Source organism: Elephas maximus, chromosome 26, assembly GCF_024166365.1.
Source record: "Elephas maximus indicus isolate mEleMax1 chromosome 26, mEleMax1 primary haplotype, whole genome shotgun sequence".
Lineage (NCBI taxonomy): Eukaryota > Metazoa > Chordata > Mammalia > Proboscidea > Elephantidae > Elephas > Elephas maximus.
This window is the reverse complement of record NC_064844.1, coordinates 42,529,062-43,105,777: the sequence shown is the minus strand read 5'-3', so window position 1 is coordinate 43,105,777 and position 576,716 is coordinate 42,529,062. Positions and strand designations below refer to the sequence as shown.

Sequence of the window (576,716 nt, the reverse complement as noted above, 5' to 3'; positions counted from 1 at the left end):
TTTAGAACCTATTATACTACCACAGTAGTCAAAACAGCTTGGTACTGGTACAACAGATACATAGTCCAATGGAAGAGAATTGAGAATCCAGGCATAAATCCATCCACATATTCACAGCTGATATTTGACAAAGGCCCCAAATAAGTTAAATGGGGAAAAGACATTCTTTTTAACAAATAGTGCTGGCATAACTGGATATCCATCTGCAAAAAAATGAAACAAGACCCATACCTCACATCATGCTCAAAAACGAGCTCAAAATGGATCAAAGAACTAAATATAAAATCTAAAACGACAAAGATCATGGAAGAAAAAATAGGGACAACGTTAGGAGCCCTAATACATGGCATAAACAGTATACAAAACATTACTAACAATGCAGAAACTAGATAACTGGGAGCTCCTAAAAATCAAACACCTATGTTCATCCAAAGACTTCACCAAAAGGGTCAAAAGATTACCTATAGACTGGGAAACAGTTTTTAGCTATGACATTTCCGATCAGTGCCTTATCTCTAAAATCTACATGATGCAAAAAATCAACTACAAAAAGACAAACAACCCAGTTAAAAAATAGGCAAAGGATATGAACAGACACTTCACTAAAGAAGACATTCAGGTAGCTAATAGATATGTGAGGAAATGCTCACTATCATTAGCCATTAGAGAAATGCAAATCAAAACTACAATGAGATTTCATCTCACTCCAATGAGGCTGACATTAATCCAAAAAACACAAAATAATAAATGTTGGAGAGGTTGTGGAGAGACTGGAACACTTATACACTGCTGGTGGGAATGTTAAATTATACAACCACTATGGAAATCGATCTGGCGCTTCCTTAAAAAGCTAAAAATAACACTACCATACTATGATCCAGCAATCCCACTCCTTGGAATACATCCTAGAGAAGTAAGAGCCGTCACACGAACAGATATATGCACATCCATGTTCATTGCAGCACTGTTTACAATAGCAAAAAATGGAAGCAACCAAAGTGCCCACCAACAGATGAATGGATAAATAAATTATGGTATATTCACACAATAGAATACTATGCATCGATAAAGAACAGTGATGAATCTGTGAAACATTTCATAACATGGAGGAATCTGGAAGGCATTATGGTGAGTGAAATTAGTCAGTTACAAAAGGACAAATATTGTATAAGACTACTATTATAAGATCTTGAGAAATAGTTTAAACAGAGAAGAGAATATTCTTTGATGGTTTCCAGAGGGGGGAGGGAAGGAGGAAGAGGGGGCTCCACTAATCAGACAGTAGATAAGGACTATTTTACATGAATGGAAAGATAACACACAGTACAGGAGAGGTCAGCATAACTGGACTAAACCAAAAGCAAAGAAGTTTCCTGAATAAACTGAATGCTTCAAAGGCCAGCATAGCAGGGGCAGGGGTTTGGGGACCATGTTTCAGGGGACATCTAAGTCAGTTGGCATAATAAAATCTATTAAGAAAACATTCTGCATCCCACTTTGGAGAGTGGACTCTGGGGTCTTAAACCCTAGCAAGTGGCCATCTACGATGGATCAATTGGTCTGAACCTACCTGGACCAAAGAAAAATGAAGAATACCAAGGACACAATGTAATTATGAGCCCAAGAGACAGAAAGGGCCACATAAACCAGAGACTACATCAGCCTGAGACCAGAAGAACTAGACTGTGCCAGGCTACAACTGATGACTGCGCTGATAGGGAACACAACAAAGAACCCCCGAGGGAGCAGGACGGAAGTGGGATACAGACCCCAAATTCTCATATAAAAACCAGAATTAATGGTCTGAGTGAGAATAGAAGGACCCCGGTGGTCACGGACCCCAGACCTTCTGTTAGCCCAAGACAGGAACCATTCCCAAAGCCAACTCTTCAGACAGGGATTGGACTGGACAATAGGATAGAAGAAGATGCTGGTGATGAATGAGCTTCTTGGATCAAGTAGACACTCAAGACTATGTTGGCATCCCCTATCTGGAGGGGAGATGCAAGGGCAGAGGGGTTCAGAAGCTGGCAGAATGGACACGAAAAGAGGGAGTGGAGGGAAGAAGCAGGCTGTCTCATTAGGGCGAGAGCAATTAGGAGTATATAGCAGGTGTATATAAATTTTTGTACGAGAGATTGAGTTGATTTGTAAACTTTCTCTCAAAGCACAATAAAAAAATTTTTTTTAATGATCAAAGACCTAAATATAAAATCCAAAACAATAAAGATCATGGAAGAAAAAATAGAGATAATGCTAGGGGCCCTAGTACATGGCATAAATAGTATACATACCATAACTAATAACGCACAAATACCAGAAGGGAAACTAAATAACCAGGAGCTCCTAAAAATTAAACACTTATGCTCATTAAAAGACTTCACCAAAAGAGTAAAAGACAACCTACAGACTAGAAAAAAAAATTGGCTACAACATGCCTGATAAGGATCTAATCTCTAAAATCTACAAGATACTACAACACCTCAACAACAAAAAGAGAAATAATCCAATTAAAAATTGGGCAAAGGATAGGAACAGACACACACCAAAGAAGACATTCAGGTGGCTAACACACACATGAGGAAATGCTCGAGATCACTAGCCATTAAAAAAAAAAAAAAAAAGCCATTAGAGGAATGCAAATCAAAACTACAATGAGATATCATCTCATCCAACAAGGCTGGCACTAATCCAAAAAACACAAAATAACAAATGTTGGAGAGGTTGTGGAGAGACTGGAGCTCTTATGCACTGATGGTAGAAATGTAAAATGGTACAACCACTTTGGAAAACTATGTGGTGCTTCCATAAAAAGCTAGAAATAGAAATACCATATGATCCAGCAATCCCACTCCTACGAATATACCTAAGAGAAATAAGAGCTGTCACACGAATAGGCATATGCATACCCATGTTCATTGCAGCACTGTTCACAAAAGCATAAAGATAGAAACAACCTAAATGCCCATCAATAGATGAATGGAGAAACAAATTATGGTACATACATATAATGGAGTACTGCACAACAATAAAGAACAATGATGAATCCATGAAATAACTCACAGCACAGATGAATCTGGAGGGCATTATGCTGAGTGAAATTAGTCAGTCACAAAAGGATAAATATTTTATGAGACCACTATTATAAAAATTCAAGAAAAGGTTTAAACACAGAAAAAAGGACTGTTTGATGGTTGCCAGGGTGGGGAAGGAGGAGGAGGGGAAATCACTAACTAGATAGTAGACAAAGGTCAACTTTGGTAAAGGGAGGGACAACACACAATACAGGGAAGTCAGCTCAACTGGACCAAAGCAAAAGCTGTTTCCTAGACACACTCACACACTTTGAGGGGCAAAGCAGCTGGGGCCTGGGGGCCATAGCTTCAGGGGGCATCTAGGTCAATTGGCACAACATAGTTTATAAAGAAAATGTTCTACATTCCACTTTGGGCAGTAGTGTCTGTGGTCTTAAAAGCTTGCGAGCGGCCATCTAAGATACATCTATTGGTCCCATTCCATCTGAAGCAAAGGAGAATGAAGAAAACCAAAGACACAAGGAAAACACTAGTCCAAAGGACTAAAGGACCAAATGAACCAGAGGCTCCACCAGCCTGAGACCAGAAAAACTAGATGATGCCCAGCTACCACCAATGACTGCCCCAAAAGGGAGTCCCTCAGCAGATAGTCCCAGACAGAGCAGGAGAAAAATGTAGAACAGAATTCCAATTCACGTAAAATGACAAGACTTAATAATCTGACAGAGACTGGAGTAACCCCTGAAACTATGGCCCCCAGTTGCTCTGTTAACCCAGAACTGAAAGCAGTCCTGAAGCTCACTTTTCAGACAAAGATTAGCTGTTAAACACTGTACCACCAGGGTTTTCAGACAAAGATTAGACGGTTCATAGAACAAAAATAATACATGTGAGGAACATGCTTCATAGTTCATTCAGATATACGAGACCAAACGGGCAGCTCAAAACAGTACCTGTATAAATTTTTGAATGAGAAATTAACTTGAGCTGTAAATTTTTACCTAAAGCACAATAACAAAAAAAAATAAACAGAAAGAAAGAAGTCACAGACAATATATAAATGAATAACATGGCTACGTTCCAATAAAACTTTATTTACAAAAACAGGCAGCAGGCCAGATTTGGCCCTTGGGCTGTAGTTTGTTGACTCTTGGTCTAAATAAATAGAGGTTTAAATATATTATGCAGAGTTTTAGAAAAAACTAGTCATTAAAAAATACATAAACTTTCTAATCTATCAAAAGAAATATACACGAAAGCAACAAAATAAGATTCTATATCAAAATATATTTTTAAGGCAGTAAAAACAAAAGTATAAAAATGTAATAAGAAAAACTAACACTGATATTACCTATAACCCATTGCTATAGATTTGATTCTGACTTATAATGACCCTGTAGGACAGAGTAGAACTACTCAGCAGAGTTTCCAAGGCTGTAAATCTTTACAGAAGCAGGCTGCCACATCTTTCTCCCACGGAGCAGCTGGGGGGTTTGAACCACTGACCTTTCCATTAACAGCTGAATGCTTAATCACTGTACCACCACAGACCAAATTCATCTCTTAAAGGAAAAACACCCTCAGCTTGTGGAAAAGATAAATATGAGAACTAGAAAAGAGAAGTGACCTGCATGGGATGTTGACTGTGTCTAGTTTACTGAGGCCCTAGGTGGTGGTTGTAGGTGGTAGAAAGAGGAGTGCTAATATATATATGCATGCTAATATATAACAGGAGACCCACAAACATAAATTTACACTAAGGAAAAAAAAGGCATCAATTTGGAAAAGCTCAATAAACTCTCCATAAGTGAGGCTCCACTAATTCCAAACTGGAGATATCTGACCAAGACTGGGTTGAAATTTCCTCATGTGCCATCTACAAAGAAAGGGTTTCTCAGAAATTTAATCATGTTGTTTACATGATTAAATGTGGGGTCAGGGAGAAGTTGTCTGTAACCTACTTAGGAAAAACTGTTCTTAAGAACTTTAGTACTTTAATCACTTTAATTGTTTGCATGCCAATTAATTGGCACTGCTAATTATAAATGAGTTATCTCTTCATTAAAGTAGGCTTAGATGAATGTCACCTTAAAAGCACTTAGCTGTTAGTGTGGATTGCTGTTATCTGAAAGTAAACCTGCATTACTGAAAAATATCTACATTGTAAACAAAAAAAAAGTCTATAAAATTAATTTTCACTAATTCTGATTCATTTCATTAGGCTGATATAAGATTTTAGTAAGTAAAATTTGAACTACAAGTGATGAGAAAGTCAAATCGAATATAATAGTTAATTTTCTAACAGCCTTGAATAAAGGGTCAAAGTCTCTCAACGCTCATGAGAATGACTTCCAGCCTGAAATAGTTTTCTTTCCCAGATGCAGGATCAATGGGAAACCACAGAGAAATGCCTCCTTGTGGTCCAGGACCAAATGCCCTAGAAGGAACAGGGCTCACAGAAACGGGATTTCTTGAGACCAGTTTGCAACCACAGCTGCCATTATGAAAGGCTACACATCAAACCTCATTGGTGTCTAAACTTGAATCTCTCAACACTAACTAATTCATGTTTGTCATTGGAATCCAGCTTATTCTTTCCAACTGAGGGAGAAAAACCTAATTGCATATCTTTTTGTCTCTCAGAAATGAGGCTTGGGAGTTAAGCTTCCCTCATAGCACAGTAGTGGGCAGGCTCAGGTAAACCCACCTTAATTCTGACATGTGGTTGCACCTCAATAAATGTATGCCAAATGAATGAATAAATGGCTAACTTCTTTGAAAGGAAATTTCTAATACTGGAGAAAAAGTAACAGGAGTATAGAATATTTTATAGTAAGGCATATTAAAGAGCTCCTGCAGACTGAGGGTATGTGTCAGATTACTCCTACACAAAGGCTCTGAAGCAGAAGCATGTTCAAAGAATAGCAAGGAGGTCAATGGGGCTGGACTGGAGTGAAAAGTGGGAGAGTAGCAGGAGATGAGGTTAAAGAGATAACAGACAGCCAGATCACAGAAAGACTTCTAGGTCAGCAAAAGGACTTTGGATTTCACCCCAAGTCAGAGAGAGGGCAGTTGGAGCAACGGAGGGATGTCTAGGAAGAATAAGAGAGACCAGGAAGGAGGTTATTGCAACAATTCAGGTGAGAGATGGTGGCTTAGACTAGTGGTAGCAGTGGAAGTAGTGAGAAGTGGTCATATTCTGAACATATTTTTTTCAGGTAAGCCATAGGGTTTGCAAATGAATGCGATATGACAGAAAAGGAGAATTCAAGAATGACTCTCAAAATTTCACCTGAGAAACTGGAAGGATGGAAGTGCCATACTTCTCCAAATGAGATGGGGAAGACTGCAGGTGGAACTAGTTTGGGAAGTTTGAAAATATCAAAAGCTCAGACTTTGATCTGTTAACTATGGGATGCATATAAGACACTTCAGTGTAAATGTTGAATAGCCAATTGGATTGAGGAGTTAGGGGAGAGTCAGGGCTAGAGCTTATGCAGTGGCCCAAGAAGTCTTATAAGGTAGTCTTCATCAAGTTCTTATGGTATTATGAGGAGTGAGCTGCAGAAATGATATTGCACAAAAATTTACTCAATAGGGCTATGTGAATTAAAATTCATTTTTCATTCCTTTGTTTCTCTGACATGAATGAAATTGTGACTTGGTGTGATGGAAATATCGGAAGCTGGGAGATGACTTAAAAAGTATTGCACGGTCCAAGGGACAGATGGTAAGGGACCAAATAAATGAAGCGAGAATAGAAAGAATTGGAAAGACCTTTCTGAGGTAGGAAAGGCAAGACCTAATGGCCAATTTACTGTGAGGGATTAAGAAAGGGAGGAATTAAGACTGACTCCAGTTTCTATGTAGATGGTGGCACCAGAAACATAGATCAAGGTACAAAGGAAGGAAGAATTCTATGAAAATGACAGCCTTAGCAGCTCTAAGATCCTTACCAACCTCACATGAACAACAAGAAAAGCAACTAAAATCTACTCAGCCCTGTGAGAACTCTGAAATCATGTGCAAAAGACCACAGCAAGGAGCCTCAAGCTGAATCAAGACAAGGACAAAACTCATGTGGTAGAAAAAGCTCTTCTTTCACTGACTCAGCCCCTCCTGCTCCTGGCACAGTAGATGGATGGCTGCAGTGGAGCCACAGCATATCCCCAGCTAATGCACAGCTCTCTAGTGCACTAGGTCCCAATCACTGGCTCCAAAATAAAAGGAAAGATCTTGCTAGAGGACTGTTCCTGCTGTATATTCTGATCAGTGTGGAGACAGCCTGAAAAGCTGAAACCTCAGTCTGGCTAGAATGAGAGCCCTCACAGAGCAGGGAGAGAGGAGTGAAAAAGGGCTGACAAGTATACTCACCTGAGAGCAGATTAATCAGCATGTGCTTTCTGATTAGGTTGGGAGCTTCTAAAGGACTGAAACCTTGGTCTGGCCAGAAATGGAACACTCATACAGTTGGGGAGGGAGCGATAACCAAAGTCTGAAGCCCCCCACCACCACAGCATAGATTGACTAGTATGCGCTTTCTGATCTGTCTGGGAACCCTGAAGGACCAAAACCTTGGTCTGGCCTCAACCATATCGGAGGGAGAGAGAGGGAAGAGTAAGCAAATTCTAAAGGCTATGCCCTTCTAAAAGTTTCTTGAATAAATTAACACTCAAAAGCACCATATATTTGGGGGATTGAGAGAGCTAACACTGTGTAAAATTCTAATGTCTTGGCTAAACAAAAAATCACAAGGTGTACAAAGAAACAGAAATGATGGCCTATTCAAGTGACCAAAGCAAAGAGAGAAAAATAGTATTTATGAAAGCCCAAATAATGAACAGATTGAAAGAATAGAGTACAAAAATATTAAACAACCTCAAAGAACTAAAGGAAACCACAGACCAAGAACTACAGGGTCAGGAAAATGACACACGAACAAAACAAGAATACAGAGGCAGACACTAGAAAAAGAAACCTAACAGAAATGTTGAAACTAAAAGACACAATAACTGAAGTTTAAAAACTTCACTGGAAGGATTTAACAACAGATTTGAGCTGTCAGAAGAACAGATCAGTGATCTAGAAGATAAAGTAATCAAAATTATGAAGTCAGAGGAGAAATAAGAGAGGCTCAAGGCTCCTGAGTATAACCTAATGAAATGTGGGACACCATCAAACTAACATAAACATCATAGAAGAAAGGAAGGGACAGAAAGAATATTTGAAAAAATAATGGCAGAAAACCTTCCGAATCTGAAGGAGGACATGAATTTACAAACCCAAGAAACTCAATGAACTCCAAGTATATAAACCCAAAGAGATGCATATCACAACACATATAATCTAGGTCTCAAAACTAGAGATAAAAACAGAACCCTGAAAGCAGCAAGAGGGAAGCAAAGAGTCACATACAAAAAAAATCCTCAATAAGAATCCCATCAGGAGGTAGGGCCAAGACGGTGGAACAATAAGACACTTCCTGTGATCCCTCTTAAACAAAGACAAAAAAAAAAAAAAGTGAATTGATTATATATGACAATCTAGGAGCCCTGAACATCAAAGACAAAGCTGAGGTGGTGAACTGAGTGGCAGGTGAAGGTGGAGACAGTTCAGAAGCAGCAAAGAAGTGCCAGACCTGATGTGGCCACCACCGGCAAGCTGGTTTGGCTGGTGCACATTGGCTGAGGCAAGGAGTAGCATGCAGGACACATTTTTCACATTGGGAGAAACAAAGGTGGGGAGAGTCTGCACAAGCCTCTGTAGACAGCGGGAAGCAACGCTGGATCTGCAAAAGTTAAGTGCAAGCATCTAACCTACTGCATGAGATCAAAATAATCCTTCCTCCTCTAGGAAGTCCTCTTCCCCCCTCATTCGCCCCCTCCCCATTCTGCTCCGTTCAGCAACTGCCACACCCCCTAGGTCAGAAGTGTGACACTTCATGCCCGAGCCAGTCTCCTGGCTTTGGAGAGGGAGTAAATAAACAAATGAACAAACAGGAAAAAGAAGCTGTCAGCACCCCTAACCCAGGACCTCAGGGCAGGTACAACCCCTTTGCCTAGGCACAGGTATAAGGGGACCACAGACTTTGAATGCCTTTTACCCCTGCCTAGACTTGTGTGAGCCCATTTCAATAGCATAGGCCCTCACTGGCATAGTGCAACAGGGTATATACCTGAAGCCTATTTTCAACTGCAACAGCTAAGGGAGAGTGGCAGATTTGTGACATATGACACCATCCTGCCCATTAAACAGGATCCTCACCTACCCACATCAGGGGCCTGAGGACTAGTGGTTCTACCCACTCCACCAAGACACCCATGAAGGAAGAGCCTGAAAATAAGTGGTGCCTCCCAGTCCTTACAGCCAGCAGCACTGGGTGCCCAAATTCTGTCTGCAAAACGCACCCATCTAAAAACTCTAGGGAACAGGGACATGTCTTCCAATCAGGCACTAAGGGGTAGCCGTCAGCTTCTACCTTGATCAGCACATAACCCCCTACTGTAACCAGATACCTCTGCCTGCTCCAATCACCCTACAGTCCATCTAGGACCATAGGTGAAAGCCTGCACCACACACTCAGTGACCAAAAACCTGAAGACCTGAGCTGAATCCACACAAGAAAAGTAAATGGACTCCTAGTCTCTCATACCTAGTAGCAGCTCTAACACCCGGTAACACGACGTGAGAGCTTCAAAGACACTAATAATCAAAGTAGCTCACAAGACCAGCCTATTTGGGCATATCATAACAAAACAAAACAAGAAGCTAGGACAAAGTAAACAAACATAAAATAAATAAATATAATAACTTATTGATGGCTCCAGCAAGCAACAAAAACAAAGAACCAAGAAACCTCCTGGAGGAAGATAAATTCTTGGAATTACTGGAGGTAGAATTCAAAAGATTAATATACTGAGCTCTTTAAGAGATCAGGAAGGAGATCAAGCAAAACACAGATCAAGCTAAGGAACAAACAGCAAAGCAACAGAGGAGTTAGGCAGGCTATACAAGAGCAAAATGACAAGCTTAACAGACTGCTAAAATCCATAGAGAGACAGCAAATAGAAATCCAAAAGATTAACAATAAAATTTCAGAATTAGACAACCAATAGAAAGTCATAGGAGCAGAACTGAGGAGATGGAAGTCAGAAATAGTGAGACTGAAGATAAAGCACTAATTTATCTGAGGAAAAATCAGATAAAAGAATGTTAAAAAATGAAGAAATCCTAAAAAATTACGTGGTATTCTATCAAGAGGAATAACCTATGAGTGAATGGAGTACTAGAACAGGGGAGATAGCAGAAAATACAGAAAGAATTGTTGAAAATTTGTTGGCAGAAAACTTCCCTAATATTCTGAAATACTAGAAGATATCTATCTAAGAAGCTCATCAAACCCCACACAGGGTGAATTCCAAAAGAAAGTCACAAAGATGTACTATAATCAAACTTGCCAAAACCAAAGGTAAAGAGAATTTTAAGAGCAGTTAGGAATAAACAAAAAGTCACCTAAAAAAGAGAGTCAATACAGCTAAGCTCTGACTACTCAGGGGAAACCACGCAGGCAAGAAGGCATTGGGAGACTTACATAAAACCTAGAAGGAAAAAATTTACCAGGCAAGACTTAAATATCCAGCAAAACTGTCTCTCAAATATGAAGGTAAAATTAGGCCATTTCCAGATAAACAGAAGTTAAGGGAATTTGTAGAAATGAAACCAAAATTACAAGAAATACTAAAGGGAGTCCTCTGGTTAGAGAATCAATATTATCAGATAACAACCCAAGATTAGAACACAGGACAGAACAACCAGGTATCAACCCAGATAGGGAAGTCAAAAAAATAAGTCAGGAGAAAGCAGGACCAATATGGCAGAGAAGTCAGACGTTTCCAGTGATCCCTCTTACAACAAAGACCCAGAAAAACAAGTGAAACAATTATATATATGACAAGCTAGGAGCTCTGAAATTCAAAGGCAAAGTTAGGAAACCAGACTGAGCGGCAAAGAGAAAGGAGAGACAGTTCAGAACAAGTGAGGAGTTGCCAGACCTGAATCAGTGGCAATCGGTGCCCCTCAGGCATGGTCCCCTCGAGCAACCATGGTGGGGCTTGCAGTAGAGTTTGGGATGCAGTCTCCTCAGTGAGAGGCAGTGAGTGGCACACTCCACACACACCTCTGGAACCAGAGAAGAATGGCACTCTTGGCAAAACCTAAGTACTTCCGTTTATTTTACCGGACCCCCAGACCCAAAGGCAGCTTCAGTGGCTGTTGACTTCCCTGGGCCTGGCATAGGTCGTGCTGCACAGCCTGAGCCATTCTCCCAGCCTTGGAGAAGGAATAAATTAACAATTGGGGGAAAAGATAATCTGCCAGCTCCACTAAGCTGAGGAACTCAGAAAAGAAACAGCTCCTGTCCAGGCACAAACTGTACACGGACTCTGAACACCTTTCACCCCTGCATGGACCTGTGTGGGCCCATTTCAGGAGATTAGGCCCTTGTTGGCAGACTGCAATAGTGTTTGTGCTTGAGACCTGACTTTAACTGTCTCAGCTGTGCAGTGGAGAGTTGGGTTTTTAATGCTTGACACCACTTTGCCTATTAAACAGGGTCCCCATCTACTCACATCAAGGGCCTGAGGAATGGTGGCTCCACCCACATCACCTAGCCAACTGCAACATGGGTCCAAGGATAAACGGTGCTTGCCAGTCCCTACAACCAAAAGAATTGGGTGCCCACAGTCCAGCTGCAGAACCCACCCACCTGTGCACTCCAGAGAACAGGGACACACTTTCCTCACAGACACTCAGGGGATAGTTGTCAACTCCCAGTCTTGTTCAGAGAGTGACCCCTGCTGCAACCAGATACCTGTGCCTACACCAATCACCTCTGCCCCTCTTAAGACTGTAGGACAGAGCCTGAACCACACACTTGATGACCAATTACCTGGATACATAAGCCGAATCCATACAAGAAAAGTGAATGGACTCCTAGATTCATATACCTGGTAACAGCTCTAGACATCTGGTAACAGGACGTTAGAGTTTCAAACGTGCAAATAATCAAGCTAGCCCACTCAAGCAGCCTATCTGGGCATATCAAAACAAAACAAGCAAGAAGCTAGGATAAAGTAAGCAAACATACAATAAATTAATACAATAACTTATAGATGGCTTGCAGACAAAACTTAATATTAAATCACATAAAGAAGAAGGCCATGATCACTTCAACAAGCTCTCAAAACAATGAATCAAGGGATCTCCCAGGTGAAGATGTCTTCCTAGAATTACCAGATGTGGAATACAAAAGATTAATATACAGAACTCTTCAAGGGGTCAAGAAGATCAGGCAAAACACAGAACAAGACAAGACGCACACAGATGAAGCAGCTGAAGAAATTAAATAGGTTAATCAAGAACATAAACATTTAATAGGCTGTAAGAATCCATAGAGAGACAGCAATCAGAAATTCAGAAGATTAACAATAAAATTTCAGAATTAGACAACTCAATAGAAAGTCAGAGGAGCAGAATTGAGAAAATGGAATGCAGAAGAAGTGAGACTTTAGATAAAACACTTGACCCCAATATAAAAAATATATATATATATAGTCGAAGGAAAATAAGGCAAGAATTTTAAAAATGAAGATACACTAAGAATCATGTGGGACTTTATAAGCAAAATAACTTAAGAGTGATTGGATTACCAAAACAAGGAGCGAAAACAGAAAATATGAAGAGAATTGTTGAAGATTTGTTGGTAGAAAACTTCCCTGATATCGTGAAAGATGAGAATCTATCTATCCAAGGTGCTCATCAAACTGTACATAAGGTAGATCTCAAAAGAGAGTAACCAAGACATATTATAATCAAACTTGCCAAAACCAAAGGTAAGAGAGAATTTTAAGAGCAGCTAGGGATAAACAAAAAGGCATCTACAAAGCAGAGTCAATAAGAATAAGCTCGGACTACTCAGCAGAAACCATGCAGCTAAGAAGGCAATAATAGGATGACTTATATACAGCATTGAAGGAAAAAAATTGCCAGCCAAGAATTATATATCCAGCAAAATAGTCTCTCAAATATGCAGGCAAAATTAGGACATTTCCAGATAAACAGAAGTTTAGGAAATTCATAAACCAAACCAAAGCTTCTAGAAATACTAAAGGGAGTTCTCTGATTAGGAAATCAATAATATCAGATATCAACCCAAGACTAGAACACAGGACAGAGCAACCAGATATCAACTCAGATACAGAAATCACAAAATAAATCAAGATAAAAAATGCTCAAAACAGGGAAACGGCCATGTCATTACGTAAAAGATGACAACGTTAAAGAGTAAAGAGAGACTAAAAAATGTAGTCATAGATATTTCATATAAACAGGGAGTAAAGGCGATATAAAGAAATAAAAGTTTCGTTTAAACTTAGAAAAATACGAGTAAATATTAAGGTAATCACAAAGGAGACTAACAATCCTACACATCAAAATAAAATACAAAAAAAAATACTTAGCAAAAAAAAAAATTAACAACAAATATGAGGAAAAGACATTATATCAAGCAAACAACAATCAAAAAAGAGCAGAAGTGGCAATATTAATCTCTGACAAAATAGACTCTAAAGTTAAATCTGCCACAGAGGCTAAGGAAGTACATTATATAATGATTAAAGGGACAAAATACCAGGAGGATATAACCATATTAAATATTTACGCACCCAATGGCAGGGCTTCAAGATACATAAAAAAAAAAAAAAACTCTAACAGCATTGAAAAGTCAGATAGGCAGCTCCACAATAATAGGAGACTTCAACACACCACTATCGGTGAAGAACAGAACATCCAGAAAGAAGCTCAATAAAGACACGGAAGTTCTAAATGCCACAATCAACCTGCTTGACCTCACAGACATATACAGAACACTCTACCCAACAGCAGCCAAAGATACTTTCTTTTCCAAAGAACATGGAACATTCTCTAAAATAGACCACATATTAGGTCATAAAGCAAGCCTTAACAGAATCCAAAACACCAAAATATTACAAAGCATCTTCTCTGACCATAAGCCCATAAAGTAGAAGTCAAAAAACAGAAAAAGCAGGGAAAGAAATCAAACACATGGAAACCAAAAAACCCCTTGGACAGAAATGACTCAGTTATACAAGATATTAAGAACAGAATAAAGAAACTCATAGAATCTAATGAGAATGAAAACACTTCCTATCAGAACCTTTGGGGCACAGAGAAAGCAGTGCTCAGAAGTCAATTTATACCAATAAATGCACACATACAAAAAGAAGAAAGGGCCAAAATCAAAGAATTATCCCTACAACTTGAACAAATAAAAAGAGGGCAACAACAAAAAAAAAACGCTCAGGTGCCAGAAGAAAGCAAATAATAAAAATTAGAGCAGAAATAAATGAATAGAAAACAGAAAAAAAAAATAGAAAGAGTTAACAAGGCCAAAAGCTGGTTCTTTGAGAACATTAACAAAATTGATAAAGCACTGGCCAAACTGACAAAAGAAAAGCAGGAAAGGAAGCAAATAACCCAAATAAGAAATGAGATGGGTGATATCACAACAGACCCAAATGAAATAAAAAGAACCATATCAGATTACTATGAAAAATTGTACTCTAACAAATTTGAAAACCTAGAAGAAATGGATGAATGTCTAGAAGCACCTAAACTAACACAAACAAAGGTAAAACAACTAAATAAACCCATAACAAAAGAAGAGATTGAAAAGGTAATTTTAAAGCTCCCAACAAAAAAAAAAGCCCTGGCCCTGACAGCTTCACTGGAGAGTTCTACCAAAGTTTCAGAGAAGAGTTAACACCACTACTACTAAAGGTATTTCAGAGCATAGAAAAGAATCGAATACACCCAAACTCATTCTAGGAAGCCTGCATATCCCTGATACCAAAACGAGGCAAAGACACCACAAAAAAAGAAATTTACAGGCCAATATCCCTCATGACGAAACCGTGGTGGTGTAGTGGCTAAATGCTAAGGCTGCTAGCCAAAGGGTAGGCAGTTCGAATCCACCAGGTGCTCCTTAGAAACCCTATGGGGCAGTTCTGCTCTGTACTATAGGGTTGCTATGAGTCAGAATTGACTCGGCAGCAATGGGTTTGGTTTTTTTAACCCTCATGAACTTGGATGTAAAAATCCTCAACAAAATTCTAGCCAATAGAATTCCACAGCATATCAAAAAAATAATTCACCGTAACAAAGTGGGATTCATTTCAGGTATGCAGGGATGGCTCAACATTAGAAAAACAATTAACATTATCCATCATATAAATAAAACAAAAGACAAGAATCGCATGATTTTATCAACTGATGCAGAAAAGGCATTTGACAAAGTTCAACATCCATTCATGATCAAAACTCTCAGCAAAATAGGAATAGAAGGGAAATTCCTCAACTTAATAAAGGGCATTTATACAAAGTCAATGGTCAACATCACCCTAAATGAAGAGAGTCTGAAAGCAATTCCCTTCAGAGCAGGAAACAGAGAAGAATACCCTTTATCACCACTCTTATTCAACATTCTGCTGGAGGTCCTAGCCAAAGCAATCAGGCTAGATAAGATACTTTACAGATGACATGATCTTATACACAGAAAACCCTAAAGAATCCATGAGAAAACTACTGAAACTAACAGAAGAGTAAAGAAGAGTATCATGATACAAGATAAACATAGAAAAACCAGTTGGATTCCTCTACACCAACAAAGAGAACATCAAAGAGAAAATTACCAAATCAATACCATTTACAGTAGCCCCCAAGAAGATAAAATACTTAGGAATAAATCTAACGAGAAATGTAAAAGAGCGATACAAAGAAAACTACAAGACACTACCGCAAGAAACCAAAAGAGACCTACATAAGTGGAAAAACATACCTTGCTCATGGATAGGAAGATTCAATATTGTAAAAATATCTATTCTACCCGAAGTTATATATAGACACAACGCAATTCCAACTCAAATTTCAATGACATTTTTTAATGAGATGGAGAAACACTCACCAACTTCATATGGAAAGGAAAGAAGCCCTGGATAAGAAAAACATTAGTGAAAAAGAATAACAAAGTGGGAGGCCTCACATTACCTTGTTTTAGAACATATGATATCACCACAGTAGTCAAAACAGCCTGGTACTGGTACGACAACAGATAAATAGACCAACAGAACAGAATTGAGAATCAGTCATAAATCTACCCACATATGAGCAGCTGATATTTGACAAAGGCCCAAAATCTGTTAAATGGGGAAAAGGCAGTCTCTTTAACAAATGGTACTGACATAACTGGATAGCCATTTCCAAAAAAATGAAACAAGACGCATACCTCACACCAGGCACAAAAATGAACTCAAAATGGATCAAAGACCTAAACATAAAATTAAAACAATAAAGATCATGGAAGAAAAAATAGAGACAACGCTGGGATCCCTAATACATGGCATGAATGGTATAAAAAACATTACTAACAATGCACAAAAACCAGAAAAGAAACTAGATAACAGGGAGCTCCTAAATGTCAAACACCTATACCAATCCAAAGACCTCCCCAAAAGAGTAAAAAGATTACCTATAGATTGGAAAAAGGTTTTTAGCTACGACATTTCTCATCAGTGCCTGATCTCTAAAATCTACATGACACTGCAAAAACTCAACTACAAAAAGACAAATAACCCAATTAAAAAATAGGCAAAGGATATGAACAGGTACTTCACTAAAGAAGACATTCAGGCAGTTAGCAGATACATGAGGACATGCTCAAGATCATTAGCCATTAAAGAAATGCAAATCAAAACTACAATGAGATACCATCCCACTCCAACTGAGTTGGCCTTAATCCAAAAAACAAAAAATAATAAACTTTGGAGAGGTTGTGGAGAGACTGGAACACTCATACACTGCTGGTGGGAATGTAAAATGGTATAACCACTTTGGAAATCAATTTGGCGCTACCTTAAAAAGCTAGAAATAGAACTACCATATGATCCAGCAATCCCAGTCCTTCAAATATATCCTAGAGAAATAAGAGCCTTTACACAAACAGATATATGCACACCCATGTTCATTGCAGCACTGTTTACAATAGCAAAAAGATAGAAGCAACCAAGGTGCCCATCAACAGATGAATAGATAAATAAATTATGGTATGATAAATAAATACACATTGATAAAGAACAATGATGAATCCATGAAACATTTCATAACACGGAGGAATCTGGAAGCCATCATGCTGAGTAAAATTAGTCAGGTGCAAAAGGGCAAATATTGTATAAGACCACTGTTATAAAAACTCAAGAAATAGCTTAAACAGAGAAGAAAATGTTCTTTGATGGTTACGAGGGTGGGGAGGGAGGGATGGGGTATTCACTAATTAGATAGTAGACAAGAACTGTTTTAGGTGAAGGGAAAGAGAACACACAATACAGGACAGGTCAGCACAACCAGACTAAACCAAAAGCAAAGAAGTTTCCTGAATAAACTGAATGCTTCGAAGGCTAGAGTAGCAGGGCTGGGGGTCTTGGGACCATGATTTCAGGGGATAACTAGGTCAACTGGCATATTAAGAAAACATTCTGCATCCCACTTTGGTGAGTGGTGTCTGGGGTCTTAAATGCTAGCAAGCGGCCATCTAAGATGCATGAATTGGTCTCAACCCACCTGGAGCAAAGGAGAATGAAGAACACCAAAGACACAAGGTAACTATGAGGCCAAAAGCCAGAAAGGGCCACATAAACCAGAGACTACATCAGCCTGAGTCCAGAAGAACTAGATGGTGCCCGGCAACAACTGATGACTGCCCTCACAGGGAACAAAACAGAGAACCCCTGAGGGAGCAGGAGAGCAGTGGGATGCAGATCCCAAATTCTTGTAAAAAGACCAGACTTAATGGTCTGACTAAGACTAGAAGGATCCCAGAGGTCATGGTCCCCAAACCTTCTGTTAGGCCAAGACAGGAACCATTTCCAAAGTCAACTCTTCAGACACAGATTGGACTGGACTATAAGATAGAAAATGATAATGGTGAGGAGTGAGCTTCTTGGCTCAAGCAGACATGAGACTATGTGGACAGCTCCTGTCTGGAGGGGAGATGAGAAGGCAGAGGAGGACAGAAGCTGGCTGAATGGACACAGGGAATACAAGGTGGAGAGGAGTGGGCGGTCCCATTAGGGGGAGAGCAACTAGGAGTACATACCAAGGTGTATATAAATTTTTGTATGAGAGATTGGCTTGATTTGTAAACGTTCACTTAAAGCATGATAAAAATTTTTAAAAAGTCAAAGCTAAAACACCGAAAATAGAGAAACAGAGACAGCAATAAGTAAAAGATGACAACATTAAAACAAAAAAGAGGGACTAAATAGTGTAGTCATAGAACTTTCATATGGAGAGGAAGTTAAGGCGGTATCAAGAAATAAAAGATTGGTTTAAACTTAGAAAATAGAGGTCAATTTTAAGGTAACCACCAAGGAAAATAACAAACCTACACATCAAAATAAAAAAGAAGAAAAACATAAAGACTCAGCAAATACAAAATCGACAACAATGAAAAAGATGAAAAGAAAAAACATAAAGAAAAATGACTTGGCACAGAAAATTGAGTGGAACAAAAAACTGTCAACAACACGCACACACACAAAATACATCAAAATGACAGCAGTAAACTTATACCTATCAATAACTACACTGAATGTAAATGGACTAAATACACCAATAAAAAGGCAGAAAGTGGCATAGTGGATAAAAAACACGATCGGTCTCTGGGCTGCCTACAAGAGACACACTTTAGACTCAAAAATGCAAACAGACTAAAACTCAAAGGATGGAAAAAAATATATCAAGCAAACAACAATCAAAAAAGAACAGAAGTGGCAATATTACTCTGATAAAATAGACTTTAAAGCAAAATCCTCCACAAAGAATAAGGAAAGACACTACATAATGATTAAAGGGTCAATACATGTAACCACAATAAGTATTTATGCACCCAATGACAGGGCTCCAAAATACATAGAACAAACTCTAACAGCATTGAAAAGAGAAATAGCGCCACAATAATAGTAGGAGACTTCAACACAGATATCCAGAAAGAAGCTCAATAAAGACATGGAAGATCTAAATGCCACAATCAACCTACATGATCTCATAGATATATACAAGATATATACAGAACACCTAAAAGCAGCCACGTATACTTTCAGGAGAAAAGTGTGAGGCAGAACTCTAATTCACGTAAAAAAACCAGACTTAATGGTCTGACTGAGACTGGAGGAACCCCCGAAACCATGGCCCCTGGACGCTCTGTTAACTCATTGCCGAAGCCCACTCTTCAGACAAAGATTAAGCTGGACTATAAAGCCTAAAATAATATTCATGAAGAGTGTGCTTCTTAGTTCAAGCGGATACACGAGACCAAATGGGTGCCTCCTGTCAGAAACAGGTTGAGAAGACAGAAAGGAACACAAGCTGGTTGGTTGGACACAGGAAAACCAGAGGTGGAAAAGTGGAGTGTACTGTCACATTATAGGGTTTGCAACTAGTGTCACATAACACTATGTATATAAATTTTGTATGAGAAATTAACTTCAGCTGTAAACTTTCTCCTAAAGCCAAACACACACACACAAAAAAATCCCTCATAAGATTAAGTGCTGATTTATTCTCAGAAATCTTGGAGGAAATGGAATGACATATTGAAAGTGCCGAAAGAAAAGAACTGTCAACAAGAATACTATACCTGGGGAGGCAGAGCCAAGATGGCGGAATAGACAGATGCTTCCAGCGAGCCCTCTTTACAACAAAGACATGAAAAAACAAGTGAAACAAGTATATTTATGATGAGCTAGGAGCCCTGAGCATCAAAGGCAAGCTTAGAAAATGAACTGAGGGGCAGGGGGAGGAAGACAAGGTTCAGAACCGGAGAGGAGTTACTGGACCTGAATTGCAGGGAGCCTTCAGGCACCGTTCCCAGAGAGGTGGCAGCAGCGGGCTGGTACTAGAATTCGGCCACAGTTTCCTCAGATAGAAGCAGCCAGCCACACAGCCTACTCACACCTTCGGAACCAGAGAGGAACGGCACACTCGGCAAAAGCTAAGTACTTACGTATATTTTAACGCAAACCCCACCCCCAAGCCAGCTTCAGTGGCTGAATTCCCTGGGTGTGAGATAGGCACTATTAAGTGCCTAGAGCCATCCTCCTGGCCTTGGAGAAGGAAAAAAATTTGCATACGGGGGAAAAGAAAATTTGCCAGCTCCACTAACCGGGGGAGCTCAAGTCAGAAGCAGCTCCTGTCCAGCCATAAATGGTCTGTGGGCTTTGAGCAACTTTCCCCTCTGCATGGACCTGTGTGGGTCTATTTCAGGAGAATAGGCCCTTGTTGGCAGACTCCAACCATTTCAGCTGTGGGGTGGAGAGGTGGGTATTTGATGTTTGACATTGCTTTGCCTATTAAACAGGGTCCTCACCTATCCACATCAGGGACCTAAGGACTGATAGCTCCACTCGGGTCACACAGCCACCCATGACTGGGGTCCAAGTATAACTGGTCCCTCCCAGTCCTTACAACCAAAAACTTTGGGTGTCCATGGTCCATCTGCAAAACCCACCCACCTGCATGCTCTAGAGAACAGGATGCACTTTCCTCAGAGACACTTACGGATCGTTTCTCAGCCCCCTGCCCTATTTAGAGTGTGACCCACTGCTACAACCAGATATTGGTATCTACACCAATCACTCCTGCTCTTCTAAGACTGTAGGACAGAGCTAGTACCACACACTTGATGATCAGCTACCTGAACACCGGAGCTGAATTCATACAAGAAAAGTGAATGGACTCCTAGACTGATATACCGGATAACAGCTCTAGCCATCTGGGGACAGGATGTGAGAGCTCCAAAGGTGAAAATAATCAAGCTAGCTCACTCAAGCAACCCATTTGGGCATATTGAAATAAAACAAAGCAAGAAGCTACGACACGATAAGCAAACATAAAATAAAGTAATACAATAACTTATAGATGGCTCGGAGACAACAGTCAATATCAAGTCACATAAAGAAACAGACCATGATTGCCTCAACAAGCTCTCAAAACAAAGAATTGAGGGATCTTCTAGATGAAAGTGCATCCTGGAATTACCCGAAGCAGAATACAAAAGTTTAATATACAGAACCCTTCAAGACATCAGGAAGGAAATGAGGCAATACGCAGAACAAGCCAAGGAACACACAGATAAAGCAGTCGAAGAAATTAGAAAGATTATGCAGGAACATAATGAAAAATTTAATAAGCTGGAAAAATACATAGACAGCTATCAGGAATTCAGAAGATTAACAATAAAATTACAGAATTAGATAACTCAATAGAAAGTCAGAGGAGCAGAATTGAGCAAGTAGAAGCCAGAATTTCTGAACTTGAAGATAAATCACTTGGCACTAATATATTTGAAGAAAAATCAGATAAAAGAATTTAAAAAAATGAAGAAACATTAAGAATCATGTGGGACTCTATCAAGAGAAATTACCTACAAGTGGGTGAACTACCAGAACAGGGAGGGATAACAGAAAATACAAAGAGAATTGTTGATCATCAAAGTAAAATACAAGAAAAAAATAGAGACTTAGCTGAAACAAAATCAACAACAACGAATATGAGGAGAGGACAACATATAAAGATAATCTACTCAACACATAAAATTAAGTGGGAAAAAGAAACTGTTAACAACACACCAAAAAAAGACATCAAAATGATAGCACTAAATTCATACATATCAATAATTACCCTGAATGTAAATGGTCTAAATGCACCAATAAAGAGACAGAGAGTGGCAGAATGGATTAAAAAACATGATCCGCCTATATGCTGCCTATAAGAGACACATCTTAGACCTAGAGACACAAACAAACTAAAACTCAAAGGATGGAAAAAAAATATATCAAGCAAACAACAATCAAAAACCAGCAGGAGTGGCAAAATTAATTTCTGACAAAATAGACTTTAAAGTTAAATCCATCAGAAAGGATAAGGAAGGACACTATATAATGATTAAAGGGACAAAATACAAAGAAGATATATCCATATTAAATATTTATGCACCCAATGACAGGGCTGCAAGATACATAAAACAAACTCTATCAGCACCAAAAAGTGAGATAGAGAGCTCCACAATTTTAGGAGACTTCAACATACCACTTTTGGTGAAGGACAGGACATCCAGAAAGAAGCTCAATAAAGACACAGAAGATCTAAATGCCACAATCAACCAACTCGACCTCATACGAATATACAGACACTCTAACCAACAGCAGCCAAGTATACTTTCTTTTCTACTGCACATGGAACATTCTCTACAATAGACCACATATTAGGTCATAAAGCAAGCCTTAGCAGAATCCAAAACATTGAAATATTACAAAGCATCTTCTCTGACCATAAGGCCAGAAAAGTGGAAATCAACAACAGAAAAATCAGGGAAAAGAAATCAAACACTTGGAGACTGAACAATAACCTGCTCAAAAAAGACTGGGTTATAGAAGACACTAAGGATGGAATAAAGAAATTCATAGAATCCAATGAGAATGAAAACACTTCCTATCAGAACCTTTGGGACACAGAAAAAGTAGTGCTCAGAAAAAAATTTGTATCAATAAATGCACACACCCAAAAAGAAGAAAGGGCCAAAATCAAAGAATTATCCCTATAACTTGAAAAAATAGAAACAAAGCAACAAAAGAAACCCTCAGGCACCCAAAATAATAATAACAAAAATTAGAGTAGAAATAAATGAAATAGAAAACAGAAAAACAAATTGAGAGAATTAACAAGACCAAAAGCTAGTTCTTTGAAAAAATCAACAGAATTGATAAACCATTGGCCAAACTGACAAAAGAAAAACAGGAGAGGAAGCAAATAACACAAATAAGAAATGAAATGGGTGATATTACAACAGACCCAACTGAAATGAAAAGAATCATATCAGACTACTATGAAAAATTGTACTCTAACAAATTTGAAAATCTAGAAGAAATGGATCAATTCCTAGAAACACACTACCTACCTAAGCTTACACAAACAGAGGTAGAACAACTAAATAGACCCATAACAAAAGAAGAGACTGAAAAGGTAATCAAAAAACACCAAACAAAAAAAAAGCCGTGGTCCGGACGGCTTCACTGCAGAGTTCTACCAAAGTTTCAGGGAAGAGTTAACACCACTACTACTAAAGGTATTTCAGAGCATAGAAAAGAACAGAATACTCCCAAACTCATTCTAGGAAGCCACCATATTCCTGATACCAAATCCAGGTAAAGACTCCACAAGAAAAGAAAATTACAGGCATATATCCCTCATGAACTTAGATGCAAAAATCCTCAACAAAATTCTAAACCCACTGCCAATAGAATTCAACAACATAGCAAAAAAAAAATTCACCATGACCAAGTGGGATTCATACCAGGTATGCAGGGATTGTTCCACATTAGAAAAACAATTAAGGTAATCCATCATATAAATAAAACTAAAGACAAGAATCACATGATTTTATCAATTGATGCAGAAAAGGCATTTGACAAAGTTCGATACCCATTCATGATAAAAACGCTCAGAAAAATAGGAATAGAAGGAAAATTCCTCAACATAATGAAGGGCATTTATACAAAGCCAATAGCCAACATCATCCTAAGTGGAGAGAGTCTGAAAGAATTCCCCTTGAGAACAGCAACCAGACAAGGACACCCTTCATCACCGCTCTTATTCAACATTGTCCTGGAAGTCCTAGCCAGAGAAATTAGGCTAGATAAAGGAATAAAGCGTATCCAGATTGGCAAGGAAGAAGTAAAAGTATCTCTATTTGCAGATGACATGATCTTATACACACAAAACTCTAAGGAATCCTCAAGAAAACTACTGAAACTAATAGAAGAGTTCAGCGGAGTATAGGGATACAAGATAAATATACAAAAATCAGTTGGGTTCCTCTATACCAACAAAAAGAACATTGAAGAGGAAATCACCAAATCAATACCATTTACAGTAGCCCCCAAAAAGATAAAATACATAGGAATAAATCTTACCAGAGATGTAAAAGACATACAAAGAAAAGTACAATATGCTTCTGCAAGAAACCAAAAGAGACCTACATAAGTGGAAAAACATACCTTGCTCACGGATAGGAAGACTTAACATTATAAAAATGTCTATTCTACCAAAAGCAATCTATACATTTAATGCAATTCCAATCCAAATTCCAACGACATTCTTTAATGAGATCGAGAAACAAATCACCAACTTCATATGGAAGAGAAAGAGGCCCTGGACAACTAAAGCATTACGGAAAAAGAAGAACAAAGTGGGAGGCCTTATTCTACCTCATTTTAGAACCTATTATACCACCACAGTAGTCAAAACAGCCTGGTACATAGACCAATGCAAGAGAATTGAGAATCCAGACATAAATCCATGCACATATGAGCAGCTGATTTTTGACAAAGTCCCCAAAACATTTAAATGGGGAAAAGACAGTCTTGCTAACAAATGGTGCTGGCGTAACTGGATATCCATCTGTTAAAAAAATGAAACAAGAACCAGACCTCATACCATGCACAAAAACGAGCTCAAAATGGATCAAAGACCTAAATATAAACTCTAAAATGATAAAGATCATGGAAGAAAAAATAGGGACAACGTTAGGAACCCTAATACATGGCATAAACAGTATACAAAACATTATTAAGAATGCAGAAGAAGAACTAGATAACTGGGAGCTCCTAAAAAATCAAACACCTATGCTCATCCAAAGACTTCACCAAAAGAGCCAAAAGATTACCTACAGGCTGGGAAAAAGTTTTTAGCTATGACATTTCTGATCAGTGCCTGATCTCTAAAATCTACAGGATACTGCAAAGACACAACTGCAAAAAGACAAATAACCCAATTAAAAAATGGGCAAAAGATATGAACAGACACTTCACTAAAGAAAACATTCAGGTAGCTAACAGATACACGAGGAAATGTTCATGATCATTAGCCATTACCCAGTGCCGTCAGAGAAATGCAAATCAAAACTACAATGAGATTCCATCTCACTTCAACTAAAAAAAAACTAGGCTGGCATTAATCCAAAAACACAAAACAATAAATGTTGGAGAGGCTGTGGAGAGATTGGAACACTTATACACTGCTGGTGGGAATGTAAAATGGTATAACCACTTTGGAAATCGATTTGCACTTTCTTAAAAAGCTAGACATAGAATTACCATAGGATCCAGCAATCCCACTCCTTGCAATGTATTCTAGAGAAATAAGAGCCTTTACATGAACACATATATGTACACCCATGTTCATTGCAGCACTGTTTACAATAGCAAAAAGATGGACACAACCAAGGTGCCCATCAACAAACAGATGAATGGATAAATAAATTATGGTATATTTGCACAGTGGAATACTACACATCGATAAAGAACAGTGATGAGTCTGTGAAACATTTCATAACATGGAGGAATCTAGAAGGCATTATGCTGAGTGAAATTAGTCAGTTGCAAAAGGACAAATATTGTATAACACCACTATTACAAGAACTCAAAAAATAGTTTAAACACAGAAGAAAATATTCTTCGATGGTTACAAGAGGGGGAAGGAAGGAGGGTGAGAGAGGGGTATTCACTATTTAGAGAGTAGATAAAAACTAGGTGACGAGAAAGGCAACACAGAATGCAGGCGAGGTCAGCACAACTGGACTAAACAAAAACCAAAGAAGTTTCTGAAATAAACTGAATGCTCCGAAGGCCAGCATAGCAGGGGCTGGGGTTTGGGGACCATGGTTTCAGGGGACATCTAAGTCAATTGGCATAATAAAATCTATTAAGAAAACATTCTGCATCCCACCTTGGAGAGGGGCATCTGGGGTCTTAAACGCTAGCAAACAGCCATCTAAGATGCATCAATTGATCTCAACCCACCTGGATCAAAGGAGAATGAAGAACACTAAGGACATAAGGTAATTATGAGCCCAAAAGACAGAAAGGGCCACATAAACCAGAGACTACATCAGCCTGAGACCGGAAGAGCTAGATGGTGCCTGGCTACAACTGATGACAGCCCTGACAGGGAACGCAACAGACAACCCCTGAGGGAGCAGGAGAGCAGTGGGATGCAGACCCCAAATCCTCATAAAAAGAACAGACTTAATGGTCTGACTGAGACTAGAAGGACCCCGGTGGTCATGCTCCCCAGACCTTCTGTTCACCCGGGACAGGAACCATTCCCAAAGCCAACTCTTCAGACAGGGATTGGACTGGACAATGGCTTGGAGAGGGATGCTGGTAAGGAGTGAGTTTCTTGGATCAGGTCGACACTTGAGACTATGTTGGCATCTCCTCCCTGGAGGGGAGATGAGAGGGTAGAGAAGATTAGAAGTTGGCGAAATGGACACGAAAAGAGAAAGTGGAGGGGGGGAGCAGATTGTCTCATTAGGGGGAGAGCAACTGGGAGTATGTAGCAAGGTGTATAGAAGTTTTTGTGTGAGAGACTGACTTGATTTGTAAACTTTCACGTAAAGCACAATAGAACTTTAAAGAAACAAAAAAAGGATATTATATCTGGCAAAATTGTCCTTCAAGAATGAAGGCAAAACTAAGACATTCCCAGACAAAACCAAAGCTGAGAGAGTTTACACCTGCCCTAAAAGAAATGCTAGAGAGTCCTGCAGATGGGAAAGAAAGGGCACTCAGAAGTAATTCAAAGCCGTACATAGAAATAAAGTTCTCCATTAAAGGTAATTGCATGGTCAAGTAAAAGATCAAATTTTAAGGTATTTTTGCTTGATACTTTTAGTTGTTATGTCCTTCATGCTTTAAAATAACAAATACATTTTTAAAAGTGTGAATTTCTGTTACAGGGCACGTGATCTAATAGGGAATAACAACGTAAATGAGAAGGAGGAACAATATAGAAATACAGTTTTTGTACATTACTGAAGTTAAATGAGCACCAATTTCAACCAAATTTGTTATAAATGTAAGATGTTAAATGTAATTATCATAATAACCACAAAGAAAATATATTTAAAAATACACACAAAGGGAAAGAAGGGAATAAAAATAGCTCACTATGAAAAAATCAATAAAACGCAATAGTTGGCATTATTGGAGGAAATGAGGGACAAAGAAGGTACAAGACACACAAATAACAAAATGGCAGAGGTAAGTCATACCTTAATAGTAATTACCGTGAGTGGAAATGGAGTAAATGCTCCAGTTAAAAGGTAGAGAATGAGAGAATGAGTAAAAAAAAAAAAGCATGATCTAACTATGTGCTATCTACAAGAGACACATCTTAGGCTAAAGGACACAAATAGATTCCAAGTAAAAGAAAAAAAAATTTTCATGGAAATAGTAAACGAAAGAGAGTTGGGGTGGTGATTCTAATATCAGATAAGATTTCAAGTATAAATTTCTTATATGCATTTGAAAACTTGACAATAAATAAAGAAGACCAAAGAAGAACTGATGCCTTTGAATTACGGTGTTGGTAAATGTTGAATACGCCACGGACTGCCAGAAGAACAAACAAATCTCTCTTGGAAGAAGTACAGCCAGAATGCTCCTTAGAAGCAAGAATGGCAAAACTTCGTCTCATGTACTTTGGACATGTTATGAGGAGGGACCAGTCGCTGGAGGAGGACATCATGCTTGGTAAAGTAGAGGGTCAGTGAAAGAGAGGAAGAGCCTCAATGGGATGGATTAACACACTGGTTGCAACAATGGGCTCAAACATAACGACAGTTGTGAGAATGGCACAGGACAGGGCAGTGTTTCGTTCCACTGTATGAGTTGTCACTGACTCAATGGCACCTAACATCAACAACAAGTAAAAATCTGTTATGAGACAAAGAATGACATTATTTAATGATAAAAGGGTCAATTCATCAAGAAAGATATAACAATTATAAGCATGTATGCACCTAACTTCATGAACCCCAAAATGTATAATACAAAACACTAACAGAATTGAAGGGATAAATACACAGTTCTACAATAATAGTTGGAGACTTAAGTGCACCACTTTCAATAATGGACAAAACATCTAGAAAGAAGATCAATAAGGAAATAGAGAACTTGAACAATGCTATAAACCAACTAGACCTAACAGGCATATACTGAGCACTCCACCAACAACAGCACAATGCACATTCTTCAGCACACATGGATCATTCTCCAGGATAGAACACGTGGTAGGTCACAAAACAACCTTCAATACTTTTTTCTTTCTTTTTTTTTTTATTGTACTTTAGATGAAGTTTTACAGAACAAACTAGTTTCTCATTAAACAGTTAGTATACATATTGTTTTATGACATTGGTTAATCAATAATTTTAAAACAGTTAAATCATAGAAAGTATCTTCTCTGATCAAGTAGAGTAAAATTAAACATTAATAACAGAAAGAAATCTGGAAAATACACAAATATGTGGAAATCAAATACCAATTCTGACACATAGTAACCCTAAAGGATAGCGTAGAACTGCCCCATTGGGTTTCAAAGGCTGTAATCTTTATGGAAGCAGACTGTCACATCTTTCTTCTGTGGAGCAGCTGGTGGGTTGGAACCATAGGCCTTTGGGTTAGCAGCTGAGCACTTAACCATTGCACACCAGGCCCCCTTGAAATTAAACAACACACTATTAAATAACCAATGGGTCATCTAAGAAAGCAAGAGAAATTAGAAAATACTTAGAGTCATATGAAAATGAACATACCAAAACTTATGGGACACAGTGAAGGCAGCATTCAGAGGAATGTATCACTCAAATCACTACCCCAAATTTCCAACTTGAGGAACTAGAAAAAGAAAAGCAAACCAAGCCCAAAGCTACAAGAAGGAAGGAAATAATAAAGGTCCTAGCAGAAATAAATGAAATAGATAGTAAAAAACAATAGAATCAATGAAACCAGAAGTTGTTTTTTTTTTTTTTTTAAGATCAGTAAAATCAACAATCTTTACGTGGACTGATGGGGCGGGGGGAGAAGATGTAAATATCTAAAATTAGAAATGAAAGTGGGACATTACAACCAACCCTACAGAAATAAAAAGGATTCTAAGGGAATTCTATGAACCATTGTATGTCAACAATTTAGATAATTTAGATGAAATGTACAAATTCCTAGAAACTCATCAACTTCCTACATTTACTCAAGAGGAAATGGAAGATCTCAACAAACCCATAACATGTGAAGAGATTGAATCAATAACCAAAAATACTCCCTACAGCCCAACATATCGTATGAACACAGATGCAAAGCCAGCCAAGTATGCTTATAGTTTGTTTTGGGGGCTTTTTTTTTCCCCCTTTTCTTTCTTTTTTTTTTTTGCCAGTTTAAGTGGATATTTTTCCAGCCACGATTTCATTGAACGCGCAGCCCTTTGAGGACTTTATATGGGGAAGGAGGTCTCAGTTCAAACATCCTGCAGCAGGAATGCCCAAGTCTCAATTTCTTTTCCCTGTGATCTTTAAATCCAAATCACCTGCTTACAAAGACGGGCAATTCCTTCCAGGGCAGCCAAAGTAAGTGCCTGCTTACCCTTCTAGTTTGCAGCTTCCTCTTCATGTGTTGGCCCTTGAGTTTTTACTTTCATAACCTTCTGAAAGTTCTGCTATACATTTAAAAGGTTTTTCATGCTATTTTATTCAGCATCCAGATTTGTTTGTTTGTCTGAAGATGCTTTTCAGGGTAGTTAGTTCACCAACTTGCCATAAATGAAAATACCCCTGACTATTGCCTCTAGCTTCTTAGAAGAACAAATTATAATTTGCACTATGGTTCATATTGTTAGACAAGCAACAATTTTTATTTTATTTTATTGTTGTTGAGAATATACACAGCAGAATATACACCAATTCAACAGTTTCTACTTGTACAATTCAGTGACATTGATTACATTCAAGTTGAGCAACCACTCTCACCCTCCTTTTCAGAGTTATTCCTCCTCCGTTAACATAAACTTACTGCCCCTAAGTTTCCCATCTCATCTTTTGAGTTGCTATTGTCAATTTGATTTCATATAGCAACAATATTTATTAGCTGACATTGGTTAAATAAATAAGGACTTTTTTAATTTACAGAAAAATTCCCTTTACAAAGCACATATCAAAAGAAAAAAAGAAGAAAATATTCAGGCTAGACATCAAAAAAATTTTTTTCAAACTATATCAAATACTGGCATAGCCTTGGTTGAAGGGGAAATTGTGAAATTTCCTCCTGCCCTTTATTCTTTAAAAATAAAATAAAGCACCTATCAGGCCAATGTTGGTGAAGTCACTCTCAGCGTTTAAGGCAGACCGGGTAATGATCTTTGGCACATTCTATTCTAGTATTTAAGCTCATAAGACCAGACAGCGTGTTTTTGTATGTTTTGTTAATAACCTACAATTAATAGCTCTAAGCAAATTTAACTTTGTATTCCTGATTGTGAGTTATCAACCTGGACAGATATAACTGGCCTTCTATTTCATAATTCATTTAGTGAAACATCAGAGGTGTGGATGAAATTTAACAAGGGAAAAGTGAAGATGTGGGCTAAAATGAGGTTTTTATAATAAAAAATTGTAGGTTTCAGTTATTCAAATTATTTCCAGCACAAATCAGCTTGCCTCATTGAAAGAAAATAATTTTTTCCAGTTAGTCAAAGCCTCCTTTGGATTATTGATCTCTCCCACATCCCCTTTCCAGTTTTCTATGCCTCACTGTTGCCATCCCCTCCCTCCCTCCCTCCCTCCCTTCCTCTTTGTAGCACATCCTCAGTTCAAAATTCTATAGAGCTTTTCCCTTTTTTCTTTATGATGTGTCAAAAAAGCTGGTCCTACCACTGAATTAACGGCAAAGATAAATTGTACAGAGGCTGTGGAATTCTTACCCTACAGAACCCACACAAAAGCATGACACAATTAATTACCTATTGCTGTCTGTGCCCTGTCCCTCCAACCTGACCCTCAGCTAAGTTCTCATGCTTCTTTTGCTTCCTGTGGCTTGCCCAGGGCTTGGTGCAGGCTCAAACGTGAGTGAATACTTGATGATAACAGTTGTGCTGGTCATTATCATTATTATCATCAAAACTCTTGCCATCTATTGAGCACATGTTTTTCAGATTCATTTTTGAGTCCTCAGAATAATCCTTGCAATTATTATTGTTATGATTATTATCCTTTTTATATATGAGAAAGCTGAGTTTCAGAAAGAATAAGTAATTTGATCAAGGTCATACAGACCATACATAGTGATCCATATGCCAACTTTGTAAAATATTCTAAGTAGACAAATATTTTTAAAATATCCCTGTAATGTAGACAAATAAGAAAAATTTGCCCCTTCTCCTGCGTGGGTACAGTCCCATGGGCATGTGGCTTAGTCAGGGTACACTGGTGAGATGCCAGCCTCAGTGGGGAGCCTTTGTACAGTGTACAGGTCATATGTTCAAATCCACAATCGTATGTTCAGACTTATGAGTCTGATTCCAAACTTCATGGTCTTTCCAGCTTATATGAGTGTTTTTCCTTCGATAGTTGGGATTTTGCTTGTTTCCTCGAAGTCATCTTCCAGCAATTTGAATTTTTATTTGTGGATAGTCTGATTTGCCTGAGTTTTGGATTATGATGTTTCACTTGACTCATTCATCATTGTCCACTGCTAAAAGGACCAACAATGCTCTCTTTCCTTGATCTCAAAAGCCATTTTGGTGTTCAGCACATGGGCGAGGAGAGTATGGGTGGTGTTACACTAGCCATCACCACCCGAGTTTTTACACCATTATTACAACAAAGCAAACCAAGCCTCCCACCCCTCTGGTACAAATAGTGGCAACATGGTTATAAAATTCTAACCTTGAACAAACAAGCACTTGCTTATCAGGAAACCCTGACAAATCACAAAGCATAAGCATCAAGAGTAGACACCAGGGTAATAATTTATTTTTAATGCCATGCTGTCTTTAACAGTGCAATTTCCTCCAGGGTATTTGCTTGAGATTGCAAGATAATTACATCTCAGAAACCAGGCTAATTACAGTTAACAGCTTGAAAACCAAAGGAACCCTTCCCTCCACTCCCCACCTTTTTTTCCACTAGAATACTACACAAATTCCAGTTAAAACTTGCAGCATCATTTAGGAAACCAATTTGCCTACAGCTTAGAGGCTCATTCTCCCTTTCTTGCAGCACGTGTGTAACTTGCACTGATGTGTATCAGAGGGACCCAAGTAACACAGCCTCAGCTATTAGAATGAATAATGATGCTATAGGAAGAAAACAATGACAGCAATTTTCCAATAGAGAAGAAAGTCTAAATGCGCCTGGTAGAAAACTTGAGTGTAAGCGCAGATTTGTGGAGCAAAGGTGAGATTACCTGTGGCTTCTAAATACACTTTAGATGTCCCTTGGAGTAAATAACCAGTTTGGGTCATTTGTAAAATTAATGAGCTGGGAGGGATGTGAGAAATCATCTAGTCAATTTTCATTATTCTTAAACAACCAAAATGCAAAGGAATGCGTCCTGGTTGTAAAAGTCTCTAAGAACGAAAACCATGACCTGGTCATTCACTCAAAAACAAGAAATCAGTTCCTGTTGAGTCAGACTCATGGTGACTCCGTGTGTGTCAGAGTAGAACTGTGCTCCACAGGACTTTCAGTGGCTGATTTTTCAAAGTAGATCTCCTTCTGGGCCTTTTTTTTCCAAGGCACCTCTGTGAATATTTCAGTTAGCAGCTGAAGGCGTTAACCATTGCGTCACCCAGGGACTCCAGTCATTCACTTAGCAAACATTTTTTATCATTTCCTAGGCACCATGCACTGGGCTACGGGTATGCAGATGGATTACCAGAGGTCTTTTTTTTTTTTTTTTTTAATCACTCTTACATCAGAAGGTTATCCCAGTCCTAAATTTATCTTGATGCAACTCTCAGACCATTTCCCCTGTGTAAACCATCACTGTATTTTAGCTGAGAGAGCTGTCCCACCCTCTTCTTTGGATGGTATAACATCAGCTCCAAGTACTTTCCAACTTTTTAACCACTTGCATATTATTTCCTGATTTGTCTCCAGTTTCTAATAGCTTTTAAAATGTGGAAGCTAAGCATCACAACTAGCTCTGGTTTAATTTGGCATCTCACAGGATTTATGGACTGTATTTTCTTTTGGCCACTTGTGAGAAAGGGAGGACTGGATTTGAGAAGAAAAGAAACCAAAAAAACCAAACCCACTGCCGACGAGTTGATTCCGACTTTTAGCGACCCTACAGGACCTTTTTTTTTTTTTTATAGGACCGAGTAGAACTACCCCATAGAGATTCTAAGGAGCGCCTGGCGGATTCAAACTCCCAGCCTCTTGGTTAGCAGCCGTAGCACTTAACTGCTACACCGCCAGAGAGAAGAAAAGAAGAAATCCAACATTCGGAACTTTCATATGACATTCATTCCTGTTTCTGTAAGTGCCCCCAGAACTTATCTACCTGACATCATAGTCTGAAACTAACATGACTAAAGCCAAACAACTCCTTCAGGTTTCTGCAGAATGCCTAGTGGCTTTCCTCCCCATCCAGCTCTTACTCAGAAAAGCAACATACTGTATTAGCCTTTCCATCAGCCTCCTTGCTAGAGGCTAGAGGCTCTTAGTCGCTAATAATTTAAAATTTGCATGCAAATGGTATCTCTCATAGTAACAACTCCCTAGCAACACTGACTGCTTTCATTCTATTAACAAGCACTTATTGATTGCTCACCATCTTTGTTCCTGTTCAACCAGTTCTGTTATTAGTTCTTCACTTAAAGAAGAGGAATTACTCCTCTCGATTGATCAGGACATACAGTGGGGCCACTTTTACTAATAGGCAGGATTATCTTGCCCTAAAATTCAGCACCCAGGTGCCATGTCCCCCTTACCTTTCTGCATCAGACCCAGGTAGGTCCTGGTACTAGGAGTGTTTCAGCCACCCTCATTAGACTTCCTCTTCTACTCTGAAGCCTGGTTGGGAAATGTTCCCTTTCACCTCTTGGGACAAGCTACCTTTCTCTGCTTCTGTCTCTATCTCTTACAGGTGTGTTTGGCCATAATCATCCCAAGATTCAGGCTGGGGGGCACTTGGGAGGTGAAAGGCCCCACTTCATCCTCAAACCTAAGCCATATCTCCTACCCAGTTCTATCAGAATCCTAAATTGGGAGCTACCGGCTATTTGTGTGAGTAGTACTTATAATTCCTATTTTGTTATTACTCATTATAAACTTAGGTTTCCCAGGAAAGCCTTCGGAGGTAGGGAATATTGACAGACTGTGACTTGGGTATCCAGGCCATGAAATCATCACATTAGCCAAAATCTCACCTCTGATCTTTAAAATTTTCTGTGTACCATACCTGGTGCTAGGCACCAATGAAGCACTCCCCTTCCCTCCCCTCCAGAAGCTTACTACCTACTGGAGCATTTTATCTGCCTTGAAAATGAAGTTCCCTTTGATACTGGCTGAAGGACTTTTTGTGTGTGTGTGTGTGTGCTTTAAGGGAAAGTTTACAAATCAAGTCAGTCTGTCACATAAAAACTTATATACACCTTGCTACATACTCCCAATTACTCTCCCCCTAATGAGACAGCTCGCTCTCTCTCTCTACTCTCTCTTTTCATGTCCATTTCACCAGCTTCTAACCCCCTCTACCCTCTCATCTACCCTCCAGGCAGGAGATGCCAACATAGTCTCGAGTGGCTGAAGGACTTTTATCATTTACATGAGAACATTTCCAATGAAATCTAAGTAAAGTTTAAAAGATATTTCACTACTGAAACTTGGAAATTTGTAACAGTGAGGCCAGAGCAACTGTGTTTTACACTGTTATGATCCTTTTGTTTTTTTGGCTCTGCCTCAGAAACACTTTTAGTGAAAGAGGAGAAGTTAAATGGGAAACTGCCTCAGAAACACTTTTAGTGAAAGAGGAGAAGTTAAATGGGAAACTAAAGGATATAATTCTTCTACAAGCCCAAGAAATGTCCAGGCACAGTGCTGGGGAAGTAGAAACTGCCAGCTGGGGATTGATTGACTTTTGTTTTAATGAGAGAACGAAAGGGAAGCACCCAGAGCCAAGGAGTGTGTAGGTATGAGAGACCCCAGAGCCAGGAGGGTGTTCTGGCCTCACCACACACAGCAGGATTCCCATTCCCAGACATACTTCTGCCTTAAAGTGGGAGATTGAGGCTCATTAGAGTTCATTATGGTCGTAAGGAGAAAAGTTTCTACTTGAAAGGAAACTTTGGGGACAAATGACATGATGGATTTTTAAGGCTGCTTCCTTCAAAGGAGTTTTCATTTCCAGTCCCTCATTTTTTCAAACAACTCGTTAAAATAGGTAAAGGGCAGATGTTGCTGCATAAGAAGGAAACTATTTCTGAACTGTTCTCATAAAATCGGGTCAACAGTCAACCACAGTTAGCCAGTACTTCCATGAGCTGAGAAAAATCTCATTACTGGGGTCTCTGCTTTTTTTTTTTTTTTCTGCTGGTCATATGAAGTGGGAAGACTATAGGGGATGATTCAACTAAGCAGTCCAACTGGAACACTGCAAGATTCGGGATGAGGTAGAAAGAAAGAATCAAACAAAAGTCTGGGGACAGACTGAGTTGGATTAAAATTTGGTTGATAACAATGGTGAGAAAGAAAATGATTTGTATAAAAATTAAAATAGTCTGAAAGTATCATAATAGAAATCTGGGGGTTTATTAATTCTCTGAATGTTTTAGCTATTTTAAACAACAATTTAAAATAGAAAGGTTGTGTTTTAACTATGTCACCTTTAATCCATGAGACTTGGATCATAAAACCCAGTAACAAATCATCCAATAGTAGCTGGTTTAATCGCAGGACAAATATCTGAGAGGGAAGTGCAAAAGGACTATATCCCTAAAGCTGTAAAGGGATGGCAAGCTGTATGGTTGTTAGAAAGGACCCAGTAATATTTTTAGGCAAAGCATAACCTATTCTAATAACTTGTTTTTCCAAAATGTCTTTAATGTTACTCATAAATCTCTAGAGATTTATTCTGTTATAGAACATTCCGTTATAGAACTCGGTCATGTGATAAAGGGTTATATCAGAAAACTGTCTGTACCAGGTTTCTCTTTGATCAGTGTCACTGATGAGTTTCTATTCATTTATTCAAGAAAATTATTTTTCTCTAATTGTACCTCAGGATTATAGATTCATCATAATCCTTGATTTGTCCATGTTACTTTTATTTAGGGTTTTTTTTTTTTTTAATGTATTAAGTATTCACAAATACATCACCCAAAAACACAAAGATAGAACCTTGACAGGGACTGTCTGAGTTAGGGTTCTCTAGAGAAATAAAAACAATAAGATAGATGGACGGATGAATAGACAGATAGATAGATATGCAGATTGATAGGCAGATAGATAGATTTTAAGGAACTGGCTCATGCAGTTGTGGGGGCTGGCAAGTCCAAAATCTGTAGGTCAAGCTACAGACTGAGATTCTTGCAGTCTTGTGTCACAAAATTCACAGGTCAGGCAATGGGAAGACTGCATAGTTCTGGCTACATGTCTCTCTGTATTCTGGAGGTAATATACACTCTAGGGAAAACCCCCTTTTTGCTCTTAAAGCCTTCAGCTGATTGGATGAGGCCCACCCACATTATGGAAGGTAATCTGGTTTACTTAATGCCAACTGATTTAATCATATGCAACTACTTTATATCAGCAATTAGACTAGTGTTTGACCAAACAACTGGGCACCATAGTTTAGCCAAGTTGACACATAAAATTAACCACCACAGGGACCTACATCAAATCGTATGCTCCATGCCCCCCATTCAATCCCTCTGCTTCCTTTCCCCACCTAAGATAAGCATTCTTTTGGATGTCATATTGACAGCTTCATTCCCTTGCTTTCCTTTGTATATAATTTATTGATTATATATCTATATCTAATATATCTACATATCCTCCAGCTATTGATCCCTCCTGTTGATGTATTCAAAGTGAGTAGTACAATGTTCCGTTGTGATCCATAAGTTTTTCATTAGCTTATTTTCAGAAGTAGATTGACAGGCCTTTCTTCTTAGTCTGGGTGAGTCTGGAAGCTCTGTTGAACCGTGTCCACCATGGGTGACTCAGCTGGAATTCGAAATACCAATGGTATACCTTCCAGCATCTCAGCAACACACAAGCCATCACAGTGCAACAAACTGACAGAATGGGTGGTAGAAGTTACTCTTAGATGCATCATATTCTATGATAATTTTATAAATACTGTATTTTCCTTAATTTTGTTTTATAATTTTTACTACTAGTATAAAAAATGCAACTTTTTATACTAATCTTACATCCAGCCACCTTGCAAAACTCTGTTATTTCTAATAATTTGTCTATACATTAATTTGGGTTTTCTATGTAAGCTATCATATAATCTATAATGACTGTTTTATTTTCTCTTTTCCAATCCCTATGCCTCTAATATCCTTTCTTACCTTATTGCACTGTTTAGAACCACCAGTATAGCGTTAAGGAGTGATAATAAAAAAAAAAAAAAACTATAATAGAGGGCATCTTTTCTGATTTCTTCTCATTCTACAAACTCACCCTGGGTAATCGCTTCCTATTTTCATGGTTTCAGTCACCATCTAGATCTCTATCCTGACTCATATATCCACTTTCTTTTGGACATCGTGATCTGAATGTTCCACAGGCACCTCAAGCTCAACATGTCCAAAACTCATCATCTAGTCCCATCTCTCAATTCATGCCTATTCCTCCATTATTTATCCTAAATCTATGAATGGCACCACCATCTATGCGGCCCAAGCCAAAAAATTTGGAGTCATTTTCACTCTCTCTTTCCTACCACATTACTGAGTGGCATGAATGGTTAGGCGCTCAACTATTAACTGAAAGGCTGGCAGTTCAAACCCCACCAGAGGCACTAAGGGAGAAAGACCTGGCAATCTGCTACTGAAAGGTCATAGCCTTGAAAACCCCATGGAGCACAGTTCTGGTGTGCAACACATGGGGGTCACCATGAGTCAGAATTGACTCCACAGCAGCTGGTTTATATTTTTTTCTTTCCTATCACACATCCTCCACCGTCAAGTCCTACTGATTCTAGTTCGTTAATATCTCTTACCCATTCTTTCCATACCCTCTACTACAACTTTAGTTCAGTCCCCATTGTCGCTTACCTATCTTACTGCCACAAGTTCCTAACCTAACACCTGCCTCCAGTCTTGTCTTTTCCCAAACTCTCTTCATGCCACCACCAGAATAGTCTCTCTAAACTTTAAATCTGTTCACACAGTGCCCACATTAAAATCCCTTAGTGGCTCTCTATGATGTATAGAAAAAGTCCAAACAAATGTCTAAAAATGTCTAAAAATTAGGCCCTTTGTAATCTGGCCACCATGACACCTCAGCCTCATCTCCTGTTCTCCTTGCCTTAACACTCTATGCTGTGGCCATCCTGGGCCCTGTACAGTTCCATAAATGCCTAGTACTCTCTCTCTACAAGGTTGTTGTGCATGTTGTTCCCTCTCTCAAGTGTGTTCTTGCCCTTCCCCACTTCCTTCCATCCTTCCCTGGATAACCACCACTCATCCTTTAAGGCTCAGCTTACACATCACTTATTCTAGGAGGCTTTCCCTGTACTGTAGTTGACCTCACCTGTTTTCCCTACTCCTTGAAAGCAAGAAAAGGTCTTATTCATGTTTGTGTCCCCAGAATCCAGTGTAGTGCTTGACATAGGAAAAAGGTCAGTGAATGCTTTGAAAGTGTACAGTGAATCAGTACTGTTCCCTTTACCCTCATCTCTGATCTCCATTTGTTAAGAATCCTGTCTTTCAAAACTCCTTTTAATGCCTCTTAATCTCTCCCCACTATGATATGCCCCTCCGCTTTGTTTACTTCTTTCCTTGGCTCATGTCCCATTGGACTTGGGCTTTTGTCTGTTTCTCTCTTGAAGGCTGGGGTTGTGTCTCATCCGTCTTGGTGCCCCTGCCACATGTAGCCCAGAGCCTAGCTCATAACTGGTGCCAAATATATATCCAAGCTAATAGAACTGGATTCCTTCCAGAGGCACAAGCCAACCAGAGAGTGTGCTTTGGATTCTTCTGTGTGCTACAGTCATGCTCAAAGAAGACAGAGTTCTGCCAGTATCCCCACCTGCGCAGCCTTCCGCCTCCACTTTCCCAAATGCTTCTTTGTTTTTAAAACGGAAGTCTCTGAAACAATGTTATTCATTTTGCATAAACTACTTAACAAGCAATGCCTCTTCATTGTTCTATTTTGTACTGCACGGTGCACCTGCACACTTTTGTTTTGTCTTTGTTTTGGGGATTTTTAAGTAAGAAATCTTGGTATGCCATTCCATCTAGGTTTTCCTTCCTAGAAATATTACCTTCCCTTCCTCACTCTACACACTCATCCTGGGTAATCACTTCCTATTCCTTGGCTTCAGTCACCATCTAGCTCTCTATCCTGACTCATATATCCAACTGACTCTTGGACATCTTAATCTGAATGTTCCACAGACATCTCAAACTCAACATGTCCAGAACTTACCATCTAGTCCCATCTCTCAATTCATGCTTGCTCCTCTTTTATTTATTCTAAATCTCTAAATGTCACCACCATCCACCATCCTCCACAGCTGTTTATGAGAGCCACACTCTGTCATTTAAATATTAATGTTATGGAAACAGAGGAGAAAAAAATCAGTCTCTCATCTGATATGCAATGTTGAGGGAAATTAAGATTAATAAATGGTGACAAGCTCTATAGATGGAATAAAAGTTAAATTGCCTTAGACTATCTTCAGAAGTTGTTCAAGCAATGAGTATTTTATTGAATGCCCCCATAACTATGATCATTCTTAAAGCCTGATTTCTGACAACATATCTCAAATAATAACTCAAACCTCTGCATTCCCCTCACAGCACCTGCATTCTTTAAGTGTGTGTGTAGGGAAACCCTTTATGGAGCAAACCCAAGAAATGTCTAAAAATTAGGCTTTCTCAATCAAACCTCAAGCAGCCACTGTCCTGGGGAAAGGCAAATTTTAGGTCTAAAAAGTTAAATAATACATTTATGTCTAGAAGCTGAAAATATCTAGATAATTAAATGAATTTTTCACTTCTTCAGCCAGATATGTAGCATCAGAGACACACTGGCAACCTGGGGTCACAGCTGGGCATGGCCCAGCTAACTGCAGATTGAGGGGGCCCTCCAGCTCCTGACCTTGGTATTGGCCCCACACCCTCCACTCTATTTAACCTGGTAGGGCTACTGGTGAAAAATATGAGGCAGGGGTCCCCAGAGTGTGCTTTCTGGACCACCAGCACCAGCATCACCTGGGAGCTTGTAAGAAATGCAAATTCCCAGGCCCCCAGCCCAGATCTACTGAATCAGAAATCCTGGGGGTGGGCCTCAGAAATCTGTGTTCAACAAACCCTCCGGGAGATTCTGGTGTGTCTTCAAGTTTGAGAACAACAGATCTAGAACCCTGGCTGCACATTAGTATCACCTGGGGAAACTGTTTTTTTTTTTTTTTTTTTTTTCAAACTGATCCCAGAGTTCCGTCCCCCAGAGATTCGAATTTAACAGGTTTGGGGTAAGGCCAGTGCATTGGCATGCTTTAAAAGCTCCCCAGGTGATTTTAAAGTACAGCCTGATTTCAGGCTCTGATTCTTACTTTGGTAATGGCAACAACCTCAGAAATGGGTTCTTGGCTTTCAGTCTTTTCCTTCCTCGGTCTGTTCTCCAACCACTCCATCTCCCATCCCCCAAGAGATTTATCTCTAACCTAGCAGCTCTCAAACTTTACCATGCATCCAAATCAGAGGGCTTGTTCAAAACAGTTTGCTGAGTCCCAATCCCTGAGTTTCTGCCTCAGTAGGTCTGGGGCAGAACCCAAGAATCTGCCTTTCTAACAAGTTCCCAGGTGATGCTGAAGCTGCTGGTCCAACTTCTAACCCATGTGTTCTCCAATTACTCTGGCTTTAACAGAAGGGGAAGTTATTATAGTACTGAGCTTATCTTGCTGGACCTCCAGCCTCCTGTAGATCGTCCAGCCTGTTTCATGGAGTTCTCAGCTCCAGGCCAGACGGCAGCGCAGTTATCACAGTCAAGAATGCAGCCTCACACAATAGAGGGTCCTGGAAAGAGATGGAGAAAAAGGTACAACAAAATCCTAACTCAAAAAGAAAGACCAAACTTGCTGGCCTGACAGAGACTGGAGAAACCCTGAGAGTATGGTGCCCAGAAACACGTTCAGCTCAGTAATGACATTACTCCTGAGGTTCACTCTTCAGCCAAAGATTGAACAGACCCCATAGATCAAAACAAGCCTAAAAGGCAGCACTAGCCCTGGGGCAGGGACTGGAAGGCAGGAGGGAACAGGAAACCTGGGAACCCAGGGTTGAGAAGGGAGAGTGTTGACATGTCAGGGGTTGCTAACCAGTGTCATAGAACAATGTGTGCACTAACTGTTTGATGAGAAACTAGTTTGTTCTATAAACCTTCACCTAAAGTACAGTAAAATAAAAATGAAGTGAACAATCAAAAAAGAATGCAGCCTCAAAGCCAGGCTGCTGGTGTTTAATCCCATAAGCTCTGTGTGTCTCAGTATCTCAATCATAAAATGGGGGATAATATAGAACATACATGATGGCCTTGTAAAGATTAGATGCATCAATACATTCAACATGTATAAGAAGGGCCTAGCAATACTAAGTGCTCAAACATTTATAATTTATTAAACTTATAAAGTTATAATGAGTTATAATTTACAGCTAGTTATAATTACAGACAAGTTTGCATATAAAACAGATCATTCTAATCATTTCAGAGCCCCTCCCTCCCTAGACTTAGATACTAATGGCAGGGGGTCTAGGCCGACAGATAAATCAAAGGGACATATACTTTGCGATCCTCACAGATAATCATTCTCCCTGCCCCAGAAAACAGAGGGGCTGTTAATGGACAAGGCTGTGAGTCTGATAATGGGTTCTCTGCAGAGAGGCCTGACCCACAAGTCATGCCCAAGCAGAGCTGCATCTCCCCAAGCAAGAGCACAGCCCCACACAAGGTGAAGACCTTCTGCTACATTTCTGAAATCAAATGATCACACCACACCCTGCTTAGAATTATTCATGATTCTCCACTGCCTTAAGAATAAAAACCAAATTGTTAATCCTGACTTGATTGGTCCCTGGCCCCTTTACAGCTTCTTGTGCAATAATGAACCACTTAAACTTCTAAAAAAAACACTCTGACCTTTGAGGTCACAATGCCTTTGCACCTGCTGTTTCCTCTGCCTGGGTGCCTTTTCCTCCTCCTCAAACACTCCGCAAATTTTGATCTATTCTTCAGGACTCACTCAGTCACTTCTGCCTTAAAACCTTCCTGGCCCACTGCCTCACATCCATGCCCCCCAACCCCCCACAAGGAGGAGCTGATCATCACCTTCTCTATGTCACTTCCATGCCCTATGCACAGCAGTACTGTGCTAGTGAGTGCCTGAGCTGAGTGTCTATTCACAGCCTGCCTCCACTGCTAGCCTGGGAGTCAAACCAAAGGAGGGGCTATGTTCTTGTCATCCTTACCCCCACACCAAGCATGACACCTAGCCCACATTACAGACTTCATTGTTGAGTGAACGAATGAATGAAGGATGAAGGGGGCAAGAAATATCCAGTGGATTCTAAGAACACTAAAGTCAATTCCTGGAGGATCAGGGGAATCATGAGAGAAGATATCAGGTGCAGAAAAGAGTGGCTACCCCAGCTGATCCCAAATCCAGCAAATGTACAGGCCCTACAGCCTGTGACTGTTAATCTATACAAAAACTCTAGCTGCCTGTATCAGTTATGACAGTGATTCTCAAACATTTTAGTCTCAGGGTTTCCTTATTCTCTTAAAAATTATTTGAGGTGGAGCCAAGATGGCGGAATAGACAGATGTTTCCCTCGAGCCCTCTTTACGACAAAGACCTGAAAAACGAAGTGAAACAAGTATATTTGTGAAAACCTGGGAGCCCTGAGCATCAAAGGCAAGCTTAGACAATGAACTGAGGGGCAAGGGAAGGAAGAGACTGTTCAGAAGTGGAGAGGAGTTACCTGACCAGAATTGCGGGGAGCCCTCAGGCACCATTCCTGGAGCGGCTGTGGTAGCAGCAGCAGGCTGGTCCTAGCGTTCGGCCGCAGTTTCCTCAGGGAGAAGCAGCCAGCCACACAGCCCACTCACACCTCCAGAACCTGAGCAGAAGGGCGCTATCAGCAAAAGCTAAGTACTTGCATATATTTTACCACACCCCCCTCCAACCCCAACCCAGCTTCAATGGCTGAATCCCTAGGCGTGAGATAGACCCTGGTAAGCACGTGGAGCCATCCTCCCGGCCTTGGGGAAGGAAAAAATTTCCAACTGGGGGAAAAAGATAATTTGCTAGCTCCATTAAATGGGGGAGCTCAGGACAGAAGTGGTTCCTGTCCAGGCATAAACTGTCTGTGGACCTTGAGCACCTTTCCCTTCTGCATGGACCTGTGTGGGTCTATTCTGGGAGAATAGGTCCTTGTTGGCAAACTCCAACCATTTCAGCTGTGCGGTGGAGAGGTGGGTGTTTGATGTTTGACATTGCTTTGCCTATTGAACAAAGTCCTCAACTACCCACAACAGGGACCTAAGGGCTGGTGGCTCCACTTGGGTCACCCAGCCACTTCCGACAGGGGCCCAGGGATAACTGGTACCTCCCAGTCCTTACAACAAAATATTTGGGTGCCCATGGTCCCTCTGCAGAGCCTGAGTAGTGGGTATGGTCCCTCTGCAGAGCACACCCATCAGCACGCTCTAGGGAACAGAGTCGTGTTTTCCTCAGAGACACTTGGAGGTCGGTTCTCAGCCCCCTGCCTTGTTCAGAGCGTGACCCCCTGCTGCAATCAGATACCGGTATATAGGCCAATCACCCCTGCCCCTCTAAGACTGTAGAACAGAGCCTGTACCACACACTTCATATCAGCTACCTGGAAACCTGAGCTGAATTCATACAAGAAAACTGAATGGACTCCTAGACTGATATACCTGTTAACAGCTCTAGCCAGTTGGGGACAGGAAACCAGAGCTCCAAAAGTGAAAATAATCAAGCTAGCTCACTCAAGCAACCCATAGGTGTATACCAAAACAAAACAAAGCAAGCAGCTACGACACAGTAAGCAATCATAAACTTGTACAATAACTTATAGATGGCTCGGAGACAACAGTCAATATCAAGTCACATAAAGAAACAGGCCATGGTCACCTCAACAGGCCCTCAAAACAAAGAATCCAGGGATCTTTTAGATGAAAGTGCATTCCTAAAGTTACCAGATGCAGAATACAAAAGTTTAATATACAGAACCCTTCAAGACATCAGGAAGGAAATGAGGCAATACGCAGAACAAGCCAAGGAAAACACAGATAAAGGAACTGAAGAACTCAGAAAGATTATTCAGGAACATTATAAAAAGTTTAGTAAGCAGGAAAAATCCATGGACAGACAGCAATCAGAAATTCAGGAGATTAACAATAAAATTACAGAATTAGATAACTCAATAAAAAGTCAGAGGAGCAGAATTGAGCAAGTAGTAGCTAGAATTTCTGAACTCCAAGATAAATCACCTGACACTAATATATTTGAAGAAAAATCAGATAAAAGAATTTAAAAAAAATGAAGAAATCTTAAGAATCATATGGGACTATATCAAGAGAAATAACCTATGAGTGACTGGAGTACCAGAACAGGGAGGGATAACAGAAAATACAGAGAAAATTGTTTTGAGGATTTGTTGGCTGAAAACTTCCCTGATATTGTGAAAGATGAGAAGATATCTATCCAAGATGCTCATCGAACTCCACATAAGGTAGATCTTAAAAGAACGTCACCAAAACCCACTGCCGTCGAGTCAATTCTGACTCATAGCAACCCTATAGGACAGAGTAGTCACCAAGACATATTATAATCAAGCTTGCCAAAACCAAAGATAAGGAGACAATTATGAGAGCAGCAAGGGATAAAAGGAAAGTCACCTACAAGGGAGAGCCAATAAGAATAAGCTCGGACTACTCAGCAGAAACCACGCAGGCAAGAAGGCAATGGGATGACATATTTAAAAAATTGCCTGCCAAGAATCATATATCCATCAAAACTGTCTCCTAAATATGAAGGTGAAATTAAGACATTTCCAGATAAACACAAGTTGAGGGAATTCATAAAAACCAAACCAAAACTACAAGAAATACTAAAGGGAGATCTTTGGTTAGGAAATCAATAATATCAGATATCAACCCAAGACTAGAACACTGGGCAGAGCAACCAGAAGTCAACCCAGACAGGGAAATCCAAAAAAAAAAACAAAGCAAGATTAAAAAAAAAAAAAAAGCCCAAACAGGGTAATGGCGATGTTATTATATAAAAGAAGAAAACATTAAAATAATAAAGAGGGATGAAGAAATGTAATCATACACCTTCCACATGGAGAGGAAGATATGATGATACACAGAAATAAAAGTTAGTTATAAATTTAGAAAAATAAGCGTAAATAGGTAACCACAAAGGAGACAAACTATCCTACTCATCAAAATAAAATACAAGGGAAAAATACAGACTCAGCAGAAACAAAATCAACAAAAACGAATATGAGGAAAGGACAATATATAAAGAAAATCTACTCAGCACATAAAATCAAGTGGGAAAAGAAGCTGTCAACACACAAAAAAAGACATCAAAATGATAGCACTAAATTCACACCTGAATGTAAATGGACTAAATGCACCAATAAAGAGACAGAAAGTGGCAGAATGGATTAAAAAACAAGATCCGCCTATACACTGGCTACAAGAGACACGCCTTAGACTTAGAGACACAAACAAACTAAAACTCAAAGGATGGGGAAAAATGTATCAAGCACAACAATAAAAAAAGAGCAGGAGTGGCAATATTAATTTCTGACAAAATAGACTTTAAAGTTAAATCCATCAGAAAGGATAAGGAAGGACACTATATTTTGATTAAAAGGACAATACACCAAGAAGATATAACCATATTAAATATTTATGCACCCAATGACAGGGCTGCAAGATACATAAAACAAACTCTATCAGCATTGAAAAGTGAGATAGACAGCTCCACAATAACAGGAGACTTCAACACACCACTTTCGGTGAAGGACAGATCATCCAGAAAGAAGCTCAATACAGACACGGAAGATTTAAATGCTACAATCAACCAACCTGACCTTGTAGACATATACAGAACACTTCACCCAACAGCAACCAACTATACTTTCTTTTCTAGTGCTCATGGAACATTCTCTACAATAGACCACATATTAGCTCATAAAGCTAATAAGAATCCAAAACATTGAAATATTGCAAAGCATCTTCTCTGACCATAAGGCCATAAAAGTGGAAATCAATAACAGGAAAAGCAGGGAAAAGAAATCAAACACTTGGAAACTGAACAATACTCTGCTCAAAAAAGACTGTATTATAGAAGACATTAAGGATGGAATAAAGAAATTCATAGAATCCAATGAAAATGAAAACACTTCCTATCAGAACCTTTGGGACACAGCAAAAGTGGTGCTCAGAGGCCAATTTATATCAATAAATACACACATCCAAAAAGAAGAAAGGGCAAAAATCAAAGAATTATCCCTACAACTTGAACAAATAGAAAGAGAGCAACAAAAGAAACCCACAGGCACCAGAAGAAAACAAATAATAAAAATTAGAGCTGAACTAAATGAAATAGAAAACAGAAAAACAATTGAAAGAATTAACAAGATCAAAAGCTGATTTTTTGAAAAACTCAACAAAATTGATAAACCATTGGCCAAACTGACAAAAGAAAAACAGGAGAGGAAGCAAATAATCCAAATAAGAAATGAGATGGGCGATATTACAACAGACCCAAATGAAGTGAAAAGAATCATATCAGATTACTATGAAAAACTATACTTAAACAAATTTGAAAACCTAGAAGAAATGAATGAACTCCTAGAAACACACTACCTATCTAAACTAGCACAAACAGTGGTAGAACAACTACATAGACCCATAACAAAAGAAGAGATTGAAAAGGTAATCAAAAAACTCCCAACAAAAAAAAGCCCTGCTCCGGACAGCTTCACTGCAGCTCTACCAAACGTTCAGAGAAGAGTTAACACCACTACTACTAAAGGTATTTCAGAGTATAGAAAAGGATGGAATACTACCAAATTAATTCTATGAAGCCATCATACCCCTGATACCAAAGCCAGGTAAAGACACCACAAGAAAAGAAAATTATAGACCTATATCCCTCATGAATATACATGCAAAAATCCTCAACAAAATTCTAGCCAATAGAATTAACAACATATCAAAAAAATACTTCACCATGACCAAGTGCGATTCATACCAGGTATGCAGCGATGGTTCAACATTAGAAAAACAATTAATGTAATTTTTTTTTACCACATAAATAAAACCAAAGACAAGAATCACATGATTTTGTCAATTGATGCAGAAAAGGCATTTGACAAAATTCAACACAAATTCATGATAAAGACTCTCAGCAAAATAGGAATAGAAGGAAAATTTCTCAACATAATAAAGGGCATTTATACAAAGCCCATAGCCAACATCACCTCAAATGGAGAGAGCCTGAAAACATCACCACTGAGATCGGGAACCAGACAAAGATGCCCTTTATCACCACTCTTATTCAACATTGTGCTGGAAGTCCTAGCCAGAGCAATTAGGCTAGATAAAGATATAAAGCCCATCTGGATTGGCAAGGAAGAAGTCAAAGTATCTCTATTTGCAGAGGACATGATCTTATACACAGAAAACCCTAAGGAATCCTCCAGAAAACTACTGAAACTAATAGAAGAGTTCAGCAGAATATCAGCATACAAGATACACATACAAAAATCAGTTGGATTCCTCTACACCAACAAAAAGAAGATCGAAGAGGAAATCACCAAATCAATGCCATTTACAGTAGCCCCCAAGAAGATAAAATACTTAGGAATAAATCTTACCAGAGATGTAAAAGACCTATACAAAGAAAACTACAGTACACTTCTGCAAGAAACCAAAAGAGACTTACATAAGTGGAAGAACATACCTTGCTCATGGATAGGAAGACTTAACATTATAAAAATGTCTATCCTACCAAAAGCGATCTATACATTTAATGCGATTCCAATCCAAATCCCAATGGCATTCTTTAATGAGATGGAGAAACAAATCACCAATTTCAAATGGAAGGGAAAGAGGCTCCGGATAAATAAGGCATTACTGAAAAAGAAGAACAAAGTGGGAGGCCTTACTTTACCTGATTTTAGAGCCTATTATACCACCACAGTAGTCAAAACAGCCTGGTACTGGTACATCAACAGATACATGGACCAATGGAACAGAATGGAGAATCCAGACAGAAATCCATCTGTACACGAGCAGCTGATACTTGACAAAGGTCCCAAAACAGTGAAATGGGGAAAAAACAGTCTTTTTAACAAATGGTGCTGGCATAACTGGATATCCATCTGCAAAAAAATTAAACAAGACCCATACCTCACTCCATGCACAAAAACTAACTCAAAATGGATCAAAGACCTAAATATAAAATCTAAAACAATAAACATCATGGAACAAAATATAGAGACAACGTTAGGAGCCCTAACACATGGCATAAACAGTGTAAAACCAAAAAACCAAACCCAGTGTTGTTGAGTCAATTCCAACTCATAGCGACCTTATAGGACAGAGTAGAACTGCCTAATAGAGTTTCCAAGGAGCGCCCAGCGGATTCGAACTGCCGACCCTTTGGTTAGCAGCCATACCACTTAACCACTATGCCACCAGGGTTTCCACAAACAGTATAGAAAACATTATAAAGAACATAGAAGAAAAACTAGATAACTGGGAGCTCCTAAAAATCAAACACCAATGCTCATCCAAAGACTTCACCAAAAGAGTAAAAAGACTACCTACAGACTGGGAAAAAGTTTTTAGCTATGACATTTCTGATCAGCACCTGATCTCTAAAATCTACATAATACTGCAAAAACTCCACTGCAAAAAGACAAATAACCCAAATAAAAAATGGGCAAAAGATATGAATAGACACTTCACTAAAGAAGACATTCAGGTAGCTAACAGATACATGAGGAAATGTTCACGATCACTAGCCATTAGAGAAATGCAGATCAAAACTACAATGAGATTTCATCTCACTCCAACAAGGCTGGCATTAATCCAGAAAACACGTAATAACAAACGTTGGAGAGGCTGTGGAGAGATTGGAACACTTCTACACTGCTGGTGGGAATGTAAAATGGTACAACCACTTTGGAAATCAATTTGGCGCTTCCTTAAAAAGCTAGAAATAGAACTACAATACGATCCAGCAATCCCACTCCTTGGAATATATCCTAGAGAAATAAGAGCCTTTACACGAACAGATATATGCACACCCATGTTTATTGCAGCACTGTTTACAATAGCAAAAACATGGAAGCAACCAAGGTGCCCATCAACGGATGAATGGATAAATAAATTATGGTATAGTCACACAATGGAATACTACGCATCGATAAAGAACAGTGAGGAATCTGTGAAACATTTCATAACATGGAGGAACCTGGAAGGCATTATGCTGAGTGAAATTAGTCAGTTGCAAAAGGACAAATATTGTATAAGACCACTATTATAAGAACTTGAGAAATAGTTTAAACTGAGAAGAAAACATTCTTTTGTGGTTATGAGAGAGGGGAGAGGGGTATTCTCTAATTAGATAGTAGATAAGAACTACTTTAGGTGAAGGGAAAGACAACACACAGTACAGGGGAGGTCAGCACAATTGGACTAAACAAAAAGCAAAGAAATTTCCTGAATAAACTAAATGCTTCGAAGGCCATTATAGCAGGGGCAAGGTCTGGGGACCATGGTTTCAGGGGACATCTAAGTCAATTGGCATAATAAAATCTATTAGCAAAACATTCTGCATCCCACTTTGAAGAGTGGCATCTGGGGTCTTAAACGCTAGCAAGCAGCCATCTAAGATGCATCAGTTAGTCTCAACCCACCTGGATCAAAGGAGAATGAAGAACACCAAGGACACAAGGTGATTACGAGCCCAAGAGACAGAAAGGGACACATGAACCAGAGACTACATCATCCTGAGACCAGAAGAACTAGATGGTACCCGGCTACAACCGATGACTGCCCTGACAGGGAACATGACAGAGGACCCCTGAGGGAACAGGAGAGCAGTGGGATGCAGACCCCAAATTCTCATAAGACCAGACTTAATGGTCTGACTGAGACTAGAAGGACCCCAGTGGTCATGGCCCCCAGACCTTCTGTTGCCCCAGGACAGGAAGCATTCCTGAAGCCAACTCTTCAGACATGGATTGGACTGGACAATGGGTTGGAGAGGGATGCTGGTGAGGAGAGAGCTTCTTGGATCAGGTGGACACTTGAGACTATGTTGGCGTCTCCTGCCTGGAGGGGAGATGAGAGGGTGGAGGGGGTTAGAAGCTGGCGAAAAGGACACGAAAAGAGAGAGTGGAGGGAGAAAGCAAACTGTCTCATTAGAGGGAGAGTAATTGGGAGTGTGTCCAAAAGTGTATATGGGTTTTTGGGTAAGAGACTGACTTGATTTGTAAACTTTCACTGAAAGCACAATAAAAATTATTAAAAAAGAAATTATTGACAACCCCAAAGTGCTTTTATGTATTTCTGTGGTATCATATTAGAAATTAAAATTGAAATTTTTAAAAATATTTCTTCATTGATTTGTTTAAAAATAATAGTAATAAACTCACTAAATGTAAACATATTTACCTTTATGAAAAATAACCATTTTCCAAAAAAAATTTATTGAGAAAAGTGGCATTGTTTTGAATTTTTGCAAATCTCTTTAATGTCTGGCTTAGTAGAAGATAGCTGTATTCTTGTATCCACTTCTGCATTCAGTCTGTTGTGATATCATTCATCACACAGCCTCAAGAAAACTCAGCTGTACACTCATGAGAGATTGAGAGTCAATAAAGCAAATAAAGTTTTAATACTGTTATAAAAATAGTTTTGACCTTGTGGACCCCAAGAAGGGGTCTTAGACCCCCAGGGGTCCCTAGATCTCACTGTGAGAACTGCTGAATTAGGGTATGGGCCATCTATGGTCACAGAGACTGAAATCACAGTGACTTGAATATGATAAAAGTATACTTCTCTCTCACCTAACTTTCCAGCTATAAGCTGTCCTCGTCTGTACCACAGTACCACAGTAATGGGAACCCGGACTCTTTCTGGTTACTCTACCATCCCTGCCCAGATGTTACATATATCACTTCCTTTTGCATCCCATTGGCCAGGCATTAGACAAAAGGCTATAGCTAGCTCCAAAGGAGCCTGAAGAATGTCTTTAATTCGGTTGACCATATGTTCTATCATTGTAGAAGAATGTGAGAACAGATAGGGGGACAATTCTGAGGCTCTGCCACACTGCCTTTTCCCCTAGGCACAGGTGCAGGGAGGAACCTGAGCAAGCCAGGGCTCACCTCATCACTGTCCAGAAGTTCAGGGGAGCTGGTCCTGGAAAGAGGTAGGGGCCACATAGCAAGGTGCCTTGGCCTGTACATCTGCCTCACAAAAACAATGCTAACAGAAAGCAAAGAGGTCTCTAAGTAGACAGGCCCTCAGGTAAGAAAGTGGGTGCTCACGTAAAGAGCAGCAGACAGGATCTGGGGCTCAGACACAAAGAAAACACGTTAGTTAACAGGAAAACTGCCAAGTACTAGCTGCAAATAAGGCTCTGAATCATCAACACAACTCACAAGGCCCTGCAAGATCCTGAACTCCACCCTCCTCAGCTTCCAACCCCAGCTACATCATGTGCCAATCTCCCCCTCACTCTTCATATTGCAGTCATGTTCGACTCTTTTCAGATTGAAGAGTATACTTTAGTCTTTCTTGTCCCAGGATCTTTACATGTGATGATCCATCTACACAGTGGTTAAGCACTTCACTGCTAACCAAAATGTCAGCAGTTCAAACCCACCAGTCGCTCCACAGCAGAAAGATGTGGCAGTCTGCTTCTGTAAAGATTTACAGCCTTGGAAACCCTGTGGGGCAGTTCTACTCTATCCTACAGGGTTGCTATATGTCACAATCGACTCAACAGCAACAGGTTTTGGTTTGGTTCCATATGCCTGGAATACTCTTTTCCCTACCACTCTCTGTCTCATACGTACTCATTCTCAGATCTCAGCTTACAGCATGTCCTGGAAGCCTTCTTAGAACCCCAGACCAGGGTAAATGAAACCTGCAATGTGTTCCTGCAGCTCCGTGCACTTCTCCTCCCTAACTCTTAACAAACTTGTAACTACTTGCCAATAGACTCTAAGCTCCACAAAAGTAGGAACTACATATATTTTTCATTATTCATTCCTCTATGCCTAGCACCAGGCAAAGCACTTGGCATGTAGTAGGAGCACAATAAAAATTTACTATATGGGGAGGTGGAGCCAACATGGCATCCAAGACATAAGTACCATATCATCCCTCTGCAGCAAAGAACTGAAAACTAAGCAAAACAGATACAAATGTCAGTCCCACAAACCTGAGCAACAAATGAAGACATAAAGAACTAGATCAAATACCAAATGGAAGAAGAAACTGATGGAAAACGGAGAACAAGGAGAAATACAGAATGGGGCCCCCTGCCAACTAACATGGCACAGCGTCACCATCTTGAAACAGCCGACAGTGATCCCAGACAGGTTGTACTAGAAGGCAACTTTGAAGAAGCTCCCAACAGGAGACAGAGCACCCAGTAACCAGAGAGAGACATGCTTTCCCACCCCTCACCCCTCTGGTAAGTAGAAGCAAGAACCTCCCTATTCCTGCAGCTGCCACCACTGGGGTCCACAATACAAGCCACCCCCCTAGGTCCTCCCCACCCCCTCCCACCATGTGGCTTTTTTAAAATCTTATCTTCTTTCTTTCCTTTCTTCCTCCCACCAAGCCCCATGTACCACCTCCCCCATTTCCCACCAGCTGCCGCCATGCCACCGCAGCTAGGGAGCAGCCTGCACTCAGGACCACTGCCACATCAGGCCCACACTGCCCCTACCTTCCTTCAACTCAACCAGCTGCTGAACAGTTGGAAGCAAGCTCATACAACTAACCATCTATCATGGATTGAACCGTGTCCCCCCAAAATATGTGTATCAGTTTGGCTAGGCCATGATTCCCAGTACTGTATGATTGTCCACCATTTTGTCAGCTGATGTGATTTTCCTATATGTTGTAAATCGTGCCTCTATGATGTTAATGAGGTGGGATAGGCAGCAGTTTTGTTAATGAGACAGGACTCAAGCTACAAGATTGGATTTTGTCTTGAGGCAATCTCTTTTGAGATATAAAAGAGAGAAATGAGCAGAGAAACAGGGGGACTCCAAGAAAGTAGCACAGGAGCACAGTGGGTCCTTGGACCCAGGGTTCCTGCACAGAGAAGCTCCTAGTCCAGGGGAAGATTGATGACAAGGACCTTCCTCCAGAGCCAACAGAGAAAGCCTTCCCCTGGAACTGACGCCCTGAATTTGGACTTCTAGCCCACTAGACTATGAGAGAATGAACTTGTTCTGTTAAAGCCATCCACTTGTGGGATTTCTGTTACAGCAGCAATAGATAACAAAGACACCATCTGACACCCCGGCCATCTGGTGAGGGGCTATGAATGCTCCCACACCATTGGACCAACACCAGGAGGCAGACAACCTGAAAAGTCTGTCATCAGTGGAGAATTCTACCACACATTCAGAGAAGGGCTCACACCAGTACGACTCAAACTATTTCATAACATAGAAAAGGAAGGGATACTCCAGACTTTATTCTAGGAAGCCAGTATAACTCTGATACAAAAGTCAGGCAAAGGCACCACGAAAAAAGAAAATTACAGACCAATATCTCTCATGACTATAGATATAAAAATTCTCAAAATTTTAGCCAACAGAATTCAGAATTGTGTCCAAAAAAATCATACATCATGACCAAGTGGGATTCATACTAGGTATGCAAATGGTTTAACATTAGAAAATCAGTCAACATAATCCACCACATAAATAAAACAAAAGAATCACACGATCATCTCAATTGATGCAGAAAAGGCATTCAATAAAGTCCAACACTCATTCATGATAAAAACTCTCAAAAAGCAGGAATAGAAGGGAAATTTCTCAACATAATAAAGGGCATCTATACGAAACCAACACCTAACATCATTCTCAATGGAGAGAAGCTGAAACCATTCCCCCTAAGAACAAGATAGGGATGCCCTTTATCACCACTCCTATTTAACATTTTGCAAGAAGTCCTAGCTACAGCAATAACGCAAGAGAAAGAAATAAAGGGCACCTACACTGGGAAGGAACAGTAAAACTACCCCTAGTTGCAGATAATATGATATTATACGTAGAGAACCCAAGGACTCCACAAGAAAACTACCGGAACTAATGGAAAGATTCAGCAGAGTAGCAAGATACAGGATAAACATACAACAACCAGTTGGATTCCTATACACCAACAAAAAGAACTTCAAAAAGGATATCAGATAATTAGGATTATCCTAAACAGATAATTAGGATTAAACCTAACCAGGGACATAAAAGACCTATACAAAAAAACTACAAAACACTACTGCAAAAAATAGACTCAACATTGTGAAAATGTCATTTCTACCCAAAACAATCTACAAATATAATGCAATCCCAATCCAAATACCAACAGCACTCTTTAAGAAAATGGAAAAACTAATCACCAACTTTATATGGAAAGGAAAGAGGCCACAGATAAGCAAAGCATTACTGAAGAAAAAGAACAAAGTAAGGGTCCTCACACTACCTGATCGGAGAATCTACTATACAGCCATGGTAGTCAAAACAGCCTAGTACTGGTACAAGACAGACACACGGACCAATGGAACAGAATCACAAACCCAGACATAAATCCATCCACTTATGGTCAGCTGATCTTTGACAAAGGACCAAAATCCATTAAATGGTAAAGACAGTCTTTTTAACAAACGGTACTGGCAAAACTAGATGTCCATCCGTCTTAGGCTAGGTTCTCTAGAGAGGCAAAGCCGGTAATGCATATAAATATATATATATGTTGTTGTTAGGTGCCCTCGAGGTGGTTCCGACTCATAGAGACGCTATGTACAACAGAATGAAACACTGCCTGGTCCTGCGCCATGCCCACAATCGTTCTTATGCTTGAGCCCATTGTTGCAGCCACTGTGCCAATCCATCTCATTGAGGGTCTTCCTTTTTTGTTGTTGTTGACCCTGTACTCTACCAAGCATAATTTCCTTCATATCTTTCTCCAGAGACTGATCCTTCCTGACAACGTCTCCTAAGTATGTAAGATGCACTCTTGCCATCCTTGCTTCTAAGGAGCATTCTGGTTGTACTCTTTCCGAGACAGATTTGTTCATTCTTTTGGCAGTCCATGGTATATTCAATATTCTTCGCCAAAACCACATTTCAAGAGTATCAATTCTTCTTCTCTCTTCCCTATGTATTGTCCAGCTTTCACATGCATATGATGCAATTGAAAATATCATAGCTTGGGTCAGGCGCACCCTAGTCTTCAAGGTGATGTCTTTGCTCTTCAACACTTTAAAGAGGTCTTTTACATCAGGTTTGCCCAATGCCATGGGTCTTTTGATTTCTTGACTGCTGCTTCCATAGGTGTTGATTGTAGATCCAAGTTAAAGGAAATTCTTGACAACTTCAACCTTTTCTCCATTTATCGTGACGTTGCTTATTAGTTCAGTTGTGAGGATTTTTATTTTCCTTATATTGAGGTGCAATCCATACTGAACGCTGTGGTCTTTGATCTTCATCAGTAAGTGCTTCAAGTGCTCTTCACCTTCAGCAAGCAAGGTTGTGTCATCTGCATAACACAGGTTGTTAATGAGTCTTCCTCCAATCCTGATGCCCCATTCTTCTTCACTCAGTCCAGTTTCTTGGATTATCTGCTCAGCATACAGATTAAATAGGTATGGTGAAAGGATACAACCTTGACGCACGCCTTTGCTGACTTTACGCCACGCAGTATCCCCTTGTTCTGTCTGGACAGCTGTGTCTTGATCTATGTACAGGTTCCTCATGAACACAATTAAGTGTTCTGAAATTCCCATTCTTCGTAATGTTAGCCATAATTTGATACAATCCACACAGTCAAATGCCTTTGCATAGTCAATGAAACACACGTAAACATATTTCTGGTATTTTCTGCTTTCAGCCAAGATCCATCTGACATCAGCAATGATACCCCTGGTTCCACATCCGCTTCTGAATCTGGCCTGAATTTCTGGCAGTTCCCTGTCAATATACTGCTGCAGCTGCTTTTGAATGATCTTCAGCAAAATTTGACTTGCATGTGATATTAATGATATTTTTCGATAATTTCCACATTCGATTGGATCACCTTTCTTAGAAATAGGCATAAATATGGATCTCTTCCAGTAGGTTGGTCAGGTAGCTGTTTTCCAAATTTCCTAGCATACATGAGAGAACACTTCTAGCACTGCATCCATTTGCTGAAACATCTCAACTGATATTCTGTCAATCCCTGGAGCCTTCTTTTTCACCAATGCCTTTAGTGCAGCTTGGACTTCTTCCCTCAGTAGCATCGGTTCCTGATCATATGCTACCTCTTGAAAGGACTGAATGTTGACCACTTCTTTTTCGTTCCTGATCATATGCTACCTCTTGAAAGGACTGAATGTTGACCACTTCTTTTTGGTATAGTGACTGTGTATTCCTTCCATCTTCTTCTAATGCTTCCTGCATTGTTTAATATTTTCCCCCACGGAATCCTTCACTATTGCAACTTGAGGCTTGAATTTTTTCTTCAGTTCTTTCAGCTTGAGAAATGCCGAGTATGTTCTTCCCTCTTGGTTTTCTATCTCCAGCTCTTTGCACATGCCATTATAACACTTTGTCTTTTCAAGCCACCCTTTGAAATCTTTTGTTCAGCTCTTTTTACTTCATCATTTCTTCCTTTTGTCTTAGCTACTTGACATTGAAGAGCAAGTTTCAGAGTCTCTTCTGACATCCATTTAGGTCTTTTCTTTCTTTCCTGTCTTTTTAATGACCTCTTGCTTTCTTTATGTATGATGTCCTTCCACAACTTGTCTGGTCTTCTGTCATTAATGTTCAACGTGTCAAATCTATTCTTGACACAGCCTCTAAATTCAGGTAGGATATACTCAAGGTCATCCTTTGGCTCTCATGGACTTATTCTAATTTTCTTCAGTTTCAACTTGAACTTGCATATGAGCAGCTAATGGTCTGTTCCACTGTTGGCCCCTGGCCTTGTTCTGACTGATGATATTAAGCTTTTCCAATGCCTTTTTCCACAGATGTAGTCAAATCGATCCCTGTGTATTCCATCTGGTGAGGTCCATGTGTACAGTCGCTGTTTATGTTGGTATCTGCAATGAAGAAGTTGTCGGTCTTGCAAAATTCCATCATGCAATCTCCAGCATCGTTTCTATCACCAAGGCCATACTTTCCAACTACTGATCCTTCTTCTTTGTTTCCAACTTTCACATTCCCATCACCAGTAATTATCAATGCATCGTGACTGCATGTGCAATCAATTTCAGACTTCAGAAGTTGGTAAAAATCTTCAATTTCTTCACCTTTGACCTTAGTGGTTGGTGTGTAAATTTGAATAACAGTCATATTAACTGGTCTTCCTTGTAGATATACAGATACTATCCTAACACTGACAGGATCTTACTTCAGGATAGATCTTGAAATGTTCTTTTTGACAAGGAATGCAATACCATTCCTCTTCAAGCTGTCATTTCCATCATCGTAGACCATGTGATTGTCCAATTCAAAATGGCCAATACACTATATTTCAGATCATTAATGCCTAGGACATTGATGTTTGTGTGTTCCATTTCATTTTTGATGATTTCCAATTTTCCTAGATTCATACCTCACACATTCCACATTTCAATGATTAATGGATGTTTGCAGCTCTTTCTTTTCATTTTAAGTCCTGCCACATCAGCAAATGAGGGTCCTGAAAGCTTGATTCCATCCACATCATTAAGGTCAACTCGATTTTGCAGAGGTGGCTCTTCCCCAGTCATATTTTGAGTACTTTCCAACCTGGGGAGGGACCATCTTCCAGCACTAAATCAGACAATATTCCACTCTGTTCATGAGGTTTTTGCTGGCTAATTCTTTTCAGAAGTAGACTGCCAGGTCCTTCTTCCTAGTCTGTTTTAGTCTGGAAGCTCAGCTGAAACCTGTCCACCATGGGTGACCCTGCTGTAATGTGAATACTGGTGGCATAACTTCCAGCATCACAGCAACACACAAGTCCCCGCAGTATGACAAACTGACGGACATATGGGAGAAACATAGAGAAATTTATATCAAGGAAACAGCTCATGCAATTGTATAGGCTGGAATGTCCCAAGTCCATGGGTCAGGATAAGACTTTTCCTGATTCATATAGCCACAGGGGCTAGAGAACCCTAGATCAGCAGGTCAGAGAGCAAGGCTCTTGCTTATAGGCTGTGAAGGTCGACAAATCCCAAGATCAATAGGCAAGACCACAAGGCTTCTCCTCATTCATGTAGCTGCAGGGGTTGGTAAACACAAGGTCGGCAGGTAAGCTGCTAGCTCAAGTCCCAAGAACCAGAGGTCAGATGAACAGGAGACAGCTGCAGGAACCAGAACAAGCCAAAAAGCTTGGCAAGGCAAGCAGGAAGTAGGTGGCGAATGGTGAAGAGATGAAGGCTGAGGGGATGGTGAGCCAACAAAGGCCCCGCCCCTACCAGTACCACGCATCAGATTCCATCATGGGTATGGTCACGTATCAAATTTCAACAGGGAAGTGATCACAACATTATACAACTGCTAAAACACTGAGAATCATGGCCCAGCCAAGTTGAGACACAATCTTAACCATCATATCTTCTGTAAAAAAATAAAACAGAACCCACACCTCACACCATACACAAAAACTAACTCAAAATGGATCAAGACCTCAATATAAAATCTAATACAGTAAAGATTATGGAAAAAAAATTGGGACAATGCTAAGGGCCCTAATGATAACATAAATACAATAGGAACCATAACTAACAATGTACAAATACCAGAAGATAAGCTAGATAACTGGGAGTTCCAAAAAATGAAACACTTATGCTCATCAAAAGACTTCGCCAAAAGAATAAAAAGAGAACCTACAGACCTGGAAAAAAGTTTTGGCTACTACATGTCCAACAAGGACTTAATCACTAAAATGTATAAAATACTTCAACACTTCAACAACAAAAAAGATAAATAATCCAGTTTAAAAAAATGGGACTCATGAACTGAATTGTGTCCCCCAAAATTATCTGTCAACCTGGCTAGGTCATGATTCCCAGTATTGTATGATTGTCTAACATTTTGTCACCTGATGTGCTTTCCCTATGTGTTGTAAATCCTATCACTATGATGTAATGAGGTGGATTAGTGAAAGTTATATTGATGAGATCTATAAGATTAGATAGTGTCTTAAGCCAATCTCTTTTGAGATATAAAAGATAGAAGTAAGCAGAGAGACATGGGGACATCACACCACCAAGAAGGCAGTGCTGGGAGCAGAGGTTCCTGTGCTGAGATGCTCCCAGACAAAGGGAAGACTGATGACGAGCACCTTCCTCCAGAGCTCACAGAGAGAGAACGCCTTCCTATATTGGGTTGCATCGTGTCCCCCAAAAATACGTGTCAACTTGGTTAGGCCATGTGTAGTTGTCCTCCATTTTGTGATTTTCCTACCTGTTATAGCTCATAATCTCTGCCTGCGGTTAAAGAGGATTAGAGTGGGATGTAACACCCTTGCTCAGGCCACATCCCTGATCCAACGTAAAGGGAGTTTCTCTGGGGTGTGGCCTGCACCACTTTTTATCTTACAAGAGATAAAAGGAAAGGGAAACAAGCAGAGAGTTGGAGACCTCATACCACCAAGAAAGCAGTGCTGGGAGCAGAGCATATCCTTTGGACCTGGGTTTCCTGTGCAGAGAAGCTCCTAGCACAGGGGAAGACTGACGACAAGGTACTTTCTCCAGAGCCAACAGAGAGAGAAAGTCTTTCCCTGGAGCTGACACCCTGCATTTGGACTTCTAGCCCACTAGACTGTGAGAAAATAAACTTCTCTTTGTTAAAGCCATCCACTTGTGGTATTTCTGTTATAGCAGCACAAGATAACTAAGACACTTCCCCTGGAGCCGGTGCTTGAATTCAGACTTCTAGCCTAGTAGACTGTGAGAGAATAAACTTCTTTTTTTAAAGCTATCCACTTTGTTAAAGCTATTTCTGTTACAGCAGCACTAGATGACTAAGACAGAATTTGGTACTGAGAGTGGGGTGTAACGCAACACATACCCAAAATATGGATTGGTTTTGAAACTGTGAATGAATAGAGGGTTCAAAAGGAAGTGAGAACTGTTAATGCCAAAGATGGCACATATGGTGAGAAGCAGAAGAGGGCCAGCAGTAGCAGAGGACTGGCAGCAGCAAAGGACAGGCAGTAGCAGAGGACCAGCAGCAGCAGAACCAGGAGACCGGTGCCAGACAATACTAAAGCTGACCCACGAAGCAAGAGAGCTGAGTACCTGTGCCAGAAGGCTTCCTGGCAGAGTAGGGTATCTTTGGGCACTTATTGGTAGAGCTGGGCTTGCTAACCCACAGAGCAAGAGAGCTGAGTGCCTTCCAACCAAATTTTAATTGCAGGGTGGGGTACCTCCAGGCAATTATCAGTGGAGTTACAGAGCTTTGGGACACTTGCTCCGGCAGGGCAGATGTAGACATGAGGCCCGAGGAGCTGTGAGGCCAAGAAACCAGGAAGCAAAAGCTGAAGAGACAAAGAACACAGGAAACTGAGCTGCCTCAGTCTCAGAAGGTATGGCCACAACCTCTGGGGTTTCAAAGGATGGAGCCATGGCCTCTGGTGTTCCTAAGGGTGGAGATGCCACTCAGGTGGACTAGGAGAATGGTGCGCCTAAAGCCAAGGGAGCAGAGTTGCCATCCCAGTGGGCCTGGAAGGTGGAGTTGAAGCCCAAGGCCCAGAGGCCTCCACTCAGAATTCAGAGAGTATGCCCAATACCTAGAATCTGGAAGGCAGGACTATTGTGTAAATGGTCTCAGAGAACAGAGGATTCTTTTCAAGCCTGGAGGGCGAATGTAATGTGTTCTGCTGACTTGCTTGGTTCCTGTTATGCCTTCTTTCCCTCAAATTTCTCCCATTTGTAATGGAAATATCTACCTTGTGGCTGTTGCACCACTGTGCTTTGGAAGCAGATAACAAAGGGTGGAATGTCATGGATGGAATTTTGCCTCAAAAAAATATCTATGTCAACTTGGCTATGTCATGATTCCCAGTATTGTATGATTGTCTACCATTTTGTCATCTGATATGACTTCTCTATGTTTTTGTAAATTCTATCACTATGATGTAATGAGATGGATTAGAGGCAATTCTACTGATGAGATCCATAAGATTAGATAGTGTCTTAAGCCAATCTCTTTTGAGATATAAAAGAGGGAAGTAAGCAGAGAGACATGGGGACCTCATACTACCAAAAAAGCAGTACCGTGCAGAGCATGTCCTTTGGACCTGTGGCTCCTGTGCTGAGATGCTCTCAGACAAAGGGAAGACTGATGACAAGGACCTTCCTCTAAAGCTGACAGAGAAAGAAAGCCTTCCCCTGGAGCCAGCACCCTGAATTCAGACTTCTAGCCTACTGGACTATGAGAGAATAAAGTTCTCTTTGTTAAATCCAACCACTTGTGGTATTTCTTTTATAGCAGCACTAGATGACTAAGACAGTGGGCAAAGGATATGAACAGACACTTCACCAAAGAAGATATTCAAGCTGCGAACAGACACATGAGGAAATTTCTCATTAGCCATTAGAGAAATGCAAATCAAAGCTACAACGAGATACCGTCTCACCCCAGCATTACTGGCACTAATATCTAAAAAAAACAGAAAATAACAAATGTTGGAGAGGTTGTGGAGAGCGGGGAACCCTTATGCATTACTGGTGGGAATGAAAAATGATAAAATCACTATGAAAATGATATGATGCCTCCTTAAAAAGCTAGAAATAGAAATACCATACATATGATCTAGCAATCCCATTCCTAGGAATATATCCTAGAGATGTAAGAGCCATCACATGAATAGACAAGTGCACACTCATGTTCACTGCAGCATAATTCACAATAGCAAAAAGATGGAAACAACCTAAGTGCCCATAAACAGATAAATGAATAAACAAACGATGATACACACGATAGAATACTACACAATGATAAAGAACAATGATGAGTCCAGGAAACATCTCACAACATGGATGAATCTGGAGGGCATTATGCTGAGTAAAATAAGTCAATTACTGAAAGACAAATATTGCATGAGACTGGTGGCACAGTGGTAAGAGCTACAGCTGCTAACCAAAAGGACAGCAGTTCGAATCCACCAGCCACTCCTTAGAAACTCTATGCAGGCAGTTCTACTCTGCCCTATAGGGTCGCTCACTATGAGTCAGAATTGACTGAAAAGCAACAGGTTTGGGTTTTTTTTTGTTTGTTTGTTTACTATTGTAAAAACTCATGAAAAGTTTTACACACAGAAGAAAACAATCTTTGATGGTTACAAAGAAGGGGAGGAGTGGGGATGGGAAATCACTAACTAGGTAGTAGACAAGTGGTAACTTTGGTAAAGGGAAAGACAACACACAATATAGACAAATCAACATAATGATCAAGGCAAAGTCATAGAAGTTTCCTAGACACATCCAAACAATTGAGAGACCAAGTTACTGGGACTGAGAGCTCGGGACCATAGTCTTTGAGAACATCTAGGTCAATTGGCATAACATAGTTCGTAAAGAAAATGTTCTATATCCTACTTTGGTGAGTAACGTCTAAGGTCCTGAAAGCTTGCAGCAGCCATCTAAGAAACATCTACTGGTCCCATCCTGTCCAGAGCAAAGGAAAAAAAAAAAAAAAACCAAAGACACAAAGAAAATATTAGTCCAAAGGACTAATGGACCACATGAACCACAGCCTCCACCAGCCAGACCACAGAAGAAGTAGATGGTGCCTGGCTACTATCGCTCTGACAGGGGTCACAATAGAGGGTTCCAGACAGCAGGAGAAAAATATAGAACAACATTCAAGTTTACAAAAATAGACCAGACTTACTGGTCTGACAGAGACTGGAGGAACCCCCAAGACTATCACCCCCAGACACCCTGCTAACTCAGAACTGAAGTCATTCTCAAAGTCCACCTTTCAGCCAAAGATTATAAAACAATGACACATGTGAGAAATGTGTTTCTAGTCAATCAAGTATAAGAGATCAAATCAGCAACACCTGCCCAAGAAAAAAGCAGGGAAGGTAGAAATGGACAAGAAAGTTGGATGAATGGACACGGGGAACCCAGGATAGAAAGGGGGAGAGTGCTGAAACACAAGGGGATTGCAACCAATGTCCCAAAATAATTTGTGTATACATTTTTTAATAAGAAACTAATTCGCACTGTAAACTTTCACCTAAAATACAATTAAATTTTTTTTAAATTTATTACTTGGATAAGTGGATGGATGGATGGATGGATAGGTGAATGGTACGATGGATGTCAGACTCTGGCAGAGGTGAGGGCAGTGTTCTGCTTCTTCTCAACTGATAAATTTCTAGGACCCTCTGCAAAGAGTAGCTTAAGGCATGAGTTCCCTATTGGTTCTGTTCCATAATTGGCATCCCAAAAGAGCCACTCATCTGACCCGATAAGGTCTCTTTCCAGCTTGGGGCAGCAAAGATGTGAGCTCTTTCAAAGATGTGAGTTCCTTCAAAGGTGTGAGTCAATTTTCCACCTGTTGTTGTTAGGTGCCGTCGAGTTGGTTCCGACTCATAGCGACCCTATGTACAACACAATGAAACACTGCCCGGTCCTGAGCCATCCTGAAAATTGTTGTTATGCTTGAGCTCATTGCTGCAGCTACTGTGTCAATCCACCTCGTTGAGAGTCTTCCTCTTTTCTGCTGACCCTGTACTCTGCCAAGCATGACGTCCTTCTCCAGGGACTGATCCCTCCTGACAACACGTCCAAAGTATGTAAGATGCACTCTTGCCATCTTTGCTTCTAAGGAGCATTCCGGTTGTACTTCTTCTAAGATGGATTTGTTGGTTCTTTTGGCAGTCCATGGTGTACTCAATATTCTTCACCAACACCACAATTCAAAGGTGTCATTCTTCTTCAGTCTTCCTTATTCATTGTCCAGCTTTCACATGCATATGATGCGATTGAAAATGCCATGGCTTGGGTCAGGCCCACCTTAGTCTTCAAGGTGACACCTTCACTCTTCAACACTTTAAGAGGTCCTTTGCAGCAGATTTACCCAATGCAGTGGGTCTTTTGATTTCTTGACTGCTGCTTCCATGGCTGTTGATTGTGGATCCAAGTAAAATGAAATCCTTGACAACTTCAATCTTTTCTCCATTTATCATGATGTTGCTCATTGGTCCAGTTGTGAGGATTTTTGTTTTCTTTATGTTGAGGTGTAATCCATACTGAAGGCTGTGGTCTTTGATCTTCATTAGTAAGTGCTTCAAGTCTTCTCTCAGCCAGCAAGGTTGTGTCATCTGCATAATGCAGGTTGTTAATGAGTCTTCCTCCAACCCTGATGCCCCGTTCTTCTTCATATAGTCCAGCTTCTCGTATTATTTGTTCAGTATACAGATTGAATAGGTATGGTGAAAGAATACAACCCTGACACACACCTTTCCTAACTTTAAACCAATCAGTATCCCCTTGTTCTATCCAAACAACTGTCTCTTGATCTATGTAAAGGTTCCGCACGAGCACAATTAAGTGTTCTGGAATTCCCATTCTTCACAGTGTTATCCATAATTTGTTATGATCCACACAGTCGAATGCCTTTTCATAGTCAATAAAACACAGGTAAACATCCTTCCGGTATTCTCTGCTTTCAGCCAAGATCCATCTGACGTCAGCAATGATATCTCTGGTTCTACGTCCTCTTCTGAAACTGGCCTGAATTTTTGGCAGTTCCCTGTCGACATACTGCTGCAGCCATTTTTGAATGATCTTCAGCAAAATTTTGCTTGTGTATGATATTGTTCTATAATTTCCACATTCAGTTGGATCACCTTTCTTGGGAGTGGCATAAATATGGCTCTCTTCCAGTCAGTTGGCCAGGAAGCTGTCTTCCATAGTTCTTGGCATAGACAATTGAGCACCTCCAGCGCTGCATCTGTTTGTTGAAATATCTCAGTTGATATTCCATCAATTCCTGGAACCTTGTTTTTCACCAATGCCTTCAGAGCAGCTTGGACTTCTTGCTTCAGTACCATCAGTTCCTGATCATATGCCACCTCTTGAAATGGTTGGACATCGACTAATTCTTTTTGGTATAATGACTTTGTGTATTCCTTCTATCTTCTTTTGATGCTTCCAAAATGCCTGGGACATGATATCTACCTCAGGGTCTCCATCTTGGACTGTGTTTCCTCCTAAAGCATGGATCACTGACAATATCCTATAAATATTCCGTTGGGTCTTGGTCCTGCACATTTAGAAGAAGATTACTGGTGCTGAAGTTCTATCATAAACCCTGACAGGTGTAACGTATCTTCCTGGTCTGACCCAATGACGGCCCACATTGCTCTGTGTATGGACTGTTTTCTTTTATTTTCCACCCTCTAAAGATTGTCAGAATTCTGCCTGGCTAAGCAATAAATCCATCTTTTCAGGGATCAATTGCAGTGATTGGCTGCAAAGCCTGGAAATCCAATTAACTGCAAAATAAATAAAAAATGAAAAATACACTGAAGCCACGGCATAAATCAGCTAGAAAATGTTCTGCACACTAAAATAAACAAGGAGAAATTTCAATTTCATTTGTCTTTTTCTTTTTTTAAATTCTGTTAGTGATAAATTTAACCTTGCTTCCAATTTTGTCTTAGCCAAGATTTGCTCAAGTATAGGTCTGTTGGAATGGCTAACTCTGTTCTAATTATACCCTGCAGGCAGTCTCCAGAGAGATGCCAACTCGGCTAGTATTACCTTAGTGCCATATGTAAAATTTTAGGCCCTCTCTCCCTTCATCTTTTTATACCACATGTGTTCTTAAAGGGGCATATATCTGCTCTAATATTGTGTGGGAAATATGAGTTATTTTGGCTTCCTGGAGCATTTTGAAAAGGACAGAATTTTCACTAGTTGGCTGAGTGAAAGGCCTGATGCCTCACTGCTGTGGAGGTCTGCGGACATCACACAAGGAGCCTCTGGGCAGCTGGACAACCTTGCTGGTGTGAAGAGCAAGTCCTGTTATCATGACAGTGAACCTCATTCCTGGCTTCATCCCAGATCTCCTGTCAATGCCACATATGTTTTGACCTTCTTGAGCCCTGGGGCTTAACGTAGCAGGCAACCTGAGGAGGCCACCTGGGAAAGAACAGACTAGCAAAGGCACTTAGGGAAATGGCTCCATGAGCTCCCATCAGTAACTGGAACATGTTTGTTTCCTGTAGGTGTCACTGTATAGGACAATCAAGAAGTTAAGATCACTGCTCACAGCCTGGGACCCAGAGGAGCAGTAGTGCAGGGGAAGAACATGTGGCTGGTGTCCAAAGTAGGGGGCTGTGACACTGACTCTCTGTGTAACTATAGACAGCCACAAGCTGTTCTGGATCTCAGTTTCCTTATGTAAAAAATGCGTAGACTGAAATAAAGGCTCCCAAAGCCCTTCCAGATCCAAATGCCTACGATTCCATGCTTGGTGAATAAAAGCACATTTTTTTTATTTAGGAAGATTTGTGGAATGCGTAGTCTTACTTTGATGAAATACAAACTACTCTTCCATCCTTCCTTTTTTTCCTGATGCTCTGCTCATGTCTTTACTGAATTTGCTGCCTCTGGATTATAAGCACTGCACAAACAACAAATGTTGGTCAGTTGATGTCACTGTGGAAAGCAAGAAAATCAAGAATCTACAGTTTCTCCACATTTATTGAAATAAATGGCTAAATGGCACGTTGCTCAAAAAAAAAATCTTGCCTCTACACTCTCCCACTCATTCTACCTCCAAAGACTCCACGAGTAAAAGGCATAGCTCTATCAATAAATGTGAGGAGAAATCTCTTCTGGTCTTCTAAATGTGCCCATGTGGATAGTTTTCTATTCAAGCTACAAATTATCTATTATGCTTAGCTAGCTGTTTATTGATTTCATTTTACCTAAAATATTATGTTGGTCTCTAAACTTATTTTCAAAATTCTGTTTACCTGAAAAAGGAGATCAAAAGAAAACAAATAGGATGAAAGTAAGCTGTAACTGTTGGAGACACAGTACCATTGTTGTTGTCATTAGGTGTCACTGACTCATTGTGACCCTCTGTACACCAGAATGAAATACTGCCCAGTCCTGTACCATCCTCACAATTGTTGTCATGCTTGAGTCCATTGTTGCAGCCACTGTGTCAACCCATCTCACTGATGGTCTTCCTTCTCTGACCTTCTACTTTACCAAGCCTGATATCCTTCTCCAGGGACTGGTCTCTCCTGATAACATGTCCAGAAGGTGGGGTCAAGATGGCGGAGTAGTCAGACACTTCCTGCGGTCCCTCTTACAACAAAGACCCAAAAAATGACAAGCCAGGAGCCCTGAACATCACATGCAAAGTTGAAGAATCAGACTGAGCAGCAGGCGGAGGGAGAAACAGTTCAGAAGCAGCGAGGAGTTGCCAGACCTGACCCAGTGGGAACTGGCACCCACAGGCAACTCCTCCACTGCCATGAGCATGGTGAGGCAAGCAGAGGCATTCAGGACACATTTTCCACATCAGAGGAGGCCAAATGGCAGAGAGACTGCTCAACCCTCCAGAACAAGCGAGAATCGGCCCACAATTGGTAAATGATAAGTATTTGTGTTTAACCTACCACAATCCAAAACTTCCCCTTCAGGAAAAACCTCTCATCCACTTACCTGCTCCCTTCCCACTCTGCACTGGGTCCCAGCCAGCTGTATCCCTGCGCTTGTCCTGAGCCATTCTCCTGGCCTTGGAGAGGAACCAAATTAACAAATGGGAAAAAATAATCTGCCAGCTCCCCTAAGCTGGGAACTCAGGGCAGAAGCAGCTCCTTTGCCTAGGCACAGGCATAAGGGGTCCATGGACTTTGAATGCCTTTCACCCCTGCATAGACTTCTGTGGGACCATTTCAACAGTGTGGGCCCTCATTAGCACAGTACAACACGTATATACCTGAACTCTAACTTCAACCGTTTCAGCTACATGGTGGAGAGGTAAGTTCATGTCATTTGACACCACTCTGCCTATTAAGCAGGGTCCTCACCTACCCTACATCAGAGGCCTGAGGATTGGTGGCTCCATCCATGACACCTACCTGCCCATGACAGAGGTCCAAGAATATGTGGTGCCTCCCAGTCCTTATAGCCAACAGCATTAGGTGCCCATAGTCTGGATGCAAAACCCACCCACCTACACACTCTAGGGAACAGGGACATGCTTTCCTTACAACACCCAGGGGTGGTTGTCAGCCCCCTGCCTTGCTCAGTGGGTGAGCCCCTACTGTACCCAGATACCTGTGCCTATACCAATCACACCTGCTTGTCTAGGACTGAAGGTGTGAGCCTGCACCACACACTTGGTGGCTGACTAGCTGGACATCTGAGCTGAATTCATACAAGAGAAGTGAATGGACTTCTGGGCTCCCATACCCAGTAACAGCTCTAACCACTTGGTGACAGGATGCTAGAGCCTCAAAGGTGCCAATAATCAAACTAGCTCACTCAAGCAGCCTATTTGGGCATATCAGAACAAAACAAAACAAAAAGCTAGGACACAGTAAGCAAACATAAATAAATACGATAACTTATTGATGGCCCAGAGACAACAGTCACTATCAAATCACATAGAGAGGCAGACCATGATGGCTTCAGCATGCTCCCAAAACAAAGAATCAAGAAACCTTTCGGATAAAGATAACTTCCTGGAATTACCACAGGTAGAATACAAAAGATTAATATACATAACTCTTCAAGAGATCAGGAAGGAGCCAGCAAAACACAGAACAAGCCAAGGAATGCACAGACAAAGCATTAGAGAAACTTAAGCAGATCAGACAAGAGCATAATGACAAATTTAATAGACTGCAAGAAGCCACAGAGAGACAGAAAACAGAAATTCAGAGGATAACAATAAAATTTCAGAATTAGACAATTCAAAAGAAAATCATAAGAGCAGAACTGAGGATATGGAAGACAGAATTAGTGAGATTGAAGATAAGGTACTTGGCACCAACATACTTGAGGAAAAATCAGATAAAAGAATTTTAAAAAAGAAGAAGAAACCCTAAGAATTATGTGGGACTGTATCAAGAGGCATAACCTATGAGTGACTGGAGTAACAGAACTGTAAGGGGGAGGGATAACAGAAAATACAGGAGAGAATTGTTGAAGATTTGTTGGTAGAAAACTTCCCTGATATTGTGAAAGATGAGAAGATATCTATCCAAGACGCTCATCAAACCCCATACAAGGTAGATCCCAAAAGAAAGCAACAAGACATACTATAATCAAACTTGCCAAAACCAAAGATAAAGAGAGAATTTTAAGAGCAGCTAGGGATAAATTAAAAATCACCTACAAAGGAGAGTCAATAAGACTAAGCTTGGACTACTCGGCAGAAACCATGCAGACAAGAAGACAATAGGATGACATATATAAAACCTTGAAGGAAAAAAATTGCCAACCAAGAACTATATATCCAGCAAAACTGTCTCTCAAATATGACAGTGAAATTAGGCCATTTCCAGACAAAGAGTTTAGGGAATTTGCAAAAACCAAACAAAAATTACAAGAAATACTAAAGGGAATCCTCTGGTTAGAAAGTCAATAACATCATATAACAACCCAAAACTAGAACACAGGACAGAGCAACCACTTATCAACCCATTTAGGGAAATTACAAAAATAAATCAAAGCTAAAACACTCAAAACAGGTAAACAGAGACATCATTGTGTAAAAGATGACAACATGAAAACAAAAAAGAGGGACTATAAAATGTAGTCATAGATCTTTCATATGGAGAGGAAGTCAAGGCAATATAAAGAAATAAAAGACTGGTTCAAACTTATGAACATAGGCGTAAATTTTTAAGGTAACCATAAAGGAAACTAAAAATCCTACACATCAAAATAAAAAACATGAAGACTCAGTAAATACAAAATCAACAATGAAAAAGAGGAAAAGACAATATATAAAAACGACTCAGCGCAGAAAATTAAGTGGAACAAAGAAACTGTCAACAACACAAAAATAAAAGACATCAAAATGACAGCACTAAACTCATACCTATCAATAATTACATTGAATGTAAATGGACTAAATGCACCAATAAAGAGACAGACAGTGGCTGAATGGATTAAAAAACACAGTCCATCTATATACTGCCTACAAGACACACATCTTAGACTTTAAGACAAACTAAAACTTAAAGGATGGAAAAAATATATCAAGCAAACAACAATCAAAAAAGAGCAGATGTGGCAATATTAATCTCTGATAAAATAGACTTTAAAGTAAAATCCACCACAAAGGATAAGGAAGGACACTATACAATGATTAAAGGGTCAATACACCAGGAGTATATAACCATAGTAAATATTTATACACCCAATGACAGGGCTCCAAAATACATAAAACAAACTCTAACGGCATTGAAAAGAGATAGCTCCACAATAACAGTAGGAGACTTCAACACATCTCTTTTGGTAAAGGACAGAACATCCTGATAACATATCCAAAGTATGTGAGAGAAAGTCTTGCCATCCTTGCTTTTAAGGAGCATTCTGGCTGTACTTCTTCCAAGACAGATTTGTTTGTTCTTCTGGCAGTCCATGGTATACTTAATATTCTTCACCAACACCATACTTCAAAGGCATCAATTCTTCTTCTGTCTTCTTTATTAATTGTCCAGCTTTCACATGCATATAAGGCAATTGAAAACATCATGGTTTGGGTCAGGCGTATGTCCTTGGGTCAGGTGTATTTGGGTCCTAGAGGTATTTCCATGGTCATAAATTAAATGTGCTGCCACAGGGAACACGAAACACATAGGGCTTAGGGTCTCTCCTTAAGCCTAGCTGGAGAGATCAGACTTATGCAAGGAAATTACTGGAGAACAGGACAGATGCACCTTCTTCGTCTCAAGCCTGATAGCTATATCATTTATTCAATCATTTATTCTACAAATGTTTAAAAATCAAACCCACCGCCATCAAGTCAATTTCAACTCACAGCAATACTATAGGACAGAGTAGAATTGCCCCATAGGTTTCCAAGGCTGAAATCTTTATACAAGCAAACTGCCACATCTTTCTCCCATGGAGCAGCTGGTGGGCTCAAACGACCAATATTTTGCTTAGCAGCCAAGCACTTTAACACTGGGATACTAACTTTAGGCCAGGTACTGTCCCTGGCCCTGGGAAAACAACAGTGAACAAGACAGCCTCAGCTTGCCTTCTTGAAGTTTACAGACAGTGTGATGCATACATCCACATGTCATGAGAACAATGGGTTAATTCCATGAGAAACAATCATTTGTTTAGCATAGTGTAGACGTGCATTGTTTTGCTAACCTATGGCTGCATTTTTCTATTTTCATCTAGTGGATGGCCGCAAGAAGGATGAAGGTGCCTGAGGATCTTATCTTTCCAATCCTCCTTTCTTCTCCAAGGCAGATAGTTACAAGTACCAAATAAGTTTCTATTCTCACTGTGGGGGTTTTGGTTTAAAATTGTTTATTGATCAATAAAAAAGTAGAAAATCACTAAGTCATTGCCTGAGGAAACTGTACTAGTAATTTTACAGCAGGCTAGATAGTAAGGAAGGATTACAAATGTTAGTAGGCAGGAGACCCACCTCCTGCAGAAAACAAGTCAATCCTGACAAATCCAACCACCATCGATGACCTTGGAGAGCCTGCACAAGGTCAATGGCAAAGTGAATGTGATCACATTGGTCCTGTTCGGAGTCTGTTTACTATCTCCAGAAGAAAATGGACAGCCATCATATGTACTCCCATATGTTTAAAAGTAATAAACACTGTAAATAACAGACTGGAGTCCTCAAATGAATGCAAACGAGTACATGGGATTTAGAAATAGCATTTCAAAATAGATTTTGAAGTTAATTTTTAAAATAGTACTCTCACTGGGACATGTTGTTGCCACTATAACTATTTATATTAATAACTCTGACTCACCCAACGAGCCTTTGAAAGCTCACATATATGAATTTATCTGGCAGTACTCATTCATTCTTTCAGTCATCCTTCCTTCCATCTGCTCAACAAAGACTGCTGGGAGTATCAGCATCCAGCATAGCACCATTGCCCTTGGTCTTATTTCTAACAATGACTTTAACCTTTGTTCTTTCATTGGAATGTTCATTGCAACCTGTTTCATTCCTCTCCTTCCACCTACTTGTCTTATTTCTCCTTAAACCTTTTTATGTTCATTACCCAGATGTCCCTAAAATAACTGGGTTAAATATTTCCAGTGACCTCTTGGGTCGATTATACCCTCACTTATTTCTCTTTCCTCCATGGCTTCCATAGGTAACCATTTTAACTCTCTTATATCCATGTTCAGCCCCTCTCTTGCCTACTAGATGAAGCCCAAGTTTGATCTCTTCCTTGTCAGGTTTCCTTACTCTAGCAGAGAGACAATGGTATATTATTTTAAATATCATAAGGCAAAAGTACCATTCCAGACAGGGAGCATGTTCTGGGTCTAAGCAGTCATTCAACCATTTGTTTTGATTATAAGGATCCCTGGAGGATGGTAAAGAGATTAGTGAAGGACTGCAAGTGTCCTGACAGGCAGGGCTCCACCCATTCCCAGGTGGGATATCATGTTCATATTCATGGTCTTCAGTACTGAATCCCAAGACATGAGTATCACCTCTTAGCTCTGATCACATTCTGTGAGGGACAGCCAGCTTAAGAAGCGGGACAAAGTCATAATCATTATCCAACATCTCAGCTTAAAGTAGTTCATCATTTTCCAGAAGAGATCAGCTCTTGATGGAATGGCACTCTGGACAGGTAAGCTTTTTTTTTTTTTTTTTTTGATGGGGAAGAAAGAGGAGAGGCTCAGAGTGCAGGACCATGTCTATGGACATTAGTCCAGGTTAGGCAGCACACAGCACATGGAGAGTCCTGGCAAGAAGGTGGAGCTTAAGGATACATGATTTATCTCCAAAAACAGTCATCAAGGGGTTGCAGACAGATAAAAATGAAAGGCTCACAACAAAGACAAGTTCCTCAATTTTCACTTTGATCAAAGGTAGCCTTGGTTGTATTATAGGACAGAAGGGCCACAGAACTAGGAACCTCCTACCCTCCTCCCTCACTGTCTTATAATGAGAGATCTCATACTATGAGAAGCAGTGAGCTTCTGAGGCCCCTCCCTACTGCCTTTGGGTCTCACGAACCCCTAGATCAAGGGATTCTAAGCCAGCTCTGATCTAGTATCCTGAATCCACTGAAGACTCAAACATGAGGGATTATTCACATGGGGAACTAAGGACCTTGTGGATTAAGTCCTATCCTTAGAAAAGAGAGAATGGAGGTGCAGAAGTTTGGTTCAAGAATAATGGGCCATAGTCAGAGGGGACAGACAAATCATCCCCAATTCCAGGCCCAGGGACTTACACTAAGACTTTGCGTGGCAGTGACAAGAGTCAGCATCTCATGAATCTGAGCTGGAGAGCAGAAGATGGTGAAAGTATCAACTGTGCAGATCATACAGGAGATGCCCCCAGGAGCTTCCAGAGCCATTTGGGAGAACTGTGAGGAAGCCTAGAGAGCCCAGTGAGCAAGGATAGAGAGCTGAAGGAGATAATACTTATTTGAGGCTGCTCATTACTGGTAGAGTGAAAAAACATGGGTGATAGCTGCCAGTCAAAAGTACATTATTTTCAGCCAAGTGGATCTCTTCACTGAGATGTTGGAGGCAGGCCTGGCTGGGAATGTGGGGAATGGGAGCCAAGAGATCCTGCTGGGAAAGACACTAGTGATCACATGAGTTCTCCCCACACACGTAGGCTCTCACTTCACACCCTTACCCCACAGATCTAGCAAGCTTGATAAAATAAAACGAAGACATCACTCCCATCCCAGTATCTTTGGCTACAGCTACTATTCATAAACTCTGGTCAAAGAACAAGAAGGTGCAGAAACCTGGTAAAAAAAAAAAAAAGAGAGAGAGAAAACCCATACATTTGAGTTGATTTGATGTAAATTTTAAGGAAAACACCAAACATAAAGTTCCGTCAGATTCTCTTTCACTTTTCATACAATTCTGGCCTGAATGGATTAAGCTCTGGGCTGCTGAAGTCAGGAGTCCAGGTAACTTGGATAGAATTGTGTTCCCCAAAAATATATGTACCAATTTGGCTAGGCCATGATTTCCAGTATTGTGTGATTATCAGTCTTTTGTCATCTGATGTGATTTTCCTATATGTTGTAAATCCTACCTCTATAATGTTAATGAGGTGGGATAGGTGGCAGTGATGTTAATGAGGCAGAACTCAATCTACAAGACTGGATTGTTTCTTGAGCCAATCTCTTTGGAGACATAAAAGAGAGAATTGAGCAGAGAGACATGGGGACCTCATACCACCAATAGAGCAATGCCAGGAGCAGAGCACATCCTTTGGACCCAGAGCTCCTGCATGGAGAAGCCAGTCCAGGGGAAGATTGATAAGAAGGACCTTACTTTGAACCCAACAGAGAGAGAAAGCCTTTTCCTGGAACTGACACCCTGAATTTGGACTTCTAGCCTACTTCACTGTGAAGAAATAAATTTCTCTTTGTTAAAGCTATCCACCTGTGGTATTTCTATCATAGCAGCACTAGATAACTAAGACACCAGGTTTCCATCCTTCTGTGAGCAGTGACAAGTTCACCCTGTGCCTGCCACTTACCTTCCCTAACTTTCCATAACTCCAGCTGCAATAAGAGAAGACTAATACCTTGCAAATTTCGGAGCGGTTTTAAAGATTGAAACCCTTTTCTGAATTACTTAGGCATTAGAGTGGGAAGCATTTTCTCAATCCAAAGTATTACCACAGCAGAAGGGTTGAAGTGTTCCTTTAAAGCTGGAAGTGTTCCTTTTTTTTACAGATCCTAGGAAACTGATGCTTTGAGCAGGAAAATGACTTCACTGAGGTCACACAGCCAGTCAGTCAGTGGCATGAGAAGCAGCTGGATCTCCTGATTCCATGTGCCCTGATACATCTCTTCTAGAATTATGCTGGAATATCCAGCTAGACCTGGTGGATTTTTCTGACCAAGAACACCCATGCAAAGGGCAAACACACTCCATTCATTAATCTCAGGAGGATGCAGCTCTTCGGAAAAAAGCATCTTCTCAAAGCCAGCCCTCTCAGCATTGATTTTCCTACCATTCTTGCTACTTATATTTCTTCAGGCAGACCCACCTCATTTTTTTGGTCTTCTTTCCAAAGGAATAACTGGTTCTTTTTCCTAGTTTCTATTTCAGTGTTGCCTTAGTGGACTTTTTCTTTCCTTCATTAAAGTAGTATGCGTAATAAATGGCATAAATACGATACAAATCATAACTAATGATGCACGTAAGAGAAACTAGATAAGTGGTAGCTCCTAAAAACAAAACACTTATGCTCACCAAAAGAGTAAAAAGAGAACCTACAGACTGGGAAAAAAAAATTGGCTACCACATATCCAACAAGGCTCAAATCTCAAAAATCTACAAAATACGGCAACACCTAAACAAAAGACAATCCAATTAAAAAGTGGGCAAAGGATATGAATAGACACTTCACCAAAGAAGATATTTAGCCAGCTAACAGACACATGAGGAAATCCTCATGATTGTTAGCCACTGGGGGGAAAAAAAAAGCTGCTGTCAAGTCGATTCCAACACATAGCAACTCTATAGGGCAGAGCAGACTGGCCCCATAGGGTTTCCAAGGAGTGGCTGGTAGATTTGAACTGCCAGACTTTTGGTTAGCATCCTGAGCTCTTAACCACTGAGCCACCAAGGGCCCTTCATTAGCCATTAGAGAAACGCAATTCAAGACAACATCGAGATACCACCTCACCCTGACAATACTGGTACTAATGCAAAAAACACAAAACAATGAATGTTGCAGAGGTTGTGGGGAGATTGGAACTCTTATGCACTGCTGGTGAGAATGCAAAATGGTAAAACCACTTTGGAAAACAATACTGCACTTCCTTAAAAAGTAATAAATAGAAATACTATATGATCCAGCAATCCCGCTCCTAGGAATATACCATCACAAGAACAGACATATGCACACTCATGTTTATTGCAGTACTATTCAAAACAGCAAAAAGATGGAAACAACCTAAATGCTCATCAACAGATGAATGGATAAGCAAATTATGGTGCATACACACAATGGGATACTATGCAACAATAAAGAACAAGGATGAATCTGCGAAACATCTTAAACATGGATGACTCTGAAGGCATTATGCTTAGTCAGTCACAAAAGGACAAATATTGTATGAGACCACTATTATAACAGCTCAAGAAAAGGTTTAAACACAGAAGAAAACATTCTTTGATGGTGATGAGGGTGGGGAGGGTGGGATAGGGGTATTCTCTAATTAGATAGTAGACAAGAATTATTTTAGGTGAAGGGAAGGACAATACACAACACGGGGGAAATCAGCAAAACTAGACCAAACCAAAAGCTAAGAGGTTTCCTGAATACAACCAAACACTTCAAGGGACAGAGTAGCAGGGGCGGAGGTCTGAGGACCATGATTTCAGGGAATATCTAGGTCAATTGGCATAACAAGGTATATTAAGAAAACATTCTGCATCCCACTTTGGTGAGTGGCATCTGGGGTCTTAAAAGCTAGCAAGCAGCCATCTAAGATACATCAATTGGTCTCAACCCACCTGGAGCAAAGGAAAATGAAGAACACCAAATACACAAGGAAAATATGATCCCAAGAGACAGAAAGGGCTGCATAAACCAGAGACTCCATCAGCCTGAGACCAGAAGAACTAGATGGTGCCAGGCTACCACCAATGACTGCCCTGACAGGAAACACAGCAGAGAATCCCTGACAGAGCAAGAGAAAAGTAGGATGCAGATTTCAAATTCTAGTAAAAAGACCAGAGTTAATGTTCTGACTGAGACCCCAGAGGTCATGGCCACCGGACACTCTGTTAGCCCAAAAGTAAAACCATTCTCAAAGCCAACAAATCAAAGATTAGACTGGACTATAAGACATAAAATGAAGCTCAAGTCGACTATGTGGACAGGTCCTGTCTGGAGGCAAGATGAGAAGGCAGAGGGGGACAGGAGCTGGCTGAACAGACACAGGATATATAGGGTGGAGAGGAGTGTGCTGTCTTATTGTAGGGAGAGCAACTAAGGTCACATAACAATGTGTGCTTAAGTTTTTTTGTGAGAAACTGACTTGAATTGTAAACTTTCACTTACAGCACAATTAAAAAAAAGGAAAAGAAAGGGTTTCAACACAGAAAAAAAGCATCCTTTGATGGTTATGAGGGTGGGGGTGGGGGATTCACTAGATAGTAGACAAGTGTCAACTTTGATGAAGAGAAAGACAACACACAATATACATGAAGTCAGCACAACTGGACCAAATCTAAAGCATAGAAGTTTTCTAGACATGTCTAAATACTCTGAGGGACTGAGAGGCTGGGGCCTGGGGACCATAGTTACTTTCACCTAAAGCACAATAAAAATGAAAACAAAAAAATTAAGTAGCACTGGGTTGGGTCAGGAGAAAGCTGACTCCAGGTCTCTGTCTTTGTAATTGTGATCTTTAATTGTGATCTTCTGACCATCAAAGGATGCTTTTTTTCTGTATTGGTTGAGTCATGAATTCTGATTTTTTTACCTTAAGTCTTGAGCACTCCCTACAAATAAAATTTTAATATAATCAGTCTCAGCACATCTAGGGGCTTTTTAATTACCCTTCAAAAAGCACTTAGGCAACAGCTTGCTATTAGGTTACACAGTGTCAGCATCTGAACTGTATACACAAACAGGTTTGTTACACTTTGCAAACCAACATTTGTCTTCTATCATTTGTTCTCTAAAGAGCCTTCTTTAGAGGACCATTCCCAATCCAAAGAGCAAAGTGGACATCGTGCCAATAGGAACACTATCTTTTCTTGTCGCTACTCCCCTCAACATTGGATCCTGGATAGTTCAGACACCTTCATAAAACCATTGTGATAATTCAGGAGCCAATTACACAGCTAGCAAATCCATGAGCAGATCCTCCTCTCCTCCTTTGTTCCCTGCCATCTCATGCCAGGCCGTTTCACTGCTCATTAGCCCCTTTTCCAGAGGATGAGCAGGGAAAACAAAAGGAGATGAAATTCAAACCCATTCGTTTGCTCTTTATTAGCTGCTCTAGTTAGCAGCTCAGTGGGTGGGCAGACTGAAATGATTAATTAATATTAAGTTTGAGGACTGTCTCTGGAGCTCATTGTTTAAGCTCTTCCTTCCTCCTGAAATCACCTAGTACAAAATTTACCAGCCTAGAGACCAGACTAAGGTGGTTACAATGATCACGTTTCCAGAGGAAACTGAGTAAAGAAAACTGACATCAGACTTTCTTTCTAAAGAACCCAAAGATTTGTTATCTCATAAACCTTTTAGATTTTTAAAAAATTAAATTATAAAACAGAGCATCCTAGGGCTAGTAAAACACAAAATATCTACTTCTTTCTTGTTTTGCTTATGGGAACCCCACTACAGAGTAAGTTATACTTTGAGAAATAATAAATCTTAATAATAATATCAGGATAGCTGACTTTTTAAAGTATTTTATTGAGTTTCTGAAGAAAGTTTACACAGCAAGTAAGGTTCCCATATGACAATTTCCACACAAATTGTTCAATGACATTAGTTACATTTATCACAATGTGTCGACATTCTCTTTAATTGTGTTCTGTTTGTTCCCTTTCCAATACTCTAGTTCCCCTGTCCCCTTATCTTCTCATCTTTGCTTTTGAGTAATTGTTGACATTTTGGTCTCATACTGATGATTTTTAAGGGCATTGATTTTATGGGTAATACCTTTTACTTTGTATTCCACTCTGCTGTTTCATTAAAAGGTGATCTCAGGGGATAGGCTTGGTTCTAGGTTTAAAGAGTATCTCAGGCCAATAGTCTCAGGGAATCCTCTGTTTTCTACTGCTCCGGTTTGTCTGGATTTTTTTGTTTTGAATAACAATTTGAGGTCTGCTCTGTCTTAGTTATCTAGTGCTGCTATAACCGAAATACACAAAGAGAAGTTTATTTCCTCACAGTAAAATAGGCTCAAAGTCCAAAATCAGGGTGTCAGCTCCAGGAGAAGGCTTTCTCTCTCTGCCAGCCTTCTCATCAATCTTCCCCCAGACTAGGAGCTTCTCTGCATAGGGACCCTGGGTCCAAAGACATGCTCTGCTGCAAGCACTGCTTTTTTGGTGGTATGAGGTCCCCCTGTCTCTCTGCTCGATTCTGTCCTTTATATCTGAAGAGATTGCCTCAAGACACAATTCAATCTTGTAAATCGAGTCCTGCCTCACTAACACAACTGCCACCCAACCTCTCTCATTAACATCATAGAGGCAGGATTTACAACATACAGGAAAATCACAGGATACCGGGAATCATGGCCCAACCAAATGGATACACACATTTTTGGGGGGAGGGTCACAATTCAATCCATGACATGCTCCATATTTTTCTACCATTCTATCAGGAACCAAATATTGTGACTCCAGTCAGAACAGTGAGTGGTGGTAGCCAGGTACCATCTAGTTCTTCTGGTCTCAGGGTAGATGAGGTTATGGCTCATGTAAACTAGTTTCTCTTACTGTTTTGCTCCCGGAAAGTAGAGACCAGTAGTTGTGTCGGGAAATCTGACTCTCAATGATAAAGAATTTACACAAGATACTAAGCAAACATAGTGGCAAGCTAATCCAGGCTGTTAAATAAACAATAGTGATAATGTAAGATAAACCCTGCAGAAAGAAGAAATAAAAGTTTGAGCTTTCCAAAAGTAATATTTACATAGATACAGGAAAATATATATTAAATTTAGAGAAACAGGCTACAGGTTCCTCTGAAGGACCTCTTGTGGAGTAGTGGTTAAAGTACTTGGCAGCTAACCAAAAGGTTGGTGATTCAAACCCACCAACAGCTCCACAGAAGAAAGATGTGGCAGTCTGCTTCCATAAAGATTACAGCCTTGTGGGGAAGTCCGCACAACTTGACCAAGGCAAAGTCATAGAGGCTTCATAGACACATTCAAACTACCTGAGAGACTGAGTTACTGGGCTGAGGGCTGCGGACCATGGTCTTGGAGGACATCTAGCTCAATTAGTATAACACAGTTTATAAAGAAAATGTTCTACATCCTATTTGGTGAGTAGCATCCGGGATCTTAAAGTCTGTGAGCAGCCACCTAAGATACATCTACTGGTCCCAACCCATCCGGAGCAAGTGAGAATGAGGAATACCAAAGACACAAGGGAAAGATTAGTCCAAAGGACTAATGGACCACAACTACCACTGCCTCTACCAGGCTGTCTAGCACAACTAGATGGTGCCCAGCTACCACCACTGACTGCTCTGACAGAGATCATAATAGAGGGTCCCAGACAGAGCTGGAGAAAAATGTAGAACAAAATTCTAACTCACAAGAAATGACCAGACTTACTGGTCTGGCAGAGACTGGAGAAACCCCAAGAGTATGCCTGCCGCTGGACACCCTTTTACCTTAGTACTGAATTCACTCCTGAGGTTTGCCATTCAGCCAAAGATTCAACAGGCTTATAAAACAAACAATAACACATGCAGTTCAACAATGTATGTGAGGCTAAATGGGCATACCGGCCCATGGGCAAGGATGAGAAGGCAGGGGGGGACAGAAAAGCTGGACAAATGGAAATGGGGAACCCAAAGTCAAGAAGGGGAAAGTGTTGACACATCATGGGGTGGGCCCCTCTTACAACAAAGACCTGAAAAACAAGGGAATCAATTATATATGATAATCTAGGAGCCCCGAACATGAAATACAAAGTTAAGGAGTTGGACTGAGTGGCAAGGGGAGGGAGAGAAAGTTCAGAAGCAGCAAGGACTTGCCAGACCTGACCTAGCTGGCACCCTGCAGGCTGGATCGGCTGGCATGCACAGAATGACGCAAGTAGTAGTGCTCAGGACACGTTTTCCACACTGAGAGAAACCGAGCAGCAGAGGGTCTGCACAAGCCTGTGGAACCAGGGGAAAGCAGCACCAGATCTGCGAAAGTTAAGCGCAAGCATCTAACCTACCGTGCAGGATAAAAAAAGCCCTTCCCCTTCTGGGAAGTGCCTCTCTCCCATTCACCTGCCCCCTCCCCACTCTGCTCCAGTCCTGGGCCAGCTTCAGTGATTGCCATGCCCCCTGGGCTGAAAGTGGGACCAGTCATGCACTCCAAACCATTCTCCCAGCTTGAGAAAGGGAACAAATAAACATACAAATAACAAACAGGAAAAAATAATTTGCATAATTAGCATAGTACAGCAGCGTAAAAACCTGAAGCCTATTATCAACTGCAACAGCTAAGGGAGAGTGGCAAATTCGTGACATTCAACACAGCCCTACCCATTAAGCAGGGCCTTCGCCTACCCACATCAGGGGCCTGAAGACTGGTGGCTCCACCCACTCTACCTAGCCACCCAAGACGAGGATCTGAGAATAAGTGGTGCCTCCCAGTCTTTACAGCCAAAAGCATTGGGTACCCAAAGTCTGCCTGCAAAATCCACCCACCTAAAAACTCTAGGGAACAGGGACATGCCTTCCACCCGGGCACTCAGGGGCAGTCATTAGCCCCCAACCTTGCTCAGACCGTAAACCTCTACTGCAGCCAGATACCTGTGCCTGCTCCAATCACCCCTACATAGCCCTGTCCATCTAGGATTGTAGGTGAGAGCCTGTACCACATACTCGGTGACTGATGACCTGGACACCTGAGCTGAATCAACACAAGAAAAGTAAATGGACTTCTGGTCTCACATACCTAGTAGCAGCTCTAACCACCTGGTGACAGGATGTGAGAGCTTCAATGACACCAATAATCAAAATAGCTCACACGACCAGCATATTTGGGCATATCAGAACAAAACAGGAAGCTAGGACACAGTAAGCAGACAAAAAGTAAATAAATATAACAACTTATTCATGGCTCAGAGACAACAGTCAATACTAAATCACATAAAGAGGCAGACAACGATAGCTTCAGTAAGTGACCAAAACAAAGAACCAAGGAACCTCATGTAGGAAGATGTCTTGGAATTACTGGAAATAGAATTCAAAATATTAATATACAGAGTTCAAGAAATCAGGAAGATCAAGCAAAACACAGACAAAGCCAAGGAACACACAAACAAAGCAAAAGAGGAACTTAGGAAGGGTATACAAGAGCACAACAACAAATTTAACAGGCTGCAAGAATTCAGAGAGAAAATAAAAAGAAACCCAAAAGAGTAACAATAAAATTTCAGAATTAGACAACACATCAACCATTGCAGAATTGATGCAATGGAAGTCAGAGTTAGTGAGACTGATGATAAAGCACTTGACACCAATTTATTCGAGGAAATGTCAAATAAAAAGAACTTTTAAAAATGAAGAAACCCTAAAAATTATGTGGGGCTTTATCAAAAGGAATAACCTGTAAGTGATTCGGGTGCTAGAATAGAGGGGAATAACAGAAAACACAGAGAATATTGTTGAAGATTTGAAAACTTCCCCAATTATCACGAAAGACAAGAAGATATCTGTATAAGAAGCTCATCCAACCCCACACAGGATAGATCCCAAAAGAAAGTCACCAAGACATAGTATAATCAAACTAGCCAAAACCAAAGACAAAGAGAGAATTTTAAGAGAAGCTAGTGATAAACAAAAAGTCATCTACAAAGGACAGTCACCAAGTTTGACTACTCAGCAGAAATCATACAAAAAAAAAAGGCAATGGGATGCAATATATAAAGCCTTGAAGTAAAAAAAAAAAAAAAACTGCCAACCAAGAATTATATACTGGCAAAACTGTCTCTTTTTTTTTACGATGGCAAAATTAGGGTATTTCCACATAAAGAGAAGAAAATTTGTAAAAAAAAAAAAAAAAACAAAATTACAAGAAATACTGAAGAGAGTCCTCTGGTTAGAGAATCAATAACATCAAACAACAACACAAGACTAGAACACAGGACAGAACAGCTAGATATTACCAAGTTAGGGAAGTCACAAAAATAAATCAAAGCTAAAACACTGAAAGTAGGGAAACAGAGATGTCAATAGGTAAATTACAACAGCATTAAAACAAAAAAGAGGAACTAAATACTATAGTCATAGAACTTTTATGTGGAGAGGAAGTTAAAGCAATATAAAGAAATAAAAGATTGGTGTAAACTTAGAAAAACAGAGGCAAATTTTAAGGTAACCACAAAGTAAACTAACAATCCTACACATCAAAATAAAAAACAAGAGAAACATAAAGACTTAAAGACTTAGCAGATACAAAATCAACAACAATGAAAAGTGAATACATAAAGAAAAACGACTCAGCACAGAAAATTAAGTGGAACAAAGAAACTGTCAACAACACAAAAAAAGACATCAAAATGACAACACTAAACTCATACCTATCAATAATTATGATGAATTTAAATGGACAAAATACACCAATAAAGAGACAGAGAGTGGCAGAATAGATAAAAAACCTGACCTGTCTATATGCTGCCTACAAGAGACACACCTTAGACTCAAAGACACAAACAAACAAAAACTAAAAGGATGGAAAAAATATATCAAGCAAACAACAATCAAAAAAGAGCAGGAGTAGCAAAATAGACTTTAAAGAAAAATCCACCACAAAGGATTAAGGAAGGACACTGTATAATGATTAAAGGTCAATACACCAGAAGGGCACACCATAATAAATACTCACACACCCAATATAGGGCTCCAAAATACAAACTGTAAGAGCATTGAAAAGAGAAATAGACAGCTCCACAATAATAGTAGGAGACTTCAACACACCACTTTTGGTGAAGGACAGAACATCCAGAAAGAAGCTCAATAAAGACACATAAGATCTAAATGCCACAATCAACCAACTTGATCTCATACTCATATACAGAACTCTCCACCCAACAGCGGCCGAGTATACTTTCTTTTCCAATGCACATGGAACATTCTCCAGAACAGACCACATATTAAGCCACAAAGCAACCCTTAACAGAATCCAAAACATCAAAATATTACAAAGAATCTTTCTGACCATAAAGTCATAAAGTGGAAATCAATAACAAAAGAAAAAATCAATAACCGAAAAAAAAAAAAAATTCAAATGCATGGAAACTGAACAACACCTTGCTCAAAAGCTACTGGGTTACAGAAGAAATCAAGGACAGAATAAAGAAATGCACAGAATCAAATGTGAATGAAAACACTTCCTATCAGAATCTTTGGGTCACAGCTAAAGCAGTGCTCAGAGGTCAATTTACAGCAATAAATGCACACATACAAAAAGAAGACAGGGCCAAAATCAAGGAATTATTCCCTACAACTTGAACAAATAGAGAGAGAGCAAGAAAAGAAGCCCTCAGGCACCAGAAGAAAGCAAATAAAAAATATTAGAGCAGAATTAAATGAAATAGAGAATGGAAAAACAATTGAAAGAGTTAACAAGAACAAAAGCTGGTTCTTGGAAAACATTAACAAAATTGATAAAACATTGCCCAAACTGACAAAAGAAAAACAGGAGAGGAAGCAAATAACCCAAAAAGAAATGAGATGGGTGATATCAAAATGGACCCAACTGAAATTAAAAGAATCATAACAGAATGATATGAAAAATTATACTCCAACAAATTTGAAAACAGAGAGGAAATGGACAAATTTCTAGAAACACACTACCTACCTAAACTAACACAAACCAGGGTGGAAAAACTAAATAAACTTATAACAAAAGAAGAGATTAAAAAGGTAATTTAAAAACTTCCAACAACAACAACAAAAAAAGCCTTAGTCCTGACAGCTTCACTGGGGAATTCTACCAAACGTTCAGAGAAAAGTTAACACCAGTACTACTAAAGGTATTTCAGAACATAGAAAGGAACGGAATGCTTCCAAACTCATTCTATGAAGCCAACATAACCCTGATACCAAAACCAGGTTCAGGCACCACAAAAAGAAAGCTACAGAAAAATATCCCCCATGACCATAGACACGAAAACCCTCAACAAAATTCTAGCCAATAGAATTCAACAACATATCAAAAAAATAATTCACCATGACCAAGTGGGATTCATACCAGGTATGCAGGGATGGTTCAACATTAGAAAAACAAACAATGTAATCCATCAAAAGATAAGAGCCACATGATCTTATCAGTTGATGCAGAAAGGCATTTGACAAAGTCCAACACTCATTGTTGTTAAAAACTCTGAGCAAAACAGGAAGAGAAGTGAAATCCCTCAACATAATATAGGGCATTTATATAAGGCCAACAGCCAACATCATCCTAAATGGAGAGAGTCTGAAAGCAGTCCCCTTGAGAATGGGAACTAGACAAGGATGTCCTTTATCACCACTCTTATTAAACATTGTGCTGGAGGTCCTAGCCAGAGCAATAAAGCAAGAAAAAGAAATAAAGGGCATCCAAACTGGTAAGGAAGAAGTAAAAGAATCCCTATTTGCAGACGATATGGTCTTATACACAGAAAACCTCTAAGAATCCACAAGAAAACCACTGGAACTGATAGAAGAGTTCAGCAGAGTATCAGGAAACAAGATAAACATACAAAAATCAGCTGGATTCCTCTACATCAACAAGGAGAACTTTGGAAAGGAAATCACCAAATCAATACCATTTACAAAAGCCCCCAAGAAGATAAAATACTTAGAAATAAATCTAACCAGAGATGTAAAAGACCTATACAAAGAAAACCACAAGACACTACTGCAAGAAACCAAGAGAGACCTCAATAAGGGAAAAACATATCATGCTCATGGATAGGAAGACACAACATTGTGAAAATGTCAATTCTACCCAAAGCAATCTACCGATACAACGCAATCCCAATCCAAATTGCAGTGGCATTTTTTAATGAGATGGAGAAAAAAAATCACCAACTTCATATGGAAAAGGGAAGAGGCCCTGGATAAGTAAAGCATTACCGAAGAAGAAGAAGAAAGTGGGAGGCCTCGCACTACCTGATTTTAGAACCTATTATATGGCCATAGTAGTTAAAACAGCCTGTTGCTGTTACAACAACAGATACATAGACCAATGCAGCAGAACTGAGAATCCAGACATAAATTCATCCACCTATAAACAGCTGATATTTGACAAAGGCCCAAAGTCAGTTAAATGGGAAAAGGCAGCCTCTTTAACAAATGGTGCTGACATAACTGGATAGCCATCTGCAAAAAAATGAAACAAGACCCACACGTTACATCATGCACAAAAACTAACTCAAAATGGATCAAAGATCTAAATATAAAATCTAAAATGATAAAGATCATGGAAGAAAAAATAGGGACAATGCTAGGAGCCCTAATAAATGGCATAAACAGAATACAAAACATAACTAACAATGCACATACACCAGAAGAGAAACTAGGTAACTGGGAGCTCCTAAAAATCAAACACTTATGCTTATCAAAAAACTTCAAAAGAGTGAAAGGACGACCTACAGACTGGGAAAAACTTTTTGGCTACAACATATATGATCAGGGTCTAATCTCTAAAATCTACAAGACACTGCAAAACCTCAACGACAAAAAGACAAACCACCCAATTAAACAATGGGCAAAAGATATGAACAGACATTTCACCAAAGAAGACATTCAGATGGCTAACAGATAATAAATGTTGGAGAGGTTGTGGAGAGACTGGAACACTTATACACTGCTGGCTGAAATGTAAAATGGTACAACCGCTTTGGAAATCAATTTGGCACATCCTCAAAAAACCTAGAAATAGAAGTGCCATACAATCCAGCAATCCTACTCCTTGGAATCTACCCTAGAGAAATAAGAGCTGTCACACGAATAGATATATGCACACCTATGTTCATTGCAGCAGTGTTTACAATAGCAAAAAGATGGAAACAATCTAACTGCCCATCAACAGACCAATGGATAAATAAATTACGTATATCACACAATGGAATATTAGGCAAGGATAAATAATGATGAATCAGCGAAACATCTCACAACATGGATGAATCTGGAAGGCATTATGCCGAGTGAAATTAGTCGTAAAAGGGAAAATATTGTATGAGATCACTATGATAAGAACTCAAGAAAAGGTTTAAACACAGAAGAAAACATTCTTTGATAGTTACAAGGGTAGGCAGGGAGGGAGGGGAGTATTCACTAACTAGATAGTAGTGATCGAGGAGCTTCTCAGTGCAAGGACCCCCATTCAAAGGATGCACTATTCTCCTGGCTCTTGTTTCTTGGTGGTATAAGGTCCACATTTCTCTCTACTCACTTCTCTCTTTTATATCTTAAAAGAGATTGGCTCAAGACACAATCCAATCTTGTAGATTGAGTCCTGCCTCATTAACATAACTGCCGATAATCCCATCTCTTCAACTTCTCAGAGATAGGATTTACAACACATAGGAAAATCACAACAGATGACAAAATGGTGGACAATCATACAATACTGGGAATCATAGCCTAGCCAAATTGATACAGATATTTTGGGGGCACACAATTCAATCTATGACAAGCACCAAGGTATAAGTATTGTGATCTATATGACAAGAATGAGAAAACTGATGTTTAGAGAGTTTAGGTAACATGCCCAAGGTCATACAGCTGGTAAATGGCGGATATGGTTCAAACACAATACCATCATCACCAGTGCCTTCACCTTACACTTTCATTCTCCCTTCCTGACACTGAAACGTCTTTTGTTTTAATTAAGAAGGGCTTTTGCGTCCATCCTTTGTGGTGTAAATCCACAGGTTTCAAGGCATCTCTTCTGAAACTCCTTTTACCTTCACTGGTGCTTAGGATAAAATGTTATCTTAACAGGGTACCAGTGCTTTAGTTGTTTAGAATGTGTGTTATCCACAAGAGCAGCGACATGACTAGAGGGGATCAGAGAATAACAGAGATTGGCCCTGCAAGAAAGAGTGGAAGGCATCTACAAAAAGAGGCCTCACCAATTTTTCAAGATGGTGAAGTCATCTTGCTGACTTCAGAGCCCCATATGTTTATTAGGTGTACAGGAAAGAGTTCCTGCCTCCGTGGGCTCCTGGCATTTCTGTGACACTTCTCACTGTCTCCTATTCCTCCAGGGAACTTGTTCATAGATTTTGGTTTGGAGGTTGCACAAATGGACTCTTCTTATGACCATGACAGCAGGCAGTCTGAGCTGGCTCGTCCTGGGCATAGGTGGCCTTGGACTGTGAACTTAGATTGGAACAAAAGGCTTCCCGTAAGAGAAAGGGAAGTTTTTCACACCTCTGTGCTTTTACTATAAAAATAGAATACTTTGTTAAGTTGTTGTTGTTGTTAAGTGCCATCGAGTTGGTTCCAACTCATAGTGACCCTATGTGCAACAGAATGAAACACTGCCTGGTCTCATACCATCCTCACAATCATTGGTATGTTTGAGCCCATTGTTGCAGCCACTGTGTCAATCCACCTTGTTGGTCTTCCTCCTTTCTTGATGATCCTCTACTTTACAAAACACGATGCCCTCCAGGGACCAGTTCCTCCTGATAACATGTCCAAAGTACGTGAGACGAAGTCTTGCCACCCTGGCTTCTAAGGAGCATTCTGCCTCTTCTTCTTCCAAGACAGATTTGTTTGTTCTTCTGGCAGTCCATGGTATATTCGATATTCTTCACCAACACCATAATTCAAAGGCATCAGTTCTTCTTGGGTCTTTGTATTCATTGTGCAGCTATCACATACATATGAGGAGACTGAAAATATCATGGCTTGGGTCAGGTGAATCTTAGCCCTCAAAGTGACATCTTTGCTTTTAAACCCTTTACAGAAGTCCTTTTGCAGAAGATTTGCCCAATGTAATATCTCCTTTGATTTCCTGACTCCTGCTTCCATGAGCATTGATTATGGATTCAAGTAAAATGAAATTCTTGACAACTTCAATATTTTCTCTGATTATCATGATGTTCCTTATTGGTCCAGTTCTGAGGATTTTTGTTTTCTTTACGTTGAGTTGTAATCGAAACTGAAGGCTGTAGTCTTTGATCTTCATCAGTAAGTACTTTAAGTCCTCTTCAATTTCAGCAAGCAAGGTTGTGTCATCTGCGTATCACAGGTTGTTAACGAGTCTTCCACCAATCCTGATGCCACATTTTTTTTTTCATATAGTCCAGCATCTCAGATTATTTGTTCAGCATACAGGTTGAATAAGAGTGGTGAAAAGATACAAGCCTGACGCACGCTTTTCCTAATTTTAAATCACACGGTATTCCCTTGTTCTGTTCGAATGACTACCTCTTGGTCTAGGTACAAGTTACACACGAGCATAATTAAGTATTCTGGAATTCCAGTTCTTCACAATGTTATCCATAATTTGTAATGACCCATACAATTAAATGCCTTTGCAATAGTCAATAAACCACTGGTAAACATTTCTGGTATTCTCTGCTTTAAGCCAAGATCCATCTGACACCACCAATGATATCCCTCGTTCTGCATCCTTTTCTGAATCCAGCTTGAATTTCTGGCAGTTCCCTGTGGATGTACTGCTGCAACCACTTTTCAATGATCTTCAGCAAAATTTTACCTTTGTGTGATATTAATGATACTGTTTGATAATTTCTGCATTCTGTTGGATCATCTTTCTTTGGAATTGGCATAAATATGGATCTCTTTCAGCAAGTTGGCCAGGTTGCTGTCATCCAAATTTCTTGGCATAGATGAGTGATCACCTCCATCCCTGCATCCCTTTGTTGAAACATCTCAATTGGTATTTTCTCAATTTCTGGGGCCCTTTTTTTTGCACCAATGCTTTCACTACAGCTTGGACTTCTTCCTTTAATACCATTGGGTCTTGATCATATGCTGCCTCCTGAAATGCTTGAACGTCAACCAATTCCTTTTGGTATAGTGACTCTATGTATTCCTTCCATCTTCTTTTGATGCTTCCTGTGACATTACATATTTTGCGCATAGAATTCTTCAAAATTGCAACTCAAGCTTCAAGTTTTCCTTCAGTTCTTTCAGCTTGACAAATGCTGAGTGTATTCTTCCCTTTTGGTTTGCTAACTCCAGGTCTTTGCACATTTCATTCTAATACTTTACTTTGTCTTCTCGAGTCACCCTTTGAAATCTCCTGTTCAGCTCTTTTATTTCATTTCTTCCATTAGTTTTAGCCACTCTATATTCAAGAGCGAGTTTCAGAGTCTCTTCTGACATCCATTTTGGTCTTTTCTTTCTTTCCTGTCTCTTTAATAACCTTTAGTCATGTATGATATCCTTGATATCATCCCACAACTCCTCTGGTCTTCAGTCATTAGTGTTCAATGAATCAAATCTATTCTTGAGATGGTCTCCAAATTCAGGTGGCTATTGTGGACTTGTTTTAATTTTCTTCAGCTTCAACTTAAACTTGCTTATGAGCAATTGATGGTCTGTTCCACAGTTGGCCCCTGGCATTGTTCTGACTGATGATATTGAGCTTTTCCATCGTCTCTTTCCACAAATGTAGTTGACTTGGTTTCTGTGTTTTCTATCAAGCGAGGTCCACATTTATAGTCACCATTTATGTTCTTGAAAAAAACATATTTGCAATTAAGAAATTGTTGACCCTGCAAATTTCTATCATGTTATCTCCAGCATCCTTTCTATCACCAAGGCCATCTTTTCCAACCACCAATCCTTCTTTGTTTCTCACTTTTGCATTCCAAACACTAGTAATTATCAATGCATCTTGATTGCATGTTTGAGCAATTTCTACTGTAGAAGTTGGTAAAGATCTTCAATTTCCTCGTCTTTGGTATTAGTGGTTGGTGCATAAATTTGAATAATAGTATTAACTGGTCTTCCTTGTAGGCTCATGTATATTATCCTATCACTGGCAGCACTGTACTTAAGAATAGATCTTGAAATGTTCTTTTTGATGATGAATGCTATGCCATTCCTCTTCAATTTGTCATTCCTGTCATAGTAGACCATAAGATTGTCTGATTCAAAATGGCCAATTCCAGTCCATTTCAGCTCACTAATGCCTAGGATATCGATCTTTATGTGTTCCATTTCATTTGCAACAATTTTCCTAGATCCATACTTTGTACGTTCCACATTCTGATTATTAATGGATGTTTGTGGCTTTTTTTCTCATTTTGTGTCATGCCACATCAGCAAATGAAGGTCCCAAAAGCTTCAGAGAATGCTAAATGCTGACCAGCAAGTATTTGGGGGGTGCTGGGTTTGGAAACCCTGGTGGCATAGTGGTTAAGAGTTCAGCTGCTAACTAGAAGTTCAGCAGTTCAGATCTACCAGGCACTCCTATGGGACAGTTCTATTCTGTCCTATAGGGTCACTATGAGTCAGAATCAACTCAACAGCAATGGTTTTTTGGGGGGAAGATGTTGGAAAAAGGTGTCCTGGTAGCAAAGCAGTTAAAGCACTGGGCTGCTAACTGAAAGGTTGACAGTTTGAACCCACCAGTCACTCCACAGGTGAAAGATGTGTCAGTCTGCTTCCATAAAGATTTATGGCCTTGGAAACCCTATGGGGCAGTTCTACTCTGTCCTGTAGGGTCAATATGAGTTGGAATGAAATTGACGGCAGTGGGAGTGGGTACGGGGTTGGAAAATCATTTTGCAACAATCAGGGTAAAAGTTGGTTCAGGCAAGAATCATCAATGGTTGCTAAATCTAGAAGGAAATGTTGATGAGGAGCAGAATATCTGCATGGTTTTAAAGGGTCTCCTTAAAGGTGGATGATCAAAATTAACATCACCAGTGCAGTGCAGATGGACTCTGCATACCTCCAGATGTGGTGCTGTCTGAAGGTTATGTCTGGAGCCCATAACTTGAATCTAACCGTAAGGAAACTTCAGCCAAACCCAAAATGAAGAACATCCTATTAAAAATAAAGGACTGAAATCTTCAAAAATGCCAATGTCTTCAAAAAAAAAAAAGAAATGCTAATAGAAATGTTCCAGGCTAAAGGAGACAAAACAACTGAATGCAATACCTGATCCTAAACTGGATATTGTACTGTATGGGTAAAAAATACTATAAAGGATATTATTGGGTCAACTGATAAAATTGAAATACAGGTAGTAGATTAGATCAAATTATTGTATCAATTTTAAATTTGCTGAAATTGATAACTGTACTGTGGCTATTTAGGAAGATATTCCCATTCTTAGGAAATACACACTGAAGTTGTAAGAGGTAAAGGGCCATGACGTAGGCAACTTTCATTCAATTTGTTCAGAAAAAAATTATGTGTACGTATATGTGTTAGAGAGAGGGGGTGAGACCACACACAAATGATAAAACAAATAGAGCAAAATGTTAACAACAGGTGAATACTGGAAAAGAGTATATGGGTGTTCTGTGTTCTATTCTCATTCTCACAACTTTTCTGTAAGTTTTAAATTATTTCCAAATAAAAAATTAATAACCACCACACAAAACACACTCGGAAGGGAAAGTTCTGCAAGAGAAAAATCAAGGTGAGAAGGGAGGATCAGTGATCTCCACCCTCAACTCTCTCTCAGTGTTTCCCCTTTCTCCATTTATCCCAGCCCCCATCACTCCTCTAAGAGATGACCATCATAACTGCTTCTGGTGACAGTATGTACCTGCTACGTATCTTGGCCTAGGTTTTAATAAGTACCTTTTTCCTTTGGTCCAGCTGAGGCAAGAGTGAAATCTTTTTTTCATTTTTTTCTTGAAAAACTATAAAGAGAAACAAAAAGAATAGGAAACACAAGTATAAACACAGGTGAGTTTGTAGGGAGACTTCTCATCTTTAAATTACCAAATGCTTGGCAAGAATTATTTGGCAGGCACCATTGAATGTGCTCACCTAAATCCACCTAAATTCACTTCATCTCTGATTTACTTGACTTGCCCAAAGTTAATGTATCTTTACCTATTTTTCTCAGCAAATATTGGGCCCAGATTCACTAGTGACCATATGACCTCTATGGCAGGTGCCATCAGCCCAGCATTCTCTCTGCCTCATATAAACAACCTCTCTCACCATTAGAAGTCAGTGTACTGATAAGCGATCAGAAATGAAGTTTAGTTTCCCAGCCTACGCACAAGAGCAAAGTAGGTGTCTTAACGTACATTAATGGAATTTTTTCCCTAACTCATGAATTGTGCAAGAATAAACTATTGTTGAGTTGGATTGATCATAGATTAATTTTGATGAGGTAAATTTGAAGATTACTGAATGCTACTTATAGTGCTTAATAAAAATCTTTATTCTTTTAGTTCAAAAAAATCAAAGAAGGTGGGGCTAACATGCCACTATAGACAGAAGCACCATGCCATCCCTCTGTAGCAAAGACCCAAAAAACTAAGTAAAACAGATATAAACATCAATCCTGGAAACCTACGCATCAAATGAAGGAATAAAGAACTCAATGAAGCACTTAATGGAATAAGACACTGACAAAGAATAAGGAGAGTTACAGAGTGGAGGTCCCCTACCACCTAATGTGGCATGGATTCAGCATCTTGGACTACAATTACCAAGGAATGAAGAATGGGAGTACAGGAAGGCAAGTTCATGGAGCTTCCAACAGGAGACAGGTACCCAGTAACCAGTGATACATGCTTTCCCACCCCCCACCCTTCTTCCCTGTACGTGACCTCTGCCATTTTCCAACGGGCCACAGTTGCTCTGTTGGAGAGACACCAGCCCACTGCAAACCAGATTCACTATCTTGGACCTCAGCCACCAAGGACTGCAGACAGGGAGTACAAGAAGGTGACTTCAAGGAGCTCCTAACAGGAAACAGAGTACCTGCTAACCACAGATACATGCTTTCCCGCCCACCACCCTTCTTCCCTCTACGCAGATTCCGCCATCATCCAATGAGCCACAGTTGTTCATCCAGAGAGACACCAGTTCAGTAGCCTGAGTCACCCTGCCCCCACCAGCTGGCCCCTTCAACACCATTGTTTTGTTGTTGCTTATTTGTTTTGGTTATTGTTTTTTGTTTGGGTTTTTTTTTTTTTTTTTGCTTTTTTCTGTTGCTTCTCTCTTTCTCCCTTCCTTCCTTCCTTCCTTTCCTTTCTCCCACCCAGCTAGCTCCGTGTGCTGTCCCTCCCCTTCCTGACAGGCCTGTGTTTTTTTCATTTTTTTCTGTTTCTTCTGTCTTCTTTCCTTTCTTCTGCCCACCCAGCCCAGTGTACTGCCTCCACCCCTTCTCAAGGGGCCATGTTGAACCACTCAACTGGAGAGTTATTACACATGGCCTTCCTGAGTCTGCAGGTCATCACTGAATGTCTCCCTTAGCACCATTTTTTTTTCCTTCATTTATTTATTTTTTTCCTTTTTGTTGCTGTTACCATTGTTTCTTCTATCTCCCCTTCCCTTCCTTTCCTTTCTCCCACCCGCCCCCCCTTCTTGTCACAGTGTATTGTGCTGCTCGGCTGAAGAGCCTCAGGCTCTCAGGTCTCAGGTCTGCACCACCCCCACCAGCTGGCTTTCCCAGCTCCATATTTTTCCTTCTTCCTTTTCCTTCTCCCTCCCATCTAGGCCCTGCGCTGCCTCTGCCCCTTCCTGATGGGCCATGCAGTGCCACCTGATGAGAGGCATCAGCTCACCACCATCCTAGTTCTGCCCCATCCCCAACAGCCAACACCCCCACCACATTTATTTTGTTGTTGTTTTTATTTCTTCTATTTTTCTCTCTTCTTTTTCCTTTGTCCTGTGCACCTAGCCCCATCCGCTAACCACACCCCTTCTCAACAGGCTAAGCAGCACACAGTCTCACCCTGTCTGTCCCACCCTCACCCACTGAATCCTACCGTGCCAACATTTTATTTACTTTTTATTTCATTTTTTCTTTTTATTGATTTTGTTTTTCTCCCTTCTTTCACTCACCCACTTAGCTCTACACAGCACATCCTCTCCTGTCCCTCTTGCCTGTCTGCACCATGTACCAAATGCTGTTCCCTTGAGTGGCACTAAAGTGGTCCAAAGGCTCCACCCTGCCCTACCCCCAGCTCTGCCTCATTGACACCAGTTCATGCCACAAACTACACACCCCTGTCCCTCCACACCAGATGGAGCAGCTCTGTGCACCACAGCTGAGTGACCAGCCATGCCCACCTGGATAAAGTCGTAAGATGTATCATGCTCACAGGTAAGCCAGCAACAAGACACATCCAGCCCACATGCCAAGACATAACAAAATAAAACAAAGAAGCAGGACAAAACAAACATATCTACAATCATTAAATGAAGAAAATAATTCTTGAATGTTCCAGAGAGCAGACAATATCAAAACATATTTTTAAAAAACAGGAAAGGATGGCTCCAGAAGGTGATGAAAATAAAACTCCAGATGACCTTCAGGAGAAGAAAAGGCACGGGAACTACCTGATAGGGAATTCAAAACTAATATTCAGGGTTCTCCAAGAGATGAAGGAAAATGCTTACAAACATAAGGGAAAAATATACAAAATCATAGAAAACAGAAAAAATCAGGGAAACCCAGACAAAACAATGGAAGAATTCAGGAAAATAATACAGGAACAAAATGTCAACATAAACAACTAGAAATCATACAGAAACAACGATTAGAAATTCAAAAGACAAACAACTAGATTTCAGAAACGGACAATGCAATAGAAGGCTTTAGGAGCAAATTTAAAAAAAAAAAAAAAAAGGAAGACGGGACCACCAAAATTGAAGACAAATCCTTGAATACCACTTTGAGGAAAAATCAGAGAAAATAATGACTAAAAATGAAGAAACCTTGAGAATGATGTGGGATACAATCAAAACAAAAATATGCGTGTGAAGGGAGTTCTAGAACAGGGAGAGAAAATACAAAATACAAGAGGATCACTGAAGATTTGCTGACAAAAAACATTCCAATTTTCATAAAAGATGAAAAGCTGACTGTTATGGATTGAATTGTTATCCCAAAAAAATGTATGTCAACTTGGGTAGGCCATGATTTCCAGTATTGTGTGATTGTCCATTATTTTGTTATTTGTTGTGATTTTCCTATGTGTTGTAAATCCTAGCTCTATGATGTTAATGAGGTGGGATTAACAGCAGTTATGTTAATGAGGCAGGATGAAAACTACAAGATTAAGTTGTGTGTTAAATCAATCTCTTTTGAGATATAAAAGAGAGAAGTAAGCAGAGACACAGGAGGGCCTCAAACCACCAAGAAACAAGAGCCAGGAGAATAGCATGTCCCTTGGATCCAGGGTCCCTGCACTAAGAAGCTCCTCAACCGTGGAAGATTGATAAGAAGACCTTCTCCCAGAACCAACAAAGACACAAAGCCTTCCCCTGGGGCTGGTGCCCTTAATTCAGACTTGTAGCCTACTAGACTTTGAGAAAATAAATTTCTGTTTGTTAAAGCCAGTCACTTATGATATTTCTGTTATAGCAGCACTAGATGACTAAGACAGAACTGGCACCAAAACAGCGGGGTGTTGTTCTGACAGATACCAAAAATGTAGAAGGTGTTTTGAAACTGAAAGGATAGAGGCTGGAAGAGTTTTAAAGTGTTTAACAGTGAAAGCCTAGATTGCCTTGAAGAGACTGTTGGTGGGATTATGAATATAAAAGACAATTCTGGTGAGAACTCAGAAGGAGATGAGGAGAGATGTCATAGTAGAGATGGCACAGACAGTGAGAAGCAGCAGCACAGAAATGGCAGCAGCAGAGAAATGGTAGTAGCAGAACCAGGAGACCAGCATGAGAAAACATTGGAGTCAAGCCACGGAGCAGGTGAGCTGAGTTCTCTTGTGCAAGAGGCTTCCTGGTAGAGTGGGGTGCCTCCAGGCACTTCTTGGTGGAGCTAGGCTTGCCGATCCACGGGGCAAAAGAGCTGAGTACTTCCCAGCCAAAGTTTACTAGTAGAGTGGGGTGCCTCCAGGCACATATCAGTGGCGATAAACAGCTTTGGAATTCTTGTCCCAGAAATGCAGATGCAGGCAGAGAGGCCTGAGGGGCCAAGAAAGCAAGGAACTAAGAAGGAGAAGCTGAAGAGACAAGGAACCCTGGAAGCAGAGCTGCATCAGCCTCAAAGGGTAGAAGCACAACCTCTGGGTTCTCAAAGGGTGGAGTTGCCACTCAGATGGACTAGGAGAATGGGCCACCTAAAGCTGAGGGAGCAGAGTTGCCATTCCAATGAAACTTGAAGGCAAAGCTGAAGCCTAGGGCTGAGGGACCTCCACTCAGAATCCACAGGGTGTGGCCAATACCTAGCGTCTGGGGGGCAGGGCCATTAGGTCTAAATGATCTCAGAGAACAGAGGATTATTTTCAAGCCTGAGGGCTAATGTAATATGTTCCACTGACTTGCTTGGTGCCTGTTATCACTTCTTTTCCTCCAATTTCTCCCGTTTGTAATGGAAATGTCTAGCTTGTGCCTGTCTGTTCCACCATTGTACTTTGAAAGCAGATAACTCGTATTCTAAATTTCACAGATGAAGAGGAATATTTGGACTTTGGACTTGAAGTTAATTAAGACTCGATATCATGGGGTGAATGTGTTTTACATGTGGCAAGGACATGAATTTTGGGGGTCCAAAGGGTGAAATGCTATGGATTGAAATGTGTCCCCCCAAAATGTGTGTCAACTTAGCTAGTCCCTGATTCCCAGTATTGTGTGACTGTCCAAAATTTTGTGATCTGATGTGATTTTTTCATGTGTAGTAAATGCTACCTCTACAATGTTAATGGGGTGGGATTAGCGGCAGTTATGTTAATGAGGCAGGAATCAAGCTACAAGATTAGGTTGTGTCTTAAATCAACCTCCTTTGAAATATAAAAGAGAGAAGTGAGCGGAGGGACAGGAGGACATCATACCACCAAGAAAAAAGAGCCAGGAGAATACTGTGTCCTTTGGACACAGGCTTCCTGTGCTGAGAAGCTCCTTGACTGTGGAAGATTGATGACAAGGACCTTCCCCCGGAGCCCACAGAACTGGCAGCAGCAGAGAAACGGCAGTAGCAGAACCAGGAGACCATCATGCGAAAACGCTGGAGCCAAGCCACAGAGCAAAAGAGCTGAATACCTTTGCACAAAAGGTTTCCTGGTAGAGTGGGGTACCTCCAGGCACTTACTGATAGAGCTAGGCTTGCTGATCCACGGAGCGAAAGAGCTGAGTGCTTCCCAGCTGAACTTTACTGGTGGAGTGGGTTGCCTCCAGGCACATATCAGTGGGAATAAAGAGCTTTAGGACACTTGCCCTAGCAGTACAGATGCAGGCAGAGAGGCCCAAGGAGTCAAGAGACCAAGTCTAGCCTATTAGACTGTGAGAAAATAAATTTCTGTTTTCTAAAGTCATCTAGTTGTAGTATTTCTGTTATAGTAGCACTAGATGACTAAGACAACTACATTACAAGAAGCTCAATGAACCCCATATAGAATAGACTCCAAAAGAAAATAAGAAACACATACCATAATCACATTCACTAAAACCAAAGACGAAGAAAGAATATTGAAAGCAGCTCGAGAAAAACAAAAAGACAAACAAAGGGAAACAATAAGACCAAGATCTGATTCTTGTTGTTGTTGTTGTAGTTGTTTGGTGCCGTCAAGTCGGTAATGACTCATAGCGACCCTGTGCACAACAGAATGAAACACTGTCCAGTCCTGAGCCATCCTTACAATTGTTGTTATGCTTGAGCTCATTGTTGTAGCCACTGTGTCAATCCACCTCGTTGAGGGTCTTCCTCTTTTCCGCTGGCCCTGTACTTTGCCAAGCATGATGTCCTTCCCCAGGGACTGATCCCTCCTGACAACATGTCCAAAGTATGTAAGACGCAGTCTCGTCATCCTTGCCTCCAGGGAGCATTCTGGCCGCACTTCTTCCAAGAGAGATTTGTTCATTTTTTTGGCAGTCCGTGGCATATTCAGTATTCTTCACCAACACCACAATTCGAAGGCGTCAACTCTTCTTTGGTCTTCCTTATTCATTGTCCAGCTTTCACATGCATATGATGTGACTGAAAATACCATGGCTTGGGTCAGGGGCACCTTAGTCTTCAGGGTGACATCTTTGCTCTTCAACACTTTGAAGAGGTCCTTTGCAGCAGATTTGCCCAATGGAATGCGTCTTTTGATTTCTTGATTGCTGCTTCCATGGCTGTTGATTGTGGATCCAAGTAAAATGAAATCCTTGACAACTTCAATCTTTTCTCCCCTTATCATGATGTTGCTCATCGGTGCAGTTGTGAGGATTTTTGTTTTCTTTATGTTGAGGTGTAATCCATAGTGAAGACTGTGGTCTTTAATCTTCATTAGTAAGTGCTTCAAGTCCTCTTCACTTCCAGCAAGCAAGGTTGTGTCATCTGCATAACGCAGGTTGTTAATGAGTCTTCCTCCAATCCTGATGCCCCGTTCTTCTTCATATAGTCCAGCTTCTCGTATTATTTTTTCAGCATACAGATTGAATAGGTATGGTGAAAGAATACAATCCTGACACACACCTTTCCTGACTTTAAACCAATCAATATCCCCTTGTTCTGTCTGAACAACTGCCTCTTGATCTGTGTAAAGGTTCTTCATGAGCACAATTAAGTGTTCTGGAATTCCCATTCTTTGCAATGTTATCCATAATTTGTTATGATCCACACAGTCGAATGCCTTTGCATAGGCAATGAAACACAGGTAAACATCCCTCTGGTGTTCTCTGCTTTCAGCCAGGATCCATCTGACATCAACAATGATATTCCTGGTTCCACATCCTCTTCTGAAACTGGCCTGAATTTCTGGCAGTTTCCTGTCGATATACTGCTGTAGCCATTTTTGAATGGTCTTCAGCAAAATTTTGCTTGCGTGTGATATTAATCATATTGTTCTATAATTTCCACATTTGGTTGGATCACCCTTCTTGGGAGTGGCATAAATATGGCTCTCTTCCAGTCAGTTGGCCAGGAAGCTGTCTTCCATATTTTCTGGCATAGACGAGTGAGCACCTCTAGTGCTGCATCTGTTTGTTGAAATATCTCAATTGATATTCCATCAATTCCTGCAGCCTTGTTTTTCACCAATGCCTTCAGAGCAGCTTGGACTTCTTCCTTCAGTACCATCAGTTCCTGATCATATGCCACCTCTTGAAATGGTTGAATATAGACTAATTCTTTTTGGTATAATGACTGTATATTCCTTCCATCTTCTTTTGATACTTCCTGCATCGTTTAATATTTTCCCCACAGAATCCTTCACTATTGCAACTCGAGGCTTGAATTTTTTCTTCAGTTCTTCCAGCTTGAGAAATGCCGAGCATGTTCCTCCCTTTTGGTTTTCCACCTCCAGCTCTTTGCACATGTCATTAGGATACTTTATCTTCTCGAGATGCCCTTTGAAATCTTCTGCTCAGTTCTTTGACTTCATCAATTCTTCCTTTTGCCTTAGCTGCTCAACGCTCAAAAGCAAGTTTCAGATTCTCCTCTGACGTCCATCTTGGTCTTTTCTTTCTTTCCTCTCTTTTCAGTGACCTCTTGCTTTCTTCATGGATGATGTCCTTTATGTCATTCCACAACTTGTCTGGTCTGTGGTCACTAGCATTCAGTGTGTCAAATCTATTCTTGAGATGGTCTCTAAATTCAGGTGGGATACACTCAAGGTCATATTTTGACTCTCGTGGACTTGCTCTGATTTTTTTCAGTTTCAGCTTGGACTTGCATATGAGCAATTGATGGTCTGCTCCACAGTCAGTCCCTGGCCTTGTTCTGACTGGTGATATTGAGCTTTTCATCATCTCTTTCCACAGATGTAGTCAATTTGATTTCTTTGTGTTCCATCTGCAAGGTCCATGTGTATAGTCGCCGTTTATGTCGGTGAAAGAAGGTATTTGCAATGAAGAAGTCATTGGTCTTGCAAAATTCTATCATTTGATCTCCAGCACTGTTTCATGTGTCTGTCAGTTTGTCGTACTGTGGGGGCTTGTGTTTTGCTGTGATGCTGGTAGCTATGCCACCGGTATTCAGATGCCAGCAGGGCAACCCATGGAGGACAGGTTTCAGCTGAGCTTCCAGACTAAGACAGACTAGGAAGAAGGACCTGGCAGTCTACTTCTGAAAAGCATTAGCCAGTGAAAACCTTATGAAAAGCAGCAGAACATTGTCTGATATAGTGCTGGAAGATGAGCCCCCCAGGTTGGAAGGCACTCAAAAGATAACTGGGGAAGAACTGCCTCCTAAAAGTAGAGTTGACCTTAATGACGTGGGTGAAGTAAAGCTTTTGGGACCTTCATTTGCTGATGTGGCATGACTCAAAATGAGAAGAAACAGCTGCAAACATCCATTAATAATCAGAACCTGGAATGTACGAAGTATGAATTTTGATGATTGGAAATCATCAAAAATGAAATGGAACGCATAAACATCGATCTACCAGGCATTAGTGAGCTGAAATGGACTGGTATTGGCCATTTTGAATTGGACAATCATATAGTCTACTATGCTGGAAGTGACAACTCGAAGAGGAATGGTGTTGCATTCATTGTCAAAAAGAACGTTTCAAGATCTATCCTGAAGTACAGTGTTGTCAGTGATAGGATAATATCCATACGCCTACAAGGAAGACCAGTTAATATGACTATTATTCAAATTTACACACCAACCACTAGGGCCAAAGATGAAGAAATAGAAGATTTTTATCAGCTGCTGCAGTCTGAAATTGATCGAACATGCAATCAAGATGCATTGTTAATTACTGGCGATTGGAATGCGAAAGATGGAAACAAAGAAGAAGATCAGTAGTTGGAAAATATGGCCTTGGTGATAGATACAATGCTGGACAGCGAATGATAGAAGATCTGATTACTTGGCAACAGTCATGCAGGCAAGAAGGCAATGGGTTTACATATATAAGACCCTGAAAGAAAAAAACACTGCTGATAAAAATAATAAAAATAATATATCCTGCAAAACTCTCATTCAAATATGATGGCTAAATTAGGACATTTCAGGATAAACAGAAATTAAGGGAATGTGTAAAAACCAAACCAAATTTACAAGAATTATTAAAAGGAGTCCTTTGGTTATAGAACCAACAACATCTGACAAAACCTGAATCTAGGCCACAGGACAGCATCAGCCAGATACGAATCTAGGTAATGAACTCTCTAGGATGGAACAAAACTAAAATATTTACAACAGGCAGCCAGAGAGGTCAACCTGTAAATGACAAAAGCGTCAGAACAATAAAAGAGGGAATAAACAGTGTAGGTATAGAAAGTTGAAATGGAGAGGAAGTCAAGGTGATAACAAGAAAAAAGAGACTGGTTTAAATTTAGGAAAATAGGTATAAATTTCAACATAACCATAAAGAAAGTTAACAAACCTACTCATCAAAATAAAGAAAAACAAAGTCTCAGTAAACACAAAAACTACAAAAATAAACAAAAAGAAAATCCACAAAAAAAAAAATGAACTCAACAAAGGAGAATAAGAGGAACAAAGAAAATGTCAGCATCACAAAAAAAGCACTACAAAATGACAGCAATAAACTCACACCTATCAATAATCATGCTGAATGTAAATGGCTTAAATGCACTCATAAAGAGACAGGGAAAGAATGGATTAAAAAACAGGACCCATCAATATGCTGTCTATAAGAGACATACCTTAGAAACAAAGACATAAATATATTTAAAATCAAAGGACGGAAAAATATATATCAAGCAAACACCAACCCAAAAAGACCAGAAGGGGCAATACTAATCTCAGATAAAATAGACTTTAAAACAAAATCAACCATAAAAGACAGGGAAGGACATTATATAATGATTAAGGGGACAATCCACCATGAGGATGTAATCTACACATCCAATGACAGGGGTCCGAAATACATAAAACAAACTCTTAACAGCACTGAAAAGAGAAAATGACAGTTCCACAATAATAGTAAGCTACTTCAACATACCACTCTCAGTAAAGGACAGAACATCTAGAAAGAAACTCAACAAAGATAGGAAGACCTAAAGGCCACAATCAACATACTTGACCTCGCAAATATATAGAACACTCAACCAAACAGCAGCAACGTACACATTCTTTTCCAACACAAAGAACATTCTCCAGAACAGACCACATCTTTGACTACAAAGCAACCTTCAAAAATCCAAGTCACTGAGATAATACAAAGTGTCTTCTATGATCATAATGCCTTAAAAGTAGAAACGAATAACAGGAAGAGCAAGAAAAAAATCAAATACGTGGAAACTGAATAACACCTTGCTTAAAAACAACTGAGTAATAGAAGAAATCAAAAATGGAGTTAAAAAAATTCCTAGAATCAAATGAGAATGAAAACACACCATACAAAAACCTTTGGGACACAGCAAAGGCAGTGCTCAGAGGTCAATTTATAGCAATACATGAACACATCAAAAAAAGAAGAGACAAAATCAAACATTAGCTACACATCTCGAACAAACAGAAAGAGAACAGCAAAAGAAGCCCACAACCACCAGAAGAAAGGAAATAATAAAGATCAGAGCAGAAATAATGAAATAGAGAACAGAAAAACAATAGAATTGACAAAACTAAAAGTTGGTTCTTTGAAAAGATTAACAAAATCAACAAACCATTGGTCAAATTGACAAAAGAAAACCAGGAGAGGAAGCAAGTAACCCAAATCAGAATTGAAATAGGGGACATTACAACAGATCCAACTGAAATAAAAAGGATCATAAGAGAGTACTATGAAAACTATACTCCAACAAATTTGAAAACCTACAGAAAATAGATAAATTTCTTGAAACACGCTACCTACTTAAACGAATGCAAACTGAGGTAAAAAAAAAAAATCTCAACACACCCATAACAAGTGAAGAGATTGCAAAGGTAATTTTAAAAAACTCCCAATAAAAAAAAAGCTCTGACCCAGGTGGCTTCACTGGAGAATTCTCGAAACATTCAGAGAAGACTTTGCACCAGCACTACTCAAACCATTTCAAAACACAGAAAAGGAAGGGATACTTCCAAATTCATTCTATGAAGCCAGCATAATCCTGATAACAAAACAGGGAAAGACAACACAAAAAAAGAAAATTACAGATCAACGTCTTTCACAAATATAGATGCAAAAATTCTCAACAAAATTCTAGCCACTATAATTCAGCATCATGTTCCAAAAAAATAATGCACCCAAACAAGTGAGATTCATACCAGGTATGCAAGGATGGTTCAGCATTAAAAAATCAGTCAACATAATCCACCACATAAATAGAACAAAAGAAAAGAATCTCATGATCATCTCAATCAACACAGAAAAGGCATTCAATAAAGTCCAACTATCATTCCTGATAAAACTGTCAATAAAATAGGTGTAGAAGGGAAATTCCTTAACATAATAAAGGGCATGTATACAAAACCAATAGCCAACATCATTCTTAATGAAGACAGGCTGAAAATATTTCCCCTGAAAACAGGAATATGACAAGGGTGTCCTTTACCATCACTCCTATTTAACATTGTGCTGAAAGTCCTAGCTAGACCAATAAGGTAAGAAAAAAAAATAAAGGGCATCCAAACTGGTAAGGAAGAAGTAAAACTATCCTGTCTTAGATATCTATTGCTGCTATAACAGAAATACCACAAATGGATGGCTTTAACAAAGAGAAATTTATTTCTTCACAGTAAAGTAAGCTAAAGTTCAAATTCAGGGTGTAAGCTTCAGGGGAAGGCTTTCTCTCTCTGTCAGCCTTCTCATCAATCTTCCTGCAGACTAGGAGCTTCTCTACACAGGGACCCTGGGTCCAAAGAACTCACCCTCCTCCCGACATTGCTTTGTTGGTGGTATGAGGTCCCCCACTCTGCTCACTTCCCTTTCCTTTTATCTCTTGTAAGACATGGTATGGGCCACACCCCAGGGAAACTCCCTTTACATTGGATGAGGAATGTGACCTGGGTAAGGGTGTTACAACCCACCCTAATCCTCTTCCATACAATACAGTCTTGACTTATTAACCAGAGGCAGAGATTAGGATTTACAACATATAACCCATTGCCGTAGAGTCGATTCCAACTCATATCAACCCTACAGAACAGAGTAGAGCTGTCCCATGGGATTTCCAAGAAGTGCCTGTTGGATTCGACCTGCCGAACTTTTGGTTAACAGTCATAGCTCTTAACCACTACGCCACCAGGATTTTCCTTACAACATATAGGAAAATTATTCAATCACAAAATGGAGGGCAAACACTAAATACTGAGAATCATGGCCTCATCAAGTTGACACATATTTTGGGGGGACACAATTCAATCCATGATGTATCCTTATTCATGGATGATATGAAACTATACATACAGAACCCTAAAGACTCCACCAGAAAACTATTGGAACTAATAGAACGATTCATCAGAGTAACAGGATATAAGATAAATATACAAAAACAGCTGGATTCCTACACACCAATGAAGAGAACTATGAAAGGGAAATCAGGAAAGCAATACCATTTATAATAGCCCCTAAAAAAATTAAATACTTAGAAATAAATCTAATCAGGGATGTAAAAGACCTATACAAAACAAGCTACAAAACACTAATCCAAGAAAACAAAAGAAACCTCCATAAATGGAAAAACACCATGATCACGGATAGGTAGACACAACATTGCGAAAATGTCAATTCTACCCAAAGCAATACAAAATGCAATACAATCCCAATCCAAATACCAATAGCATACTATAATGACATGGAAAACAATCATGGGGGAAGGAAAGAGGCCCCAGGTAAGAAAAGCATTATTGAAGAACAAAGTAGAAGGCCTTGTACTACCTGACCTCAGAATCTATTATACAGCTAGAGAAGTCAAAACAACTTGGTACAGGTACAATGATAGACACATTGACCAATGGAACAGAATAGAGAACCCAGTTGTAAAACCATCCACCTATGGTCACTTGATCTTTGACAAATGCCCAAAGTCCATTAAATGGAGGAAAGACAGTCTTTTTAGAAAATGGTCTCGGCAAAACTGGATGTCCATCTGTATAAAAATGAAACAGGACCCATAACTCACACCATACACAAAAACTACTTCAAAATGGATCAAAGACCTATATATAAAACCAAAAACTATAAACATCATAGAAGAAAAAATAGTGTCAACATTAGGGGCCCTAATTAAAAATAAAAAACCAAACCCGTTGCCATCAAGTCGATTCCAACTCATAGTGACCCTATAATACCAAAACCAAACCAAACCCTATAATATACAGCATAAATAGAACACAAACCATAATTAACAGTACACAAACACCAGGAGATAAGCAAGATAACTGGGAGCTCCTAAAAACCAAACACTCAAGGCTCATCAAAAGACTTCACCAAAACAGTAAAAACACAACCTACAGACTGGGAAAAAATTATTGGCTACAATATATCCAACAAAGTTCTAATCTCTAAAATCTATAGGAAAATCCAACACCTCTACAAGAAAAAGACAAGTAATCCAATTACAAAATGGGTAAAGGATATGAACAGACACTTCACCAAAGAAGACATTCAGGCAGCTAACAGACACATGAGGAAATATTTGAAATCACTAGTCATTAAAGAAATGCAAATCAAAACTACAATGAGATAACATCTCTTCCAGACATTACTGGCACAAATCAAAAAAACACAAAATAACAAACATTGCAGAGGCTGCAGGGAGCTTGGAACTCTTATGCACTGCTGGTGGGAATGTAAAATGGTAAAACCATTATGGAAAATGATATGGTGCTTCCTTAAAAAGCTACAAACTGAAATACCATACAATCTAGCTATCCCACTCCTAGGAATATAGCCTAGAGAAATAAGAGCCGTCACATGAATAGACATATGCACACCCATTTTCGTGGCAGCATTATACAAAATAGCAAAAAGATGGAAATGACATAAGTGCTCCTGGACAGATGAATGAATAAATGAACTATATTACATACACACAATGGAATACTACACGATGATAAAGAACAATGATGGAGGCGGGGCCAAGATGGCTGACTAGGCAGAAGCTACCTCGGATCCCTCTTGCAACAAAGACTCGGAAAAACAAGTGAATCGATCATATATGCGACAATCTACGAACCCCGACCCTCAAAAACACATCTAAAGAGTTGACCTGAGTGACAAGAGACTGAGAACGAACAACCACGGGGAAGCAGCCACTGTTTTCTGAGCCTGGAGCCAGCGTCCCAGTCAGAAAACCATGGCGCCAGGCTTTGGAGTGGACGCAGGGGAGCTGAGCATGGCATCCTGAGACGGCGCAAACATGGGATGCAGCCCTAGCCCCCAGAAGTGACCTCGGGGGAAGCCCAGCCAGCGCAAGCAGGCAGCGCAGCGATGCAGCTGACAAGAGGAGAAGTCACCAGGAGGCAGTGACTGGTTTCGGAGCCTGGAGTGCAGCGTCCTAGCCGGGGAACCATGGCACTGGACCTTGGACTGGAAGCAGAGGAACTGACCAAGGCTTCTGAGACAGTATAAGCACAGGACGCCGGCCTAACCCTCGGGGGCAATCTCGACCCAGCCAAAGCACACAGGATACACACCCCTCAGGAATCTCAGATAAAACAGTCATCTCCAAGCAAGATAAGTATCTTTGTCTATATTCTGGGGTGCTACTCTCGCCTATCTATCTGATCCCTCCCTTCCCTTCCTAGGCGGCTTCATTAACATTGGAATTTCCTGAGCCAGAGGTGAAGTGCTCTGTGGATTTTTTGTTTGTTTTTGTTTTGGTCTTTTCCTAGCCCATTCTCCTGGTCAGAGAGAAGCAGCCACAAAAAACCCAGGGACCAAAAATCCTTCCCTAACTTCCCGAAATTGGACTAAAAATACAGAACCAGCTCCAGCCAAGCATATGAGATCCACAGTCTTGGGCTTTCATCCCTACAAGGAACAAGGTGGCTATTATAATGCAAAAGCAATTCTGATAGGGATCTGACTGTAATTGTTTTAGCAGATTACTGGAAAAACAAGTTTCCCAGGTCTGATATCTCTGCTTATTAAACAGAGCCCTCACTGACCCACAATGGGGAACTGAGGGCTGAGGCTCCCCCCAGATCACCAAGCCTCCTGCCTTAGGGGTCTGAAGATGGTGACACCTATCAATCTGTAGAGGTACTTGCATTGGGTGCCTAAGGTACAGCTGCAGAGCCCACCTACCAAAGTGCTTTAGGAATAGAGACACACCTACCTCACTGGCACTTGGGGGAAGCCTATTAGCATCCTGCCCTCCCTGGAGTGTGACCCCCTGCTGCTACTAGAATCTGGTACACACAACTATCACCACTACTCCTCTAGGTGGATAGGCAACAGTCTGGACCACACACTTGGTGACCCAAAATCAGATTCTACTCAAGAATAGTGAATGGACTCTTAGGCTTATATATCTGGTAACAGCCCTAACCAGCTGGTAATAGGACATAAGTGAGTCAAGGGCTACAACAATCAAGACAGCGCAATCTAGTAGCCCATCTACATATATTGAAAGAAAACAAAACAAGATAAGACTCAGTGAGCAAACATAAAATAAATCACTACAATATCTTATAGATGGCTCGGAGACAGCAGTCAATATCAAACCACATAAAGGAGCAGACCATGATTGCTTCTACAACCCCCCAAACTAAAGAATAAAAATCTTTCCCAAATGAAGATACAATGCTGGAATTGCCAGATGCAGAATAGAAAAAACTAATTTACAGAATGTTTCAAGACATCAGGGATGACCTCAGAAATGAAATAAGGCAATCTACAGAAAAAGCTAAGGAACACACTGATAAAGCAGTTGAAGAAATCAAAAAGATTATTCAAGAACATAGTGGAAAAATTAATACGCTGCAAGAATCCATAGAGAGACAGCTTTCAGAAATCCAAAAATTAACAATAAAATTACAGAATTAGACAATGCAATAGGAAGTCAGAGGAGCAGAATCCAGCAATTGGAATGCAGAGTGGGGGACCTGGAGGATAAGGGAATTGACACCAATATAGCCGGAAAAAAATCAGACAAAAGAATTAAAAAAAAATGAAGAAACCCTAAGAATCATGTGGGACTCTATCAAGAAGAATAACTTGTGCATGATTGGAGTTCCAGAACAGGGAGGCATAACAGAAAATACAGAGAGAATAGTTGAAGATCTGTTGGCAGAAAACTTCCCTGACATCATGAAAGATGAAAGGATATCTATCCAAGATGCTCATCAAACCCTATATAAGACAGATCCAAAAAGAAAATCACCAAGACATACTATCATCAAACTTGCGAAAACCAAAGATAAAGACAAAACTTTAAAAGCAGCCAGGGATAAAAGAAAGGTCTCCTACAAAGGAGAATCAATAAGAATAAGTTCAGACTACTCAGCAGAAACCATGCAGGCAAGAAGGCAATGGGATGACATCTATAGAGCACTGAAGGAGAAAAACTGCCAGCCAAGGATCATATATCCAGCAAAACTCTCTCTCAAATATGAAGGCGAAATTAAAACATTTACAGATAAACGCAAGCTTAGAGAATTTGCAAAAACCAAACTAAAGCTACAAGAAATACTGAAGGAAATTGGTCAGAAAATCAATAATATCAGATACCAGCACAACACAAGGTCACAGAACAGAACATCCTGATATCAACTCAAACAGGGAAATCACAAAAACAAATTAAGATTAATTTTAAAAAGAAAAAAATGCTCAAAACAGGGAATCATTGAAGTCAATATGTAAAAGATCACAATAATCAAAGAGAGGGATGAAATACAGGAGGCATAGAACTGCCATATGGAGAGGGAAACAAGGCGATATAGGACAATACAAGTTAGGTTTTTACTTAGAAAAACAGGGGCAAATATTAAGGTAACCACAAAGAGGTCTAACAACTCCATAACTCAAAATAAAAACCAAGAAAAACATAGTGACTCAGCAAACATAAATTCAACTACTATGAAAATGAGGAACACAAAATTTACAAAGAAAAACAGCACAAAAAAGTAAGTGGAAAAATGAAATTGTCAACCACACACACCAAAAGGCATCAAAATGACAGCACTAAACACATATAAAACTTATCTATAATTACGCTGAATGTAAATGGACTAAATGCACCAATGAAGAGACAGAGAGTCTCAGACTGGATAAAGAAACACCATCCGTCTATATGCTGCCTACAAGAGACACACCTTAGACTTAGAGACACAAACAAACTAAAACTCAAAGGATGGAAAAAATATATCAAGCAAACAACAAGCAAAAAAGAGCAGGAGTAGCAATATTAATTTCTGACAAAATAGACTTTAAAGTTAAATCCACCACAAACGATAAAGAAGGACACTACATAATGATTAAAGGGACAATAGACTAGGAAGGTATAACCATATTAAATATTTATGCACCCAATGACAGGGCTGCAAGATACATAAATCAAATTTTAACAGAACTGAAAAGTGAGATAGACACCTCCACAATTATAGTAGGTGACTTCAACACACCACTTTCAGAGAAGGATAGGACTTCCAGTAAGAAGCTCAATAGAGACACAGAAGACCTAATTGCTACAATCAACCAACATGACCTCATAGACTTATACAGAACACTCCACCCAACAGCTGCAAAGTATACCATTTTTTCTAGTGCACATGGAATATTCTCTAGAATAGACCACATATTAGGTCATAAAACAAACCTTTGCAGAATCCAAAACATCGAAATATTACAAAGCATCTTCTCAGACCACAAGGCCATAAAAGTGGAAATCAATAACAGAAAAATCAGGGAAAAGAAATCAAATACTTGGAAACTGAACAATACCCTGGTCAAAAAAGACTGGGTTATAGAAGACATTAGGAGGGAGTAAAGAAACTCATAGAATGCAACGAGAATGAAAACACTTCCTATCAAAACCTCTGGGACACAGCAAAAGCAGTGCTCAGAGGTCAATTTATATCGATAAATGCACACAAACATAAAGAAGAGCCAAAATCAGAGAACTGTCCCTACAGCTTGAACAAATAGAAAGCAAGCAACAAAAGAATCCACCAGGCACCAGAAGAAAACAAATAATAAAAATTAGAGCTGAACTAAATGAATTAGAGAACAGAAAAACAATTGAAAGAATTAACAAAGCCAAAAGCTGGTTCTTTGAAAAAAATAACAAAATTGATAAGCCATTGGCCAGACTGCCTAAAGAAATACAGGAAAGGAAAGAAATAACCTGAATCAGAAACGAGATGGGCCATATCACAACAGACCCAAATGAAATTAAAAGAATCATATCAGATTATTACAAAAAATTGTACTCTAACGAATTTGCAAACCCAGAAGAAATGGATGAATTCCTAGAAAACCACTACCTACCTAAACTAACACAATCAGAAGTAGAACAACTAAATAGACCCATAACAAAAAAAGAGATTGAAACGGTAATCAAAAAACTCCCAACAAAAAAAAAGCCCTGGCCCGGATGGCTTCACTGCAGAGTTCTACCAAACTTTCAGAGAAGAGTCAAATCCACTACTACTAAAGGTATTTCAAAGCATAGAAAATGATGGAATACTACCTAACTCGTTCTATGAAGCCACCATATCCCTGATACCAAAAACCAGGAAAAGACACCGCAAAAAAAGGAAATTACAGACCTCTATCCCTCATGAACATAGATGCAAAAATCCTCAACAAAATTCTAGCCAATATATTCAACAACATATCAAAAAAATAATCCACCATGACCAAGTGGGATTTATACCAGGTATGCAAGGCTGGTTTAATATTAGAAAAACCATTAATGTAATCCACCATATAAATAAAACAAAAGACAAAAACCACATGATCTTATCAATTGATGCAGAAAATGCATTTGACAAAGTCCAACACCGATTCACGATAAAAACTCTCAGCAATATAGGAATTGAAGGAAAATTCCTCAACATAATAAAGAGCATCTATACAAAGCCAACAGCCAACATGGAGAGAGCCTGGAAGCATTTCCCTTGAGAGCGGGAACCAGACAAGGATGCCCTTTATCACAGCTCTTATTCAACATTGTGCTAGAGGTCCTAGCCAGAGCTATTAGGCTAGACAAGGAATTAAAGGGCATCCGGATTGGCAAGGAGGAAGTAAAATTATCTCTATTTGCAGATAACATGATCTTATACACAGAAAACCCTAAGGAATCCTCCAAAAAACTACTGAAACTAAGGGAAAAGTTTGGCAGAGTCTCAGGTTTTAAGATAAACATACAAAAATCACTTGGATTCCTCTACATCAACAAAAAGAACATCGAAGAGGAAATCACCAAATCAATACCATCCACACTAGCCCCCAAGAAGATAAAATACTTAGGAATAAATCTTACCAAGGATGTAAAACACCTGTACGAAGAAAACTACAAAGTACTAGTGCGAGAAACTAAAAAGGACCTACATAAGTGGAAAAACATACCTTGCTCATGGATAGGAAGACTTAACATAGTAGAAATGTCTATTCTACCAAAAGCCATCTATACATACAATGCACTTCCAATCCAAATTCCAATGACATTTTTTAATGTGATGGAGAAACAAATCACCAACTTCATATGGAAGGGAAAGAAGCCCTGGAGAAGTAAAGCATTACTGAAACAGAAGAAGAAAGTGGGAGACCTCACTCTGATTTCAGAACCTATTATACAGCCACAGTAGTCAAAACAGCCTGGTACTGGTACAACAACAGGCACGTAGACCAATGGAACAGCATTGAGAACCCAGATATAAATCCATCCACATATAAGCAGCTGATATTTGACAAAGGCCCAGTGTCAGTTAATTGGGGAAAAGATAGTCTTTTTAACAAATGGTGCTGGCATAACTGGATATTCATTTGCAGAAAAATGAAACAGGACCCATACCTCACACCATGCATAAAAACTAACTCCAAGTGGATCAAACACCTAAACATAAAGACTAAAACAATAAAGATCATGGAAGAAAAAAATAGGGACAACATTAGGAGCCCTAATACAAGGCATAAACAGAATACAAAACATTACCAAAAATGACAAAGAGAAACCAGATAACTGGGAGCTCCTAAAAATCAAACACCTATGCTCATCTAAAGACTTCCCCAAAAGAGTAAAAAGACCACCTACAGAATGGGAAAATTTTTTCAGCTATGACATCTCCCATCAGCGCCTAATCTCCAAAATCTACATGATTCTGTTAAAACTCAACCACAAAAAGACAAACAACCCAATCAAAAAGTGGGCAAAGGATATGAACACGCACTTCACTAAAGAAGATATTCAGGCAGCTAACAGACACATGAGAAAATGCTCTCGATCATTAGCCATTAGAGAAATGCAAATTAAAACTACGATGAGATTCCATCTCACTCCAACAAGGCTGGCATTAATCCAAAAAACACAAAATAATAAATGTTGGGGAGGCTGCGGAGAGATTGGAACTCTTATACACTGCTGGTGGGAATGTAAAATGGTACAACCACTTTGGAAATCTATCTGGCGTTTTCTTAAAAAGTTAGAAATAGAACTACCATACAACCCAGAAATCCCACTCCTCGGAATATACCCTAGAGAAATAAGAGCCTTCACACGAACAGGTATATGCACACCCATGTTTATTGCAGCTCTGTTTACAATAGCAAAAAGCTGGAAGCAACCAAGGTGTCCATCAACGGATGAATGGTTAAATAAATTGTGGTATATTCACACAATGGAATACTACGCATCGATAAAGAACAGCGACGAATCTGTGAAACATTTCATAACATGGAGGAACCTGAGTGAAATTAATCAGTTGCAAAAGGACAAATATTGTATAAGACCACTATTATAAGATCTTGAGAAATAGTATAAACTGAGAAGAACACATACTTTTGTGGTTACGAGGGGGGAGGGAGGGAGGGTGGGAGAGGATTATTTACTGATTAGTTAGTAGATAAGAACTACTTTAGCTGAAGGGAAGAACGATACTCAATACACGGAAGGTGAGCTCAACTGGACTGGACCAAAAGCAAAGAAGTTTCCGGGATAAGCTGAATGCTTCGAAGGTCAGTTGAGCAAGGGTGGGGTTTGGGGACTATGGCTTAAGGGGACTTCTAAGTCAATTGGCAAAATAATTCTATTATGAAAACATTGTGCATCCCACTTTGAAGTGTGGCGTCTGGGGTCTTAAATGCTAACAAGCGGCCATCTAAGACGCATCAATTGGTATCAACCCACCTGGATCAAAGGAGAATGAAGAACACCAAGGTCACACAACAACTAGGAGCCCAAGAGACAGAAAGGGCCGCATGAACCAGAGACTTACATCATCCTGAGACCAGAAGAACTAGATGGTGCCCAGCCACAAACGATAACTGCCCTGACAGGGAGCACAACAGAGAACCCCTGAGGGAGCAGGAGATCTGTGGGATGCAGACCCCAAATTCTCATAAAAAGACCAGACTTAATGGTCTGACTGAGACTAGAAGAATCCCAGCAGTCATGGTTCCCAAACCTTCTGTTGGCCCAGGACAGGAACCATTCCTGAAGACAACTCATCAGACATGGAAGGGACTGGACAATGGGTTGGAGAGAGATGCTGATGAAGAGTGAGCTACTTGTATCAGGTGGACACTTGAGACTGTGTTGGCATCTCCTGTCTGGGAGATGGGAGGATAGAGAGGGTTAGAAACTGGGAAAACCGTCATGAAAGGAGAGACTGGAAGGAGGGAGAGGGCTGACTCATTAGGGGGTGTGTAAGTGGGAGTATGGAGTAAGGTGTATATAAGCTTATATGTGACAGACTGACTTGATTTGTAAACTTTCACTTAAAGCACAATAAAAATTATTTTAAAAAAAAGAACAATGATAAATTTGCAAAACATCTCACAACATGGATAAATCTGGAGGCCCTTATGCTAAGTGAAATAACTTAATCACAAAAGGACAAATACTGTATGAGGCCACTATTATAAAAACTTGAGAAAAGGTTACACACAGAATAGAGCAATTTTGATGGTTACAAGGAAGGGGAGGGTTTGGGAAGGAAAAACACTAAGACAATAAATAAGTGGTAACTTTGCAGAAGGATAAGACAGTACACAATACTGGGGGAGTCAGCACAACTTGACCAAGGCAAAGTCATAGAAGCATCATAGACACATCCAAACTCCCTGAGTTACTGGGCTGAGGGCTGGGGACCATAGTCTTAGGGGACATCCAGCTCAACTGGTATAATAAAATTTATGAAGAAAATGTTCCACATCCTACTTTGGTGAGTAGTGTCGGGGTCTTAAAAGCTTGTGAGCAGCCATCTAAGATATGTCTACTGGTCCCACCCCCTTTGGAGAAAAGGAGAATGAAGAAAACCAAAGACACAGGGAAGGACTAGTCAAAAGGACTAATGGACCACAACTACCACAGCCTCCACCAGGCTGAGTCCAGCACAACAAAATGTTACTTGGCTACCACTACTGACTGCTCTGACAAAGATCACAACAGAGGGTCCCAGACAGAGCTGGAGATAAATGTAGAGCGAAACACTAACTCACAAAAAAGACCAGACTTACTGGTCTAACACAGACTACAGAAACCCAGAGAGTATGGCCCCTGGGCACCCTTTTAACTCAGTACTGAAGACACTCCTGAGGTTCACCCTTCAGCCAGAGATTAGACAGCCCCATAAAACAAACAATAACACACGTAATTCAGCCATGTATATGAGATTAAATGGGCACACCAACCCAGCTGCAAGGATGATAAGGCAGGAGGGGACAGGAAAGCTGGACAAATAGAAATGGGGAACCTGATGCTGACACATCACGGGGTTGGAAATCAATGTCACAAAACAATACTTGTATTAATTGTTTAATGAGAAACTAGTTGCTCTGTAAACTTCCACTTAAAGCACAATTTAAAAAGAGACAGACATGAGAAAATTTGGGAAGTGTAGTTTTTCCATGGCTCTAGTTCATGACTACCTCTCCAATGTGATTTTCTACCCATCTTCCCCTCATACAGCACACTATAGCCTAACTGCCTTGCTTACTCTTCCTGGAAAAATCCAAGCTCTCTCCTGCCTCAGGACATCTGTATCTGTTCTTTTTGTCTGAAACACTCCTTCTCTAGCTGTCTACTTAATTCAGGTCTCTGAACAAATGTGACTTCTTTAGAGAGGCTTTCCCCACCATCTGATCCAAAAGAAAAAAGTTCCCTCTACCCACCCCCCACACCACTTTCTACTCTCTTACTCTGTTTTACATTTCTTCATAATACTTATCACTACCTCAGTATCATACTGTGTATTTATGCATTTATTTGCTTATGCCATATTCCTCACTGGCATGTAAGCGGACTGTAAGTACAAACTTTGCTTTATTTATTGCTGTATCACCAGCATACTTGACACAAAGTGGATGTTCTATAAGTACTTATTGAATGAATGAACATATTTGATCAGGTATGACCAAAGTTACAGAAATAAATACTGCTCAAGCCACACTAATATGCAAAAGGTGCTCACAAAAAAAGGAGACTCTTTTGTTACCTAAGACTTCCAATTTTTCCATTTTAAAAAATAGTGAGTATATGCTTTAAAATAGTTCATTTTAGGTTATATGAATTTCACCTCAATAAAAAAAAATGGATGACAACTGCATAACCACATGCAAAAGAATGAAGTTGAGCTTCTTCCTTACACTATACACAAAAATTAACTCAAAATTGATCATAGATAAATGTAATAGCTAAAACCATAAAACTCTTAGAAGAGAATACAAGAATAAATCTTCATGACCTTGGGTTAGACAATAGTTTATTAGATATGACATCAAAAGAATAAGTGATAAAAGAAAAAATTAATTGGCCTTGATTAAAACTAAAAACTTTTGTGCTTTTAAGGACACCATCAAGAAACTGAAAAGACAACCCTAGGAGAAAATACCTGCAAATTGTATATCTGATAAGGTGACTTGTATCTAGAATATACAAAGAACTTTTACCATTCAATAATAAAAAAGATATTTCCCCAAAGAAGATATATGAATGGCCAAAAATCACATGAAAAAAAAATGCTCATCATCTTTAGCCATCAAGGAAATGGAAATCAGAACTATATGAGATACCACTTAACACCCACTAGAATGGCTATAACAAAAGACAAGTGTATGAGGATGTGAAGAAATTGGAACACTCACTGTTGATGGGAATGTAAAATGGAGCAGGTCCTTTGGAAAACGGGCTGGCAATTTCTCAAAATGCTAAACAGAGTTATCCTATAACCCAGCAATTCCATTCCTAGGTATATACTTAAGAAAAATGAAAACATACATCCATATAAAAACTTGTACATGAATGTTCATAGCAGAATTATTTATAATAGTCAAAAAGTGGTGTTACAGATTGAATAGTGTCCCCTAAAAAGATACATTAAAGTCCTAATCCCCAGTACCTGTGAGCATGACCTTGTTTGGAAATAGTGTCTTTAAAAATATCAGTTAAGTTGATACAAGGTCATATCAGACAAACTATGTACAAAAACTAACTCAAAATGGATCAAAGACCTAAATATAAAATCTAAAATGATAAAGATCATGGACAAAAAAATAAGGACAATGCTAAAAGCCCTAACACATGGCATAAACAGAATACAAAACATCACTAACAATGCACAAACACCAGAAGAGAAACTAGATAACCAGGAGTTTCTAAAAAGCAAACAGTTATGCTCATGAAAAGACTTCACCAAAAGAGTAAGAAGACAACCTACAGACTGGGAAAAAAATTTGGCTATAACATATCTGACAAGCATTTAATCTCTCAAATCTACAAGCTACTGCAACACCTCAACAACAAAAAGACAAATAACCCAAATAAAAAATGGGCAAAGAATATGAAGCGATGCTTCACCAAAGAAAACATTCAGGCAGCTAACAGCTCCATGAGGAAATGCTCACAATCATTAGCCATTAGAGAAATGCAAATCAAAGCTACAATGAGATACCAACCATCTCATGGTGCCTAGCACTAATCCAAAAGACACAAAATAATAAATGTTGGAGAAGTTGTGGAGAGGCTGGAACACTTATGCACTGCTGGTGGGAATGTAAAATGGTACAACCACTTTGGAAATCAATTTGGCGCTTCCTTAAAAAGCTAGAAATAGAACTACCATACGATCCAGGATTCCCACTCCTTGGAATATATCCCAGAGAAATAAGAGCCATCGCACGAATAGACATATGCACACCCATGTTCACTGCAGCACTGTTCACAATAGCAAAAAGATAGAAACAACCTAGGTGTCCATCAACAGACGCATGGATAAACAAATTATGGTACATACACACAATGGAATACTATGCGACGATAAAGAACAGTGAAGAATCCACAAAACATCTCACAACATGGATGAATCTGGAGGGCCTTATGCTGAGTGAAATTAGTGTCAAAAGGACAAATATTGTATGAGATCATATTACAAGAACTCAATAAAAGGTTTAAACACAGAAGAAAACATTCTTTGATGGTTACGAGGGTGGAGAGGGAGGGAGGGGGGAATCACTAACTAGATAGTAGACAAGAATCATCTTGGGTGAAGGGAAGGACAACAAACAAGGGAAGTCAGCACAACTGGACTAAACCAAAAGCTAAGAAATTTTCTGAACACAGACAAACACTTCGAGAGAGAGTAGCTGGGACTGGGGTCTGGGGACCATGGTTATGGGGGACATCCAGGTCAACTAGCATAATAAAATTTATTAAGAAAATGTTCTGCATCCCACTTTGGTGAGTGGTGTCTGGAATCTTAAAAGCTTGTGAGTGGCCATCTAAGATACATCAATTTGTCCCAACCCACTTGGAGCAAAGGAAAATGAGGAACACCAAAGACACAAGGAAAACATTAGTCCAAGAGATAAAAGAGCCACATAACCAGAGACTCCATCAGCCTGGGACCAGAAGAACTAGATGGTGCCTGGCTACCATCAAGGACCGCCCTGACAGGGAACACAGCTGAGAGTCCCTAACAGAGCAAGAGAAAAGTGTGGAACAAAAAAATTCACATAAAAAGACCAGACTTAAAGGTCTGACTGAGACTGGAGGAAACCCCAAAGCCATGGCCCTGGACACTATGTTAACCTAGAACTAAAATCATTCCCAAAGTCCACTCTTCAGACAACGATTAGACTGGACAATAAAACATAAAATAATACTTGTGAAGAGTGTGATTCTTAGTTCAAGCAGCTGCAGGAGACCGAATGGGCAGCTCCTGTCTGGAGGCAGGATGAGAAGGCAGGAAGGGACAGGAGCTGATTGGATGGACATGGAAAATCCGGGGTGGAAAACGGGAGTGTGCTGTCACATTGTAGGGAATCACAACTGGTGTCATATAACCTTGTGTGCATTAAATTTTGTATGAGAGGTTAACTTGGCCTGTAAACTTTCACCTGAAAAAAAAAAAGGTCATATCAGAGTAGTGTAGGTCCTAATCCAATCTGAATCATGTCCTTATAAAAGAAGAGACACAGAAGGAAATAGCCATGTGAAGATGGAGTTATGCCGCAGCTGCAAACCAAGGGATGCCTAGGGTTACCAGAAGCTTGGATAGACAAGAAAGGATCTTTGCCTTTGGAGAGAACATAGTCCTGCTGACACCTTGAATTCAGGATACTAGCCTCCAGAACTGTGAGATAATAAATTTTTGCTGTTTAAAGCCACCTACTTTGTGGTACTTTCTTACAGTAGCACTAGGAAACTGATATAAGTGGATACAGGCCAAAAGTTCATCAACTGTTCAGTAGATCAACCTATCATGGTATAGCCATACAATGGACTATTATATGGCAATAAAAAGGTATGAATACGTGCTACAACACAGATAAACTTTGAAACATTATGCTAAGTGAAAGAAGCCAGTCACAAAAAAAAACACATATTCCATTTTTATGAAATGTCCACAAAGGCAAATCTGTAGAGACAGAAAGTAGATTTGTGATTGCTAGGGCTAGAGGAGCTGGGGGTAACTGGGAGTTACTGCTAATGGGTGTGGGGTTTATTTTTGGGGTGATGAAAATTGTCTGACAGAGTAGTACAACTCTGTGAACATACTAAAAGCCATTGAACTTTAAATGGGTGAATTGCATGGTATGAATCATATCTCATTTAAAGGGAAAAAAAGGTAATATGCCTTTTGTTAGGTTTTTGTTTCAGAGACAGAACTTAAATCTATGCCACACGTACATTATTCTTACTTTACCTACATAATTATAATATTCTAGAACCGCAGTTCTTCAAGTGTGGTCCCTGGACCAACAGTATGTGCATTGCTTGGAACTTGCTAGAAATGCAAATTCTGAGACTCTACCCCAGACTTGCTGAATCAGAATTTCTGAAGTTGGGCCTAGTAACACTTGTTTCAATAAGCCCTGCAGGTGATTCTGATGCTTGTTAAGGTGTTAGATCAACTGCCCTCCACAAGAGAAATCTAAGATGTCTTTCCCTAGGATAAGTTTGACTACACTAAAGTCCTTCCCCACTCCTGCCCCAGGATAGTCAATGGACCCTCTCTTTTACTAATAAGCAAGGTTACCCTACTCTTTCCTTTCTTCTTTCTCCATACATGCATTTAAGCTATGGCTTGCTCTATATATATGTTGCTACCCTCTGACTTCCTTTCTCTATGTCTTGTTAGGTGCCGTCGAGTCAGTTCTGACTCATAGCGACCCTATATGTACAACAGAGTGAAACACTGCCCAGTCCTGTGGCATCCTCGCAATCGTTGTTATGCTTGAGCCCATTGTTGCAGCCCCTGTATCAATTTATCTTGTTGAGGGTCTTCCTCTCTTTTGCTGACCCTCTACTTTACCAAGCATGATGTACTTCTCAGGGACTGACCCTCCTAAGTGGCAGTAGTATATTCCAATATTTAGGTTCAGAAGGAGCTAGGAAATCCCACTGAAGGTCCTAAGACCTTAACATGTTCCAACTAAATCACTCCAACAGAGCACAACACACTGGCATATTGGGTACTTGATTTCCAATTTTTATTGTTCCTTGGGTAGACAGCTCCGCTGAAACTCTGTGGGAAGAAAAAGGGCATGTCAGGCCAGGGTGGGAGCATTTTGGGTCCCTGGATGAATAACCTCATAAGAGAATCAAAGCTTCACCAGCATGACATTTACCATATCTCCAGGGCTTATACCACATCTACCCTGCTTATAAAACATCCACCCCTCTTACATCAGCCTACTTTATTTACCCATACTTCCATGTCCAGGATGAGCATGGTCAAGGAACAGCCATATGAAATTGTCTTTGTGTGCTCATTGGGGTTTCCTGGGAAGATGGGGGCCCAGGCTGTTGGGTTAGGGGCTCTGAGAGCAAGTGGCAGAACCCTGTGGCCTTAGGCAGCATAACTCAGGCCCACTCTCTAGAAGAAAGCGGCCCCTTGTCTAAGTGCTAAATATAGGTGACCTGCCCTTTTGTGGGTTGTGTGGGAAGGGGGGAACAGATGACCTCTATTAGCCATGCTAAATGTGCACACATATGTGTGTAAACAATATATCCATAGACATGGAAATAAATCTCTCACCAGCTCCCTTCCTGCATCAGAAAACAGAAATACGTAGAGAAAAATTTAACAACTACAAACCCACAGCTAAGTTATCAAAACCAAATTAAAGCTGTCGGATATTTTTTGTTGAAACATCTCTACCTCTGAAATCTAATTTCTTACAACTTTCCATATAGGATCCTGAGCTGTATTATTTATAAGTAAATAATATTCTGCCCTACCTTGACAGCATTTCCTGGCTGCAGGAAGCACTGCAGCTATGAAGTAAAAGAATTATTTTGGTAATGTTTCCATAGCTACCTTGATTTGACACGAGGTTTATTCTGTTTAAAGTGTACTGACCTATTCACATCCTTATTTGTAGTATTTTCAATCTAATCCCTTGTCTGCCTATTCCCATCCAATGTTCTTGTGAATTCTATATTTAAGGAGGCCCTGAACGTATAAATACATGGTAAGCAGGCTTCCCAGTTAGATGTAACAATATGATGATTTTTTTTTTCTTTTTTTCCCGTTTCTCTCCAGCGTGTATTTGTTCTGTTCTGCCCTTCCAACACTGGGAAAACTTCCCAAGGTTCTTGAGGTAAAGGCTGTTCAAGGTATGCTGGTGCCCTCTTGTGGTCATTCTGGCTTTGTGTTTTCTTTCCCAGAAGCCTCCTAGACAACTGACGGTGCAAGAGGCTAACGAGAAATGATACCTCAAAATGTCATTGTTAGTTGTCTTGGGTGTCCTTGTGTCCCTGTCTTTTGTCCTCTGAAGACATGAGGGTCTGTCTAGGAGGACAGGCAGGCTCTCCTGGTGGCAGTGTAGCGCCTCAGGGTTACAGGGCCTCTGCTCTTTCCACCAAGGCAGTGGCTTCATTAATGAGAAACAGTATTCAAAGGTTAGGCCATAGGAAGTGACATGGGACATACCTCAGGTGGATCAAGCAACTCTCAGAAGGGCTCTGTAATGAAGAAAATCCACAGAAAGAGAAGATGGGGTTTCACCTGAACATAGCATAGCTCATCATCAAAAAAGAGCAAGGAACAGGTATGACCACACCTTCTTGAAAGATGAAAGTATAAACTCCCAGTGCTGATTAAGAAATCAGGACAGAACAACCAGTAAAATTCTAATTAATTCAATGTAACTATTTTTTACTGAATAAACATAAGAGAAAGTGAATAATGTATGGTCCCAGCACTGTCCCAACAGAACTTTCTGCGATGAAAATGTTCTGTATCTGTGTTGTCTGATACAGAAACCACAAGCTACATGGACTATTGAGCGCTTGAGATGTGGCCTGTAAAACTGAGGAACCTGAATTTTTGTTAATTAAATTTAAATAGTCACGTGTGGCTACTGGCTACCATACTGCACAGCATAGATCTGGGGGTGAGGGGAACAAATAAAACTAGAACACAGACAACTACAATACAATATCCCACATAATATGTAGTATAAAAACAAAAACCAAGCCCACTGCCATCGAGTCAATTCCGACCCTCATAGGAAAGTACAAATAAAGGTCCGTAGTGGGAAGGTGAAGGATGCTCGAATGTGAATGATGCTCGAATATGAATGATCAGAGAAGGTTCATGAAAGAGGAGGCATTTGAGCTGGGCCTTAAAGAATAGGTTGCTCTTATTAGACAGAGATGATAATGAGAGCATTCCAGGTGGCTGGAATAACATGCATAAAGATATAGAACGGGGAACTATAAGTAAATGCTCAAAGATCCATCTACCCCTTCAAATAAATCATGGGCCTCAGTAATGGCGTACTTCTCAGGTAGAGACATGTCAACATTCACACTTAATTCCCTCTCCTTACAAGACAAGAGTCTTGCCTAGGCCAGTGTTCCACAACTTCTTCCACATCATGGCTCACAAGGAAAATGAGAAAATTTGGAAGCATGCTGGGGTAATCAGAAGGTGATCTTCACCCAAGGAGCCAGGTCGCTCTGGACTATAAGGAGGAAAGTGTGCCTGGGACAAGCAGTGATAAGATTTCCCTGGTTGCCATAAAGGAAGCATCTCTGAGACCATCTCCTAACACCCAAATGTTGGGTGTTATGGATTGAATTATGTCCCTCAAAAATGTGTGTCAACTTGGCTAGGCCATGATTCCCAGTATTGTGTGATTGTCCACCATTTCATCATCTGATACGACTTTCCTGTGTTGTAAACCCTACCTCTGTGATATGTTAACGAGGTGGGATTAGCAGCACTTATGTTAATGAACAGGACTCAATCTACAAGTTTAGGCTCTGTCTTGAAGCAATCTCTTTTGAGATATAAAAGAGAGAAGTGAGCAGAGACACATGGGGACCTCATACTACCAAGAAACAAGACCCAGAAGAACAGTGCATCCGTTGGACCCAGGGTCCCTGTGCTGAGAAGCTCCTCGATCAGGGAAGATTGATGACAAGGACCTTCTCCCAAAGCTGACAGAGAGAGAAAGCCTTCCCCTGGAGCTGGCACCCTGAATTCGGACTTCTAGCCTCCTACACTGTGCAAGAATAAGTTTCTTTGTTAAAGCCATCCACCTCTTGCATTTCTGTTATAGCGGCACTAGATAACTAAGACACTGGGTTATATCTCACCCACACTGTTGCCTGTGAAACATCATAGGTAAGAGGCTAAACTGCTACCACAGTCCTCTTTGTGGTCCATTCTCCCATATTAGAAGCAAAGTAGAGGAATGCATCCTCCCAGTTCATACCCTAAGCTGCCTCTGAGGTAAGAGACAGGAGGTCCTCTGATGTGGATATTATAAGCTGCTTCTTCCCCCCAAACATGAGCTCAGTTGAGGATTTCTCTTAAGTGAAGCCACACCCGCAGCACTTTCTGCTTCCAGAGCCATCCCCAGAATCTCAAGTCTGAACTTGGTTACTTAATCTTGATCCTTGTTAATTGCTAGTCTGGCCTTCCTTTCTCTTAGCAGGAAAACTACAAGGAAGTGGTGAAGTTCAATATTGTTTATAAACCCGGTAACCTTGGTTCTCCTGCCCCTTACCAGACTTGCCTATTGCAGTATTTGTTCCACTAGGATGATAGGGCAACATACACCTTCTGATCACTGATGCATGTTTATAAATCCAGCATCACAGTTGTGATCTACTTTGCCACCCATCCGTTACAGTGCAGCAGGGCAGTCCCATCCAGAAAGTCCACCTTAATGACATTGGGCCTTGAAGATAACATCTCTCTGCCTTCAGTCAGCCCATACTTAAATCATTTCATTTACATTATTATTTAGTTCTAGTATTTTCTATCTTAGGATTTCATCTGCTTTCCATGAGTTACTTAGAAGTGTGTTTTCAAATTCCCAAATGTATAAAAGCTGTCAGTCACATTTTTACAGATTCTTAACTATACTGGAATCATAAATTATAGTCTGTCTGCCAGTAAAGTTTTGGTATTCAAGAGATGTGACCTACTATGAGATCAATTTATGTGTGTACATGTGTGCCTGTGTGTAAATACACATATATGGTGCACAGGGTAAGAGCTACAGCTGCTAACCAAAAGGTTTATAATTTGAAACTACCAGCCACTCCCTGGAAACCCTATGGGAACCCTATAGTGTCACTATGAGTCGGAATCGATTCAATGGCCATGGATTGGCATTGGCGAAAAACAAGGCTCCAGGAATTGATGGAATATCAATTGAGGCGTTTCAACAAATAGATGCAGTGCTGAAAGTACTTACTTGTTTATGCCAAGAAATATGGAAGACAGCTTCCTGGCCAAATGACTAGAAGAGATACATATTTATGCCTATTCCCAAGAAAGGTGATCCAACCAAACATGAAAATTACAGAACAATATCATGAATATCACACATAAGCAAAATTTTGCTGAAAATCATTCAAAAATGGCTGCAGCAGTATATCAACAGGGAACTGCCAGAAATTCAGGCCAGAAGAACTAGATGGTGCCCGGCTACAACCGATGACTGCCCTGACAGGGAACACAACAGAGAACCCCTGAGGGAACAGGAGAGCAGTGGGATGTAGACCCCAAATTCTCATAAGACCAGACTTAATGGTCTGACTGAGACTGGAAGGACCCCGGTGGTCATGGCCCCCAGGCCTTTTGTTGCCCCAGGATGGGAACCATTCCCGAAGGCAACTCTTCAGACATGGGTTAGACTGGACAATGGGTTGGAGAGGGATGCTGGTGAGGAGTGAGCTTCTTGGATCAGGTGGACACTTGAGACTATGTTGGCATCTCCTGCCTGGAGGAGAGATGAGAGGGTGGAGGGGGTTAGAAGCTGGCGAAAAGGACACGAAAAGAGAGAGTGGAGGGAGAGAGTAGACTGTCTCATTAGGGGGAGAGTAATTGGGAGTGTGTAGCAAGATGTATATGGGTTTTTGTGTGAGAGACTGACTTGATTTGTAAACTTTCACTTAAAGCATAATAAAAATTATTTAAAAAATAAAGAAATTCAGGCCAGTTTCAGAAGAGGACGTGTAACCAGGGATATCATTGCTGATGTTAGATGCATCCTGGCTGAAAGCAGAGAATACCAGAAGAATGTTTACCTGTGTTTTATTGACTATGCAAAGGCATTCGACTGTGTGGATCATAACAAACTATGGATAACATTGCGAAGAATGGGAATTCCAGAACACTTAATTGTGCTCATGAGGAACCTTTACATAGATCAAGAGGCAGTTGTTCAGATAGAACAAGGGGATACTGATTGGTTTAAAGTCAGGAAAGGTGTGTATCAGGGTTGTATTCTTTCACCATACCTATTCAATCTGTATGCTGAAAAAATAATACGAGAAGCTGGACTATATGAAGAACAGGGCATCAGGATCGGAGGAAGACTCATTAACAACCTGCATTATACAGATGACACAACCTTGCTTGCTGGAAGTGAAGAGGACTTGAAGCACTTACTAATGAAGATCAAAGACCACAGCCTTCAGTATGGATTACACCTCAACATAAAGAAAACAAAAATCCTCACAACTGGACCAATGAGCAACATCATGATAAATGGAGAAAAGATTGAAGTTGTCAAGGATTTCATTTTACTTGGATCCACAGTCAACACCCATGGAAGCAGCAGTCAAGAAATCAAAAGACACATTGCATTGGGCAAATCTGCTGCAAAGGACCTATTCAAAGCATTGAAGAGCAAAGATGTCACCTTGAAGACTAAGGTGCACCTGACCCAAGCCATGGTATTTTCAATCGCATCACATGCATGTGAAAGCTGCACAATGAATAAGGAAGACCAAAGAATAATAGACGGCTTTGAATTGTGGTGTTGGTGAAGAATATTGAATATACCAAGGGCTGCCAAAAGAACGAACAAATCTGTCTTAGAAGTACAACCAGAATGTTCCTTAGAAGCAAGGATGGCGAAACCGTGTCTTACATACTTTGGACATGTTGTCAGGAGGGATCAGTCCCTGGAGAAGGACATCATGCTTGGCAAAGTACAGGGTCAGCGGAAAAGAGGAAGACCCTCGACAAGGTGGATGGACACAGTGCCTGAAACAAAGAGCTCAAGCATAACAATGATTGTAAGGATGGTGCAGGACCGGGCAGTGTTTCATTCTGCCGTGCATAGGGTTACAATGAGTTGGAACCGACTTGACAGCACCTAACAACAACAACAACGAATATGTGTGTGTATATATATATATATATCCAAAAGGAAACCAAACTCATTGCCATCAGGCAGCCCATACTTAAATCATTTCATTTATATTACTACTCAGTTCTAGTATTTTCTATCTTTCTTAGGATTTCTTCTGCCATCCATGAGTTACTTAGAAGTAACTTAGCTCTTAACCACTGCACTGCCAGGGCTCCATATATAAAAAAGTATATAGAGTTTATTAATTCTGTTGTTCAAATCTTGTATATCCTTTACTAAATCATTATCTATTTGATCTATCAAAAACTAAAAACAAGTTTTGTCAAGTTCATTCTAACTCATGGCAACCTCAGGTGTGTCTAAGTAGAATTGTGATCATTTGGAAGTAGATCACCAAACCTTTCTTCCAAGGTGTCTCTGGGTGGATTCAAGGGACCAACATTTCAGTTGTTAGCCTTGCACTTAACCATTTGTGCCACCTAGGGACTCTTATTTGAGCTATCAAATACTATTAAAATCTTCAATTGTGATTGTAGTTTTGTGATTTTCTTCTCATAATTCTGACAATATGTGATTTTTACAATTTGAGTCCATGTTACTAGGTGCATACAAGTTTAGAATTATAATATCTTCTTAGTGAACTTTTCTTTTATCATTATATAGTGACTCTAATAATATGTTTGTTTTTAATCTATTTTAGTTGTTTGTCTAGCATGTCTTTTTTCATTCCTTTATTTTCAACCTTTTTTCATCTTTATGTTTTAGGTATGTCTCTGACTCGACAGCACTGGGTTTGGTTTTTGTTTTTGTTTTTCTTGTAAACAGATATAACTAAATTTTAGATTTATTTTAACAACTGATAATGTCTTAAACAACAAGTTTGGTCCATTTACATTTATTGTAATTACTGATATAGTTGGATCTATTTTTAGCACCTTATTTTGTACTTTCTACTTATCCTACTTTTTCTATACAAAATTATTTTCTGTTTTGCCTTTTACTGAATTGAGTTTCATTTATTCTCTATTTCCCCCTCTACTATATTATAATTTCTATTTTCATTTTCATTGTTGCTACTTCCCTTACATTTTAACCAGGCATACATAAAGTCTAACATTAATTAGTATCCCAAGCCTCTTTCCGCACTATATAAATAACTTGTTGTTGCTGTTGTTAGGTGCTGTCGAGTCAGTTCCGACTCATAGCAACCCTATGCACAACAGGAGGAAACACTGCCCGGTCCTGAGCCATCCTTATAATCATTGTTATGCTTAGCTCATTGTTGCAGCCACTGTGTCAATCCACCTTGTTGAGGGTCTTCCTCTTTTCCACTGACCCTGTACTCTGCCAAGCATGATGTCCTTCTCCAGAGATTGATCCCTCCTGACAACATGTCCAAAGTATGTAAGACACGGTCTCACCATCCTTGCCTCCAGGGAGCATTCTGGCCGCACTTCTTCCAAGACAGATTTGTTCATTCTTTTGACAGTCCATGGTATATTCAATATTCTTCGCCAACACCACAATTCAAAGGTGTCAACTCTTCTTTAGTCTTCCTTATTCATTGCCCAGCTTTCACATGCATATGATGTGATTGAAAATACCATGGCTTGAGTCAGGCACACCTTAGTCTTCGGGGTGACATCTTTGCTCTTCAATGCTTTGAATAGGTCCTTTGCAGCAGATTTGCCCAATGCAATGTGTCTTTTGATTTCTTGACTGCTGCTTCCATGGGTGTTGACTGTGGATCCAAGTAAAATGAAATCCTTGACAACTTCAATCTTTTCTCCATTTATCATGATGTTGCTCATTGGTCCAGTTGTGAGGATTTTTGTTTTCTTTATGTTGAGGTGTAATCCATACTGAAGGCTGTGGTCTTTGATCTTCATTAGTAAGTGCTTCAAGTCCTCTTCACTTCCAGCAAGCAAGGTTGTGTCATCTGTATAATGCAGGTTGTTAATGAGTCTTCCTCCAATCCTGACTCCCTGTTCTTCATATTCCTAAATAGCTTAGAATTATTTTATTTCGATTGCTTCTATTATCTTACATGTTAAAGTTAGCAGGTATTTTAGATCCCTCTTGGTTTTTACTTTCAAATGTGCCTGTATTATTATTGTTTTACATAGATACTACTAGGAGTTCCTGGTGGTGCAAAAGGTTAAGCACACAACTACTAGTCAAAAGGTTGGTGGTTCAAACTCACCCACAAGCCCCTCAGAAGACAGACCTGGTGATCTGCTTCCAAAAGGTCACAGCCTTGAAAACACTATGGAGCAATTCTACTCTGTACACATGGGGTCACCATGAGTTAGAATCAACTCAAAGGCAGCCAATGACAACAACATATAGCTATTGCTTGTTTATATTTAGTCACAGGTTTACCAATATCTTACCTACCATTTCTTCTTAAATTTTATCCTTCCCTTTTGGGCTCTTTTTCCTTAAATTCTCCTATTTGTTGTTCCTTCATCAAAGATCTATTAGTGGTAATACATTCAACATTTTTTATCTGGAAATGTCTTCATTTTGCCCTCATTCTTGTATTATAATTTATCTGGACAAAGAATTCTAAATCAGCATTTTGTGTTTTCCAGCATTTTCAAGTTATTCTCCCATTGCTTTCTGATTTCCACTGTATTGGTTGAGAAGTCTGCTGTCAATCTAATCATTCCTTTCTAGGTAAAGTCTATTCTCCGTGAGTGCTTTTAAAACATTCTCTTCTCTCTAATATTCTACTTTTTCACTATTATGTGTCTAGATGTGGGTTTTCCTTTTGTTTATCCTACTCAAGACTATGCTGCCTAAATCAGAGGATTCCTGTCTTTCATCAGCACTAGAAAATTCTCTCGTATCTCTTTAATATCTCATTATCTCTTCAGATATTACTTTTCCAAAATTCCTTTTATTTTACCTTTTATAACAGTCTCCCTCAACAAAAAAATTATCATTTCTAGAAAATGTATGTGATTCTGTTTGCTTTTTTAAAATAATGCCTCATACGCTTCTCATATTTTTATTGCTTCTTTTACAGCTTTAATCATAATTATCTGAGAATTCATTCATCAAACACTTATTGAGAGTAGAGTATGTACCAGGTCATTGGAACACTAACAAGATCTCATTTCTGTTGTCAAGGAGGTATAAGTCTAATAAGAGAGAAAAACAGCACATAAATTATGACATAATATGTAAGGACTATGATAGAGATTTGGTTGGGGTATTATGGGGAAACTGAGGGAAGAATCTGACCCAGCCCAAGGGTAATTTGAGAAAGCTTCCAGAGGGATGTGAGGCCTAAACTAATTCTGAAAAGATTAGAAGGGATCTAGGTGATATAAAAAGAAATAGCATGAGAAAAAGCAAGGAGGTGAAAATATGTATGAAGTGTTCCAAGAACTACCCAGCTCATATGACTAGAACTTAAAGTTCTTGGGATAGATGGAGGGAGAGAGGGGAGGGACAGGGACAAGAGATGAAAATGGAGGCATGATCAGGGGTCAAGTCACAGAGGACCTGGCAAGCCCTGATAAGGACTTCAGACAGTCTTAGGTACACAATGGTTACCAAAAGCAATGGAGCTTTTGAAGAACATGTAGCCCACTATAAGTGAAAATTTACCAATGACAAAGAAATTCCAGTGTTAGGTGAAGCTGTTGTTGAGCTGGGTCATCTAGAGTAAGTGTACCTGTCTGCTCTAGCTGGTGACATAAATGTGTCACATGACCAGAGAGTACATACCTTAACTAAAGGTATTCAAATTTTAAAAAATAAATAGAAAGTAAGAGATATCATGCTGGCCAAACAAAATCACATTTGCTCACTCTGGTTTAGACTATTTTTAATAAGTCTAAAAAAATACTGAGACCCAATTGCTGGATTTTTCAGGACTTTCTTTTAGCTTTGAGACTGTCCAGAGTGCTCAACTCCAGCCTTGTGTCTATTGCCACCTTAAAGTGAACATCAATGGCAAGTTGAGGGAAGAGAATACCACAAGACCTCTGAAATCTGGCTGAGGTGGAGGCTGCAGAACCCTAAGAGCCCAGCTGTTGGTTTCTTCTTAAGAGTCCATCCACTCTTCCAGAAGCTCTGGCCAAGAGCAAGGCACGACTAAAGTATGGCCTCGTGGGTGTCCTCCAGGTGTCCAGGAGTTCTCCATGTCTGGATCTCTAAGGAAATCCTAACAAAGACAGCCCACATTTATTGAGTGCTGACAATGGTCAGACTCTGTTCTATATCCTTTACATGTGTTATGCCATCATATCCTCACAACATCACAATGAATTAGCTAATTTTATTCTCAGTTTACACATTAGGAAACTAGATCCAGAGAGATTAAGTAACTTACCCAAGAGCACACAACAAGGAAGTGATTGAGCTTGATTCCAGCCCAGGAAGTCTGGCTCCTATACTTGCACTCTTAACCACTATGCTCTGCTGCCTCCAAGATAGAAAAAAATGCTACCTTAGTCACTGCTACAAAAGGAAAAGTGGTAAAATCTATGACACAGCATTTGTCTGTCTGTCTGTCTGTCTGTCTACAGAAAAGTTCACCTACACTCACAACATTCTGTTGTATGTGGCCAGGAAGATGCAGCTTGATCCTGTACAAGAAGCCTCTGGAGGACTTCACTGTGGGAATCTTTTCTCCCACTGCCGTTTGGTATAATTTCAAAGCTGTGGTGATGTAGTCATTGATTGGCCTGAGAAGGTGAAGAGCTATAATGGGGCAAAGTACTATCAAATTTTTATGTTTAACTGGTTTTAAAAATACATAGGTTCAAAACTTCTGGCCAACATGGTACTATAGACAGAAGCACCTCACCATCCCTCCACAGCAAAGACTCCCCCAAAAAAACATCAAATGAAGAGATAAAGAACTCAACCAAGCACCAAATGGAATAAGAAACTGACAGAGAACGGAGAGCAAGGACAGATACGTGTGGAGGTCCCCTATCAGCTAACACAGCACAGATCCACCATCTTGGACTCCTGTCAGAGATTGGCAGACAGGGAGTATGGGAAAGTAGCTTCACGAAGCTCCCAGCAGGAGATGGAACACCTGGTAACCAGTGGTATATGCTTTCCCACCACCGACCCTTCTCTCCATTACTCGACTTCCCCCGCTTCATAGCTGATTGTGGTAGCTCAGACAGCCAGGAAGAGCAGGGTCCATGCTGCTTGGATTCACCCTGCCCACGCCAGAGATCAGCGGACAGGGAGTATGGAAAAGCAGCTTCAAGGAGGTCCCAGCAGAAGACAGAGCAGCCGGTAACCACCAGTATACTCTTTCCCATTCCCGCATCCTGCTCACCCTCCTCTGCTTCCCACCAGCCACAGTCTCTTGGCTGGGAGACACTGGCTTCAGCCTCTTGCCACTTGGATTCACCCTGCCCATGCTGGCCGGCTCCCAAAGTGCCATTTGTTTGTCGCTGGTACTGCTTGGTTTCTTCCGTGTCTCTCACCACCTCCCCCTCCTTTCACTCAAGCACCTGGCTCTGTGTCCCATCTTTGCTTTCTCTTGAAAGGCTGTGAAGCACCACTTGACTGGGGAACTGCTTTCCCTGCCCATGCCACCACGGTGGTGGGATTCCCAGGGCTTTTGTTGTTATTGTTGTTTTTATTTGTTTTCTTTTTCTTTCAGTGGTTTTGGAACCCCCTTTTAGCCAGGCTGTACTGCAAGGCTTGGGAGACCCTTCCCTGGTCTCCACAGCCATGACAGTTGGCTCACTGGGGGCATTTCATCCTTTTTTTTTTTTCTTTTTTCCTTTTTGTCTTTCTTCATTTCTCAGTTTCTTGTCTCTCTATACTTACCTACTTTTCCTGTCTCTTGAATACCTGGCACTGTGTGACGTCTCTACCCTTTCTAGTAAGGCTGTACTGTCTGGCCTGGGAGCCATTTCTCCAGTCTTCACAGCCACACCAGTGGGATCCCCAGGAGCTTTTCTTTTCTTTTTTTTTCTAATTTTTTTCTTTTTCCCTTTTTCTCCCCCCACATTTTGTTTTTCTCCATTTCTCAGTTTCCCATCTCTCCACTCCAATGGCAAGCTCCCTTAGCACTTTTTTCTGTTTGTTTGTTTTTGGCTCCTGTTTCTCTCTCCTCTTTTCCACACCCATCTTAGCCCCACACATCACAACCTCCCCCCTCTTTCTGGCCTACCTGCATCATGCACTGAACATCACACCCCCAAGCAGCACAGGTGCAGCCTACTTGCCCTGCACTGATTCACAGCCCACTCTGTCAGCCCTGGTATGTGCCACAAACAGCTCATCCCAGCCCCTCCCCTTCAGCTGGACCTGCCCTGCTGCACCATAGCTGAGTGACTGGTCCTGCCCATTAGACAAGAAGGTGAAAAGTATCATGTCCACAGACAAGAAAACAACAAAGAACGTACAGCCCACCTGATCATTATTTTAAAAAAACAGAACAGGATGGTTTTAGTAGGTGTTCAAAATAAAACATCAGATGACATTCCAGTATAAGGAAAGGCACTAGAACTACCTAATAGGGAATTCAAATTTCTAAAATTCAGAGTTATCCTAGAGTTGAAAGAAAAAGTAGACAAAAATGAGGAAACAATACACAAATTCATGGAAAAGGCAGAAAAATTCATGGAAAATACAGACAAAAAATGGAAGAATTCAGGAAAATGATACAGGAACAAAATTCCAGAATAAATTCACAACTAGAAATCACGCAAAAACAGCAACCAGAAATCCAAAAGACAAACAAGACTTCAGAAATGGACAGTGTCATAGAAGGGTTGAGGAGCAGTCTGAAATGATGGAAGACAGGATCAGTGAAGTTGAAGACAAACACTGGGATACAACTCTATTTGAGGAAAAATCAGAAAAAAAGAATGAAGAAAAATGGAAAAACCCTGAGAATTATGTGGGATAAAATCAAAAGCAAAAACTTGCAAGTGATTGGAGTTCCAGAACAGGGGGAGAAAAAGAACAACACAGACAGGATTATTTAACAATTGCTGACATAAAAATTCCCTAAAATCATGAAAGACAAAGAGCTGACCATCCAAGAAGCTCAAAGAGCCCCATACAGGACAGACCCCAAAATAAAATCAGCAACACATATCATAGCCACACTTGCTAAAACTAAAGACAAAAAAGAATCCTTAGAGCAGCTCGAGAAAAACAAAAAGTCACATACAGAGGAGAAACAATAAGACTAAGCTACGATTATTCAGCAGAAACCATCCAGGCAAGAAGGCAATGGAATGGCATAAATAAAATCTTGAAAGAAAAATATTGCCAACCAAGAATAATATATCCCACAAAACTCTCATTCAAATATGATGGTGAAAACAGGACATTTCCAGAAAAACAGAAATTAAGGGAATGCATAAAAACCAAAACAAATCTACAAGAATTATTAAAAGGAGTTTCTTGGTCTAAGAACAAACATGATTAGACCACAGCCTGAATCTAGGATTCAGGATTACACCAGTCAGATACCAACCTAGGAAATGAACTCTCAAGGACTATCCAAAACCAAAACAATTACAACAGATAACCAGAGAGGTTAATCTGTAAATGAAAATAACGTCAGAAAAATAAAAAGGGGAATAAATGGTGTAGGTATAGAACTTTCTAATGGAGAAGAAGGCAAGGCGACACCAAATAATAATTGACTGGTTCAAACCTAGGAAGATAAGGGTAAATTTCAAGGTAAGCACAAACCTACTTACCTAAATAAAGAAGAAAACCATAACATCTCAGTAAAAACAAAATCCACAAAAACAAAAAAACTGAAAAAAAAATCCACAAAAAAAGGAATTCAACACAGGAGAGTAAGAGGAACAAAGAAAATATCACCACCGCACACACAAAAAAAAGGCACTACAAAATGACAGCAATAAACTCACACTTATGAATAATTATGATGAATGTAAATGGCCTAAATGCACCCATAAAAAAGACACAGGTAACAGAATGCATGAAAAAAAAAAAAAAACAGGATCCATCAATATGCTGTCTAAAAGAGACACACCTTAGAAACAAAGAAGTAAATTTATTAAAAATCAAAGGATGGAAAAAAATGTATCAAGCAAACAGCTACCAAAAAAGTCCAGAAGTAGCAATACTAATCTCAGATAAAATAGACTTTAAATCAAAATCCACCATAAAAGACAAAGAAGGGCACTATATAAAGATTAAAGGGATGATCCATTATGAAGACATAACCATAACAAATATCTACGCACCCAATCACAGGGTTCCAAAATACATAAAATAAACTGTAACAGCACTGAAAAGAGAAACTGAAAGTTCCACAATAACAGTATAAGACTTCAACACACCACTCTCAGTAAAGGACAAAACATTTAGAAAGAAACTCAACAAAGATACAGAAGATTTAAAGGCCACAATCAGCCAATTTGACCTTATAGACATATACAGAACACTCTACCCAACAGCTGCAAGGTACACATTCTTTTCCAATGCACATGGAACATTCTCCAGAACAGATCACTTCTTAGGCCACACAGCAGCCCTCAACAAAATCCAAGACACTGAGATAATACAAAGTGTCTTCTCTGACCACGACATCATCAAGGTAGAAATTAACAACAGGAAAAGCAAGAAAAAAATCAATTACATGAAGGCTGAATAACACCCTGCTTAAAACTCACTGGAAAATAGAAAAAAATCAGAGATGGAATCAAAAAATTCTTAGAATCAAATGAGAATGAAAACACATCATACCAAAACCTTTGGGACACAGCAAAAACGTCCTCAGAGGTCAATTTATAGCAATAGATGCACACACCAAAACAGAAGAAAGGGACAAAATCAAAATATTAGCTACAGAACTTGAACAAATAGAAAGAGAACAGTAATAAAAGCCCACAGCCACCAGAAGGAAATAATAAAGATCAGAGCAGAAATAAATGAAATAGAGAATACAAAAACAATAGAAAGAATCAACAAAACCAAAAGTTGGTTCTTTGAAAGGTTCAACAAAAACAACAAAACACTGACCAATCTGACAAAAGAAAAACAGGAGAGGACGCAAATAACCCAGATAAGAAGTGAAATGGAGGACATTACAACAGACCCAACAGAAATAAAACAGATCATAACACATTATTACAAAAAACTAAACACCAACAAATTTGATAACCTAGAGGAAATGGACAAATTTCTAGAAACACACTACCTACCTGAAATAACACAAAATGATGTTGAAAATCTGAGCAGACTCACAAAAAGAGATCGAAAAGGTAATAAAAAAAACTTCCAACAAAAGAAAGCCCTGGCCCAGAAGGCTGCACTGGAGAATTCTACGAAACATCCAGTGAAGAGCTTATACCAGCACTACTCAAAATATTTCAGAACATAGAAAAGGAAGGAATACTTCTGAATTCATTCTATGAAGCCAGCATAACCCTGATAACAAAACCAGGCAAAGACACCAGAAAAAAAGAAAATTACAGACCAGTATATCTCATGACTATTAATGCAAAAATTCTCAACAGAATTCTAGCCAATAGAATTCAGCATCATTTCAAAAAAAAGATACACCACAACCAAGTAGTATTCATAGCAGGTATGCAAGGATGGCTCAACAATAGAAAATCAATCAATGTAATCCACCACATAAATAAAAGGAAAGAAAAGAATCACATGATCCTCGCAATTGATGTAGAAAAGGCATTTGAGAAAGTCCACCCAATCCTGATAAAAAAAACTCTCAATATAATAGGTATAGAAGGGAAATTTTTCATCATTTCTCAACATCATTTTTAATGAAGAAAGGCTGAAAACATTCCCTTTGAGAACAGGAACAAGACAAGGATGCCCTTTATCCCCATTCCTATTTAATATTGTGATTGAAGTCCTAGCTAGAGCAATAAGACAAGAAAAAGAAATAAAGGGCATCCAAATTGGTAATGAAGAAGTAAAACTGTCCCTATTTGTGGATGATATGATACTATACACAGGAAACCCAAAAGACTCCACAAGACAACTACTGGAACTAATAGAAAGATTCAGAAGAGTACCATGATACAAGATAAACATACAAAAATCAATTGGATTCCCATACACCAATAAAGAGAACAATGAAAAGAAAATCACAAAAACAATGCCACTTATAATAATAATAAAAAAAAAAAAGCACTTAGGAATAAATCTAACCGGGGATGTATAAGACCTATAAAAAGAAAATTATAAAACACTACCTCAAGAAACCAAAAGAGATCTACATAACTGGGAAAACATACCATGCTCATGGATAGGTAGACTCAACATTGTGAAAATGACAGTTCTACCCAAAACAATTTACAAATACAATGTAATCCCGATACAAATACCAACAACATTCATTAAAGAGTTGGAAAAACTAACTGACTTTATACAGAAAGAGAAAAAACCCTGGATAAGTAAAGCACTATTGAAGGATAAAGTAGGAGGACTCCTATTACCTGACCTCATAACCTACTATACAGCTACAGTAGTCAAAGCAGCCTAGTACTGGTACAATGACAGAAACATTGATCAATGGAACAGAATTGAGAACCCAGATGTAAAAGCATCCACCTACAGTCACCTGATCTTCGAGATGGCCCAAAGTCCATCGTACGGGGAAAAGACTGTCTTTTTAATAAATGATGCTGGCAAAACTGAATGAACATCTGCAAAAAAATGAAAAAGGACCCATACCTCACACCATATACAAAAACTAATTCAAAACAGATGAAAAACCTAAATATAAAGCCAAAAGCTATTAAGTTCATGGAAGAAAAAATAGGATCAATGCTACAGACCCTAATACATGGCATTAACAGGATATAAACCATAACCAGTGACACACAAACTCCAGAAAATAAGTTAGATAACTGGGATCTTCTAAAAATTAAACACTTATGCTCATCAAAAGACTTCACCAAAAGAGTGAAAAGAAACCTATAGACAAAGGTCTAATCTCCGAAATCTACAAGAAAATCCAACACCTCTGCAACAAAAAGACAAATAATCCAATTAAAAAATGGGCAAAGGAAATGAACAGACACTTCACCGAAGAAGACATCCGAGCAGCCAAAAGACACATGAGGAAATGCTCTCTATCACTATAGAGAAATGCAAATCAAAATCACAATGAGATACCATCTCACCCCAGCATTACTAGCACGAATCAAAAAAATAGGAAATAACAAATGTTGGAATGGCTGGAGGGAGATCAGAACTCTTATGCACTGCTGGTGGGAATGCAAAATGACACAACCATTTTGGAAAACAATATGCCGCTTTTTTTTTTTTTTTTAGAAAGCTAGAGAGAGAAATACCATACGATCCAGCAATCCCACTCCTAGGAATATATCCTAGAGAGGTAAGAGTCATCACATGAAAAGACATATGCACATCCATGTTCACCACAGCATTATTCATGATAGCAAAAAGATAGAAACAACCTAGATGTCCATCAACAGATGAATGGATAAACAAACTGTGGTACATACATACAATGGAGTATTAGGTAATGATAAAGAACAACACTGAATCTGCGAAGCATCTCATAACTGGGTGAATCTGGAGGGCATCATGCTGAGTGAAATAAGTCAATCACAAAAGGACAAATATTGTATGAGACCGCTACTGTAAAAACTCATGAAAAGGTTTACACACAAAAAGAAACAATCTTTGATGGTTACAAGGGAATGGAGGAGATGGGAGGAGATGGAAAAACACTAAATAGAAAATAGATAAGTGGTGACTTTGGTGAAGGGTCAGACAGTACGCAATACTGGGGAAGCCAGCACAACTTGCACAAAGCAAGGTCATGGAAGCTCCATAGACACATCCAAACTCCTTGAGGGACCAAATTGCTGAGCTGAGGGCTGTAGGTACCATGGTCTTGGGAAACATCTAGCTCAATAGGCATAACATAGTTTATAAAGAATATGTCCTACATTCTACTTTGGTGAGTAACGTCTGGGGTCTTAAAAGCCTGCGAGTGCCCACCTAAGATATTCCATATGTCTCACCCCTTCGGGAGCAAGGGAGAATGAGGAAAACTAAAGATACAAGGGAAAGATTAGTCCAAAGGACTAATGGCCTTCTACCATGGCCTCCACCAGACTGAGTTCCATATAACTAGATGGTGCCCAGCTACCACTGACTGCTCTGGCAGGGGTCACAAAAGAGGGTCCCGGACAGAGCTGGAGAAAAATGTAGAACAAAATTCTAACTCACAAAAAAAGATCAGACTTACTGGTCTGACAGAGACTGGAGAAACCCTGAGAGTATGGTCCCTGGACACCCTTTTAGCTCAGTAAAGAACTCACTCCCAAGGTTCAACCTTCATCCAAAGATTAGACAGGCCCATACAACAAAATGAGACTAGAGGGGCACACCAGCCCAGGGGCAAGAACTAGAAGGCAGGAGGGGACAGGAAAGCTTGTAACAGGGAACCCAAGGTCGAGAAGCGAGAGTGTTGACATGTCATGGGATTAACCAATGTCATAAAACAATATGTGCACTAACTGTTTAATGAGAAACCAGTTTGCTCTGTAAACCTTTATCTAAAAAAAAAAGTACAATAAAAATTAAATGAATAAAAATACACAGGTCATGGGTGGATATTTGTCAATCAGTGCTTTCTATTTATCCTCCCCCTTCATCATCAAGGTCTCAATTTCAAGCCACTTCTTTCTGCCTCTTCATCTCTATGACCTCCTCTTCCCTCTCTACTTTCTCCTCTTTCATTTTTCCCATGGGAGAAAAAAAAGTCCACCACATAGCCGACGTCTAGTGGAAATCGCACTGAACTTAGAATCCATCTCCCTAGATTCAACTGTCAGCTCTGTAGGCTTCATTTCCTAAAAGGTGGATATAATAATGCTTTTTCCCAGAATTTATAAATACTTACTGAATATCTACAATGTATTGAGTGCTATGTTAAATATTGGGGATACATCAGTGAACATCAATAATTGTATGCCAACAGTTGTGAGAGGTGCTTTGGAGGATGATACAGAGTGCTATTACAGCCCAGCTTGAGGGTCTCTCCTATCTGGGGGGCTTAGAATTACCACAATAAAATAAAATAGAGTATATGAAGGCACATTGTAAACTACAAAATTATACAGAATTGTAAAGTATAATCATTTCTATTCTGATTTATTTCTCCTTCTCATTCTCTTTTTCTCCATCCCTTTTTCCTTTTTTTTTTTTTTTTTTTTTTTTGGTGCCCCAAGATCAACTCTAGGTTATCAAACAAGGACTAAGAACTACAGGATGCTTATATGATCATAAAAACTTCCACTAAATATTTAAAGAGAATAGGATGGGATATAGAGTATGGAAATATAGATGAAACTTTAAGGGTTTTTTTTTTTTTTTAAAACAGAGTAAACATTTATTCAGCATCTATTGAATATCAATGTCTGCAGGTATAGTGTCAAACACTGAAGATATAGGGAAAAAAGACACATCCTTGTCCTCAGAGAGCTCACATCCAAGGGGAGACAGAAAAGCGGATAGTATAATGTGATAAGTATTATGGCAGGGGAAGGACTGAGTGTTTGGGAGCACAGAGGAGAGGCTCCTAAACCAGCCTGGAGTGTCAGAGGAAGCTTTGCAGATCAGACAAGGCCTGAGCTGGGTCTTGAAGGGCAAGTAGGAGTTACCCAACTGGTCAAGACAGAGGAAAATCCATATGACCTCAAAGCAGCAATATAAAAATAGCCATAGAGCAGAGTAAAAGCCTTTAAAGGAGTATGCTGTTGCTGTTGGGTGCCATCATGTTGATTTCAACTCATAGCGACTCCATGAGATAAGAGTAAAACTGGCCCACAGGATTTTCTTGGCTGTAATCTTTATGGAAGCAGACCACCAGGTCTTTCTCCCATGAAGCCACTGAGTAAGTTCAAACTGCCATTCTTTGGGTTCGCAGCTGAGTGCTTAACTGTTGTGCCACCAAGACCCCTTTTAAAGGGATAGGGAGTGCATTTCAAACAATGCACTGTTCCTTTCTCTCTTAGAAAAGCCATGGAGGGAGAACACAAGATGGCAGTGGTGCAATGAGATTGCATAAAGCAGGGAACCCTTCAAGCATCAGACAGAAACCGCAAATTATGATAAAGGTTGACAAGAAATGGGCACTCACTTGCCAGGCCAGGGGACTGCGAAATGGTGCAATCTTCCTGGAGGACAATGCAGAAATATGTATCAAAAGCCTTAAAAATGTTCATCTTCTCTGGCCTCATAATTCAACCTTTAGAAATTTATGCCAAGTCAAGATTTTCATACAAGGATATTTACAACGGCTTCATTTTAAAAATGGAGAACTGGAAACATGCCAAAGTCCAACACTGAGGCTAAATGAACTGTGGCACAATAAAGTGCCAGACGGCCAATTATAATCATGTTCTTGAGCAACACTGATGATAAGGAAAATGTTCATGATATAATATTAAGTACAAAAAGTACAATATAAAACTGTATATAGAGTAGGATTCATATTTTATTAAGAATTTACCTACATATACACATATATCAACGTCTGTGCGTGTGTGTGTGTATGTGCGCAAAGAAAAAAGACTGAAAGGAAAAACATCAAAATGTTAGCAGTGGTAAAATTACAGGTGATTTTTATTTTATGTTTTAAACTTTTCTCTATATCCTGCATTTTAATCCTACATATGCCCTACTTTTTTTTTATTACTATCAGAGAAAGATAAATATTTTAAAAGAAAACATTTGCAGAGGGTTATCTCTAAGAAATGAAGTTAAAGTTGATTTTTAAAATTGCTTATGCATTCCAAAGTATTTTTCCAAATTTCATACTATGACTAGGTATTGCTTCTTAAAAGAAAGCAATGAAGAGCCTTTTTTTACTAGGAAACCAGAACGCTATTTTAAGGGACTAATGATTAAGTCACCTGCTGGGAACAGGTGTCAGCTTAGCAGAGAATCACATGGTGACTCCCTTCCCTGCCCCCAGGACCAAAGGACCTCCTATTGCTCACCCACCTATTTTGCTCCATGCACCCACCCTTAAGAATGGGAAGTTGGCAGGGCTTTTGACCTTGATATGTGATCTTTCGGTTTAACTCTGTTATGCCCTTTCTCTGTAGCATGGCATTAAAAATACTCACAGACAAAAGAGCAAGCCAGCCCTTTAGGCTTGGCAGATACTCGCTGGAGTGCTGGGAGAGGATTGCCCACTTAAGGGGGATCTTTCTAAAATAAATACACAAGGCCCTTTGTACAAGACTTTATTTCATCTCCTTAATATTCTCCTTTTTTTTTTTTTTTTTTCACCAGATTAATTACCAACAGTTTTTCATCAAGTACATCCCTGGAAGGTAATTATTCGGAGCCTGGATTATTTCCTTCCCCTGTGTATTTGTTGTCGAGGGCAATGGGTTTGGTTTTTTGGTTTATAGACCTTGAGGAGCCCTGGTGGTGCAGTGGTTAAGAGCTATAGCTGCTAACCAAAAGGCTGGCAGTTTGAATCTACCAGCTGCTCCTTGGAAACCCTATGGGGTAGTTCTACTCTGTCCTATAGACTTGACAACAATGGGCTGTTTTCTTTTTTGTTGTTGTTGTTGTTTTTAATAGAGCTTGAAGGAGTCCCTAGGTAGTGCAAACAGTTAAAACGTGCTTGTCTACAAACTGAAAAGTTGTTGGTTCAAGTTCACCCAGAGGTTACTTGTAAAAAAGGCCTGGCGATCTACTTCTGAAAAATCAGCCATGGAAAACCCTACAGAGCACAGTTCTACTCTGATACTCATGAGATTGCCATGAGTCAGAGTCAACTTGATGGCAACTGGTTATAGAGACTAAAAAATGTTCTCCTGCCAGAGGAGACGGAAGCAATACTGGGACAGTATAGTTCTTCCTTTGTCATCCACAAGCACTGCACTAAATTTCCCAAACAGCAGGCCTGCACCTTCCATCCATGTTCTTCTTGTTCCAAATATAGTTTTTAAAAAACCTTTTGCTTGCCTTTGGCTCCCCCACCCCCACCCCACTGCCCAACACACACAAGCTTCGGCTTGTTCTGAGCTTTGGCCTTCCCAACACTCTTCTCAAGAGGTACGAGAGGCCTGGGCCAACCATTGGTTCCCTTCTCACCCATTTCTTTGGGATTATGTTTACCTCACTGTGTAAAAATGTCGAGTACATTTTGTTATTTTCCAAATTCTGTACCTTCCTATAAAGATCTACAAGGCTGTGCACAGTATTTCTGATCCATTGACTAGAGGCTTCCGCCTGAAAACTTCTCTGTTCTCATATTTCTTTTGTGCTACAGCAGTTGCCCTTCTTGATAACTGATTTAACTGTTTCCTTAGACCTTTTTTTTTTAGACCAACTTCCACCCACCCCTTCAAATTTTGGGTGGAATCTCTCAATTAGGTAGGTTTTTCCTGTCAAACAGATCTTCCAAGATTTAGTGCAAAGTGATCTCTGCCAGAAGTGCTGGTATCAAAAGCCACAATCTAGAAAATCAAAGTTAGCTAGTTAACACCATGTGTAGCCAATACTTCAATTTTCCTTTTACGTTATTCTTCACAAGTAGCAATCTTTAAAATGGAGACTGACATGTTTATGGCCTCTGTGCACCCCCACTCTTAGTCTACCTTTGTTTTTTTTTTTTAAAAAGTAAGTACAAATAAAAGGCAGGGTTTTGCTGCCTCCAGTGGTCACTCCTTCATATGTAAATCCATAGGCATGAGTATTGATCAATAGGACTGATATATCCTGGTGGGCACGCAGCCACATCCTGCTTGCCTGAGTGCTCCAGCAAGAACTCATCCGTGTCAGGACATGGGTTTCCTTCAAAGAGAGTTGGTCTCCAACCCGTGTGACTCACTTCTTCCTCACTGGGCACGTACAGTCTTGCTAGCCCCTGTCAGTGTCATGCTCCCTAGATGTTGATGAGCGTGGGGCGCTCTGGGAAGGATATTTTTCCTCCACCAGCCCCTCCACTGGATCACTGTTTTCTTCTCAAGGACTTCTGAAATTTGTTTAAATCCCCCTCCTCTATTTAAGAGTGGCTTTCTTTCTGGCTTCCTACTTGGTTTGTTTCTTCCCCACTGTCTAAGCCCCTTTCTCCTCTGCTGTGATGGGGGTCCTGCTCAAGCCTTTCACCCTGTCCACAAGCAGGGAGAACACATTGTGTTTGCAGCATGTAGTGATCACTTAGAGGGGGAAGCTGAACATGGTAACTCTGCAACAATTCTCTCAGCTTTCAGGCTTCCTGGGACTAAGGTCTTTTGCTGCTCTCCCCGTATAAAAGGCTTGTCCATGACTTGGTTCTCTGGAAAGCTTGTTCAGAGTTCTCCCAAGAAAACAGCTCTTAAATTAGCTTAATCAGCTGCCTTTCACTGTTAATAATAATGAACTAATTCTACCAAGCTCTCATTTTTAAACATTTAAGAAACAATAAACACATAACATACAGGGACACCTTATACACACACTGGTCATGATTGTCCCCTCACCTCTTCACACCCACGCCCATTTGCTTGGTCTCCTGCCACCAGACACTCAAGAGGAGTTTGTCAAATGCTCCACCCTCACCTGACCCATGTCTTACTTTTGTTTTAAGGGTCTCAAGTCTCATCTCTACAACAATGGAATCATCAATATAGAAGGGACATAGAAATAATCTAATCAATCCCATTTTTATCTGACACAGGTGCAGATTTTCAGCCATGGACATACATGTGACTTTATTATACTATAACCAAACTTAATTTAGTTCTTAAATTCTTATTTTTGCTTAATCTTGCCAATGCAAAGTATATCAGTCACTTTTGGTTTTTTCTCTCAGGTCCTTTTGGGTTAATACTCAACCAATTTAGAGTTCTTCCTCTGTTCTCCTCCCCCCACCCACAATCTAAGTCCGGGTGGGGTATATGTGAGGCGCAGCTTATGTATCATCCTGGCATTTGAGGAAATGGAGTATCAGTTGGGCCCACAGCCCTTCTCTCTCCATGCTAGTCTGCCTTGCCTGCTTCTAACTCAGCCCTCATCACCAGACCCTGGTGTCCACTGCTACTCTCAGGAGTCCTTCCAAGGCCTCCAGCCACCCAGTTCAATGCACCACATTCTCCTTGCATAGGGTTGCCAGATTTAACAAATGAAAATATAAGATGCTGTGAAGAATTACTTTACCCAAAGAATTTGGTCTTTGTCCCCAGTTCCTGGAAGGTGACCTCTAAACTCGTGGAATTCCACAGTAATCAGGAATTTGTTATTCATGGTGAGCTACAGACCACACTTGATAGTTTTTGCTAACAAGATGACTCAGGGAAGAGGCTAGCCAGGCCAGAAAGACCCACTACCCACAATATCAGCTCAACCTCCAGGGAGGGGAAGGGGTCTGGCCTTCAATCAATCAAGTTCAATCAATTAATTATACCTTGGAAAAAAAATTTTTTTTTTTTCTATATAACAAAACCCCAATAAAAACTCTGGACACTGAAGCTCAGATGAGCTTCCTGGTTGATGGCAGACATCAATGCACTAGAAAGGTAGTGCATCCTAGAGGACACAGAAGCTTCAAATCTCTCAGTACTTTTCCACAGAAGCAAAAGTCAAGAAATTAAGACATCTAGGCCTCCCCGAAGAAGGCAACTGTTCACACAGCTCACCTTTCCTGCTATGTGAGTAAAAGGAAATGCCAGACAGAAAGCCACTCCTACATGTATGACATTCAAACACACTGTGACCTCCTTCTCTAGAAAGCAAGGACTGAGTCTACACCCTGGAATCCACTAGATTAAAAGTCCCTCTTCATGGAGCAAAGCAAGATAGGGAGAAGACAAATATGGTTCCTTAATATATGGATTAAAAAGTAAGGATGTTGTAAAACTTGCACTTGGTTATATTACATAATTTTTCTCAGTTATATCATATTCTGGTTATACATTCACCTCCTCTGCCCTCCAGTAATGCCCTCTCTGTGCTTTGGCTTCCTCTTTAGGCTGGAGGTAAGATGGTTGCAGCCAGTCTAGCCTCATAGCTGTATGTTAACAGCAGCTATAGAAGGAGAAAACTGGCTGCTACCAGAAGCTCTCCTAGAAACTGAAGAAGTCCTTCCCCAGAAGGCCAGAAAAACAAACCTCACTGGCTCAAAATGGGTCATGTAACCATTAGTTACCCAGTCCTCAACAAAGGAGAAGACAGTCCCATTGGAGCAATCAGGCCCAGCCCTGGAACTCACAGAGGGCCAGCTTCCCTTTGGCCGTAAGCTGTGGGGGAGAGGTAAAGGACAGATGGATGCCTAAATAAAAGTGGGTTCTGTAAGAAGCGGAAATGGAGAAATGGATTGGCTAGATAATCCTAGCATCCAGTTCATGGGAGTTGAAGTGAGCAGAATTGCATTGCTGGAGACTTACTTGAATGTGTCCAAGGCCCGCAGGGGGAGAGAAGAGAAAAGAGGGGATAGAGAGAAGCTGGAAGGCAGAAGCCAAGTACTCCACATTGCGACATCTCATGTGACCACCCTTCCCTCCCACCCAAAAAAAGTCTTAAGTAAATTCTACTCAATCCATTGGTATAAGCTCTTCATGACTGATTGCTCAGATGCTCTAGACCATGTTCATTGTATACCATCCCTACCCCAGCCACCACAAAAGCCTGTTTTTTCAGGGATCCCTGGTGGTCACTAATGACATTCCCTATAGGAGCAATTCCTTCCATGTTTTCAAATAAGAACACTGTTACGTATGTGGCTAGTAAAGTAAAGGAGGTCTTTTAACTCTAATCATGTAAACATACAATTGGATTTAATGGATATTCACTAAATATTTTGAAGAGAAGTATCAGGCAAAATCACATGGGTTTGGGAAAAACTTCAATTGAACATTGGAAACCGAGATGTTATGCCCTTCTTAAAAGCATCAGAGTAAACTAGATAATGAAAATCAAATTTGGTATATAGTGTTCTTTTCGGCTTGGGGGCCCACAAGGAAAGAATTTTTATAAGAAGTTTTGAATAGCCAGAGAAAATTATACAAGTGCATCAAATCCAACAGAGATGCTTTCTAAAATAAGAAGTAAAAAATATGGCTTCCCCAGGGACTTTTCTAATAATTTTTGAGTTTAAGTTCACAGGTGCAGAAATCGAAGAGGATGTGGAAAAGGTAGTTAAAACTACCCTGCTGTGCAACAAACAAAACAGATGTGAGGTTACATTTGTTGGAGGGACACTGTGCCCCAATCTTCCAGCAATATACCACACAGCATTTGAACAGACTTTTTTTTTTTTTTTTTTTTGGTGAAAATATACACAACAACAGATACCTGTTTCAAAAAATCCTAGGTGGGGCCAAGATGGCAGAGTAGTCAGATGCTTCTGGTGGGCCCTCTTACAACAAAGACCTGAAAAAACAAGCGATTCGATTATATGTACAACAAGTTAGGAACCCTGAACATCAAAGGCAAAGTTACGAAATTGGACTGAGTGACAGGGCAAAGGAGAGAAAGGGCAGAAGCAGTGAGGAGTTGCCGGACGACTGTGTGAGAATGCCTCAGCCCCATCCCCCGGCGTAACCACAGTGGGGCTGGTGGTAGTGTTTGGGATGCAGCTGTTTCAGCAAAAGAAGGTAAGTGAAGCAATGCAGCCCCGATCCCCTGGCATGACCGGGGCGGGGCTGGTGATGGCGTTTGGGACATGGCTACTACAGTGAAAGAAGGCAAGCGAGGTGGTATAGCCCCGATCTGCCCGGTGCAACTGCGGCAGGGCCGAGCCAGTGCACAGAATCTACGCATGCCTTCAGAATCTGAGATAAAGCCTCACTCTTGGCACAAAATAAGTGATTTTGTCTAATTTACAGCATGTCTAATTTAAACCTTCTCCTTTTGAAAAAACTGACTCCCATCTATCTAATACCACCTCCCTCTGCCCCAGCCGGCTTCAGTGACAGTTCATTTCCCTGGGCCTGAGATAGGTCCTGCTGCACTCCCTGAGCCATTCTCCTGGCCTTGGAGAAGGAATAAGTTAACAAAGGAGGGAAAAATAATCTGCTAGTTTCCCTAATCTGAAACTTAGAGCAGAAGCGACTCCTGTCCAGGCACAAGCGGTCCACAGACTTTGAATGTCTTTCACCCCTGCATGGACCCAGGTGGCCCTAGTACAGCAGACAGGATCTGGCTGTTATATTGCAAGGGTGAATATCCTCGAGGTCTGACGGTAACTGTTCCAGCTGTGCAGTGGAGGGGAACGTTTTGACATTTAATAATGCTCTGCCTATGAAAAGGGTCCTCGCCTACCCACAGCAGGAGCCTGAGGACTGGTGGCTTCACCCACACCTAGCCACACATGACAGGGGTACAAGGAAACGTGGTGCTGCCCAGTCCTTAGAGTTAAAAGCATTGGGTGCCTACAGTACAGCTGCAGAACCTACCCACCATTAAGCTCTAGAGAACAGAGATAGGCATTTCTTACAGACACTTGGAGTAAGGTTGTCAGCCCCCTGCCTTCTTCAGAGTGTAAGCTCCTGTGGCAACCAGAAACCTGTGCATACACCAGTCACCTCTAAGATCATAGGGGAGAGCCTGCACCATACTAGGTGACCAACTACCTGGACAACTGAGCTGAATCTATACAAGAGTAGTGAATGGATTCCTAGGCTTATATACCTGGTAATAGTTGTAGCCAACTGGTGAAGGACATTAGTGCTTCAAAGGCTCCAATAATCAAGTTAGCTCACTCTAGTAGCCTATTCGGGTATATCAAAACAAAACAAAGGAAGAACCTAGGACACAGTGAGCAAACATAAAATAAATTAGTACAATAACTTCTAGATGGCTCGGAGACAACAGTTGATATCAAATCACATAAAGAAGCAGACCATAATCACTTCAGCAAATTCCCAAAACAAAGAATCCTCCAGATGAAGATGTATTCCTGGAATTACCACATGTAGAATACAAAAGATTAATATACAGAAGTCTTCAAAAGATCAGGAAGGATATCAGGCAAAATGCAGAACAAGCCAAGGAGCACACAGATAAAGCAGTCGAGGATATTAAAGTTATTCAATAATATAATAAAAAAATTAATAAGCTACAAGAATCCATAGAGAGACAGCAATCAGAAATTCAGATTAGCAAAATTTCAGAATTAGACAACTCAGTAGAAAGTTAGAGGAGCAGAATTGAGGAACTGGAAGTCAGAATTGTCAAGACTAAAGATAAAAGACTTGGCAACAATATATTTGAAGAAAAATCAGATAAACGAATTTCAAAAAATGAAGAAACCCTAAGAATCACGTGGATTCTATCAAGAGATATAACCTACGAATGATTCGAGTACCAAAACAAGGAGGGGAAAACAGAAAATACAGAGAGAATTGTTGAACATTTGTTGGCAGAAAACTTCCCTGATATCGTGAAAGATGAGAAGATATCTATCCAAGATGCTCATCGAAAACCACACAAAGTAGACCCCAAAAGAAAGTCACCAAGACTTATTATAAACAAACTTGCCAAAACCAAAGACAAAGAGAAAATTTTAAGAGCAACCAGGGATAAACAAAAAGTCACCTACAAAGTACAGTCAATAAGAATAAGCTCAGACTTTATTCAGCAGAAACCATGCAGCCAAGAGGGCAGTGGGATGACATATATAAAGCATTGAAGGAAAAAGATTGCCAGGCAAGAATCATATACCCAGCAAAACTGTCTCTCAAATATGAAGGCAAAATTAGGACATTTCCATATGAAAGGAAGTTTAGGGAATTTGCAAAACCCAAACCAAAACTACAAGAAATACTAAAGGGAATTCTCTGGTTAAAAAATCAATAATATCATATATTAACCCAACACTAGAACACAGGACACAGCAACCAGATATCAACCCAGACAGGGAAATCACAAAAATAAATCAAGATAAAAAAAACTTCAAAACAGGGAAACAGCAATGTCATTAACTAAAAGACAACATCATTAAATCAATAAAAAAAAAAAATCAATAAAGAGGGACTAAATAAAGTAGTCATAGATCTTTCATGGAGAGGAAATCAAGGCAATGTACAGGGATAAAAGTTATGTTTAAACTTTGAAAAACAGGGGTAAATAATAAGGTAACCACAAAGGAGACTAACAATCTTAGACATCAAAATAAAATACAAGAAAAATATAGAGACTCAGCAAAAAACAAAATCAATAACAATGAAAAAGAGGAACACACAGTTTACAAAGAAAAACTACTCAGCACAAACAATTAAAGGGAAAAAAGAAACTGTCAACAACACTTGAAAAAAAGACCTCAAAATGACAACACTAATCTCGTACGTACCCATAATCACGTTGAATGTAAATGGGCTAAATGTACCAATAAAGAGACAGAGAGTTGCAGAATGGATAAAAAAGCATGATCCATCTATATGCTGCCTACAAGAGGCACACATTAGACTTAAAGACACAAACAAACTAAAACTCAAAGGATGGACAAAAATATATCAAGCAAACAAAAATCAAAAAAGAGCCGGAGTGGCAATACTAATTTCTGACAAAACAGACTTCAAACTTAAATCGACCACAAAGGATAAGGAAAGACACTATATAACGATTAAAGGGACAATATATCAGGAGGCTATCACCATATTAAATATTTATGCACCCAACAACAGGGCTTCAAGATACATAAAACAAACTCTAACAGCATTGAAAAGTGAGATAGACAGCTCCACAATAATGGTAGGAGACTTAACACACCACTTTCAGTGAAGAACAAAACATCCAAAAAGAAGCTCAGTAAAGACACGGAAGACCTAAATGCCACAATCAACCAACTCGATCTTATAAACATATACAGAACATTCCACCCAACAGCAGACAAGTACACTTTCTTTTCCAATGCACATGGAACATTCTCTACAATAGACCACATATTAGGCCATAAAGCAAGCCTTAACAGAATCCAAACATTGAATATTACAAAGCATCCTCTCCAACCACGAAGCCATAAAATAGAAATCAATAACAGAAAAAACAGGGGGAAGAAATCAAACACATGGAAACTGAATAACACTTTGCTCAAAAAAAGACTGGATTATAGAACATTATTAAGGACAGAATAAAGAAATTCATAAAATTGAATGAGAATGAAAACACTTCCCATGAGAACTTTGGGACACAGCTAAAGCATCGCTCAGAGGTCAATTTACAGCAATAAATGCACATATACAAAAAGAAGAAAGGGCCACAATCAAAGAACTATCCCTACAACTTGAACAAATAGAAAGAGAGCAACAGAAGAAACCCACAGGCACCAGAAGAAAACAAATAATAAAAATTAGAGCTGAACTAAATGAAATAGAAAACAGAAAAACAATTGAAAGAATTAACAAGACCAAAAGCTGGTTTTTTGAAAAAATCAACAAAATTGATAAACCATTGGCCAACCTGACAAAAGAAAAACAGGAGAGGAAGCAAATTACCCAAATAAGAAATGAGGTGGGCGATATTACAACAGACCCAACTGAAATTAAAAGAATCATATCAGATTACTGTGAAAAACTACACTCAAACATTTGAAAACCAACAAGAAATGGATGAATTCCTAGAAACACACTACCTACCTAAACTAACAAAAACAGAGGTAGAACAACTAAATAAACCCATAACAAAAGAAGAGATTGACAGGGTAATTTGAAAACTCCCCACGCCCCCCCTCCCAAGAAAGCCCCCGACCTGGTGGCTTCACTGGAGAATTCTACCACACTTTCAGAAAAGAGTTAACACCCCTACTACTAAAGGTATTTCAGAGCATAGAAAAGGATGGAATACTCCCAAACTCATTCTATGAAGCCAGCATAACCCTGATACCCAGACCAGGTAAAAAAAAGACACCACAAAAAGAGAAAATTACAGACCAATATCCCTCATGAACTTAGACACAAAAATCCTCAACAAAATTCTAGCCAATAGAATTCAACAACATATTAAAAAAAATCACCATGACCAAGTGGGAATCATACCAGGTATGTAGGGATAGCTCAACATTAGATAAACAATCAATGTAATCCATCACATAAATAAAACAAACAAAAAAAAACCACATGATCTTATCAATTGATGCAGAAAAGGCATTTGAAAAAGTCCAACACACATTCATGATAAACCTCTCAGCGAAATAGGAATAGAAGAAAAATTCCTCAACATAATAAAGGGCATTTAGACAAAGTCAACAGACAACATCATCCTAAACAGAGAAAGACTGAAAGCATTCCCCTTGAGAACAGGAACCAGACAAGGATGCCCTTTATCACCACTGTTATTCAACATTGTACTGCAGGTTCTAGCCAGAGCAATTAGCCAGAGCAATTAGGCTAGATAAATAAAAGGCATCCAAACTGGCAAAGCAGAAGTATCTCTCTTTGCAGATGACATGATCTTATACACAGAAAACCCTAAACAATCCTCCAGAAAACTACTGAAACTAATAGAAAAGTTTAGCAATCAAGATACAAAATAAACATACATAAATCGGTTGGATTTCTCTACACCAATAAAGAGAATATCAAAAAGGAAATCACCAAGTCAATACCATTTACAATAGCTCCCAGGAAGATAAAATACTTTGGAATAAATCTAACCAGAGATGTAAAAGACCTATACGAAATAAACTATAAGACACAACTGCAAGAAACAAAACATACCTTGCTCCTGGATAAGAAGACTCAACATCATAAAAATATCTATTCTACAAAAAGCATTCTGTAGATACAATGCAATCCCAATCCAAATACCAGTGACATTTTTTAACGAGATGGAGAAACAAATCACCAACTTCATATGGAAGGGAAAGACACCCCAGATAAGTAAAGCATTACTGAAAAAGAAGAACAAAGTGGGAGGCCTCACACTACCTGACTTTAGAACGTATTATACCATCACAGTAGTCAAAACAGCCTGGTACTGGTACAACAGACACATGGACCAATGGAAAAGAATTGAGAATCCAGACATAAATCCATCCACATATGAGCAGCTGATACTTGACAATGGCCCAAAGTCTGTTAAATGGGGAAAAGACAGTTTCTTTAACAAATGGTGCTGGCATAACTGGATATCCATATGCAAAAAAATGAAACAAGACCCATACCATACACCGTGCACAAAAACTAACTCAAAATGGATCAAAGACCTAAATATAAAATCTAAAACAATAAAGATCATGGAAGAAAAAATCGGGACAATGCTTGGAGCCATGATGCATGGCATAAAGAGTATACAAAACATAACTAACAAGGTACAAACACCAGAAAAGAAAGTAGATAACTGGAAGCTCCTAAAAGTCAAACACCTATGCTCATCCAAAGATTTCACCAAAGGAGGGAAAAGATTACCTACAGACTGGGAAAAAGTTTTTAGCTATGACATTTCTGATCAGCATCTGATCTCTAAAATCTACATGACACTGCAAAAACTCAACAACAAAAAGACAAATAACCCAGTTAAAAAATGGGCAAAGGATATGAACAGGCACTTCACCAAAGAAGACATTCAGGCTGCTAACAGATACATGAAGAAATGCTCACGATCACTAGCCATTAGAGAAATGCAAATCAACAAATTATACATGGACAATTCAGCGACACTGATTACGTTCTTCAAGTTGTGTAACCTTTCTTGCTATCCTTTTCCAAATTACCCCACCAACATTAACATAAACTCACTGCCCCCTAAGATTTTCATGTAACTTTTCAAGATGCTGTTGTCAACTTGATCCCACATCTTTGAAAGACCACAGTGCTAAGGCCAAATTGTTGTTTCCTTAGAAGCAGGGTTACAGGGAACCTTTTGGTTTGAGGTTAAAGGTTTAAAGATTATCTCAGTTTTGGGTGTTCATCCAGCCTCAATGGCTCCAGAAAGTCTGGATTCCATTAAAAATGTGGAATTCTGTTCTGTCCCTCTCCCCTTTTGGTCAGGATTCTTCTACAGAATCTTAGATCAAAATGTTCAGTAATAGTGGCTGGGCACCATCCGGTTCTTCTGGTCTCATGGCATAGGAGGCAGATGTTCATGGTGGCAACAACTCCTCCACCAATTCTTGATTCCATTTAAATGTTTAACATTCTGTGATTTTTAGAGTGTGTTTATGACACGGTGATGTACACTTATCTGTGTTTGGCGGAGTATGTTAATCATTTATTCAACCAACATTTCCTAAGCACCTACGGTGTACCAGGAACTGACTTGATATGTTATATCTCATACATGAATATGGTATGATAAAAATCTAAGAACAATCTGAAGCAAGAAAATGTTTTTCCACTCACATATACTCTCTAAATATGTTAATGCCAATAATTGTGGTTAGTTTTACCTGCTTGTTTGTTTACTGAAAAATTGGACATCAAATTGCTTCTAAATAAATTTCAAAGTTTGTTGCAAAATTATAGATTTTACTGACATCAAAGCAGTAGCTGAGTGTGACTGAAAAATAATAAGAAAATAGACTAAACTAGGAAAAGGATACAACCATTTTTGAGTATTCTTGTTCATTATTCAATATGAGAGCGAATAACATAAATTCTTCTATCAGTCATTTTCACTTACAGAAAAACAATGGTTGTGATCATCTTCAGTACTGTTTATTGATCAGTTTGATAAGCTGGTGTTTTATTATCATATTAATTGTACTAAGAATTTCTTTGCAAAGAATGTAAGCCTGCTCCTATGCATTATCTGATCTGTACTTAGAAGTAGAAATTTGCCAAATTTTACTGTGCTTTATAACCTTTCATAACTTGAGTTTTTTATTTTCAAGTTTAATCGACTTGAATTCTTTACAGCTATAATTGTGTTGAGAAAGAAGGTGATTAAAGTTAAAATTTTGAAAAGTTGGCCATAAATTCACCAATGTTAATTTTAAATGGAATTACTGTATTGTGGATTTCGCTGTTCAGTCACATGAATGGTACTGATAGAAATGATCAGTGGCAATCCTTTTTAATTACATTTTACCTTTGTCAATACAGAATGGTCACTCCTGTTTAAATATAATACATCTATAAAAAAAAAATACTAGCCTTTGTATGGCTGTGGGTACAACTGTGCAATCTTTATGCAATGTCAAGCCAGGAAAAATAACATGGAGCATTTAATCCTTGGTCTTTGGGTGGATACTTGAAACCAGAATAAAATTGTGCTTATTGGGTGCTTGCTGGCAACAAACAAGTTTCACTGCATATCTACATATTTAAATGTAGCTCTGGGACTGTGCCATTGGTGTTTGAGAATACAACGTGGCAGGACTCAGAGAACTCTGGATGAAGAGTCCCAACCTCAGTAACGCTGGAGAGAAACTGCAGTTTGATGGAGGCTGTGGTTGGATTACTTAAGGATTCAGTCTTAACCTCATTTTGACATGCAGTTAGTAAGTGATAAAGGGGATCAACAAAAAATCCACTGGAGATAAAAGGTCTGTGTACTTTCCACCACATGCTGCCTTGGCTATGTGTGACCTAAGAATACAACCCAGGCCATAGGCAACACAGATTTGGGATCCACCTTTTCGACTTAACCAATGACCCTAAACCCAATCTGGAATGTGTGTATATAACTACAGTAAAACCTCTGAAAGCTAGAACCTGTATAAGGTGGAAACCTGTCAGAGAAGGAAAACTCAAATATCTTTCACTAAAACAAACAACGGAAAAGTGGTAAGACTGCACCCTGTCAAATGCGGAAAACTTCCGACACTCAGATAACAAGGCAATCCCATCAAGTTCCAGCTCTCACAGGTTTCACTGTATAGATTCCTCTCCTGCCCTCAATGAAAGGAGCTCTGGAGGCACAGTGGTTAAAGCACTCGGCTGCTAACCAAAAGGTTGGGTAGTTCAAACCTACCAGTTGCTCTGCAGGAGAAAGATGTGGTGATCTGTGTCTGTAAAGATTTACAGCCTTGGAAACCCTATGGGGCAGTTCTAGTCTGTCCCATAGTTTCACTATGAGTCAGAATCAACTTGACAGCAGTGGGTTTGGTTTTTGTTTGGTGTATAGTAGAAAGAGTACAAGCTTTGACTCTTTATCATCAGAAACAATTGGATTTGGACTCCAATTCATCCCACTTGATCTTGGGCAAATTACCTAACTTCTCAGTTTCCTCTCTGACAAAAATAGCAATAGTAATATATGGAGATAAAAGTTCTTGTCACATAGCGTTGCCTAGACCTACCACACGACTATCGTTCCCTGCAGAGGAGACTTCCAGCCTCTACAATGGAGGTGAGATAGGGAAAGGGAGATGAGAATGGATGCACAGTAAGCTCACATGCAGGGTCTGCTATAGTCTCCATAGAAGAGGAGTCAGAGTGAGGAGCTTCAGGAGCTGTTTCCAAGAGCAACTTTGAGAGACTGGTCATGAGCAGTGTGACTATGGGACCCAGGCAACACAGTTAACATCTGCTATGAAGCTGACTCTCTGCCCCTCTTTGCTGCAGGTGACCAAGCAGCTTTGACATCTTGAGGACTTGGAGCAATCTCTAGGGAGAATGCCGGTGCCCTGTAGATCAAAAGAGTCTGGAGTAGTCAGTGGTCTTCAGGAGGACACCAGCATGAGGGAGATGTCTCTCTCAAATGTCTGCAGATATTGGATCTTTGGGCAAATGCTATTGGCTGCCTACCCATTAGTAATTTCCCCTTCTTCATAGCTAACAAAACCACATTTTTGTTGTGGCAGCTGTGTTCCCAGTCCCTATGGGTGAATCATGTTTGATCTAAGTCCACCACGGTCATTGCAGTTCTCCTTGGCCAGTGATTGGTCTAGAGGAAGGTAGACCTAGCTTTGGCCAATGATATGTAAGGGGAAGTCTGCTGGGGGAGGTTCCAGGGGAAAAAAAAAATGTCTTTGTGATAAAAAGACAGGGCCGGATAAGAAGAAAGTCCTTTTTCCTTTGCTCCTTCTTCCTGCCTTGAACATGGTTGTGGGACAACATTATTCTTGGAGCTGTGGTTCTTCCAACTTACATCCTCAAGGCAACAAGCCTAAGAGCAAAATTCCAGTTTTCCCAGGTTGACATAATGGAAGCATAGGGGGAGCCTAAGTCCTTGATGATTTTGCGGACTGAGCCAATGCATCACACCTGGAACTGTCTACCTTTGGACTAAGGATGGGAGACAATTAAATGTCTCCGTTATTTAAGTCTCTGATGGTGTGTGTTTTTGTTTTTGTTGTTGTTGTTATTACTTGCAGCTGAAAGCATTTCTAACATTACTGTCTTTAAAAAGGTGATCAGAGGAGACGGAACCAAGATGGCGGAATAGACGCTTCTGTTGAGCCCTCTTTGCAACAAAGCCCCGAGAAAATAAGTGAAACGAGTATATTTGTGACAGGCTGGGAGCCCTGAGCAACAAAGGCAAGCTTAGATAACCAACTGAGTGGCAGGGGAAGGAAGAGACCGTTCAGAAGCGGAGAGGAGTTGCTGGACCCAAATCGTGGGAGCCCTGAGGCACCATTCCTGGAGCAGCAGCGGGCTGGTCCTAGCGTTGGGCCACAGTTTCCTCAGGGAGAAGCAGCCAGTCACACAGCCCACTCACACCTCCGGAACCTGAGGAGAAGGGCGCACTCGGCAAAACTAAGTACTTGCGTATATTTAACTGTGCCCCCACCACCAACCCCAACTGAGCTTCAGCGGCTGAATCCCTAGGACTGAGATGGACCCTGGTGAGCACCTGGAGCCGTCCTCCCGGCCTTGGGGAAGGAAAAACTTTCCAACTGGGGGGAAAAGATAATTTGCTAGCTCCATTAACTGGGGGAGCTCAGAACAGAAGTGGCTCCTGTCCGGGCATAAACCGTCCATGGATCTTGAGCACCTTTCCCTTCTGCATGGACCTGTGTGGGCCTATTTTGGGAGAATAGGCCCTTGTTGGCAAACTCCAACGATTTCAGCTGTGTGGCGGAGAGGTGGGTGTTTGATGTTTGATATTGCTTTGCCTATTCAACAAGGTCCTCGCCTACCTACAACAGGGACCTAAGGACTGGTGGCTCCACGTGGGTCACCGAGCCACCCCCGACAGGGGCCCAGGGATAACTGGTACCTCCCAGTCCTTACAACAAAATCTTTGGGTGCCCATGGTCCCACTGCAGACCTCACCCACGAGCATGCTCTAGGGAACAGAGACACGTTTTCCTCAGAGACACTTGGGGGTCGGTTCTAAGCCCCCTGCCTTGTTCAGAGCGTGACCCACTGCTGCAATCAGATACGGGTATATACGCAAATCACCCCTGCTCCTCTAAGACTGTAGGACAGAGCCTATGCCACACACTTGATATCAGCTACCTGGAAACCTGAGCTGAATTCATACGAGAAAACTAAATGGACTCCTAGACTGATGTACCTGATAACAGCTCTAGCCAGCTGGGGATAGGACACCAGAGCTCCAAAGGTGAAAATAATCAAGCTAGCTCACTCAAGCAACCCATAGGGCTATACCAAAACAAAACAAAGCAAGCAGCTACGACAGAGTAAGCAAGCATACATTAATAAAATAACTTATAGATGGCTCAGAGACAACAGTCAATATCAACTCACATAAAGAAACAGGCCATGGTCACCTCAACAGGCTCTCAAAACAAAGGATCCAGGGATCCTTTCATCTAAAAAGATGAAATATCAAGTCACATAAAGAAACAGGCCATGGTCACCTCAACAGGCTCTCAAAACAAAGGATCCAGGGATCCTTTCATCTAAAAAGATGAAAGAGCATTCCTGGAATTACCAGATGCAGAATACAAAATTTAATATACAGAACCCTTCAAGACATCAGGAAGGAAATGAGGCAATACGTGGAACAAGCCAAGGAACACACAGATAAAGCAACTGAAGAACTCAGATTATTCAGTAACATAATGAAAAGTTTAACAAGCTGGAAAAATCCATAGACAGACAGCAATCAGAAATTCAGAAGATTAACAATAAAATTACAGAATTAGATAACTCAATAGAAAGTCAGAGGAGCAGAATTGAGCAAGTAGAAGCTAGAATTTCTGAACTCAAAGATAAATCACTTGACACTAATATATTTGAAGAAAAATCAGATAAAAGAATTTTAAAAAATGAAGAAACCTTAAGAATCATGTGGGACTCTATCAAGAGAAATAACCTACCAGTGATTGGAGTACCAGAACAGGGAGGGATAACAGAAAATACAGAGGAAATTGTTGAGAATTTGTTGGCAGAAAACTTCCCTGATATTGTGAAAGATGAGAAGATATCTATCCAAGATGCTCATCGAACTCCATATAAGGTAGATCTTAAAAGAAAGTCACAAAGACATAATCAAGCTTGCCAAAATCAAAGATAAGGAGACAATTATAAGAGCAGTGAGGGATAAAAGAAAAGTCACCTACAAGGGAAAGCCAATAAGAATAAGCTTGGACTACTCGTAAAAAAAAAAAAAAAAATTTTTTTTTTTTTTTTTTTTTTTTTTTTACTCGGCAGAAACCATGCAGGCAAGAAGGCAATGGGATAACATATTTAAAAAATTGAAGGAAAAAAATTGCCAAGAATCATATATCCATCAAAACTGTCTCTTAAATATGAAGGTGAAATTAAGACATTTCAAGATAAACACAAGTTGAGGGAATTCATAAAAACCAAACCAAAACTACAAGAAATACTAAAGGGAGATCTCTGGTTAGAAAATCAATAATATCAGGTATCGACCCAAGACCAGAACACTGGGCAGAGCAACCAGAAGTCAATCCAGACAGGGAAATCCAAAAAAAAAAAAAAAAAAGCAAGATTTAAAAAAAAAAAAAAGCCCAAACAGGGTAATGGCGATGTTATTATATAAGACAACATTAAAATAATAAAGAGGGACTAAGAAATGTAATCATATATCTTCCATATGGAGAGGAAGATATGGCGATACAAAGAAATAAAAGTTAGTTATAAATTTAGAAAAATAGGGGTAAATAATAACGTAACCACAAAAGAGACAAACTATCCTACTCATCAAAACAAAATACAAGAGAAAAACACAGACTCAGGAGAACCCAAATCAACAATAACAAATATGAGGAAAGGACAATATATAAAGATAATCTACTCAGCACATAAAATCAAGTGGGAAAAAGAAACTTTCAACACACAAAAAAAGGCATAAAATGATAGCACTAAATTCATACCTATCCATAATTACCCTGAAAGTAAATGGACTAAATGCACCAATAAAGAGACAGAGAGTGGCAGAATGGATTAAAAAACAAGATCCGCCTATATGCTGCCTACAAGAAACACGCCTCTGACTTAGAGACACAAACAAACTAAAACTCAAAGGACTGAAAAAAAATATCAAGCAAACAACAATCAAAAAGAGCTGGAGTGGCAGTATTAATTTCTGACAAAATAGACTTTAAAGCTAAATCCATCAGAAAGGATAAGGAAGGACACTATCTAATGATTAAAGGGACAATACACAAAGAAGATATAACCATATTAAATATTTATGCACTCAATGACAGGGCTGCAAAATACATAAAACAAACTCTATCAGCATTGGAAAGTGAAATAGACAGATCCACAATAATAGTAGGAAACTTCAACACACCACTTTCGGTGAAGGACAGGACATCCAGAATGAAGCTCAATAAAGACACGGAAGATCTAAATGTCACAATCAACCAACTTGACCTCGTAGATATATACAGAACGCTCCACCCAACAGCAACCAACTATACTTTCTTTTCTAGTGCACATGGAACATTCTCTAGAATAGACCACATATTGGGTCATAAAGCAAGCCTTAGCAGAATCCAAAACGTTGAAATATTACAAGGCATCTTCTCTGGCCATAAGGCCATAAAAGTGGAAATCAATAACAGGAAAAGCAGGGGAAAGAAATCAAACACTTGGAAACTGAACAATGCCCAGCTCAAAAAAGACTGGATTGTAGAAGATATTAAGGATGGAATAAAGAAATTCATAGAATCCAATGAGAATGAAAAGACTTCCTAGGAGGAAGTAAAGCTATCACTATTTGCAGATGACATGATCATATACATGGAAAACACTAAGGAATCCTCCAGAAAACTACTGAAACTAATAGAAGAGTTTGGAAGAGTCTCAGGTTATAAAATAAACATACAAAAATCACTTGGATTCCTCTACATCAACAAAAAGAACACCGAAGAGGAAATAACCAAATCAATACCATTCACAGTAGCCCCCAAGAAGATAAAATACTTAGGAATAAATCTTACCAACGATGTAAAAGACCTATACGAAGAAAATTATAAAACTCTGCTACAAGAAATTCAAAAGGACATACTTAAGTGGAAGAACATACCCTGCTCATGGATAGGAAGACATAACATAGTAAAAATGTCTATTCTACCAAAAGCCATCTATACATATAACTCACTTCCAATCCAAATACCAATGTCATATTTTAAGGGGATAGAGAAACAAATCACTAATTTCATATGGAAGGGAAAGAACCCCCGGATAAGCAAAGCATTAATGAAAAAGAAGAAGAAAGTGGGAGACCTCACTGTACCTGATTTCAGAACCTATTATACAGCCACAGTAGTCAAAACAGCCTGGTACTGGTACAACAACAGGCACGTAGACCAATGGAACAGCATTGAGAACCCAGATATAAATCCATCCATGTATGAGCAGCTGATATTTGACAAAGGACCAGTGTCAGTCAATTGGGGAAATGATAGTCTTTTTAACAAATGGTGCTGGCATAACTGGATATCCATTTGCAAAAGAATGAAACAGGACCCATACCTCACACCATGCACAAAAACTAACTCCAAATGGATCAAAGACCTAAACATAAAGACTAAAACGATAAAGATCATGGAAGAAAAAATAGGGACAACCCTAGGAGCCCTAATACAGGGCATAAACAGAATACAAAACATTACCAAAAATGATGAAGAGAAACCCGATAACTGGGAGCTCCTAAAAATCAAACACCTATGCTCATCTAAAGACTTCACCAAAAGAGTAAAAAGACCACCTACAGACTGGGAAAGAATTTTCAGCTATGACATCTCAGACCAGCGCCTGATCTCTAAAATCTACATGATTCTGTCAAAACTCAACCACAAAAAGACAAACAACCTAATCAAGAAGTGGGCAAAGGATATGAACACACATTTCACTAAAGAAGATATTCAGGCAGCCAACAGATACATGAGAATATGCTCCCGATCATTAGCCATTAGAGAAATGCAAATTAAAACTACGATGAGATTCCATCTCACACCAACTAGACTGGCATTAATCCAAAAAACACAAAATAATAAATGTTGGAGAGGCTGTGGAGAGATTGGAACTCTCATACACTGCTGGTGGGATTGTAAAATGGTACAACCACTTTGGAAATCCATCTGCCGTTATCTTAAACAGTTAGAAATAGAACTACCATACAACCCAGAAATCCCACTCCTCGGAATACACCCTAGAGATACAAGAGCCTTCACACAAACAGATATATGCACACCCATGTTTATTGCAGCTCTGTTTACAATAGCAAAAAGCTGGAAGCAACCAAGATGTCCGTCAACGGATGAATGGGTAAATAAATTGTGGTATATTCACACAATGGAATACTACACATCGATAAAGAACAGTGACGAATCTCTGAAACATTTCATAACATGGAGGAATCTGGAAGACATTATGCTGAGTGAAATGAGTCAGAGGCAAAAGGACAAATATTGTATAAGACCACTATTATAAGATCTTGAGAAATAGAAAAAACGGAGAAGAACACATACTTTTGTGGTTACAAAGGGGGGAGGGAGGGAGGGAGGGAGGGAGGGGTTTTTTATTGATCAATCAGTAGATAAGAACTGCTTTGGGTGAAGGGAAAGACAACACACAATACAAGGAAGATCAGCCTAATTGGACTGGACTAAAAGCAAAGAGGTTTCCGGGATAAAATGAAAGTTTCAAAGGTCAGCAGAGCAGGGGCTGGGGTCTGGGGAACATGGTTTGAGGGGACTTCTAAGTCAACGGGCAAAATAATTCTATTATGAAAACATTCTGCATCCCACTTTGAATTGTGGTGCCTGGGGTCCTAAATGCCAACAAGCGGCCATCTAAGATACATCAATTGGTCTCAACCCACCTGGAGCAAAGGCAAAGGAAGAACACCAAGGCCACACGACAACTAAGAACCCAAGAGACAGAAAGGGCCACATGAACCAGAGACCTACATTACCCTGAGACCAGAAGAACTAGTTGGTGCCCGGCCACAATCGATGTCTGCCCTGCTAGGGAGCACAACAGACAACTCCTAAGGCAGCAGGAGGCCAATGGGATACAGACCCCAAATTCTCATAAAAAGACCATACCTAATGATATGAATGCGACTAGAGGAATCCCAGAGACAATGCTCCCCAGAACTTCTGATGGCACAGGACAGGAACCATCCCCGAAGACAACTCATCAGGCATGAAAAGGACTGGTCAGCGGGGGGGAGAGAGATGCTGATGAAGAGTGAGCCAATTAAATTAGGTGGACACTGGAGAGGGTGTTGGCAACACTTGACTGGAGGGGGGATGGGAAGATAGAGAGAGAGGGAAGATGGCAAAATTGGCACGAAACGAGAGACTGAAAGGGCTGACTCAATAGGGGGAGAGCAAGTGGGAGAAGGGAGTAAGATGTATGTAAACCTACATGTGACAGACTGATTGGAATGGTAAATGTTCACTTGAAGCTTAAAAAAATTAATTAAAAAAAAAAGACTTCCTATCAGAACCTTTGGGACATAGCAAAAGTGGTGCTCAGAGGCCAATTTGTATCAAGAAATGTACACATCCAAAAAGAAGAAAGGGCCAAAATCAAAGAACTATCCCTACAACTTGAACAAATCGAGAGCAACAAAAGAAACCCACAGGCACCAGAAGAAAACAAATAATAAAAATTAGAGCTGAACTAAATGAAATAGAAAACAGAAAAACAACTGAAAGAATTAACAAGATTAAAAGCTGGATTTTTAAAAAACTCAACAAAATTGATAAACCATTGGCCAAACTGTCAGAAGAAAAACAGGAGAGGAAGCAAATAACCCGAATAAGAAATGCGATGGGCGATATTACAACAGACCCAATTGAAATGAATAATATCAGATTACTACGAAAAACTATACTCAAACAAATTTGAAAACCTAGAGGAAATGGATGAATTCCTAGAAACACACTACCTACCTAAACTAACACAGAGGTAGAACAACTGAATAGACCCATAACATAAGAAGAGATTGAAAAGGTAATCAAAAAACTCCCAACAAAAAAAAGCCCTGGTCCAGACGGCTTCACTGCAGAGTTCTACCAAACTTTCAGAGAAGAGTTAACACCACTACTACTAAACGCATTTCAGAGCATAGAAAAGGATGGAATACTAGTAAATTCATTCTAAGAAGCCACCATACCCCTGATACCAAAACCAGGTAAAGACACCACAAGAAAAGAAAATTATAGACCTATATCCCTCATGAAGGTAGATGCAAAAATCCTCAACAAAGCTCTAGCCAATAGAATTCAGCAACATATCAAAAAAATTATTCACCATGACCAAGTGGGATTCATATCAGGTATGCAGGGATGGTTCAACATTAGAAAAACAGTTAATGTGATCCACCACATGAAGGAAACAAAAGACAAGAATCACATGATTTTATCAATTGATGCAGAAAAGGCATTTGACAAAGTTCAACACTCATTCATGATAAAAACTCTCAGCAAAATAGGAATAGAAGGAAAATTTCTGAACATAATAAAGGAGATTTATACAAAGACAACAGCCAACATCACCTCAAATGGAGAGAGCCTGAAAACATTCCCACTGAGATCGGGAACAAGACAAGGATGCCCTTTATCAACACTCTTATTCGACATTGTGCTGGAAGTCCTAGCCAGAGCAATTAGGCTAGATAAAGAAATAAAGCGCATCCAGATTGGCAAGGAAGAAGTCTCTATTTGCAGAGGACATGATCTTACACACAGAAAACCCTAAGGAATCATCCAGAAAACTACTGAAACTAATAGAAGAGTTCAGCGGAGTATCGGGATACAAGATAAACACGCAAAAATCAGTTGGATTCCTCTACACCAACAAAAGGAACTTCGAAGAGGAAATCACCAAATCAAAACCATTTACAGTAGCCCCCAAGAAGATAAAATACTTAGGAATAAATCTTACCAGAGATGTAAAAGACTTATACAAAAAAAACTACAGTACACTTCTGCATGAAACCAAAAGAGATTTACATAAGTGGAAGAACATACCTTGCTCATGGACAGGAAGACTCAACATTATAAAAATGTCTATTCTACCAAAAGCGATCTATACATTTAATGCAATTCCGATCCAAATCCCAACAACATTCTTAATGAGATGGAGAAACAAATCACCAATTTCATATGGAAGGGAAAGAGGCCCCGGATAAATGAGGCATTACTGAAAAAGAACAAAGTAGGAGACCTTACTTTACCTGATTTTAGAACCTATTATACCGCCACAGTAGTCAAAACAGCCTGGTACTTGTACAACAACAGATACATGGACCAATGGAACAGAATTGAGAATCCAGACATAAATCCGTCCACATATGAGCAGCTGATATTTGACAAAGGCCCCAAAAACAATGGAGAAAAGACAGTCTTTTTAACAAATGGTGCTGGCATAACTAGATATCCATCTGCAAAAAAATGAAACAAGACCCATGCCTCACTCCATGCACAAAAACTAACTCAAAATGGATCAAAGACCTAACTATAAAGTCTAAAGCGATAAAGGTCATGGAAGAAAAAATAGGGACAACATCAGGAGCCCTAATACATGGCATAAACAGAATAAAACCAAAAAACCAAACCCAGTGCCGTTCAGTCAATTCCGACTCATAGCGACCCTATTGGACAGAGTAGAACTGCCCCATAGAGTTTCCAAGGAGCGCCTGGCAGATTGGAACTGCCGACCCTTTGGTTAGCAGCCATACCACTTAACCACTATGCCACCAGGGTTTCCATAAACAGTATAGAAAACATTATAAAGGACATAGAAGAAAAACTAGGTAACTGGGAGCTCCCAAAAATCAAACACCAATGCTCATCCAAAGACTTCACCAAAAGAGTAAAAAGACTACCTACAGACTGGGAAAAAGTTTTTAGCTATGACATTTCTGATCAGCACCTGATCTCTAAAATCTACGTAGTACTGCAAAAACTCCACTGCAGAAAGACAAATAACCCAAATAAAAAACGGGCAAAAGATATGAATAGACACTTCACTAAAGAAGACATTCAGGTAGCTAACAGATATATGAGGAAATGTTCACGATCATTAGCCATTAGAGAAATGCAGATCAAAACTACAATGAGATTTCATCTCACTCCAACAAGGCTGGCATTAATCCAAAACACACAAAATAATAAATGTTGGAGAGGCTGTGGAGAGATTGGAACACTTCTACACTGCTGATGGGAATGTCAAATGGTACAACCACTTTGGAAATCGATTTGGCACTTCCTTAAAAAGCTAGAAATAGAATTACCATACGGTCCAGCAATTCCAGTCCTTGGAATATATCCTAGAAGAAATAAGAGCCTTTACAGGAAAGGATATATGCACACCCATGTTTATTGCAGCACTGTTTACAATAGCAAAAACATGGAAGCAATCAAGGTACCCATCAACAGATGAATGGAAAAATAAATTATGGTATATTCACACAATGGAATACTATGCATCAATAAAGAACAGTGATGACTCTGTGAAACATTTCATAACATGGAGGAACCTGGAAGGCATTATGCTCAGTGAAATCAGTCAGTTGCAGAAGGACAAGTATTGTATAAGACCACTATTGTAAGAACTTGAGAAATAGTTTTAATGAGAAGAAATCATTCTTTTGTGGTTATGAGAGGGGGGAGGCAGGGAGGGTGGGAGAGAGGTATTCTCTAACTAGATAGTAGATAAGAACTACTTTAGGTGAAGGGAAAGACAGTACACAATACAGGGGAGGTCAGCACAATTGGACTAAACCAAAATCAAAGAAGTTTCCTGAATAAACTGAATGCTTCGAAGGCCAGTGTAGCAGGGGCAGGGGTCTGGGGACCATGGTTTCAGGGGACACCTAAGTCAATTGGCATAACAAAATCTATTAACAAAACATTTTGCATCCCACTTTGAAGAGTGGTGTCTGGGGTCTTAAACCCCAGCAAGCAGCCATCTAAGATGCTTCAATTGGTATCAACCCACCTGGATCAAAGGAGAATGAAGAACACCAAGGACAGAAGGTGATTATGAGCCCAAGAGACAGAAAGGGACACATGAACCACAGACTACATCATCCTGAGACCAGAAGAACTAGATGGTGCCCGGCTACACCCAATCACTGCCCTGACAGGGAACATAACAGAGAACCCCTGTGGGAGCAGGAGAGCAGTGGGATGCAGACCCCAAATTCTCCTAAGACCAGACTTAATGGTCTGAATGAGACTAGAAGGACCCCGGTGGTCATGGCCCGCAGACCTTCCGTTGCCCCAGGACAGGAACCATTCCCGAAGCCAACTTTTCAGACATGGATTGGACTGGACAATGGGTTGGAGAGGGATGCTGGTGAGGAGTGAGCTTCTTGGATCAGGTGGACACTTGAGACTATGTTGGCATCTCCTGCCTAAAGGGGAGATGAGAGGGTGGAGGGGGTTAGAAGGTGGCAAAAAGGACACAAAAAGAGAGAGTGGAGGGAGAGAGCAGGCTGTCTCACTAGGGGGAGAGTCATTGGGAGTGTGTGGCAAGGTGTATATGGGTTTTTGCATGAGAGACTGACTTGATTTGTAAACTTTCACTGAAAGCGCAATAAAAATTATTAAAAAAAAAAAAGGTGATCAGAGCAGAGCAACATGAGTTGGCTTATTACTGTGCAAAGACTCGGAACATAGAAGCTAATGAGCTAGCAAAATCTATGTAGTAAGATAAATATGACCTCTTCCATACCCACAGGCAATGAGGCCAGGAGACAGTCAAGTTCTACCTATCAATTAATTTGAGAAGTAATATATTTGCACAATACAGTCTTCTCTTTTAGGAAGATAGCATACTGCTCCATTATTTAAATCTTTTCTCATCCTAAGTTTTAAATTTTTGTCATATGGGCCCCACCTATTTCTTGTTAGGTTTATCCCTAAGTTTTTTATGTATGAGGCTGCTGTGTCTCTCAAGACATTGGGGTTCCCTAGGGATCTGCCTTCTGCCCTCTTCGTACCCCACATATTCCCCTGAATGATCCCTCTTCCCTACCCCTTCCTCCATCTCCTACTTCAAACTGCTCCTTGTTCTGCATTTTCATCCTGGCAAAATATACTTAACCTTCCAGGTATATAGACTTTTGTCTGGGCTCTTTTCTGGAGGTCTTCCAACCCTGACTGACAGGAAAAGGTAACATTTAGAATCCAGTAAGCCTGAGGTTAAAACATGTCATGTCAGCAATTGCTAAACAACAGCAAATCAGATTAGGTCAAAAATTTGTGAAATGTTTGTGCCAAGTGAAATGTCAAAGCCCAAAGTGTGTGAAAGAAAAAAATCTCGGTGGCAGTCAAAATGTCATTCTGTCTTGCAGCAAGTAATTTATTCCTTTCTGTCTTTAACACTATTCTTGTCTCACATGTATTAATGATGCCTCTAAATAACTGAAATGAATAGTGGTGGTTAAGGGTAAAAACAGAAGAGCTGATTTAGAATCATTCAGTCAATTTGGGCTCATTTTGAAAATGGGAATTGTTAACTCAACCTTAAAAATGGGCCTTACCAGACTCTCCAAAGCATTTACACTACAACCATTATTTGTTCTGTTAATTTTTGTAATGTGTATAAAAAAAGCACAGAAGATAGTAGAGAATAAACAGCAAGAAAACAAAATGTTTGTATCTGAGGAATTTCAAACAAGATAGAAATGCTATAGAGATGATTACTAGATCCAGGTAGCCCTTAACAAATGGAAGGCCAGTAGCTTGTTGAGTTGATTGTGACACAAAACTTCATAATGTTCTACCTCATTTTCTCTTAGATTTTAAATTCTAAATTGGCAGAGATTCAAACAACATGGCTCCTCTCCATGCCATTTCCTTTCTCTAAAAGCAGCTTTATGTTGCACAATCATGGCTGTGCAGTAGGGGAACCGGTCCTGCTCTTGATGCTACAGTTGTCTGGTTAATAAACCAACTTGCTTTTTCTGTAGGCATCAGAGTCAGGAATAAGGTGAGACAAGCAAGGCACCAAGAGCTCAATGTTTAAGGAGGTCTGACCCTGAGGTGCCAACCCTGCATTTGCACAACCCGAAGAGTGAGTGCCTCCTTAAATGTTATGCCCTAAGTGCTTCACTTGGCTTACCTTCATCCTGACCCAGATGCCTTGGCATTTATTCCTAACCTTGGAAATGAAGAAAAGGACTTGAAAGAGGGAAGAATTTTATGAGTCTGAATCTTCTGTCAATGGTAACAGGGCTCCTATTTAATTATATTAATTCCAAATATTAGAAATTCTACAGACTTCTGGCCAACATGGTGCCATAGACAGAAGCACCACACTATCCCTCCACAGCAAAGACCCAAAAAACTAAGTAAAACAGAGACAAACATCATTCCTGGAAACCGAAGTGTCAAATGAAGAGATAACTCAGCCAAATACTGAATGGAATAAGAAACCAAGAGAGGACAGAGAGCAAGGACACGTGCAGAGGTCCCTTATCAGCTAAGGCAGCATGATTCGTCATCTTGGATTTCTGGCAGGGATCGGTAGACAGGGAGCACCGGAAAGCACCTTCATGGGACTCCCAGCAGGAGACAGTACCTGGTAGCCAGCAATGCATGCTTTCCCACCTCCCCCCCACCCTCCGCCCCCCAATCCTCTCCGTGCTGCTCTACCTCTGAGCTTCCTGGCTGGCTGCAGTGGCTCAGCCAGCCGGGAAGTGCAGCATCTGTGCCACTTGGATACACCCCACCCACATCGCGGATCAGCAGACAGGGAGTATGGGAAAGCAGCTTCACAGAGTTCCCAGCAGGAGACAGAGCACTCAGTAATGAACGATATACACTTTCTTACCCCCACCTTTCTTTCCCTTCCCGTTCGGCTTACCGCTCCTTCCCACCAGCTGCAGTCTCTTGTCTGAGAGGCAACTACTTCTGCCACAGGCCTCTTAGATTTGCCCCACCCACGCTGGCCAGGTCCCTGAGCTGCTGTTGCTTCTTTCTGTCTCCTTTGGTTTCTTCCGTGCCTCCCACCACCTCCCCCTCCTTTCTCTCAAACACCTGGCTCTCTGTGCCGTCTTTCTTCTTGAAAGGCTGTGAAGCCCTGCTTGACTGGGAATGCACTCCCTGGTCTGTGACACCACCCTGGTGGGATTCCTGGGGCTTTTTTTTTTTTTTTTTTTGGCTTATTTGTTTTGTTTTGCTTTGTTCTGTTTTGTTTGTCTCTTTTCTTTCTCTTTTTGCACTTGGGAACCCCTTCTAGGCAGGCTGCACTGCATGGTTCAGAAGCCACTCCCCCAATTTGCGCAGCCGCGATCCCTGGGGGCATATTTTTTTCTTTCTTTTCTCTTTTTTCTTCTCTCTTTTTCCCTTTCTGTTTTTCATTTCTCAGTTCTCGTCAGTCTAAACTTACCTTATTTTCCTAAAAAAAAAAAGAATTTTTTTTTTCCTGACTACCTGATGCTGTGTGACATCTATACCCCTCTAGCCAGGCTATACTGCGCAGCCTGGGAGCCACATCCCTGGTCTTGGCAGCTGCACTGATGGGACCCTGGGGGCTTTTCTTTTCCACATTTTTATCTAGTTATTTTTTTCTTTTTTACTTTTTCTTTTTATTCCTTTTTGCTTTTCTCCATTTCTCGGTTTCTCATCTCTCCACTCCAGTGGCCAGCTCCCTTAGCACCCTTCTTTATTCCTTTGTTTTTGGCTCCTCTTTCCCATACCCATATTAACTCCACACATCACAACCTCCCCCCTCTTTCCTGCCCACCTGCACTGTGCACTGAACATCACACCCCCAAGCAGCACAGCCATGGCCTACCAAAACCTGCCTAGAAGATTCCTGGCCTACCCAGTCAGCCCTAGTACATGCCACAAACAGCCCTTCCCAGCTCACCCCCTTCAGCTGTACCTACCCTGCTGTACCACAGCTGAGTGACTGGCCCTGCCCATTGGACAAGGAAGTCAAAAGTATCACAACTACAGATGAGCAAACAACAAAGAATGCACATCCTGCCTGCTCAGACATAACTAAATAACCAAAAAAGGACCAAAAAAAAAAAAAAAAAACAAATTTAAATGAAGAAAATAACTATTAAATGTCCCAAAGAGAGTAGACAATATCAAAACATATTAAAAAAAAAAAGGACAGGATGGTTTCAGAAGGTGTCCAAAATAAAACACCAGGTGATTTTCCAGCAGAAGAAAAGGCACTAGTTGAACTACCTGACAGGGAACTCAAATTTCTAATATTCAGAGCTATACAAGAGTTGAATCAAAAAGCAGACAAAGGTGAGGACAAAATAAACAAATTTATGGAAAAGGCAGACAAATTCATGGAAAATACAGTAAAAAAAAAAATGGAAGAATTCCGGAAAATAATACAGGAACAAAATGCCAAAATAAATTCACAACTGGAAATCATACAGAAACAACAATTAGAAATCCAAAAGATTTCAGAAATGGACAGTATCACACAAGAACTGAGGAGCAGGTTTGAAATGATGAAAGATAGGATCAGCAAAACTGAAGACAAAAACTTGGATACAACTCTGAGGAAAAATCAGAAAAAGAAACAAAGAAAAATGAAGAAACCCTAAGAATTATGTGGGATACAATCAAAAACAAAAAACGTGCAAGTGACAGGAGTTCCAGAACAGGGAAAGAAAACAGAAAACACAGAGAAGATCACTGAAGAATTGCTGACAGAAAACTTCCCTAATGTCATGAATGATGAAAAGCTGACCATCCAAGAAGCTCAGTGAACCCCATATAAAATAGACCCCAAAAGAAAAACACCAAGGCGTATCGTAATCACACTCGCTAAAACTGAACATAAGAAAAAACCCTGAGAGCAGCTAGAGAAAAACAAAAACTCACATACAGAGGAGAAACAATAAGATGAAGCTCTGATTATTTGGCAGAAACCATGCAGGCAAGAAGGCAATGGGATGACATATATAAAACCTTGAAAGAAAAAATTGACAAGTAAGAATAATATATCCTGCAAAACTTTCATTCAAATATGATGGTGAAATTAGGACATTTCCAGATAAACAGAAATTAAGGGAATATGTAAAAACCAAACCAAACCTACAAGAATTATTAAAGGGAGTCCTTTGGTCTGAGACAAAACAACATCAGACCACAGCCTGAATCTAGGATGCAAAATTATACCAGTCAGATACCAGCCTAGGAAATCAACTTTCAAGAATTGCAACAAGGAGCCAGAGAAGTTAATCTGTAAATGACAACAACATCAGAACAATAAAAGAGAAAATAAACGGTGTAGGTATAGAACTTTCTAATGGAGAGGAAGGCAAGGCGATACCAAGTAATAATAATTAAAAAAAAAAGTAATAATAAAAAAATAGATGGGTTCAAATCTAGGAAGGTAAGGGTAAATTTAAATGTAACCACAAAGAAAGTTATAAACCTACTCATCAAAATAAAGAAGAAAAACATAAACTCTCAATAAAAACAAAAATGAAACACACAAACAAAAGGAACTCAGCACAGGACAGTAAGAGGAACAAAGAAAATGTTAACACAACAAAAAAAGCACTACAAAATGACAGCAATAAACTCACACCTATCAATAATTACACGAATGTACATGGCCTAAACACACCCACAAAAAGACAGACAGTGACAGAATGGATTAAAAAACAGGATCCATAAATATGCTGTCTACAAGAGACAACCTTAGAAAAAAAGACATAAATTTATTAAAAATCAAAGGATGGAAAAATATATATCAAGCAAATAACTACCAAAAAACAGCAGAAGTGGCAATATTAATCTCAGATAAAATATTCTTTAAAACAAAATCCACCATAAAAGATAAAGAAGAGCACTATATAATGACTAAAGAGACAATTCATCATGAAGATTTAACCATAATAAATATCTATGCACCGAAGGACAGGGCTCCAAAATACATAAAACAAACTCTAACAGCACTGAAGAGAAACTGACAATTTCACAATAACAGTATGAGACATTACACACCACTCTCGGTAAAGAACAGAACATCTAGAAAGAAACTCAACAAAGATATAGAAAATCTAAAAGCCACAATCAGCCAACTTGACCTCATAGACATATATAGGACACTCCACCAAACAGCTGCAGACTACACATTCTTTTCCGATGCACATGGAACATTCTTCAGAATAGACCACATCTCAGGCCACAGAGCAACCCTCAACAAAGCACTGAGATAATACAAAGTATCTTCTCTGACCACAATGCCATCAAAGTAGAAATTAACAACAGAAAGAGTAAGGAAAAAACATCAGTTACATGGAAACTGCTTAAAAACCACTGGATAATAGAAAAAATCAGAGATAGAATCAAAAAATTCCTAGAATCAAATGAGAATGAAAACACACCATACCAAAACCTTTGGGACACAGCAAAGGCAGTCCTCAGAGGCCAATTTATAGTAATAGATGCACACATCAAAAAAGAAGAAAGGGACAAAATCAAATGTTAGCTACAGAACTTGAACAAAGAGAACAACAATAAAAGCCCACAGCCACCAGAAGAAAGGAAATAATAAAGATCAGAACAAAAATAAATGAAATAGAGAATACAAAAACAGAAAAAATCAACAAAACCAAAAGTTGACTCTATGAAAGGATAAACAAAATCAACAAACCACTTTCCAAACTGATAAAAGAAAAACAGGAGAGGACACAAATAACCCAAATAAGATGTCAAATGGGGGACATTACAACAGACCCAACTGAAATAAAAAGGATCATAACAACAATATTATGAAAAACTACACTCCAACATATTTGAAAACCTAGAGGAAATGGACACATTTCTAGAAACACACTACCTACCCAAAAAAACACAAAATGATGTTGAAAAATCTGAACAGACTCATAACAAGAGAAGAGATTGAAACGGTAATAAAAAAAAAAAAAGACTCCCAAAAACAAAATAAAAAGTCCTGGCCCAGCTGCCTTCACTGGAGAATTCTACCAAACATTCAGAGATGAGTTTACACCAGTACTACTCAATTTCAGAACATAGAAAAGGCACGAATACTTCCAAATTCATTCTATGAAGCCAGCATAACCCTGATAACAAAACTAGGCAAAGACACCAGAAAAAAAAAGAAAATTACAAACCAATATTTCTCATGAATATAGGTGCAAAATTTCTCCGCAAAATTTCTCCACAAAATTCTAGCCAATAGAATTCAACATCATATCAAAAAATAACACACCATGACTAAGTAGGATTCATAGCAAGTATGCAAGGATGGTTCAACATTAGAAAATCAATCAACATAATCTACCACATAAATAAAGGAAAGAAAAGAATCACATGATCATCTCAATCAATGGCAGAAAAGGCATTCGACAAAGTCCAACACCCATTCCTGATAAAAACTCTTAATAAAATAGGTATAGAAGGGAAATTTCTCAACACAATAAAAAGCATCTATGCAAAACCAACATCCAACATCATTCTGAATGGAGAGAGGCTGAAAACATTTTCCTTGAGAACAGGAACAAGACAAGGATGCCCTTTATCACCACTCCTATTTAACATTGTGACTGAAGTCCTAGCTAGAGCAATAAGGCAAGAGAACAGAAATGAATGGCATCCAAATTGGTAATGAAGAAGTTAAACTCTCCCTATGTGTGGATGATATGATACTATACATAGAAGACCCAAAAGACTCCACAAGAAGGCTACTGGAACTAATAGAAAGATTCAGCAGAGTACCAGGCTACAAGATAAACATATAAAAATCAGTTGGATTCTTATACACCAATAAAGACAACGATGAAAAGGAAACGAGGGAAATAATGCCATTTATAAAAATAAAATACTTGGGAATAAATCTAACCAGGTATGTAAAAGACCTATACAGAGAAAACTATAAAACACTACTGCAAGAAACCAAAAATGACCTACATAAAGGGAAAAACATACCATGCTCATGGATAGGTAGGCTCAACATCGTGAAAATGACAATTCTACCCGAGGCTATTTACAAACACAATGCAATACCGATCCAGATGCCAACAACATTCTTTAAAGAGATGGAAAAACTTATTAACTTTATATGGAAAGGGAAGGAGCCCCGGATAAGTAAAGCAGTATTGAAGAAGAAGAATAAAATAGGAGGACTCGCACTACCTGACCTCAGAGCCTACTATACACCTACGGTAGTCAAAACAGCCTGGTACTGGTACAACGACAGATACACTGACCAGTGAAACAGGATCAACAACCCAGATATAAATCCATCTACCTATGGTCACCTGATCTTCCACAAGGACCCATAGTCCATCACATGGGGAAAAGACAGTCTTTTGAACAAATGGTCCTGGCAAAACTGGATGTCTATCTGCAAAAAAATGAAACAGCACCCATAAAAAAAAAAAAAAAAGCCTCACACCATATACAAAAACTAACTCAAAAAGGATCAAAGACCAAATATAAAGCCAAAAACCATGAAGTTCATAGAAGAAAAAATAGGATCAACGCTAGAGGCCCTAATACACAGGATTAACAGGATACGAACCACAACCAACAACACACAAGCTCCAGAGGATAAGCTAGATAACTTGGATCTTCTAAAAATTAAACACTTATGCTAATCAAAAGACTTCACCAAAAGAGTAAAAAGAGAGCCTACAGACCAGGAAAAAGTTTTTGTCTATTACAAATCAGACAAAGGTCTAATCTCCAAAATCTACAAGAAAATTCAACACCTCTACAACAAAAAGACAAATAATCCAATTAAAAAATAGGCAAAGGAAATGAACAGACACTTCGCCAAAGAAGACATATGAGCAGCCAACAGACACATGAGGAAATGCTCATGATCTCTAGCCATCAGAAAATTGCAAATCAAAACCACAATGAGATACCATCTCACCCCGGCATTACTGGCACAAATGAATAAAACAGGAAATAACAAATGTTGGAGAGGCTGGAGGGAAATCAGAACTCTTATGCACTGCTGGTGGGAATGCAAAATGATACAACTATTTTGTAAAACGATATGGCGCTTCCTTAGAAAACTAGAACTAGAAATACCATATGATCCTGCAATCCCACTCCTAGGAATATATCCTAGAGAAATAAGAGTCATCACATGAATAGACATATGCACACCCATGTTCATTGCAGCATTGTTCACAATAGCAAAAAGATAGAAACAACCTAGATGCCCATCAACAGATAAATGGATAAACAAACTGTGGTATATATACACAATGGAGTATTATGCAATGATAAAGAATGATGAATCTGTGAAGCATCTCATAACATGGATGAATCTGGAGGCCATTATGCTGAGTGAAATAAGTCAATCACAAAAGGACAAATATTGTATGAGACCGCTACTATAAAAACACATGAAAAGGTTTACATGCAAAAAGAAAAAATCTTTCATGGTTACAAGGGAGGGAAACGGTGGGGATGGAAAAACACTAAATAGACAATACATAAGTGGAAACTTTGGTGAAGGGTCAGACAGTACACAATACTGGGGAAGTCAGCACACCTGTACAAGGCAAGGTCATGGTAGTTCCATACACACATCCAAACTCCCTGAGGGACCGAATTGCTGGGCTTAGGGCTGTGGGGACCATGTCTTGGGGAACATCTAGCTCAACTGGCATAACATAGTTTATAAAGAATATGTCCTACATTCTACTTTGGTGAGTAGCATCTGGGGTCTTAAAAAGCCTGTGAGTGGCCATCTAGGATATTTCACTGGTCTCATCTCTTCGGGAGCAAGGAAGAATGAAGAAAACTAAAGATACACAGGAAAGATTTGTCCAAGGGTCAAATGGATCACGTCTACTACAGCCTCCACCAGACTGAGTCCAGTAAAACTAGATGACCACTGACTGCTCTGACAGGGATCACGATAGAAGGTCTGGACAGAGCTGGAGAAAACGTGAAAGAAAATTCTAACTCAAACAGAAAGACCAGACTTGCTGACCTGATAGACTGAAGAAACCCTGAGAGTATGGCCCCCATACACCATTTCGGCTCAGTAATAAGGTCACTCCCAAGGTTCACCCTTCAGCCAAAGATTGAACAGGCCCATGAAACAAAACAAGACCAAAGTGGGGCATCAGCCCTGAGGCAGGGACTGGAAGGCAGGAAGGAACAGGAGAGCTAGTAACAGGGAACCCAGGGTTGAGAAGGGAGAATGTTGACATGTTGTGGGGTTATTAAGCAATGTCATAGAACAATGTGTGTACTGTTTGATGAGAAACTAGTTTGTTCTGTAAACCTTCATCTAAAGTTCAATTAAAAAGAAAAAGAAATCCTACAACATGAATTTGAAGAGTAATAAGAAGTATGTATTGGTGAGATGAGAGAAACTTCTCAAAAAGCAGCCCAATTATGGCTCAGAAATGGCCCCAACAGAGTGAAAGGACCATGTGGGGCCACCATGTTCCAGGGCTCAGGCCTCAAATTTTCAGATCTGGAGTTCAATTTTATCAGTACAAAGAAAGATAGGAGGGTTATTACTGTAAATTTATGAATTGGGATTACAGTAATCCAGAATCCCAATTCATTAATTTACAGTAAAAAAATTAATACTTTCGGTGGCAATACCCTAGTGTTCAATCTTCAGGACACTCCACCCCAGAGTCAGAGTCATCAGACGCTTGCAGGAGAACACGGAAAGAGAACAAAGGAGGGTCAATAGCAGGGGTATTTCTTCCAGGCCAGGGAAAAGTCCTGCCTCATCCCAGAATACTGCTCTCTAGGCATCCATTCACTCAACAGATGTAAATTGTATGCCTACCACATGGTCAGCAAATCCTGTTGAGTCTACCTTCTGAATGAATTCTACAACCAGTACTCATGCACTCTCCACAGTAACCATTTAGTTTAAGCCACCATCCTCCCATGCCTGGATTAATGGAATAGCCCCTAAGTGGTCTCCCTATTTCCACTCTTGGCCCCCTATAGTCTATTCTTCACTCAACAGCATGCAGATTCTTTTTAAAGGTAAACCCACTGCCACCAAGTCGATTCCAAACATGGCAACCTTATAGAACAGAGTACAACACCCCATAGGGTTTCCAAGGAGAAGCTGGTAGATTCGAACTGCTGACTTTTTGGTTAGCAGCCAAGCTAACCACTGTACCACCAGGGCCCCCTCAAAAGATAAGTCAGATAATATTGCACCTCTGCTCAAGACCGTCCATAAGCTTCCTATCATATAGAATAAAACCCCAAGTCCCTTTCTTGGGCTGCAAGGCCTACATGATGTCACCGCAGCTATCTCTTTGATCTCATTTCCCACCATTACCCACTTTTATTCACTATACTCTAGCCACAAAGGCTTTAATCCAGCTCCTGGGACACCCCGAGCATGCTTCTACCTCAGGACCTCTGCACATACCCCTTCTGCTTGAATGATTTATTCCAAAATAACTGCATGGCTCCCTCCCTTACCACCTTCAGCTCTATGCTTAAATGTCATCTTATCAAAGAAGCTTGTATGTCCACCCTATCTAAAACTCTACCCTTCCATCACTTTCTATCCCCTTACCCCCTTCTTTAACCATCTGACATATTTTCTGTCCCTCCCCAGTAGAAGGTAACCAATTATATGTTTGTTCACTATCAACTAAAACCTTGCCTAGAACATGGTAGATGTTCCATATACAGCTGTCAAATTAAGGGTGAATACAGCTAGGTCATGTAATAATTCTGATCACTAGTGAGAAATATTCTTTGGTGGCTCAGTACCTTTCCATGGCCTGGGTGAAATAGCCTTTCAAGACTGTTGATCTCCCTTTGTCTTCTGATGTACTAGATGAGGTAGGAGGAAGAAATAGAGGGATCAAGGTAAAACCCAGATGTTTGGTATAAGCAAATTGAATTCTATTAATTGAGACAGGAAAAACTATAAAAGGAGCAACCTTGGGAGCTGAGGGTTGGAAATCAACAGTTGATTTTTGGACATATTAAACTTAAGATGCCTGTTAGATATCTGGAGGCAGTGGTAGTTCAGTGGTAGAATTCTTGCCTTCCACAAAGGAGACCCGGGTTCAATTACCAGTCAATGCACCTCAAGTGCAGCTACCATCCTCCTCTGTCAGTAGAGGCTCATACTATGGTGCTGAACAGGTTTCAGTGGAGCTTCCAGACTAACACAGACTAGGAAGAAAAGCCTGGTGATCTACTTTTGAAAAATCAGCCAATGAAGACCCTATGCCTCGCAGCATAGGGTTGCCATGAGTCGGAGGGGGACTCACTGCCAGCGAACAACAATATTAGATAACCAGATGGAGATGTTGAGGAGGCAGCTGTATATGAGTCCGTAGTTCAAGGGAGAGGTCCAGGCAGGGTATACCATTTGGCAGTGTATAGAAAGTATGAGATCACCTGGGGGTAAGCATAGACAGAGAAGAATGGAGTTCTAAGGACAAAAGCCCTGGGGCACTCAAGCATTTAGAATTCAGGCAGATGAGAAAATACCAGTGGAGCAGAGGAAGGGGGTAGTAGTTGAAGGACAGGGTCTAGGGAGGATTTTTTTAATGAGAAATGTTATAATGTATTTGAGTCAGTGGAAATGATCCAGTGCAGAGGGAAAAAAATAATGATGCAAGAGACAACAATTGTAGGAGTGAGGTTCTTGAGTAGGCAAGAGGGGCTGCAGAGGCGATAAGACTGACCTTAGAGAGAAGCACAACCAGTTTGCCCATTGTAGCAGGAGGAAAGGCAGAATCTATGGCGCAGATGTCAGAAGATGGCCGATGTGGTGTAGGAGCTTGTGGAAGTTCTTTCCTGGTTACTTCTATTTTCTTAGTGAAATAATGGAAATGTCAGTAGGATAGGAGAATCGTTGGGATCAGCTCATCAGATGAATATACTGAGTAGAGATGAGAGGTTTTTTGGGAGGGCAATTATTGAAATGACTGGGTCGAGGTTATGTCCATGGGAGTGGTGACTGAGGTCTTCAGAAAATAAGGCCATGCATGTGACTGGCCAGGGTATTGAACTGATGATCTTTCCTATGTGAGTAACAATAGCTACTGTTCCCTAACTGCCTCCTATGTGCCAGGTAATCTGTGCAATTCTCTCCCTTAATCCTCACAATAATGCTACACCAACTCTTTCCACTGCCATTGAGTCAATTCCAACTCATAGCGACCCTATAGGACAGAGTAGAACTGCCCCATGGAGTTTCCAAGGAGCACCTGGCAGATTTGAGCTGCCGACCTCTTGGTTAGCAGCCGTAGCACTTAACCACTACACCACTAGGGTTTCCAATACCAACTCTTAAGAACTGGAAATTGTTATTCTGATTGTTTCATCTGCGTCACAGATGAAAAAAGTGAGGTTTACAAAAGCTCATGAACTAGCTCGGGATAACACAGGATAACATATGAATACAGGATTCAAATTCAAGTCCTCTGACCTCAAAATTGGGCTCTTTCCCCTGGCCTGCACCATATCTCTCCAGCTATATTACCTGCAAGTTTTAGTCCATGGTCACCAGTTACAAGTGAGTTTGGCCAGGAAAACTGTATCTCAGCTTTGTTTGAACCTGAGGCTGGATGCTTCAGCCTCTTGAGAGAATTAAGCCCTTTTTCTCTCCTTCTTTCATCTTCATGCATTGGAAACCTGGTAAGTAGGCAAGTCTAGCAGCCATAGCCTGTTTGGGTTTGTTTGCTTCAGAGGGGGTGACCTTATTGGCCTGCCCCCACAACTACGTTTATCCAGGGCTTCAAACTGGTTCATTCCAGTTCAAACCCCCGACGAGAATTTACATTTCTACCCCAGATATACTGAATCAGAACCTACATTTTAACAAGATCCCCAGGTGACTCTTATGTATAATAAATTTTGAGAATCACTGCTATACTAGTAGGAGCCCTGGTGGTACTGTGGTTAAACACTGGGCTGCTAACAGAAAAAGTTAGACCAGCTTTCTGTCTGCTCTCTGGGAAAATGGTGCAGCAGTCTGCTTCAGTAAAGATTTACAGCCTTGGAAACCATACAGGGCAGTTCTGTGGTGTCCTATAACGTTGCTATGAATCGACAGCAGCAGGTTTTGGTTTGGTGCTCTACTAGTGGTTCTAAGAATTGGTCCCTAGCATCATTAACTTTACCTGGAAACTTGTTAGAAATGCAAATTCTCAGCATGGGTTCCAACCACAAAGAACTGGTTTGTAGTCCTGCCTTTGCCTTAGGTAGCAAGAAATCAAAAAAAAAAAAAAAACCAGCAAAAAACCTTGCAGTAGAGTTAATTCTGACTCACAGCAACTGTATAGAACAGAGTACAACTGACCCACAGGGTTTCCAAGGAGCAGCTGATGGATTTGAACTGCTGACCTTTTGGTTAGCAGCCAAGCTCTTAACAACTGCACCATCAGGGCTCCGGGTTAACAGGAGAGACTTGGAAAATCCTGTAGGTCAGCCCAAGGGTCTTCTGGGCTATTCACCATGCAGTAACATCTGGAAAAAAAGTGAGGCCTAATAAATAGCCTGCCACTGGAATTCCTACAGTGTTATACTGCAAGACCAGAGCTTTCTGTCCCCAGGAAATAATTTACACATGTAATGAGAGAAAAAAGTAGAAACATGAAAGTTTCCACGAAATTCATGTATGTCTTGTTGAAGCTGGGAAAATTTTGCATGCTTTCTGCTTTGTAATAATTCTACTAGATAGTAGGGAAATTCTACCTCTCATTGTCCCAGATAAGAAAAAGAAAAGTTGCAACCGGATGTCATCACTATTCACCATCTAGACCAGAAATGTCTAATAGAACTTTCTGTAATAAAGGATACGTTCTATATCTGTGCCTTCCGATACAGTAGCCGTTAGCAATGTATGCTTTCAAAATGTAGCTAATACAAAGGACTGCATTTTTTATTTTATTTCAATTAATTTAAATTAATCTACTTAGTTCAAGCAGATACATGAGACTAAATGGGCAGCTCCAGTCCAGAGGCGGGATGAGAAGGCAGAAAATGTTAGGCGCTGGTTGAGTGGACACAGGAAACCCAGGGTGGAAAGAGGGAGTGTGCTGTCACATTATAGGGATTGCGCATAACAATATGTGTATAAATTTTTGTATGAGAAATTAGCTTGAGTTGTACTTTCACCTAAAGTACAATTAAAAAAAAAAAAAGTAATCTATATGTGGCTAGTGGCTACCATATTGTATAACACAGATGTAGATTATAAAACATGAGACCACACAACCTCACTCTTTGTGCTTAGTTTCCTACTGCTTGAACACAGTGACCAACTTTGTCCACGGAACCTTGCCATGAAGGCCCTTGCTTGGTCAGTGCTATGGATTGAATTGTTCCCCCTGCCCCCACAAAAAATAATGTGTTGGAATCTTAACCCCTATACCCATGGATGTAATGTGATGCAATGTAATAACCTTCAATAATGCAATCTAATGTTATGTTAATGAGGCCATACCAGTGTAGAGTGTGTGCTAAAACTAAATCTCTTCTGAGTTATAAACACAGCACGTTAGAGAGACAAGCACAAACAGGGGAAGACAGATGCCATGTGAGAATTGCCAAAGAACCAAGGAAGGCCCAGGGCTACCAACAAGGAAGCAAGTGACATGGCCAAGATCCTAATTTGGACTTTTAGCCTCCAGAATGTGAGAAAATAAATTTCTGCTCTGTTTCAGCAGCAGTAGGAAGCTAAGAGTCAGCTACTCCTAAGAAAGGAAGGTCACCACAGCTCACCCACAATTTTTAAAGACAGAAATCACCCATATTTGTCTTGTATTACTGCTGTGACAAGTTATCACAAACTTAGAAGTTGAAACCAATACAAACTTATCATCTCACAGTTTCTGTAGATCAGAAGTCCAGGTACACAGTAGCTCAACTGGGTTCTCTGCTTAGGGTTTCATAAGGCCCAACTCAGGGTATCATCAGGGATGTGTTCTTCTGGAGGCTTTAGAGAAGAACCCACTTTCAAGCTCATTTTAGCTTTTGGAAAAATTCAGTTCCTTAATGCTGTAGGACTAAGGTCTCAGCAACTTCTCATCGAATCTTTCTCACATTTGAAATCTCTCTGGCTTCCTCTTCAGCCTTCAGCTGGGAGAAAGCTCTGCTTTGAACAGCTCATGTAATTACATTGGACCCACTTGGATAATCTCCCTATTTTAAGGTTAATTGATTAGTAACCTTAATTACATCTATAAAGTCCCATTCGCCTTGTGCCCATAACATAACCACAGGAGTAACACTGCGGGCAAAAGTCATGAGAGCCAAAATTCTGCCTATCATACCCCCAGAGCAGAGGATGGAGAAACCAGTGAGGCAATAGCTGATAATTACTAGTGCTTTCTTGATTAGAAAATAAAAAGGGCCTGATGAAAAAAGTTAATTTAATTTGGAAAATTTATTTTGACTACTTTCTATCTCTTAGAGTCCTGAGTCCTTTGTGTCACTTCACTATTACAAAAAACTGACAAAGTGGCCATCCCTATTTTTGGCAAGAGTCCCCAGACCTTTCAGGTTACACTCCTCTGAGGTTGTTAGTCTTCAGGGTAGCTTCCAGCAGAGGAGAGAGAGCTGCTAGACAACTTTGGAATGCCTTGCCCATCGTGGGTAACCTACCAGCAATTTCGAGCACTCTTTCTCGACTACTAGCTAAAAGGTTGGCAATTTGAACCCATCCAGATGCACCTTGGAGCACAGGCCTGGTGATCTGCTTCCAAAAAGCCACAGCCTTGAAAACCTTTTGAAGCAGTTCTACTCTGCCCACATGGGGTCACCATGATTTGGAATCAACTCAAGGGCAACTAAGGACAACAACAACTTTCTGGTTTAGCCAGTGCTGAGTTAGATATTAAGTCGTGATAAGGACAACCTTGCCTGGAGGCTGTTAATTAATGAACAAGCATTGTATACAAACTAAGCTACTCAGCTCCAGTTAGCAAATTCCAATAAGAAAATGTAGTGATTGGAAAAATACTTCCTTCTAATAGATGAAGGGAGACATTGAGTTTTCAAGTCTGAGACAAAGAGCTGTTTTGTATCTGTACTACTCCTGGAGAGAAGGGAGGAAGAGATCTTTGAGCCAGGAGTTAATAGTGAGAGAGTTAAGCAGAGGGCCAGATTGTTTTCACCTAAAGAGTAAGCTAATGCATTTTCCAAGAGTAAGCACACAAGTGGTCTGAGAGAAGTCAGCTCAGAGGGCCACAATGTGAAAGATTGAGAACAAACAACTATGTTGGAAAAGTCACCATTCTACTCCATGACTGCTCATCCCATCTATTTAATTTCCTCCTCCTCCTCTGTGCATTGCATCAGGAACCACTTAAAATGCACCTGTAGGTTAAGCCCCATCCCAGACTCTGGGATCCTGCTGTCTTTTGACAGGGGCAATAAAAATGTAGACAGGTAAGAAAAATATTTTACCCAGATGGTTCCAGAGTTTCTCTTTGAGAAGGAACTGTCTTATTTAGGAAAATACCTTGGTAAGCTAGGTGGGAGTTGGAGGTGAGCCCTGGGACCAAGCTAGGCAAAGGTTAACAAAGAAGCAGCTAAACTTCTCTGCTTACAAAATGAAAAGGGCCTGGAGTAAAGAAGAGAGGAGAAAAGGAGAGAGAGTTAGGCAACACAGTGGGAGTCTCAAGTATGGGAGTTTGCGGAAAAGGCAAAAGGGATTTTTAAGAACAGGGCTGTCTGATATTAACTTTATATCATCCACTGCCTAGTGCTGGTCTGTAGCTCCCACCAGCAGTAAAAGTTCTACAACATGCTTCTGTCTGCTGTGAGTGGTGCTTTAGGAGGAAACCAAGGAGAAGGACCTGGGTCCGTGATTAGGTTCACATTAATGTGGAGAAGAACTCAGCCAAAGTTGGGAATCAGGGCAGGGGCGACTAGGAAAATTGTCCCACAGGGCTTACGTAAACCTGCAGAGGACACTATACCTTCCCCAGAATAGGGTCTGAGTCAACATTAGCAGATATTAAGGGCAGGGTGACCCAACGTGACATCTGAATTACATAAAGATTAGATTGGCCACTCACTGATTCAGCATTGCATTTACCTTGCTCCTTTTTCTGTCTTGATTTAACATCACAGTTTTCACAAAACCTGAGTTTACATTTTTTCACTCTTGGTTCAAGTTCCCAGCTTCTACCTAAATCCTCTGTGACTGGCCTCTTTCTTAGTATAGGGTTGAGTGAGATGTGGTCACCCCAGTGATAGCAAGCAGGGTCTGGGAAGACCCACTGCCATCATGATGAAGACTCCTGGGAGAAGCTGTATGTTATCGTTACCAGGTCAGGATGATTTGGCCAAAGAGATTAGTTACTGAATTCTCATCTCTTCTGGACCTGATACTCCAGGTACACCAAGGAATGAGGGCATGTCAACAACATGAGACAAAGTTTGGCTTATTTGTCAGGACCCAGCCTAGGCGCACTCCCCAGAAGACCTGGGAGCATGTATGAATCTGTTCCTTTTGATTAAGGCCTAACAAGTCCACACTTGAGGCTGACTCATACTGAAGCACAAAACCTTTGGAGCCCTGGGCAGATGCCTCTAGTTGCTGACAAGACCATAAAGGCTGGGCTGCACATAGCCTTAGACACCACCTGACACTCTATCTGCATGGCCTTAGAAACCCCTTATACCAAAATCCCAGATAGACTGTCAAGACTAGTTAATACTGCTTAATTTACCTGTTCAGACACACAAAAAAACAGTTGCCATGAGTAGACTCCAACTCATAGTGAACTCATGCGTATCAGAGCAGAACTGCACTCCACAGAGTTTTCAATGGCTGACATTTCTAAAGTAGATCGCCACACCTTACTTCCAAGGTACCTCTGAGTGGACTCAAACCTCCAACCTTTTGGTTAGCAGCTAAGTGCAATAACATGTTTTGCCCGCCATCCTAAATACTAGCCTTCTGATGAACTGTCTTTTTCTGTTGTCATCACATCTATACTCCCCCTGGCTCATTCTTCTATCCTCCTTCTATCCAACCCTTTCTGCTAGACCTCTGGAGCCCTCATCTCTTGGTAAACTCCCTTCCCTACATGGTAAGACTTTCCCTGCTGTGCTACTTCCTCTTCCTGTCTTAACTGAAATATAGCCCTCATTGGAGGATACTGCCTTTCCTACAGCCCCAGTGAGAATGAGAATGCTTATTCCAGGGCTTCTAATCAGTTCGTTCAGATTCAAACCTCTGACAAGAATTTGCATTTCTAACAAGTCCCCAGGCGATGCTAATTCTACTGGTTAGGGACCAATTCTGAGAACCACTAGCACAGTAGTGGTTCTAAAAATTCATTATACATAAGAATCATCTGCTAACTGGGAGCTCTTAAAAATCAAACACTATGCTCATCAAAAAACTTCACCAAAAGAGTAAAAAGATAACCTACAGACTGGGAAAAAAATTTTGGCTATGACATATCCGATCGGGGTCTAATTTCTAAAATCTACAAGATACTGCAAAACTTCAAGAAAAAGAACCAATTAAGAATTGGGCAAAAGATCAGAGAAATGCAAATCAAAACTAAAACGAGATTCCATCTCACTCCAGCAACGATGGTATTAATCCAAAAACACAAAATAATGAATGTTGGAGGGGTTGTGGAGAGATTGGAAGGCTTATGCACTGCTGGTGGGAATGTAAAATGGTATATATATAAAAAAAAAAAAACTAGTGCCATCGAACTTTGGAAATCGATTTGGCACTTCCTTCAAAAGCTAGAAATAGAACTACCATACGATCCAGCAATCCCACTCCTTGGAATATATTCTAGAGAAATAAGAGCCTTTACAAGAACAGATATGTGCATACCCATATTCATTGCAGCACTGTTTACAATAGCAAAAAGATGGAAGAAACCAAGGTCACCATCAACAGATGAATGGATAAATAAATTATGTTATATTCACACAGTGGAATACTATGCGTCGATAAAGAACAATGATGAATCCGTGAAAATTTCATAACATGGAAGAATCTGAAAGGCATTATGTTGAGTGAAATTAGTTGCAAAAGGACAAATGTTATATGAGACCACTATTATAAGAATTCAAGAAATATTTTAAACAGAGAAGAAAATATTCTTTGATGGTACGAGAGTGGGGAGGGAGGGAGGTAGAGGGGTATTCACTATTTAGATAGTAGCAAGAACTATTTTAGGTGAAGAGAAAGACAACACACAATACAGGAGAGGTCAGCACAACTGGGCTAAACCAAAAGCAAAGAAGTTTCCTGAATAAACTGAACACTTTGAAGCCCAGAGTAGCAGGGGTGGGGGTTTGCAGACCATGATTTCAGGGGACATCTCAGTCAACTGGCATAATAAAATCTATTAAGAAAACATTCTGTATCCCACTTTGGAGAGTGGCATCTGGGGTCTTAAACGCTAGCAAGCAGCCATGTAAGATACATCAATTGGTCAGCCATGTAAGATACATCAATTGGTCTCAACCTACCTGGAGCAAAGGAGAATGAAGACTACCAAAGACACAAGGTAATTATGATCCCAAGAGACAGAAAGGGCCACATAAATCAGAGACTACATCAGCCTGAGACCAGAAGAACTAGATGTTGCCCGGCTACAACCGATGACTGCCCTGACAGGGAACACTATAGGGAATCCCTGAAGGAGCAAGAAAGCAGTGGGATGCAGACCGCAAATTCTTGTAAAAAGGCCAGACTTAATGATCTGAGACCAGAACGACCCTGGAGGTCATGGTCCCCAGACCTTGTTAGCCCAAGACTGGAACCATCCCCAAAGCCAGCTCTTCAGACAGGCATTAGACTGGAGTATATTTTTATATGATAGAAAATGCTAATGTGAGGAGTGAGCTTCTCGGATCAAGTAGACACATGAGACTATGTGGGCAGCTCCTGTTTGGACGGGAGATGAGAAGGCAGAGGGGGACAGAAGCTGGCTGAATGGACACGGAAATACAGGGTGGAGAGGACTGTGCTGTCTCATTCGGGGGAGAGCAACTACGAGTATATAGCAAGATGTATATAAATGTTTGTATGAGAGACTGACTTGATTTGTAAACTTTCACTTATAGCACAATAAAAATTTTTTTCTTTAAATGGGCAAAGGATATGAACAGGCACATCACCAAAGAAGACATTCAGGAAGCAAACAGATACTTGAGGAAACGCTCGTGATCACTGGTCATCAGAGAAATGCAATTCAAAACTACAATGAGATACCATCTCACCCCAACAAGGACAGCATTAATCCAAAAAACACAAAATAATAAATGTTGGAGAGGTTGTGGAGAGGCTCGAATATTTATAGACTGCTGGTGGGAATGTAAAATGGTACAACCACTTTGGAAATTGATTTGACTCTTCCTTAAAAAGCTAGAAACAGTGATACCATCTGATCCAGCAATCCTACTCCTTGGAATATATTCTAGAGAAGTAAGAGCTGTCACACAAATAGATATATGCACACCCACATTCATTGCAGCACTGTTCACAATAGCAATAAGACAGAAACAACCCAGAGGCTCATCAATGGATGAATGGATAAACAAATCATGGTATATTCACATAATGGAATACCACACAATGATAAAGAACAATGATGAATCTGTAAAACTTAACATGGATGAATCTGGAAGGCATTGTGCTGAGTGAAATTAGACAGATACTATATGAGACCACTATTACAAGAACTCAAGAAAAGGTTTAAACATAAATAAAACATTCTTTGATGGTTACGAGGGTGGAGAGAGAGGGAGAGGGGAATTCACTAACTAGATAGTAGACAAGAATTATCTTAGGTGAAGGCAAGGACAACACACAGTACTAGGGAAGTCAGAACAACTGGACTAAACCAAAAGCTAAGAAGTTTCCTGAACACAACCAAACACTTCGAGGGACAGAGTAGCAGGGGCTGGAGTCTGGGGACCATGGTTTCAGGGGACATCTAGGTCAATTGGCATAACAAAGTTTATTAAGAAAATGTTCTGCATCCCACTTTGGTGAGTGGCATCTGGGGTCTTAAAAGCTAGCAAGCAGCCATCTAAGATGCATCAATTGTTCCCAACCCACTGGAGCAAAGGAGAGAATGAAGAACACCAAAGACCCAAGGAAAATATTAGCCCAAGAGACAAAAGGGGTCACGTAAACCAGAGAATCCATCAGCCTGAGACTGGAAGAATTAGATGGTGCCCAGCTACCACCAATGACTGCCCTGACAGGGAACACAACAGAGAGTCCCTGAAGGAGCAGGAGAAAAGTGGGGTGCAGAACTCAAATTCTTGTAAAAAGACCAGACTTAATGGTCTGACCAAGACTAGAGGAACCCCAGGAGACATGGCCCCTGAACTCTCTGTTGACTTAGAACTAAAACTATTCCCAAAGGCAACTCTTCAGAAAAAGATTAGACTGGCTATAAGACATAAAATGGTACTTGTAAAGAGTATGCTTCTTAGTTCAAATATATACACAAGACTAAACAGGCAGCTCCTGTCGAGAGGCGAGATGAGAAGGCAGAAAGGGATAGGGAGCTGATGCAATGGACATGGGAAATCTGGGGTGGAAAGGGAGGGTGTGCTATCACATTATAGGGATAGCAACCAGGGTCACATAACAATGTGGGTATATTTTTGTATGAAAAACGAACTTCATCTATAAACTTTCACCTAAAGCAAAATAAAAAAAGGATCATCTGAGGATCTTGTTAAAATGTAGATTCCGATTCAGTATATCCGGAGTAGAAATGCAAATTCTCAGCAGGGGTTCTAATGGGAACAAACCAGTTTGAAGCCCTAGTTTATTCTTCCATTTTTCACACACCCAGGGCTACTTAGAAAAGGGACTTATTTATTCTCTGGCTCCATATTACCACTTCACCACATCCAAAATCTTATCATCCTTCCTGTTACAAAAACCCTTTAAAATTTTTATGGCCATTGTCACCTAGCCCTCTCTTGGCCACTCACTCCACATTCACTGCATCTCAGTCTAACTCTCTTCCCCAAGTCCTGCTAAAGATATGGGTGGCCTCCTCCTCCCTACCTCCCCACCTCCCTGGGTACTAGTGTGGCTTCACTCTGGACTCGATCATTACCCAGAACCATTTCAACCCTGCAAACTTAAACTCTAATATCCCACCATAAACCATTACCAGGCTATTCTCCAGTTCTCTCTTTTAAGAAAAACAAACAAAAATAGCTACTGTACGCTTTGACCTCATTGCAAGCACCAGTTCATGGATCACTCTGTTTTTGAGCTATCTATCTCCCATCTGCCTTCACTGTCTCATCTATGTGCTATCCTTTAAAACATTATTTCACCATTATCCTTTACTGATCTACTCAAACATAGAAATACTTGAGAATGGAAGCAGGGCCAAGATGGCAGAATAGCCAGATGCTTCTGGCAATCCCTCTTACAACAAAGACCTGAAAAATTAAGTGAAACGATTATATTTATGACAAGCTTGGAGCCCTGAACATCAAAGGCAAAGTTAGAAAACAGACTGAGCAGCAGGGAGAGGGAGAGTTGCTTCAAAAACGGAGAGGAGTTACCTGACCTGAATAGCTGGGATCTTTCAGGCACCATTCCCAGGAGTGGCTGCAGCGGGCTGGTAGTAGCATTCAGCCGCAGTTTCCTCAGGGAGAAGCAGCCAGCCACACAGTCTACTCACACCTCCAGAACCAGAGAAGAACGGCACTCTCAGCAAAAGCTAAGTACTTCCGTATGTTTTATCGCGCTCCCCACCCCCAAGCTGGCTTCAGTGGCTGTCAATTTCCCTGGGCCTGAGATAGGCCATTTTGAGCACCCTGAGCCATGCTCCCAGACTTGGAGAAGAAATAAATTCACAACAGGGGGAAAAGATAATCTCCCAGCTCTACTAACCTGGGGAGCTGAAGACAGGAGTGGCTGTTGTCCAGGCATAAACAGTCTGTGGACTCTGAATAACTTTCCCCCCTGCATGGACCTCTGTGGGCCTATTTCAGAAGACTAGGCCCTTGCTGGCAGACTGCAACTGTTTAAGCTGTGCAGTGGAGACATGAGTGATACTTCACACCACTTTGCCTATTAAACAGCATCCTCACCTACCCACATCAGGGGCATAAGGAATGGTGGATCCACTCAGGTCTCCCAGCCACCCATGACCGAGGTCCAAGGATAACTGGTACCTCCCAGTCTTTACAACCGAAAACATTGGGTGCCCATGGTCCGTCTGCAGAACCCACCCACCTGTACCCTCTAGGGAACAAGGACACGCTTTCCTCAGAGACACTTGGGGGATGGTTCTCAGCCCCCGCCTTGATCCGAATGTGACCCCCTGATGCAACCAGATACAGGTACATACACCAAATGCCCATGCCCCTCTAAGACCGTAGGACAGAGCTTGTACCACACACTTGAAGACCAACTACCTGGATACCTGAGCTGAATCCACACAAGAAAAGCAAATGGACTCATAAACTCATATACCTGATAACAGGTCTAGCCATCTGATGACAGGAAATCAGAGCTCCAAAGGTGAAAATAATCAAGCTAGCTCACTCAAACAACCCATCTGGGCATATCAAACGAAAACAAAGGAAGAAATTAGGATACAGTAAGCAAACATAAAATAAACTAATACAATAACTTATAGATGGCTCAGAAAACAGTCAATATGAAACCGCATAAAGAAACAGATCATGATGGCTTCACAAAGTTCTCAAAACAAAGAATCAAAAGACCTTCTGGATGAAGGTGCCTTTCTCAAATTACCAGATGCAGAGTTCAAAAAGTTAATATACAGAACTCTTCAAGACATCAGGAAGGAATCCGGCAATATGCAGAACAAGCCAAAGAACACAGATAAAACACGTGAAGGAATTAAAAAGTTATTCGAGAACATAATGAAAAATTTAATAAGCATCAAGAATCCATAGAGAGACAGCAATCAGAAATTCAGAAGATTAACAAAATTACAGAAGTAGACAACTCAATAGAAAGTCAGAGGAGCAGAATAGAGCAAGTGGAAGGCAAAATTGGTGACCTTGAAGATAAAGCACTTGACACCAATATATATGAAAAAAAATCAGATAAAAGAATTAAAAAAAAATAAAAAACCTTAAGAATCACATGGGAATCTATCAGCAGAAATAACCTACGAGTGATTAGAGTACCAGAACAGGGAGGGATAACAGAAAATACAGAGAGAATTGTTGAAGATTTGTTGGAAGAAAACTTCCCTGATATCATGAAGGATGAGAAGATATAAATCCAACATGCTCATCGAACTCCACATAAGGTAGATGTTAAAAGAAAATCACCAAGAGATATTATAATCAAACTTGCCAAAACCAAAGATAAAGAGAGAATTTGAAGAGCCACTAGGGATAAATGAAAAATCACCTACAAAGGACAGTTAATAAAAACAAGCTTGGACTACTCGGCAGAAAGCATGCAGGCAAGAAGGCAATGGGATGACTTATATAAAGCATTGAAGGAAAAAAAAATCACCAGCGAAGAATCATATATCCAGCAAAGCTGTCTGTCACATATGAAGGTGAAATTACGACATTTCCAGATAAACAGAAGTTTAGAGAATTCGTTAAAACCAAACCAAAACTGCAAGAACTATTAAGAGATTTCTCTAGTTAGAAAATCAATAATATCAGGTATCAGCCTAAGGATAGAACACTGGACAGAGCAATCAGATGTTGACCCAGACAGGGAAATCACAAAAATAAATCAAGATAAATAAAAAACACTCAAAACAGGGAAACAGGGATGTCGTTATGTAAAAGAAGACAACATTAAAATACTAAAGAGGGACTGAGAAAGGTAGTCATAGATCTTTTATATGGAGAGGAAGACGAGGCGATATAAAGAAATGAAAGTTAGGTTTAAACTTCGAAAAATAGGGATAAATATTAAGCTGACCATAAAGGAGACTAACTAACCTGCTCATCAAAATAAAATACAAGAAAAAATAGAGTCAGCAGAAACAAAATCAACAACAAAAAGAAGAAGAAAAGGCAATACATAAAGATAAACTACTCAGCACAAAAAATTAAGTGGGAAAAAGAAACTGTGAACAATACACAAAAAGAGACATCCAAATGACAGCACTAAACTCATACTATCCGTAACTACGCTGAAAGTAAATGGAATAAATGCACCAATAAAGAGACAAAGAGTGGAAGAATAGATAAAAAAAGATGATCCATCTATATGCTGCCTACAAGAGACACACCTTAGACTTAGAGACACAAACAAACTAAAATTCAAAGGATGGAAAAAATATATATCAAGCAAACAACAATCAATAAAGAGCAAGAGTGGCAATATTAACTTCTGGCAAAACTCACTTTAAAGTTAAATCCATCACAAAGGATAAGGAAGGACATTACATAATGATTAAAGGGATGATATACCAAAAGGATATAACCATATTAAATATTTATGCACCCAACGACAGGACTGCAAGATACATGAAACAAACTCTAACAGCATTGAAAAATGAGATAGCTCCACAACTGTAGTAGGAGATTTCAACACACCACTGAAGGTGTGAAGGACAGGACATCCAGAAAGAAGCTCAATAAAGACACGGAAGAGTTCAATACCACAATCAACCAAATCGATCTTGTAAACTTATACAGAACACTCCATCCAACAGCAGCCAAGTATACTTTCTTTTCTAGTGCACATGGAACATCCTCTAGAATAGACCACATATTAGGTCATAAAGCAAGCCTTAGCAGAATAAATATTACAAAGCATCTTCTCTGACCATAAGGCCAGAAAAGTGGAAATCAACAACAGAAAAAGCAGGGAAAAGAATTCAAACACTTGGAAACTGAACAATACCCTGCTCAAAAAAGACTGGGTTATAGAAGACATTAAGGATGGAGTAAAGAAATTCATAGAATCCGATGAGAATGAAAACACTTCCTATCAGAACTTTTGGAATACAGCGAAAGCAGTGCTCAGAGGTCAATTTATATCAATATATGCACACATACAAAAAGAAGAAAGGGCCAACATCAAAGAATTATGCCTACAACTTGAGCAAATAGAAAGAGAGCAACAAAAGAAATCTTCGGGCACTAGAAGAAAGGAAATAACAAAAATTAGAGCAAAGCTAAATGAAATAGAAAACAAAAACAATTGAAAGAATTAACAAGACCAAAAGCTGGCTCTTTGAAAAAATCAACAAAATCCATAAACCATTGGCCAAACTGACAAAAGAAAAACAGCAGAGGAAGCAAATAACTCGAATAAGAAATGAAATGGGTGATATTACAGCAGACCCAACTAAAATTAGAAGAATCATATCAGATTACTATGAAATATTGTACTCTAACAAATTAGAAAACCTAGAAGGAATGGATGAATTCCTAGAAACACACTACCTACCTAAACTAACACAAACAGAGGAAAAACAACTACATAGACCCATAACAAAAGAAGAGATTGAAAAGGTAATCAAAAAACTCCCCCCCAAAAAAAGCCATGGCCTGGACGGCTTCACTACCGAATTCTACCAAACTTTCACAGAAGAATTGACACCACCACTACAAAAGGTATTGCAGAACATAGAAAAGGATGGAATACTGCCATACTCATTTTACGTAGCCACCATATCCCTGATAATAAAACCAGGTAAACACATCACACAAAAAAGAAAATTACACGCCTATATCCCTTATGAACTTAGATGCAAAAATCCTCAACAAAATTCTAGCCAATAGAATTCAACAACATATCAAAAAAATAATTCACCATGACAAAGTGGGATTCATACCAGGTATACAGGGATGGTTCAACATTAGAAAAACAATTAATGTAATCCACCACATAAATAAAACAAAAGACAAAACTCACATAATTTTATCAATTGATGCAGAAAAGGCATTTGACAAAGTTCAACACTCATTCATGATAAAAACTCACAGAAAAATAGGAATAGAAAAAAAATTCCTCAACATAATAAAGGGCATTTATACAAAGCCAACAGCCAACATCACCCTAAATGGAGAGAGTCTGAAAGCATTCCCCTTGAGATCAGGAACCAGACAAGGATGCCTTTTATCATCATTCTTATTCAACATTGTGCTGGAGGTCCCAGCAAGAGCAATTAGGCTAGATAAAGAAATAAAGGGCATCCAGATTGGCAAGGAAGAAGTAAAAGTATTTCTATTTGCAGATGACATGATCTTTTACACAGAAAACACTAAACAATCCTCAAGAAAACTACTGAAACTAATAGAAGAGTTTAGCAGAGTATCAAGATACAAGATAAACATACAGAAATCGGTTGGATTCCTATACCAACAAAAAGAACATCGAAGAGGAAACCACCAAATCAACACCATTTACAGTAGCCCCCAAGAAGATAAAATACTCAGGAATAAATCTTACCAGGGATATAAAAGCCCTATACATAGAAAACTACAAGACACTACTGCAAGAAACCAGAAGAGACCTACGTAAGTGGAAAAACATACCTTGCTCATGGATAGAAAGATTTAACATTCTAAAAATGTCTATTCTACCAAAAGCAATCTATAGATACAATGCAATTCTGAATCCAATTTCCAATGACATTTTTTTAATGAGATGGAGAAACAAATCACCAACTTCACATGGAAGGGAAAGAGGCCCCAGATAAGTAAAGCATTACGGAAAAAGAAGAACAAAGTGGGAGGTCTCACTCTACCTGATTTTAGAACCTATTCTACTGCCACAGTAGTCAAAACAGACTGGTACTGGTGATACATAGACCAATGGAACAGAATTGAGAATCCAGACACAAATCCATCCACATATGAGCAACTGATACTTGACAAAGGCCCAAAGTCAGTTAAATGGGGAAAAGACAGTCTCTTTAACAAATGGTGCTGGCATAAATGCATATCCATCTGCAAAAAACAAACAAAAAGACCCATACCTCACACCATGCACAAAAACGAGCTCAAAATGGATCAAAGACCTAAGCATAAAATCTAAAATGATAAAGATCATGGAAGAAAAAATAGGGGCAACGCTGGCATAAACAGTATACAAAACTTTACTAACAATGCAGAACAGAAACCAGATAATTGGGAGCTCCTAAAACTCAAACACCTATGCTCATCCAAAGACTTCACCAAGAGAGTCAGAAGATTACTTACAGGATGGGAAGAAGTTTTTAGCTACGAGATTTCCGATCAGCGTCTGATCTCTAAAATCTACATGATGCTACAAAAACTCAACTACAAAAAGACAAATAACCCAATTAAAAAACGGGCAAAGGATATGTATAGGCACTTCACTGAAGAAGACATTCAGGTAGCTAACAGATACATGAGGAAATGCTCACAATCATTAGCCATTAGAGAAATGGAAATCAAAACTACAATGAGATGCCATCCCACTCCAGCAAGGCTGGCATTAATCCAAAAAACACAAAATAATAAATGTTGGAGAGGTTGTGGAGAGGCTCGAATATTTATAGACTGCTGGTGGGAATGTAAAATGGTACAACCACTTTGGAAATTGATTTGGTGCTTCCTTAAAAAGCTAGAAATAGAACTACCATATGATACAGCAATCCCACTCCTTGGAATATATCCTGGAGAAATAAGAGCCTTTACACGAACAGATATATGCACACCCATGTTCACTGAAGCACTATTTACAACAGCAAAAAGAAGGAAGCAACCAAGGTGCCCATTAACAGATGAATGGATAAATTATGGTATATTCACACAATGGAATATTACACATCAATAAAGGACAATGATGAATCCGTGAAACATTTCATAACATGGAGGAATCTGGAAGGCATTATGTTGAGTGAAATTAGTCAGCAGCAAAAGGATAAATATTGCATAAGAACTCGAGAAATAGTTTAAACAGAGAATATTCTTTGATGGTTACAAGAGGGGGGAAGGAGGGAGAGGGGCAGAGGGGTATTCACTAATTAGATAGTAGATAAGAACCATTTTAGGTGAAGGAAAAGACAACACACAATACAGGCGAGGTCAGCACAACTGGACTAAACAGAAAGCAAAGAAGTTTCCTGAATAAACTGAACGCTTGAAAGTCCAGCATAGCAGGGCCGGGGGTTTGGGGACCATGGTTTCAGGGGACGCATAAGTCAATTGGCATAATAAAATCTATTAAGAAAACATTCCGCATCCCACTTTGGAGAGTGGCATCTGGGGTCTTAAACACTAGCAAGCGTCTATCTAAGATGCATCAATTGGTTTCAACCCACCTGGAGCAAAGGAGAGTGAAGAATGCCAAAGACACAAGGCTATTATGAGCCCAAGAGGCAGGAAGGGCCACATAAAGCGGAGGCTACGTTAGCCTGAGACCAGAAAAACTAGATGGTGCCCAGCTACAACTGATGACTGTCCTGACAGGGAACACAACAGAGAACCCCTGAGGGAGCAGGAGAGTAGTGGGATGCAGACTCCAAATTCTCGTAAAAAGACCAGACTTAATGGTCTAACTGAGTCTAGAAAGACCCCGGAGGTCATCGTCCCCAGACCTTCTGTTAGACCAAGAGAGCAATCTTCCCAAAGCCAACTCTTCAGACAGGGATTGGACTGGACTATGGGATAGACAATGGTACTGGTGAAGAACGAGCTTTTCGGATCAAGTGGACGGATGAGACTATGTTGGCATCTCCTATCTGAAGGGGAGATGAGAGGGTATAGGGAGTCAGAAGCTGGCTGAATGGACACAAAAAAGAGAGAGTAGAGGGAAGAAGCGTGCTGTCTCATTAGGGGGAGAGCAATTAGGAATATATAGTGAGGTGTTTATAAATTTTTGTATGAGAGTCCAACTTGATTTGTAAACTTTCACTTAAAGCACAATAAAAAGTAAAAAAAAAAACCTTGAGAATGGGCAAATTTATATATTAAAAAAAACTAAAAAACAGTAACAGTGCTCTATATAAAAGAAATACTACTAAATAACAGTCCTACTAATATTGGCCTTACCCAGATAATCTTAAAATTTTCCACAGGCTCTGGCTAATGTTTAATGACTCTGTTAATCTTAACAAAAGCACATCAGGTATCTATAGGTAAGCTCTGCTTGAATTAGACAGAATCAAAGATGCTAATATGGCGTCCCAGCAGGATTCTGAGCAGTATTGGAGCAGTGGAACTCAGAGGTACCTTTCTGGGAATAATTTAAAACTTTATTATCCAACAAATGTTTCTCCTCTCAGCACTGTGCTGATGCTTTGTATTTTAAAGAATCATCATGCTATCTTCAGGGAATTATGTCAGTTTCAACTAACTCTCCATCCATTTTATTTCATTTTTCCTCTTTTATCATAATATAGGAATCTATCTTAATATCTAACTACAAAAAGTCACTTATATCCAATTCCTTGCAAAAATGTATTAACACTAACCTTGAAATCAAATCTCTCCAGGAAGCCTCAGCCATGAGAAGCAGGCCTCACCTTACTCTCTGGATGGCAGACACCATGCTCCTTTTCCTCCTCCCATTTGAACCATGGATCTTCTCTAGAGTTGAGGCCCAGAATCTTAGAAGACAAACTGTTAAAATTTGTATCCACCAAAGTGTTAGGAAAATGGTTGTGAGGAGACAGTAGAAAGGTAATAGGAATGTAGTTCAAAAGGCCAGAGGTGGGCCCAGAAGGGGAGCAACAATAAAACACAAAAATCTGAGTCAAGTGCAACAGAATTACTCCAGTTACAGGCCAGGAGCCGCAGGAAGAGCCAATCAGAAAATTGGGGTAAATAGATTGAGGAGACATTGGGAGAAAGAGGTTCATTGAGGCATGCTGTTCACTGAGGCAAAAGGGGCATAGGAGGTTAGACCCAGGCTCATGAAACAGGGCTGGCAGAATCAAAGCACAAAGTAGGTTCCACACACCTGGCTGGCATGCAGGGCAAGGCTTTCCATCCCCACACACTACTTGGGATGCCAGTGACCTGAGCACCCAGACACAAGCAGGCTTGGGAGGCTTACCCTCCTTCTTGATGAAGGATGGCTATAGAGAGCATGGCATCTCCTCCTGAAGGCTTAAAAGCAGCCAAAATTTATCTCCAAATCCTACTCCTCTGTGGAACGAAAACTGTTGATCTGCCAGTGCCTCCTTGAAAGGGGCAGGGTGAAGCGCCAAGTAACTGAGTAACTGAGCAGTCATAAGAACAGCTTCAATGGTAAGGTTGGGGTAAGGACCAATAATACTTTATTCATTCATCAATTATTTATTGAAAACCTAATCTGTGATAAAGCAGAGGTAGGTGCTGAGGAAACAAAGATCAACATGCCAAGGGCAAAAATTTTAACATATAAGCATTCATTCCTACACCTTCCCCTTAAGTCCCCCCTCCCCCACCTTAAAGGAAGTTTCTGTTTGCATACTCCACTTTGGGGGCTTTTCTGTGCTGATCTGGACAATGGGTGGAAAAGAAGCTTGAAAGAAGTCAAGTTAGACTGTATTGACCATACGATAAGAAACTGAGATAGAGGCAGGATGAGGAGCAGAGAGCAGAGATCTGGAGGAGAGAGGAAGGTGAGAGGGAAAGGGACTAGAGAGAACAAGTGAGGAAGGCCTGAGTTTGGGTAGTGAGAAATTGGGAGCAGGTGGGTCAACAAGTGGAGAGACAGATCAGTGACGAAAGCCAGAAAAGAACTGGTTATGTGTGTGTTTCATTGTGTCTCAGGAAAAGACAGCTTTCAGTGCGGTCAGTGAGACAGGGGCATAATGTGCTGACTGTGCTATCTATTTTTAATCTGGATTCTAGATTAACATCTTTTTTTTTTTTTTTCCTTGAGAAAAACATGGTTTCCTTGGTGGTGAAAACCAGGAATGTGAAACCATATGCCTTGAGGGGTCTTAACCAAGTGAGCATCTGCACCCCTCAAAATACACGTACTCAGGAAGAGTGCTGTCTGGGTGCTCTTGCCAACAAGGTATTTTTGCAAGATGTTTTTGTTGTTAGGTGCAGTTGAGTCAGTTCCAACTCATAGAAACCCTATGTACCACAGAACAAAACACTCTCCGGTCCTGCGCCATGCTCACAATCATTGTTATGCTTGAGCCCATTGTTGCAGCCACTGGGTCAATCCATCTCCTTGAGGGTCTTCCTCTTTTCTGCTGGTCCTATATTTTACCAAGCATGATGTCCTTCTCCAGGGACTGATCCCTCCTGACAACATATCCAAAGTATTTAAGATGCATTCTCACCATCCTTGTTTCTAAGGAGCATTCTTGTACTTCTTCCAAGACAGATTTGTTTGTTCTTTTGGCAGTCCATGGTACATTCAATATTCTTTGCCAACACCACAATTCAAAGGCGTCAATTCTACTTCGGCCTTCCTTACTCGTTGTTCAGCTTTCACATGCATATAATGTGATTGAAAATACCACGGCTTGGGTCAGGCTCACCTTAGTCTTCAAGGTGACATCTTTGCTTTTCAACACTTTGAAGAGGTGCTTTGCAGCAGATTTGCTCAATACAACACATCTTTTGATTTCTTGACTGCTGCTTCCATGGCTGTTGATTGTGGACCCAAATAAAATGAAATCCTTGACAACTTCAATCTTTTCTCCATTTATCATGATGTTGCTCATTGGTCCAGTTGTGAGAATTTGTTTCTTTATGCTCAGGTGTAATCCATACTGAAGGCTGTGGTCTTTGATCTTCATCAGTAAGTGCTTCAAGTCCTCTTCACTTTCAGCAAGAGAGGTTGTGTCATCTGCATAATGCAGGTTGTTAATGAATCTTCCTCCAGTCCTGATGCCCTGTTCTTCATGTAGTCTAGCTTCCTGGATTATTTGTTCAGCATACAGACTGAATAGGTATGGTGAAATGATACAACCCTGATACACACCTTTCCTGACTTTAAACCATGTAGTATTCCCTTGTTCTGTCCTAACGACTGCCTCTTGATCTAAGTACAGGTTCCTCATGAGCACAATTAAGTGTTCTGGAATTCCCATTCTTTTCAATGTTATCCATAATTTGTTAAGATAGACAAAGTAAATACATGTAAGCATCTTGTGACCATGATCTAATTGTCCTGTGAAACTATCTGTAGTCACTAACTATACTAATAATAATCTGTAACCAATCAGAGTGTAATTATTACAACATTCATTGATTTTCCTGTAATTTTGCTCCCTATGGTTTGATTCCTCTTTTTACTCCTTAAGAATACTTCTTATATAACAAAATTGCCCTGGGACTACCTGGTTCCATTTTCAATGGGCTACATAGTTCCCCAATTGCAATTGTTTAAACCCTTGATAAACCTATTTTAACTTGAAACAACATTTAAGTTTCTCTCTACAACAATTGCAATTCCTGCACAACTTTAGTGTCTCTTGGAGGCTTTCTGAGTTTCTTTGTGATTGGAATTGTATTTTACTTTTGGATGCCACAAAACTGGCCAAAAAGTGGCCCAACTTTTTGGAGATTACAAAATAAGACATGGTCCTTTCCCTCTAGATGTTCAAATAGGGAAAATAGACATGTAACATAAAACAACACAATAAGACCCTGCAAGTGCAGTGACAGACATCTGTATAGGACATGGGGTTGGCAAATGAGGAACAGGTCACTTAGTTTACCCCTAAGTCTAGGATAACCAAGTGCTCTCTCAGCAGAAAGCTCAATGGAGTCTAGGAGTAGGTTTTTTGTTTTTTTAACTTATCTAGCTACAAAGTAATTATCAAGAGCAAGGAATGCCTCAATCCTGGACACAAAGAAGCAGAAAACCCAAATTCCCTCAACGAACTATCACATCTAAGACTCACCTAAGTCAAGCAGCAGCCCATTTGGGTAACTGAAAATTCCCTTTCCTTTTTAGTCTAAGAGCTCCCTAAGCAGGGCGTGTCTTCTTTTCTACTCTAGTATCACCTAATCAAAAGAAAACGTGTGTAGAATGAGGGCTGGTATTGGCATAAGGGAACTCTGTACCAAAGCACGTAAGTGTGGAAGGGGAAAGGACTGAATGCTAAATGAAGCCTGAAATTGTATTGAAACAAAGTCAGCCCCAGAGCATCTGCAATATTATAGCTGAGGTTGCATTTAGTTTGCTACCCCCAGGCAAAGGGAGGACCTAGAGCTTCCAAGCACAGCTAAAGCAATCACTTTGCTGGTAGGTGCCAGCCAAGTGACTCACTCCCAAACCTGTTTAATATGAAACAGCATTAGCAGACTGGATATAGCCTCAGGGAGGTCAGCTGCTAACCAGTTCAGATTATAGCTGCAATACCTCAAATGAAGCCATTTACAGTGTCTCTGCACATGTTTTCAGTGCCATACAGCACTGTGTCCATGAAAGGGATTATCCTTGAAGTCAAAAGATCAGGGTTCTTGTTCCCATTCTGTAGCACTTGCCTATGTGAGTTAGGTTAGCCTGGTCTGAAAAATGAGGTTGACTTCTTGTTCATACAATGGGGCAATACTCTCCCTGCCTACCCCGCCTTATGGTAGTTTTGAGGATCGAATGAGAAATATTATGAGAATTAAGTGAGATCATGAAAATGGTAGAGAGCTATATACAGTGAAATCTGTGAGAGGACTATCTTGTTTTTCCAGGTCTCCCAAATTTTATACCTTTGACAGGGTGCAGTCTTACCACTTTTCTATTGCTCTCTTTTAGTGGGAAATATTTGAGTTTTCCTTCTCTGACAGGTTTCCAGCTTTCACAGGTTTTATTCTACTAGGTATCATCATCACATAAAGTATCATAAATTTCCTTTACACCTTCATTGGTGCTGGAGGGAATTTCTTTAAATGGCAGGAATGAGAAAACTAATACATGAAGAATATTGCTTCTCATACTTTAATATCAACAGCATGGAAAGCACCATTGTAGCGATTATTGCAGACTTTTGTCATCCCAGGCACTAAACTGGAGTCTTTTCAAGAAGATTAGAGCTCCCCGCTTCAGTGTTATCTGGACTATCAATTAGACCATCTGTGATATTTTCCAGCAAGAACTTTAAAGAGACCTCTGTTGTGGAAATTTATGCAATTCTTTCTCCCATCTGGAATTACACGGGCAAGAAAATAAGCAAAAGGATATATATTTTTTTCCTATTCCCATCTCTATCTCCCAGAGGGGCTACAATAAGCCCAGTGAGGCACTTGTCTCAAGCGCACAATGTAAAGGGGGGCCAAAAAACTCAATAATCAAGATAAATATTTTAAATTTTAAAAACAAAATTAATCAAAACTTTAAATAAAGATAAACAACAGTGTCATTCTGAGATATATTGAAGTCTAAGCAAAAGGGAAATAATAGTAACATTAATTCTGCCTTTATTTAAAATGTTGGTATTTTGTTCATCAGGCATTTTGGCAGCAATTTTGATGTATCATAGGCAGTATTTTTTTTTTTCTTTCTTAGCAGCACCTAAAATTATAGTTTGCCTTATTGTCGATGGCATCTTAGATTTGGGTAAATGCTTTCCATGTGGTATGGTGAACAAGCATGACTCCTTGCAATCAAAACCCAACCTGACTGTGTCTCCCACTGCTCTGTAATGTTCAGTGGAGGTTACCTTCCCTGCTCCTGAATGAAAACTCTGTGAGTCCAATGGCTTTTCTGCTCACTCTTAAATACACTCTAATGGGAAAGTCTCACAATCATTTTAAGTCATAAACACAGCTTTAGTTAGCAAAGAGAATGCATAAACCCCTGTAAAAATCAAAACTCACAACTTCACTTAGTTGTATATCTCCTCTCCACCAGTTCAGGCCTCGAAGCCTGCAGTGGGAAAGGGAGATGGGTCCTTCTGCAATCTGTTCTCCCCAGATATCTTTCACCTTCACTTGATAATTGCTGTTTGTTCTCCCTGAAAATGGTAGGGGCTTGGCAGATGACAGAGGAAGGCAATAAACCAGCCCTTATCTGGCTCTGTGGCTTCACATTCCCTAGGCCAGGAGGATGGTTAAAGGGGACACTTTCTCTTGTGGGCACATTCAGTGGCTTGTCAGAATATCCCTACTGGGTCCCCTCCCCTCATATGCATCTAAAATGTTTGTCCCACGGAGTAGGGGGAACTCAAGGGGGATTCAAGGATGTTCATCATATAATTAACTACTTTTCTGTATGCTTCTGCAGTGCAATGGATCACTTTTATGTCTCCTTTCTCTCCATGGTCTTGTAACTTCCACCCAAGTGATTGGGTGGACTGTGCAAATAAAGTAAATGTGGCTGCCCAAGGCGATTGGTCAGTTTTGCCATCCTGGTAGGCTTAAAAGAGAGCCAATTCCAGAGCAGAGAGAGGATCCCACCATCACCAAGGAAGAATAGCCAGAAGCAGAGAACACATCCATTGGACCTGGGATCCCTGTGCTGAGAAGCTCCTGGAACCTGGAAACAGACAGAGAGCTCTTGAGAAGCAGTGTCAGAGAACTGACAGCAGGAGACAGCTGGCGACGGTGTGGTGGACTTCCCGGCCTGTGGCACGAGAAAGCTGAGTGCCTTTGGGCAAGAGGCTTGCTGGTGGAGTAGGGTGCCTATGGGCACTTATCAGCAGAGTTAACAGAACTTTGTAAAACTCACCTGAACAAGGCAGAGGCTGAGGGCCAGAGAGGCATGCCTGTGAGCAGGACTGAGAAGAGGCTGTTCATAATAAATTCCATAATTGTCAGTATTGTCTGTGAGTTCTGTGTGGCCACTGCAATGAATTATTGAACCCAGCAGAAAAGTAGAGAGTGCTGTGGGAGGGATGGTTGGAGGGTGGAAGCATGTCTGACCTTCTCCTCATAGGAATCAGCCTTGAGATACTGATCTTGATTCTCCTTCACCCTTGTAAAGTTAGAGGAGGTCTGACACCACCTGTGTCATTTTTACAGCTTCATATATTCTAAAATTTCTTAATTAAAAAAAAAAAAAAACACTGAGAAAACAAGGGGATAGAATCCTAGCATGGAAACAACTACCTTTGCTGGGTGTAAACTCCCTGCCTTATCAGTCTCCCTCTCTCGTTTCACTATGTCATTTCTGCTTTTCCTGGGGTTCATTTTTAATACTTTCATTAAAAAAAAAAAAAATTGCGGTAGAGTCAATTCCAACTCATAGAGACCCTACAGGACAGAGTAGAACTGCCCCATAGGATTTCCAAGGAGTGCCTGGTAGATTTGAACTGCCGACCTTTTGGTTAGCAGTCATAGCTCTTAACCACTATGCCACCACCACCTTCATCCAAACCAAAACCAAACCACTGCCATCGAGTCGATCCCGACTCATAGGGACCCTATAGGACAGAGTAGAACTGCCCCAAAGAGTTTTCAAGGAGCACCTGGCAGATTTGAACAGCCAACCTCTTGGTTAACAGCTATAGCACTTAACCACTATGCCACCAGGGTTTCTATCACCTTCACAGACCTATAAAAATATAAGCTTGTCTCAACTGAGATAAACTCTCTTGCCCTGTCACACGATAGTTTATTTCTTACTGAATAAGCAGAGCAATACACATTGGTTTCTAATTTCTTCAAGAATAAATGGCCCTGGCCAGAATCCAGTCCACTCCCAGTCCCCTGGGGCCTCATCGAAAGAACTGGAACATCTCCACCCTCAACTTCTAGGGCAGAAATCAACAAGAATCCCACAGCAAGAAAAGTGCTATGAAAACAATAATGTCATCTAAAGGCAAAAAACACATCTTGTTCTCACCTCTGAGAGTTACACTGCATTGCTTGTCTCCAGGCACTGGAACTGAAGAGACAGGAATGTTGCAGAGGCTAAATAGTTGTTCTCACTTTAAGACTGGCTGCATTGCTCAGCTTCACGGTACCAACAATATATCATTTATATCCTTGAATGCTCCTTTTCCATAGGAAAGCCTTCAATATTCTGCTTTATCAATAGTATCTAAATGTGTAGTTCTACTTTTCCTTCTATAGAGGTTGGATTTAACTGGAAAACAATTTGAATTCTTACACATTTTAAAGTGCCTGCCTGAATGCAGGATGTCTGAATAAAAACACTTTACCAACATGATAAGTTTCAGGATCATAAGAAGAGAGCAACTAGTTGTGGGTTGGTCTTGTAGATAAACCAACAAAGCACAGAGGGACACCAGTGCAGAACTCAAGCCCTTGATGACTGGGGCTGGTTTCCATGGCTAAGGAGTTATTCAAAACTAGAGGCTAGGCCTGGGGAGGTACAGCATTAAGTGTGGGAGAAAGGCGAAGGGCAGAGCTCATTTCAAGCTCATCAATATCCCTCCTCACTCCCCTCAATCTCCTTCTAAAGCCCATCACAGGGGGTATAATAAAATCATCAGAGAATGGTGGTATGAGACAAATAAAAAAAGGAAAATAAGGGTGCAGAATCCCAAAGAACAAACATGGGATTTTATTAAAGAGTTTGTGAATTCAGATGGAGAAACAAACTGCATCTTTATGTTCACTAACCTGTAACTGAAACCTAGCATTTCCTTCAATTATGAATACAGGCAACAAACCAAAGCAATATTTCTAGTGCCTATGACTTTGTCACCACTATAATTCACAGATATTTTCAATTAACTTTAAATTTGTTGCAAATATGTTAAAACATTTTTGCTCATCATTACTTTGAAATTATGCTAATTATATTTATTAGATCTTATTATTAAATCTGTTAATAAAGAAGCATATGTGAGGCAGAGCCAAGCTGGCGGAATAGGCAGACGCCTCTGGCAAGCCCTCTTACAACAAAGACCAGAAAAAACAAGTGAAATGAGTGTATTTGTGACAAACTAGGAGCTCTGAACATCAAAGGCAAGCTTAGAAAATAACCTGAGGGATGGGGAGAAGAAGAGACAGTTCAGAAGTGGAGAGGAGTTACCGGACCTGAATCACCGGGAACCCTCAGGCACCATTCCCAGGAGTAGTGGCGAGGGCCTGGTACTAGCGTTAGGCTGCAGTTTCCTCAGGGAGAAGCAGCCAGCCACACACCTACTCACACCTCCAGAACCAGAGAAGAATGGCACTCTCGGCAAAAGCTAAGCACTTGTACATAATTTACTGTGCCCCCGCCCCCAAGCTGGCTTCAGTGGCTGATTTTTCTGGGCCTGAGGTTGGCCCTGTTGAGCACCTAGAGCCATTCTCCCAGCCTTGGAGAAGGAATAAATTTGCAACTGGGGGAAAAGATAATTTCCCAGCTCTACTAACTGGGGGAGCTCAGGACAGAAGTGGCTCCTGTCCAGGCATAAACAGTCCATGGACTTTGAGTAACTTTCCCCTCTGCATGGACCTGTGTGGGCCTATTTCAGCAAAATAGGCCCTTGTTGGTAGACCCCAACCATTTCACCTGTGCAGCGCAGAGGTGGGTGTTTGATGTTTGAAATTGCTTTGCCTATTAAACAGGGTCCTCACCTACCCACATCAGGGGCCAAGGACTGGTGGCTCCACTCAGCTCACCCAGCCACCCACAACAGGGGTCCAAAGATAACTGGTACCTCCCAGTCCTTACAACCAAAAACATTGGGTGCCCATGGTCCGTCTGCAGAACCCACCCACCTGTATGCTCTAGGGAACAGGGACACGCTTTCCTCAGAGACACATGGGGGATGATTCTCAGCCCCCTGCCTTGTTCAGAGTGTGACGCCCTGCTGCAACCAGATACTGGTACCTACACCAATCACCCCTGCCCCTCTAAGACTGTAGGACAGAGCCTATACCACACAATTGCTGGTCAGCTACCTGGATACCTAACCTGAATTCATACAAGAGAAGTGAATGGACTCCTAGACTGATGTACCTGACAACAGCTCTAGCCATCTGGGGACAGGACGTCGGAGCTCCAAAGGTGAAAATAATCAAGCTAGCTCACTCAAGCAACCCTTTTGGGCATATCAAAACTAAACAAACCAAGAAGCTATGACACAATAAGCAAACATAAAATAAACTAATAAAATAACTTATAGATGGCTCAGAGACAGCAGTCAATATCAAGTCACATAAAGAAACAGACCATGAGCGCCTCAACAAGCTCTCAAAACAAAGAATCAAGGGATCTTATAGATGAAAGTGCTTTCCTGGAATTACCAGAGGCAGAATACAAAAAATTAATATACAGAACCTTTCAGGACATCAGGAAGGAAATGACACAATACGCAAAACAAGTCAAGGAACACACAAATAAAGCAATTGAAGAAATTAAGAAGATTATTCAGGAACATAATGAAAAATTTAATATGCTGGGAAAAATCCATAGACAGACAGCAATCAGAAATTCAGAGAATTAACAATAAAATTACAGAAGTAGACAAATCGATAGAAAGTCAGAGAAGCAGAATAGACCAAGTGGAAGACAGAATTTCTGAACTTGAAGAAAAAGCACTTAGCACTAATATATTTGAAGAAAAATCAGATTAAAAAATTTTTACAAAAGTGAAAAAGCCTTAAGAATCATGTGGAACTCTATCAAGAGAAATAACCTAAAAGTGATTGGAGTACCAGAACCGGGAGGGATAACAGAAAATACAGACAGAATTGTTGAAGATTTCTTGTCAGAAAAACAACAACAAATATGAGGAAAGGACAATACATGAAGATATCTACTCAGCACATAAAACGAAGTGAGAAAAAGAAACTGTCAAAAACACACAAAAAAAGACATCAAAATGATAGCACTAAATTCATACCTATCCATAATTATGCTGAATGTAAATGGGCTAAATGAACCAATAAACAGACAAAGAGTGGCAGAATGGATTAAAAAACACCATCTGTCTACGCTGTCTACAAGAGACACACCTTAGACTTAGAGACAAAGACAAACTAAAACTCAAAGGATGGAAAAAAATACATCAAGCGAGCAACAATCAAAAAAGAGCAAGAGTGGCAATAATAATTTCTGACAAAATAGACTTTAAAGTTAAATCCGTAAGGATAAGGAAGGACACTTTATAATGATTAAAGGAACAAGATACCAAGAAGATATAACCATATTAAATATTTTTGCACCCAATGACAGGGCTGCAAAATACATAAAACAAACTCTATCAGCACTGAAGAGTGAGATAAGCAGCTCCACAATAATAGTAGGAGACTTCAACACATCACTTTTGGTGGAGGACAAGGCATCCAGAAAGAAGCTCAATAAAGACACGGAAGATCTAAATGCCACAATAAACCTACTCGACCTCATAGACATATACAGAACACTCCATCCAACAGCAGCCAAGTATACTTTCTTTTCTAGTGTACATGGAACATTCTCTACAACAGACCACATATGAGGTCATAAAGCAAGCCTCAACAGAATCCAAAACACTGAAATATTACAAAGCATCTTCTCTGACTATAAGGCCATAAAAGTGGAAATCAATAACAGAAAAAGCAGGGAAAAGAATTCAAGCACTTGTAAACTGAACAATACTCTGCTCAGAAAAGACTGGATTAGAGAAGTCATTAAGGATGGAATAAAGAAATTCATAGAATCCGATGAGAATGAAAACACTTCCTATCAGAACTTTTGGAATACAGCAAAAGCAGTGCTCAGAGGTCAATTTATATCAATAAATGTACACATACAAAAAGAAGAAAGGGCAAAAATCAAAGAATTATGCCTACAACTTGAGCAAATAGAAAGAGAGCAACAAAAGAAACCATCAGGCACCAGAAGAAAACAAATAATAAAAATTAGAGCTGAACTAAATGAAATAGAAAACAGAAAAACAACTGAAAGAATTAACAAGACCAAAAGCTGATTCTTTGAAAAACTCAACAAAATTGATAAACCATTGGCCAAACTGACAAGAGAAAAACAGGAGAGGAAACAAACAACCTGAATAAAAAATGAGATGGGTGATATTACAGCAGACCGAACTGAAATTAAAAGAATCATATCAGATTACTACGAAAAATTGTACTCTAACAAATTAGAAAACCTAGAAGAAATGGATGAATTCCTAAAAACACACTACCGACCTAAACTAACACAAACAGAGGTAGAACAACTAAATAGACCCATAACAAAAGAAGAGATTGAAAAGGTAACCAAAAAACTCCCAACAAAAAAAAAAACCCTGGCCTGGACGGCTTCACTGCAGAGTTCTACCAAACTTTCAGAGAAGAGTTAACACCACTACTACTAAAGGTATTTCAGAGCATAGAAAAGGACAGAATACCCCCAAACTCATTCTATGAAGCCAGCATATCCCTGATACCAAAACCAGGTAAAGACACCAAAAGAAAAGAAAATTATAGACCTATATCCCTCATGAAGGTAGTTGTAAAAATCCTCAACAGAATTCAACAACATATCAAAAAAATAATTCACCATGACAAAGTGGGATTCATACCAGGTATGCAGAGATGGTTCAACATTAGAAAAACAATTAATGTAATCCACCACATAAATAAAACAAAAGACAAGAATCATATGATTTTATCAATTGATGCAGAAAAGGCATCTGACAAACTTCAACACCCATGATAAAAACTCACAGAAAATAGGAATAGAAGGAAAATTCCTCAACATAATAAAGGGCATTTATACAAAGCCAATAGTCAACATCATCCTAAATGGAGAGAGTCTGAAAGCATTCCCCTTGAGATCAGGAACCAGACAAGGATGCCCATTATCACCACTCTTATTCAACATTGAGCTGGAGGTCCTAGCCACAGCAATTAGGGTAGATAAAGAAATAAAGGGCATCCGGATTGGCAAGGAAGAAGTAAAAGTATCTCTACTTGCAGAGGACTTGATCTTATACACAGAAAACCCTAAGGAATCCTTAAGAAAACTACTGAAACTAATAGAAGAGTTCAGCAGAGTATCAGGATACAAGATAAACATACAAAAACAGCAGCAAAAAGAACATCGAAGAGGAAACCACCAAATCAATACCATTTACAGTAGCCCCCAAGAAGATAAAATACATAGGAATAAATCCTACCAGAGATGTAAAAGACTTATACAAAGAAAAGTACAAAACACTTCTCCAAGAAACCAAAAGAGACCTACATAAGTGGAAAAACACGCTTTGCTCATGGATAGGAAGACTTAACATTATAAAAATGTCTATGCTACCAAAAGCGATCTATAGATTTAACGCAATTCCGATCCAAATTCCAACGACATTTTTAATGAGATGGAGAAACAAATCACCAAGTTCATATAGAAGGGGAAGAGGCCCCAGACGAGTAAACATCACTGAAAAAGAACAAAATGGGAGCCCTCACTCAACCTGGTTTTAGAACCTATTATACCGCCACAGTAATCAAAATAGCCTGTTACTGGTACAACAACAGATTCACAGACCAATGGGACAGAATTGAGAATCCAGACATAAATCCATCCACATATGAGCAGCTGATATTTGACAAAGGCCCTGAAGCAGTTAAATGGGGAAAAGACAATCTTTTTAACAAATGGTGCTGGCATAACTGGATATCCATTGGCAAATAATTAAACAATACCCATACCTCACACCATGCACAAAAACGAGTTAAAAATGCATCAAAGGCCTAAATATAAAATCTAAAGCAATAAAGGTCATGGAAGTAAAAAATAGGGATATTAGGAGCCCTAATACCGGGCATAAACAGTATACAAAACATTACCAACAATGCAGAAGAAAAACTGCGTAACTGGAAGCTCCTAAAAATCAAACACCTATGCTCATCCAAAGACTTCACCAAAAGAGTAAAAAGATTACCTACAGACTGGGAGAAAGTTTTTAGCTATGACATTTCTGATCAGCGCCTGATCTCTAAAATCTTTTACTTCATCATTTCTTCCATTCGCTTTAGCTACTCTACGTTAAAGAACAAGTTTCAGTCTCTTCTGACATCCATTTTGGTCTTTTCTTTCTTGTCCTTTTAATGACCTTTTACTTTCTTCACGAACGATGCCCTTGATGTCATCTCTCAATTTGTCTGGTCTTCGGTCATTAGTGTTCAATGCATCAGATCTATTCTTGCAATGGTCTCCAAATTCAGGTGGATATGCTCCAAGTCATATTTTAATTCTCGTACACTTGTTCTAATTTTCTTCAGCTGCATCTTAAACTTGCATATGAGCAATTGATGGTCTGTTCCACAGTTGGCCCCTGGCCTTGTTCTGACTAATGATATTGAGTTTTCCGTCTTCTCTTTCCACAGATGTAGGTGTTTTGATTCCTGTGTTTTCCATCCAGTGAGGTGCACTTGTATAGTTGCCGTTTACGTTGTTGAAAAAAGGTATTTGCGATGAGTAAGTCGTTGGTCTTGCAAAATTCTATCATGCGATCTCCAGTGTCGTTCCTATCACCAAGGCCATATTTACTAACCACAGATCCTTCTTTGTTTCCAACTTCTGCATTCCAATCACCAGTAATTATCAGTGCATCTTGACTACATGTTTGATCAATTTCAGACTGCAGAAGTTGGTAAAAATCTTCAATTTTCTCATCTTTGGCATTGGTAGTTGGTGCATAAATTTGAATAATAATCATATTAACTGGTCTTCCTTGTAGGCATATGGATATTTTTCTATCACTGACAGCGTTGTACTTCAGGATAGATCTTGAAATGTTCCTTTTGAAGATGAATGTGATGCCATTCCTTTTCACTTTGTCATTATTGGCATAGTAGACCATATGATAGTCTGATTCAAAATGGCTAATACCAGACCATTTCAGCTCACTAATGCCTAGGATATCTATCTTTATGTGTTCCATTTAACTTTTGACAGCTTCCAGTTTTCCTAGATTCATACTTTGTACATTCCGTGCTCTGATTATTAATGGATGTTTGCAGCTTTTTCTTTTCATTTTGAGGTGTGCCACATCAGCAAATGAAGGTTTCAAAAGCTTTACTCCATCCATGTCATTAAGGTCGGCTCTACTCTGAGGAGGCAGCTCTTTGCCAGTCATATTTTGAGTGCTTTCCAACTTGAAGCGTCCATCTTCTGGCACTCTATCAGACAATGTTCTATTCCTATTCATAAGGTTTTACTGGCCAATTATTTCAGAAATAGACTGCCAGCTCCTTCTTCCTAGTCTGTCTTAGTCTAGTAGCTCCGCTGCAATCCGTCCTTCATAGGTGACCCTGCTGATATTTGAAATACCGGTGGCATAGCTTCCAACATCACAACAACATGCAAGCCACCACAATATGACAAACTGACAGACATGTGGTGGCAGTACCCAAAACCACAGTCTTACCACAAGAAACACATTAGACAAATTCCAATAATGGAATAATGGGTATTCCTACAAAATATCTGACTAGTACTACTAAAAGTTGTCAAGGTCATCAAAAACAAGAAAGGTCTGAGAAACTGCACAGTCAAGGAGCCAAAGGAGACATGACAACTAAAAAGTAAGGAAATACACTATACCAAAAAGAATTGGTAGACATTCAAACATTTCAGGAGATAGTATATGACCAAGAACTGACAGTATTGAGGAAGCAGTCCATGCTGCACTGAAGGCATGCAAAAAACATGGCTCCAGGAATTGAGGGAATACCAATTGAGATGTTTCAACAAACTGATTTAGCATTGGAAGTGCTCACTCATCTATGCTGAGAAATTTGAAAGACAGCTACCTAGCCCAATGACTGGAAGAGACCCATGCTTGTGCGTATTCCAAAGAAAGGTAATCCAACGGAATGCAGAAATTATTGAACAATATCATTAATATCACAGGCAAGACAAATTTTGCTGAAGATAATTGAAAAATAGTTGTAGCAATACATCCACAGGGAACTGCCAGAAACTCAAGCCAAATTCGAAAGAGGACGTGGAATGAGGGCTATCATTGCTGATATTTTGGCTGAAAGCAGAGAGTGCCAGAAAGATATTCACCAGTGTTTTACTGACTATGCAAATGTATTTAACTGTGTGGATCATAACAAATTATGGATAACACTGGGAAGAACAGGAATTCCAGAACACTTAATTTTGCTTATGAGGAACCTGTACATAGACCAAGAGGCAGTCATTCCAAAAGAACAAGAAAATACTTCGTGGTTTAAAATCAGGAAAGGTGTGCATCAGGGTTGTATCCTTTCACCATATTTATTCAAACTGTATGCTGAGCAAATAATCTGAGAACCTGTACTATATGAAGAAGAACATGGCATCAGGATTGCTTGAACACTTGTTAGTAACCTGTGTTATGCAGATGATACAGCCTTGCTTGCTGAAAGTGAGGAGGACTAGAAGTACTTAGTGATGAAAATCAAAGACTACAGCCTTCACTATGGCTTAAACCTCAACATAAAGAAAACACAAATCCTCACAACTGGACCAATAAGAGACTTCATGATAAGTAGAGAAAATATTGAAGTTGTCAAGAATTTCATTTTACTTGGGTCCACAATCACTGTCCATGGAAGCAGCAGTCGAGAAATCAAAGGACGCATTACATTGGGCAAATCTGCTGCAAAAGGCCTCTTTAAAGTGTTGAAAAGCAAAGATGTCACTTTGAGGACTAAACTGTGCCTGACCCAAGCCATGATATTTTCAATTGCCTCATGTGCATGCAAAAGTTGGACAATGAATCAGGAAGGAAGATCAAAGAATTGATGCCTTTGAATTATAATGTTGGCAAAGAATACTGAATATACCATGGACTACCAGAAGAACAAACAAGTCTGTCTTGGAAGAAGTTCAGCCAGAGTGTCCCTTGGAAGCAAGGATGGTAAGACTTGGTCTCTAGTACTTTGGAGATGTTATCAGGAGGGATCAGTCCTGGAGAAGGACATCATACTTTGTAAAGTAGAGGGTCAGTGAAAAAGAGGAAGACCCTCAATGAGATGGATTGACAAAGTGGCTGCAACAATGGGCTCAAGCATAGCAATGATTGTGAAGATGGCACAGAACTGGGCGGTGTTTCATTCTGTTGTACATGGGGTTGCTATGAGTTGGAACCGGCTCAACACCACCTAACAACAATAACACGGGTTATTTAGAGGAAGACCACAGAGGTAAAGTGCCATGTTCATCACATCATTTCAAGGATACTATCAACATAATTGTGACTGTTGATGTTGACGTTGAGCACCTGGCCAAGACAGTGTTTCTGAGGTTTCTGCATTGCAAAGTTACTCTTTTTCCCTATTCCCATATTGTACTCTTTGGAAAGAAGTCACTATACACAGCCCACAGCTAAGGAGCAGGGAGTTATGTTTCCTTTCCTTGAGGGCAGTGTATCTACATAAATTAATTAGAATTTTTCTGCATGAGAGATTTGTCCATTCCCCCTTATTCATTCATTCATACCAATATGGATTCATCAGTATTTATTTTATAGATGGGCTACAATCCAATACTGCTCCATTTTGTCACTCAGATTGTTCCGGGTTTGTCCATTGGGAGCTCTTTCAGCTGGCTTCTGTGCCCTTTTGCCATACCCCCATCAACATGGGTCATTTTTCTCATTGTTGTTGCTGTGTTATTTTGCTGTTGTTTGATCACTCCCTTACTTTATGATGCTACAAGATGATCCAGGATCATCCTGTGTATCTCCTTCCCCTGTACTAATATCAGCCATTTCTCCAAGGAGTCTTGGTTCCTCTTACTGGAGAATAGTATTAGAAATCAAGACCTGTATGCTCGTTGCTGTCAGGGTGCCCAATTGATTTTTGACAAATGTGCAAAAGCTAGTCAGTGGAGGAAGGATAATCTTTTCAACAAATGGTGCTGGAGCAACTGGACATTTATAAGACAAAAAACAAAAACAAAAATGGACCTTGACTTAAAACTCACACCTTATGCAAAAAAAATTAACTCAAAACTGAGTCATAGATATAATCTAAAATGTAAAACTATAAACAGCTCAGGAAAAGAAAAACATTAGAAAAATTTTGGCATCTAGGGCCAGGCAAAGCATTCTTAGACTTAACTCCAAAAGCATAGTCCATAAAAGGGAAAAGTAACAAATTATACCTCATCAAAATATAAAACTTATGCTCTGTGAATAAATCCTGTTAAAAGAACAAAAAGAAAAGTTACAAACCAGGAGAAGATATTTGCAAACCAGATATCTGACAAGGAGTAGTATCTAGAACATATAAAGAACCCTCAAAACTCAACAGTAAAAAAACAAACAATCCAATTAGAAAGTAGGCAAAAGAAATTAACAGAGATTTCAACAAAAAGGATATGTTGTCGTTGTTAGGTGCTGTCGAGTCGCTTCTGGCTCATAGCGACCCTATGTACAACAGAACGAAACACTGACTGGTCCTGTACCATCCTTACAATCGTTGGTATGCTTGAGCCCATTGTTGCAGCCACTGCGTCAATCCACCTTGTTGAGAGTCTTCCTCTTTTCTGCTGACCCTGTGCTTTGCCAAGCATGATGTCCTTCTCCAGGGACTGATCTCTCCTGACAACACGTCCAAAGTATGCAAGACGCAGTCTCGCCATCCTTCCTTCTAAGGATCATTCTGGTTGTACTTCTTCTAAGACAGATTTGTTCTTTCTTTTGGCAGTCCATGGTATATTCAATATTCTTTGCCAACACCACAATTCAAAGGTGTCAATTCTTCTTTGGAACTCCTTATTCATTGTCCAGCTTTCACATGCATATGATGCTATTGAAAATACCGTGGCTTGGGTCAGGTGCACCTTAGTCTTCAAGGTGACATCTTTGCTCTTCAACACATTAAGGAGGTCCTTTGCAGCAGATTTATCCAATGCAATGCGTCTTTTTATTTCTTGACTGCTTTTTGCATGCCTGTTGATTGTGGATCCAAGTAAAATGAAATCCTTGGCACTTCAATCTTTTCTCCATTTATGATGATATGGCTCATTGGTCCAGTTGTGAGGGTTTTTATTCTCTTTATGTTGAGGTATAATCCATACTGAAGGCTGTGGTCTTTGATCTTCATTAGTAAGTGCTTCAAGTCCTTTTCACTTTCAGCAAAAAAAGGTTGTGTCATCTGCATAAAGCAGGTTGTCAATGAGTCTTCCTTCAATCCTGATGTCCTGTTCTTCTTCATACAGTCCAGCTTTTCAGATTATTTGCTCAGCATACAGGTCGAATAGGTATGGTGAAAGAATACAACTCTGACGCACACCTTTCTTGACTTTAAACCAATCAGTATCCCCTTGTTCTGTCCAAACAACTGCCTCTTGGTCTATGTAAAGTTTCCTCATGAGCACGATTAAGTGTTCTGGAATTCCCATTCTTCACAATGTTATCCATAATTTGTTATTATCCACACAGTCGAATGCCTTTGCATAGTCAATAAAATACAGGTAAACATCCTTCTCGTATTCTCTGCTTTCAGCCAGGATCCATCTGACATCAGCAATGATATCCCTGGTTCCATGTCCTCTTCTGAAAAAAAAAGGATATACAGATGGCAAATAAGCACATGAAAAGATGTGCAACATCATTAGCCTTTAGGGAAATTCAAATTTAAACCACAATGACATATCGCTACATAAAGAAATGAAAACTTATGTTCATACAAAAATCTGTACATGGATTTCTGTTCTACTTGCTAGTTCTCTATATGGTGCATGGGATGTTAAAAATCAGATAGTTTTTATACCACTATGGAATGTTTTAGATCAAAGATTCTATAGCAGGACCATGATTCAAAGGAGGGAAATGAGGGAAGAGTTGTAATTCTCCTGAATCCAAATTTCTGACTTTAATGGTGGTTAGGATATCCCACATAGGACACTGCCTTTGGCTGTCCTTTTGAACCTCAAGTTTTGAGTTAAAAAGCAGGTTCCAGAATCCACTTTTGAGTCAAACGATTGTCCAGATAAACTAGTAAGACTCTTTTCCTCTGGGCATTGTGCTTTTTTGAAGAATTTAGTCTATTTCGGAGAAACTGACTCTAAAGATCAGAACGAGGGCTGTGTTTAGAGTGAATCAGTAATTAGTTTACATTGCAAAGAATGGGAATTTCAGAACACTTACTTGTGCTCATAAGGAACCTGTATACAGATCAAGAGACAGTTGTTCAAACAGAACAAGGTGATACTGCGTGGATTAAAGTCAAGAAAGGTGTGCATCAGGGTTGTATCCTTTCACATACCATTCAATCTGTATGCTGAGGAAATAATCTGAAAGGTGGACTGTATGAAGAGGAACAGGGCATCAGGATTGGAGGAAGATGCATTAGCAACATGTGTTACACAGATGACACAACCTCGCTTGCTGAAATCAAAGAGGACTTGATGCACTTACTGATGAAGATTAAAGACCACAGCCTTCAGTATGGATTATAACTCGACATAAAGAAAACAAAAATCCTCACAACCGGACCAATAAAGTAACATGATGATAAACCGGGAAAATACTGAAGTTGTCAAGGATTTCATTTTACTTGGATCCACAATCAACACCCATGGAAGCACCAGTCGAGAAATCAAAAGATGCTTTGCATTGGACAAATGTGCTGCAAAAGACATCTTTAAAGTATTGAAAAGCAAAGATATCACCTTGAAGACTAAGGTGTGCCTGACCCAAGTCATAGTGTTTTCAATCACATCATATGCATATGAAAGCTGGACAATGAGTAAGGAAGACCAAGGAAGAATCGACACCTTTGAATTGCAGTTTTGGCAGAGAATATTGAATGTACCATGGACTACCAAAAGAACAAACAAATCTGTCTTGGAAGAAGTACAACCAGAATGCTCCTTAGAGGCAAGGATGGCAAAACTATGTCTCACATGCTCTGGACATGTTGCCAGGAGGGATCAGTCCCTGGATGAGGACATCATGCTTGGAAAAGTAGAGGATCAGCAAAAAAGGGAAGACCCTCAGTGAGATGGACTGACGGAGTTGCTGGAACAATGGGCTCAAGCATAGCAACGACTGTGAGGATGGCACAGAACCAGGCAGTGTTTCATTCTGTTGTACATACAGTCACTATGAGTAGGAACTGACTCGATGGCACTTAACAACAACAGCATTAATTAATTAGTCTTATGAGTCTTCAAGACAATGTTGTATGAAATATCTGTTTAATGTTTGTAATCAAACTGTTACCCCTTGCTGGGCAGAAAATTATGTATCTCAGAGAAACCAGGATCTCAAAGGAGATTGACCTCATGGCTCAGACTCCATTTTGTCTTAGACTTCACTTCTGCTTCTCACAAAGTGACTCATGACAGTTAATAGGTAAACTAAGGAGAGACAGCTTGGCCTTGGGAAGAATACTTAGCATGCAAAATAGATTAACTGAAGATCTCCAACAGGAGAGGTCCATCCTGTATTATCTTGCTAATCATGTATTCTCTAATGGAAACTTGGTTGTCACATATCAATTTTTCTATACTTTCGGTTTCCTTTAGACAAACTTTGTGTGCTCCTTATAGATATGTTTTTGTGTGGTAGATCCAACTATACTAGTTTAGATGATCTTTTCCAATTGACGGTGAATTTCAGTGGGCAATCTATTGTTTAGATTCCTGACAAATGCACAGGCAATGCACTTTGGGAACTTTAGGATTACCTGTAGCTATTCACAGTAATGACGCTAGTAAAACAAAACCAAACCAAAGCCAGTGCCGTTGAGTCGATTCTGACTCATAGCAACCCTATCGTAAATATTGGAAAAGTAATGTTAAACTGTTACAAATTGTAAAATGAGAGTCAGAAGAGAACCCACTGGTCCAACACTCAGGGTGGGGTTGGTAGTTTTAATTCCTACTTATGGTATATTTGAAATGGAGAAATTTTTAAGAAATTTATCAGTCACTATGGGCAAAGGAAGTTGCTAATGGGATGGAAACACAACCATGATCTCTGACCTCATTAGCCAAGCTGGCATGAGGAAACAGACAGCCTTAGATTTTTTTATTAGCCCAAAAAGGTGGTCTGTACTGTAGACAAGGCACACATAGAATTAAACAGCAAGGTACTTTGTTACACATTATAACACCCATATGAACACCAGATTTACGTGGTTGTTTACCATCAGGAAAAAGTACCTGAGCTAGATCACTGCTGCAAGGAATAGTAATATTCTTATCCTGTATCCTGATAGTATTAGGCATAATAAAACTTGTCTTCCATTGTCTTACACACTTAAAAGGCAAAAGAAGGCCTCGGGCTAAAATGTTGATGTACATCAACTCTGCTCTTTTTGGCAATGCGACTGATGAGAATGTCGCTCTTACTTAAGATCCTGGTGAATAACCGATGGTATCTGGTGGAAAACCAGCACCCTGAATTTAAAGAGCCTGTCATGGACACCATCTAGGAGCGCGGCTAAATTCATGTATTGATTATCAACGTGTCACCTCCAATCTCCGATCAAAAGAACAGAATGATTTAGGAGATAATATTGGAACCATTTATTCCCTGTCCTTCAGCATAAAGAATGTGAACCAGCTGGACCTGGACTCAGAGGACCCATAAGATGCATCAACTGCGCCCTGAGGTATAACAATAGCTAGAACAATCCTGGAAAACATCTTTTTTTTTTTTAATAAACAATTTTTTAATTTGATTTTTCATTCAATCTAAAGCACCAAATTAAAAATATTACAAAAGTAGATAATGCCATAATTCACTTTTTTTAAATAATTTTTATTGTGCTTTAAGTGAAAGTTTACAAATCAAGTCAGTCTCTCACACAAAAACCCATATACACCTTCCTACACATTCCCAATTACTCTCCCACTAATGAGACAGTCTCCTCTCTCCCTCCACTCTTTCTTTTCGTGTCCTTTTCACCAGCTTCTAATCCCCTCCAACCTCTCATCTCCCCTCCAGGCAGGAGATGCCAACATAGTCTCAAGTGTCCACCTGATCCAAGAAGCTCACCCCTCACCAGCATCCCTCTCCAACCCATTGTCCAGTCCAATTCAAGTCTGAAGAGTTCGCTTTGGCAATGGTTCCTGTCCTATGGAAACAGAGGTCTGGGGGCTATGACCACTAGGGTCCTTCCAGTCTCAGTCAGACCGTTAAGTCTGGTCTTATGAGAATTTGGGGTCTGCATCCCACTGCTCTCCTGCTCCCACAGGGGTTCTCTGTTGTGTTCCCTGTCAGGACAGTCATTGGGTGTAGCCGGGCACCATCTAGTTCTTCTGGTCTCAGGATGATGTAGCTGCTGGTTCATGTGGCCCTTTCTATCTCTTGGGCTCGTAATCACCTTGTGTCCTTGGTGTTCTTCAATCTCCTTTGATCCCGGTTGGTTGAGACCAATTGATGCATCTTAGATAGCTGCTTGCTAGCGTTTAAGACACCAGACGCCACTCTTCAAAGTAGGATGCAGAATGTTTCGTTAATAGATTTTATTATACCAATTGACTTACATGTCCCCTGAAACCATGGTCCCCAGACCCCTGTTCCTGCTACGCTGGCCTTTGAAGCATTCAGTTTATTCAGGAAACTTCTTTGCTTTTGGTTTAGTCCAATTGTGCTGACCTCCCCTATATTGTGTGCTGTCTTTCCCTTCACCTAAAGTAGTTCTTATCTACTATCTAATTAGGGAATACCTCTCTCCCACCCTCCCTCCCTTCCGCCTCTCGTAACCACAAAAGAATGTTTTCTTCTCAGTTTAAACTATTTCTCAAGTTCTTATAATAGTGTTCTTATACAATATTTGTCCTTTTGCAACTGACTAATTTCACTCAGCATAGTGCCTTCCAGGTTTCTCCATGTTATGAAATGTTTCACAGATTCCTCACTGTTCTTTACTGATACTTAGTTTTCCATTGTGTGAATACACCATAATTTATTTATCCATTCATCCATTCATGGGCACCTTGGTTGCTCCCATCTTTTTGCTATTGTAAACAGTGCTGCAATAAACATGGTGTGCATATATTTGTTCGTGTAAAGGCTCTTACTTCTCTAGGATATATTCCAAGGAGTGGGATTGCTGGATCGTATGGTAGTTCTATTTCCAGCTTTTTAAAAAAGTGCCAAATTGATTTCCAAAGTGGTTGTACCATTTGATGTTCCCACCAGCAGTGTATAAGCATTCCAATCTCTCCACAGCCTCTCCAACATTTCTTATTTTGTATTTTTTGGATTAATGCCAGCCTTGTTGGAGTGAGATGAAATCTCATTGTAGTTTTGATCTGCATTTCTCTAATGGCTAATGATCGTGAACATTTCCTTATATATCTGTTAGCTACCTGAATGTCTTCTTTAGTGAAGTGTCTATTGATATATTTTGCCCTTTTTTTAATTGGGTTGTCTTTTTGCAGTTGAGTTTTTGCAGTATCATGTAGATTTTAGAGATCAGGCACTGATCAGAAATGTCATAGCTAAAAACTCTTTCCCAGTCTGGAGGTAGTCTTTTTACTCTTTTGGTGAAGTCTTTGGATGAGCATAGGTGTTTGACTTTTAGGAGCTCCCAGTTATCTAGTTTTTCTTCTACGTTCCTTATAATGTTTTGTATACTGTTTATGCCATGTATTAGGCCTCCTAATGTTGTCTCTATTTCTGCTTCCATGATCTTTATCATTTTAGATTTTATATTTAGGTCTTTGATCCATTTTGAGTTAGTTTTTGTGTATGGAGTGAGATATGGGTCTTGTTTCATTATTTTGCAGATGGATATCCAGTTATGCCAGCGCCATTTGTTACAAACACTGTCTTTCCCCCCATTTAAATGTTTTGGGGCCTTTGTCAAATATCAGCTGCTCATATGTGGATGGATTTATGTCTGGATTCTCAATTCTGTTCCATTGGTCCATGTATCTGTTGTTGTACAAGTAACAGGCTGTTTTGACTACTGTGGTGGTACAATAAGTTCTAAAGTCAGGTAAAGTAAGGCCTCCTACTTTGTTCTTTTTCAGTAATGCCTTATTTATCCAGAGCCTCTTTCCCTTCCATATGAAATTGGTGATTTTTTCCTCCATCTCCTTAAACAATGTCATTGGGATTTGGACTGGAATTGCATTAAATGTATAGATCGCTTTTGGTAGAATAGACATTTTTGTAATGTTAAGTCTTCCTATCCATGAGCAAAGTATGTTCTTTCACTTATGTAAGTCTCTTTTCGTTTCTTGCAGAAGTGTACTGTAGTTTTCTTTGTATAAGTCTTTTACATCTTTGGTAAGATTTATTCCTAAGTATTTTATCTTCTTGGGGGCTACTGTAAATGGCATTGATTTGGTGATTTCCTCTTCGATGTTCTTTTTTTGCTGTAGAGGAATGCAACTGATTTTTGTGGGTTTATCTTGTATCCTGATACTCCGCTGAACTCTTTTATTAGTTTCAGTAGTTTTCTGGATGATTCCTTAGGGTTTTCTGTGTATAAGATCATGTCATCTGCAAATAGAGATACTTTTAATTCTTCCTTGCCAATCTGGGTGCCTTTATTTCTTCATCTAGCCTAATTGCTCTGGCTAGGACTTCCAGCACAATGTTGAATAAGAGTGGTGATAAAGGGCATCCTCGTCTGGTTCCCAATCTCAGTGGGAATGCTTTCAGGTTCTCTCCATTTAGGGTGATGTTGGCTGTTGGCTTTGTATAAATGCCCTTTATTATGTTGAGAAATTTTCCTTCTATTCCTATTTTGCTGAGAGTTTTTATCACGAATGAGTGCTGAACTTTGTCAGATGCCTTTTCTGCATCAATTGATAAAATCATGTGATTCTTGTCTTTTGTTTCCTTCATGTGGTGGATCACATTAACTGTTTTTCTAATGTTGAACCATCCCTGCATAACTGGTATGAATCCCACTTGGTCATGGTGAATAATTTTTTTGATATGTTGCTGAATTCTATTGGCTAGAATTTTGTTGAGGATTTTTGCATCTACCTTCATGAGGGATATAGGTCTATAATTTTCTTTTCTTTTGGTGTCTTTACCTGGTTTTGATATCAGGGAAATGGTGGCTTCATAGAATGAGTGTGGTAATATCCCAACCTTTTCTATGCTCTGAAATACCTTTAGTAGTAGTGGTGTTAACTCTTCTCTGAAAGTTTGGTAGAACTCTGCAGTGAAGCCGTCCAGGCCAGGGTTTTTTTTTTGTTGGGAGTTTTTTGGTTACCTTTTCAATCTCTTCTTTTGTTATGGGTCTATTTAGTTGTTCTACCTCTGTTTGTGTTAGTTTAGGTAGGTAGTGTGTTTCTAGGAATTCATCCATTTCCTCTAGGTTTTCAAATTTGAGTATAGTTTTTCACAGTAATCTGATATGACTCATTTCAGTTGAGTCTGTTGTAATATCGCCCATCTCATTTCTTATTCGAGTTATTTGCTTCCTCTCCTGTTTTGCTTTTGTCAGTTTGGCCAATGATTTATCAATTTTGTTGAGTTTTTCAAAAATCCAGCTTTTAATCTTGTTAATTCTTTCAGTTGTTTTTCTGTTTTCTATTTCATTTAGTTCAGCTCTAATTTTTATTATTTGTTTTCTTCTGGTGCCTGTGGGTTTCTTTTGTTGCTCTCTATTTGTTCAAGTAGTAGGGATAGTTCTTTGATTTTGGCCCTTTCTTCTTTTTGCATGTGTGCATTTATTGATATAAATTGGCCTCTGAGCACCGCTTTTGCTATGTCCCAAAGGTTCTGATAGGAAGTCTTTTCATTCTCATTGGATCCTATGAATCTCTTTATTCCATCCTTCATATCTTCTATAATCCAGTCTTTTTTGAGCTGGGCATTGTTCAGTTTCCAAGTGTTTGATTTCTTTCCCCTGCTTTTCCTGTTATTGATTTCCACTTTTATGGCCTTGTGGCCAGAGAAGATGCTCTGTAATATTTCAACGTTTTGGATTCTGCTAAGGCTTGCTTTATGACCCAATATGTGGTGTATTCTAGAGAATGTTCCATGTGCACTAGAAAAGAAAGTATAGTTGGTTGCTGTTGGGTGGAGTGTTCTGTATATGTCTACGAGGTCAAGTTGGTTGATTGTGACATTTAGATCTTCCGTGTCTTTATTGAGCTTCTTTCTGGATGTCCTGTCTTTCACCAAAAGTGGTGTTTTGAAGTCTCCTAAAATTGTGGAGCTGTCTATCTCACTTTTTGGTGCTGATAGAGTTTGTTTTATGTATCTTGCAGCCCTGTCATTGGGTGCATAAATATTTAATATGGTTATATCTTCTTTGTGTTTTGTCCCTTTAATCATTAGATAGTGTCCCTCCGTATCCTTTCTGATGGATTTAACTTTAAAGTCTATTCTGCCAGAAATTAATATTGCCCCTTCTGCTCTTTTTTGATTGTTGTTTGCTTGATATATTTTTTTCCATCCTTTGAGTTTTAGTTTGTTTGTGTCTCTAAGTCTAAGGTGTGTCTCTTGTAGGCAGCATATAGACGGATCTTGTTTTTTAATCCATTCTGCCACTGTCTGTCTCTTTATTGGTACATTTAGTCCATTTACATTCAGAGTAATTATGGATAGGTATGAACTTAGTGTTACCATTTTGATGTCTTTTTTTGTGTGTTGACAGCTTCTTTTTCCCACTTGATTTTATGCGCTGAGTAGATTTTCTGTATATATTGTCCTTTCCTCATATTTGTTGTTATTGATTTTGTTTCTGCTGAGTCTATATTTTTCCCTTGTATTTTATTTTGATGAGTAGGATAGTTTGTCTCCTGTGTGGTTACCTTATTATTTACCCCTATTTTTCTAAATTTATAACTAACTTTTATTTCTTTGTATCGCCATATCTTCCTCTCCATATGGAAGGTGTATGATTACATTTCCTAGTCCCTCTTTGTTATTTTAATGTTGTCTTCTTTTATATGATAACATCGCCGTTACCCTGTGTTGGGCTTTTTTTTTTTTCCCGTCTGGGTTGATTTCTGGTTGCTGTGCCCAGTGTTCTAGTCTTGGGTCGATACCTGATATTATTGATTTTCTAACCAAAGAACTCCCTTTAGTACTTCTTGTAGTTTTGGTTTGGTTTTTACAAATTCCCTTAACTTGTGTTTATCTGGAAATGTCTTAATTTCACCTTCATATTGAAGAGACAGTTTTGATGGATATATGATTCTTGGCAGGCAATTTTTTTCCTTCAGTTTTTTAAATATGTCATCCCATTGCCTTCTTGCCTGCATGGTTTCTGCCGAGTAGTCTGAGCTTATTCTTATTCGCTGTCCCTTGTAGGTGACTTTTCTTTTATCCCTCGCTGCTCTTATAATTGTCTCTTTATCTTCAGTTTTGGCAAGCTTGATTATAATATGTCTTGGTGACTTTCTTTTACGATCTACCTTATATGGAGCTCGATGAGCATCTTCGATAGATATCTTCTCATCTTTCACAATATCAGGGAAGTTTTCTGCCAACAAATCCTCAACAATTTTCTCTGTCTTTTCTGTTACCCCTCCCTGTTCTGGTACTCCAATCACTGGTAGGTTATTCCTCTTGATAGAGTCCCACATGATTCTTAAGGTTTCTTTATTTTTTTTAAATCTTTTACCTGATTTTTCTTCAAATATATTAGTGTCAAGTGATTTATCTTCGAGTTCAGAAATTCTAGCTTCTACTTGCTCAATTCTGCTCCTCTGACTTTCTATTGAGTTATCTAATTTTGTAATTTTATTGTTAATCTTCTGAATTTCTGATTGCTGTCTGTCTATGGATTTTTCCAGCTTATTAAAGTTTTCATTATGTTTCTGAATAATCTTTCTGATTTCTTCAGTTGCTTTAAATGTGTGTCCCTTGGCTTATTCTGCATAGTGCCTCATTTCCTTCCTGATATCTTGAAGGGTTCTATATATTAAACTTTTGTATTCTGCATCTGGTAATTCCAGGAATGCACTTTCATCTAAAATATCCCTGGATTCTTTGTTTTGAGAGCCTGTTGAGGTGATCATGGCCTGTTTCTTTATGTGACTTGATATTGACTGTTGTGTCCGAGCCATCTATAAGTTATTGTATTAGTTTATGCTTGCTTACTGTGTAGTAGCTGCTTGCTTTGTTTTGTTTTGGTGTACCCCTATGGGTTGCTTGAGTAAGCTAGCTTGATTATTTTCACCTTTGGAGCTCTGGTGTCCTGTCCCCAGCTGGCTAGACCTGTTATCAAGTGTATCAGTCTAGGAGTCCATTCAGTTTTCTCGTATGAATTCAGCTCAGGTTTCCAGGTAGCTGATATGAAGTGTGTGGTACAGGCTCTGTCCTACAGTTTTAGAGGGGTAGGGGTGATTGGTATATATACCGGTATCTGATTGCAGCAGGGGGTCACGCTCTGAACAAGGCAGGGGGCTGAGAACCGACCCCCAAGTGTCTCTGAGGAAAACACGTCTCTGTTCCCTAGAGCGTGCTGGTGAGTGGGCTCTGCAGAGGGACCATGGGCACCCAAAGATTTTGTTGTAAGGACTGGGAGGTACCAGTTATCCCTGGACCCCTGTTGCGGGTGGCTGGGCAACCCAAGTGGAGCCACCAGTCCTTAGGTCCCTGTTGTGGGTAGGTGAGGACCTTGTTTAATAGGCAAAGCAATGTCAACCGTCAAACACCCACCTCTCCACCGCACCGCTGAAATCGTTGGAGTTTGCCAACAAGGGCCTATTCTCCCAAAATAGGCCCACACAGGTCCATGCAGCAGGGAAAGGTGCTCAAGGTCCACAGACGGTATATGCCTGGACAAGAGCCCTTTCTGTCCTGAGTTCCCCCAGTTAATGGAGCTAGCAAATTATCTTTACCCCCAGGGTGCAAATTTTTTCCTTCCCCAAGGCTGGGAGGACGGCTCCAGGTGCTCACCTGGGTCTATCTCAGGCTTAGGGATTCAGCCACTGAAGCTGGCTTGGTGGGGGGCACGGTAAAATATATGCAAGTACTTAGCTTTTCCCGAGAGCACCCTTCTCCTCAGGTTCCAGAGTTGTGAGTGGGCTGTGTGGCTGGCTGCTTCTCCCTGAGGAAACTGTGGCCGAATGCTAGGACCAGCCGGCCGCTGCAGCCACTCCAGGAATGGTGCCTGGGGCCTCCCCGCGATTCAGGTCCAGTAACTCCTCTCCGCTTCTGAATGGTCTCTTCCTTCCCCTGCCCCTCAGTTCGTAGTCTAAGCTTGCCTTTGATGCTCAGGGCTCCCAGCTTGTCACAAATATACTCGTTTCACTTGTTTTTTCAGGTCTTTGTTGTAAAGAGGGCTCGATGGAAGTGTCTGTCTATTCTGCCACCTTGGCTCTGCCTGTCTGGACTTCCATAATTCACTTTTATGATGTAAAATATATGGGGAAAAAGTCTCTTTTCTCTTAGGTTCTCTCTCATGTTTTATACGAAGAAATTAAATCATTTATTGAAGGCGAGATAAAGGACCTTAGGAAAGCATGATACAAACAATTTCCTCACAGGAATTAACAAGAAAAAGTTGGTAGAGAAAAGTTATCTGTTGTCCAATCAGCATTTTCCCTAAGAGAAAACATAAATACATGAATCCTTGTGTTAACAAGTATGTTGTTGGTTAAAGGATTGTTCCAAAGTATTTTTCTAACTTTAATTAACATTTGCTACATCATATCCTTTTTCTTAGTTACAGTGCTACTGTAGCAGAAATACCAGAAGTATTGTTTAGTAAAAAAGAGTCAGCACAAAAGAGGAAGACCCTCAACAAGTTGGACTGACAGAGTGGCTGCAACGATAGGCTCAACCATAACAAGCATTGTGAGGATGTTGCAGCACAGGGCAGTGTTTCTGTTGTACATAGGGTCGCTATGAGTCGGAACCGACTTGTCAGCACCTAACAACAACACATATCCATAGGTAAAAATAAACGATTTTTTTTCTAGGCTTCTTGGACAATCCAAGTGAATATTTTCTTTTTCGATGTGTGTTGAATATTTTTCTTTTTCGATGTGTGTTTAGATGACATCTATTATACACGTAAGTCATTGATTTATTCGTAGCTAGTGGTTAAGAGCTACGGCTGCTAAACAAAAGGTCGGCAGTTCGAATCCACCAGGCCATCCTTAGAAACCGTAAGGGGAAGTTCTACTCTGTCCTATAGGGTCGCTATGAGTTGGAATCGACTCAGCGGCAATGAGTTTGGTTTGGTTTTGGTTTATCTATGAAATTATGCTGAACTAATTACTAACCAGTTGCTGTCCATTCAATTCCAACTCGTGGTGACCCTATATATGTTAGAGTACAACTGTTTATTTTGCTCCCTAGGATTTTTTTTTTTTTAAATGTGCTTTAGATGAGGGCTTATAGAGCAAATCAGTTTCTCATTAAACAATTAATACACATACTATTTTGTGACACTGGTTGCCAAACCCTTGATGTATCAACAACACTCTCCCCTTCTCAAACTTGGCTTCCCCAATATCAGCTTTCCTGTCTCCTCCTTACCCCACGTTTGTTGTGCCCATTTAGTTTCCTTTTGTTTTATGGGCCTGACTCATCTTTGGCTGAAGGGTGAACATCAGGAGTGACTTCAGCACTGAGTTAAAAGGGTGTTTGGGGCCATACTCTCTGGGTTTCTCCAGTCTCTGTTAGACCAGTAAGTCTGGTATTTCTTTGTGAGTTAGAGTTTTGTTCTACATTTATATTCAGCTCTATCCAGGACTTTCTATTATGATCCCTGTCAGAGCAGTCGGTGGTGGTAGCTGGGCACCATCTAGTTGTGCTGGACTCAGTCTGGTGGAGATTTGTGGTAGTTGTGGTCCATTTGGATGAATCTTTCCCTTGTGTCTTTGGTTTTCTTCATTCTCACTTGTTCCAGATGGGGTGGGACCAGAGGAATACCTTAGATGGTCGCTCACAAAATTTTAAGACTCCATATGCTACTCACAAAAGTAGGATGTAAAACAATTTCTTTATAAACTATGTTACGCCAATAGAGCTACATGTTCCCCTAGGCCACAGTCTGTAGCTCTCAGCCCAGTAATTCCATCCCTCAAGGAGTTTAGGTGTGTTTATGAAGCCTCCATGACCTAGCCTTGGTCAAATTGTGTGAGCTTTCCCAGTATTATCTACTGTCTAACTCTTCACCAAAATTACCACTTATCTATTGCCTATCTAGTATTTTTTTCTCCTCATCCCTCCCCTCTCTTGAAATCATCAGACATAGTTCCTTTTTGTGTGTAAACCTTTTCGTGAGACTTTATAATAGTGGACTCATATAATATTTCTCCTTTTGCAATTGACTTACTTCACTGAGCAAAATGCCATCGGATTCATCCATGTTGTGTGATGTTTCGCAGATTTATCATTGTTCTTTAGTGTTGCATAATACTCCATTGTGTGTACGTACCATAGGTTGTTTATCCCTTAATCTGCTGATGGACATCTAAGTTGTTTTTATTTTTTGCTATTGTTAATAATGCTGCAATTAACATGGGTGTGCATACGTCTATTTGTGTGATGTCTCTTATTTCTCCAGGATATATTCCTAAGAGTGGGATCGTTAGATCATATAGTATTTCTATTTCTAGCATTCTTAAGGAAGCACCATATTGTTTTCCAAAACTGTGGTATCATTTTGCACTCCCACCAGCCGTGCCTACAAGTTCCAATCTCCCCGCAGCCTCTCCAACATTTGCTTTTTTTTTTTAATTCGTGCCAGTAATGTTGGGATGAGATGGTATACCAATGTGGTTTTAATTTGCATTTCTCTAATGGCTAGTGTCTTGGTTACCTAGTGCTGCTGTAACAGAAATACCACAAGTGGATGGCTTTAACAAAGACAGATGTATTCTCTCACAGTCTGGTAGGCTGCAAGTCCAAATTCAGGGCATCAGCTCCAGGGGACGGCTTTCTCTCTCTGTCACCTCTGGTGAAATATCCTTGTCATCAATCTTCCCTTGGTTGAGGAGCATGTCAGGTGCAGAGACCCCAGGTACAAAGGATGCTCTTTGCTCCCAGTGCTGCTTTCTTGGTGGTATGAGGTCCCCATGTCTCTCTGCTTGCTTCTCTCTTTTATATCTCAAAAGAGATTGGCTTAAGATACCATCTGATCTTGCAGATCTCATCAATATAACTGCCACTAATCCATCTCATTACATCATAGTGATAGGATTTACAATGCATAGGAAAATCACATCAGATGACAAAATGATAGACAATATTGGGAATCACGACCCAGCAAAGTTGACAGGTATTTTGGGGGGATACAATTCAATTCATGACAGCTAGTGACAGCATTTCCTCATATTAGCCACTTGAATATATTCTTTGGTGATGCGTCTGTTCATATCCTTCACCCATTTATTAGTTAGATAGGATTTTCTATAGATTTTAGAGGTCAGACCTTTGTTGGATTTGTCATAGCCAAAAAAATTTCTCATAGTCTGTAGGTACTCTTTTTTACTCTTTTGGTGAAGTCTTTGGATGATCATAAGTGTTTGATTCTTAGAAGATCACAAGTTATCTAGCCTATTTTCTGTTATTTGTATATTGTTATGGTTTGTATCCTGCTTATGCTGTGTATTGGGGCCTCTAGCATTGACACTATTTTTTCTCCCATGATCTTCATAGGTTTTGGTTTTATATTTAGGTCTTTGATCCATTTTGAATTAGCTTTTGTGTATGGTGTGAGGTATGGGTCCTATTTCATTTTTGTACACATGCACACCAAGTTTTGCCAGCACAATTTGCTAGAAAGACTGTCTTTTCCCCCATTTAATGGGCTTTGGGCCTTTGTCAAAGATCAGGTGGTTGGATTTACATCTGGGTTCTCAGTTCTGTTCCATTGGTCAACGTGTCTGTCCTTGTACTAGTACCATGCTGTTTGGACTACCATAGTAGGTTCTGAGGTCAGGTAGTACAAGTCCTCCTACTTTATTCTTCTTCTTCAATAGTGCTTCATTTATGTGGAGCCTCTTTCCTTTCCATATAAAGTTAATGATTAGTTTTCCATCTTGTTAAAGAATGATGTTGATATTTGAATTGGGGCTGCATTGTATTTGTAGATTGCTTTGGGAAGAATTGACATTTTCGCAATGTTGAGTCTACCTATCCATGAGCATGGTATGTTTTTCTATTTATGTTGTTTTCTCTTGGTTTCTTGCAGTAGTAGTTTTCTTTGTGTGGGTCTTTTACATCCCTGGTTAGATTTATTTCTAAATATTTTATTTCTTTAGGGGCTATTATAAATGGTATTGTTTTCCTGATTTCCTTTTTGTCTCTCTCCTTATTGGTGTATAAGAATCCAACTGATTTTTGTATGTTTATCTCACATTCTGCTGCTTTGCTGAATCTATTAGTTGCAGTAGCTTTCTCCTGGAGTCTTTTGGATTTTTTGTGTATAGTATCATATCCACAAATAGGGACAGTTTTACTTCTTTGTTACCAATTTGGATGCCCATTATTTCTTTTTCTTGCCATACGGCTCTAGCTAGGACTTCTAGCACAATGTTAAACAGGAGCGGTGATAAAGGGCATCCTTGTCTTGCTCCTGTTCTCAAGGGGAATGTTTTCAGGCTCTTTCCATTAAGAATGATGTTGGCCGTTGGTTTCGTATAGATGTCCTTTATTATGTTGAGGGATTTCCCTTCTATACCTACTTTATTGAGAGTTTTTCTCAGGGCTGGATGTTGGACTTTGTTGAAAGGCTTTTCTGCGTCGATTAACATGATCATGTGGTTCTTTTTTTATTTTATTTGTGTGGTGGATTATGCTGATCAATTTTCTAATGTTGAACCATCCATGGATACCTGGTATGAATCCCACTTGTTCATGGTGAATTACTTTTTTGATCTGCTGATCTTTATTGTTTGCTTTCTTCTGATGGCTATGGACTTCTTTTGCTGTTCTCCTTCTCTGTTCAAGTTCTGTAGCTAATGTTTCTATTCTGCCCCTTTCTTCTTTTTTGATGTATGCATATATTGCTATCCCCCACGTGTCTGTCATCTTGTCGTACTGTGGGGGCTTGTGTGTTGCTGTGATGCTGGTAGCTATGCACCGGTATTCAGATGCCAGCAGGGCAACCCATGAAGGACAGGTTTCAGCTGAGCTTCCAGACTAAGACAGACTAGGAAGAAGGACCTGGCAGTCTACTTCTGAAAACCATTAGTCAGTGAAAACCTTATGAATAGCAGCAGAACATTGTCTGATATAGTGCTGGAAGATGAGCCCCCCCAGATTGGAAGGCCCTCAAAAGATGGCTGGGGAAGAGCTGCCTCCTCAAAGTAGAGTCGACCTTAATGACGTGGATGGAGTAAAGCTTTCGGGACCTTCATTTGCTGATGTGGCACGACTCAAAATGAGAAGAAACAGCTGCAAACATCCATTAATAATCAGAACCTGGAATGTATGAAGTATGAATCTAGGAAAACTGGAAATTGTCAAAAATGAAATGGAACGCATAAACATCGATATCCTAGGCATTAGTGAGCTGAAGTGGACTGGTATTGGCCATTTTGAATTGGAAAATCATATAGTCTACTATGCTTGGAGTGACAACTCGAAGAGGAATGGTGTTGCATTCATCGTCAAAAAGAACGTTTCAAGATCTACCCTGCAGTACAATGTTGCCAGTGACAGGATAATATCCATACGCCTACAAGGAAGGCCAGTTAATATGACTATTATTCAAATTTACGCACCAACCACTAGGGCCAAAGATGAAGAAATAGAAGATTTTTATCAGCCACTGCAGTCTGAAATTAATCGAACATGCAATCAAGATGCATTGATAATTACTGGCAATTGGAATGCGAAAGTTGGAAACTCAGAAGAAGGATCAGTAGTTGGGAAATATGGCCTTGGTAATAGAAACAATGCTGGAGATCGAAGGATACAATTTTGCAAGACCAACGACTTCTTCATTGCAAATACCTTCTTTCACCAACATAACCGGCGACTATACACATGGACCTCGCCAGATGGAACACACAGAAATCAAGTTGACTACATCTGCGGAAAGAGACGATGGAAAAGCTCAATATCGTCACTCAGAACAAGGCCAGGGGCCGATTGTGGAACAGACCACCAATTGCTCGTATGCAAGTTTAAGCTGAAACTGAAGAAAATCAGAGCAAGTCCACAAGAGCCAAAATATGACCTTGAGTATATCCTACCTGAATTTAGAGACCATCTCAAGAATAGATTTGACGCATTGAACACTAGTGACCAAAGGAGTTGTGGAATGACATAAAGGACATCATCCATGAGGAAAGCAAGAGGTCATTGAAAAGACAGGAAAGAAAGAAAAGACCAAGATGGATGTCAGAGGAGACTCTGAAACTTGCTCTCGAACATCGAGCAGCTGAAGCAAAAGGAAGAATGAGGAAGTAAAAGAACTGAAGATTTCAAAGGGCCTCTCGAGAAGACAAGGTAAAGTATTATAATGACATGTGCAAAGAGCTGGAGGTGGAAAACCAAAAGGGAAGAACACGCTTAGCGTTTCTCAAGCTGAAAGAACTGAAGAAAAAATTCAAGCCTCGAGTTGCAATAGTGAAGGATTCTATGGGGAAAATATTAAACGACGCAGGAAGCATCAAAAGAAGATGGAAGGAATACACGGAGTCATTATACCAAAAAGAATTAGTCGATATTCAAACATTTCAACAGGGGGCATGTGATCAAGAACTGACAGTACTGAAGGAAGAAGTCCAAGCTGCTCTGAAGGCATTGGCGAAAAACAAGGTTCCAGGAATTGATGGAATATCGATTGAGATGTTTCAACAAACAGATGCAGTGCTGGAGGTGCTTGTTCGTCTATGCCAAGAAATATGGAAGACAGCTTCCTGGCCAACTGACTGGAAGAGAGCCATATTTATGCCTATTCCCATGAAAGGTGATCCAACCGAATGTGGAAATTACAGAACAATATCATTAATATCACACACAAGCAAAATTTTGGTGAAGACCATTCAAAAATGGCTACAGCAGTGTATCGACAGGCAACTGCCAGAAATCCAGGCCAGTTTCAGAAGTGGACGTGGAACCAGGGATATCATTGCTGATGTCAGATGGATCCTGGCTGAAAGCAGAGAATACCAGAAGGATGTTTACCTGTGTTTTATTGACTATGCAAAGGCATTCGACTGTGTGGATCATAACAAACTATGGATAACACTGCGAAGAATGGGAATTTCAGAACACACAATTGTGCTCACGAGGAAACTTTACACAGATCAAGAGGCAGTTGTTCGGACAGAACAAGGGGATACTGATTGGTTTAAAGTCAGGAAAGGTGTGCGTCAGTGTTGTATTCTTTCACCGTACCTATCTAATCTGTATGCTGAACAAATAATCCGAGAATCTGGACTATATGAAGAAGAACAGGGCATCAGGATTGGAGGAAGACTCATTAACAACCTGTGTTATGCAGATGACACAACCTTGCTTGCTGAAAGTGAAGAGGACTTGAAGCACTTACTAATGAAGATCAAAGACCACAGCCTTCAGTATGGATTACACCTCAACATAAAGAAAACAAAAATCCTTACAACTGGACCAATGAGCAACATCATGATAAGGGGAGAAAAGATTGAAGTTGTCAAGGATTTCATTTTACTTGGATCCACAATGAACAGGCATGCAAAAAGCAGTCAAGAAATCAAAAGATGCATTGCATGGGGTAAATCTGCTGCAAAGGACCTATTCAAAGTGTTGAAGAGCAAAGATGTCATCCTGAAGAATAAGGTGCGCCTGACCCAAGCGATGGTAGTTTCAATCACATCATATGCATGTGAAGGCTGGACAATGAATAAGGAAGACCAAAGAAGAGTTGACGCCTTTAAATCGTGGTGTTGGTGAAGAATATTCAATACACTATCGACTGCCAAAAGAATGAACAAATCTGTCTTGGAAGATGTGCGGCCAGAATGCTCCTTAGAGGCGAGGATGGTGAGGCTGCGTCTTACATACTTTGGACATGTTGTCAGGAGGGATCAGTCCCTGGAGAAGGACATCATGCTTGGCAGAGTACAGGGTCAGCGGAAAAGAGCAAGACCCTCAATGAGGTGGATTGACACGGTGGCTGCAACAATGAGCTCAAGCATAACAACGATTGTGAGGATGGCACAGGACCGGGCAATGTTTCGTTCTGTTGTGCATAGGTTCGCTGTGAGTCGGAACTGACTCGACGGCACCTAACAACAACATGTATTGCTATAAACTGACCCCTGAGCTCTGCCTTTGTTCGTCCCAAAGGTTTTGGTATGATGTGTTTTGATTCTCGTTTGATTCTAGGCATTTTTTAATTCCATTTTTGATTTCTTCTATTACCCAGTGGATTTTATGAAGGGTGTCATTCAGTTTCCACATATTTAATGATTTTTCCTTGCTCTTCCTGTTGATTTCTACTTTGATGGTGTTGTGATCCAAGAAGTTACTTTGTATTATCTCAGTGTTTTTGTATATTGTTGAGGGTTGCTCTGTGGCCTAAGATGTGGTCTATCCTGGAGAACATTCCATGTGCACTGGAAAAGAATGTGTATTTTGCAACTGTTGGGTGGAGTGTTCTACATATGTCTATGAGGTCAAGCTGGCTGATTGTGACCTTTAGATCTTCTGTATCTTTGCTGAGTTTCTTTCTAGATGTTCTGTCCTTTACCAAGAGTGCTGTGTTTAATTCTCCTACTATTATTGTGGCACTGTCAGTTTCTCTTTTCAGTGCTGTTAGAGCTTGTTTTATGTATTTTGGGGCCCTGTCATTGGGTGCGCAGATATTTATTACGGGTATGTCTTCATGATAGATTGTCCCTTTAATCATTATATAATGCCCTTCTTTATCTTTTATGGTGGATTTTGTTTTAAATTCTATTTCATCTGAGATTAGTATTGCCACTCCTACTCTTTTTTGGTAGCTGTTTGCTTCATATTTTTTTTTCCATCTTTTGATTTTTAATAAATTAATGTCTGTGTTTCTAAGGTGTGTCTCTTGTGGACAGCTTATTGATGGATTCTGTTTTTTCGTCCATTCTGTCACTTTCTTTACGGGTGCATCTAGGCAATTCACATTCAGCGTGATATTGATAGGTGTGAGTTTATTGCTGTCATGGTGTTGCGCTTTTTTTTTTTTGTGGTGCTGACATTTTCTTTGTTCCTCTTACTTTCCTGTGCTGAAAATTCCTTTTGTTTGTGGATTCTTTTTGTTTGTTTGTTTCATTTTTGTAGATTTTGAGTTTACTGAGACTTTGTTTTTCTTCTTTACTTTGGTGAGTAGGTTTGTTAACTTTCTTTGTGTTTGCCTTGAAATTTACTCTTATCTTCCTAGGTATGAACCAGTCTTTTATTCCTTCTTATTGCCTTGACTTCCTCTTCATTTGAAAGTTCTATACCTACACCACGTATTTCATCTTCTATTGTTCTGACGTTGTTGTCATTTAAAGGTTAACCTCTTTGGTTCCCTGTTGTAAATCTTTTAGTTTCAATTTATCTTTTAGAGTTTATTACCTGGGTTGGTATCTGGCTGATGTGGTCTTGCATCCTAGACTTGGGCTATTATCTGATGTTGTTGGTTCTCTAACTGAAGAACTCTCTTTAGTAATTTTTGTAAGTTTGCTTTGGTTTTCACATATTCCCTTAATGTCTGCTTTTCTGGAAATGTCCTAATTTCATCATTATATTTGAGTGAGGGAAACCCTGGTGGCATAGTGGTTAAGAGCTACAGCTGCTAACCAAAAGGTTGGCAGTTCGAATCCACCAGATGCTCCTTGGAAACCCTATACGGCAGTTCTACTCTGTCCTATAGGGTTGCTATGAGTTGTAGTCAACTTAATGGCAGCAGGTTTGGTTTTTTTCAGGTTTATTTGAGCGAGAGTTTTTGCAGGGTATATTATTCATGGTTGGCAATTTTTTCTTTCAAGGTTTTATGTATGTCATCCCATTGCCTTCTTGCCTGCATGGTTTCTGCTGCATCATCACAGCTCAGTCTTATTGTTTCCTCTCTGTATGTGAGTTTTTGTTTTTCTCGAGCTGCTCTCAGAATTCATTCTTTGTCTTTGATTTTAACGAGTGTAATTACGATATGCCTTGGCGATTTTCTTTTGGAGTCTATCCTATATGGGGTTTGTTGAGCTTCTTGGATGATCAGCTTTTTATCTTTCATGATATCAAGGAAGTTTTCTGTCGGCAACTCTTCAAAGATCCTCTCTGTATTTTCCGGTTTCTCTCCCTGTTCTGGAACTCTGCTCACACGTAGATTTTTGGTTTTGATTGTATCCCACTTCATTCTCAGGGCTTCTTCATTTTTCTTCGTTCTTTTCTCTGATTTCTCCTTAAACAAAGTGGTATCTATATATTTGTCTTTCATTTCGCTGATCCTTTCATTGTTTCAAACCCGCTTCTAAGGCCTTCTATGACACTGTCCATTTCTGAAATCTTGTTCATCTTTTGGATTTCTAATCACTGTTTTTGTATGATTTTCTAGTTGTGAATTTATTTTGACATTTTGTTCATGTATTATTTTCCTGAATTTTTCCATTGTTTTGTCTGTCTTTTTCATGATTTTGTCTATTTTTTCTTCATTTTTGTCTGCTTTTTCCTTCATCTTTTGGATAGTATTAGAGATTTGAATTCCCTATCAGGTAGTTCTAATGCCCTTTCTTCTACTGGAAAGTTATGTGGAGTTTTAACTTGGACACCTACTGTAACCATCCTGTCTTTTTTTTTTTTAATAAATGTTTTGATATTATCTGCTGTCTTCAGGACATTCAGTAATTATTTTCTTCATTTATTGATAGTAGATTTGTTTTTGTCCTGCTTTTTTGTTTTATTTGGTTATGTCTGAGCAGGTGGGCTGGGCATTGTTCATTGTTTGCTCATCTGTGGGTACAATATTTCTCACCACCTTATCCAATGGGCAGGGCCAGTCACTCAGCTATGGCTCAGCAGGGTAGGTCCAGTGGAGGGGGAGGGTCCTGGGATGGGTCATTTGTGGCATGTGCCAGAGCTGACAGGGCGTGGCCAGGTGGTATTGCAGGGCAGGTTCCCATAGAGGGTGCCTGTGCTGCTCAGGGGTGCAGTGACCAGCGCACAGTGCAGATACGCAGGTGGGTGGGGTGGATGTGACGTGTGGAGCTAAGTGGGTGTGGGAAAGAAGAGAAAGAGAAGAAAGGAACAGACCAAAAATAAATAAATAAAAGTGGTGAGAGAGCCTGCCATTGGAGTGGTGTAGACCGAGGGAAGCCACGTGCTGGTGGCTTCCTAGCCAGGCGGTGTGGCACAGCCTGTCAAGAAGGGGCAGATACAGCACATGCAGCTAGGTAGGCAGCAGAAAGGAAAAGGAGGAAGGGAGAGAGAGATAAGAAACTGATTTAAAAAGAGAGAGAGAGAGAAAGGCACACGTGGCCAGGTGGTTGGGAGAAAGGAATGGAAGAAAAGTAGAGAGAGATGAGAAACCAAAAGGAAAAAAAGAAAAATGATGCTACATGGTTGGGAGGAAGGAAAGCAAGGAAGGTAGAGAGAAACAAGAAACCAAGAAAAAAAGAAGGAAAAAAATTGCCCCAAGGGATCCCACCAGAAGCAGGTCCCCAGCCATGCAGTGCTGCACAGCCCGTCCAGAAGGAGCAGAGATGATACACAGGATAAGGAAGAAAGGTAGAGAGAGACAAGAAACCAAGAAAAGAAGAGAAAAAAATGCCCCAAGGGAGCCCACTGGCATGGTGGCACAGACTGCGGACGGGGCTCCATACCCAAGCGGTGCTCCATAACCCATCAAGGAGTGGAGACATCATAGACCGCCAAGTGTTCAGGAGAAAAGAAAGGAAAGATGGTAGGGAAAGACAAGAGACCGAGAAAAGAGAGAAAGGAAAAAAAAAAGCCTCAGGTGAGCCCACTGGCATGGTGGTGCAGAACAAGGAAGTGGCAATGCTGTACGGTCAGTCTAGAAGGAGCAGAGATGGCACACAGTGCCAGGTATTTGGGAGAAAGTAAAAGAAGGAAGGTAGAGAGAGACAAGAAACAGAGAAAAAAAAAAATAATGCCCCCAGGGAGCCCACCAGCTTGGTGGTGCAGACCAGGGAAGTGGCTCCCCAGCTCAGTGGCACTGCACTGCCTGTCAAGAAAGAGTGGAGATGGCACATGGAGCCAGGTGTTTGAGAGAAAGGAAAAGATGGAGGTGAGAGAGAGAGGAGGAACCAAAAGACGCCAAAAAAAAAAAAAAAAAAAAGAAGAAGAAGCAACAGCCACAAAAAAATGGCACTGAAGGAGCCGGTCCATGTGGGTGGGGTGAATCCAAGCAGCAAGGAGCTGGTGTCTCCTCAGCCTAGTGACCACAGCCTGTTGGAAAGCAGCAGAGGCCAAGAAGGGGGAAGGGTGGGGGGTGGGAAAGCATGTACTGCTGGTTACCAGGTGCTCTGTCTCCTGCTGGGAGCTCCATGAAGCTCCCTTCCTGTACTCCCAGTCCACTGTTCTTGGTGGCTATGGGGCCCAAGATAGTGAATCCGTGCTGTGTTAGCTGATAGGGGACCTCCACTTTGTGGCTCTCTTCGCTCTCTGTTCTCTGTCAGTTTCTTATTCCATTTGGCGCTTAGTTCTTTATCCCTTCATTTCATGCTTAGGGTTCCAGGATTGACATTTGTCACTTTTTTACTTAGTTTTTTGGGTCTTTGCTGTGGAGGGACAGCATAGTGCTTCTGTCTATAGCGCCATGTTGGCTCTGCCTCCCTCCTTCATGCTGTTTTTGTCATACATTTTACTTACGTTATAAACTCAAAATTAAGGTTGGCAGATTCAGCAAGCAAAAATACAGGATGCCCAGTGAAGTCTGAATTTCAGATAAACGACAAATAACTTTTTAAAAATAAGTATGTCCCATGCAATATTTGTTGTTGTTAAGTGCTGTAGAGTTGGTTTCAACTCATAGTGACCCTAGGTAAAACAAAACAGAAACACTGCCTGGTCCCATGCCAACCTATAATTGTTGCTATACCAGAGCCCATCACTGCAGCCACTGTGTCAGTATATCTCACTGCGGTTCTTCCTCTCTTTCACTGACCCTCTGCCAAGCATGATGTCCTTCTCCAGGGACTGGTCCCTCCTGATAACATGTCCAAAACACATGAGATAAAGTCTCACTATCCTTGCTTCTGAGGTGCATTCTAGTTATACTTCTTCCAAGACATGCAATAGTTAAACATACTATTAAAGTATTCAGTGTTCATCTGAAGTTAAAGTTTAACTGGGCATCCTATATTTTATCTGTCTACATACTCACAATACATTGTTATTATTTTTGTTTAAACAGTCAATAATATTTTGAAGAAATTTTAATAATAATTTTAAAATCTTATATATTTACCCATGCAGTTACCATTTCTAGGTTCTTCTCTCCTTTCTGTACATATATAATTATATCTGCTATCTTTTTCCTTCTGTCTGAAGGACTTCCTTGAGCACTTACTGTAATGTGGGTCAGCTTGTGACTCATTCTTTAAGCTTTTGTATTATCTGAAAAAGTCTATTTCACCTTCCTTTTTTGAAAGATACTTTAGCTTGGTACAGAATCGTAGACTGAGGGATCTTTCTTTTTTCTTTCAATACTTTAAAGATGCTGCTGCACTATATTCTTGCTTGTGTTGTTCCTAACAAGAAATCTGTTGTCATCCTTTCTTTGTTCCTCTTTGTTCTCTGACTGCTTTTAAGATTTTATCACTGCTTTTGAACAATTTGATTACAATGTGCCTTGGTGTGGTTTTCTTTATGTTTCTTGGGTTGGAGGTGAGTTGAGCGTCTTTGACCTGTGAGTATACAGTTTTCACTAATTTTGGAAAAAATTCTGGCCATTGTTTCTTCAAATTTGTTTTGTCCCTGCTCTCTTCCTTTGGAGATTCCATTTACACATATATTAGATCACTTGACATTGTCTCACAGCTCACTGATGATTTTTTTCTTTTAAAGATATTTTCCCCCTGAATGTTTCATTTTAAATGGTTTTTATTGGTATAACTTCAAGTTCACTAACCTTTTCTTCAGTGATGTCTAATTTGCCATTAATTCAATTCAGTGTTTTTTATTTTTTTAATCTTGGACATTGTCATTTTCATCTGTAGAAGTCCGATTTGGGTCTTTTTTGTATCTTCCGTGGCTCTACTTAACTTTTGGAGCATTTTGAGAACAGCTTTAGTAGCTGTGACCATTAAGGTTATATGTCACCTTTGCTGGGCTATGATTCTCAGTGGTTTGGCAGCTATGATGTAGTTTGACAGTTGTATGACGATGTGATCAATTCCATGATGAGATCTGATATAATGTGATCAGCTCCATGATGGGATCTGCTGTGAGTAGCCAATCAGTTGAAAGGGAGTTTCCTTGGAGATGTGGACTGCATCAAATATAACTAGACATTCTGGCGAGACTTGTGGGCTTTTGCTTGCTTTGGATCCTGCAGCTGGCTCCTGTTCATCTGACCTCCGGGTCTTGGTACTTGAGCTAGCAGCTTACCTGTGGTCTTGCCTGCCGATCTTGGGATTCACTGGTCTTTGCAGCCTTTGAGCAAGAGCCCTGCTCTCTGACATGCCAATCTTGTGTTCGCCAGCCCCTGTGGCTATATGAATCAGGAGAAGCCTCCAGCCTGACCCATGGATTTGGGATGTGCCAGCCTCTACAACCATGTGAGCCATTTCCTGTATATAAATCTCTCTATATAGGTATTTATATGCTTTACTAGTTTTACTTCTCTAGAGAATCCAGCCTAAGGTGGTAGCTGTTTCAATTTTCTTGTCTGCTAATTCTAACATTTGTGGCAGTTCTGGGCCTATCTTCTATTGGTTACTTTTTCTCTTCATTATGGTGTTTTTTGGGTTTTTTCCCCCTAAATCTTTTCAAGCCTCTGGGTCTATCAGAGGGAAACACAAAGGGATAGATGATCATGGCAAACAACACCATGAGAATGCAATCATCAAAATACAGAATGTGGGAAACTCCTCAAGGAAAACAATCGATTTTTCAATATATAAAAGACAAGGAAAGAAAAAAGTTTAAGAGATATTAACCAAATACAACGTGAAGATCTTGTTTGGACCCTGATTTGACAAAATAAACTACTGTCATGGATTGAATTGTGTCCCCCCAAAAATCTATCAACTTGGCTAGGCCATGATTGTGTGATGCCCACCAATTTGTCATCTGATGTGATTTTCCTATATGTTGTAAATCCTACCTCCATGATGTTAATGAGGCACGATTAGAGGCAGTTATATTAATGAGGCAGGACTCAATCTACAAGATTAGTTTGTGTCTGTCGGGGGGCGGGGTGGTAGAGAGTAAGGTAAATCTCAGAGAAAAGAACATCTGATTTTTTTTAATTATGCAAAAATCTCAGATGTTGCAAAAGTAGAGAGAATTGTATAATAAATTACCATATACCCATTACTCAGTTTTAACAATTACCATCTTACGACCAATTTGTTCCATCTGTACCCCCATCTTCTCCTTCATTCCTGGATTATTTTTAAGCATATCAAAAGCAGTAGCATATTATTTCACCAGTAAATACTTCAGTATGTATCACTAAAAGATAAGGTCTATTTAAAAATACCTAACCACAAAATCATTACAACCTTTTAAATTTAACAGCTTCTTAACATCCAGTCAGTGTTCAAATTTTCCAGTTTATCAATTTTATCAAATGCTCATATGCAAGTTCAAGCTGAAAGTGAAGAAAATCAGAGCAAGTCCACGAGAGCCAAAATATGACCTTGAGTATATCCCACCTGAATTTAGAGACCATCTGAAGAATACATTTGATGCACTGAACACTAGTGACCGAAGACCAGATGAGTTGTGGAATAACATCGAGGACATCGTACATGAAGAAAGCAAGAGGTCATTAAAAAGACAGGAAAGAAAGAAAAGACCAAGATGGATGTCAGAGGAGACTCTGAAACTTGCTCTCGAACGTTGAGCAGCTAAAGCAAAAGGAAGAATTGAGGAAGTAAAAGAACTGAACAGAAGATTTCAAAGGGCCTCTCGAGAAGACAAAGTGAAGTATTATAATGACATGTGCAAAGAGCTGGAGGTGGAAAACCAAAAGGGAAGAAGACGCTTGGTGTTTCTCAAGCTGAAAGAACTGAAGAAAAAATTCAAGCCTCAAGTTGCAATAATGAAGGATTCCATGGGGGAAATATTAAATGATGCAGGAAGCATCAAAAGAAGATGGAAGGAATACAGAGAGTCATTACACCAAAAAGAATTAGTCGATGTTCAACCATTTCAAGAGGAGGCATGTGATCAGGAACCGATGGTACTGAAGGAAGAAGTCCAAGCTGCTCTGAAGGCATTGGTGAAAAACAAGGTTCCAGGAATTGACGGAATATCAATTGAGATGTTTCAACAAACAGATGCAGCGCTGGAGGTGCTCACTCATCTATGCCAAGAAATATGGAAGACAGCTTCCTGGCCAACTGACTGGAATAGAGCCATATTTATGCCTATTCCCAAGAAAGGTGATCCAACCGAATGTGGAAATTACAGAACAATATCATTAATATCACACACAAGCAAAATTTTGGTGAAGACCATTCAAAAATGGCTGCAGCAGTATATTGACAGGCAACTGCCAGGAATTCAGACCAGTTTCAGAAGAAGACGTGGAACCAGGGATATCATTGCTGATGTCAGACGGATTCTGGCTGAAAGCAGAGAATACGAGAAGGATGTTTACCTGTGTTTTATTGACTATGCAAAGGTATTCGGCTGTGTGGATCATAACAAATTATGGATAACATTGTGAAGAATGGGAATTCCAGAACACTTAATTGTGCTCATTAGGAAACTTTACATAGATCAAGAGGCAGTTGTTCAGATAGAACAAGGGGATACTGATTGGTTTAAAGTCAGGAAGGGTGTGCGTCACGGTTGTATTCTTTCACCACACCTATTCAATCTGTATGCTGTGCAAATAATACAATAAGCTGGACTGTATGAAGAAGAACGGGGCATCAGGATTGGAGGAAGATTCATTAACAACCTGCATTATGCAGATGACGCAACCTTGATTGCTGAAAGTGAAGAAGACTTGAAGCACTTACTAATGAAGATCAAAGACCACAGCCTTCAGTATGGATTACACCTCAACATAAAGAAAACAAAAATCCTCACAACTGGACCACTGGGCAACATCATGATAAATGGAGAAAAGATTGAAGTTGTCAAGGATTTCATTTTACTTGGATCCACAATCAACCCCCATGGAAGCAGCAGTCAAGAAATCAAAAGACACATTGCATGGGGTAAATCTGCTGCAACGGACCTCTTCAAAGTCCTTTGAAGAAAGCAGTCACCCCGAAGACTAAGGTGCGCCTGACCCAAGCCATGGTATTTTCAATCGCATCATATGCATATGAAAGCTGGACAATGAATAAGGAAGACCAAAGAAGAATTGACGCCTTTGAATAGTGATGTTGGCGAATAATATTCAATATACCATGGACTGCCAAAAGAATGAACGAATCTGTCTTAGAAGAAGTACAGCCAGAATGCTCCCTAGAGGATGGTGAGACTGCGTCTTACATACTTTGGACATGTTGTCAGGAGGGATCAGTTCCTGGAGAAGGACATCATGCTTGGAAGTGTATAGGGTCAGCGGAAAAGAGGAAGACCCTCAACAAGGTGGGTTGATACAGTGGCTGCAACAATGAGCTCAAGCATAGCAATAATTCTAAGGATGGCTCAGGACAGGGTAGTGTTTCATTCTGTTGTGCATAGGGTTGCTATGAGTTGGAACCGACTCGATGGCACCTAATAACAACAACTCCCTACCCCTGGTACAATTAATTGTGTTCAAGACTATTCCCCATCTTATTAAATATTTAGTTATATCCAAATCTTTCTCACTTAGTAGACCATAAGTCCCTTGAGGGCTAGGATTATGTCTTACACATTTTCACTCTTTTTATTTCCGCCATTTAGCAAAGCCCTGGGATATGGTGCTCAATAAATGGTGACAAACTGGCAACTTTTCAGTCCCAACTCACCAAGGTGCTCATAACAGAGAAGTTGACTCCACCATATCAAATCAAATTTTCATTCAAGTGTTGTGTCCTTTATAAATTCAAGCCATACTGAGTATAAATGTATGGCAAAGGAGCCAAAGCAGTCCTAATGTGAAAACTCAGGCAATAAAACTGTCAGGACAAACTAGGAATCCAGGCTGACAAGGTCAGCAGTATTGAAATTGTTTTATGGTTTCATTGTGTACTTTGCCTTCTTACCACTATGATTGCACTGTGACCTTTTGAAAAGACTTTCTGTCCTGCTCTGCCTTCCTCACAGGATTGCTCTACATCTCAAATAAAATATCATAATGCCTGTGAAGGACTTCTAAAACTGAAAAGAAGTATAATGTTTAAAGTATAATGATCTCCTTCCAAGATATCAAGGCTTCTTACAGAGCACATGATTTTAGTTACTGGAAGAATTAACTTTGGGTAAAAATTGTTCAGTAGCCAAAGGCTGCTTTGGATGAATACATAAACGCACATGGACATACACACACATATAGCACTATGAGTCGGAATCAACTCAACTGCAACGGGTTTGGTTTTTTGGTTTGGTATAGTGGGGCAGTGGTGAAGTGCTCCATGTTAATCAAAAGGCCAGCGGTTCGAACCCACCAGCCACACCACAGAAGAAAGATGTGGCCGTCTGCTTCCATAAAGATTATAAGCCTTGGAAACCCTATGGGGCAGTTCCGCTCTGTGCTATGGGGTCTATATGAGTCAGAACAGACTCGACAGAAGTGAGTTAACCAGTATATGCCTGATGCTGTGCTAGGTGCTGGTAATACAGCGTGAGGGGGGACAGCCCAGATGTCCAGGATCTGTCCTCACAGCCCTCCGTTGGTTAGCTGCTGCTGAGTTGCCCCCTACTCATGAAGACCCCATACACAACAGAACTAAACGCTGACCAGGCCTAGCCATCCCCGTGATTGGTTGTGGATTGGACTGTTTTCACTAGCTGGTTTTCAGAAGTATATGCCAGGGCTTTCTTCCTAGTCAGTCTTGGTCTGGAAGCTCTGCTAAACCCAGTCCACCTACCTCATCCTTTACTGTTTTTAACTCTTTCCATACCTTCTATCCCCCATCCCTAGGTGTTCCTTACTCATGCTGTTCACTCTTTCTTGACTGACTTCTGATTTACATGGCTATACATTTATTGATTTTTTTAATTAAGAATTTTACAAATACACTCATACCTGGCGGGTTACTAATTCTGGGGAAATTTCCATCCTCAAAATGTGTTTCTTGGAGAGACCATGATTATGGGCAGGTAGCCTTTGAGTTTCTGCGGCAATTACAAGATCTGGGGAGTACCTTCCCAGGCTGTGTTCTCCCTACTATTGATGAAAAATTTTTTTTTTTTTAAGAACCAGACCATTAAAAAAAGAAAACAACAGAAACAAATCCGTTGCCTTCGAGTTGATTTTCACTTATAGCAACGCCAGACCATTGTAAAAAAAATCTGAGTGGTGGTTATAAGGGTGTATGTCTCAGAATAATTAAGCTGTACATTGGTCTCGTATGGCGTTCTGTATTTTTACTACATCTAACAATTACAACAATTACAGTTAGAAATAAATGGTATTCTTTTTTCAAAACTCACACAACTTGTTGGGCTGAACGACACGCGGCGCAGGTGCAGGCCGCTGGGGGATCAGACCGTCGGAAGCTGCCGGGAGCCTCCAATCAGCTGTCAGCGCCGCCTGTCAGCCGCCTCAGGTCTCAAAGGGGCCATCTGGCCAGACTTCCTCGAGGAGCGCAAACCAAGTAACGATGCTAACAACCACATTAACAATAACATTAGAACAACATTAATGCCAATACGACAATAAATCGGAACAAGAGATTCACATCCTCCAAGTACACAGTAAAACCGTCTATAAATCGTCGCCAAAGCAGGGTCGCACCCGCGGCTGCAGCGTCGGCTCTCGCGGCGCCCCTAGTAACCCCCTTCCCACCTCCGGCGGCGGTGGGGCGGAGCCCGGGGGCGGGAGGGGCGGGGCGGGGCGCAGGGCCCGCCGCCGAGGGTGGGAAGGAGGCGGTGGCCGGCGGGCGGCGGGCGGCGGGCGGCGGGGCGGGGCGGGGCGGGGCGGGGCGGGGCGCGCTCGGGCCTCAATGCTTCGCGCGGCGCGCTCGCAGCTCCAGAGCCGCGTAGCTAGCAGCGGTGGCCGTGGATGCCGCAGGTCAGCCGAGCCAGTAGCAGAAGGAGGAGCCGTGCGCGCCGAGGTAGGTTCAGGGACGCCCGGCTCGCGGCCTGGAGCCCTCGGCGCCGCTGGCCCGGCCCGAGCGGGTGGCGAGTCTGGGGGCGGTGCGCGGAGGCCGTGGCGGGCGGAGACTGGCCTGGCCCGAGGGGCTGGCGGGGCCGCGCGGGGTTGGCGGGCGTGCAGAGCCTTGGGAGTCGGGGTTGGAGGCGGTGCGGCTTGTTGGCCCGGGAGCTGTGGAAACCGCCTGGCCCGGGGCGCCCAGGCGACAGGGAAGGCGGGAGACGGCCTGGGCCCTCCCACTTTTCGGGGCACCTAGGCCAGTTCGCCCGCACAGTCCCCGGGAACTTGTTAACAGGAAAGCTTGGCAGAGAAACAAATGCCAGCGTTTTGGAAGAACTGAGAGTCACGTCGTTGAGTGCTGAGGCTTTATTTTCCTTCCTCGTCCCCTGCCCAAGCGCGGCCCAACTTGGCCAAAGAAGGATGTGTCACCAGTTTAGGGCCGCGGGCGGGGTCCCCGGCCCGGCTGGGAGTAGAAGTACCTGAAACAAAGGTAAATGGGCCGCCTCGGAGGGTCTCAGTCCCGCGCCTCCACAGCCGCCGCCTCGGAGGGGCTTTCTCTTAGGGGACCTCCCGATGGAAACCAGCTGGCCTGGGTTCGAGTTGTTGTTGCATGTGAACTCGGTTGTGCTCACATTATTCCCAATCCTTTGGGTCTGGTAAAGCTTAGGGAAATTTTATTCAGTCTTAGTGGTCAGAATAGTGTAGGAGAAGAAAAATTGCTTTTTTTAAATTATAAAGTATTTTTTAATTAGGAAATGGTCCGAAAACACAGAGTAAACATTCTTAACATACAAGCTAGAAGAGCGATTTTTATTGCCTTCCAAAATCTGAGGAAGTGTACCTCCTCAAATCTTTATTTGTGTACAAAAGATCCCCAAAACCTTTGGTCTCAGGCATGTTTCTTTGTTCTTCAATAGTCTCAGGCCTCAGTTTCTTGTAAACAGAGCACCCAGTCTTGAGACCCTAGGAATTGCCATACTAGGTCAAAGCTATGGACATCCTGCTCAGTAGCAGGAGATAAGTGTTGTAGTCAAGCACGGTTTTCTTTCTTGGCAACACCGTTAAAAATTATCTCAATTTCTTTCAGTAGTACACATGACTTAATGGAAAACCTTTTTAAAATCTATAGACAGGTCCTAATTTATTCACATTTATTGTATCCAAATGTCTCTCCTATTTTCTCTGGCAGAAGCACTTACAGAGTGAGGTACTTGTGGAAAAAATCTTGAATCTTATACGGTATGAGAAATCAGAAATTGAGGACAAGGGAAACAGGTAAAAAGTTTTTTAAAAATAGAAAGCTTTGGAGAAGTCTACCAGGGCCAACCTGATCACTGTTGGCCTTTGAGTTCAAAAATAGCTTTGTCCAGCAACAGCCTGAAAATTAAGCAGTTAAAGTTTTATTTGTATTCATGAGTATTTGCATATTTAAAAATCAGTATTCTGGGTAGTGAAGGAACTATTTGACTTTATCTTGGTTTGAATTAATTTGGCCTTAATGTTTAGGTGAAATCAGCTGCCCTGAGAGAATAGTTTTGTTTCAGCAATGAGGGAATAAAGGAGATGAGTAATTTTGGAGTATGAGGTGCTTGAGGGAGGCACCTCTGCAGACCATAACCTTGCTTTTAAAATTTTCAGAGGCTCCTCACCTCTGACATAGTCCTCACTGATCTGGCCCCCTCCACGTTTCAACACACAGCTAAAACTTTGAAGATTTTCTTGAGATCCTGTCTCCTCCCTAAAACCTCACTGCCAGTAGGGAATTGATCACCCTCTCCTTTTGGATATTGTTGTTAGTTGCTATTCAGTAGATTCAGACTTCTGGTGACCTTACATACAGCAGAACAAAACAGTTACCAGTCCTGGGCCATCTGCATGATCTTTGTTACGTTCGAGCCAGTTGTTGAGGCTTTCGCATGAATCCATCTCATTGAGGGTTTTGCTTGTTTTTTTGCTGATCCTCTGCTTTACCAAAAATGATGTTTTTTCTAGCGATTGATCTTTCCTGATGACATGTCCAAAGTAAGCAAAACGGTGTTTCACTATCCATGTTTCTAAAGAGCAGCCTGGTTGTATGCTAAGACTGATTCGTTCATTCTTCTGGCAGTCCACGGTATGTTCAGTATTCTTTGCCAGCAGCACAATTCAAATGCATCAGTTCTCCTCCTGTCTTCTTTTGGCTTTGTCCAGCCTTCGCATGCATAGGAGATGATTGAAAAAACCATGGGTTGGGTCAGGTGCACCATTGTCATCAAAGTGACATCTTTTATTTTTAGAACTTTAAAGAGAGTAGATTTTTCCAATACAATACAATACATCCTCTCATTTCTTGACTGCTGCTTCCATGGGCATTGATTTTTGGTCCAAGTAGAATGAAATTCTTGACAAATTCCATTTTTTCTCTGTTTATCATGATGTTGTTTATTGGTCCAGTATGAGGATTTTCATTTTCTTTACATTCAGGTGTGATCCATACTGAAGTCTTTGGTCTTTACCTTTTATCAGTAAGTGCTTCAAGTCGTCTTCATTTTTGACAAGCAAGGTTGTGTCATCTACATATCACAGGTTGTTAATGGGTATTCCTGCAGTCCGGGTGCTGCATTCTTCTTCATGTAGTCTAGCATCTCAGATTATTTGGTCAGCACACAGATCGAGGTGATATTCAAACCAACCCAAGCCGGTTGCCGTCAACTTGATTCCAACTCATAGTGACCTGATAGGACAGAGTAGAACTGCCCCACGGAAGCAGACTGCCACATCTTTCTCCTGTGGAGGGGCTCGTAGGTTCCAGCCACCGATCTTTTAGTTGGCAGCTGAGCACTGTAAACCGCTGCACCACCAGTGGTTCTAATGTGATACTACTGTTCTGTAAATCAGGGTTTCTGAACCATGATACTATTGACAGTTTGGACCAGAAAATTCTTTGTTGTGGGGGGCTGTCCTGTGCATTATAGCCTGTTTAGCAATGTTCCTGGCCTCTACTCACTAGATGCCAGTAGCATCCCCCTAACCCCACCAGTTGTAACAATCAACAATGTCTTCAGACATTGCCAGATCTCCCCAGGAGGGGCCAAATCACTTCCAGTTGAGAACTTCTCTTCTAACTAGACTACTGATTTAACGTCAGTGACACTGCATTTTCCTCCTTTGTATATGTGCTGATTTTCTCTGCTGTAGTAAACTTGAGCCCAAATATTTGAGAGCCTACTTTGGTAGCTGGACACTAGGTTAGGTCAGGAATACACTGGGAATACAGTGGCAAAAGCAACTGATGTAGTATCTGTACTTCTGGGTAACAAGTGTATAATTATACAGTTACACCATTACAGTTGTGATAAATTCTGGAAGGAGAACCACAGGGTGCTCTGAATACAAAGAACTGGGGTACTGGCCTAGTTTGGAAACTAGGGAAAGTTTCTTTGGGGAAGTGACCTTTGAGGTGGACTCTGAAGGATTGGCAGGAGTTACTAGATGAAGTTTAGGGAGACAGTGTTCCAGCTGAAGGAACATGTGTGAAGGCCCTGAAGTAGAAAGGAATGAGACCTTTTCTGGAAATCCAGAGGCCAGTGTGGCTGAAGCATGGGGAATGATGGGGGCAGGATGATACAAAATGAAGCTGAAAAAGTAAACAGAGGCTGTAGGGAGCCTGCTTTCAGAATCACAGGAGGAACTTAACACCAGTGCTTGGGTCCTCCAGGTTCGTTGAATCAGAATCTCTGGGATGTGTTTTATATGCTACTCTAGACATTTTTTGTGGGCATTCAAGCAAATGCATATTCTTCTGCCCGCCGTTTGTTTATATAAATGATAGCATACTGTACACACTGTTCTGTTTCTTGTTGGTTCACTTAACAGCATCTTAGAACTATTCATTTAAATATATAATTTCCTTATTCTTTTGAATGGCTGTATAGTATTTCATTGTATGGGTTTACCACAGATTATTTAACCATTCCCTTATTGATGGACATTTAGGTTGTTTCCAATAATTTACTGTAACAAATAATACCGTGCATGTACCAGTTCATACATGTGTGTGAATATATTTGTAGGATAAGTTCCTAGAACTGCAGTTGCTGGGTCAAAGGATAGATAATATCCTTCATATATGTATATTCTTCGTATTAAAAAAATTAAAAAAAACTAATGCCATCAAGTCGATTGTGACTCATAGCGACCCTATAGGACAGAGTAGAACTGCCCCATAGAGTTTCCAAGGAGCGCCTGGCAGATTCAAACTATTTGTAAATACTAAATACTGTATCTGTAAAAAGGAATTCTGGCCACATGGGTGAGAATGATGTGGAAGGAAAAAAAAGTGGGAGGCCAAACCAAAACCAAACCCACTGCCGTCAAGTTGATTCCAACTCGTGGCGACTCTGTATTTGGGAGGCAACTGATCCTAATTTCCTAGCTTACTGGGGAAAGCTAGGAAAAAATAAAAGATGGTAGCTGGGACCAAGGTGGAAGCAGTGGAGATGGAGAGAAGTACATAGGATAAAAAAAAAAAAAAGAGAGAAGATTTATTTAGGATGCATACTTGATAGGACTGATGTGAGTGGAAGAAATAAGTGCCTAGACTGATTTCCAGCGTTGTGGCTTGCCCCAGCCAAGTCAATGGTGGTGTCATTGCCTGAAATAGAGAACACTGGAGGGGTAAGTAGTTTTGAGGTGGGTCGAAATCATATATCACTTTGGGATTAGTGAGACTTTCAAGTAGAGATGTCACCTAAGGATTTGGCTATTGGAATCCAGAGCCCAGAGGACAGGGCTGAACTGAAGACACAGATTTTTAGGTGTTAATTGAAGGGCATGAATGAGATTACTTACAGTAGAATTTGCAAACCAGCAGCCCACAGTGGAGCCTGGTTCACAGATGTGTTTTGTTTTGCCTGTATAGTGGTTTTTGATGTTGTAGTTTAATGTTGAATTATTTGACAATATTTTAAGGTCCAAAGATTTCCCATACAAATCCAGATTTGGGGCTTCTCTTGAAATATTAGAAGATGTAGCGCTACCGAACTGGTTTTCCTGTAGGCAACAATTGATTGGAGCTAAGTCACAACTGACCCTAGCGGCTTTCTAGTTTACCACAGATCCCACTACTCCTTGAAACTTATACATGACTTGCTTTGCTCCTTCACTTCTCACTTTTGAGTGTGCAACCTCTAATCTAAAAAGAGAGTATAGAATACTGATTCTCATCTTGGCTGCACATTGGAATCACTGGATAATTAAAAATACTGATTCAGAGGCTCACCCCAGAGCTTTCTATTTGCTTGGTCTGAGTTGTAGCTTGGGAGCTCCTCAAGTGATCCCACTGAGCAGTAGAAGTTGAGAACTACTGATAGAAAGTAAGAACAGAAGAGGACTCAGGGTGAGCATTTCAAAGTTGAGGAGAAGAGGGTAGCCCCTGGAAGGAGCCAGAGAGGTGCAATGAAATGGCACCTTGCCTGCTGTTGGTACGCATACTTAACCTTATGCGCTCTAAGTATGTATTTAATTAGATGAGATAAAGCAGAGTTTTATTTGCTTATATACTTACTATATGTGTTTTATTACTGCATAGGGTTATACGCAGAAAAAGGACAGGTATGCTATGGTTAAGCACTCTGCTGGTAATGATGGGTCAGCGGTTCAAAACCACCGGTGGCTCTGTGGGGAAAAAAGAACTGGCAATCTGTTTTCGTAAAAATTTCAGCCTAAGAAACCCTGTGTGAAGGTTCTACTCTGTCATTTAGGGTCACCGTGAGTCAGAATCAACTCAACAGCACACAACAACAGCATACTTAAATTTAAGAGATTTTTAAGGGTGATTTAAACTATATTGGGTTTTTGCCTTAGGTGGTTACTTCAGAATTTAATTCCAGTTTAAGATATGTCATAAAAGGCAAGGGAAGAGAATCTTTCAGAAAGAGAGAATAATCAAGTAAAGATGTGGACTGAAAAGGACCCGTTGAATTTAACAAGGTGGGGTCTTTGACACCAGCAAGAACTATTGTATATTAGAAGGAACAGAAGCCAGACTGAAGTGGGAGGAAAGTAAGGAAATGCAGATGGTGAATGTTGGAAAACTCTTTTGAGAAATTTGGCCAAAAAAGGGAATGGTAAAGAAGGGATTCTGCTGTAACAGAAATACCACAAATGGATGGCTTTAACAAAGAGAAATTTATCCTCTCACAGTTTAGGAGGCTAGAAGTCTGGATTCAGGGGAAGGCTTTCTCTCTTTCTAAGCTCTGGGAAGGAAGGCCCTTGGCTTCTCAGCACAGGGATTCCGGGTCTAATGGACATGCTCTACTCCCAGCTTTGCTTTCTTGGTGGTAGAAGACCCCAGTGTTTTATTGACTATGCAAAGGCATTCGACTGTGTGGATCATAGCAAGTTATGGGTAACATTGCAAAGATTGGGGATTCCAGAACACTTAATTGTGCTCCTGGGGAACCTCATGAGGCAGTTGTTCAAACAGAGCAAGGGCATACTGCATGGTTTAAAATCAAGAAAGGTGTGCATCAGGGTTGCAGCCTTTCACTATACTTACTCTATCTGTATGCTGAGCAGATAATCCAAGAAGCTGGGGTATATGAAGAAGAATGTGGCATCGGAATTGGTGGAAGACTCATTAACAACCTGCGATATGCAGATGACATAACCTTGCTTTCTTGCAAGAGGACTTGAAGCAGTTACTAATGAAGATCAAAGACCACAGTCTTCAGGGTGGATGACACTTCATCATAAAGAAAACAGAAATCCTCACAATTAGATTGGTAAGCAACAACATGATAAATGGAGAAAAGATTGATGTTGTCAAGGATTTCATTTTACTTGGATCCACAATCAATGCCCGTGAAAGCATCAGTCAGGAACTCAAACTACCTATTGCATTGGGCAAATCTGCTGCAAGACATCTCTTTAAAGTGTTGAAAAGCAAAGATGTCGCTTTGAGGGCTAATGTGTGCCTGACCCAAGCCATAATATTTTCATTTGCCTCATATGTATGAGAAAGCTGACAGTGAGTAAGGAAGACTAAAGAAGAATTAATGGCTTTGAATTATGGTGTTGGTGAAGATTATTGAATATACCACAGACTGCCTGAAGAATGAACAAATCTTTCTTGGAATAAGTACAGCCAGAGTGCTCCTTGGAAGTGAGAATGGCAAGACATACTTTGGACGTGTTATGAGGAAGGACCAGTCCCTGGAGGAGGACATCATGCTTGGGAAAGTAGAAAGCCAGTGAAAAAGAGACCCTTGATGAGATGGATTGATAGTGGCTGCAACGGTGGGCTCAAACATTGTGAGGATGGCACAGGACTGGGCAGTGTTTCGTTCTGTTGGACATAGGGTCGCTATGAGTCAGAACTGACTTGACAGCACGTAACAACAGCAACAACAAAGGAGGAATAGGTGTCTTATATGGCTGTGTGATTGCTCAGTCTGTGCCATAGTTGCTCAGTCTGTGTTGGTTACTCATGTGCTTCACCTAACTTTTCAGGGAGGTGACTCAATGGTGCGTTATTGCCACCACACCATCCCCCATTTTAGAGGAATCTTGCTTATATTTGCTTAGGAGATCTTATTCTTTTTCACCGAGAAGGTATTTTGCCAGGGCCCTTGGGACTCCTGAAGAGGCTGGCTCAGATGTTGGTGATTAGACTCTTCATCTCTTTCTTGTCTGGAAAGCCATAGAGCTCCTAAAGGCCAGCAGTGATCTGGGCTGCGGTGCCCCTGACATCATCCCCCCATTGAACTGATAAACAAAGACCAGATTGTTGGCATGTTGAAGATAGGATTCTTGGCTATATCAAGGAATGTGTATTTAACTATCAGATTTCCAGAAGTAGTTTTTGTAGCTGTATTTTTCCAGTTAACTTGATATTATCCTTTGGTTTGCCAGTTGCAGGCATGTAGAATTTCCCATACTTTGAAATATTTATTATTGATAATGCTGAAGAATATGAATATAAATTGAAGGTGTAGGCCTCATCGAACTCAGGAAGGAGAATAGGTCTATGGAGCACTCAGCAAATTTTGGTTTTCAGAAGCTCATGTGAAGGCTGTTACTTTGAGGCCCATAGGCTGGAGTGACTAGGGTGAGTTGTCATGCAGATTGCCACAGCTAGTCTGCTCTTATCTGCCTCTGACTCCTGGACAACCTTAACCTGGCAGAGGAGGATTTAAGGTGGGTTTTGTACTTCTTTTTTCTGAGAGTTGTAGTCCACTAGCAGAACACTGAAATAGGGGTTGGAAAATGTCAGAGATTATTAGTGAAGAATATTAATTTGTTCAAGGCATAAATCCCATTTCTAGACTCTTTTGCAAACAAGTATTTTGTGAGGGATTAGCATATTTTTCAGCCTTCCTAGCTGCCGTGTGTTTATCTGGTAGGTAGATAATGGTTAACCACTGTGACGTGAATAGCAGACCTTGGTCCAGTATGGTTGATACTGGGAGTCCATGATAAGAAAGTATTTTGTTTAGAAACTTATATGTGCTTGGACTGCTGTGGGAGTTCATCATCACAAATACAGTTAGGCATTACAATTACACCTGGATGGCATAGATGGAGGGGAAAGGTGGTCCAGAGTTCTTTGGTTTGCAGAAGGGACAGGATGGCTTAGTGGGCAAAGGATTTGGAGTCAGTTCCTGGGTACAAGGCCTGGATCCGCCAAATGGGAGCTGTGTGATTTTTTGTTTTTTAGTTGAGGTAAAATTCACACACCATAACATGAGTCCTTTTAACCATTTTAAAGTATACAGTGCAGTGACTTCCAATACATTCACAGTGTTGTACAGCCATCGCCACTGCCTAATTCTAGAACGTTTTCGTCACCTCTAAAGAAAACCCCATATGTATTAAGCAGTCATTCCTCATTCTCATCTCCGCAGCCTCTGGCAACCACTAATCTGCTTTCTTTCACTGTGCGTTTGCCTCTTCTGTACATTTCCTATAAGTGGAATCATACAATATGTGGCTTTTTGTCTGGCTTCTTTTACTTAGCATGTTTTAGAGCTTCATCTACGTTGTAGGCTGTATGAGTACTTAATTCCTTTTTATAGCTGAATAATATTCCATTGTATGAATATTTTGTTTATTCATCAGTTTGATGGACATTGGATTTTTTCTGTCTTTTGGCTATTGAGAATAGTGATGTTAACATGTGTGTACAAGCTTTGTTTTTATTGTGGTGAGCAAATATAAAACAAAAAGTTTACCATGTACAAAAAAAATAATAAATTTTTTTTTTACAAGGTTTGTTTAAATACCTCTTTTCACTTTTTGGGGTTATACCTGGTAGTGGAATTGCTGGGTCATGTGGTAATTCTGGAGCCCTGGTGGTGCATTGGTTAAGAGCTACAGCTGCTACCAAAAGGTCAGCAGTTCAAATCCATCAGCCACTCCTTAGAAACCCTATGGGGCAGCTTCACGCTGTAGGGTTGCTATGAGTTGGAATCGACTCAGTGGCACACAACAACATGGTAATTCTTGAAGAGCCATGGTGGTACAATGGTTAAGTGCTCCTGCTTCAAACTCACCCAGAGGCTCCGGTAAATATATAACCCAGAAAACCTTATGTAGCATTTCTGCTCTGTCAAATGAGGTCGCCATGAGTCAGAATCAACTTCACGGCATCTAACAACAAGAACAACATGATTATTCTATGTTTAACTTCTTGAAGAACCTCCAGACTATTTTCCACAGCGTTGCATCATTTTACATTCCCATCAACATTGTACAAAACCAAAAAAAAACTCGAACCCGTTGCCGTTGAGTTGATTCCGACTTGTAGTGACCCTATAGGTCAGAGTAGAACTGCCCCACAGAGTTTCCAAGGACCACCTGGTGGATTCAAACAGCCGACCTTTTGGTTAGCAGCCGTAGCACTTAGCCACTATGCCACCGGGGTTTCTGGCATTGTATAAGGGCTCTAATTTCTCTAGATCCTCACCAGTACTTGTTATTTTCTGGGAGTTTGTTTGTTTTCTTCTAACAATTTTAGTGGGTGTGAAGTGGTATCTCATTGTGGTTTTGATTTACATTTCCCTAATGACAAATGAAGGAGCTCTGGTGGCACTGTGCTTAAGTGCTTGACTACGAACTAAAATGTTGGATGTTAGAACCCACCAGCCTTTCCACAGGAGAAAGATGGTGGCAGCCTGCTTCGGTAAAGATCACAGCCTTTGAAACACTGTGGGGCAGTTCTCCTCTGTCCTTCAGGGTCACTGTGAGGCAGAATCGACCCAGAAGGCACCTGATAGCAAAACAACAACAGTGAGAAATAATGCTGTCCATCTTTTCATGCTCTTGTTGGCCATTTGTGTATCTTCTTTGAAGGAATGTCTATTCAAGTCTTTTGCTTATTCTTTTAATTGGGCTATTTGTCTTTTTGTGGTTGAGTTGTAAGAGCTCCTTATATATTCTGGATACTATCAGGGTCTAGTATGATTTGCAAACATTTTCTCAATTTTGTGGGTTGTCTTCATTTTTTGATAGTGTCATTTGATACATGAAAGTTTTTAATTTTGATTAAGTCCAATTTATTTTTTTTCTTTTTTTGCTCGTGCTTCTGATGTCATATCTAAGAGTCTCTTGTCAAATTCAAGGCCAAGTAGATTTAGCCCTATGTTTTCTTCTTAGAGTTTTATAGTTTTAGCTCTTACATTTAGGTCTTTTATCCATTTTGCATCAATTTTTGTACAAGGTGTGGATATCCGGTTGTCTCAGTGCCATTTGTTGAAAGAGCTGTGATTTTATGCAAGTCTCTGACCCTCGGTTTTCTTGTGAAATGAAAGTGATAAGAACACTTGCCTCACAAAGTTGTTGTAAGATTAAACAAGAGGGGATGTATGTGTAAACACCTTGGAAAATACAAATTACTAAACAAATATTAGTGATTTTTGTTGTTTTGCCATGTATGCATGGATTTGTACAAGACCTCTGCAGGTTGGTGTATTTTGGGGACTACCAAAAGTCTTCCAGCCAAGTATACTTTCTTGTAGAGCATGTGCTTGTTGAATTCTGTTGCTGGTCCTCTCAAATTTAGGAATATCTCTTCTAGGTGTGTGTGTGAGGGCACTGAAGAGTTTTCAGAGGATAGTAGAGTAAAAGGCAGTCTCTTCTTTTTGGACCAAGAATTCTCACATTTTACTTTTAAACTTCTAGACCGCTTCCTGATTCAGTGGCTAGTCACGTTACTTAGTTCAGTCAACAAATATTTATTGCCACATTGTACTGGGTACTGGAGATACAGTGCCTTGTGATATAAGACCAGACCTTCTCTTAACTCTTCATCCTTCTCTAAATGTCTGTTCCTCTCTACAGTCGTCTAACTCACTGACTCCAGTTCCTTTTCCACCAGTCTCTTGAACCCACACTAATCAGGCTTTTACCCCTACTGAAACACTCTAGTCAAAGTTACCGGTCACTTCCACATTGCTAAATCCAATGAGTCAGTTCTCAGTCTTCCTCTTACTTGACCTTTTAGCAGCATTCCTCATAGTTGGTCATTCCCTCTTTTTTGAAATGCTTTCGTCACTTAGCTTCTAGAACACTGCATTCTCTGGATTTCCTCCCACCTTTCTGAAGGTTCTATCTGTGTCCTTTTGCTGGTTCTTCATCATCTTACTGACCTCTCACAGTTGCAAGGCTTAATCCTCAAACTTCTGTTTTTCCTTACCTACCCTATTTTCTTGGCATTTCATCTAGTCTTGTAATTTTAGATACCATCTATACACCAACAACTACCAAATTTATATCTCCGAGTTAGGCTTCTCTGAATCCCATATTCGGATATCATAGTAGTTGACGTATCCACTTGGATATCTAACACATAAAACCAAATTCCTTGTCTCCCCTTCCAAAACCTATTCTTTCCACAAGCTGCCCCATCTCAGTAAATGGAAGCCCCAGTAGACAAGGACAAAAATCTTGGAGCTATCTTTGACTTTTCTTTATCTTTCATCTCGCATTCAATCTGTAAGTAAATCCTGTTGGTTCTACCTTCAGAATGTATCCAGAATCAAGTCACGTACTCTGCTGTTTTTACCTTGTCCAAGCCACCATTGTATCTCACATAGATTATTGCAGTAGCCTCCTAAATTTTTTCCTTGCTACTACCCTTGTTCCTACAACCTAGTTTTCAACACAGCAGCTAAAGGGACTCTGTTAAAAGTTAAGTTCTCTGCTCAGAGGCTTTACAATTGCCTACAAGACCATATATTATCTCAGCCTCCGCTGCTTCTCTCTTTGACTTCATCTCCTACCGCTGTCCCCTGCGCTTACTTTGTCCCAGACACAAATGTTACCTTGTTTTTTGTCCAGCAAGCCAACTGTGTTCCTGCCTCAGGACCTTTTATTCTCTTAGCATGTACAAAGCTCCCTCCTTTACCTCTCTGAAATTTTTGCAAAAGTGTCACTTTCCTCAGTACCCACTATCTGCCTTCTGTTTCAAACTGTTTCCCAGAGTTCTCAGGGATCTGGGTATTCTCCTTAGCCCCAAGATAGCACTCAGGCTATCCCCCTTGCCTCTGTTTGTTTATTCATCTTTATGCTTTCATTTGAACAGAGTCCCTTCAGTTTAAAAAAAATTTTTTTTTTTTTTTAATTTTCTGTGAGATTAGAAATAAAAAGCAGAGATTAGTGGCTGTGAATGGAAATGTCATTAAAGGCTTAGAAGTCATAGCAGGGACACATTTACCCCTTCCATTTTGCAGATCACGGGCTTATACCCTATTTTACAGTCTGGGCAATGGAGCCCTGGACTTACTGCTATTATGAGTACACATAAACTCTCCTACCAGTGCCAAAGCCCACCTCAAGCACTGTGGCTCAGCATTTTGTCTTTTGTCAGCATGGTACATCTCTGGCAGATCTGGTTGGGACCCCCTTCCCATGGTGGGCTTTCTTAGAGAGTAGAGGCCTTCTCAGTGCTAGCAGCAATGTCAGAATCCAGTTGAGGGGCTCCACGTAATGGAGAAATAATAATGCAAATGTGGAATGCTCTGGACCCTAAAAAAAAGAGCAGACAGATCACATCCAGTAACAGTCTTTCTGGAAATCAGTGTCAGAGGCCTCATCTTAATCAGTGTTTCTCAGCCTGTGCCTACAAACCGGCGGGACTTCATGAGCACTTTCTGGTGGGTTCGTGTTAAAGACTAGAATAATGTCTGGTTTTGATTTGTTGTTTTAAAAGCCAACACATTGTTTTTAATGAATATTTAACTAAACAAGTATTATATAAATACGTTCTGCTTACTTCTGCTCTTATGGAGCTAATTTCCTACATGACAGACAAGTAGATAAATAAATAATGTAATTTCAGGTAATTTTGCTATGAAAAAAATGTTAACTGCTGTTGAGCTGGCTCCCGACTCATGGCGACCCCATGCACAAGGGAATGAAATGCTGCCAGTTCCTGTACCATCCTCATGGCTGGTTGCAGACCAGACCACTGTGATCCACAGGATTTTCACTAGCTGAGTTTTGGAAGTAGATTGCCAGGCCTTTCTTCCTAGTCCATCTTAGTCTGGGAGCTCTGCTGAAGCCTGCTCAGCGTCATGGCACACACAGGCCTCCCCTGACAGGTGTGGTGGCTGCGCGTGAGGTGCATTGGCCACGAGTTGAGCCTAAGTCCCCTGCCTGGAAGGCAAGAACTCTGCTGCTGAACCGCCAGTGCCTCATGCGGAGAAAACAAAGTGAGGCTGTCCCCCTACTGATGAACACTTGGGTTGTTTCTGATTTTTCTCCGTTTTAAATATTACTGCAACAAACATCCTTGTACTTGTGTACTGGTGGCACAGTGGTTAAGAGCTTGGCTGCTAACCGAAAGGTAGGCAGTTCAAATCCACCAGCCACTCCTTTGAAACCCAACGGGGTAGTTCTACTCTGTCATATAGGGTTGCTGTGAGTCAGAATCGACTCGACGGCAATGGATTTCTTTAACAAGTGAGTGTTTATATTGCATAGATTCTGAAACATGGATTTACTAGGTCGTATAATCCTTCACAGTTTTAATATGTACTGCCTAATTGATCCCAAAAATGGCTGTACTAATATCCCAAACCAAAAACCAAACCCTTTGTTGTCAAGGTGATTCTGACTCATAGCAACCATATAGGACAGAGTATAACTGCCCCATACGGTTTCCAAGGCTATAATTTTTATGGAAGCAAATTGCCACATATTTCTCCTGTACAGGGGCTGCTGGGTTCAAATCGCTGACCTTTTGGTGAGCAACCAAGTGCTTAACCAGTGTACTACCAGGGCTACTTGTACTAATATAAAATACATGATATGTAATTTAAAGTAGTAATAACATCTGTTTCTATTATTTCAATAAATGTAACATTTCCAGTGCTTTTTAATTACACTAGTGCTATTTAATACACTGCCTTTGTAAAAAAATTAACATATAATAAGGCTAAAAATCGTTATACACTCACCAATTTGCAAATTTCTGCCTCTCTTAAAAGTTTAATGGTGAATCTTTGTTTTAATTTTTGTTTATTTTTCTGAGGTTGAATATCTTTTTTCAAGTTTTTGACCATTTTTATTTCTTTTTTCTGTCTATTGGGTTGTGTACCAGAGATGGCTAGCTACCTCCTATGATCCATTCTTCCTTCACCTTTAGTAACAGGACCCTAGGTTTTAGCCTGGCACATTGCTGCACATCCAGAAGACCACATTCCTTGGCCTCCTTGGAGCTGAGTATAACCATGTGAATAAGTTTTAGCTGATAATGTATAAGGAAACCCTGGTGACGTAGTGGTTAAGTGCTACAGCTGCTAACCCAAAAGTCAGCAGTTCGAATCTGCCAGGCACTACTTGGAAACTCTATGGGGCAGTTCTACTCTGACCTAATAGGGTCGCTATGAGTTGGAACCGACTCGATTGCAGAGGGTTTGGTTTTGGTTTTAATAATGTATAAACAGAAGGGTCGAGTTTGACTTTCAGAAGTCTCCTGAAAGGGAAAAGACTCTTTATCCCTTTCCCTTCCTGTATATTGGAACACAGACATAATGACTGGAGCGCTGATGGCTAATAGGAAAATTTGACATCAAAATTAAAAACTGTCTTCCCCTTTCTGGTTTTTTATGTTACTGACTTTTTAATGGATGTCTTTCCTGCCCCAAAGATAAAACATAAAATCTTACATTTTCTTATATTTTTATGTGTTTTTTAAGACGTTTTGGTGTTTAATCTGTCTGAAATTGGAAACTCTATGGGGCCATTGTACTCTATCCTGTAGGGTCACTATGAGTTGGAATTGACTCGACGATAATGGGTTTTTTTTTTCAATAGCATAATGTTTGTAAAACATATGTAAGATATAAAGCATAACAGTACAATAAACACTTGTTACGCACTGCTCAGTTTAAGGAAAAAATATTAACATTCCTTTTGTCTTTGCCCCCCCACTCCAAAGTTGTCTTGAGTATTCTTGCACATTTTTTTCTTTTGTGTGAAATTTTAGAATTAACTCATAAATTGATCTTAGGAACAGTTCATATCATTGAAGGCAATAGTAGTTTTTGTACCAATAACTACTTTTTTGAAGTTAGTATAGAAATAATTATTTAAATGTTTTTCCCATTTAGAAACAACAATTTGTTTTTGCGATGTGCTGTGAACATTGAGTGGTTTGGAGGTGCTGGTCGAATGTAGTCATGACTTCCAGTCACTGTCAGTTTATTTTGTGCTTTGGTGGATTTTGACCCTTACACTGTTCAGAATTGTTGTGGTTCTTAGTTCTATATTGTTTAATTTGTACCCATAATGGACTGTCAGTTAAAGGTAGAACGCATGTCAAAATACCGTAAATTAATGAGGACCATAAAAAATGATAACTTTGCACAATTATTTCAAGATACTCTTTCTGAAGTACATAAGTTGCATTCACCTGATCAGCATTCTTACAAAACTTCAAAGTGTCTCTAATACTTAAAAAACAATATGATTAAAGGAAGCTGGGTGAAGAGTATAAGCAGCTCTGCACTAAATTTTTTTTTTTTTTTAATTTTTACTGTGCTCTAAGTGAAAGTTTACAAATCAAGTCAATCTCTCATACAAAAATTTATACACACCTTGCTATATACTCCTAGGAAACCCTGCCGGTGTAGTGGTTAAGTGCTACAGCCACTAACCAAGAGGTCAGCAGTTCAGATCCGCCAGGCACTCCTTGGAAACTCTATGGGGCAGTTCTACTCTGTCCTGTAGGGTCGCTATGAGTCGGAATCGACTCGACGGCAGTAGGTTTGGTTTTTTGGTTTATATACTCCTAATTGCTCTCCCCCTGCTGAAATGGCCCACTTTTTCCCTCTACTGTCTTCTTTTTGTGCCCATTCCGCCAGCTTCTGACCCCCTCTGACTTCTCGTCTCCCCTCCAGATAGGAGATGCCAACATAACGCTCAGCACCTTTTTCTATCCCATTGTCCAGTCCAATCCCTGGCTTTCGGAATGGTTCCTGTCCCGGGCTAACAGAAGGTCTGGGGGCCATGACCACTGGGGTCCTCCTAGCCTCAGTCAGGCCATTAAGTCTGGTCTTTTTATGAGAATTTGGGGTCTGCATCCCACTGCTGTCCTGCTCCCTCAGGGATTCTCTGTTGTGTTCCCTGTCAGGGCAGTCATCATTTGTAGCCGGGTACCGTCTAGTTCTGGTCTCAGGCTGATGTAGGCTCTGGTTTATGTGGCCCTTTCTGTCTCTTGGGCTCATAATCACCTTGTGTCCTTGGTGTTCTTTATTCTCCTTTGGTCCAGGTGGCTTGAGTCCAGTTGATACATCTTAGGTGGCCACTTGCTAGTGTTTAAGACCCCAGATGCCACTCTCCAAAGTGGAATGCAGAATGTTTTCTTAATGGATTTTATTATGCCAGTTGACTTAGATGTCCCCTGAAACCATGGTCCCCATACTCCCACCCTGCTACACTGGCCTTCAAAGCATTCAGTTTATTCAGGAAACTGCTTTGCTTTTGGTTTAGTCTAGTTGCGCTGACCTCCCTGTATTGCGTGTTGTCTTTCCCTTCACCTAAAGTAGTTCTTATCTACTAATTTGTGAGTACCCCTCTCCCTCCCTCCTGCCTCTAGTAACCATCAAAGAATATTTTCTTTTCTGTTTAAACTGTTTCTCGAGTTCTTATAACAGTGGTCTTCTACAATATTTGTCCTGTTGCAGCTGACTAATTTCACTCTGCGTAATGCCTTCCAGATTCCTCCATGTTATGAAATGTTTCACGGATTCATCACTGTTTTTTGTCAGTGTGTACTATTCCATTGTGTGAATATACCATAATTTGTTTATCCATTCATCTGTTGATGGGCATCTTGGTCGCTTCCATCTTCCTGCTATTGTTAACAGGGCTGCAGTGAACATGGGTGTGCATGTATCTGTTTGTGTAAAGGCTCTTATTTCTCTAGGATATATTCAAAGGAGTGGGATTGCTGTATCATATGGTAGTTCTCTTTTTAGCTTTTTAAGGAAGTGTCAAATCAATTTCCAAAGCGGTTGTACCATTTTACATTCGCACCAGCAGGGTAAGTGTTCCACAACCTTTCCAGCATTTATTATTTTGTGTTTTTTGGATTAATGCCACCTTCGTTGGAGTGAGATGGGCTCTCACTGTAGTTTTGATTTGCATTTCTCTAATGGCTAATGATTGTGAGCATTTCCTCACGTATCTATTAGCTACCCGAATGTCTTCTTTAGTGAAGTGTCTATTCCTATCTTTCGCACATTTTTTAACTGGGTTATTTGTCTTTTTGTAGTTGAGTTTTTGCAGTATCATGTAGATTTTAGAGATAAGGCGCTGATCAGAAGTGTTATAGCTGAAAACTTTTGCCCAGTCTGTAGGTAATCTTTTTACTCTTTTGGTGAAGTCTTTGGATGAACATAGGTGTTTGATTTTTAGGAGCTCCCAGTTATCTAGATTCTCTTCTGCATTGTTAGCAATGTTTTCTGTACTGTTTATGCCATGTATTAGGGCTCCTAAGGTTGTCCCTATTTTTTCTTCCATGATCTTTATCGTTTTAGATTTTATATTTAGGTCTTTGATCCACTTTGAGCTCGTTTTTGTGCATGGTATGAGGTATGGGTCTTCTTTCATTTTTTTGCAGATGGATATCCAGTGATGCCAGCACTGTTTGTAAAAAGACTGTCTTTTCCCCAATTAACAGATTTGGGGCCTTTGTCAAATATCAACTGCTCATATATGGATGGATTTATGTCTGAATTCTCAGTTCTGTTCCATTGGTCTATGTATCTGTTGTTGTACCAGTACCAGGCTGTTTTGACTACTGAGGCTGTACAATAGGTTCTAAAATCAGGTAGAGTGAGGCCTCCTACTTTGTTCTTCTTTTTCAGTAATGCTTTCTTATTTGGGGCCTAGAAGTTGGTGATTTGTTTCTCCATCTCATTAAAGAATGTCATTGGAATTTGGATCAGAATTGCATTAAATCTGTAGATCATTTTGGTAGAATAGACAGTTTTACAAAGTTAAGTTTTCCTATCCATGAGCAAGGTATGTTTTTCCACTTGCATAGTTCTCTTTTGGTTTCTTGCAGAAGTGTTTTGGAGTTTTCTCTGTATAAGTCTTTTACTTCTCTGGTAAGATTTATTCCTAAGTATTTTATCTTCTTGGGGGCTACTGTAAATGGTATTGATTTGGGGATCTCCATTTCAATGTTCCTTTTGTTGGTGTAGAGGAATCCAACTGATTTTTGTATGTTTATCTTGTATCCTGACACTCTGCTGAACTCTTCTATTTCAGTAGTTTTCTTGAGGATTGTTTAGGGTTTTCTGCGTATAAGATCATGTTATCTGCAAATAGAGATACTTTTAGTTCTTTCTTACCAATCTGGATGCCCTTTATTTCTTTATCTAGCCTAATTGCTCTGGCTAGGACCTCCAGCACAATGTTGAATAAGAGTGGTGATAAAGGGCACCCTGGTGGTTCCTGATCTCAAGGGAATGCCTTCAGACTCTCTCCATTTAGGATGATGTTGGCTATTGGCTTTGTATAAATGCCCTTTATTATGTTGAGGAATTTTCCTTCTCTTCCTATTTTCTGGGAGTTTTTATCATGAATGGGTGTTGGACTTTGTCAAATGCCTTTACTGCATTAATTGATAAGATCATGTGGTTTTTGTCTTTTGTTTTCTTTATATGGTGGATCACATTAATGGTTTTTCTAATATTAAACCAGCCTTGCAACCTGGTATAAATCCCACTTGGCCGTGGTGAATTATTTTTTTGATATGTTGTTGAATTCTGTTGGCTAGAATTTTGTTGAGGATTTTTGCATCTAAGTTCATGAGGGATATAGGTCTGTAATTTTCTTTTTTTTGTGGTGTCTTTACCTGGTTTTGGTATCAGGGATATGGTGGCTTCATAGAATGAGTTTGGGAGTATTCCTTCCTTTTCTATGTTCTGAAATATCTTTAGTAGTAGCAGTGTTAACTCTTCTCTGAAAGTTTGGTAGAACTCTGCAGTGAAGCTGTCTGGGCCAGGGCTTTTTTGTGTTGGGAGTTTTTTGGTTACCTTTTTAATCTCTTCTTTTGTTATGGGTTTATTTAGTTGTTCTACCTCTGTTTGTGTTAGTTTAGGTAGGTAGTGTGTTTCCAGGAATTCATCCATTTCTTATAGGTTTTCAAATTTGTTAGAGTACAATTTTTCATAGTAATCTGATACGATTCTTTTAGTTTCAATTGGGTCTGTTGTGGTATTGCCCATCTCATTTTTTATTCAAGTTATTTGCTTCCTTTCCTGTTTTTCATTTGTTTGGCCAGTGGTTTCTCAATTTTATTCATTTTTTCAAAGAACCAGCTTTTCGTCTTAATTCTTTCGGTTGTTTTTCTGTTCTATATTTCATTTAATTCTCCTCTCCTTTTTATTATTTGCTTTCTTCTGGTGCCTGAGGGTTTCTTTTGTTCCTCTCTTTCTATTTGTTCAGCTTGTAGGGACAGTTCTTTGATTTTGGCCATTTCTTCTTTTTGTATGTGTGCATTTATTGATATAAATTTCTGTACTAAATTTGCAGCTCTTCTGTAAATCTAAAATTATTTCAGAGTAAAAACGCTTTTAAAAATTATTATAAAGATAGAAACATTAGCCAGGCATGACTTTTGTTTAGAGGTATACATGTATTCATATATGCATATAATTGGCGGTTATTATTTCCTATTCTTAAGGCTGCTCTAGAGAATATAAATTCAGATTGGTTTACCAAATACAAATAGCAATGTAAAGATACCCTTCTGAATCTTGTGATAGATTGTTAGTTGTTATTAGCCGCCATTGAGTCAACTCCAACTCGTAGCAACCTTTTTTGCAACATACTGAAACATTGCTCGGGTCTGTGCCATCTTCACAGTCACCAGCATGTTTGAGTCCATCATTGTGGCTGTTTTGCTGATCCAGCTCGCAGAGGGCCTCCCTTGTTTTTGCTGGCCCTCTCTTTCACCACACATGATTGACCCCCTCTAGCAGGTGATCCTAGTGATGATGTGTCTAAAACAATTGAGTTGGACAGTGTTCTGTTGTGACCCATAAGGTTTTCATTGGCTCATTTGCAGATGTAATTCTGCAGGCCTTTCTTCCTACTCTGTCTTAGTCTGGAAGCTATGCTGAAACCTGTCTACCATTGGTAACCCTCCTGGTATTTGAAATACCAGTGCCATGGCTTTCAGCATCATAGCAACATGCAAGCCACCATCGTATGACAAACTGACAGACAGGTGGTGGTCATGAAAGATAGAAGCAGCATAATGAAATTAAGGTACATTTGTTTCTAAAAATGGATTGTCAATTGAAAGACTTTGGTAATAAATAAGAAAGAAATTTGTTCTAAAAATAATTCTCAACTTACTATACAAATGGTGTTACAGATGGTTGAATGTTTTATTGTAATTGATCATATCCTGTTTAGGTATTTAGAATTCTAAAAATCAAAGATTTAAACACTTAAAATGTAATAAAGAAAATATACGGGATGATTCTATCCAATCTGGCTTTTCATTTATTGATAGTAAAAATCTGCAGTGTGTCGTTTGATGAGAAATTCTCTTAAAGACAAGTGTGAAACCACTTCTTCTATCCTGACGTTTAAAAACTAAACCTTCAAAATAAGCAGGGTTTTTTTTTTTTTTGCCTTTGCAGCATTTTTACACATACTGTTTATTGACATTAATTACGTTCATCATGCTGGCAACCATCACCACTGTCACTTTCCAGATTTTTCCATCACTGTTAACAGAAACTCCTTACCCTCTATGCAATGACTGTCCCTTTCCACCTCCCGCCTGCTACTGGTAACCACTATTGAACTGTGGTCTTTATATATTTGCCAGCTCTAGATACTTCATATAAGTGGATCATACAATATTTGTCCTTTTGTGACAACTTATTTCACTTAGCATAGTGTTCTCAAGGTTTATCCATGTCATAGCATGTATCAGAATTTCATTTCTCTTTGTGGCTAAGTAATATTCCATTTTACGGCTATACCACATTTGTTTAACCATTTCTTTGTTGTGGATATAGGTTGTTTCTACCATTTGGCTATTGTGAATAGTGCTGCAATGAGCATTGATGTACCTGTATCTGCTGTTTGTGTTCCTGCTTTCAATTCTTTTGGGTATTCGACTTGACGGCACTGGGTTGTTTTTGTTTTTGTTTTTGTTTTTTTATCTACCTCGGAGTGGAATTGGGTCATATGCTAATCCTACGTTTAACTTTTTGAGGAACCGCTAAAATGTTTTCCACAACAGCTGCACCATTTTACAATTCCACCAGCAGTGCATAAGGGTTCCAGTTTCTCCACATCCTCACCAACAGTTGTTGGTTTCCCTTTTTCTGATCATAGCTATCCTAAACCCAAAACCAAATCCATTGCTGTCAAGTCGATCCCAACTCACAGTGACCTGGTAGGACAGAGTAGAACTGCCCCGTAGGGTTTCCAAGGCTGTAAATCTTTATGGAAGCAGACTGCCATATCTTTCTTGCATGGAGTGGCTGGTGGGTTCGAACCACTGACCTTTCGGTTACCGGCTAAACACTTTAACCATTGTGCCACCAGGGCTCCTATAGCCAACCTCGTGGGAGTAAAATGGTATCTCATTGTAGTTTTGATTTGCATTTTTCTAATGGTATTGAGCATATTTTCCAGTGCTTATCGGCCATTTGTATATCCTCTTTGGAGAACTGCCTATTCAAGTCCTTTGCCTGTTTTTGATTGGCTTGTTTGTGTTTTTGTTGCTAAGTTATAGGAGTTCTGTGTCTCTCTGTATATTCTGGATATTAAACCTTTGTCCAATATATAGTTCCCAGAAATTTTCTCCCAATCTGTAGGTTGTCTCTTCAGCAATTGATTTTTTTATAAGCTGAAAATGGATGCTGTAAGTTAAATTTCAATTTACATTTGGTACTTTGTCCATCTTTTAATTTAATACATTGAGTTCTAAGTCCATCTTTTAATTTTTTGACAGTTTATTTGTTACCTTATGATACTCTTTACACAATATAGCAGTGCATCTATTCTAAGTATAAGTCAAAATTTTTCTTTAAATAGTTTGAATATTATTAAAGATTGTGCCACATGAACTTTCATAAAGTACAATATTTAATAATATGCAGATCTAAAATAAAGTGTTTTTACCTAAAATTGGTTTTTCATGTGCATGCAAAAATAAAATAATTAGTTAAAAAAAATTCTAAGGAGGTTTACAAAATTAAATATCACTTCTAAAAAGGTTTGTTACTCAAAAAAACGGTTGGAAAACACTGTTCTGCATTGTAGGCCTGATCACTGAAATTGTACAGATTGATGTCAGCTTGGGCCTGAATTTAGAATAGCCAGCCTTGGAATGACATGTACTATGGTCAGGGTATGCGGAGGGGGTAGGATGTGTCATCTCATGGAACGTTTTAACTTGAGAGCACGGAATTTCTACCTACTTTCAGAGGGGTAATAACTTTCCACTTTCAAACGATAAGGTCCCTTGGTTGCGCAAATAGTTTGTGCTCAAACCCACCCAGTGGCACCATGGATGAAAGGGCTGGCAATCTGCTTCCATAAAGATTACAGCCAAGAAAACCCTGTGAAACAGTTCTACTCTATAATATGTGGGGTCACCATGAGTCACAATTGACAGCACTGCGTTTCAAGCCATGATGTTGCTTTGGTCTTCTTAAAAAAAATCAAAATTCAAAGAAATTGAAACTGAAGGTTTATTCCAGGTGGTATTCTATATGCATATAGGGAGACCATTCTGACTGTTAAAAAAAAAAACATGGTTTGAGGTAGGCTAGTTACAATGAAGCTTTTAAAGAGGAGAGAGAAGAATAGATCAACCATTGGCTAATCTTTTTTTTTTTTTTTTTTGTTCTTTAAGTGAAAGTTTACAAATCAAGGCAGTCTCTCACATATAAACTTATATACACCTTACTACATACTCCCACTTATACTCTCCTCGATGAGTCAGCCCGCTCCCTCCTTCCAGTCTCTCCTTTTGTGACTCTTTAGCCAGTTTCAAACCCCCTCTACCCTCCCATCTCCCCTCCAAACAGGAGATGCCAACACAGTCTCAAGTGTCCACCTGACTCAGGTAGCTCACTCTTCATCAGCATCTCTCTCTAGCCCATTATCCAGTCTAATCCATGTCTAATGAGTTGGCTTCGGGAATGGTTCCTGTCCTGGGCCAACAGAAGGTTTGGGGGCCACAACCACCAGGATTCTTCTAGTCTTAGAACATTAAGTCTGGTTTTTTTATGAGAATTTGGGGTCTGCATCCTATTGTTTTCCTGCTCCCTTAGGGGTTCTCTGTTGTGCTCCCTGTCAGGGCAGTCATCGGTTGTGGCCAGACACCATTTAGTTCTTCTGGTCTCAAGATGATGTACTCTCTAGTTCATGTAGCCCTTTCTCTCTCTTGGGTTCATAACTACCTTGTAACCTTGGTGTTCTTCATTCTCCTTTGATCCAGGTGGGTTGAGATTTATTGATGCATCTTAGATGGCTTCTTGCTAGCGTTTAAGACCCCAGACACCACACTTCAAAGTGGGATGCAGAGTGTTTTCTTAATAGAATTTATTTTGCCAATTGACTTAGATGTCCCCTGAAGCCATAGTCCCCAAACCCCCACCCCTGCTCTGCTGACCTTCTAAGCATTCAGTTTATTCAGGAAACTTCTTTGCTTTTGGTCCAGTTCAGTTGTGCTGACCTCCCAAGTATCGAGTGTTGTCCTTCCCTTCACCTAAAATAGTTCTTATCTACTATCTAATCAGTAAATAACCCTCTCCCACCCTCCCTCCCTCCCCACTCTCCTAACCACAAAAGAATGTCTTCTTCTCAGTTTAAACTATTTGTCAAGGTCTTATAATAGTGGTCTTATACAATATTTCCCCTTTCGCAACTGACTAATTTCACTCAGCATAATGCCTTCCAGGTTCCTCCATGTTATGAAACGTTTCACAGATTCCTCACTGTTCTTTATCGATGCGTTGTATTCCATTGTGTGAATATACCATAATTTATTTATCCATTCGTCCATTGATGGACACCTTGGTTGCTTCCATGTTTTTGCTGTTGTAAACAGAGCTGCAGTAAACATGATGTGCATATATCTGTTCGTGTAAAGGCTCTTATTTCTAGGGTATATTCCAAGGAGTGGGATTTCTGGGTCGTATGGTAGTTCTATTTCTAGCTTTTTAAGGAAACACCAGATCGATTTCCAAAGTGATTGTACCACTTGACATTCCCATCAGCAGTGTATGAGTGTTCCAATCTCTTCCACAGCCTCTCCAACATTTATTATTTTGTGTTTTTTGGATTAATGCCAGCCTTGTTGGAGTGAGATGGAATCTCATCGTAGTTTTAAATTCCATTTCTCTAATGGCTAATGATCGAGAGCATTTCCTCATGTATCTGTTAGCCGCCTGAATATCTTCTTTAGTGAAGTGTGTGTTCATATCCATTGCCCAATTTTTAATTGGGTAGTTTGTCTTTTTGTGATTGAGTTTAAGCAGAATCATGTAGATTTTAGAGATCAGGTGCTGGTCGGAGATGTCATAGCTGAAAATTTTTTCCCAGTCTGTAGGTGCTTTTTTTACTCTTTTGGTGAAGTCTTTAGATGAGCATAGGTGTTTGATTTTTAGGAGCTCCCAGTTATCTGGTTTCTCTTCGTCATTTTTAGTGTTTTATATTCTGTTTATGCCTTGTATTAGGGCTCCTAACGTTGTCCCTATCTTTTTCCTTCTGTGATGTTTCTCATTTTAGACTTTAGGTCTTTGATCCACTTGGAGTTAGTTTTTGTGCATGGTGTGAGGTATGGGTCCTGTTTCATTTTTTTGCAAATGGATATCCAGTTATGCCAGCACCATTTGTTAAAAGGCTGTCTTTTCCCCAATTAACTGACACTGGGCCTTTGTCAAATATCAGCTGCTCATATGTGGATGGATTTATATCTGGGTTCTCAATTCTGTTCCATTGGTCTATGTGTCTGTTGTCGTACCAGTACCAGGCTGTTTTGACTACTGTGGCTGTATAATATGTTCTAAAATCAGGTAGAGTTAGGCTTCCCACTGTGTTCTTTTTTTTCGGTAAGCTTTATTTATCCAGGGCTTCTTTCCCTTCCATATGAAGTTGGTGATTTGTTTCTCCAGCACATGAAAAAATGTCTTTGGAATTTGGATTGGAAATGCATTGTATGTATAGATGGCTTTTGGTAGAATAGACATTTTTACAATGTTAAGTCTTCCTATCCATGAGCAAGGTATGTTTTTCCACTTATGTAGGTCCCTTTCAGTTTCTTGGAGTAGTACCTTGTAGCTTTCTTTGTATAGGTCTTTTACATCTTTGGTGAGATTTATTCCTAAGTATCGTATCTTCTTGGGGGCTACTGTGAATAGTATTGATTTGGTGATTTCCTCTTTGATGTTCCTTTTGTTGATGTAGAGGAATCCAACTGATTTTTGTATGTTTATCTTGTAACCTTAAACTCTGCCGAACTCTTCTACTAGTTTCAGTAGTTTTCTGGAGGATACCTTAGGGTTTTCTGTGTATAAGATCATGTCGTCTTCAGATAGAGATAATTTGACTTCATCCTTGCCAATCTGGATGTCCTTATTTATTTGTCTGGCCTGGTTGCCCTGGCTAGGACCTCTAACACAATGTTGAATAAGAGTGGTGATAAAGGGCATCCTTGTCTGGTCCCTGACATCAAGGGGAATGCTTTCAGGCTCTCTCCGTTTAGGATGATGTTGGCTGTTGGCTTTGTATAAATGCCCTTTATTATGTTGAGGAATTTTCCTTCTATTCCTATTTTGCTGAGAGTTTTTATCATGAATGAGTGTTGGACTTTGTCAGATGCCTTTTCTGCATCAATTCATAAGATCATGTGGTTTTTGTCTTTTGTTTTATTTATATGGTGTATTACATTAATTGTTTTTCTAATATTGAACCAACGTTGCATACCTGCTTTAAATCCCACTTGGTCATGGTGGATTATTTTTTTGATATGTTGTTGAATTCTGTTGGCTAGAATTTTGTTGAGGATTTTTGTGTCTAAGTTCATGAAGGCTATAGGTCTGTAATTTTCTTTTTTTGTGGTGTCTTTACCTGGTTTTGGTATCAGGGATATGCTGGCTTCATAGAATGAGTTAGGTAGTATTCCATCCATTTCTATGCTTTGAAATACCTTTAGTAGTAGTGGTGTTAACTCTTCTCTGAAAACTTGATAGAACTCTGCGGTGCAGCCATCCGGGCTAGGGCTTTTTTGTGTTGGGAGTTTCTTGATTACCTTTTCAATCTCTTTTTTTGTTATGGGTCTATTTAGTTGTTCTACCTCTGTTTGTGTTAATTTAGGTGGGTAGTGTGTTTCTAGGAATTCACCCATTTCTAGGTTTTCAAATTTGTTTGAGTATCGCTTTTCATAGTAATCTGATATGATTCTTTTAATTTCAGTTGCGTCTGTTGTGATATGGCCGATCTCATTTCTTATTTGGGTTATATGTTTCCTTTCCTGTATTTCTTTAGTCAGTCTGGCCAATGGTTTATCAATTTTGTTAATTTTTTCAAAGAACCAGCTTTTGGCTCTGTTAATTCTTTCAATTGTTTTTCTGTTCTCTAATTCGTTTAATTCTGCTCTAATTTCATTATTTGTTTTCTTCTGGTGCCTGACGGATTCTTTTGTTGCTCTCTATTTGTTAAGTTGTAGGGATAGTTCTCTGATTTTGGCTCTTTCTTCTTTATGTGTGTGTGCATTTATCGATATAAATTGACTTCTGAGCACTGCTTTCACTGCGTCCCAGAGGTTTTGATAGGAAGTGTTTTCACTCTCGTTGCATTCTATGAATTTCTTTATTCCCTCCTTAATGTCTTCTATAACCCAGCCTTTTTTGAGCAGGGTATTGTTCAGCTTTCAGGTATTTGATTTCTTTTCCTTGATTTTTGTGTTATCGTTTTTTACTTTTATGGCCTTATGGTTTGAGAAGATGCTTTTTAATATTTCAATGTTTTGGATTCTGCAAGGGTTTGCTTTATGACCTAATACGTGATCTATTCTAGAGAATGTTCCATGTACACTGGAAAAAAAGTATACTTTGCAGCTGTTGGGTGGAGTGTTCTGTATAAGTCTATGAGGTCACGTTGGTTGATTGTAGCAATTATATCTTCCGTGTCTGTATTGAGCTTCTTACTGGAAGTTCTGTCCTTCTCCAAAAGTGGTATGTTGAAGTCTCTTGCTATAATCATGGAGGTATCTATCTCACTTTTCAGTTCTGTTAAAGTTTGCTTTATGTATCTTCCATCACTGTCATTGGGTACATAAATATTTAATATGGTTATATCTTCCTGGTCATTTGTTCCTTTAATCATTATGTAATGTCCTTTATTCTTTGTGGTGCATTTAACTTTAAAGTGTATTTTGTCAGAAATTAATATTGCCACTCCTGCTCTGTTTTGATTGTTGTTTGCTTGATGTGTTTTTTTTTCCATCCTTTGAGTTTTAGTTTGTTAGTGTCTCCAAGTCTAAGGTGTGTCTCCTGTAGGCAGCATATAGACGGATCTTGTTTTTTATCCAGTCTGAGACTCTGTGTCTCTTTATTGGTACATTTAGTCCATTTATGTTCAGCATAATTATAGATAAGTGTGAGTTTAGTGCTGTCATTTTGATGCTTTTTTTGTGTTGTTGATGATTTCATTTTTCCACTTTTATGTGCTGAGAAGTTTTTCTTTGTAAATTGTGTGTTCCTCATTTTCATAATAGTTGAATTTATTTTTGCGGAGTTGTTATGTTTTTTTGGTTTTTATTTTGAATTATGGAATTGTTAGACCTCTTTGTGGTTACCTTAGTATTTACCCTTATTTTTCTAAGTAAAAACCTAACTTGTATCATCCTATATCTCCTTATTTTCCTCTCTGTATGGAAGATCTATGCCTACTGTATTTAGTCCCTCTTTTTTGATTATTGTAATCTTTTACATAATGATTTCAATGATTTCCTGTTTAGGCATTTTTTTCTTTTTAAAATTAATCTTATTTTGTTTTTGTAATTTCCCTTTTTGAGTTGATATAAGGATGTTCTATTCTGTGACCTTGTGTTGTGTTGGTATCTGATATTGTTGATTTTCTGACCAAAGAATTTCCTTTAGTAATTCTTGTAGCTTTGGTTTGGTTTTTGCAAATTCTCTAAGGTTATGTTTATCTGTAAATGTTTTAGTTTCACCTTCATATTTGAGAGAGAGTTTTCCTGGATATATGATTCTTGGCTGGCAGTTTTTCTCCTTCAGTACTGTATGTATGTCATCCCATTGCCTTCTTGCCTGCATGGTTTCTGCCGAGTAGTCTGAACTTATTCTTGTTGATTCTCCTTTGTAGGCGACTTTTCTTTTATCCCTGGCTGCTTTTAAAATTTTCTCTTTATTTTTGGTTTTGGCAAGTTTGATGATAATATGCCTTGGTGATTTTCTCTTTGGATCAGTCTTGTATGGGGTTCGATGAGCATCTTGGATAGATATCCTTTCATCTTTCACGATGCCAGGGAAGTTTTCTGCCAACAGATCTTCAAGTATTCTCTCTGTATTTTCTGTTATCCCTCCGTGTACTGAACTCAGATCACACGCAAGTTATTCCTCTTGATAGAGTGCCACATGATTCTTAAGGTTTCTTCATTTTTTTTTAATTCTTTATCTGATTTTTCTTCAACTATATTGGTGTCGATTGCCTTATCTTCCAACTCCCCCACTGTGTGTTCCAGTTCCTCAATTCTGCTTCTCTGACTTCCTATTGTCTAATTCTGTTATCTGTTAATCTTTTGGATTTCTGAATGCTGTTTCTGTAAGGATTCTTGCAGCTTATTAATTTTTCCACTATGTTCTTGAATAATCTTTTTGAGTTCTTCAACTGCTTTATCAGTATGTTCCTTGGCTTTTTCTGTAGTTTGCCTTATTTCATTTCTGAGGTCATCCCTGATGTCTTGAAGCATTCTGTATATTAGTTTTTTATATTCTGCATCTGGCAATTCCAGGATTGTATCTTCATTTGGGAAAGATTTTGATTCTTTAATTTGGGGATTTGTAGAAGCAGCCACGGTCTGCTTCTTTATGTGATTTAATATCGACTGCTGTCTCTGAGCCACCTATAAGATATTGTAATGATTTATATTTGCTCACTGAATCTCATCTTCTTGTTTTGTTTTGTTTCAGTATAACAGATGGGCTAGTAGATTGCACTGTCTTGATTGTTGTAGTCTTTGAGTCACTTATGTCCTATTACCAGCTGGTTTGAGCTGCTACCAGATATATAAGCCCAAGAGTCCATTCACTGTTCTTGGATATAATCAGCTTAGGAGCCCTGATTTTGGGTCACCAAGTGTGTGAGGTAGGCTGTCACCTATTAACTTAGAGGGGTAGTGGTGATAGTTGTATGCAGCAGATTCTAGTAGCGGCAGGGGGTCACACCCCGAGGAGGGCAGGGTGCTGACAGCCTTCCCCCATGTGCCAGTGAGGTAGGTGTGTCTCTATGCCTAGAGCACTTTGGTGGGTGGGCTCTGCCAGTGTACCTTAGGCACCCAATGCTTGTACCTCTAAAGATTGGTAGGCATTGCTATCCTCAGACCCCTTTACTAGGTGGGTAGGTGGTTTGGGTGGAGCTTCAGCCCTTAGTTCCCTGCTGTGGATCAGTGAGGGCTCTGTTTAATAGATAGAGAGGTATCAGACCTCCAGAACTTGTCTTTCCACTGCTCCACTGAAACAATTCCAGTCAGATCTCTATCAGAATTGCCTTTGCATTATAATAGCCACCTTGTTCCCTGTAGGGATGAAAGCCAAAGACTATGGATCTTTTATGCTTGGTTGGAGCTGGTTCTGTATTTTTATTCCAGTTTAGGAAAGTCAGGGAAGGATTTTTCCCCCCTGGGTTGTTAATTGCTGCTTCTCTCAGGCCAGGAGACTGGGTTAGGAATTCCCCCCCCCACCCCCGCAGAGCACTTGACTCCCTGGCCCGGGAAATTCCAATGTTAATGAAGCCGTCTGGGGCAGGTAGGGGAGGGATCAGATAGATAGGAGAGAGTAGCACGGCAATATAGACAAAGTTACTTATCTTGCTTGGTGATGGCTGTTTTAGCTGAGATTCCAGAGGGACGTGTAGCCTATGTGCACTGGCTGGGTTGAGATTGCCCCTGAGGGTCAGGCCTGCATACCGTCCTGTGCTTGCGCCGTCTCAGGAGGCTGTGATGAGCTCCTCTGCTTCTAGTCCAAAGCCCAGCGCCAAGGTTTTCTGGCTGGGACGCTGTACTCCAGGCTCCAAAACCAGTCGCTGCTTCCCTGTGATTTCTCCTTCTCCTGTCACCTGCGTCATTGTACATCCTGCGTGCACTGGCTGGGCTTCTGCCAAGGTTACTTCAGGGGGCTGAAGCTGTGTTCCGTGCTTGCGCCATCTCAAGAAGCCATGATCAGCTCCTCTGCACTTAGTCCAAAGCCCGGCGCCAAGGTTTTCTGACTGGGACGCTGGCTCCAGGCTCCGAAAACAGTCCCTGCTTCCCTGTGGTTGCTTGTTCTCTTGTCAGCCGCATCAGTGTGCAGCCTGCTTGTGCTGGGTGAGTCTCTATCGAGGCTGCTCCAGGGGGTTAGGGGTTAGGGCTGCTTCCCGTGCTTGCCCCATCTCAGTAAGCTGCGATCAGCCCCACCACTCTGGCACCAGGGAACCGCAAGGGCTCAAGGCTGTGGCGCGGGACACCGGTTCCAGAAACAGTTGCTTCGGGGCGTGGCTTTTTATTCCCCTGTCACTCAGGTCAACTCCTTAGTTCTGTGTTTGATGGTCAGGGTTCGTAGATTGTCATGTATGTGATAGATTCACTTGTTTTTCTGAGTCTTCGTTGCAAGAGGGATCCGCGGTAGCTTCTATGTAGTCAGCCATCTCGGCCCCGCCCCCATTGGCTAATCTTACTGTGATTGCCTGAACACTGCTGCCACTACCCCATACTGAGATCAGCTCATATCAGGTTACTAGGTGGTCTTTGGCCTGGCTGCCCACTCCCCCATTCATTTGCACAAATCTTTACGCGTACTTGGAGGCTTTAAAATGATAATAGATACCTCATCTCTCAGGAAGCAAAGGAAGTTATCTGAAGTTACATTTTTGTATTAGATAAACTCTGATCTTAGTTTATGGTTAAACAAACGCCTTTGTCACAAAGGAGTTTGCAAAGAGTTAATCGCTGTGTTAAACCGGACCTCAGTTTCCTTATTATTAACACTCCTTAAAGCTAGGAGTAAGGAGTCCTGGTGGTACAACGGTTAAGCGCTCAGCTACTAACCTAAAGATTGACTGTTCAAAACCACTCAGAGGCTCCACGGGAGAAAGAACTGGCCATCTGCTTCCATGAAGATTACAGACTAGAAAACCCCGTGGGACAGTTCTACTCTGTCACAAAGGGTCATTGTGAGTCAAAACTAACTTAATGTCACCCAACAACAACAAAGCCAGGAAAAAAAAAGTTCAATAGTCTCACAGTTTTGGGAGGCTCAGGCATTTACCATTGTCAAAATCCTTAATGCACAGAGAAACACCAAAAATTGGTAGAATGTATTTATTGTGAGTAGATACTATTCACATCAGGCATCGTCAGCCTGAAGGTATTCAGAAGGCACTCCAAAGAGGGACAGTGAAAGCAGGTTATAAAGGTGGGATCCAGGCAGGGTAGTCTCCTGAAGGTCATGGTCATTCTTCAAAAGAGCCCAATGCCCAGGGCGAAACCATCACCACTAAACTGTTTACTAGGCTATTTGACTTGAAGGTAACTTTAGAAAAACAGTTCCTTAAAGGCTCAAGGTTGAGAAGGGCACTTAAAAGCAAATGGCCTGGGTGGGTTACCCCAAAGCCATGAACCCAGAAATCTGGATTCCAGGAAAATTAAAATGGTTTCTCAGTGTTATTTGTGGTTTTGTGGGTAAGAAAAAACCCATAAAATCAAAGTAAGATGTCTGTTATTTATTTTTTCCTTTGTTTTAAAAGTTTTAAAAGTGGGTAGATGGGCAGGTATGTTGCCCATCCTGCCCTCATTATAATCGAAGATTATAATAGAGGTGGTAGCCTTTCCTCCCAAGAGAAATTCAGTACAGCTAACCTTTACTGAGCAAGTTGCTGGGCTCAGAGACTAGATATGGACCCTGGCTTTTGGGAGAAGAGAGTCTGGTCTCAATCAGCAGTTCCTGTTTGCAGTGGGGTTACCTGGATTCAGTCACTGAGTATCTCCTAAAATGACAAGTTAATGCAGTTCTATTGTAGGAGTGGTGTGATGGTTAAGGTTACGTGTCAACTTGGTTAGGCCATGATTCTCAGTGGTTTGGCAGGTATTATATAATCATCCCTTCATTTCATGATCTGATGTGGGCAGCCAATCAGCTGAAAGGGGTGCTTCCTTGAGGGTGTGGCCTGCGTCCAATATGTATGAATATTCTGACAAAGCAGTCTCGCTCTTGCTCTCTTGTGTTTGCTCACACTCTCTTTCTCTCGCGCTCTCTCTTGCTGTCGCTCTCTTTCTCTCAGGCTTGCTTTCAGTCTCTCTCATACTCTCTTCTGCGCGCTCTATCAATCCTGCATTTTCCTCGTCATCCTCTGTCCTCCGGTTCTTGGGCTTTGAGCCAGCAGCTTGGCACCTGACCTGCCTAGTTTAGGTTCATCAGCCCCTGCAACCATTTTAGTCAGGAGAAGCTTCCAGCCTGGCGCCTGACCCACAGATTTGGCACTTGCCAGCCTCCACAACTGCATGAACCATTTCCTTGAAATAGATCTGTATTTGTATATACACTTCACTGGTTTTGTTCCTCTAGAAAACCCAGGCCAAGACGAGAGGTATTGATTCAACAGCCAAAACGCACTGACATACTCGTGTGTCCCAAAAAGAAAAAATGGTTTTAAAAATTCCTAAGAAGATTTGCAAAATTAAATAAATGGATTTCATGCACACTTCTTTTCTCACGTTGCTTGTTTTTAAATTGAAGACTATGTGCATAAATCTGGTTAGTGCAGCTTGGGTGACCTACCTGAGCCCTAGCTACAAAGGGAGATGGAGATAGGATATCCGTGTGAGAATTCTTTCCTGGCATTTCTTTGGAAATTATATGTTTTTCCAAATCCTGAGAAAAATAAATCAGAAGAATGGAGAAAAGTATTACAACTCTCCTGTTAGAGTCCAACTATGCAGTTGATATAGAGACAGTAGTACTGTTCGAAAGAATCCACTGATATCAGTCAAGTTGAAAGCAAGAGCAGTAAAAGCAGAGTCAGAGGTTAAGACTGTTGTTTCCAGGAGCCAGGACCAAAGAGAACAGTCATCCATTGCAGTCCAATAGAAATATAATGCAAGCCACATATTAACTTTGAGTCTTCTAGTAGCCATATTGTTGCTTTTGTCGTTAAATTGATTCCGGCTCATAGCAACCACATGTAACAGAGTAGAACTGCCCCGTAGAGCATTCCTGGCTATAATCTTTATGGAAGCAGATTGCCAGGTCTTTCTCGTGCAGAGCTGCTTGGTGGATTTGAACTGCCAGCCTTTAGGTTAGCAGCAAAGCGCTTAGCTATTGTACTACCAGAACTCATTGGTAGCCTTATTAAAAAAATACGAAGAAATTTATGCAATTAATTTAATAATATATTTTATCAATATTTCCAGAATATTACGATTCAAGTGCCAAGTAGCCATATGTGGCTAGTGGGGACCATATGGGACAAAGCAAATCTAATAAGTCAATCTTACTCGTACCTGTTGTCATTTTACTCATTGCTGTCGAGCCAATTCGGACTTAACAACAACCCTATGGGTCAGAGTAGAACCGCCCCATAGGGTTTCCAAGGAGTGGTTGGTGAATTCGAACTGCTGACCTTTCGGTTATCAGCCAAGCTCATTACTACTGCACCACCAGGGCCCCGTTGTTACAGTAATTTATGACCTTGTCTGCTGCTAATGATGAGCGTTTTTTTTTTTAAAAACACCTTTATTGAACTATAATTTACGTAGCATACAATTTATCCATTTCAAGCATACAGATCAGTTAGTTTTAGTAAACTTAGAATTGTGCAGCCATCTCTACAACCATATTTTAGAACATTTCCATCACCCCCACAAGACCTCTCATACCGATTTGTAGTCACTCCATATTCCCACTACCAGCTGCAGTCAACCACTAGTCTGTTATCCATCTCTCTAGATTTGTCTATTCTGGATATTTCATATAAATGAAAATACATAATATATAGCCTATTGTAACTGACTTCTTTCACTTAACATAATGTTTTGAGGTTTATCCGTGTTTTAGCATGTGTTCATTCCTTTTTGCTGCCACATAATATTCATCATATGGGTGTACCACATTTTGTACCTCCCAGCTTCCTTAGTTTGCAGTTGTGGCATAACTCCATCTTCCCTCTGTGTCGCTTCGCTTTTTAAAGGATATAACTCAGATCACATTAGGACCCACCCTACTCTGGTATCTCTTCACCAGTCAATGAACATTAAAGTAGTTTCCATGCAGTTATGATCATTTGTGTACAAGTCTTTGTGTTTGTGTGGACACACATTATCATTTCTCCAAAGTAGATTCCTAGGAGTAAAATTGCTGGGTCGTATGGTAAAATTATGTTTGACTTTTTAAGAAACTTCAAAACTTTTCCAAAATGGCTGCAGCATTTTATATTCCCATGAACCGTTATGTCCAGTATGGGAATTATCGTGTTCTTTTTTATACTATTGTAGTGTAAAGTAGTAGCTCCTTACAGTTTTAATTTGCATTTACCTAGTGACTAGTGGGAAGCCCTGGTGACGTAGTGGTTAAGTGTTAACTGCTGCTAACCAAAAGGTCGGCAGTTTGACTCCACCAGGAGCTCCTTGGAAGTTCTGTGGTGCAGTTCTGATCTGTAGTGTAGGATCACTATGCGTTGGGATCGACTTGAGAGCAACTGGGTTTTTTTGGTAATGACTAATGATGTTGAGAATCTTTTCATTTGCTTCCTGGCCATTTTCATATTTTCACTAGTGAAATTTCTATTCAAATCTTGTACTCTTTTTTTTTTTTTTAATTGGATTTTTAAGGAGCCCTTGTGGCAAAAATGGGGCCCTGGTGGTGCAGTGGTTAAGGTCGGCAGTTTGAATCCACCAGCTGCTCCTTGAAAACCCTTTGGGCATTTCTGCTTTCTCCTTTTGTATCTCTATTTGTCAGAATCAACTCAACAGCAATAGGTTTGGTTTGGTAGTGAAAATGGTTAAGTGCTTGGCTGCTAACTGAAAGGCTGGCATTTTGAACCCACCTAGTGACTCTGTGGGAGAAAGACCTGATGATCTACTTCTGTAAAGGTTACAGCCAAGAAAACCAGTGGAACACTTGTTAATGAGTCTTCCTCCCACCTGTTACTGTGTTTTTCATGTAGTCCAGAGTTAGGTGCCGTAAAATCAGTTCATCTCATAGTGGCCCTACGTACAACAGAACGAAATACTGCCTGGTTCCGTGCCATCCTCACAATCCTCGTTATGCTTAAGCTCATTGTTGCAACTACTGTGTCAGTCCATCTTGTTGAGGGTCTCCCTTTTTTTTGCTGACCATCTACTTTACCAAGAATGATGTCCTTTTCCAGGGACTGATCCCTCCTGATAACATGTCCAGAGTATGTGAGATAAAATCTTACCATCCTTGTTTATAAAGAGTATTCTGGTTGTACTTCTTCCAAGACAGACTTGTTTGTTCTTCTGGCAGTCCATGGTATATTAAATATTCTTCACGAACACCATAATTCAAAGACATCAATTCTTCTTCAGTTTTCCTTATTCATTGTCCAGCTTTTGCATGCATAGGAGGCGATTGAAAGCACCACGGCTTGGGTCAGGCACACATTAGTCCTTAAAGTAACATCTTTCCTTTTTAACAATTTAAAGAGGTCTTTAACAGCAGATTTGCCCAACGTAATAAATCCATCGTTTGATTTCTTGACTGCTGCTTCTGTGGGCGTTGATTATGGATCCAAGTAAAATGGAATTCTTGAGAACTTCAGCATCTTCTCAGTTTATCGTGATGTTGCTTCTTGGTCCAGTTGTGAGAATTTTGTTTGTTTTATGTCGATGTATAATCCATCCTGAAGGCTGTGGCCTTTGATCTTCATCAGTACATGCTTCAACTCCTCTCGACTTTAAGAAAGCAAGGTTGTGTCATCTGCATAACACAGGTTGTTAGTGAGTTTTTGTCCAGTCCTTTTATTACTATGTTCTTCATATAGTCCAGCTTCTCGGATTATTTGCTCCGCATACAGATTGAATAAGTATCGTGAAACGATACAACCTTGACGCACACCTTTCCAGATTTAACCAACTCAGTATCCCCTTATTCTATTTGAACGTATCTTGGTCTATGTATAGGTTCCACGTGAGCAGTTAAGTGTTCTGGAATTTCCACTTTTCGCAATATTATCCATAAGTTGTTTTGATCCACACAGTCAAATGCCCTTGCATAGTCAATAAAACACAGGCAAACATCTTTCTAGTATTCTCTGCTTTCAGCCAGGATCCATCTGACATCAGCAATGATATCCCTCCTTCCATGTCCTCTTCTGAATCCAGCTTGAGTTTCTGGCAGTTCCTTGTCGATATACTGCTGTAGCTGCTTTTGAATGATTGTCGACAAAATTTTACTCTCATGTGATATTAATGATATTGTTCTATAATTTCCACATTCTGTGGATCACGTTTCTTTGGAATGGGCACAAATATGAATTTCTTCCATTCAGTTGGCCAGGTAGATGTCTTCCAGATTTCTTGGCGTCCAGTAAATAAATAAACCCATTGCCATCTACTCGATTCTGACTCATAGGGACCCTATAGGACAGAGTAGAACTTCCCCATAGAGTTTCCAAGGAGTGCCTGGTGAATTTGAACTGCTGACCTTTTTGGTTAGCAACTGTAGCACTTAACCACTACACCACCAGAGTTTTTGGCAGAGATGACTGTTATGGGTTGTGTGTCAACTTGGCTAGCCCATGATTCCCAGTATTGTTTGACTGTCGACCATTTTGTCATCTGTGATTTTCCTATGTGTTATAAATCCAACTTCTGTGATGTTAATGGGGTGGAATTAGCTGGCAGTTATGTTAATGAGGCAGGATTCATTCTACAAGATTAGATTGTATCTTAAGTCAGTCTGTTTTGAGAGATTAAAGAAAGGAGCGAGCAGAGAGACGTGGGGACCTCATACCACCAAGAAAGCAACACTAAGAGTAGAGCATGTCCTTTGGACCTGGGGTCCTGGGCTGAGAAGATCTTAGTCCAGGGTAAGATTGATGAGAAGCCCTTCCCCCAGAGCCACCAGAGAGAGAAAGCCTTCCGCCTGGAGCTGACATCCTGAATTTGGACTTCTAGCCTCCTAGACTAGGAGAGAATAAACTTCTGTTTGTTGAAACCATCTTCTTGTAGTATTTTTGTTATAGCAGCACTAGATAACTAAGACAGAATTTGGTACTGAGAGAGTGGGATGCTGCCCTAACAGATACCTAAATTGTGGAAGCAGTTTTGAAATTGAATGGCTAGAAGCTGGAAGAGTTTTAAAAGTGCCTAAAAGCCTAGACAGCATTGAAGAGACTGTTGGTGGAATTACGGATGTCAGACAGTTCAGGTGAGCACTCAGAAGGAAATGAGGAGAGCTGTTATACTGGAGACAGTGCAGATGGTGAGAAGCAGCAGCAGAACCAGAAGAGCAGTGCAAGAACCATTCTTCTTGATTTTAAGGCATATTGTATAGCTACAGTAATGAGGACAGTATGGTATTGGTGAAGGATAGATACATCAGTAGAACAGAACAAAGAATCCAAAAATAGACCCACACAAATATAGTCAACTGATTTTTTTCAGAAAGGTACAAAGGAAATCAGTGGAGAAAGGATAACCTTTTCAGCAATGCTGCTGGAGCTTTTGATGTCCATATACAAAAAATGAACCTCAAAACTTATATAAAAATGAACTCAAAATGAATCATAGACCTAAATGTGAAAGCTAAAACTGTAAAAGTCTTAGAAGAAAACATAGGAATAAATCTTCATGACTTTGGGCTAGGCAATAGTTTCTTGGAAATGACACCAAAGCACAACTAACAAAGAAAAAATAGATAAATTGGACTTTGTTAAAATTAAAAACATTTTACTTCAAAGAATACCATCAACAGAGTGAAAAAGATAACCCACCAAATGAGAGAAAATATTTGCGAATCGTATCTGATAAGGAAGTGGTATTCAGAATATATAAAGAACTCTTAAAACTCAACAAGAAAAAGACAGCCCAATTTATAAATGGGCAAAGGACTTGAATAGAAATTTCTCCCAAGAAGATATGCAAATGGCCAGTAAGTACATGAAAAGATGATCAACATCATTCATCATAAGGGGATCAAATCAAAACCATAATGATATACCACTTTATATGCAAGAGAATGGCTAAAAGAAAAAGGACAATAACAAGTGTCGATGAGGATATGGAAAAATTGGAACTCTCACTAGTGGGTTGTAAAACTGTGCAGTCACTTTGGAAAACAGTACCCTAATTGTTAAACACAGAATTACCATATGACCCAGCAATCCTACTACTAGGTCTATACCCAAGAGAATTGAAATGTGTATCCACACAAAAAAACTAATAAAAGAATGTTCATAGCAGCATTATTCATAATAGCCAAAAAGTAGAAACAACCCAAATATCCATGCACAGTAAATAGATAACCAAAATGTGGTATACTCATACAATGGAATGTTACCCGGTAATAAAAAAGAATGAAGTAACTAATTTATGCTACAACATGGATGAACCTTGAAGACATTATGCTAAGTGAAAACATTATACTTGTTAACATCATAACGTTTCTCAAGCTGAAAGGGCTGAAGAAAAAATTCAAGCCTCGAGTTGCAATACTGAAGGATTCTACTGGGAAAATATTAAACGACACAGGAAGCATCAAAAGAAGATGGAAGGAATACACAGGGTCACTGTACCAAAAAGAATTGGTCCACGTTCAGCCATTTCAGGAGGTAACATATAATCAGGAACCGATGGTACTGAAGGAAGAAGTCCAAGCTGCACTGAAGGTATTGGCAAAAAGCATGGCTTCGGAAGTTGACGTAATACCAACTGAGATGTTTCAACAAAGAGATGCAGCGCTGGAAGTGCTCTCCCATCTATGCCAAGAAATTTGGAAGACAGCTACTTGGCTAACCAACTGGAAAAGATCCATATTGTTACCTATTCCCAAGAAAGATGATCCAACAGAATGCAGAAATTATCAAACAATATCATTAATATCACATGCAAGCAAAATTGTGCTGAAGATCATTCAGAAGCCACTGCAGAAGTATATCAACATGGAACTGCTGGAAATTGAAGCGAATATAAAAGAGGATGTGGAACCGTGGATATCATTGCTGGTGTCAGATGGATCCTGGCTGAAAACAGAGAATACCAGAAAGATGTTTACCTGTGTTTTATTGACTATGCAAAGGCATTCGACTGTGTGGATCATACCAAATTATGGATAACATTGAGGACAATGGGAATTCCACAACACTTAATTGTGCTCATGAGGAATCTGTACATGGATCAAGAGGCAGTCGTTTGAACAGAGCAAGGGCATACTGCATGGATTAAAGTCAGGAAAGGGATGGGCCAGGGTTGTATCCTTTCACCATACCTACTCAATCTGTATGGTGAGCAAATAATCTGAGAAACTAGACTATATGAAGAATGGGGCATCAGGATTGGAGGAAGGCTTATTAACAACCTGCATTATGCAGATGACACAGCCTTGCTTGCTGAAAGTGAAGACCACTTGAAGCATTTATTAATGAAAATCAAAGACCACAGCCTTTAGTGTGAATTACACCTCAAACATAAAAAAAAAAAAAAAAAACTTCACAACTGAAACAATAAGCAACATCATGGTAAATGGAGAGGAGATTGAGGTTGTCAAGGACTTCATTTTACTTGGATCCACAGTCAACACCCATGAAGCAGCAGTCAAGAAATCAAAAGACGCATTGCATTCGGCATATCTGCTGTAAAAGACCTCTTTAAAGTGTTGAAAAGCAAGGATGTCACCTTGAGGACTAAGGTGCACCTGACCCAAGCCATGGTGTTTTCAATCCTGTCATATGCATGTGAAAGCTGGACAATGAAGAAGGAAGACCAAAGAAGAATTGACACCTTTGAATTGTGGTGTTGGCAAAGAATATTGAATATACCACAGACTGCCAAAGGAACGAAACAATTCTGTCTTGGAAGAAGTACAACCAGAAAGCTCCTTAGAAGCAAGGATGGGGAGACTAAGTCTCACATACTTTGGACATGTTATCGGGAGAGATCAGTCCTTGTAGAAGGACATCATGCTTGGCAAAGTACAGGGTCAGCAAAAAAGAGGAAGACCCTCAGTGATATGGATTGACACAATGGCTGCAACAGTGGGTTCAAGCATAGCAACAATTGTGAGGATGGCGCAGGACCAGGCAGTGTTTCATTCTATTGTTTATGGGGCGCTATGAGTCGGAACCAACTCAGTGGCACCTAACAACAACAACAAGTGAAAGAAGCCACTCACAAAAGATCACATACAGTATGATTCCATTTATAGGAAATTTCCAGAACAGGCAAATCTATAAAGACAGAAAGTAGATTAGTGATTGCCAGGAACTGGGGGAGAAAGGATGGGAAGTGACTGTTAATGGGTATGGGGTGTCCTTTTAGGGTTTTGAAAATATTTTTAAATTAGATATTGGCAAAGATTGCACAACTCAGTGAATATGTTAAAAACCATTTAATTGTACACTTTAAATCAATGAATTTTATGGTATGTGAATTATAGCTTAATAAAGCTGTTTAAAAAATGTAAAGAATTGGGAATTCCTCCTGAGATAATCTTTAAACCTTAAGTCTTAAACCAAAAATATCCCCTGAAGTTCATAAAATGAAACACTAGTTTAGCTTAACTAGTAAAGAAAGTCTACCTTGAGCTTTGTGCTCTTTTAAGGTCTGTCTGTATGGGATCAAATTGAAACAGCAACTCAAAAGATGAGATAGGAAACTTAAGGGCAGTGAGTTTATGTTAATGGGAAAGGAACGACTCAGAAAAGGAGGATGACAGTGGTTGCATAACCTAATGTAATCAGTGTTACTGAATTGTACATGTAGAAATTGTTGAATTAGTATATATGTTCTGTTGTGTGTATTCTCAACCACAGGGGGAAAAAAAAGAATTGGCAATTCCTGAAATCATAAGCTATGCTTAAAATGCTCGAGAATATTCTCAGGAATTCCAGTTTCTCGTTGAATCCTGAAAATTAGTATCTGCCAGGAATTTGGAAACATTGATGAGGAAGTGACTTTTTGAGCTTCTGCCTTAGAGAGGCTCATCTTAAAAACTGGGAAAAATCCCACAGATATGGAAAGAGTGTTCAGATAGATGACCCTGGGGAGCTAAAAAGAAAAAAACACGCATAGTAAGTATCCATTACTTACAATGAGGGGTTTTGGCTACAGCTGAAATGAAATGAAGGGAGTGATAGAAGTAGAGTATTATTAAAAAAAAAAAAAAAAAAAACCTAAAGGAAAAATAGAGGAAGAAAGAATATCAATGAAGTTATATGTTTGCATGCCATAGAGATTGATTGGTTTTAAGGAATAAAAATCTACTTAAAAACTTACAAGTAAAGGTTGTTTGAAATAAAAATACAAATGGAGCACATGAATTCATGACAGTTTTATTATGTCTTGCAAAGTGTATATGTGTGTATACGTGTGACTCTCTTTCTCTGTATTATGTCTGCTCTGTTTTCCTAACATCATCTTTTCCTGCCATGTCGCTCAAAAAACAGTGGTCTCGGCCATCAAGTCTTAAACCAACTTCAGAGCTCTCAGCTAACTGACAGTGTTTCAGTGCTTCAGCTTCAAGTCCCCAGGAGAGAAAATACGATTGGCCTACCTTGAGTCAGTGTCCCAACCAAATTCAGTCAGGCACTGGGAAGCATGTGGCACATAGGGTTGCCCCATCTCGCATGTGGACAAGGCAGGTCTGTAAGAAGAGGATGTGAGTAGGGAGGAAGTGGATGGCACCTCTTGTTCAGTGCATAAGAGAGAAGACTTGTTTGAAAAGGAATTGATTGGTGCCCTGAATCCTGAAAAAAAGGGAAGCATAGGGTATGTACACACCCAGCCCCAAAAAGGTTGGTAAAGATGTAATAGAATAGGAAGGTTGACTCCGTTTACAACACTAACCACTATCCAGAGTCACCCTAGGCAGCTTTGTTGCCCCAGAAATCTTTACGAACAATTTCCACCTGGCAGGAACGGGGAGCCTAAAAAGTGAGATGGAGTAGATTACTAAAACTTTAGGTATGTAACCAAAAATTTCCATAAGCTCTGTGCTACTCTGTGCAGACACCTTGGGCCAAAGTCTGTTTCCCTTTAATAGCCAGCCACAGTCATGATAAAAGTCTGTTTTAGCAGATGACAAACTAGACTGGTGATCTCTATTAAGTTCAGTTCATCTAGCTTGGTAACCACTGAGATTCAGATGTCCTAGCCTTTCTACTCCCTCCATCCACCCCATAGTGGGATTCAGTGTGTTTCGAGCCTTTCATCCACAGCACAGGTGAGTAGCAGGGGCCATTTATGAGGAAGAGCACCAAGAGATTTAGGTGTACTGAGTGACAGTGCCGTCAGCAAAAGCAGCTCCTAATGGTCCCCAGTTATCATCCTGCTATGCATGAGTAGCTTTTCCTCAAGGACCAAGGCTTTACATTGACAAAACGTTCTGAGTTGCTTGGAAAACCAAATGCCTATACAGGAACAGGTTCTCCATGGATTTGAGAAAGCACCGTACCACTTCCTATAGCGGTTGTACCATTTTACAGTCCCACTAGCCATGGATAAGGATTCCAATCTCCCCACATTCTTGCCAACAATTTTTTGTTGCCTTTTTTTTAAACAGCATATTTTAGCTGGGGTAAGATGGCATCTCATTGTAATTTTGATTTGAATCTCTCAAATGTCTTACAGTTGTGAACATCTTTTCATGTTTTTTGGCTGCTTGGAGAAGGCTCTGTTCATGTCCTTTGCCCATTTTGTGATTGGATTGTCTTTTGGTTGTTGAGTTGTTGCAGTTTTCCATAGATTTTAGAGATTAGACCTTTATCGGGTAAGTTGTTTCCGAGGATTTTTTCCCATCTGTAGGTTGTCTATTTACTATTTTAATAAAGTCTTTTAATAAGCATACATTTTTAATTTTTATGAGGTCCCATTTATCTATTTTGTCTTCCATTTGTGCATTTGTTGTAGTGTTTGTTGTTGTTGTTAGCTGCCATCAAGTAAGTTCCGACTCATAGCCATCCTATGTACAACAGAACAAAACACTGCCCGGTCCTGTGCCATCCTCACAATCATTGCCATGTTTGAGCCTAACGTTGCAGCCATCATAAGTCCATCTCCTCAAGGTTCTTCCTCTCTTTCACTGGCCATCTACCTTACCAAGCATTACAGGTCGCTCCTGATAACATGTCCAAAGTATGTGAGACAAAGTCTCACTATCCTCTCTTCCAGGGAGCACTCTGTCTATACTTCTTCCAAGACAGATTTGTTCGTTCTTCTGGCAGTTCATGATATATTCAATATTCTCGGCTAACACTATAATTCAAAGGCGTCAATTCTTCTTGGGTCTTCCTTATTCACTGTCCTGCTTTCTCATGCAGATGAAGCGATTGAAAATATCATGGCTTGGGTCAGGTGCACCCTAGTCCTCAAAATGACATTTTTGCTTTTTAACACTTTAAAGAGGTTTTTTGCAACAAATTTGCCCAGTGCAGTACATCCTTTGATTTCTTGACCGCTGCTTCCGTGAGTGTTCATTGTGGATCTCTTTAGCATGATGTTGCTTATTGGTCCAGTATGAGGATTTTTGTTTTCTTTATGTTATAGAGGTGTGATCCATACTGAAGTCTATAATGTTTGTTATCCTATTTTTATAAAAGATTAGGTTCCAGAGTTTTCTGCTTATGTTCTGTTCCAGGAACTTGATGGTTTTCGGTTTCACATTTAGGTCTTTGATCCATTTTGAGTTAGTTTTTGTGTACAGTGTGAGGTATGGGTCCTGTTTCATTTTTCTGCAGCGGATATCTAGTGTTGCCAACACCATTTATGAAAGAGATTGTTTCTGCCCCACTGAATAGACTTTGACTCCTTGTCGAATATCAGTTGTCTTTAGATGACTGGGTTTAATTCTGAGTTCTCAATTCTATTCCACTGGTCTATGTGTCTGTTGTTGAACCAATACCAGGCAGTTTTGATTATAGCGGCTGTATAGTATGTTTTGATATCAGGGAGTGTCAAGCCACCTGCTTTGTTCTTTTTCTTCAATATTGGTTTGGCTATTTGGCATTTCTTTCCCTTCCACATGAAGTCGGTCATTCATTTTTCCATTTCAGTAAAGAGTATTGTTGGGATTTGTATCAGGATTGCATTGTATCTGTAGATGACTTTTGGTAGTATTGACATTTTCACTATGCTAAGCCTTCCAATCCATGAGCATGGGATATCTTTTTGTTTTTGTAGGTGTCTTTTAATCTCTTGTAGTAGTGTTTACAGTTTTCATTGTTTAAGTCTTTTATGTCCCTGGTTAGGTTTATTCCTAGGTATTTTATCAATTTGGAGGGTATTTTAAATGGTATTGTCTTCTTGATTTCATTTTCAGAGTAGTCTTGTTAGTGGAGAGGAGCCCAACTGATTTTTGTGTGTCGATCTTGTACGTGACAACGTTGCTTATATTCTTCTATTAGTTCCAGCAAGTTTTTTTGTGGAATCTTTAGGGACTTCTATGTATAGGATCATGTCATCTGCAAATAAAGATAGTTTTACCTCCTCCTTTCCATTTTAGATAACTTGTATTTCTCTTTCTTGTCTTATTGCTCTGGTAGGACTCCCAGCACAGTGTTGAATAAAAGTAGTGATAATGGGCATCCATTTTCAAAGGGAGGGCTCTCAACCTTTCTCTGTTGAGTATAACATTGGCTCTTGGTTTTGCATATATGTCCTTAATTATGTTAAGGAATTTCCCTTCCATTCCTATTTTGCTGAGTGTTTTTTATCGGGAAAGAGTGTTGAATTTTATCAAATGCCTTTTCTGCATCTGTTGATATGATTCATATGGTTCTTTTCCTTTTTTTAAATTTATGTGGTGATTTTCTAATATCAAACCATCATGGTAATCATGATGTGAATCCCGCTTGATCATGGTGTATGATTTTTTAGATACGTTGATGAAACCTGTTGGCCAAAATTTTGTTGAAGATTTTCACGTGTATGTTCATAAAGGATATCGATCTGTAATTTTCTTTTTCTGTGATGTCCTTGCCCAGTTTTGGTATCAGAGTTATGCTGGCTTCATAGAAAGTGTTTGATAATGTTCCTTTCTCTTCTTTGTTTTTGAAGAGATTGAGTAGGATTGGTGTCAACTCTTCTCTGAATGTTGGGTAGAGCTAGCCAATGTACCCATTTGGCTGTGGACTTTTTTTTTGTTGTTGTTGGCAGTTTTTTGATGACATCTTCAGTCTCTTCTTTTGTAATGGTTCTGTTTAAATTTTTTACTTACAATTGTGTTAGTTTGAGAGGCAGTGTGTTTCTAGGAATTTGTCCATTTCATCTAGGTTTTAAATTTTTTTGGAGTATAATTTTTTGTTAGTAAACAGTTATGATCTTTGTTAGATTGGTTGTAATGTTACCAGTTTCATTAATTTGGCAATTTACTTCTGTTTTCTCTTTTGTCAATCTAGCAAGAGGTTTGTCTGTTTTATTGATCCTTTCAAAGAACCAACTCTGGTTTTGTTAATTCTTTCGATTTTATTTATTTATTTATTTTCAGTTTTGTTTATTTCTTCTCTGATTTTTATTCTTTTTTTTTCTGGGAGCTTTTGGGTTTTCTTGCTCTTCCTTTTCCATTTGTTCAAGTTGTCGGTTTAAGTTAATGATTTTGGACTGTTCTTTTTTAATGTAGGCATTTATTGCTATAAATTTCCCTCTGGTTCCTATTTTTACTGTGTCCAAACGTTTTGATATATTGTGTTTTCATTTTCATTTGATTCTAGGAATTTTTTAATTAGACTTTTGATTTCTTCTTTGACCCAATATTTTTTCTTAAATATTATTTTTTTATTGTGCTTTAAGTGAAAGTTTACAATTCAAGTTTCTCATACAAAAACTTATACACACATTGTTATGTGACCCTAGTTGCTCTCCCTACAATGTGACAGCACACATTGTATTTTCCGTGTCCAGACGACAGCTGCCCACATACTCTCATGTGTCTACTTGATTTAAGAAGCCCACTCCTCACCAGTATCATTTTCTGTCTTATACTCCAGTCCAATTCCTGTCTGAAAAGTTGGCTTTGGGAATGGTTCCCCTCTTGGGCTAACAGAACGTCTGGGGACCATGACCTCTTGGATCCATCCAGTCTCAGGCCATTAAGTCTGGTCTTTTTACGAGAATTTGAGGTCTGCATCCCACTGCTCTCCTGCTCCTTCAGGAATTCTCTGTTATGCTCCCTGTCATGGCAGTCATCGGTTGTAGCCAGGTACCATCTAGTTCTTCTGGTCTCAGGCTGATGTGGTGTCTGATTTATGTGGTCCATTCTGTCTCTCGGGCCCATACCTACCATGTATCTTTGGTGTTCTTTATTCTCCTTTGCTCCAGGTGGATTGAGACCAATTGATACATCTTAGATGGCCACTTGCTAGCCTTTAAGACCCCAGACGCCACTCACCAAAGTGGGATGCAGAATATTTTCTTAATTGATTTTATTATGCCAGTTGACCTAGATGTCCCCTGAAACTGTGGTTCCCAAACCCCTGCCCCTGCTACGTTGGCCTTCAAAGTGTTTGTTTTATTCAAGAAACTTCTTTGCTTTTGGTTTAGTCCTGTTGTGCTGACCTCTCCTGTATTGTGTGTTGTCTTTCCCTTCACCTAAAATAGTTCTTGCTACTATCTAATTAGTGAACCCTCCTCTCCTTCACTCCCTCCCTCCCTCGCTCTCTCATAACCATCAAAGAATATTTTCTTCTCTGTTTAAAATATTTCTTGAGTTCTTGTATTAGTGATTTCATACAATATTTGTCCTTTTGCAGCTGACTAATTTCACTCAGCTTAATGCCTTCCAGATTCCTCCATGTTATGAAATGTTTCACAGATTCATCGCTGATCTTTATCGATGCATAGTATTCCCTTATGTGAATATACCATAATTTATTTATCCATTCATCCGTTGATGGGCACCTTGGTTGCGTCTATCTTTTTGCTATTGTAAACAGTGCTGCAGTAAACATGGGTGTGCATGTATCTGTTCGTTTAAAGGCTCTTATTTCTCTAGGATATATTCCAAGGAGTGGGATTGCTGGATTGTATGGTAATTCTATTTCTAGCTTTTTAAGAAGCACCAAATGGATTTCCAAAGTGGTTGTACCATTTGACATTCCCACCAGCAGTGTATAAGTGTTCCAGTCTCTCCACAACCTCTCCAGCGTTTATTATTTTGTGTTTTTGGATTAATGCCAGCCTTGCTGGAGTGATATGGAATCTCATTGTAGTTTTGATTTGCATTTCTCTGAAGCTGTATGGGGCAGTTCTACTCTGTCCTGTAGGGTCGCTATGAGTCGGAATCAACTCGACGGCAACTTTTTTTTTTTTTTCAACGGCTAATGATCTTGACGATTTCCTCATGTATCTGTTAGCTACCTGAATGTCTTCAGTGAAGTGCCTATTCATATCCTTTGCCCATTTTTTAATTGGGTTATTTGTCTTTTTGTTGTTGTTTTTGCAGTAATATGTAGATTTTAGAGATCAGGCGCTGATCGGAAATGTCATAGCTAAAAAATTTTCCCAATCTGTAGGTAATCTTTTTACTCTTTTGCTGAAGTCTTTGAATGAGCGTAGGTGTTTGACTTTTAGGAGCTTCCAGTTATCTAATTTCCCTTTTGCTGTTTGTACAGTTTTAGTAACATTTTCTATACTGTTCATGCCATGTATTAGGGCTCTTAACGTTGTCCCTATTTTTTCTTCCAGGATCTTTATCATTTCAGGTTTTATATTTAGGTCTTCGATCCATTTTGAGTTGGTTTTTGTGTATGGTGTGTGGTATGGGTCTTGTTTCATTTTTTTGCAGGTAGATATCCAGTTTTGGCAGTACCATTTGCTAAAATAGAGACTGTCTTTTCTCCATTTAACAGACATTGGGACTTTGTAAAATATCAGCTGCTCATATGTGGATGGATTTATGCCTGGACTCTCAATTCTGTTCCATTGGTCTATGTATCTGTTGTTGTACCAGTACCAGGCTGTTTTGACTACCGTGGCAGTATAATATGTTCTAAAATCAGGTACTGCAAGGCATCCCACTTTGTTCTTCTTTTTCAGTAATGCTTTAGTTATCCAGGACCTCTTTCCCTTCCATATAAAATTGGTGATTCTTTTCTCCATCTCATTAAAAAATGTCACTGCTATTTGGATCAGGATTGCATCGTATCTGTAGATAGCTTTGGGCAGAATAGATGTTTTTACAATGTTGAGTCTTCCTCTCCATGAGCAAGGTATGTTTTTCCACTTATGTAGGCCCCTTTTGGTGTCTTGCAGTAGTGTCTTATAGTTTTCTTTGTATAGGTCTTTTACGTCTCTGGTTGGATTTACTCCTCAGCATTTTATCTTCTTAATGGATATTGTAAATGATACTGATTTGGTGATTTCCTCTTCATCACTCTCTTTGTTGATGTAGAGGAATCGAACTGTTTTGTGTATGTTTATCTCATATCCTGATACTCTGCTGAATTTTTCTGTTAGTTTCAGTAGTTTTCTTGAGGATTCCTTTGGGTTTTCTGTGTATAAGATCATGTCATCTGCAAATAGAGATACTTTTACTTCTTCTTTGCCAATTTGAAGGCTCTTTGTTTCTTTAACTAGCCTAATAGCTCTGACTAGGACCTATAGCACAGTGTTGAATAAGAGTGGTGATAAAGGGCATCCTTGCCTGATTCCTGTTCTCAGTAGGAATGGTTTCAGACTGTCTCCATTTAGGATGATGATGGCTGTTGGCTTTTTATAAATGCCCTTTGTAATGTTTAGGAATTTTCCTTCTATCCCTATTTTGCCAAGAGTTTTTAAAATGAATGGGTGTTGGACTTTGTCAAATGCCTTTTCTGCATCAATTGATAAGATCATGTTGTTCTTGTCTTTTGTTTTATTTATGTAATGGATTACATTGAGTGTTTTTCTATTGTTAAACCGTTGGTGCATAACTGGTATGAATCCATCTTGGTTGTGGTGAATTATTTTTTTGATATGTTGTTGAATTCTATTGGCTAGAATTTTGTTGAGGATTTTTGTGTCTAAGTTCGTTAGGGATATTGGTCTGGAATTTTTTTGTGTGTGTAGTGTGGAGTCTTTACCTGCTTTTGCTATCAGGGTTATGCTTGTTTCATAGAGTGAATCTGGGAGTATTCCATCCTCTTCTCTTATCTCAAATAACTTTAGTAGTAGTGGTGTTAAGTCTTCTCTGAATGTTTGGTAGAATTCTCCAGTGAAGCTGCCGGGGCCAGGGCTTTTCTTTGTTGGGAGTTTTTTGATTAGCTTTTCAATTTCTTCTTTTGTTATGGGTCTATTTAGTTGTTCGACCTCTGTTTGTTTTAGTTTAGATAGGTAGTGTGTTTCTAAAAATTTGTCCATTTCCTCTAGGTTTTCAAATTTATTAGAGTACAGCTTTTCATAGTACTCTGTTACGATTCTTTTAATTTCAGTTGGGTCTGTTGTGTTATCGCCATCTCATTTCTTATTTGGGTTATTTCCTTAATCTCCTGTTTTTCTTTTGTCAGTCTGGCCCATGGTTTATCAATTTTGTTAATCTTTTCAAAGAACCAGCTTTTGGTGTTCTTAACTCTTTCAATTGTTTTTCTGTTTTCTATTTCCTTTAATTCTGCCCTAATTTTCATTATTTCCTTTCTTCTGGTTCCTGAGGGTTTCTTTTGTTGTTCTCTATTTGTTCAAGTTTTAGGGATAATTCTTTGATTTTGACCCTTTCTTCTTTTTGTATGTGTGCATTTATTGATATAAATTGACCTCTGAGCGCTGCTTTCGCTTTGTCCCAAACATTCTGATAGGAAGTGTTTTCATTCTCATTGGATTCCATGAATTTCTTTATTTTGTCCTTAATTTGTTCTATAATCCAGTTGTTTTTGAGCAAAGTGTCGTTCAGTTTTCATGTGTTTAATTTCTTTTCCCTGATATTTCTGTTATTGACTTCTAGTTTTATGGCTTTATGGTCAGAGAAGATGCTTTGTAATATTTCAGTGTTTCAGAGTCTTTTAAGGCTTGCTTTATGGCCTAATATGTGGTCTTTTCTAGACAACGTTCCATGTGCATTGGAAAAGAAAGTATATTTGGTTGCTGCTGGGTGGAGTGTTCTGTATTTGTCTGTGAGTTCGAGTTGGTTAATTTGTGCAGCTTAGCCCTTCCGTGTCTGTATTGAGCTTCTTTCTGGATGTTCTGTCCTTCACCGAAAGTGATGTGTTCAAGTCTCCTACTGTTATTATGGAGCTATCTATCTCACTTTTAAATGCTGTTAGAGTTTGTTTTATGTTATCTTGAATCACTGTCATCGGGTACATAAATATTTAATATGGTAATATCGTCCTGGTATATTGTCCCTTTATCAAAGGGACAATATCAAATTATCAATTAGATAGTGTCCTTCCTTATCCTTTGTGGTAGATTTAAGTTTGAAGTCTGTTTTGTCAGAAATTATTGTATCCACTCCTGCTCCTTTTTGATTGTTGTTTGCTTGGTATATTTTTTCCATCCTTTGAATTTTAGTTTGTTTTTTTAAGTCTAAGGTGTGTCTCTTGTAGGCAGCATATATCTGGATCATATTTTTTTTATCTATTCTGCCAGTCTCTGTCTCTTTATTGGTGCATTTAGTCCATTTATGTTCAGTGTGATTATAGATAGGTATGAGTTTAGTGCTGTCATTTTGATGCCTTTTTTGGCATGTTGTTGACAGTTTTTTTTCCACTTAATTTTTTGTGCTGAGTTTTTCTTTGTAAATTGTGTGTTCTTTTTCATTGTAGTTGAATTTGTTTTTGCTGAGTCTTTATGTTTATCTTGTTTTTTATTTTGAAGTGTAGGATTGTTAGTCTTCTTTTTGGTTACCTTAATATTTACCCCTGTTTTTCTAAGTTTAAACCTAACTTGAATCTCCCTGTATTGCCTTGGTTTCCTCTCCATATGGAAGATCTGTGCCTACTTGATTTAGTCCCTCTTTATTGATTATTGTCATCTTTTGCATAATGACATCAGTGATTCCCTGTTTTGAGTTTTTTTGTTTATCTTGATTTATTTTTGTGATTTCTCTATCTGAGCTGATATATGCTTGCTCTGTTCTGTGTTCTAGTGTTGGGTTGTTATCTGATATTACTCATTTTCCAACCAGAGAATTCCCTTTAGTATTTCTTGTAGTTTTGGTTTGGTTTTTGCAAATTCCCTAAGCTTCTGTTTGTCTTTAAATGTCTTAATTTTGCCTTCATATTTGTGAGACAATTTTGCTGGATATATGATTCTTGGCTGGCAATTTTTCTTTTTCAGTGTTTTATATATGTCATCCCATTGCCTTCTTGCCTGCATGGTTTCTGCCAAGTAGTCTGAAGTTATTGATTCTTCTTTCTAGGTGACTTTTCATTTATCCCTGGCCACTCTTAAAAGTTTCTCTTTCTCTTAGGTTTTGGCAATTTTGATTATAATATGGCTTGGTGACTTCCTTTTGGGATCTGGCTTGTATGGGATTCGATGAGCATCTTGGATAGATACCCTTTCATCTTTCACAATGTCAGGGACGTTTTCTGCCAACAAATCTTCAACAATTCTCTGTATTTTCTGTTATCCCTCCCTGCTCTGGTATTCTAATCACTCACAAGGTATTCTTCTTGATAGAGTCCCACATGATTGTTAGGGTTTCTTCATTTTTTTTTTAATTCTTTTATCTGATTTTTCTTCAAATATATTGTTGCCAAGTGTATTATCTTCAATGTCACTGATTCTGCACTCCAGTTTCTCAGTCCCCCTCCTCTGACTTTCTATTGAGTTGTCTAATTCCATAATTTTATTGTTATCTTCTGAATTTCTGATTGCTCTCTCTCTATGGATTCTTGCAGTTTGTTAAGTTTTTCACTGTGTTCTTGAATAATCTTTTTAATTTCTTAACTGCTTTATCTGTGTGTTCCTTAGCTTTTTCTGTGTGTTGCCTGATCTCGCTCCTGATGTCTTGAAGAGTTCTGTATGTTAATCTTTTGTATTCTCCATCTGGTAATTCCAGAAATACATCTTTATCCAGGAGAGTCCTTGATTCTTTGTTTTGGGAGTTTGTTGAAGCAATCATGGTCTGCTTCTTTATGTGATTTGGTATTCACTCTTGTCTCTGAGCCAGCTATAAGTTATTGTATTAATTTATTTTATGATTGCTCACTGTGTCCTAGTTTCTTGTTTTGTTTTGATATACCCCACAAGGCTACTAGAGTGAGCTACCTTGATTATTGGAGCTTTTGAAGCAGTAATGTCCTGTTACCAGATGGCTGGTGCTGTTACTAAGTATATGATCCTAGGAGTCCATTCACCATAGTTATATAGATTCACCTCAGGTGTCCTGATAGTCGGTCACCTATTGTGTTGTGTAGGTTCTCACCTACTGTCTTAGTGGAGCAGTGGTGATGGGTGTATGCACAGGTTTCTGCTAGCAGCAGGGGGCCACACTCTGAGGAAGGTGGGGCTGACTGCCTTCCCCCAGTGTCAGTGAGAAAGAAGTGTCCCTGTTCTCTAGAGCACTATGGTGGGTGGGCTCTGCAGCTGTACTTTAGGCACTCAGTGCTTATACCTGTAAGGACTGGTAGGCAGTACTATTGTTGGACCCCTTTCGTGGGTGGCTAGGTGGCGTGGATGGAGCCTCCAGTCCTCAGGCCCCTGCTGTGTATACTCAAAAAAAAAAAAAAAAATACTCAAAGGCCCTGTTTAGTAGGCCGAAGAGTATCAAACCTCCAGAACCTGCTTCTTCACTGCACAGCTGGAACAGTCACAGTCAGGCCTCAAACAGATAACGCCCTCCTTGCAATATAATAGCCACCTGGATCTGTTCAGTAGAGAAAGACAAAGTCTGTGGATCACTCGTGCTTGGACTGGAGCCACTTCTGCCCTGAGCTTCCAGATTAGGGGAGTCGGCAGAGTATTTTTCACCCATTTGTTAATTTGTTCCTTCTCCAAGGCCGGTAGAATGGCTCAGGGAATGTAGGAGGACGTATCTCAGGGCCACGGAAGTCAACTGTTAATGAAGCCAGCTGGGGCAGAGGGAGGAGGGATCATATAGATAGGAGACAGTTCTTTAAAAAAAAAAAAAAGGCATTAGATCCATGCGTGGTAAATTAGACAAAATCACTTACCTTCTTCTGAGAGCACACTGTTTTATCTGAGATTCCAGAGGCGTGTGTTTAGCCTTTGTGGGCTGGTTGAGTCCCTGCCAAGATCGCCCCAGGGGATTAAGGCTGCATTCCGTGATTGCCTTCTTTCACTGAGGCAGCTGTGTCCTAAACTCCATTGCCAGTCCTGCAGCTGTCACACCAGGGGTTTGGAGTGCCGGCACTTCGGTTGCCTTCTTTCACTGAGGCAGCCATTTCCTCAACGCCACGGCTATCCCTGCTGTAGACACGCCACAGGAACAGTGCTGCGCCACTGTGCTTGCCTTTTTTCGCTGAAGCTGCCGTGTCCCAGGAAACTACCATCAGCCCCACCACAATCATACCAAGGAATTGGAGCTGAGGCGCTGCCATGGGCTCAGCAACTCTTCGCTGCTTCTGCACCTTCTCTCCCTCCCCCGTCACTCAGTCCGATTCCTTAACTTTGCATTTGATGCTCAGGGTTCCTAGCTTGTCATATATATAATCAATTTATTTGTTTTTTCGGGTGTTTGTTCTAGGAGGGATCAGCAGAAGTATCTGACTACTTAGCTGCCTTGGCCCCACCTTGATCTGATAGTTTTTAGTAGTATATTATTTAGTTTCAATGTGTTTATTCTTTTTCCCTTATTTCACCTGTTGTCGATTTCTAGCTTCGTACTGTTATGGTCAGAGAAGATGCTTTGTGTGATTTCATTCTTTTTAAATTTGTTGAGAGTAGTCTTGTGTCCTAGCATATGCTCTATTCTGGAAAGTGATTCATGTACACTGGAGAAGAATGTGTATTGTTCTGATGTTGGGTGGAGTTTTCTATATACGTCCATTAGGTCATGGATTTATTTATGTTCTCAGTGTCCTTAGTGATATTCTTTTTAGGTATTCTGTCTGTAAGTGAAAGTGGTGTGTTGACATCCCCTACTATTATTGTGGAGTTGTATATTTCTTCTTTCATACTAGTCAGTAGTTGTTTCACGTATTTTGGTGCATTGCTATTGGTCTTGTTGTTAAGTGCTGTCAAATCAGTTCCAGCTCATAACAACCCTATGTACCACAGAATGAAACACTGCTCAATCCTGCACCATCATCACAACCATTGTTATGCTTGAGCCCATTGTTGCCGCCACTGTGTCAGCCCAGCTCATTGAGCATTTTCCTATCTCTTGATGACCCTCTACTTTACCAAGCATGATGTCTGATGTCCGTCTCCAGGTAGTGATCCTTCCTGATAACATATCTAAAGTATGTGAGACGTGGTCTTGCCATCCTTGCTTCTAAGGAGCATTCTGGTTGTACTTCTTCTGAGACAGATCTGTTTGTTCTTTCGGCAGTACGTGGTATAGTCAGTGTTCTTGCCAACACCACAATTAAAGGCGTCAGTTCTTTGGTCTTCCTTCTTCTTTGTCAAGTTTTTGCATGCATATAAGGTGATTGAAAACACCATGGCTTGGGTCAGGCGCACGTGGTCTTCAAGGTGTCATCTTTGCTTTTTAACACTTTAAAGAGATCTTTTGCAGCATATTTGCCCAGTGCAGTGCATCTATTGATTTCTTGACTGCTGCTTCCATGGGTGTTGACTGTGGATCCAAGTAAGATGAAATCCTTGACAACCTCAGTCTCCTCTCTGTTCATCATGATGTTGCTTATTGGTCCAGTTGTGAGAATTTTTGTTTTCTTTATGGTGATGTGTAATCCATACTGAAGGCTGTGGTCTTTGATCTGTATCAGTAAATGCTTCAAGTCCTCCTTACTTTCAGCAAGCAAGGTTGTGTCATCTGCATGATGCAGGTTGTTACTGAGTCTTCATCCAATCTTGATGCCCTGTTCTTCTTCATATAGTCCAGCTTCTTGGATATTTGCTAAGCATATTGAATAAGTGTGGTGAAAGGATACAACCCTGGCACACACCTTTCCTGACTTTAAACCACACTGTATCCCGTTGTTCTGTCCTAGAACTGCCTCTTGATCTAAATACAGGTTCCTCATGAGCACAACTAAGTGTTCTGGAGTTCCCATTCTTTCTAATGTTATCCATAATTAGCTATGATCTGCGCAGTTGAATGCCTTACCGTAGTCAATAAAGCACAGGTAAACATCTTTCTGTTATTTTCTGCTTTTAGTGAAGATCCATCAGACATCAGCAATGATATTTGTGGTTCCACGTCCACTTCTAAATCCAGCTTGAATTTCTGGCAGTTTCCTGTCAATATACTGCCGCAGCGACTTTTGAATGATCTTCAGCAAAATTTTATTTGTGTGTGCTATTAATGATATTGTTAGATAATTTCCGCATTCAGTTGGATTACCTTTCTTGGGAATAGGTATAAATATGCATGTCTTCCAGTCAGTTGGCCAGGTCACTGTCTTCCAGATTTCTTGGCATAGGCAAGTGAGCACCTCCAGCACTGTATCTGTTTGTTGAAATATCGCAATTGGTATTCTGTCAATTCCTGGAACCTTGTTTTTCATCAGTGTCTTCAGAACAGCTCGAACTTCTTCCTTCAGTACCTTTGGTTCCTGATCATATGCTACCTCCCGAAGCAATTGAACGCCTACCAGTTCTTTTTGGTTTAGTGACTGCGTATTCCTTCTGTCTGCTTTTGATGCCTCGTGCATCATTTAATATTTTCTCTGTAGAATCCTTCAGTATTGCAACTCTAGGCTTGAATTTTTTTTCTGTTCTTTTAGCTTGAGAAATGCTAAGTGTGTTCTTCCCTTTTGGTTTTCTATCTCCAGGTCTTTGAACATTTTGTTATAATACTTTACTTTTTCTTCTTGAGCTGCCCTTTGAAATCTGTTCAGCTCTTCAACTCTTTTATTTCATCATTTCTTCCTTTTGTTTTAACTTCTTGATGTTAAAGAGCAAGTTTCAGAGCCTCTTCTGACATGCATTTTGGTCTTTTCTTTCTTTCCTGTCTTTTTAATGACGTCTTGCCTTCCTCATGTATGATGTCCTTGATGTCATTCCACAACCTGTCTGCTCTTTGGTCATTAGTGTTCAATATGGTCATTAGTGTCTTTAGTTGCTGTTAAGTGCATATATATTTGTAATTGTTATGCCTTCTTGCTCAGTTGACCCTTTTATTATTATATAATGTCCTTATTTATCTTTTGTAATAGATTTTAATTTAAAGTCTATTTTATCTGATATCAGTATGGCCACCTCTGCTCTCTTTTGTTAACTGGTTGTGTGGAATATTTTTCTCCATTTACTTTCAGTCTGTTTGTGTTCTTGTGTCTAAGCTGTGTTTCTTGTAGATGGATCTTTTTTTTTTTTAATCCATTCTGTCACTCCCTGCCTTTGCACGTGGTATTTAGACCATTTACATTTAAGGTTATTACTGAAAGCAATGTCTGCCTCACTCATTTTTTGTTTGTTTGTTTGTATTTGGGTGCTTTCTTGTGATGAGCCCTTTTGTTATGTTCCTTCTTGTCTTCTGATTGTTCCTTCTTAGTGATTTCTCAGTGGTTATCCATATGTTAGATTATACAACTTAAAATTACATCAGTGTTTAATATATGAACAGCAGTTAACATACAACCTTAACATAATAAATCTATTCCCGATGTTATTCTCCTTCTCCTGTATCTGTTGGTGTGTCTCCATTAACATCAATATACAACCTATATTCAGTGTTTACTTTGTACTTATTTCTTAATGCCCTAGCCTTTCCTTTTGGAGTACTCTCTTGAGTAATACTTTCTTTGTTCTTTTCTCTTACTTCTCTTGAGATGTGAATAATTCAATTTTTTTGTCTTCTGGTTCACTTACTCCTTCTTCTGTGTGTTCGATTCTGTTGTTGTTTCTCTTGTTTTTTCTAATTCAGGTATTTTATTCTTCACTTCCAATAGTTCTTTTTGTTTCTTCGTTTATGTTTTCAGTTTCCTTGTTAAATCTCTCATTTTGTTCCTCCATTTGCCTCCTCGTCTCCACTCATTTGTTTTCTGTGTGCTTTTTGGTTTCTTTAAATATAATTAGCACCATAGCCTGAAATTTATCAATTCTTTTTTTACTCTGGTCTCTATAGGAGAGATTTCCTCTTCTTTGTGTTTTGCTTTTTGATTGTTCCTTCTTCCCTGGGGATTTTGTATGTTTTACTATCTTTTGCTGAACTTGGACCATTTTGTTATTATTGTTATTATTGCTTTAAATTTTGTGTTCTCTTTATTGTGGGAAAATCTTCCAGTTGTGCACCCTGGTGGCACAGAGAACAAGCCCCGGACTGCCAACCAAAAGGCCAGGGCCTCTACGCACCAGCCACTCCGTGAGAGAAAGGTGTGGCAGACCACTTTCACAAATATTCACGGTCCTGGAAACCCCACAGGACAGCTCCCCTCAGCCCACAGGTTTGCTATGAGTCAGAATGTCCTAGCAGCAGTGGGCTTGGTATCTTCTCCTGAGAACCAGTAGATAGCACTCTTATTCTTAGATTTTTTTTTTTAGTGTCGATTCAGAAGCTCTGGATGCTTGCTCCCTGGAGTTCTGCACGCATGCACAGGAGGGGGTGATTAGATGGTTGCAGATGCTGACGTTAGTGGTGGGGCTCGACTTGCTGTGATGAAGGCTCTCTGTGTCTTTTACAGGTGCCCCACACAGGTTCACCCATGGTGCCCCACTGTGGGCTGATTGTCTCTCTGTGCCGCTCTGTCAGTCTGAAGTATTCCCCTCGCCCTGTTACCATGGCAGTTCCTCCTGGTCCTAGCATCCATCCATCTCAGTCCTCAGTAGGATGCAACAATACCGTCACCCAGCATCACAGTCTCCCTTAACCACCTCCCAGTTGCATGGCCTGCATACCCCTACAGCCAGTTTGTGCCACCTTAAAAAATAATCATGCTAGAGCTTCCTCAAATTAGGTTTTTTTTGTGTGTTTCCTATTTAGGGTATTACCCAGCCCCGTCCCAAAATGACAGCAATGAACGAGCACTCGCAGCGTTAACAGTTAGGATCTCCTGGCTTCTGTACCAACCCCGTTGCTCCTCTCCCCGCTTATGGACTAACTCCAACTCTCCAGTGCCTCACCTGTTGTCTGGAGTTCTGAGATCTCAGTCTGTGCTTGTTTTTATTTGTTGTTCAGTGAGTTAATTCCTGGGGGACTAAATGGGAACATCCACTCGCTTCACCATCTTGCTCCGCTTCTCCGTAGATTTGGACATAGGCTAGCTAAGAAGTTTGGAGATCAGGGCGATGTACTGTTCTCCTTACTGGTGGGCCATGTATGTGTTTTTAATAGTGGACGTTTATAGGGTCGCTATGAGTCGGAATCGACTTGATGGCAGCAGGTTTGGTTGGGTTTTTTGGTATAAAAATAATTTGCCCAGCTATAGTAGAAGCATAATTGAGCCCCTTGTTGCCAGGCTTTGTCAGCGTGTGTTTGTGTGGGTTGAGATGCAGTGCTGGGTTTCACAGCTCTAATGTCTAATGTACTTTGCCTGTCAGTAGTAACGCATTTGGAATGGAGGCCAGAGGTGCTGGTCTTAGGTCCAAAGCATTTGCTAAGCCTTTGCACTAGGTAAAATGCAAAATTAAGCCTGAGCAGTTACGAGAAATGGCCTGCAGGGCCACTTTACCCTAGATAGATCAGTCAGTTCCTCCTTAAACTGGTTACGAGGGTGACATTTGTTCCTAGTGTAGATGTTGGCCAAGGAAACAGAAATGATGGTATGTTAGGAAAGTTGTCTCCCTCCTTACCTTCCTTTATTTAGTGCTTGTATGATAGGTACGCTTCTGGTGTTAGGATACAGTGGTGAACAAGATCTTTGCCTTCCTTCAGTGTACATTCTGTTGCAGGGATAAAGACAGTAAATGTGTAAACTATAAAAAAACAACTCTAAGTACTGATAAGTGCTGTAAAGATAGTAAACTGGATGATGGGGTAGAGATGGAGACTTGGTCAAGGGAAAGGAAGAGGCTGTGTGAGGAACTTAAAAGAGGCAGGGGAATGTAGTAAAAGATAAGGTCAAGGAGTTGGTAGGCATATTCTGGAGCTATTTTAGGCCTTGATAGCGAAGTTTAGATTTTATTCAAATTGTAGTGGGTAGCCATTGGAGCATTTTAAATAGGTGAGTGATTTGCTGTGACTTGCATTACTGTGGTTGTGCTGTTTGGAGAATGAGCAGTAGAAAATAAGAGTGGAAGCAGGGAAACCAGTAAGGAGGCCATGACAGCCCAGGAGAGCATGATGATTTGGTCCAGGATTCTAGCAGTAGATGCGGTGATCGAAATTGAGTGATATTTTGCAGTAGGGTTGGCAGGCCTTGCTGAGGAAGTTTATATCCTGGGCATGGCCTGAAAATATGGCAGGTAGCCATTCCACTCTTATGGGCTGCCGAACACCTAATAAGATTCCTATAAAAAGTTCAGTTGCCCCAATAAGGTACTCTAATTGTGTGTGCGCTGAGCTACCAGGTTGTCTGTTTATAAACTGGGCAATTAATAACAGATAAATTCTTGCAGTTTTTATCTCACTTGTTCTATTATAGTTTATTCTCAACTCTCCTCATATTTCTGGCTCTTGCCCAGTCTCCCTACCTGCTTCTGGCCTTTTGGTTTGGACCTCCATCATGTCTTCCCTTTGGCTTCTTGAAGTTGAACCTTGTTCTCAGCTCTGCTTTCCTGTGTGATGTCACACACACATCCACACCCCATCGTAATATTGAATGAGAACTTCCCTGCAGAAATATCACTGCAAAAATTATGGCCTGAGAGCCCCATTAGAGATTGTGATTCATATGGGTATCCTGTGAGTGGTTTTGTTTAATTACCTACTACTCTTGAGCCCTTACATTTTGCCTAAAATTGTAGACCACCAAGAGTGCTTCACATGCTCTTCCAGTGGGCAAGCACAGAGGTTAGCTGGATCAGAGCAGAAATCAACTAATTACCTGTGAGAAGACCTTGCCCAAGATATAGTCAGAAACCAAAAATACCAAACTTATTGTTGTTGAGTTGGTTTCAATTCATGGCACCACCATGTTTTCTTGGCTACAGTCTTCACAGAAGCAGATTTCTGTATAATTTTTTATACTTATAAGGTGTGGTAATGTACTTATGGTCTGAAGTTCAGTTAGGTAGCATTTAACTTTATTCATGGGTTTTTAATAGCCTACCTTTAAATTTTACTTCATTAACTTTATTATGATTTTCTTTTATGTGACTATTTTATGTATCACTACACCCAGTTTCATCACTCTCTAATAACTTATTCAGTTTTCAAGCTTTCTGAAAAATAAAATTGGTTGTTTTTTTTAAACCTTTTTGTTCTTTTTATCCAGGTTACTGCAATGACTCAATGTTCTACAGATTTTGTGTCTTCTCTCCCTCTTTCCCTCCCTTCCTTCCTTTCTTCTTTTTCTTATGCTTACTAAGATCTTGAGACAATTCCTCCCCTAGAAGTTGAAAAATCTGGGATTATGGCAGAAACTCAGGGACTGACTACCCCATCTCCTTTTCCCTTAATCTGAGCATGGTATAGGTCAGAGGAACTTTGACGTCAGGGGAACCTAGACTCAAATCACAATTATTTCACTTTCTGAGTATGTAGTTTGAGCAAGTTCTTTAACTTCTCTCAGCCTCAGTTTCCTTGTTTGTGAAATAACATTAACCTCAGTGTTAGCGTAAGAATTAAATTAGAAATGCATTTAAATGTTCAACACAATGCTTGGCATATGTAAATATTTTTAAAACAGTGGTGTTATATAAATCTTCCTTTTGACAACCTAGTACAAGAAGGGTCAACATAGTAGCATGCCTCTCTGCCTTTCTCTCCACCAAGATAAGAGAGGGCAAAGAGAAAGCATGCCTGGTTCTCCACCTCTTGCTATGTTTTGTTATCTGTTGGTAGTAGAATGAGGTTCTACAGAGGGTAGTCTTGTGCTCAATGCATCACCATTCCCACAGTCCTGCCAGTGGGGGCCTGTGTAGGGGTAGTCTTACTCTGAACTCACTGGTTAATTCTGGGGAGGTAAGTTATGCTCCTCCATATATGTGGAGCCTTGCTGGCACAGTGGTTAAAGCCCTAGGCTGCTAACTGAAAAGTCAGCAATTTGAACCCACCAGCCACTCCACGGGAGAAGGATGTGGCAGTCTGCTTCTATAAGGATTACAGCCTCCGAAACCCTATGGGGCAGTTCCCTGTCCTACAGGGTTGCTATGAGTCAGTATCAACTCAACAGCAATAGGTTTTTTATGTATGTGGTTATTAAAACATACTCTTAGATGTTCTAAAGGCATAGGGTATGACCATGAGAGAAGGTCACTGAGACAGGGTAGAGAACAAGATCAGTGTTGTAGAGAAAAAGTCCAGAAACTTAAGAGGCCAGGATATCAGATGGATCATCTGTTTGGATGTTGAAATCAGCAGGAACTGTGACAGAAATAGTGTTGGAGTAACAATGAGCCAGAAGCTAAAATCTTCAAGGGATGAAAGGGAGACTTAAATGACTGCAATAAGGAAGGGTAGTGGGTGGTGGAGTCTGATGATGTGTGGCTCAAAGCAGTGGATTTTGTGGGAGGATGGCAGGAGAATGTCTGGAAGTAGCAGTGAGAAACAAAAAAGGACACCTACCAGGCCTCATGTTGTGAGGGGTGTGGAAAAGTGTCATCTAAGAATGCTGCAGGGAAAGCAGCACCCTCAATAGAGAGCGCAGTTTCGGTCAGAAAAAGAAGATAAAGAAAGTTGAAGAAAGCATCAGAGAAGAGGCCAAGGATGATATCGGGATTTTGCTGATGATGATTTCTGAGCTCCACAGGGCATGGTGGAAAAGCTGGGGTTTTAGGAGATAATGAAGGGTAGAGGCTTAGATTCCATTCATTATCAGTTAGTATAATCTCTCCGTCGCATACATTTTCAATTCATTTGCCTCTCTCTCTCTCACTTCAGCAACTTTGCCTACCTAAACTACAATGCTGATTAAATCTAATTCTTTACCTACTCCATGCCACTGAACTTACATTAAATTAATGATCATAACCTGAAGTGACCTTCAACGACTGACAGTCACACTAGATTTCCCCAGTTACTTTCTCTCAGTTTCCTCTCCTAAATGGCTATTTTGTGTCTTCAAGCTCATCACACATTCATTATCTTCTCTCCACTCTTCACTTTCAACTGCTGACCTTGCTTCCTATTTCACTGAGAAAAGTGAATCAGAAGAGGGTTTTGACAACCTTCCAGTCCTACATCTTCCCACTACCTGCAGTGGTACCCATATACTCTGGTTTCTCTGCTGTTATTTTAAAAGAACAAACTTTGGAGTCCCTGGGTAGTACCAATGGTTAACACACTTAGCCCCTTGGGGCCCCTCAAAAGAAAGGCCTGGCAATCGATTTTCAAAAAATCAGCCATTGAAAACCATATGGAGCACAGTTGTACTCTGACACACATGGGGTCACCATGAGTTGGAGTTGACACCAGTAGGTTTCCTGGTTACCTCAGTGCTTCTGCAGTTTTTTCTCTTGTTTCATAAATTTCCTCCTCTCTTCTAAATCACTGTTATGCATGAAAATATGCTTTTCTTTCTCCTGTCTTAGAAATAACTCTCCTTGGCTCTGCTTTCCCCTTTATTGACTTATTTCATTTAAACTTCACACCAAAACTTCTTAAAAGAGTTTTCTACATTCTGTTGCTAATTTTCCTTTTCCCATTCTTTCTTGAACTTAAGTCAGTCAGATACCTGCTCCTATATTCCACTAAAACTGTTCTTATCAGTTACCAGTGAGGGCCACATCTGTCATTTCTCGGCACTTGACCTGACTTAATATTCAGGAGCAGAGTTGGTCACACTCTTCCCTTTGGGACACTTTGTTTACTTGGCTTCTGGGATACTTGTCAAGAACTATGAATAATCTGAGATTTTACCCTATTTGTAAGCTAACATGATAGCCTGCCACAGGTTCTTGAATACTGGTAGAAGACATGAGACTTCTGTATCAGAGATAAAAGACAGTTTATTACTTACTGTAGTAGCTGTTGCCAGAATGTCAGTATTTTTTTTTACTGTTCTCTAAGCCCTGATTCTCCCAGGGCAATGTGAAGAGGACCAGGTGGGTTGTGTTATTGGAAAGCAAACCTGATCTTAGGGAACCCAAATCTTTTATGATGGGTAAATAAGCATGCCTGCCCCATTCCAGAAGAAAACATTATCTTTGTTATATTGGACAGTAACCCTTTGTTCCGAAAGGAGACACTATCAGGTCTTCCAAGACTGTTCACTATATAAACATTTTTGAAATTATAGTCAGGACAGAGGGCAATCAGTACGTTCCTTGCAGTATGTACAGAGACATGAGAGATTCATTCAGAATTTTCTCACAATTCCTGCCTCTTCTGTGGTTCCTGCTACCTCTCTCTAGCCACTTCTTCTCAGTCTTCTCTGCTGATTCCTCTTCACTTCCCCATACTCTAGATCTTTGCTGTCTAGTACTGCAGCCACTATCAATAATTAATCATTATCAATTATTTAGTTGTATTATCCATATTTTAAGTGCTCAATAGCCACGTGTGAGCAGTGGCTACTTATTGAAAGGCACAGATATACAAATTTTTCAGCGTTGCAGAAAGGTGTATTGTATAGCACTGCAGCTGCATGTTTGAGTGTCCAGGGCTCAGTCCTTGGATGTCTCAACTTTCTGTATTCCCTCCTTTGGTGATCTGATCCAGTCTCATGGCTTTAAATGTGAATCCCAAATTTCTGTAAGCCCAGATGCGTCCCCTAAACTCAGGGCTTAATTCTCCAACTAACTTCTGGACATTACTACCTGAATGTCTAATAGAAATCACAGAAGTTAATGTGTCCAAAACTGAACTACTGACCTTATTTGCCACCACCACCCCCTCCTTCACCAACAAATCTGTTTTTCCTACAGTCTTTCCAATCTTAATTAATGTCAGTTCTCTTCTTCTAGTTGCTCCAGCCAAAAAAAGAAAAAAACCTTAAATTCATCTTTGATCTCCCTGTTTTCCACAAAACGAACACATCTGTCCATTGGGTCTACTTTCAAAGTATACCTAGAATCTGACCACTTCTCACCCTTCGCATGCTGCCACCTGGCCCAAACCAGTGTCATCTTCTGCCTGGATTACTCTACTCGTCCCCCAGCTGGCCTCTGCGCTTCAACTATCGTTCCCTGTAGTCTATTCTCATCATAACAGCCGGAATGACCTTGTTAAAATTTAAGTCAGATCCTGTCATCTCTCTGCTCAAAACTCTTCAATAGCTTCCCATCTCAGTAAAAGCCAGAATCCTTCATATGACCCACAGGATTCTAAATGATTCCTACATCCACTCATCCCCTCCCCCTTCATTTCTGCCCCATTACTTCTCTACCTCCTACTGTTCATGCACTTGTTCCACTCCAGCCACACCGGCCTTCTCATATTTCCTAAAACATTCGAGACGTGCTCACACCTCAGAGCCTTTGTATCTGGTGTTACTTCTGTATTTTCCCCTGCACCCTCCCAACACACACATAGACTTTTTCTCCCGTGATAGTGATTGAAAAGACCAGACCAGTTGCCTTAAAGAATGATCCACATTGTAAATATCTCTGTTTACCCTATTACTTAAATTTTTCTCTATCCCTTGTATTTTCTCTAATACGGAGTTAGATCTAAAAGCTTGATTAGATTTAAGTTAAATATTTTGGGCAAGAAAATTCCATAGGAACTGTTTTTTTTTTTTTTTGAGATTCATTATATAAAACAGACAAAAGCAGAGCTATTCTAGTTGCAGTGGGAAATTCCTAATATTGACAGCTTCCAAGGAAACTCTGACAAGTAGTTTGTAAACCTGTAGAGCCTGTCCAAACACTTGGGGAAACTGAGGCCCAGAGAGAATACTTGAAGTCTTAAGGCCACCTAGCATCTCATGAAAAAGGCACAGTGCGCTGTTAGAGCACTCTTCGGGGAACCCCTGTCATGTCCTTGGAAAGCTAAATAATTAGATCGGCACTTGTTTTTTCTCTGGCAGCCCAGCCACTGATTTTAGTTGTCTGAGTGCTCCCCTTGATTGTCTGTCCTGCATTTATGAAGATTTGAAATTACTTCATTTTTTGTGTGTGTTGGGTTGTAGTCTTTTTTTGTTTCCCTTTTGGAAATTCTTCTTTGTCCACAAAGAATCCCAGATTCAGCCACTATTCATCTTATGTCTGGGGCCCTAAAGTCTCATGTGCTTCCGTATATGCCTTACCTCCTTCCACAGTTAGAATATCCAAAATGCTGCCATGGCTAAGGCCAGTTTTATAATTTCTTTGCTGCTTGCTTCCTTTCCCCACCTTGCTTATCATACAGCCTAGCATTCCTTTGAAAACTGAATAAGTAAATTTGATATATCCACATGATGTATATTAGATATTTGATGTACATTTTTATATTCATGGAAAAGAGCTTATAGTAAGTGGAAAAACGGATAATAAATTATGATTTAATTTCCTGTGTACGTGTGTATATGTGTGTGTATGTATTTGTTGTTGTTGTGTTGTTAAGTGCCAACAAGTCAGTTCCGATGACTCACAGTATCCTTATGTACAACAGAACAAAACACTGCCCGGCCTTGCACCATCTTCACAACTGTTGCTATGTTTGAGCCCATTATTGCAGCTGTTGTGTTAATCCTTCTCGTTGAGGATCTTCCTCTTTTGCTGACGGTCTAGTTTACCAAGCATGATGTCCTTCTCCAGGGACTGGTCCCTCCTGATAACATGGCCAGAGTACGTGAAACAAAGTCTTGTCATCCTTCTAGGAAACATTCTGGCTGTATTTCTTCCAAGAGAGATTTGTTCGTTCTTCCAGCAGTCCATGGTATATTCAGTATTCTTCACCAACACCGTAATCCAAAGGCATCAGTTCTTCCTCAGTCTTCCTTAATCATTGTCTACGCATGCATATGAACGATGCAAAATATCATGCCTTGGGTCAAGCGTACCTTAGTCCTCAGAGAGACATCTTTGCTTTTTAACACTTTAAAGAGATCTTTTGCAGTAGATTTGTCCAATGCAATATATCATTTGATTTTTTTTTTCGTACTTTAGTTGAGGGTTTACAGAGCAGATTAGTTTCTCATTAAACAATACACATACTGTTTTGTGACCCTGGTTGCCAACCCCACAACGTGTCAGCACTTTCCCCCTCTCCACCTTGGGTCCCCTGTTACCAGCTTTTCTGTCCTCTCCTGCCTTCTCGTCTCTGCCCCTGAGCTGGTGTGCCCATTTAGTCTCGTTCTGTTTTATGGACCTGTCTAATCTTTCTCTGAAGCGTGAATCTTGGGACTGATTTCAGTTAAAAGAATGTCCAGGAGCCATACTCTTGGAGATTCTCCAGTCTCTGTCAGACCAAAGTCTGATCTTTTTTTGTGAGTTAGAATTTTATTCTACATTTTTCTGCGGCTCTCTTTGGGACCCTTTATTGCCATCTCTATAAGAGCAGTCAGTGGCGGTAGCCAGGCACCACCTAGTTGTGCTGGACTCAGTCCGGTACAGGCTGTGGTAGTTGTGGTTCCTTAGTCCTTTGGAATAATCTTTCCCTTGTGTCTTTGGTTTTCTTCATTCTCCCTTGCTCTGGATGGGGTGGGACCAGTGAGGTATCTTAGATGGTCACTCACAAGCTTTTAAGATCCTAGATGCTACTTACCAAAGTAGAATGTAGGACATTTTCTTTATAAACTATGATATGCCAGTTGAGCTAGATGTCCCCCAAGACCATGGTCCTCAGCCCAGTAATTCAGTTCCTCAGGGAGTTTGGATGTGTCTGTGAATCTTACATGACCTTGCAGTGCCTAAGAGTTCCAAGTTCCCCACAGCCTCTCCAACATTTATTTTCTCTGCTGACTTCCCCAGAATTATGTACTGTCTTACCTTTCACCAAAGTTACCGTGTATCTATTATCTAGTTAGTGTTTTTCCCTCCCCAACCCTCCCCTCGCTAGGAACCATCAAAGACTGTTTCTATACATAAACATTTTCATGAATTTTTATAATAGTGGTCTCATACAAATTTGTCCTTTTGTGACTGACTTATTACACTCAGCATAATGGCCTGCAGATTCATCCATGTTGTGAGATGTTTCAAAGATTCATCATTGTTCTTTATTGTTATGTAGTAGTCCCTTGTGTATATATACCATTGTTTGTTTACCCATTCATCTGTTGATGGCACTTAGGTTATTTGTATCTTTTTGCAGTTGTGAATAGCCCTGCAGTAAACATGGGTGTGCATGTGTCTGTTTGTGTGACAGCTCTTATTTCTCTAGGATATTCCTAGGAGTGAAATTGCTGGATCATATGGTATTTCTGTTGCTAGCTTTTTGAGGAAGCAGCATATGGTTTTCCAAAATGGTTGTATCATTTTGCCTTCCCACCAGCAGTGCATAAGAGTTCCAGGCTCCCCACAGCCTCTCCAATGTTTATTTTCTGTGTTTTTTTTTTTTTTTTTTTTTGATTCATGCCAATAATGTTGGAGTGAGATGGTTTTGATTTGCATTTCTTTGATGGCTAGTGATCTTGAGCATTTCCTCATGTGTTTGTTAGCTGTTTGAAAGTCTTCTTTGGTGAAGTGTCTCTTCATATCCTTTCCCCATTTTTTAATTAGATTATTTGACTTTCTGTTGTTAGAGGTGTTAGATTTTCCTATAGATTTTAGAGATTAGACTTTTGTCGGAGCCAAAATTTTTTTCTCAGCTTGTAGGTTCTCTTTTTTACTCTTTTGGTAGTCTTTTGATGAGCAGAAATGTTTAACTTTTAGAAGATCCCAGTAATCTTGCTTATCTTCTGGTATCCGTGTATTGTTAGTTGTGGTTTATATTCTGCTTATACCATGTATTAGGGTCTCTAACGTTGACCCTGTTTTTTCTTCTATGATCTTTATGGTTTTGAGTGTTATATTTAGGTCTTTGATTAATTTTGAATTAGTTTTTGTGTATGGTGTGAGGTATGGGTCCTGTTTCATTTTTTCACAGATGGACATCCAGTTTTACCCAGCATCATTTGTTAAAAGACTGCCTTTTTCCCATTAAATGGGTTTTGGGCCTTTGTTGAAGATCAGGTGACTGTAGGTGAATGGATTTACATCTGGGTTCTTGATTCTGTTCCATTGGTCAGTTCTGTTCCATTGGTCTGTCATTGTATGAGTACCAACCAGGCTGTTTTGACTGCTGTAGCTGTATAGTAGGTTCTGAGGACAGATAATATGAGTCCTTCTACTTTATTCTTTTTGTTCAATAGTGCTTTACTTATCCGGGGCCTCTTTCCTTTCCATATAAAGTTAATGATTATTTTTTCCATCTCATTAAAGAGTTCTGTTGGTATTTGGATCAGGATTGCATAGTATTTTTAGATTGCTTTGGTAAGAATAGACATTTTCACAATGTTGTGTCTACCTGTCCATGATGTGGTATGTTTTTCCATTTATGTAGGTCTCATCATTTGATTTCTTGACTGCTGCTTCCGTGGGCATTTATTGTGGATCCAAGTAAAATGAAATCCTTGAAGATTTCAATATTTTCTCCTTTTACCATGATATTGCTTATTGGTCCAATTGTGAGGATTTTTTGTTTTCCTTATGTTAAAATGCAGTCCATACTGAAGGCTGTAGTCTTTGATCTTCACCAGTAAGTGCCTCAAGTCGTCTTTACCTCCAGCAAGCAAGGTTGTATCATCTGCATATCACAGGTTGTTAGTGAACCTTCCTCCAATCCTGATACCACATTCTTCTTCATATAGCCCAGCTTCTCAGATTATTTGCTCACCACACAGATTGAATAAGTATGGTGAAAAGGATACAACCTTGATACACACCTTTCCTGACTTTAAGCCACACGGCATTTCAGCTTTCTCTTTGAACAGCTGCCTCTTGATCTGTATGTATGTACACACACACACAAATCCCCATCTCTGTATGTTTATGTTTACAGCTAAAAATGGACATTCACAAAAGTGTTTATGTTGCTACATCTCTAGATGTGATCTTTGTTTTCCTTTTTATATTTCTGTTTCTTTGTAGCAAGCATGTTTTATTTCCGAAGTCATTACTTTTATAAAGATTAAAGCTGTGTTTTTTTGTTTGTTTCTATTTTTTAAAGCTACAGCTTTGGGTTGTCAAATCCAAACTGCTTTAAAGACAACTCCAAGCTGTTCCCCAGTCCACTGCTATCCAAGATTTTTCACTGCCCTTTTCTTACTGTCCCATTCAAGCAAATTTTCCCCAGACCTTATCCTTCTATTCCTTTGACCCCAGGTTCATGGTCATCTTCCATATTCGCCCATTTGCCTCTGAAGAGCCTCTCTGCTCACTTTTGTCTAAGTGAACTGGTCAGGGAAGGAAATGAGAATGTTGAAATTATGTTCTACAAGTAATTGCCAATAGAATGTGATCTCCATCAGGGCCCAGGAGTGGCTCAGAAAATACTGTACCTCTTCAATGGGTTGATCTTTTTTGTCTCATTCCTTTTATCCTATAAGTTCCTACAAGACAGGAGCCTTACTTGTTTTCTATAATGCTCTGAACATTTTGGGTAGTTAATATACGTTAATGAGTAAAATCTTTTTTAAAAACATGCTCAGAATTTACTTCATAAAAATGACTTTTAAGATCTGTTGTCAATTTGGGCCAAAATTTGTGCTTGTACAGGGATGTAGAAAAGCACGGGATTTAACGACAAAAAGACTTATGTTCAGATCCAGGTCACAGTTTTGTAATCATAGGCTAGTCACTTAAGCCTCTCAACTGCCTCAAATTATAGCCTTGCTGATTCTCTTCTGGACTTTGCAGTGGCCTTCCCTCTGGTCCACCTGGCTTCAGTTCGCTTACCTAACTCTGTCTTCCATAGTGCTAGCAGCGTGGTATGCCTACAGGGTAAACCTGACGATATCATCCCCAGACTGAAACCCCTCAGAGGCTCTCTGACGCTGTGTTGCTTCTTCTGCTTTTGCTCCTGGAAGTCTTTCTTTAAATTTGACACTTGAATAGTTCCAAACTCCTGGTTGTTGTTGTTGTCAGTTGCCATGGAGTCAGTTCCAACTAATGGCGACCCTATGTGTGCAGAGCAGAACTGCTACATAGGGTTTTCAAGACTGTTACCTTTGGGAAGCTGGTCACCCAGCCTGTCTTGTGAGGTGCCCCTGAGTGGGTTCAAACTGCCAACCTTTAGCTCTCTACAAATCCCATACTGTTTCCTGCATTGTCCCCATGGCATTCCTCTACCTGCAAGGCATTTTCCCTTTCTTCCTGTGGCCAACTGTTTCTCCTGTTCCCCAGAACTGGGCTTGGTAGTCCCCTCTCCAGGATGCCTCTTTGACCTAAAGGCTAGGCATCTTCCTTCTCTACCCACTCAGACTGTTAACTGCTTGAGGAAGGAACTACAGAATTTGTTTTAGTTTCTTCTGTCTGGAAGAGTTCCTGGTCTGTAACGGCATTCAGATGTTTATTAAACTGTGTTATAAAGTATATATGTTTTTGAGATGTTTCAACAAATGGATGCAGCTCAAGAAGTGTTCATTGATCTATGCCAAGAAATTTGGAAGACAGCTCCCTGGCCAACTGACAGGAAGAGATCCACATCTGTGCCCATTCCAAAGAAAGGTGATCCAACAGAATGCAGAAATTATGGAAAAAATATCATTAATAGCACACAGAAGTAAAATTTTGCTGAAGATCATTCAAAAGTGGCTGCAGCAGTAGACCCACAGGGAACTGTCAGAAATTCAAGATGGATTCAGAAGAGGGCATAGGACAAGGAGATTTCATTGCTGATATGAGATGAATCTTGTCTGAAAGCAGAGAATACCAGAAAGATGTTTACTTGTATTTTATTGACTATGCAAAGGCATTCGACTGTGAGGATTATAACAAATTATGGATAACATCGTGAAGAATGGGAATTCCAGAACACTTGGTCGTGCTCGTGAGGAACCTGTACATAGATAACCTGTACACAGAACAAGGGGGTGCTTCGTGGTTTAAAATCAGGTAAGGTGTGTGTCAGGTTCGTACCCTTTCATCACATTTATTAATCTGTATGCTGAGCAAATAATCCGAGAAGCTGGAGTATATGAAGAAGAATGGGGCAACAGGATTGGAGGAAGAGTCACTAACAACCTGTGTTACGCAGATAACACAGCCTCACTTGCTGAAAGTGAAGAGGACTTGAAGCACTTACTGGTGAAGATCAGAGACTGCAGCCTTCAGTATGAACTACACATCAACATAAAGAAAACAAAAATCCTCACAGCTGGACCAATAAGCAACATCTTGATAAACGGAGAAAATCCACAGTGAACGTCCATGGAAGCAGCAGTCAAGAAATCAAATGACATATTGCCTTAGACAGATGTGCTCCAAAAGACTTTTTAAGGTGTTGAAAAGCAAAGGTGTCACCCTGAGGACTAAGGTGCACCTGACCCAAGCCATGGTATTTTCAGTTGCCTCATATGCGTGCAAAAGCTGGACAATGAATAAGTGAGACCAAAGAAGAATTGATGCTTTGAATTACAGTGTTAGCGAAGAATATTGAACATGGACTACCAGAAGAACGAACAAATCTGACTTGGAAGAAATGCGGCCAGAGTGCTCCTTAGAAGCAAGGATGGTGAGACTTCGTCTCAGCTACTATGGACATTTTCAGGAGGGACCAGTCCTTGGGGAAAGACATCATGCTTGGTAAAGTAGAGGGTTAGCGAAAAAGAGAAAAACCCTCAATGAGGTGGATTGACACAGTGGCTGCAACAATGGACTCAAACATAAAAACGATTGTGAGGATGGCACAGGATTGAACAGTGTTTTGTTCTGTTGTACATAGGGTCACTATGAGTCAGAACCGACTCAGTGGCACCTAACAACAACGACAAACTCCAAATTATTTTTTACCTATAGAATGTGTTCTAAATTTTATATGATTGCCTCCAAAATTAGGAAAAGACCTCAAAAAAAGAAAACGCTATGGAATACAGTAACTTAAAAATACCACCAGCTGGACAGAAACAACTTTTGTTGGTATTTTGAAATATATGATAGAGAATTTTAATAAAATTATAAAATGGTAGAAGCTCAAACCTGCAATTTTTCTTTCAGAACCAGTTTCTAGGGAAATCACTAGGTTTGCAAATTACGTGCATTAAAAATTAATAAGCCAAAAAAAACCATTGCTGTTGAGTCAATTCCGACTCGTAGCTACCCTATAGGACAGAGCATAGAGTTTCCAAGTAGCAGCTGTTGGATTCTAACTGTGGACCTTTTGGTTAGCAGCTGAGCTCTTAACCACTATACCAGCTTATTATGCTTCTTACATCAAATAATACAAAATAGCTCTCATGTAAAATGTTGCTTTTTCCTAGTTTGAACAAAAAAAAAAACAAACAAACTTGTCTCTTGTACCCTAAACCCCAAAATAATCTCTCTCCCTCTTTTTTCAGAAAAGAAGATGAAATCCCAGTTAGAGAAGTGACTTGGCCAAGTTACTGAGCTGGTCAGTGCAGAAACAGAAGCTGGAACCAGGGACTCCTGACTGCCCACCTGGTGCTTTTCCTCTCAGCCACATTTTCTGTTTCTCCACTGGAGTGAAAAGAAAAGTAAGTTTGTAAGCACTTCCTAATTCCCACGTGCTCAGATTAGGCCTGTTGTTGAGATTTCTTATTATACTTTTAGTCTCATTGAGATAGCCCTAAGCCTAAAGCATTAATTGTTCTTTCATACTCATGTATACAATTTCTTTTAGAATCAGAAGATATTCCCTCATAAGAGATTTCCTAATTTATTTTCTCAACTATTTTTGAAGTGGACACAACAAATAAGATATCTGAGGTCTCTCTTTTTTTAAAAAAAAAGAATCTCGTAAGCAGTTCTATGATACATGTTTTTGTATCCTCTAAACTGTTTTCTTGGAATCAGTTTCCATACTGACTCATCCACCAAAGATTGCCTGTATTTTCCAGGCAAAGTAATAGTTGTATTATTTCTAAATGATTCATTACTTCTGAATCATAACACCTTGTGTACTCTGTTAACTAAACCATTTTCAACACACTTTTATGCAGTGTCTTCCATTTCTTATTCTTTAGATGTCCCATCTAAGTGGCATGGATATTCAGTCAGTTCTCTCTTGCTTTTCTGATCATGTTGATCATTTTCTTCTTGAACTCTTTCATCAGCTGAGATAAGCAGTGGAAGTTCTTCACCTTGTTCTCTCTGCTCCAGATGTTTCCTGAAGTGAAACACATAAATAACAACATAAAAAATACGTGTAACACCGTTCTGTATTTTCCAGTATTACGTTTGTGTTGCTTAAGGTTTTATTAACTGATTTTCTTCATAAAATTAGGAAGAACATTAGGGAGAGACACCTATAAAAGCAAAGTATAACTCTAATGTTTGTTGATACATAAAATTTTTGAAATTCAGGATATAGGAAAAATGAAACACTCTCCTCCCTTGACTTCTGTAACATATGTGGCTTGTTCTCTTGTCCTTTGAAAACTCATTCTCTGTCTTCTCCCTTGCATCCTTCTCCTTCAGCCCATACATGCCAGCCTTTCGTAGCATTTTGCCCTCGACTCTTTTCTTGCCCTGTGCCTGCTGAGTCTCATCCACTCCCCTGGCGTTAAAACCTTTATCTGGTGCTTACTCCCAAATCTTTATCTTCATCTTCTATCTCTGTTCTCCAGCTGTCATGGATTGACTTGTGTCCCCCCAAAATATTTGTCAACTTGGTTAGGCCATGATTTCCAGTATTGTGTGGTGGGCTTCCATTTTGTGATTGTAATTTCATGTTAAAGAGGATTAGGGCAGGATTATAATACCCTTACCCAGATCACATCCCTGATCCAATGTACAGGGAGTTTCCCTGGGGTGTGGCCAGCACCACCCTTTATCTCTCAAGAGATGAAAAGAAAGGGAAGTAGGCAGTGAGGGGGGACATCATACCACCAAGAAACCAGTGCTGGGATCAGAGTGCATCCTTTGGACCTGGGGCCCCTGCGTGGAGAAGCTCCTATCCCTGGGAAGACTGATGAGAAGGCCGACAGAGAAAGCCTTCCCCTGAAGCTGATGACCTGAATTTGGACTTTTAGCCTACCTTATTGTGAGGATATAAACTTCTCTTTGTTCAAGCCATCCACTTGTGGTATTTCTGTTATAGCAGCACTAGATGACTAAGATAAGACACTAGTATATCCAGCTGCATGGGGAATATTTTTGAATACCCCATCAACAACCGGTGCCTAATAGGTCCCAGCCTCATCTCCATAACTATTTGAATTTATTTTTAATTTTTAAAATTTTTTTGTCAAATAATATAGTCTTATATTGAAAGTGTCAAATAATGCTAAATGGCTTTTAACAGAATAATAGTTTCCACTCCCAACCTCAGAAATAACCACTGTCACCTTTTTCATAGCTATTTCTTCTGTTATTTGCTAAATCTCCAGATTTCTAAATGCGTATATTAATTACCAGTTAATTTAAAATGCTAAGTCTTGCCTAGTATGAATTTTAGCTCTCTCTCACCCCTTTTCCACCACATTAACTGAATAAAGGATACCAATTATATATCATCTCGGTAGATACAGAAGAAACATTTGACAAAATTAAACACCCATATATGATTTTTTTTTTTTTAATTCTTAAATTCTCAACATACTAGAAGGAGAACTTTCTCTAGTCTACTGAAGGGAATCTACAAAATACCTACAGCTGTCATAATACTTAGGAGACAAAGCATTCAGTCTTTTACCATTAAGATAGCTACAAGGCAAGAATTTCTGATCTCACCATTTTTATTCAGTATTATTCTGAAGATCCTAGCCAGGGTAGTAAGGCAGTAATGATTGGAAAGGAAGAAGTAAAACTATTCTTAGATGACATGATTGTTTACATAGAAAATCCCAAGGAATTTACAAAAATAAAAAGCTATTGGAATTAATAAGTGGATTTAGCAAGGTGGCAAGTTATAAGGTCTATATACATAAATCAACAACGTTTCTATATACTAGCAATAGACAATGTGGAAAATGATGTTAAAGCAATACCATTTATGTTAGCATCAAAAAAAAATTTAAATACTTGGGAATAAATTTAATGAAAAATGTGCAAAACATTTGTAAAAGAAATTAAGGAGGGTCTAAATAAATGGAGAAATATACAACGTTCATGAATTGGAGACTTGATACTGTTAAACATTCCATTGTCACCAAATGGAGATTCAGATTCAGTGGAATTTCAGTTTCCTGGCAGGCTTTCTTTGTGGAAATTGACAAGCTGATTCCAGTACTTAAATGGAAATGCAGAGGATCTAGAATAGCCAAAACAATTATGGAAAAGAGAAAAAAAAATTGAAAGATACGTATTACTATGTTAAGACTTACTGTAAAGCAGCAGTAGTTAAGACAGAATAGTATTAGCATATATATTTTTTACAGGCATACAAATAGAGAATCCAGAAATAAACCCATATATATATATTATATTTATATGGTCATTTGTTTTTCAGCAAAGGTACCATGATACTTCAGTGAGGACAGGTTAGCCTTTTCAACAGGTAATGCTGGATGATCTTCAAACTCAACTTCATACCATATGTAAAATTAATTCAAATGGATCATAAACCTAAACATAAAAACTGAAACAATAAAACTACAAGGAAAAAAAAAAGCTCAAGAGAAAAATCTTCACGAACTTGGAATAGGCAAAGGTCTTTTTAAGACAGGATACTAATGTATTAACTATAAAAAAAAAATGATTAATTGTATTTTGTCAAAACTGAAACACGCTTTTCAAAACCCATCATTAAGACAATGGATAGAGAAGGTACGGTCCAGGAGATAATATCTTTATCTAAAATATGTAACAAAGCCTTAGAACTCAACAACAAAGGGCAGCCCAAAAGATTTTAAGACACTTGAGAAAAGAAAATAATACAAATTGCCAGTTGTTGTTGTGTGCCATCAAGTCTATTTCAACTCACAGTATTTAACGTCATTAATCATCAGGGAGATGCCATTTAAGCCACAGTGAGATACCACTTCACGCCCACAAAAAGCAGCTGCTGTTGAGTCAGCTCCAGCTCGCAGCTTCTAGCTTCCCCGTGTGTGTCAGAGCACAGCTGTGCTCCACAGGGTTTACAGTGGCTGGTTTTTCGGAAGTAAATCACCATGCCTTTCTTCTGAGGCATCTCTGGGTAGACTTGAATCTCCACCCTTTCAGTTAGCAGCTGAACATGTTTGCACCATCCAGGGACTATTAAAATGGCTAAAATTAAAGAAACTGACAAGTATTCCCAAGGATATAGAGCCACTAGAGCTCTCAGGTGTTGCTGGTGAAAGTATAAAATGCTTTTTTTTGCAGTTTTTTATAAAGTAAAACACTTACCATGGCTCAGTAATTCCATTGCTTGTTACCCAAGAGAAATGAACACATATCCACAAAAAGACTTTCACTTGAATATTCACAGCACCTTTAATTCACAATATCCCAAACTAGAAACAACCAAATGGCCATCAACTGATGAATAGATAAAACAAATTTTGGTATATTCATATAGTAGAATACCTACTCAACAATAAAAAGGAATATTCTACTGATACATGCAGAAATGTGGATGAGTCTCAAAACCATTGTGCCAAGTGAGAGAAGCTAGACAGAAAAGTGCCTGTACTATATGATTACATTCATATGAAGTTGTAGAACTGGCAAAATTAATCTATAGTATTTTTATTAAGAACCCGATTCCCTGATATTGAGAGTGTGTGGGTTGATTGGGAAGGGGCATGGGGATAATTTCGGGGTGATGGAAATGTTCTCCTTTTTTAGGGTGATGGTTACATGGGCCTTGTCAAATCTCATTGAACTGTACACTTAATACATAAATAATCTTATTGTGGAATAATTTTAAAAATTTGCAATTTTAACCATTTTTAAATGTACAATTCAGTGACATTAATTACATTCTCCATGCTGGGTGACCATCACCACTATCTATTTCCAAAAGCTTATCATCACCTCGAACAGAAACTCAATACCCCTTAAGCAGTAACTCCCTATTTCACCATCTCCAAAGACCCTTGTAACCATAAATAAACTTTTTTCTCTATGACTTTGCCTATTTTGGAAACCCTGGTGGCATAGTGGTTAAATGCCACAGCTGCTAACCAAAAGTTCGGCAGTTCGAATCTACCAAGCGCTCCGTGGAAAGTCTATGGGGCAGTTCTGCTGTGTTCTACAGGGTCGCTATGAGTCAGGATCGTCTCAACGGCAGTGGGTTTGGTTTGGCTTGGTTGCCTATTCTAGATATTTCATATAAGTGGGATCATAAAATATTTGTCCTTTCATAATAAAATCTATTAAGAAAACATTCTGCACCCCACTTTGAAGAGTGGCATCTGGGGTCTTAAACACTAGCAAGTGGCCATCTAAGATGCATCAATGAATCTCAACCCACCTGGATCAAAGGAGAATGAAGAACACCAAGGACACAAGGTAATTACGAGCCCACGCCACATAAACCAGAGACTACATCACCCTGAGACCAGAAGAACTAGATGGTGCTCTGCTACAACCAATGACTGCCCTGACAGGGAACACAACAGAGAACCCCTGAGGGAGCAGGAGAGCAGTGGGATGCAGACCCCAAATTCTCATAAAAAGACCAGACTTTATGGTCTGACTGAGACTAGAAGGACCCCAGTGGTCATGGTCCCCAGACCTTCTGTTGGCCCAGGACAGGAACCATTCCCAAAGACAACTCTTCAGACATGGATTGGACTGGACAGTGGGTTGGAGAGGGATGCTGATGAGGAGTGCGCTTCTTGGATCAGGTGGACACTTGAGACTATGTTGGCATCTCCTGCCTGGAGGGGAGATGAAAGGGTAGAGGGGGTTAGAAGCTGGCGAAATGGACACAAAAAAAGAGAGTGGAGGGAGGGAGCGGGCTGTCTCATTAGGGGAAGAGTAATTGGGAGTGTGTAGCAAGGTGTATATAAATTTTTGTGTGAAAGACTGTCTTGATTTGTAAACTTTCACTTAAAGCAGAATAAAAATTATATTTAAAAAAAAGGCCTTTTGTGTCTGACTTATTTCACTTAGCTGATGTTTTCAAGTTTCATCCTTGTAGCATGCATCAGAACTAAATTTCTTTTTATGGCTGAATAATATTTCATTGTATGGATATACCACATTTTGTTTATCCAATTATCTATTGATGGACACTTGGTTGTTTCTACCTCTTGGCTGTTGTGAATAGTGCTGCTGTAAACATTAGTATACAAGTATCTGTTTGTATCCCTGATTTCAGTTCTTTTGGGTATATACCTAGGAGTGGAACTGCTGGGTCATACGGTAATTCTGGAAACCCTGGTGGTATAGTGGTTAAGAGCTATGTGGCTGCTAGCCAAAAGGTCGGTGGTTCAAATCCACCAGCTGCTCCTTGGAAACACAACGGGGCAGTTCTGCTCTGTCCTATGGGGACACTATGAGTCAGAATCAACTTGAAGGCAGCAGGTATATATATATATATATATATATATATATATATATATATATATATATATATATATGTATTTATGTGTATATGTATATGTATATGGAGAGAGAGAGGTGGTAATTCTAGTTTTAACTTTTTTGAGGAATCGCCAAACTACTTTCCAAAGCAATTATACCATTTTGCATTCCTGCCATCAACGGATGAGGGTTTCAGTTTGTCCACATCCTCACTGATACATGTTATTTTCCATTTTTCTGATAATAGCCATGTTAGTGAATGTGAAGTGGTATCTCATTGTGGTTTTGATTTGCATTTTCCTAATGAAAAATAGTATTGAACATCTCATCATGTGCATATTGGCCATTTGTATGACTTCTTTGAAGAAATGTCTGTGCAAGTCGTTTGCCTCTTTTGTCTTTTTTGTCATTGAATTGTAGAGGAGTTATTTATATATTCTGGATATTAAGCCTTTATCAGAAATATGGCTGCTGAATATTTTTTCCCCTTCTGTAGGTTGTTTCTTCACTTTCTTGATAAAATCTTTTGATGTACTAAAGTTTTTAGTTTTGACAAAGTCCAGTTTATCTGTTTTGTCCTTTATTGCCTGTGCTTTTGGTATCATACCTAAGAATCCATTGTCAAAAACAAGGTCCTAAACCCCATGCACAGCAGAACAAAACAGTGCCTGGTTCTGCACCATCCCTTTGGTCAGTTGTGGATTTCTCTGGCTGGTTTTTGGAAGTAGACAGCATGGTCCATCTTACTCTGGAAGCTGCACTGAAACCTGTTCAGCATCATAGCAACATGCAAACCACCGCTGACAAATGGGTGGTGGCTGTACATGAGGTACATTGACTAGGAATTGAACCTTGATCTGGCGTGGAAGATAAGAATCCTACCACGGAGCCACCATTGCCCCAAAGAAAAATTACTGGGTAGTAAAAAGAACAAACTACTGATAGACGTAACACAGCAGGTGAGTCTCAAAATGATTATGTTCAGTGTAAAAAGCCAGACACAAAAGAGTGCATGTATGATTCAATTTTGTTGAAATTCGGTGATCACCTGGGCCTGGGGGCTATGGAAGATAATCCACTGCAGAGTGGCAAAGAGAATCTTTTAGGGGTAATGGGCATGTTCTATTATTGATGGTAGCAGTAAATTCTCAGTATATGCAACTGTTTATGTTGATCGAATTGTGTATATTATACCTTAATAACACTGATTGTAAAAATTTAAAAAAAGGTGCTGAAGCTTTACCCCCATTTTCCTTAAGAGTTTTATGGTTATAGTTCTTATATTTAAGTTATTGATCCATTTTGAGTTTATGTTCATTTATGGTGTGAGGTAAGGGTCCAACTTCATTCTTTTGCGTTTGGAGGTCCAGTTGTCCTAGTACCATGTGTTGAAGAGAAAGTTCTTTCCCTATTAAATGAGCTTGGCAAAAATCAGTTGACCACAAATGTTATGAATCTGTTTCTGGACTCTTAATTCTATTCCGTTGGGCTATACATCTGTCCTTATACCAGAACCACACTTTGATTACTGTAGCTTTATAAAAGCTTTATAGTACATTTTAAAAGCCAGAAATATGAGTCCTCTTACTTTGTTCTTTTCTAAGATCGTTTTGGCTGTTTGATGCCCCTTGCAATTCCATATAAACTTGAGGATCAGCTTTTCCATTTCTGCAAAAAAAGGCTGTTGAAATTTTTGTAGAGATTGTGTTGAATCTTTAGGTCACTTTGGTTAATATTGCCATCTTTTAAGACAATAATATTAAGTCCTCCAAGCCATAAACACGCGGTGTCTTTCCATTTATTTAGGCTTTAATTTCTTTCAGCAATATTTTACAGTTTTTGATATTAAATTTATTAAAATTTATTTCTAGATATTTTATTTCTTTAGGCATTATTGTAAATGGAGTTATTTTTTTAATTTTCTTTTCAGATTGTTCATTGCTGGTGTATAGAAACACAATTGATTTTTGTGTGTTGATCTTGTACCCTGAAAGTTTGCTAAATTCGTATATTAGCTCTAGTAGCTTTCTTGTGGGTTCTTTGGGGTTATATATACATACATACATACATACATGTACGTATATATATGTATATATGTATAGAATCACGTCAGCTGTGAATATGGGTAGTTTTACTTCTTTCCTGTTGTGGATACCTTTTATTTCTATCTCTCTTGCTTTATTTCTTTGGCAAGAACTTCCAGCACGGTGTTTAAAAGCAATGGTGAAACATGCATTTTTATTGTGTGTACCTTATACATCAGTAAAGTTTTTAAAATAAAAGTGAGGCTCTGAAAATCTATGGGGAAGCTCTGTATTTGTGGGCGGCATATGTCAATTAGTAGGCCTCACTATCAGGCAATCATGTGGCTACGTGGTATTTCTGTTTCTCCAGAAAAGGATTCTTTAATCCACAGTGGAGGCTGGAATTTAGAGGTAATAAGCCTGGTTTCTAGTAATCTAGACCTGGGCAGGGGAAGGGGAGCTGGTGCACTCATTATTCAGTATATAGGCTTTTACTTAATTTTCCTCTATTTTCAATCCTCTCACTACACTCTGTCTCTGATGCTCTTGGGGTTGGTGCTTTTCTGGTTCATTTTTTTTCACCCATCAGATAAACTTCCTGTCTTCAGCAGTCTGAAAAAAAAAAAAAAAACAAACCAAACCCATTGCCATCAAGTCAATTCCAACTCATAGCAACCCTACAGGACAGAGTAAACTGCCCCATATGGTTTCCAAGGAATGCCTGGTGGATTCAAACTGCCGACCTTTTGGTTAGCAGCCATAGCTCTTAACCACTACGCCACCAGGGTTTCAGCAGTGTGAGGAAGGGGTGATTTTCTGACTTTGTGGGGGCAGCAAGAAGGTCTTAACTGCCCTTTGCAGACTTTCAAACAATGCCCCTATGTTCAGTCTTCTACCCTACCTCATGTTCTGTGGTACCTGGTACCTCCAAACCAGGCCTTTTTTGGGTTGTTCGGGGTGAATTGGTGTGCTTGCCGCCAGTATCCCTTCCTCTTCTACTCTGCCAAGTCATTTACCATTTCCTCTTCTGGTTTGTATTTTCATCTCTAGTGATTTGGGGTTCTAGTTGTCTTCTAGGTTGTTTGAAGATGGGGTTTGCATTCCTGTTGCTTATTCTTATTGTTTAGAGGGACTTCAAAGGAGAAGGGGCAGAAAACTTCTTTTCTCCATCAGCTTAAAACGGCAAAACCCATGCTGAACGTTCTCAACTTCAGCGTTACCAAACTCCTTATAGTTCTCTAAACACGCAAGCCCTTTTCAAATCTCGGGCCTTTGTAGAATTCCTTTTTGCTTACTAGGTCCAGTTCAGTGCCTTTGCCACGTAGTAAGCCTCTCATTTTTCAAAATTCAGTTCCTGTTCCTCCAATTTTTCATGTCTGCTACCCCTGTACCATTGTTTCACAAAAAATCCACTTCATCAGGGATTGCCATGTAGCAGTTTACAATGGAGGAATACCAGGAAATACACTGGAAAGTAGCTGTTGGAGTAATCGAAATCTGCTTGAAGTAGAAGAGATAATAAATGCCCAATAATTATTTGTTTAGTGAACTCTGAAGTTGTGTATGAATCGCTAGGCCAGAAATTGGGAAAACAAATTCCAGCCCTTTGCAGGGATGAAGGAAGCAGGAGAGACAAAAGGCTTGAAGGGGGGAGGGGGTACAGCAGGCAACATGCCTTAAGACCTGAGATGGAATAAATACGAATATTTAAAAATAATTCACTATAATTTCCAAAGAAATCTGTTATATTCCGCTTTCTACCCTTGATACAACAGATGTTTAGACTGATTGAAAAAAATCTAAGATTATAAAATACTCATTTCATTTGCCATTAAGAAAGAAAAAAAACACAACTATATGATGCAGCGCTTTCTTATCATTTAGAACTTTTTTTTATTTATTGAAAGAGTTCTAGAGTTATGATGACAGATATTTTTAATTACATATCATTCTTGCATATACATCTTAAAGAAGAAAATATAGATGAAAAAATAGTTAAAATATTCCTAAAATTTCAATTCTGTTTCTGACACTTTAAAATCACAATTTTTAGTCATTTATTTTCATGTTTTCCCACACAGCATTATCTTCTAAGCCATTAAAACTGTTTGATGATGAAGCAATTCTTAAAAGAGTTCTCTGCTGTGGTCTTTGGGGTTTTTTGGCCAAGTCATTCTGCATGTTTTTTATGTTGCTCCTGTCTTGATCTTACTTGAAAGTGTCAATGACAACGATGTCACAATTCTGCCTGGCCAACAGAGATATTAAGATGCTATCAACTGTGAGATATATTACCATTTCAATGATGTTAAATTGTCAAAAAATGTGTCTTAGAGCTGGAAAATACTGTAGCTCAGCAGTTAATGCAATTCTGGCACTTAGAACTTTCTCGTTCCCATTCCCATTGTTATATTAAGGCTTCTATTTTTTATATTTATAACTTAATTTTTAAAACAGTGCCTTTTGTGAAAAATTTTAGGGTTTTCTTCTTTCTGCTTTGAAATTTTCTTTACGTTTATTTTGCTTAAGTTAGCAGTTTTGTCTTTTCCAACCTTTAAAAGAGGCCTGATGAATAAATACGCCTCCTATATCTCAGATGATTTAATGAAGCCTCCACGAATATCCAGTAAAATATTCACTGGCAAACTCAACAGTTAGAGTCAAAAGTTTATTGTACAAATAGGTGTCATCCTAGTAGGACATCTGTAGTAAACTGCTGCTAAAAGACTCTTTTCTCCTTTCTTCCTTCCTGCTCAACATCATTTAATCGATGAACGTAATACCTTATACTTCCGTGAGTTCTTATCTCACATACTATTAGACCTCTTGCCGCAGATCTTTTTGTATTCTGGCCTTCTCTTAAAGCTCTGGCTTAACCCAGCCATTCACCATCCTTATGCCTACATCACGCCTGCTGAGTGTTTCAGGACCTATTCTTACTGTGTTACTAGTCTGATCCCTTATTTTTATTAGCAACTATTTTGGATTTTCACTACTCCCCAAATCCCTTACCACCTCTTCGTTTCCCCAAACCTTAATAGATAATTTTGCCCTCAAAGTCACTGAGAAAATTGAAGCTATCATGAAAAAATTATTTACTTTGCCTCTGTCTATAAACATATTCCATTGGTTTCTTTCCTCCTGTCACACTGGGAAAAGTATCCATCTTCCTGTTTGAGGTTAAGTTCTTAACCAGGACTTTGACTACTAGCTCCTACCTCCTTAGGGCTGCTACTGGGCTTTTTGTCCAACATACAAACTCAGATATCTCCATCCTTTAAAAAAAAATCCATTGCCCCATTCTCTTGTAGCTATTCTTTTTTGACTATTCTTTCACAAACAAGAGTCTCTGAGTGGCACAAGCAGTTAAGCGCTTGACTGCTAACTATTCCAGTCCACCCAGAGGGACTTCAGAAGAAAGGCCTGGAGATCTACTTCTGAAAGATCACAACCACTGAGAACCTTGTGGAGCACAGTTTAATTCTAAAACACATGAAGTCTCCATGAGACTTGTTTCCTTGGCAAACAAATGGAGAGTCTAGTCTGTTTACACTACTTCTTTGAAGCTCATTCACTGAAATTGCGCTTGCTGTGGTTACCAGTGAACTTCATATTGACAGATCCAGTGGGTAACTTTTGTTTTTCCTGGAGTTCTCCTTCAGCCTCCATGAAACTGCTTTCTCTTGTTACCTTTCTGGCTAGTCCTTATTAGGCACAATCTAAGAGTTCTATTCCTCTGTTTAATCCAGAAATGTCACAGTGTTCCCAACTCTGTCTTCAGCACAGAACTCTCTTCATTTTATATACTCACCCTGAGTAGCCTCTTAGAGCCGCATCCCACCCCGGGTCTTTCTCTTGATCTCCAGATTTTTTTTTTTTTTCCATAGCCTTGCTTAAATTATTGTATTCAGTTCTTAACAATAACCACATGGGCTAGGTACAATTATTAGCAGGCACGGGAACTGACATTTAGAACAATTAAATAACTTGCCTCAGTTCATGAACTAGTTGAGCCCAGGGTTCAAGGCCAGGTGCTCTGTCTCTAAAGCATGTACTCTTAACCTATATGTTGTTGTTTTGTGCCATTGAGTCAGTTCCAACTCATAACAACCCTATAGCCACCCTATTGGACAGGGTAGAACTGTCCCGTAGGGTTTCCTAAGCAGTAGTCTTTTTTTTTTTTTTCTTTCTGTTTTTGAACATTTTATTGTGCTTTAGGTGAAAGATTACTTAGCAAATTAGTTTTCCAATCAATGATTCTTACACAAATTGTTCCGTGACATTTGTTGCAATCCCCACAATGTGTCAGCACTCTACGCATTTCTTCCCTGGATTCCCCATTTGTCTGGTTTCCTTGTCCCTCCCTGCCTTCTCATCTTTGCTTCTGGGCAGATGTTGCCATTTTGGTCTTGTATAGTTGATTGTTCCAAGGAGCACATTCTCTACTGTTTATTTTACAGGCTCGTCTATTACTTGGCCGAAAGATGGCCTCTGGTGGTATCTTATCTTAGGCAATAGGTTGGAAGTTCCTCCTGTCTCTTTCAGACTAGTAAGTCTGGTCTTTTTTTTTTTTTTTAATTTGAATTGTGTTCTACATTTTTTACCCATTCTAACTGGGATCTTCTATTGTGGTCCCAGTCAGAGTAGTCGGTATTCATAGCCGGGCACGGTCTAGTTCTTCCGGTCCCAGGTTAGAGGAGGCTGTGATTCATGTGAGCGATTGATCCTTTGGATTAATTGCTTCTTCGAGTCTTCTATTTTCTTCATTCTTCTTTGCTACAGGTGGGACTAGAGCAATAGTTGCTTCTTAGATGGCTGCTATTCTCCAGATTTTTATAGGTAAATTTTATCCAGTCATCACCACTTGGATGTTCCACACATACCTTCTCAAACAGCATGTTTAGAATAAAACTCTATCTTTACTATGACCACCCCCCAAAAAAAACAAAACCAAAAACCTGTTTCTCCTGTCTTGGGGAGTAGGCAATATCAGTCTCCCCAATACACAAGCCAGAAACCCTAGATTCTTCCTTCTCACTTTCCCCTCTCCCTGTTCTGTGGACTCTGCCTTCTTGGCTATTTAATCCATGTCCTCTTCTTTGTTATTCCTGCAACCTGCTTTATGTTCTTACCACTTCTTGTCTAGGTGATTTCATGCCTCTACTCTGATCTCTTTCTATCTGGCCTCCAGTCAATTGCTAGAATGATCTTTCTGAAACATAAATCTCATCATGTTACTTCCAGTCTTTGTTCTTCCCATAGTTTTCAGAACAAAGTTCAGACTCCTTAGTTTAGCAAACTTGGTCTAGTCCCTGCTGCTCTCTGGTTTCCTCTCCTCCTGCTTGTCTGTACACTTCTCCAGTGAAACCAGCTGGAGCTACTTCTAGTTCTGAGCTGGAGCTACTTCTAGTTCTGAACTCAGCTATGTTATGCTCTGAGCCTTCACATATGTGTTTCTCTCTGCCTAGAGTATTCTTCCCTTTTTGTCCAGTTAAACTCTCATTGATCCTTCAAAGCTAGGTATATCCATCCTTATTTTGAAAAGCCTTTGAGAGATGCTGCCTCTCAAAATAGACAAAGGACATGAAGAAACGCGTTTTACAAATGAACAGCAACGGAATGTCTAGTAGGTAAATCAAAAGATGTTCAGGTTCGCTAACATCAAGGAAATACAGATTAAAACAATACACTTGCATTTTTTGTATATCAAATTAGCAAAATTTTAAAAAAGTGTGGTTTTCACTCTAGAAGCGCATGCGGGAAATGGACCCTCTCCTACTTTGATGTTCAGAGTATGTTGTTGTTAGCTGCTGTCAAATCAGCCCCCAACTCATGGTGACCACAAATACAATGAAACAAAACTCTGCCAGGTCCTGCGCCATCCCCATGATTGGTTACAGATTGGACCATTGTGATTCACAGACTTTTGTTTGATGACTGAATGAATTATAACAGTAACAGCTAACATTCATTGAGCATTTTCTGTATCTTAGGCACTGTTCTAAGCATTCGACATACATTAACTTAATCCTTGTTATATGGGCAATCCTTTTTTTTTTCTAATAAACTTTGTTTTTTTAGAGCAATCTTAGGTTTACAGAAAAGTTGTGAAAAAAAAAGTATAGTGTTCCCATATAGCCATTACCCCACACACATGGTTTCTTCTATTATTAACATATTGCATTTGTGTGGCACATTTGTTACAATTGATGAACCAATACACCGTTATTAATGTAATTTCATCATTAGGGCTTTTGCTCTTTGTATTTTACAATCCTGTGGGTTTTTTAAAATAATTTTTTTTGTTGTTGAGAGTATACACAGCAAAACATAAACCAAATCAACAGTTTATGCATGTACAATTCAGTGACATTGATTACATTCTTTGAGTGTACAACCATTCTTATCCTCCTTTTCTGAGTTGTTCCTCCCCCATTAACATAAACTCACTGCTTCCTAAAGTTCCTGTCTAATCTTTTGAGTTGAATTTGCCACTTTGATCCCATATAGGTAAATCTTCAAAGAGCATAATGCTCAAATCAGACATTCTTTACTAGTTAAGCTAAACTACTGTTTGATTTTAAGAAGGCTTTAGGGAATATTTTTGGTTTATGGTTTAAAGATTATCTCAGGGCAGTAGTTCCGGGATTCATTTAGCCTCCATGGATCCAGAATATCTGGATTCTATGAGAATTTGAAATTCTGTTCTACATTTCCCCCTTTTGGTCAGAATTCTTCCATAGAATCTTCGATCAAAATGTTCAGTAATGGTAGCTGAGCACCATCCAGTTCTTCCCATCTCATGGCAGAAGAGGCAGTTGTTCATGGAGGCAGTTAGTCACACATTCCATTTCTTCCTTTTATTCCTGACTCTCTTTCTTCCTCTGTTGCTCCAGACAAATAGACACCAATTGTTGTGCCTCGTATGGCTGCTCGCAAGCTTTGAAGACCCTAGGCACTACATAACAGACTTGAAGGTAGAACAGAAGTACTAAACACCTTATTACGCCAGCTAACTGAGCTGTCCCATGAAAACATGATCCTAAACCTCCAAACCAAGGAAACAGATCCCATGGAGTGTCTGATTGTACATAAACAGCCTCAGCAGCTACTTTTTTTTTTTTTAGGTGGTTGTGAATATATCATATAATATATAATACATATCATATCATGTCATATATAATAACACAGTGTTGCTAGTTCAACTTTTTATGGTTGTACAACTTACTGACAGCCATTACATTAATTGGCTGTGCAACCCTACCCTTAATCAATGTGATTTTTCCATCACCATAAGCCGAAAGTCAGTACTTTATAAGCAGTAACACCCCATTTCCCTCTTTCTCCCATCCCTTATAACCACTAATAAATTTTGGTCTTCTACACATTTGCCTGTTCTTGTATTTTTATATAAGTGACATCATACAATATTTGTCCTTTTGCAGTTGACTTATTTCATTCAGCATAATGTCTTCCAGCTCCATGAGAAGGGTACTCTTAATATTTCTGTTTTGTGTGTTATCTTTCCCTTCAACTAAAATAGTTCTTGTCTACTATCTAATTAGTGAATACCTCTCTCCTTTCCTCCCCATCCTGTAACCATCAAAGATTATTTTCTTCTGTGTTTAAACTGTTTCTTGAGTTCTTATAATAGTGGTCGCATGAAATATTTGTCCTTTTACAACTGACTAATTTCACTCAGCATAATGCCTTTCGGATTCCTCCATATTATGAGATTTTTTTTTTTTTTTTTTTATGAGATGTTCCAGTCTCTCCACAACCTCTCCAGCATTTGCCCATTTTTTTTATTGGGTTATTTGTCTTTTTGTAGTTGAGCTTTTGCAATAATATGTAGATTTTAGAGATCAGGCACTGATCAGAAATGTCCTAGCTAAAAACTTTGTCCTTGTCTGTAGGTAATGTTTTGACTCTTTTGGTGAAGTCTTTGGATGAGCATAGGTGATTGATTCTTAGGAGCTCCCAGTTATCTAGTTTTTCTTCTGCATTCTTAATAATGTTTTGTATACTGTTTATGCCATGTATTAGGGCTCCTAATGTTGTCCCTATTTTTTCTTCCATGATCTTTATTGTTTTAGATTTTATATTTAGGTCTTTGATTCATTTTGAGCTCGTTTTTGTGCATGGTGTGAAGTATGGGGTCTTGTTGCATTTTTTTGCAGATGGATATGCCAGCACCGTTTGTTAAAAAGACTGTCTTTTCCTCATTTAAGTGCTTTGGAGCCTTTGTCAAATATCAGCTGCTCATATGTAGAGGGATTTATGTCTGGATTCTCAATTCCATTCCATTGGTCCACGTACCTGTTGTTGTACCAGTACCAGGCTGTTTTGACTACTGTGGCAGTATAATAGTTTCTAAAATCAGGTAGAGTGAGGGCTCCCACTTTGTTCTTCTTTTTCAGTAATGGTTTACTTATCCGGGGCCTCCTGCCCTTCCATATGAAGTTGGTGATTTGTTTCTCCACCTCATTAAGGAATGTCTTTGGAATTTGGATCGGAATTGCATTAAATCTATAGATCGCTTTTGGTAGCATAGACGTTTTTATAATGTAAGTTTTCCTATCCATGAGCAAAGTATGTTTTTCCACTTATGTAGGTCTCTGTTGTTTTCTTGCAGAAGTGTTTTGGAGTATTTACATCTCTGGTAAGATTTATTCCCATGTATTTTCTCTTCTTGGTGGCTACTGTAAATGGTATTGAATTGGTGGTTTTCCTTTTCGATGTTCTTTTTGTTCGTGTAGACGACTCCAACTGTTTTTTGTATGTTTATCTTGTATCCCGATACCCTGCTGAACTCTTCTATTAGTTTCAGTAGTTTATTTTGAGGATTCCTTAGGGTTTTCTGTGTATAAGATCATGTCATCTGCAAATAGAGATGCTTTGACTTCTTCCTTGCCGATCTGGATGCCCTTTATTTATTTAGCCTATGTGCTCTGGCTAGGACCTCCAGCACAATGTTGCATAAGAATAGGGATAACGGGCACCCTTGTCTGGTTCCCGATCTGAAGGAGAATGCTTTCAGGCTCTCTCCATTTGGGACCATATTGGCTGTTGGCTTTGTATAAATGCCCTTTATCATGCTGAGAAATTTTCCTTCTATTCCTATTTTGCTGAGAGTTTTTATCATCAATGGATGTTGAACTTTGTCAAATGCCTTTTCTACATCAATTCATAAAATCATGTGATTCTTGTCTTTTGTTTTATTTATATGATGGATTACATTAATTGTTTTTCTAATGTTGAAGCATCCCTGCATACCTGGTACGAATCCCACTTGGTCATGTGAATTATATTTTTGATACGTTGTTGAATTTTGTTGGCTAGAGTTTTGTTGAGGATTTTTGCATCTAAGTTTATGAGCAATATAGGCTTGTAGTTTTCTTTTTTCGTGGTATCTTCACCTGGTTTGAGTATCAGGGATATGCTGGCTTCATTGAATGAGTTTGGGTGTATTCATTCCGTCCTTTTCTGTGCTCTGAAATACGTTTAAAATAGTAGTGGTGTTAACTCTTCTCTGAAAGTTTGGTAGAACTCTGCAGTGAAGCCTCCTTGGCCTGGGCTTTTTTTTGTTGGGAGTTTTTTTTATTACCTTTTCAATCCCTTCTTTTGTTATGGGTCTGTTTTTTGTTCTACCTCTGTTTGTGTTAGTTTAGGAAGGTAGTGTGTTCCTAGGAAATCATCCATTTCTTCTAGGTTTTCAAATTTGTTGGAGTACAATTTTTCATAGTAATCTGATATGATTCTTTTAATTTCAGTTGGATCTGTTGTAATATTGCCCATCTCATTTCTTATTCGGGTTGTTTGCTTCCTCTCCTGTTTTCTTTTGCAGTTTGGCCAATGGTTTATGAATTTTGTTGATTTTTTTCAAAGAACCATCTTTTCGTCTTCTTAATTCTTTGAATTGTTTTTCTGTTTTCTGTTTCATTTAGTTGTGCTCTAATTTTTATTATTTGTTTTCTTCTGGTGCCTGTGGGTTTCTTTTATTGCTCACTTTCTATTTGTTCAAGTTGTAGGGATAATTCTTTGATTTTGGCCCTTTCTTCTTTTTGGATGTGTGCATTTATCAATATAAATTGACCTCTGAGCACTGCTTTTGCTCTATGCCAAAGGTTCTGATAGGTAGTGTTTTCATTTTCATTGCATTCTATGAACTTTTTATTCCATCCTTAATGTCTTCTATAATCCAGTTGGTTTTGAGGAGGGTATTGTTCAGTTTCCAAGTTTTTTATTTTTTTTCCCTGCTTTTTCTATTATTGATTTCCACTTTTATGGCCTTATGGTCAGAGAAGATGCTTTGTAATATTTCAGTGTTTCAGATTCTGCTAGGCTTGCTTTATGACCCAATATGTGGTCTATTCTAGACAATGTTTCATGTACTCTAGAAAAGAAAGTATAGTTGGTTGCTCTTGGGTGGAGTGTTCTGTATATGCCTATGACATGAATTTGGTTTCTTGTGGTATTTAGATCTTCTTTGTCTTTATTGAGCTTTTTTGTGAATATCCTGTTCTTCACCAAAAGTGGTGTGTTGAAGTCTCCTACGGTTATTGTGAAGCTGTGTATCTTACTTTTAAATGCTGATAGAGTTCGTTTTATGTATCTTGCAGCCCTGTCATTGGGTGCATCAATATTTAATATGGTTATATCATCCTGGTGTATTGTCCCTTTAATCATTGGATAGTGACCTTATCCTCTGTGGTGGATTTAACTTTAAGTCTGTTTTTTCAGAACTTAATATTGCCTCTCCTGGTCTTTTTTGATTGTTGTTTGCTTGATACATTTTTTTCTGTCCTTTATTTTTTAGTTCTGTCTTTAAGCCTATGTTGTGTCTCTTGTGGGCAGCATATAGACATAGCTTTTTTTAAAATCCATTCTGCCACTTTCCATCTCTTTTTTGGTGCATTTAGTCCATTTGCATTCAGCGTAATTATGGCTAGGTGTGAGTTTAGCGGTGTCAGATGTCTTTTTGTATGTGTCGTTGACAGTTTCTTTTTTCCATTGAATTTTTTGTGCTGAGTGGTTTCTGTTTATGTGTTGTTATTTCCTCTTATTTGTTGTTGATTTTGTTTTTGCTGAGTCTTTATGTTTTTGTTGTATTTTATTTTGTTGTGTAGGATTGTTCGCCTCCTTTGTGGTTACCTTAAATGTTTACCACTGTTTTTCTAAGTTTAAACCAAGGTTTTATTTCTTTATATTGCCTTTCCTTCCTCTCCGTATGAAAAATCTATGACTTCATTTTTTAGTTCCTCTTTATCGTTTTAATGTTGTCATCTTTTACATTATGACATCAGTTTTTCCCTGTTCTGAGTTTTTTTTTTTTAACCTGGATTTATTTTTGTGATTTCTCTGGATTGATATCAGATCACTCTGTCCTGTGTTCTAGTCTTGGGTTGATACCTGATGTTACTGATTTTCTAACCAGAGAACTATCTTTAGCTTTTCTTGTAGTTTTGGTTCGGTTTTCACAAATTCACTAAACTTCTGTTTATCTGGAAATGTCCTAATTTCACCTTCATGTTTGAGAGACAGTTTTGCTGGATATTTAATTCTTGGCTGGGAATTTTTTTCTTTAAGTGCTTTATATATGTCAATCCATTGCCTTCTTGCCTGCGTGCTTTCTGCCAAGTAGTCCGAGCTTGTTCTTATTGACTTTCCTTTGTAATGGACTTTTCGTTTATCCCTAGCTGCTCTTAAAATTCCTCTTTATCTCTGGTTTTGGCAAGTTTGATTACAATATGTCTTTGTGTTACTCTCTTTTGAGATCTACCTTATATGGAGTTCGATGAGTATCTTGGATAGATATCTTCGCACCTTTCATGATATCAGGGAAGTTTTCTGTCAACAAGTCTTCAGCAATTCTCTCTGTATTTTCTGTTATCCCTCCGTGTTCTGGCACGCCAATCAGTCATAGGTTCTTTCTCTTGATAGAGTCCTACATGATTCTTAGGGTTTCTTCATTTTTTTAATTATTTTATCTGATTTTCCTTCCACTATATTGGTGTCAAGTGTTTTCCGTCTCACTAATTCTGCCTTCCATTTCCTCAGTTCTGCTCCTCTGCCTTTCTGTTGAGTTGTCTGCTTCTGTAATTTTATTGTTAATCTTCTGAATCTCTGATTTTTGTCTCTCTGTGGGTTCTTGCAGCCTATTAAATTTTTAATTATGCTGTTGAATAATCTTTTTAATTCCCTTGGCTGCTTTATCTGTGTGTTGCTTGGCTTGTTCTGCATTTTGCCTATTCTCCTTCCTGATCTCATGAAGGTTATTGTAGATTAATCTTTTATATTTCTGCTGTGGTTATTCCAGAAGTACCTCTTCATCTGGAAGATTCCTTGAGTCTTTGTTTTGAGAGCTTGTTGAAGCAATCATGGTCTGTTTCTTTATGTTATTTGATATTGACTCTTGTCTCCAAGCCATCTGTAAGTTATTGTATTAATTTATTTTATGTTTACTTACTGTATCCTAGCTTCTTGCATTGTTTTGTTTTGATATGCCGAAAGAGCCTACTTGATTGAGCTAGCTTGATTATTTGCGCCTTTGAAGCCCTAACATCCTATCACCAGATGGCTAGAGCTGTAACCAGGTATATGAGCTTAGGAGTCCATTCATTTTTCTTCTATGGATTCAGCTCAGGTGTCCACGTAGTCCGTCACCAAGTCTGTGGTGCAGGCTCTGTCCTGAGGTCTTAGAGAGACAGGGGTGATTGATGTAGGCACAGGTATTTGGTTGCAGCAGGGAGTCACACTCTGAGGAAGGCAGAGGGCTGACAGCTGTCCCCCAGGTGTATGTGAGGAAAGCGCATCCCAGTTCCCTAGAGCGCACAGGTGGGTGGGTCCTGCAGCTGGACCATGGTCACCCAGTGCTTTTGGTTGTAAGGACTAGAAGGCACCACTTATCCAATGCACCGCTGTTGCGGCTGGCTAGGTGACACTGGTGGAGCCACCAGTCCTCAGGCCCCTGATGAGATAGGTGAGGACCCTGTTTAATAGGCTGAGAGTAGTGTCCGACATCAAAAACCTGCCTCTTCACTGCACAACTAAACGAGTTGAAGTCAGATCTCAGGCACATACACCGTTGCAGTCTGCCAATAAGGGCCTAAGCTCCTGAAATGGGCCCACAGAGGTCCATGCAGGGGTGAAAGGCAATCAGAGTCCATGGATCCTCTATGTCTGGATAGGAGTCACTTCTGCCCTTAGTTTTTAGCTTAGGGGAGTTGGGAAATTATCTTTTCCCCCAGATGTTAATTTATTCCTTCTTTGGGGTTCAGAGAATGGCTCAGGGCACACAGCACTACCTATCTCAGGCTAAGGGAAATTGACAGCCACTGAAGCCAGCTTGGGGGTGGGGGCGTGATAAATTAGACGCACGTACTTATCTTTTGCTGAGAATGCTGTTCTTCTTTGATTCCGGTGGCATGAGTAGACTGTGTGGCTCGCTGTTTCTCCCTGAGGAACTCACATCCCGAACGCCGCTAGCCTCACCATGGTTGCACCAGGAGATTGTGCCTGAGGGGCCCTGGTTCCTGCCCAGGCATGTCTGGCAACTCCTTGCCACTTTTGAACCATCTCCCTTCTGCTCATTCCAATTTCCTAACTTTGCCTTTGATGTTCAGGGCCCCTAACTTGTAATATGTATAATTGCTTCACTTGTTTTTTCAGGTGTTTGTTGTAAGGGGGATCACTGGAAGCATCTGATTACTCCGCCATCTCGGCCCCACTGTGATATTTTTTAAAAACTCAGATCATTATAGACTCTAAATTTTTCTTTGATAGTTGGTGTCATTCTTTGGGGTTTGGCATTCTTATGTGTTTCTGTTCTCTGCCGTTCATTTCCTTTCAAAACGTAAACTTAAAGGCTTAAATTACAATTAGTTCTTTAACTCTTCCCCCACCACCTTTGTTTCTTAATAAGATTACTTGTGACAATTTACTCAAATTTCATTTTTAGAACTTTTCTTTTTTGAAATGTTTTCTTTCCTGTTTTCTAGAACTTTACTATCTAATATGACAGCCATAAACCATCTCTGGGTACTTAAATTTAATTTAATTAGAATGGACAAAACATTTGAATAGGAATTTTTCCAAAGTAGAGACAGGACTGATTCCACATCACCATGTTCCCTAGCACAGGCATGCAGGTGGCCTAGGATCTCTGTGGACAGAGATGGCGATGAAAAGGCTTGACCTGGTGAAATCCAAATAAGATCTGTAGTTTAGTTAATACTGTGAATGTCTATTTCCTGGTTTTGGTTATTGTACTGTTTATGTAGGGTGTTATCATTGGGGGAAGCTGGGTAAAATATACTCAGGAATTTTCTGTACTATTTTTTCAACATCAGTGTGGATCTAAAATTATTTCAAAATAAAAAGATTTTTAAAAAAAAATAGAATTAAAATTTAGTTCTTCCATTACACTAACTACATTTGAAGTGCTTAATAGTGGCTATTAGCAACCACATCATATAGTGCAGATATAGACTATTCCATCAGTACAGAAAATTTTATTGGATAGCACTGGTCTAAAAGCGCATGTCTCATACTGAATTTCAGAAAAATACAGTTGTTTTCATGTCAAGAATTTATCTGACAGGCACGTTTTGATAGGTGTCTGGATATTTAAATTTTCCAGTAGTCCTGTATTTTGCCTCAGGACCAGTTTTATTATCTGTATTAAAAATACTCCTAATACCCCTAATAAAGCTATCCTAATATACTTTCTCAAGAGGATCCTTTGTTTTTCTCTCCCTTTTTTTCTTATCCAAAAGTTCTTTCAAGGTCTTGGATTTCTGAAAAGGTACATAGTTTTTGACATTTCATGCCATTTTTTTCCCTGTCCTCTGGAGGCACATCTTTTGAGAAGATAATACCGTCCATTGTCATGTCCTAAACTCTTGTCCCATAATACTTATTCCTCTTTTGCATCTTTGTTATTTTTACTTAACATTTTTTGGGTACCTCCTTTACTGTGGTACTTCTTTCTGCTTCAGCTTCATTCATTCTGCATGATATCCAGTTTTATAGTTTTATATGAGCTGCCATTTCAAATTTGAAGACAAGGAAGTGGAGGATGAGACAATAGCTCAAGATCCATTCACATAACAACAAAGTTAAGACACCGAAAGACAAAAAGAATGGGGTGTACCCACCTGAAGAAAACCACAAAGAGAAAGAAAGAAGTACTGAAATTAAGATTTATGTCTTCCCTTGTGGAAAGTCTGCATATTATGATAGCAATTTTAAATAAGTCATAAATTTATTACAGTTATAATAAAAATTCCCAAAGGATTTTTGTTTGTTGTCACTGGGTACCGTTGAGTCAATTCCAGCTGAGAGCAACCCCATGTGACAGAGCAGAACTGCCCCGTAGGGTTTTCTTGGCTGTAATCTTCACGGAAGCAGATCACCAGGTCTTTCTCCAGCAGAGCCACTGGGTGAGTTCGAACTGCCATTCTTTTGGTTAGCAGCTGAGTGCTTAATGGTTTGTACCACCAGAGCTCCTTAAAACTTGGCAACTCAAAAATTAATCTAGAAGACAATCAGAATATTTGGAGAGCAAAAAGAAAAATCATAATTAGGGATACGGGAAGCAATGCCAGATAATAAAACTTAGTAAGACAATAATAATTACAACAGTGTAGTAGTGGTACAATAGTGGCATAATCATTGGATCTAAACAGCCAGAAAATATATTTTAAATAGTGTAAGAATTCAACTCAAGAAAAGATTCTTTATGAATTAATCAATACCTGCATTCACTAAGTCCCTTATACATAAGTGGGCAAAAGACATGAATAGACAATACACCACAGAAGAAATATGACTAATAGGCAAAATAAACAGAGTTTTGGGGAGGGAGCAGCGTGGCACTATAGACAGAAGCACAATGCTGTCCCTCTGCAGCACAGACCCAGAAAAAAATAAGTAAAACAGATACAAACGTCAGTCTTGGAACCCTAAGCATCAAATGAAGGAATAAAGAACTAGATCAAGCACCAAATGGAACAAGAAACTGACAGAGAACAGAGAATGAGGAGAGCCACTGAGTGGAGGTCCACTACCAACTAACGTAGCACAGACTCACTGTCTTGAACTATAGATACCAAGGAGCGCAGATAGAGAGTACAAGAAGGCAATTTCACAGAGCTCCCAACAGGAAACAGAGCATCTGGTAACCAGGTATACACGCTTTCCCACCCCCAATGCTTCTTCCCTGTGTGTGACCTCCACTGATTTCCAATGGGCCACAGTTGCTCGGCCAGAAAGACACGAAGACACCAGCTCATTGCTGCCCCGATTCACCATCTTGGACCTCAGCCACCATGGACCTGGGGACAGGGAGTATGGGAGCTTCGAGGAGCTCCCAATGGGAGACAGAACACCTGGTAACGAGGGATACAGCCTTTGCATACCCCCAACTTCCTTCTATCTATGCGACCTCTTTCAGTTTCCAACGGGCCATGGTTGTCCATCGGGTGGCCCCTTCAGCACCATTTTTTTTTTTAACTTTTTTTTTTGCTTCTGTCTCCCTCCTTTCCTTCCTTTCCATTCTCCCACCCAAGTGGCTTCTCTATCTCTTTCTTCCTTCCTTTCCTTTCTTGGATTGTTTACTTTGTTCTTTTTTTTTTTTTTTTTCCTGTTTCTTCTCTCTCCTTTCTTTCTTCCCCCACCCCACCCCAGATAGTCCTGTGTACTGTCCTGCCACTACTTGAGGGGATGTGCTGCACCACATAACTGGAGAGCCACTGGCGCACAGCCTCCCCAGGTCTGTGCCACTGTCACCAATTCAGTCCCTTAGTGCCATTTAATTCATTTATTTTTGTTTTCTTTTTTTTGTTGTTTTTTCTCTCTCCCTTTCTTGCTTTCCTTTCTCCCACCTGCTTAGCCCCGTGCACCGCCCCCTCCCTTCTTGGCAGTCTGTGCTGTACCACTCAGCTGAAGAGCCTCTGGCACACAGTCTCCCCAGGTGTGCCACCCCTACAGACTGACTCCCTCAGTACCATATTTATTATTTTTCTTTGTCTTTCGCCTTCTTCCTTTTCCTTCTCCCTCCCATCTGAGCCCTGCACTGCTTCCATCCCTTCTTGATGGGCCCTGCTGTGCCGCTCGGCGATAGAGACATCAGCTTGCTGCCACCCCAATTTCATCCTGCCCCCAATGGCTGGCTCCCCCCCACCATATTTTTTTTTGTTTTATTTTTGTTTGATTTCTTCTTTCTCTTTATCCTCTTCTCTTTCTCCCACCCACCTAACCCACGTACCACACATGCACCTTCTTGACAGGCTGAGCCGCACCTCTTGGATAGACAGCCACCAGTACACAGCCTAGCCGGGTCTGCCCTGCACTAACCAGCCAAATCATACCACACCACAATTTTATTATTGCTTTTGTTTCTCTCTCTTTTTCTTCTTTTCTCACCCACTTAGCTCTGCACATCATGTCCTTTCCCTTCCCTTCAGCCTACCTGTATAGTTCATTGAGCACCATGCCCCTGAGCAGCACTGATGCAGTTCCCTGGACCTTGCCCTGCAGTGCCTCCTGGCCCCACCCTGTCAGCACCAGTGTGTGTTGCAGTTGACCCATCCCCACTCCTCCTCCCTTGCTGGACCCACCTTGCTGCACCATAGCTGAGTGACCATCCCATCTCACAGGACAAGGCGGTGAGAAGTATCGTGCCCACAGATGAGCCAAGAAAATATGCCCAACCTGCATGCCCAGACATAACTAAAAAAAAAAAAAAGGCAGGACAAAACAAACAAATCTACAGTTGATAAATGAAAATAATTTCCAAAGTCCCAGATTCATCAGACAGTATCAAAACATACAAAAAAAATAAAATGAAAAGCAGGACAAGATGGCTCTGGAAAGTGACCAAAATAAGATACCAGATGAACTTCCTGTAAAACAAAAGGCACTGGAACTACCTGATAGGGAATTCAAACTTCTCATACTCAGGATTCTCCAAGAGATGACGGAAAATGGAGGCAAAAATAAGGAAAAGATAGACAAAATCATGGAAAATACAGACAAAGCAATGGAAGAGTTCAGGAAAATAATACGGGAACACAATTTCAAATAAACAGCTGGAAATCATACCAAAGCAGCAGTTAGAAATTCAAAAGATTAACAACAAGATTTCAGAAATTGACAGTGCAATAGAAGGTTTTAGGACCACATTTGAAACAATGAAAGATGAGATCAGCAAAATTGAAGACAAATCCTTGGATACCATTTTGGGGAAAAATCAGAGAAAAAAATGAAGACACCCTGAAAACAATGTGGGATGCACTCAAAAGCAAAAATTTCCATGTAATAGGAGTTCCAGGACCAGGGGAAAAACAGAAAATGCAGAGAGGATCATTGAAGATTTGCTGACAGAAAACTTTCTTAATATGATGAAAGACAAAAAGTCAGCCATCCAAGAAACTCATTGAACCCCACATAGGATGGACCCCCAAAAGAAAATCACCAAGTATATCACTCACTAATGAGAGCAGGTCAAGAAAAACAAAAATTCATGTATAAAGGGGAAACAGTAAGACTAAACTGTGATTACTTGGCAGAAAGTATGCAGGCAAGAAGGCAATGGAATGATACGTATAAAACCTTGAAAGAAGAAAACCCACCAACCAACAGTAATACATCCTGCAAAACTTCCGTGCAAATATGCTTGTGAAATTAGGACATTTAATTAACAGAAATTAAGTGACTATGTAAAAATCTAACCAGACTTACAAAAATTATTAAAAGGAGCACTTTGGTTAGAGAGCCAACAACATCAGACAACCACCTGAATCTAGGACACAGGACAGCATCAGCCAGATACCAAACTAGATAATGAACTCTCAAGGATAAAACACAACTAAAAGATTTACAACAGGGGACCAGAGAGATAAAGAGGTAAATAACAGCAACGTTAGAACAGTTAAAGTGAGAATAAACTGTGTAGGTGTAGAACTTTCAAATGGAGAGGAAGTCATGGTGATATTGAGTAATAAAAGACAGGTTTAAACTTAGGAAGATGAGGGTGAATTTCAAGGTGTAACCACTAAGAAAGTTAACAAATCTATTAGCAAAATAAAGAACAAAAATATGAGTCTCAGTAAACAAAATCTACAAAAATGAAAGAAACAAAAGAAATGCACAAACAGAAGGAATTTGACACAAAAAAGTAAGAGAAACAAAACTTCAGCATCACAAAAAAGCACTATAAAAAATGACAGCAATAAACTCACACTTATCAGTAATTAAACTGAATGTAAATGGCTTAAATGCACCCATAAAGAGACAAAGAGTGACAGAATGGGGAAAAAAAAGAGGACCCATGAATATGCTGTCTACAAGAGACATACCTTTGAAACAAAGACATAAATATATTAAAAAATCAAAGGATGCAAAAACATATATCAAGTAAACAGCAATCAAAAAAGTACAGGAGTGGCAATACTAATCTCAGATAAAATAGACTTTAAAATAAAATTCACCATAAAAAACGAGGAAGGACATTATATAATGATTAAAGGGATAATCACCATGAGGACATAACCATAATAAATACTTGTGCACCCCGTAACAGGGCTCCATATTACATAAAACAAACTAGCAGAACTGAAAAGAGAAATTGACAGTTCCACAAGATAGTAGGCGACTTCAACATACCACTCTTGGTTAGAGACAGAACATCTAGAAAAACTCAACAAAGATACAGAAGATGTAAAGGCCACAATCAAACAACTTCCCTTCATAGACATATAAAGAACACTCCACCCAACAGCAGCAAAATACACATTCTTTTCCAATGCACATGGAATGTTCTCCAAAATAGACCAAATCCTAGGCCACAAAGCAACCCTCTACAAAATCCAAAACATTGAGATAATACAAAACATCTGCTGTGATTACACCACCATTGAAGTAGAAATGAATAACAGGAAGAGCAAGCAAAAAAAAAATCAAATACACAGAAACTGAATAACATCTTTCTTAAAAACCACTGAGCAATAGAAGAAATCAAAAATGGAATAAAAAAAATTCCTAGGGTCAAAAAGAGAATGAAACACATCATACATAAACCTTTGGGACACAGCAAAGGCAGTGATCAGAGGTCAATTTAAAGCAACAGATGCATACATCAAAAAAGTAGAAAGGGACAAAATCAAGACATTACTGATACAACTTGAACTAATAGAAAGAGAACAGCAAAAGAAGCCTACAGCTACTAGAAGAAAGGAAATAATGAAGATAAGAGGAGAAATAAATGAAACAGAATAGAAAAACAATGGAAAGAATCAACAAAACCAAAAGTTGGTTCTTTGAAAGGATCAACAAAATCGACAAACCTTTCACCAAATTGACAAAAGAAAAACAGGAGAGAACGCAAATAATCCAAATAAGAAATGAAATGGGAAACATTACAACAGACGGAATTGAGATAAAAAGGATCATAACAGAGGACCATGAAAAACTATACTCCAACAAAATTAGAAATCTAGAGGAAATGGACAAATTTCTAGAAAAAGACTAGCTACCTAATCTAAGACAAACAAATGTAAAAAATAATTGAACAGACCCATAACAAGAGATTGAAAAGGTAATTTAAAAAAACTCCCAATAATAACAAAAAAAGCCCTTGCCCAGATGACTTCACTGGAGGATTCTACGAAATATTGAGAGTATAGCTTGTACCAGTACTACACAAACTATTTCAGAACATAGAAAAGGAAGAGATACTGCTGAATTCATTCTTGGAAACTAGTATAATCCTGATACCAAAAACAGGCAAAGACACTGTGAAAAAAGAAAATTACAGACCAGTATCTCTCATGAATATAGATACAAAAATGCTTAACAAAATTCTAGCCCGTAGAATTCAGCATCATGTGAAAAAAAATAATACACCACACCAAGTGGGATTCATACCAGGCACGTAAGGATAATTCAACATTGGAAAATCAGTCAACATAATCCTCCACGTAAATAAAACAAAAGGATAACATCTTCTCAGTTGGCATAGAAAAGGCATTCAACAAAGTCCAACACCCATTCCTGATAAAAACTCTCAATAAAATAGGTACGGAAGGGAAATTCCTAAACATAGTAAAGGGCATCTGTACAAAAACCAACAGCCAACATCACTCTTAATGGAGAAAGGCTGAAAACATTCCCCTTGAGAACAGGAAGAAGACAAGAATGCCCTTTATCACCACTCCTATTTAACATTTTGCTGGAAGTCCTAACTAGAGCAATAAGCCAAGAAAAGAAAATAAAGGGCATCCAAATTGGTAAGAAAGAAATAAAACTATCCCTAGTCACAGAGGATATGATACTATGCATATAGAACCCAAAGGACTCCACAAGACAACTACTGGAACTGATAGATTCAGCAGAGTAGCAGGATAGAGGATAAACATACAAAAATCAGCTGGATTCCTATACACCGATAAAGAGAACTATGAAAACGAAGTCAAGAAAGCAACACCATTTATAATGGTCCCTAAAAAAATTAAATACTTAGGAATAAATCTAACCAGGAAACTAAAAGACCTGTACAAAGAAAACTACAAAGCACTATAGGAAGAAACTAAAAGAGTCCTACATAAATGGTAAAATATATCATGCTCATGGATAGGTAGACACAATGTTGTGAAAAGTCAGTTCTACCCAAAGCAATCTATAAATACAATGCAATTCCAATCCAAATACCAACAGCATTCTTTAATGAGATGGAAATACTAATCATTAACTTTATATGGTGCTTCCTTAAAAAGCTAGCAATAGATATACCATACCATCCAGCAATCCCACTCCTAGGAATATAATCTTGAGAATAAGAGCCATCACATGAATAAATATGTGTACACCCATGTTCATTGCAGCATTATTCACAATAGCAAAAACATGGAAACAATCTAAGTGCCCATCACCAGATGTCAATGGGTAAACTATGGTACATACACACTATGGAATACTACGCAACAATAAAGAACAATGATGAATCTGCAAAACATCTCACAACATGGATTTACCTGGCGGGCATTATGCTGAGTGAAGTAAGTCAATCATAGAAGGACAAATACTGTATCCACCACTATTATAAAAACTCATGAAAAGGTTTACAAACAGAAGGAAACAGTCTTTGGTGGTTACTAGCAATGGGAGGGGTGGGGAGGAAAAAACAGTAGACAATAGATAAGTGGCAGCTTTGATTAAGGGTAAGACAGTACACAATACTGTGGAAGTCAGCACAAGTTGATCAAGGCAGGGTCACAGAAGCTGCATAAAACCAAACCTGTTGCCATCCAATCAGTTCCAACTCATGGCAAACCTATAGGACAGAGAAGTGCCCCATAGGTTTCCAAGGAGCACCTGGTGGATTCAAACTGCCCACCTTTTGGTTAGCAGCCACAGCTCTTAACCACTGTGTCACCAGGGTTTCCTGGAAGCTTCATAAGACACATCCAAACTCCCTGAGGGACTGAATTAGTGGGCTGGGGACCATGATCTCAGGGATCATCTAGCTCAATTGGCATAACATAGTTTATAAAGAAAATGTTCTACATCCTACTTTGCTGAGTAGCAGTCTGGACTCTTAAAAGCTTGTGATGGTGTCTGGCTACCACCACTGACTGCTCTAATGGGGATCACAGTAGAGGGTCCCAGACAGAGCTGGAGAAAAATTTAGAGCAAAATTCTAACTCACAAAAGAACACCAGACTTACTGGTCTGACAGAGACTATAGAAATCCCAAGAGTATGGCCCCCAGACACCCTTTTAACTCAGTGCTGAAGTCACTCCTGAGGTTCACCCTTAAACGGATAATTTCTTTAATAAGGATCAGCACAAAGCTGATTCCGATGAGGTGGTGGTCAAAGATGTCCCAAATGTCCAACTTCTCCAAGTTGCTGTAATGCTTCATCATCTCTAACCTCACCTACTCCATTTCCCATCTGTACTGCCCCTCCCGTGGTTGGCTTCCCTAATTCACAGCAGTGTCTCACAGAACTCATGAACTGGCTCACCCTATTGTGGAGGCTGGCAAGTCCCAAATTCGTGCATCTGGCGTAGGCAGCATCTCTCTTTCCCTCACTTTTTGCCCAAAGGCACTCAACTTTGGCTCCGTGGGCTAAGAAACCCACTGTGCCGTCTTCTGCCGGTCTCTGCTACAGGTCTCTCCTTCCTTGGTGGTGACGGGCTGTTCTGTCTGCTCTGGAATTGACTCTCTTGTAGGATAAAACTGACCAATCCACTTGGTGGGCCACAATTATCTTATTTGCACAGCCCTGCCAATCACCTGGGTGGAAGTTAAAAACCAAGGAGAGAAAGTAATTCATGACACCACAACCCTTCAGCCAAAATGAGACTGAAATGATGATGAGAAGGCAGGAGAGGACAGGAAAGCTGGTAACGGGGAACCCAAGGTAGAGAAGGGGAGAGTGTCAACATGTCTTTGGGTTGGTAACCAATGTCACAAAACAATTTGTGTATTAATTGCTTAATAAGAAACTAATTTGCTCCGTAATCCTTCATCTGAAGTATAATAATAAAAAAAAAAAAGTTTTCTAGGATTAATGAAAACAAGTACAATTTCTTATCTGTTAAATGAGTAATTTTTTTTTGTATTGTTAAAACACTAATGCTAGTGATAGTGCAGTAAAACTAATGCTTCATTGTCATCATTATTCCTTTTCTGTCATTGCTTTTCTGCATCACACTTGATCCTTCTCGTTTATTAATATCTTACATTCTGTCAGCAAATCATATTGGTGCTACTTTGAAAATATATATAGGAGCTAAGCATCTTCACTTTCTTTTTAATGACTTCTTGCTTTCTTCATATGTGATGTCCTTGATGTCGTTCCACAACTTATCTGGTCTTCAGTTGTTAGTGTTCATTGAGTCAAGTCTATTCTTGAGATGGTCTCTAAATTCATGTGGGATATACTCAAGGTCATATTTTGGGTCTCGTGGACATACTCTAATATTCTTCAGCTGCAACTTGTAAACTTCTATGTGAGCAACTGATGGTCTGTTCCGCAGTCGGCCCCTGGCCTTGTTCTGCTTGATGCTATGGAGCTTCTCTGGCATCTCTTTCCACAGATGTAGTCAGTTGGATTCATTCATATTACATCTGGCAAGGTCCACATGTATAGTCACCTTTTACGTTGTTGAAAAAAACGGTATTTGCAATGAATAAGTCATTGGTCTTGCAAAATTGTATCATGCAATGTCCAGTGTCGTTTCTGTCACTGAGGCCATATATTCCAACTACTGATCAATCCTTCTTTGTTTCCAGCTTTCACATTCCAGTCATCAGTAGTGCATCTTGATTGAATGTTTGATCAATTTCAGACTGCAGAAGTTGGTAAAAAATCTTCAATTTCTTTATCTTTGGCCCTAGTGGTTGGTGTATAAATCTGAATAATAGTCCTATTAACTGCCCTTCCTTGTTGGCCTATGAATATCATCCTATCACTGACAGCATTGTTCTTCAGGATGGATCTTGAAATGTTCCCTTTAATGATGAATGCAACACCATCCATCTTCAATTTGTCATTTCCAGCAGTCATTTTGCTTATATCCAGAGTCAATGCCCATGGAAGCAGTGGTCATGAAATTAAACGACTTCTTTCCTTGGGCACATCTGCTAAATGCCTCTTTAAAGTGTTAAAAAAAGTTCTTACTTTGAGGACTGAGGTGCGCCTGACCTGAGCCATGGTGTTTTCAATCAGCTTATGTGGGAGAAAGCTGGACAAAGAATAAAGAAGACTGAAAAAGAATTGACACCTTTGAATTATGGCATTGGCGAAGAATATTGAATATACCATGAACTGCCAGAAGAATGAACAAATCTGCCTTGGAAAAAGTGCAGCCAGAATACTCCTTAGAAGCAAGGATAGTGAGACTTTGTCTCACATACTTTGGACATGTTATCAGGAGGGACCAGTTCTTGGAGAAGTACATTGTGCTTGGTAAAGTAGAGGTTCAGCAAAAAAGAGGAAGCCCCTTGACAAGATGGATTGACACAGTGGCTGCAAAATGGGCTCAAACATAACAGCAATTGTGAGGATGGTGCAGGACTCGGCATGGTTCCATACTGTTGTACGTAGGGTCACTGTAGTCAGAACTGACTAAACAGCACCTACGAACTAGTATCTCCACTGCTGCTCTCCTAGCCCAAGCTCCCAATCTTCTGGCCTGGTAGTAGATCCTAACTTATGTTACTGGTTCTCATCTTGCAACTCTGTAGTCGGCTCTGAACACAGCAGCCATAATTATCATTTTAAAATGTAAATTTGACCATGTCGTTCCTTTGCTTAGTGTCCATCAGTTGTTTTACAGCCTAACTCAGAGTAAATTCATCACTGGAGTCTATAGTCCCTGCATGAATTAGACTCCTTCCTTCCCTTTCTAACCTCATGTCCTACACTGTCCCCCTTGCTTTCTCAGCTCCGACCACTTTAGCCTCCTTGTCAGTCTTTTAGTAACTCAAGCATGCTGCCACCTCCTTTGCACTTATGGTTACTCTGCCTGAAATATTTTACCCCCAAACACCTCCTTGGCCTTCTCCCTGTGTTCTTTTAGATCCCTTTTCATCTGTTACTGAGGTCTGACTACCATTTATAAAAGAGCACCCTCACAGCTCTTTCCAAACCTTATGTTGCCTCATTTTTCTTCATAGCACTAGCACCATCAGATAATCTGTTTACTTACATGTTGTTCTCTTTCCATAACCAGATTATGAGCTCCATAAGGACAGGGCCTTTGTTTTATTCTTTGTTTAGAACAGCACTTGACACATGGTGTTACTGTTAGGTGCCATTGAGTTGGTTCCAACTCATAGTGACCCTGTGTACCACAGAACGAAACGCTTGCTCGGTCCTGTGCCATCCTTACAGTTGTTGTTACGCTTGAGCCCATTGTTGCAGCCACTGTGTCAATCGATCTTGTTGAGGGTCTCCCTCTTTTCCGCTGACCCTGTACTTTACCAAGTGTGATGCCCTTCTTCAGGGACTGATCCCTGCTGCCAACATGTCCAAAGTATGTAAAACACAGTCTCACCGTCCTTGCTTCTAAGGAGCATTCTGGTTGTACTTCTTCCAAGACAGATTTGCTCATTCTTTTGGCAGTCCATGGTACATTCAATATTCTTTGCTAACGCCACAGTTCAAAGGCATCAATTCTTCTTCAGTCTTCTTTATTCATTGTCCAACTTTCACATGTATATGATGTGATTGAAAATACCATGGCTTGGGTCAGGTGCACCTTAGTCTTCAAGGTGACATCTTTGCTTTTCAATATTTTAACAGGTCCTTTGCAGCAGATTTTCCCAATGCAGTGTGTCTTTTGATTTCTTGATTGCTGTTTACATGGGTGTTGATTGTGCATCCAAGTAAAATGAAATCCTTGACAACTTCTGTCTTTTCTCCGTTTATCATGATGTGGCTTATTGGTCCAGTTGTGAGGATTTTTGTTTTCTTTATGTTGAGGTGTAATCCATACTGAAGGCTGTGGTCTTTGATCTTCATCAGTGCTTCAAGTCGTCTTCACTTTAAGCAAGCAGGGTTGTGTTATCTGCATAACACAGGTTGTTAATGAGCCTTCCCACAATCCTGATGCCCCGTTCTACTTCTTATAGGCCAGCTTCTCGGATTATTTGCTCAGCATACAGATTGAATAAGTATGGTGAAAGGATCCAACTCTGACGCACACCTTTCCTGACTGTAAACCACTCAGTATCACCTTGTTCTATCTGAACAATTGCCTCTCGATCTATGTACAGGTTCCTCATGAGCACAATCAACTGTTCTGGAATTCCCATTCTTCGCAATGTTATCCATAATTTGTTATAATCCACACAGTTGAATGCCTTTGCATAGTTGATAAAACACAGGTCAGCAATCCTTCTGGTATTCTCTGCTTTCAGCCAGGATCCATCTGATATCATCCCTGGTTCCACATCCTCTGCTGAATCCGGCCTGAATTTCTGGCAGTACCCTGTTGACATACTGCTGTAGCTGCTTTTGAATGATCTTGCAGCAAAATTTGACTTGTGTATGGTATTAATAATATTGTTTGATAGTTTCTACGTTCAGTTGGAGCACCTTTCTTGGGAATAGATATAAACATGGATCTCTTCCAGTTGGTTGGCCAGGTAGCTATCTTCCAAATATCTTGGCATAGATGAGTGAGCACTTTCAGCGCTGCATCTGTTTGTTGAAGCATCTCAATTGATATTCCATCAACTCCTGGAGCCTTGTTTTTTGCTAGTGCCTTCAGATCATCTTGGACTTCTTCCTTCAGTTCCTGATCATATGCTACCTCTTGAAATGGTTGAACGTCAACTAATTCTTTCTGGTATAATGACTCCCTGTATCCCTTCCATCTTCTTTTGATGCTTCCTGCGTCATTTAATATTTTCTGCATAGAATCCTTCACTGTTGCAGCATGAGGTTTGAATTTTTTCTTCAGTTCTTTCAGCTTGAGAAACACTGAGCATGTTCCTCCCTTTTGGTTTTCTATCTCCAGCTCTTTGCACATGTCACTATAATGGTTTACTTTGTCTTCTTGAGCCACCCTTTGAAATCTTCAGTTCTTTTACTTCGTCATTTCTTCCTTTTGCTTTAGCTGTTTGACATTCGATAGCAAGTTTCAGAGTCTCCTCTGACATCCATCTTGGTCTTTTCTTTCTTTCCTGTCCTTTCAATGATCTTTTGCTTTTTTCATGTATGATATCATTGATGTCGTTCCACTACTCATCTGGTCTTCAGTCATTAGTGTTTAACACGTCAAATCTATTCTTGAGCTGGTCTCTAAATTCAAGTGGGATATGCTCAAGCTTGTATTTTGGCTCTTGTGGACTTGATTTTCTTCAGTTTCAATTTGAACTTGCATATGAGCAGTTGATGGTCTGTTCCACAGTTGGCCTCTGGCCTCATTCTGCCTGATATTATTGAGCTTTTCCATTGTCTCTTTCCACAGATGTAGTCAATTTGATTCCTGTATATTCTATCTGGCAAGGTCCATGCGTATAGTTGCCATTTATGTTGATGAGAAAAGGTATTTGCAACGAAGAAGTCATTGGTCTTGCAAAATTCTATCATTTGATCTCCAGCATTGTTTCTGTCACCAAGGCCATATTTTCCAACTACTGATCCTTCTTCTTTGTTTCCAACTTTTGCGTTAAAATCACCAGTAATTATCAATGCATCCTGATTGCATGTTTAATCAATTTCAGACTGCAGAAGCTGATAAAAATCTTCAGTTTCTTTGTCTTTGGCCTTAGTGGTTGGTGCATAAATTTGAATAATAATCGTATTAACTGGTCTTCCTTGTAGGCATATGGATATTATTCTATCACTGACAGCATTGTACTTCAGCATAGATCTTGAAATGTTCTTTTTGACAGTGAACGCAATACCATTCCTCTTCAAGTTGTCATTCTCAGCATAGTAGACTATATGATTGTCTGACTCAAAATGGCCAACACCAGACCGTTTGAGCTCCTGTTGCCTAGGATATCGATGTTTATGCGTTTCATTTCATTTTTGACGATTTCCAATTTTCCTAGATTCATACCTTGTACATTCCATGTTCCAATTATTAATGGATGTTTACAGTTGTTTCTTCTCATTTTGAATTATGCCACATCAGCAAATGAAGGTCCTGAAAGCTTGACTCCATCCACATCATCAGGGTTGACTCTACTTTGAGAACGCAGCTCTTTCCCAGTCATATTTCTAGTGTCGTCCAACCTGAGCGTCTCATCTTCCGGCCCTGTATCAGACAGTGTTCTGCTGCCATTCATAAGGTTGTCACTGGCTAATTCTTTTTAGAAGTAGACTGCCGGGTCTTTCTTCCTAGTCTAGAAATTCAGCTGAAACCGATCCTGCATTCGTGACCCTTCTGGTATCTGAATACTGGTGGCATGGCTTCCAGCATCACAGCAACACACAAGCCCCCACAGTACGACAAACTGACAGACACGTGGGCGTGGCACATGGTAGGCACTCAGTATTTGTTCATTGAGTGAATGAATTGATAGAACCTTTTTTGGAAAGCTACTACAACGTGTTATTAAAAAAAAACCTTTTTTAAAAAGTAGGAGAATTATTAAGTAAATCTCATCTATGGAGAGAAAGAAGTATCTGAATGGGACAGGATCTGGGAGGATGAGATCAAGAACTTTAATGAAGGTTGTTCTTTCTTCTCATATAGTAAAGAAAGAGAAGACAATGGGAGAATGATTTCCAAGTGTAGATGAAGTTGTAGAATCAAGAACAAGCACTACGTGTTGACAGTCTCTAAGAAAATTAAGTTGAGGGAAGCAAAAGGCTGGTGCAGGGGAGTAGCAGAAAATAAGGTTGTAGGGGGATGGAAATAGATGTTGGAGGGCTTGAAACTGAATCCAAGGAGTTAGACTGCATGTGAGATGCAAAGGAAGAGAAAATAAAAGGTTCCCTTGGTGTAAAAAATGTTCCTTTTAATTTTTTTTTTTTTTTTCTTGTAGGTTTCTCTATCAGTCACAGAAACATGGATCATTTAAATCTTTGGAGGACTCAGTTATCACAGTACTTCTATACAACCAATTAAGATTTATGGCAGCGAATTCATGACAAATTTCTGTGTTACAGAACCGCGGAAGACCTAAACGATGATGTTCTTTCACAGAAATAATCCCATAGTATCATGATATTACTAAATAAAACTAAAAAGCACAGTTGATATTCTACTTTAAATTATTAGACTTGCTAATCCACACGTGCAACAGCTACTGTATTCTGACAGTTACCCAACCTCAGATTTAGATGGTTTCCCATTGTGGGAAAAATCACTACATTTGGAAGACTCCAGTGAACATTTTCATCAGATGTCTTTTCAGCTAAGTGTCAATTAGGAAAATTTACTTGAAACTGGAGTTCTAGAAAATTCCAAGTTCCACCACTAAGTGAATTTGATATTATGGCAGCAACTTACAGACTTGTGGTTAGTACTGTGAACCACTACAGCAGCGTGGTGATTGACCGGCGTTTTGAGCAAGCTATACATTATTGCACTGGAACCTGCCACACTTTCACACATGGAGTTGACTGCATTGTGGTACATCATAGTGTTTGTGCAGACCTCTTGCATATCCCTGTTTCTCAGTTCAGAGATGCGGATCTGGACTGTATGTTTCTATCCGGTGAAAATGGGCTTTCCTCGGCTGAAAGTGACTATTCTCATCATGCCCTCGCAGGTGTACCCAAGATCAAGAAAGGATCTGCAATTCAGAACACCTGCAACTTAAAGGACATTGCAGGAGAAGCAATCAGTTTTGCCAGTGGGAAAATAAAAGAATTTTCCCTTGAAAAACTCAAAAATTCTAACCATGCAGCTTATAAAAAGGGAAGAAAAGTTAAGTCTGACTCATTTAATAGGAGGTCGGTTGATTTTGACTTGCTCTGTGGCCATTATAACAATGATAGAAACTCCCCATCCTTTGGTTTACACCGGAGTTCCTCAATGGAAGAAAAATCTTTTTCTGATCGAAACTCACTTGATCTGAATATGACTTCCATTCTTCTCCAAAACTTCTCTGAAGAAGACCTGGTTACTCAGATTTTGGAAAAACATAAAATAGATAAATTTTCTTCTGGGACAGACATAAAGATGTGCTTAGACATTTTGCTGAAATGTTCTGAGGATTTGAAAAAATGCACAGACATCATAAAACAATGCATAAAGAAAAAATCGGAGAGTAGCATCAATGAAGGAAGTGGTCATGATGCAATTTCTAGCTCTGAAACTGTCTATATGAATGTAATGACGAGATTAGCATCCTATCTGAAAAAATTACCATTTGAATTCATGCAATCTGGGCATAACGAGGCTGTAGATTTAACAGAACTGCTCAGTAATATGCCTAGTTTACAACTGACTCCCTTCTCCCCAGTATTTGGCACTGAGCAGCCCCCTAAATACGAAGATGTTGTCCAGCTCTCCGCCCCTGACTCTGGACAGTTTCAAACTATTGAATTACAAAATGAGAAGCACAATTCTAGGAAGATGAACAATGTAAAATCCATTCCAGAGAACTCCACAAATTCCTTATATAACTTAGAAGTAAATGTTCCCAGAACTCTAAAAGCTGTCCAGCATCCATCACAGTTGTTAACCATGAACCCTTTAGAAAATGTTTCTTCTCGTGACTTAATGGAGACTCTTTATATTGAAGAAGAATCAGATGGAAAGAAAGCGCTCAACAAAAGACAAAAGACAGAGAATGGACCCAATCAGGAATTTGTAAATCAAGCAAGAGCAGAATTTTCGGACCATGGTACTCACCTTAAGAAATGTCCTGCCTCAGTGCAAAATGAAATTGGTACTATATTTGAGAAACCAGTTGTTAATCTACTGGAGGAAGACCCTAAATCAAAAGCCCCTAAAGTTGAAGAGGGAGACCACAGAGATTTTCTGAATCCTAACAGTCAAGAAGAGATAGATAAATTGTTAATGGATTTGGAATCTTTTTCACAAAAAATGGAGACCTCTCTAAGAGAGCCAATTGCCAAGGGTAAAAACTCTAACTCTCTAGATAGTCATAGTCAGTTGACTGGTCAGATCCCTGTAGATCTTGAGCCTAAATCTAAAGTCTCTTCACCTCCGGAAAAAGTCTCACCTTCCTGTCTAACAAGGATCATTGAAACCAATGGACACAAAATAGAGGAAGAAGATCGAGCCCTCTTACTGCGAATCCTAGAAAGCATTGAAGACTTTGCTCAAGAACTAGTTGAATGCAAATCAGGCAGAGGGAGCCTATCACAGGAAAAGGAAATGATGCAGATTTTACAGGAGACCTTAACAACTTCCTCCCAAGCCAGTTTATCAGTCTGTAGAACTCCTGTTGGTGATAAAGCCAAAGATACTACTTCCGTGGTTTTGATTCAGCAGACTCCAGAGGTAATCAAGGTAAGACCCGACAATCTTGAGTCTTGAGCAATCTCAAAAGAAATTTTTTAACATTTGCAAAATTTATAGACAAAAACTATTCTTGTTTGTCATTTTACGTTCTACTAAAGCTCCTACGAAAGCACCTGCCCTACCCTAGGAATGAGTTCACTCAGTTCCAGTAAAAAGCAAAGGCTTTAGAGCAAAGCAGACTGGTTTCAACTGCCCTGCCTTCTCCCTTCCCCCTACTTTCATCTTCTTAACTGTGTGACCACAGGAAAGTTTCTTAGCCTCAATTGCTTCATCTATAAAGTGGAATTAATAAGGATCACACACAAAAACAACCAAACCCATTGCCATTGAGTCAGTTTCTACTCCTGGTGACTGCACATGTTTTAGAGTAGAACTGTGTTCCATAGGGTTTTCAATGGCTGTAATCTTACGAAAGTAGATCGCCCTCCCCAATTAACCAATAAATCATTCATTTACTGCATGCCTATGCAGACCTATGTAAGCTGCAGTGTAAGGAGAGAACAGCTTAAAATCTAATTAGAGAGACAAAACTAACATACCTGAAAACTAAGATACACAAGCATGTAAGCACTACTCTAAAAGCAATTTTAGTGCGATAGTCCTCTCATGCAAGTGAGAATACGTAACATCTAGAGTCAGGATAGAAGTATTTTCAGAAGGCTTTGAATCTGTCCCATTACTGCTATTACTGCTTTTGAATAATCCTAGAAAGTAAATTATCTGCCCATTTGTGCATGTGTTTTAGCACAATAGGATTATGTCTGGTTCATGTTCCAAGTCCGGCATAGGCTGTTCAGCAAGGGGCTCTGTTCCACCCAGCCATGCAGGGACCCAGGCTGATGGAGGCTTCACGTTCTTGACCTGCCCCATCAGGAATATGTGGTTTATGAGTTCACTGAGGAAGGAAAAGAAAGACATGGTGCATTTTATGCCTTATCCCAGACATGACACATTTCACTTCTGCTCGGTCTAGTTATTTTTAAGCTAAAGGCTGAGAAACATAAGGAAGCCCGTGAAACAATGGTTGAGTACCATCTCTACTGTGTGAATGTGCTATATATGTCAACATGTATGAACTCAGACATAAAGCCAAATCAACAAAAAACAAATTGTGGAATAATAATATTTATTATTTAGAGATATGTACATTTGTGCCAGAAGTATGAAGAAATGCATGGACACCCAAATACCACATTCAGAACAATGGTTAACTCAGGAAAAGAAAGAGATACAACTGAGGAAGGGTACATAGGGACTGCAGTAGTATTAGTAATGTTTTATTTTATAACCTGGATGGTGAGTTCATAGTCCATAAGCCAGGTTATTATTTATACTTTTTGTATATCTTAAATATTATATAATAATTTTTTTAAAAACCCAGTTAGATATCAGAGATGATAGCTATGTAGCCAATTTAAAAAACAAGTTGCATATTGTCTTAGCCTCATTAAAATTTTCATTTGAGCAGGGGAAAAATGTTTTATTGTGGTCAGATGAATTTTTACCTGGTTTTTGTTTTGTGGCTGTTGGTCTGCTGTGCATATTTTTTAGTTACCAGCAACACTTGAAGTTTAAAACAATACATACTTAAGGTTATTAAGTGATGATTTTGATCTAAATTTCCTCAAACATTCACTGAGCATTTCTGTGAAATCTCTTTATGTGAGTCTCCTCATTTGTTAATTTACAAAATGTTGATATTTTTATCAACTTGGGTCAGTGTTGTGGGGAAAAACTGTGGGAATTAATTACAAACAAATTTTTTGCTATCCTGAAAGAACTACAAAAATAAAATCTTTTCATGTACATAGGCAATACTGATGAGCTTAATAGTCTATAAAGGAAAGAAAAAATTTATTTAGCAACCTTGAAATGATAATAACAATAAGAGCTGCCAGTTATAGTGAGCTAAGGCATGTTAAGTCATTTAAATATGTAATATCTCACTAGTTTCCCCACAATAACCTCTCTGCCCATTTTTTTAAAGTCTCTTCTCTGAATGGCCTATTCTAACACCTCTTAACAATTGTAACCAGAAACTCTTACCGTAATATGGTGTTTTGAATTTTATTCAAACCTTTTCCCAATAATCTTCCATGAAAAAGGGGACAAAATCTTCTAAAAGAGATGGACTACAATAAAAGTAGAAAATGTGACTCTGAAGCTAAGAGCTAGTTCCATGCAGCACCTTTCCTGTGTCCCTGACTCATAGCTCGTGAACAGGTACCCTGTGACACTCCTCAATCTAAGTACCACTGCCATCGAGTAGTTTCCAACTCATAGTTTTAAAAGTAATTAATGAGAAGCTAATTTAAAGAAACAGGTAATACAGAATTCAGGAAGGTACTTAATTCAAGAAGACAAAACCATTCTTCCTGGACTCATTTGCCTCCCCCCCCTTTTTTTTTAATCTTTCTTTTTTTTTTTTATGAAATATTTTAAGCCAGAAGTGAGCATATTTTTTCTGTGAAAGGCTAGAAAATATTTTAGGTTTTGAGGGCCACATAAGGTCTTTCTCTCAAAATCTTTGTCATTTTTAACAGCTGCTTACCTTTCCTACCTCCAAGCCTCATAAATAACATGCAGTGGTCCACGTTGGACCCACAGGCTGTAGTTTGTTGATTCTTGTTTTAAGCAAATAAAAGAGTATAGTGATTTCTATAAAAAAGAGTCTCACTGTCCACCACTTAGCTTTATTAAATCCTAACCTGTTGCCATATTCAGATCTTCGTTTTATTTAATATGTTCATTATCATCATCATCAAAAGAAAATCATCACAAATGAAATCCCTAGGGCACCACTCCCCAGGACGCTCGCTCCTTTTCAGAGGTACCACTATCCTGAAGTTGTTGTTTATCTGCCCTGACAAGTTTTTATACCTTTACTATCCACATGAAAAGCAGCATTTGTTTTATATGCTTTTCCTCTTATATAGAGAGAGTGGGTAGAGAGTAGTAGGAAGTAAGATAGGAGAGGTAGATTGGGGCCAACTGATGAAAGACCTTGTATATTATGTTCAAGAGCTTATTATAGGGGAGTGGGGAGCCAAAGAAGACTTTTAAGCAGGATATTCTATAATTTATTTTTCAGAATAATGAACTTTAAGTTTTCTTTTAACTTTTTAGACAACTGAAAATTTATTAATGATTCAAAACATTGTAATTAAAAGATTTATGTAAAAGAAGTACTTTTAAATGACATTGATGATTATCCCTAAGAAGAAAGATAGAGTTGGCAATATTTTATGTCATTAATATTTTAATATGTATTTGAAAATAACTTTCCAAGAGTGAGAAGTATTTGCTGTCTGGATATAAATGAAGTCAAAAAAAGCCTGTATTGGGAGAGAGAAGCAAATAGAAAATACTAGAAGGATATTGAGAGATGGATAAAGAAGATATTGATCCAGCCTTCTGTCTGTGTTTGTAAATAAAGCTTTACTGGAATGCAGCTACACTCATTAGTTTACATATGATCTGTGGCTGCTTTTGCACTCCAACTGCAAAGTTGAATAGTTGCAACAGAGACCATAAAGTCTAAAACATTTACTATCTAGCCATTTGCTGCCTCCTGTCTAAATATTATTTCCTGGTACATCAGCAAAATAAACTTTGGATAAGATTCAGTGTGATGTTTGTCAAAGACATTGTAAATCTTGGAAACATTGTTTAAATACCAATAGCAAAAACTACCAGTGGTTGATGATTTTTAAATATTGTACCAACAGATATAGAAAAATAACCCCAAAGTTTTAAAATGCTTCATCATGGCTTCTGGCCTGTGTAACTTTTCTCCCCTCTCCCTAGTTACAACCTGTCACTGACTTTTCTACTTAAACCAGCTTCCATTTTATCCCTTTTTTTTTTTTTTTTCCTTTCTTTGCACACTAACCCAACCATGGAACTTTCTTACTGTGTCAGGTTATCCATATCAGTGGAAAACAAATATCTAAAACATGCTTTTTCACAAAGCCTCTAAGTTACAGGAAACAATCCTGTAGGTTCCTGAATAGCTTAGATGTGCAGACAGGCCTGAAAGTGAGTTGAACAAGAATAAGAGAACAGCTTGTGGAGGAGAGAAAGTGGGATGGTAATGAAGAATGAGTGTATTGCTGAGAACTTGTTTTGACATGGGAGATATATAATATAGTCAGCCCTCTGTATCCATGGGTTCTGCATTCGAAGATTCAACCAACCATGGGTGGAAATATTTGAAAAGTTCCAAAAAGCAAAACTTGAATTTGCTGCATGCCAAGCACTACATTGAATCCCTGCAAATGAAGTGATATGTAGGCATATACTGTTGTAGCCTCCCATCATTTCACAGATCCTCAGTCTCTCCCCAGTGCTCTTCATTGTTTGAGCATTGTTCACCTCGCGTCTCATCTGTTCGCTACTTGTGTTGTGTGCACCCTTTGTTTCTGTGGAAAAGTGGCTCCTAAAAAAGCCATGAGGTGGTCAAAACAATCCCTCAAAGGCTAAGTGTGAGGGGTTGAGGAGAGTGAGATGAAGGAATTTAAGGCTAGTTTTTAAGGTATGGCTCTGTCTTAGTCTGGAAGCTCAGCTGAAACCTGTCCACCACTGGACAGCATCACAGCAACACAGAAGTCCCCACAGTACGACAAACTGACACTTCCAGATTAAGACAGTCTAGGAAGAAGGACCTGACAGTCTACTTCTGAAAAAAATTAGCCAATGAAAACCTTATGAATAGCAGCAGAACATTGTCTGATACAGTGCCGGAAAATGAGCCCCTCAGGTTGGAAGAGCTGCCTCCTCAAAGTAGAGTTGACGTTTCTGATGTGAATGGAGTCAAGCTTTTGGGACCTTCATTTGCTGATGTGGCACGATTCAAAATGAGAAGAAACAGCTACAAAAATCTGTTAATAATAAGAGCATGGAATGTGCAAGGTATGAATCTAGGAAAATTGGAAATCGTCAGAAATGAAGTGGAACACATAAACATCAATATCCTAGGCATTAGTGAGATTAAATGAAGAAATTGGATATTTTTACCAACTTCTGCCATCTAAAATTGATCAAACATGCAATCAAGATGCATTGATAATTACTGGTGATTACAATGCTAACAATGCAAACAAAAAAGAAGGTTATGTAGTTGGAAAATATGGCTTTGGTGATAGAAATGATGCCAGAGATCTCAAGATAGAATTTGCAAGACCAACAACTTTTTCATCAAAAGTACCTGTTTCAACAAAGTAAACAACGATTATACAAGTGGACCTTGTGGGATGGAATATACAGGAATCAAGTCGACTACATCTGTGGAGAGAGACAATGGAAAAGCTCAATATCATCAGTCACAACAAAGCCAGAGGCCAGCAGCAGAACAAACCATCAACTGCTCATATGCAAGTTGAAGAGAATTAGAACAAGTCCACAAGAGCCAAAGTAGGACCTTGAGTATCTCCCACCTGAATTTAGAGACCATCTCAAGAATAGATTTGACACATTGAACACTAATGACTGAAGACCAGACAAGTGTGGAATGACATGAAGGACATCATACATGAAGAAAGCAAGAGGTCATTAAAAAGACAGAAAAGACCAAAATGGATGTCAGAAGAGAATCTGAAACTTGCTCTTGAACATAAAGCAAAAGGAAATAAGGAAAAGAGTTGAACAGAAGATTTCAAAGTATGGCTCGAGAAGACAAATGTGCAAGGACCTGGAGTTAGAAAAGCAAAAGGGAAGAATGCACTCAGCATTTCTCAAGCTGAAAGTACTGAAGAAAAAATTCAAGCCTTGAGTTGCAATAGTGAAGGATTCTATGGGCAAAATGCTGAACAACACAGTAAGCATCAAAAGAAGATGGAAGGAATACACAGTCACTGTACCAAAAAGAATTGGTCGACATTCAGCCATTTCAGGAGGTAGCATATGATCAAAAACCAATGATACTGAAGGAAGAAGTCCAAGCTGCACTGAAGACATTGGTGAAAAAAAGGGCTTCAGGAACTGACCGAATACCAATTGAGATGTTTCAACAAACAGATGCAGCGCTGGAGGTTTTCACTCGTCTATGTCAAGAAATTTGGAAGAGAGCTACCTGGCCAACTGACAGGAAGAGATCCATATTTATGCCTATTCCAAAGAAACGTGATCCAACCGAACGTGGAAACTATTGAACAATATCATTAATATCATACACAAGTAAAATTTTGCTGAAGATCATTCAAAAGTAGTTGCAGGAGTACATTGACAGGGAACTGCCAGAAGTTCAGGCCAGATTCAGAAGAGGGCGTGGAACCAGGGATATCATTGCTGATGTCAGATGGATCCTGGCTGAAGGCAGAGAATACCAGAAAGGTATTTACCTGTGTTTTATTGATTATACAAAGGCATTCGACTGTGTGGATCATAACAAATTACGGATAGTATTGTGAAGAACAAGAATTTCAGAACGCTTAATTGTGCTCATGTATCGTCTGGGCATTGTGCTTTTTTGAAGAATTCAGACTGAAAGGTATATTTAGGGTATATCAGTAATTAGTTTACATTGCAAAGAATGGGAATTTCAGAACGCTTAATTGTGCTCATAAGGAACCTGTACATAGATCAGGAGACAGTTGTTCAAACAGAACAAGGGGTACTGCATGGTTTAAAGTGAGGAAAGGTGTGCATTAGGGTTGCTTCCTTTCACAATACCTATTCAATCTGTATACTGAGCAAATAATCTGAGAAGTTGAACTATGTGAAGAAGAACAGGGCATCAGGATTGGAGAAAGATTCATTAACAAGCTGCATTATGCAGATGACACAACCTTGTTTGCTGAAAGTGAAGAGGACTTGAAGCACTTACTGGTGAAGATCAAAGACCACAGCATTCATTATGGATTATACCTCGACATAAAACAAAAATCCTCACAACGGGGCCAATAAGCAACATCATAATAAACGGAGAAAAGATTGAAGTTGTCAAGGATTTCATTTTACTTGGATCCACAGTCACCGCCCATGGAAGCAGCAGTCAAGAAATCAGACGGTGCTTTGCATTGGGCACATCTGCAAAAGACCTCTTTAAGGTGTTAAAAAAGCAAAGATGTCACCTTGAAGCCTGAGGTGCATCTGACCCGATGGTGTTTCCGGTCGCCTCATATGAGTGCGAAAGCTGGACAATACATAAGGAATACCGAAGGAGAATTGACACTTTTGAATTATGGTGTTGGTGAAGAATGTTGAATATACCATGGACTGCCAAAAAAGTGAACAAATCAGTCTTAGAAGGAGTACAGCCAGAGTGGTCCTTAGAGGCAAGGTTGGTGAGACTTTATATAACTGAATAATATTCTATTGTATAGATATGCCATATTTCATTTATCCATTCATTATTTGATAAACATTTGAGTTGTTTCCACTTTTTGGCTGTTACGAATAATGTTGCTTTGAACATTCCTGGCCAAGTTTTTGTATGGAGAGAGAGATTTAGCATTTAAAAATTTTCAAAACAGCTTTCTTTTCTTCATCAGTTGAAAGTGTTCTCCTAATGTAACAGAACCTCCTATTTGATTTTTTTCGTGTAGCGTCCTCTGAGCAAAATGTTTTAGTGTCACTTCAGAGTGACTCTGTGCTGTCATCTGGGCCTGAGTCTAACATCTCATCTCGGCATAGGTCTTCATACAGCTCCACTGATTTCCCAGCTTTGCTGTACTGTGTATTTCCGTCACTCAGGCTTCTTGAAGAGTTGCTGCCTGGGTTATCCCAACTAGCCACCTTAACACTAAGGCCTTAGCTGGTGTTACTGCCTTCGTCTCCACGGTTGTGTTCAGCTGAGGCTGGTAAATGACTTGACATGTTGCTGTATAAAATAAAAGGCTAGACTTGTTTTGGCACAAAACATTGCATAAAAAATACTATTTGGCAGTTATCATACATGAGTCAAAACAAGTGGTTTACTTCAGGCAAATATCTGAAATTATTTTCTATATCCCATGCAGTCAACCCATTTTTTCTTAACGTGTCCCATGGAGCTGATTCTTTCCAGAGAGGGAATTAACACTGTATGTTCATTTTTGTATTTTTTTAATTCATTTTCATAGGGGAAAAGGCAGGGAATTATGAGAGAATTTGAAAATTTCTTCTAAAAAATCCACCCTGAGTTTAAAACTAAATCTCCAAGAATTGAGTTCTACAAAAAGGGAATATATTGGGTCTCATACATTTTTATTTTCTGCCATTTCTTTCCCAATAATACCTTCCTTCAGGGTACAGGTGCTTCCTAGACTTCTTAGTTCTCCTCAGTTCTTCGGGTCTCTCAAGACATGGTAAGGGGGTACCTTTTCTTGATCAAGATATTGGAGGCTATCCTGAAAAAAAAAAAAGGTTCTGCAGTTTTTAGTGTCATATCAGAGAGGCCAGTCTCTCTGGCAGAAACCTATAAAATCCTGTATACAGGAACTCACCCCAGCTGGTTCCCTTTTAGAAAGATTTTCGCCCTGGCTCAGGCATGCCTGTTCTAGAAGAAGACCTATGGAATGGTATGGCAGGAAAGGGACCCCAGCCCAGGCAAATGAATGTCGAGTTAACAACTGATATATCCCAGTCATCGCCATAATAGAAGGACCCATCTCTTGTGTGCTCTTATCACACTTGTTTTGAATTCCCAGCTTGAGGACATGATCTTGTCAGAACAGACTGCGTCTTCAGACAGTGTATGCCAATGAATGATCTGTAAGCCAAGAAGTGATACAGGTAACTGCGTAGGAAGCTGCTACTGTTGACCAGCTTACTTGTTAGGATGGACTTCATATATACTGCAGAGGGGAGAAGAAAAGATCTCATTGGTTATTCCAGAACGATAGCGGGCAGAGGCTTACAATTGTCTCTTTCCACTGTAACTGTCCACGGCTCCTAATTTCTCAATTTTCAAAGTGAATTTCTAAACTACATGTTAGACTTGTACTGTCTTATTCATTCTGGCTAGTCCCTTCATGGGAAAGCTCGCACTCAGAAGCAGCTTTTCCCTCCAGACACCCTACCCCCTGGATTGTACTTTTCCTCATGAGAAGAGAGTAGACCGTAGGATATGTTGGTATCTTCAGCAGAATTCCCCTATTTTTAGTCCTTTTCCACTAAAGAAGAGCCATGTTCTTTGGTGCTTTGTTCCAGTTACATAGCTGAAACTAATTCATATTCTCAAATCCTTTCTAGAATCAAGCAGATATACTTTCATATAAACATAAATAAACCAACCTAATTCTAGTCTTCCTTCATTATAACTTATTGCCACAAACTGATTCTTTTATAAGTCCCTTCAGGGGCCTGGTCTTTTCTCTCCTTTGAGCTGTTGGATAAATCAAAACTTAGAGCTTATTTCATCATCAAAAGACATAGAGAAGTATTTTCTCAGATAAGAGTGTAGCAGAGCAGGGTCATATCCATTATTCTGACTTTAAAACTTAAGAGACTCATGGAAAATAAATGAAAGAAAAATATTTATTATCCTTTCTTTAATAACCAACATTGTACTAGGTGCAGTGAGGAAAAGAAAAGACCACTTTTTTTAATCACCTTTTATAAACTCAGTACCAAGCAAAGTGTCCGCAACATAAGTGCTCAGAAAATACTTGTTGAGTGAATGAGCGACTGTAAAATTGACCTTGCCCTTAAGAGGTTAGACACTATTGAAAAAACGGTTATCAGACTACAAAACATAGCAGTAAAGCCCTTTTGCCAGAATATGATTGGGACTGATAATGATGCACTAGGGAGTCATGAACTATATGTATGTGAATATATTATGTTTTAATGGTAAAATGTGTATCCTAGTATTTTTAACACTTCTAAAACTTTTATTTTTACTCAAAGCCTTAATGTAATTTATTCAAATATCATTTTATATAGGGCCAAAGCCTTTTTTTTTTTTTTAGAATGAGTTTGGAATTCCATGACATTTTTCTTTAATAAATCACATTCATAATACATTTGTTGACCGATATCTACTTTCAATTTCTTTAAAGGGAAGAGGGAACTTAAAGTCAGTAGTGAAGCAATTTAAATGTAAACATCTATATTTTAATGGTTTTTGCCCTTTCTCTGGACCATACTTAATTCTGCAGCAGATTTTGAGTAGTTTGCCTTTACTGTCTTTTTTTTATACTTTTTATTGTGCTTTCAGTGAAAGTTTACAAATCAAGTCAGTCTCTCACACAAAAACCCATATACACCTTGCTACATACTTCCAATTACTCTCCCCCTAATGAGACAGCCCACTCTCTCCCTCCACTCTCTCTTTTTGTGTCCATTTCACCAGCTTCTAACCCCCTCCACCCTCTCATCTCCCCTCCAGGCAGGAGATGCCAACATAGTCTCAAGTGTCCACCTGATCCAAGAAGCTCGCTCCTCACCAGCATCCCTCTCCAACCCATTGTCCAGTCCAGTCCAGTCCATGTCTGAAGAGTTGGCTTCAGGAATGGTTCCTGTCCTAGGCCAACAGAAGGTCTGGGGGCCATGGCCACCGGGGTCCTTCCAGTCTCAGTCAGACCATAAAGTCTGGTCTTCTTATGAGAATTTGGGGTCTGCATCCCACTGCTCTCCTACTCCCTCAGGGGCTCTCTGTTGTGTTCCCTCTCAGGGCAGCCATTGGTTGTAGCTGGGCACCATCTAGTACTTCTGGTCTCAGGATGACGTAGTCTCTGGTTCATGTGTCCCTTTCTGTCTCTTGGGCTCGTAATCACCCTGTGTCCTTGGTGTTCTTCATTCTCCTTTGATCCAGGTAGGTTGAGACCAGTTGATGCATCTTAGATGGCTGCTTGCTAGCATTTAAGACCCCAGATGCCACTCTTCAAAGTGGGATGCAGAATGTTTTCTTAATAGATTTTATTATGTCAGTTGACTTAGATGTCCCCTGAAACCATGGTCTCCAGACCCCTGCCACTGCGATGCTGGCCTTCAAAGCATTCAGTTTATTCAGGAAACATCTTTTATTTTGGTTTATTCCAATTGTGCTGACCTCCCTTGTATTGTGTGCTGTCTTTCCCTTCACTTAAAGTAGTTCCTATCTACTATCTAAATAGCGAATGCCCCTCTCCCACCTCCTCCCTCCCCCCTCTCCTAAACACAAAAGAATATTTTCTTCTGAGTTTAAACTGTTTCTCAAGTTCTTATAATAATGGTCTTATACAATATTTGTCCTTTCACAACTGACCAGTTTCACTGAGCATAATGCCTTCCAGGTTCCTCCATGTTCTGAAATGTTCCACAGATTCCTCAGTGTTCTTTATCGATGCGTAGTGTTCCATTGTGTGAATATACCATAATTTATTTATCCATTCATCCATTGATGGACACCTTGGTTTCTTCCATCGTTTTTCTATTGTAAACAGTGCTGCAGTAAACATGGGTGTGCATATATCTGTTCCTGTAAAGGTCTTATTTCTCTGGGATATGTTCAAAGGAGTGGGATTGCTAGATTGTATGGTAGTTCTATTTCTGGCTTTTTAAGGAAGTGTGAAATCGATTTCCAAAGTGGTTGTACCGTTTGACATTCCCACCAGCAGTTCCAATGTCTCCACAGCCTTTCCAACATTTATTATTTTGTGTTTTTTGGATTAATGCCAGCCTTGTTGGAGTGAGATGAAATCTCATTGTAGTTTTGATCTGCATTTCCCTAATGGCTAATGATCATGAACATTTCCTCATATATCTGTTAGCTACCTGAATGTCGTCTTTAGTGAAGTGTCTTTGTATTTTTTGTCCATTTTTTTATTGGGATGTTTGTCTTTTTTGTAGTTAAGTTTTTGCAGTATCATGTAGATTTTAGAGCTCAGGCGCTGATCAGAAATATCATTACTAAAAACTTTCTCCCAGTCTGTAGGTAGTCTTTTCACTCGTTTGGTGAAGTCTTTGGATGAGCTTAGGTGTTTGATTTTAGGAGCTTCCAGGTATCTAGTTTTTCTTCTGCATTGTTAGTAATGTTTTGTATACTGTTTATGCCATGTATTAGGGCTCCTAATGTTGTCCCTATTTTTTCTTCCATGATCTTTATCGTTTTAGATTTTATATTTAGGTCTTTGATCCATTTTGAGTTAGTTTTTGTGCATGGAGTGAGGTATGGGTTTTGTTTCATTTTTTTGCAGATGGATATCCAGTTATGCCAGCACCATTTGTTAAAAAGACTGTCTTTTCCCAATTTAACTGTTTTGGGGCCTTTGTCAAATATCAACTGCTCATATGTGGATGGGTTTATGTCTGGATTCTCAATTCTGTTCCATTGGTCCATGGATCTGTTGTTGTACCAGTACCAGGCTGTTTTCACTACTGTGTCAGTATAATAGATTCTAAAATCAGGTAAAGTAAGGGCTCCTACTTTGTTCTTCTTTTTCAGTAATGCCTTATTTATCCTGGGCCTCTTTCCCTTCCATATGAAATTGGTGATTTGTTTCTCCATCTCATTAAAGAATTTCTTTGGGATTTGGATTGGAATTGCATTAAATGCATTGGTCGTTTTTTGTAGAATATTGATTTTTAAAATGTTAAGTCTTCCTATCCATGAGCAAGGTATGTTCTTCCACTTATGTAAGTCTCTTTTGGTTTCTTGCAGAAGTGTACTGTAGTTTTCTTTGTATAAGTCTTTTCATCTCTGGTACGATTTATTCCTAAGTATTTTATCTTCTTGGTGGCTACTGTAAACGGCATTGATTTGGTGATTTCCTCTTCGATGTTCTTTTTGTTGGTGTAGAAGAACCCAACTGATTTTTGTATGTTTATCTTGTATCCCGATACTCTGCTGAACTCTTCTATTAGTTTCAGTAGTTTTCTGGAGGATTCCTTAGGGTTTTCTGTGTATAAGATCATGTCATCTGCAAATAGAGATTCTTTTACTTCTTCCTTGCCAATCTGGATGCCCTTTATTTCTTTATCTAGCCTAATTGCTCTGGCTAGGACTTCCAGCACAATGTTGAATAAGAGTGATGATAAAGGTCATCCTTGTCTGGTTCCCAATCTCAGTGGGAATGTTTTCAGGCTCTCTCCATTTAGGGAGATGTTGGCTCTTGGCTTTGTATAAATGCCCTTTATTGTGTTGAGAAAATTTTCCTTCTGTTCCTATTTTGCTGAGAGTTTTTATCTTGAATGAGTGTTGAACTTTGTCAAATGCCTTTTCTGCATCAATTGATAAAATCATGTGATTCTTGTCTTTTATTTATGTGGTGGATTACATTAATTGTTTTTCTTTAATGTTGAACCATCCCTGTATACCTGGTATGAATCCCACTTGGTCATGGTGAATTATTTTTTTGATATGTTGTTGAATTCTATTGGCTAGAATTTTGTTGAGGATTTTTGCATCTACATTCATGAGGGATATAGGTCTATAATTTTCTTTTCTTTTGGTGTCTACCTGGCTTTGGTATCAGGGTTATGGTGGATTCATAGAATGAGTTTTGTAGTATTCCATCCTTTTCTATGCTCTGAAATACCTTTAGTAATAGTGGTGTTAACTCTTCTCTGAAAATTTGGTAGAACTCTGCAGTGAAGCCCTCCGGACTAGGGCTTCTTTTTGTTGGGAGTTTTTTGATTACCTTTTCAGTCTCTTCTTTTGTTATGGGTCTATTTAGTTGTTCTACCTCTGTTTGTTTTAGTTTAGGTAGGTAGTGTGTTTCTAGGAATTCATCCATTTATTCTAGCTTTTCAAATTTGTTTGAGTATAGTTGTTCATAGCAATCTGATAGGATTCTTTTCATTTCAGTTGTGTCGGTTGTAATATTGCCCATCTCATTTCTTATTCGGGCTGTTTTCCTCATCTCCTGTTTTTCTTTTGTCAGTTTGGCCAATGGTTTATCAACTTTTTGAGTTTTTTCAAAAAACCAGCTTTTGGTCTTGTTAATTTTTTCAGTTGTTTTTGTTTTCTATTTCATTTAGCTTTGCTCTAATTTTTATTATTTGTTTTCTTCTGGTGCCTGTGGGTTTCTTTTGTTGCTCTCTTTCTATTTGTTCAAGTTGTAGGGATAATTCTTTGATTTTGGCCGTTTCTTCTTTTTGGAAGTGTGCATTTATTCATATAAATTGACCTCTGATCACTGCTTTTGCTGTGTCCCAAAGGTTCTGATAGGAAGTGTTTTTGTTCTCATTGGATTCTACGAATTTCTTTATTCCATCCTTAATGTCTTGTATGATGCAGTCTTTTTTGAGCAGAGTATTGTTCAGTTTCCAAGTGTTTGATTTCTTTTCCCTGCTTTTCCTGTTACTGATTTCCACTTTTATGGCCTTATGGCCAGAGAAGAAGCTTTGTAATATTTCAATGTTTTGGATTCTCCTAAGGCTTGCTTTATGACCTAATATGTGGCCTATTATAGAGAATGTTCCATGTGCACTAGGAAAGAAAGTATAGTTGGTTGCTGTTGGGTGGAGTGTTCTGTATATGTCTACGAGGTCAGGTTGGTTGATTGTGGCATTTAGATCTTCCGTGTATTTATTGAGCTTCTTTCTGGATGTCCTGTCCTTCACCGAAAGTGGTTTGTTGAAGTCTCCTACTATTATTGTGGAGCTGTGTATCTCACTTTTCAATGCTGATAGAGTTTGTTTTATGTATCTTGCAGTCGTGTCATTGGGTGCATAAATATTTAATATGATTATATCTTCTTGGTGTATTGTCCCTTTAATCATTATATAATGTCCTTCCTTATCCTTTCTGATGGATTTAACTTTAAAGTCTATTTTGTCAGAAATTAATATTGCCACTCCTGCTTTGTTTTGATTATTGTTTGCTTGATATATTTTTTTCCATCCTTTGAGTTTTAGTTTGTGTCTCTAAGGTATGTCTTTTGTAGGCAGCATTTTGACAGATCTTGTTTTTTAATCCGTTCTGCCACTCTCTGTCTCTTTATTGGTGCATTTAGTCCATTTACATTCAGGGTAATTGTGGATAGGTATGAATTTAGTGCTGTCATTTTGATGTCTTTTTCTGTGTGTTGACAACTTCTTTTTCCCACTTGATTTTATGTGCTGAGTAGATTTTCTTTGTATATTGTCCTTTCCTCTTTTTTTCTTCTTATTCATTGTTGTTGATTTTTTTTCTGCTGAGTCTATATTTTTCCCTTGTAATTTATTTTGATAAGTAGGATAGTTTGTCTCCTTTGTGGTTACCTTATTAATTACCCCTATTTTTCTAAATTTCAAACTACCTTTTCTTTCTTTGTATCGCCATATCTTCCTCTCCATATGGGAGGTTAATGATTACATTTCTTAGTCCTTCTTTATTATTTTAATGTTGTCTTTTATATAATAACATCGCCTTTACCCTGTGTTGGGCTTTTTTTTTTTTTTTTTTTTTTTTTTATTCTTGCCCTTTTTTGGCGGGGGGATTTCCCTGTTTGGGTTGACTTCTGGTTGCTCTGCCCAGTGTTCCACCCTTGGGTCGATTCGTGATATTATTCATTTTCTAACCAAAGATCTCCGTTTAGTATTTCTGGTAGTTTTGATCTGGTTTTTACGAATTCTCTCAATTTGTGTTTATCTGGAAATGTCTTAATTTCACCTTCATATTTAAGAGACAGTTTTGATGGATATATGATTCTTGGCAGGCAGTTTTTTTCCTTCAATTTTTTAAATATGTCATCCCATTGCCTTCTTGCCTGCATGGTTTCTGCCGGGTATTCCAAACTTAATCTTATTGGATTTCCCTTGTAGGTGACTTTTCTTTTATCCTTCACTGCTCTTACAATTCTCTCTTTATCTTTGGTTTTGGTAAGCTTCATTATGTCTTGGTGACTACTCTGTCCTATAGGGTCGCTATGAGTCGGAATCTACTCGACGGCAGTGGGTTTTGGTGACTTTCTTTTAAGATCTACCTTTTAAGGAGTTCGATGAGCATCTTGAATAGATATCTTCTCATCTTTCACAATATCAGGGAAGTTTTCTGCCAACAAATCCTCAACAATTTTCTCTGTATTTTCTGTTATCCCTCCCTGTTCTGGTATTTCAGTCACTCGTAGGTTATTCCTCTTGATAGAGGCCCACATGATTCTTAAGATTTCTTCATTTTTTTTAATTCTTTTCTGTGATTTTTCTTCAAATATATTAATGTCAAGCAATTTATCTTCGGGTTCAGAAATTCTAGCTTCTACTTGCTCAGTTCTGGTCCTCTGACTTTCTATTATCTAATTCTGTAATTTTATTGTTAATCTTATGAATTTCTGATTACTGTCTGACTATAGATTTTTCCAGGTTATTAAGGTTTTCATTATGTTCCTGAATAATCTTTCTGATTTCTTCAGTTGCTTTATCTGTGTTTTCCTTGGCTTGTTCTGTGTATTGCTTCATTTCCTTCCTGATGTCTTGAAGGGGTCTGTGTATTAAACTTTTGTGTTCTGCATCTGGTAATTCCAGGAATGCACTTTCATCTAAAAGATCCCTGGATTTTTTGTTTTGAGAGCCTGTTGAGATGATCATGGCCTGTTTCTTTCTGTGACTTGATATTGACTATTGTTTCCAAGCCATCTATAAGTTATTGTATTAGTTTATGCTTGCTTACTGTGTCACAGCTGCTTGCTTTGTTTTGTTTTGGGATAGTCTTATGGGTTGCTTGAGTGAGCTAGCTTGATTATTTTCGCCTTGGAGCTCTGGTGTCCTGTCTCCAGCTGGCTATAGCTGTTATCAGGTATATCAGTCTAGGAGTCCACTCGGTTTTCTTGTATAAATTCAGCTCAGGTTTCCAGGTAGCTGATATCAAGTGTGTAGTACAGGCTCTGTCCTACAGTCTCAGAGGGGCAGGGGTGATTGGCGTATATACCCGTATCTGATTGCAGCAGGGGGTCACGCTCTGAACAAGGCAGGGGACTGAGAACTGACCCCCAGGTATCTCTGAGGAAAACGCATCTCTGTTCCCTAGGGCGTGCTGGAGGGTGGGCTCTGCTGGGAGACAATGGGCACCCAATGTTTTTGTTTTAAGGACTGGGAGTTACCAGTTATCCCTGGAACCCTGTCATGGGTGGCTGGGCAACCCAAGTGGAGCCACCAGTCCTTATGTCCCTGATGTGGGTAGTTGAGGACCTTGTTTATTAGGCAAAGTAATGTCAAACATCAAACACCCACCTCTCCACCACACAGCTGAAATGGTTGGAGTTTGCCAACAAGGGCCTATTCTCCCGAAATAGGCCCACGCAGGTCCATGCAGAAGGGAAAGGTGTTCAAGGTCCCTGGACGGTTTATGTCTGGACAGGAGCCACTTCTGTTCTGAGCTCCCCCAGTTAATGGAGCTAGCAAATTTTCTTTCCCCCCCAGTTGCAAATTTTTTCCTTCCCCAAGCCAGGAGGATGGCTCTAGGTGCTCAACAGGGCCCATCTCAGGCCCAGAGATTCAGCCACTGGACTTGGCTTATGGTTGGGTATCACAGTAAAATATACGCAAGTACTAGCTTTTGCTGAGAGTGCCCTTCTCCTCATGTTCCGGAGGTGTGAATGGGCTTTGCGGCTGGCTGCTTCTCCCTGAGGAAACTGTGGCTGAACGCTAGTACCGGCTGTCGCCACTGCTCCAGGAATGGTGCCTGAGGGCTCCGCACGATTCAGGTCCGGTAACTCCTCTCCACTTCTGAACAGTCTCTACCTTCCCCTGCCCCTCAGTTCGTTGTCTGAGCTTGCCTTTGATGCTCAGGGCGCCCAGCTTGTCACAAATATACTCGTTTCACTTGTTTTTTCGAGTCTTTGTCATAAAGAGGGCCAGCTGGACGCATCTGTCTATTCCATCATCTTGACTCTGCCCTCCTTTACTGTGTTTTTATAAAGCATTCGACTTTATTTTAAAAACAACTCAATTTTTTTACACTCATATCCTTAGTTTATGTAATTGAATTGAGTAATTAGTGTAAAAAAATATAACCGGCATAAACAGGATGGGGACAAACACAACTGATTCTTAGTAAAGCATACAACTCAACTGCTAAGATTAGAAATGTGAGCACATACCAGAAAGCAGCCTACTTGCCATGAATTATTATGCCATGGGCATTGGATGCTGTGTTTTATGGAAGAATTGAAGATCATTGGCTAATCCAGAGAATTAGTTAAGTGGAGGTCATTTAAGAGATTCTAAGTATTTCATTAAGTGGTGTATATACAGACTAAATTAAGAATTACATGAAACAGGCTTAGCCAGGAAAACCTTAATTAAAGTCGGTGAAATTTGAGTGGGATTTTACAGGATGATTAGAGTATGTGGAGCCTTGGTGGCACAGCGGTTACGTGCTCAGCTGCTAACCAAAAGGTCAGCAATTAGAACATACCAGCCACTCTGCAGGACAAAGATGTGGCAGTCTGTTTCCAAAAGGATTACAGCCTGGGAAACCCTATAGTTCTACTCTGCCCTATAGGATCACTATGAGTCGAATAATGAAGGCTAGAGTAATGAAGAGGTTGGCCTTCCTGAAGCCAAGAGTTGTTATTGGGGGGATGGGGAGGGTGGAATACAACTTGAGGTGTGGTTTAATGGAATAGGCATTGAACCATAAGTCTAAAAACATAGTTTCATTCATTTAACAAACTTTTTTGACATTTTAATTTGGAGATAAATACCGAGAGAAGATGGGGGTATCCTAGGCAGGAGGGTAAGGAAAAAATATATGGGAAAACTACCTAGCTGAAAGAGTTAATGTGTAAACACATTGAGGGAAAAATAAGGAAGGGCCCAGGTTGAAGCATTAGTCCAGTGGTTCTTAATCGGAATTGTTTTTCAAACATAGTATATATTGAGAGATTTCAGGTGAGATTTTGTCCGAGCAGAGGCTTCCACAACTTAAAAAAAAAAAAAAAGAAAAGCCACAGGTTTAGACATATAAGTCAAATGTATACATTATAAAGAACCGTCAGAATGTTTTGAAAGGAATTGAAAAAAGCTGACTTACTTAAGTTGTGGAAAACCAAAGAATTTAATTCCCACTTGTTCTAGTCATCTAGTGCTGCTATAATGGAAATACCACAAGTGGGTGGCTTTAACAAAGAGAAATTTATCCTCTCACAGTCCAGTAGGCTAGAAGTCTGAATTTAGAACGTGGGCTGTAGGGGAAGGCTTTCTGTCTTTGTCAGCTCTGCAGGAAGGTCCTTGTCATCAGTCTTTCCTTGGTCAGGGAGCATCTCAGTACAGGAACCTCAGATCCAAAGGATGTGCTCTTGGTGGTGTGCTTTCTTGGTGGTGTGAGGTCCCCCCTCTCTGATTGCTTCCGTTTCCATTTTATTTTCTTGAGAGATAAAAAGTGGTGCAGGCCACACCCCAGGGAAACTCCCTTTACAATGGATCAGGGATATGACCTGGGCAAGGGTGTTACAGTCCCACCCTAATCCTCTTTAACATAGAATTACAATTACAAGGGTCCCAACTCACCTGGAGCAAAGAAGAATGAAGAACGCCAAAGATACAAGGAGATTATGAGCTGAAGAGACAGAAAGGACCACATAAACCAAAGACTACATCAGTCTGAGAGCAGAAGAACTAGATGGTGCCCAGCTACAACCGATGACTGCCCTGACAGGGAACACAACAGAGAACCCCTGAGGGAGCAGGAGAGCAGTGGGATGTAGACCCCAAATTCTCATGAAAAGACCAGACTTAATGGTCTGACTGAGACTAGAAGTACCCCAGAGGTCATGGTCCCTAGACCTTCTGTTACCCCAAGACAAGAACCATTCCCAAAGCCAACTCTTCAAACAGGGATTGAACTGGACTATGGGATAGAAAATGATACTGGTTAAGAATGAGCTTCTTGGATCAAGTAGACACATGAGACTATGTTGGCATCTCCTGTCTGGAGGGGAGACGAGAGGGTGGAGGGGGTCAGAAGCTAGCCGAATGGACACGAAAGCAGAGTGTGGAGGGAGTGTGCCATCTCATTAGGGTGAGAGCAATTAGGAGTATATAGCAAGGTGTATATAAATTTTTGTATGAGAGACAGACTTGATTTGTAAGCTACCACTTAAAGCACAATAAATTTAAAAAAAAAAAAATCACAGTTACAAAATGAAGGACAACCACACAATACTGGGAATCATGGCCTAACCAAATTGACACATATTTTTGGGGAACACAATTCAATCCATGACACCACTATACTAAACAAGGATTTGATAGAATTGCGTTTTTTTTTTTTTTTTGTAATGATACTTAGTTTGTATTTTCTAGCAATGAAAAATACACTGAAATATGAATACTAAACATGAGAGAATACTTGAAGGTACATTTCTAAGTAACTATATGAGGGCAGATTTAGATCTATGATAAAACAATGGAACATTTTATGAATCTCAGATGATTTCATTAAAGCTCCTCAGAGGAAAAAAAAAGTCTCATAAATTCAAGATGTTTTATGTTACTGGTATTTGGTCATCCTTTATACCCTTATTTTAGCCAAAGATTTTTTATATGACTTATTTTTTGTTATTGTTTAGAAGATACACAGCAAAACATACACCAGCTCAATAGTTTCTACATGTACCATTCAGTGACATTGACTATATTGAGTTGTGCAACTATTATCACCCTCCTTTTCTGCGTTGTTCCTCCCCCATTAACATAAACTCATTGCCCCCTAAGATGTCCTATCTTATTTTTCAAGTTGTTGTTGTCAGTTTGATCCCATATAGATAGCTCTTAAAAGAGCATATTGCTCATGGCAGTTGTTTTTTTACTAGTTAACCTAAGCTATTTTTTGGTTTTAGGAAGACTTAAGGGGATGTTTTTGGTTTAAGGTTTAAAGATTATTTTAGCCAAATATTGCTCTTATTTATATGTGCCTAAAGCTTCTTTCTTATCACATTCAGTTGTTCCAGTCTCTTAACTGACACTTTTTACAATAAATTTTCAAATGTATCCAAATATATGTGATAACTAAAATAGTTTTCTGCCAAAAAAAAAAAATCTGATTTTTAAATCTGAGACCAATAATTTATCATTTGGGAATGAAAGATTGTGTTTATCTGCATATTTGGATCAGATAGGTTTAGAGATTTAGATATTTCATTCCCCTTCAAATAAGAAAAGCAAGGTTATTCTTAAAATGATTGTTTCAAATTTGAAGTACAGCCTGTTCTTCATGAAATATTAAATAACAAGAGCAAAAAGTGCTACACATACTCTTTTTCTCCTAGTTGGAGGAGAAACTGTTTTCTGTGGATTGACACCTTATGTACTCTGAGTTTGAGAAGTTAGCATTATCTGAGAAGTTGCTATTTTTAGGTCCAGCTGTAATGTTTCTAACTTTGGTGCTGGGGTAGTGGGTGCTTCCTTTCCCAGAAGGCTCTGTATTCTCAACATGTATAGGTCAATTTGACATCAAGTTACCGACAAGGAGCAACTAGGTCATTATAGGCTGTGTTTCTAACTTGAAAATTATGAGCAGGTATTGGGAGCCACAGGCTGTATTTGGGAACCAGCTGCATGTCAGTACAAGCATGGATTGTGGTTCCTGGAGGCTGGGAAAACACAATGCGTGAACTTAATTTGTTTGGGAGATAAGAAGAAAAAAAATATCTTTCTACTTGACAAGATTGACAGCTAATTAAATCTGACTCTCTTCAGACGTGTGCTGGACAGTTTCTAAGTAAACGTTCACTTTTCAAAGATGATGATCAAGGAGACATCTCTACGGAGGGACCCGGATTTAAGGGGAGAGTTAGCTTTCCTGGCAAGGGGCTGTGATTTTGTTCTCCCATCACGGTTTAAGAAGCGGCTGAAGTCATTTCAGCAGGCACAGGTTTGAAACTTGGGTGTTTCTTTTCAAATATTTCTATTACTAATAAAACTGCACCCAGTGAACTAACTTAAAACAAATAATTTTACAGCTCACTTGTATCTTGATACTAGATCAAAGAGTTAATCTGTGTACTCTATTCAGCTATTTGCAGAAAGCTATTTGTAGAGAGATTCCAACAGGTTTAAAAATAGACCTTCTGGACCTGGAGTACAGTACTCACATTTTTCTCTTGTAGAAAGGGAATCCAGTTTTAGAGACAATAGATAAAAACAAATATTTTACAATTTAGTGGAAAGAATAGTAGAATTTTTAATAGAAATATCTTCGGGAAACTAGTATTTCTGTGTTAAAAAGCTTTGTTTTTAGACCAGTAGTCTGTTTGTATTAGCACAGATACATCTGTAATGAATGTTTTAAAAGAATATTGATCCTGGTAACATTTTTTTTTTTTTTGAGGAAGAATTATTCTTATATAGAGACAATTCGTGTGTGTATAATATGTATTATAGATAATGAAGGATGGCGGTTACTTCTAGATTGTGAAAGAATGTTCTTCCTCAGCAAGCTCTGAGATTGAATCATTTCTGCTTGAGATGACATGCTTTTCAGAACCCATGCTTTCTTGCTTACAACCTTATCACCAATGTCACTGCAAAAGAGTTACCTCACATTGAGTACAATACAAATCAAGGGCTATATGAATAATAAAATTTTTTTTTTTTTTTTTTTTTATGAATAATGGCTGTCCAGAATCCAGGCAAAAATCCTTATCATAGTGATTCTGACCCAGAGTCCCTTCAAATTATTTGGGTGAAATTGCTCTTTTTGTAGATCAAAAATGGTCAAATAGTTTAGGGATACTATTCAGAATGAATATCTAAATGATTCTGTATTTATAATGAAAAACTAAAATGAAGAATTGAGATACTTTATCCAGCTAATTCTAACCAAAAAAAAAGGAGGGGGGGAGGGAGTATATTTTCATGCTGCTCCTAGATTTGAATGAAACAGCTATGTTCAAAATGAGCTGATCCTAAACTTGCCAGTAAATTTGGCAAAATTTATATTACTAGGTTTTATTCTATAAGGTCTGTAAAGGATAGTTTTATTAAACTACTTTAAGGTTTAAATTATGTGTCTCATATTGAACTCAATGAAAAATAGATACAACTGAGAGTTCAAAGTAAATGTTTTGTTTTACTTTTAAATATTAACATCAGTTTTATTAACTACGGAATTAACCAATTAACTTGCCTATTTGTGAATTGCTATGTCGAGAACAACATTAAGGAAAACAGAGTAGAATATTGTATAATTGAGTATTTTTCCATTCAGATGAAAACTTTGAGAGATAGCCAGAGTTGGTTGTGAAAGTCACTTATTTCTGTCAGAGTAAAAGTATAGCATTAACACTGAAGTTTATATTACACCTCCTGCCCTAGCATGCGTTCACTAGACTATCGGATTTTATGCCCACTGGCACCTGTGTTCTTAATCTTAGGTCATAACCACCCTGAAATTATCCAGTGGATATCACACCATGGGAAACATTTTGGGTGGGGGGAGATAATTTTGATAATTTTACACTTGCAGTCTCACAAACCTCGTTCATCGTAGAATAATAGAAAGGAAACGACACTAATATAAATAACCTAGGTAAAGACCCTAAAGAATTATATGCCTTACTTTAGAACTTTAAGAGCACCTTCTACTTTTATTGACTCATAGGTCTAAGTAATAATATTTGTAGATTTAGGATTAAGGCAAAGAGAAATATTTACTTAAAACAGATGATCAGTTTGTTAAAGCAAAAGTGGTTTGTAAACTTGAGATTGCTTTTAAAATATAAATGACTGTTTTATTTATTGAATCCAAATGACCATGCCAAGTTATATTTAAGCTTTTGAGAACCCCACCCTTTGGCCTAGTCACTCATTTTCTTAAATGGAGACAAATCTTTGTCCAGCACTGTTCTAACCTTTTATCTATGTTATATCATGTAATTTCATTTAATCTTCACAACAACCCTTTAAGAAGTAGATGTTATAATTCCTGTTTTATTATTGAGGTTCTAAAAAGTTAAATAATTTTCCCAAGGTCACAGAGAGAGTAAGCCATCACTGTTTTCTATTTTTTTCATGTTTCTTTGGTGTCATCCCCTTTTGTGCTGTTTCTCCTTTGAGTATTATATGTGTAATATGCTGATACTGCAGCAAAGGCATGGTATGACACCTGTCCTTCATATGCTCAGTAGTATTCATACATGAGCAGACTGTATGTATTAATATCAGATATTAATACGTGGGAAATGGGCCATATGTAACAAAAGGAGAGAGTTAAAACATATTCATCACATGTTTGTGTGAGTGAAGCTTATCTCCCTATAATTCTCATAATTCTCTAGGGCAGTTAAGATTTTTATCCTGAATTTAAAGATCCTATTAGATGTCAAGGATCCCCAGTGGCAGAGTGGTTAAGAACTTGGCTGCTCACCAAAAAAAGTTGGCAGTTCGAATCCACCAGAAACTCCTTGGAAACCCTATGGGGCAGTTCTACTCTGTCTTACAGGGTCACTATAAGTCAGAATCAACTCAACAGCAAGGGGTTTTTGGTATATGTCAAAAGGAGCCCTGGTGGTGCAGTGGCTAAGCACGTGGCTACTAACTGAAAGGTAGTTCGAATCCACCAGCCACTCTGCGGGAGAAAGATGTGGCATGCCATCTGCTTCTATAAAGAGTTACAGCGTTGAAACCTTTTGGGGCAGTCGTACCTTGTCTTTTAAGATCACTGTGAGTCAGAATTGACTCACCAGCAATGGGTTTGGTTTTTGAGGGGTTATTATATGTCAAAAGGAATATGATACCCAGGTCTACTTATGGGTAAATTATTGTTCAACTTTAGGGATAGCATTATGGTGATTTAAGGTAGTAGAATAGAGCAGTTCTTTGTGTTCACAGTGAATTTTAAATCTAGCTAGTCAACAGTCATGTCCACCTTTCTTGCTTTACGTAGCACCTCATACAGTGCTCATGAGCCTTATAATTAAGTGCAGAAATTAAAACTTTGAAAATCTTCGTGGATTTCTTTTTGCTTTTTCTGCTGAGACTCTCAGAACTGAATTTAGTGTTCACTGATGAAATTAACTGCCTCAGTGCTGATGTACCTCCTCTCCCCTTCTCTACAGTTATGGATAATCTCAATCTCCCCATCTCTATCCCCCACTTTTTTGAACTCTCCTTTCTTGTATGTCGTTATGGTATGCCACAGATCTTTTTTGGAAAAAAGGAAGAATATAAACTATAAATGAGTTAATTGTAAAGCAAATTTGGCTGTGATGAAATTAATGACCATGGTCCTTGGCTATTAGAGCATACCCAAAATGAGAAAACTGTGTATCAGCTCATAAAATATGGTATGTACCTAGTGATAAGTCAGTCAGCCTGGTAGAGGATATTCCAGAACTAAAATGCTTTCATTTTCTTAACAAAGGTTTTCCCAGCATCAGGGACTGGTGATTACACCTAAGCAAAGTCAAACTAAAGAAGGAGGTAAAACCAGCCCCGCCCCTGCAAATACATTTTAGATCTACATATTTAAAAAAATAATTTATTTCTCCCTATTAAGGAGCAGCAGATATTCGCAGAAAGATGAAGAACAGGCTTTAAAAAGAACTAATCAGATTCCAGTGGTCTGAGAATACTCTTCGAAATCCCTTAGTAGGTCAGCTGACATTGCTTTTTGATTATTTTGAAATGTCTGCCAAATTATTAATGGAAAAATACACTGTAAGATGTTTTAAACATAAATACGTGTAAACTGAGCTATTGATAGATAATGAATACTAATTTATTTCATATGGATAAGCCTTCCCTAAAAACATGCTTACTGCCCTCTAGAGTAGGGTGAACCCTTGATCTCTACTGTGCCTAATTGTGGTTTCTTGTTTTTATACCCAACTTCCTTTTGCTACGGCTGCTAACCAAGTGGTCGGCAGTTCGAATCTGCCAGGTGCTCCTTGGAAACTCTATGGGGTGGTTCTACTCTATCCTATAGGGTCGCTATGAGTCGGAATCGACTCGACGGCACTGGGTTTGGTTTTTTTCTTTCCTTTTACTAGTGAGGATTCTCAAGAAGTATACAGTGTTGAGAATTTTTATGTCTCATAATCACATTTTTCCTTCTAGATTCAAAATAAACCAGAAAAGAAACCCGGAACAGCACTTCCACCTCCAGCCACCTTTCCAAGCAGCCCCCAGCCTCTGTCCTCTGTTACTCGTGTGAATAATGTTGTGAGTGCCCCGCTGTCTGTAAACATTCCCCAGTTCTACTTTCCTGAAGGACTCCCAGACACCTGCAGTAATCATGAACAAACTCTGAACAGAATTGAAACAGCTTTCCTGGATATTGAAGATCAGAAAACAGACATACATGAAATGGGGAAGATTGCAAAGGTAATATAATTACTAAATAATTTATAATCTGCCTTTCTCTCCCCGTTTTCACTGCCTTTTTGCTGTTTTTAAGCATGTATAGGTTTTTTCATGTTGAAAAAAATTTGTTTAACCCTAATGCTTCTTTAGCTAATCTTCTTTTGTAGACTCAAAATAAAAATTTTTAAAAACTTGGTGGTTTTCCAGTCCAACTTCCCATTTAATACAGGAATCCATACGACATCACTGACACGTGAATTGATTCTTTGCTTGAGTGCTTTAGTGACTGGAAGCCCACAGCCTTGTTAAGTAGCCCATTCCATTATTAAATATCCCTGCTCGTTAGAAAATTTTCTTTATGTTGGATGGGTCTCTCCCTCCTTGTTCTCACCCGTTGATTATAACTTTTTCCACACAAGAAACCATTAGGCTAGTTCAACACCAACAGGGACCAAGAGTAAATGGATTTGTCACTAGGAAGCAAATCCTTGGTACTTTCTAATATATCTAACTGCTTCTAATTTAAGATCTTAGCCCCTAATGCCAGGTCTACTGTAAAATCCTCAGTAATTGGATTCCACACCTCCAGTCTCCTCCCAGAAGAGTCATTACTGAGTGCGACCATTAGATTCTATTTGATCATGCCATTCCCCAGCTCAATAATCCTCAGGGACCCCCTGGGCTCCCAAGACACCTCCCATACTTCCAAACTTCTCTTCCTGGCATTCCATGGCCCTAGAGGTCTTTTCCAAGCCCATCTAATTGTTCCCTGCATGATCCTGACCTACTTGCCTTCTCTCAGGCATGCCTCTACCTTTGGGCTGTCGTAGTTCTCCCCTTGAAAATGGAGTTCCACTCCTGCCGACCCCCATGTCATCTATCTTCAAGACCTACTTCCGTCATATTTTTTCAGACAAGTCCCTGAACGCCCCACTCCAGTCATGCCCTGCCCTCTCCCCAACTTCTGACCTCACAAAGCATTTGTAATTGCTGTTAAATTATTTATAACTAGAGTGATTTTAAGAGAATGGAAAAGGTTTCTTTCTTTTATTCTTACCCTTTCTACATTCCCCATGTTAGAACTTGCTTATGGATCCCTTAGGTGTTTCTAATAAAAAATAAACTCTTTCATTCCAGAAATAAGAGCTCATCTGTTTTCTACTCTGTTTTACATGGAAGGAAAAGGAATTCCTGCAAGTACATACCTACAGTTGAAAGAACTAGTTCTTATTAGGAGACCGGTCCTCTAACTCCTAGCATGGTACTGTTTCCACTATATGTTATGTTCTGTGAACATATACTAAAATGCCATTAGCTAATTTCCAGTCAGTATCCACCCAAATAAATTGTAAGTACTTTTAGGGCATTGGTTTTTTTCTTACCCAAAGCTTTGAAGATAACTATCACATTCAAGGACATAATCAAGATGGTAAATTATATGGATCGCCTGGAACTCTGAATGCAAATTCAAAAGTTAAAACTTAACAGAGATGAATGAAGTCTATATTTAGAGGTAAAGTATTAACTGCATAAATGCTGAACAGTGTGTCTCCAACATGGCAGCAATTTTTGTGAAAAGAGATCACAGATTGCTTCAGGTAGGCAGACAGGGAGAAACTATTCCGATTAAGGGACATGGTAGTTCCACATTGCAGTACTGGGCTCACCAAGTCTGGAGAGTCAACCCAATTGATTAGTGCCTCACTGTCACAGGCCTGCAGCCTGTCTATATTGGAAGCAGATCCAGCATTCTTCCTCTCAGTCTTCTGAGCCCCTGACTGAGGAGCCCATTCTCTGTGCCTTTCTGCTGCCCTGCCTCCACATCCTTCCTGGTCTGCCCTCCCACCCTTGTATTATGATACCCTGCGCTTCTCCATGATTCTGAGACCTCTGGCACCCTAGAGAGTCAGGGAGCTGAGAGCAGAAAGCCTTAGGACTCCAGGGATGGTCAAAGGAGGTATAGAAAAGAGTGTAGTCATGTCAAGGAAGGGATCTCTGGCTGGTAGGGAAACAGGAAGGACTTGGCTACTCACATATAGTGAATATGGCATCAGGAAAAAACACTGGCATTGAAGCTGATGATGTGGAAAAGATAGATAACAGTTTTGCTTAGCCAAAGTAATAGTTATTTACATAACAATATACTCTTTACCCCTAATCATGTGATACCATGGCCATTGTACATATACATACCTGATTAACTTGTCTGAATTGTACTTGATTAAAGTCTGTTTATGGGTGCCAAGCCTTTGCAGCTCATTGCTCTTAGAGTTTGTCACTTTAGGTAGCAAATTAGACTGCTCATACTTTTACAAAGTTAGAACTGACATTGCGTATAAAAATAGGAAAGTTTGTATAATGACCTCAGAAAATATCTTGAGTTTGTTAGTTTGTATTGTTTTGCTTTTGATTACATGGCATCAGCTCATTTTTGCCTCTTTACTCTTAAAATCGCTTATTTTAAAAATTATATAAGCTTTCTAGTTAGATCTTTTTAACTCCCATTTAACCCAGCTTTTACTTGGCTGTGGCAGTCTGTAGAGTCCCTGGGTGGTACAAACAGTTAAGCGCTTGACTACTAGCTGAAAGGTTAGCTGTTTGAATCCACCAGAGATACCTCGGAAGACTGGCCTGGCAATCTGCTTCCTAAAGGTCATAGCCTTGAAAACCTTATGGAGCAGTTCTGTTCTGCACACATGAGGTCACCGTGAGATGGAACTGACTCAAGGTCAACTAACCACAACAACAAGGCAATCTGTTAGCACTCACTAAGACTCCTTTCTCTTCAGCCAGTCTTTATTATGCAAGCCTTTCCATCTCCAGCACTCAGGGCAGGCTCTTGCTGGTATAGGTGCTAATAAAGATTAGGTGAATGAATGAATTGCTATTATTATGCTTGTACTGTTGCAACGTCTTGGCATAGGAAAAGGAAAGCTTTAAGGAGCAGGGAGGGGAGAGGTTGCCAGGGCAATAAGTGGAAGCTCTTATAGATTGTTATCATTTATAAAGCTATTTGCAAGACTATTAGCTTGAGTTTGCAATCTGCTCTTAATGATTCTTAGGTTTAGCTATAGAGACTGGGATCTATTTTCTAAGTGCAAAGAGAAATCCGTGTTTATGAGATCTGCATCTGTTAGTGAAGTTTAGCTTGTTCATCTTAGACCAAACAGTTGTGGAGAACTTAATGCCCATGGTTCTACTTAAATCCTTGATGTGTAGTATTCACTGTTTTCCACACCTTTAAGTAATGATGGAGAAGAAGTGAATAGAGAATCAGTCTAAGAGGGACTAACACAATGGAAGAACAGAAACTGAGGAACAGTAAGTAAAGTATTTGTCAGAGACTGGCCCAAAGGATTCATCCTGGAGTTTTTATCTGTGGCAGAAAGTTGAGGAAAAAGAATGAAAGCGTCTTCAGAACCATACAAAGCTCCTCTCTTCTGCTGATGTAGCACCAGCTTCACCCATTGTGCTTGTGCCCTGTAAGGCAGCCGCTTCGTACCTGAATTTCCTCATCTGCAAAATGAGATAAAAATACCTGCCCCCTTCCGCATGGGAGTCATGTGAGGACCAAATGAAATAACAGGCGTGAGACACTATAAAATATTAAAAGAACATAACAAATATTGGGTAATAATCTCTCCCCGGAAACCCTGGTGGTGTAGTGGCTAAGTGCTACGGCTGCTAACCAAAAGGTCAGCAGTTCGAATCCTCCAGGTGCTCCTTGGAAACTCTACGGGGCAGTTCTACTCTGTCCTATAGGATCTCTATGAGTCGGAATCGACTCGACAGCAGTGGAGTCGGTAATCTCTCCCTGTGTGTATGATTAGACAGTCTTGCTTTCAGTTCCTTGTGTCTTTGATCATTCTTCGATCAAATTGATCAAACTTTCTTTGCTCCAGCTACACTGATTACCACAGACTGACTCTAAACATAAGTTTCCTAAACTCATTTTCTCTGCCTCACTGTATATCTCTACTTGTCATGCATTCTCTTCCTTTCTAAAAAATCTTGTCACTGGTTTATTCTCTCTCTTCTGTTAGTAAAAACCTCTATTCTATTGCCATCAGATTAATATCATTTATGTTTTAGATTCTTACTGATCTCCTGACTACTTAATTCTTTGATTTTTAATATTTTTTTTATAGGCCAGCCATAATTTTTAAAAGTAGTTAACGTCCACAGTCCTTGCCATTCAGTGCCCTTTGCATTTGACATTTTCTCCAGTGGCCTGGTACCCTCATGCTGCTTAATACTTGGCTACTCGGAGGACACTACTATGTGAAAAAAAGGTTGGTCTTTTTCAATCTACAGCATAGCCAATTCGTATCTTATGTCTTAAGATTTTGCCTCTGGGTCCTAATAAGTTTGTAAGTGTTAATCTCTTGGAGACTTACTAACTCCTTGTGAACTGACATGCATGCATCTTAAAAGGAGTCTTCTGGAGAAAAGACTTTAACCCGAGGGAGTGAAATTGTTTAATAGTGGAAGTAACCCCACAGGAGGTGGTAAGCACTCAGCTGAGGCTGGTGACCACTCCTATGCCTGAGCTAGAAGATTTCTTTACCTTCTAATTCTAAAGAACCCATGAGTGACTGTAACGGTGGCAGTTCAAGCACTTTGGCAAGCCAGCTTCAACCTCTCTTAGTACTTTGTCTGCCGCTCTGCACCCCAGCTTCTATAATACAGACTGTTCTTTCAACTTGCCTAGCAGTTCCCATTAGCCCTTCACATCTAAGGGCATTTCCTTGGCGTACCACCATTCTGCATGAAAGGAAGGACTGAGTTTGGGGAAAATGAATTTGACAGTTTATACACCCAAAGTATATTAATTGTGAGCTTTGTACCTTGGCAATCATAATTTACACAATAAACAAAATCCATGTGGTTGCTAAGCAACAACTTTTCCGCATTCTTGACCTCAGTGAAGATACTTGACCTTTGGACTTAAGAAATCTTAAATTCCACCTTGCTTGCAGAACATGATTTAGTGGCCCTGGCAGCAGCAGCTCCTTATTTCTGCCCTATACTTAACTTACTCTGGCTTGAGTCTCACCTTCTATATCCACATCTCCAACATGAACCCAGTAGCCTTGAATGTTCTCTTAAGATAACTAATATCATTGTAGGCACTCTTCTGTGGGCATCCCTATACACTAAGGCCTCATATCCGGAACAACGCCAACTGAACCTAATGTGGTTGCATATCTAGTCTACCCCCAAAGAGAAGCTACCCCCGTCGAATGATGAAGGCCCCGCAGATCCTATATTAAATATGAATAATAAGAATATCTTTGATAATAAGACGTAACTCTTTAAAGAGTTCCAGATTTGGGGTGTGTTTTATGTGCATGTACAAAACTGGGGAACATTTGCCAACTATTTCTCTGCCAATATTCAGGTATTATTACTTGTAGGGAAGAATTTGCCCTTTAGTAAGGGTAAGAACTTAATAAAGAACTCCTTCTTATAAGTGTGTAAGGATGATTTTTTTTTTTTTTAATTGAAAAACTTTGAGAAAAAATCAGTGCTTTTTAAGGTACTGCAGTTGTTTGTATTCACTCCCAGTTCTTCCTTAGGCTTTTATAATATGTAGTCATTTGTGGTAGCTTCTAGTATATAAATACATGATAGCATTTGATTTTTACCTTTCATCTTTTACCTGAATTGTAACCATTTAAATAGATTTGATAGCTATTTTCTTGAATAGTCTAGGCTTTTCTGGTTCTCCTTTAACCTGGAATGATAGGTTAGTAACGTGATAGGCAAAGGAGAGAGAGGGAGGCAAGAATAAAGTGTACTGACACCAAGTGACCAAGTAATAAAGGTGGCTGTATTTTTCTGGTGAAGGAAGGAAGGGCATATACAACCATTTCTTTTTCTTTCTAGAAAGTAGAAAATATAGGTAAGATTGGTGAGAAAAGTGGTTAGTTGCTTTAACTATCAGGATAAGGGAAAGAAATACGACTATAAATAAACTTGGAGAAGGGGTGAATAGATTTCCATTTTCTTCATTAAACATTTATGTTTTGCTTTTGTTTCCCCTCTGTCTCTATCTCTGAAAAGACCCTAGTATCCTACGCCCCAGTTTGGCGCCCTCTGAGGGACCTTCTGTCCACTGAGGCATGAAAAGTGAAAGCCACAAAGACACTGTACGTGGCTGCGTCATCTCTTCACTGCCTCTTGGCTTACATTGTATGTGTTTTTTATTTGCAGGTCTGTGGCTGTCCTCTCTATTGGAAAGCCCCCATGTTCAGGGCTGCAGGGGGAGAGAGGACAGGATTTGTGTCAGCACAGTCATTCCTTGAAATGTGGAGAAAGTAAGTATGTGAGCAATCATTCTGGGGCTAGGCAAAGACTTGTGTGGTCCTCATGACATGCCGTATAAAGGTCACTTATTTTACTCATTTATTCATTTTCCTTTTGTCCTTTATTTCAACAAGTAAAAAGCAGTGATTCACAACCATTTATGCCCACGCAAAAGTTCTTTGCCACAAGCCTTTATGTTACATGTCTTTCATCGGTAAAGCACAACTGCAGAAATAACTCTTTAGCAACTATTTGATACTTTCTTAGTTTTACTTATTAAATTTGGATCTTAAGATTTGAATGTGGCAGCAGTGACATAAAAGTAAATAAGGACTCTCCTTTAAGGGGAGCAAACTTGATGTCTCACGTGAAAAATACAGCTCTTACTTTCATATGATCTGATCTAGAATTTTATCTGTTTATTAAAAATAACAATTCTAGTAGATTTTAATCATTACTTTTGAAAGTTCCAGTTAAAGTAAAAAGGAATAGTACATTTATCAAGATACTTCTGAATTTTAAACTCCTGACAAGGTTTCTCAAATTTAAAACCAGCTTTCTTTATTTTTTTTCCCCTCCCTTCTTTCTTTTTTAGGCATTATTTCTTGATATGCTTATATTTATGTACTTTAGGAGAATGTCACAGCTTTCTCCTTCTATCTCTTAAAACTGATCTCCCCTCTCCATACATATTCTTCTCTGCTTTTCTGGGCTAGATACCTTTCCTGGTAAACTGTTGCAAATGACATTCATCCATGATTGTTATTATTTAAAATCAGCTTAGAGATGGCTTCTAATCACTGCTTTCCTAAAGGACCTTTGTAATATAATGCTTGAGCGTATAGTAGGTGATTAATAAATGCATTCTTATTTTTAAAAAACCTAGCAGCAAGTTCAATTGAAATTCTTCATGCATTACAAGGGAATTAAAGCAATCAGGGTATATAAGACTGTGCCAGTTAATGGACTTCATTAAAAGAACCATGCATAAGCTAAAAGTTATAAAGATGCCTCAGGTTTTCCAGGTAGATTTTAGCCATTTTTTTTTAAACAAGGAATAGTTCTAAGTTGTCCAAATACTGAGGAGTAAAAGGGCCCCGGGAGAGTCATTCCTTATATACCATCTGGATGACTATCCAAAGCCATTTCCATGGTGACCGTTTCATCTCTCTTATAGCAATTTGAAAACTGCTATGTAAAACGTAAGAAAGGTCTTTTTTTAATGTGTAGATAAGTAGGCATACAAGTGGGGGAATTCCTCGAAGACTAGAAATAGCAAAAAAGTGCAAATTAATAGGGGGTAACCACCACCAATGGAACTGGCATTCACCCTTGGGGTATTTTTTCATTGATATTTCTGGCATCCTAGATCCTAGGGGAAGAAAACAGAGCCTAGGGCCTGTACAGTAGAGCACTTAGGTTGGAATCCTTCTGTCCCCACCACTTCAGCTGGGGGGTAGGATTGGGGTATCATTTGTCTATTTTTATTATTGTTATTATTTAAAATTAACATGTAACAGTAGCAGAGTTCAAGAACTTGAAATATATAGATGTTCTAGCTTCCTTGACCCTGGTAAATGCCAGGCCCTGAGAAGTCCTGAGTCAGAGTGTGAACCAGGAGTAGAAAGAATAGAAGAAGGATATGACACAGCTCTTGTCAGAAGTATCTTCAGCCACTGAGTTCAGCATTGTTTGTGAAAACCATCTAACAAGCTGGGAAAGCAGCAAGATATGAGTCATAATTGTTTAAGAAAAAGCTTTGAAAAAGCTGGGAGATGAAAAAAGGAAATAGCCTATTCTATGAGAATCCTAAAAGGTGGTTCCCATTAGTACCATTCGTGCTAACCCTTTTCTGATGTGTATTTATTTAAGCTTGAGGACCTTGTTGAAGAATGATAACCCAAACTCAATGCTGTTGAGTCGACTCTGACTCATAGTGTCCCCATAGGGTTTCCCAGGCTGTAAATCTCTGTGGAAACAGACTGCTATGCCTTTCTCTCCTGGAGCCACTGGTGGTTTTGAACCACCTACCTTTCAGTTAGCATTCGATCATTTTAACCACTGTGCCACCAGGGCTCCTTTCAAGAATGAGAAGAAGACTAAAAATAAAGATCATGACGGTAGCTTTAAAAATCACAAATGAAGTCGATTAAGTATACATCTGTTAAAAACATTTTTTAAGAGTCTCCTACATATAAGTCATAATGCTAGGTGCTAAGGAAAACAAAGAGCTGTAACTTTGCCCACGCTTTAGCCTCTAGAGCAGTAAAAGAAAGCGAACAGCATCGTGGTATATGTTTTTGTTTTGTGCTGTCAATTCCGACTCATAGTGACCCTGTAGGACAATGTACAGCGGCCCCATAGGGTTTCCTAGGCTGAAATCTACAAAAGCAGATTGCCAGGTCTTTTCTCCAGCAGAGCAGCTGGTGGATTCAAACCTCTGACCTTTCAGTTAGCAGCCAAACGCTTAACCATTGAGCCACCAGGGTTCATTAATGGTATATGTAATATGTATAAATTAAATAGCACAAAGATCAGTAAGGGATTAGTTGTCGGGGGGGCTTCTTGAAAGAGGTAGATTATTAACTGGGCCTTAAAGAATAGGCAGCATTAAGATAAGCAAAGATGGGGGCAATATTCTAGGAGAGTAGGACAGCATGAGAAATTGTAGAGCCAAGAATGAAACCTGGGAGCAATGATGGCCTTTTCCTTCCTTTCACCCCCACACCTAACAACTACCAGGTCCTTTCACTTCTTTCAAATTTGCCCATTTCTCTACATTCCCTACTGCTAGTGTCTGTGCTCAGTCCCTCATCATTTCTTTTTTTTTAATTGTACTTTACATGAAGGTTTACAAAACAAATAAGTTTCTCATTAAAAAATACACATATTGTTTTGTGACATTGGTTGCTGTCGTGGATTGAATTGTGTCCCCAAAAAATATCTGTTAACATGGCTAGGTCATGATTCCCAGTATTGCGTGATTGTCTACCGTTTTGTCATCTGATGTGATTTCCCTATCTGTTGTAAATCCTATCACTATGATATAATGCGATGGATTAGTGGCAGTTATATTGACGAGGTCTACAAGATTAGATAGTATCTTAAGCCAATCTCTTTTGAGATATAAAAGAGAGAAGCAAGCAGAAAGACGGGGGGACATCATACCATCAAGAAAGCATCATTGGGAGCAGAGCACGTCCTTTGTACCTGAGGTTCCTGCACTGAGATGCTCCCAGACCAAGGTAAGACTGATGACAAGGACCTTCCTCCAGAGTCAACAGAGAGAGGAAGCCTTGCCCTGGAGCCAGCACCCTGAATTTGGACTTCTAGCCTACTGGACTGTGAGAGAATAAACTTCTTTTGTTAAAGCCATCTACTTGTAATACTTATGTTATAGCAGCACTAAATGACTTAAGAATTTGGAACTGGGAGTGGGGTGATACACTAACAGATACCTAAAATGTGGAAGTGATTTTGAAACTGAATGGATAGAGGACTCAGAAGGAAGTGAGGAGAACTGTTAACACCAAAGACAGATTGTGAGAAGCAGCAGCAGAGGACTGGCAGCAGCTGAACCAGGAGACCAGCGCCACACAGCACTAGAGCCGACCTACAGAGCGAGAGGGTTGAGTGCCTTGGCTTAGGAAGCTTCCTCGTGGAATCGAGTGCCTCCAGACACATAGCAGTGTTGCTACAGGGCTTTGGAACACTTGTCCAGCAGAGCAGATGCGGGCATGAGGCCTGAGAAGCCAAGAGGCCAACAAACCAGGAAGCAGAAGCTGAAGAGACAAGGAACACAGTCTCAGTCTCAAAAGGTATGACCATGACCACTGGGGTTTCAAAGGGTGGAGCCACAGCCTCGTGTTTCTAAGGGTGGAGTCACCACTCAGCAGACGAGGAGAATGGTGCCCCTAAAACCAAGGGAGCAGAGTTGCCGTCCCAGTGGGCCCAGAAGGCAGAGCTGAAGCCTAGCGCTGAGGGGCCTCCACTCAGAATTCGGAGAGTATGGCTAATACCTACAGTCTGGAGGGCAGGGCCATTGTGTAAATTGTCACAGAGAACAGAGTATTATTTTCAAGGCTTTGAGGGCTAATGTAATGTGTTCTGCTTGGTGCTTGGTCCCTTTTTTCCCTCTAGTTTCTCCCATTTGTTTTGAAAATGTCTAGCTTGTGCCTGTTCTGCCATTGTACCTTCAGAAGCAGATAACTCGTATTCTAGATTTCACAGACAAGATCTAGATGAAGAGGAATTTTTGGATTTTGGACTTGGATTTAAGACTTCTACTATGATATGATGGGGTGAATGTGTTTTACATGTGGCAAGGACATGAATTTTGGGGAGCCAAAGGGTGGAATGTCAAAGATGGAATTATATCTCCAAAAAATATCTTTGTCAACTTGGCTAGGCCATGATTCCCAGTATTGTGTGATTGTCTACCATTTTGTCATCTGATATGATTTCCCTATGTGTTGTAAATCCTATCACTATGATGTAATGAGATGGATTAGTGGCAGTTATGTTGATGAGATCTACAAGATTAGGTAGTGTCTTAACCCAGTCTCTTTTGAGATATAAAAGAGAAGCAAGCAGAGAGGTGGGGGCACCTCTTACCACCAAGAGAGCATCGCCAAGAGCAGAGCACGTCCGTTGACCAGAGGTTCCCATGCTGAGATGCTCCCAGACCAAGGGAAGGCTGATGACAAGGACCTTCCTCTGGAGCAGACAGAGAGAGAAAGCCTTGCTCTGGAACTAGCACCCTGAATTCGGAGTTCTAGCCTACTGGACTGTGAGAGAATAAACCTCTTTGTTAAAGCCGTCCACTTGTGGTTCTTCTATTACAGCACCACTAGATGACTGACAGTTGCCAGCCCATGGCATGTCAACACTCTCTGCTTCTTGACCTTGGATTCCCCATTACAAGCTTTCCTGTCCCCTCCTGCCTTCTCATCTTTGCCCCTCGGCTAGTGTGCCCGTTTAGTCTCATTTTGTTTTATGGGCCTAATATTTGGCTGAAGGGTGAACCTCAGGAGTGACTTCAGTACTGAGTTAAAAGGGTGTCTGGGGGCAGTACTCTTGGGGCTTCTCCAGTCGCAGACCAGTAAGTCATCTTTTTGTGTGTGTGTGTGTGAGTTAGAATTTTGTTCTAAATTTTTCTCCAGCTCTGTCTGGGATCCTCTACTGTGCTTCTTGTCAGAGCAGTCATTGGTGGTAGCAGGCACTATCTAGTTGTGCCAGACTCAGTCTGGTGGAGTCTGGTAGTTGCGGTCCATCGGTCCTTTGGACTAATCTTTCCGCTGTGTCTTTGGTTGTCTTCATTCTCCCTTGTGCCAGATGGGTTGACACCAGTGAAGTATCTTAGATGGCTGGTCACAAGCTTTTAAGAGTCCAGACGCTCCTTACCAAAGTATGATGTAGAACATTTTCTTTATAAACTATGTTGTGCCAGTTGAGCTAGATGTTCCTCTAGACCATGGTCCCCATAGTCCTCAGCCTAGTAATTCGGTCCCTCGGGGAGTTTGGATGTGTCTATAGAGCTACCGTGACCTTGCCTTGGACAAGTTGTGCTGGCTTCCCCAGTATTGTGTAGTGTCTTACTCTTCAACAAAGTTACTAATCTATTGTCTGTTTAGTGCTTTTCCCTCCCCACCCCTCCTCTCCCTCGTAACCATCAAAGATTGTTTCTTTTTGTATGTAAACCTTTTCATGAGTTTTTATAATAGTGGTCTCATACGATATTTGTCATTTTGTGATTGACTTATTTCATTCAGCATAATGCCCGCCAAATTCATCCATATTATGAGATGTTTCTCAAATCCATCATTGTTATTTATCATTGCGTAGTATGCCATTGCGTGCGTGTACCATAGTTTGTTTATCCATTCATCTGTTGAGGGGCGCTTAGGTTGTTTCCATCTTTTTGCTATTGTGAATAATGCTGCAGTGAAAACGGGTGTGCCTGTGTCTATTCATGTGACGGCTATTTTTTCTTTAGGATATATTCTTGGGAGTGGGATTGCTGAATCATATGATATTTCTATCTCTAGGAAGCACCATATCGTTTTCAGTTATCGTTTATGCAGTGCATAAGAGTTCCACTCTTCTCACAGTCTCTCCAATAATTGTTATTTTCTGTTTTTTGGTTAGTGCCAGTAATGTTAGGATGAGATATGGTATCTCATTGTGGTTTTGATTTGCATTTCTCTAATGGCTGTTGATCACAAGCATTTCTGCGTGTGTTGGCCATTTGAATATCTTCTTAGGTGAAGTGTCTGTTCATATCCTTTGCCCATTTTTTAATAGGGTAATCTGTCTTTTTGTTGTATACCCATTAAAACCATATCTGCCGAGTTGATTCTGACTTATAGCGACCCTATAGAGGGTTTTTTTTGTTGTATAGGTGTTGGATTTTCCTGTAGATTTTAGAGATTAGACCTTTGTCGGATTTGTCATAGCCAAACATTTTTTCCGACTCTGCAGGTTCTCTTTTTACTCTTTTGGTGAAGTCTTTTGATAAGCATAAACGTTTAATTTTTAGAAGATCCCAGTTATCTAGTTTATCTTCTAGTGTTTGTATATTAATTTTGGTTTGTATCCTGCTTATGCCATGTATTAAGGCCTCTGTGTTGAACCCTATTTATTCTTTTATGATCTTTAAAATTTTGGGTTTTGTATTTAGGTCTCTGATTCATTTTGAATCAGTTTTTGTGTATGGTGTGAGGTATGGATCCTGCAGATGGACATCCAGTTTTGTCAGCATCATTTGTTAAAAAGACTATCTTTTTCCCCCAATTGATGGACTTTGGCCCTTTGTCAAAGATCAGGTGACTGTAGGTGGATGGATTTACATCTGTGTTGTCGATTCTGTTCCATTGGTCGCTGTGTCTGTCCTTGTACTAGTATCAGGCTATTTTGACTACAGTAGCTGTATAGTAGATTCTGAGGTCAATTAGTGCGAGTCCTCCTACTTTATTCTTCTTCAGTAGTGCTTTACTTGTCCAAGACCTCTTCCCTATCCATATAAAGTTAGTGATTAGTTTTTCCATCTTTTTAAAGAATGCTTTTGGTATTTAGATCAGGATTGTGTCGTATTTGTAGATTGCATTGGCTAGAACTGACATTTTACAGTGTTGAGTTTACCTATCCATGAGCATGGTATGTTTTTCCATTTATGTAGGTCTCTTTTGGTTTCTTGCAGTGGTGCTTTGTAGTTTTCTTTGTATAGGTCTTTTATATCCCTGGTTAGATTTATTCCTAAGTATTTTATTTTTTTTAGGAGCTATTATAAATGGTGTTGTTTTCCTGATACCCTTTTCATCATTCTCTTTATTGGTGTATAGGAATCCACCTGATTTTTGTATGTCTATCTTGTATCCTCCTACTCTGCTGAATCTTTCTATTAGTTCCAGTAGTTTTCTCATGGAGTCTTTTTGGTTCTGTGTATATATCATCTGGAAATAGGGACAGTTTTACTTCTTCCTTACCAGTTTGGATGCACCTTTATTTCTTTTTCTTGTCTTATTGCTCTAGCTAGGACTTCCAGCATAGTGTTAAAGAGGAGTGGTGATAAAGGTCATCCTTGTCTTTTTCCTGTTCTCAAGGGGAATGTTTTCAGCCTCTCTCCATTAAGAATGATGTTGGCTTTTGGTTTTGTATAGATGCCCTTTATTATGTTGAGCAATTTCCCTTCTGTACCTATTTTATTGAGAGTTTTTTTTAATCACAAATAGGTATTGGACTTTGTTAGATGCCTTTTCTGTGTCAATTGAGATGATCATGTGACTTTACATGGAGGTGATCATGATTATGTGGGCGGTTACATTGATTTTCTAATGTTGAACCATTCTCACATACCTGTTACGAATCCCACTTGGTTGTGACGTATTATTTTTTTGACATGATGCTGAATTCTTTTGGCTAGAATTTTGTTAAGAATTTTTGTATCTATATTCATGAGAGATATTGGTCTGAAATTTTTTTGTGTGATGCCTTTGCTTGGATTTGGCATCAGGATTATGCTGGCTTCATAGAATAAATTTGGCAGTACCCCTTCCTTTTCTATGTTCTGGAATAGTTTGAGTAGTACTGGTATAAGCTTTTCTCTGAATGTTTGGTAGAATTCTCCAGTGAAGCCATCTGGGCAAGGATTTTTCTTTTTTGGGGGCAGATGGGACAGAGTTTTTTTATTACCTTTTCAATCTCTTGTTACGGGTCTGTTCAGATTTTCAACTCCGTTTATGTTAGTTTGTGTAGGTAGTGGCTTTCTAAAAATTTGTTCATTTTCTCCAGATTTTCAAATTTGTTGGAGTATAGTTTTTCATAGTACTCTGTTATGATCCTTTTTATCAGTTGGATCTGTTGTAATGTCCCGCATTTCATTTCTTGTTTGGGTTGTCTGCTTTCTCTTCTGTTTTTCTTTTTGTCGGTTAGGCCAAAAGTTCTTCAATTTTGTTGATCCTTTCAAAGAACCAACTTTTGGTTTTGTTGATCCTTTCTATTGTTTTTCTATTTTCTGTTCCACATTTTTCTGCTCTGATCTTTATTATTTCCTTTCTTCTGATGGCTGTGAGCTTCTTTTGCTATTCTGTTTTCTGTTTGACTTGTAAAAGTAATATTTTGATTTTGTCTCTTCTTTTTTGATATATGCATCTTTTGCTATAAATTGCCTCTGAGCACTGGCTTTGCTGTGTCCCAAAAGTGTTAGTATGATGTGTTTTCATTTTCATTTGATTCTAGGAATTTTTTTTTATTCCATCTGTGATTTCTATTACCCATCGGTTTTTAACAGGATGTTATTCAGTTTACACGTATTTTATTTTTTTTCTTGCTCTTCCTGTTATTAATTTCTGCTTTTATGGCATCGTGATCAGAGAAGATACTTTGTATTATCTCAGTGTTTTGGATATTGTTGAGGGTTGCTTTGTGGCCTAAAATGTGGTCTGTTTTGGAGAATGTTTCATATGCATTAGAAAGAAACATATATTTTGCTGCTGTTGGGTGAAGTGTTCTATGAATGTCTGTGAGGTCAGGTTGGTAGACTGTGGCCTTTACATCTTCTGTATCTTTGTTGAGTTGCTTTCTAGATGTCATGTCTTTTACTGAGAGTGATGTGTTGAAGTCTTGTACTATTACTGTGGAACTGTCAATTTCTCTTTTCAGTGCTGTTAGAATTTGTTGTATATATTTTGTAGCCCTGTCATTGGGTGGATAGATATTTATCATGGTTATGTCTTCATGGTGGATTGTCCCTTTAATGATCATATAATGTCCTTCTTTGTCTTTTATAGTGAATTTTGTTTTAAAGTCTAATTTATCTGAGATTAGTATTGCCAATCCTGCTCTTTTTTGATTGCTGTTTGGTTGATATATTTTTTTCCATTCTTTGTTTTTAGTGTATTTGTCTTAGGCTGGGTTCTCTAGAGAAGCAAGACATATAAATATATAGAGAGAGATTCATATCAAAGAAATGGCTCTCATGGTTCTAGAGACTGTAAAGTCCCAAGTCTATGGCTCAGGGAAGAGACTTTTCCTGACTCATGTAGCCACAGAGGCTGGCAAACCCAAGATCGGCAGGCTGGAGAGCAGGGCTGTTGCTCACAGACTGTGAAAACCGAAGAATCCCAAGATCAGCAGGCAAGACTGCAGCCAAGGCGCTAGCTCAGGTCCCAAGAACCAGAGGTCGGATAAACAGGAGCTAGCTGCAAGATCCAGCACAAGTTGAAACCGCTTCCTTCCACCTGAGTATCCACCCGCACTGGATACAGGCCATACACCCAAGGAAACTGCCCCTCAACTGATTGGCTCCTCACAGCAGATCCCATCACAGGGATGATCACATGTCAGATCTCAACAGGGAAGTGATCACAACATTATGTGACTGCCAAAACACAGAGAAGCATGGCTCAGCCAAGTTGACACACAACCTTTACCATCACAATATTTATGCCTTTGTTTTTAAGGTGTGTCTCTTGTAGGCAGCAAATTGATGGTCCTGTTTTTGTTTTGTTTTGTTTTTCTGTTGTCACTCTCGGTCTCTTTATGGATGCATTTAAGCTATTTATGTTCAGTGTGTAGATTGATAAGTGTGAGTTTATTGCTATCATTTTGTAGTGCTTTTTTTTGTGCAGCTGACATTTTCTTTGTTCCTCTTACTCTCCTGTGCTGAATTCCTTTTGTTTTGTGGATTTTTTTTTTTTTTTTTCGTTTCTGTAGATTTTATGTTTACTGAGACTTTATGTTTTTCTTCTTTATTTTTATTTTGATGAGTAGGTTTGTTAACTTTCTTTGTGGTTACCTTGAAATTTACCCCACATTTCTAAATTTGAATTAGTCTTTTATTACTTGATATTCCTTTGACTTCCTTTTCTTTTGAAAATTCTATACCTACACCATTTATTCCTGCTTTTTAATTGTTCTCACATTGTTGTCATTTACAGATTGATCTCTCTGGTTCCCTGTTGTAAATCTTTTAGTTTTGTTTTATCCTCGAGAACTCATTATGTAGGTTGGTATCGGCTGATGTGGTCTTGCGTCCTAGATTCAGGCTGTTTTCTGATGTTCGTTCTCTAAATGAAAGACTCCCTTTAATAGTTATTGTAAGTTTGGTTTGGTGTTTACATATTCCCTTAATTTCTGTTTATCTGGAAATGTCCTAATTTTGCCATCATATTTAATTGAGAGTTTTGTAGGAAATATTATTCTTGTTGGCAGTTTTTTTCTTTCAAGGCTTTGTATATGTCATCCTATTGCCTTCTTGCCTACATGGTTTCCGCCAAGTAATCAGGCCTGGCAACCTCTACCCTTATCATTTCTTGCTTGGATTGGTGCCATAGTCTCCTGACCATCTCCCTACCTTCAGTTTCTTTCCCTGCGAGTCCATTCTCTAATGTACTACCACAGTGATATTTCTGAGAAATACAGCTGATCATGTTACTGCTGTAGTTAAAATTCTTCTGTGGAGCAAACTAAAGTCCAGGATTCTTGACTGACTTAAAAGGGCCTCCAGGATCTGATCCTACACGTTCATGTTCCCTTCTCATACGGTGCCAGCACTCCACACTTTAGTCATAAGTGATACTTTAAGTTGCCTAGATGTTCCCTGCACTGTCATACCAGGCATTTTTACATGCTGCCCTCTTTACCATGGCATTTTTCTTTCCTACTTCAGGGCATCTCACTTGCCCTTTTGTGTCCTTACATGATACTGTATGCTTACTTCTGACGTGGCCATCATGCAGGAGTATAATCTTTTTATTGCCACAGCCCTCCAGTATTTAGAAGCTCCTTGTGGAGCATGGATCCCTGGTAGTGCCATGGTTAAGAGCTTGGCTGCTAACTAAAATGTTGGCAGTTCAAATCCACTAGCCACTCCTTGGAAATTCTATGGAGCAGTTTTACTCAGTCTTATAGGGTTCCTATGAGTCGAAATCAACTAGATGGCAGTGGGTTTTGGTTTGATTATGGAGCACAGAACTGTGTTGTCTTTGTTTTATCCCAAGTATCTTCAAAGCCAGACATAGTACCTGGCACACAGTTAGCAGTCAATAAATGACTAAGAAAATTTGGAGACTTAACTGGGCATAGAGATTAAAGAAAAAAAATTACTTAAAAATGACTTCAAAGTTTTAAGCCCAGATAACTCAGAATGGAACCACCATTTAATAAAAATAGATGTCCAAGAAAGAGGCAGACTTTAAGTGGAAGATTTTAAGTTTGGTTTCTGGTATGTTGACTTTGCTGTCACTATAAAGTATGTAAATGGAAATGTCCATCAGTTTATTGAAGATAAGGAACGTTCAGCGGTTAGTTGGAGGTGAGGTAAGCTCAGAAGACTTACCAGAGCATTAATTTTTAAAGCTTGTTTCTTCGAAGTCTAATTTCAATATCTCCATATCAGGTTGGCTGTAAATATGCCTGCCAACTTGGGCAAGCAGAAGTTTATGACTTATGTGGTGCATAGTAGTCCATCTGATGTTTTCCCTCTTGGCCGATTGGCAGCTCTGGGGTTCTATTCTAGGTATCTGTGCTGGACCTGAATGCACAATCCCACTTGAGTATATTTTGATAACACATATTTTATGTACGGTAGTTCATTTGACTCTGGTCTCAGCCCCAGTAGCATTCTACAAAAATATTATACCATCTTGTTACTGAGCTTTTATTAAGAAGTTCCTTTGACAAAACAAGGGCTTGGAAAAATTCCCTTTTTTAATCATTTAAGAGACCTCTTGCTTCATTAACCATTTCGGCCTTCAGATCAGACTGAAATTACAACTGTTGAAGTTGCAGACACTTTTTTCACAGTAGCCAGTCTTCCTAAGAAGTTGTTATTTTATAGGTTGCTGAATAACCATCATGATGATGCCTCTAAGTTCATCTATCTTCTAGCAAAGCCCAACTGCAGTACCCTAGAACAGGAGGATTTCATCCCGTTACTTCAGGTAATTTTCATTTCCTTTTGAAAATAAGTGCCATTTTTGGAATTTCAGAGCTTTTTTAAAAACTTGCAACTATAAGTTATGTCAGTTAAACTATACATATCCAGAGCTCAGATTTTAGAAGGGTGGTTTTCAAATTGTTTTAAGAACAAAATCCTTTTTTAAAATAAAATCTTACACAGAACCTGTAGTATAAAACGGGTTTCCTCTCAGTTACCACCACACGTCTGTCAATTTTGTGGTAGCTTGCATGTTGCTGTGATACTGGAAGATTTGCCACCAGTGTTTCAAATACCAGCAGGGTCAGCCTTGCTGGACAGGTTTTAGCAGAGCTTCCAAATAAGACAGACTATGAAGAAGGACCTGGCAGTCTATTTCTGAAAAAAATTGGCCAGTGAAAACCTTATGAATAGCAGTGGAATATTGTCTGATACAGTGCTGGAAGATGAGCCCCTCAGATTAGAAGATTGGGGAACAGCTGCCTTCTCAAACTAGAGTCAACCTCAATGATGCGAATGGAGTAAAGCATTCGGGACCTTCATTTGCTGTGGTAGCACGACTCAAAATAAGAAACACCTGCAAACATCCATTAATAATCAGAATGTGGAATTATGAAGTATGAATCTAGGAAAATCGAAAGTCATCAGAAATTAAATGGAATACATAAAGATCGATATCCTAGGCATTAGTGAGCTGAAATGGACTGTTACTGGCCATTTTGAATCAGATAATCATATGGTCTACTGTGCTGGGAATGACAAATTGAAGAGGAATGGCACTGTTTTAATCATCAAAAAGAATATTTCAAGATCTCTCCTCAAGTACAGCACTTTTAATGATAGGATAATATCCATACACCTGCAAGGAGGATCAGTTAATATGGAAGAAGTACAGGCAGAATGCTCCTTAGAAGCGAGGATGACGAGACTTAGTCTCACATACTTTGGACAATTAGTCAAATTTATGCATCAACCACTAAGGCCAAAGATGAAGAAACTGAAGATTTTTACCAACTTCTGCAGTCTGAAATTGATCAAACATACAATCCAGATGCATTGAAAATTACTAGTCGTTGGAATGTAAAAGTTGGAAAAAAGAAGGATCAGTAGTTGGAAAATTTGGCCATGGTGATAGGAACACCACCGGAGATCTCATGATAGAATTTTGCAAGACCAATGACTTCTTTGTTGCAAATACCTTTTTTCAGCAACATAAATGGTGACTATACACGTGGACCTCACTGAGTGGAAAACACAGGAATCAAATCAACCACATCTGTGGAAGGAGACAATGGACAACTTCAGTACCATCAGTCAGAACAAGGGCAGGGGCCAGCTGCTTATATGCAGGTTTAAATTGAAGGTGAAGAAAACTAATACAAGAATGCAAGAGCCAAAATACAACCTCAAGTATATCCCACCTGAATTTGGAAACCATCTCAAGAGTAAGTTTGACACATTGAACACCAGACGAGTTCTGGAATGACATCAAGGACGTCATATGTGAAGAAAGCAAAGGGTCGTTTAAAAAAACAGAAAAGAAAGAAAACCAAACTGGATGTCAGATGAGACGCCGAAACTTGCTTTTGAACATAGAGCAGCTAAAACAAATGGGAGAAATGATGAAGTGAAAGAGCTGAACAGAAGATTTCAAGGGGCAGCTCGAGAAGACAAAGGAAAACGTTATAATGAAATGTACAAAGTCCTAGAGTTAGACAACCAAAAGGAAAGAACACGCTCAGCATTTCTCAAGCTGAAAGAACTGAAGAAAAAATTCAAGCCTCATGTTTCAATATTAAAGGATTGATGCCTTTTAATTATAGCATTGGTGAAGAATATCGAATATACCATGGACCGCTAAAAGAACGAACAAATCTGTCTTGGAAGAAGTACAGGCAGAATATTCCTTAAAAGCAAGGATGGTGAGACTTCATCTCACACACTTTGGACATGTTACCAGGAGGGATCAGTCCCTGGAGAAGGAAATCATTCTTGGTAAAGGAGAGGGTCAGCGAAAAAGAAGACGACCTTCAACAAGATGGACTGACGCAGTGGCTGCAACAATGGGCTCAAGCATAACAACAATCCTGAGGATGCTGCAGGACTGGTCAGTGTTGTACATAGGGTCACTATGAGTTGGAACCGACTCAACAACACCTAAAAACAACACGGGCAAAATATTGAATGATGCAGGAATCATCAAGAGCAAATGGAAGGAATGCACAGAGTCACTGTGCCAAAAAGAATTGGCTGACGTTCAGCCATTTCAGGAGGTGTAGCGTATGATCAAGAACCAATGGTACTGAAGGAAGAAGTCCAAGCTGCACTGAAGGCGTTGGCAAAAAAACAAGCCTCCAGGAATTGATAGAATACGAGTTGAGATGTTTCAGCAAACTGATGCAGCACTGCAGGTGCTCAGTCGTCTATGCCAACAAATTTGGAAGACAGCAACCTGGCCAACCAACTAGAAGAAATCCATGTTTGTACCCATTCCAAAGAAAGGTGATCCAACAGAATGAGAAAATTATCGAAAAATATGATTAATATCACACGTGAGTAAAATTTTGCTGAAGATCATTCAAAAGCGGTTGCAGCAGTATGTCGACAGGGAACTGCCAGAAGTTCAAGCTGGATTCAGAACAGCACATAAAATGAGGGATATCGTTGCTGATGTCAGCTGAATCTTGGCTGAAAGCAGGGAATAACAGAAAGATGTTTACCAGTGTTTTATTGACTATGCTAAGGCATTGAGCTGTGTGGATCATAACAAATTATGGATAACATTGGGAAAAATGGGAATTCCAGAACACTTAATTGTGCTCATGCAGAACCTGTACAATAGACCACAGGCAGTCATTCAAACAGAGCAAGGGAATACTGCATGGTTTAAAATCAAGAAAGGTTTGTGTCAGGGTTGTATCCTTTCATCACACTTATTCAGTCTGCATGCTGAGCACATAATCCATGAAGCTGGACTATATAAAGAAGAATGGGGCATCAGGATTGGTGGAACACTCGTTAACAACCTGTGTTATGCAGATGACACAACCTTCCTTGCTGAAAGTAAAGAGGACTTGAAGCACTTACTGATGAAGATCAAAGACCACAGCTTTTGGTATGGATTACACCTCAACATAAAGAAAACAAAAATCTTTACAACTGGACCAGTAAACAACAAATGCTGGTATGGTCGTGGGGAGATTGGAACCCTGCCTCACTGCTGGTGGGATTGTAAATTGTTCAGCCACTAGGGAAGACAGTATGGTGCTTCCTCAGAAAGCTAGAAATAGAATTACCCTGTGATCCAGCAATCCCACTCACCCTGGAGATACAAATAGACACATGCACACCTATATTCATTGCACCATTATTCACAATAGCAAAAAGATGGAAACAACCTAAGTGCCCATCAACAGATAAATGAATAGTATGGTACGTTTTGTTATAATTAGTAAAACAAATTGTGGTACATACACACGATGGAATACTATGCAGCCATTAAGAATAATGATGAGTTCTCAAAATATAACATGAATTAACCTGGAGGTCGTTATGCTGAGTGAAATAAGTCAGTCACAAAAGGACAAATATTGTATGATGTCACTATTATAAAAAGATAAGAATAGATACTGTATGTTTACACAAATAATACACACCTTCCAAGTTTGTTTGCCATCCATGCCCTTCCCCCGTGAGGTATAAGCGCTCTATGCCAATTTTTTTACAGCAACAAATTTTCGAAAACTGGCATAGCGGCACTTATGAAAATACCTCATGGGGGGGTGAGTTGGCAAACAAACGTAGAACACACATTATTTCTGTAAAGATACAGTGTACATGTAGAAAGCAGCATTCTTTGGTGGTTACCAGGGATGGGAGGGAAAGGAGAAGGAATCGCTTTCTAGACAGTAGACACTACTTAGTTTTGGTGAGGGGAAAGGCAACAGCGAATAAGGGTGAAGTCAGCACAGCTTTACCAGAGTAAGTGATAACACTAAGACGTCCATAAGAAGAGACAATTTTGTAAATGCTATCATATATACAATTTTGCAACAATAGTAAAAACTAAAAGTATGTCCATAGTTACATAGATATGTATGCGTATATATGTATAGATAAGCACATGTGAATAAATGGGTGCACATGTACAGGTGTTTCTGTAGGCAGATGTGTATATACATGTTTATGTGTGCTGCATATACATTCATATATAAAATAAAATACATGGCACAGTTACGGATACTTCCTAGACATAACGAAACACCTTGTGGGACTGGTTTATGAGACTTTTGTTCTGGGGTACCTTGGAACTCAGACTGCTCCCAAAGATCACTTTTCAGCCAAATGACAGATTGGCTCATAAAATAAATAATATTCATGAGTACTGTGTTCCTCTAAATAATCATCTAAATGAAACCAAACAATAAACATTTACGCCAGAACAAAGATGAGAAGGTAAGGGGAGACATGGAAGCTAGATTAATTGAAAAAGAGCAACCAGAATGGAAATAATGAGAATGTTGACACACTGTAAAAAATGTAACCAATGTCACTGAACAGTATGTATAGAAATTATTGAATGAGAACCTAATTTGCTATGTAAATTTTCTCCAGAAACACAATATTTTTTAAAGGAATATAGTGTTATGAAAACAGAATACTAAAACAAGAAAGAGTTGTTAGAATTTTAAAATAAAATAAAAAATTCAACAGTAGCCCCGGAAACTAAAGTTGAAGATATCCCCCAGAGAGAAACAGAGAAAAATAAGAGATAGAGGACCAATTCATGAATTTTAGCATGTAACTAAATGGAGTCTGGAGAAGGGAAAGGGGCAGGGGAATGAAGAGAGGGAAATCATCAAAGAAATAATACAGGATCATTTTCCAGAACTAAATGACGCAAGTCTTTTAGTTGAAAGGAGCCAATGCATACCAAGCACAATGAATAAAAAATTGACCCATACATAAAAACGTCTGTTTGAAATTTTCAAAAAATATGAATAAAGAGAAAATACTAAACACTTCCAGAGAGAAAAACCAGGTCACTTTAACAAAAACAAGGACCAACACTAAGAAGATAGATTAGAACTCAGATTTCTATATCCTGCCAGGCTATCAGTTGGGTATAATGTTAGCTATTCCTGGACATTCAAGGACTCAGAAAGCTTATCTCCTATTTTCTTAGGGAGTTACTTGAATATATATTGCTGCAAAATAGTAAACAAAGAAAAGAGGAAAGCATGAGATCCAAGAAACAGCAGATTCAGTCCATTAGATCAGTGACGGGAAGCCCCAGGATGACAATTGAAGAACAAACAGTCCAGAACAAAGCTAGTGACAAGACTTCTCTGGGACGGAGTTCTTCTTAAAGGGGGAGTAGGAAGAGGAGAGGAGGAACAAACTCCATGCCGTAGTTGTTATATTTGAGAGTAGGGAAACTGGAGGATATAGTAAAGGCTCATCTATCAGCAAGTTAAAGAAAAACAATTTCCAAGAAAATGAAAAGCTATGTAAGTCCAAAAGGGGGAAAAAAAAAAAAAAAACTAAACCCACTGCCACTGCTGACTGATAGCAACCCTAAAGGACAGAGTAGAACTGCCTCCTAGGGTTCCCAAGGCGTAATCTTTAGGAAGCAGAGTGCCACATCTTTCTCTCAAGGAGTAGCTGGTGGGTTCAATCGACAGACCTTTTGGTTAGCAGCTGAGTGCTTAACCACTGTGCCACCAGGTCTCCTTATGTAAGGCAGTTATTATCTAAGTATGAAGCAAACTAAAATGTAAAATGATTATAAACCACTGATGAAAAGAAAGTCCATTTAACCTCAATGCCAGAAACATTTTCTTTGAATGATCCGAGGTACAAGACATTGGACCCATAAAAAATGAAATGTGTTCCTTATATACTGCTTGACCTAGCATTCAGCAGTTTTTTTTATGGTCAAAATATTGTAAACTGTTTCATATGTAGCATCTAAAATTACCCTGTGGATAAAGTATAGAAAATTTATTGTGGTTATAGAACAGTATGTAAAAAACAATGAACAATGTTAAATATCAAAGATTGTCTACAAAATGCGAAGAGGAAAGAGAGGGAGAAGAGAAAATAAGAGAGTGCTAATATCATCATCCTATGTAAGGACAGTTAAGAGTCTAAGGTGAATGGAATAAGAATTAAATACATATATTATTTGCAGTTTACAAGGATAGCCAACGGAAGAACTAACCTCAAAGACTGGAGTGGGGATGTAGAGTGGGACAGTATGCATGAGCTAAATCCTTATCTTGCCTAGAAAAGAATAAATAGATATTTTCTAAAGTTGATAATAAAAGTAATTATAGTATTTAAGTATGTTTAAACTATAATTAAATTTATATTTCATTATAGAGGTAACCATCAAAAGAACTAAAATTGTAAAAGTTTAAAAACAAATGTGGCTAAAGGTAGATAGGTGGGGTAAGATGGTAGAATGTTTCTCTTCATCATAAATGCTTGTACACATCTTGATTTTATACCATGGCAGCCTGCTTGTGTAAAGATTACAGCCTTGGAAGCCCTATGCAACAGTTCTATTCTGTATTACAGGGTTTCTATGAGTCAGAATTGACTGAGCAACAATGGGTGTGTATGTGTTTTAAAGTTTTTATTATGGAGAACTTTGAACATATACAAATGCGGACAGTAATATAACGAACCCCCATATACTCATTACCAAGCCCTAATAGTAATCAGTTCATGGCCAATACTGCCTCTGCCACAAATGTTGGAGAGGTTGTGGAGAGACCAGAACACTTATACACTGCTGGTGAGAATGTAAAATGGTACAACTGCTTTGGAAATCAATTTGGCGCTTCCTTAAAAACTAGAAATAGAAGTACCAAAGGATCCAGCAATTCCACTCCTTGGAATATATCCTAGAGAAATAAGAGCCGTCACACAAGAGATATATGTACACCCATGTTCATTGCAGCACTGTTCACAATAGCAAAAAGATGGAAATGACCTAGGTGTCCATCAACAGACTAATGGACAAACAAATTATGGTACGTTCAAACAATGAAATACTATGCAATGACAAAGAACAACGATGAATCTGCAAAACATCTCATAATGTGGATGAATCTGGAAGGCATTATGCTGAGTGAAATTAGTCGCAAAAGGACAAATACTGTATGAGATCACTATCACAAGAACTCAAGAAGAGGTTTAAACAGAAAAAATCATTCTTTGATGGTTACGAGGGTGCAGGTGGAGGGAGAGGGGAATTTACTAACTAGACAGTAGAGAAGAATTACCCTAGGTGAAGGGAAGGACAACACACAGTACAGGAGAAGTCAGCACAACTGGACTAAACCAAAAGCAGTTTCCTGAGCACAACCAAACACTTCAAGGGCCAGTGTAGCAGGGATAGGGGTCTGGGAACCATGGTTTCAGGGGACGTCTAGGTCAGTTGACATAACAAAGTTTGTTAAGAAAATGTTCTGCATCCTACTTTGATGAGTGGTGTCTGGGATCTTAAAAGCTAGCGAGTGGCCATCTAAGATGCATCAATTGGTCCCAGCCCACCAGGAACAAAGGAGAATGGAGAACACCAAAGACACAAGGAAAATATCAGCCCAAGAGACAAAAGGGGCCACTTAAACCAGAGACTCCATCAGCCTGAGACCAGAAGAACTAGTTGTTGTCCAGCTACCACCAATGACCGCCCTGAGAGGGAACACAACAGAGAGTCCCTGATGGAGCAGGAGAAAAGTGGGGTGCAGAACTCAAATTCATGTAAAAAGACCAGACTTAATGGTCTGACTGAGTGGAGGAACCACAGAAGACGTGGCCCCCAGACTCTCTTTTAACCCAGAACTAAAACCATTCCAGAAGCCAGTTCATCAGACAAAGAATAGTCTGACTATAAGAAATAAAATGATACTCTTGAAGAGCGTGCTTCTTAGTTCGAGTAAACACACAAGATTAAATGGGCAGCTCCTGTCCAGAGGCAAGATGAGAAGGCACAAAGGGATAAGAGCTGTTTGAATGGACACAGGAAATCCAGGGTAGAAAGGAGGAATGTGCAGTCACATTATAGGAGTAGCAACTAGGGTTACATAACAATGTGTATAAATTTTTATATGAGAAATTAACTTGAACTGTAAACTTTGACCTAAAACACAATTTATAAGAAAAAAAAGTTAAAGATGTATACTGTAAACTTTGAAGGAATCATAGAAATAACAGAGTTGTAGCTGATAAAAAAGGAATAAAAGGGAATCACGAAGAATACTGTTAACCCGTAAGGAGGAAGAAAAGGGGAACAAAGAGCAGATGGGACATGTACCAAAATGTAGACTTAAACCTAACTATATCAATGTTCACATAAGCGTAATTGAGTAAAAGCCATTCCAAAAGCACATCCGAAAAGGCAAAGACTATCGAATTAGTCCAAAATTAAAAAAAAAGACCCAAATATATGCTGCCTGGAAGAAATGCACTTCAATTACAGAGACACAAATAGATTAAAAGTAAAAGGATAGAAGAAGGCATACTACGCTAACACTAATCAAAAGGAAGCTGGGCTAGCTATATTAATATCAGACAAAGTACTTTTTAGAGCAAGAATATTACTAGGGATAAAGAAAGTCATTTTATAATAAAGGTATCAGTTCATCAAGAGAACATACTACTACTAAATGTTTACGCATCTAATAGCAAATCTTCAAAATACGTGAGGAAGATCTGATAGAACTGCCAAGATAATCAGTAATTATGGTTGTAGATTTTCATACACTGCTCTCAATAATGAATAGAACAAGTAGAGAGAAAATCAGCAAGGATATAGAACACTACTACATCATTATCAACCAACCTGACCTAATTGACATTTATATTACATTTCACCCAACAGCAACAGACTACACATTCTTTTCACATGCTCATAGAATTATTACTAAGACCATATTTGGGGGCCATAAAAGACATCTCTCTAAATTTAAAAATATTTTAAGTTGTATAAAGTATATTCTCTAACCACAATGGAATGAGAAATCGTAACAGAAAGATCTGTGAAAAACCCCCAAATATTTGGTAACTGAATAACACTGCTATGAATAACATATGGATCAGGGGAGAGATCAAAAGGAAAATTAGAAAGTACTTTGACCTGAATGATAAGGAAAATGCAAATACCAAAATTTGTGAGATGCTGCTAAAGCTGTACTTGATGAGTTTAATAAGATTATAGGACACATGATCAGTATACAAAAATCAGTTTTACTTCTGTATACTACCAACAAACACTTGGAGATTGAAATTTTAAAAACAATACCATATACATTACCACCCAAAAATACGAAATACTTAAGAGAGAAATGTGACAAAAATGTGCAAGACATGTAAGCTGAAAACATAAATAAAGATATATATCTTGTTTATGGGTGGGAAGACTAGTATTGTTAAGATTTCAGTTCTCCCCAAGCTGATTTATAGGGTCAATGCAATTCCAGTCAAATCCCAAAAGGCTTCTTTTTTTTTTTTTTAAAGAAATTAACAGCCCGATCCTAAAATTCATATGGACAGATGCCAAGGACCTAGTATAGCTGAAACAACTTTGAAAACGCAGAACAAAATTGGAGGACTAATACTACCTGATCTCAAGGCTTGTTATAGCTACATTATCAAGACAGTGTTGTAACGGCATCAAGATAGACAAATCGATCAGTGGAATAGAACAAGGAGTCCAGAAACAGGCCCTCATGTATATGCAAAACTAATTTTTGACAACATGGGGAAATTATAGTTTCTCCAACAAAAATAATGCTGCAAAAATTGGATAGCCCAAAAAAAAAAAAAAAGAACTTCATCCCATACCTTGCACCATATGCAAAAATTAATACAGATCATAGACCTAAATGTAAAACCTAAAACCATAACACTTCTAGAAGAAAATAGGAGAAAATCTTTGTGATCTTAGATAAGACACCAAAAATTTAACCCATAAAAAAGAAAATTGACAAATCAGACTTCATCAAAATTAAGAACTTCTCTCCAACAGCACTATGAAAAGTCAAGCCATAGACTGGGTGAAAATATTTGTAAAGCATGTATCTGATAAAGTATTTCTATCCAGAATATGAAAAGAACTCTCAAAGCTCAACAATAAGAAAACAAACAATACAGTTTTTTTTTTAATGGGCAAAAGATCTGAACATACATTGTACCAAAAAAGATATACAGATGGAAAATAGGCAGATGAAAAGATGTTCAAATCATTTGTCTTCAGGGAGATGCAAATTAAATCCACAATGAGATATCACTTAGAACGGCTAAAATTGAAAAGACTATTCATGCCAAATGTTGACAATGATGTGATGGAAAATGGAACAGTCTCTTACACTGCTGATGGGAATGTAAAATGGTACAACCATGTTGGAAAACAGTTTGGCAATTTTTTTTTAAGTTAAATATATACCTAGTGTATGATTCAGCCGTTCTTCTCCTAGGTATTTACCCAAGAGAAAAGAAAGCATACATACATACATACAGATATGCATTAGCAGCTTCATTTGTAATACCCCAAAACTGGGAACAACTCAAATTGCCATCTACAGAGCAATGGGTAAACAAATTGTAGTATATCCATAAAATGAAATACTCCTCAACAATAAAAATGAATAAATTATTGATAAACACAAAAACATGGATGAATCTAAAAATAAGTATGCTGAATGAAAGAAGTCAGGGAAGTGGGGGAGAGTACATGCCCTTTGTTCTAGTCATAAAATTTTCAAAAAAATGCAAACTAATCTATACTGAAAGGAGCCCTGGTGGTACAGTGGTTAAGGCTCTCAGCTGCAATCCAAAAGGTTGACAGTTCAAACCCACCAGCTGCACTGTGGGAGAAAGATGTAGCACCCTGCTTCCATAAAGATTACAGCCTTGGAAACCCTTTGGGGCAATTCTGCTCTGTCCTGTAGGGTCGCTATTGAGTCAGAATCAAGTTTGGGTTAATCTATAGTGACAGGAACCAGATCAGTGGTTGCCTGGAAGCAGCAGGTGTAAGGGAGCAAGGACTGAGGGGGAAGTATAGGGAAATTTTTTGAATATAGCTACATTCACTCTCTTGACTGTGGGGATAGTTTCATGGGTATATACATATGTCAAAATTTATCAAATTATTCACTTTAAGCATGTGCGGCTTTTGTATGTTACATATACATCAATAAGAACGAAAGCATAAAAAAGCAAAGAATACAAATTTTTAAAAAATCAATACCCTTCATATTCACAGAGGAAAAAATGATAGGAAAAATCTTATGCAATTGCAAGAAAAAAAATCAAATACTGGTTACCATCTAGTCCATTCTGACTCATAGCGACGCTATAGAACAGAATAGAACTGCCCCATGGAGTTTCCGAGGCTGTAAATCTTTATAGAAGCAAACTACCACATCTTTCTCCCACGGAGCAGCTAGTGGGTTCGAACAGCTGACCTTTTGGTTAGCTGCCAAGCACTTAACCACTGCTTCAGCGGCCTCCTTAGGATATTAAATACTTAGGAATAACTTTAACAAGAAATGTGCAAAATCTCTTGAATTCTCAGCCCTGACTGACAACTTTACTGAAACCTCATTAGAGACTATGAGCCAGAACCATTCAGCTAAGTTGATCCTCGGAAATGGAGATTTTAAATTTGTAACAGATCAATAAATAGCCGGTACACCTGTACAACTCCAAACAACGTGTACAACCTGACCTAATTGTCATTTTGTCATACTGCTTGCATGTTGCTGTGATGCCAAAAGCTATGCCACTGGTATTTCAAATACCAGCAGGGTCACCCATCGTGGACAAGTTTCAGCTGAGCTTCCAGACTAAGAGAGACTAGGAAGAAGGACCTAGTGGTCTGCTTCTGAAAAAATTGGCCAGTGAATACCTTATGAATAGCAACAGAACATTGTTCAATATAGTGCCAGAAGGTGAGCCCCTCAGGTTGGAAGGCACTCAAAATACAGCAGGGGAACAGCTGCCTCCTCAAAGTAGAGTTGACTTTAATGACATGAACGGAGTAAAGCTTTTGGGACCTGCATTCGCTGAAGTGGCATGGCTCAAAATGAGAAGAAACAGCTGCAGACATCCATCAATAATCGGAAAGTAGAATGTACGAAGTATGAAACCAGGAAAATTGGAAGTCATCAGAAATGAACTGGACTACATAAAGATCGATATTGTAGGCATTAGTGAGTTAAAATGGAAATGGACTGGTATTGGGCATTTTGAATCAGACAATCATATGGTCTACTATGCCGGGAATGACAAATTGAAGAGGACTGGCATTGCATTCATCATCAAAAAGAACATTTAGTAGTATAAACTGAGAAGAACACATACTTTTGTGGTTACGAGGGGGGGAGGGAGGGTGGGAGAGGGTTTTTTACTGATTAATTAGTAGATAAGAACTGCTTTAGGTGAAGGGAAGGACAACACTCAATACATGGAATGTCAGCTCAACTGGACTGGACCAAAAGCAAAGAAGTTTCCGGGATAAACTGAATGCTTCAAAGGTCAGTGGAGCAAGGGCAGGGGTTTGGGGACCATGGTTTAAGGGGACTTCTAAGTCAACTGGCAAAATAATTCTATTATGAAAACATTCTGCATCCCACTTTGAAATGTGGCATCTGGGGTCTTAAATGCTAACAAGCGGCCATCTAAGATGCGTCAATTGGTCTCAACCCACCTGGATCAAAGGAGAATGAAGAACACCAAGGTCACACAATAACTAAGAGCCCAAGAGACAGAAAGGGGCACATGAACCGGAGACCTACATCATCCTGAGACCAGAAGAACTAGTTGGTGCCCGGCCACAACCGATGACTGCCCTGACAGGGAGCACAACAGAGAACCCCTGAGGGAGCAGGAGATCAGTGGGATGCAGACCCCAAATTCTCACAAAAAGACCATACTTAATGGTCTGACTGAGACTAGAGGAATCACAGTGGTCATGGTCCCCAAACCTTCTGTAGGCCCAGGGGGACAGAAACCATTCCCGAAGACAATTCATCAGACATGAAAGGGACTGGACAGTGGGTAGGAGAGAGATGCTGATGAAGAGTGAGCTATTTATATCAGCTGGACACTTGAGACTGTGTTGGCATCTCCTGTCTGGAGGCGGGGGGATGGGAGGATAGAGAGAGCTGGAAGCTGGCAAAATTGTCACGAAAGGAGAGACTGGAAGGGCTGACCCATTAGGGGGAGAGCAAGTGGGAGTACGGAGTAAGGTGTATATAAACGTACATGTGACAGTCTGACTTGATTTGTAAACGTTCACTTGAAGCTCAATAAACGTTAATAAAAAAAAAAAAAACATTTCAAGATCTGTCCTAAAGTAGGATAATACCCATATGCCTACGAGAAAAACCAGTTAATACATCCATTATTCAAATTTATGCACAAACCACTAATGCCAAACATAAGGAAATTGAAGATTTTTACCAACTTCTGCAGTCTGAAATTGATCAAACATGCAATCAAGATGCGCTGATAATTACTGGTGATTGGAATGCCAAAGTTGGAAACAAAAAGGATCAGTTGTTGGAAAATAATGGCCTTGGTGATAGAAATAACACTGGAGATCACATGATAGGATTTTGCAAGACCAATGACCTCTTCATTGCAAATACCTTTTTTTCAACAACATAAACAGCAACTATACACATGGACCTCGCCAGATAGAATACACAGGAGTCAAATTGACTACCTCTGTGGGAAGAGACAATGGAAAAGCTCAATATCATCAGCCAGAACAATGCCAGGGGACAGCTGTGGAACAGACCATCAAATGCTCATATGCAAGTTTAAGTTAAAGCTGAAGAAAACTAATACAAGTCTGCAAGAGCCAAGATACAACCTTGAGTATATCCCACCTGAATCTGGAGACTACCTCAAGAATAAATTTGATACATTGAACATGAATGGCTAAAGACCAGATGAGTTCTGAGATGACATTAAGAACATCATACATGAAGAAAGCAAAAAGTCATTAAAAAACAGGAAAGACAGAAAAGGCCAAAGTGGATTCAGAAGAGATGCTGAAATTTGCTCTTGAACATAGAATAGCTAAAGCGAAAGGAAGAAATTATGAACTAAAAGAGTTGAATAGATTTCAGAGGGTGGCTAGAGAAGACAAAGTATTATAATGAAATGTGCAGAGAGAGAGCTGGAGTTAGAAAAGCAAAAGAGAAGTACACACTCAGCATTTCTAAAGCTGAAAAAACCTAAGGAAAAATGAAAGACGAAGGAAGCATCAAAAAAGGCAGGAATTCACAGAGTCACTGTACCAAAAAGAATTGGTTAACATTCAGCCATTTTGGGAGGTGACATATGATCAAGAACCAATGATACTGAAGGAAGAAGTCCAAGCTGCACTGAAGACATTGGTGAAAAAAAGGGATTCAGGTATTGACAATACCAACTGAGATGTTTCAGCAAACGGATGCAGCACTGGAAGTGCTCACTTGTCTGTGTCAAGAAATTTGGAAGACAGCTACCTGGCCAATCAAGTGGAAGAGATCCATATTTGTGGCCATTCCAAAAAAAGGCAGTCCAAAAGAATGTGGAAATTATTGAACAATATCGTTAATACTGCACACCAGTAAAATTTTGCTGAAGATCATTCAAAAGCAGCTGCAGAAGTTCATCAACAGGGAACTACCAGGAGTTCAAGCCAGATTCAGAAGAGGACGAGGACCAAGGGATATCATTGTTGATGTAGATGGATTCTGACTGAAAGCAGAGAATATTAGAAAGACATTTACTTGTTTCTTATTGACTATGCAGAGGGATTCAACTGTGGATCATGACAAATTATGGATAACATTGCAAAGAATGGGAATTCCAGAACACGTAACTGTGCTCATGAGGAACCTGTGCATAGACCAAGAGACAGTCGTTCGAACAGAACAAGGGGTTATCTCATGGTTTAAAGTCAGGAAAGATGTACATCAGGGTTGCGCCATTTCACCATGTGTATTCAATCTGTACGCTGAGCAAATAATCTGAGAAGCTGGACTGCATGAAGAAGAACGTGGCATCAGGATTGGACATTAACAGTCTGTGTTACACAGATGACACAACCTTGCTTGTAGAAAGTGAAGACTTGAAGCCCTTACTGACAAAAATCAAAGACTACAGCCTTCAGTATGGATTTCACTTCAGCATAAAACAAAAATCATAACTGGAGCAATAAGCAGTATCATGATAAATAGAAAAAAGGTGGAAGTTGTCAAGGATTTTGTTTTACTTGGATCCACAATTGATGCCCCTGGATGCAGCAGTCAAGAAATCAAGGGATGTATTGCATTGGACATATCTGCTGCAAAAGACCTCTTTAAAGTGTTAAAAGCAAAGATGTCTACTTTGAGGACTAAGGTGCTTCTGACCCAAGCCGTGGTGTTTTCAATTGCCTCATATGCATGTGAAAGCTGGTAAATGAGTAAGGAAGACCAAAGAAAAATTGATAGCTTTGAATTATGGTGTTGGTGAAGAATATTGAATATACCATGGAGCTTTGGTGGTACAGCCTTTAAGAGATTGGCTGCTAACCAAAAGGTCGGCAGTTTGAATCCACCAGCCACTCTTTGGAAACCCTGTGAGGCAGTTCTGCTCTGTCCTGTAGGGTCACTATGAGTCAATTGACTCGACAGCAACAGGTTTGGGGTTTTTTTATGGCCTGCCAGAAGAATGGACAAATCTGTCTTGGAAGAAGTACAGCCAGAATGCTCCTGAGAAGCAGGGATAGTGATACTTCATCTCACGTACTTTGGACACTTTATCAGGAGGGTTCAGTCCCTGGAGAAGGACATCATGCTTGGTAAAATAGAGGGTCAACAAAAGAGAGTAAGACCTTCAACCAGATAGATTGACATGGTGGCTGCAACAATGGGCTCAAGCATAACAACGATTGTGAGGATGGCACAGGATCAGGTATGTTTCATTCTGTTGTACATGAAGTTGCTATGAGTTAGAACCAACTCAACGGTACCTAACAACAACAACACACCTACATGGTAAAGAGCCCTGGTGGCATAGTGGTTAAGCATTCAGCTGCTAACCAAAAGGTTGCCAGTTCAAACCCACCAGCCGCTCTTAAAAATTTGATGCATCCCCAGTAAAAATACCAATAAACTATATTAACTGAATACAGAACTCAGTACTATATTGATACTTTATTGTGTTGCATGAAATTACATTGAATTTTTAAATTTACTTAGGGACGCTGTCATCTTTATAATATTGAGGCATCCTAAGAACAGGATGCCTTTCCATGTTTTCAAGTCTACTTTAGTGTCTTTCAGGGGTCACTGTGAGTTGAATATCAACTCAACCACACATAATAGCAACAGCATTGATAGTGAAGTTCATATGAAAAATCAAATACACAAGCATATCCAGGGAACACTGAAAAAGAAAAGCAGTGGGGTGAATAGCCCTACCGACATTAAAGCATACCGTAAAATCCCTGGAAACCCTGGTGGCATAGTGGTTAAGTGCTGTGGCTGCTAACCATGAGGTTGGCAGTTTGAATCTGCCAGGCGTTCCTTGGAAACTATGGGGCAGTTCTACTCTGTCCTGTAGGGTCTCTATGAGTTGGAATCGACTCGATGGCAGTGGGTTTGGTTTTTTGTTTTACAGAACTCCTATAATCACACTAATGTGGTATAGTTGCATGAATTGACACATAACCAGATAAATAGAATACAAAGTCCTAAGGTAAACCCATTGCCATTGAGTCGACTCCAACTCATAGCAACCCTATAGGACAGGGTAGAACTGCCCCATAGAGTTTCCAAGGAGCACCTGGCAGATTCACACTGCTGATCTTTTGGTTAGCAGCCATAGCACTTAACCACTACACCACCAGGGTTTCCATGTCCAATTACCCTGTGGAAATTTAGTCTGTGATCAAGGTGGCATCTCAGATCACTAAGGCAAAGATGGACTTTTTAATGAATATTGTTGTAACAACTGGATGTTCATTTGAAAAAGACAGTTACAATTAGATCTGTATCTTATATCATACCCAAAAATAAACTCCAAATGGAGTAAGGATCTAAATGTATAAAATGAAACCATACAAGTACTATAAGAAAACATGTGAATTCCTCTTTAACCTTGGTGTGGGGAAAGGCTTTCTAATAATACCTAAAAATCTTGAGACAATAAAAGAAAAGTTGGTACATTTAACTGTATACATTTTTTGCATTTGCATGATGAAAAAAAAAACACCATGGACAAAGTCAAAAGGCAGCTGACAAACTGGGAAAAAAATATTTGCAACATGTACCACAGTCAAAGGGCTAATGTTTTTAATAGTTAAATGGGGAAAAGACACTCCCTTTAACAAATGGTGCTGGCATAACTGGATATCCATCTGCAAACAAATGAAACAAAACCCATACCTCACACCATGCACAAAAACTAACTCAAAATGGATCAAAGATCTAAATATAAAATGTCGGCTGCTCATATGTGGATGGATTTATGTCTGGATTCTCAATTCTGTTCCATTGGTCTATGTATCTGTTGTTGTACCAGTACTAAGCTGTTTTGACTACTGTGGCAGCATAATATGTTCTGAAGTCAGGTAGTATGAGGCCTCCCACTTTGTTTTTCTTTTTAGTAATGCTTTACTTATCCAGGGCCCCTTTCCCTTCCATACAAAGCTAGTGATTCTTTTCTCCATCTCATTAAAAAATGCCATTGGAATTTGGATCGGAATTACATTGTATCTATAGATCGCTTTTGGTAGAATAGACATTTTTACAATGTTGAGTTTTCCTATCCATGAGCAAGGTGTATTTTTCCACTTATAACGGTTTCTTTTAGTTTCTTGCAGTAGTGTCTTCTAGTTTTCTTTGTGTACGTGTTTTCCGTCTCTGGTTAAATTTATTCATAAGTATTTTACCTCCTTGGGGACTATATTGTAAATGGTATTGATTTGGTAACTTCCTCTTCGACATTCTCTTTGTTGGTGTAAAGGAATCCAACTGATTTTTGTATGTTTATCTTGTATCCTGATACTCTGCTGAACTATTAAGTTTCAGTAGTTTTCTTGAGGATTCTTTAAGGTTTTCTGTGTATAAGATCATGTCACCTGCAAAAAAGGATACTTCTTCCTTACCAATTTCAATGCCCTTTATTTCTTTATCTGGCGTACTTGCTATGGCTAGGACCTCCAGCACAATATTAAATAAGACTGGTGATAAAGGACATCCTTGTCTGGGTCTGATCTCAAGGGGTATGCTTTTAGACTCCCTCCATTTAGGATTATGTCAGCTGTTGGCTTTGTATAAATGCCCTTTATTATGCTGAGGAATTTCCTTTTTCTTCCTATTTTACTGCAAGTTTTTATCATGAATGCATGTTGGACTTTGTCAAATGCCTTTACCCCATCAGTTGATAAGATCATGTGGTTCTTGTCTTTTGTTTTATTTATATGATGGATTACACGGATTGTTTTTCTAACATTGACCCATACCTGCATACTTGGTATGAATCCCACTTGGACATGGTGAATTATTTTTTTGATATGTTCTTGAATACTATGGGCTAGAATTTTGTTGAGGATTTTTACATCTAAGTTCATGAGGGATATAGCTCTGTAATTTTCTTTTTTTTGTAGTGTTTTTACCTGGTTTTGGTATCAGGGATATGCTGGCTTCATAGAATCAGTTTGGGAGTGTTCCATCCTTTTCTATGCTCTGAAATACCTTGAGTAGTAATGGTGTTAACTCTTCTCTGAAAGTGTGGTAGAATTCTCCACTGAAGGTGTCAGGGCCAGGGCTTTTTTTTGTTGGGAGTCTTTTAATTACCGTTTCAATCTCTTCTTTTGTTATGGGTTTATTTAGTTGTTCTACCTCTGTTTGTGTTAGCTTAGGTAGGTAGCATGTTTCTAGAAACTTGTCCATTTCTTCTAGGTTTTCAAATTTGTTAAAGTACAATTTTTCGCAGTAATCTGAGTCTCTTAATTTCAGTTGGGTCTGTCATGATAGTGCCTGTCTCATTTCTTATTCTGGTTATCTGCTTCCTCTCCTGTTTTTCTTTTGTCCGTTTGACCAGTGGTTTATCGATTTTGTTAATCTTTTCAAAAAGAACCAGCTTTTGGTCTTGTTAACTCTTTGAATTGTTTTTCCTTTAATTCTGCTCTAATTTTTATTATTTGCTTTCTTCTGGTGCCTGAGGGTTTATTTTGTTGCTCTCTTTCTATTTGTTCAAGATATTGGGATAATTCTTTGATTTTGGCCAGTTATTTTTTTTGTATGTGTGCATTTATTAATACAAATTGACCTCTCAGCACTGCTTTCGCTGTGTCCCAAAGGTACTGATAGGAAGTGTTTTCTTTCTCATTGGATTCTATGATTTTCTTTACTCCATCCTTGATGTCTTCTACAACCCAGTCGTTTTTGAGCACGGTATTGTTCAGTTTCCAAGTGTTTGATTTCTTTTCCTGCTTGTTCTGGTATTGATTTCTACTTTTCTGGCCTTATGGTTAGAGAAGATGCTTTGTAATGTTTCAATGTTTTGGATTCTATTAAGCTTGACTTTTGACTTAATATGTGGTCTCTTTTAGAGAGTGTTCCAGGTGCATTGAAAAAGAAAATATACTTGGCTGCTGTTGGATGGAATGTTCTGTATATGTCTGTGAGATCAAGTTGGTAGATAGTGACATTTGGATCTTCTGTGTCTTTGTTGAGCTTCTTTCTGGATGTTCTGTCCTTAACCAAAAGTGGTGTGTTGAAGTCTCCTATTATTATTGTGGAGGTGTCTATCTCACTTTTCAATGCTTGTAGACTTTCTTTTATGTATTTTGAAGCCCTGTTGTTGGGAGCATAAATATTTAATATGGTTATATCCTCCTGGTATAACTGTCCCTTTAATTAGTATATAGTGTCCTTCCTTATCCTTTGTGGTGAATTTAACTTTAAATCTAATTTGTCAGAAATTAATGTTGCCTCTCCTCATTTTTGATTGTTGTTTGCTTGATATATTTTATTTCCGTCCTTTGAGTTTTATTTTGTTTGTGTCTTTAAATCTAAGGTGTGTCTCTTGTAGACAGCATATAGATGGATAGTGTTTTTTTTTTTTAATCCATTCTACCACTCTCTGTCTCTTTATTGCTGCATTTAGTCCATTTACATTCAGCATAATTACAGATAGGTATGAGTTTAGTGCTGTCATTTTGATGTCTTTTTTAGTGTGTTGTTGACATTTTCTTTTGTCCACTTAATTTTTTGTGCTTAAGAAGTTTTTTTATATATTGTCTTTTCCTCTTTTCCGTTGTTGTTGATTTTGTTTTTGCTAAGTCTTTATGTTTTTCTTGTATTTTATTTTGATGTGTAGGATTGTTAGTTTACTTTGCAGTTACCTTAATATTTACCCCTATTTTTCTAAGTTTAAACCGAACTTTTATTTCTGTATGTGGGTTCACCTTGACTCCATCTCCATATGAAAGATATATGACTACATTTTTTAGTCCCTCTCTATTGATTTAATGTTGTTATCTTTTACATTATTACATGGCTGTTTCCCTCTTTAAGCGTTTTTTTATCTTGATTTATTTTTGTGATTTCCGAATCTGGGTTCATATCTGGTTGCTCTGTCTTATGTTCTACTCTTGGGTTGATATCTGATGTTATTGATTTTCTAAGTACAAGACTTCCTTTAATATTTCTTGTAGTTTTGGTTTGATTTTTACGAATTCCCTAAACTTCTGTTTATCTGGAAATGTCTTAATTTCACCTTCATATTTGAGAGACAGTTTTGCTGGATATATGATTCTTGGCTGGCAGTTTTCTTCACTCAATGCTTTATATATGTCATCCCATTGCGTACTTTCCTGCATGCTTTCTGTGAAGTAGTCTGAGCTTATTCTTATTGACTCTCCTTTGTAGGAGACTTTTCATTTATCCCTGGCCACTCTTAAAATTCTCTCTTTATCTCTGGTTTTGGCAAGTTTGATTACAATATGTCTTGTTGACTTTGTTGTGGGATATACCTTATGTGGGGTTCAGTGAGCATCTTGGATAGATACTGTCTCATCTTTCATGATATCAGGGAAGTTTTCTGCCAACAAATCTCCAACAATTCTCTCTGTATTTTCTGTTCTGTCTTCCTATTCTGGTACTCCAATCACTCGTAGGTTATTTCTCTTGATAGAGTCCCACATGATTCTTAAGGTTTCTTTATTTTTCGAAATTCTTTTGTTTGATTTTTCTTCCAGTGTATTGATGCCAAGTGTTTTATCTTCATTCTCACTAAGTCTGACCTCCATTTTTTCAGTTCTGCTCATCTGACTTTCTATTGAGTTGTCTAATTCTGAAATTTTATTAATCTTCTAATTTCCGATTGCTGTCTTTCTATGAATTCTTGCTGCAGCCTATTAAAGTTTTCATTATGAGCTTGAATAGCTTTCTTAATTTCTTCAGCTGCTTTATTGGTGTGTTCCTCAGCTTTTTCTGCATTTTGCCTGATCTGTTGAAGAGTTCTGTAAATTAATCTTTTCTATTCTGCATCTGGTAATTCCAGGAAAACCTCTTCATCCAAAAGATTCCTTGATACTTTATTTTGAGAGCTTGTTGAAGCAATCATCATCTCCTTCTTTATGTGATTTGATATTGACTGTTGTCTCAGACATCTATAGGTTGTCATATTCATTTATTTCGTTTGCTTACTGTGTCCTAGCTTCTTGCTTTGCTTTGTTTTGATATCTCCAAATAGGCTGCTTGAGAGAGCTAGCTTATTTGTGCCTTTGAAGCTCTAATGTCCTGTCATCACACGGCTAGAGCTTTTACCAGCTATATGAGCCTAGGAGTCCATTCACTTTTCTTGTATGGATTCTGCTTAGGTGTCCAGGCAGTCGGCCACCAAGTGTGTGGTGCAGACTCTCTCTACCCTATAGTCTTAGAGGGACGGGGTGATTTGTACAGGCACAGGTATCTGGTTGCAGCAGGCGGTCACGCTCTTAGCAAGGCAAGGGGCTGACATCCGTCCTCCAAGTATCTGTGAGGAAAGGGCATCCCTGTTCACTAGAGCACACAGGTTGGTGGGTTCTGCAGCCAAACCACGGGCGCCCAATGCTTTTCATTTTAAGGACTGGGAGGCACCACTTATCTTTGGACTCCTATCGCAGGTGGCTAGGCAGTGTGGGTGGAGTCACCAGTCCTTAGGCCTGTTTTATGGGTAGGTGAGGACCCTGTTTAATAGGCATAGCAGTGTCGAACATTAAAAACCCACTTCCTCAGCACACAGCTGAGGCAGTTGAAGCCAGATCTCAGGCACATACACTCTTGGGGCCTGGCAACAAGGGCCTAAGCTGCTGAAATGGCTCCACACAGGTCCATGCAGGGGTGAAAGGCATTCAAAGTCCGTGAACATTTTTGTGCCTAGACAAGAGCCACTTCTTTCCCGAGTTTCTAGCTTAGGGAAACCAGCAGATTATCTTTCCCCCAGTTATTAATTTATTCCTTCTCAAAGGCCGGGAGAATGTCTCAAAGCATGTAGCAGGACTTATCTCAGGCCCAGGTAAATCAACAGCCACTGAAGCCGACTTGCAGGCTGGGGGCGCAGTAAATTGGACGCAGGTACTTTTGCCGAGAGCAGTGATCTTCTCTGATTCTGTAGACGTGAGTAGACTGTGCTGCTCGCTGTCTCCCCCTGAGGAAATGGCAACCTGAATGCCGCCATCCCCACCGCGGTTGCACCAGGAGATCATGCCTGAAAGGCTCCGATTCCCACTGTGTCAGGGCTGACAACTTCTCACCACTTCTGAACCATCCCTCCCTGCCCCTGCTGCTCAGTCCGATTTGCTACCTTTGGCTTTGACGTTCAGGGTTCCTAATTTGTCATATATATAATTGCTTTGCTTCTGTTTTGGTGTCTTTGTTGTAAGAGGGATCACCAGAAGTGTATGAATACTTCGCCATTATGGTGCCGATGCTCATGAGCAGATTTTTGGAAATGGATTACCAGGCCTTTCTTCCTAGTCTGGAAGCGCCACTGAAACCGGTTCATCACTATAACAACACATAAGCCTCCAGTGACAGATGAGCGTTGGCTGTGCATGAGGTGCATTGGCTGGAACTCAAACCCAGGCCTGCTGCATGGAAGGCGAAAATTCTACCACTGACCCACCACTGACCCACCACTGACCCTCCCCTCTGCCCCCATGCCAAAGATCAACCTCCAGTAATACAAAAAATACAAATGCAAAAGGTAATTCATTGCAGTTTTGTTAGTAATTGAAAACTACGTAAATACCCATATATAGGAGAGTATCTATTAACCATAGTATAGTCACATAATGGAGTGCTGTGCAGCTGTTTAAAAAAAAAAAAACGAGGAAGATCTGTATGAACTGATTTAAAATAATATCCAAGATATACTATAAATTAAAAAAAAAAAAGTACAAAAGAATGTAATATGCTACTCTTCATGTAAGAAAGAAGGGGAGACAGCCAAGATGGCAAAGTAGCCAGACGCTTCCGGTGATCCCTCTTACAACAAAGACCCGAAAAAACAAGTGAAACAACTATATTTATGACAAGCTAGGAGCCCTGAACATCAAAGTCAAAGTTAAAAAATGGACTGAGCAGCAGGGGGAGGGAGAGACGGTTCAGAAGTGGAGAGGAGTTGCCAGACTTGAATCACCAAGATCCCCCAGGTACCATTCCCAGGAATGACTGCGGCGGTTTGGTAGTAGCATTTGGCCGCAGTTTACTTAGGAAGACACAGCCAGCTGCACAACCTGCTCACACCTCAGGAACCAGAGAAGAACAGTGCACTCGGCAAAAGCTAAGTACTTAATGCATATTTTACTGTGCCACCAGCCCCCAAGCTGACTTCAGTGGCTGTCGATTTCCCTGAGCTTGAGATAGATCCTGCTGAGTTCCCTGAGCCATTGTCTTGGCCTTGGAGTAGGAATAAATTCACAATTGGGGGAAAAGATAATTTGCCAGCTCCACTAACCTGGGGAGTTGGGACAGAAGCAGCTCCTGTCCAGGCATAAAGAGTCCGTGGACTTTGAATACCTTTCCCTCCCTGCATGGACCTGTGTGGGCCTGTTTCAGGAGAATAGGCCGTTGTTGGCAGACTGCAGATGTTTTCGCTGTGTGCTAAAGAAGTGGGTGTTTGGCGTTTGACACCACTTTTTTAAACAGGGTCCTCACCTACCCACATCAGGGCCTAAGGACTGGTGGTGGCTCCACTCAGGTCACCCAGCCACCCGTGAGAGGGGTCCAAGGATAACTGGTACCTCCCAGTCCTTACAACCAAAAGCATTGTGTGCCCATGGTCCATCTTCAGAACCCACCCACCTGCACGCTCTAGGGAACAGGGACATGCTTTCCTCACAGATACTGGGGGGATAGTTGTCAGCCCCCCTGCCTTGTTCAGACCATGACCCCCTGCTGCAACCAGATACTGATACCTGCACCAATCACCCCTGCCCCTCTAAGACAGTAGGACAGAGCCTGTATCACATACTTGATGACCAACAACCTGGACACCTGAGCTAAATCCATACGAGAAAAGTGAATAGACTCCTAGGCTGATATACCTGATAACAGCTCTAGCCACCTGGTGACAGAACGTTAGAGCTTCAAAGACAAAAATAATCAAGCTAGCTCACTTAAGCAACCTATTTGGACATATCAAAACAAAAAGCAAGAAGCTAGGATACAGTAAGCAAACATAGACTAATCCAATAACTTAGAGATGGCTCAGAGACAACAGTCAGTATCAAATCACATAAAGAAGCAGACCATGTTCGCTTCAACAGGCTCTCAAAACAAAGAAATAGGGGATCTTCTTGATGAAGGTGCCTTCCTGGAATTGCCGGATGCGGAATACAAAAGATGATATACAGAACTGTTCAAGACATCAGGAGTTAGATTAGGGAGGAGATCAGGCAATATGCAGAACAAGCCAAGGAACACAAACATAAACCAGTTGAAGAAATGAAAAAGGTTATTCAAGGACATAATGAAAAACTTAATAAGCAGCAAGAATCCATAGAGAAACAGCAATCAGAAATTCAGAAGATTAACAATAAAATTATAGAATTAGACAACCAACAGAAAGTCAGAGGAGCAGAATTGAGCAAGTGGAAGGCAGAATAGGTGAGACTGAAAATAAAGCACTTGGCACCAATATATTCAAAGAAAAATCAAATAAAAGAATTTCAAAAAATGAAGAAACCCTAAGAATCATGTGGGATCCTATCCAGAGAAATAACCTAAGAGTGATTGGAGTACCAGAACACGTTGGGATAACAGAAGATCCAGAGAGAATTGTTGAAGATTTGTTGGCAGAAAATTTCCTGATAGCATGAAAGGTGAGAAGATATCTATCCAAAATGCACATCAAACTCCATATCAGGTAGATATTAAAAGAAAGTCACCAAAACATTATAATCAAACTTGCCAAAACCAAAGATAAAGAGAGAATTTTAAGGGCAGCTAGGGATAAAAGAAAAGTCACCTACAAAGGAGAGTCATTAAGAATAAGCTCAGACTACATGAAAGAAACCTTGCAAGCAAGAAGGCAATGGAATGACTTATGTAAAGCATTGAAGGAAAAAAATTGCCAACCAAGAATCATATACCCAGCAAAACTGGCTCAGATATGAAGGTGAAATTAAGACATTTCCAGATACAGAAGTTTAGGGAATTTGTAAAAACCAAATCAAAACTGCAAGAAATACTAAAGGGAGCTCTTTGGTTAGAAAATCAATAATATTAGGTATCAACCCAAGACTCGAACACTGGACAGAGCAACCAGATATCAACCCAGATAGGGAAATCACAAAAATAAATCAAGATTAAAAAAACACTCAAAACCATTAAACAGCGATGTTGTTATATAAGACTACATTAAAACAAAGAGGGACTAAGAAATGTAGTCATAGATCTTTCATATGGAGAGGAGGTCAAGTCAATATAAAGAAATAAAGTTAGAAAAATAGGGGTGAATATTAAGGTTAACCACAAAGGAGACTAATAATCCCACTCATCAAAATAAAATATAGGAAAAAAATAGAGACTCAGCAGAATCAAAAACAACAATGAATAAGAGGAAAAGACAATGTATAAAGATAAGGTACTCAGCACAAAAAAATCAAGTGGGAAAAAGAAATTGTCAACAGCACACAAAAAAAGACATCAAAATGACAGCACTAAACTCATACCTGTCCATAATTATGCTGAATGTAAATGGACTGTATAGAGACAGGGAGTGGCAAAATGGATATAAAAAACATGATCCATCTACGTGCTGCCTACAAGAGCCAAACACCTTAGTCTTAGAGACACAAACTAAAACTCAAAGAATGAAAAAGTATATAACAAGCAAACAACAATCAAAAAAGTACAGGAGTGGCAATATTAATTTTTGAGAAAATAGACAATGTTAAATCCACCACAGAGGATAAGAAGGACACTATATAATCATTAAAGGGACAATACACCAGGAGGATATAACCATATTAAATATTTATGCACCCAGTGGACAGGGCTGCAAGATACATAAAACAAACTCTAACAGCATTGAGAAGTGAGATAGACAGCTGCACAATAATAGTAGGAGACTTCAACACACCACTTTCAGTGAACAACAGGACATCCAGAAAGAAGCTCAATAAAGACACGGAAGATCTAAATGCCACAGTCAGCCAACTTCTCCTCATAGACACATATAGAACCCTCCACCCAACAGCAGCCAAGTATACTTTATTTTCTAGTGCACATGCAACATTCTCCAGAATAGACAACATACTAGGTCATAAAGCAAGGCTTAGCAGAATCCAAAACATCACAATATTACAAAGAATCTTCCCTTACCATACGGCCAGAAAAGTAGAAATCAATACCAGAAAAAGGAGGAAAAGAAATCAAACACTTGGAAACTGAACAATACCCTGTTCAAAAACGACTGGGTTGTAGAAGACATAAAGAATGGAGTAAACAAAATCATAGAATCCAGTGAGAAAGAAAACACTTCCCTATCAGTGACTTTGGGACACAGCGAAAGCAGTGCTGAGAGGTCAATTTATATCAATAAACGCACACATACAAAAGGAATAATGGGCTAAAATCAAAGAATTATCACAACAGCTTGAACAAATAGAGAGCAACAAAAGAAACCCTCAGGCATGAGAAGAAAACAAATAATAAAAACTGGAGCAGAATTAAATGAAATAGAAAACAGAAAAACAATTGGAAGAGTTAACAGGACCAAAAGCTGGTGCTTTTTGAAAAGATTAACAAAATCGATAAACCACTGGTCAAACGGACAAAAGAAAAACAGGAGAGGAAGCAGATAACCAGAATAAGAAATGAGACAGGCGATATCACAACAGACCCAACTGAAACTAAGAGACTCATATCAGATTACTGCAAAAAATTGTACTTTAACAAATTTGAAAACCTAGAAGAAATGGACAAGTTTCTAGAAACATGCTACCTACCTAAATTAACACAAAGAGGTAGAACAACTGAATAAACCCATAACAAAAGAAGAGATTGAAAAGGTAATTAAAAGACTCCCAACAAAAAAAAGCCCTGGCCCTGACAGCTTCAGTGGAGAACTCTACCACACTTTCAGAGAAGAGTTAACACCATTACCACTAAAGGTATTTCAGAGCATAGAAAAGGATGGAATATTACCAAACTGATTCTATGAAGCCAGCATATCCCTGATACCAAAACCAGGTAAAAACACCACAAAAAAAGAAAATTACAGAGCTATATCCCTCATGAACACAGATGCAAAAATCCTCAACAAAATTCTAGCCCATAGAATTCAACAATATATCAAAAAAATAATTCACCATGACCAAGTGGGATTCATACCAGGTATGCAGGGATGGTTCAACATTAGAAAAACAACCAATGTAATCCATCATATAAATAAAACAAAAGTCAGGAACCACTTAATCTTATCAATTGATGCACAAAAGGCATTTGACAAAGTTCAACACCCATTCATGATAAAAACTCTCAGCAAAATGGGAATAGAAGGAAAATTCCTCAACATAATAAACGGCACTTATACAAAGCCAACAGCCAACATCATCCTAAATGGAGAGAGTCTGAAAGCATTCCCCTTGAGATTGGGAACCAGACAAGGATGCCCTTATCACCACTCTTGTTCAACATTGTGATGGAGGTCCTAAGCCAGAGCAATTAGGCTATATAAAGAAATAAAGTGGATCCAGATTGGTAAGGAAGAAGTAAAAGTATCTCTATTTGCAGATGACATGATCTTATACACAGAAAACCTTAAAGAATCCTCAAACTAATAGAAGAGTTCAGCAGAGTAACAGGACACAGGGTAAACATACAAAAATCAGTTGGATTCCTCTATACCAACAAAAAGAACATCGAAGAGGAAATCACCAAATCAATACCATTTACAGTACCCCCAAGAAGATAAAATACTTAGGAATAAATCTTAAAAGAGACATAAAAGACCTATACAAAGAAAAGTACAAGACACTACTACAAGAAACCAAAAGAGACCTACATAAATGGAAAAACATCCCTTGCTCATGTCTGTTCTAACAAAAGTGATCTATAGATACAATGCAATAACGATCAAAATTCCAGGGACATTTTTTAATGAGATGGAGAAACAAATCACCAACTTCATATGGAAGGGCAAGAGGCCTGGATAAGTAAAGCATTACTGAAAAAGAACAAAGTGGGAGGCCTCACACTACCTGATTTTTTAGAACCTATTGTACCACCATAGTAGTCAAAACAGCCTCGTACTGGTACAACAACAGATACATAGACCAATGGAACAGAATTGAGAATCCAGACATAAATCCATCCACCTAGGAGCAGCTGATACTTGACAAAGGCCCAAAGTCAGTTAAATGGGGAAAAGACAGTCTCTTTAAGAAATGGTGCTGGCATAAGTGGATATCCACCTGCAAAAAAATGAAAAGAACCGTACCTCACACCATGCACAAAAACTAACTCAAAATGGATCAAAGACCTAAATATAAAATCTAAAACAGTAAAGATCATGGAATAAAAAATAGGGACAACGCTAGGAGCCCTAATACCTGGCATAAACAGTATACAAAACATTACTAACAGTGCAGAAGAGAAACTAGTCAACTGGGAGCTCCTAAAAATCAAAACACCTATGCTCATCCAAAGACTTCACCAAAAGAGCAAAAAGACCACCTACAGACTGGGAAAAAGTTTTTAGCTATGACATTTCCAATCAGTGTCTGATCTCTAAAATCTACATGGTACTGCAAAACTCAACTACAAAAAGACATATAACCCAACTAAAAAATGGGCAAAGGATATGAACAGGTACTTCAGTAAAGAAGACATTCAGGTAGCTAACAGATTCATGAGGAAATACTCAGGATAATTAGCCATTAAAAAAAAAAAAAAAAAGACAAGTGCAAATCAGAGCTACAATGAGATTCCATCTCACCTCAACAAGGCTGGCATTAATCCAAAAAACACAAAATAGTAAATGTTTAGAGAGGCTGTGGAGAGACTGGAACACTTACACACAACTGGTGGGAATGTAAAATGGTACAGCCACCTTGGAAATCGACTTGGCGCTTCCTTGAAAAACAGGAAATAGAACTACCATACGATCCAGTAATCCCACTGCTTCGAATATATCCTAGAGAAATAAGAGCATTTACACGAACAGATATATGCATATCCATGTTCATTGCAGCACTGTTTACAATAGCAAAAAGATGGAAGAAACCAAGGTGCCCATCAATGGATGAGTGGATATATAAATTACGGTATATTTCACACAGTGGAATACTACGCATCTATAAAGAACAGTGATGAATCCATGAAGCATATCATAACATGGACAAATCTGGAAGGCGTTATGCTGAGTGAAATTAAGTCAGTTGCAAAAGGACAAATATTGTATAAGACCACTATTACAAGAACTGAAGAAATAGTTTAAACAGAGGAGAACATATTCTTTGATAGTTTCGAGAGTGGGGAGGGAGGGAGAAGGGTTTTCATTAATTAGATAGTAGATAAGAGCTATTTTAAAACCCATTGCCGTCAAGTCAATTCTGACTCATAGCGAGCCTATAGGACAGAGTAGAACTGCTCCATAGAGTTTCCAAGGAGCGCCTGGCAGATTCAAACTGCTGACCCTTTGGTTAGCAGCCGTAGCACTTAGCCACCATGTCACCAGGGTTTCCAGAGCTGTTTTAGGCGAAGGGAAATAGAACACACAGTACAGGAGAGGTCAGCACAACTGGACTAAAGCAAAAGCAAAGAAGTTCCCTGAATAAACTGAATGCTTCGAAGGCCAGAGTAGCAGGGGACGGGGTATGGGGACCATGGTTTCAGGGGACATCTAAGTCAATTGGCATAATAAAATCTATTAAGAAAACATTCTGCATCCCACTTTGGAGAGTGGCATCTGTGGTCTTAAACGGCCATCTATGATGCATCAAGTGGTCTCAAGCCACCTGGAGCAAAGGAAGAATGAAGAACACCAAAGGCACAAGGTAATTATGAGCCCAAGAGACAGAATGGGTCACATAAAGCGGAGACTACATTAGCCTGAGGCCAGAAGAACTGGATGGTGCCCGGCTACAACCAATGATTGCCCTGACAGGGAACCAACAGAGAACCCCTGAGGGAGCAGATCAGTGGGATGCAGACCCCAAGTTCTCGTAAAAAGACCAGACTTAATGGTCTGACTGAGACTAGGAGGACCCCGGAGGTCATGGTCCCCGGACCTTCTGTTAGCCCAAGACAGGAACCATTCCCAAAGCCAACTTTTCAGACAGGGATTGGACTGGACTATGGGATAGAAAATGATACTGGTGAAAAGTGAGCTTCATGGATCAAGTAGACACATGAAACCATGTGGTCAGCTCCTGTCTGGAGGAGAGTTGAGAGGGGGTCAGAAGCTGGCGGAATGGACAGGAAAAGAGAGAGTGGAGGGAAGGCGTATGCTGTCTCATTACGGGGAGAGAGTATATAGCAAGGTGTATATAAACTTTTGTATGAGAGACTGACTTGATTTGTAACCTTTCACTTAAAGCACAATAAAAATTTTGTTAAAAATGACTAAAAAAGGGGGATATAAGGAGATAGATATGTCTGCTCATTTGTGCAAAAGAAGCGTTGTTGCCGTGGAGTGCATTTCAGTTCATTGTGGCCCCATGTATTACAGAGTAGAACTGCTCCATAATGTTTTCTTGGCTGTCATCTTAACAGAAGCAGATTGCCTGGACTGTTCTTCTGCGGTAGCGCTAGGTGGGTTTGAATTGCCAACCTTTAGCTTAGCATTCACACACAAACCTTTTCACCACCTGGGGACCTTGTAAAGGAGCCCTGATGGCTCAGTGGTGAAGCGCTCGCCTCTTAATCAAAAGATGGATAGTTCGAACCCACTAGCTGCTCCACAGGAGGAAGATGTGACACTGCTTCCATAAAGATTTACGGCCTTGGAAACCCTATGGGGCAGTTCTGCTCTGTCCTGTAGGATCACTATGAGTCGGAATTCAATTCAATGGCAATGAGTTTGGTTTTTTAGTTTTAGGGACCTTGTCTAAAAGAAATACAGGAAGAAGGAAACAAAAACTGAAAAGAGTAGTTACCTTCAAGGGGGTGGGTGGGTAAAGGGTATACAGTAGGTTGAATGGTGGCCCCCAAAAAAGATATGTGCATGTCCTAACCCACGTAACCTATGAATATGACCTTTGGAAAAGGGGTCTTTACAGATGTAATTAAGGGTCTCAAGATGAATATCAGGTGACTCATACAATTTAACATAGACAAATTGGAGGCTGCTTGGCTACATGATTAATTTTTCAAAATTAAAAAAGAATAATTCTAGTTGGGGTGTGTCTGTTGTCCTTCATGTGTAAATTTCACTTAATAACCTCTATTAAGATCTGTGGGATTAATTCTTCCTGACATGTCTTGATGTGTTAGAATATACACTATACATATTTCTATGACATCTGATTCACCAATCAACAAATATAGCTAAATAAAAATTTAAATTTTTACTGAAGTATAATATACATACAGAAAAGCTCATACAGTATTAATTAAATTTTATATAGTATTAATTAAATTTTAAGTGCATTGTTCCATACTCAAAAATAACGAGTTTACTCTGCTAGCAACTTACTCTACAGGAAGAAAAAATTCTTATTCTTTGCGTGTGTGTCTTTGCTAATATAGTTTGGTTTTGATCTTTTTCAGGATGTGGTGGATACACACCCTGGCCTTACGTTCTTGAAAGATGCTCCAGAATTCCACTCCCGTTACATCACCACGGTAGGCCGAGTCTTCATTTGTCTTAATATAATTCCATAAGCTTCCTTTCAGGAGGCTTTCAGGTCATTATGTAAATGGTAACATGGACTATAATGATTATTTTAAGTGAAAGGAAGGTATAGTAAAATTGATTTGATAATGTATGTATATCTATTACCCTTTTTATATGTGCTTAGTGCTTAAGAGGCCTCTTGTATACAAAATTAATATACTCATTCTATCTGGTCATATGAGGTATACCTTGTGCTGTGAATATTGATATCCAGTTGATCTTCAGCATTTCCAAATAAGACTGAAAAGAATTTTCAACAGCTTTTCCCACAAAAAGATGTATCTCTATTACCTCAAAGTTAGAAGTGGAAATGATAGTAAGAATAGCTTTCTTGTAACCAGAAGATAAATCATGTAAGAATTTAAAATAACATAAAACAGTCCCCTATTTTGTGAGATACTTCCACTCCCTGCTTTCTCATACACAGCTTCATTGCATCAGTCACAGTCAGGGCATGAATTATGAATGAGAGCACACAGGCCTGCATTGCGCAGTGCAACCATATCATGGATTCTCTGTGCTAGATCCCACTTATCTTCAGAGGAATCCGAAAGACAAGTCCAGTACGCAGTCCAGCCTCACATGTACAGACACACTCAAGTGAGATTGCCCTCACTCCTGCTCAGAACCCTCAGCTAAGCAGGGCAGTCTTGTCTGAGTTTGACCACCTCTCCCTCTCTGCTGGCTATGAATGTGTTGGGTTCTGCTAAGTTACAGAATACTACTAGTTTTTTTGTTTTTGTTTTCCTTCTGGAGGAACTTCAATCTAAGCATTTACATTGACTCTTCTCCCAGTGTAAAACTTTTTAAGACTATCTGAGCCAGAAGGTGTCATCCCAGACTCTCAAAAGTTATTTTTGCCTGTTAACCAGGATGCTATACTAAACCACCTCCACCAAAATCACCTTGGCCCAGTCTACCCTCATTGCTCACTTGCTTTACTTCTGACTGGTCTCATTGCTTCCATCCTCGTTGCCCTACAGTCTAGACTCCACAAAACAGACAGAGTGTTCCTTTGAAACGGTAAGTCAGATCATGTCACTCCTCTGCTCAAACTCTCCAGTGATTTCCTATCTCACCTAGAATGAAAGCCAAAGAGTTCTTGCCAAGACACTCCGTAATCGCCCCTACACCGTCATAACCCTTTCTCTCTGATCGGATCTCCTACCACTCCCCATTGCTGATTCTGCTTCAGCCACATGGCCTCCTTCTTGTTCCTGGAACAGACCAGACCTGCTCCTGCTTCGGGTACTTTGTTCTCACTCTTTCCTCTGCCTGGTATATTCTTCCTACAGATTTCTACATGGCCCACTCCTTCACTTTATCCAGGTATCTGTGTGGATACTCCCCTATTAGTGAGGCCTTCCCTGATCACGCTCTGCCTTCTTCATCTTTTTTCTCCTCTACCTCCTCCCCCGTCCTCTTTATTCCTTTTTCCTACTTTATTTTTCTTCTTAGCTCTCATCACCATCTGATGTTTAATTTTTTTGTTGTTGTTTACTGTCCATTTCCATTTCTATAGTATAAACTTCATGAGAGCAGGGACTTTATATTTTTCATTGCTATACCCTTGGCACCTCAGATAGTGCCTGACATGTAATAAGCACACAGTAAATATTTATTCCCCCATGCAACTGTCAGTTTATCATACTGGGGAGTGCTTGTGTGTTGCTGTGATGGTGGAAGCTGTGCTACCACTATTCAAGTACCAGCAGGGTCACCCATGGTGGACCTGTTTCAGCTGAGCTTCCAAACTAAGACAGACTAGGAAGAAGGACCCGGCAGTCTACCTTATGAATAGCAGCAGAACATTATCTCATATAGTGTCAGAAGATGAGCCCCCCAGGTTGGAAGGCACTCAAAATACGACTGGGGAAGAGCTGCCTCCTCAAAATAGTGTTGACCTTAATGACGTGGATGGAGTCAAGCTTTCAGGACCTTCATTTGCTGACGTGGCACGACTCAAAATGAGAAGAAACAGCTGCAAACATCTATTAATAACTGGAACATGGAATGTACAAAGTATGATCTAGGAAAATTGGAAATCGTCAGAAATGAAATGGAATGTATAAACATCAATATCCTGGGCATCAGTGAGCTGAAATGGACCAGTGTTGGCCATTTTAAATCAATCGTATGGTCTGCTATGCCAGGAGTGGCAGATTGAAGAGGAATAGCATTGCATTCATCATCAAAAAGAACATCTTAAGATGTATCCTGAAGTACAGTGCTGTCAGTGATAGGATAATATCCATATGCCTACAAGGAAGACCAGTTAATATGACTATTATTCCAATTTACGCACCAGCTACTAAGGCCAGAGATGAAGAAATTAAAGATTTTTACTAACTTCTGCAGTCTGAAATTGATCAAACATGCAATCAAGATGCATTGATAATTACTCATAATTGGAATGCAAGAGTTGGAGACAAAGAGGAAGGATTGGTAATTGGAAAATACAGTCTTGGTGATAGAAACAATGCAGAAGATGGCATGATAGAATTTTGCAAGACCAACAACTTCTTTATTGCAAATACCTTTTTTCACCAACATAAACAGCGACTATACACATGGACTTCACCAGATATAATACACAGGAATCAAATCGACTACATCTGTGGAAAGAGATCATGGAAAAGCTCAGAATCATCAGTCAGAACAAGGCCAGGGGTGGCTGTGGAACAAACCATCAATTGCTCATATGCAAGTTCAAGTTGAAAATGAAGAAGATTAGAACAAGTCTGTGAGAGCCAAAATATGACCTTGAGCATATCCCACTTGAATTTAGAGAGCATCTCAAGAATAGATTTGATACACTGAACACTACTGACCAAAGACCAGGCAAATTGTGGAATGATATCAAGGACATCATACATGAAGAAAGCAAGAAGTCATTAAAAAGACAGGAAAGAAAGAAAAGACCAAAACAGATAGCAGAAGAGTCTCTGAAACTGCTCTTGAACCTCGAGTAGCTAAAGCAAAAGGATGAAGTAAAAGAGCTGAGCAGAAGATTCCAAATGGCCGCTCGAGAAGACAAAGTAAAGTATTATAATGACATGTACAAAGACCTGGAGGTAGAAAATGAAAAGGGAAGAACACACTCAGCATTTCTCAAGCTGAAAGAACTGAAGAAAAAATTCAAGCCTCGAGTTGCAATATCGAAGGATTATACAGGGAATATATTAAACGACGCAGGAAACATCAGAAGAAGATGGAAGGAATACTCAGAGTCAGTATACTAAAAAGAATTGGTCGACATTCAACCATTTCAGGAGGTAGCATATGACCAGGAGCCGATGGTACTGAAGGAAGAACTCCAAGCTGCACTGAAGGCATTGGCAAAAAAACAAGGTTCCAGGAATTGACAATACCAATTGAGATGTTTCAACAAATGGATGCAGCACTGGAAGTGCTCAGTCGTCCATGCCAAGAAATTTGGAAGACAGCTGTCTGGCCAACCGACTGGAAGAGATCCATATTTATGCCTATTTCCAAGAAAGGTGATGCAACCAAATCTGGAAATTATCGAACAGTATCACTAATACTAAACACAAGTAAAATTTTGCTGAAGATCATTCAAAAGTGACTGCAGCAGTATATCGACAGGGAACTGCCAGAAATTCAAGCCGGATTAAGAAGAGGCAAAATGAGGGATATCATTGCAGATGTCAGGTGGATCCTGGCTGAGAGCAGAGAATACCAGAAGGATGTTCACTTATGTTTTATTGACTATGCAAAGGCATTCGACTGTGTGGATCATAATAAATTATGGATAACACTGGGAATGGTGGGAATCCCAGAACATTTGTTTGTGCTCATGAGGAACCTGTATGTAGATCAAAAGGCAGTCATTCGAACCAAACAAGGGGATACTGCATGGCTGAAAGTCAGGAAAGGTGTGTGTCAGGGTTGTATCCTTTCATCATACCTTTTCAATCTGTATGCTGAGCAAATAATCCAAGAAGCTGGACTATATGGAGGACAAAAGGGCATCAAGATTGGAGGGAGACTCATTAACAACCTGCGTTATGCAGATGACACAACCTTGCTTGCTGAAAGTGAAGAGGACTTGAAGCACTTACTAATGAAGATCAAAGACCACAGCCTTCAATATGGATTACACCTCAACATAAAGAAAACAAAAATTCTCACAACTGGAGCAATGAGCAACATCATGATAAACATAGAAAGGATTGAAGTTGTCAAGGATTTCATTTTATTTGGATCCACAATTAACACTCATTGAAGCAGCAGTCAGGAAATCAAAAGATTCATTGCATTGGGCAAATTTGCTGCAGACGACCTCTTTAAAGTGTTGAAAAGCAAAGATGTCACCCTGAAGACTAAGGTGCGCCTGACTCAAGCCATGGTGTTTTCAGTTGCTTCACATGCATGTGAAAGCTGGACAATGAATAAGGAAGACTGAGGAAGAATTGATGCCTTTGAACTGTGGTGTCAGTGAAGAACATTGAATATACCTTGGACTGCCAAAAGAACAAACAAATCTGTCTTGGAAGTAGAACCAGAATGCTTCTTGGAAGCAAGGATGAGGAGACTAAGTCTCACATACTTTGGACCTGTTATCAGAGGAATCAGTTACTGGAGAGGGACATCATGCTTGGTAAAGTAGAGGGCCAACAAAAAATAGGAAGACCCTCAACAAGATGGATTGACACAGTGGCTGCAATAATGGGTTCAAGCATAACAACGATTGTGAGAATGGCACAGGACCGGGCAGTGTTTTGTTCTGTTCTACGTAGGGTCACTAATGAGTCGGAACTGACCCAACAGCACTTAACAACAACAAATATTTATTGAGTTATTAAGTGAAATTATACATTGTGTTGGTCATCTAGTGCTGCTATAAAAGAAATACCGCAAGTGGATGCCTTTAACAAAGAAAAATTTATTCTCTCACAGTCCACTAGGTTAGAAGTCCAAATTCAGGATGTCAGCCCCAGAGGAAGGCTTTCTTTCTCTTTCGGCTCGGAGGAAGGTCCTTGTCCTCCATCTTCCCTTGGTCTGGGACCATCTCAGTGCAGGAACCCCACGTCCAAAGGACGTGCTCTGCTCCCAGCACTGCTTTCTTGGTGGTATGAGGTCCCCATGTCTCTCTGCTCGCTTCTCTCTTTTATATCTCAAAGAGATTGGCTTAAAACACTAATCTTGTACCTCTCACCAATATAACTGCCACTAATCTGTCCTATTACATCATAGTGATAGGATTTATAACATATAGGGAAATCATATCAGAAGATAAAATGGTAGACAATCATACAAGGGAATCATGACCTAGCCCAGTTGATAGATATTTGCGGGGGGACACAGTTCAATCCTTGACAGTTATTAAGTGAAATTATTCTTGCCTAAGAATTCTACATTAGCTGTGGCTACTAATCACAAGTGGAATTATTGGGCTCTGATTGTTTACTGCTCTGTAAACTCCAGGCATTGTCAACGGCATAATTTAGAATCTTGGGAGTTGGGGAAAAAAATTTTAAAAATCAGCCTCAGAATTAATGACAGGTACTTCAGAGAAAAGGCAAAATTATTTCCTCACATGACCCTGTGGAATGTTATTTAATGCCAGTGTTATTCAGTAACAATTAGTACATTGTTATTCAGTTACTTCATTTTACAGCTGGAAGAAACCACTGACACATAGTATGATCCACATATTAGCTTATGTGTGGTACATATAAAAAAAAAGTTGTACATCTTTTATTTTCTGTTTATCACTGGATAATTATGGTACAGGAAAAGACTTTTTTTTTTAAATAAACTATTTTGTTAGCTGTCTTTTAGGCTGGAAAGACAGAGCACCACCTATGCATACAGCAGAAAAGGATATTACTACCCAAATAAGAGATCATACCTAATGCCAGTCCATATTCTCCTTTACTCACAGAGAAGAGTTAGCAGTCAGAAACATGCCTCTTGATATTGAAGTATTCTTAACAGAACTAATGAAAATTGGAAATACCAGCAAATTTTAGCCCTTGGATACAGTCTTGCATGCTGTGAGAAGAAAATGCCAATGAATAAAAGGCTCCGCTTATCCAAACTGGCGTTTGCTGACTTTCGAAGAAAGAAATGCTCAAATAAGTTTTTTAAACAAGCGATGAGATTTAAAACATTTCTTTATGACACTGGCGCTGGCAATAAAGATACTTCTGTGGCTTGTCTGCATGGTATCCTAGTGATGTATTCATTGTCTTGATTGGCCTGAGTTCATCCCTTCAGGGTGAAATGCCAGGATTTTTATTGTTGAGAGCAAGATACCAAGATTTCCTAACATAACTAAGTTGTGGTGAAGACTGCTCATCACTAAGAGCTTAAGCCTTTCACTTGAAGACTTACCTCTTGACAGAAAAAAAAATCATTATTTTTTTTTATTAACTTTTATTGAGCTTCAAGTGAACGTTTACAAATCAAGTCAGACTGTCACATATAAGTTTATATACACCTTACTCCGTTCTCCCACTTGCTCTCCCCCTGAGTCAGCCCTTCCAGTCTCTCCTTTTGTGACAATTTTGCCAGCTTCCAGCTCTCTCTATCCTCCCATCCCCCCTCCAGACAGGAGATGCTAACACAGTCTCAAGTGTCCACCTGATAATCATTAGCTCACTCTTCATCAGCATCTCTCTCCTACCCACTGTCCAGTCCCTTTCATGTCTGCTGAGTTGTCTTCGGGAATGGTTCCCGTCCTGGGCCAACAGAAGGTTTGGGGACCATGACCGCTGGGATTCCTCTAGTCTCAGTCAGACCATTAAGTATGGTATTTTTGTGAGAATTTGGGGTCTGCATCCCACTGATCTCCTGCTCCCTCAGGGGTTCTCTGTTGTGCTCCCTGCCAGGGTAGTCATCGGTTGTAGCCGGGCACCATCTAGTTCTTCTGGTCTCAGGATGATGTAAGTCTCTAGTTCATGTGGCCCTTTCTGTCTCTCGATCATTAGCCATTAGAGAAATGCAAATTAAAACTACGATGAGATTCCATCTCACTCCAACAAGGCTGGCATTAATCCAAAAAACACAAAATAATAAATGTTGGAGAGGCTGCAGAGAGATTGGAACTCTTATACACTGCTGGTGGGAATGTAAAATGGTACAACCACTTTGGAAATCTATTTGGCGTTATCTTAAACAGTTAGAAATAGAACTACCATACAACCCAGAAATCCCACTCCTCGGAGTATACCCTGGAGAAACAAGAGCCTTCACACAAACAGATATATGCACAACCATGTTTATTGCAGCTCTGTTTACAATAGCAAAAAGCTGGAAGCAACCAAGGTGTCCATCAACAGATGAGTGGTTAAATAAATTGTGGTATATTCACACAATGGAATACTACGCATCGATAAAGAACAGTGAGGAATCTGTGAAACATTTCATAACATGGAGGAACCTGGAAGGCATTATGCTGAGCAAAATTAGAGGCAAAAGGACAAATATTGTATAAGACCACTATTATAAGATCTTGAGAAATAGTATAAACTGAGAAGAACACATACTTTTGTGGTTACGAGGGGGGGAGGGAGGGAGGGTGGGAGAGGGTTTTTTACTGATTAATTAGTAGATAAGAACTGCTTTAGGTGAAGGGAAGGACAATACTCAATACATGGAAGGTCAGCTCAACTGGTCTGGACTGGACCAAAAGCAAAGAAGTTTCCGGGATAAACTGAATACTTCAAAGGTCAGCGGAGCAAGGGTGGAGGTTTGGGGACTATGGCTTAAGGGGACTTCTAAGTCAATTGGCAAAATAATTCCATTATGAAAACATTCTGCATCCCACTTTGAAATGTGGCGTCTAGGGTCTTAAATGCTAACAAGCGGCCATCTAAGGTGCATCAATTGGTCTCAACCCACCTGGATCAAAGGAGAAAGAAAAAATCATTATTATTGGATGACATTTTTTTTTGAAGTCCAAATTCTGTAAAAGATCACTCTCTGCCAAGCTGAAGAGCCAGGTCTGTAGCTATGTTCACGCTGTAAAGTCACATACAGTCAGAAATCTCTTCATAATTGATGTGTCTGCATTCACCCAGTTGGAAGAAACTATCTGACAGAGCCCCCAAACACTTACTTCCATTCCTCGTGACCTATAATTGTGAATTAGAGGTCTCCAATTTTAATTTAATAGATGAAGAGAAGCTGACTTACGACACAACTTATCTTATCAAGTTGACTAGAAATTGCTTAGTGAAAGATTGCCAAATTTTATTGCTCTCACTGGTAGCAAAAAGTTATTGCTATTATTGATTTTTAAATTTTGTTTAATATATTTGTGATTAATTTCTTTTTTTATTTACTTGAAAGCGGTAGACCAAAAGTTAGGGGAAAAAAAAAACCCTGTCATTAATATAGAACCAGCAGTTACATGCTCTTGCCACTAGATGGTGCCCCTACCTTAATAAACAAAAATGCTGAAATCAGTAATGTAGAAGCCAACAAAAAGTGGGGCCCCTGAATAAGGACATTTAGGCTATGAAAAAATGAAATACAAGTGTTTTTTTTTTTTGTAGTACTAGATAAGTAGATTAAAAGAGGCTAAAAATAGGAAACACCTAAAAGTCAAACTATTTACCAATTTTAATTCTGTCAAAAAAAATGAAAGAGTAAGATAAGAATAAAATAAATGAGATAAGACTCAGTAAGATAAACACAGAAATAAAGTTTTATAATTTTAAATGTGACACAGTGCTTCCATAAGTAACAAAATGTGTAAATATATAGATAGAGTGGGAGGGAGGGAGAAAGAGGGATTTATTACTTAGAGGGCTGAATTTCTGTTAATGATGGAATAATTTGGAAAAGGATAGTGGTTAACGGTTGCACAACATGATGAATATAATTAACATCACTGAATTGTACATGTAAAAATTATTGAATTGGCAAATGTTTTGTTATATATATTTTATCACAACAAAAAAATTTAAGTAGGAAACTCAGATTTTAAGATAAATTTGCATTCAAAATCAAGAAATGTGGACAAAATCTAACAATATTCAAAAAATAAAAACTTGGTGTAGTATTATATATTGAAATTGACTCTAACTTTACAGAGGGGAATGGAATTATGATAAACAAGATTCTTAATGTTTATTTTCAAGTATATAATTTCTGTACTAAAAGTCCTCCATCTTTTTTATATGAACTTCTGCCAAGCTAGTGCTAAGAATACAATGTTAAGTAAGACACATTCTCTGCCTCAAGGACTTCAGAGTAAGTGGTTGGCGCCAGTAGAGAAATTAGGCACCAGCTGTCCTGGCTCCCACCTAATGCAAGAATCCTGCCAGCTCCCTTCTTGAATACTCGTGGTGAAAAGAAACCTCACTACTTCACACAACCTGTAGCTTCATAGGACTATTTTTAGGAGACTCTTCCTGATGTTGAAGCATTTCAGTTTAAGGACATTTCTTTCCAGTAGTTCTAATTCTGCACTTTGGTGTGACACTGAACAAGGCTACTCAGTAGCCAGCCATGCAGATCGTGATAACATCTACATTTTAATCTTATTTTTTTTCTCAAGACTAAACATTACTACATTACCAATATCTTAAACTATTCCTGGTATGATTTAGTTACTATAATTTAGTTTCCAGACCTATCAATATTTTTGTTGCCCAAACTTACTCAAATTGATCAATGTTTCTGATAAAATATGGTACTTAGAATTGAACACAACCGTCATATGATCTGGGAAACCCTGGTGGCATAGTGGTTAAATGCTACGGCTGCTAACCAAAGGGTCAGCAGTTCGAAGCCACCAGGCGCTCCTTGGAAACTCTGTGGCGCATTTCTACTCTGTCCTATAGGCTCGCTATGAGTCAGAATCAATTCGATGGCACTGGGTTTGGTTTTTTTGGTTTTTATCATATGTTCTGTGAGCATCACAGAATACCAGGAACTGGTATATTTTCCTACCTGATCACTCTGTTTTTATTTATTCCATTAAGATTTTATTAGCTTTTTCTTTAAAACACTGCAGCCCATTTGGGGCTCCTGTTAAACGTATAACAACTGAAACCCCTCATCATTTGCATATGCACTTAAAAGAGAGAAAAAATTTTTTTCTCTTTTAAGTTACGCCAGGCCAATTCCTTCTCCACTCTCATCCTTGTGGTTGTGATGGTTAAACTTTACATGTACCCATTTTAACTTTCAACTCATCACTTTCCATCCACCTATTACTACTACTTCTGTTGTTACTGTTCACTTGGCAAACATTTGTTAAGTATTTCCTAAACACTGATGATTAAAAACTAAGCAAGATGGTAGCTCTCACAGAAACTGCCACAGTGTTTTTGAATACAGGTTACCCTTCCCTGTTTTCTGCACATTTTATATGCATTCTATCTGTAAGTCATAGATGGAAATTCTGACTTATGTAAAATCCTAGAGACCTTCTTTGGGTAGGCATTCATCTGGTCTTCAAGAAGAACAAAAAAGTAAGACATTTTGACGTCTTTCAAAGGGTAAGCCTAATGAAAAACTAAACTGCCATTCTGCTTCTTCAGCAAAGAGAGTGATTCTCGAACAGAACAGGGAAAAACTAGCATCAGGATGAAGGTCCATACTTCTGCTGCCCAGTGTTCCCCACCCCACCCCTGTCCTTGGTGCTAACTCCTTCTGACCTTCCAGATTCTGCCTCAAGTACTCCATTCCACAAGAAGCCCCAGAACTCTGAATAGAGTTGTTCTGCTAGCTATGAATCCAGCTTTCATTTCTCTATCACAAAGATAACATGAAAATCTTTGTTACACGGCATTCAAGCTTCATTGATTTATTAAGAAATTATTGACCACCTGATACTAGCAAGGCACTGTATGAGGCACTGGGATGCAAGTCAAGTAAGATTTGATCTCTTAGAGTTTGAAGATGATGATGGTCAAGTGCACTGTATTTAGAATGTAACCACAGGAATAACTGAAAGAGGGTCAAGTGGCAGTGGGAGCACGGAAGGCAGCACTCCACCCCAGTTCCTATTCTGAGACTTCCTGTGGAGTGTGGTGCTTTGGCTAGATTCTAGAGGGTCAGAAAGAGTTAGTGCTATTAACGGGTCTGGACCTTCATCCTGATGCTAGTTATTCCCTGTTCTGTGTGAGAATCACTCTCTTTGCTGAAGAAGCCAGAAGCAAAATGGCAATTTAGTCCCTCATTAGGCCTACTCTTTGAAAGATGTCCAATGTCTTCCTTTGTTTTTCTTGTACCGAAATAGCTTTAAAAAAGAGAGGTCTAACTTCTTCCATGACAAAACCATCAAGGACATAGGATTGCCATATTAGACTATCAAAATCAAAGCCAAAGTACAAAAAAAAAGAGAAAAAAAAACAAACCCTGCTTAAACTGCTCTTTACACTTCTGCTGCTTTTTGGAGAAATATTAGTAAGTCAAAGAAAGATTAATGGGGTGAGAGTAATGCAAGGTGAATTATTAAGAATGCACTGTGTCCTCCTACCTTAACGAGCACAGCTTCTATGTTCTTCCTCAAATCCTCCTCCACACCACAGCACACCACCCCAAGTCTCAAGCTCGTTGTTCCTCATCCCGTCTCCCATCCTCTCCAGGGTCTCGCTTCTGCTGAATTCATTAAAACATTAGTCAGTAACAAAGGTGTTCATGGCCAAATAAGGACTTAGGATATACATTACCCCAGATGTATTTGAGTTTCCATAGATGGTCTTTGGTAAAGTAAAAGATTTCTTTAATGTTTTTATTTGGTTTTGTTTTCTGTTTGGAACCAGGTAATTCAGAGAATATTCTACACAGTCAACAGATCATGGAGTGGAAAAATCACTACGACAGAGATAAGAAAAAGCAACTTTTTGCAAGTATGCCTGTCATTGGAATTCAGATATAAAGAGCAATTTAAATAACATTCCCATTTAATTTAACAAATATTTGCATGCCAACTGTATGCAAAGCACTGTCACTACTTTTAGTCATTAGGTATTTATCAGTTACCTAAAGGACATTGGGATATGTTGGGGGGACAAACATGTATAACAAGGCATGCACTGTGGAGCAAAGGAGAGAAGGCACTGACAGCCACACCTGGCTTGAGAAATTCTACAGAGGTGTACAAAATGTGCAGAGAAGGCTTCCCAGAATGACTGTGTGACCTTGGCCTTGGAGGAGATCGAGAGTTTACCAAGATAAAAAATTGGAAGAAAGCAGGATTCCAGATAGAGGAAGCAGCATAAACAAAGGCCCAGAAGCATGAAAGTGTCATGTTGAGGAACTGAAGAACAGTCTCAAGTGGCCAAAGAGCAGGCCCTGTGAGGAGAGTGACCACAGAGGAGGCTGGAAGGACGAGCTGGGGCCAGGTTGGAAAGGCCCTTGTAGAAGAAATGTGCTGAGGAATTTGCACTTGGTCCTTTCAGCAATGATTCTTTATCCAGCTTCTGCTGAGGGAAAATACTCAAAATTCCTTTTAAGAAAGAATACGTTTCATTTGATTACCTGATTTATTTTTTCAATTAAGAGAGATTAAAAAGTATTGACCACTGAAAAAAAAAAATAAATCAATTTCGACTCATAGAGACCCTATAGGACAGAGTAGAACTGCCCCGTAGGGTTTCCAAGGAGTGGCTGGTGGATTAGTACTACCAACCTTTTGGTTAGCAGCTGAGCTCTTAACCCCTGTGCCACCAGGGCCCTTTTGACCACTAGTTGGAGCCTTGTCCTGAAGTAGCTTCCATGCCTGATTGTTTAAGTGTCTGTAAACCTAAAGAAAGTAGAATTAATCACACTTGAAATGAAATATTTTATTATAAATAATAAATGAAGTTTAGGCTCATAATCTAACCTTATTTACTCTTTATTTTTTCCTGTCTTCATCTAAGACAGACAAGGTAATAAGGACTTGGCAAAATTAGCAGTCCATGATGGACATATACAAGTATTTTTTATTCTGAAGTTAACAGTTATTATCACAGTTATTGTTAATACTTACCGACCTACCTGGGCTCTCAGCAGATATGCAATGGGATAAGGTAGTAGTAATTTAATAAAAGAAGCCTCACACCTTAAGCATTGAACAACTTTGCTGCAAGAGACTTCTTTAAAGTGTTGAAAAGCAAAGATGTCACTTTGAAGACTAAGATGCGCCTGACCCAAGCCATGGTATTTTCATTGGTCTCATATGCATGCAAATGTTGGAGAGTGAATAAGGAAGATCAAAGAAGAATTGATGCCTTTGAATTATGGTGTTGGCAAAGAATATTGAATATACTGTGCACTGCCAGAAGAATGAACATATCTATCTTGGAAGAAGTACAGCCAGAATGCTCCTGAGAAGCAGGGATGGTGATACTTCATCTCACACACTTTGGACATGTTATCAGGAGGGTCCAGTGCCTGGAGAAAGACATCATGCTTGGTAAACTAGTTGTTGTTTTGGGTGCTGTCAGGTCAGTTCCGACTCATAGCGACCCTTTGTACAACAGAACAAAACACTGGTCAGTCCTGTGCTGTCCTCACAATCTTTGTTATGTTTGAGCTCATTGTTGCAGCCACTGTGTCAAATCCATCTCACAGAAGATCTTCCTCTTTTTCACTGACCTTACTAAGTTGAAAGAACTAATAGCCTCTTCCACAGTCAGCCCCTGGCCTTGTTCTGACTGACAATATTGAGCTGCCAAAGAATAAACAAGCTTGCCTTGGAAGAAGTACAATCAGAGTGCTCCTTGGAAGCGAGGATGGCAAGACTTCATCTCACATACTTTGGACATGTTACCAGGAGGAACCAGTCCCTGGAGAAGAACATTATGTTTGGTAAGGTAGAGGGTCAGCGAAACAAAGGAAGACCCTCAACAAAATGGATTGACACAGTGGCTGCAACAACAGACTCAAACATAGCAACTATTGTAAGGATGGTGCAGGACCAGGCAGTGTTTTGTTCATTCTTTTGGCAGTCCATGGTATATTCAATATTCTTTGCCAACACCACAGTTCCAAGGCGTCAACTCTTCTTCGGTCTTCCTTATTGTCCAGCTTTCACATGCATATGATGTGATTGAAAATACCATGGCTTCGGTCAGGCGCACCTTAGTCATCAGGGTGACATCTTTGTTCTTCAACACTTTGAAGAGGTCCTTTGCAGCAGATTTACCCAATGCAATGCATCTTTTGATTTCTTGACTGCTGCTTCCATGGCTGTGGATTGTGGATCCAAGTCAAATGAAATCCTTGACAATTTCAATCTTTTCTCCGTTTATCATGATTTTGCTCATTGGTCCAGTTGTGAGGATTTTTGTTTTCTTTATGTTGAGGCGTAATCCATACTGAAGGCTGTGGTCTTTGATCTTGATTAGTAAGTACTTCAAGACCTCTTCACTTTCAGCAAGCAAGGTTGTGTCATCTGCATAACGCAGGTTGTTAATGAGTCTTCCTCCAATCCTGATGTCCCATTCTTCTTCATATAGTCCAGCTACTCGTATTATTTGTTCAGCATACAGATTGAAAAGGTATGGTGAAAGAATACAACCCCGATGCACACCTTTCCTGACTTTAAACCAATCAGTATCCCCTTGTTTTGTCCGAACAACTGCCTCTTGATCTATGTAAAGTTTCCTCATGAGCACAATTAAGTGTTCTGGAATTCCCATTCTTCACAGTGTTAGCCATAGTTTGTTATGATCCACACAGTCGAATGCCTTTGCATAAATAATCCATAAAACACAGGTAAACATCCTCCTGGTATTCTCTGCTTTCAGCCAGGATCCATCTGACATCAGCAATGATATCCCTGGTTCTACGTCCTCTTCTGAAACCGGCCTGAATTTCTGGCAGTGCCCTGTCAATATGCTGCTGCAGCCGTTTTTGAATGATCTTCAGCAAAATTTTGCTTGCGTGTAATATTAATGATACTGTTCTATAATTTCCACATTTGGTTGGATCACCTTTCTTGGGAATAGGCATAAATATGGCTCTCTTCCAGTCAGTTGGCCAGGAAGCTGTCTTCCATAGTTCTTGGCATAGACAAGTGAGCACCTCCAGTGCTGCATCTGTTTGTTGAAACATCTCAGTTGATATTCCACCAATTCCTGGGGCCTTATTTTTCACCAATGTCTTCAGAGCAGCTTGGACTTCTTCCTTCAGTACCATCGGTTCCTGATCATATGCCCCCTCTTGAAATGGTTGAATATTGACTAATTCTTTTTGGTATAATGACTCTGTGTATTCCTTCCATCTTCTTTTGATGCGTTCTGCGTTGTTTAATATTTTCCCCATAGAATCCTTCACTATTGCAACTCAAGGCTTGAATTTTTTCTGAAGTTCTTTCGGCTTGAGAAATGCCGAGCGTGTTCTTCCCTTTTGGTTTTCCATCTCCAGCTCTTTGCACATGTCATTATAATACTTTACTTTGTCTTCTCAAGAGGCCCTTTGAAATCTTCTGTTCATTTCTTTTACTTCATCAGCTCTTCCTTTTGCTTCAGCTGCTGGATGCTCAAGAGCAAGTTTCAGAGTCTCCTCCGACATCCATCTTGGTCTTTTCTTTCTTTCCTGTCTTTTCAGTGACCTCTTGCTTTCTTCGTGGATGATGTCCTTGATGTCATTCCACAACTCGTCTGGTCTTCGGTCACTAGTCCTCAATGCGTCAAATCTATTCTTGAGATTGTCTCTAAATTCAGGTGGGATATACTCAAGGTCATATTTTGGCTCTCGTGGACTTGTTCTGATTTTCTTCAGTTTCACCTTGAACTTGCATATGAGCGATTGATGGTCTGTTCCAGACTCAGCCCCTGGCCTTGTTCTGACTGATGATATTGAGCTTTTCCATCGTCTCTTTCCACAGATGTAGTCAATTTGATTTCTTTGTGTTCCATCTGGTGAGGTCCATGTGTATAGTCGCCGTTTATGTTGGTGAAAGAAGGTATTTGCAGTGAAGAAGTCGTTGGTCTTGCAAAATTCTATCATTTGATCTCCGGCATTGTTTCTGTCACCAAGGCCATATTTTCTAACTACTGATCCTTCTTTGTTGCCAACTTTCACATTCCAATCGCCAGTAATTATCAATGCATCTTGATTACATGTTCTATCAATTTCAGACTGCAGCAGCTGATAAAAATCTTCTATTCCTTCATCTTTGGCCCTAGTGGTTGGTGCGTAAATTTGAATAATAGTCATATTAACTGGTCTTCCTTGTAGGCATATGGATATTATCCTATCACTAACAGCATTGTACCTCAGGATAGATATTGAAATGTTCTTTTTGACGATGAATGCAACACCATTCCTCTTTAAGTTGTCACTCCCAGCGTACTAGACTGTGATTGTCCGATTCAAAATGGCCAATACCAGTCCACTTCGGCTCACTAATGCCTAGGATATCGATGTTTATGTGTTCCATTTCATTTCTGACAATTTCCAGTTTTCCAAATTCATACTTCGTACATTCCAGGTTCTGATTATTAATGGATGTTTGCAGCTGTTTTTTCTCATTTTGAGTCGTGCCACATCAGCAAATGAGGGTCCCGAAAGCCTTACTCCATCCACGTCATTAAGGTCGACTCTGCTTTAAGGAGGCAACTCTTCCCCAGTCATCTTTTGAGTGCCTTCCAACCTGGGGGGCTCATTTTCCAGCACTGTATCAGACAGTGTTCCGCTGCTATTTGTAAGGTTTTCACTGGCTAGTGCTTTTCAGAAGTAGACTGCCAGGTCCTTCTTCCTCGTCTGTCTTAGTCTGGAAGCTCAGCTGAAACCTGTCCTCCAAGGGTGACTCTGCTGGTGTCTGAATACCGGTGGCATAGCTTCCAGCATCACAGCAACACAGTCTTTTAATAGAGGGATATAATTCATTCACCTTTATTGTGATATTGATGTATCGGATATTATTTCTGTCATTTTACTTTGCTTTTTCTATTTCCTAAGCTTTTTTATGGTTTCTTTTATTTTTCTTTCTGAATCTTTCATTTCTAAAAATTTCATTTATCTGCCCAGTTATATGATAATTTGGCTGATAATAGAATTCCAGTTCAAAATCTTGATCCTGGTGATTTCTGTAGGAGTACACAGTGAGTTAAGGGAAACAGGTTTACCTCCAGTTCAGGGCCCTGCAGCATCATCACAGTTGTATTCATAAGTAAATATATCTGTCCAGCCTTTATGGTAAACTTGATTTCATTACAAAACCAAACCCTATATGAGAATGCCTATTCTTCATAATATACTTCTCATGTAACTGAAAAGTCAAATAAAGTGTTAGTTTGTAGCCATGAAACTTAGCCTGGTATCTGATGGTTCTTTGCTAGCCAGGCAGTGGGCCTTTGATAGGCTGCAGTCCCCTTGGTAATGGTCCTCCCCTCTCCCTGCTTATGTACCCTCTGCAGCCTCTAACCCCTTGCTATACATATTATTTAAAAAAAAAAAAAAAAAAGCTTGCCATTGAGACGATTCCAACTCATAGCAACCCTATAGAACAGAGTAGAACTGCCCCATAGGTTTTCCAAGGAGCAGCTGGTAGATTCAAACTGCTGACCTTTTGGTTAGCGGCCACGCTCTTAACCACTGGACCACCAGGGCCCCATACGTATTATAAACCCAAAACCCAGTGCCATGGAGTCAATTCTGACTCATAGCGACCCTATAGGACAGAGTAGAACTGCCCCATAGTTTCCAAACACTTGTTGATTGATCAGTTGATTGAGTTGTTGTTGTTAGGTCCTGTCGAGGTGGTTCCGACTCAGGGCAACCCTGTGCACAACCGAACGAAACACTGCCCAGTCCTGCATCATCCTTAGAATCGTTTTTATGCTTGAGCCCATTGTTGCATCCACTGTGTCAATCCACCTCGCTGAGGGTCTTCCTCTTTTCTGCTGACCCTGTACTTTACCAAGCATGATGTCCTTCTCCAAGGATTGGTCCCTCCTGATGACATATCCTAAGCACGTGAGACAAAGTCTCACCATTCACACTCCCAAGCAGCATTCTGGCTGTACTTCTCCCAAGACAGAATTCATCTCCCTGCCGGTCCATAGTACATTCAATATTCTTCACCAGCACCACAATTCAAAGGCATCAATTCTTCTTCGGTCTTCCTTATTCATTGTCCAGCTTTCACGTGCATATAATGCGATTAAAAATACCATGGCTTGGGTCAGGCACACCTTAGTCTTCAAGGTGACATCTTTGCTTTTCGGCACTTGAAAGAGGTTCTTTGCAGCAGATTTGCCCAGTGCAGTGCGTCTTTTGATTTCTTGACTGCTACTATCGTGGGTGTTGATTGTGGATCCAAGTAAAATGAAATCCTTGACAACTTCAGTCTTTTCTCTGTTTATCATGATGTTGCTTATTGGCCCAGTTGTGAGGATTTTTGTTTTCTTTATGTTGTTGATTAAGTAGGTTGCTTATTAAAGTTCCTAGTTTGGTACCAAAAACAAAATTTTAAATTTAGTTTAAAAAAATTTTTACTAGACTCTATGCAGTGGCCAAAGCTGGTTTTTCATTATTATAAACTAAATTAATTCTCCTATTCATACCATTTCAGACTCTAGCCCTTTTGGAAGAAGAGGAAGACATAAACCAAATCACAGATTACTTCTCCTATGAACATTTCTATGTTATTTATTGTAAATTCTGGGAACTAGATAGTGATCATGACCTCTACATCAGCCAGACTGATCTATCTCGATATAATGATCAGGGTGAGTGACTCTACAGATACTAAGACTTAACCATCTTGGAGAAGTCAGAAGTTACGTAAATTGCCCCACTCATTATGGAGAATTCCCATCTCTTAATTTCTATATCTACTCCAGTCCTCTCTACTGGACCAAGAATTTTCGAGTGAGGATAAACTAAGACAATTTTTAAATTTTTTAATTAAGAGGCTAGGTGTAGGAGAAGGAATTTGGAGGTAAGTGAGAATTTATAGTCTTAGTTTTGGTGATAAGGGGCAACTTTGTATACAGATGTGTGTTTTCTGATGATGAATTCAATGAGATCCACACCTGTGCAAATTTTATTTGAAAGAGAATGTATATGCACCTTTAGAAACATTCCCATTTAACACTATTTCTAGAAAAAAAACAAGGATGAAAATACTGTTTCCTATTTTCCGTTTTTTTCCTGACCGAATCTTATAAAAATATTCTTTTTGGAATTTAGTTCCAGAAAAGATATTTTCTCTGTAAAATGAATTTTTGTTCTTTCTTTTGTCAGAAAATAAAAATTACATATTACGTGATATTACCCATTTTGCTTCATTTTTGCCAGTTGTAAACTTAGAACCTATTGCTTTGCTGATTTAATTTTCTTAGCTAAGTAACAAGATAATGGATTCGTTTTCTCTCATCAGATTGTCCCTGTTCTATCCTTAAATGTCTTCTCAGGCATTTTTAGTCAGCCTTTGAGCCTTTTGGATGAAAATGGAGCCACCAGGGTTCCATTTTTGGATATAGCAGAGTACAAATCTTAAATGTTGAATTTCCTTCTGTTATTTGGTATGTCTATGACTAATGGCAAGCATCTTAAGAAAAGGCCCATGTATATGTCAAGTTTCATAGAGTTTTGCATATTTAAGAAACAGAATTCTCTCAAATTCTCAGGTGCCAGACAAGCGTCAAGGGGGACTACTCAAATGTACTTACTTGGTAAACAAGCATGTTAGTACTCTTACCTCCCTTCTTTAAGTAGTCATAACCTTCCTGTCAGCAGAATAGCATAAAGATGGAGATATTCGTAGGACTATTGGGTAGCTTTATTAGCTATGCACCTCCCCATTACCAGTGAACAGATCACCTGAATAATATCAGCCAGCCTCTGGAGGTCATGCACAACCCTTTGGGCTCTAAACTTCTCTCTCTTTGAATGACATAATCATAGTCCTCATAGGTTCCTGAAGTATTGTATATACTCACATACCAGTTCACACTGAGTCAGTTCTGACTCATGGTGACCGCATGTGTGCAGAGTAGTCCTGTTCCATTCATTTTTCAAGACTAACCTTTCAGAAGCAGATCACCTCATCATAGGCACGTTGATGGGATGAAGTCCAGGAAAGTAGCCATCTAGGTCTGCATAATGAAACTCTTGTACATAATTACCCACCCACCAACCTATCCTTAATTTATGGGGCAACATATGCTGTGATATTCAATTTTAGGAGGCTAAACCTTGAGTAAACCTTTTTATGAGTTCAGATGACTTTAGCTTTGGCATTCAATATCCTTTGCTTTCCTATACGACTCTTTTTTTCTACCTAGTACAAATTAATAACTCCATAAACCAGTGCTCAACAAAATCTAGAGAGTCCTTATGTGCCAGGCATAGCAGTACTGACACACATATCTCTAGCTTTCTTCAGCCAAACTCATTTACCTTTATGTTGACTCTACCTAACAGGATACCTGGTAATGCAATGGTTAGGCACTTGGCTGCTAACCAGATGGTTGGTGATTTGAACCCACCAGCTGCTGGCAGTAGAAAAATGTGGCAGCCTGCTTCCATAAAGATTAACCCACCAAAACCCACTGCCGTCGAGTCGATTGCGACTCATAGCGACCCTATAGGACAGAGTAAAGATCCATAAAGATTACAGCCTTGGAAATCCTATGGTGCAGTTCTCTGCCCTATAAGGTCTCTATGAATCAGCATTGTCTTAGCAGCAGTGGGATTGGTTACCCAACTGTGTGGAAGAGTTTGATGCTGATGACTTCTAACTCTAATGACCTGATCACTGGTCCTGAAATTTCAGTGTGCATGCCATTGCCTGGAGTACTTGTTAAAAGTACAGATTCCTGCTCTCACTTCACCCCCAGGCCTGAGGTCCCCAGGCATGTCTCTTTTTTTTTTTAAAGTAATGTCTTCGGTTATTCTGATCTCAGAATGAGGTACACTACTATAGAGTCTCAGGGATCTGTCACTAGTCCCTGTCATCAAAAAGTGACATATTAAGATATAATTGTTACTTTCTTTGAACAAAACTGGGGATTTCTGAGAATCTTGTTATATCATGTTATATCCTGGACTTCTATAGAATGGGAATATAAGAAAAGTATTTTTATGGTATGCTTTGATATCTTTTGTAAAATTATACTTGGAAGTATTTGTCCATTTTTTCACCCAAAGTCCTTTATATTAGGAACTGTACAATCTGTTCCTCCTTGGATTTAGTGCTAGGATAAAATTTGTCTTCTTTAGGGGAATTTCCATTCTTGCTCTTATTGGATAACAAGATCAATACAAAACCCATAAGTTTTCATAATACTAATACAGCCCAGATTTCAGCCTATTTGCCCATTCTTTTTAAAAGTTTTATATACCCACACACATATACATACCTATATCTCCACCTCAAATTCTTACTTACAAAAAGTATAAATTATACATAAGTAAAAATTTAACTACTTATATTCTTATCATGGAAAATTGCTGTGGTTTAGCTTATAGATACTGAAAATAAATTTGCCAAAAGTATGACCTTTATGGAGCATGTTTCTAACTAGCTCTGTAATTTCTTATTATATGTAGCTTCATCAAACAGGATTATTGAAAGGATATTCTCTGGAGCAGTAACAAGGTAAGAAAAAGCATCTGAGTTCAAAAATGAATGACAAGTAATGTTAACAATCTCATTCTAGCAAGACTTCCTCCATAATTTGACATCACTTTTTTTTACTGGGTCAAAGAATAGCCTACAAAAAATGCATTATGTCTTAACACAGGACAATGATTGTTTAAAATGGGTATTAGTCTTGCATCTAAATATCATTAACAGTATTCGATCCTGGTGATTACTTGTATTCAAATGAGAAACTGGATTTATTTTCTTCATATTTGCAAATGCCTTTGGGTTTCGCCCTCTAACCCTGTGAAAACAAGATAGGCCAAGGAAGGGCATTGCCCTTTTATGAGGCATCTAGCAGTCTCTTTTTTTTTTTTTAATGTATTTAAATTTCCAAAGAAGGATGTTATTTTATTTCTTAGCCTGTCATCCTACTGGGTGAAGTAGAGGGTCAGGAAAAAAGAGGAAGACCCTCACTCAACAAGATGGATTGACCCAGTAACTGCAACAATGGTTTCCAACATAGCAACTTTGTGAGGATGACGTAGGATCGAGTATTTATTCATTCTCTTGTACGTGGAGTCTCCATATGAGCTGGAACCAACTCAGTGGCACCTAATAATGGACAACATCATCCTACTATGTTTTTCCAGGTAATCATTCAGGAAATTTTATAACAATGCATTTTTCTTTCTCTTCCACTCCCAGGGGAAAAACAGTACAGAAGGAGGGAAGAATGAGCTATGCAGATTTTGTTTGGTTTTTGATCTCTGAGGAAGACAAAAGAAACCCCACCAGGTATGACTTCCAAGTTTATTTTGCCAAGATATAAAATGTGTGCAGAAGGCCCAAAAAAGTCATAATGCATACTTAGTGAATGACCCTGGGGATACCAAGATGACAGTCCCCTGGGGGCTCTCAGTCAAGAATGGAGACAGGCACTGAATCCATGGTCACAGTATCAAGAGAAGTGCAATTACCCAAAGAAACACAGGAGAAGTGACATGTGAAGTGGCCCTGAAGGTAAGTAAGACTAGTAAGCATTGATATGGAATGTGGGAATAGAGACTGTTAGTTGTTATACAACCTTAATGGTTCAGTAATAAATTAGAGAGGGAAAGAAAGGCAAATTTTGGATGATTTTTTTTTTTTTTTTTTTTTTTTCAGTCTACAAGAACACAGGTCATCATTTCCTCGGTTAGAATCATCTCTCCCTTTTCTTGACATTTTCAAACATGCCTTGATTTGTACTTGTTTATTTGCATTGTCTTTTTCTCCCCTGCTGGTCTGTCTCTTGTTTAAGCCGAAAACCTAGGCCCTTTTTTTTATCCCTCGCTGTGTAACACAGTGCCCTGGACATATCGTGTGTTCAGTACCAAAAGAGGGAGGGGATGCAGTCCTTGATGCTGTTTGCAGGTATAACTGACGCTGCTGTTCTTGTTGGTTTAAGAATTGTCTAAATGTTGGATGTATTGTTTGGAAATCCTTGAAATAGAAATTAAAATAACCTTAGGGAAACTTATTAGATTATTTTTAAGTAATTTTGTTTTCCATTTCAAAGATAGTAATTTATTGTCCATAATAGGGTAATGATGAGTGTAATAAAATAAATTTTAATACTAATAATTCTAACACCCAGGGAAAAAAAACACTATTAAAAATTTGGTATGTATTGTATAGTCTTTTTCGTATATACTTTTATATACTGTTTGGACATTTGAATTATTTCCATTGGATTAATTCTTAATTACCGTATTACCAAATTTTTCATGGAATGCTTTCCGAAATATCCTCTGATAGTTATAACCAAATAGTTATAAAATCTACTGTTTTTTCCTTAGAAGAAATTCCCAGAAAAAGGACTCCTTCTTCTCCTCTCCACTGCCCACTCCTCATTCTTCCTCTTCCTTCTGCCTATCTCTACCTCCTTCACTCCTGTCTCTCACTCTTACTCTCTTTCTCCCCCCAAATGATATGATATGATAAATTGGATCATACTACCATGTTTTTATGTAGATAACACACACCTTCTACATTTGTTTGCCAGCTGCACCGTCTGCCAATTTTTTATAGCAGCCCTTAGGAAAATACCCCTGGGGGGAGCATGTGGCTGGCAAACAGACGTAGCAGGTGTGCATTATTTGCACAAAAATACAGTGTATGTAGTTCCGTAACACACTCTTTCACATAATAGTGTATTTCCATGCTAGTAGGTATGTGTGTATATAATTTATCATTAATCCATTATTTTGAATGTTTTGGTTAGATTATCTAAATTTCTAAAAATTTGAAGGTGTGTTTTTCCTTTTCTTGACTGTTTGGTGTTCTGTTAACCTTCCCAATCTAAATCTTTTATCTTTTTTATTTCCTTAGTTATGGAAAAGCTCCTCAAATATTTTATCCCATCCATTTCTTCCCTTTTCTGGAATTCTGAATGTCCCACTTCTATTTCTGTCTTCTATGTCTCTTCATTTTTCTCTTATATCTTCTATTTCTGTACTTTTCCACTGCCTTTCCTGAAGTGTTCCTAAGGTTTATATTCCAGATCACAAATTCATTTTCAGCTATAGTCATCCTGCTATTTGTCCTATGTATTCTGTATTTTATTTCACCTGTTTATGTTTCATATCTAATATTTCTACTTTTGATTTCTTGCTACTCATATTTTTAATATTCCCCTTTAGCCATGTAAAAGGTATTTAATGTTTTTTTTGTTGTTTTTAATTCTTTATTATGGTAAATCTCAAACATACGTAAAAGCAGACAGAGTTGTGTAATAAACAACTTACCTACTTTTGGCTAATTTTACCTATATCTCTATCTACTTCCTCTCCCTATATTACTTTGAAAGAAATCTTATATATCATATCATTTCTATTATGCTTATTTCAGATTCTAGGTTTTTTTTTTTAAATAATTTTGCTTCATATGTTATATTTTTCAGATTGTCGTCTTTTATTATACTTTAGGTGTGAATGTACTCCTCAGGTGTCTAGTTATTTTGTCCTGTGAGCTCATGCCCTCTTAGAGGAAACAGCTACCTTGTCTGATGATATGTAATGACTAAACCTCAGGCCCTTCCATTTTACATCCCTCCCAGTGACTTTAAAGAAAGGGAAACATGACAGTACTAAACTCACACCTATATATAATTAAGCTGAATGTAAATGGACTAAATGCACCAATAAAGAGACAGAGAGTGGCAGAATGGATTAAAAAAACATGATCCAGCTATATGCCGCCTACAAAAGACACACCTTAGACTTAAAGACACAAACTAAAACTCAAAGGATAGAAAAAAATACATTAAGCAAAGAACAATCAAAAAAGAGCAGGAGTGGCAATATTAATTTCTGACAAAATAGACTTTAAAGTTAAATCCACCACAAAGGATAAGGAAGGACACGATACAATGATTAAAGGGACGATATACCAGAAGGATATAACCATATTAAATATTTAAGCACCCAGTGACAGGGCTTCAGGATACGTAAAACAAACTCTAACAGCATTGAAAACTGAGATAGATGGCTCCACAACACTTCAACACAACACTTTCAGTGAAAGGCAGAACATTTAAAGAAAGGGAAGCAGATGAATCCCAGGGAGAAGAGTCTTAGGTACCACAGAAATGCAGGTTAACTACCCTCCACTATACCAGCAATTTCTCTGGTCAGGGACTTAATTTTAAACTCCTAGAAAAAAGCAGCGCTGGTAGGAAACAGTCATCGTAGGTTATAATCTACCAGCCCTCAAGGATTAAAAGCATAAGATTGGGTATCTGAGCAGCCTCGTCAGTACCTAATTTCTCAGGACTTTGGAACTGCGCAAACATTATTAGAGGTCATGGGACTGCTGCTTGCTGATGATGCTTTGTCTTGGGGCGTGCTACAGGCAGCGACCCCTACCCCCAAGGCTCTGTCAGGGAGAGGCAAACCTGAAAGGGAATGCTCTTCCTCACCTTTTTCCCAAACAAGATCGTCTAGACCCCAGGTATACCATCTTCCTTACACTCTCACAAACACCATTTTGATTTGTTTTATTGTTTACTTTAACTTTTTCTTCTAATCTCTTGTATTTCCTGTAATCTAAAAATTAGGACTAAAGGCCGTATTAGATTCTGGTCAAACATTTTTGGCAAGAATACAAAAATGGTGCTGTTTACTTCATATGTCTTACATTTGGAGGCAAGTAATATGAGGTTGTCCTGTTAAGTGATGCTAGTGATAACACCCAAATCTCTGCATTATAAAGTCATGTATTTCCTTTTGCAGTTAGCAAGTAATATATGTGTGTAAAATATACTGTTCCACAACACATTTTTAATTGTTTTATTATTATCTATTTGGTAATCCTTGCCTGAATCAGATATTGCACTGGAGTTTGCAAAAGGCTCGTTTTCTCATTCTTTTTATTTGTTAATAATATGCCAACATGGCATATAAAATGGCAGCTAATAAATGTAGAATGAATAGAAAGAAAATCATCAAGTATACAGAAGAACTTTAAAAAACACCATTAACCAAAGACTCAGAGAAGAAACCAGTCCACAGGACTAATAGTCTATGTAAACCATGACCTCATCTACCCTCACACCAAAAGAACTAGATGGTGTCTGGCTCCACTGCTGACCATTCTGATCAGGAACACAACAGGTGGATCCTGTAGAATGGGAACCAAATGTAGAACAGAACTCAAATTCTTAAAAACTCCAGACTTAATGGACTGGTTGAGAGTGGAGGACTTCCTGAGACTCACCCAGAGATACTCTTTATACCTTGAACCAAAACTATTTCATGAGATCACCTTTTAACTAAATAACAGATTGGCTCATAAAATAAATAATATCATCTGTGAGTACTGTGCTCATTTAAGAAATCATCTGTATGAGACCAAAAGGTCAACATTTACACAAAAGCAAAGACGAGAAGGCAAGGGGACAGGGAAACTAGATGATTGAAAACAGAACAACCAGAACAGAAATAATGAGAAAGTTGACACACTGTGGAAAATGTCACTGTAACCAATGTCACTGAACAAGTTGTGTAGAAATTGTTAAATGGGAACCTAACAAAGTAAAATATTTTGGTAAAATATAAAAAAAGAAGGCTAGTAGCTCCATGAGAGCAACAAGCAAAATTACACAACAGGCCCAAATGTATCTGGAAAGTGGTTAGAATTTAATTCGTTCGGCTGCGGAGAATTATACTCAAGGACATTGTTGAGAACAGTAAAGCAGTAAGTCTGCAATTAGTGGGGCTAACAGCTAGATATGTTACCAATGGCAGACAGCATAATAGATCAGGGAAAGACACAGTCATACTAAGACAACCCTTCTAAAACCACTGTCATCTCAGGATAACTTGGAGCATGGCCAACTCTGCACCCTCTGAAGGGTAACATCAGAGGCTGCATACTACAATACTACAGAGGAAATAGACTTCACTAAAATAGTCCAGCCGAGTCACTAAACAAACAAACAAGCAAACAACAAGATCCAGAAGGGTGGGGGTAGGGGGCGAGATCAGTATCTAGTGTTGCCACAATATATTATTAAAAAATTCAGTTTTCAGAAAAATTACAGGACATGCAAAGACACCAGGAAGTGTGCCCATACACAGGAAAAAGAGCTGACAACAGAAACCTTGAGAGACAACTGAAACTGCCTTTGTGAGGGACCAGATGTTGGACTTAGCAAAGATTTCGAAGAAAATATTATAAACATCTTCAAAGAACTAAATGAAATCATTTAGTTTAGAAAATGTAAAAGTAATCTAGGACGATAATGTGTCATCAAATAGAAAATATCAATAAAGAGAAATATTTTTTTTAAAAAGAGAGCCAAATGGGAAATCTGGAGTTGAAAAGTAAAATTACTGAGATAAAAAAAAATCACTGTAGAGGGGCTGAATAGTAGATTTGAACTGGCAAAAGAAAGAATCAGCGAACTTAAAGCGTATACAGTCTGAAGAACAGAGAAAGAAGGATAAGGAAAAATGAACAGAGTCTCAGAGAAATGTGGGAAATCATTAAGCACACCACACCAACATATGAGTTACACAAGTACCAGAAAGAGGGGAGAGAAGGGAGCAGAAAAAATAATTTGAAAATTAATGACTTAAAACTTCTCAAATTTGATGGAAAACACTTTACGAATCTAAGAAACTCAGTGATCTCCAAGTACAACAAATACAGAGATACCCACATGTAAACACATCATAGTAAAAATGGTGAAAGAAAATCTTAAAAGGGGCAAGAGAAAAATGACTTCTTGTGTACAAAGGAACACCAATAAAATTAACAACTGACTTCTCATCAGAAACAACGGAAGTTAGAAGGTTGTGTAATGACATATTCAAAGTGCTGGTGGAGAAAAATCTGCCAACCAAGAGTCTTACATCCAGCAAAGCTAGCTTTCAAAAACAAAGGCAAAATGAAGACATTCCAGATACACAAAAACAGAGAATTCATTGCTAACAAACCCACCTTACAGGAAATACTATAGGAAGTTCAGGCGGAAAGCAAGTGACCCCAGACAGTAATTCAGATCCACACACAATAAGCATAAAATACCAGTAAAGGTAACTGTGTAGTTACAAAGACAGCATAAATAATGCATGTTTCTTCTCTTAACTGACTTAAAAAGTAATTGTATAAAACAATATGTATTATAATTGTATTAGGCCTATAATATATAGAAATGAGCTATATAGAAGAAACATTTCTATATCTCTCTGGAATTGAGTTAGTATGAATCCGAAGTAGATTTTGATAAATTAAATATATATGGTGAGCCCTAGAACAACCACTAGCAAATTAACTCAAAAATATATAGTGAAAAAATTATTAAAGGGATTAAAATGTTACACCTGGAAAATATTCACTTAATGAAAAAGGAGTCAGTGAAAAGAAACCAAAGGAAAAATATGAGACCTATAGAAAACAAAAAGTAAAATAGCACATGGAAATCCAACTATTTCAACAATAGCATTAAATATGAATGGATTAAACAACATAATCAAAAGGCAGAGATTATCAGACTGGATTAAAAAAAGATATAATTACATATTGTCTACAGGAGACGCACTTTAGATTTAAAGATACAGAGGTCGAAAGTAAAAGGATGGGAAAAGATGTGCCATGCAAACAACTACCATAAGAAAGCTGGAGTGGCTATAGTGATAGCAGAGAAAATGGATTTTAAGACAAAAATTGTTACTAGAGACAGAGAAGGACATTTTATATTAAAAAAGATTTTCAAATCAAATCAATAACCTAACCTTCCATCTTAAGACATTGGGAAAAGAAATGTGAATTAAACCTAGTAAACAATAAGAAGGAAAGGATAAGATTAGAGTTGATAAATGAAATTGAGAATAGAAACAATAAAGAAAATCAGTGAAGCCAAAAGTAATTCATTTGAGAGTATCAACAAAATTGATATACCATGACCAAGTGAGATTTATCACAGGAATGAAAGGATGAAAGGTAGGTTGATGTAATATCTATAAATCAGTCAATCAATGTAATACTCCGTATTAAGAGAGTAAAAGAAAAAAACATATTCTCATCTCAGTATTCACAGAAAAAAGCAGTTGACAAAATCCAACAGCTATTCAAGATAAAAACTCTCAACAAACTAAAATTAAAAGGAATTTCTTCAACCCGATAAAAAATATCTATGAAAAACCACAGCTGACATCATACTTAATGGTAAAAGATTGAATGTTGTTCCCCTAAGATCAGGAAAGAGACAAAGATTTCCACTCTCATCACTTATGTTCAACGTTGTACTGGGCATTCAAGTCAGGACAGCTTGGCAAGAAAATGAAATAAAAGGTATCCAACTTAGAAAGGAAGAAGTAAAACTATTTGCGTATGACATTACCTTGTATATACAAGATCCACTAAAAAAATTATTAGAATTAATAAATGAATTAAATTATGTTGCAGAATATAAGATCATGTACAAAAAATGACTTGTATTTCTATACTGGCAATGAGCAATCAAAATGAAATTAAGAAGACAATTCCATTTATAATAACAGCAAAAAGAATAAAATAGGAATAAATTTAACGTAAGAAGTATAAAACTTTGGAAACTGCAACACATTGTGGAAAAAAATTAAAGAAGATCTAAATAAATGAAAAGACACCCTGACATATTCACGGATTAGAAGACAGTTTTGTGAGAATGGCAGTGTTCCCCCAAACTCTGATGTACATATCCATTGCAGTTCCTAACAGCTTGTGTATTTGTTTGTTTTTTGTTTTGTAGAAATGGACAAGTTAATCCTAGAAGTAATATGAAAATGCAAAGGGGGTGGAGTAGCCAAAACTGAGTGATTTCAAAATATGCTACAACACTAAAATAAACAAGATCATGTGGTACTGTCATAAATATAAACATATTGATCAGTGGAATTGAATTGAAAGTCTAGAAATAAATTCTCACATTTATGGCCAATTGATTTTTGACAGTAGTGCCAAGACAATTCAATAGAGAAAGAATAGTGATTTGATAAACTAGACTGACCAAGAAAAAAAAACTAAAATAATTAAAATCAGAATGACCTTACAGAAATAAAAAAGATAAGGGAAGCCTGTGAACAACTGTATGCCAACAATTTAAATAACTTGTACACAATGAACAAATTCCCAGAGAGACACAAACTACCCAACTAGCTAAAGAAAAAATAGAAAATCTGAATAGAAAAGAAAATCTAAGGCTAAGATGGCTTCACTGGAAAATGATACCCACATTTAAAGAATTAATACCAATTCTTTACAAATTCTTGCAAATTCATTCTTTAAGGCCAGTATTATCCAAGTAGCAAAACCAGATAAGATAATACAAGAAACTATAAACCAGTATCATTGTAAAAATGATAAATGCTAAAAAACTAATCTAACAACCTGTAAAAAAGGATTATACACCATATCCACACAAAAACTTGTACATAAATATTCACAGCAATGCTATTCATAATAGTCAAAAGGTGGGAACAACCCAAATGCCCATCAACTGATGAATGGTTAAACAAAATGTTTTACATTCATACATGGGAGTATTATTCAGCCATTAAAAGGAACGACATATTTTCACATGGCACAACGTAGATGAACCTTGAAAATATGCCAAGTGAAAGAAGCCAGTGGCTAAGAGCACATGTTGTATGATTCCATTTATATGAAATGTCTAGAATAGACAACTCTATAAAGACAAAGTAGAGTAATGGTTGCTTAGGTCAGCGGGACCTGGAGGGCAATAGGAGGGCTAAGGGGTACAGAATTTCTTTTTGGAATGATGAAAGTGTCCCAAATTGAGCGTGGTGATGGTTGCACAACTCTATGAATATACTAGGACTGTTAAGTTATACAATTTAAATGGGTGAATTGTTTGGTATGTGAATTGTGTAGCATAATAAAGCCATTTTAAAAAAGGGTGAGACATGGAGATCTGGGGAAAAAAAAGTGAGATTCCACTTCACACTCACTAGGATAACTAAAATCAAAAAGACAGATAATAACACATATTGACAAGGATGTGGAGAAATTGAAACCAATAAAAAATGGTGCAGCTACTTTGGAAAATACTCTGGAAGTTCCTTGAAAGTATGAATATAAAATTACCATATGATCCAGTCAGTTCCACTCTTACGTATATTCCCAGGAGAGATGAACACATAGGTCCACAAAAAAAAAAAAAAAAATCTGAACACAAATGTTTGCAGCAGCATTACTCACAGTTGCCAAAAAGCAGGACCAACCAAATGTCTCTTAACTGATGAATGGATAAACAAAGTGTGGTATAGCCACACAAACAGTTGTTACTAGAGGGGAAAAAAAAAACACATGATCATATCAATTGATTCAGAAAAAGCATTCGACAGAACTGGAAAATGAAATTTAGAGCGATACAATTTACAATAACTCCAAGAATTTGGAATGTTTAGGGTACAAATCTAACAAAATATATATAAAATCTGTATTCTGACAACTACAAAATGCTGATATAAGAAAAACTAAAAATAAATGGAAAGACAGACCGGGTACTCTCTTAGAAAACTCAGTATAGTAAAAATTTCAGTTCTCCCCAAATTGCTCTTTAAGCTTAACATTATTCCTGCCAAAATCTCTGTAGAATATTTTGTAGAAAGAGACAAGCTGGTCCTAAAATTCATATGTAAAGTACCTACAATAGCTAAAACAATTCTGAAAAAGAATAAAGTTGGGGGAATCATACTACCTATCTGGAGACTTACTACTACAGCTATAGTCATCAAGACAGTATGATATTGGCAGAGAGAGAGACAAATAAATCAATGGAGCAGAATAGTGAGCCCAGAAATGGACCCACATAAATATGAAGAACTGACTTTTGACTAAGGTACAAAAGCAACTCGATGAAGAAAGGGGTCTTTATTATTATTATTATTGTTATTATTGTGGTAAATATATATGTACCAAAACATTTGACATTTCAACCATCTTCACCTATAGAGTTCACTCATATTATGTTCACTATGTTGTGCAACCATCACCCTTTTCCATTCCCAAATTATACCTTCATCTGTAACAGAAGTTCAGTGTCCCGTAAGCATAGTCTTTCTTCTCCCTCCTACCCCTGTTAACCACTAATAAACCTTGATCGCTAAACACTTGCCTATTCTGAATATTTCATATAAGTGGGATCTTAAAATATATGTCCTTTTATGACTGACTTATTTCACCCAGTATAGTGTTTTCAAGGTTCACCCAGGTAGCATGTATCAGGAATTCATTTCTCTTTATGGCTGAGGAATATTTCGCTGTATGTATGTACCACATTTTGTTTATCCATTCATCTGTTGATGGACATTTAGGCTGTTTCCACTTTTTGGTTATTGTGAATAGTGCTGTAGTGAAAACTGATGTATCAGTATCAGTTTGCATTACTGCTGTTTTGGGTATACACTTAGGAGTGGAATTGCTGGATTATATGGTCAGTCTGTATTTAACTTTTTGAGGAACTGCCAAACTGTTTTCCATAGCAGCTGTACCTATTTACAGTCCCACCAGCAGTGGGTGAGAGTTCTAATTTCTTTACATCCTTGCCAACACCTGTTGTTTTGCAGTTTTTGAATCACAGCCATACTAGTGGGTGTGAAGTGATATGTCATTGTGGTTGTGATTTGCACCTTCCTTATGACTAACAACATTGAGCATCTTTGCATGTGCTTGGTGGCCATTTGTATGTCCTCTTTGGTGAAATATTCAAGTCCTTTTCCCATCTTTTCATTGGGTTGTTTGGATTTTTGTTGTTAAAGGGATAGTCTTTTTAACGACTTTGGAACAATTGGCAGAATAGGCCAAAAAATGAATCTTTCCCAGCTTATTCAAAAATTAACTCAAAATGGATAATAAAGGTAAAACTATAACAATTTTAGAAGAAAACAAGGAAATCTTCATGACCTAGGAATAGGCAAAGAGTTTTAAACATGACACCAAAAGCATGAAAGAAAAAAAAAAACATGTTAAATTGGACTCCAACAAATTTTAAAACATTTGCTCCACAAAAGGCTTGTAAGAGAAGAAAAAGACAAGGTACAGCTTGGAAGAAAATATCTTTAAGCTACATATCCAACAAAGTATTTGTATCCAGAATAAATAAACATCTCTTTAAACTCAACAATAAGAAGACAATCCAATTACAAAAGGGTTTGCAAAAGCCTTGAATAGACATTTTACCAGAAAAAGATAGAATGGCTAAAATAAAAAAGTACTAAGAGCCCCGGTGGCACAACGGTTAAGAGCTGGGCTGCTAACCAAAATGTTGGTAGTTTGGATCCACCAGCCGCTCCTTGGAAACCCTATGGGGCAGTTCTCCTCTGTCCTGTAGAATTGCTATCAGTCAGAATCGACTCCACAGCACCAGGTTTGGGTTCTTTTTTTTTTTTTAAGTGCTGGCAAGGATGCGGAACAGTTCGATCTCTCATATACTGCTGGTGAGAATGCAAAACGGTATAGCCACTCTGGAAAATAGTTTGGCAGTTTCTCGTAAAGTTTAACATAACCATAAACCCACTGCTGTCAAGTCGATTTTGATTCATAGTGACCCTGTAGGATAAAGTAGAACTGCCCCATGGGATTTCCAAGGCTATAATCTTTACGGGAACATGTTGCCACATCTTTCTCCCTCAGAGTGTCTGATGGGTTCAAACAGCAGACTTTTTGGTTAGCAGCGAAGCACTGTAACCACCGTACCACCAGGGCTCCTAACATAACCATATGACCCAGCAATCCCACTCCTGGGTGTTTACCCTAGAGAAATAAAAATATATATTCAACAAAAGCCTGTTCATAAATATTCATAACAGCTGTGTTTGTAATAGCTAAAAACTGAAAATGATCCAGATGTCTTCCGTGGACCAGTGGATGAGGCAACTGTGGTACACCTATATAATGGAATATACTCAGCAATAAGGATAACGCACTAGTGAAACATGGCAAAACTTGAATGGATCCTCAGGGTGAAAAAAGCTAATCTCAAAAGGTTATGTACTGTATGGTTCCATTATATAATACTATCAAAATGAAAAAATTATAATGATGGAGAATAGATTAGTGGTTACCAGAGTTTAGGAGTAGAAGGAAGGTGTTACTATAATGGTGTAGCATGAGGGAGTTAGTTGGGGTAATAGAACTCATTTCTATCTTGATTGTTATGGTGGTAGTTTCTCAAATCTGTACAGTATTAAAACTCATAGAACTCTATACCCAAAAAAAGAAAAAAATTGTTAATTTTAAAAATAAATTTTTTTAAGTAGAAAGGTTTTTACTTTTTAGCTGTCATTCTTTTAAAAAGAGACTTTTCCTCTTCTCAATGAATGTTTAATCTCAATTAACAGACTTAAAGACCATTGCTTTGCACTCTACCTTGTATTTCTCATGTTTTTCCCCATTAAAAACCAAATCTGCCTTTTTTTTTTTTTTTCACTCTCTTCAGCACTCTGTCCTCCCTCTACCCCCACAAGCCTTATTAGTTCATTCAACCTCTCCCATGTTGGAGGGGAGGGATCTTTCTCCACTGCTCTGAAGTACAACCATTGTCATAAATGAAGTTTCCAATACCACACAGTTTTTGTGCTGTAGCTTTAGGATAAGACCTAATATCCAGTAAACTAAGTCCTCTCACCTTTTTCCTCTTCTTGAATAGTATGTAGATTATTCTTGGCACTTTGAATTCCCATATAAATTTTAGAATCAACTTGCCAACTTACACGCAAACACACGCTGTCTCACACACATTTACACAAGCACACACAGAACTTGCCAGGGTTTTGAGTGAAACTGTAGGTCATTTTGGAGAGAAAAAACAAAATGGCGTGTCTTTCCATTTATTCTCTTTCAGTAACATTAGTTATTTCTAGTTATTTGATGCTGTTATAAATGATATATGTTTAAATTTTCTGTTTAATGGTGGCATGTAGAAATACAGTTGCTATTTAAATATTAAACTTATAACAATCAATTTTGTTAAACTTACATATTCTAATAATTTCTCTGAAGACTCTTTTGGGTTTTCTATATGTACAATTATACCATCTATAACTAATAGGGTTTGGATTTTGTATTCCTATTTATTTACCTTTCTTACTCACTTACTAAGAAACCCTGGTGGCGTAGTGGTTAAGTGCTATGGCTGCTAACCAAGAGGTTGGCAGTTCAAATCCACCAGGCGTTCCTTGAAACTCTATGGGGCAGTTCTACTCTGTCCTGTAGGGTCACTATGAGTCAGAATTGACTCATGGGCCACCGGGTTTGGTTTTGATTTTGGTTTTTACTCGCTTAATTACTAACTTATTCTGGCTAGGACTTCCAGTCCAGTGTTGAATAAAAGTGAGCATCCTTGCCTCTTTCCCTGTCTCAGCGGGAAAACATTGAACATTTCATCACTAAGGATGATGTTTAGTATAGGATTTTTTGGATATCTTTTATTAGATTAGGGAAATTCCTTGCTAGTCCACATTTGTTAAGAGCTTTTGTCATGGATAAATTTTGAAATTTATTCATTTTTCTGAATCTATTGAGAATCTTTTTTTTTTATTGAGATGGTCATATGATTTTTCTCCTAAATTATATTAATATTAGGGACTACCTTGATTGATGTCTAATTCGTGAAATAAAACCCCACTTGGGAATGGCTCTTACCCATTTTATATTGCAGAATTCAGTTCGTTAATATTTGTTATTTGCTAAATATTTGTTAAAATTAACTGCATCACCCAGGGTCTCCTACTTTGTCTGAAATTAGCATAGCTACATCAGCAGCTATAATTAGGTTAGCTTTTGCATAGTATATCTTACATTATCATTTTATTTTTTACCTATTTTCATATTTTAATTATATCTTCTATAAGTAGGATTATAGTTAGGTTTTGTTTCTTTATCCCGTCTGATAGTCTTTTTCGTTTATTTGGAGGATTTAATCTATAGTGATATAATTCAGATATTGATATATGCGGTTTTAAAACATCATTTTCTTGAGGTTAGTGGCTTCTTGAATATGTGACTTCATGTCCTTTTCCTTTATCAGTTTTGAAAAATTCTTAGACTTTTTTTTTTTTTTTGGTGGAAATGTACACAACAAAACATACACCCATTCAACAATTTTTACATGTAGAGTTCATTGACAATGGTTACTTCACATCATGTCACCATTCTCACATCTCTGCTCATATTTTTTTTTTTTTTTTACCACCGTTAAGTTAGACTCTGCCCCTTAAAGTTCATCTGTGCTTTAGAGTTACTATCAACGGCACTGGGACTGGGTCTGGGTATTGTCAAATTAAGCTGCTCTGGTGGCACAGTGGTTGAGCACTCAACTGCTAACCAAAAGGTCAGTGATTCAAACCCACCAGCTGCTCCACAGGAGAAAGATGTGGCAGTCTGCTTCCGTAAATATTTATAGCTTTGAAACCCTGTGGGGCAGTTCTGCCCTCTCCTACAGGGTTCCTGTGAGCTGGAATCGACTTGATGGCAACAGGTATTGTCATTTTTATTTCATATAGGTAATTCTTTAAAAGGGCACAATGCTCAAGGCTAACATTTTTTAGGGAGCTAAACTGTTGTTTAAAGAGGACTTTGTGGGATATTCTGTCAGCCATTATCTTTTCAAACATTGCTTCTGCCTCATTCTCTTTGCCCTCTTCTTCTGAGATTTCAGTTACACATATGTCAGACCTTTTTACTGTTTCTCATATGTCTTATATGTTCTTTTCTTCAGGCTTGTTCCTAATATTTATGAGACCTGAGGCAAAAGTACAAATGGAGGTTTACATACCATATGTCCAAATATTTAAGTCAAATAAAGCTAACAAACTGTTAATTATAATTCAAAAATACATGCACTGTGATGTGCTTTACATATGACTGAACTATGGCAAAATATAAAAAGATAACTAAATTATGTATTTCACATATCTGAATGTTCTGTGAAGGGGCCGATGAATGATGTCTGGATGAGAAATAAAATACATACATAACTCATATATTAACCAAAAACCAAACCTACTGCCATCAAGTCGATTCTGACTCATAGCAACCCTATAGGACAGAGTAGAACTGCCCCATAGAGTTTCCAAGGAGCACCTGGTGGATTCCAACTGCCAACCTTCTGGTTAGCAGCCATCATACTTAACCACTATGCCACATATTATGTATTTATTCAAGAAAATTTATTTTTCTTTCTTTTATCTCAGTAAAATCTCTTATGTTATAATCAAGATTTTCACATGATTTGTGCTCTTTTGTCAGTAATTATTTAAAGGATTAAAAATGCAATTGCAGTCAATGGGTACAAAATTTGAGTATATTTTCATCAAAAAGTAAGTTAAAGTAAATATAAAATTCAAAAACTAAAATTAGTTTGTATGTTTTCAAAAAAAGTTTCTTCTAAAATATCAAAAAGCGTAAAATTAAAAATGAAAATACAAATTATCAGAAAAAAAATGTTAAGTCAGAATTACTTAAATAAAGCTAAGGTTTTTATTGAAAATTCTGAAACTTTAATTAAATCTAAAATATTCCTATAAAACTTCAAAATTCTATCTGAAGTTTTATAGGAATATTTAAGATTTAATTTAATGTCAGTCTCGGTGCCAACATACTGAATAGGTATTACACTTCAATACTTGTTATACCTACATCTGTGTATATAATACAAATTTAAGAGTAATATGAATTGTTTAATATTGAAAAACCACCATATAGCTGTCAGTTTGTCATAGTGTGGTGGCTTGCGTGTTGCTGTGCTGCTGGAAGTTATGACACTGATATTTCAAGTTTCAGCAGAGTCACCCATAATGGACAGGTTTCAGCAGAGCTTCCAGACTAAGACTAGGAAGGAAGACCTGGCAGTCTGCTTCTGAAAAAATTGACTAGCGAAAACCTTATGAATAGCTGCAGAATATTGCCTGATATAATAGTGCCAGAAGATGAGCAACTCAGGTTGGAAGGCACTCGAAATACAACTAGGGAAGAGCTGCCTCAAAGTAGAGTTGCCTTTAATGCCGCAGATGGAGTCAAGCTTTCAGGACCTTCGTTTGCTGATGTGGCATGACTCAAAATAAACAGCTGCAAACGGGCATGGAATAATCAGAACATGGAATGTACAAAGTATGAATCAAGAAAGATTGGAAGTCATCAGAAATTGAATGGAACACATAAAGATTGATATCCTAGGCATTAGTGAGCTGAAATGGACTGGTATTGGCCATTTTGAATCAGATAATCGTATGGTCTACTATGCAGGGAATGACAGATTGAAGAGGAATGGTGTCGCATTAATCTTCAAAAAGAACATGTCAAGATCTATCCTCAAGTACAACGCTGTCAGTGATAGGATAATATCCATATTCCTACAAGGAAGACTGGTTAAAACAACTGTCTTGGATTGAATTGTGTCCCCCCAAAAATGTGTATATTAATTTGGCTGGGCCATGATTCCCTGTATTGTGTAATTGTCCACCATTTTGTCATCTGATGTGATTTTCCCTTGTGTTGTAAATCCTGCCTCTATGATGTTAATGAGGGGGGATGGTGAGAGTTGTGTTGATGAGGTGGACTCAGTCTGCTTGGGATTGAATTGTGTTTTGAGCTGGTTTCTTTTGGTACATAAAAGGGAAAAGGAGGCGGAGAGGTGGGGGTACCTCATATCACCAAGAAAGCAGTGCCGGGAGCAAAGCGCATCCTTTGGACCCAGGGTTCCTGCATGGAGAAGCTCCTAGTCCAGGGGAAGATTGATGAGAAGGACCTTCCTCCAGAGCCAAGAGAGAGAGAAAGCCTTTCCCTGGAGCTGGCACCTTGAATTTGGACTTCTAGGCTACTTTACTGTGAAGAAATGAATTTCTCTTTGTTAAACCCGTCCACTTGTGGTATTTCTGTTACAATAGCACTGGATTACTAAGACAATGACTATTATTCAAATTTAGGCACCTACCAGTAATGCCAAAGATGAGGAAATTGAACATTTTTATCAACTTCTGAAGTCTGAAATTGATCAAACGTGCAATCAAAATGCATTAATAATTACTGGTAATTAGAATGCCAAAGCTGGAAACAAAGAAGAAGGATCTGTAGTTGGAAAATATGGCCTTGGTGAAAGAAACAACACTGGAGATCACATGTAGAATTTTGCAAGACCAATGACTTCTTCATTGCAAATACCTTTTTTCAACAAAATAAATGATGACTGTATACCTGAACCTTGCCAGATGGAATACACAAGAATCAAATTGACTACATCTGTGGAAAGACGTTGGAAAAGCTCAATATCATCAGTCAGAACAAGGCCGGGGCCAATTACAGAACAGACCATCAATTGCTCGTATGCAAGTTTAAGTTGAAGCTGAAGAAAGCTAAAACAAGTCCATGAGAACCAAAATACGACTTTGAGTATATCCCACGTGATTTGGAGACTATCTCAAGAATATATTTGACACACTGAACACTAATGACCAAAGACCAGCCAAGTTGTGGAATGACATCAGACAGGAAAACTGCAAAAGGTCATTCAGAACTCAGGAAAGAAAGAGAAGACCAAAATGGATGTCAGAAGAGACCCTGAAACTTGCTCTTGAATATAGAGTAGCTAAAGCGAATGTGGCATAGTGGTTAAGTGCTACAGCTGCTAACCAAATGGTCGGCAGTCCTAATCCTCCAGGCGCTCCTTGGAAACTCTGTGGGGCAGTTTTACTCTGTCCTATAGGGTCGCTATGAGTCAGAATCGACTCGACGGCACTGGGTGTGTGTATGGTGTGTAAAGCGAATGAAAGAAATTGATAAAATAAAAAGGCTGAACAGAAGATTTCAAAGGGCAGTTCGAGAAGACAAAGTAAAGTATTGAAATGTGGAGAGACCTGGAGTCAGAAAACCATAAGGTGGGAAACACTTTGCGTTTCTAAAGCTGAAAACATTGAAGGAAAAACTTCAGAACTGGAGTTGCAGTTTGGAAGGCATCTATGGACAAAATATCGAACAACCCAGGAATCATCAAAAGAAGATGGAAGGAATATACAGAGTCACTATACTACAAAGAATTGGTCGAAATTCAACCATTTCAGGAGGTAGCATATGATCAAGAACTGATAGTATTGAAGAAGTCCAAGCTGCACTGAAGGCACTGGTGAAAAACAAGGCTCCAGGAATTGATGGAATACCGATTGAGATATTTCACCGAACAGATGCAGCACTGGAGGTACTCACTCATCTTTGCCAACAAATTTGAAAGACAGCGACCCTGGCCAACCCACTGGAAGAAATCCACATTTGTACCCATTCCAAAGAAAAGTGATCCAATAGAATGTGGAAATTATCTAACAATATCATTAATATCACACACAAGTAAAATTTTGCTGAAGATAATTCAAAACAATTGCAGCAGTACATCGACAGGGAACTGCCAGAAATTCAAGCTGAATTCAGAAGAGGATGTAGAATGAGGGATATCGTTGTTGATATCAGATGGATCTTGGCTGAAAGCACAGAATACCAGAAAGATGTTTTTCTGTGTCTTACTGACTACACAAAAGCATTCGACTGTGAATCATAACAAATTATGGATAACCTTGCAAGAATGGGAGTTCCAGAACACTTAATTGTGTTAATGTGGAACCTGTACATAGACCAACAGGCAGTTGTTGGAACAGAACAAAGGGATACTGTATGGTTTAAAATCAGGAAAGATGTGGATCAGGGTTGTATCCCTTTGCCATTACTTACTCAGTCCATATGATGAGCAAATAATCCGAGAAACTGGACAATATGTAACATCAGGATTGGTGGAAAACTGATTATCAACATGCAGTATGCAGGTGACACAACCTTGCTTGCTTAAAGTGAAGAGGAAGCACCGATGGAGATCAGAGACTACAGCCTTCAGTATGGATTATACCTCAACATAAAGAAAACAAAAATTCTCACAACTGGATCAATAAGCAACATTATGATAAACAGAGAAAATATTGGGGTTGTGAAGGATTTCATTTTACTTGGATATGCAATCAATGCCCATAGAAGTAGCAGTCAGGAAATCAAACAATTCATTGCATTGGGCAAATCTGCCACAAAGACTTCTTTAAAAGTGTTAAAAAGCAAAGATGTCCCTGTGAGGGCTAAGGTGCGCCTGACCCAAGCCATAATATTTTCAGTTGCCTCATATGCATACGAAAGCTGGACAGTGAATAAGGAAAACCAAAAAGAATTGATGCCTTTGAATTATGGTATTGGCAAAGAATATTGAATGTACATTTGACTGCCAAAAGAATGAACAATTCTGTCTTGGAGGATGTACAGTCTGAGTGCTTCTTGGAAGCAAGGATGGCAAGACTTCATCTCACTTACTTTGGACGTGTTATCAGGAGGGACCAGTCCCTGGAAAAGCACATGATGCTTGGTAAAGTACAGGATCAACAAAAAAGAAGGAAGACCCTCAATGAAATGGATTGATATAACGGGCTCAAGCATAGTCAGGATTGTGAGATGGCTCAGGACCGGACAGTTGTACCTAGGGTTGTTATGAGTCAGAACCAACTCTACGGCACCTAACAACAATATTGAAAAATACCTGGATATTACTGGGAAATGATACTCCGTTATGTAAAGACGTGTTACATTCTTGCTGAGAAAGATGTGACATGTTAATTTGTCTTTTCTTTTGCCTAATTGCTGCCACTCCTCCAATTCTTCCAATACTCAAAAACAGTGTCTGTCTCTGATATGGCAGTGATATGATTCATAAACTTCCACAGTATCCAGATACAGTCATCTTTTGTTTCAAGGAATTAGGCAAGACAGGTGGGTGACAGTTTCATTGTTAGCCACAAGAGTGAATAATTTAAGCTTTATGTATTTTCACACCGTGCAAGTACTGAGCACTGAATGTCAAGTGAAGATACACTATGAGTTTTTTAATAAACTGTGCGTGTGTATATGAGAAAGAGAGAGAAGAAAGTTGACACATATTTTGGGGGGGACACAATTCAGTCCATAAGATATGATATGTGGGATCCTCTAAATTTGCGCCATCCAAAATGGTAGCCACTAGCTACATGTGGCTATTGAACAATTGAAGTGTGGTTAGTCAGAATTGAGATGTACTATAAGTGTAAAATATACATCAGATATGAAAGATGTAAAATATGTCCTCAATAGCTTTTTATATTGACTTACATGTTGAAATAATATTTTGGATGTATTGAGTTACATAAAATACAAAATTCATTTTACCTATTTATTTTTATTCTCACTGTAGCCTGTAGAAAAATTTTTAAATATGTGTTTAGCATTATATGGCCTATTGGACAGTGAGGCTGTAAGGCATGGGGCTGAGCACAGACCCCTCTTAGCTGGATCTAAGGGTGATACTGCTTTTCTTTATTTTTCATCTTTTTGTTTCCCTATGCTTTACTATCTTCTCGGTCATTAATGATCTCTTCATCTATGTCTAATCTACTGTTAAATTTATCCATTGGGATCTTGATCATTATTGTATTTTTCAGTTTTCTAGAATTGCCATTTAATTCTTTTTTTTTTTTGATAGTATGTGGCTTTCTGCCAGAATTCTCAATCTTGAACATATAAAGCATAAAACCAAAGCATAGTTATTTTAAAGCCCATGTCTGATAATGCCAGTATCTTGATCCTCTTTGATTCTGTCTGATGTTTTTTTCTTCGTTTTCTACATGTTGTCTTCTTTCTTTGTATGATTGTAAAATTTTGGTATGAAAACTTGTACAGTTAATTTGAGGCTTTTTTTTTTCCCCATAGAAAAAGCATTTGAAAAATCTAATACTCCTTCATAATAAAAACCACTCAGCAAATTAGGATTCGAAGGGAACTTATTCAACCTGATAAAGGTTAATTACAAGAAACCCACACCTCACATCATACTTTCCCATAAGATAAGAAAAAAGCCAAGAATGTCTGCTCTCACCACTTCTAGTCATCCTTGTACCAGAGGTTCTAGCCAGGACAGTTGGGCAAGACAGAGAGGGCATTCAGGCTATAAAATCTCTGTTTGCAAGTGACATGACATTGTATAGAGAAAACCCTAAGGAACCCACTGAAAACCTTTTTGGACTAATAAACAATTTCAGCAAGGTGGCAGGGTACAAGATCAATATACAGAAGTCAACTGTAGTTTTATACATTACCGATGAGCAGCCTGAAATGAAATTAAGAAAATAATTCTATTTATAATAGCAAAAAATAATAATAACTGGAGTGCTTCTGTTCTACCTCCTAATTCATTGCATAGTGCCTGGGGTCTTAAAAGCTTGCAAGCAGCCATCTAAGGCACAGCAATTGGTCTCTATTTGCCTGGAAAACAGAGGAACAAGGAGAGTCAGGAATAGGAGGAGGATATGGAATACATGGCTATTTGCCTCTGTGAACAGCTGCCTCCTTTGCCATGAGAGCAGAATTGGATGGTGCCCAGTTAACCATTACTGAACATATTGAACAAAGATTCTATAGAAGAATCCTGATCAAAATGGGGAAAAATGCAGAACAGAATTTCCAATTCTCATAGTCTCCAGACTTTCTGGGGCCAAGTGGACTGAATGAGCCCCTGAAACTATTGCCCTGAGATAATCTTTAAAACTTAAACCGGAAATATCCCCGGAAGTCTTCGTAAAACCAAACAATAGTTTAGCTTAACTAGTAAAAAAATGTCTTTCTTGAGTATTATGCTCTTTTAAGATCTGTCTATATGGGATAAAATTGACAACAGCAACTCAAAAGATAGGAACCTTAGGGAGCAGGAACCTATGTTAGTGGGGGAGGAACAACTCAGGAAAGAAGGGTAAGGATAGTTGCACAACCCAAAGAATGTCATCAGTGTCATTGAATTGTACATATAGAAACAGTTGAATTGGTGTGTGTTTTGGTATGTATATTTTCAACAACAACAATAAAGTTTAAAAAATGACTATAATAATAACTGGAAATAATTTTAGCAAAAGTGCAAAACCTATGATCTGAAAATTACAAAACATAGTTGAAAGAAATTAAAAATGATATGAATAAATGGAAAGATACCCCATGTTCATGGATTGGAAGATTTAACCTTGTTAAGATGGCAGTAAGGAACCCTGGTGTTGCAATGTTTATGTGCTCAACTGCTAACCAAAGTGTTCAAGGTTCAAATTCACCAGCTGCTCCACAGGAGAAAAGACCTGACAGTCTTCTCCCATAAAGATTACAGCCTAGAAAACCCTACGGGGCAGTTGTGCTCTGCCCTAGAGGGTCGCTGTGAGTCTGAATCGACTCAACAACTCGCAACAACAAGATGAAAAAAAAAAAGATGAAAGCACTCCCCAAATTGATGTACACAATCCCTAACAAAATCCCAGCTGGGTTGTTGGGGTTTTTTTGTTTGTTTGTTTTACAGAATTTTACATGCTGATCCTAAAATTTATAAGGAAATGTAAGGGACTCAAAATAGTCAAAATAATCCTGAAAAAGAAGGACAAAGTTGGAGGACTCATACTTCCCAATTTCAAAACAAAGCTACAGTAATTTAGACTGTGTTACTGGCATAAGGGTAGACATATAGATCAAGGGAACAGATTTAAGAGTGAAGAAATAAATCCTACATTTATGGTCACATGATTTTCAACAGCGGTGCCAAGGCAGTTCAGTGGGGAAAGAGCAGTCATTTCAACAAATGCTGCTGAGACAGCTCGATGACCACATGCAGAAGAGTGAATTTGAATCCCTTCCTCACATCACGGTTCCTTCAGTAGGATGAGTAGTTAAGCACTTGACTACTAAAGGAAAGGTTGGTGGTTTGAACCCACCTGGAGGCACCTCTGAAGACAAGCCTGGCAGTATGCTTCCGAAAGATCACAGCCTTAAAAACCCTGTGGAGCAATTCTACCCTGCACACATGGAGTCACTATGAGTTGGAATGGACTTGACAGCAACCAATAACCTCACACATGCGGAGTTCCCGGGAGGCGCAGTTAAGTGCTTGACTAATAGACGGCAGGTTGGCAATTCAGACCCCTCCCAGAGGTACCTCAGAAGACAGGCCTGGTGATCTGCTTCTGAAAGGGTCACAGCCTTAACACTCTATGGAGCTGTTCTACTCTGCACACGTGGAGTTGCCATGAGTCAGAGTCGACTCAACGACAACAGCAACTTCACATCTTACACAAAATTAACTCCAAATGGGTCATAGGCATGAATGTAAGAGCTAAAACCATAAAGCGTCTAGAAGAAAACATAAGAGTAAATCCTTTTCTTCTAAACCATAAAATAACCGTTAAAAATCTTCACTGTATTCTTACCAGAAATAAAACGTTAAAAACTGTATCAATAGTATTCCAAGACAAATATTCATAATCAGATATCCCTCATTTGTTTTACTTAGTCACATGTAAATAAATGCTCATTCCACCAACCGTGGCTCAGTAGTCTGTGTTAATGAAGTCAGCTATTTCCAGGCCAGATTGTGGAGTTTCACGTGTTGGTTCCCCTCTAGTCAGTTGTCTGCCTTGGTGGCCACATCTCTTTATTCTAGGAAGCCTGTATACATGGGTTGGTTCCCTGTACCTGGTCAATCTGAGGCTGCTTTTCTTTGATGTTTCTTCCAGAAGACCCAACCTCTGCCCTTTAGCTTATGGCAGGGGCCTTCAGGTGAATATGAGGGGTGGGGAGAAACTGTGTGTTGATGACAAGACTGGTTAACTTATTAAGGCAGCTAATTTTTTCAACATCAGAACGGTGGAGAGTGACATCCCCTGTGGGAGGTTAGTACATAAGTGCTTTAAAAAAAAAAAAAAAAAAAGTGCATAGGTCCCTCCAAATTATTCTCTAAGTACTTAACTGATATTAACCTGAAAAGAAAATGCATTAATGGTCAGTAAAAACATTTACAAATATGTTCTGTAAAGTGTATGTCACAATTGCTGCCAAGTGACGTAAGTCTTTTAAATTTTGAAATAAAATATTCTAAGGACCCAATTTGTTGACAGTTTGTGTTGGGCCTTGTAACTGAACACGATTATGCTATTACGAACCCAACAGTATCCAAATTACTAAAACTTATGTTGTAGGTAATGGTTTCTTTAGATATGACAACAAAAACTCAAGGAAGAAAAGAAAATTTAATCAAAATTAAAAACTGTGTGTCAAAGGACATCATCATAGAATGGGAAAAATATTTGTAAATTATGTGTATGATAAGGGACTTCTATCCAGAATACGTAAAAAATTCCTAAACTCCATAAAAAGACAGCCCAATTTTAAAATTAGCAAAGGATTTGAATGGTCCTTTCCCCAAAGAAAATGAAGTGTTTTTTTTTTCCCCCCAAAGAAGATACATACATGGCCCATAAACATCTGAAAAGATGCTCAATATCATTAGTCATTGGAGAAATGCAAATGAAAACCACAGTGAGATACCACTTCACATCCACTAGGATGGCTATAATAAAAAATAACAGTGTTGGTGAGAATGTAGAGAAATTGCTGGTGGGAATGTAAAATGGGGCAACTACTTTGGTAAACAGCTTAGCAGTTCCTCAAAATGCTAAACATAGAGTTACCACGTGATCAACCTAGCAATTCCATTCCTCTGTACATACCCAAGAAAAATGAAAGTATATGTCCACACAAAAACTTGTACACAAATGTTTATAGCCACAGTATTCATAATAGCCACAAAGTGGACACAACCTAACTGTCCATCAACTGATGAATGGATAAACAAAATGAAGGAAATGACTGTACATCAAAATCATCATTATTTAATAAAACAGTACTTAGTAGGCAGCATTTGCAGAAATGAGGTTTCTCTCTTATGAAAGACATAGGTGGAAGAAAGTAATACACTCACTGCCGTGTGGTGAGTGCTAGGTACAACATTGCTGACAAGATTGGTATGTTGAGCCTTTACTACACCTGGTCCTAGCAGGAGTATATGTGGAAGGCATCTTTGGGTAAATTTTTTTTTTTTTTTTTTATTGTGGATAGGCGTTTGCAAATCTTTTGGTGCATTCTTTATGCCCTTTTTCCAGGTTTTTATCACTTTCTGCTTCTATCATCATTGTCGTCTGTCTAGGTGTCGTCTTTGACAGCTATCTTGTTCACCTTTGTTATGTCTGAGGATGCTAGCCTAGTGCCTGTGAAGGTAGTAGGAGCTAAAATATGTATACTGAATATGCAAAGGAATATACATTCAGTTACTCCATATGCAATAATGGAGTTTCCTATAACTTTCTTCTTGAATAGCTTATAGGAGTTTATATCAGGGGTGGGAAATCTCCAGTCCAGAACTTAGTTTCATCCAGCCTGAGGACAAGGGCAAGAGGTAATCTTGTTTATGTCTATAATTGTACAAATACAATTTGTCGTTAATGTAATTGTGCTTTGAAAAATAAAGATTAGTGGTAAATATAGCAAAAATTGAACACCAGTTCTCTCTGGGTAGTTATTACTTCTGTGTGCCTTTTCTGTTTTCTATTTTGCTACAAAGAAGTCATTACTTTTAGACTCAGGGAAAAAGTTACTTTTGGAAAAGGGGAAAAAACTGAAAACCTGCACTAGAAGACACTTTAGAGAGTATCTAGTGCTTCCAATAAGAAAATAGCATCTGAACATATCCTACATGTGTTTTACCATCCATCCAGACCCTGCTTTTATTTTTGAAGACAAGTAACTATCTACTAAGGCAGCCTGTTTTCATTTTCAAGTGCTAAACCTAAAAGCATCTTATATACATTGATCCCTCTTAGGCTCATACTCACCAAATTGTATGTGATTCATCTATCACATGGCACTCTTTCAGATCCTTAAAGGCAGCTATCGTGTGTCTTGGACAGGTCCTGAGGCAGTGTATCTGTCTCTTCTTTGCAGTCTAGTTTTCTGTCTCTTGCGGGCCAATACAAAGAACTGGAGTGTGTGCTTTAGCTTTATTTATTGTATAGACTCTTATCTTAGTGTTCCTAATTTATATTTCTTAATGAAGTAAGTTGCCTTTACTTCAGTTTTATTAGGCCCTTGTCAGAATCAAGAATTACTATCTCCTGATTGACCTGATTTTGGTTCCCTTAAGATAAGCAATAAGGAGCCCTGGTGGTGCAATAGTTAATGCGCTCAACTGCTAACCGAAAGATTAGCAGTTCAAACCCACCAGCCACTCCACAGGAGAAAAGACCTGATGATCTGCTCCCCCAAAATTACAGCCTAGGAAATCCTATGGGGCAGTTCTCCTGTGTCCTAGAGGGTTGCTATAAGTTGGAATTGACTCAGTGGCATATAACAGCAACAACAAAGATAAGCAATAAGAAATTTCAGGACCCAAAGAGACTTTAGACACCAGTCAAAAGACATTCTACTGCCCCTTTTTTTCACTACTTAAAACACCTAGTACTAGAAAATAATGATACAATTGTATTACAACCAGCTATTACCACCTTTATTGGGGGGGGTGGAACAAACTCAGGATTTTTCCCACAATCAGTAATTGTTTTAAAGTGGGGCGGTATTCTGCCCCTTTTATAACTCTCAGAGTAGATACGGTATGAATAGACCTCACCACAGCCAAACTGTATTATTTCATGTTCATTGGATCCAGTGCATGTCTCTCTCTCTTCTTTAATGGTAACATTAAACATTAAGTACAATTTTCAAATAGATTTCTCAAAAGAACTTTGTAAGTATTACATGTTCATTTTGTTGCAATGTAAAATTTATCTTTCTGAGAATAGGTGCACACAGATCCTAGTGTGACTTACTTGAAAGAAGCTTACAGTCACAAATTAGTTATTTTCACCTTTCTTTATCCAAAAAAGGTTTTTAATAATCATTAAATGTGTGGTTATTCTTAATATGGCTTCATGTCTACATTTGGGAATTTGAGTAAGGGTCTCCGAGGACCTTCTCTTGAGAAGATTTTCTTTGCCATGAATCAGTGGCTCTTAATAGAAAAATATTGTTTTCTGTTATCAGTTAATGCTGTGTCATATTCTGTGATTAATAGATAATATGGCTGTAGATGCTACTTTAAGTGACAGTGGTATATGATAAAGTGTCCATAATAGGCTTCTGGGTAAAGATAGCAAGTTTACCACACAGTACTTTTGATCTCTCTTGAAACCCCACTGAAATGCCAGTAAAGGGATTTTGTTTTAAAGAAATAAACCCACACTAACAAAGGGAATAGAAGAAATAACAGTAACAAAAGTTAGGAAACCGAAAAGCAGATAAACTTAGCAGACTACCTAAATCCAGGAGAGGAGAAAACCAAGAAGCAACCAGACATTCCTAGAAAAACCCTAAAACACTTGGTAGTTATGGTACCAGGAACATTGGAAGTAGGGAGGGGGTAAAGGTAGGACCAAAAAAACAAGAGATTTTATTGAAAGTCTATTTAAGGAAGCAGCTGATCTCTAGACAATCTTGTCCAACATGGCCAAACCTGATGCTTTATTCCCTGGAAATATAAAATAGAGGACCTCTGAACTGGGAAGCCCCAAGCATGGTTGAAAGCCTGGGTACCATAGCAAATAATAGAATGATTAAATTATCATATGCTTACTGAATGCTGAGATGCCCAGTCTTTATTCCTCACTCAGCTACAGAATGCTGGCAACCTGTCCTGAATCTCGTGGCAGAAAGCTGAAACATCCTTTTCTGGGGAATCAGTCCAGCCCAAGGATAAAGACCTGAAGATTTGACATTGGGTCATCCCCAAGAAAAGAACCCAGCCAGATGACTTTACAATAAAGCCCAGCGTCAACAAACTTATAAATCAGAACGTCCAATCAGATTTTTAGCATCTACTCTTAAATATGAGTAGAGGACAAAGGATCACCTGACACCTGAGTAAAGTAACTTGGATGAAACAGAGACTTGTAGGGAAAACTGTAAACCACAAAAAAGATACTATTTTAATATCTTCAGAGAGATAAGAGAAGAAATTACATTTATAGAACATAAACAGGATGGTACTTGGTAAAGAACAAAAAAAAGGAAATTCAGGGAACCAGAAAAGATCTCTGGGGAATCAAAACTATGATAGCAGAAATAAAAAAACAATGTTTAGAAGATAAAGCTAAGTAAGCCTCCCAGAAAGAACAACAAAAAAGATGAAGCACTAGAAAATAAAGACATGAAAATTAAAGAACCAGTCCAAAAAGTCCAACATCACTGAAAATTGACATACGAAGCAAACCACATATGTAATTTTAAAATTTAGTCACATTAAAAAAGTAAAAAGAACAGATAAAGTTTAATTGTATATCTTTTTTAACTCATTATATCAACATGTAATCAATAAAAACACTGATGAGATGTTTTACATTCTTTTTATGTACTAAGTCTTCAAAATCAGTTGTGTATTTTGCACTTAGAACACATCTCAACTTGGACTCACCACATTCCAAACGCTGAATAGCCATATGTAACTAAACCGAAAACCAAACCTGTTACCATCGAGTTGATCTCGACTCATAGCAACCCTATAGGACAGAGTAGAACTGCCCCATAGGGTTTCCAAGGAGCAGCTGGTGGATTCAAACTGCAGACCTTTTGGTTAGCAGCCGTAGCTCTTGCCCACTGCATCACCGGGGCTCCCTATTAGACCACACAGATATGAATAACAGGGGTTCCAAAAAGAACGAACAGAAAGGGGAATGGGGAAGAAAATAAGAAAGCTTCCAAATTTGAAAGAGCTCTCAGAAAGACCAACAAAATAGATGAAATAGAACTAGACCAAGGCATTTCTTTATGAAATTTCAAAACACCAGGGACTCAGAGAAAGCTCTACAGGCATCAGAGAAGGGGGGGGGGGGGGGAAGGTTATCTTCAAAGGATCAGTAACAAAAATGGCTTTAGACTTTTCAACAACAATGGACAGATAGAAGAGAATGGATCAGTGCCTTTAAAATTCTGAAGGAAAAGCTCTACCAGCGTATAGTTTTATAAGTAGTCAAAATACCAACCAAGTTAGAGGTCAGAAAAAAGTCATTTTCAAATATCCAATATCTAAAAAAATTTACCAATCAGAGTGGTGTCTGGGGTTTTAAACACTAGCAAGCGGCCATCTAAGATGCATCAATTGGCCTCAACCCACCTGGAGCAAGGAAGAATGAAGAACACCAACGACACAAGGTAACTATGAGCCTAAGAGACAAAAAGGACCACATAAGCCAGAAACTACATCAGCCCGAGACCAGAAGAACTGGATGGTGCCCGGCAACAACCGATGGCTGCCCTGACAGGGAACACAACAGAGAACCCCTGAGGGAGCAGGAGAGCAGTGGGACGCAGACCCCAAATTCTCATAAAAAGACCAGACTTAATGGTCAGACTGGGACTAGAAAGACCCCAGAGGTCATGGTCTCCAGACTTTCTGTTAGCCCAAGATAGGAACCATTCCTGGGGCCAACTCTTCAGACAGGGATTGGACTAGAATATGGGATGGAAAAGATACTGGTGAAGAACGGGCTTCTTGGATCAAGTAGACACGTGAGACTGTGTTGGCATCTCCTGTCTGGAGGGGAGATGAGAGGGCAGAGGGGGCCAGAAGCTGCCTGAATGGACACGAGGAGAGAGAGTGGAGGGAAGGAAAGCGCTGTCTCATTAGGCGGAGAGCAATTAGGAGTGTATAGCAAGGTGTGTATAAACTTTTGTGTGAGAGACTGACTCGATTTGTAAACTTTCACTTAAAGCACAATAAAAATTAGTTAAAATTTTTTTACCTACCATGCTCCCTTTTCCAGAAAGCAGCTTGAGGATGTGCTACACCAAAAAATGAGGGAAATGTACGATAAAAGAAACAGAAGCTAGGTGAAAGGAATTCCTAGGATGAAACTGTGAACCGGGCCTACAGATCGACTAGTCCAGATTAGAGCAGGTCAGAAGGAACCAAGAAAGACAGCATCAAGATCCAATTGATAGAATACTTGATGGAACTGATTGTGAATTTAGACAACTGGCAGAGAGTTTGGGGTTGAATTAGTAACAAGTACACAGAAAATGAAACAGATAAAAGAAAAATGTAAAGTCACAAACTCTAAATGTTGAGCGATTTAACTTTATTAAGAGGATGGGAGGACACATAGTTAAGATAGGAAGTAGTAGTTAAAAGAGCTAAAACCTCATCTCATGGTGTGAAATTAATACAGAATTCCTAAAACAAACACAACAAAGGAGCAATACAAGCACATTATCTGAAAATAAACCCACTGCCTTCGAGTCGATTCCGACCCTGGTGGCGTAGTGCTTAAGTGCTACAGCTGCTAACCAAAAGGTCTGTAGTTTGAATCCGCCAGGCGCTCCTTGGAAACTCTATGGGGCAGCTCTACTCTGTCCTATAGGGTCGCTATGAGTCTATCTAAAAATATGAAGGCAAAAACCAAAATAGTCAAGTGTTGAAAGTGGTTGGTTCTGGGGAAGGAGAAATAAGGAAAGAGGGATCCACCATTTCTTCTAAAACTATGTTTCTCTAAGTCTAACATACGCATGTGTAACTTTATTTAAAAAGAAATGTGGGCAACAAGAAATCTGGGTGAGTGCAGGACTCTTCCCAGGCCCATGCTAATGAGTGCCCTTATCTCCCAGCATTGAGTATTGGTTCCGGTGCATGGACGTGGACGGGGATGGTGTACTCTCCATGTACGAGCTAGAGTACTTCTACGAGGAGCAGTGCGAGCGGATGGAAGCCATGGGCATCGAACCCCTGCCGTTCCATGATTTGCTTTGCCAGATGCTTGACCTGGTGAAGCCAGCCAGTGATGGTGAGACTGTGTAATGGGGCATTTGCACTGTTCACCTGTGTTACAGAGTGGGGCACATAACCCCAGATTGTCCTAAATTATTTTAACTTTCTGGAGTCTTCTCCACAGGCTTCCTAAGTACAAAAGTGTTTAAAGTTTCACCTTTACTGTTTAGTGTAGAACCAGTGATTGATGGCAGATCCACTACATGCATACCTCGTTTTATTGCACTTCGCAGATACTGAGGTTTTTTTACAAATTGAAGGTTTGTGACAACCCTGCATCCAGGAGGTCTATCGGTGTCATTTGTCCAAAAGCATGTGCTCATTTTGTGTCTCTGTGTCACATTGTGGTAATTCTCGCAATATTTCAAATGTTTTCATTATTATGTATCTGTTACGGCAATCTGTGATCAGTGTTCTTTCATGTTACTATTGTACTTGCTTTGGGGCGCCACAAAATGCACCCATATGAGACGACAAATTTAATCAATAAATGTGCGTGTTCTGACTGTCCCACTGACTGCTGTTCCCCCCTCCCTCCTCGGTCCTCCCTATTCCCTGAGACGTGACAATATTGAAATTAGGCCAGTTAATAACCCTACAGTGACCTCTAAGTGTTCAAGTGAAAGAAAGAGCCACATGTCTCTCAATTTAAATCATAAGCTAGAAATGATTAAGCTTAGAGAGGAAGGCATGTCGAAAGCCAAGATAGGCCAAAAACAAGGCTTCTTGCGCCAAACAGCGGAGTTGTGAATGCAAAGGAAAAGTTCTTGAAGGAAATGAAAAGTGGTACCCCAGGGAACACACGAGTGATAAGGAAGTGAAACAGCCTTATTGCTGATACAGAGACAGTTTTAGTGGTTTGGATGGAAGATCAAACCAGCCACAGCATTCTCTGAAACCAAAGCCTCATGCAGAGCACGGCCCTGCTTCTCTTCAAGTCTGTGAAGGCTGAGCAAGGTGAGGAAGCTGCAGAAGAAAAGTTGGAAGCCAGCGGAGGTTGGCTCATGAAGCCTAAGGAAAGAATCCATCTCCATGACATAAAGGCACAGGGTAGAGCAGCAGGCGCGGATGTAGCAGCTGCAGCAGGTCGTCCAGAGGATCCGGCTGAGAGAACTGGTGACGGTGGCCACGCTCCACAGGAAATCCTCAGTGGAGATGAAACGGCCTTATACTGGAAGAAGATGCCACCTAGGACTTCCATAGCTGGAGAGGGGAAGTCAGTGCCTGGCTCCAGAGCTTCAAAGTTCAGGCTGACTCTCTGCTTAGGGGCTAGTGCAGCAGGTGACTTTGAGTTGGAGCCAGTGCTCATTTACCGTTCTGAAAATCCTAGGACCCTTAAGAATTATGCTAAATCTGCTCTGCCTGTGCTTTATAAATGGAACAACAAGGCCTGGATGACATCACATCTGTCTACAGCATGGTTTCCTGAATATTTTAAACCCACTATTGAGAACTACTGTGCAGAAAAAAAGATTCCTTTCAAAATAATACTGCTCATTGACAATGCACCTGGTCACCCAAGAGCTCTGATGGAGATGTACAAGGAGATTAGTGTTGTTTTTATGCGTGCTAATACAACATCCATTCTGTAGCCTATGGATCAAGTCTTACTATTTAAGAAATACATTTTGTAAGTCTATAGCCGCCATAGATAGTGATTTCTCTGATGGATCTGGGCAAAGTAAATTGAAAACTTTCTGGAAAGGATTCACCATTCTAGATGCCATTAAGGACATTCGTGATTCATGGGAGGAGGTCAAAATATCACCGTTAACAGGAATTTGGAAGAAGTTGATTCCAACCCTCGTGGATGACTTTGAGGTGTTCAAAACTTCAGTGGAGGAAGTAACTGCAGATGTGGTAGAAGTAGCAAGAGAACTAGAATTAGAAGTGGAGCCTGAAGATGTGACTGAATTGCTACAGTCTCATGATAAAACTTCAGCTGATGAGGAGTTGCTTCGTATGGATGAGCAAAGAAACGGTTTCTTAAGATGCTATGAACATTGTTGAAATGACAACAAAAGATTTAGAATATGACTTAAACTTAGTTGATAAAGCAGCAGCAGGGTTTAAGAGGATTGACTCCAATTTTGAAAGAAGTTCCACTGTGGGTAAATCGCATGCTACAGAGAAATCTTTCATGAAAGGAAGAGTCAGTGGATGCAGCAAACTTCGTTATCTTGTTTTAAGAAATTGCCACAGCCACCCCAGCCTTCGGCAACCACCACCCTGATAAGTCAGCAGTCATCAGCAAAAAGATTGCAGCTTGCTGAAGGGTGAGATGATGGTTAGCATTTTTTAGCAATAAAGTATTTTTAATTATGGTATATACTTTTTTTTTAGACATAATGCTATTACTTAAAAGAGTATAGTATAACGTAAATTTTATATGCACTGGGAAACCAAAAAATTCATGTGACTCGCTTTATTGTGATATTCATTTTAATTGCAGTGCTATGGAAACAAACCCACAATATCTCTGAGATATGCCTGTATAAGAAATGGGACTTTTCCATAGAGAGAAATAGCAGATTACTAGTTCCTATGGGCTTGGGGGAGAGGGGAGTGGGAAGTGACTGATAAATGAGTACAGGGTTTAATCCTGAGGTAATGGAAATATTCTGGATCTAGATGGTGTGATGATTATACAGCTTTGAATTGTACATTTTAAAATGGTTGGAACAATGAACTTTGTTATATGAATTTGACCTCAATAAGAAAAAACAAAAGGGATTTTCCTGATAGAACTGATAGATCTTTTAAACTTCAGTGAAATTTTTGTTTCTTGCCAAAACAGCTCTTGGTGTTTTGTTTTCTTTGTTTTTATGCAGGCAAAATAACTCTCCATGATCTGAAGAGATGCAGAATGGCTCACATCTTTTATGACACTTTCTTTAATCTGGAGAAATACTTAGACCACGAACAGAGAGATCCCTTTGCAGTTCAGAAGGTACCAGTATAGTTTCAACTTCATTTGAGGGCTCAGTATCGGCCCTGTGCTACATATAATGACGGTCTCTGCATGCCGCAATCTCAGTATTTAAAGAGGTGATCTGCAGGTATAGGTCACCTGTATCTGCCTCAGAACTTCCCACTGCGTGAATTGTATGGCCAGTGTACTTATATAAAAAAAAAAAAACTTATATACACATTAGAAACTAGTTACCAAAAAAAAAAAAAAAACCTTTTTTTTTTAAATTGCTCTAAAAAACAGCCTATTAAATACATCGTTTTGAAAATATTTTGTCTTTTTAAAGTAATTTTTAAAAATGTATCAACAAGCACAGCTATATTAGAAACTATATTGGGCTTGATTTACTTATACCATTCATTTCTGGATGCCGTGGTGAAAACAAAACCAAACAAACAAAAAACTCCGGAAAAGATATCACAGACGACATGCTGTCTCAGCTGGCTTTTAAAGAAAACATAAAAATATGCCAGAGGAAGGGGTGGTACGTTTTAGTTGGGCATGTACAAACCACAGGTCACTCCAGACAGCTGCTGTGCAAAATGCTAGGGAGAGGGGCTGAATAAAGGTTTCTGATTACAAGGCTAAAGAATCTAGACCTAAAGAATCTAGCTACTGAACACTGAGTTACAAATTTGGGATCTGAGGTGTAGAAAATCACTGTGGGAGAGTTACCTTAGCTCCTTTTTTAACATGTTGAAATGAAACATTTTCATACAGTTTTTTCAGAGGTACACAGCAGTATTTGTGATGACCTATCTCCAGTTGTTTGTCTTATTTTTGTTTCCTGTGGCTGTCTTCTTTCCAATCAGGATGTTGAGAACGATGGGCCTGAGCCCTCCGACTGGGACAGGTTTGCTGCTGAGGAATACGAGACTCTTGTCGCAGAGGAGTCTGCCCAAGCACAGTTCCAAGAAGGGTGAGTGTGTCTCTCTGTGTCTTATAGAACTTTTTGTTAAGAAGAATGCCCACATCAGGAATATTAAAGCTAGCTTAAAAAATCCAGCTAGCAATCCCTTTGTTTTTACCAATTTTGAATGTCATAAAAATAAGAGTAATCTAACCAACTTCAGTTAAATGAGTATTTTTGCCAGCAGTCAGCTCTTCCCTTTTTCACTAATTTCCTAAGAAAGTCTTCTCATGTCCCATTTCCTTAACTGAATCACACCTTTCACTGGCAGCCAGGATCACTGAGTAGTCACACTACTGTAAACCCTGTAGATACAGGGGCAGGCTAATGGAACTGAAGCTCCTTTAAATAATGGCTATGACCATAGTTAAAACATATTTCTCATATATGATTTTGTACATTCAGTCCTGAACAGTAAATAACCTTAACATAGAATTTATAATATTCGAGACATAATTCCATAAAGAGACCGTGGTAAGAATTTAATTTTCCAAGAATTGCACTACTTGAAACGTTTCAGCAGTTTTGTCATTTGCTGGCTCTTCCCATCAGCCGCTAGCAACTCCTTAACAAGTCTTCTAATTCTCCATTAGTCCTTGTTTCTCTAAGGCCTTCAGTTAATCTTTATTATTAATGTAATACATTTTCTGAATAGGCAGTCCATTTCAATGGTGTAATATTAAAGGACACAAAAGAATAAACAGTAAAAATTTCCCTGCTCTCCAGTTCTCCTCCCCAGAAGTAATCAGTGCAACCACTTTCTTTGTACCCTTCCAAGACTGAATAAACATAAAAGGAGAGTGTGCGTGCGTGCGTGCGTACAGTGGCATGCCGTGTTCACTGTTCAGCCCTTACTTTTTCTACCGTTTATATTGGAAATAATTCCACAGACATATTTAATGAATTTTCCCATTTTTACAGCTATTTACAGCATAATATCCCACTGCATAGTTGTACCATTATTTTATAATCCTTTTTTAATATGTCAATATTAGAAATACAGTGTTGCGAATAATCTTGTATATTTGTCATCTTATTACATATTTAGATTTGTAAATAAATTGCTAATATACAACAAACAGAATTCTCAAGCTATGTGTTTGAGGACTGTTTACAAAGACAGGGGAGGGTTTTTAGAGAAAACAACAAGAAATGATGCAGACTGCCAGAACTAGCAACGGTGAAGAGCTTTTTTGATCCGTAGGCCTAAAGAGACAAAAGGATGAAACTGTCACCAGAGTCCAAAGAAAATAGCTATATGGAGAGGGTCACCTGACAGGACTTGTGATCTTCTTCTGTAAAGGGATCTAGCTGAGAGGGACCTGGTGGAATATATAGCCAACTTCATTTTCTATGTCCTTCAATATCCTGCTGGTGCCTCCCATTGGCTTCCAACCGGAAACCAAAAGACAAGGGAGCCCATCACTGTGGTCTATTCATTTCAGCCTCCTGGGCACAGGCCAGGTGCAGAGTAGATCTGGACGAATAAAAAGAAAATATCTGGCCCAACAGATAATGTCAAATAGTTCTCCACAGAGATGGTACTCCTTCATACCTCTGCTATTAAGTCTTTAGTATCTTTTTTGAGAATGTCAAGGAAGCCATCACCAAAACACTTCCTTTAATTTGGAGATTTCTTTAATCTGCTTATTCACAAAACTCAGGTCTCATTTTTATGTCAGCAACCTGGGAGCTCTTAAAATTATATATCATTGATTATCTTAAGCCTCACTGCATCAAAAGATGGGCAAGTGGAGTCACAAGTATGATTTAAAGCTTTTTTTGTCATTGAGCTCCCAGAGTAGGAATTAGAGTGAGTTTACTGATGTGTAACTAAAATTGGGATATAGAGAGAAGGAAGAAAATATATGTGTAATTTTCATCAGCAGAGTTTCAACAGATGCCCTTTAAAGCTGATAAATCAAGTTAGAGGTTTAAAAATATTAAGATAAACAATGGAAAAACTAAAACCAGGTTATATTCTCTTTCAATTAGAAAATAAGAACACAAAATAAAAACAGGCCACATAGCTTAAACTAAGGTTGACAAGGCAAAAGCAAATTTTTTTTTTTATTGTGCAATAGGTGAAGGTTTACAGCTCATGTTAATTTCTCCTTCAAAAATCTGTACACATACTGTTTTATGACATTGGTTGCAATTCCCACAATGTGACAGCACGCTTCCCATTTCCACTCCCTGTTCCCTGCATCCAGTTCCTGACCCTTCCTGCCTTCCTGTCTTGCTTTTGGGCAGGAGTTGCCTGTTTGCTGCTAGTATATTTGATTGAATTAAGAAGCACATTCCTCATATGTGTTACTGTTTGTTTTATAGGCCTATCGAATTTTTGTCTGAAAAATGGGCTTTGGGAGTGGTTTCAGTTCTGAGTTAGCAGAGTATCTCTGGGCCATAGTCTTGGAGGAATGCAAATATTTTTAAATCAATAAATGTAAATGGAATAAATTCATGTATTCAAAGAAAAAGATTTCATTGTGGAACAAAAAAACACACACACAAAGGCTGAAGATCCCAAAAAAGCTGTCCTGATAACATCAAACTTTGAAGTGAAAACTCCAAAAAACAAATAAAAGGAGAAACTGTAACTTACTGACTGAATTAGTAGACTGTTCCCTAAAAATGAATAAAATCTTTGTGGTTTATGTCTATAGAACATTTACAAAATATGTTATTAGGACACAAACAAGGCTTCAGTAGATTTCCAAAGAGTAGCAATAATATAGACCAGCTTCTGATTTCAAGGAGATAGACTGAAATATGCTATAGTTTTCAGTCTCCCACACCATATGAAAATAAGAAATTCAAGGCATTACTTAAAGTAAGAAAAACTTATACAGTGAATCGCTGGGCTTTTGTTGGAACTTACGGGAAAGGTATTTTCTTTCTCTGGACTCAACACTATTAAGCGATCATCTTGCTACCACATACGAAAAACATGCTCCAGAGTGAAAGCAACACAAAGAAAAGCGTATCTAAGAGGTAAAGTCCTACTTTTATAATTTTGAGCTCTATATGACAATAATTTCCTTTTTGCTTATGCCTTTTTTATGGGTTCAGATTGAAGAGGGAATCAGCAACTTAGTTTCTATACATAAGCATGCAGAAGATAATTGCTACAGATAACATTACATATAATAATACCTGTATTTGACTCAAACCAAGAACAAGAGGAAGATCAGAAGAAGAAGCATCCACGTAGGTCAACCCTTGTATGCCCATCCTTATCCCTAAAAGAAAGGTAAAAGTCATGAATGTGGGAAGCTTGGAGCAGAAAAAGCCCCACCATTGAAATATCAGCACCCCAGCAGTATGGTCCACCCATCCCCTCATTTTCATTGAAAACGGTAGGGAGTAACAGCACTGGCACCCCTCCTGACTTCTCCTATGTAGACAGTGCAAATAGGCAGCCGTCATTTCTCAACCACAGAGAAAATTGGACAAATAACAAGCGTGACGGTTAAGATTTAGTGTCAGCTTGGCTGGGCCATGATTCTCAGTGTTTTGGCAGCCGTATAATGTTGTGATCACTTCCCTGTTGAGATTTGATACGAGGTCACCCCCATGATGGGATCTGCTATGAGTTGGTACCAGTGGGGGTGGGGCCTGTGGTGGCTCACTGCCCCCCTCAGCCTTCATCTCTCCTCCTTCCACTGCCTAGCTCTTTCTTCTCTCCTTGCTGGGGTTTTTGCTTCTTCTGGATCCTGCAGCTGGCTCCTGTTCGTCTGCCCTCCAGTTCCTGAGAATTGAGCTAGCAGCTTACCTGCAGTCTTGTGTACTGATCTTGGGATTCGTCGATCTTCATAGCCTGTGAGCAATAGCCCTGCTCTCCAGCCTGCCAATCTTGGGTTCTCCAGCCTCTACAGCTATGTAAATTAGGAGAACTCTCTTCTCTGACCCATGGACTTGGGACATTACAGCCTCTACAACCGTCTGAGCCATTTTCTTGATATAAATCTCTCTATATTTTATATTTATATGCTTTACTGGTTTTCATCTCTAGAGAACCCAGCCTAAGATATTTAGTGCTTAGAGTGGCTCCAGAAAAACAGGATCGTAAGGATGCATTTTCTAAATTGATTCTAAAGTCTGGTTAGCCTTAAAGATGTTGATGACTCTGCTTCCAGTAGTAAAGAGAGCATTGCTTATCCATGGCGTGAGGTGGCAATTCAAATACACAAAATATCACCACCAATAGATCAGGTATTGGTGAAAGATGAGGTTCTGGGTGGTTGCATGTATCTTTCTACAATTTTGTCATAATGAGAAGTATAAGGAAGCTGGATGGTCTAGACAAACTGGTGAAAGAAAGAGATGAGCTTAGGGCTTCAGAGTCAACGCTCAAGTACCTCATAAATGACCTCAGATTTTCCACTTGTGCCTTGAAAGAAAGCCTTACTTCGTGTAGCAACAGAGCTGATATTGCCAAAAACTAAACCCAGAGTCTTATTTTAAGAGTGGCTGAATTACAACACCAACTTAACTGCCAAAATTGAGAGTTTTCTGCAGTTAAAGTAAGTGCATGGATTGGGAAGAATTGGGGTCTTGAAACCTGGGATGGGAACATATGGGCAGATAATCAGGAAGCTGGAGACACTGAGCCCCTAAATTCCACTGAATCACTCCTGCCAACAGAACCATTAGCCCCTCCACTCCCATCTAATGAGATTAACCCAGCTGCATCTAAAGCGCCTTTGTCTGAGTCAGTGCCTAGGACATCGCCTCAGTCAGATGCTTTACAAGGCAATGCTGAATGTTCTCAAAACATCCCTGCCACCAATTTTGGCTTCTAGACCTAAGTCCCAAAAAGTGCAGTACAAAGTGTAACCCAGGAGGAGGTACACTACACTCCAAAAGAACTGCTTGACTTTTCTAATATGTACAAACAGAAACTTGGGGAATATGTGTGGGAATGGCTAGTAAGGGTGTAGGATAATGGTGAAAAGAACATAAAGATGGATCGGTCTAAGTTTACTGACAGCACACAGATTCTTCATTCAGTGTTTCAGCTCAAGAAGTTAGGAAAGGATCTAATAGTTTATTTGATTGGGTTGCTGAAGCATGGATTACACAGTGGCCTACATTAAATCAAGTTGAAGTACCAGATCTGCCTGGGTATACTGTAGAAGAAGGTATCCAAAGGCTTAGGGAAATTGGCATGCTAGAGTGGATTTATCAGGTTAGACCCGCAGACCCACACATGGAGTGCTCAGAGGACACAATTTTTACCACAACAGTGAGGAACAAATTTGTGAAGGGAGTCCCAGCATCCTTGAAGACTGCTGTGATTACTATTTTATGTAAGTCCGGTTTGACAGTGGGAACTGCCCTAACTAAATAAAGACACCTGACTATAGTGGAGCTGATTGGGCCCCATGGAGGGAGGAGCCAAGTGGCGGCACTCAAGTGACAAAGACAAGGTGGGTGTGGTTACTATAGTGAACAGCAGAGTCAAAGCAGTAATCAGAATAGTCTGACTCCTATGGACTTAAGACATTGGCTACTTAGTCATGGTGTCCATAGGAGTGAGATAGATAAGAAATCTACTAAATATTTACTTGATCTGTACAAACATGAATTTTAAGTCAAGTGAACAGCAGCCTAACTCAAATCTCCAAAATAGACAGTCACGGCCTCTCAGTCAGTTCCCAGACCCGAGTGAGTTTACAGACTCACAACCCCTTTTTTGAGGGGGAGGCCATGTCCCCTTGAGAAAGGATTGCAATACACTGCCAAAAACTTAAACTTTTAATATTTCTCCCAGCTGTCCCCAAAGGGTTCTATGACCTTTTACAAGAATGTTCACTGGGAAAAAGGAAATAATCCTTTTTTAGGGATTATTTCAGGGATCACTGGATACTGGCTCTGAACTGACACTAATTCCAGGAGACCCAAAACATCACTGTGGCCCACCAGTCAGAGTACAGGCATATGGAGGTCAGGTTATTAAGGGAGTCTTAGCTCATGTCAGTACGTCCAGTGGGTCCCTGAACCCATCCTAAATAGTGATTTCCCCAATTCCAGAATACATAATTGAAATAATTACTCGGCAGCTGGCAGAACCCCCACATTGAATCCCTGACAAATGCAGAAGGATTTTGTGGTAGGAAAAGCCAAGTGTAAGCCATTAGAACTGCCCCTACCTAGGAAAATAGTAAACCAAAAGTAGTACCACATTCCTAGAGGGATTGCAGATATTACTGCCACCATCAAGGACTTGAAGGATGCAGGGGTGGTGATTCCCACCACATCCCCATTCAACTTGCCTATTTGGCCAGTGTAAAAACAGATGGATCTTGGAGAATGACAGCAGATTATCAAAGTTAACCAGGTAGTGACTCCAATTGCAGCTGCTGTTCCAGATATAGTCTTGTTGCTTCAGCAAATTCATACATCTCCGGGTACCTGATGTGCAACTGTTGAGCAGCCTAATGCCTTTTCTCCATACCTGTTTCAGAGGACCATCAGAAACAGTTTGCCTTTCACTGGCAAGGCCAGTAATACACCTTCAGTGGCCTACTTCAGGGCTACATCAACTCTCCAGCCCTATATCATAATTTAGTTTGCAGGGACCTTGATCGTCTTTCTCTTCCACAAGACATCACACTGGTCCATTACATTGATGACATTATGATGATTGGACCTAGTAAGGAAGTTTCAATGACTCTGGACTTAAGGGTAAAACATTTGTGTGCTAGTGAGAAGGAAATTAATTCCACAAAAATTCAAGCACCTTACACCTCTGTGAAACTTCTAGGGGTCCAATTGTGTGGAGCATGTCTAGATATTCCTTCTAAAGTGAAGGAAAAGTTATTGCATCTGGCCCCTTCCACAACTAAAAAGGAGGCACAACACCTAGTGGGCCTCTTTGGATTTTGGAGGCAACATATTCCTCATTTGGGTGTGCTACTCCAGCCTGTTTGGCAAGTGACTCCAAAAGCTGCTAGTTTTGAACGGGGCCCAGAATAAGAGAAGGCTCTGCTACAGGTTCAGGCTGCCATGCAAGCTGCTCTGCCATTTAAGCCATATGATCCAGCTGATCCAGTGGTGCTCGAAGTGTCCGTGGCAGATAGAGATGCTGTTTGGTGTCTTTGGCAGGCCCCTCTTGGTGAGTCACAGCTCAAAACTCTTAGGATTTTGGAGCAAAGCCCTGCCATCCTCTACAGATAACCACTGTCCTTTTGAGAAACAGTTTTTTGGCTTGTTACTGGGCCATAATAGAGACTAAACTCTTAACTATGGGAAACCAAATTACCATGCGGAATGAGCTGCCCATCATGAACTGAGTGTTGTCTGACCCACAGAGTCATAAAGTTGGATGTGCATAGCAGCACTCCATCATTAAAGGGAAGTGGTATATACAAGATCGGGTCCCAGCAGGACCTGAAGGCACAAGTTGCATGAGAAAGTGGCCACATGCCCATGGTCTCCACTCCTGTCACCTTACTTTCCATCTCCTGTCTGCACCTGTGACCTCATGGGGAGTTCCATATGATCAGTTGACTGAAGAAGAGAAAACTCCTGCCTGGTTTACAGATAGTTCTGCACAATATGCAGACACCACTCAAAAGTGGACAGTGGCAGCACTACAGCCCCTTTCTGGGACCTCCCCGAAGGACAGTGTTGAAGGGAACTCCTCCTGATAAGCAGAACTTCAAGTGGTGCACCTGGTTGTTCACTTCGCTTGGAAGGAGAAATGGCCAGATGTGCAACTGTATACTGATTGATGGGCTGTGGCCAGTGGTTTGGCTGGATGGTCAGGGAATTGGAAGGAACACGGTTGGAAAATTGGAGACAAGGCTTTATGGGGAAGAGGTATGTGGATAAACCTCTATGAATGGGTCAAAGAAGTGAAGATATTTGTGTCTCATATGAATGCTCACCAAAGGGTGGCCTCAGCAGAGGAGGATTTTAAACAGCCAGGTGGAGAGGATGACATATTTTGTGGAAGCCACTCATCCTCTCTCCCCATATATTCCTGTTGTTGCTCAATGGACTCATGAACACAGTAGCCATGGTGGCAGGGATGGAGGTTATGCATGGGCCCAGCAGCCTGGTGGCAAATTGATTACACTGGACAACTTGCATCATGGAAACAGCAGCATTTTGTTCTTCCTGGAATAGATACTTACTCTGGATATGGATTTACCTTTCCTGCACGTAATGCTTCTGCCAAAACTACCATCTGTGGACTTACAGAATGCCTTATCCACCATCATGGTTTCCCACACAGCATTGACTTGGATCAAGGGACTCACTTCACAGCAAATGAAGTGTGGCAGTGGGCCCGTGCTCACAGAATTCACTGGTCTTACCATGATCCCCATCATCCCAAAGCACCTGGCTTGATAGAACAATGCAATGGCCTCCTAAAGACACAATTAGGGCACCAGTGAGGAGGCAATACTTTGCAGCATTGGGGCTGTATATGCTCTAAACTAGCATCCAGTGTATGGTGCTGTATCTCCCAGAGTCAGGATTCATAATCCAGGAATCAAGGGGTGGAAATGGGAGTGGCACCACTATTACCCCTAGTGACCCACTAGCAAGATTTTCATTCCTGTCCCTGTGACCTTATGCTCTTGAGGTCTTAATTCCAAAGGGAGGAATGCTCCCATCTGGAGACACATCACTGATTCCATTAAACTGGAAGTTAAGAATGCCACCTGGCTACCTTGGGCTCCTTATGCCTCTGGATCAACAGGCAAAGAAGGGAGTTACCATATTGGTTGGTATAATTGATCCTGATTACCAAGAGGAAAATAGATTGATATTACATAATGGAGGTAGAGTATGTCTAGAATGCAGGAGATCCTTTAGGGTATCTCTTAGTACTACCATGCCCTATGATTAAAGTCAGTGGAAAATTACAGCAACCCAATTCTGATATGACTACTAATGTCCCAGACCCTTCAGGAATGAAGGTTTGGGTCACCCCACCAGGCAAAGAACCACAACCAGCTGAAGTGCTTGCTGAGAACAAAGGGAATAACGGAGTGGGTGGTGGAAGAAGGTAGTTCTAAATACCACTTACAGCCACGTGACCAGTTGCAGAAACGAGGATGGTAATTGTTATATGAGTATTTCTGCTTTGTGTGCATCAAATATTTTTGTTTTCTTCACTTATATAAGGTATAAACAGGGCTATTAGATTTTCAGTTGTATGTGTGTTCGTTGTATCATCTTAGCCCCAAGTATAATTCTATAATTGTCTTTATTCAGGGATTATGGATGGTTTAAGGAGATGTGTACAGGTTCAGAGTTGACAGAGGGCGGACTGTGATGGTTAAGGTTGAGTGTCAGCTTGGCTAGGCTGTGATTCTCAGTGTTTTGGTAGTCATGTAATGTTGTGATCATGTCGCTGCAGGGGCGGGGCTTGTGGGAGCTCACCACCGCCCTCAGCCTTCACCTCTTCACCCTCCACCACCTAGCTCTTCCTTTTCTCCTTGCCAGGGCTTTTGCTTGTTCTGGATCCTGCAGCTGGCTCCTGTTCATCTGACCTCTGGTTCTTGGGACTTGAGCTACAGCTTACCCGCTAGCTGCAGTCTTCTCTGCCAGTCTAGGTAGTCATTGATTTTCATAGCCCGTGAGCAACAGCCCTGCTCTCTAGCCTACTGATCTTGGGTTCGCCAGCCCCTGTGGCTATGGGAATCAAGAGAAGTCTTTGCTGATCCACAGACTTGGGACATTACAGCCTCTACAACCGCATGAGCCATTTCCTTGATATAAATGTGATCACACACACACACACGCTTTACTGGTTTGCTTCTCTAGAGAACCCAGCCTAAGAAACTAACCTTTTGAGAATTACCAATAACATACACTATAAATGGAAGAACTCACACCCTTGGAAGCCGTTAATACAGTAATCAGAAAAAGACTTTGAAATTATTATCTTTTTTCTTCTCAGAGAGATAACAGAATGTATCATATTCCTCAAGCAAGACTAGTCAGTTTCTTGTAAATAAAAATATTTTTGAAATGAAAAATTTAATCATTCAGCTAAATAATAAAATGATAACAGCTAAAATTAACTAATTGATTGGGACATCGGGATAAGAAATCCTCTTAGAAAGCAGTGGAAAAAATAGCCTAGTAATTCCCAAAATTGTACCCATTTGAACAAAAAAATACACAGGAATCAGCGGATGTTTTCCTGCCAACTAGTAAATATTTTAGATTTTATGGGTTTCTATCACAACTCTTTCACAACTACTCAGCTCTGCCATTGTGGCATGAAAGGAACCATAGACAGTATGTAAATGAACATATCTGTGTTCCAATAAAACTTTAATAACACTGAAGTTTGAATTTCATAACATCTTCACGTCATGAAATCTTTTGATTTTTTTTTTTTTTTTCAAATTTAATAATGTAAAACCATTCTTAGTTCACTGGGTACACAAAAAGAGGCAATGAGCCAGATTTGGCCCACATACAATAGTTTGTTGACCCCTACATCAGAGTGAAATTTCAGAACATAAAAGATAAAGAACTTAAAATCTACCAGAGAGAAAAAACAGATTATCCACAAAAAACCCATCGCCATCGAGTTGATTCCAACTCATCGCGACCCTACAGGACAAAGTAGAACTGCCCCCATAGTTTCCAAGCAGCAGCTGGTGGATTCGAACTACTGACCTTTTAGTTAGAAGCCATAACTCTCAACCACTGCGCCATCAGGACTTCGGTTATCCACAAAGTGAACATAAAAAGAAATGGAACACAGAAAAGGACTAGACTTACTGTTCTGACATAGAGTGGAGAAACCCCGAGAGTATGGCCCCCGGATACCTTTTTAACTCAGTACTGAGGTTCCTCCTAAGGTTCACCCTTCAGCCGAAGTTTAGACAGGCCCATAAAACAAACAATAATACACATAGCTCAACTGTATATACAAGATACTAAATGGGTACATCAGCCCAGGAGCCAGGACGAGAAGGCAGGAGGGGACGGGAAAGCTGGACGAATGGAAATGGGGAACCCAAGGTTGAGAAGCGGAGAGTGTTGACACATCATAGGGTTGGCAACCAATGTTAATATACAAAATAATATGTGTATCAATTGTTTAATGAGAAACTAATTTGCTCTATAAACCTTTATCTAAAGCACAATTTAAAAAAGAACAATATCTAAGTAATGTAAAGAAAATAACGACGTGTAAGTATATTCTTATTCAAATGTAAGGGTCAGGTAAAGATATTTTCAGACATTCAGAGATGCCAAAAGTGTACCACCTGCAGACCATCTCTGTCTGAAAGAAATACTAAAGGATATATTCTTCAGCAAGAAGGGAAACGAATCCTAAGGGAATAGTGAGATGCAAGAAACAATCATAAGGAACAAAATAAGTAAAATTCCTTATTAATAGTGTGTAACTGTTGATCACAGATACTGTTAACATAAGAGGACAAAACAGAGTTGGAATAATAAGCTATGGTTCTTTATTAGAGTGGAGAATACAGACAAAAGTAAATGTGTACTTCTCTACAAATGGCTAGAGTTCGTCTGTTGAAAACTTAAGGTCAATCACTAAAAGAAAAAAAATCAAATGAAAAACTTTCAAATCAGTTTTAGAAAAAAAGACAGTAGATTATTAATTGGAAAAGGGCTGAGAAAAGAAAACTTAATCTACTAAAAGACAAGTGTGTTAATCAGTATATTCTTGGTGGCAAGTGACCAAAACTCAACTCTAATTGGCATAAACAAACAAAAAGCATAATCAAAAAAGGAAGGTATTATAGAACTCAAAATTATAAAAGTAGGGCTTTATCTGTTCTGTGTTAGATATGCATTTCTTTGTGTTGCTTTCACTCTTCAGCACGTTTTTCTTATGTGGTGGCAAGATAATCACTTAGTAGTATCAAATCCCGACAAAGAAAATCCCTTTCCCCCAAGTTCCAACAAAAACCCAGGATTTGTGTTACTTTGGCTCCGACTAGCTTGGTTTGGGTTCATGCTTTGACCGGTCAGGCCTAGAACTAAGCTTTGACAGGAGTCAAGTCCATCTAAACCGTATGTTTTCCCAAGGAAAATTGGAAAATACGGCCACAAGGAGAATACTATAGATAAAGGGACCGATTTCCACCAAAGTAAAAAAAAAAGGGGACAAAAAGAAAAAGCACAAAAACACAATTAGTAGGTTGATCTCATAAAAAAATATAGAGATATTCAAAAGTATACTTGGTACCCAACAAATACACATTAAACCACCACAAAAATTCCTATTTATTAAGGCCTAAAGGAAAACACATTTTTTTTTTATTACTAACATAGAGGCCACATATCCCATTTAAAATGCAACCTGAATTTAAAAGAAACATAGCAAAAAATACACATATCTGGAAATTAAAAACACATAGAAATTATAACTTTCAACCTAAAGAGGAAATCAAACTAGAAATTACAATCTTTTCAGAACAAAGCATTACATTTATTACAATCTACCAGATATGGACAAAGGAAAGTTTGTAACTTGTAGACTGAAACAAATGATTCAAGCTGTCCGCTCAAGATGGATGAAAAATAGATCCAAATAACTCACACAGAAGAAAGAAATTTAAAAATTTTATTTAAAATGTATATTTTTAATTTATAATTTAATACTTTATTAATTTACATACACACAGAGCATACTATGTGCCAAGCACTGTTCTAAGTAACTCACTGGATGGTAACAAAAAATACCTATTAATACTCACATCTCCATTTTACAGTATGAAAACTGAGCCACAGTCAAATCCATCAGTATATAAAAGAATACATCATAAGCAAGTGGGTTTTATCCCCAGACTGCAACAATGGTTCAACCTTACAAAATCTGTTACTAATATATTGAAGGTGAAAGATTATAAAATTAAATTGATTTTTTGAAAACACCTGATAAATTTTTATTTTCTAGTTTGGAGAAAAAAGTCTTAAAATTAAGCAAACTACAAAGAGCACCTCCTTATCTGACAAAGATATTAATCTTACTCCCCAGAAATAGCCAGCTTAATATATAATAAAAGATTCTTTATAAAGAAAAAAGAAGTGACTTAAAAATACATACGAAGAAAACTATAAAATTTCACCAAAAGATATATAAAGACTTGTTACCATGCCATAGATAAAACCACTCAATAATATAAAGAAGTGAATTCTCTTCTAAAATTAATTTGCTAATTTAATATCATCTGCCAAAATATTTTGTGGAACTTTACAAGCTAATTTTAAAACTCACATGGAACAATAAATACCCAAGAATAACAATGACTTTTGAAAAGAAAAAAAGGTATGGTGGAAAGTGTGAGCTGTGGACTATAAAGCCATTATAATTAAACTCAATAGGCTATGCATGCCATAGTGTAAAATGTATGCCCGGCAATGTAGTATATGATAAGATGGCATCTTGAATGTATCAGAAAAAGATTGGTCAGTAAAAAATTGACTCTCTATGGGTGGGGCAAGAAAGTACATATGAAACTAATGTCTGAATGCAAATAAACAGACTTTGAAAGCATATTAGTAGTGGGAGAAATTTAAAAGGAAATAACCTTTAGATTTGAGTTCATTTTAAAAGTCACAAATTCTTTACCACAATTAAAAGGCAAAGTGGGTTGTATCATGTGACCAAGGGCCAATGTTATTCTTTCATAACTATGGTTATTTAAAATCAATAGTAAAAACATGAATAATACCCAATTTTAAGACAGTCAAAAAGTAGAAAACTCACCCAGGAAATACACATGAAAAAATCCCACTTCATCAACAGTTAAAGTGCAATAGCCAAATATAACAATTTTTTAATCTTTGCGTTACCATTGGCATAAATGGTTTGCCAGACACTTTTTATGCCTCTAGACCTCATTGGCAAGGCATTATTCTGGTTCTAATGCATTTAGAGGTCAAGATGGATCTCTTTTGAATTGCATGAAGCTCAGCAGACCAGGAGTTGGAGCCTTATTGTTGCATAGGTTGAGCATTCTATCAGGTGATTCTTCCTGGATAGAATTTAGTTTTGTAAACTTTTGCCTTTTTTCCCTTTTATTTCTGTGAAATAAGGCTTGCAAGCATAATTATGGCTTTATTGTGTGATAGTTAGAGAACCCTGATAGGTTTGTTTAGAAAAGGTGCCTCTAGTTCCAATTGGCATACCGTCATACCACAGTTGGTGGCACTACAGTGCCACTAGTCTCATTGGCAGATTGTATTGCCAGATAGTATTTCTCAAAGTTGATACTACCAACCAAAAATTTAAACACACTCAGTTAGTACGCATACATTCCAATACTGAAAGCACATGCCATCCAAAAAAAATTTTTTAATAAATTCGGTAATAAAAGGGTTAAATGTGTGTGTACATAATGGAGCCACAAAATACATGAAACAAAAGATGCTAACTTGAAAAGACAGACAATTCAATGATCGTAGTTAGAGATTTCAACACATCTCTGTTAGTAATCAATGGAACAACGAGACGGATAATCAGTAAGGCAGCAGAAAACTTGAACTCTATCAAAGTAATTGACTTAACATGTAGAAAAACTCCACAAAACAAAATACACACTTTTTTTTTAAGTACACATGGTACTTCAAGACAGACCATATGTTGGGGCACTAAGACAAGACCTGGTAGGTTCGATAAAATAAGACTTGAGTAATATAAAATATGTTGTCTGACCATAATGGAGTTACATTAGAAATCAACAACAGAAAGAAATCTGGAAATCCCAAAATATCTGGAAATTAAATAGCACACTTCTAAAAACTAATGGGCAAAAGGGGAAATTTAAAAAATATCTTAAAATCAATAAAAATATAAGAATGTATGAAAATACATGGATGCAATTAAAGCAGCCCTTAAAGGGATTTTTATAGCTTAGAAAGGTCAAACATAAAATATAAGCTTCCAATTTAAAAAGCTAGAAAAAGAAGAACAAAGTAATAGAAGGAAATAATATAGAGTGGAAATCCATGACATAGAAACAGTAGAAAAGAATTGGTCAAACTAAATATTTTCTTCAGAAAGATGGGCGGAAAAATGGATAAATCCTTAGCTATCACTGTAGACCCTACAGAAATTAAAAGCATTATAAAGAGAATGTTATGAACAACTTTATCCCAATAAATTTTGCAACACAGATGAAAATGGGACAAATTCCTAGAAAAAATTCAAATTACCAAAACTGACAGAAGAAGAAATGGAAAATCAGAATAGGCTTATAGAAAATAAAGATACTGAATTAGTCATTAGTAGTTTTCCTCAAAAGAAAAGTCCAGGTCCAGATGGCTTCACTGGTGAATTCTGTTACATATTTAAAGTAAAAATATCAATCTTTGACAAGTAACTCTCAGAAAGGAGTAGTAGAAGGGAACACTTCCAGAATCATTTTATAAAGTCAATATTACCCCGATACCAAAGCGAAACAATTATAAAACAAGAAATAAAAATTCAAACCAATATCCCTCATGAACACTGATACAAAACTTCTTGTAAAATATTAGCATATCAAATCTAGCAACATATAAACAGTTATACACCAAGACTAGGTGGGGTGGGGTTTATCACAGAATGAAAGGTTAGTTTAACATTGGAAAATCAATAAATCAGTAGTTGGAAAATATGGCCTTGGTGACAGAAATGACACCAAAGATCACATGACAGAATTCTGCAAGACCAGTGACTTTTTCATTGCAAATACCTTTTTTCAACAATATAAACAGCAACTATATACACATGGCCCTCACTGGATGCAACACACAGAAATAAATAGACTACATCTGTGGAAAGACACAATGGAGACGCACGGTCATCAGTCAGAACAAGACTAGGGGCCAGTTGCAGAACAGACCATCAGTTGCTCGTTTGCATGTTTCAAGTTGAAGATGAAGAAAACTAAAGTCCAGGAGAGCCAAAGGACAACCTTGAGTATATCCTACTTGAATTTAGAGGTCATCTAAAGAATAGATTTGAGGCTTTGAACACTAATGATCAAAGACCAGATGAATTGAGGGATAACATTAAGAACATGATACATGAAGAATACAAAAGGTCAGTGAAAAGACAGGAAAGAAAAAAAAAAAGACCAAAATGGATGGATGTCAGAAGATACTCTAAAACTTCCTCTTGAATGTAGAGCAGCTAAAACAAACAGAAGAAATGATGAAGTGAAAGAGCTGAATAGAAGATTTCAAAGGATGGCTCAAGGAGGCGAAGTAAAATAAAGAAATGTGCAAAGACTTGGAGATAGAATACCAAAAGGAAAGAACATGCTTGGCAGTTCTCAACTTGAAAGAAATGAAGAAGAAATTCAAGCCTCAAGTTGCAATATTGAAGGATGCTATGGGCAAAATATTAAATGATGCAGAAAGTATCAAAAGAAGATGGAAGGAAAAAAAAGGAACAACACAGAGTTACTGTACCAAAAAGAATTGGTTGATATTCAACCATTTCAGGAGGTAGTATATGATTAAGAACCAATGGAATTGAAGGAAAAAGTCCAAGCTGCGTTGAAGGCATTGGCAAAAAACAAGAATCCAGGAATTGACAGAATACCAATTGAGATGTTTCAACAATTGACTGCAACACTGGAAGCACTCACTTGTCTATGCCAAGAAATTTGGAAGACAGCTACCTGGCCAACCGACTGGAAGAGATCCACATTTGTGCCCATTCCAAAGAAAGGTGATCCAACAGAATGTAGAAAATATCGAACAATATCATTAATATCACACACAAGTGAAATTTTGCCGAAGATAATTAAAAAATGGTTGCTGTAATACATCAACAAGGCCAGAAATTCAAGCCAGATTCAGAAGAAGACATGGTATGAGGGATATCATTGCTGATGTCAGATGGATCTTAGCTGAAAGTAGAGAATATCAGAAAGATGTTAACCTGTGTTCTGTTGACTACACAAAGGCATTCAACTGTGTGGGTTATAACTAATTATGGAAAACACTGCAAAGATGGGAATTCCAGAACACTTAATTGTGCTCATGGGGTTCCTGTACATAGACCAACAGGTAGTTGTTTGAACAGAACAAAAAGATACTGTGTAGTTTAAAATCAGAAAAGGTTGCATCAAGGTTGTAGCCTTTCACCATACTTATTCAATCTGTATGCTGAGCAAATAATCCAAGAAGCTGGACTATATGAAGTACGACGAAAACTCATTAAAAACCTGCGATATGCAGATGACACAATCTTGCTCACTGAAAGCGAAGAGGACTTGAAGCACTTACTGATGAAGATTAAGATTACAGCCTTCAGTATGGATTATACCTCAACATAAAGAAAACAAAAATCCTCACAACTGGACCAATAAGCAACTTCATGATAAACGGAGAAGACATTCAAGTTGTCAAGGATTTCATTTTACTTGGATCCACAGTCAATGCCCATGGAAGCATCAGTCAGGAAATCAAATGTCGCGTTGCATTAGGCAAATCTGCTGTAAAAGACCTCTTTAAAATGTAAAAAGCAAAGATGTCACTGTGAGGACTAAGGTGCATTTGACCCCAAGCCGTGATATTTTTAATTGCCCCATATACATGGAAAAACTGGACAATGAATAAGGAAGACCAAAGAAGAATTGATACCTTTGAATTATGGTTTTGGCAGAGAATATTGAATGTACCATGGACTGCCAGGAGAACGAATTCTGTCTCGGAAGAAGTATACCCAGAATGCTCCTTGGAAGCGTGAATGGCGAGACTTCGTCTCAGGTACTTAGGACATGTTATCAGGAGGGACCAATCCCTGGAGAAGGACATCCTGCTTGGTAAAGTAGAGGGTCAGTGAAAGACAGGAAAACCCTCAATGAGATGGATCGATACAGTGGTTGCAACAGTGGGCTCAAGCATAACAATGATTGTAAGGATGACATGGGACCACGCAGTGTTTCGTTTGGAACAAACTTGACAGCACCTAACAACAATACACCATATAAATAGGATACAGGGCAAAAAACAACATGATTATCTCAATAGACCCAAAAAAAATAAAACATTTGACAAAATTCAATACCCAAAAATGATTTAAAAAAAAAAATTCTCACCCGAGTAAGGAAAGAAGGGAACTTCTTCAACCTGATAAACAGGGAATCTACAAAAAATCTAGAGTTGACATACTTATGGTGAAAATGGAATGCCTTCCGCATATGATCAGGAACAAGGGAAGAATGTCCACTCTCACTATTTCTATTCAGCATTGTACCTGGAGGTCATATCTAGTTCAGTAAGGCAAAAAAAAAAAAAAACACTAAAGGCATCCAGAATGGAAAGGAAGAAGTAAAACTGTTTCACAGACATTGGGATTGCATAAATAGAAAGTCCAAAGAAATCTATCAAAAAGCTACTAGAACTAATAACTTATCAGGGTCTCAGGATGTAAGCTCAGTATACAAAAATCAGTGTATAATACCTCAATATACAAAAACCAGTGTATAATACCTCTACACTAAAAACTACAAAACAGTGCTGAGAGAAATTAAAGACCTAAATAAATAGAAGAAGTGGAAGGCTCCGTATTGTTAAAGTATCAGTGCTCCCCAAATTGATCTACAGACTTAACCCAATCCCTATTAAAGTCCCAGCAGGTTTTTGTTCTAGAAATTGGCAAGCTAATCCTGAAATTTATATATAAATGTACCTAGAAAAGCCGAAACACTTTAAAAAAAAAAGTTGAAGGACTTACACTCCCTGATTTCATAATTTATAATAAAACAAACAATGAAGACACTGTAGTATTGGTGTAAGTATAAACATAAATAAATGAAACAGAATAAACACTCCAGAAGTAGACTCTCTCATATATATGGATAAATTAATTTTCAACAGAAGTGGAAAGGATAATCTTTTCAAAAATGATACTGTAATAATTGATAACCCTGTGCAAAAAAAAGAACAGAACTTCAATCCATACCTTGCATCATATGCAAAAATAGATAATAACCTAAATATTAGCTCTAAAACTGCAGAATAAAACATAGGAGAAACCCTTTGTGACCTTGGATTATGCATGTGTAAAAAAATTTATAAATTGGACTTCCTTCAAAATTGAAAACTATTGCTCTTCAAAAGACACAATTAAATGAAAAGACAGGGAGAAAATGTCTAAAACATTCTGATAAAAGACTCATATCCAGAATATATTTTAAAAAAACAAAAACTCTTACAACTCAATAATTAAGACTAATAATATTTTTTAATGGGCAAAAATTTGAATAAACATTTCATTAAATAAGATACAAATAGCAAATAGTATATGAAAATATGCTCTACATCTAATGGACCACATCTAACACAGCCTCCATCAGACTGAGTCCAAGTACAACTAGATGGTGCCTGGCTACCACTACTGACTGCTCTGACAGGGATCACAATAGAGGATCTTGGACAGAGTTGGAGAAAAATGTAGAACAACGTTCTAACTCAAAAAGAAAGACCAGACTAGGTGGCCTGAGAGACTGGAGAAGCCCTGAGAGTATGGCCCCTGGACACCCTTTCAGCTCAGTAATGAGGCCACTCCTGAGGTTCACCCTTTAGCCAAAGTTTGAACAGGCCCTTGGAACAAAACAAGACTAAAGGGGCACACCAGCCCTGGGGCAGGGACTAAAAGGCAGGAGGGAACAGGAAAGCCTGGTAATAGGGAACCCAGGGTTGAGAAGCGAAAGCATTGACATGTCATGGGGTTATTAATGAGTGTCATAGAACAATTTGTGTACTGTTTGATGAGAAACTAGTTCTGTAAACCTTCATCTAAAGTACAATAAAATTTTTTTTTAAAAAAAAAGAAAATATGCTCTACGTCACCAGACATTAGGAATATACAAATTAAAACTGCAATGAGTATCAACAAAGTGAAGAGACAACCTACAAAATGGAAGAAAGTTTTGGGGAACTGATAAAGGTTTAATACCCAGAATATATATAAGAACACCTGCAATCTAACAACAAAAAGACAAACAACCTGGTTGAAAAATGGGCAAAAGACTTGAATAGACGTTTCACCAAAGAGAATATACAAATAGCCAACAAGCACGTGAAAAGATGCTCAACGTCATTAGCCATTAGGGAGATGCAAATAAAAACCACAATGAGATACCACCTTACCTTTACTAGAATGGCCATGATCAAAATAAAATAACAGGTGTTGATTAGAATGTGGAGAAACTGGAACCCTCATCCACTGCTAGTGGGAATGCAAAATGCTGCAGCCACTGTGCAAAAGTTTTGAGATTCCTCAAAAAGCTAAACATAGAACTACCACATGACCCAGCAATCCCAATCCTAAGTATATACCCAAAAGAATTGAGAGCAGGAATATAAACAGAAACCTGTACACCAATGTTCATTGCAGCTCTATTCACAATAAACAAAAGGTGGAAACAACCTAAATGTCCATCAACAAATGACTGGATACATAAAATGTAATATATACATACGAGGGAATATTACACAGCCATAAAGAGGAATAAAGTCCTGACACGTGCCACAACATGGGTGAACCTCGAACACATTATGCAGAGTCAAATAAGTAACATAAGGACAAATACTTACATGAAAAAGGCAAATATATGAAGCCATAGCTTATTGGTGGTTACAATGGTAAGGGAACAGAAAGGAGGAGTTACTGCTTAGGGGGCACAGAGACCTGTTAATTGTGGTGGAGTAATTGAGAAAAAGATAGTGATAATGGTTGTACGACATGAAGAATGGAATCAATGTCACTGAATTGTGCATGTGTAAATTTTTGAAATTGACATGTGTACCACATTCTGTTTGCTGACCACGCCCCCCCAGGCACCCTCATAAGCACCACTATGCTTATCTTCTTTCCGCATGTTTCTGTAAAAAAAATTACCATAGAGAGCTTACAGAAATACCTGGGGGAGGGGGGTAGATATTTTCATTATCTTATTTTGTGATGATTTCACCGGTATATACAAGAGTCAAAATTTATCGTATACTTAGAGTGTGAAACATTTATTGTATGTGAACTACATTTCGGTAAATAAAAGGGAAAAAAAGGAATGAAGTACAAATACATACAACATGTATAAATCTCTCGGAAACATCATTCTACGTGAAAGACACTAAAGGCTACATATTATATGATTCCATTTATATGAAATTTTTAGAAAAGGCAAAATTATAGAACCAAGAAAGCAGACCATCGTTGGTTGCGTAGTTCCAGGATGGGTGTGGTGACTGAATGCGAACAAGCGTAAGGGACAGGAGGGGCAAATGAGGAGATGAAACTGTTCTAAATTGGATTGTGGTGACAGTTGTGCAATTTTTTAATTTTACTAAAGCACATTGAACTGTGACAGTTAAAATTGGTGAATTCTATAGTATATAAATTATACTTCAATAAAGCAGGTTTTTAAAAAGCAACAGCCAAAAACAGATTTGCTTATTAAATTGGCAGAAATTTTTTAGAATATTAATCCAGTAAATGTTTGCATTTCTACTTACATTAACCATTATTGAATATTGGTGAACAAAGATGGGATAATTGGCCCTAGTAGGGAAGACAGATACAATTAAAATGAAGTGTCTTAACTGCTTTCTCACAGAGGAAGCACATTACAAAAACACCTCACTCTTTCTAGGGCCTGACTGTGCTCTAACACAAGCACTTTCAGACATTGCTGGTAGCAAAACCTCCCTGGAAAGTAACTTGACAATACACAGCAATTGCCTGAATTTTTCCCCTTTGACTCCCCGATTTTACTTCTGGCTATCTATCACAAATAATAAGAAATATGGATAGAATTGATCTATCCAGTTAATTGGCATCGGTCACAGGTAATCCTAAAATAAATTTGAAGCAACACAAACGTACAGTGGTTGAACAAGTCATGGTATAACTGTGTCATATTATGCAGCCATTTAAATTTTGTGCTTGCACAAAGACATCACTTGACCTGGAGAAATCAAGGTTACAAAATTGTGATATAATCTTAGTATTAAAAATGTGTTTATTTATATACACAAGCTAAAAGATAATGCTCCAAAATATTAACAGTGGCTAATTCTGGACTGTGGGATTGCAAGTAATTTGTTTTCTTGTACTGTTCTATAATTTATGAGAGGTTCATACGGCCAGTATGTATTACTTTAATAAACAAGAAAAAGGTTATTTTTTCTCCTCTGTTACATAGGTTGCTATGAGTCGGAATTGACTCGACGGCACTAGGTTTGGTTTGGTTACATAGGTAATACATGTTCACCACAGAAGAGGTACAAAATAGAGATAAAAATCTTCACCTGAAATATACCACCTAGAGACAGCCTGTTTTATCATTTTGAGGTATATCCTTCTAGACATTTCTATGCAAATAGATGTTTTATAAAAATGGAATTTATACTATATATTGCTTTGTAGGAGCCCTGGCAGTGCAGTGGTTAAGAGCTTGGCTACTAACCAAAAGGTCAGCAGTTCGAATCCACCAGCCGTTCCTCGGAAACCCTGTGAGGCAGTTCTACTCTGCCCTATAGGGTTGCTGAGTTGGAATCAACTCGACAGCAACAGGTTTTTTTGTTTTGTTTTTTATTGCTTTGTAACCTGCTTTACAGGGAGGAAAAAATAGAGATAGCAGGTCTAAACACTTTATACACACGTTAGTCTAAAAGAGGAGAGGAAACTGGGCAGCTCAAGCAGTTTTTTCAAGTTGTGGTAGCACTAAAAGAAGGTGCCAGTGTGGGTGGAGGGGAGAGAGAAGGGACAAGGGGATGCAGACAGCAGTACAGGTGAGTGGTCTGAGAGGAGATGGCAGAGACCAGCTGTAGTGAAATTCTGCTGTATATGACAGGCTTCTGCTGGACTGCCCTCTCCTCATGTTACAGGAGATAAGATAAGGCCTACACAGAGTACATGGGGTGATGAGGTTCCCAGGGAGAGGAGAAGGCTTACAGCAGCCACAGCTCAGAGATCGAGCACTAAAACTGTTAACAAAGGAAAGGAAAGGCCTGTTCACAAGAGTTAATAGCTGACTGGTTCAAAAGCAAAGCCAGATCAAATCTGAAGATAACACATTACACCACTCAGAGCTTCACCTCAAGAGGAATTTAAAAATAAGTTAGGATGAGTCTAACTGCCAAAGAGAAATTACCAGACTCAAATATTAGAAAGAGGAGAAGAATGGTGGTACCTTGGAAAGAGTAGAGGCTCAGAAGCCAGACAGATCTGATTCTACAACCACTCACCAGCTGGGCAGGTTACCTGACTCCTGAGGCTCAGTTTCAGAGGATACCAGCAACTTAAACCGCATGGTAGTTGTGAGAATCTGAGATAATACATGTAAACACCTGGCACACAGTAGATGCCTGATAAATAGTAGCTATTTGGACGTGGAATGAGGGATATCATTGCTGATGTCAGATGGATCCTGGCTGAAAGCAGAGAATAGCAGAAAGATGTTTACCTATGTTTTATTGACTATGCAAAGGCATTCAGCTGTATGGATCATAACTAATTATGGATACTGTGAAGAACGGGAATTCCAGAACACTTAATTGTGCTCATAAGGAACCTGTACATAGATCAAGAGGTGGTCGTTCGAACAGAACAAGGGGATACCTGCATGGTTTAAAGTCAGGAAAGGTATGTGTCAGGGTCGAGCATCAGGATTGGAGGAAGACTCATTAACAACCTGCAATATGCAGGTGACACAACCTTGCTTGCTGAAAGCGAAGAGCACTTAACACACCTACTGATGAAGATCACAGATGACAGCCTTCAGTATGGATTACATCTCAGCATAAAACAAAAATCCTCACAACTGGACCAATAAGCAACATCATGATAAATGGACAAGAGATTGAAGTTGTCATGGATTTCATTTTACTTGGATCGACAACACCCGTAGAAGCAGCAGTCAAGAAATCAAATGACACACTGAATTGGGCAAATCTGCTGCAAAAGACCTCTTTAAAGTGTTAAAAAGCAAAGATGTCACCTTGAAGACTAAAGTGTGCCTGAACCAAGTCATGGTGTTTTCAGTCACCTCTTATGCATGTTAAAGCCGGATGATGAATAAGGAAGACCAAAGAAGAATCAATGCCTTTGAATTACGGTGTTGGCGAAGAATACTGAATATACCATGGACTGCAAAAAGAACGAACAAATCTGTTTTGGAGGAAGTACAGTCAGAATGCTCCTTAGAAGCAAGGATGGTGAGACTTTGTCTCACATACTTTGGACATGTTATCAGAAGGGATCAGTCCCTGGAGAAAGACATCATGCTTGGTAAAGGGTCAGCGAAAGACAGGAAGACCCTCGATACGGATTGACACAGTCACTGCAACAGTGTGCTCAAGTATAACAATCATGAGGATGGCACATAACTGGGTAGTGTTTTCTTCTTTTGTACATAGGGTCGCTATGAGTTGGAATCAACTCCACAGCACCTAACAACACTACTACTCTTACGAAGAGATGCGAGGGTGTAACATTGTGGTTAAAAGCATAGAATGTTAGACAAACCTAAATTCAGCTCCTGCTTTGCCACTTACTAGCTATGTGATCTCAGGCATCCAAGCCTCAGCATCCTCTATACAATGAGAATTCCACTTGCCATACATGCTGTTTTAAGGACTAAGTAAGACAATGTATATAATATAAAGCCCTAGCACAGTGCTTATGTAATAAACAAACAATGGCTACCATTGCTACCACTTATGTCATCTTGGGCACATTACTAACATCTCTGAACTAGGGTTTAATCAACTGTAATATTAGCATTCCACCATCTACCTTGTTCCCTTCATTCCCAGGGTACAGTACATGATGGCACACAGTATCTGTCACATGAACAGCAGGGCTGTACTGAGAATTGGAGATAACGTATATAACATATCCAACAGTGTCTGGCCTATAAACACTTGAAAAAATTAAGCTCTGCGTCTCTCCACTAGACTCTGGATTCCCCCTAGGGCAGAGACTCTTGTCTTATTCATCTTGTAATCCCAGCACCTGGCAGAATGTCAGGGATGTTGGAGGTCCTCGGCAAATGTTTACTGAGTAACACAGAAGGCAGCAATACTAGCAGCCACCTCACAAGGGTAACTGTAGGAGCCCACTTGGGCCTCCAAAAATAACTTGAAATTCTCCATCTACTTTACCACTCTAACAACAATCATAGGTAGCCTTTGTGCCAAGTACCTGTAACTTCTGATTCAAGCCTGGTAATTAGTAATGCCTTCATTAAGTAATCTATTAATGAGGTGAAGGAGGATCAAGTGTCTCCGTGGGTATAAGGCTGTAAACATTGTGAATTATCACATCTTCCAGATAAGGTGATCACAACATACAATGGCATTTCCATAAATTCAACCAGGCAATGAAGGAGAAACCACAAAGACAGGGTGCCAGTTACTTACACCTGTTCATCTAAATGTGTCACCTATACAAAGATTGGAGCCCTGGTGGCGCAGTGGTTAAGAGCTTGGCTGCTAACTAAAAGGTCGCAGTTCAAATCCACCAGCCACTCCTTGGAAACCCAATGGGGCAGTTCTACTCTGTCCCATAGAGTCGCTATTGAGCCAGAATTGACTTAACGGCAGTGGGTGGTTTTATACAAAGATGGTAGGTTATATGTTTATAATTAAAATTCTCAGGGTTTCTGCAGTAAAGTTAAAAACCTCACAAAAATTATGTAAAGCAGGCTAAAGGGTCCTTCGTGTTTCTAAAGAAATTGAGAGACCATCCGTAATCAGAAACAAGCTTTTTCTGCTAATTTGACTAGTTAAGGCCTTTTAGAATGCTTTCTTACACTCTGGTGTTGTTTCACCAACAGCTTCACTTTTGAGTAACCTAGATTTTTTTTTTTTTTAAAGTCTTTATCTGATTAGTAGGGAAACACAGGCTTGTTGCAGAAAAATTGAAAAAATATAAGCTTAAAAATTACCCTTGGTTCAATTACCCAGAGATAATCATTATTAACACTCTGGTCTATTTCCTTTTGGCACTTAATCTAGCGTTTTCAAACATACGATTCTTAATACTTCAGAGTGTTTTCTCAAACAACTATTACTGGTAGTTTAGAAGAACTGTTTTCTACTAAATGTTTTTTCAGTAAAGGCAGCGTTTCCTTTAGAATTTATGTTAAATATAACCTCATACAAATTAGTCTTTGTGAAATTCTACATTTACTTCTACCAGCTCAGGAAAATAAGGCAGGCCAGCCAAGAGCCCACCAGAGCAATCTTCCAGGAAAGTAAGCCACTGAGTCTGCAGGTAAGGGGTTGTCTGGAAACTGATTATCCTCAGTGAAGTGGAAGGCAGAGGAGCGGGATAGTGGAGTGTGTGTGCACATACATGTGTATATTGGGGTGTGGAGAAAGAAAAAATGACAGGAATTAATATTCCAAAGCATGAGTATAGTTTTACTGCTATAATAATTCGGGGTCTTTTTCTACAATGCTCAATGTACAAAGCTTTTATATGGACAGAAGTTAATATGGTGTTTTATATACATTCAACAAAACAAATCAAACTTAATTTATTTCAACAGATATTCACTGGTATCTTTTCTATGCCAGGCACTGTGCTTGGTAATAAAAATGAATGTCCTTCCCTTTGAGTCCATAATTAGGATATATGTAGCCAAAATTGTTATACTGCCTACACCCATAATAAGAATTAACAACTGGTGGTCTTATGATCCTGGAGCACTGCACTGGGCTGAATAATGCCCCCCCCACCCCCCGAATTCATGTCTACATGGTACCGTGGAATGTGACCTTATTTGGGAATAGGATCTTCGTAGATATAATTAGTTGCAGTCACACTGGATTGGTGTGGGCTCTAAATCCAATATGACTAGTATCCTTATAAGAAGAGGAGACACACACACAGAGGGAAGACAGTCATGTGAAGACAAAGAGATTGGAGGGATACACCAATAAGAACACCAAAGACTGCTGGAAACAACCAAAAGCTAGGAGAGTGTCACAGAACAGATTCTTCCCTAGAGTCTACAGAGGCAGCATGGTCCTGCCAACACTTTAATTTAGAACTTGTAGCCTCCAAAACTTAGAGAATAAATTTCTGTTGTTCTAAGCCACCAGTCTTGTAATTTCCTATGGCAGCCCTAGGAGACTAATACAGTCACTTGCAAGAAACCTTCAACCATCAAAAAATGAAATGAGACCAATTTCCTGAGGCTGGAAAATGGGCGTTACTTATTAGGAAATTTTAACAAGAGTTGAAACAAAAGACTTTTCCAATCACTTTATGGTTAACCGGAGTCCCTGGGTGGCATAAATGAGCATTCAACTGCTAGCCAAAAGGTTGGCGGTTCGAACCCAACCGGAAGCACCTCATAAGACAGGCTTGGCGATCTGCTTCTGAAAGGTCGCAGCCTTGAAAACCCTATGGAGCAATTCTACTCTGCACACACAGGGTCGCCATGAGTCAGAGTCAACGCCATGGTAACAACAACAAAGATGGATTAAAAAACCTCAGTGAACCAAATAACCAGCTTCTAAAGCATTTCAGTTAACCCATTGTTTATATAAATGGTTTTGGATACTTGTTTTTAATTTAAAAGTGTAAAGGTAAAATTCATCCACTCCTATAGTTGAAGTGTTACAGATTCCAAAATAGGGAACTAATTAACATTTCATTCTATGCCTATACCTACTGTATGTCTTAGGGTTCCCCATACCGGCCCTGAATTAAATATTCTGTCCTTTGTCCTTGTAAACAATAATAATCCCCGAAATTTGAATTAAACCACAACACCCAGACACCACCTTAAAACTGCATAAAATACTTTGTCAGACTATGTGTGTGCTAGTCATTATCTCTACCAAATTCAGTTATTATGCTTCTCTCCCAGGAATCTGTAAAACCAGCCTTAGTACTTTTTCCAGGAGCTGTCATCTGGAAGAGAAAACTTTGTTAAGGGAACAGGTTCCTAAAGGCAATGACATTGTTGGTTAAAAAAAATACATGAACCATTATTTCAATGTTATTAACAATACTGTTAATTCTATGTTAAAAAATCTGTTCTCAATTTGATACTTGTGATTTGTAGTGAGCTGTTTGTGAACCCTGTAAATTCTGCTTTAATCCTGACCCTTCTTCTCACTCAAAAATGGCCAGTTAATGCAACCAATGTCACAAAACAATTTGTGTATAAATTTTTTAATGAAAAACTAATTGCACTGTAAACTTCCATCTAAAACATGCATTAAAAAAAAATATTGAACAAAAAAAAAAGACAAAAAACTACGTACCATACAATTCTAATCACGTGAAGTTCAAGAACTGGCAAAACTAGTTAGCAAATCATCCAAATAACAAAACAGTGGCTACCTATAGATGGGAGAGGGGAAGGAGGGAATTGGTTTTGACTAAATGAGTCCTTACGTTCATCACAACTCATGATTTAAAACCTGTGCGTTCATGCATGTACATTTTTTAAATAAAAAGTACAGTCTGTTTCCTTTCACTTAAAAAAAAAAAAAAAAAGGCCAGTTAACAGGATACCTCTCATATAATAATCTTCATTTGACTCCAGAAGAATTCCAAGTGACCTGGAAGTGGCAGTTAGAAGCAATTAACTGACTCACTGTCTCCCTCCATGTTCTCTGGAATTCCTCCTGAAGAGCTGGATAAAAAGGAAGGCTCTCACAGATCTGACTTCAAGATGACTTCTGTACCCTCACCATACCACTGACTCTACCCTTCCCTAACAACTTTTTTACAAGAATATTAAGACATCTCTTTTCATCCAACAATTGATTTTGAGCACGTACGTAGTGCCAGGCACTACAGCAGATATAGCCCAAGAAAATTAAGGAGTACAAAATGGGCACTTTTATTTAGTTGGGAAGAGAGACACATTTAATTATGTAATTATGAAGGAAACAAATCGGATGAACCAACAATGGAGAGGGGGTTCCAGCTTAGGGTGCTGAAGGAAGAATTCCCTGAGGAACTGAAGAGCTAAAGGTTGAGAAGAAACAGTTATGCAAAAAGCCTAGAAGAAGAATATTCTACATAAAGGAACAGGAAACAGTATGTTGGGGAAATTTAAAAAGATCAGCTTACCTGGAATAGGGAACAACTGAGGGAAGTGTGGTTGGAAAGAGCGCAACGGTGGGCTGAAGCGTAGCGATTGTGAGGATGGTGCAGGACTGGGCAGTGTTTCCTTCTGTTGACACAGGGTTGCTGTGAGGTGAAACCAACCCAACAGCATCTAACAGCAAGGTCCTGCGGGGCCTAGGGAAGCTACTGAAAAGTGTTACACAGGAAAGTAATTAATTCCACTTACGTCCTTTGAAGATCACTCTGCTGGATCGGTGGAGGTATGAGCAGAAGCAGGGAGAAGAATAAGGAAGACATTACAGTCATCTAAGTAAGAGATGATGGTAGTTCAGGCTAGGGTGACAGCAGTTACCATAGAGAAAAACAGGGATTTAAGATCTATTTAAGTGGTAACTTGCCAATAGTTTGGATCAACAAATTTGCTGATGGATAGGAGGTGTAAAACAAAGACATACAGGACTCCATGATTTGTAGCTTAAGCAACTGAATGGATGGTGGGGCCGTTTACTGAGATGGGTACAATTAGTGAGGGAACAGATGGGGTGTTGGAGGAACACAGAGTCCTATCAGAAGTATGAAACTAGTGAATCATCAAGAAATCAAGTAGGCATGTGGATGTGAATCTAGAGCTCAAAGGAGAGGTCTGAATGGAACATTTAAAATGTGGACATCATGAGCATGAGGGTTCACTGGTGACCTGGACAAGATCTGTTTTAGTGTAGCAGTGGGGACCAATAGTAGACTGCAGTGGGTTGAAGAAGAAAGAAGAGGGATAAATATCTTACAGTTCTCTCTATAGGGTCACTATGAGGCAGAATCAATGGCAATGGGTTTTTTTTTTTTAATCTCTGAGGAGGAAACAAAGGGATGGACAAAGTTGACATCAGGGATTGTGAGAGAAAATTGGAAGTTGCGGCCCAAGTGATTTACTGCTGTCACTTGGCTGTGACTGCTAAACTCCAAAGAGATACATCTCAAGCTTTCTCAGATTCGTCTTTTCTTATCGTTATATACAAAGCATAACACACACACCTTTTTCTTCTGTACTCTTCTAGCCTATCCAGCCCACAGGGCATTAGAATATGTTTATGTACCAGACTGAATTAAATCTATTGCTAGAAATCACATTTCTGGTGTGAGACTAGAGTGGGAAAGAAAGATGTACTTTAAATCTTTTACTCACAAATGCCAAAAAAAGTTCAATGGCTTTCTCTGTAACTCTGCCCCGTAATATGGGTTAAGTATCAGCATCATGCTCCATTGAGCCCCGGCACTTCCCCATCATGAAAATAGGAGCTGATATTTTCCAAGAGTTTATGGTTTATCAGGCCCTCTCACCGAATCTCTACCTCAGCCTCATGAGAAGTAGGAACTGTTAACTCATTAGTTGAGGAAACTGATGCAGAAGGGTTAATTTAACATGCCCAGAGTCACAATAAATGATTTAAGACTGGAACCTGACATTGGAGTCGGACTTCAAAGCTCTAAGGTTAAGCCACTTAACCATTATTCCGGATGGGCTCCACCAGGCCACAAGCTCTGTGAGAAAGGGCCTGGTTCAGTCTTTTTATCATTATATTCCTAGCTTTTGGCTCATGCTTAATACATAACAGGAGTTCAAGTAGTTGCTGAATGAGTCTCACTTCAGATTTCTCTCCAGCACTTGATCGAAGTGTTTAAGATACAGCTTGCAAACAGCAAGTTACGGCAGAGAGGAAGAAAATCTCTTCCATTCTGACACAAAATAAGCAGTCATAGAGCAGACACATCTCAAGAATTAATTCTTCAGCATCTTGTTCCAGAAATGAAGGTTCTGCCATCAACCCTGTTTCACTCTTATTAGAGCAAGGTACCCTCCTTATTGCCTCCTTATCCAGCATATATCCCAGTTAGAGACCTTAAGGAAATTGGGGAGAGGGGGTGGAGATTAAATATGGAGTCTTTTGTGCAAAATAATCAAGTTGTAAATGGCTCTGGGTAGCATCATAAACTGGTACTCATAGGGAAGCTTTCCAAACATCCCCCTCCCCATTTAACCATCTCTAACCTCTGCAAGCAAAAAATGTCTTACTTGAATCGGTGCCACCTACTGGGTATCCCTGCCTCAGCATATTTTTCCTCGCTCATCTGTGGTGGTATGTCTGATGGAGAGACTGTTATGTCCAGGTGTTTCTGTTCGAGTGCTGCTGTGTAAGGCCCTACAGTGGTTAACAAGACTAAGCCGGTGGAGCCAAATACTGTACTAGACGTTGCTAACTGATCATGTATCTTTTTCCGCGCTCAGATGTAACCTCCGCTTTCTGGTGTAATACTTCAGGCAGGCAGCATTTCCAAGAGATAAAATATATTTTGTGTCAACTCCACCTAAATCCACCTTCAGGATAGCCTGGAGGATGTGGAATTCAGAGTATACCGGTAACTCTCTAAAGGAAGTGAACGGGGGATCTTCCTCAGGATGAACATCTAGGTACGCTAGGTTCCGCAACGGAGGATGGAGGGAAACACGTGAACGGGCTGTATAGTCTGTTCTGTGTACACACTTGCACATCTGAAGTGTGCTGCTTGAAAGCCATGGATGGAAGTAATTTGGGAGTTGAGAAAGTTTCCCAGGCTGCACGGAGCCCACTTCAGTGGAACCGTTCACAGAGTTGTTGATTTATGGACCTCAAATCCACCCTAACCTAACACTATCCATAGTGCTCTCATTCCCAGTAAGCACTCCTAGGAAAAGCTTTATACAGCAGAGATTTCAGCAATTTCTAACATGGATTTGAGTTTCAAGCAACAGGGAGAAGAATGTTTTCTTCTCTAGAGAGATGCTCTGTTGTTTACAGCTACCGTTTAGCAACTGAGGATACTTTCATAGGCTGGTCTTCAGTCTCTGGTTTGCCAAACTGACTTCTTTTTGTTCTTTCAGCTCCTTTGAAGACTATGAAACAGATGAACCTGTCCCTCCCTCTGAATTTGGAAACAAAGGAAATAAAATAGTAACCTCAAACCTTTCAGAGAAATGTGGAAAGCTTCAGTCAGTGGATGAAGAGTAGCTGTATTTTGGATGTTTTTTCTTGTGAAGAAATGCTCATTTGTACACTGCTTTCTTAAAGGCTTTGATTTCTGCAAGTGTGTGTCTGCCCTAGGAACCTTAAAGTGTTTTTAAGCAATAGGTCTGGATACACACTCAACTTGGGAGACTCCTCCAGTTTGCCTCAAACCTCTTGCAGAGCTTTTCCTCAAAACCAAATATAATCATGTACATCACCTTCCAAAGTCTGAGAATCCACTCTCTACAACCCTGATTATACCAGGGATCTCTTGTGGACAGTGCCAAGCACAGTTCACTCTACAGAAGTAGGAACTGCCTCACTGTCGGTCAGCATCCCTGAGGCCCCTCAGGGCTCCTATGGAGCCTAAAAGAAACCTTCAACTTGAGTTAAAAATTTTTGAAACTTGAAAGAGCAGTAAGGGCTTCCAGAGTTGACTCAGCCCTGGTAATAAAAGCACTGCCAAAACATCTCAGAGACTTCTTTCAATTTTATGTGTACTGGAGTTGAAAGATCTTGAACTTACCAGTTTAATTTCACAATGACCTGCCAAGCTATGAGTCACTTTACATCCTCAGGTATTGTAACCACTGGGCTTTCCAACCTTATTGCCAAGCTTTGAATAATCCTTCCCCAATCATGACTGTAGATCTTATATAAAATCTCAAGAAAAAACTTACTAGATGAAGACAAGTACAGAATTTGGTTCACATCTGGGGGAAAAACTCTTTAACATTTGTAGAGAACTGATTAATCTCCAAATTAGTTGAATCCCCCGTCTCTTCGTATTAGAAGGCCTATTTGAAGACTTAAAGGAAAATTAAAGACTTAACATGAAAATTTTTAACTACACTATATTCCTTCCTTTACTAAGTATTACAAAGTAGGCGGACAGTAAAGGCCTCAATGTAAACAGTTTCTTCATGTTGAAAACAAACTACTATTCCAGGCACCTTTTTAGCATCTTTGTCAAAAATCATCTTTTCCTCTTGTTTTGTTTTTTATCTTAAGTCCTAAAAGTGTCAGAATAGCTTCCCTTCAGCACCATCTTGGCCCCCTTGCAGGTCTGCAGGTCAGGCATTTAAGTAACCATACCTTGGGCTATGGTAGGCAAAAAGTGAGGGAATTTATAAACTCCATAATCAGCAAGTTAACAATCCTTCCTGAGACAAAATCCTCCCAGTTTCCTGTTATTTTATCTTCATGATTAGAACTGACCATCTGGTTTAATGGAAACCATTATAGAAAGTGACAATTATTAAAACTAATAGTTTACGCAGAACAAAGTTTAAAAGTGACTAAATTTAGAAAACACTACGTGCAGTAACCTAAGAACACTGATAAAATTATTAGGATCACTTATGTGATAACATGAATTTATTGTCCAGCCCATCCAGCCTTTACCAGGGAAGAAAAGCAACCATTTATTTCAGATGAAAATACAAAAAATGTAATACTGGCTTTTTTTAGAACCAGATATGCTTTAAAGGTTTTATTATCCGTAATGATCTAAACTGTTTCTAAGACTCAGCAAAAAAATAAAAATATTCATTTTTCCAGTGTATATATATATTTTCTTAACATCTGGCTTTGCCTTTTTCCCTTGTTGCTCCATACTAAAGTCATCTTACTTTAATTTTGACCCGTATTTAGTTTAAAAACAGTCTGTAAATGTAAAAGTACAGCTAGCAATACTATTGCATTTAAGATAAGGCTGGTTTAAAATAAATTTAGGTTTCCCAAAGTACCACATTTTCAGACATTATAAACATATGTTTCATGTACTCTTAGATCTGAATGCAAGGAGTGTGGCTTGAGAAACTAGGGCAGTATATTGCTTGACTTTCTGGTAAAGATCACGCTGAATATAATCATTACTGCCAAACCGGAAATTTCAAGTTATAATATTCCAGGCTCCTTGATAAAAGATACATCAAAGGTTGTTATGATCTGAATGCTATTCAATGAAACTTGAGTTTCACAGCATAACATTAATTGCTGAGGTAATCAAGATAAAGTAGAATTCTGTGTGTTTTCCCTGCACCTTATTCTGTATCACCATGTACTGTTCAAGTGTTTATAAATAAGAAGTCATTTGCTCAGTTTTTGTAAACGATAAGGTGTGTTTGGATGGAGAAGGCTGCATGACTTTTGTTTTTCCCTTTTTGCAGAACGAAATAAAGAAAAACTGTCAAATATGAATCATGTTCACTAGAATGATCACTACGCACTTTTGGTTCTAATCACACTTATAACTAAGTTTGGAGCCCTGGTGGCACAGCAGTTAAAAGCTCAGCTGCAAACCAAAAGGTTGGCAGTTCGAATCCACCAGCAGCTCCTTGGAGACCCTATGGGGCAGTTCCACTCCGTCCTACAGGATCACTGAGTTGGAATCGCCAGCAACAGGCTTGGTTTTGGTTTTTGGTAACTCAATTTATGTTTGAAAAGTTATACTGTATGTAAACAAGCTTGAGTTTCAGAAAATAACTCTTTGAACCCCTAGGAAAACTATCAAGTAAGGTCTGGAAGGGTAACACCCCACACTGAAGTGGTTTCCTCTGGTGAAAGGAAGGAGGATTAGGGTTTGGGTGTGAGAGGTTCAAAGGTGACTTTAGCCTTATGCATAATGTTTTTTTTAAACAGAATGTGTATCTGTTATTTCAGTAACTATTTAAAAAGCAGAGGGAAAAGCATAAAATGCATTCAAGTATTAGATTTAGATAATGTATTTTGAATCTAGTATTTCCTAAAGCATTTGTTACTTCTGGTTGGGGGGGGCAATTTCATTTTTCATCTGATCATTGTAAAACTCGTGTGCTTCAGCAAGATCATCATGGAATTGTTCTGAGAGCCAAAACACAATGAATAAAACAAATGCTTTACCCTAGGACCAAACTAAACCTGCTAAACAAAAGATAAACTGTCAGCTCTAAAGCTTCTTACATAACCTTCAGAGAAAAATCATTTGATCATCGATGTTAATAACGAGGACCCAAAGAGCACTGAAGATGTGTCATATTAAATGCTGTTAATGTTTGGTGGTTTCCAAGCCTCATGAGGTAAATCCAGTCACTTCAGGAATAATCTGTCAGTCATGCCAAGTTAGCCATTGATCAGCATTCCCAAATAACTCGAGGCATAAAAACAATATAAAAATCAAGGCACTGTAATTAATTACTCTTCCCCCAGATGTATAAAGCAGACCACTCAGAGCATGCTATCCCGAACTCCTCAGTATTCTACAACATAGAATTAGAAAACTAACATTTATTGGTAAATTTGAAGGTGTAATACAGGTTTCCAAAAATGTGGCAGTGAGAATACCAGCATAAAAAAGAGAAACTTGTGCTAAAAACCACCTGAATTCATCACTGGCAATATTACATAACAATCAAGGCCTTCACATACTGATGATTTCCACTTTGTCTATATTGCCAACCTCCCATGCCTCAAAAACAGAAAACTAGTATTATCAAACTTGGGACGCAATAAAGTACTTTATGAATTTCAAGATCATAGTATCAGGAAATTGAGATTTGCAAAATATATCCTAATCACCCATGTGTACAATCTCATTTCTAGTCATTTTTGCAGTGATCATTAGTAAATAAAGAAAAGATTTACAAGTTTATATAGCAGGGCATCTGGGTTCAACACAAAATTATTACAAATTTTAGGCAAATACATGTTTCATAAGACACTGCTAACACTTGAAGGAATTAAATAAAATTCCAAAACTTGGAAAATAAAGACAAGACAACTAAGAAGCATTTTCCACCATTTACTCTTGTTATCAAAAATAGTTCAATCTTCTTGCAAAACAGAAACAAAATAGTACATACTGGACACATACATCACATTTTTCTTCCTATGGCTTTAGCCCACCCCCACCCCACCAAAAGAGACAAAGGGGAGGAAAAAAAAAAAAAAACCAACAACAACAACAAAAACAACTCTACCTGACCACATTCACAGAAAATGACACCAGGATACACTACAAAACAGAAGGAGGTGTCATCTGCTCTGTGTCCAAAGGTTTCGTCTCCATTTTTTGTACTAGGTGAGTAACCATCATTGAACATGCTGAGTGCCAAATCAAAACATAACTTCAATATATCTCAGATCTCACTAGAGATGGTGAATGTAGTAGAAATTGGAGATTTTCCAGCAGTATTTTTAAGTAAGCACTGTTAAAGCAGCATCTCGAAATTCACCAGGTCACGTCTTTACAACCTAGTCAGTCCTTGTTTTATTTGGGCTGTGCTCTTTGAAGCAACTGACTAGATTTCCCTTCAACAAAATATTTGTGACTCATTTGCCTTCCCCATAAAAACTGAAGGGAAGAAGGGCAACACGGGAACGTAGTTTGTGCTTTACATGGAAAAGGGCATTCTGAAGAAAATCCTCTTAGCTTTAAACCTACCTAAACGCACTAAAAAAAAAAAAAAAATTTTTTTTTTTTTTTAAACGCACAGGCTTCATAAAAAGGCATTTTTATTAGGCTTCTACAAAGAAGCCTTCATAATGAATAGCACCCTAAAAAAAAGAGCATATTCAAAATAAAATCTGTGGCAAACTATTAAAGGAAGCAAATATTGAATAAGTGGCCAATGGCAATAAGTATAATGCATAAATCTGGGTAAGTCTGGGGGCATTATTCCAAAATTATTTCAAATAAATCCTAATTTCTAAGTAAAACATTTTTTTATAATTGTTTTAAGTTCTGTCACATATGTATAGTCCAAATTCAATTACCTTTGGAATAAAACTACTTTTCTCCACTTCATTTAACCAATTAGAACACTGTTCAAAGCGAAGGAGGGGTGTAGAATTTTTTCCTAGAAATGAATCAGACTTAACTAAAAAAAGGGCTCAACTCAGAAGAGTTTTGTAGCATAAACAGAACAGCTAAACATCTGCGGTCTGATAGAATTTCAGTTTTTTTCACTTTTTTAAAAGACGGATTTCTTAAATATTCTAATGAGGGGCCAATAAATTTTCTTTCATAATACTGCTGATTTAAGAACTGCTACATACACCACGTAGCCAATTTTCATGATCAGAAATGGTATTATGTCACCACAAAGGTTGAGCTGGACACATCAGCTTTTCAACAGGAGAAATATCAATGGCATCTGAAGGCAGCACTGAGTCTCCTGAACAAACTAATGGCTACTTTTCCACAAAAAAAAAATTAGCACAATCTTTATGTACTGACTAGATACCACTTCCTTACATTTAATCATAAACTTTGATTATGCACAAAGCATGACCATAAACAATGAGGTTAATGTTATTTTCCTTGCCAAAGTTCATTTTGTATAAATCAGCTGCATCAGCATTTGTTCTCAAACTATGAGGTTCTGTAAGAACTAAGGACATATAGTTGTAGGGTTACTCCTCCATTAACTGCAAACTATTTCCCCGACACTAACACATATAACTTAGCAATGAAAACACTTGATACAAGTGATCTATACGCAGGAGCTCCGGCAAGTTAAACCAACAGAACCATAGCTGCCGTAAAACTGTAGCTATTTTTCCTACCAGAGGTAGGTCTAAAGACCCACTGATTTAACAGTCGAATCTCATGTCTATAGCTTCATCCAAACTTTTATCATCATGTGTACTGGCAGCTAAAAATGTTGTTACTGGGGACCCTGTGACATTAATTACACTGGTGCTAGTACTAGCATTGCGTACGGCAATGCTAGTCACATTAATGCCCAAAGTGAGCCTGGTCTGCTCCAAGGCCTTTTCTGGCACAGCAAACGCCTCCAGCTTCTTCTCCCCATTGGCCATATAGGAGTTTTGGCAGCCACGACATATACAATCTAAGCAGGCTTTGCGGTTAGAGTAGCAAGGGCAGCGTTGGCCGCGGCATGTAAGAACACTTGGATTTTGAGTAGCACGCCCACATTTACACCCTTTCTTTTCCTGGGGTTTTTTGTACACAGTCTTGGTAGGACATCCTGGCATAAAATGATGAGTAGGAATCTTTTCCTTTACTGCTTTATCTTTTTTTAGAATACCTGGCTTGGTTTTAGAGTGAGATTTCTTCGATCCATGTTCATGACTCTTTTTCATGCTTTTAGTAGATAAAAGTACGGTTTTACTGATTTTGGGTGTTGTGCCTCCATTGGGAACAGTTGCTATAGGCTGGAGAGAGATTTTGCTCTCCCGTTTCACTGTCACAGGAGCAGATGCCCCCAGTGTTGGGCCTCGGATAATGGTAGAAATTGGAAGTGGCTGAACTTTCTCACTGTCACTTTCTGATCTGGATCTTTTTCTATTCAACTTTGCTACCTTCGGAGTTGCTGCTGTACATGATAACCCATGAAGTGCAGGACTGGTGGACATGAAAACATTATGGCTAAGAGACTGGGAAGAAAGCTGCAGAAAAGGTCCATTGGATACAGTGGCTTCCAAGTTGGGCTGCAAATTAGGGCAACAAACCTCTGTATTCGAAACTGTTTCTAAGCTGCGGAGTACTTCTTCAACACTCAGTAACAGAGAGTCACCAGGTTTTATGTCTTCACTGAAACTGCAGATATCAATGCCTGTGGAGCATAAGTCAGTGGCTACCGTGTCACAGACAGGTGGCAGGCTGTCAGACAGATCCTCAGTTTTTATGTCAACAGTGTTACATACATCAATCGTATTTGAATGTTCAGGTGAAGGAATATTAATACCAAATCTATCTATTGAAAGCCCATTATAAGTAGGCAAACCATTGATAACAGAACCGCCAATAGCAATGCTGAGGGTGCTTTCAGATACTGGAGATAAACTAGCTTGAGGATCAGTCGTAGGTTCTGAGGTTGAAGGTAAAGGGGAATGTGTCAAACACAAAGTAAAGGATGAATCTGAGGGTTTTTCTGTCTCCTCACAAAACAATGATCCATCATTAAGCAAAGCCAAAATATCAGAAGAACAGTCGACTGCTTCTATTATATCCCGTGCCAAGGTAGTCTGTGTTATATATTCACATAATTTTTTGTAGCAATTCACTAGGATGCTTAACTGCTTGTTCTCCTCAAACTGCTCATAGTCTTTGCACCAGCTACATGAAGGTTTCATCATCATTTTCTTGCCTTTACAAGTTTTGCAGACATAGTGTTGGCAGGTGGAGTTGGTAGGTGCAATAGGGTCTTGTAGCAAATGTCCTAAGAGGGGAAAAAAAGGAGGAAAGCAAAAATTTTAGTAAAATAAACAAACATTTTCATATACTGGAATTAAGATGAGATTATAAGTAATCTGTCAAAATGTGAGACTGTTTAAACTCACCAAACAGCAAAAAATACAAAAGAAAGAGAACAATACTCAATAGCTCACTTCATTTCCATGCCATATTCCCCATTCCCTTATCTCAAATAGTGGCAATCTGCAGTTTTCTGGTCTGGGGCTGCCCCCATTCTCCAAGATAGATCATATAGGAGGCTGTAAAACAAATCTCAATGAACATAAAAGAATTTAAATCATACAATGTTCTCTGGTTACAACAGAATTAAATTAAAAATCAAGGAAATCCCCAAATACTTGGAAATTAAACATTAATTTAAATAACCTATGAGTCAAAGAGGAAATCACAGGGCAATTAGAAAGCATTTTGAACTGAATGAAAACAAAAACATGACATATCAAAACTTAGGAAATACTGCTACAACACTACCTAAGAGGGAATTTTATACCTTTGAAGTTTGATAACCAGAAAAGGCCTTGGAACCAATAACCTAAGCTTTCACCTTAATAAAAAAGAAGGGCAAACTAAGTGGTAAGAAGGAAATATTTAAGATTAGAGCAGAACCCAATAAAAGAGACAACAGAAAAACCAAAGAAATAAATCAGTAACACCAAAAAGTGGTTCTTTAAAAACACCTAAAACCTTAGCTAGAATGTACACCAAAAAAAGAGAAGATACAAATTACCAAAATCAGGAATGAAGAGGTCAGGACATCACCAGTACCCTACAGAAATTTAAAGTGTTAGAAGAAAATACTACGAACAACTTGAAGCTTAAATGAAATGGATGAATTTCTAGAAAAACACAAATTACCAAAACTGACTCAAGAAAAAATCTGAAGACCTGAATAGTCTAACAACAAATTTAAAAAGAAATTAATAACCTAAAATTGATGAGGAGAAAATTCACTATATTAAGGCCAGTTTTAACCCTGACGCCAAGGCCAGACACAAGAAAACACAGACCAAACCTTCATGAACATACACACAAAAATCCTTACCAAAACATTTAACAGAACCCAGAAACATAATCCAACACAAACTTACAGTAAAAAATAAGTATCTCAAGACAAGAGAAATAGAAACTTCTCCAACCTGAAAGCAGGCATCTACATCCAACCATACTTAATGCTGACACACTGAACATTCCCCTCTTTTTCCCTCAAAGTTCAGGAACAAGGAAGTGTATGCCAGTTTCCACCATTTTCTATTCAACATTGTACGAAAGGTTCTAACTAGTGCAATAAGGTCAAAGAAAAAAAAATTTACTCAGGTTGAAAAGAAGTACAACTTTTTTAGTAACAGATTACATGACCCAATATATACAAAATCCTAAGAAATACATACAATACACAAAACCCTATGAGAACTAATAAAGGAATTTACCAAAGTCCCAGGAACAAGCTCAATATTAAAAAAAAAAAAAAAACTATTTCTGTAAATTAACAATACCAGAAATTGAAATTTTTAAAATTCCATTCACAATAGTATCAAAAAAGAAAACACTAAAAATAAATTTAAGAAATATAAGATCAGACAAACTTAAAACCAAGATCTATTGTAAGAGACAAAGGCATTAGATAAAGATATAAAGGTCAATTCATCAAAAAAATATATATATAACAATTATAACTACAGATGCACCAAACATCAGAGCCCCAAAATATATGAAGCCAATACTAAAAGAATTGAAGGGTGAAACAGACAACACAATGATAGTTGGAAAATTCAATACAGCACTTTCGATAGTGGAGAGAAGATCCAAAAAAAAAAAGATCAATAAGGAAATTAAGAATATGAACAACACTATAAACCAAACACACATATAAAGACTACCCATTAAAAGCATAATATACCTTCTTCTCCAGTGCATATGGATCACCCTCCAGGACAGGCCATATGCCAGGTGACAAAACAACTCTCAATAAATTTAAAAAGACTAAAATCATACAAAGTATCCTCCTACAACCACAATCGAGTGAAACTAGAAATTAGTAACAAAAGGAAAACTGAAAAACGCGCAACTATGTTGAAATGAACCAATGGGTCAAGGAAAAAAATCAAGAAAGCAATCAGAAAATACAACTTGAAGAGTGTAATCAACTTCACTGAATTGTACCTGAGTAAACTACTGAACTGGTTTATGTTCTACTATGTATATTCTCAAAAACAACAAAAATGAACTAAGAACAACAATCTACCACAAAAAAAATCAGAAAATACACAGACGTTAATGAAAATGAAAGCACAACATACCAAAACTTATGAGATGCAATAAAGGTAGTGCTCAGAAGGAAAGAAAGAAATCAAATCAAGAATCTAATTTTACAACTGGAAGAACTAGAAAAATCAAGCAAACTAAGCCCAGCGCAGGGACCCTGAGTCCAAAGGACAGTCTAGTCTCCTGGCTCTTGTTTCTTGGTGGCATGAGCCCCCATGTCTCTCTGCTGGCTTCTCTTTTTTATATCTCAAAAGAGACTGAGGTAAGACACAACCCCATCTTGTAGATTTGAGTCCTGCTTCGTTAACATAGCTGCCACTGATCCCACCTCATTAACATCACAGAGGTAGAATTTACAACACATAGAAAAATGGCATCCAATGACAAAATGGTGGAAAATCACACAATACTGGGAAACATGGACTAGCCAAGTTGACATACATTTTGGAGGGACACAATTCAATCCATAACACATATAAACACTGACTCAAAAAGAAATAAAAGACATCAACAGACGCATAGCAAGTGAAGAGACTGAATCTAGTCAAAAACCATCCAAAAAGAGAAAAGTCCAGGACCAGATGGCTTCACTGGGCAATTTTACCAAACATTTAAAGACTATAAAAATGCCAATCTTTCTCAAACTCTTCCAAAAACAGAAGAGGGAACATTTCCTAACTCATTCTACGAGGCCAGCAATGCCCTGATTATCAAAGCCAGACAAAGACACCACAAGAAAACTACTATCCCTTATGAATATAGATACAAAAATCTTCAACAGTACTATCAAACTGAATCTAATACCATATTAAAAGGATTAGACACCATAACCAAGTGAGATTTATTCCAGGAATGCAAGGGTGATTCAGCATTAGAAAATCAGTCCTTGAAATACCCCACATTAATAGAACAAATAAAAAGAAACATGATAATCTCAATGGACACAGAAGAGGCATTTAACAAAATCAAACACCCTTTCGTAATAAAAACACTCAGGAAACTAAGAACAGAAGGAAAATTCCTTCATCTAATAAAAGGCATCTATGAAAAATCCACAGCTAACATTCTATTCAACAGAGAAAGACCGAGAGCTTTCCTCTTAAGAACAGGTCATCCAAGCTACAACAATACTGGCCTGGAGCAACAGAGGGAGGAGGAGACCCAAGAATCCAAGAAGGAAACGGTCAGCAGGTCCTGACTACCTCAATGAACTACTTCCTTCCTTTTCCATGAGACCAGAAGAAATGGGTGGTGACTGGCTACAATTACTGAACATTTTGATCAGGGACCCAATAGATGGATCTTGATCAAAAGGAGGAAAACTGTGGAAGAGAACCTCATATTCTTACGGGAAAACCAGATTTACCAGATACACTGCAACTGGAGGAATCCCCAAATCCAATGCCTGGAAACAACTTTTAAACCTGGAAGCAAAATTGTCCTAAAAAGTCATCTTTAAAAGCAGTTCAGCTCAATTAATGATGTTTGCCTTCTGACTGGAAAGGGTGATATTATACTACATACAGAAAATCAGTAAAGTCCACAAGAAAACTTCTAGAGCTAATAGAGAAATTCAGCAAAGTTGCAGGGTACAGGCAACAAACAACATCAGCTGGATTCCTATGAATCAGCAATGAGAAACCTAGAAGACAAATTAGGGGAACAATTCCATTTACGACAGCATCTAAGACAATAAAATACTTAGGAATAAATGTAACCACAGACATGAAGGACTTATACAATGAAAACTATAAAACACTGCTGAAAGAGATTAAAGATGACAAATAAATGGAAAGACATTCCATATGCATAGATTAAAATACTTATATTGTTAAGATGTCAACACTATCCAAAGCAATCTACAGATACAATGCAATCCCGATCAAAATTCCAACAGCTTTCTTTACAGAAATACAAAAACAAATCGCAATCTGGTTTTAAAAACATACTATATATAGGAGGCTGGAAACCCTGGTGGCGTAGTGGTTAAGTGCTACAGCTGCTAACCAAAAGGTCTGCAGTTTGAATGCACCAAGCACTACTTGGAAATTCTATGAGGCAGTTCTACGCCGTCCTATAGGGTCGCTATGAGTTGGAATCGATTCGATGGCAATGAGTTTTTTTTTGTTTCATACAGGAGGCAGGCCAAGATAGCAGAGTAGTCAGACATCTCCTGTGGTCCCTCTTACAACAAAGACCTGGAAAAAACAAATGAATCAATTATATATGACAATCTAGGAGCCGTGAACATCACAGGCAAACTAAAGAATCAAACTGAGCGGCAGGGGGAAGGAGACATAGTTCAGAAGCAGCAAGGAGTTGCCAGACCTGACCTGGTGGGAACCAGCACCGCACAGGCCAGATCCGCTGGCAAAAGCACAGTGACACAAGCAGTAGCATTCGGGATGAGTTTTCCACATAGGGAGAAACCAAGCAGCAAAGAGTCCACTCATGCCTCCGTAATCAGCGAAAAGCAGCATTCTCGCAAAAGATAAATACATGTGTCTAGTCTACCCCATGGACCAAAAACTACCCCTTTTGGAAAAAACTCTCTCCCATTTCCCTGACCCCTCCCTGCTCTGCACTGGGTCCCCAGCCAACTTCAGCAATAGCCACTTTCCCTGGGCCCGAAGTAGGACCTGTCACACACCCTGAGCCATTCTCCTGCCCTTGGGGAAGGAAAAAAAATTAACAAACAGGGAGAAAATAATCTGCCGGCTCCCCTAAGCCGGGAACTCGGCAGAAGCAGCTTCTTTGCCTAGACAGAGGCATAAGGGGTCCACAGACTTTGAATGCCTTTCATCCCTGCATAGACCTGTGTGGGCCCATCTCAACAGCATAGGCCGTCATCATCACAGTACAACAGGGTATATACCTGAAGTCTAACCTCAACTGTTTCAGCTATATGGTGAAGAGGCAGGCTCCTGATGTTTGACACAGCTCTGCCTATTATGCACGGTCCTCATTTACCCACATCGGGGGCCTGAGGATTGGTGGCTCTACCCATGCCACCTAGCCTTCCATGACAGAGGTCCAAGGATAAGTGGTACCTCCCAGTCCTTACAGCCAACAGCACTGGATGCCTATGATCTGGCTGCAAAACCCACCCACCTATGCACTCTAAAGAACAGGGACACGCTTTCCTGTGTGTGATCTTACACACAGAAAACCCTGAAGATCCACAAGAAAACTACGTAATACACATACAAAATACACATACAAAAATCAGTTGGATTCCGCTACACCACCAAAGAGAACATCGAAGAGGAAATCACCAAATTAATACCATTTACAGCAGCCCCCAAAAAGATAAAATACTTAGGAATAAATCTAACCAGACCTATACAAGGAAAACTACAAGAGACCCACATAAGTGGAAAACATACCTTGTTCATGGATAGGAAGACTCAACATTGTAAAAATGTCTTCTACCCAAAGCAATCTATAGATACAATGCAATCCCGATCCAAATTTCAATGGCATTTTTTAATGAAATGGAGAAACAAATCGCCAGCTTCATAAGGAAAGGGAATAGGCCCGAGATAAGTAAAGCATTGCTGAAGAAGAACAAAGTAGGCCTCAAACTACCTGATTTTAGAACTTATTATTGAGAATCCAGACGTAAATTCATCCACTTATGAGCAGCTGATATTTGACAAAGGCCCAAAGTCCATTAATTGGGGAAAAGTCAGTCTCTTTAACAAATGGTGCTGGCATAACTGGATCTCCATCCGCAAAAAAAAAAAAAACATGAAACAAGACCGGTCCTCACACCATGCACAAAAATTAACTCAAAATGGATCTAAGACCCAAACACAAAATCTAAAATGATAAAGAAAAAATACGGACAACACTACGAACCCTAATAAATGACATAAACAGTATACAAAACATTACTAACAATGCACAAACACCAGAAGAGAAACTAGATAACTGGGAGCTCCTAAAAATCAAACACTTAAATGCTCATCCAAAGACTTCACCAAAAAAGTAAAAAGACAATATACAGACTGGGAAAAAAATTTTGGCTACGACAAATCTGATCAGTATCTAATCTCTAAAATCTACAAGATACTGCAAAACCTCAACGACAAAAAGACAAATAACCCAGCTAAAAAATCGGCAAAGGATATGAACAGGCACTTCTCCAACGACAACATTCAGGAGGCTAAGGGATACATGACGAAATGCTCACCATCATTACCCGTTAGAGAAATGCAAATTGAAACTACAATGAGATACCATCTCACCCCAACAAGGATAGCATTAATCCAAAAGACACAAAACAATAAATGTTAAGTTGTGGAGAGACTGAACACTTACACACTGCTGGTGGGACTGTAGAATGGTACAACCACTTTAGAAATCGATTTGGCACTTCCTTAAAAAGCTAGAAACAGAACTACCATATGATCCAGCAATCCCACTCCTTGGAATATATCCTAGAAAAATAAGAGCTCTCACATAAATAGATATCTGCACATCCATGTTCACTGCAGCACTGTTTACAATAACAAAAAGATGTAAATAACCAAGGTGCCCATCAACGGAAGAATAAAGAAATTGTTACACTCACACAACGGAACACTACGCAATGATGAAGAACAACGATGAATCCATGAAATGTCTCATAACATGGATGAATCTGGAAGGCATTATGCTGAGTGAAATCAGCCACAAATGGACAAATATTGTATGAGACCACTATTACAAGAACTCAAGAAAAGGTTTATACACAGAAGAAAACATTATTTGATGGTTATGAGGGTGGGGAAGGAGAGAGATGGGTATTCACTAACTAGGTGGTAGACAAGAATTATTTTAGGTGAACGGAAGGACAACACACAATACAGCGGAAGTCAGCACAACTGTACTAAACCAAAAGCTAAGAAGTTTCCTGAATACAACCAAACACTTTGAGGGACAGAGTAGCAGGGCAGGGGACCATGGTTTCAGGGCATATCTAGATCAACTGGCATAAAAAAGTGTATTAAGAAAACGTTCTGCATCCTACTTTGGTGAGTGGCGTGTGGGGTCTTAAAAGCTAGCTAGCAGCCATCTAAGATGCATCAATTGGTCTCAACCCACCTGGAGCAAAGGAGAATGAAGAACAACAAGGACACAAGGAAAATATGAGCCCAAGAGACAGAAAGGGCCACATAAACTAGATACTCCATCAGCCTGAGACCCCAAAAACTAGATGGTACCTGGCTACCACTAATGACTTCCCTGACAGGGAACACAACAGAGAATCTCTGATGGAGCAGGAGAAAAGTGGGATGCGGAACTCAAATTCATGTAAAAAGATCACACTTAATGGTCTGACTGAGACTGGAGGGACCCCAGAGGACATGGCCCCTGGACTCTCTCTGTTAGCCCAAAACTAAAACCAATCCCGAAGCCAACTCTTCAGAGAAAGATTAGACGGGACTATAAGACATAAAATGATACTGATGGGGAGCGTGCTTCTTAGCTCAAGTAGACACATGAGACTATGTGGGCAGCTCCTATCCGGAGACAAAATGAGAAGGCAGAGGGGGACAGGAGCTGGCTGAACGGACATGGGAAATACAGGGTGGAGAGGAGAAGTATGCTGTCACAATACAGGCAAAGCAACTAGGGTCACATAACAATCTGCGTATGTTTTTGTATGAGAAACTGACTTGAATTGTAAACTTTCACTTAAAGCACAATAAAAAAATTAAAAACAGACTACACAGCTACAGTAATCAAAACAGCCTGGTACTGATGTAACAACAGACACACAGGCCAATGGAACAGAACTGAGAGTCCAGAAATAAACCTACATGTCTACGATCAACTGATTTTTTTTTTTTTTAAGTACACATTGTTTTATGACCTTGGTTAACAACCCCACAACATGTCAACACTTTCCCTTCTAGAGCTTGGGTTCCCTATTACCACCTTTCCTGTCCCCTCCTGCCTTTTAGTCCTTCCTTGCCCCGGGGATGGTGTGCCCCTTTAGTATGGCTTTGTTTTATGGGCCTGTCTAATCTTTGGCTTTAGGATGAACCTCAGGAGTGATTTCACTACCAAGTTAAAAAGGTTTCCAGGGACCATACTGTCAGGGATTCTCCAGTCTCTGTCACGCCAGTAAGTCTGTTCTTTTTTTGTACAGTCAACTGATTTTTGACAAGAGCGCTATGTCCATTCGATGGGGGAAAGGAAGAGTCTCTTTAATAAATGGTGCTGGGAAAATTAGATTTCCGCAAGTAGAAAAATGAAACAGGATCCATGCCTCACACCATATATAAAAACAAATTCAAAATGGATTAAGGACCTAAATGTGCAAACTAAAACCATAAAATTCTTAGAAGAACAAGCAGAGGTAATGCTGTCAGGCCTACCTTTCAACTATGGGTTATCTAATATTATAACAAAAGCACAAACAGTAAAAGACAAAATAGATAAATGGGACCTCATAAAATTAAAAACTTTTGTTCATCAAAAGACCTTACCAAAAAAGTGAAAAGACAAGATACCGACTGGGAGAATATTTTCAGAAACCATGTATCCAACAAAAATCTAATAACTTATATATATATGAAACTTTGACAACAAAAAAAAACCTAATCATAAAATGTTCAAAACCCATTACCGTCAAGTTGATTCCGAGTCAGTGACCCTATAGTTAAAGTGGGCAAAGGACTTCAATAAATGTCACCAAAGAAGATATCCAAATGGCCACCAAACACATGAAAAGATGCTCAACATCATTAGCCACTACAGAGATGCAAATGAAAACCACAATGAGATACCACTTCACTACAATGGCTAAGATAAATAACAAAGGTTGGTGAGGATGTGGAGAAATTGGAACCCTTATTCACGGCTGGTGGGAATGCAAAATGGTACAGCAGAAATCAGTGTGGTGGTTCCTTAAAAAAAAAAACGAACTACCATATGACCAAGCAATCCCACTCCCAGATATATATCCAAAAGACTAAAACAGAGACTTTTACTCCAATGTTCACTGCAGCACCATTCACAATAGCTAAAAAGTAAAAACAACCTAAATGTTCATCAACAGATGAATGGATAATCAAAATGTGGTACATACATACAATGGGATACTACTTGGCCAGTAGGAGAAATGAAGTCTTGATACATGCTACAGTGCTGACAGAGCTTGAAGACATTATGCTGAGCAAGATAAGCCAATCACAAAAGGACAAGTATTGTATGACCTCACGCATAGCACCTGGGGTGTTAAAAGCTTGCAAGCAGCCATCCAAGCCACAATTGGTCGCTATTCACCTGGAACAACAGAGGAAGAAGAGTCAGCAGCAGGAGGAGGATACAGATTGTATGGCTAATTGCCTCCATGAACAACTGCTTCCTCTGCTATGAGACCAAAGCTGGATGGTGCCCAGCTACCATTACTGAACATCTTGATTAAAGATTCTATAAAAGAATCCCAACCAAAAAGGGAGAAATACAAAACAGAATTTCAAATTCTCATGGACTCCAGACTTCCTGGAGCCATAGAACGTAGACGAACCCCTGAAGTCCTAAAGACAAACAATAGTTTAGCTTAACTAGTAAAAAATGTCTGCTTTGAGCATTATGCTCTTTTAAGAACTATCTACATGGCATCAAATGGACAACAGCAACTCGATAGATTAGATAGGATACCTTAGAGGGCAGTGAGTTTATATTAATGGCAGAAGAATGACTCAGAAAAAGAGGGTAAGAATGACTGCACAACTTGAAGAATGTAATCAATGTCACTAAATTGTACACATAGAAACTGTTGAACTGGTGTATGTTTTATTGTGCATATTCTCAACAGCAATAATTTTTTTTAACCTGCAAAAAAAAATATGGCAAAGTAAAGAATAAACTAGTGACTATAAAACAGCAAAAAAAAAAAAAAAAAAAAGAATGTTTGCCTTGAGCATTGCTTTTTTAAAGAATTACCTACATGAAATCACAGAGGAGCCCTGGGGGCGTGGCAGTTAAGCGCACATATGCTAACTGAAAGGTCAGTGATTCAAACTCACCAGCTGCTCTGCAGCAGCAAAGTGTGGCAATCTGCTTCTATAAAGATCACAGCCTTGGAGACCATATGGGGCAGTTCTACCCTGTCCCACAGGGTCACTACGAGTCGGAATCAACGCAATGGCAATAGGTTTGTATGAGATCAAATTGACAACAGTAACTTTGAAGGACAGACGAGAACTTTAAGGGGCAGAAAGTAATGGTCAAGAAACAATATGGGCAGAGATAGCAGAATCGTGACTCAATGTGAATGTCACATGTACAGTTAGTTCATTTGACAAAATTTGTCAATGAACTGTACATGATTAAAAAAAACATGATATTCAAAATTGTACTGCAAGTTCTAGCCAGAGTAAGAAAAAAATAAAAATACCTAAATCGAGAAGGAAGAAGTAAAACTAACCCTATTGGCAAATGACATGATTCTGTATACAGAAAATCTCAAAGAATCTACAAAAAAGCTATGAGAGCTAATAAAGTAATTCAGCAAAGTTGCAGGGTACGACGTCAAAAAACAAAAATCAACTGTGTTTCTCCACACCAGCAATGAGCAATCTGAAAAGTAAATTAAGAAAACAATCCCCTTTACAGTAGCGGCTAAAAGAATAAGATCCCTAGAAATAAATTCAACCAGGGAGGTGAAAGACACGTATTCTGAAAACTATAAAACTCCACTGAAAGAGATTAAAGAAAATCTAAATAAATGAAAGGATATTCCATATTCATGGACTGGAAGACATAATACAGTAGTCCCCAACTTATGACATATTCAAGTTACAACAAACCGCACTTGTGATGGTGCTTTTTTGTTTTCTTTCTGGTACATCTTATTGTTAAAAATACATACTACATACAACGTTGCACTGTATAATTTGCTGATGTTATCCTTCCAAGATGTTCATGTTGAAAGATCAGATTTGTAAAGATACTGATAATAAAAGGCACTAATAACTGAAAAACAAAGATTCAACTTAAAGAAATATTCCACTTACATCAGAACCAACTTTTATCAACACTATACAAAGGGATTCTACAGATTCAATGGAATACCTGTAAGAACTCCAGCAGCTTTCTTGCAGACACGAAAAGTCAATCCTCAAATTTATGAGACTGCCCCCCACAAAAAGAATTAAACCAGTGGCCATCAAGTTAATTCTGACTGATGACACCCCCTATGTGTGGCAGAATAGAACTGTGCTCCATAGGGTTTTCGATGGCTGCGATCTTTTGGAAGTAGATCACCAGGCCTTACTTTTGAGGCAGCTTTGGGGGGATTCAAACTGCCAACCTTTCAGTCAAAAGCCAAGCACTTAATCGTTGCTCTATCCAGAGACTCTACGGAACTGAAAACCAAAAACCAAAACAAACCTGTGGCCGATCACTCAATTCTGACTGAAAGCGACCCTACAGTACAGGAGAGAACTGCCCCATAAGGTTTCTAAGGCTGTCATCTTTATGGAAGCAGACTGCAACATCTTTCTCCACAGGAACAGCTGGTGCATTCAAACTGCCGACCTTTTGGTTAGCAGCTGAGCACTTAACTACTGCACCACCAGGGCTCCTTATGGAACTGAAAGGGCCCCCAAATAACCAAAACAACCTTGAAAAAGTAGTACAAAATAGGAGGGCTCATAAGCACTCCATATACAAAACATCCTATAAAGCTACAGTACTCAAAACAGTCTGGTACAGGTGTAACAACTGAGAGTCCACAACTGAACCCATACATCTATGTTTAACTGGTTTTCAACAAGAATACCAAGTCATTCAACGGGAAAAGAATGGTCTATTCAATAAATGGTGCTATGTATCCCAATATTACTGGCACTAATCAAAAAAGTAGAAAATAACAAATATTGGCAAGGTTGGGGAGAGACTGGAACTTTTATACACTTCTAAGGGATGTCCCCCACGTGTCTGTCAGTTTATAGTACTGTGGGGGCTTGTGCGTTGCTGTGATGCTGGAAGCTATGCAGGGTCACCCATGGAGGACAGACAAGCTTCAGCTGAGCTTCCAGACTAAGACTGACTAGGAACAAAGACCCAGCAGTCTACTTCTGAAAAGCACTAGCCAGTGAAAACCTTATGAATAGCAGCTGAACACTGTCTGATACAGTGCTGGAAAATGAGCCCCCCGGGTTGGAAGGCGCTCAAAAAGATGCCTCGGAAAAGCTGCCGCCTCAAAGTAGAGTCAACCTTAATGACATGCATGGAGTAAAGCTTTTAAGACCTTCATTTGATGATGTGGCACGACTCAAAACGAGAACGAACAGCTGCAAACATCCATTAATAATCGGAACCTGGAATGTACAAAGAATGAATCTAGGAAAATTGGAAATCATCAAAAATGAAATGGAACACATAAACATCGATATCCTAGGCATTAGTGAGTGGAAATGAACTGGTATTGGCCATTTTGAATCGGACAACCATATAGTCTACTATGTTGGAAATGACAACTTGAAGAGGAATGGTGTTGCATTCATCGTCAAAAAGAATGTTTCAAGATCTATCCTGAAGTACAACGCTGTCAGTGATAGGATAATATCCATATGCCTACAAGGAAGACCAGTTAATATGACTAATATTCAAATTTATGCACCAACCACTAGGGCCAAAGAACTGAAGACTTTATCAGCTACCGCAGTCTGAAACTGATCGAACATGCAATCAAGATGCATTGATAATTACTGGTGACTGGAATGCGAAAATTGGAAACAAAGAAGAAGGATCAGTAGTTGGAAAGTATGGCCTTGGTAACAGAAACAATGCCGGAGATCAAATGACACAATTTTGCAAGACCAACAATGTCTTCATTGCAAATACCTTCTTTCACCAACATAAACGGCGACTATACACACGGACCTCGCCAGATTGAACACAGATCAAATTGACTATATCTGTGGAAAAAGACGATGGGAAAGCACAATATCATCAGTCAGAACAAGGCCAGGGGCCAACTGTGGAACAGACCATCAACTGCTCATATGCAAGTTCAAGCTGAAACAAGAGAATCAGAACAAGTCCACGAGAGCCAAAATATAACCTTGAGTATATCCCACCTGAATTTAGAGACCATCTCAAGAATAGATTTAACACATTGAACACTAGTGGCCAAAGACCAGACAAGTTGTGGAATGACATCAAGGACATTATCCATGAAGAAAGCGAGAGGTCACTGAAAAGACAGGAAAGAAAGAAAAGACCAAGATGGATGTCAGAGGAGACTCTGGAAACTTGCTCTCGAACATGAAGCAGCTAAAGCCCAAGGAAGAATTGAGGAAGTAAAAGAACTGAACAGAAGATTTCAAAGGGCGTCTCGAGAAGACAAAGTAAAGTATTATAATGACATGTGCAAAGAGCTGGAGATGGAAAACCAAGAGGGAAGAACATCCTTGGTGTTTCTCAAGCTGAAAGAACTGAAGAAAAAATTCAAGCCTCGAGTTGCAACAGTGAAGGATTCCATGGGGAAAATATTAAACAACACAGGAAGCATCAAAAGAAGATGGAAGGAATACACAGAGTCGTTACACCAAAAAGAATTAGTCGATATTCAGCCATTTCAAGAGGTGGCATATGATCAGGAACCCATGGTACTGAAGGAAGAAGTCTAAGCTGCTCTGAAGGCACTGGCCAAAAACAAGGCTCCAGGAATTGATGGAATATCAACTGAGATGTTTCAACAAACAGATGCAGCGCTGGAGGTACTCACTCACCTATGCCAAGAAATACGGAAGACAGCTTCCTGGCCAACTGACTGGAAAAGATCCGTATTTATGCCTATTCCCAAGAACGGTGATCCAACCGAATGTGGAAATTACAGAACAATATCATTAATATCACATGCAAGCAAAATTTTGCTGAAGATCATTCAAAAACGGCTGCAGCAGTATATCGACAGGGAACTGCCAGATATTCAGGCCAGTTTCAGAAGAGGACGTGGAACCAGGGATATCATTGCTGATGTCAGATGGATCCTGGCTGAAAGCAGAGAACGCCAGAATGACGTTTACCTGTGTTTTATCGACTATGCAAAGGCATTCGACTGTGTGGATCATAACGAATTACGGATAACACTGCGAAGAATGGGAATTCCAGAACACTTAATTGTGCTCATGAGGAACCTTTACATAGATCAAGAGGCAGTTGTTCAGACAGAACAAGGGGATATTGATTGGTTTAAAGCCAGGAAAGGTGTGCGTCAGGGTTGTATCCTTTCACCATACCTATTCAATCTGTATGCTCAGCAAATAATCCGAGAAGCTGGACTATACAAAGGAGAACGGTGCATTAGGATTGGAGGAAGACTCATTAACAACCAGTGTTATGCAGATGGCACAACCTTGCTTGCTGAAAGTGAAGAGGACTTGAAGCACTTACTGATGAAGATCAAAGACCACAGCCTTCAGTATGGATTGCGCCTCAACATAAAGAAAATAAAAATCCTCATAACTGGACCAATGAGCAGCATCATGATAAACGGAAAAAAGGCTGAAGTTGTCAAGGATTTCATTTTACTTGGATCCACAAACAACAGCCAAGGAAGCAGCAGTCAAGAAATCAAAAGACGCATTGCATTGGGTAAATCTGCTGCAAAGGAATGCCCTCTTGGTGAATGCCCTCCTTAAAGTTTTGAAGAGCAAAGATGTCACCTTGAAGACTAAGGTGTGCCTGATCCAAGCCATGGTATTTTCAATAGCATCATATGCATGTGAAAGCTGGACAATGAATAAGGAAGACTGAAGAAGAACTGACGCCTCTGAATTGTGGTGTTGGCAAAGAATACTGAATAAACCATGGACTGCCAAAAGATCAAATAAATCTGTCTTAGAAGTACAACCAGAATGCTCCATAGATGCCAAGGGTGGCGAGACTGCATCTTACATACTTTGGACATGTTGTCAGGAGGGATCAGTCCCTGGAGAAGGACATCATGCTTGGAAGAGTACAGGGTAAGCGGAAAAGAAGAAGACCCTCAACGAGGTGGATTGACACAGTGGCTACAACAATGAGCTCAAGCATAACAACAATTGTGAGGATAGCTCAGGACCAGGCACTGTTTCTTTCTGTTGCGCACAGGGTCGCTATGAGTTGGAACCGACTCGACGGCACCTAACGACAACAGAGGGAATGTAAAACGGTACAACCACTATGGAAAATGATATGGTGCTTCCTCAAAAAGCTAGAAACAAATACCTTATGATCCAGCAATTCCACTCGTAGGTATACACCCTAATAAAAGCCGTGACACAGACAGACATACGCACACACATGTTCACTGCAGTATTACTTACAACAGCAAAAAGGTGGAAAAACGTAAGTGCGCATCAACAGACGAGTGGATTAACGAACTGTGGTACATACATGGAACACTTCTCAATGATAAATAATAACCATCTGTGAAACATCTCACAGCATGGATGAATTTGGAGGACACCATGCTGAATGAAATAAGTCAATCACAAAAAGACAAATATTGTTTGAGATTGCTTATATAAAATAACAACAGAAGGTTTACACACAGAAAAAAGAAAAAACATTCTTTGATGGTTACCAGGAATAGGAGGGGAAGGGAGGGAAAATTACCAAATAGATAAAACCAAGTGGGGGGAAAAAAAAAAAACCACTGCCGTCGAGTCAATTCCAACTTATAGCAACCCTACAGGACAGGGTAGAACTGCCCCACAGAGTTGCCATGGAGTGGCTGGTGATTCTAATAGATAAAAGACATGTGTAAATACTGGTACAAAGAAAGACAATACACGATATGAAAAAAGTCAGCACAACACGACCAAGGCAAGAGAGCACACTGAGAGGAATGCAGGAATAAAGGGCAACTATGAAAACCCTGGTGGCATAGTGGTTAAGTGCTATCTATGGCTGCGAGCCAAAAGGTTGGCAGTTGGAATCCACTAAGTGCTCTTCGGAAACTCTATGGGCAGTCCTACTCTGTCCTATAGGGTCACTATGAGTCGGAATCGACTCAACAGCAATGGTTTTGGTTTTTGTTTTTTTTATGGTAACTACAGGGGCCCTGGTGGCACAGTAGTCAAACATTTAGCTGCTAACCAAAAGGCTGACGTTCAAATGACCATCCTGCAACAACAGCATTAACAAAGAATAACGTACGAATGGATACACAGATAGATATGCCAAGAGGTGTAGGGGGGTGCAAAGAAGCATACCCATCAACAGATACAGGTTTGCTGGCAGGTACTTCTAAATACATGACTGTAAGTGCACCCAATCATACAGACAAGAGAACACACAAGTGGCACAGTCAGGGAAACCTCTCAGACATAACAGAACACCTCAGAGAATAAAGTTCCTAGGCTCAAAGGCAAAGGACTCAGGGGTTACCTAGGTCACTTGGCACAACACAGTTCATAAAGACAATGTTCGACATCCTACTTTGATGAGTAGCACCTGGGGTCTTAAAAGTTTGCGAGTGGCCATCTAAGATACTATTGTTCTCTTCCAGTCTGGAGCAAAGGAGAGTGAAAAAAAAACAAAAAGACTCAAGGGAGCAATTAGTCCACAGGACCCAAGACCAGAGGAACTAGACGGCGCCCAGCTACCACTACTGATCGCTCTGACTGGGATCAAAACAAAGACTCCCACACGGAGCAGGAGAAAAATGTGTTTAACAAAAAATCAAATTTACAAAAAACACCAGGCTTACTGGTCTGACAAAGACTGGAGGAACCCCAGAAACTACGGCCCTAAGATACCCTTCTGACATAGAACTGAAGCCATTCTGGAAGACCACCTTCCACCCAAACAATAGACAAGCCCATAAAAGAAATAACAGCACCCTAATTACCATATGACTCACCAAGTCCACTTCTAGGTAGATATCAAAAAGACTTGGAAGCAGAGACTCAAATATATACCTGTACACCAATGTTCACCAGACTCAGGGCCAGAATCGGCTTGACGGCACACAACAACACACCAATGTTTGCAACAGCCAAGAGACAGAAACAACCTAAGTGTCCATCAACAGATGAATGATAAACAAAATGTGATATACACATACAACAGAACATTATTCAGCCATAGAGAGAAATGAAGTTCTGACACATACTACAACACGGATAAACCTTGAAATCATTGTGGTAAATGTCAGATACAAAAGGACAAATATTGTATGGTCCCACTCATACGAAATATCTAGAACAGATAAATTTACAGAGCCAAAGTTTATTAGTGTTTACCAGGGGTGAGCAGAAGTGGGGAAAGAAGGAGTTACTGCTTAAAGGGCACAAGTTTCTGTTAAGGGTAAGGGAAAAAATTCAGAAATGGCTAGTGGTGATAGTTTCACAACTTGGCGAATGAAATTTATGTCACTGAACTGTACATGTAAAAAATAAAATAGACAATGTGAGTCAAAGAGAACACATGCCACTCACTAGTATACTCTCTATTATATTAAATTCAGGAGTGTTTGAGGAGAGGTTTCATTTATTTTAGCTTAGATTGTATTCCATAAAGTTTCACACTCAGGTACAAAAAAAAGACTGACTCAAACTACACATTATCAGACTTTAAAAATTTATAGTTCTCACCACATTGCCTTGAGTCTTTAACCTGGAATTACCTTCCTGTACATAGTACAAAGAGTCTTGTAATTAAATGGATTTGATACTTATGTGTCTTGTTTAAATAATGCTAGAGGATTATGTGTTACCCCTAAGAAGACAAAATATTCGTTTTTACTTTTCATCTTTAAAAAAGAGAGTTAATGATTTCTATTCTTCCCCTTTTCTTTACCTTTTCCCTTCCCCAAGTCAGCCATTTATGATTTGAGACTAAAACTTAGCTTTAGAATACCACAATTCTATTTCTGGAAATACAAAAATGTTGGTAAATAAATTACTGAGCTATTTAATATTAGATTTTTAATGCCCTTAATTTTTGTGCAGCTTTTTATTATAGAAATTTTCAACCAAACACACAAAAGCAGAAAATACTATAACCTTCATATACCCATCACCTAGATTAAATAATCAAGATTATGGCCACATCTGCTTCATCCATCCACCTTTTCTTCTTAAGCACTTTAAAGCATATCCTAGACATCGTTAACTTACCTCTTTATATATATCTGGATAAGTCACAAGATACATTTTCTTATTTATCCATGATGTCATTATCACACCTGACAATTTTAAAGACTTTCAAATCAGATTACCATTTAATTTAAAAGAAAAATGTTGAAAAGCCTTAGGAAAAGGCCTTAATTTTCCCATCAAAAAAAAGTATCTTGTTAACTTATTTTCCCCAATCAACATGTTTTTAGGGCCAAAGCTTCCATTTTATTAAACACATTTACCATAGATCATTCAAATTATTCTTTTACAGTATTAATAGGCCAAAGTTAGCTCTTGGGTTGGCTGCCATGTGCCCCCTTTCCAAGAACCACTGCCAGCATCAAGGTTTATAAGAGCAGCATAAGTCTGAATGACCTGCAAAACCAAAATAAATGAAGAAATGGACAAATTGTGACTAGGTCTCCAATCAGCTTGCCCCTTTCTCTATACAAAAGATATACATCCATTCTTAGCATAAGCAGACATCAGGGCCACGTTATCCATTTGGCAAACTCTTGTAGATACATAGCTGCTGCCAGTTTTGAACAAAGAAACCGGTAATCCACTCACTTCAAAGCACCATTAGTAGAGCTGACCACACAATAAATTTCATATTTATATGAAGACTACCAAGTAAATAATGTTGTGATCACTTCTGAAGCAATATATTTGATTCTCTACTTTAATTGTGAGGGCATTTAACCCCACTAATACTTTGACCAGGAGCCCTGGTGGCATAGTGGTTAAGAGCTCGGCTGCTAACCAAAAGGTCGTTAGTTCAAGTCCACCAGCTGCTCCTTGGAAAACCTATGGGGCAGTTCTACTCTGTCCTATAGGGTCGCTATGAGTCAGAACCAACTCTATAGCACCCATCAGCAACAACAATATTTTGACCAGATTTCTGGGGAAAATTAAGCTTAGTTGGGAAGAGGGGTGTGGGAGAAAGAAGCACAAGACAAAATAATATTGATAATGGCTATGCCTTAAAAAAAAAAAAAAAAAAATCCTGGGAACACTGGACATGGTTGTAATGATGAACAAACAATAAAACCTACAATAGTTCAACATTAGAAAATCAATCAATGGAATCCACCACATAAATAGAACAAAGAAAAAAGTCACATGACCATCTCAATTGATAATAGTCATCTGGATAAAGTCCAACACCCATTTCTGATAAAAACTCTCAATAAAATAGGAATAGAAGGGAAATTATTCAACATAATAAAGGGCATCTATACAAAACCAAAAGTAAACATCATTCTCAAGGGAGAGAGGCTTAAAGCATTCACTCTGAGAAAAAACAAGACATGAATGCCCTTTATCACCACCCCTGTTTTACACTGTGCTGGAAGTTTTTTTTTTTTTTCGAAGTCCTAGCTAGAGCAATACAGCAAGAAAAAGAAATAAAGGGCATCTAAATTGAAAAAAAAAGTCAAACTATCCCTTTCACAGATGACATGATCCTATATATCAAGACAGAAAACTTCCCTAATATCACGAAAGATGAAAAGCTGACCATTCAAGAAGCCCAACGAACCCCATACAGGAATAAACCCCAAAAGAAAATCACCCAAGGCATATCATAATCAGACTCGCTAAAACCAAAGACAAAGAAGGAATCCTGAGAGCAGCTCAAAAAATCACATACAAAGGAGAAACAGTACGATTAAACTCTGATTACTTGGCAGAAACCATGCAGGCAAAAGGCAATGGGATGACATATAAAACCTTGAAAGAAAAAAATTGCCAACCAACCATAACGTATCCTGCAAAACTCTCACTCAGATACAATGGTGAAATTAGGACATTTCCAGATAAACAGAAATTAAGGGAATGTGTAAAAATAAAACCCAACTTACAAGAATTACTAAAAGAGCCCTTCAGTTTGAGAACAAACAACATCAGATGACAGCCTGAATCTAGGACACAAGACCACATCAGCCAGATAGCAACCCAGTAATTAACTCTCAAGGATTAATCAAACCTAAAAGATTTACACAGGGAACCAGAAAAGTTAATCTGTAAATGACAACATCAGAAAAATAACAGAGTAAATAAACGCTGTAGGTGTACAGCTTTCAAATGGAGAAAAGGGCAAGACACCAAGTAATAAAATACTGGGTCGAATTCACGAAGCATAACTTCCAAGGTAACCACAAAGTTAACAAGCCTACCCATCAAAGTAAAGAAGAAAAACAAAGTCTCAGTAAGTATAAAATCTACAAAAACAAAAAAATGAAAAAACAATCCACACACAAAAGGAACTCGGCACAGGAGAGTAAGAGGAACCAAGAAAATGTTAACACCACAAAAAAAGCACTATAAAATGACAGCAATAAATTCACACCTAACAACAATTATACCAAATGTATGGATAAAAAAAAAAAACAGGACCTCAATATGCTGTTAACAAGAGAGACACCCTGGAAACAAAGACATAAACTTTTTTAAAAATCAAAGGATGAAAAAAATATCAGAAAAACAACTACCAAAAAAGAGCAGGAGTGGCGACACATTTCCCTTTACCTAAGATAATTCTTGTCTACTATCTAGTTAGTGAAATTCCCTCTCCCTCCCTAGAACATCAAAGACACAAGGAAAATATTAGCCCAAAAACAGACGGGCCACATAAACCAGAGACTCCATCAGCCTGAAACCAAAAGAACTAGATGATGCCAGAAGAACTAGACACAGGAAACACAAGGGAGTCCCTGATGGAGCAGGAGAAAAGTGTAGTGCAGAACTCAGATTCATGTGAAAAGACCAGACTTAATGGTCTGAGACTAGAGGAACTCTCGAAGACATGGTCCCCAGGCTCTGTTAACCCACATCTAAAAGCACTCCCGAAGCCAACTCTTCAGAAAACATTAGACTGGACTATAAAACATAAAATACTCATAAAGAGTGTGCTTCTTAGTTCAAGGAGATAAGACTAAATGGGCAGCTCCTGTCCGGAGGCAGTATGAGAATGCAGAACGGGACAGATGCTTGTTGAATGGACATGGGAAACCCAGGCTGGAAAGAAGTAGTGTGCTCTCACATTATAGGGATTGCAACTAGTGTCACATAACAATAGATGTATAAATTTTTGAATGAGAAATTAATTTGAGCTGTAAACTTTCACCTAAAACACACTAAACAAAAAATTATAAAAAAAAAAAATTACACTAAATGTAAATGGCCTAAATGCACCCATAAAGAGATAGAGTAACAGAATGGATAAAACAACAGGATCCATCAATACAAGAGACACACCTTAGGAACAAAGACATAAATTTATTAAAAATCAATGGATGGGGAAAAAAAGTATCAACAGCTACCAAAAAAGAACAGGAGAGAGAATACTAATCTCAGATAAAATAAACTTTAAAACAAAATCCACCATAAAAGACAAGAAGAACATTATATAATGATTAAAAGGAGGATCCATCATGAATACATAACCATAATAAATTTCTATGCATCCAATCACAGGGATCCAAAATACATAAAACGAACTCTTAACAGCACTGAAAAGAGAAATTGACAGTTCCACAGTAACAGCAGGAGACTTCAACACACCACTCTCGGTAAAGGACATAATATCTAGAAAGAAACTCAACAAAGGTACAGAAGATCTGAAGGTCACAATCAGCCAACTTGACCTCATTGACATATGTAGAACACTCCACCCACCAGCTGCAAAGTACATATTCTTTTCCGAAGCACATGGAACACTCTTCAGAATAGACTACATCTTAGGCCACAAAGCAGCCCTCAACAAAATCCAAACCCTTGAGATAATACAAAGTATCTTCTCCAATCACAGTGCCATCAACGTAGAAATTAACAGGAAGAGCAATGAAAAAAATCAAATGCATGGAAACTGAATTCAAAAATATCCTGCTTAAAAATCACTGGGTAATAGAAGCAATCAAAGAGGCAATAAAAAAATTCCTAGCATCAAACAAGAATAAAAACACATCATACTAAAACCTCTGGGACACAGCAAGGGCAGTGCTCAGAAGTCAATTTATAGCAATAGATGCACACATCAAAAAAATAAAGGGACAAAATCAAAACATTAGCTACACAACTCAAACAAACAGAAAGACAAAAGTAAAAGAGCCCACAGTCACAAGAAAAGAAATAATGATCAGACACAAATAAATGAAATAGAAGATAGAAAAACAAAAGAATCAACAAAATCAAAAGTTGGTTCTTTGAAAGATCAACAAAATCTGTAAACCACTGGCCAAACTGACCAAAGAAAAACAGGGGAGGATGCAAATAGCCCAAATAAGAAATGAAATGAGGGACATTACAACAGACCCAAGTGAAATAAAAAGGACGGTAACACAGTACTGTGAAAAACTATACTCTAAAAAACTTGAAAACCTAGAGGAAATGGACAAACTTCTAAAAACATATTACCTACCCAAACTAACACAAAATAATGTTAAAAATCTGAACAGACCCATAACAAGAGACTGAAAGGGTCATTTTAAAAAAAGCCGACAAAAAAAAGTGCTGCCCTTAGATAGCTTAACTGGAGAACTCTACCAAACACTCAGAGAAGAGCTTATACCAGTACTACTCAAACTATTTCAGAACACAGAAAAGGAAGGGATACTTCCAAACGCATTTCATGAAGCCAGCATAACCCTGATACAAAAACCAGGCAAAGACACCACAAAAAAAAAAAAGAAAGAAAATTACAGGCCAGTCTCTCTCACAGATGCAAAAACTTTCGACAAAATTCCAGCCAATACAATTAAGCATCATATAAAATAAAAAAAAAAACACCACAACCAAGTGGGATTCATACCAAGTATCCAAGGACAGTTCAACATTAAGAAAATCAACATAATCCACCCCATAAATAAAATTTTAAAAATCACACACTCATCTCAGTCGACACAAAAAAGGCCTTCAACAAAGTCCAACACACATTCCTGATAAAAACTCTCAATAAAATAGGTATTGTGGTGGATTAATTACTTTTGTGTGTGGCCTTCATAGCCATGGTCTTGTAACTCTCACCCATGTGACTGTGGCCTACCAAGGGGATTGGTCAGTTTTGCCTTAAAAGACAGCCAATTCCAGAGCAAAGAGGGGAGCCCACCAGCACTGAAGGACAGACCTGCAGGACAAACCAGTAGCAGAGACCCGCGGGACATGGCACAGTGGGCTTCCCAGCCCATGGAGCGAGAGAACTTTACTTGTGGGCAGAGACTGAGGGCCAGGGAGAAGTCTATGCCTGACCCATGAATTTGGGACTTGCCAACCTCCGAACCTCGTAAGCCATATTCTTACATGGTCCATGAGCTCTGTGAGACGTCTCAAGGTATTAGGGAAACCAAAGACAGGAGAGAAAGTACTGAGGTGAGAGGGAGTAGGCAATGTTAGAGTGGTACAGAAGCTTGGAAAAGTTAGACATTTGGGACATCTCTAACCTCTGCCTCATAGGAACCAGATTTGTGCTGATCCTTATAAAAGAAATTATTCATTTAGGTATAGAGGGAAATTCCTCAACATAAAAAAGAGCATTTATACAAAACCAACAGCCAACATCATCCTCAACAGTTAATCACTCGGTTGGCAGTTCAAACCCACTCAGAGGCGCCTTGGGAGACAGGTCTGGCAATCTGCTTCCAAAAGGTCACAGCCTTAAAAACCCTATGAAGCAGTTCTACTCTGCACACATGGGGTCACCACGAGTCAGAAGCAACTTGATGGCAACTAACAACCACCATCACTTATCAAAGAGAATGATTACTGAAACAAGGCCAGAGCAGAATCAATAATTAGCCACAAGACATAAAACCTTTTTTGGGAAGAAGAAACAGAAACAGGTGCTAGCAATATGGATAGTGACTCCGGCAGAAGAGCAAAAGGAAGAAGACCCATGTTACACACCAGCTCTTTGAGGTTCAGGAAATACTTGCTGTACAGAAACTGGAGCTGCAAGAAGCACTGGCTGGATTGTCTATACACTGACCTCAATTTTTTAAGTTAAATGTTTTCAAGTCAACATTTATACTACAATCCACTGCACTATCTTCTCTGTAAAAAGATTCCAACAAAAATAAACCTCAACCTACACAGCAGTCTAAGAATTCACAGCATCAGAAATCTTAACTAAAGACTGTGTGTGTATATTTACATTAAAGTCATATGATTAGACTGAGCTGGTTTTCCTAAGTGCTATCACTTCAGGAAGCCTTACTTACTTGCTTATAAAAAAAAAAAAAAAAAAAAAAAACCCTTATAAAATCGAGTTTTTTTCTAGTAGTAGCGATAAATTGATGCTAATCAACCCAAATATACACAAATACTCTATCCCCTCCCCCTGCGATATGAGAACAACTACACTGAATTTGAGTCATGATTCTTTCAGCCTAGACTCAGTCTTCATCAGCAATATCAAGACACATATAAAGAATGAGAGAACGCACCTCTCCAACTGATGTCAAAGGTCTGAGATAGGGCCTTCCATAACCCAATCCACTGATCTAAACATCCCCACTCTCCACCTTTTTCAAATGAAGAGTTAGTTGTTTAAGCTATTTTCACTTAATAAACCATCTCCCCTATCAAATTGCTTATGCAAATAATTCCTGGGGGCCCAGCTATTTGGCAAGCACTGCTAGTGCCTGCCGCACCATCACTGAACAAGGCATGCTAACACATTTTAGCCTCTACAGCGGTATCTCTGAATCACAACACCAAATTACAACCCAAAATTAAAGGTACGGAATGTTCTTCAGCAGAAACTAGGGATGTCTTCTGAATACATGCAAATGGAAATAATCTCTGAACTCAAGCCAGGAAAAAAATGACTACACCATACAAAGATCATACACATCACTGAGCATGCGAGCATAAATGAATTAACTCTTCTTGGACAATTAAAACTCTGAAGTTATCTTCTTTTTAAAGCACATTCTTAGTCTTGCAAAACCGATACCCAATATATATTTTTTGTAGGCATATGTTGAGGTCTAAACCTCTTTAAAAATCTTTTCATTAGACAAAATGCAGAAATATTATTGGGGCCACTATAAAGAGTAATAAGTTTTAGTCCAAGAGAAATTGAGACCAGAGAGCCCTGTTAAAACAATACCATTTCCCACTCAGTGGGGCTTGCTATTCAAGGTCGATTTTTCTTCTTTAACTTTTTCGTTCAATGACACTTAAAATCTGTTCTTTCAAACTTTTCCAAGCAGTTTATTTTAGAAGCAAACCAAAGAGAAAAAGCATGCTCAAAAAAAAATCAACAGGTCCATATGACAAATTAAGGTACTGAAGAAATTATTAGTTCTCTAATTCAAACAGCTATGCCCAAACTATTACTACTCCCTTTAAAGATTCCTAGTCACCTAGATTCCATAGTCCTGAAAACAATTCCTAAGAACTGCTAGCAAAAGCAAGCGGCCATCTAAGATGTATCAATTGGTCTCAACCCACCTGGAGCAAAGGAGAATAAAGAACACCAAAGAAACAAGGTAAATATGCGCCCAAGAGACAGAAAGGGCCACATAAACCAAAAAACTACATGTGCCTGAGACCAGATGAACTAGATGGTACGCCCGGCTACCGCCAAAGACTGTCCCGACAGGGAACACAACAAAGAATCACTGATGGAGCCGGAGAACAGTGGGATGCAGGCCTCAAATTCTCGTAAAAAGACCAGACTTAATGGTTTGAGACTAAAGGGACCCCTGAGGTCATGGTCCCCGGACCTTCTGTTACCCCAAGACTGGCACCATTCCAGAAGCCAACTCTTCAGACAGGGATTGGACTGGACTATAAAACAGATGATGATACCGGTGAGAAGTGAGCTTCCTGGCTCAAGTAGACACATGAGACTATGTGGGAAGCTCCTGTCTGGGGGCAAGATGAGAAGGCAGCGGGGGACAGGAGCTGGTTGAATGGGCACGGTGCATACAGGCTGGAGAGGAGGAGTGTGTCGTCTCATATGAACCTCACATAAGAAGTATTCTCATTCAGGTGTTAGCATTAGAATCACCTACGCAGCCTACTCCAGATTTGACTCAATGTAGCTGGGGATGCTGCCCAGAAATGTGTATTTTTAAAATGCTCTCCAAATAATTCTGATCCACCACTAAAATACTTTAAACTTTTTGCCTTCATGCTATCTTACACAGTAACATGCACTCCTAAGGAATTTTCCTAATCATTTCATAATTTAAGTGAAAAATGTGATGAAGTGATTTTAAGAAAAAAATATTTTTAATTGGCATATTGTTAAAGATTGTTATGGATAGATTTGTGTCCCCCAAAAACATGTGCTGTAAATCCTAACCTCTATGCCTGTGGTTACAATCCCACTTGGGAATGAGTTGTCTTTGTTTATGTTAATGAGGCAGGATTAGTGTAGGGCATATCTTGAGTCAATCTCTTTCGAGACAGAAAAGAGATTAAACAAGCAAGCAGGGGAGAAAAATAGATGCCAAGACACAAGCAGATCTCCAAAGAACCAGAAGAAGCTGAAGAGACAAAGACACGGACGTTCCTCCAGAGGTAAGAGAGAGAGAAAGCCTTCCCCTAGAGCTAGCACCCTGATTTTGGGCTTCCAGCCTCCTAAATTGTGAGAAAATAAATGTTTTTGTTGAAGCCACCCACTTGTGGTATTTCTGTTATAGCAGCACTAAATAACTAAGACAAGATTATACTATAAGGTTCATTTTGATTAAACATACAAACACAAATTTTGAGTTCTAAGAAGTTTAATTACGTAACAAAATGCATTATTTCATGCATCTATTTAAAATGACATGTTTGTAAACTCATGAATGTTAAAAATGTAGACTAAATTCAATAAATTACGTAGGGACAAAACTGGCTATGTGACCTGATGTTTGGAATTCCTGCATTTTTTGGTAAATTTTTTTAACTGTCTTTATGTTCTGTTACTAAATGATGAATTAAAGGTAGCTTTTTTCAGATTGGTATTTGCAAACAATTTTTAAGTAACACATATCATGTGTAAATAGTCTTTATTATCTAAAATTAAGAAGCCAAACTGGGTATATTTTCTCTTTTTAACCTTGTTTCTGAAATATTAGCAACTTTGTTGATACATACAGGATGTTAGTAGAACACAATCAACTTACAGAGAGGGACAATAACTATCATGAAGCAAATACTTAGAGCCAATTTTATGCTCCTTATTACCTACTACAGGAAACTCTGGTGGTGTAGTGGTTAAGTGCTACAGCTGCTAACCAAAGGGTTGGCAGTTCGAATCCACCAGGCACTCCTTGGAAACTCTATGGGGCAATTCTACTCTGTCCTATAGGGTCGCTGTGAGTCGGAATCGACTCAACAAAGGCACTGGGTTTGGTTTTTGTTGTTTATTACCTACTATATTCAAATATCAACTCTTTCTTAAAGTTTGTCTTTAAGCAATGATCCACTGAATGGATATGCATTAATACATGACAAAGAATTAAAACAATATGGCTAAGAGTTAACGTGATACGTAACTAAGAATTTAAACAATTTAAAACCATCATGGCAGACACAGAGATTTATTAACTGGTTATGTCACCTCTAATTTTCCCAATGCACACTTGACATTTCAGACTGCCTTATTTGAAAGGAAGAAATATTTAAATTATTTTATCTTTTAAAAAAATAAAAACCTTTTGCTACATTAACACTGTGCAACACCTTGAATCCTATTAACCAAAAACAAACCAAACCGAGGGCCGTCAAGTCGATTCCGACTCATAGCGACCCTATAGGGCAGAGAACTGCCCCCCAGAGTTTCCAAGGAGCACCTGGCGGATTCGAACTGCCGACCCTTTGGCTAGCAGCCCTAGCAATTAACCACTATGCCACCAGAGTTTCCTTGAATCCCATTAGATAACACTAAATTGAGAAATTTTTCTAGAGGCTACAGTGGTAAACTCCATAATCCCATCCAGCTCACCACTTTAAAATAAAAATTTGGGATGAAAATATCGAAGGCATCTTTCACTGCTCCCATAGCTTTCGGAAACAAATCTGAGTTTTTTTTACTTGTTATATCATTGTCCAGTAGAACTTTATGCAATGATGGAAATGTTCTATATTTGCCGTATCCAATATGGTAGCCATTAGCCAGCCACATGTTGCTACTGAGCACTTAAAATGTAGCTAAGCATTACTGAAGAACTGGATCTTTCAAATTTTATTTCACTTTAATTAAATTAAATTGTCTTATATATATTTTTATATATATATATTTTTTTTTTATAGCTAGTGGCTGCTGTACTGGTCAGTGTATGTTTACAATATGATCTGACTTCCACTTCCAAAAGGAAGGGAATAACCAGATTTACTCTCCGACCTGAAACAACTAAAAAACTAGACAAAGCAATGGTATTCATGTATTGACTAGAAAACAGGCAGTACAGGACAGTGATTTCCAAGAGGTGGTACAAATGAAGTGAGTACTGTAACCACTCCAACTCACCATCTGGAGAGTTCTCAGGCCACAGCACAGGAAGGGAGAGCCAAGACAAACCCTGATGGTCTCCCTGGGTTTAGAAGACAGCGCTGTGAGCCCAAGACCTCTGGACTTCCCAAGAAAGAGTACCAGAAATGAGCGAGCTGCACAGAAAGAGCTCCAGAGATTTACACAGTCTATCTCAAGTCTTCAGCTGAGTACTAATCAACATATGCATATGAGGAAACTAAGTCTGGAGACACAACCACCTGAAACAAGCAAAGGAACAATCCCTGTAATCAGAGGTAGGAAAACAATTCCTGTTCTTACCACCCAGGGTGGTAATTCACCTGGCATTACATAGAGTTGTCAGAAGATTCTTGCCTCAATTGTTGTTGTGTGCCTCTGTAGTAGGGAAAAACTAGCCCTAAAGTAAGGAGGTTAAGCACTCAACTGTTAACAGAAAGGTCAGTGGTATGAAGCCAACAGCTGTTCACTTCACGGAGAAAAGATGTGGCAGTCTGCTTCCATACAGAAACCCTGTTGTTGTTAGGTGCGGACTCATAGAGACTCTATAGGTCAGAGTAGAACTGCCCCGCTGAGTTTCCAAGGAGCGCCTGGCGAATTCGAACGGCCGACCCTTTGGTTAGCAGCTGTAGCACTTAACCACTACGCCACCAGAGTTTCCAGAAACCCTATAGGGCAGTTCTATTCTATCCTACAGGTCACTGTGAGTCGGAATGGACTTGGCAGCACACAACAACAACAAAGACTGCTCTGGTCCCACCAAACAAAAGCTTAAAAAAAAACCTCAAAGGGATCAAACTATCTCCAAGTAATTTCATCCCAGAACAAAGCAGGAATATACCCTCATAATGAACAGAAAAAAATAGAAACAAACCTAGAAATGACACAGATGATAAAATAGACAAGGACATTAAAAATAAGTTCTTTTAACTGTATTCCATATGTTCTAAAACGTTTTATGCATTTAGTAACGGATCTTCAAAATATGTGATGCAAAAACCGATACAAACTCAAGGAGAAATAAACCCATAATTACAGTCAGAGATTTCAACACCTCTCAATAACTGACAAAATAGGTAAGAAAACAGATTGAGAAGATTTGAACAACATTATCAACCACCTTATATTTTAATTATTAGAAACAATGTGAGGCAACCACTGTTCCCTGACTGCCAAACAAGAGAAAGCAATCATGGTTCTAATCCAGGCAAAAAGGTTCACAAAATAATTTAGGCTCCCAACAACTTTAGAAGTCTATGGTTCTAACAGAGTCCCTGAGTGGTGCAGAGAGTAACATGCTCAGATGATAACCTAAAATAGGTTGGATGTTTTAGTTCAACCAGAGGCCCCTCCAGAAAGGCCTGGTGATCTACTTCCGAAATCAGCCTTGAAAACCCTCTGGAGCACAGTTCTAGGCACACACGGAATCACCATGACTCAGAATGGACTCGACGACAACCGAGTTTTTAAATTGTGTCCACAGCATAAAAACGAACCTTATAACTCCTCCATTCCTAAGAGTTACAAATCCAAACGTCTACAATGGCAAGCAGGTAAAATAAAAAAACGGCAAAGGCTGCGGGGGGTGGGGGGAACCAAGAACAAACTGGAGGGGGCATGTCCCCACCCCCAAAGGGAGAGACGCCCCCTTTCAACTGTAGCCAACAATGCTATGCCACGAGGAAATGTAGACCCCCTGCAACCAGACTGACGATTTCCCAAGAAGCATTTAAAATGTGGATTTTTATGTGGACTCCAGATTCTGAAATGTTGAACACCAATTTAATAGTTTCTAACCAAGCTAAAAAATAAATGTCTAGGGTCCAAATTCACCATCAAATCTCTGTTCTAGCCCAAAAACTTCATCTGACAAATGAAATCAAGAGTAATTAAAGAATTTGTCCAAGTCATCAAAGCATATGATCCCATCTGACCACATCTAAAATATGTGGACTTAGACACAGAAGTCCACACAACTAGAGGCAACTGAAGCCAGGATGCATCCAAAGGACAAGTAACTGAGAAATCTTCTCAGGAGAGACATAAAAACTGTTTTCAAACAGTTGAAGGGTAAAATTTTATCAAAGACTTTCTGAATTGTACCAGGAAAGAAAACTAAAATCAGTGGACAAGACTTACAGAGAAGATTTGGGCAAAATGGATGAACTTTCTAAAAAGAAAATTCTAAAAAAGTATCACCAAACAACGACATGACTATTTTGCAGAGTATTTATTTTAGCTCCTCACCCCAGGGATATTCAAGAAAAGGCTGGATGAGCTTTCAAGAATATTAGAGAAAGGATATTTGATGTGAAGAAATTGGTCTTTCTGCCTTAAGGCTTTTGATATAAATTCTCATCATGAAGAGTAATCTAGTAATGTTACCCTCCTGCTGCTGTTCTTAAGTGCCTTCAAGTCGATTCTGAATCACAGCAACGCAATGTGCCAGAGTAGAACTGCCCCCAGAGGGTTTCCTAAGCTGTAATACTTATGCAAGCAGATCGCCAGATCTTTGTCTCACAAAGCCACTGGGTGGGTTCAAACCACCTTTAGGTTGGCAGCCAAGTGCTTAAGCATTACACTACCAGGATCACCAGGCGGCGCAAGTGGTTTGCACACTACTACTAACATAAAGGTTGGTGATTAGAAACTACCCAGCAGTACGCCAGAAGAAAGTCCCTGACGATCTGCTTCCATTAATATTATAGCCAAAAAAAACCCTATGTGGCAGGTCTATTTGATATAGTCAGAGTTGATTCTGACTATTTGCCATGAGTCAGAATCAACTCTACAAGAACAGGTTTGTTTTTTAGTCAGGTCTATGTAAAAACTGAGCTGGAAGCTCAATGACATCACGAACAGAACCCTGAGACAACTCACAGCTACTGGCTGTCGGTGGTGCTGCAGTCACAACCAATGTCATATCCTGAATATGTTAAGTCACAGGCCAAACAACCAACTGACTGACTATGCTCCCTTCTAATCTTAAATTCCCATATTGTATATGGCCACAGTTCCAAACTTCAAAACATCAGGCAGAGATTTAAACCAGGGCTTCAAACTGGTTCGTTCCAATTCAAATCCCTGCTGAAAATTTCTATTCCCACCCCAGATATACTGAATCAGAATTTACACCTTAAAAAAATCCTCAAATGATTCTTACATATAATAAATTTTGAGAACCACTGCTCTACTAGTGGTTCTCAGAGCTGGTCCCTAACTAGCAGCATCGGCATCACCTGGGAACTTGTTAGAAATCCACATTCTCAGCAGAAGTTCAAACCAGAAAGAACTGATTTGTAGCCCTGATTTAAACTTCAAGGAAATAGCACTTAGCAGGATTAGCAGGACTCAGAAAACCCTTAGAGGTTATTACACCTGCCCTGGCCACTTTAGGTGCACCCTTAATTGTTGCATGAGAACTTTAAAATTACCTAACTTTGCCAGAAAACATGTCATTTCCAAATGTGAGACCAGATACTTAAAGTGCACATTTTCCTGTGGTTTATAATAATAAAGGAAATGGAAAAATGCTAACTGACAGCACATACCTACAAAAAACACTGGCTATAAAATCAGATGCTAACAGCTTGAGAAAACCAGAAATCCCAACTCTGCAAAGATTCAATAAGGCTTCTAGGGTAGAAAAACGAGTGAAAATAATTCTACTAAGATATTTTGACTCGAAAAAGAACAAAGTCTGAAGACTCACACTTCTTGATATCAAAACATACTACAAAGCTACAGTAATCAAAATAATGTGATACTAGCATAAGGACACACATACAGACCAGTGGAATAGAAAGAAGTGAAAGTTCAGGAATAAAGCCATTTATATATGCCATATGCATGTGAAAGCTGGACAGTGAATAAGAAAGAATAACCAATGCATATGAACTACGGTGCTGGCAAAGACTACTGAATACGCCATGGACTGCCAGAAGAACAAATAAATCTGTCTTGGAAGAAATACAGCCAGAATGCTCCTTAGAAGCAAGGATGGTGAGACTTCATATCATGTACTTTGGATATGTTATCAGAAGGGACTAGTCCCTGAAGAAAGACATCATGATTGGTAAAGTAGGGGGTCAGAGGAAAAAGAAGAAGACCCTCAATGAGATGGACTGACACAGCGGCTGCAACAATGGGCTCAAACATAACAATTGTGAGGACTGTGCAGGACCAGGCAATGTTTCATCCTGTTGTACATAGGGTCACTGTGAGTGAGAACTGACTCGATGACACCCGGCAACCTAATAACAACATGACAATTTATTTCTGACAACGGTGCCAAGTCTATTCAATGCAGAAAGAACAGATTCTTCAAACCAACGGTACTAGGACTTAAACAGCAAAAGAATGAGGTTGGACTCATAGCTCACACCATATAAAAAGGAACTTAAAACAGATCAGTGACCTTAATACGTAAATTAAAACAATAAAACTGAGAAGAAAACACATGAGTAAATCTTCAGGGCCTTGGATTTGACAATGGATTCTTAGATATGACACCAAAAGCACATGCAACAAAAGACAAAACTGGACTTCACCAAAACTAAACAATTTTGTGCATGCAAAGACTATCAACACAGTGAAGAGAAAGAATAAGAGGAAATATTTGGTGAGCATGTAGTTGATATAAGTTTAATATCTGGACTATATAAAGAATGCCTACAGCACAATAAGAAAAAAAACCAATGAATAAATGGGCAAAAAACTTGAATACACGTTTCTCCAAAGAAGATACACAAATGAGTAAGCACATGAAAAGAGGCTCAAAATCGTCAGTCACTGGGAAATGTAAATTAAAACCACAATGAGATATCACTGGGATGGCTATCCCAGCTGAACGCTTAACCACTGCACCACCAGGGCTCCTCCAGCAATACCACTCTTATGTATATACCCAAAAGACTTAAAAGCACACCAATGTTCATTGCAGCATTATTCACAATAGCCAAAGGTAGAAACAACCCAAGTGTCTATAAATAGATATTGTATAAACAAAACGTGGTATACACACAATGGATTATAATTCAGTCATAAAAAGCAATGAAGTGCTGATAGATGCTACGACATAAATGAACCTTGAAAACATTATGCTAAACAAAATAAGCCAGACCAAAAATGCGAGATATTGTGTGATTTCACTTATATGAAATGTCTAGAATCAACAAATTCACAGAGAGATTACAGGTTAACGAGGGGCTGGGTGGAGGTGGGAATGAGAAACTGTTGCCTTATTATTTCTCAGAGTTTTTGTTTGGGTGATGAAAAAATCTAGAAGTAAACAGCAGTGATGGTTGCACAACATAATGAATGTAATTAATGTCAATGAATCATATATTTAAAGATGGTCAAAATGACAAATTTCATTATACATTTTAAAAAGATATTACAAACTAGAACAACAACAAGAAAAACAGGCCAAATGTACTACAGTACCATTTTGATGATCTAAAACATTCTTTTTAAATGCTGCAAGTATTCATCCATTCAACAAATACTTGCTGAGGTCCTACTATGAATGAGAGACTGTCAGGTGCAAAGGCTACAACAGTGAACAAGACAAGCAAGGGTGTCACTGTAAGGAATCACCTCCCTTCTAGTGGAATGTAAGAATAGCAGCAGTAAGAAAAGACAATAGTTTTTTTTAAGTCCTCAACATGCAAAACAAAAAGTTGGACACTCCATGTCAACCTCCAGTCTTTTTTATTAATTGACCCATGAAAGTCAAATATTTGGGGAACACTAATCTCCACTCCTCCCCATTTTATAAATGAGAAAGTAATGTCTAAAAGGCCCCACAAGGTGAACTGCCTCCTTTAATATAAGACAAAAACTGGATGGTGACTGGCTACAATTATCAAACATTTTGATCACAGGTTCCATAGAAGAATCCTAATCAAAATGGGGGAAATGTAGAGCAGAATTTCAAAATCTCATGGAATCCAGACTTCCTGGAGCCATGGAGCCTGGGTGAACTTCTGAAACTATTGCCCTGTAATAATCTTTAAACCTTAAACCAAAAATATCCCCTGAAGTCTTCTTAAAACCAAACGACATTTAAGCTTAATTAGCAAAAAAGGTCTACCCTGAGCATTACACTCTTTTTTAAGGTCGAACTGACAACAGCAAAAGATTAGATAGGAAACTTAGGCGCAGTGAGCTTACGTTAAATAAGGGAGGAACAACTGAGAAAAGAGGGGTGAGAATGGTTGTACAACTCAAAGACTGTAATCACTGTCACTGAATTGTACACACAGACACTGTTGAATTGGTGTGTTTTGCTGTGTATATTTGCAACAACAAATAAAATTTTAAAAAAACATAAAAGGTCCCACAAGTATTTAATAAATCCACAAAGTGAGAACCAGTTTGTTTCTGGACACTGATTAGAGCGCTGCAGGAAAATATTCACGTGCCTGAGTGGAGATTTGACCATGGTAATTCGGAAGACTCCAAATGTCTCAGAAAGTAGTATTCTTTCCCCTTAACATATCCTTCCAGTTCCAATAGGATTTGATTCTATATATCACATTTATCGTACCATGTAGGAACTTACTAGTTTAACGAAAAACTTAACATCTCTAGCACGGAATTTTTCAAGTACCGTGGCATGAAAAGAAATTCTATTTCCTGATAAAGGAAATCCAACATTTAGAACAGGAGCAGGGAACAGACAAATAGTACCCACAGTAATACTGTCTTGACCAGTGTTTCTGTAATTCCCTGGAGCACTGCTATCCCACTCACTGGAAGCTTCAGGAAATTTAAATATACAGAGCAACTGAAAAACAAACAGTGATAATCAGCTAATTAACGTTTCAAAGAACAATGGTAATAAACCTGTAGTTTCAGTTAATAATCTAGTTTTGATAATAACTGAACAGACTGGTTCTGTTTCTTTACTCACTTCCTCTCATCCTTCTCTGCTTCTGTAGAGGGATGAGACTGCTGTAAACTGCCCTCAAGTCAGGCCACCCCTTCACCCCCCCCACACCACTACCACTCATGGTGACCCCATGTTCAAACAGAGAGAAACGTTGCCTAGTCCTGTACCATTCCCATGCTCAGTTGTGGTTTGGACCAATGTGATCCATAGGGTTTTCACTGGCTGATTTTTGGAAATAGATCACCAAGCATTTCTTCCTAGTCTTAGCCTGAGAGCTCCACTGAAACCTGTTCAGCATCAAAACAACAGGCAAGCCTCCACTGACAGATGGGTGGGTTGCTGCACATCAGGTGAATTGGAAATGAATTCAGGTCTCCCTATATGGAAGGTGAGAATTCTACCACTGAACCTAAAATGCCCCACCTAAGGGTAGAGTATTAAACACCTAATAGGTATCAGACACTGGTATGTAGACTTATTCTCATGGGTTCGAGGCTTTTCTCACTTAAAAACAAGCCACAAATTACCCAAATTTGGAGAAACAAACTTGAAGCAGGCATGACTATCCCCTTTTGCAGATAAAGGAAAACAGAGGTGACTTGCTTACACAGTAAGTAGAAAAGCCAGGATTTGAACCTAACTGCAAAGTTTGTAGGCCTTTTACTTTTCCTTCTTCACCCTCTCTCATTTTCTTCCTCCGGTTCTGTCATAAACATCAACATCCAAGTCGCTGGACAGGAGAGGGGGAAGCAGGAACACAAAAACGTAAAAAAAAACAGTATTTTCCTCAAGAAGCTTATTATAAGAATTAGATATAAAACTGCATTTAAAGGGGATATAAGTGCCTTATGACTGGAACAAAGTTAGGGAGGTTCAAAATACAAAGTGAACTTTTTACTGGAGTGAGCAATGAAGAACTCACTGAGGAGGGAAGGAGGGAGATAAGTTAGACCTTGAGAGAAAAAGAAGGTATTTTAGGCAGAAGACACTTCAGGGACCAAAGGTGAGGAAAAGAGGATATACGCATGTTTGAAAAAACAAAATATCAACCTGACTGAAGAACAGGACTATGCAAAGAGGGTTGAAATAGGATTGGGTCAGAGGACCTTGAAACAAACCCCCCATTTACAACACCAATTTAAAATTAAACTTTACTTTTACGTATTTGTTGTCCACATGAAATAAAACTGCACATGCCTTGTTAATTTGAATGAGTTTATGCTCCTCAGCTAGAAAAAAGTTGTAGACAGTACCTGGTACACAGGTGATTAAATGCTGCATCTGAATTCAAGTAACTGATATTGTTTTTGTACCTTAATAACTAACCACAGACATATTCAAAGAGATTAAAAAAAAAAAAAAAAAAAAACCTGAACTTATACCCAGATTTCTGAAATTGTATGCCAGGTACTCAATTTTAAAAGAGAAGTAGAACCCACAAATCTTTTCCATAGGATGGGGGTAGGGGACTTGCACAAGAAGGAATTACAAAGCTCCTGTATCAGAAAAATTTCCCTCATATTGCCAGGCCTGGTTTTACTTCAGTAGAACTTTTAAAAAGTAGTTTTATCCTTACTGTCATTTTTTAAGTCCAGGTTAGAATTTGGGAAAACGTTCAATCAGACCTCAACTATCCCGAAGCTGGAAACCCTGGTGGCGTATTGGTTAAGTGCTATGGCTGCTAACCAAAGGGCTGGCAGTTCAAATACACCAGGCACTCCTTGGAAACTATATGGGGCAGTTCTACCCTGTCCTATAGTGTCGCTATGAGTCGGAATCGACTCGACGGCACTGGGTTTGGGTTTGCTATCCCGAAGCTACTGGTAAGGAGCCCCAGTGGCGCACTAGTTAAGCAGTAGACTGCTAACAGAAAGTTCAGAGATTTAAACCCTGCTTCCATGAGGATTACAGCCTTGAAAATCCTATGGGGCAGTTCTACCCTCTCCTATAGGGTCTCTATGAGTCTGAACAAATTCCAAACATATACACAATTTCAAAACTACCATTTTCCCTTAAATTGGAGGCCTAAGTTTCACCCACCTAGTCTTTTTTACTACCAGATCTGTTACTTAGTGACATCACTATCTACTGCTGTCCTGCAGGCCAGGCTGTACTACCCACAGGCCCCCCACCCCTCTAATAAAAAAAAAAGTGTTGAGCGAACAAGCTTCTGGCAGCTCCATCTCCTCAGTCCTCAAACTGTAAAAAGATGAGAGGACATAAAAAGCAGCACTCCATGAAACGTGGGGAAGGAAGGTATTGTGAAGCCAAGCAGATTCTCATACACCAGTAACTGCGAATTTTAAGCTGAAAGGAAACTTTGAATCTAGCCTAACACTCTCATTTTACACCTTAAGAAACTGAGGCCCAGGGCAATTAATTTGCCCTGGGCTACTGCTTCTTGATAAAGGTGTTAAGTGTTACTAGTCACAGTGGCATTTAATCACATATTAAGGTACTCCGTAACTTCAACGTTTATGAGATTAAGTACCTGGTTTACCAAAGACACACACAATAACTTCACCTCTTGTGCATGCCCCCCCTTCAGTGCCTTGTCCCAGAACTATACAGAAAATGTTGGAAGAATCTCAGATGAATACTTTATTTCCCCTTTCAGCTAACTACCCAAAAGTACTCTTCTTCCTTTATCTAATTTAAGATAAAGTGGAAGCTAGAAGTGCCTGAATTTCTCAAGTTCTTACCAAGCAAATAGATCAATAAAGCCTGAAAATTTTCGGTTCAAGTGGGGCATTACAGTTTTGCCAGTTCCCCTTTCTTCTGTATTAACGTTTCCAGTCCAGGTTTCTTTGACAAGCAATTAGTATACATGCAGTGTTAATCAACACTATCCCTTTCGAGACGCTTCTAGCTATTAAACAATTTAGCACCTTTCCTTTCATCCCTCAAAAATATTATACTGTTCATAAGCAACATTTTAACAAAAACACCTAAAGTAAAGCACAAAATAAGAAACATAATCCTGTAATAACCTCATTACCTAAAATGCATTTAAAGTACCATCCGTCTTCCCTGGCTCATTCAGTCTGCCGTCAAACCAGCCACGGCGCATTGGTTGAAGGAACTGAGGAAAAAGTTTTGTACTGAGTTCACAGGCTGTGGGTGCGTAAATTATACCACCAGCCACAGGTAATCTGCTTGGGGAAATGCAAACATGCCACATGTACATGCTACAACCATGTTGAACCACGGCAGATATTCAATCAGCCCTGTATGCGAGATTTTTTTCCTAAAGGCAGCAACAAGCATGCATACATTATCCCACTTAAAAAACCATCACCAGAAACGGTAAAGAACTGGATAAACCAAAGCTTAATTCAAGCCGTTCTGCACGTTATGGCCGGCTGTACAAGGCGTTTTGGAATTATTCTGCTTTTCTGAAATGCCCGGCAAAACGTCGTTGGCGAGTTTCAAAACTACCATTTCAACTGCACAAATAAAAACTTAAAGTAAGCTACCATGCCGTCAAACCGTAGGTTACCACTGCCCAGGTTTGTTGTTTAAACAAAACGCGCGTTGGAAAGGGAACAATAAAAAGCTTCTTACCGCAAACACAGCACGAGAGAGACTGTCGGAAGTAAGGCAGGAGCCTGTTAATCTCTGTAAACGCCTTAGGGTCTCCGGGGTCGTAGTTGAGCACTAGACGGCTCGCGGAAATGTAGAGAGCAGTAGCATTCACCGGGTTCATTGCAGACACTTCGACACCGATGGCTCCCAGTTGAAAAGAAATTCCGGATCCAACTTTGTAAGCAGCCAGGGAACAATGGCGAATTTGCAACAATTCGAAGGAAATCTGAGCCGAACCACTGGCCAAAGAAGTAACCAAAATCCGTGCAAGTTTGTGGAGCTGAAGCAATCCTCCCACACATGGGGCCCTGGCGCCCCTTCTCTGTCCCTGAGACTTCCAGACAAAAAATAAAGAGGGAGAAAAACCAGCGTTCGGGATCGTCCCGAGCAGCCACAGGGCACAAACGCGGCGGCTTCGGCGCTCAGGCCGGCACCCAGTGGTCAGTCTAGCCTCGCGGCTCGGAGGACGGCCTTTGCTCGAGCTGCATCTCCGGACGCGGCAGAACCTCCTCAGGTCGAGCTGGAGGGGCGCGGGAGCAGGCCCCGGCCCGGTCCGGGGGCGGGCAGGCACGCTTCTCTGGGCTGCAAGGCCCTTTAATCCATCCCAGCGCTCGACGACGGCGCAACGGCGACGGCAAAGACGACGGCTCAGGCGTCTGCTTCCCCGATCTAGGGCAGGAAGCCGCGGCGGCGACTAGAGTTGCTGCTGCGGCTGGCGGACTCAGCCGCCGCTCTCCCCATAGCGGACGCGGGGCCCAGAATGCGCCTGGTTCCCCGCCCCGGCGGCTGCAGCCCCGCTGTTCCCTGAGGTGGCAAAGCGGGCAGGAGAGTCCCCAAGCGATCGGGGAGGGCCGGGGAGGAAGTGCGCGGGCCGGCGGCGGCGGGCGGGAGGTGGAGGCGGGGAGCAGGCCCGGCCGGGCCGCGGCGGCGCCCCTTGCTCAAGTCGCACACTTTGGGGTCACTAGGCGTAAGCACCGCCCCCTCACTGCCCGGCCATTTTCTCCGCGCCGTTCAGACGCCGCCTTCGCCAAGCACGACGGCCGCTGCAGTCCACAGCGCTCGCCCGGCCGCTACAGAGCTAGCGCTCACACCGCCAGGCCCCGCCGCCACCCAGCGCATACAGCAAGGCCTACGCCGCAGGCCCCTCCCCCCGAGCCTCGCCGCCCTCACCCCGACTCCTCGCGCCCCTATGGCTCGGTCGGGCCGGACTACTGCCGTCTTAATGGATCCCGAGGGCTGCGCGGTGCCTCAGACCCTGCCGGCGACGACGACCGTTACCCCAACGGGCAAAGCCACTGTCATTCCCGAGACTCCCCCGTCGCCGTCGTCGCTACCGCTCGCACGCATGCGCAAACGCACTCTCACCCCTCCCCCCCGCCCTTTCCTTTCCCTTTGCTTCCCTTTTCCCTGGCTTCTCCTCTAAGAGCCCCACGCCGCACCCTCAACAACCGGCTCACTCAACGCATGCGCATTCCACTACCCCGCACCTCCGCCTTTCCTCCGTACGCGTGCGCTTTGACCGCCCACCCAGAAAACCGGATAAACACATCACCCGCTCCCCCAGCCCCTCCCTGTTGCCAACCCACCCTGGGCTCACTGCGCATGCTTGCTTCTCCACTTACGGCTCTCAGAACGGAGCATGCTCACTGCGAGCCGCCAACACTGTCCGCCCCTCCCCCCACGCGTTCTCAAATTCCTTTTCCTAGGCGTCTGTGGCGTGTGCCTGTGGTGACACTTTCGTTAGTTGACCTATCCTTCCCCAGTGTGGGCTGTCGGTTTCGCGCGTTGCACTGCCTCGGCGCCCACCAACGCTGAGGCCCCGCTGGGTCGTGCCTTGTCGCGCTCCGCGCTGGCCCCAAAGCGGCCTGTTCCTCGCCCTGACTGACCACTGTGTGAGGAAATAACCCTGCACGGCC

The 576,716-nt window shown here is 39.4% G+C and overlaps 2 protein-coding genes across 4 annotated transcripts; one reads left to right on the top strand and one right to left on the bottom strand.

The window, feature by feature from the left end:
* Positions 1 to 248,590: 248,590 nt before the first annotated feature.
* On the top strand, positions 248,591 to 529,796 carry PPP2R3A (protein phosphatase 2 regulatory subunit B''alpha). Of its 3 annotated transcripts, none has more exons than XM_049870478.1 (15): positions 248,591 to 248,718; positions 322,176 to 322,331; positions 359,791 to 362,231; positions 388,125 to 388,391; positions 394,587 to 394,690; positions 407,017 to 407,119; positions 439,383 to 439,457; positions 451,257 to 451,343; positions 458,003 to 458,159; positions 460,987 to 461,035; positions 461,729 to 461,818; positions 492,134 to 492,309; positions 495,125 to 495,243; positions 496,077 to 496,183; positions 528,151 to 529,784. In XM_049870478.1, the coding sequence occupies exons 3-15, from the start codon at positions 360,243 to 360,245 to the stop codon at positions 528,275 to 528,277; spliced, it is 3,450 nt and encodes a 1,149-aa protein (XP_049726435.1). In that variant the 5' UTR covers positions 248,591 to 248,718; positions 322,176 to 322,331; positions 359,791 to 360,242; the 3' UTR covers positions 528,278 to 529,784. The 3 variants fall into 3 exon arrangements, with proteins under 3 accessions (XP_049726435.1, XP_049726436.1, XP_049726437.1); XM_049870479.1 differs by lacking the exon at positions 248,591 to 248,718 and adding an exon at positions 248,751 to 249,246; XM_049870480.1 differs by lacking the exons at positions 248,591 to 248,718; positions 322,176 to 322,331; positions 359,791 to 362,231 and adding an exon at positions 383,328 to 383,940 and having other exon boundaries at positions 528,151 to 529,796.
* Positions 529,797 to 530,929: 1,133 nt separating this feature from the next.
* MSL2 (MSL complex subunit 2) lies at positions 530,930 to 576,158 on the bottom strand. Its single transcript, XM_049870481.1, has 2 exons — positions 574,780 to 576,158; positions 530,930 to 535,440 (listed from the first exon to the last, which is right to left on the bottom strand). Exons 1-2 carry the CDS (start codon positions 574,919 to 574,921, stop codon positions 533,849 to 533,851), a joined length of 1,734 nt encoding a protein of 577 aa, XP_049726438.1. The 5' UTR covers positions 574,922 to 576,158; the 3' UTR covers positions 530,930 to 533,848.
* Between the last annotated feature and the right edge of the window lie 558 nt (positions 576,159 to 576,716).

What these genes read in the sequence shown, in the direction of transcription:
- PPP2R3A (XM_049870478.1), top strand. Translation starts at nt 360,243, where the DNA reads ATGGCAGCAACTTACAGACTTGTGGTTAGTACTGTGAACCACTACAGC. An exon ending in ACTCCCGTTACATCACCACG is followed by an intron (nt 439,458 to 451,256) that starts GTAGGCCGAGTC and finishes GTTTGGAACCAG; the next exon opens with GTAATTCAGAGAATATTCTA. An exon ending in GAAAAAGCAACTTTTTGCAA is followed by an intron (nt 451,344 to 458,002) that starts GTATGCCTGTCA and finishes ATACCATTTCAG; the next exon opens with ACTCTAGCCCTTTTGGAAGA.
- MSL2 (XM_049870481.1), bottom strand. Translation starts at nt 574,921, where the DNA reads ATGAACCCGGTGAATGCTACTGCTCTCTACATTTCCGCGAGCCGTCTA. An exon ending in TCTCTCGTGCTGTGTTTGCG is followed by an intron (nt 535,441 to 574,779) that starts GTAAGAAGCTTT and finishes TTCCCCTCTTAG; the next exon opens with GACATTTGCTACAAGACCCT.